The sequence below is a fragment of the Bos indicus x Bos taurus genome, chromosome 27 (assembly GCF_003369695.1).
Source record: "Bos indicus x Bos taurus breed Angus x Brahman F1 hybrid chromosome 27, Bos_hybrid_MaternalHap_v2.0, whole genome shotgun sequence".
Lineage (NCBI taxonomy): Eukaryota > Metazoa > Chordata > Mammalia > Artiodactyla > Bovidae > Bos > Bos indicus x Bos taurus.
The window spans coordinates 35033096-35581588 of NC_040102.1; the positions used below are offsets into that span (position 1 = coordinate 35033096).

General features: G+C 44.4%; 1 protein-coding gene across 1 annotated transcript; it reads right to left on the bottom strand.

Moving 5' to 3' along the window:
* Positions 1-16383: 16383 nt before the first annotated feature.
* Positions 16384-393100, bottom strand: ZMAT4 (zinc finger matrin-type 4). Its single transcript, XM_027530022.1, has 7 exons — positions 392949-393100; positions 316560-316665; positions 257784-257873; positions 183482-183638; positions 155483-155710; positions 74062-74158; positions 16384-18005 (listed from the first exon to the last, which is right to left on the bottom strand). The coding sequence occupies exons 2-7, from the start codon at positions 316659-316661 to the stop codon at positions 17990-17992; spliced, it is 690 nt and encodes a 229-aa protein (XP_027385823.1). The 5' UTR covers positions 316662-316665; positions 392949-393100; the 3' UTR covers positions 16384-17989.
* Between the last annotated feature and the right edge of the window lie 155393 nt (positions 393101-548493).

Below are 548493 nucleotides of genomic sequence, written 5' to 3' on the forward strand. Positions count from 1 at the left end.
GCAAGAAATGTGCCTTATTGATCTTTGCATCCCAAGGTCAAAAGTCAGGCCAGAAGCACAAAGACAAAGTTAGAGAAGGACAGTCATCTGGAATCTTAAAAATATCCTTGGACAGCTGTACTAGTCCTGGACAGACCACCTCTCAACTTCTTGATACATGAAAACTCTACTTTAAAATAGGTATTATTATACCTCCTTGACAGATATGGAAATCTAAGGGTCCAATCTTAGGTAAGAGTACAGCGGTGAAGCTTTTCAAGTGCAAATGACAGATGAGAATTTTAAAAAGTGGAAAGAGCTGGGGTCATTCTTTGAAATCTGCCCCAAACAGAGGAATTGGCAGGAGTAAAGACAAGAGCTGGCCTTCTTTCAGATGCCTGGTAAGGCGTATGCCCTCCTCTCCTCCAGATCCCACACTGGAGAGGGTAGCAGGGATGACCAGGAAGCCTGAGAGGCCCACAGGAGGAGGGCTTAACTGAGGACAGAGGGGTGGAGGGTGCTGCTGTTCTGACCTCGTGCCCTCTGGCTGGTTGCAGGGCTCAGGTAAATGCAAGACTGAGGGTTTTAAGGACGTATGCCGTACCTGTTGGAGGGACCCTGGCCCCAGAGTGGAATGGCCTTGCTCACTCTTCAAACATCTAGGAAATAGCTTAGGGGCTGTTTAGTGCTTGTTACTACTCAGTTATGGATGCTCTTCTGCTTACAAGCTCTCAAATAATAATGTCCATCACAAGCACGGCTATAGTCCAGAGCAAAAAGGCATCCATCCGGGCTGCTATTAAAAGAAGCCGCCTGCTATTCACACACTGTGGCCCAGCCATTGTCTTGGATCGGTTGTTTGGCCGGTTTGGTTACATTTGGACTTTGCACTGAAATGACTTACAGACAACATTAAGCTCCACAAGTCCAGTGCCTCATTCGTGGAGAAGGTACTGAAAACACCAGTAAGATGAGACAGTGGGTTAGACACGGGGAGAGAAGTAAAGATAATGCATGAATAAACTAAAAGTGGATTTTAAAAAATATTTATATACTTAGGCTGCTCCAGGTCTTAATTGAGGCTCATGGGATCTTTGTGTCATGCACGTGGATCCCTAACCAAGTATCGAACCTGGGCTTCCCGCATTGAGGGTGCTGAGTCGTACTCACACAGAGTCTTATTTTCTTTCCTGGACCACCAGGGGAGTCCCTAACAGTGGGCTTTTTAAAATGACGAATACTGCGTGTCCTTGTGTTTGTGAAAATGAGTCGTTGGACTATCACAAGGATTCTGAAAGAGCACATTGTGTATCAGTGATAACCTGGAAACATGCGGAGAAGTGATTGACTGCAAGCACCATTGGCCTCCCTGGGGTCAGCTCAGGAAACTGCCAGGGTCACGGAGAAGCAGGGCAGATGGGGGAGGGGACCTCATAACACCACATGTGGGAGCCCCATCCCTGTGATCCACTGGTTTAAGGCTGATGGAAACCGACTAGTTCTCCTGGGGAATTCATCAGGGAGAAAGTCTCTACTGATGTCCAGTTGTGAAGGGTGGTCTCCCCTTTTTGTTGGGCGTATATCTGAGGCTGCAGGTTAAGCCCTCTCATTATCAGTAGGGATTACAAGCAATTCAGAGCCTCCTAGAGTCTGGGTTTCTCTTTGGGGCTTGTTTTCAGAGTTCTCAAATCAGGGCTTCAGGGGGCCTGACTTGGCAAAGAGTGAGGCTCTGATCTGGAGTTTCTGCTGCGTCCGCCCTAGCTGTCATCACTGCCCAGAATTGCTAAGTTGCTAAGTAGTGTCTGACTCTTTGCGACCCCATGGACTATAGCCTGCCAGGCTCCTCTGTCCATGGAAATCTCCAGACAAGAGTACTGGAGTGGGTTGCCATTCCCTTTTCCAAGGAATCTTCCTGACCCAGGATCGAACCAGCGTCTCTTATGTCTTCTGCATTGGCAGGCAGGTTCTTTAACACTAATGCCACCTGGGAAGCCCAGGTTCTGACCCTAATTCTGCCCCTAGTCAGCTAGGACTTCAGGTGAGTTCTCTACCTTTCTTTGCCTCATTTCACTCAGTTGGGCTGGTACACACTCCAAGTTCTACAGCTATAGGGGAGAAGGGATGTCACAGGACCTGGTTTTAGAGAAGGATGCTACAGCCCCTACATGAACACATGTCTGCTAGTAAGCCTCCCTTCCCTCTGATTCATTTTTTAAATTAATTTTTGTATGAGCATAGAGGCTCCATGGTAAAGAATCTACCTGCCAATTCAGGAGCGTGCATGCTAAGTTGCTTCAGTCGTGTCTGACTCTTTGCGACCCTATGGACTGTAGCCTGCCAAGCTCCTCTGTCCATGGGATTCTCCAGGCAAGGATACTGGAGTGGGTAGCCATTTCCTTTTCCAGGAGATCTTCCCAACTCAGGGATCGGACCCAGGTCTCCTGTGTCTCCTGCATTGGCAGGCAGGTTCTTTACCACTGGTACCACCTGGGAGTTCAGTCCTGGGTCAGGAAGATCCTCTGGAGAAGGAAATAGTGACCCACTCCAGTATTCTTGCCTGGGAAATCCCATGGACAGAGGACCCTGGCAGGCTACAGTCCGAGGGATGGTAAAAGAGTAGGACATGACTTAGCAACTAAACAACAAAATGAGTACAGTTGGTTTACAATGCTGTGTTAGTTTCTGCTGTAGAGCAAAGTGAATCAGCCTCTTTTCTGGATTCCCTTCCCCTTTAGGTCACCACAGAGCATTGAGAAGAGTTCCCTGTACTACATGCATAGTATCAGTAGTGTATATACATCAGTCTCAGTCTCCTAATCCATTCACTACTCTCCTTGGTGCCCATACATCTGCATGTCTAGCTCTGCTTTGTAAATAAGTTAATCTATACCATTTCTCTAGATTCCATGTGCTCAGGTGCTCCATTGTGTCTGACTCATGCCCCATGGACTGTAGCCCACCAGTCTCCTCTGTCTGTGGAATTCTCCAGGCAAGAATACTGGAGTGGGTTGCCATTTCCTTCTCCAGGGGCGCCTCCTGACCCAGCCACCAAACCTGCATCTCCTGTGCCTCCTGCATTGGCAGGCAGGCTCTTCACCACTGAGTCACCGGGAATTCCACATGTATGCATTAATAGACCATATTGTTTTTCTCTTTCTGACTTACTTCACTCCGTATGACACAGTCTCAGTCCATCCACGAAAAGACTCTGACCAAAGTCAGTAGGCACGTGTTAGCCGCGGTTTTGTTAATTGCTTCTCACCATCCTCCCTCTGCATCCCATGTGTGAGGGCTTTCCCGATTCCAAGATGACAATCACTCCACGAGCACAGGGGTGCAAATAACTTGTTTTCTGCCGTTAGCCTCTCATGGAAGTCATTTCAGCTTACTTGTAGAGGGGGATTAATGAGGTCTATCTAATCTTCTTTTTCCAAAGTTACTATAGTTAACAGACTGTCCTCATTGCAAGAGCCCGTGGATGATCTATAGCTTTCTGCAAATTGTAAAGAGCTAACTCATCACTCCACCCCACAGAGTGACTTAACTCCATCTATTTCCCCAGATTTTTTTGGTGGGGGTGGAGTGGAAGGTTTTTACAAGGAAAGGGAGCAGATAGTCCCCCTCAAAGAGGTAAAGCCGTAAAATCCTGACCCCTATTGATGGCTTGAACCAGCCTGGAATACTTCACAAACTATCAGAGTAAAGGAACATGATGAGTTGTGTGTGTGTGTGTTTGCGTGAACAGAACACCTTGGTCTTTCACCAGATGGAAAGCCTTCCGTTTATGTGCTTGAGAGCATCACGCTCCTCTAACACAGCTCTGTTGGTCCCTCAGTACAATAAGCAGTTACATTTCTCTAGGTATATTGATTTAAATACCAATTATGTAATTAGCAAAATGCAGTTCTAATTAGAGCTTTAAGTCCATGACAGTTAAACACAGCTTTCTCCTTAACCTGTGCGAGCGTGTCTGTCCTGTATGTTTAGCTTCTGAAATGTGCTGAAATAAGACCTACAACAGCTCAGGCTGTTACCCACATAGCAGATCTATCTGTCAATGTTGATTTGCCAGTGGACAAAAGACCCTAAGTCAGCACTACAGGCGACCCTTATCCATTTGTCCCCCTCTGCTGTCTTGATTCCCAGAGGCGGTCCCTTGCTAGGGTGATGCTTACCAGTGGCCTGGTGCCCACTGAAGCAAGACCTGCCTTGTCCACGTGCCATGGCTTCTGAGCACCATGGCTAAGCTGACTGCCCCCCAGAAATGGGCTGGTGCAGAAATCTGGCCATTTACTCTGTTCCCAGCAGCTGTGGGCAGAGGGCCTTGACATCCTTGGAGCAGAACTGAGCAGGAACATGTAGAGCAACCTGAAATAAGGTTGGAGTGGCATCCTACCCTCTCTCTGGTCAATGGCATGGATGCTTTGGGAAGCTGGGTCCCTTCCGCGCAGCCCTTCCCTGGGCTCCGCTGGCCGACTCTCCGCGTGCTGCCTGTGGGCACTTCCCCTGGGTTTCTTCGCTTCACGCTTCGTTCTGCCTTTGACTTTGCATCATCTCCACGTCCACGTCCTCTCTCGGCTCTCAGCCCGGCCTGGGGCTCCTGCTCAGTGTGGGCCAGCAGCAGGAGCAGAAGGCCCTGCATGGCCAGCTGAGCGAGCCAGGGCCAACCCCAGACAGCTCATCACTGTTGCCTGGACAATTGATGTGCTTTTCACCTGGGTGGCTGGGAGCCAGCCCCCCTCCTTCCAGCCTCTCCCTGGCAGCTTCTGACTGGCCGCTTGGTCTTTGCCACAAATCTGTGTTCCTACCCTGTCGCCGGACAGGAACGCTTTTCCAAACGACACCCTAGTTTGGATGATTGTCTGAAAACGGCATGATGTTCAGCTGAGCGGGTCTTTCTGTCTGAGCCCTGGCTGGCTGCCTGGTCAGTCTTTTGTGTCTGTGCCCCGGTTCAGCTGCTTCCTTAGCTGGGCCAACACAGAGCACCGGGGTCCCTGGGTGCCAGCCATGGAACGGGCCTGAGATGTGACAAGGGAGGGTTCCCTCACAGGCCAGCAGCGGTCGGCGGCCAGGTAATTCCCTCCCCATCTCCTTTTCTAAAAGGGCTTGTGTGAAGATGGTGTGCGCCCCAGGGGCAGAAAGCCATGAGCAGGGTGAGCCATCCCTCTCGGTTTGTTTTGCAGAGAAGGGGCAGCGGGAGGTGGGAGGGGACTCCCTTTGCTGTTCTAACATCAATACTGCCAGAGAACAGGACGCAGTGTGGGCTGGGATGGACTTCCAGCCCGCATTGGATGAGCAAGAACTCAGAAGGCCTCTCCGGGACTCTCGGGGTTGGTGGCAGACCTGGAATTAACACACCGACGCCTGCGCTGCTATAGCCTTGCGGCTGAGGTGCCTCAGGGAATGACCCAGGGCACTAGGCAGACTGTGGGCCTGTCCCCGTGTAGCTGACCCCGATAAAGCTCTATGTCCATCTTTAGCCTAGTATCAGATGGCTAAAGAAATTTCTGAAAATTCACATTCCCTTGCCTTCTGAAGCCCTGATTTTCTTTAACTTTTCATTTCGTGTTGGAGTATAGCTGATTAACGATGAGATAGTTTCAGTTGCACAGCAAAGCGACCAAGCCATACAGACACTGTGTCCATCGTCCAAATTCGTCTCCCATCCAGGCTGCCACATAACAATGAACTGAGTTCCCTGTGAAAGCTTTGGTTATACGTCAGTTTTGTTTTGTTTTTGTTTTGTTGTTTTTTTTCTCTTTTTGGAGATGGGGTTTTGGCATGTGGGATCGTGGTTCCCCGACCAGGGATTGAGCCCCACCCCCACAACAGCAGAAGTATGGAGTTTTAACCATTGGAAGGGAAATCCCTCTTAAGCCTTGATTTTGCCTGAATTCTATTTTCCCATCCCTGTGCTTTTCCTCCCCTGTCTGGAGACCTAGAACTTAGCTGCAGCCTTTTTGCAGGAGCCAGACCTTCCCTCTCCCTCTCCTCTCTCAGCCCAGGAAGTAGAAACCAATACAGTGCTTTAATCTTCCTGGGGAACATCATTATCATTTGATATGCCAACGTGCAAGTGGGCAGTTTGCCAATCTTGTCATTTTGGAAGCAAATTGGCTTAAGTAATCACCTAAAGCATCCTCTTCCCTGGGACTTTTTCTTCCCCCTATGTAGGAAACAGCACCTGTCATTTCTGACTGTGAGGAACAGAGGAAAAGGCTCTTCTCCTAAGTGATACAAGGGGGTTGTTTGAAGCCTTTGCCGGCCTTCCATTTAAATAAAGCGCTCTCTCTCCTTCTTCTTTTTTTAAAGTAAAAATTCCCTGCACGCTCAGTGTTGTCAAATATTCAATTTAAACTCTCCCTGTTATTTACATCCTCCATCCTAACAACCATGATTACACAAGAAAATGTTGTCCCTGCGGAGAGCATTCGGGCCACGTGGGTCTGGTGTTATTACCCTGGCGATTCTTGTGTCCCGTGGGCTGGGTCCCAAAGCCTGGCCCCCATTGTTCCCTTTGTTCCTTCCAGCACCCAGAGGCGTTCTCTATGGCAGCAGACAGCGATGATTTCCATCTCTCAATAATCAGCCCTGTTTCCAAGGGGATGGAGCCAGGGGAGCCAGAGACTGGAAGCTGCTGGGCGCTGTGCCCCCGGGGGTGGACAGCCCCCCTGCCCTGCTCTCCCTGCCTCCCTGCTACTCCTGATGGACGTGGGAAATGAACATCCTGCCTCTTCTGTTTCTCAGACAGAGGTTTTCTAGGTCGCCTAAAACCAGGTGCCGGATGCCGCCTCCTTCCTTCCCCAAGGCTCTGGCTGCCGGGCTGCTGTTACCTTCTGACTCAGGCCCGGGGGCAGTAACAGGACATTGTGTTTGGACCCTGGCAGGTGGTCATGGGCTGACTCTTGACAATGACTACGGGGGCCGCACACCTGAGTGTTCGATGACAGGGAGGCTGCAGAACAGTCTGCAGACCCTCACCCTGGCTGGGTGCTGCCTTGTCACATTACCTCCTAAGATCCATGGTGATTTGATCTCGGAGTCAACGCTCTTTGCTCCGTTATCGCTGAATTGTTTGACCTACGTAGTTAGGTGAGCAAGCAAGGAGACCTGCTGTTTGTTTTTGCTCCTTGCTCCACCCCCCACCTCCGCTGAAGCAGGGGTCCCAGTAAAGCCTTGCCTGAAAAACAAAGATGAAAATGCTTCCTCCCTGTCAACTGAGACCTGCGATGCCTTGGACAATTGCTGCTGCTGCTAAGTCACTTCAGTCGTGTCCGACTCTGTGCGACCCCATAGACAGCAGCCCACCAGGCTCCCCCATCCCTGGGATTCTCCAGGCAAGAACACTGGAATGGGTTGCCATTTCTTTCTCCAATGCATGAAAGTGAAAAGTGAAAGTGAAGTCACTCAGTCGTGTCCGACTCTTAGCGACCCCATGGACTGCAGCCTACCAGGCTCCTCCATCCATGGGATTTTCCAGGCAAGAGTACTGGAGTGGGTTGCCATCGCCTTTTCCGTGGACAATTGCAGGATCTTGAAAATACTGAAACTGTGAGTGGGAGCCGTGTCGTCAAAGAGGTGAATGGTGATAATACCGAGGCATTCTCCTGTCACTGCCGAGTGCGAGGAATAAAATGCCAGAATCCCCTCTGGACATCTTTTTTATGGCCGGGGGAGGCTTGATTGTGTAATATTGTGGGCATAGTAATTGCAAACTTCATTTGGGATGCTGGTGGCATCCAGTGTTAGCCTCCTGTGATCTGCTCATATAAATTTTTCTGAGTTGCTTTAATTCACATTCCTGAACCCCCAAATAACCTTAATGTGGGAGGTATTACTTCATCACAGTTACCACAGTAAAACGCATCATCACTTTCTTTATTATTCCATCGACTTCCTATTTTACATGGTAGCTGAGACCATCTTGTCCATAACTACCCTCCTGCTTTACTTGAGAAATCTGGGCTTAGAGAGAAGAAATTGGTTTGTCTTATAAAAACCCCAATTTCTCTTCTGACAAAGCCTGGTTAAAACTCCTAAATTTCCTACTTTTCAACTCCCTTCTGGCATCCGGATGCCTCCTAATTCATAGAGCTTCAAACTAAATTCATGATCGTTTCTGTTCAGTATTTAGCCTCAGATCGTTGAACAAGTGAAACCAAATATATTTTTTAAAATGTGTGCAAACCAGAGCCATGCATGGCTCCTTCCCCAACCACCCCCCAACCCCATTGTCAGGATTATCGCTGCCCCATTCATTAATGGTGAGAAGAAAAGCAGGAAGGGAGCTGCAAGCTAAAGATGGTCGGTGCAGAGAACAAACTGAGAGGAGGGCCCCATCTTCAACTGAGGGATCAGTAGTTCACGTCATCAAAATTGAGGGAGCTGGTGAAATCAACACAACCTCGATGTCAGAATCAGGCTCCAGGAATGAGGATCGAGGAGAGTAGTCAGCAGCTGGCCACGTGTCTAGGACTGTCCAGAGAGACAGAAGCCTAATATTGTCAGGATATTTACTTTGAAAAGCTCAAGTCCATCAGGCTCTAGGTAGAAGGCTACTATACACACCCAAACCTCACTGATTGTCAAGCAGTGCTCTCACTGGCTCGAGGACAGGGTCAGATGGGACCCCTAAACCCACTGTGCCCCGAACAAGCCTGGGCAGATGTAAGCCAGCTCCAGCCCCGCAAGAATGCACTCATTTCCCAGTGATGAGGATGCTGGCCATGTTTCTCCAGCATCCATGGTGTGACTCTGAACCAGAGGGAGGATTTCTGGGCAAAAGTATAGGGAATTTTAGCCAGCTAATAATGAAAATTTAGGGTGTCAAAGGGCAGACATATTTAGAGAGCTGGGTCCTTTGATCTCATGTCCACGTGTAGTCAGCTTCCTGGAGTTGGGGGCTAACGTGTCGTGATTGATGCAGTGGGTTAGACTCAACTGCACAAAGTTTACGATTCAGCAATGTCTGCCTGACATTTATTACCACTCAGACTGGCAGTCATAAATCCAGCTTCATTGTTACAGTCAAATGACTCCTCTCATGAGAAAAAGGAACAAAGGGGAATAATCCACAGCTGTGCTATTCATTCTTTGTCATATCAAAAAAAAAAAAAGGAAAAAAAAAGTTTAGAAATGAATAGGTCATGTTGTAGCAGATTCATATTTATGGACATGCACGCATGTATTCTGTAGACAAATGCTATATAAAAACATCTGTTAAACTCAGCTCCACCTATGAAAATGATGTTGAGTAGGCGGCTGTCTCATCTCTCTGTGTTAGAGTCAAACCTATCACAAGCACTTCTTGCTAGCTGCAAGTGTGGGTTCTGGAAACAAGGAAAAGCCCAACAGGCAGGCAGAGTTACTGACTTAGATGCTTGTGGGGACAGATGGCTGGTAAAGATGCTTGAGCCTGGGGTTGGGGGGTGGGGGAAGGCAGTTGGAGACAGATAAAGGTGCCTCTTGGGAATTCACACTGACAGCTTACGGAAAGCTTTAATCTTTGCTCTTCTGGGAAGCTATTTCCTGTTGGAGTTATACTAGCCGCATCCTTCTATATAGGGTTCTAAATCATCATGTATTTTTAAAAACAAGAACGATCAAAATGAGAAAGAGGACCAAGATCCTCTTAATGGCTTCTTCCAACTCTTATACTGAATGGTTCTATTTTACATCAAACAATTATTAGCTAGTTGGATGATAGAAAAGAGGAGAGAAGAAGAAATGCATATAGCTAATTGGTTTAAATGCTATAATTTTTTAATAAAAGTCTCACTGAGTGTGTGAGCTCAGTTGTTCCTTCTCCAGGGGAACTTCTGACCCTGGGATAGGATCTGTGTTTCTTATGTCCCCTGCATTGGCAGGAAGGTTCTTTACCACTAGCGCCACCTAAGGTATCACTCATCTCGCCTTAAATAGTGAGAAACTGAAGCTCAGGAAACTCCCATAACTTGCCCAAGATCATAGAGCAAATAAACGGCAGAACCACATTCTAAATTCAAGTTATTTTTTAACTCCTCCATCATTTCCTTTATAGTATCCCCTTCATTTGGAACTTTTTATTCAGTAAATAATTATTAAATTGATATATGCACAGAACCCATACAACTTTTTTAGTCTTTGCTGTAAACTGGATTGCCAGGGTTTGAGAAAAAAAAAAAGGTAAACAGGCTTTGGGTTTCACCTCCTAGAGGTACCCATCTCTATTCTCAGAGAATAGAGCTTTGGCGAAAGAAGTGTGATTGCAAAGAAAAGCTGGTTTGTTCTCTTCAAATCCTAGCAACAAGCCAGATAACATCAGATATTTCCTAGAAGTAGGAATCGTGCTCTGTTTTTACAACACCTGCAGCGATCAGGCTTTAGAGTAACCAAGACATGTGTTACTGGGTAAGGACTGAGTCTATATCCACCCAGAGAGAAGCTTACCACTCACCTGGGAAGATGGGCAGGTTCTGAACTAGTGAGTGACTGATATTAAAAAAACTAGTTCATTTACATCGCAATGCCATCAAAGAAGTAAATGGCTGGCAGAACCCCCCAGGTGTGGAACACTCAGGTTATTATAAACCTCCATGGGTAGCTTGTAAAGGATTCCAGAATAGTGTTCATCACAATTAAACTCTATAACTAAAGGACACTGAGAGATGGTAGCTTATATAAAGAAGTAGGAGATGAGCTTGTAATTGACTTTAAAATAAGTGGTAAGGAACAAGATAATGAAGACAGAGCCTTTAAAAAAGATACCGAGTCAGAAGTAGAAACTTGTTGGCTTTTAAAAAATGTGTCTCCAAAATGCCAAGTATTCTCCATGCCCTGACTATATTTTCCTGTTGTTAATTACTTTAACAGCAACATGCTCTAGTTAAGCAAGAGGGCTGGAGAAAAGGACACACCACTGAGAAGTTCTGAATATGTGGTCCTCGTAGCCAATCAACAGGAAAGCTGCAAAGGAGATCCAACGAGAGAAAGGAAGAATGAATGTGGGAGAAAAAGGGAAAGAAAACTCAAACCATTTATGAATGTTCCTCCAACTGACTATGGACTCCTGGAGGCCAGAGGATGTCTTTTCTCTCATGGGTGTGATCTTCCAAAGGCTTTGACAGTTCTAAGAGTTGCTGCAGACTGACTTTCTTGTAGTATGACGGTCCTTCTTTCCATTAGTCTCAAGCTCAACCAAAGAGATTATTTGTTAAAAAACTTTTTATTTTATGTTGAAGTATAGTTGATTCACAATACTGCGTTAGTTTCAGATGTACAGAAAAGTGATTTAGTTATACATATACATGTGTCTATTCTTTTTCAAGTTCTTTTTCCTTTTGTTCCATAATATTGAACAGAGTTCCCTGTGCTACACAGTATGTCCTTGTTGGCTCTCCATTTTATATTTTAAAAAAATTAATGTGGAATCTACAAAAATGTTAGAGATGAACCTTTTTGCAAAGCAGAAATAGAGATACAGATGTAGAGAACAAATGGATGACACACCAAGGGGGAGGGAGGGGAGGATGAACTGAAAGACTGGGTTTGGCGTATTGCATAGATACTATATGTATAAAACAGTCAACTAATGAGAACCTACCGTAAGCACAGAGACTTCTACTCAACGCTCTGTGGTGACCTCAATGGGAAGGAAATCCAAAAATGAGGGGGTATATGTGTATGTATAGCTGATCCACTTTGCTGTACAGCAGAAACTAACACAACATTGTGTTAGCAACTATACTCACACAAAATGTTTTTTAAAAGAGAGATGATCTTTTTGACAAGAGAGAAAAACATCCTTACTACCTTGCTTACACATATGCAGCATTGATGATCACGGAATTCATATCGGGGGAGCCAATCTCATCTTTCCATTCTGAGCTTCTTCGGACTATTTACAGCCAGAGCAGTAAACTGATGGGACACAATGTTGACCCAACGCAGCAACTCTCTGGAGTCTGAACAGTAAAACTGCCGGCACTGCTGCTGTTACGGATACCAATTAACACTCGATCCAGCTGTGAAGACAATATCCAGCAACATAAGAACAGACAATGACAGCCTGATTTTAAAGTAGAACACTTGGCCACTGAGTTGGCCACTGCAAGGAAACCTTTCCTGGCCCATCATTTGTGGTTTTATGGTCAGACTTTTAATCTTTTTTAAAGTCAGGTAGAAAAATGCACTGAATTCTCAGAATTGCAAGGATGCAATAGGGGAATCCATTATTATGAATAGCAATTTCACATTTCCCCTTTAATTAAAAAAAGTGACTAAATTTACAGCCAAATGCACTATACTGTACATTTCTTCAACGTTGTGAAACTGAATCAGCCCTTACTGATCCTGGTGGCCACTTGGGGAATGAGAGAACTTGAGCGTGGACTTCAATCTCTGTTGACGTGTCAGTTTGGCACAGAAGGATACTTCGAGTGCTCTTCACAGTGTAACGTGTTCATGATAGTTGGAGGTAGGGGGACAGAGAATATATTTTTTTTTCCTTCACTCATATAATTTGAAGAGTATAGAATGTGGTTTTTAAAGGTCAGAATGAATTGCTAATGAAGTTGAGGCATTTGAAATTAACAAATAAAACTGCTCCTCAGAATGGTGACTAAGGAACAATTAATCATGTGGGGGAAATGGCAGCTGAGTAGACCCAGCAGGAAAATTTCTTTTTAACTAGTTGCCATAGAGCCTTCAAATGGCATTACTGAGAAGCTGTTTGGTTTTAATTCCTTTCCTTTCTCTTAGGCTATATACTTTTTTAAGAAAAAACAACCAATGTGCACCATTTTTCTAGAAAAAGAGAAGCCAAGGCAGACGCTCCCCCACCCAGACTCTTGCAGACATTCAGAAGTATATGGACCGGCCATGACTCTTCCCTCTTTAACTCAGCATGGGGAGGAATCAGGGTTACATTATGTAGGTATAAACTTCACCTTATTCTAATTAATTTTTAAATATAAATCACTGGCTATTTTGGGCTTTTTTTTTCATTATACAAAAATCAATTTTATTTCATTAGCAACAAAACAAAAAAAAATGAAATTTAAGAAGATGTCATATAAATCAAAATTTTAAAAAAGTATGGTCTAGTCACCAAGTCGTGTCTGACTCTTGGTGACCACATGGACTGTAGCCCACCAGGTTCCTCTGTCCATGGGGTTTCCAGGCAGGAGTACTGGAGTGAGTGGTTTGCCATTTCCTTCTCCAAGCTTTTAAACTGTTATAACACAGGGACTTCCCTGGTGGTCCAGTGGTTAAGACTCTGGGCTTCCACTACAGGGGGCACGGGTTCCACCCCCAGTCAAGGAACGAAGATCCCACACGCAGGACAGCAAGGCCAAAACAGAAAAGGAAAAAAAAAAAAGCCTATTATAATGCAAAATGACTTAATATACTCTTTAAAATCAGTGTTGACCTCCCCTCCTTCCTACCTTGGAGAACACCTGCTTTAAAATCTGCTTAAGCAAGCATTTTGTGTTTGCTCCTAGGTGCTTTGCGTTTCTATATGGACTACATTTGCCAGATTTGAGTTAGATATCCTGAGTCCATGGGCTTCCCAGGTGGCGCTAGTGGTAAAGAACCTGCCTGCCAATGCAGGAGACTTAAGAGATTCAGGTTTGATCCCTGGGTGGGAAGATCTCCTGGAGAAGGGAATGGCAACCCACTCCAGCATTCTTGCCTGGAGAATCCCATGGACAGAGGAGCCTGGTGGGCTATAGTCCATGGGGTCACAAAGAGTCAGACCGGACTGAAGCGACTTAGAACACACCCTTAGTCCATATGCTGAGACTCTCAGAATTTCATTTCACATCAAAATATTTATACATGAAATTCCAAGTTAAATTTATCAACATGAAGGTAACAATAAAATAACCAGATAGTTCAGACGTGCATATCTTAAAGTAGAAAGCTCAGGCAGCATTTAACCCGGAGATTTGTATTTGTGAGCACTTGACATGTATTAATTAGCTAATCCACACCATAAACCTATGAAGTAGTTCAGCATGACTTTAGGATGAATACATTAGGTAAGACGCCAGAGAAGAAAAAAAAATTCCATCCCCAAAATAGTATGCTGATAGGAACCTTCTTATTCCGGTCACGAAAGAACAGTCATCAATTCTTTGTATGAGCTGATCAAACAAAGATTATATAGCTTGGATGGAAGACAGAAAGAGTAGTGATTTTATTACCTAACCGTTTTGTTGGTGCCGTTTAGTCGCTAAGTCATGTCTGACTCTTTGCAACCCTGTGGATGTAGCCCATCAGGCTCCTCTGTCCATGGGGTTTCCTAGGCAAGAAGAATACTGGAGTGGGTTGCCATTCCCTTCCCCAGGGGATCTTTCTGACCCAGGGACTGGACCCATATCCCCTGCATTGACAGGTGGATTCTTTACCACTGAGCCACCAGAGAAGCTCCATCTGAGAGTTTAGAAAGGTTTTCTTATTGGAGTTCCAATATTCTGTGTTCATGTGACTTGTCAGAAACTCCCCACTCAAAGGCAAGCCTCAGAAGAGGTGTGTGACACCCTCCCCACCTCCCACTTACCCCAGGACTCAAATTTCCCAGTGGAAATAAGAAAAGCTATCACATGTTCTTCTCCTCCTGGTCTGATGGCCTAATAACCTCACGTCAAAAGAAAGGTAGAAGTCAAGTGAAGTGAAACTCACTCAGTCGTGCCCGACTCTTTGTGACCCCACAGACTATACAGTCCATGGAATTCTCCAGGCCAAAATACTGGAGTGAGTAGCCTTTCCCTTCTCCAGGGGATCTTCCCAACCCAGGGATTGACCCAGGTCTCCCACATTGCAGGCAGATTCTTTACCAGCTGAGCCACCAGGGAAGCCCAAGAATACTGGAGTGAGTAGCCTATCCCTTCTCCAACAGATCTTCCCGAACCCAGGAATCAAACTGGGGTCTCCTGCATTGCAGGTGGATTCTTTACCAACTGAGATATGAAGGAAGCCCTAGAAAGGTATAAAGGCTCCTATAGATCCCATGTATGTTTATATGTCATCTAAGAGGTAAAAGGAAAACAAATTCTATTGGTTATTGTAGTCAAGCAACTACAGATAAGTTTTATTACTACTTTTATCAGCCGGAGGGATCACTGGAGTCCTCTCTACTTAGCAGATTGCTTTATGATCATATTTATGAATGTGCCTGGCTGGGGAGACTATGTATAACAAAAGCTCGTTAACTTGAGTCTCATTCCCATGGCATTTGCGGCCAATGGCCCAGAAGCCAGCCTGAAGTTTCCTTCTGTACCTAAAGAAGAAAAACTCTTTGCAAAGAAAGTGCATTGCATGCCCAGCACTGTAGATTTCCCCTCTCTGAGACACCATAGACTATTTCAGCTACTTAGTGAGCATCCTTTTAAATATAAAAATATTCCTCTAATATAAGCACACAATTAGCCTTGTGTGTTGGGGCTTCCCCAGTGGCTCAGTGGTAGAATCTGCCTGCCAATGCAGGAGATGCGGGTTGATTGCTGGGTCTGGAAGATCCTTTGGAGGAGGGCATGGCAACCCACTCCAGTATTCTTGCCTGGAGAATCCCTATGGACAGAGAAGCCTGGAGGGCTGCAGTCCATGGGGTCACAAAGAGTCAGATGCGACTGAACACTGAGGCTTGTGTGTTAACTCCAAATCATTTTTCCCTCATGGGGGTCAACTCCAAATGGGCAGCAGTTGGTTGGTCTAGTTGATACTGCTACAAGTATTATGGATTGGTGCCAGTACTTTGAATACTGACGATTTGGATACTCTCACTCTTTCAAATAGATAGGGTTCTCCCTTGGTTCCCTGAATGGAGATTTTAAGGGAAATTTTTGGACTCTTCTGTCTCCTGGAATCTCCCCTGTAATCAGATGGTCCTTCCAGAGCAGTAGCTCTGCAGGGGCTCATCCTCTCCACCAGAATTTGTATGGCTATCTGAAATTCTTCCCTTACATCTCAATCCCATCATTCCTCATGAAATTGGAAGGTAAGAAACTACCTAATTAAACAAAAAGAACCATTCCCACCCAATAAGAGACAAAAACAATAAGCCTCTAGCTTCCCTAGCTGAGACGCTCCCATTCAACACTTCCCCAAATAGAAATCACATCCATCGCAGAATATGTCACCTCCATGGTACACAGGAATGATCACTCCTTTTATTTGCATGGATAGAAATAAAGAAATTTGAAAACAAACCACAAGACCTCTGGTAGGGTGTTTACTTGGACTTGACAGATTACCAAAGAGCCATGGTATCTAGATAAGGAATTCTAAAATAATCTGATATCTATAAAGGGTTTGGCACAGCCTCTCTGAAAAGCAAAAGAGATTTACATTCATTGGTGTGTCTATATTGTTATTAACAACAATAATAAAAAAAAACACTATAAACACAAACAGAAACAAAGATTTTTTTTTTCTTTCTTTTTTACTTAGTGCTTATTTTACAGCAGACTTGACAAAGAAAGCTTTATTCTACACATTCAAAGAAAAGTCATCATGGGAAGTTTGTAGCTCTGTGGTGTGCTTTCCAAAACAGAAAAATAGATTCTTCCTATCAAAGCTTCCTTCCTTCCCACGGGACGGACCGTGGCTGGTGAGACTGGCGGGGCTGGCTCTCTCTGAAGTCACAGAAACTGACAAGCCTGCTCTCTCCTGAGTGGACCCTTCTCAATAGAACAGGGCCAAATTGCAACCACCTCCGTAAAGACACTGTGCATCCCTATGTCATTCCATTTATTGCTCACCAAGTTGTAACCACCTTAGGTCTCTGTGGAAAAATCACAGACACCCAGAAAACCCTGACATGGGGAGACCAACCCCCTGTGGTCACAATGTACAAAGGGCAACCCCAGTCAGGGCTCTAAGAAGCATTCAGAATAGAGTGTAAATGCCCAGCTTTGCAGTGAGCCTGCAGGACTACAAATCCAGTTGCCGTGCAGAAGGTTTCAACCTAGAGATTTCAGCTTCAGAGACATTCCCCTTCAGAGAGGAACAGTTTTCCAGTCTGCCATACTGGCCAGTGGCATTCTCTCCAGAGTGGCTGAATCTCAGCTCAGCAAGAGGACTTGAGTGACAAAGACAGGAACGGGTGACCTCAATGTCCAAGGTGGTTATTTGTGCAGAATTCCCTCATTTCTTTCCAGATCCTCCGTGCCCTACACGAACATCCACAATTCAGGCCAACTTCATAGGAAAACATTCTTTTATTTCCCTCTCATTCTGGGGCTGATCGTTCTTTTCATGAATGCCTTTGGGAAAACGTTTCATCGAGGTCAACTGCTATTAAGACATTTTTGCCTAAGAGGATCATCATGCAGGCAAACTAATTCTTTTCCTAAGCTATTATTTTGGCAGCTTGCAAAAGAGGACTTGGCTTAACCTTGAGAAACTATTCTTTGAATGATCAGGAAAAAAAAAAAAAAAGGAGGATTTCTCCTTGATTTACCGTCCTTATTCTTGATCGGATGGCAAAGCTGGCTCGTATATTTGAAGGTGAAATGAGAATTTGTGTCCATTATGTAACTTCTACTAATGGTGGTCAGGCTCTGTGCACGTTGCCACCAATTGTGTTCAACACGATGAAAAAATAAAGTTTATTTCTTGATAGACGTGGTTTGCATTTCCACCAGCAAGGAGTTAACAGAATAATTACATGGTGAAGAAATCTGAGAATAAATTGGAAACTGAGATTTTTTTCCCCACTGTCTTTAAGTTTGAATGATGCTCCTGCTGTTTGCTATAGGATTATGATGTAGAACATGTGCTAAATATATTATCAGGAAAGAATTTTTCCAAAATCCATCCACATATCATAGCTTACCACAAAATTAAAAAAAAATAGAAAGAAAGGAAGCTCATTCATTCCCCAAAACTAAGATTAGTCCTATGTTAATCTGAATCCTCATGAGAAATGTTCATTGTTCGTGAACAGATCTTCCTCTGGTGGTTGGTAAGCATTTCTCCAAGGCAGAAAATCCTGACTTTTTTTCTCATCTCTTGATTGATGTTCTTACTACTTATTCTTCAGGCTGTAAGACAGAAGGAAACACCATTTTATCTGCTTTCATAATTACATATTTCAATCTTCTCCCCACCCACCCTCTCTCTCAAGCTCTTCCCACCCCCGACACCACTTTAGCCATCAAATTAAAGTAAGGATGAATCGATAGAATGAATTGTTTAAGTTTTCAATAAGCTGTGTATATCTTAATTCAATTACCAATGTCACCTCTGTGTATACACAAGAAAAACTCTATTTCTACTTTGGCAAACCAGACACCAAATTCATTCTGAAAGTTCTTGTGAAAAATGAAAATAATAAGTTGAATCTTATGTACAGTGTATTGCAAATACCCATCTGTAAGATTCAGGTTTCACTCATTGCAAAGCCCTCCTTTTGGGAGGAAAGAATAATTTTATAGCATTTAGATTTCAAAGAATTACAAGTGCTTTTCTCAGTTCATTTGGAATTTTCAGTTAAATAGGAAAACATTGCTTCTGGTCTTGCTCTCAAAAAGTATTGATTGAAAGCAAATAGATAACCAACTTTTAAACAGGTTTTTAGTCTTTGTTCTTTGTGGTAAAAAGATGCCTCCATATATTACATTCCTACCACGTGACAAAATTTCCACATTTATTATTATTATTATTATTAGCTGCATTGGTGGGGGCAGCATGTGGAACTTCCGGAGCTAGGAGGGGAACCCCACACCACCTACAGTAGAAGCCCAGCGTCTTAAACCCTGGCCCATCAGGGAGTGAAGTGAACTCGCTCAGTCGTGTCTGACTCTTTGCGACCCCGTGGACTGTAGCCCACCAGCCTGCTCTGTCCATGGAATTCTCCAGGCAAGAATACTGGAGTGGGTTGCCATTTCCTTCTCCAGGGGATCTTCCCAACCCAGGGATTGAATGCAGGTCTCCCACATGGCAGGCAGATGCTTTATCCTCTGAGCCACCAGGGAACACATCAGGGAAGCCCACACTAATTTTACGTTATAATGTAATCCCCTCAACCACCTTTAACGTGAGTGTCATTTCTCCCCATTTTAAAGGTGAGAGCAGTGAGACTAAACTTGGCTAAGTTACCAGAACAGCCATCAGCTGCCAAGGCGGGGAGTCGAATCCTGGGAAAGATCAAAATCAAAGGTTTAAGTTTTGAAAGAGCTTTTGGAAAGAGCTTGTTGACAAGATGTGAAAGGGATTTTTCTTACACTGAGGAAGGTTTCTTCTGTCTGCAATCAGCCTGCCGAGTTGTATCTTTTAACAATCTCCATTTACCCTAAGGCTATATTTTAGGACCGAGGGTGACAATGTGCTGCTAAGTTCTGCTAAGTTGCTTCAGTCGTGATCGACTCTGTGCGACCCCATAGGTGGCAGCCTACCAGGCTCCCCCGTCCCTGGGATTCTCCAGGCAAGAATACGGGAGTGGGTTGCCATTTCCTTCTCCAGTGCATGAAAGTGAAAAGTGAAAGTGAAGTTGCCCAGTCGTGTCCGACTCTTAGATGCTAGACAATGTGCTAGAGTAGGTCAGAATCATTGCACAGATTTTCCTGTTCAACACTGAGATCTAAATATCTTAGCGGAAATCTGATAAATGAAAACACACACACCACAAAGGAAAATTCTTCTACTCACCTAGAAGCACACAGCATATCTTGAAATTTTATTTTCCAAAAAACAGTGTTGTCATAGAGTATTCTTAGGATCTGAATAAGAATTAAATGCTCTTGGGATAATGTAGACCAAAAGAAAATGGAGACTACTTGCATTTGGTGGGGTGGGGGTTTGAAATTTTGCCTTGGAATGACCCTGGTAACCACAGATGCTTTTTAATAGTTGTTATAAAAAGAAAGAACCTGTTTTAGAATCTCACATTCAGTGTCTGCTACCATCCGGTCATGACCTAAGGAAATTCTACAGTTCTTGTCATCTCGCTGAATTAATGTGACATAGAGGTTGGAAGTTCTCACTAAGCAAACAAGTATAATCGCATTTTTTAAAACTGCAAAGATGAACACTTTTCAAATGAAAATGAGTTTGAAGTGCAGTATGTCCACATAATAGTAAGAAGACCAAATATATTCCTAGCTGAGCAGACTTCAATCCTGATTACATCGTTTAGAAGAAACCACAAGAGAGGTTTCGGTTTTTTTTTTTTTTTAAACTTATAGTAAAAGTGTTATACTAAGAACATAATCCCATAATGAGGAAAAATAGTGCACTCTTCTTTTTTATGGGCAGAATAATTATTCAGATCCTTCCTAAACACACAGAAGTAATGACAAATTAAAATGCCTTCCAATTCCATACAGCTTTTATAATTATTCAGCCGTTACTGTTATTATTGCTGGAAAGCCTCCTTCGTAGTTTAGTCAGCATCCCATCTGATACAAAAGAACATGGAAAATTTTACTGCTATTAATAAATATGCAGCCATCCAATCCAAGAAGAAAATTCTTTCTCATCTGAGAGATAAGCTGCATAATTCATGTATTTTCAGAAATTTCCTTAAATAGAAAATTGAAGAAAGGCATAGGAGAAAAAAAAGAATTCAGTACATAGCTTCCATTTGTGGGCAGGGATGGTCTTTGTTTTCAGTCTTCAACGTGATTCTGTTTGAAGAGACAATTTCAGTTGCATTGTATTCATACCAATCAAACAGAACTCACTTTATTTTCGACTTGTATCATGGTAAAAATGATGACAATGTGATCTTTTCTTTCATTATCTAAAAAATACGACCCTGTAATTAAAGGTTACTGGGACTTTTCTTGGGATTTTAGAATGCAATGAGAAAAGCTTAGAACAATTTGTGATGGGTATCTCTGATTTTTAAGAGAAGTTTCCACATCAGTACACAGTGCGGCTTCCACGATCCCCAGTCCTGTTGGAGTTCCTGCCCCCAAAAGGGACGTGTACGAGCATGCTTAGTCACTCGTGCCCAACTCTTTGCAACCCTATGGACTGTAGCCCACCAGGCTCCTCTGTCTGTAGGATTCTCTGGGCCAGAATACTGGAGTAGGTTGCCATTCCTTGCTCCAAGGGATCTTCCTGACCCAGGGATCAAAATCAAGTCTCCTATACTGCAGGTGGTTTCTTTGCTGTCTGAGCCACAAGGGAAGCCCTAAAAAGAGATGGGATGGCCTTAAAAACAGGTCTTGGATTTCAAAGTCCCAGTCAGAGAAGAGTCACATGTGCAGGTCCAGTTGGTAAAAAGCTTTTCTTTCCACTAATCACCCCATTCACCCATCTGACCTGACAGGTCCAGAGAGTAAGGATGCTCTGAATGGGCTGTGAGACAGAAGTGTAATGCTGTCTGATAAAGACTTAATACCTGAAAAGGAGTCTTAAATGCTGAAATTAAACTGTTCTCACCATTGAAAATGACCAGAAATGTACACAGTTTTCTTAGATATTATCAAGGTGAGAGAGAGAAGTAGAGAAAGCGTTCAGACCAAGTGCGTTTAAAGTGGTGAGTAAGGGAAAATGAAATGAATCATTACCCCCAGGCTGAATTTACAGTTTGATAAACCAATCGAAAAGCAAAAGAGAACATCCTCAGTTCTGATTAAGCCCAGTTTCTGACAGCCAGGCAGCAGTTAGCAGTGACATGAACCATGAAGCTCTAAGCCATGTCTTATCTGAAATGATATGCCCAGGACCCATCAGATGAGGAGTTATGTTCCAAAATCTTCCACAGACACGTTTCCGGACAGTCGCTGCCTTTGAACTTATTCAACCCACTGCCTGTGCCTAAAAGGACTTCCAAGGGCTTGCTATCTTTGTCCGAGGTGTTAAGACAGTGACAACAATAAACCAGATTGAATTATGTTTCCATAATTGAACATCAGCAATCTCTAGTCTTTCTTTCCCTACATTTTCTAACTTGAATCCACAGTAGAAATTCAAGAGTTTTTCCTGACCTGATTCTTCCTCTCCCGCACCCCATAACCAATCAACCGTACATCTGACTGGCTTCGTTTCGCTCTCCCAAGGGTTATTTGCCCTGCATCCGCTGCCCCTGCCCTATTTCTGGGCCTTGACACCGTACCATCTTCTATCTGGTAAGTTTTGCAACCACCCTGCTGTCTCCTCGCACTGCAGTCATACTAGGCCTAGGTTCCCATCACCTACCGGAAGAAAATACAATCACAAAAGTCCTCTGTGATGTGACCACCGCCTTCTCCTGCATCTCCATCTTTTTGTTGGTCACCTTCATGATCACGCGAAACCCTGACCACAGAGACCTGCTTGAGGTCTCCAAACCTGCCAGGCTCCCATGTGCTGCCACAGTGTCTTTCTTCCTCCAGGGAGCTCATCCGTGTCACGTGCTCTCATCCTGCTTAGTAGAAGCATATTTTCTCATGATATCCTTTCAGAAAATAACCCTGACAAGCTGTAACAAAATAAATGGATTTGGAAACTTCTGAGCTGCCTCTCAGGAGCAGAGAATAGAACCCCAAGAAAATGTCCAAGCTACAGAAAGTGATTGGTAGACTGCTATACCCAAGGCAAGGGGTACAGTGTGCTTTGCTTCTGTGAGGGGTGAATGGAGGGAATAAGAGGGGTGGGGGAAAAGGGCGAGGAGATAAAGAAGGTAAGGGGGAAGGGGGAAGGAGATGAGGCAGAGAGTAGACCAGGAAGACAGTGTTGTTCTGTGCATGATGCTATCTCCATGATCCTCAAAACTTGTCTAAATACATAAAATATTTGCAATGTGTTATTATTAGTGGAAGTCTATGTAGTCTGATTGATACAGGGGCACTCAAAGTTATAAGGGGAGAAAGATATAGAAAGACCACAAGACACTGGAAGTTAAAAGAAGAGATAGGGCTTTGCATCCTAACAGGTTGCATAAACTTTGTTGGTGTCCTGAGTCAACCCACGTTGACTGAGAGTGGATAAGGTTCAGCTGGGCTATGCAAGGGGAACTTCTCCAAACCTTCTTAGAAAAGCAAATCTCATATATTTTATAATCCATTAAATATAGAAATAACTTACAAAGATTCAGGCTAATTCAGAGAAAATGCAGATAGTCTGAACATTCAAGGAACTGCGACTATTCTGAAGTAAACAGTATTTAAAATGAATGCAGCTCTTCCACTTCCTATTATACTTAGAGTAACAAAATTGAAAAGACCGATCTGTAATTAACTTACCACAACACCTAAGAAAACAAGCCTCCTCTGCTTATACAGAATTTGCATTGTTTATATGCAAATGAGGCTCCTGATGTGTTTGAGAACGATTTATCCCCTTAAGAAGGCAAATATTCTCTTTATAATCTTGTTTACTTTATTCATTTACTTTGCAAAACATTTTTCATCAAGATTACAAGATGTTAGAGGCAGAAGAGACCCCAGGGAAGTCCAAAGTCCTCATAGTACAGATAAGAAGCTCCATGGACCCTGAAGCACCCCCATATACCCTCAGCATTCTTGAGGTCTGCTACCCTTGCACCCCCATTCCTCTGATGCTGGGGGTCCAGCTATAGCTAGGGCAGATGCTAACAGAGCAATGATCCTGCAAAGCTTTAGGTTCAGGGCATCACCAGGACCCATCCGCCTCCCAGTTTGAAGCAAGAGATTCCAGTATCATTTCCAGATACACTGTAGGCTTTGTAAATCTCTGTTTCTAAGCTCCAGCTCCTACTTTAGCTCCCTCAGGAGATCTTTGCTGACTCCCTCTTACCCCAGTCCCATTCTGATTAGCTGCCCATCCTAAGCGTGTTCCTCTATTTTTTTTTTTTTTAATTAAGGTTGCAGATGGAATAAAGTAGTTAACCAGCTGATTTATTTATTTGGCTGCATTGAGTCTTAGTTGCAGCACGCGGGATCTTCGTTGCATCAAAGGGGCTCTTTCGTGGCTCCGCACGGACTCCTTAGTTGTGGTGCCCAGGCTTCAGGAGTTGCAGTGCGTGGGCTTTTGCTCTGCAGCACGTGGGATCTTAGTTCCCCAGTCAGGGATTGAACCCATGGCCTCTGTATTGAAAGGCAGATTCCTAACCACTGGACCACCAGGGAAGTCCCTCCGCTACTGTTTTCCTAACTACATCCTATGGCCAACTTTCATACACTTTCTGCCCACCCGGCAAAGAAGCCCAGGACTCTTTCTATATTTTCAGTGCTTGGGATAAGGCCTGACACAGGCTTTATTAATGCATCAGCTTCTCCAAATAAACCCAGGAAGAAAAACTGGCGAGAGAATCAATCATCTCCTAGGGAATGGAGCCTCACTCTTAGATGCTCACACTGCTCCTTTTCTGACCCACCTTAGCCAAGTTTGCTTCCATGCTGCATTTTTAGATAAGAAACACAATTAAGAATTCAGAGCATATCTCTATTTTTATCTTCTTCTACTCCTCTTTTTACAGATGCAAGGGACTTCTGATTTAAAGTTAGGAAACTTGGTTTTTAAACTCCAACACCAACTGCTACTACTTGGACATTCATGGACCGCATTTTTAATTTTGTTTAGTCTCAGTGCACGCACTGCCAAAAAAATCACTAATAGATAAGAAAAATGAGGTAACATAATGTGTCCAGTAACCACTAAAATTTAGAAATTCAAAGGTCCTTATCCTTGATCTTAGTCAGCTGAAAGAGACACTTTTGATGTAGCTGCTATATAATAAAAAATTTAGCAGATTTTTTGTCCTGGATTCTTGGGTGGAGGTCCTGAGCCCTTAGAATTTCCCAACTGATAGGAGTATCTTTGTTATTCAGGACGGGCTCTGATAGTGTTGGAGAAGGGAACAGCTTGGGTAGCTCCAGTATTCTGGCCTGGAGAATTCCGAGGCCTGGAGAATTCCGTGGGGTCGCAAAGAGCCAGACACAACTGAGTGACTCTCACTTTCTGACAGTGTATGCTAACAAGGTGATGCCTGGTAAGTCCCAGGATAAATTCAGGGTGGGGGCTGGCCATGCCAGATAGACTAGCCAGCAGATTAGAGAGCTGGGGCTTTCAGCCAAATGCTATTACTCTGACCGCAGGGGAAGGGAGGGTGGCTGGAGACCGAGGTCAGTGATGTGGCAAATGATTCAGTCCATCACACTGAAAAAAAGCGAAGCCCCGATAAAAACTCTGGACACTGAAGCTTAGTTAAGCTTCCTTGTTATCCTGTGAATACATCAGTGTGCCAGGATGGTGGGTGGTGCCCCTGATTCCACAATGAGAGGGCACAAGAGCTCTGCGCCTGGGAGCACATAGACCTTACCCGGTGCGTCTTGTCTGGGCCTGATTTCTATGCTTTACAAAGGCCCCCAAACTCTTTGGCTCTAGGAACTGGTCTGATGGAAGACAAGTTTTCCATGGACCATGGGGGAGGGGGGTGGTTTCAGGATACTTCAAGGGCATTACATTTATTGTACACTTTATTTCTAGTATTATTACATCAGCTCCACTTTAGATGATCAGGCATTAGATCTTGGAGGCTGGGGACCCCTGCTTTATAATTAAACTGTAATTATAAATCCAGTGCTATCTTGTGGAGAAGGAAATGGAAGCCCACTTCAGTGTTCTTGCCTGGAGAATCCCAGGGATGGAGGAGTCTGGTGGGCTGCCATCTATGGGGTCGCACAGAGTCGGACACGACTGAAGCGACTTAGCAGCAGCAGCAGCAGCAGTGTTATCTTGAGATCTGCAGTTCCCTCTAGTGAACTGTCTAACCTGAGGGAGTGGTAGGGGCCCTGGAAGTTGTAGACACCTGGTCAGAAGTGCAGGAAGCCTGGGGATCCCCAGTCTTGCAGTTGGGGCCTACAGGGAGGGTGGTCTGATGGAAGATTACATCCTCACCTCCTGAAGGCTTTGCAGACTCCAGGCAACCAGTGCCAGAAGCATGCTGCAGTGCTGCAGCAGCACACCTACCCAGCTCTGCTTCTGGTTTAGTGGGCAGAGCCCAGCCCTGTCTCCATGTGGGCTGGGCCCCAGGCAGGGGCAGGGGGCGGGCTGGGAGCTTCTCTGCGGTGGTGCATAAGGTCGAGGCAGCTCTGTGGTTATGAGAGAGAGAGCTCTGCCATCACATGCTGGACCTCACACTCCAGACCGGACACTCATGACACCCGTGGCCTTTACCTCTGTTTCCTGATCCTTAAGATGGGAATGACATAATATTCATAAGAGCTCGTGAGACTGCTTCAAGATTAAATGAGACGGGAATTCCCTGGTGGCTCAGCGGTTAAGATGCCATGCTTCCAATGCAGGGGACATAGGTTCAATCCCTGGCTGGGGAACTAAGATTCCCATATGCTGTGTGGTGTAGCCTAAAAATGAAAAAACGTACCAATTTTTAAAATCTATTAATAAAAAAGACTAAATCAGTTAACACGTGGAAGTATTATGTACCTCGTGCACATGGAGCAATAAGTAAATGTCCTCTCTTATGATCGCTGAGCTCTCACTGATGGTATTAGTATTACTTACTCTGCTACATGAGCACTGCTTTAAGCTAAGTCAATAACTGTATCTTACATAACAGACAGGAACAGAGACAGGGTGTTGAAGAGAAATATGCTTTCTACAATAGAAGCCAAGGGCAGCTCTGGTTCTGTGTGTTTCTAGAGTAGTGAAAGGTCATGGGAAACCATGGAGTATGGCATAGAGATACTGGGGTAGGGGGAATGCTAATATTTCATGGGTTCTCAACATCCTCTCCTGCAACAACAACAACAGCAAAAAGCTTAATGATCTAGACTACGCTGCCCACCATGGTACCCAGTATAAACATGTGGTATTCAAATGCAAAATAAGTAAAACTGAGCAAAACTTAAGGTTCATTTCCTCAGTGGGTCCAAGACAGTGGGGCTATATGTGCACATACAGCCAATGCACTTTGTTGTACAGCAGACGCTAACACAACATTGCAAAGAAACTCTACCCCAATAAAATAAATTAAAAAACAAAAAGCTCCCAAAAAGCAAAAATAAAAAATTGAGAAGCAAGGCCTCGTGAGGCACATTGCTGAGCGGGTAACCGGGAAGGATGGTGGGCTGGTACGTAGCCAGCTTGCAGGAGGGGAGCTGCCAGGATGAAGAAGGAGAGAAGGATGCTGATGGAGGCAACATGGGGTCACAGAGGACTCTGGAACTCAAGCCTGCCTGCTGGAAGAGCATAACAATGCAATTTTTATAAGAAGTTACTTGGTGATTCTTATATTCTTATCAAAACACCAAACCATGGCATGATGGAACGAGTGACCTCCGAAAAGACATTAAATTAAGATCTGGGCCTGGATTTAGCACTCAATATCTACACTGCAAATATAGCGTCCTTTCCCCAAGCCTCAGCTTTCTCAACGACTCAATCAAGAGATGGACAGACTGGTTCTCTAGGCCCTTTCACCTCCGTCATGCTGGAATCCTGGGCCAAGGTCACTGCAGTGCAGATAGGTGCAGCCCTTAAGTCACCCAGTTCCAAGTTCAGCAGTTTTCTGTCAGCCCCATCTTAATGACCACAAACTCCAAAATGACAAATCCACAGATAGAGAGACTTCTATACTTTTTCCTTTCCTTTTCAATTTATTTTCCCTTCACACTCAGAATTTATTTGCTAATCAGCATCAGTTACAGAGACAGCCAAATCTTTCAGCAGATGCCCAAATTCACTTCTGAAATTGTCAGGACATTTCCAATGGAGCCAAACTCTAGCTTAGAAATGTGCAGACAGGCTGAAGAAGAGGACCAAGAAAGCCAGCACGTGCTCGTGGAGAGCCTCTGGGGAACTCTGGTAGTGCCCCTCCAGGGCACTCAGGTCTGGACCAAAACAAAGCAAAACACACACACAAGCAGAAGGGGGTGGTGCCTGCAGTGTTGGTGATAGGGAAGCTCAATGACGTGGAGACAAATCAGCCAAAATTAGAGGCCATCCTAGTAAAGTTATTCACCCTGATTCCTCACTCTAAATGACTCTAGAAAGATGATCTAAATAGACATTTCTCCAAAGAAGACATCAGTTCAGTTCAGTCACTCAGTCGTGTCCGACTCTTTGCAACCCCATGAATCGCAGCACACCAGGCCTCCCTGTCCATCACCAACTCCCGGAGTTCACTCAGACTCACGTCCATTGAGTCAGTGATGCCATCCAGCCATCTCATCCTCTGTCGTCCCCTTCTCCTCCTGCCCCCAATCCCTCCCAGCACCAGAGACATACAGATGACTAAAAAGCACATGAGGCAAATGCTCAACATCAATAATTATTAGAGAAATGCAAATCAAACTACAACGAAGTGTGACCTCACACTGGTCAGAATGGCTATCATCAAGCAATCTACAAACAATGAATGCTGGAAGGATGCAGGGAGAAGGGAACCCTCCTACACTGCTGATGGGAATGTAAACTGGTACAGCCACTAGGGAGAAAAGTATGGAGGTTTCATAAAAAAACTAAAAATAGACCTGTCACATGATCTAGCAGTCCCTTTTCTGGACACGTGCTGGAGTGGATACATGCACCCTAATGTCCATGGAAACACTATTTACAATAGTCAGGAATTGGAAACAATCGAAATGTCCATCAACAGGTGAGTGGACAGTGAAGATGTGGTACATGTGTACAATGGAATATTATTCAGAGAGAGAACAAAATAATGGCATTTGCGACAACATAGATGGATCTAGAAATTGTCATACTGAGTGAAGTAAGTCTAATAGAGAAAGACAAATATCATATAATATCACTAATATGTAGAATCTAAAAAAAACGAGGCACAATTGAACTTATCCATAAAACAGAAATAGAGTTGCAGATGTAGGGAACAAACTTGTTGTTACCAGGTGGTGAAGGCGAAGGAGGGATAAATGGAAAGATTGGCATTGACATAGACACAGGACTATATGTCAACAAATCTGGAAAACTCAGCAGTGGCCCCAGGACTGGAAAAGGTCAGCTTTCATTCCTATCTCAAAAAAGGGCAATGTTAAAGAATGTTCAACCTACTGCACAGCTGCGCTCATTTCACATGCTAGCAAGGTTCTGCTCAAAATCCTTCAAGCTGGGCTTCAGTAGTACGTGAACTGAGAACTTCCAGATGTACCAGCTGGGTTTAGAAAAGGCAGAGAAGCAAGAGATCAGATTGTCAACACTTGTTGGATCATGGAGAAAGCAAGGGAGTTTCAGAAAAACATCTGCTTCTGCTTCATTGACTACTCAAAAGCCTTTAATGTGTGGATCACAACAAACGGTGGAAAATTCATAAAGAGCTGAGAGTACTAGACCACCTTGCTGCTGCTGCTGCTGCTAAATCACTTCAGTCATGTCCAACTCTGTGCGACCCCATAGATGGCAGCCCATCAGGCTCCCCTGTCCCTGGGATTCTCCTTACCTGTCTCCTAAGAAACTGCCGTACATTGGTCAAGAAGCAATAGTTAGAACTGGACCTGGAATAACTGACTGGTTCAAAATTGGGAAAAGAGGAAGACAAGGCTGTATATTGTCACCCTGCTTTTTTAACTTCTGTGCAGAGTACATCATGCAATATGCTGCTGGATGATCACAAGCTGGAATCAAATTTATTGGGAGAAATATCAACAAACTCAGATATGTAGATACACTACTCTAATGGCAGAAAGTAAAGAAGAACTAAAGAGCCTCTTGATGAGGGTGAAAGAAGAGAGTCAAAAACCTGGCTTGAAACTCAACCTTAAAAAAAGAAAAAACCAAGATCATGGCACCCAGTCTAATTACTTCATGGCAAATAGAAGCAGGAAAAGTATAAGCAGTGACACATGTTATTTTCTGGGACCCCTAAATCACTACAGATGATGACTGCAGCCATGATATTAAAACACACTTGTTTCTTGAAAGGAAAGCTATGAGAAACCTAGGCAGTGTATTAAAAAGCAGAGTCATAACTTTGCAAACAAAGGTGCATATAGTCAAAGCTATGCTTTTACCAGTAGTCACTCACAGATGTGAGAGTTGGCCATAAAGAAGGCTGAGCTCTGAAAAACTGATGCTTCTGAATCGTGGTGCTGGAGAAGACTCTTGAGAACCCTTTGGACTATAAGGAAATCAAACCAGTCAATCATAAAGGAAATCAACCCTGAATATTCCCTGGAAGGACTGATGCTGAAGCTGAAGCTCCAATACTTTGGCCACTTGATGGAAGGGGCTGACTTATTGGAAACGACTCTGATGCTAGGCAAGACTGAAGGCAAAAGAAGCGGGTGGCAGAGGATGAGATGGCTAGATAGCGTCACTGACTCAATGGATATGAATTTGAGCAAATTATCAGGAGATAGTGGAGGACAGGGCCTGGCATGCTGCACTTCATGGGTTTGCAAAGAGCTGGATAGACTTAGAGACTGAACAACAACAATAATATGTAAAATACGTAACTAATAAGGAGCTGCTGTATAGCACGGGGAACAGCACTCAGCATTCTGTAAGGGCCTATATGGGAACAGAACATAAAAAAGAGTGGATGCATGTATTAACTGATTCGCTTTGCTGTACACCGGAAACTAACACAACATTGCAAATCAACTACACTCCAATAATTGTTTTTAATCATGTAACTGATAAAAAATGACTTGACCTCTCAGAGGCCCAGAGGGGGGCCCAAACCCTAAAACTGGGGAAAAGACATCTGCTGCATGGGACATTTGTGAGGAATAAGGAGGTTAATGAAAACCCTTTTAAATGACAAAGTGAGTGGGAAAAGCTATTTAAATGTAAATCATTAGAATTATAGCTTTAGCATAATGTAACTTGACTGCTTCTTAAAGACTATGTTATACATTTTAACTGATACAGTGTTATGGGAATAACATATTAGCCAACTACACCATCATCAGTTGTTTGTTTATATGATGAATCTCTGTCACTAAGGATTTCCAGGTGCCCAAGGACTTGAATCTAGCAGGCTTGAGTTATTGGAAACAAGATGTCTGTTAGACTGGGGATGCTGAGAACCTTGGCCTGAGTAGCCAGGGGCTGCAAAGGGCAAAGAAAGCAAGAGGGAAGAGGAAGGGAAGAGCAGGGGGTGTGGGGGGGATTTCACAATTATGCATGGGAGGGATGATAAAATATAGTTTCTCCCTCATAAGGTGGTCTTGACCAGCACTAATGAACTTGGTGACTGAGCAGAGGAGATTCTTAAGCTATGCTGAAGGTGCCACCTGGCTTCATCTTGCTGCTTATGGGAAACCCCAAGAGTGAGAAACTGAAGGAAGAACTGTTAAATGAAAAGAAACCCAGACCAGATGACTTTGAAAATTCTCAGTGTCTCTGGACAGAAAAAGATGCTAAAATTAAGAAACGATTTCTAAGCACTGTCAGAAAAATGTGGTCAAGACACAGGGCTGAAGGAGACCTGCATAACACTGGGTTAAGACTCCAAAAAGATCAAAGAATGAGCTGTTGCTGGGTCCAGCCCAGCAGTCTTAAAAGAGACTGAAGGTGTGTCTTACAGATTGTCCTAATGATTTTTCAATAGGACCCAAAGCTAGAGAAAGACTTTTCTCAGAGAGATTTGTAGGTGTGACATTATTCTAGTACAATGAACCCCTATAGTTCAGTTCAGTCGCTCAGTCATATCTGACTCTTTGCGACCCCATGGACTGCAGCACACCAGACTTCCCTGTCCATCACCAACTCCCAGAGCTTGCTCAAACTAATGTCCATCGAGTCAGTGATGCCATCCAACCATCTCATCCTCTGTCGTCCCCTTCTCCTCCCACCTTCAATCTTTCCCAGCATCAGGGTCTTTTCCAATGAGTCAGTTCTTCGCATCAGGTGGCCAAAGTATTGGAGCTTTAGCTTCAACATCAGTCCTTCCAATGAATATTCAGGGTTGATTTCCTTTAGGATCGACTGGTTTGATCTCCTTGTAATTCAAAGGACTCTCAAGAGTCTTCTCCAACACCATAGTTCAAAAGCATCAGTTCTTTGGTGTTCAGCTTTATGGTCCAACTCTCACATGCATACATGACTACTGGAAAAACCATAGCTTTGACTATATGGACCTTTGTCAGTAAAGTAATGTCTCTGCTTTTTAATATGCTATCTAGGTTGGTCATAGCTTTTCTTTCAAGGAGCAAGCATCTTTTAATTTCATGTCTGCAGTCACCAACTGCAGTGATTTTGGAGCCTAAGAAAATAAAGTCTGTCACTGTTTCCATTGTTTCCCCATCTATGTGCCAGTAAGTAATGGGATTGGATGCCTTGATCTTCATTTTTTGAATGTTAAGTTTTAAGCTAGCTTTTTCACTCTCCTCTTTCACTTTAATCAAGAGGCTCTTCAGTTCCTGAACCCCTATAAGATTTACAGAAGTTTCGGTATTTTTGAGAAAATGATATTAGCAGAAATACTGTCATTTTGGATTAAAAGAAGTAGACACAGTACAAAATGGGAAGGGGCCATCAGAACCCAGAAATTCTACTCGTAAGAAGCGGGCCAGGAAAACTATTCAGGGGCAAGCATGCATTGTGTGTGTGTGTGTGTGTGTGTGTGTGTGTGTGAGTTTCTCAGTCATGTCCAACTCTTTGAGAGTCCATGGACTGTAGCCCACCAGTCTCCTCTGTCCATGGAATGCTCAAGGCGAGAGTACTGGAGTGGTTCACAATGCCCTTCTCCAAGGGATTTTCCCTAATCAGGGATCGAACTTTGCCACCTGAACTACCCAGGAAGTTAGATTTCATGAAAAAGGAGGATGACTCAGAGAACAGACCATGGAGAGCAGCTTCCAAAGGTCCCCACCTTCTGGTACCAATGCCATGTATGAAGCCCCTACCTTGAGTGTGGGCTCAATCTGGTGACTTGATTCTAGCAAATAGGATGGGCATGCATGTGTGCTCAGTCACGTTGGTTGTGTCCAAGTCTTTGCAACCCTATGGACTATAGCCCATCAGGCTCCTCTGTCCATGGGATTCTCCAGGCAAGAATACTGGAGTAGGCTGCTACGCCCTCCTCCAGGGGATCTTTCTGACCCAGGGATTGAACCTGCATCTCCTGTGTCATCCTGCATTGCAGGCAGCTTCTTTACCACTGAGCCACCAGGGAAGCCCAGTATATAGGACATGTACAGCCTTACTGCAAGACTAGGCTATGAAAAGACTGTGGTTTCCGTTTCCCCTCACAAGCTCTCTCATCCTCTTGCTTTCTTATTCAGATGGTTATGAGCTGCTCATGACCAGAAATGCCTCTGGTGAGTATTTGGTGAGGAATAGAAATCTTTATCTCGACAATTCACAAGCAGTTAGATCCTGCCCACAATCATGTGAAAGCTGATGCATCACTAGTGAAGCCTTGATGGAAGTCTTAGGAGAAAACTAGAAAACCCAGGTAAACCACGCCTGGATTCTTATAAGGCAACAAGGTTAGCAGTGATTCATTAAGGAAAAACAGATAACTAGTGGCCGGTGTTATGAACAGAATTGTGCCCCCACCCGCTCCCCTTACAATTTGTATGTTGAAGTTCTAACCTCCAGTAGCTTAGAATGTGGCCTTATTTGCAAGTAGTCATTGCAGGTGTAATAAGTTAAGGTAACCCTGCAGTAGGAAGGGCCTCAATTCCAGTATGACCAGTATGCTTAGAAACGGGGGAAATTTGGACAAAGATATGGAGATAATGCCATGTGGAAACTGAAATTATGCTCCTATAATCCAAGGAACAAGCCAAAGCTAGGAGAGAGTGCTGGAACATATCTTTTCCTAGCACCCTCATAGGGTCCTTCCGACACCTTGATCTAGGACTTCTGGCCACCCGAACTTGGAGGCAATCAATCGCGGCTGTTGAAGCCGCTCATCTGTGGTACCTTGTTACAGCAGTCATAGCAAACTGTTAGTAATTGGGGGCTTCCCTGGGGGCTCAGATGGTAAAAAATCTGCCTGCAATGCAGGAGACCCCGGTTTGATCCCTGGGTTGGGAAGATCCCCTGGAGAAGGGAATGGAAACCCATGACAGTATTCTGGCCTGGAGAATCCCATGGACAGAGGAGCCTGGTGGGCTACAGTCCATGGGGTCGCTCACAGCTTAGCAACAGAACAGCAAAATTAATACAGTCAGTAAGTGGGAGGAAAAATGTTACAGAATATCAAGTCAGAAGAGAACAACAAAGGGATGATTTGCTCTGGTTCCAGTAATCCTCGGAAACACTGACATGCCCTCACTAAATCTCAGCCAAACAAACAAAAAAGATCTATGTGTCCCCATTCAAACGCCATCCCTCCGGGGCACTTCTGATCACAGCAAGGAGTCACAGGACCCAGGCAGAGTCACCCAGGTGGACATGGTCTTTGCACCAGGACATTCACACTCCCAGAAAAGGTAAGCAGGGTAGAGTAGCTGGAAATCCCCAAGACACAGTAAAAAGAAAGATTCGGGTAAGGAGATCCCATGCATCTCACCCCTTGCACAGATTCATTACTAAAAGAATAAAAATAAATAAGGAGAAAATGTGACTCCCTTTTGTGTAAATTAATTTACAGCACTGGCTGACCCATTTAAAGAGCCACAGGGTGAATCGCTTTAACAAGAGACAACCGTCTTCTAACAGACCTCTTACATAAGCTCGGCCTCTGTGGCGAGGCACACGCCTTCTCAGCCCAGAATGTGAGCCAGCGGGCATCCAGGCGGCCAGATCCATCCGTTGTCAAATCCTACACATATTCGCTTTCAATTAATAGACAAAAAGAAATTGATTATGGCAAATTCAGGGCTGGAAAACAGACTCTCTGATTAAAATTCATGCTGACTGCTCTCATCCAGGGCTGGCAAGTCCTGGTGGGGAAGAAAAGCCTTTTCTGTTGACTTTGTTAATACTTGAGAAGAAAGAGTGAAGAAATGAATCACATTCTAATGGTCTCCAGGGGCGAGCACCAGTTCCTGGGGCAGCATAATCACATGCTTCCAGCCCATGACCTTTAATCCTTGGTGCCTGGCAGGTAAGGAAGCAGGGAGAGGAGCCCAGCGCGGCTCTCCAAGGCTCCCTGTGAGCTGCAAAGGTCGGGAAGCACTCTGCTCGAACAGATATGACAGAAATGTAGGCCAGTGTAGTCCATCAAGCTGCACCTAAATACAGCTCGATGATACTTCCAGCACGTCCTCTGAACAGATTCCAACACATCCCACCACCAAGGGTGGGTCTGAGCAGACCAGTGTTTTTAAAGCATCACACACACACTCACACACAGCAGACTAACAGAGAACAAATATGGAAATGCAATCATGATAAAGGGGTGACCTTTTTCAAGGTGCATCATTTGAAGTATTTTGATTAATTCCTCTTTCCGAATGGCAAAGCAGCTTTTGTGAATAAACAGCAAACTCTAGTTAGATATCTGTGCCTGCAGTCAAAGTGGAACCCTTGGCTGGCTCGCACGTGGCACGGGTTTTCCCAGGGTCTGGGTGCGGCCATCCAGCCTGGGTGTCGGGAAGGTTTCCAGCAGTCTCCCAAGGCACCTGTGTTGAACTCCTGGAAGCACACAGACCACTGCAGGCTGGCTGCTGAGCACCCTTCTCTCCTTTCCTTGCTTCTCTCAATCAGATCCCTGACCACCATGCAGTCTAGATAGCAGGACCCCCCGTGCAGAAACCACTCCCTGAATATAGGAAATTATGGAGCTGGCTATTCAGAGAGAAAGGAAACCACCCAGCACTGAAAAGGTCATTGATCATGGGCCAGCCACTGATCTGGATTTGACTCTCAGCCTTGCCATTTTCCTAAATAGGTGACTTGGGGAAACTGTTCCCGCTTTCTCAGCCCTGTCCTATGAATATCCATTAATTACTATTAATAATTAATATTTAGTAGCTAATGAGTATGAATATGGATGGGAATTTTAATAGTCACCCTTTTAGAGCCAGGCATTGCTGCAATGTGCTTGAGGACACAGCAGGAAATCAAAGTGGCAAAAATCTTTGCCTTTTATTTTGGTAAGGAAAGGCTGGCAGTGGATGAAAATAAGTGAAGTATATGGTATAACGGAGGCAATAGAGACCATGAAGAAGAAGAAAGCAAAGCAGGAATTGGAGTCGGGAATGTTAAGAGTGGCCAGGGGATTGGCCGTTCCAACGTGTGGGCAAACTGCCATGCTTGTTGAGAAGAGCAGCAGGGATGGGCAAGGGCAGCAGGCCTGAGACAGAGCTCTGTGGAGGTGTCTGGGGAGCAAGGAGGAGGTGAGCGGGTCTGGAGCTGAGGGAAGTGGGTGAGAAGCAAGGGAGGGGACAAGAGAGCTGGAGGCAGGACAGTGAGGTGGGTGCAGGGCCTCACGACTTTCATGGTGAGAAAGATGGAAACCCATCCTTGTGCTCTGGACCTAGGAGTGACCTTGTCCTTGAGGATTTAGTGAATTTAAAGAGGACGAAGACAGGAGGAGGAGAGGGACTGTATGAATTTACATTCCCACCAACAGTGCAAGAGGGTTCCTTTTCTCCACACCCTCTCCAGCATTTACTGTTTGTAGATTTTTGGGTGATGGCCATTCTGACCGATGTGAGGTGATACCTCATTTTAGTTTTGATTTGCATTCCTCTAGTAATTAGTGATGGCACCCTACTCCAGTACTCTAGCCTGGAAAATCCCATAGATGGAGGAGCCTGGTGGGCTGCAGTCCATGGGGTCACTAAGAGTCAGACACGACTGAGCGACTTCACTTTCACTTTTCACTTTCATGCATTGGAGAAGGAAATGGCAACCCACTCCAGTGTTCTTGCCTGGAGGATCCCAGGGACGGGGGAGCCTGGTGGGCTGCCATCTATGAGGTCGCACATGGTTGGACATGACTGAGTGACTTAGCAGCAGCAGCAGCAATTAGTGATGACGCACGTCTTTTCATGTGCCTCTTGGCCGTCTGTGTGTCTTCTTTGGGGAAATGATGCAGCCACTGTGGAAAGCACTATGGAGCTATGACCCAGCAATCCCACTCCTGGGCATATAGCCAGAGAAAGTGATAGTTTCAAAAGCTATATGCACCGTAATATTCATTGCAGCACTGTTTACAATAGCCAGGACACGGAAACAAGCTCAAAGTCCACCAACAGGGATGAATAAAGAAGCTGTGGTACATATATATGTGTGTGTGTATATATATATATATATATATAGTGGGAATATTACTCAGACATAAAAAGAAAACTGTGCCATTTGCAGAGACATGGATGGACATAGAAACTGCCATACTGAGTGAAATAAGTCAGAAAAAAAAAGTGCATATTAACACATATATATATAATCTAGAAAAATGGTACAGAGGAACCTATTTGCAAAGCAGAAATAGAGACACAGATATAGAGAACAAATGTATGGACACCAAGGAAGGAAGGAGGGGTGGGACAAATTGGGAGATTGGGATTGACATAAATATACTGCTATGTATAAAATCACTGCAGATGGTGACTGCGGCCATGAAATTAAAAGTTGCTTGTTCCTTGGAATAAAAGCTGGGACAAATCTAGACAGCATATTAAAAAGCAGAGATATTACTTTACTGACAAAGGTCCATATAGTCAAAGCTATGGTTTTTCTAGTAGTCACGTATGAATGTGAGAGTTGAACCATAAAAAAAGCTGAGCGCTGAAGAATTGATGCTTTTGAACTGTGGTGTTGGACAAGACTCTTGAGGGTCCCTTGGACTGCAAGATCAAACCAGTCCATCCTAAAGGAAATCAGTCCTGAATATTCGTTGGAAGGACTGATGCTGAGGATGAAACTCCAATACTTTGGCCACCTGATACAAAGAACTGACTCACTGGAGAAGATCCTGATACTGTGAAAAATTGAAGCAGGAGGAGAAAGGGATGACAAGGGATGAGATGGCTGAATGGCATCACCGACTCGATGGATGTGAGTTTGAGTGAACTCCAGGAGTTGGTAATGGACAGGGAAGTCTTGGTGTGCTGCAGTCCATGGGGTCGCAAAGAGTCAGACACGACTGAGCGACTGAAGCAACTGATGTATAAAATAGATAGCTAATGAGAACTGACTGTATAGCACAGGGAACTCTACTCAATGGTCTGTGGTTACCTAAGGGGGAAGGAAATCCAAAAAGGAGGGAATACATGTTTTTGTATAGCTGATTCACTTTGCTATACAGCAGAAACTAATGCAACACTGTACAGCCAACTATACTCCAGTAATTTTTTTTTAAGGAAGTTGAGAGGAAGGGGGACAGGGAAGATGAAGGAAAAATGATACAAAGTGCAATAGGGAAGAATAAATCTGACTTCATATTGGATCTGTTTATTTCACTTGAATCTTTGTATTCTATCACGTTTGCTACAGGTTAGTCACTAAAGGAATATTGCCTATAACTTAAAGAGTTCATAATGGCCCATCTCTGGGAACCCTGCTTCCCATGACTAAGCATGAACCTCAAATGCCTTTGTTTAGGTCACAGGAAACATCCTGATCAGATCCACTCGTGAATGGCTGCAGGAAAGAAGAAATTAATAGATGCCCTCCCAGAATCTGGTCAAAACCAGGAGATTTTTGCAACATCTTCTGACCTATCAACTTTACCTTTTCATCTCCCTCCTTCTTTGTTCCATAAAAGAAGTTAGCATCCAGATACTAACAAGATGGTTCTGTAGGAGCCAGATGTAGTTCTGTAGATGACTGTTCCATTATCTTTTCAGTCTGCTAGCTTCCCGAATAAAGTCTTTATTCCCTGTCCCAATACCTCATCTCCTGATGTATTGGCCCAGTGTGGTGAGCAGATGGAGCTCGGACTCTGTAACAAAAGTACTCAGGCACCTCCTGAGACAGGTATGTGCTTTAAAAATGCTGTTTTGAAACCATCTTCATATTCCCCAGAGAATCACAACCATCTCTCTTTCTCTTCTCCTTTGCCCCAAGACAGTGTGGTTTATACATACAGTTTTGCTTGGGAATCTTTATGTTGCCGGAATGAATGTCATGAAACCTAAAGAATAGAAATGAAGTTTGGAATGAAAGCACGTTGTTTTTACTAGAGATTCTGGAGATTTGTGTGGGTGGTTTGTGTCTTGCTGGGTCCAGGAGCATAGGTTTCCATCCGTCCATCACTGACTGTCAGAGATGAGGGTGCTCATGACCAGTGTTTGCACGTTCCAACCCCCACCCCCATGCACCTGCCTGGAGTGAGCAAGGATGCAGCCCTCCAAAGGGACAGAGGAAGACAGACAGGGGCAGGCTGGTAAGTTCCTCATCCACGTGGTGAGAAATTCATGGCTGCTGTTCTGCCTACTGACCTCTGCTAAGTAGACAAAAGTCAGAATCGAAGGGAGCTCACTCAACTCCTCTCTTTACAAGATTTGAGGTGGCCGCTGACCCTGCAGGGGTTGTTAAAATGCCTCCCAAGCAAGTAAAGCTCACAAATCCAGTGTGCATCTCATGCACTGAGTTATCATCCCAAGTCTGGGTGAATCAGTGCTGAGGGATCTACTGAATAAAATGCATTATTGTCTAAAGAGCATTCGTTTTTCCCAAGCTGTTGTCTCTAGACGCAGTCCCTCATAGCTGAGGGGATGACCCCACTGTCTAGTGTGCAAGTCAGAAATCTGTAAACAAGAGACGCCTCACACACAACTGGTGACTAAGTGATGTTAATTCTAACCTCCACACACCTTTCTGAGCTTCTCCATTTCCGGTGTTACTGTGATGGCCAGAGCATCCCCTGTTCTACCTCTTTTCCCTATTTCTTATTATCTTCCAATCCATCTACTAATTCATTTCGGAGGAAAGAAAACTTATTCAAACCCTTCTCTACTTAAAAGGCTTCCCAGGTGGCAACAGTAATAAAGAACCCGCCTGCCAATGAAGAAGACATAAGAGATGCAAGATGGATTGGGAAGATCCCCTGGAGGAGGGCATGACAACCCACTCCAGCATTCTTGCCTGGAGAATCCCATGGATAGAGGAGCCTGGCGGGCCACAGTCCGTGAGGTTGCAAAGAGTTAGACATGACTGAAGTGATTTAACATGTCCTACTTAAAACTCTCCAATGTCTCCTCCCTGCCTAAACCCCTTAGATGTACACATTAGACTCTGATTGAGCTACTGAACATCTCTGCTTATTATTGAGTCGGCCAAAACATTCATTTGGGTTTTTTTGTATGATGTTATGAAAAACTCAAATGAATTTTTAAGCCAACCCAGTATTTCTCAACATCTGCCCTTCATCTTTCTTCATTTCCCCATCAAAATGCACATTAGCCAGATGGATCTTGGAGATCACCTAAAAGGTACCAAACTGCTTTAAGCAAACACTTTGCTTAATCGGCCCTGTCAGTCTGGAGATCTGGCCTCATAATCACTACAGGGACCCCGAGAACATGCCCCAGGGACCTACCACCCACGGGGAGGGTGGCCTCAGACCCAGGATCCTGAGTACAGAGCTCTGATGGCTTCTCCCAGACCACAACTGAGGGCTGTTCCTTTCAGACCAAGGCAAAGGGCAGCCAATATGTTGAGGCCAATCCTTGCCCCGAAGGCAGGGAGCCCTGAAGCAGCCTCTCTCTGTCTTCCGATGATTTCCTTGGATGACAGGAATCTGGGTCACTTCTACCACCTTCCCTCACTCTTTCCTTTACCCCAGATCAGCCGGGAGGTCCAACAAGTTCCCCGGTTTCTCCTGGACCACCCCACAGTTCCTCTCACAGCCGTTCCCCCAGGAATATTCCTGCACGTTTAACCCTCTCTCAGCCTCTGGTCCCCTCACAACAACCATGGGGTGAAAGCCTCCTTTTTATCAGACGCATCCTCACCAAGGTGTCTTATGACCGACCCCTGGGTAAAATGATACATCATATATAAAAATAGTATATTGCACATTCTAATCATAGCACTGCTAATCTTGGAGAAGTAAATACTCTCATGTGTCCACGGCACCCCAGCTGTAATGCCATCACACCTCCCACTACACTGCATGGGCTCCTCACAGCCCATGTGGTGGCATCCAACACAATACCTCTGTGTCCAGAGAGCTGAGCACAGGGATTGGCCCACAGCCAGCAAGGGTTCATTGGTGATGAGAGAAGCGCTCAGCACACAACAGATGCTCAATAAATACACATTGAAAGAGTGAATGAGAGATGTTTACTGACTATATGAATGGATGCAAGAATGGATGCACACAAGTGTGGAGGGCAGGGGTCTCCAACAAAGGTCCTGGAGAAACCTAAGGGAGAGAGAGAAAATGTTTTGCTTCATACATCGGTACCTAGGTGTCAATGTGTGTGCATGGCTAGGTCCCCATGTTGTTCACCTGAAACTGTCACGTTATTTGTTAATCGGCTATACATACCCCAGCACAACATAAAAAGTTAAAAGAAAAAAAAAATTCAAGAAAAAAAAAAGAAAGAAAATGTTTTGTTTCCTTGAAAGAATAATGGAGGATAAGCATATTCTGACAGGTAAGGATCTGGAATCAAGCTTGCTAGGGAGAAATATCAATAAACTCAGATATGCAGATGACACCACCCTTATGGCAGAAAGTGAAGAGGAACTCAAAAGCCTCTTGATGAAAGTGAAAGTGGAGAGTGAAAAAGTTGGCTTAAAGCTCAACATTCAGAAAACAAAGATCATGGCATCTTGTCCCATCACTTCATGGGAAATAGATGGGGAAACAGTGGAAACAGTGTTAGACTTTATTTCTGGGGGCTCAAAATCACTGCAGATGGTGACTGCAGCCATGAAATTAAAAGACACTTACTCCTTAGAAGGAAAGTTATGACCAACCTAGATAGCATATTCAAAAGCAGAGGTATTACTTTGCCAACAAAGGTTCGTCTAGTCAAGGCTATGGCTTTTTCCTGTGGTCACGTATGGATGTGAGAGTTGGACTGTGAAGAAGGCTGAGTGCCGAAGAATTGATGCTTTTGAACTGTGGTGTTGGAGAAGACTCTTGAGAGTCCCTTGGACTGCAAGGAGATCCAACCAGTCCATTCTGAAGGAGATCAGCCCTGGGATTTCTTTGGAAGGAATGATGCTAAAGCTGAAACTCCAGTACTTTGGCCACCTCATGTGAAGAGTTGACTCATTGGAAACTCTTGACTCTGATTCTGGGAGGGATTGGGGGCAGGAGGATAAGGGGACGGCAGAGGATGAGATGGCTGGATGGTATCACTGACTCGATGGACGTGAGTCTGAGTGAACTCTGGGAGTTGGTGATGGACATGGAGGCGTGGCGTGCTGTGATTCATGGGATCGCAAAGAGTCGGACACAACTGAGCGACTGAACTGAACTGAACTGAAGGATCATAAGAAAGGTACAGAATTGTACTTCTGACATGTCAATTTAAAATATAACCATAAGTTAAATATTGGACGTATTGTAATTTTGCTTTGTGGACTGTTTGGGTAATTAGGCTGTTATGAGTTGTTGTGTAGTGGAGGATGGATTAAGTATAGCCTGGATGTTTGCAAAAGATGTGCAATTTGTTGTGGGGAACATACAACCTTATTTCTGAATAGGAAAGACGTGGATTTGCAGAAGAGACTCTAAAAGAAAGTCATCACCAGGTTATATGTTACTGCCATAAAACTGCATTGTCAAGAGCAAGGCTTTTTTCAAGAAATGAGATAGACCTGGAGGTTACTCTCCACTGGTCTTTTGTTTAGGAAGATATGCTGTACCTTAGGAAATGTTAGTTAATCCAGGATGTATCTGCATTTGCAATTTCTCATCTTAAGAAAGGAAGGTTATGATATAACCCAGTGTAAAAACTTGGATTCAAAAAGCCCAGTTTGCCTCTTGCTAAATAGGTGACTTCGAACAAGGACCTCCCAGAGACTAATGGCCTCTAAAAGTAGAATAATAATAAAACTTCCCATACAGGGTTTGTGAGGATCGAATGAGATAATAAATGTGAACGCCGAAGGAACGGTGCTCAACACACAACTGCTGCTCGATAAACACTGGCTTAATCGACAGCCAAGGCTGTTGTGACATCGAAGGCTTTTGAAATGTCTGAGATGAATTTACAGCGTGGTGTTTCTCCAAAATCCAAATCTACCTGGAAAGGTTGTACATCATAACCGTCTCTCACTCTCACCAGACTCACTCAACTGCTTTGGGCTGGATTCCCTACCCCCGTCTGAAGAGACCTCTTTTTTCGCCAGGTCTGAGAGATTTCCCCAGGCAGGTTCCCACTCTGATTGTCCTCTTCCCATCCGTCAAGCCACTATTGCTACTGCCATTGTCAGAGACTGCGGTCCGCCTCCGGGCCTCCCGATCTTGCCTTCCATAAACACGTGCAGCTATAAAGCTGGGATTTGAGTGCTTAATTCCCTGTCCTTTTCTATTGGAGCTTTGTCTCCCATCCCTGCCCCTGCTCTTCAAATCCTCGTGTCCTCTCCCTCCTCTACTTACTAAACCTGTCTTACATCCGTGGTGCCCCAGTGGTTAAGATGTCACCTTCCAATGCAGGGGCTTAGGATTTGATCCTGGTCAGTTAGCCAAGACCCCACATGCCTCATGACAAGCAAACCAAAACACGAAACAGAAACAATATTGTAACAAATTCATTAAGGCTTTTAAAAAAATGGCCCACATCAAAAAAAATCTTAAAAAACGAAAACAAAACCCTTTGTCCTGGAAAGTATCTGGTAAGTTACTTCCACTAGAGGTTTTTCAATACACTGAATTCATATTCATTGAACTCTTTTCTGTACTAGGCACTGTGTCCCTTCTTGCCATTTATTTTAAAGGAGACCATGTGTTAGAACATACAAATAAACATAAATCAAACTCTACTGGGAGAACCTGAGCAAGCAGTTGAAGTTGGTTGAGAAGGAAGACGCTGTCCCCATGCTAAACGGATCAGGAGCACTGACTGTCTCATACTCGAGTGATGTCCTAGGGGACTGTTCATGAAATTTGACCCTAAGGAAGTGTGGTGGATTTCAAATACATCCTCATATTTGTTCACATGCCTGCCTTCAAGAGGAGGAGTCTCAACTCAGACTCCCCTTAAAGTGTGGCCAGACTTGAGTCCTTTCTAATAAATAGGAAAAATGGTAGAGTTAACGGTGTCTGACCTTACAGACTTGGTCACACAAGATACTGTGTCTTCCTCTTGGATTTCTCATTCTGGAAGCAGCTGGCTGCATCTCATGGAGAGAGAGCCGTGTAGTGAGAACAGACACCTCCTGCCGATAGCCAGGTCGGTGTGCCGTCTTGAAAGCACATGCCTCAGCCCCAGTCAAGCCTTCAGATGACTATGTCACACATCATTCCCGGTTCCCAGACTGTGAGATAGCCAATATGTGCTGTTGGGAGCACCTTAGTTTGGGGATACTTTGTTACCCAGAAATAGTCGGTTAATATAGAGGAACCTGGACGTTATGATGCTGTACAGTTAGTTAGAAGTCATGGTGCTTCAAGGTGGCTGCTGAGCTTCTTGTACGATCACAAGGAAATGGGCCTAAAATGCTAAAACCAACACCACGGACAACCTCCAAAGGCAGAGCTGACTCTCACCCCAGGAGAGGGATGTCTGGACCTCAAGTGTCTCGGAGGACCAAAATAAAGGCGCCTTACATTCATGCATCATTCTGTGCCCGAAGTCATCTGATCTTCACAATAACCCCATTGGGAATGCAGGGAAATTATAATTATAAATATATTTTGTAGATGATAAAAAGTCAATGCCTAAGTTTCACAGATAATGAGGGATATGGATGGTGTGAGAATTCAGATCCCTGAATATCAATCCAACATCGTTTCTTCTATATTACGCTCTCTGCATGAATTTATTCCCAAGCCAATGACTGTGTTAGTTAATAGTAGAGAGGAAAGAAATAAACACTTTGTGATTGTTCATTCTGTGCCAAGAAGTACAGCAGGTGTTTCACACACACGATTTCATTTAATCACCACATCCTTTGGCATAGTTCTTGTTATCTTAGTACTTCTGTCCTTGGAATTCCTTGTAGTTACAACCTGACATGATATAAGGTCAAGGTCTGTCACCCCGAGTAATTTTTTGTCACATAAAGGCTTTTGTATTAGGGTAAAAGGCAAGAATAGAGCAGGCTTCAACTACAGCTACCAATGTCAAGGTCACCTCCAATTCCTGCTTCTGTTTTTGGTAAACCTATCACCATCTCTAACACAAGCAAAAAATTAACAACACAAAGCGATTTGGGTCCTGGAAATACACCAATGTAAAAACTAAATATAAACTTCTGCCCCACCAAGCCCTCTGAAAGTGTCAAGCAGTCCCACACGTATAGAAACCAAGTAAAAATCTTCATTCTGTCCCATGCTACTTCCTCATCCAGGTGGGGCATCGACGGCCAATCTTTTAATTTGTTCTCCATCAACTGCCTCACAAAGACTTTTTAAGAAATTGGGATATAGTTGCCTTACAACGTCATGTTAGTTTCTGCCGTAGAAGAGGGTGAATCGGCTGTATGTATACACATATCCCGTCCCTCCGGGCGCTCCCTCCCACCCCTCTAGGTCATCACAGAGCATGGCGATCAGTTCTCTCTGGTATTCAGCAGGTTCCCACCAGCTGTCTATTTTACACACTGTAGTATATATACGTCGATCCCAATCTCACAATTCATCCCACCCACCTCTTCCCCCACGATATCCACATATCTGTTCGCCATGTCTGCATCTGTATTCCTTCCCTGCCAATGGATCATCTGTACCATTTTTCTAGATTCCATATATATGTGTTAATGTTTGGTATTTGCTTTTCTCTTTCCGACTTACTTCACTTTGTCTGACAGACTTTAAGTCCCACTACATCTCTACAAATGACCCAATTCCACTCCTCTTTATGGATGAATAATGTTTCATTGTCTATATGTAGCAAATACTTCTTAGTCACAATCCAGGATGCCTTCAGATATCACAGTCTTCAAGATTAACCACCACGACAAAAGCAGCAGCTAACCTGCTGGAGCGCTTGTCCAGGTGGAGCACTGTGGGTAACTCTATGGTAACAATCTTATCTGTTTCTCAGACCCCCGTGAGATCAGCACAGGGATCCAGTTCTGTGGATGAAGAAACCAAAACCCAGAGAGGTTAAGCTACTTGCTCAAGTCAAACCATGAGGGAGTCACGTGCCAGCTAGCAATGGTAATGTCGGAACCCAAGTTCTTCACTACAAAGGGATGCGGTCTCTCCTCCGGTCCCCACCCCTTCATTCTCAGCAGCAGAGGTTTCCTCTTCACTGATAAGACTGATCTGTGGAACAGCCCACCCGCCTCCTCCTCTCCAGTAAATCACACACCCACAATCACTTCCGTTCTCCTTCCAGTTTCAGAGTGTGGGTCTTCCTCCTGCCTTTAGCTCTCTGCCTCTGCTTCTTCTAGGACTTTCCTTCCCTGTGAAAAGTGAGCTCTCTGCCTCTGCTTCTTCTAGGACTTTCCTTCCCTGTGAAAAGTGAGTTTATGCAGTGAAGGGTCTGTACCCTCAACTTCCCTTCCTCCCCTTTCTTCACCTTTTGACACCCCACAAACCGTCTTCGCTCCCGACCTCTCCACAAACTGCTTTTGCTGAGATCATCAAACCAGCCCACTTCTATACTCTCCAGCGAACAGGTAGAGATTATTTCATCAGAATTCTCTCTTGCATTTGACTCTGCTAGACTCCTTCCTTCTTCAAAAGCTGTCCAGTGTTCTGAGGTGCTTACCACACGATCCTCCCCCGATATAACTACTCCTTTTTCATGTCCTTCATTACCCATACTTAAATGCTTCTGTTTCCACAGTTTTTTCCTTGCCTTCCTCTCTTTTCACCTCTCATCCTCTTTCTATCCAATAGGACTCAGGCTCTTCAGTTTAATAACCACCTAATTTGAGGATTCCCAAATCCCTAGATGTGGAAACACTCCTCAGTGATGTTTGCCCCTCCCAACTCTTATATCCATTTTTAGATGGAAAATCTTTCTTAATGCTCCACAGATAACTCAAACTTGATATCAGATCAGATCAGATCAGTCGCTCAGTCGTGACCGACTCTTTTCGACCCCATGAACTGCAGCACGCCAGGCCTCCCTGTCCATCACCAACTCCCGGAGTTCACTGAAGAGTCCATCGAGTCAGTGATGCCATCCAGCCATCTCATCCTCTGTCATCCCTTTCTTCTCCTGCCCCCAATCCCTCCCAGCATCAGAGTCTTTTCCAATGAGTCAACTCTTAGCATGAGGTGGCCAAAGTACTGGAATTTCAGCTTAAGCATCATTCCACCCAAAGAAATCCCAGGGCTGATCTCCTTCAGAATGGACTGGTTGGATCTCCTTGCAGTCCAAGGGACTCTCAAGAGTCTTCTCCAACACCACAGTTCAAAAGCATCAATTCTTCAGTGCTCAGCCTTCTTCACAGTCCAACTCTCACATCCATACATGACCACAGGAAAAACCATAGCCTTGACTAAATGAACCTTTGTTGGCAAAGTAATGTCTCTGCTTTTGAATATGCTATCTAGGTTGGTCATAACTTTCCTTCCAAGGAGTAAGTGTCTTTTAATATCATGGCTGCAGTTACCATCTGCAGTGATTTTAGAGCCCCAAAAAATAAAGTCTGACACTGTTTCCACTGTTTCCCCATCTATTTCCCATGAAGTGATGGGACCAGATGCCATGATCTTCGTTTTCTGAATGTTGAGCTTTAAGCCAACTTTTTCACTCTCCACTTTCACTTTCATCAAGAGGCTTTTGAGTCCCTCTTCACTTTCTGCCATAAGGGTGGTGTCATCTGCATATCTGAGGTTATTGATATTTCTCCTGGTACTCTTGATTCCAGCTTGTGTTTCTTCCAGTCCAGCGATTCTCATGATGTACTCTGCATATAAGTTAAGTAAACAGGGTGACAATATACAGCCTTGACGAACTCCTTTTCCTATTTGGAACCAGTCTGTTGTTCCATGTCCAGTTCTAACTGTTGCTTCCTGACCTGCATATAGGTTTGTCAAGAGGCAGGTCAGGTGGTCTGGTATTCCCATCTCTTGAAGAATTTTCCACAGTTTCTTGTGATCCACACAGTCAAAGGCTTTGGCATAGTCAATAAAGCAGAAGTAGATGCTTTTCTGGAACTCTCTTGCTTTTTCCATGATCCAGCGGATATTGGCAATTTGATCTCTGGTTCCTCTGCCTTTTCTAAAACCAGCTTGAACATCTGGAAGTTCATGGTTCATGTATTGATGAAGCCTGGCTTGGAGAATTTTGAGCATTACTTTGCTAGCATGAGATCAGTGCAATTATGTGGTAGTTTGAGCATTCTTTGGCATTGCCTTTCTTTGGGATTGGAATGAAAACTGACCTTTTCCAGTCCTGTGGCCACTGCTGAGTTTTCCAAATTTGCTGGCATATTGAGTGCAGCACTTTCACAGCATCATCTTTCAGGATTTGGAATAGCTCAACTGGAATTCTATCACCTCCACTAGCTTTGTTCGTAGTGATGCTTTCTAAGGCCCACTTGACTTCACATTCCAGGATGTCTGGCTCTAGGTCAGTGATCACACCATCGTGATTATCTGGGTCATGAAGATCTTTTTTGTGCAGTTCTTCTGTGTATTCTTGCCATCTCTTCTTAATATCTTCTGCTTCTGTTAGGTCCACACCATTTCTGTCCTTTAATGAGCCCATCTTTGCATGAAATGTTCCTTTGGTATCTCTGATTTTCTTGAAGAGATCTCTAGTCTTTCTCATTCTGTTGTTTTCCTCTATTTCTTTGCATTGATTGCTGAGGAAGGCTTTCTTATCTCTTCTTGCTATTCTTTGGAACTCTGCATTCAGATGTTTATATCTTTCTTTTTCTCCTTTGCTTTTCGCTTCTCTTCTTTTCACAGCTATTTGTAAGGCCTCCCCAAACAGCCATTTTGCTTTTTTGCATTTCTTTTCCATGGGGATAATCTTGATCCCTGTCTCCTGTACAATGTCACGAAGCTCATTCCATAGTTCATCAGGCACTCTATCTATCAGATCTAGGCCCTAAATCTATTTCTCACTTCCACTGTATAATCATAAGGGATTTGATTTAGGTCATACCTGGATGGTCTAGTGGTTTTCCCTACTTTCTTCAATTTCAGTCTGAATTTGGCAATAAGGAGTTCATGGTCTGAGCTACAGTCAGCTCCTGGTCTTGTTTTTGCTGACTGTATAGAGCTCTCCATCTTTGGCTGCAAAGAACATAATCAATCTGATTTCGGTGTTGACCATCTGGTGAACATGACTAAAGCTAAATTCACAATTCTCCTCCTTCTTTCAGATCAGCTCTTCCTCCCTTATTCAAGTGATATTACCACCATCTCATCCAGTTCTTGAGTCTGGAGTTATAAAGATCACTTTCAATCTGCCCTTTCTTCAACTCCTAGTATTGATCCTATTAATAATATTGTTGTAGATAATACTGTGTATCTTACTCCATCCAGTCCTGCAACCCAGCCTCCTACTGCAGGAGCTCATCACCCCTTGCCTGGATCACCTTTTCGCTGTTGTTCTTGTTTGCATGAATGCATGCATGCATGCATGCCAAGTCGCTTCATTCATGTCTGACTCTTTGTGACCCCATGGACTGCAGCCCGCTAGGCTCTACTGTCCATGGGATTCTCCAGGCAAGAATACTGGAGTCGGTTGCCATGCCCTCCTCCAGGGGAACTTCCTGACCCAGGGATCAAACCCGTGTCTCTTACATCTCCTGCACTGGCAGCTGGGTTCTTCACTACTAGCGCTACCTGGGAAACCATAGTTGTCGTTGTTTAGTCACTAAATCGTGTCTGACTGTTTGCAACCCCATGAACTATAGCCCACCACGCTCCTCTATCCATGGGACTTCCCAGGCAAGAATACTGGAATGAGTTTCCTTCTCCAGGGGATCTTCATTACCAAGGAATGGAACCCACATCTCTTGCTTGGCAGGCAGATTCTTTACCACAGAGCCAGCAGAGAGCCCTGGATTACTGTAATAATTGATTAACTGTTTTCTCCATTTCTACAGTTTTCCAATCTGTTGCTTTTCCTTTTTTTTTTTTTTTTAATTGCAGTATAGTTGCTTTACAATGTTATGTTAGTTTCTGCTGTACAAGGAAGTGAATCAGCTATATGTATACACATATCCCCTTCCTTCAGTCATGTCCGACCCTTTGCAACCCCATGGCTGCCACACACCAGGCCTCCCTGTCCATCACCATCTCCCAGAGCTTGCTCAGACTCATGTCCATTGAGTCAGTGATGCCATCTAACCATCTCATCCTCTGTCCTCCCCTTCTCCTCCTGCCTTCAATCTTTCCCAGCATCAGGGTCTTTTCCAAAGAGTCAGTTCTTCATCATGTGGCCAAAGTATTGGAGTTTCAACTTCAGACTCAGTCCTTCCAATGAATATTCAGGACTGACTTCCTTTAGGATGGACTGGTTAGATCTCCTTGCAGTCCAAGGGACTTTTAAGAGTCTTCTCCAACACCACAGTTCAAAAGCATCCATTCTTCGGCGCTCAGGTTTCTTTATGGTCCAACTCTCACATCCATACATGACCACTGGAAAAACCATAGCCTTGATTAGACGGACCTTTGTAGGCAAAGTAATGTCTTTGCTTTTTAATATGCTGTCTAGGTTGTTCATAACTTTTCTTCCAAGGAGCAGGTGTCTTTTAATTTAATGGCTGCAGTCACCATCTGCAGTGATTCTGGAGTCCAAGAAAATAAACTTTGTCACTGTTTCCATTGTTTTCCTGTCTATTTGTCATGAAGTAATGGGACCGGATGCCATGATCTTTGTTTTTCAAATGGTGAGTTTTAAGACAGCTTTTTCGTTCTCCTCTTTCACTTTCATCAAGAGGCTCTTCAGTTCCTCTTCGCTTTCTGCCATAAAGGTGGTGTCATCTGCATATCTGAGGTTATTGATCTTTCTCCCAGCAATCTTGTTTCCAGCTTGTGCTTCATCCAGCCTGGCATTTCACATGATGTTCTCTGCATAGAAGTTAAATGAGCAGGGTGACAATATACAAGCTTGAGGTACTCCTTTTCCAATTTTGAACCAGCATGCTGTTCCATGCCCAGTTCCAACTGTTGCTTGTTGACCTGCATACAGGCTTCTCAGGAGGCAAGTCAGGTGGGCTGGTGGCTCTATTTTCAGTTTTTTAAGGAACCTCCATCCGGTTCTCCAGGGTAGTTGTATCAGTTTGCATCCCCACCAGCCATGTAGAAGGACTTCCCTTTTCTCCATACCCTCTCTAGCATTTATTGTTTGTAGATTTTTAGAGGATGGTCATTCCAACCTGCGCAGAATAATACCTCAAAAATGTATCAGTGTGACTCTATGATCTGTGAGACTAACTTTCTATTTCCTGTACCTCTACTCATCAACAACTTAAGTCAACTCAAGTCAAATACCACCTCTTCTAGCTTGGCTCCCCATCTTGTGGGCTCCCTGCTTTCCCCTAATATGGCATTTTCCCATATTATATTAACATTTTCTGTCTCTGATTATCTTTAATATTAGGAGACAGTACGTGCTTCCTATGTGCTGACCCCTTCCAGGCACTGGGGATAAAGCAGTAAAAGTGACCTAGAAAATCCCCGTTCCTCTGGGATCTTTACACTATTTGTGAAAGCATAGATACAGGGATGGATGGCTAGATAAACAGATAGATAGAAAATGCCAGAAAGAAACATGTGCTAGGCAGGGAATCAAAACAGGATGACACAGGATGATATGACAGAGAATATTTTGAAGTTTTTAAGCTGAGACCTGGCTGACAAGAGGAGCTAGTCACATGATGATTAGTTAAAAAAAAAAAAAAAAAAAAAAACATGATAAGGAGAAAATCCAGAATGTGTGGGAAATATTAGTTCAGGCAGAAAAAGTTTTTGCTGTTAGAAAATCAGGATGAACCCCACAAAGGAGGCCTGGAGCAGCGCAGTGGGCAGGGGGAACTGGTCTGAGCTGACAGAGAGGTGGGTAGAGGTCAGATGACATCGGGCTCCATGAAGGATAGAGCATCTCAGTTCTCCTCTGTGTACAATGGAAAGTCTTCAGTGGATTTTCAGTAAAAGAGAATAAGATCTGGGTTACATTTTTATGAAAAAAAGATTTTAAATAAAAATAGAAACCTTGATTAAAAATAAAAAAAGGTAAATAAATAAAAGCTCACTCTGACTGTGTATGAGGAATGGTAAATAGAGAGACAAACGTGCTCCCAGAGAGTAAGTTAGAGGGCAGTTACAGTAAGCCCAGAAAAGACAGAGTCTAGAGGCTGGGACTACAGTGCTAATAGTGATGGAGAGATCCAGACCTATCTGAGATGTGCAGAGGCAGAGTCATAGGATTTGCTGGTAGACTGGATGTGGAACTGGAGGGAAAGAAAAGGATCAAGGTTAATTTCTAGACTTTTGCCTTGAGAAGCTGGATAAACTGTAGTGTTGTTTAGAGATATGCGGCGATTAGGGGAGAAGGAAGAAGGAGGTTGCAGAGGGAAATTAAGGGTTCTTTTTATTTTTCTTTCTTACTTTTTAAAAAGTATTTTGTGGAGTTACCAAAAAATTTAAAGATTTTTCTTTTTTAAAGTGGAAGTAAATTGATTTATAATACCGTATTAATTTCAGGCATACACCACAGTAATTCAATAATTTTATCAATTATAGTCAACTTAAAGTTATTATAAAATATTGGCTGTATTCCCTGTGCTATATCCTTGCAACATATTTACTTTACACGTAATCGTTTGTATCTCCTAAGCTCCTAACTGTAACCCTCATCCTGCCACGCTGGTAGCCACTAGCTTATGCTTTACCGTTTCTATATTGTTATATTCATTTGTTTATTTTGTTTCTTAGATTCAGCATATAAGTGATAACATACATTTTTCCAAAAAAGACAAACATATGGCCAATAGGCACATGAAAAAAATGCACAAAAATAGGAAAATGTAAATCAAAACCTCAATGAAATATCACCTCACACCTGTCAGAATGACCACCATCAAAAAGACAGCAAATAACACGTGTTGGCAAGGATGTGGGGATCGAGGCACGCTGTTGGTGGGAATGCAAACTGGTATAGCCCCTGTGAAAAATGGCATGCAGATTCTCCAAAAACCTGGAAATAGAAACACTACCCAACCCAGCGATTCCATTTCTGGGTCTATAACTGAAGAAAATGAAAACAACAATTCAAAAAGACACATGCACCCTAATGTTCACAGAAGCCCTATTTACAATAGCCGTAAGACAGAGGAAACCTAAGCGTCCATCAGTAGCTGAATGGATAAAGAAGATATATACATCATGGATTATCACTCAGCTATGAACAGAATAAAACTTTGCCATTTGCAATAACACAGACAGGTCAAGAAGGCATTATGATTAGTGAAATAAGTCAGACGAAGGAAGAGAAATACTGTATATTATCAAGATTTCTCTTTTTAACTATGCTAAGTTTGAGGTCTGAATAGACAGTCTGGAGTTCTAAGGGAAAGTGTATATATACATACATATACCATCAAATGTATATATGATAGTGCATGTGTATATATGTGTGTATATGTGTGTGTGTGTGTATATATATATTTATTCATATAGATAAATTGTATGTCATTGAATTAGATCCCTTTTGGAAAATGTGCTAATAGAGAAGAACAGAGCACCCAGGGATGGTACCCATAAGACTCCTTGTGACCAGACTTTTTTGATAAGCCTCCTTGGTAGGAATTTTAGAGATGCTGGGGCTGAGCAGGGACTTGGAAGTCTTTGTCAGTTTCTCCCTTTTTGTTCCCTGAAGGATGTCTGTGCCCTATCTCCTGTCCTCAAGCAGTTTCAGGAGATGGCCCTGCCACTGTGATCCTAGACACCACTCAGTAAATTTCCAGCTCCGCCCATTCACAAACTAGCTAGGCTATTTTCTTCGGAAAGATCTTCCATAACCCTGTCAAATTTTAAATATATACATTGAAAGCAAAATAGACAATTTCGCCAAGGGAAATTGGACATTCTATCATAACTCGTTGTCCTGAACAAATTATATAAATAATAATACTTGCAACCACAGATGGTCTATTTCCCGGGAAAGCTCTGTAATAAATCCCTAAGCCATAGGGATGTACCAGCAGAAAATGTTTTTTCTCTTCCTTTTTTACTCACCAGTGGGAAAACAAATCATTATTTTCTCTCTCCCTCAAATAAATTTCAGCAATTCAAATTAGTTTCAGATGAAACCATGTATTCTCCAGGTGGTGTTTCAATTCTTTAGTATTCTTGGTTCAATTCATTTCTAGGTGGATATTAATTATCTTACATATGTGATTCTAGAGTATTTTTATTAAAGTCATCAGTTCCATTAAAAATGGTCTTTCATTTATAATTTTTCTATGTACCTAAAGCAAAGAGATTCGGAATGCCATTCATTAATAAAACAAGGTCATTTTCTTGAGAAAATTGGAGCCCTCTAAAGTTCCTCTTCAATTTTTTTCAGGGCAGGACTAAATGACTCAGCACTTAATGCTCTGAACTTTCATCTGGCATTTAACTCTCTTTGCTTCTATTGTTATCCAGCTGCTTTTTCAGTGTGCTGTGGTAGTTTTGTAGTGTGCTAACACGGCTAGACTGAATGTTTCCTACATTCTCCTCCACTGTCTGATTCCAGTTTTGTCTTTTCACGCTTGAAGGTCAAGGCTTTTGTGGCTCACGCAGACAAGCATCTGATTCCCCTGCAGAATGCACCCTTCACTGAGGTGAGTGGTGGTGACCAGTGAGCACTAACAAGGGATTCTGTCCACCCTTGTGGGTTCCAGCTGGTGATCAGGAATTCAAGCTCATCCTGGCACTTCTCCACTTTCAATTCCTTTTTCCTCCAACAGCCTGGGCTGCATCCTCCAAGCCCCAGCCTCCAAAGCAAAAGCAACTTAGAAAAGCAAAAAGGCTTAGAGAGTATTTAGCCAGCTGCCACAGCTGCTGGAGGTCAAAAACCTCTGTTGTGGATACCTGGTGGCGGATGGGGGGAGTTGTTCAAGATGCTGCTTTTTCCTCTCTGCTGCTTTCCCAACACCAAATGACACAACTACCTTCCGGGCTTTAACTTGATCCTCTCTGTGAAAGTGAAAATATTAGTCGCTTCAGTCATGTCCAACTCTTTGCGACTCCATGGACTGTAGCCCACCAGGCTCCTCTCTCCATGTGACTTCCCAGGCAAGAATACTGGAGTGTATTACCTCTCCAGGGGATCTCTTCCTGACCCAGAGATCGAACTAAGGTCTCCTGCATTGTAGGCAGATTCTTTACCATCTGAGCCATCAGAGAAGCCCTCTCTAGTTAACTCCTTAACTCCAACATCCCCATTTTAAGCCTTGGCTTGTATCTGCACTCCCCATCTATTTCCAGCTACCTACAGGACATCCCCATCCCTTCAAAAGCAATGCATTTAAAGCTTAACTGACTAAAATCCCTGCCAGCCTCCATCAGCACCTCTTCCATCTTCTAGACTGGACAAAGGCAGGCACCTTTGACTCTTACCTCTGTTATCTTCTCAGCAATGGTTTTCAAATGGTTCCTCAGAGTTCTAGAAAACAGTATGGGCCTGGGAAGAAGTCCAGTGGGTAACACTTTTGACCCTACATGTCCAGTTCCAATAGACAGAGTTCTGTTTTCATGGAATTCCACATGCAGCTATTTTAAGAGTTCTGCTATTTACTGTGGCATCTTCATGAAAAGTCCTATCCTTGGCATGTCCCAGAGCCACATGTCACCCTCTGCCCTCCTCACTGCTATTATCTGTGGGGCTGCAGGCCTGTCTTGCTCAACCTGTGAGAATATTGGTGAGGAACAACCTCACTCCACCCTCACACTCATCACTGGGGTCATCACAGTTTTCAAATGTCAGCCAGGCTCCCATGGGGAAAACCAACCACCACCTCCCACTAGACAAGCCAGGCTCCCATGGGAAAAACCAACCACCACCTCCTAATGGGCAAACTAGATTTTTTGGTCTCTTCCTACTTAACTCTTTCTGGTATGAAGTGACTCTGTTCTGTACTCTTTGAAATGCTTTTCTCCCTTGGCTTCTAAACCATTAGTCTGCTCTGTTCTCCTGCTATTTGAAAAGAAATAAAAAGCCATCATTATGGGAAAAGGGGGTGACGTCACTTCCTTTTGTCACCCTGTGTGTGGGCATGTCCATCGGTGTGTGTGTCCCTGTTTTTCTCCATACACTCTCTTTGAATGATCTCATCTCTTCCTGGTTCATCCACTTCAACAATCTTCTATGAGCTGATGATTCTGAGTCATATCTCAATCACCATCTATGATTTGCACTCCAGTCTCAAAAAACCAAATGTCCACTGGAATCTTGACCTGAACACTTCTAGACCTTTACAATCATCCCATCTACAAATGAATCCATCCTTGTTCACCAGCCCAGATTCATCTCATCCAAGTGTATTTCCCTCATTTATTCATGCTGGTACTATTCTCCCCTTTCTCTCGATTCTTGCATGATGGTATATAAGATCACTCTCAGATATTAGCATTTAAATATTCTTTTATTATGTAATTCTATTGTTTCCTCATATAAACTCTAGGCTTCTTGAAGGCAGGGATCACACCATTGGCTGGTCTTCTAGACTCACAGTACCTTACATTTAGCTACACATAGAGCCAACACACAAAATGGTATAGAATTATTCTCTAGTATTTGGCTCAACTAATGAAATAAGATGCCAGAAAATCATAACTACATCCGCTCTCTAAATCCAAAAGTAACAGATGCAATTCATCTTATTTGAGTACTACTAACAGGAGAAATCATTCTAAAGTGGAAAACATGTAAGAAAAAATATATTCTAAAGTAGATTTTAAAGTTTGACTTAGAGTTATGCCTTAAACATATTCACCTGCATGACTTTGCATGACTTGATAATCCATCTTTCTCCAACTCCAGCCCTCTGACTGGACAAGGGCATATGAAGACAGATGAGAAAGGCATGATTTATTTGGCTATAGGGCTCTGTCCCTAGAGATAGTCAATCCTTGATTCTGAAAGCCAGTCAGAAACTGGGGGACTAAGGGGCAGCTGGGAAACAGAAGTGGGGCTTCCAGCTTTGCTTCCTGTGGCCAGTCTCCTGGTCCAGGGACAACTGCTGACCTTCCACCCTGTGGCCACAGGAGGAGCGGCCTCTCCACTCTCTTATGCCAGGTTCCCCCAGACTCTCAGAAGCCTCACAAATCTGCTATCTACTACCTTTCTCTGACTGAGAATGATGAAACGATAATGAAGCTACTTACTCACTGCTAGCCTGCCAAAATGATAAAAAAAAAGAAAAGAAAAACCGATGATGAGTCATGAGCTCAGTACATCCATAGTTGCTTTAGAATATTTGAAATCTTGGCTTGACGGGCACTAAGCAAGAGGAACCAAAAGAATCACCACGGACAAAGCCACGATGAGAAGGAGGTCTAGAAATCCTATGCAGGAGAAATAGTTAGCTCCTTGAGTCACACTTCTCACTTGCCCTTTTAAATCCAGACTATATAAAAGTAGACGCTATTTCTCCATCCTTGGGTCCCAAAAGGCCAAGCCTGGCCTGCCAGCGCCAGTCCCCCTCTGCCCTCTCTGCCCCACTCAATGACATGCTTTAAATGTCCACACCAATCCCTCCCATCCAAACTCCTCACAGATGAGATTCTCATATCTGTCGTTTACACATCCCATTGTACAACCAGCCCTGGGACTTCTATGGGAAAGCAGACAAAAGTAATTTTTTTCTTCTTCTTCATCAATTAGCTATTAGGCATGTGTGGAGGGAAAGGTATCATGATGAAAGAAGAAAGCCATTGCCTGAAATCAGACCCCAAGGTAGGTCCAGTGGTCCAGCCTGTCACATTGTCTCTGGGGAATAGCAAAATTACTCACAATTAACAGAGAACATTTTGGAATGATATTTGGTGACTTTAGTTATTCGTATGCTGTGTTGGTCTCAACCCTAATTAGACAGTTGAGGAAAGAAAGACTATTAATTGCTTAGCCTCCATTGTGGACACAGGATGAGGTATTTTAATCAAAAGATTCAGGAATATTCCTTCTTCAAGGTTAAAAGAAAAATTACCTTCATGGATAGTTAAAAAAAATGTGCTTTGGAATAATAAAGCAGTTCTTGTTATGAATATCTGACTCAGGCTGACTCTTTTATCTGTGTGCTACTTTATAGAAGCTAATCATATGCTATCAATGCCTAGAACCATATGCTAGAGCTCGTGTTAGAAGCATGAAGAGAAAACAAATAATTAGAATTTATTTTCGACAGAAGTTGGACAGATAAATGCATCTAATCATCATTCCTTGATCACAACTGTCACTTATTCCTAACGTAATTTGCATTCCTGGTTTCTTCTGAGGAATCGCCATGAAATATCCTATCAGGTGTTACAAGATTTAAATCATCATACATAAGACATGAGGGGTCTTCAAAGAAAACCCAGAAAATAGGGCATTTTGAGTGAAGAAAGCAAAGGCTTTTGGAGTAAAGTCTTAGAAGGCAAAGCTTCTGTGACAGTCCAGACAATGAAACGCCAAGCGCTTTCTTGATGCTTCACCCTGTTCATATCTGACACCCCTCCTGCATCCTCAGACCGCCTTTGCTCTTCCCTTCCCAGCTCAGGTTCCCAGCTGCTACAGAAAGTAAAAGCTGCACCTAGAATGCGCATTCCTGGCGACACTTTCTTGGACACGCAGCAGGGGATGCTATGCCTGGTCACCCAGTTGCACTGCAGTTGGCACCTGCTCAGAAAATCTGTCAGCCTCCATCACCGAGACGGGCCACCTTGCCCTCTCTCCTGCAATTTCAGTGGACCCTAAAATGAGAGGTCACTCTTGGGATCCCAAAGCTTTAGTGTTTAGGCATTTAAAAGGTGCATGAATGCTTTAAGGATAAGGAATGTAATTTGTTAGTTTACCATTCTCTGCTAAGTGACTTGGAACCTAGAATGCAGTGGATCACTCTGTCATGACTGATTCAACTATTGACCCGATCAGTGGATGACCTGGAGTTCTTTCACCATGACTTATTGTTTCAATGAAAATGTCCAGCTCATGAGTGGAGCAAATTCCATCAGCAGAATGAACTCTCAAGATTCAATAAAGAACTATCCATTGCATGCTCTAGAAGGTTGACTAATTAGTGGCTTTCGATTAGGTTTCTTGAGAGTTAAATTTAAATGAGAGATGCCTCCTCAATGTGCATACATACATGAAACCTGCTGGTAGATCTTCAATTTGTACTGATGTTTTCTGAAATACTGGTGTGAGGGAGCCTAACTCCTTTCCTGTCACTTTTAGAAGGAGAACACCAAATGTCTTCCTTCTAATCCAGTAAACTTCTTGTCTGTAATGAATCACTCAGATTACATTCTGAACTGGTCTCTCTCTTAGACAGAAAGCATCCTTTTTACCTCCAGGATTCTTACATAATATGAAATAACACAACTGTGACATCTGGTTCCAAGAAATAGAAAACTGTGTAGTTGGTCTAAAAGGGTCCTTTCTATTATAGATACTCAAGAGCAACTCAATAAGTTGCCTGATCATGAAAATCTTAGCTGTCAGGAAATTTATCTTATTTAGCACTGAAAAGATGTTAGAGCACAGAATCTATTGTTTAAGTTTTATCCATTATCAAGGAAGCCAAATCAGAGGTCTGAAACTCCTCTATTTGGGGCTATTATAAGATCATTCTTGTTAGAACAGGAATAAATTTGGCAGTGATGGTTTTGGAATCAAACAGAGTAAAGAGCACATGTTAGACTATTAGGTGTCTTTAGAAGAAAGAGCACTTAAATAAGGAAGCAAAAAGACAGATATATCTCTAGGGAATATAACAGGACCAGAAGCTGTGAGTAGAACTTTGAAGTAATTGTGTCCTGAACTTGAAATGTCACCAACATTTTGAAAGCTAGCTAGATTTTGATTTGTATTTGACTACTCAGCATGACACAGACTGAGGTTTCTCTGTGACCCTAAAACCTATAGAAAAGAAAATACACATTCCTATTTCCTGTTAAGGACTATTCAAAGTGACACATATATACTATAATGATGCTCAAAAATGTATATTCAGACTGAGGCCCAGATTCTGATTACATATTGCTATGCTCAACCCACTATAGAATGGCCTGGAAAATTTTAACTCCAAGAAAGAAAAAAACAAACAAAAACCTTCAAAATGTTTATTGCTGAGTTATAAATTAAATAACAGTAGTTAACACCTGCAGAGGTCACTCCCTAATACAGGAAGATCATTTGTTTTTTGAGAAAACCCTTCCAGATTCTAGAAGACGGGGCCACTTATCAAATGCTGTGAATCACGGTCAGATTTAATAAGTTAATGTTGAGATTAGCTAGTATCTAGCATGAGCTGCAGCAGACAGATGCCTGCATAAAAAAGGATACATATTATTTTTCAATGGCGAAATAAAAAATGCAAACGAAGAAGAAAAATGTGGTCTGTGTTAGCAGAATGGTAAAGAAAAATCTCTCCAAGGAGTCTCAAAAGAATATTAGAAGAATGACTTTAGGAAATGCATCCAAGAATATAGTCTAATTTATTTTATTTACTTTCAAGGTTTATAACTCCTGGTCTTTGGAGAATAGAGTGCTAATTACTGATGACTGGCAAAATGTAACTGGTAATCAGAGCCAGAGAAAGTCAGAAGCCTGAGTAGGAATCAGAGTGTAAAGACCACACACACATACTGGGAGCATTCAAAAAATTTCCTCCATAAAAAAGAATGAAATAATGTCATTTGCAGCAATATGGAGGACCTAGAGACTGTCACAGTGAGAGAAGTAAATCAGACAGAGAAAGATAAATATCATATGATATCACTTATATGTGGAATCTAAAATATGATACAAATGAATCTATCTGTGAAACAGACTCATAGATATGGAGAAAAGACTTATGGTGGCCAAGAGGGGAGAGTGGGGAGGGGAAGGATAGCTTGGGAGTTGGGGATTAGCAGATGTAAACTACCATATATATATATATATATAGAGAGAGAGAGAGAGAGAGAGAGAGAGAATGGATAAACAACACGGTCCTATTGTGTAGCACAGGGAACGCTATTCAATATCCTGTAATAAATCATCATGGAATGCTATTCAGTATCCATGTAATAAGTAAATCATATTATATATATATATGAAACTTAATCACTTTGCTGTACAGCAGAAATTAACACAATGTTGTAAATCAATGATACTTTAATAAAATAAATTCTTAAAAAGTGTTCTTTCTGATGTGGCAAGATTGAATACCAAGGTTGAAACTGTGTGAAATGAGGACTTGGAACAGGTGGAAGGCAATATATCCCAACAAACTCAGAATAAGACTAGCCTTCTAAAGACTGTCCTAGATAATTCTTTATATTCCACTGTCTGATTTAGGTCAATTTGGGTTCTAAACCCTGAATGGCCCTGAACTTTTGTTTGAGTACAAAATCCCAACTTTGAGCAAGCAACTAAACTATGCTATGAAGAATTCTGGAGCAATCTTAACAGAAGGAGTGTATGTGTCACTTAGTCGTTTTTGAGTCTTTGTGACCCCATGGGCTATAGCCTGCCCGGCTCCCCTGTCCATGGGGATTCTCCAGGCAAGAATACTGGAGTGAGTTGCCATTTCCTTCTCCAGGGGATCTTCCGAATCCATGGATCAAACCCAGCTCTTCCACATTGCAGGCAGATTCTTTACCCTCTGAGCCACCAAGAAAGCCAAAAAGAGTACTTAGGACAAAAAAGTCCTGAGGGAGCCATCAATATTCATCTCCCTGTTCCCCAAAGTCCATTTCAAATGTAATTTCATTAATACAGAATGACAACTAACACTTATGAGAAAAAGGTCCATGCCATTCAAGCCAAGTATTTTCATACTTGGTCCAAGAAGTTTCATATTTTTTGTTATTGTTGCTTTTTGTGGTTCTTAAAACTTAGTCCTCACCACAGTTTTGCTAAGAGTTTTTATTTTTTTATTTTTATTATTTTTCTCCTTCTATTTTTTTCTTTAATTTTATTTTTCTTTATTTTTTTAAATCTGTCACTTTTTCAGGTGTGGAAACTAACCTCCAGAGAGGTCTTTGTGTAAGAAACTCAAGGGCACCCAGTCAGAAGCTGTAGAGCCAGGATTGAACCCTGATGGTCTCATTCCTAAGTCCATTCCCTGCCCTCACCCTTGACCACCTTTCCTTCGGGCCTCCAACCAGAGGCAACCACCTCTTCTGAATTCCAGCAACATTTTCTGCCAACATATCCTGTATTGATTTTAGCTGCATTTGCTTGACTATGCATTGCATCCCCTCAACTAGATTACAAGCTTGTTGAGAGGCATAATGATCTTCTATTATCCCTAAGACTGATTTCAATGTCTCAGACACAGTAGGTGCTCAACTGATTTTGGTCATTGGAGTGAACTGAATGGGGTGAGGGGTAGATTTGTCCAATCACTCAAACAACTATCTCCTTTATTTACACTAGGAAAATCCCAGCCAGAGTGGACCTCCTCAGTCCTCTCCTCCAGCTAAAGGGCAATGATGGAGATCCAGACTCAAAGCCATAACCATGCCACATTTCCAGCCCCATCCTGTCTCCTCCAACCACTCCCCTACCAGCATCGACCTACGTGAAGCAAGGTCCTTTATTTATCTTACGTCAGTTTCCTGGCATTTCCTGTTCTATGACAATTTTAATAGATGAGACAAATGTTGGCCAAATTCAATATTTTTTCCAGAGTTAGGTTGGAGTAGAAGTCAAGGCAGCTCAAGATAGTTAACACATGGACATATTCTAGTTTCTGATCACCTCCGGTGAAATGAGTGAGAACAGGTTACAGTAACTTACAAAGGCCCAGAGTGAGTATAAAACCAGAGGCCTGACTGCTCAGGTGAGGGGCCAACGTCCCCTTTCCAGCCTTCCTCATGCCTTTCATCCATCCTGTTGGTCAGAGAAACCGACAGAATGAGTGCTTGGTATTCACAACACGGAATAAAGTGAAAGTAAGCTTTTTCCTCTACTCTCTCCTTGTATAATGAACTTCACCTCTTTTGCTCCAAGTCATAGCCTTTGAAAAGCCCCTTTGTCTTTGTCTAAGGATAGGATAAACAGGCCTGTAGGACACCTTTCCTTTAGCAGAACCTGACTCTGAGGGGGTTGGTCAATTTCTGGGCCACTCAGCAAGAGACAAATAAACTCTAAAGAAAGATGACTTGAGAGCCACTCTTCTGCACCTGGAAAATCCTAAAAAGCTTAAAAAGCTCAACCTTGAAGCATAAAATTAGATAATGTTGGCTTAACAGAGATCTTAACTACCCTGTATTCCAGGAGGGCTTTGAAACTCAGTGAGGGGACATGATTGAGAAGCACTGATCTAGGACTAGCTGTCCACCTCCCACGCTGGGACTATTGAGCTCCATCACTTCCTTCTGGTGGCTCTTTTCTCTCTTGACGCAGATGCACTTTCCAGAACCAAGTCGGGTAACAGGCTTGCACCCTTGGAAGTTGGTACCAAGTGACTTTCTTCTTCTTCTTTTTTTTTTTTTTGATGTGAACTCTTTTTAAAGTCTTTACAAAATTTGTTACAATATTGTTTCTGTTTCATGCTTTGGCTTTTTGGCTGTGAGGCATGTGGGATCCTAGCTCCCTGACCAGGTATCAAACCTGTACCTCTTGCACTGGAAGATGAAGTCTCAACTAGTGGACTATCAGGGGAGTCCCTAGGAGACCTAAGTGATGTTCTGAAGCAGGAAGACGAGAACATGAGAGGTAGGCAAGGGGACTCACTATCAAAGCTGAGACTTGAAACCATCAGCTCAGACCACTCTGGAGACAGCCATGACTCATGCAAATGTCAAGCAGGTCAAAATCAAAGGCCCTCCAGGCTTCCCTGCTGGCTCAGTTGGTAAAGAATCCACCTGCAATGCCAGAGACCCTGGTTCGATTCCTGGGTTGGGAAGATCTACTGGAGAATGGATAAGCTACCCACTCCAGTATTTTTGGGCTTCCTTTGTGGCTCAGCTGGCAAAGAATCTGCCTGAAATGAGGGAGACCTGGGTTTGATGCCTGGATTGGGAAAATCCCCTGGAGAAGGGAAAGGCAGCCCACTCCAGGATTCTGGCCTGGAGAATTCCATGGACTGTATAGTCCACAGAGTCGCAAAGAGTTGAACAACTGAGCAACTTTCACATCACATCCAGAAGGAGAGGGGTGGGAAACGAGTGAGCTAGAGAATACTAGGGGTCATCAGTCATTCTGTAAATAATATGAAAGAGTGCAAGAGCTCTGTATTTAGTTCTTTCCAAGCCCACAGAAAGGCCTAATCTATTCACAGACTGAAATTGTAACGTATCCTTAGATATGGCATATAGAGCAAACGCATGCAAGTGAGATTTAGGAAAAACAGAGATATTAGAATTGCCCGTGTACTAGTGCTATAGAGAGGGACGTATCTAGTTTTTTTCCTGCTTCTCTGGAATTCCTTTATCTATAGGCTACTGTCTCTTCCACTTGAGAAATTGGACTCTGGGGCCTTCCACAAAGGGAGGACTCTTAACAATAGTGGACTTGAGTATTCAATTTAAAACAGGGTTAATTGTGGAAAAGACTGGAGGTTCCTTAAAAAACTAATAATAGAGTTATCATATGATCCAGCAATTCTACTCCTGGGCATATATCCAGACAAGACACAAATTAATTTGAAAATATAATATACATGCACTCCAATATTCACAATAACACTACTCACAATAGCCAAGACATAGAAGCAATCCAAGTGGCCATCAACAGAGGAATGGATAAAGAAGATGTGGTAAACATGTATAGTGGAATACTACTCAGCCATCAAAAGGGAATGAAACTTTGCCATTTGCAACAACATGGATGTCCCTAGAGGGTATTACACTAAGTGAAGCGACTCAGGCAGAGAAAGACAAATATCATATGATATCACTGTGTGTGGAATCTAAAGAATGATACAAATGAACTTATTCACAAAACAGATTCACAGACATGAAAAACAAACTTATGGTTACAAAGGGTAAAGCAGGGGAGGGATACATTAGGAGTTTGGGATTAATAGATACATACTACCGTATATAAAACAGATAAAGCACAAGAATTTACTGTACAGTAATATATTTGATATCTTGTAACAACCTATAATGGAAAAGAATCTGAAGCTGTACATCTGAAAATAACACAACATTGCAAAGCAACTATAGTTTAATAAATATATTTTAAAAAGCACAGCTAAACAGAGAATGGCCTTTAGTCTACAAGCCCTACCTTAGCCCCATCCTTGTGCTTCACCAGGCACCCTGTTCATGGTGCCTAGGTTGTAAATGGGCTTCCCAGATGGCGCTAATGGTAAAGAACCCTCCTGCCAATGGAGGGGACATAAATGCATGTTCAATCCCTGAGTTGGGAAGATCCCCAGAGAAGGAAATGACAACCCATGCCTGGAGAATCCCATGGACAGAGGAGCCTGGCAGGCTACGGTCCATAGGGTTGCAAAGATCCAGACAAGACAAGCGACTGAGCACACAGGATGCAAATCCAGCCCTGGGGCTAGAAAGACGTGGTGACACCCCACAAGCTCCACTCCCTACAGGGGCTCGTCTGCACGGCCAGATTCATAAACTGGAACAAACAAAGCAGTTGCCTTGGATTCTAGACTGTGCCCTTTATTCTGAGCCTTTCCAAGCAGCTTACGAATAATTATCAGCAGAGGAGAACTAACCTCACCCTCTTTGGGTAAGGACAGCTCTGTTGTCAACACTGTCTCATGCCCTGTTGATCTCAGTACGCAGAACTAAAGTCCCAACCCCTCTGGTTATTGAAATTGGTTATTGACAGGACACGACATTGAAAATTCAACAAAAATTTCTATATTCTTAGCCTTCAAAGAAGTCCATGCCTTGACTTGGCTTTTGTTTGTTGGCTTGTTTCTGAAGAGAACATCACCTTGGAATATTGAGCTACTTAACTTATTATAATTGCTATTGCTGAATAGTCAATAAGTTATAGAATTTCCCAGGCAAGAATACTGGAGTGTGTTGCCATTTCTTTTTTCAGAGGATCTTCCCAACCCAGGGATTGAATCCAATCACCTGTGTCTCCTGAGTTGGCAGGAAGATTCTTTACCACTGAGCCACCAGAGAAGCCCAATAGTGAAGCTGAAGCTTCAATACTTTTGCAGAAGGGAAGAGCCGACTCATTGGAAAAGACCATGAAGTTGGGAAAGACTGAAGGCAAAAGGAGAAGGGGGCAGCAGAGAGTGAGATGGTTAGACAGCAGTGGACACGAAACTGAGCAAACTCTGGGAGATACTGGAAAACATAGCAGCCTGGTGTGCGACTGAACAGCAACAAATTTATTAAAATTCCAGTAGATTCTCCATGCTTGGCATCTCTTGCAAAAATATCTTATTTATTATTGATTGTACTCCCACCCAACTACTATCCTGAATGCAAGAACTGAATTCCAAGGTTTTTAAAGCAAATATATTCCAGCTCTGAAAATTAGATTGAACGTCCATTCAATCACTTCACAAATAAATGAACACAATGGGGAAATGAATAATATGAAGGTTTTGTCTGGATGATTCATATTAATTGGGAAAAAAACGGCAGAAAAAGCAGTGGATATCACCATTTTAGGCTTCTTCTCAAAGGAAGCAGCACATTTAGAAATTACAACTAAACTGTGGTCAGTCAGATTTATTCTCTTAGACACATGTATCTCATTTTGAACTGTCTGAAATATCAAAGTAAGTAATGACAACTTTTATATCCTTTAATTCTAGGTAATATAATGTCCTGAGGCTTGAAGCATTCCCTAAACTCAAATTTAAGTACGTTATGGGCGGGGGGACTGTTCATTAGTCTATAGTATGAACTCATGTGTCTTTAAATTTCATTTTAAGCATTTGTACTAATTGACAGGCTAGATCTCCTGGAAATGTTGAAAAAATCTACTAATGGGCAATTGCTTTATATGTCAGGGTAATCATTTGCATTTCTAAACCTTTAATCTCATTAGATACTGAATATTTCTCTTGCTATTTAGCCATGGAGCAACATTTGACTGTCATTTTGCTGTTTATGACATTTGCCTAAAAAAGAAAAAGCCATTTAACTAGTTGAGCCAAGAACAGAAGTCAGGTTATTTGCAACCACTATTACAGTTATAGCAATACTTAAATAATGCTATTATTGTCATATTGCTCTTAAGTATTACTATAACAGTAATAGTAAAGGTTACCAATAAACCTGACTTCTGTTCTTGGCTCTGCCGACCAATTATTCTGGGGGCCTTGGACAAGTCTGAGATTCAATTTTCTAACCTATAAAGTGGAGATGCGTGGCTCTGGCCAATTACAGGACTACTATGTGTATGAGATGTGATCCTTTCAAAGCATTTTAGTCTATAGCTGTGTCCTAGTCTCATACGAGTACCACTTCAGTTATCCAGGGTGGCGTCACCATCAAACCATCCTCTCCATCATCACCCCCACCATCATTGTCATGATCGGGAGCAGCATTGTAAGCAGGTGTCCAGAAAAATAGGACTGAAGGATTACTTACAAGACAAAGCATGTAAGTTTCACACTATATTAATTTCCTAGGGCTGGCCTCAAAAAGTAGTCAAAGCTGAGTGACTTCAAATAACAGAAATGTATTCTCTCTAGAGAATGGAAGTTCTAGAAGTTGGAAGTCTGAAATCAAGCTGTCAGCTGGGCGCACTCCCCCTGACATCTCTGGAGGAGAATCCCCTGGCCTCTCCCAGACCCTACTGGCTCCTGGTGGTCCTTGGCTTGGAAGGAAGCAAACTCCGATCTCTATCTTCACATGGCCACCTTCTTCACGTGTGCAAAGCTCCCTTTCCATCTCCTCATAAAGACACCAGAAAGATTTCACTTTGAGATTCTCAACTTTTACTTCTGTAAAGGTGCTATTTACAAATGAGGTCGTATTGTGCAGTTCTGGGTGGACATAACTGGGGCAGGGGAGGGTCATTGCCAGTTTCAGTAAACAGTTAGGGCTGACTGGGGGCATGTTTCAGGAGGAATTTTAGGTCTGAATTCAGGTTTCATAAAAAAGAATACCAGGATCATGAGTAAAGCGTGGAAAGTGGAACCACATTTGCCTCATTCTTGTCAGCACTAATCGCTTCTCTTTGAGGGAAGTGAGCCTGAAAGAGGGTTTGTTGGTGCCCAGGGTCACTCAGTGGCAAAACTGCCCTAGAAATAAAATTCAGTTCTCTTTCCAATACACAACTGAATCATGTTTGCTCATCTCAACACTTCTTTAGAAATGATTGCTAAAAATATAAAACCTTGAAAATTACTGACACTTTAATACTTATGTTGACTTAGATTAGAACAGTTAAAAAACCATTTGGCTGATCTCCATTTCTGGTTCTGGTTAACTGGTCACACTAACCTTCCACCTGAAGACAAAATAAGAGCTGGATGCAATTTAAAGGAAAAAGCTTTTGAAAGCCTTGAAGAGCCGCTGTAGTTGATGCTGGTATACCTCAAGGAAAATGTTACTAGTAACAAAGACAGACATTTCATGGTGGCAAAAGATGATTTTAGAAAAAGGGCCCATACAATAAGAAGGCATTAAAAATCCTAAACTTGTGAGTAGCTAATAATATAGCTTTCAGTATATAAAACTAAATACAAAAGATTAACAGGACACATAGGCTAATCCATACGTATAGCTGGAAGTTTTTAATTATGTCTGCTTCTCATGGATATAACAAATAGATTTAAAAAAGTCAGTGAGGATATACTAATTTGAACTGGATTAAGAAACTACCTAATTGACAGCAAGGATCATTTACCCGACAGTAAATTCTTTTCAAGTAAACATAATACATGAGCAAAATTGACTGTATGCCTGGGGAACAGAGCACGTGCATGCGTGCTAAGTCGCTTCAGTCGTGTCTGACTCCATGGACTACAGCCTGCTAGGCTCCTCTATCCATGGGATTCTCCAGGCCAAAAAACTGGAGTGGGTTGCCATGCCCTCCTCTAGAGAATCTTCCCGACCCAGGGATTGAACCTGCATCTCTTAAATCTCCTGCATTGGCAGGCAGGTTCTTTACCACTAGCACCACTTGGGAAGCCCCAGGGAACACAGTAAGTCTACACAAATTTCAAGAGACTGAGGTCATTTAGAATATTTCCTCTGACCCTGGTAGAATCCAGATACAAATAAATTACAAAAAATATAAATAGAAAAATCCTATAAATATTTGATTTTAGATATAACACTTCTAATCAAACATGAATAAAAGGAGAATTTCTAAACAAACACAAGTAAAAGGAGCAAAACAGAAAGTATATTGAAATAAGTAACAAAAAGCAAATACTACATATTAAAACTTTTGTAATACAAAAATTTGCTTTTAGAATGCAGCTAAAACAGTCTGTTGAGGTACATTGAAAACCTGCTGCTGCTGCTAAGTTGCTTCAGTCCTGTCCGATTCTGTGTGACCCCATAGACGGCAGCCCACCAGGCTCTGTCATCCCTGGGATTCTCCAGGAAAGAACACTGGAGTGGGTTGCCATTTCCTTCTCCAATGCAGGAAAGTGAAAAGTTAAAGTGAAGTCACTCAGTCGTGTCTGACTCTTAGCGACCCCATGGACTGCAGCCCACCAGGTTCCTCCATCCATGGGATTTTCCAGGCAAGAGTACTGGAGTGGGCTGCCATTGCCTTCTCCGAAATTCTTATACTAGAAAAAGAAAAAGCATTGAAAAATTGCTAACTTACACCTTTTTTTTTCTCTAATTTTTATATTGACGTATACAGTTCATGGGGTTGCAAAAGAGTCAGACACAACTTTAGTGACTAAACAATAACAGCAATAGTTAATTCACAATGTTGTGTTAGTTTCAAGTGTACAGCAAAGTGATTCAGTTTTATATATATGCATATATACATCTTTTTTCTTTTTCAGATTTTTTTCATTATGGATCCTACACTTTTATATTAAGAAGCTAGAGAGGAAATGCAGATTAAACCTTAAAAGGTAGCAAAAAAGGAAATAATGTTTTAAAGGTCATAAAATAACTGCACATAAAGAAAATAAACAAATCCCCAACATCTGATCATCTAAAAGAAACTTAATAAAGAATGACAAACTTCTAACAAAAAGTTGAGCCAAAAAAAGAGGAAGAAACAAATAAACAATGTCCAGAAAGAAAAAATATTCCACAAACATCAAAAATAAAATTAGGTGATAAAGTAAACAACTTTATACCAATATATTTTAAAATGTAAATAAAATGGACACACTCATTGAAAGACAGCTTATTTAAACTTGTATAAGAAAAACAGAAAATATGAACAGTATGGTAGTAAAAAAAAAAAAAAAAAAAAGACTACTTCTCTAATCAAAATACTCCCATAGCATAAATCCATCACCAACTCATTGGAAAAGACCCTGATGCTGAAAAAGATTGAAGACAAAAGGAGAAGCGGGTGACAGAAGAGGAGATGGTTATATAACATCACTAACTCACTGGACATGAGTTTGAGTAAATTCCAGAAGATGGTGAAGGACAGGGAAGTCTGGAGTGCTGCAGTCCATGGGGTCGCAGAGAGTCAGACACAACTTAGCAACTGAACAGCAAAGCATAAATCTCTAGGCCTAGATGACTCCACCAATGAATTCTTAGTTTTTAAGATAAGAAACCAGAAGCAGTCTACCACAAACTCATTCAGGGATTAGAAATAGAAGGAAGAGCTCTCAACTTGTTTAAGGAGGCCCCCACACACTTGAAACCAAACCTAACAAGGATATTACAAGACAGTTATGGAGCAGTCTGGCTCATAAGCCAGGATACTCAGATTCAGTATAACAGCGGGGGTTATACTGTGGGGCAGTGGGGCAGAGCTGCGACACTTGTTTTCTTCACATTTCCCTCATTTCACTCTTCAGAAGCACAGCAACCTCGTACTTTTGTGGTTAAAAAAAAAAGCAAACTCTTGTTTATTGAAAAGAAGCCAGCACAGGAGGTGATGTACCGTTCTGAAGTCAGGTATGTTTATTAAATTACACTAGGGAGGCGATGCCCTTTTTCAAAATTCACCATGGGGCCTTCTACCGGCTGTCCCTGACATCCTGTGTCCCAAGCCGGTCTGCAGTGACTGAATGACATTAATTAATTAGAAGCGTGAGTCAGATGCTTCTGAGTCCAGCCCTGGTTCTGCCATTTGTCGGGTGTTGGCTGACTTACTTAGCTTCTCTGAGCCTTGGTTTTCTCAAATCAAATAACAGGTCAGTAATATGTATGTTGGGGCTTCTGTTGTAGCTTAGCTGGTAAAGAATCCATCTGCAATGCAGGAGACCCCAGTTCGATCCCTTGGTTGGGAAGATCCCCTGGAGAAGGGACAGGCTACCCACTCCAGTATTCTTGGGCTTCCCTGGTGGTTCAGGGGGTAATATGGGAGACCTGGGTTTGATCCTAGGGTTGGGGAGATCCCCTGAAGGAGGGCACAGCAACCCACTCCGGGGTTCTTGCCTGGAGAATCCCATGGACAGAGAGCCTGGCGGGCTACAGTCCATGGGGTCGCAAAGAGTCAGACACGACTGAGTGACTAAGCACAATACATATGTTGAGATAGTTAAGGGGACAAAATAAGCTAATAGATGTGACTATGCCTGGAAGGAAAGTTATGACCAACCTAGATAGCATATTGAAAAGCAGAGACATTACTTTGCCAACAAAGGTCCGTCTAGTCAAGGCTATGGTTTTTCCAGTGGTCATGTATGGATGTGAGAGTTGGACTGTGAAGAAGGCTGAGTGCCAAAGAATTGATGCTTTTGAACCGTGGTGTTGGAGAAGACTCTTGAGAGTCCCTTGGACTGCAAGGAGATCCAACTAGTCCATCCTAAAGGAGATCAGTCCTGGGTGTTCACTGGAAGGACTGATGCTAAAGCTGAAACTCCAATACTTTGGCCACCTCATGGGAAAAGTTGACTCATTGGAAAAGACTCTGATGCTGGGAGGGATTGGGGGCAGGAGGAGAAGGGGACAACAGAGGATGAGATGGCTTGATGGCATCACTGACTCGATGGACGTGAGTTTGAGTGAACTCTGGGAGTTGGTGATGGACAAGGAGGCCTGGCGTGCTGCAATTCATGGGGTTGCAAAGAGTCAGACACGACTGAGCAACTGAACTTAACTGATGCCTGGCTCAAGTTCTATCACAGGAAGTTTTATAGGAACACAGAGAGAAGTAGACATTTTCCTAAAACTGAGATGCTATCTACCTGCATTAGTTATCTACATGATCCTTATCACCTAAAGTCATTATTGTCTACCTTTTTCTACCCACGAAGAGCAATAAATGTGCCCTAAATGATGATTGTTTCATGCTGCTGCTCCTTGTAAGGTGTGTGCGTGTTGTTAGAATGTTGGTTAGGATGCATGCACTGTGATCATTAGAGATGCTGAAGAGATTATGTTTTTGGTTGGGGGTGGCGGGTGGTATAGCAGCTCCTAATAATCAATGCAGGTGCTCAGGAACCAATCATAGAAAATACTGCTTTGGAAGATTTCCCTTGACAGAAGCCCTGTGGGGGTGAATAAGAGTAAAGCAAGTCATGAAAGCAGCTTTGACTCACCCGACAGCACAGCACGGAGGGAAAACTGAGTCAGTAAAGGTCAGTCAGAAACTCTGGGCTTAAACTCCCCCACTGCAGCCAGACCCACTGTGATCTACACATCTTTACAATATCTCTGCAAAGACATTTCCTATCTGCTTGGAAAGTCATTACTTATCTTTTTAAAATCACACATTCACGCCATCAGCAATGTATTGCTCTCGTTTAGTCGCTAAGTCGTGGCTGACTCTACAACCCCTTGGGCTATGGCTGACTCTACAACCCCTTGGACTTTAGCCCACCAGGCTCCTCCGTCCATTGGATTTCCCAGGCAAGAATACTGGAGTGGGTTGCCATTTCCTCCTCCAAGGGCTCTTCCCAATCCAGGGATCAAACCCGTATCTCCTGTGTGGTAAGCCGATTCTTTACCACTGAGTTACCTAGGAAGCCCATCAGGAATGTTCATGAAGCACTAGAAATGTATCAAGTGCTGTGCTGGCCACTGAGTGATAATAGAAAACAAAATCAAACCCCAACTTCATTGTTATGAACTCAGCCTCTATGTCGATGTCCCTGGAAATCTTTCCCTGTCCCTGGTCCTCAGAGCTTAGGGTGCCCATTTTATGGTAACAGTGAACAATCTATGTGTTTATATGACTGTTTCCCCAGCTTGGCAGAGCGTTCCCCAAGAGGAAGGCTTAAGTCCACTCAGCTTTTCTTCCCCAGGTCACACTCAGGGTCTGACACACGTGGGAGCTCCATCATTGTTTGCCAATGAGTCATTCATTATTCATGAGGCCCTGATATAGTCTAATCTGTTTCAATGATTCTGCTTATGAATATGAGAGAAATGAAAACAATTATTTTAAGGAAAATTGCATCTTTTTGAGATATCCTTTGATTTTTCCCTATTTTATTAGATTTTATTAGCAGTTCTAGCAGCTACTTTAAAAATACCTAAAAGCATTGGGTTTGTAAAAAGATGAGCAGTATGTATACAGGGGTAACAATGCCTGATTAGCTTTTTCTGCTATAAAATCATGAGAATCAGAGGGGGATGTGGAATGAGCTTCCATTCAATTGAAAATAGCTATACATGTGAATGACTTAAAATTCCAGAGTTGTTAGTTTTCCAGACTGATCAACCATACTCTTCTAGAAACAGAAAGTGGTAGAAGGCATGCATAGAATTTGACTTCACAACAAGGAGGCCTGGTCCATCCCCAAAGTATTAAGAGAAATTATATTGTTTATTTTAAAACATTTAATAGACTTAAAGATTTCTGGGAAGTTCATACAAATGTGCTTACTGTCCTTGAAAAGAAGGAAAGAAATGGGGAAAAAAAAAAGTCATCACTGTATCCAAAAAAAAGGAAAAAGTCACTCTTCAAGCAGTGTCAGGCAAGCTCTGTAGGCTTGAGTGGCGTAAACATCAAGGGAACCTTGGAGATCAGAGATGTAGTTTTCATCTACTTATTTTGCAATAAGTAAAGCGGTTAGCCTTCATTCATCATACTGAAGGTTACATACAAAAGGGCTGAAGAGCGAAAGCATGAAAGTACCTACTTGGTCTGGTGTTTGGATCCTTTCAGATGGGCATGATACTGTTCTATTGAGTTTAGAGAGACACTGCAGGTGGTACATCTGTAATTGCGCCTCAGACCTGTGGATGACAGACACACAGACCTGGTTAGCTGCATCATTGTCATCAACCACAGGAACAAATCCCGGAATCTCCAAACGTTCAGGGACAGACTATCTTAGAAGCCACCCGATCTAACCCACCGGTAACATTTCAATCCCTCCTCCCAAGAACCCAACCAGCAGGTTCCTTAGCAGAAGCTGACTGTGAATACGTTGGAAGCAGCCTGTCTCATTGCTGAATGACTGAAATGATCAGGACATACTTTTTGGTGTAAAATGTTTCTGGATACTTTGTAACCCAAATAAAGAAGCATTCTAGTTTTTCCTTAAGGCAGACAGATGTGGTAAGCTACTGTTTCTGCAATGAAATTTGAGACTCCAGAGAAAAATTCTGTCTCAATTCCTCTTCCACCTCTATTCCAATCACAGAATCAGAAATTCAACTTTTTATATCATTCATGTCAACTCTTCTCCCAGGATCATCTTATAAAATGCAAATACCCAGGAGAAGGATTAATTAATCTATTTATTTTTAAAGATTTTTTTTTTTACTGTGGATAATTTTAAAGTAAGTCTTCATTGAATTTGTTACAATATCATTTCTATTTTATGTTTTGGTTTTTTGACCCCAAGGTACTTGTGACCTCAGCTCCCTGACCAGGGATCAAAGCCACATCCCCTGCAACGGTAGGTGAAGTTATAACCATTGGTCCTCCAGGGAAGCCTCAACTAACTTAAGTCACATGAAAAATCACTTCCCACCAGAGAGTTGCAATCAAAGTTATTCACTCATCTGTTTACTCATTTAGTTCATCCAGCAATAGAGTGTCAACTTTGGACCAGATATTAGGGATTCCAAGATATATAAGATGCTCTTTGTTTTCATGAACGGTAGTTCAAAAAAAAAAAACCTTGACTGCTATATAATACTGATTCATCTAGAGTCAAATGTGTTAGAAAGAAACTTCAGCCAAACATCCACCACAGCTCGTATTCCTTCTGCTGCTGTGTCCCCATCAGAGTGGAGAGAAAAAGTAGCTTCAGTGTCATGGCTGAGACTTCAGATTTTAAGTCTTGGCTCCAAATAGTCCTGGTTGTGTAATGTAGAGGAAGTCACATAATTTCTTACTGGCTTTAGTTTTTTCATCTATGAGATGAAGACAAAGCCATCCATATCACAAAGTTTTATAAGAATTAAGTGAATATAAATACTCAAGTGCTTAGCAAGCGAAACTTCTGGTTAATTTTACTCCAAGATTCTCTCTTCCCATTGTCAAACCCAGAATATTAAACAGTTATAGCATTTTTCCTGATGAATGCATAATATTTTCTTTCTAAGGGGCAATATCATTCTTATTTTCCTAAAAAGAAAGTAATGCATAGAGTTGGAAGAACTTTGAGTGACTTTACAAAAATTACTTGACTTCTCTGAAGTTCTGTTTTCTTATAAGATTGTGAGGAGGACTGAGTAAGATAAGGTATAAAGCAGTGTCTGCTACACAATAAATAATCAACATAAACTAGTTATTATATAATTGCAAAGAGGTATTATAAGGGAATCTTGGTTTCCCAATGCCCTGGATGAAGTCCTAAGTTGAATTTCTAAGACACAGATGCTAGTTGCACCACCATGACTAAAGTAGAGATAAGAGTCCCAGTTCAGGGCATTCAACAGAAGTGATCAAGAACCAATTTCTAACTCAAACTGGCCACTCATCACCAGGGTGAAAAAAGACACTGAGAAGAAAGAGAGAATTTACCAAAGGGAGCTCTCTCATACTATAAGTTTGACTTACCCTTGTCCATGTCAGATGGGGGATTCCTTCTCTTTCAACTAACACCCCTGGGAAAAGAATTCAGTGGAACTACCCGGAGATCTTGAGAAATTCCTTCCTGAGTTTGATTGTCCTGGACTGGACACCATCCTCAAGATCCAAAGAGCAAGAGACTGTGACTGCTTAGCTGCTCTGATGGGGAAGTAAGAGAGGTGGAAGGATTGTACCTGGCATGTATTCTCAGAGCTTGTTGGAGCAAAAGATGTTAAGTGTCCCACAGACCACGTGTGTGCCATGTATGAACAGTTGGAGCAATGTGACCTCAGCAGAAGAAGGCTATAGAGTTCAGCTGGACATCGAGGGCCTTAAAGTGACCCTGGAAGAGATGCTTAGCTTAAGGTTAAGTATCAAGTAATGCTGAGTTCTTGAAAAAGCCAAGAAATCACCCCATGGGAAAGAGTCAAATGGCGTCTAGGCTAGCTTTGTCTGTGTATCTATCAAGTAAGCCTTTATCTCCCTTACCTTTCTAACCTGATACCCTGCATCCCTCAGCCCTGGAGGAACCTGAGCTGAGAGAAAGGAAGAAAAGCAAAAGCCAAGGGCAGCGAAAAAGAGAGAAGCCTATTGCCTCCTTTTGCATGGCTAACAGGCAGCCCAAGCAGAACTGACCTGAAGGAGGGGAGAAACTCACTTTCAATTAAGTTTGGATTATTTAAAAATTATTCTTCTATCCTGTGTGAACAAAGATGTCACTCGCCATCTCAGTCAACAAAGGAGCCATCAGCCTCTGCAGCTGCTCCTGCTGGCTGTGCTGCCTGAGGGGATTCAGGACGGAGGAAAACGGACACTGGCCCCAGGGGATAAAGGTGAACACCAAAGGAAACGACTTCAGTGGGCCAAGACTCTTGTATCTTCCCAGAGATGGAAAAGCACTGAAATCATTAACTTGAAATGTTTTGTTTTTCTTATTAGCAGTAATCTTCTGATGTTCAAATACATGTTTTGTTATGTTTTTTCTCTCAACAAAAACTCCTATATATCCTGGCTCCTCCCTTATTATTTTTTTGGAACAGTCCCTCAGAGATATCGGAGAGACTGTATCTTGGGCTAAAGTCCTCCATAAATTCCACCGAATAAAGATAATTCTCAACCTCAAAGCTGTGTGTATTTTTTTTTTTTCCAGAAGACACTAGGATATATCAGCTAATGACATAGAGCTTCTATGTAGCTAAGAATGAAAGTCAAGAACTCTTTACTAGTTAAAAGTGAGTGAAAATTCATGAAACTTACTCCACTTTATACCCGAAGGGTAGGAAAAAATTAACCCTCCAGAAATGGCATGAAAGGGCGGTGGATGGCAAAAATAAAGTTAGTTCTGATGATATCCAATGAGCCCTGTTTGTGGAACATTGTGGTGTCATCAGAATTGATCTTGTGTCCGTATGTGGCAAAGGGTAGAACTTCCTGTAGACTTTAAGATTCCTACAGTTCAATGCATGTTTCCGAGAAATCTATTTGACATGGCGTGATAACTTGATCTGGCCAGAGTATGAATTAAGTCGTTGTTTTGTTTTAGCTTCAATTACAGAATAATTGGACATTGACTTACTAATTATTCAATGAGGAATCAATTCAGTTATGAGAAAAGCAATGAAACCACAGTATCTTCTGGAGAAGCAACCTAAGGGACTCAAAACTTTCCAGGCACAGACTGACAGATCAGAGATGAAAGACATAATTCTTGTCTCTCTATTCCCTCAAGCAAAGACTCCTGGACATCCTAGAACATGCTCTGGTGATGGTGTTAAAATACGGATCCCTAGGCACAGCATCTGAAGGTTCTGATCCTATAAAACTTGGATGGGGCCTGAGACTCTACAAGAAGTTTCAGACTTGTAACTCTAACCTCTAATACACTACACACACATTTTAAAAAGTGCCATCCCATAGAGTCATACTTCTTTTGGTAGCTTGAATTTGTCAGAACAACACTGGGTCTTAAAGAAAAAAGTTATTCTATAAAGAAGAGCTGTGGTTCCATGGTTTTTCCATCTCACAGGTGTGCATGATTCAGAAAGTTTATCACAGTCTCCAAACCCAGAGGCAGTAAGTTATCAGAACCTGCATGTGAGTTGTTTGAATGCTTATCCAGGGCTGGTCTATCTCCACTTTTATGCATGGAATCAAAATATAAAAGCTAGCTTCAGGCATTCCTGCCTCCAGAGTTCTCTATCAATCTTATCATAATAAATGGTAACCAGTGTTTATATGGGTCCTCTTCAGACTACAGACTCATCAACGGTCTCCTCACAACGAATGGAGGTGAAGTGTGGCAAGAGGCATAAATATTTATGTTTTCAAATAGGCATTTTTAAGAGCACCAACAAATCTAAAAAATATTCGGATCTGTTGCTTTCCATTACAGCTCTCCAGCTCTGCAGCCAAACAGAAGCGTGGGCAGGAAATATTTGGCACTTTATTGCAATGCAAACTACAGGGAGCATAAACCAGAAAGGCAGTGCATATAAACAAGAACAAAGGCAGAGAAGGGGCAGAGGAGTCCTCCCCCACACATGACACAGTGTCCTTGGTGGGAACTTAGGGCTTTATTAATGTTCAGCTGAAATCCTAATTACTTTGGAATTATACAGCTCCTTTTTCCTCAGAGAAATGGCGAGTCTTATTAAACAAAAATGCTAACTTTCTTATTCATTTTCAGTGCAATGCCATTTTATGTGTATACCCAAACCTCTGCAGATATAAAGGTTAATTTCTGCTGTATTGCCACTGTGTGCTCTGAAATACCATTCTTGCCTGCAAGGACTGACAATCCAGTTGCAGCGGGAAGATGTGTATGCTGTGCTTAGTCACTCAGACGTGTTCAATTCCTTGCGACCCCATGAACAGCAGTCCACTGGGCTCCCCTGTCCACGGGATTCTCCAGGCAAGAACTCTTGAGTGGGTTGCCATTTCCTTCTCCAGAAGATATGCATACAAAACAGCAATAATACAAGGTGAACCACAAAAAGTACTACAGTCAGAATGAAGTGGAATGTTAGGAGAACTAGAGGAGGAGATTGTTTCCGACTTAGAAAATCTGGAAAAGCTTCCTGAAGATGGTTCACTTTTAAATTTATATTCCCTAGCACAGTGTGTGAAGCAGATGGTCCTGGAGAGTTCAGCAGTGTGACTACTCACTGTGGCTTTTCAGTTCTAGCAGAGCTAGACTTTGGGTGCCCCTTAGCTTCAGGTGCATTCATTCTACGTTAGGGAAACATCCTTGTGCCTTTATTATGATGCCAGATATTTCACCAAATGCCAAGAATATAAGAGAATATAGAGTAAATTTTCATACGGAGCTATTCACGTAGAAAGACAAAAAGCAAGGAAACAAATACAAACGTTGTAGAAATATTACAGAGGATGTAAACAGGAAAATGAGAGAGTCACAAAGAAGGCGGGTTTTGGATAGTATGGTTAACAGAGATCTCTGAGTAGCATGAAATGAAACTGGAGAGACAAGAATTAGCCTGTGAAGTGAGGAACCGGTTAAAGAGTTGCCCAGGGAGAGTACAGGGCAAATAGCAAACAGAGAGGACCAGGAGTGAAATGGGCATGAATGGTCTAAGGAACAAAAAGTGGGGAAACAAACAAAACAACTGCCAACTTAGAATTCCATATCCAGCAAAAATACCCTTCAAACTTTAAAGTGGAATAAGGGCATTTTCGATAAATGAAATAACAGAGAATGGTCTGCCAGGAGACTTGCACTAGAGAAATGCTTATAAAGTTCTTCAGTTGGAAGGCAAATGACATCAGACGCAAACTCATATCCACAGAAAAAGTGAAGAACACCATAAATGATTACTATTGGTATTTTTTTATTGCTCCAAGTTTATTTAGAGATAGTATTTAAAGCAAAAACTATAACACTCTGCTTGTATCGTGCTATTTATTCTGTATACAGATGTAAAAATATTGAGTTGTAACATATTATGAAAAACTCAAACTTTTTGACCAACCCAATATGTGACAAGAATGAATAAGAATAAGCAGTATTGTTGGAAGCTCATTATATTTTATATAAAATATAATTAACAATTAAGAAATAATAAATTTACCAATATTAACTTAAATATAGACAGTGGTCATTTATGAATGCACACTAATCCCCTAGAAATAAATACAAAGATATAAAGCTTAGGAGACTCTAGAGAAAATAAAACAGGATGATTAAAAAGTATTTGATTAACCCAGAAGTGAAAGTACCTATATTAAAATCAAACAAAACAGACTTCAAGACAAAAAGGATTTCCAGAGATAAAGATGTTTGGTAATAATAAAGAGAGAAACTCATTAGGAGAACCTAACAGTTCTAAATGCAATTTAACTAATAAAGCATAAAGATACATGAGGTAAGAACTGACTGAAGTACAGGCAGAGACACCATAACCATAAAAGATTTAACACTCCTATCTCAGTAGCTGACAGAACAGTAAGATAAAACAATTAGTAAATTTTAAAAGATCTAAATGAAACTATCAATTATATTGTACCAGAGTTTATAGAATGCTACACTCAACAACTGGAGAATACACAATATTTTCAAGCGTACAGCAAGTAAACTAAGTTAGGGAATATGCTAAGCCATTGACAATTCTTACTAAATTAGAAATAATTACATTTTGTACTGTGATTTCTTTTGACTACCATTGAAATCAATAAGGATAAATAATATTATTTATAAAAAGACCTAAAATACTTCTAAATAACCTATTATCACCATAGGGAAAAATATCTAGAGAAATCAGAAGATATTTTGACAAGTGTAATAAGTTTTTAAAGGAAAATACATAGCTTTGTGTTAGAAAGAATGAAAGGCTTAAACTCAGTGGTCAAAGTTTAAATGCTATGAAACTAGAAAATGATAAGAAAATTAAAACAAAATCAAATATAAGGAAAGAAATAATATACCGATGTCAATTAAATATAACGCAAATTACCAAAAAAACAAAAAACAAACAAAAAATCTGTTCTTTGAAAGGATTAAGCAAGTATTACCATTAGCAAGCTTGATGAATGCTTTTTAAAAAGGCAACATAAAAATTACTAAAATAAAAGAATTATTTTTAGTACAAAAGCTACAGACAATTTTTAAAGGATAATAAGAAAATATTATGAACAATATTATGCCAATAATAAACATAATAATGGACAAAAGCCATGAACGCAACAGAACGAGAGTCCAGAACTGGACCTAGACCCAAAGAATCAATTGATTTGCTCTCACTTTCATTAAGATATAACTGACATGCAGCTCTGTGTAAATTTAAGGTATACACAATAATGACTTGACATATATATATTGCTAAATGACTACCACAATGAGTTTAGTTAACATCCATTACCTCACATAGATTCAGAAAAAGAAAAAAAAAGTCCTAGTTATGAAAATTTTTAGGATCTACTCTTAGCAGCTTTCAAATATATAGCAGAGTTAAACTATAGTCATCATATTGTTCATTACATCCCCAATACTTAATTATCTAAAAGCTGGTATTTTCTATCTTTTGATAACTTTCACTGATTTTCAACAAAGGTATCAAGGCAATTCCATGGGAGAAATGAAACATTTTTGAGAAAAGGGGGCTGGGATAATTGAATAAGTGCAGGAAAAAAAAAAAAACAACACAATCTCTACATCACAGTATCACAGTACACATTAAAATTAAGATTGATTATAGACTCAAATATAAAGGTAAAGCTATAAAGCTTCTATAAAAATACAGGGGATTATTTCTGTGAACTTGGAATAGGCATGGATTTCTTAAGAAATAAAATACAGCAAATATTTTTTAAAAGATGAATTGGATTTTACAAAAAATCAAAAGCTTTTGCTTCAAAAAGACACATCAAGAAAACCAAGTAAGCCACATCCTGGGAAAAATTAATTGCAATTCATATATCTGATTCAGGACTTCTGTCCAGAATATATAATTAACTCCTACAAACCAATAATAAAAAGACAAACAATTCAACTTTTTCAAAGGACAAACTATTTGATCAGATATTCCATAAAAGAAGATATAAAAATGATCAACAAGCAAATGAAAAGGTGCTCAGCATCATTTGTCACCAGGAAATGAAAGTAAAAGAAAAATTCAAAATCATCTCGTAACTATTACAAGTGCTAGCATCAAACAAAGAAATAAACATCAAATAAAACAATACCAAATGTAAATAACCACATGGAACAGCCGAAATCCACATACAGAAGAATGTAAAATGGGAAAGTTTTCAATTTTTTGTAAACTTAGACTTACTCTGTGACTCAGAAATCCTACTAGACATTTACCCAAAAGGAACAAAAACTTAGTATAAAAAGGGACTTGTGCAAAAATGTTTATAGCAGCTTTATACATCATAGACAAAATTCAAAATGTTCAACACAAGAATTGATAAGCAAATGGTAATGTATTTATACAATGAAATAATAGCTGAAAATTAGAAGAATCTACTGATTTATGAACAACATAAATTAGAATAAAAAACATAACATATAGGTAAAGAAGTCAGATAGAAAAGAGAACATACTGTGTGATTTCATCTATATAAATTTCAAGAACAGCACAGCTATTCCATAATGTTAGAATTCAGAGTAGTGTTGCCTTCTGCAGGTAGGGAGTGACTGGAAGGGGACATGAGAATTTTCCAAAGTAACATAATGGTTCTATATCTTAGGATGGTAGCTACAGGGTATATTCATTTACCAGAAGTCATCAGATTATATACCTAAGACCTGTATATTTCACTTTCTTAAAAAATAAAGTTGGATGGTCATGGTTCCACAAAGAAATCTCAGCCAACTTTTTGAGACTTCAGTTTATTCTCATTTACTCTCTACAAATTCTATTGTTTTGCATTCCTAGAAAGTAAACTTTATATTCCTACTTATGCTTTGATAACCTTGAATCACTCACATAAATTTTTGCATATGTTCTGTATATTTAATGCTTACGAAAGCTAGAACCATTTCAAAAGATAATTAATAAAGTAAAAATGAAAAGAAAAGGTCTTTGGTTTGGAATGATTTCCTTCTTCTCTGACTCTTAAATATTCATGAATCAAACTGTCTTGTAAATGGATGCATCATCTTCTGGAATGAAAAATAATAACTAACACTTATGTATGTCATATATTAGCACTGTTGGATTCATTTATTCTTAGCAACACTCTACAAGCAGGCACAGCTGTTATCCTGTTTTAACAGATGAGGAAACCAAAGTGGGGCAACTTAGTGACCTTCACAGAGCCACGTAGAGACACAGCTGGGTTTGAACCTATCCGTTCTGCTCAGGCTGCTCCTCCCACTGTGCATGGGACAGACAACTGGGAACAATAGATTCACAGAACTATGGAAGGTTCTTTAGAGTTCAACTGGTCCAGTATTTCCCACATGGGCCACTAGAGAATTACGTGGGAGCTATTAACAACACAAATCCTAGGCCTTACCCCAGATGACTATAAGTCAGAAAATCTAGAGTGAGACCTGGAAGTCTGCATTTTGTAGAGCTTCAGAAGGTGCTAGTTTTAGAGAAACCATTGGTCTAGTCCAAAACCCCATGGGCGTCACATAAGAGTTTTCCAGGCAGAACTGTTGGTGTCCACTTGCGTTTGGAAGCTCTCCTTTCTCAAATAACCCACTTGTCCGAATTCTGCTTTGTGCACAAGTTTATTCGCATCTTCTCAAAACGATCACATCCACCAAGGTTCTGTTTACCAGGTTGAACGTCCATTGATACTTTGACAGTGTTCTTCATTAAAATATAATTTCAAGTTCCCCTTATCATCTCTATTACCTTATGAATGAAATTTCCTGTTTGTTGATAACATTTTAAAACCATGACCCTGAAACTCAAGTCCAAGACCCTCGTGTGGCTGCATCAGTACAAAACACAGCAGGGCTGTCACAGCTCTTGTGCACCATTAATTCTATCAATATCTTTAAAGCTTTAAGTGTGTGTGTGTGTCTGGCACCCCTGACCCACTGTAATCTATACTCATACTGAACCTGCTAGCAATCAATTCTAAGTCTTTTCCACATGGATTTCTGCTAAGCCAAATCTTCATTTCCTCTACTCCTATACTTGATGACTTGGATGTTTCTGTTTATCCCCGTTAAGTTCTATCTCAGTGAACTCTGCTCATTCCTTTGGGGCATCTAGCAGCAAATGCAACCTGCCTCATGATCCATTCTGATTGGCAGCAGCAATGCTGTGAGGAGACTGTGAGCTCTCACTCCAGATGACCATCAAGGACGGCCACCATCTAGTAGCCAGTCTCTCACTGGCCCCTGGTGTGCTTGGCCTGTCGGTGAGATTCCAGCTCCAGCATGTCGACATATATGGAAAAGTCAGGGCAAGGAACATTCTGGTAAACAAGGCTTCATCTACATCTAGGTGGTAGTTAAAGCTGTGAGTGAGTGAAGTCGCTCAGTCATGTCCGACTCTGTGCGATCCCATAGCCATAGCCTGCCAGTCTCCCCTGTCCATGGAATTTTCCAGGCAAGAGTACTGGAGGGGTTGCCATTTCCTTCTCCAGGTTACAGCTGTAGGGCTGGTCAGATCATCCATGAAGGCAATGTAGGTGAAGAGAGAGAGTGGTGGAGCAGTTAGTACCCCTTTATATTAGAGATACTCACCTTGACACGTGGGGTGGAGCCAGACTCACAAGCATCTCTGGCTCCGCCTTCCAGGTTACTGAGCCCTAGGACAGGTGTGGATTTGGGGACTGGGTATAAAGCCCCAGCCTGTCTTACATGTCACCCACATCATTAAGGCTAGAGCCCACCTGACCTGGAGGGGCTGAATGACCCCAGGTCGCCCTTACGGGCTCCAGCTCTCCCTCACAATTTGCTCTTCCCTGGAGCTCATGGCCATCTTTCCTTTCTGATTGCCGGAGCTACTGACTTCAGGCCCAACACTAGACGCAGAAGAAAAAGCATTACAACACTGCCTCACCAGTTGCCATAATTCTTATAAGTGCCCCTTTTGTGTCAGTCATGGTGGTTGTACCGCTCCGAGCAGACCCCAGCTGATAGAGGTGATATCGAGGAACTAGAGAGAAGAAAGCTTTGCTAAAAGGTCATTGTTCTCATGTTTAATCCTCAAAACCACTTTATGAACATTATTAGCCCATTTTCCAGATGAGAAAAACCCTACTTCAAAGACATTAAATCCATAGAACTAGCAAGTGGATAAAGAGACATGAAACTGCTTACTTCTGAATTCAAAGCTATTGACCTTAATGACGACACTAGGGCTTTTAAAAGAAATATAGGAGTGAAAGAAAGCAGGAGAACCCTGTTTTCAAAAACAAAAACTGTTAATGTGAAACATATTAATATATAAGATTGACAAAGCACAGCTACTCGAGTTGAAATGGGGGCTAGAGGTTTCAAATACCAGCCAGACCATCAAACTCCAAGCATAGCGCTTAGGGTACTCCAATAAGGTACCTTGAGCTTGGTGGAAAAGAGTTTGAAAATCACTGCATTTCATCATGCTACTCATCACAAGGATAACAGGAGGACTGCTGCCGTATCCGAACTTAGACTTGCACTGTGGAATATCTCTTCCTTGTGAACGTCAGTTAAGGAAACTTCCTAGGATCAGGGCTGGCTGCAGACCCAAATAAAGAAGATACATATTACTCCATGCTAGAATCACTATGACGTACAGAATGTTTAAACACTTAACCTTCTGAATTCAGCCCACTGCTTGCAGGCACAGACTGCAGGATATCTAACAGTCAATTAAACAAAGAACACACATTTTCTAAAACAATTCTTTACTTAAATAGTATAAATGTGAAGCCTTGAAAATGGAATCAAGAAGCAGAAAGCTTTAACATCTTCAAAAGCTCTTGGCAAACAAACAAAATCTAAAGCTATGGACTAAATGTATTCCCCATAATTAAAAGACAATTTTTAGCCATGTTGGATGCCTGACCCAAGAAAGGACTGGAAAATTGTCATCCTACTGTGATGATTCAGAAGTAACAGAGTAGTTCATTTTAAGTACTTAAAGAGCTACTTGATCAGAAGATGGTTTAAATGTATTCTATCTGGTAGAGGACTGAGGATACTTTTCTTTTCCTGAGGCCATGTGGCATGTGGGATCTTAGTTCCCCAACCAGGGATTGAGCCATGCTCCCTGCACTGGGAGCACAGAGTCTTAACCACTGGACTGCTGGGAAAGACCCAACACATTTTCATATTTTGAGCAAATCAGCACCCAGACAGCCTTGATTTTTGCCTTGGAGGGGATCACTATTATTATGATTGCTAATAGAAAATGGGCTTCCACAGTGGCTCAGCAGTAAAGAATCCACCCACAATGCAGGAGCCTCAAGAGACGTGACTTCAATCCATGGGTCAAGAAGATCTCCTGGAGAAGGGCATGGCAACCCATTCCAGTATTCTTGCCTGGAGAATCCCATGGACAGAGGAGCCTGGCGGGCTACAGTCCATTGAGTTGCAAGAAGTCGGACATGACTGAAACGACTTTGCACACACACACTCACTAGAAAATGACAAGCAACCCAAAGAATTGAACTGATTTTTGATTTTGTGATTTGATCTAAATGTTAAGAAAAGAGAAATAAGTAAACCTACTCTGAAGTCATCTACTATTTGAACGATACTCAAGATATCTATAATCATATGTTATAAACCAACACATGGGGGAAATACCCTCTTCCTGGCTTGGATATTGATGTGATACAAGTGGGAATTTATAGAACATGAAATGTGCTTTTTCCTTTGGGTCCCACGGGCTATGCCATAGATCTTACCTTATACAGGCAACTAATAACATAGCAGGGCTGTAGGTTTTTCATGTAAAATGTTCTCATAAAATGTGTTTTCTTTTTTCCTACAATACAACTTTTGATGACAGATTGCTTCATCCATAAAATAAACTGTACCCCTAAGGTGAAGTTGTGGATTAATGGCATCAAGGTCACCAAGGAGTTACATTAAACTCAAATGGGTTAAATTAAACTCATGGGGGCTGTTAGAAAGCATGTAAAGGAAAGAAGATGTGTGCCTCTTCCCTTCTCTCTCCGCCTTGTGGAGATGTGTCTTCCAGGCCATCTCTCATTTGTCCCCGAGAACTAGAGAATCACAGGCCATGTGATCTCCCCGAAGAATTGTCCTGATAGAGCTACAGCTATCAAAGAATCATGTCCCTAGCTTGTTAGCTGCATCAGCTGAGGACACAGTGACTGTCAACTCCTTTGTCATGGGCTAGAGGTCCAAATGCAACCCTGGTGACATTTGCTTTAGAGCTGTCCTGGCTAACTGGTCAACCAAAAGGCCCCAGGAAGCAGGAGGAAAACTGCTGGTCATTTTCAAGAGACCTCATCCAAGAAGGATTCAAAGGGGAAATATGAATGAAGAAAAAGTCCTAATTGTCAGTATCTTCCTTGAATCACATTATGAATGAGATCGTTCTCCCTCCCTGTTTCTCTCTTGCTATCAGTTCACACACAAGTCAGCTGTCGGGTGCTTGAATGTTATCTTTGGTGTCCTTCTGGTTCTTGTTAATCCCTCTTGCCTGCCTGTAGACATCTATCTCAGATGACTGGGTCTTTATCTTGCCTTCAGCAGACAGCCTGCCAAACCCCTTGTTAAGTCACGGCTGTCTGATGCTTCCTGCAGTATTGGCTCTTTAATAGGGATGTTTGACATTAAAAAGCTTTCAACATTTGAAGAAAAACAATGTGAAAGGTGAAATTTCAGGCCTGACCAGACAGGCAAGAGACCTTAAGAAGACAGTGGCCTTCCAATCTCAGAAGCCACCTGAATGTGCGCCCTGCCTTCCTCTGGACCAGACTGACACAGACACCCTGACACACGTGGCCCCACTGTGCCTTGAGTAAGTGACTTTTCTCTGCAACATGTCACAAGAGATCTCCCTGTTTAATACCACTGTCACAGGAGCCTCACCCACTTACAGAAGCACATTGACCTTATTCGATTCGCAATGTAATAGAGAATAGCAAAACGCACAATTTACTGATAAAGGTTGATTTTAACATTGCAAAAAAAAAAATCTAGAAAATGACTGAGGCTTCATAATTCTCAAATATAATTCGACCTGTGAATACGGGAAACAGAGAACATGAAAATGAAGTACAGATCATTTTCAAGAGGAGGAATTATTGGGTTGGCAAAAAGTTCATTCAGGTTTTTCTGTAAGATGGTATAGAAAGACCCAATAACTTTTTGGCCAACCCAATATATATTTTTTCCTCTTTCAATTTAAGCTTGTTACTTAATGTTTAGGTGTCTCTATTTCCTGACCTATAAAAGGAAGATAATAATTTTACCTATTCAGAAAGTTTCTATGAAAATTAAAAATGTTAGTGTAGGTGAACAACTTAGAAAAGAACCAAACAGCTTAATAAATGCAAACTATCATTGCTATTTTTAACCACAATGATTCTTTTCTTTGAACAAGAATAAAGACCTAAATCATGAGAGTGAGACTTCTTAGTAATTTAATATTCTATGAAGAGTTCTCTTTCATATAGCATCCTGAGGCATATTTAAATTATTCTGGCAAGCTGCCTTCTCTACAGATGCTATTTATACACATCTTTTTTTTGACAAGGTCAAATGCTTCCTTATATAGTAATCATCCTATATAGTTGCTTGGCATAAAGTTGATTGGAAAATTATCTCTATTATTCATTTTTTAAAATTTTTTTAAAATATGGAAGATATGACATTACATGAACTATTTCCTAGGAAGCTGTTGACAGTAGATCTCAATATATTTTGCCTGGCTTTGTTCTTAAATTGAATGATTGAGGCTATTGAATAGGTAATTAACCAAGTTCATAAATTAGAATAAAAGGAAAATGCAGAAGAGTATATTGGAAGTCACGTAATTGCATCTTTTTTTTCTTAAGGCATGCACTCAGGAGCCATCTGAAGACCCGTTTTTATTCTTCCATTAATAGCCTTTGTTCACAATATTCTTTGTTCTCTTGGGCCCTTATAAACACTGAGCAGGCAACGGCTCTGGTGAGAGCAGCAATTCCATTCCAATGCTCAAACCGACTTCCCAGGAGACTTTGATGTACCTGAATAGAATATATATACAAATAAATAAGTATATAAATGTATCTCCTTATTAGTATATTATATATATTATTTGATTGGCGAAAAAGTTCATTCAAGTTTTTCATATTACAGAAAAACCCAAATGAACTTTTTGGTCGACCCAATATATTACATTATATTATATTATACTATATTGTATTATACTTTCTAGATCTGTATTTGTGAAATCACCTACCACTAAAATTTATTTGTAATCCACAAAATCAATATTAATGATGATTTGTGGTCATTCTTGGAACAGCCCACATGCACATTCTGTGATGAGGTTGAACAGGTCTGTCTCCTAGCTTCAGTTCTCACTGAGATGACCAGAGGTGGAGATGGTGGGAGCCACCAGTGTAGGGCAAGAAGTTCTAGCTTTGGGACCTGTTGATGGGATTTGAATTTCAACTCTAGTCCCTTTTGCTGGGCAGCCTCAGGTATGCTGCTTATCACTTCTAAACCTCATTTTCCCTTTGTTAATAAAAGGAAAATAGGCTTTCCTGATTTAAGTTGTTTATTAATATTATAATCTACTTGAGATGAACCATAGTCAGCTCTCAGTCTTGTTTTTGCTGACTGTATAGAGCTTCTCCATCTTTGGCTGCAAAGGATATAATCAATCTGATTTTGGTACTGACCATCTGGTGATGTCCATGTGTAGAGTCTTCTCTTGTATTGTTGGAAGAGGGTGTTTGCTATGACCAGTGCATTCTCTTGGTAAAACTCTGTTAGCCTTTGCCCTGCTTCATTCAGTACTCCAAGGCCAAATTTGCCTGTTACTCCAGGTATCTCTTGACTTCCTACTTTTGCATTCCAGTCCCCTATAATGAAGAGGACATCTTTTTTGGGTGTTAGTTCTAGAAGGTCTTGTAGGTCTTCATAGAACCATTCAACTTCAGCTTCTTCACTGTTACTGGTCGGGGTATAGACTTGGATTACCGTGATATTGAATGGTTTGCCTTGGAAACGAACAGAGATCACTCTGTCGTTTTTGAGACTGCATCCAAGTACTGCATTTTGGACTCTTGTTGACTATGATGGGCTTGATGGCTACTCCATTTCTTCTAAGGGATTCTTGCCCACAGTAGTAGATATAATGGTCATCTGAGTTAAATTTGCCTCTTCCTGTCCATTTTAGTTCGCTGATTGCTAAAATGTTGATTTTCACTCTTGCCATCTCCTGTTGGACCACTTCCAACTTGCTTTGATTCATGCGCCTAACATTCCAGGTTCCTATGCAATATTGGTCTTTACAGCATCGGACCTTACTTCCATCACCCATCACATCACAACTGGGTGGTGTTTTTGCTTTGGCTCCATCTCTTCATCCTTTCTGGTGTTATTTCTCCACTTTTCTCCAGTAGCATATTGGGCACCTACCAACCTGGGGAGTTCATCTTTCAGTATCATACCTTTTTCCCTTTTCATACTGTTCATGGGGTTCTCAAGGCAAGAATACTCAAGTGGTTTGCCATTCCCTTCTCCAGTGGACCACATTCTGTCAGACCTCTCTACCATGACCCGCCCATCTTGGGTGGTCTTACCTAGCCTGGCTCATAGTTTCATTGAGCTAGACAAGGCTGTGGTCCATGTGATCAGATTGGTTAGTTTTCTGTGACTGTGGTTTTCATTCTGTCTGTCCTCTGATGGATAAGGATAAGAAGCTTACTGAAGCTTCCTAATGGGAAAAACTGACTGAGGGGGAAACTGGGTCTTGTTCTGATGGGCGGGGTGATGTTCAGTAAATCTTTAATCCAATTTTCTGTTGATGGGCGGGGCTGTGTTCCCTCCCTGTTGCTTGCTCCTGCTACTGCTAAGTCACTTCAGTCTTGTCTGACTCTTAGCAACCCCATGGACTGCAGCCCACCAGGCTCCTCTGTCCATGGGATTTTCCAGGAAAGAGTACTGGAGTGGGGTGCCATTGCCTTCTCCCCACTGTTGCTTGACCTGAGGCCAAACTATGGTGGAGGTAATGAAGATAATGGTGACCTCCTTCAAAAGGTCCTGTGCAAGCAGGGCAGCACTCAGTGCCCCCGACCCTGCAGCAGGCCACCACCCACCCACGCCTCCGCCAGAGACTCCTGGACACTCACAGGCATGTCTGGGTCAGTTTCTTGTGGGGTCACTGCTCCTTTCTCCTGGGTCCTGGTGTGCACAAGGTTCTGTTTGTACCCTCCAAGAGTCTGTTTCCCTAGTCCCATTAAGTTCTGGTGGCTCTATGGTGGGGTTAATGGAGACCTCCTCCAAGAGGGCTTATGCCATACCCAGGTCTGCTGCACCCAGAGCCCCTGCAGCAGGCCACTGCTGACCCGTACCTCCACAGGGGACACTCAGATACAGTTCTGGCTCAGTCTCTGTGGGCTGGGCGTGTGTTTCATGCCCTTCCCAGGTATGAGCAGCTCAGGAGACCAGGTGCTTTTGGTGAGTGCACTGTCCCAGGAGGGTCATGTGTCTTAATCACCTCCCGGTCCCAGCCGCTCAGTTTCCTGAGTGTGCAGGGAGAGCACGGTCTCAGGTGTGCCATGTGTCTACTCTGGGGGGCTGACCTCAGGCTGCGACCCTCCTGGAGGACGGCAACCATCCAGGATCCCAGGAAGACGTGGTTAGCAGCTGGAAGCTGGCTCACAGTTTGGTGGAAGATGGCATCTCTGGGGCTGAGACTGCAGCATCCTCTTGCCTTCCAGCTCTGGCTGTTGCAAGCCTGCCTCTCTGCCTCTGTGCAGAGAGGGGCTGGTCTGCAGCCTGCCAGCTCTCCTTTGGTGTTCGCTCAACCTTGCTCAACCCTTTGTTCTGTGAGCAGGCCAGGCTGTGTGTTAAGTTGTTACATTAGAGTCTTTTACAGGAAAGTTCTCTTTCCCGCAGTTGCAGCTGGGTGTGTATTCTGTGTGTGTGTGTGTGTGTGTGTGTGTGTGTGTGTGTGTTTTAATCCAGATTATGTTACCTTCTGAGATTCCAAAACTCCCCGCAGACCCTTCTGTGAGAGAGTTTCCTACTGTGTGGAAACTTCTTCATGACTCCCTCCCCAGGACCGGTCTCCATCCTTTTTTTTTTCCGGTCTCCATCCTTACCTCTTTTGTCTCTCTTTTTGTCTTTTATATTTTGTTCTACCTCCTTTCAAAAACAATGGGCTGCCTTTCTGGGTGCCTGGTGTCCTCTGCCAGTGTTCAGAAGTTGTTTTGTGGAAGTTGCTCAGCATTCAAATGATCTTTTGATGAATTTGTGGGGGAGAAAGTGGTCTCCCTGTCCTATTCCTCCACCATCTTGGCATCTAATTGGATTGCAAGGAGAGCCAACCAGTCAATCCTACAGGAAATCAGTCCTGAGTATTCACTGGAAGGGCTGATGCTGAAGCTGAAACTCCAATACTTTGGCCACCTGATGCAAAGAACTGACTGATTGGAAAAGACCCTGATGCTGGGAAAGATTGAAGGCAGAAGGAGAAGGGGACAACAGAGGATGAGATGGTTGGATGCCATCGTCCACTTGATGGACATGAGCTTGAGCAAGCTCTGGGAGTTGGTGATGGACAGAGAAGTCTGGTGTGCTGCAGTCTATGGGGCAGCAAAGAGTCGGACACGAGTGAGCGACTGAACTGAACTGAAATACTTGACCTATATATATACACACACATGCATATATATACAGATAAAATGATAGATGTTGTGATACTGTGATTTATAAGAAATACATATTTTATCTTCACCCCTGTTTCTGGCACAGAGGTTCTAAAACACTGGGAATTTCCAAAGTGGGGTCAGAGAGGTGTCTTGTTATGTTAATGAGGGGTGGCTGCCAGGAGAACCAACCATGTGATTAAAGGGTTAAAACTTTCAAGCCCATCCTTCCTTCTGATAGCTGGCTGGAGGTTGACTCTATCAACAACAGCCGATGGTGTAATCGATCATGCTGATGCATGACGAAACCTCCATAGATACCCAAAGGACTGGGTTTGGAGAGCTTCTAGGTCGGTGTCCAGGTGGAGATGTGGGGAGAGGGATGCCCTGTAGGACACTAAGGGGCTCCTGCACACAAAAGCCTTTCTGTGTACCCCATTCCTGGATTATAGGAAATAGGCTTCACTCAGCCTTCATGATCTTCTCTAAGTTCCAAAGGGCAAGTTCACATTGTTGCTAATTAAGAAAGCAAAGAGGTGTAGAGACAAGGAAGAAACAGTCAAAAGAAAGGACAGTGGCCAGCCTTAGGGCAGGGTCCTGATTCCCCCTTAAAGGATATAGAGAACAATATCTCTGAGCTGTTTCGCAGATACTCCCACCCTCAAATCAGGTGGGAGAAATCAATGGTGTGCTACACACAAGCACACAGAACCCAGTCATGTTGGAACCAGCAGGTTGACGATGCTGACTCCCACTTACTCTACCAACCAGTCAGAGGAATGTCCATGAGCTGGCCACACTGTCTTTGAACCATTACCATAAAACTCCTCACTACTTTCTCCAAGTGAGGACACACAGTTTTGAGGACATTAGCCCACTGTGGCCCTCTTTGCCTGGCAATGCAACAAAGTGATTCTTTTCTACTTCACCTAAAACTCTGCCTCTTTTTAAATATAGCAGTGTATACATGACCTTCCCACACTGCTATATTTAAAATGGATAAGCAACAAAAACATCTTGTATTGCACATGGAACTCTGCTCAGTGCTACGTGGCAGCCTGGATGGGAGGAGGGGTTGGGGGGAGAATGGATACATGGCTATGTATGGCTGAGTCCCTTCACTGTTCACCTGGAGCTATCACAGCATTGGTAATTAGATTAAGGAACAAGACCCCACATGCCGCAACTGAGACTTTGTGCAGCCAAATAAATAAAATCTGAAAGGAAAAAAAAAAAAAAAAACCTCTGCCTTTGAGATTTAATTTGGTTTTGGGGTACAGAAGCCAGATTTGACTTCAAGAGAGCCTGGAGATGGCATGAAAGGTTGTATCCCCTTCCTGCATTCATCTCTTCCATCTGGCTATTCCTGAGTTATATCTGTTTACAATAACCTGGTAATCTACTGAGCAAAATGTTTCTCTGAGTTGTGTGAGCTGCTCTAGCGAATTAATCAAACCCAAGGAGGGGGTCATTGGAACCTCCAATCAACAGCCAGTTGGTCAGAAGCACAGGTACAGACGACAACCTGGCCTTGCGGCGGCACCTGAATTGGGCTGGGGAGACCAGTAAGCATGGACTGGACCCATGGGGCCTGATGCTGTCTCCGGGTGGATGGGGTCAGAATCTAGTCGAATTTTAGGACACCCATCTGGCATCCCAAGGATTGCTTGCTGGTGTGGGAAACACCCTGCCAGCGTTGGCATAGGTACCAGAACCTATTTAAATATCCATATTCCCCTAGGAGCAATGGTTCTGGGGCTGATGCTAAGTCGCTTCAGTCACATCCTGCTGCTGCTGCTAAGTCGATCCACTCGTATCCTGCTGCTGCTGCTAAGTCACTTCAGTGCTATCCGACTCTGTGCGACCCCATAGACGGCAGCCCACCAGGCTCCGATGTCCCTGGGATTCTCCAGGAAAGAACACTGGAGAGGGTTGCCATTGCCATTTCCTTCTCCAATGCATGAAAGTGAAAGGTGAAAGTGAACTCGCTCAGTCGTGTCCGACTCTTCATGACCCCATGAACTGCAGCCTACCAAGCTCCTCCATCCATGGGATTTTCCAGGCAAGAGTACTGGAGTGTGTTGCCATTGCCTTCTTCTAGGAGCAATGGTTCAGTACTGGCTAATTCAGTTTTGGGGTGGGGGATTTATAGAATAACTACCTTGAATAAAAGTTAACTGCATATACACACAAGGGGAGTGACCAAGACAATGTGAGGACCTGCGGGCCACTGGGGTGGCTTTGGCTCTTAATTGCATGATGGGAGCCACTAGACTGAAGGTCAACAGGATCTGACTGCTATTTTGAGAGTTGTCTACAGGCAACACAAGAACAGAAGCAGGAAGAAGATGTAGAGATCAATTACAATCATTCTGATAAGAAAATGTAGAGACCTGGAGCAGGATAGTGGCCCAGATTTCATAAAATGCCAAAAATGAGCTTAAAATGTGCCGTTCTCCTCCCAAAAGATGAAAAGCAAGAGAGCTTTAGCCATGTGATGTCTCCATCTGACTGCTCCTCCACAGTGCTTTGCATCATGTCCTGGGAGCACAGGCTAAGCCTTCAGAGTCATCCTCTGAGCCCCTTCCAGCCCCATCCAGCTCTCTGGCACATTGTCTGACATTTTTAAATTTTTTAAAATTCTTTTGATTGTGGTAAAATACACATAACATAAACTTTGCCATCGTAACCACTTTTAAGTGGACAGTCCAGTGGCATTAAGTAGAGTAGGTCCCTTGCATGTGAACGAGTTCCATTCTGAGAGTGCCTTTGTAAATCCAATTTGTTCATGAGTCCAACATAGTTAGCCTAGATACCCAACTAACACAATCTGCTATATAGCACTGTACTGTAATAGATTTTTTAATACTTTTCAACCAAATAATACGTAAAAGACAGAACAAAGAAAACAAACTTTTAATCTTACAGTACAGTACCTTGGAAGTATGGTACAACAGCTGGCACGCAGGGGCTGGCACAGAGTGAAGAGGCAAGAAGAGTTAAGTTACTGACCGGAGGAGGGAGAGGAAGTGAGAGATGGTTGAGCTGAAGGATCGTCAGCAAGAGGAGAGGGAGGGCACGCTGGAATTTCACTCATGCCTGACGCTGATGGAACACAAATTCCCATCTTTAAAAGTTCAAAACTCGAAGGTTCGTATGTAGGGCACTTCCTGTTCATTCATACCGTTCTGCTGCCATCACCACCAGCCATCCTCAGAGTGCTTTCCACCTCCCAAAACCAAAACTCTGTCCCCATGAGACAACATTTCTTTCCTCTGTCCCCACCGACAACCACCATCTACTTTGTCTCTATAAATATGACTATTCTAGGTACCTCATATGGGTGGAATCATCCGGGATTTTGTCCCGGTTTGTATCGGTTTGTGTCTTCAAGATTCACCCAAGTGGTAGCATTTGTCTGAACATCCTAGTTTTTAAGGCTGCACAATATTCCATTTGTATGAATATACTACATTTTGTTTCTCTGTTCATCCATGGACATGTTGATTTCACCTTTTGCTTATTGGAAATATTGTTGCTATGAGCCTGGTATACACATACACATCTGTCTGAGTCCTTGCTTTGAATTCTTTTGTAAACAGACTCAGAAACCATCCTTGAAACCTCAGCTGCTACCACCCTAGTCTAAGCCCCCATAACTTTCTTATTTGGATGATACCAGTTGATACCCTCACCCTTCTGTTCCCCTTCCCTCTGTTTAGACCATTCTCCACGCAGCAGTCAGAAGGATGCTGTTCACATTTCAGTCGAATGGCCCCCTTTGCACTCTGATGAAAAGCCATCACAGTGGCATCACACTGTCACCTTGGCTGGACCTCCCCCATTGCCTCTGCCTCACCCCCGGACCCCCTACCCCCACCCCCACTCCCACTGCTCCCAGCCTTCCACACCCCTGCCTCAGGGACCCGCCCTGGTTACTCTGCCTGCTCATCCCCAGGGCTGGGCGTGGCTTGCACTCAACTCTTCAGAGCTTCTTTCAAAGGTCACCTTCTCCATGAGGTCTTCTCTGACTGCCCTGACGAGACTGCCACCTCCTGCTGCACTCTCGTCTGTTTTCCTCTCATCTTTCTCCATATTATCTAGCACCATCCATCATATTATCGATTTTACTCTTTAAAACAATTTTCTGAAATGCTGCATTAAAATCTAACATTCAGAAAGGCATATATCTTTGTCTTTCTGTTCCAAGCACAGAGAAGTGCCTGGCATAGAAGCACTCAGTAAATATTTGAAGAGATAAATGAATGAACAAATGAAATGGACAATCATTCAAAGGTAATTCAGACAAGCTGAACATGAAAAGATGTTTAATCTTTAGAGAAATATCTAGTGGTCCTTTCTTTTGGTTTACCTAGATGGAAAAATTCAATGACCTATTATTGGAATTTCATGGCTATTGAAAACCAAGGTTTCTAGATGGGAGCGGGTTTCAGCAGTAATTATTCTGTCTCTCTGCCTCTCATCAAGATTCTAATATACCTCTCCAAAAGGAAGCATTTGAAGATGCAGAGAGGATATTTTTTAAAACTCCTTGAGGTTTATAACTTTATACCACAGACTGAAAAAATAAGAATACACACAATTCCTTTTTACATATGAGCACGGGCAGCTGCGACCGGCTCACTTAGCGCAGCCGAGAGGAGCTACCCCACGTCCGAGGTCAGGGGCAGAAGCCAGGAGGACCCCACACCTGAGGGGCGGCGGCCAAGAGGAGTTACAGGCAGGAACAGCTGAAAGGGGCTACCCCAGTCCGAGGTCAGGGGCAACAGCCGAGAGGAGCTACCCTGTGTCTGAAGTTAAGGGAGGCGGCCGAGAGGAGCTACCCCACCTCCGAGGCCAGGGGCAGTGGCCGGGAGGAGCAACCCCACGTCCAAGGAGCGGTGGCTGCGTGGGCGCAGGAGGGCCTAGAGGAGCTATTCCACATTCAAGGTCAGGAGGGGCGGTGAGGAGATAACCCTCGTCCAAGGTAAGGAGCAGTGGCTGCACTTTGCTGCAGCAGCCATGAAGAGATGCCCCACGTCCAAGGTAAGAGAAACCCAAGTAAGATGGTAGGTGTTGCAAGAGGGCAAACACACTGAAACCATACTCACAGAAAACTAGTCAATCTAATCACACTAGGATGGGCGGGTCATGGTAGAGAGGTCTGACAGAATGTGGTCCACTGGAGAAGGGAATGGCAAACCACTTCAGTATTCCTGCCTTGAGAACCCCATGAACAGTATGAAAAGGCAAAATGATAGGGTACTTGAAAGGGGAACTTCCCGGGTCGGTAGGTGCCCAATATGCTACTGGAGATCAGTGGAGAAATAACTCCAGAAAGAATGAAGGGATGGAGCCAAAGCAAAAACAATACCCAGCTGTGGATGTGACTGGTGATAGAAGCAAGGTCCGATGCTGTAAAGATCAATATTGCATAGGAACCTGGAATGTCAGGTCCATGAATCAAGGCAAATTGGAAGTGGTCAAACAGGAGATGGCAAGAGTGAATGTTGACATTCTAGGAATCAGTGAACTAAAACGGACTGGAATGGGTGAATTTAACTCAGATGACCATTATATCTACTACTGTGGGCAGGAATCCCTCAGAAGAAATGGAGTAGCCATCATGGTCAACAGAAGAGTCCGAAATGCAATACTTGGATGCAATCTCAAAAACGACAGAATGATCTCTGTTCGTTTCCAAGGCAAACCATTCAATATCACAGTAATCCAAGTCTATGCCCCAACCAGTAACGCTGAAGAAGCCGAAGTTGAATGGCTCTATGAAGACTTACAAGACCTTTTAGAACTAACACCCAAAAAAGATGTCCTTTTCATTATAGGGGACTGTACTGCAAAAGTGGGAAGTCAAGAAACACCTGGAATAACAGGCAAATTTGGCCTTGGAATATGGAATGAAGCAGAGCAAAGACTAACAGAGTTTTGCCAAGAAAATGCACTGGTCATAGCAAACACCCTCTTCCAACAACACCAGAGAAGACTCTACACATGGACATCACCAGATGGTCAACACCAAAATCAGATTGACTATATTCTTTGCAGCCAAAGATGGAGAAGTTATACAGTCAACAAAAACAAGACCAGGAGCTGACTATGACTCAGATCATGAACTCCTTATTGCCAAATTCAGACTTACATTGAAGAAAGTAGGGAAAACCACTAGACCATTCAGGTATGACCTAAATCAAACTCCTTATGATTATACAGTGGAAGTGAGAAATAGATTTAAGGGCCTAGATCTGATAGATAGAGTGCCTGATGAACTATGGACGGAGGTTCGTGACATTGTACAGGAGACAGGGATCAAGACCATCCCCATGGAAAAGAAATGCAAAAAAGCAAAATGGCTGTCTGGGGAGGCCTTACAAATAGCTGTGAAAAGAAGAGAAGTGAAAAGCAAAGGAGAAAAGGAAAGATATAAGCATCTGAATGCAGAGTTCCAAAGAATAGCAAGAACAGATAAGAAAGCCTTCCTCAGCAATCAATGCCAAGAAATAGAGGAAAACAACAGAATGGGAAAGACTAGAGATTTCTTTAAGAAAATTAGAGATACCAAGGGAACAGTTCATGCAAAGATGGGCTCAATAAAGGACAGAAATGGTATGGACGTAACAGAAGCAGAAGATATTAAGAAGAGGTGGCAAGAATACACAGAAGAACTGTACAAAAAAGAGCTTCATGACCCAGATAATCACGATGGTGTGACCACTCACCTAGAGCCAGACATCCTGGAAATGTGAAGTCAAGTGGGCCTTAGAAAGCATCACTATGAACAAAGCTAGTGGAGGTGATGGAATTCCAGTTGAGCTATTTCAAATCCTGAAAGATGATGCTGTGAAAGTGTTGCACTCAATATGCCAGCAAGTTTGGAAAACTCAGCAGTGGCCACAGGACTGGAAAAGGTCAGTTTCCATTCCAATCCCAAAGAAAGGCAATGCCAAAGAATGCTCAAACTACCGCACAATTGCACTCATCTCAGATGCCAGTAAAGTAATGCTCAAACTTCTCCAAGCCAGGCTTCAGCAATACATGAACCATGAACTTCCAGATGTTCAAGCTGGTTTTAGAAAAGGCAGAGGAACCAGAGATCAAATTGCCAACATTTGCTGGATCATCAAAAAAGTAAGAGAGTTCCAGAAAAACATCTATTTCTGCTTTACTGACTATGCCAAAGCCTTTGATGGTGTGGATCACAATAAACTGTGGAAAATTCTGAAAGAGATGGGAATACCAGACTACCTGACCTGCCTCTTGAGAAACCTATATGCAGGTCAGGAAGCAACAGTTAGAACTGGCCATGGAACAACAGACTGGTTCCAAATAGGAAAAGGAGTTTGTCAAGGCTATATATTGTCACCCTGCTTATTTAACTTCTATGCAGAGTATATCATGAGAAACGCTGGGCTGGAAGAAACACAAGCTGGAATCAAGATTGCCAGGAGAAATATCAATAACCTCAGATATGCAGATGACACCACCCTTATGGCAGAAAGTGAAGAGGAACTCAAAAGCCTCTTGATGAAAGTGAAAGAGGAGAGTGAAAAAGTTGGCTTAAAGCTCAACATTCAGAAAGCGAAGATCATGGCATCTGGTCTCATCACTTCATGGGAAATAGATGGGGAAACAGTGGAAACAGTATCAGACTTTATTTTTTGGGGCTCCAAAATCACTGCAGATGGTGACTGCAGCCATGAAATTAAAAGACGCTTACTCCTTGGAAGGAAAGTTATGACCAACCTAGATAGCATATTCAAAAGCAGAGACATTACTTTGCCAACAAAGGTCTGTCTAGTCAAGGCTATGGTTTTTCCAGTGGTCATGTATGGATGTGAGAGTTGGACTGTGAAGAAGGCTGAGTGCCGAAGAATTGATGCTTTTGAACTGTGGTGTTGGAGAAGACTCTTGAGAGTCCCTTGGACTGCAAGGAGATCCAACCAGTCCATTCTGAAGGAGATCAGCCCTGGGATTTCTTTGGAAGGAATGATGCTAAAGCTGAATCTCCAGTACTTTGGCTACCTCATGCTAAGAGTTGACTCATTGGAAAAGACTCTGATGCTGGGAGGGATTGGGGGCAGGAGGAGAAGGGGATGACAGAGGATGAGATGGCTGGATGGCATCACTGACTCGATGGACGTGAGTCTGAGTGAACTCCAGGAGTTGGTGATGGACAGGGAGGCCTGGCATGCTGCGATTCATGAGGTCACAAAGAGTCGGACACGACTGAGCGATAGAACTGAACTGAACTGATGTTATATACATATTTTAAACATGAAAGTAAGGTGTCAAGTATATTATTAAAGGGTATGGTGAACTGATTTTGGAATTCTTTGTGCATATGTATTGTTGTCGTTCAGTCACTTAGTCGTGTCTGACCCTTTGCAACCCCATGGACTGCAACACCTGTCCATCACCAACTCCTGGAGCTTACTCAAACTCATGTCCACAGCATCGGTGATACCATCCAACCATCCCATCCTCTGAAGTCCCCTTCTCCTTCTGCCTTCAATCTTTCCCAGCATCAGGGTCTTTTCCAACGAGTCAGATCTTCGCATCAGGTGGCCAAAGTATTGGAGTTTCAGTTTCAGCATCAGCCCTTCCAATGAACACTCAGGACTGATTTCCTTTAGGTTGGACTGGTTGGATCTCCTTTCAGTCCAAGGAACTCTCAAGAGTCTTCTCCAACACAGTTCAAAAGCATCAGTTCTTCAGTGCTCAGCCATTTTTATGGTCCAACTCTCACATCCATACATGACTATTGGAAAAATCATAGCTTTGTCTATATGGAACTTTGTTGGCAAAATAATGTCTATGTTTTTAATATGCTGTCTAGGTGATTATGTATAGGAAAATAAATGGAATATTAGGCCTACAATCCACTGAGATGAAATCCCATTAGCTATAAAATATTGCTTTGATAGTCCAACCAACAGTTTCCACGATTAACCATCACCAGGCTTGTGAATTGTTACAGGCTTTTCTTCTGATCAACCAATACAAATGACTACTCTGTAGTTAACAGTCACATACTGGTGGGAAAATTTGACCAAACAATTGTTAACTCAATAAGATAAGTAGACATAGACAAGTCAATCAAAAGCTTTAAATTTAAGATTTTCTGAAATCTTCCAAATATCTGACATTGATCTTGACTCCAAAACAAACTGCAGATTCACTCACTGCAATTTATTTCATCCTTTTTCCTCTTTTTTTCCCCCACTGCACTTTAATTTTCTAATACTCTGGCCTCTTCTATTACTTAGTTATAGCCCCAGAGAACAGGAAATATCTGATTCATTTATGAATCTATTCCAGCCTAGGGCCTGGCACATAGTAGGTATTTAGTTGAAGTCTATTAATTACGTTTAATCATTGGACTCTGTCAAATAGACACATACATAAACATACATACAAAACACAGAGACATAAATGCATACACATAAACATGTATAAATACACATGCTTACACATATACAGGCTTTCCTGCTGGCTCAGTGGTAAAGAATCTGCCTGCCAAGCAGGAGACACGGGTTTGATTCCTGGGTCAGGAAGATTCCCTGGAGAAAGAAATGGCAACCCACTCCAGTATTCTTGCCTGGGAAATCCCATGGACAGAGGAGCCTGGCAGCCTACAGTCTATGGGGTCGCAAAAAGTGTCAGACATGACTCAGCAACTAAACAACAACCAATGCACACATACACATATCGAGTTCAGTGTTTCTACACTGATTTCGAAGAAGTTGAAAGAGTTCAGTTTCCAAGGTAAATTTCACCAAAGAAGGGCTTCCCTAACATAGCAGGTCTTCTCCATTAAAAGAGCTAAGCTGCTCTTCCCTTTGGTGAAACAGGGGTACACCTCATCTGACAACATATCCTCTTAGGGAACCATCAGCTTGCTTTGAACCCAAGAGTTGGCATCTGCAAAGCCCCATGTTAGTGAGCAGCTGTGCAGTGCCTGGCCATGGTTTCCTCTCCCGGGATTGTGCTCCAGGCAGGTGGGAGGGTGGGGTGAAGACAGCTGGAAGGAGGCTGACTGAGGCTGGTGCTGGCTTGAGCATGCTCTGTATGAGGAGGAGCGAAGGGAGGCTGGTGCGGTTCCCATCACTGAGCCCAGCTGAGCCCTCCGTTCCCGGCAATGATCTTTTTCTGCCTGGTCTCCCTCCCCTTGCACAGGGCCCAAGTTACCCTTAGGGTTCCTTGGACAGTGATGGCCTCCGCTGTTCATGCAGACCTTGCAAATGTTCTTGGTCTTGAACTATTCAAACGAGCATCATCTTTTTGGGTGTTTTCATCTCCCTGTTTAAACTAAAAGCTGCTTTGAAGCTACGGTGACATCTCAAGATAGTCATGCTTTCACCTCCCTCAAGACCTGCAGAGAGCTCTGCTCACAGGGCTACTTACAGAATAGGTATGTAGTCAAGCAGGCGTTTATGCAGGAGGGGGCAGGGATGTTGGAAGGGAGGAGTCAGGTGATAGATAAGGCTCTTTTTTTGCTTTATTTCCGTACTTCGGGCATCAGTCATTCCTCCTATATGTAAGTCAACAGATAATAATAGTACAGTCTCCCTCACATTCAGATACTCTATTTTTCTGACCTCCTTTCTGGCCTGAGCCACGCGAACTCCTATCTCTAAGTTCTTCCAAGATAAAAATGGACCAATGGAAGCATTTCTACACCGCTCAGTATAGGATGCTGGAGAGTGCTGCCTGAGTCCCAGCCCACAGACACTGTCTCCTCCATCAGAGTGGACCCAGTTGCCTTTAACAACAGAAAAATACACACACACACACGCATAGGTCCCAACTTCCCCTGGGCATTCCCTAATGCCCCTGCCATCCTCAAGCAAGAGGCTATTCTAATCCTGGGGATTGGGCGTCTGAAGGACTCCCAACATCTAGGCTGTGTAACTTCATCTTGCCCCATGTCTGGAGACTGGATTCTCGACTGGGTCATGAGGCCCGAGTCCTCGTCCTGGAGAAGTCCTCTTTCCTCAGTCAGTCCCCCTGCACTTCAGCCCATTCCCCTTCCAGCTTTCCACAGAAAATCCACTTGATCCTTCCCATCAGTTCCAGAACTCCAACAGGGTGGAAGTAACTTTTGTCCCTCTAGCCAGGTGGGTTTGCAAAAGAGTAGTTTTAATCTATAGCTGAGCATGCAAATGTCAAGTACATAGCACAGACAGGCAAGGGTAGGACCTCCAGCCCTCAACTTGAAAATGGCTCTCACTAACAACCCTGATTGCTTGAACATTTGCAGTTGTTGAAGGAAATAATTTAAAGGATTCAAAAGATGGGGGGGGGGGGTGAGACGGAGGCTCAAGAGGAAGGGGATATATGTATACACATGACTGATTCACATGATTGTACAGCAGAAACCAACACAACACTGCAAAGCAGTTAGCCTCCAATTAAAAATAAAAAAATTATTTAAAGGATTCAAATAAATCTGAATGGCTTTATTTATCTGATGTGCCATTAGGGAGCCCCCAAAACCAAGTGACCCAGGGTTGAAATAGAGTCAGTGTCACAGGGCACGGGAAAACTGAGTTTGGGTCCCTGTGGTTTGGATGGAGGCAACCTTTTTCCACTTGAACCAAAACTTGCAGCCCGGATACTAACAACCATTAGCATAGGATTTTCCTAGAAGGGTTTTAGCCTTGTGGTTGATCAGGCTGTCCAAGTGGCTAGGACGGGGAGATAAAGAGCAGAAAAGTAGGGTCCAAAGGTGGGGACTGGGGTCTCTGAGGTCTGTTTTATTCCGCTTATGTGGTCAGTCCTTCTCAAAATATCTGTGATGAAGAACCAGAATTTTTTGTTTTTACTGACTTTGAATTTTCACTATGCTGCAGAACCACACTTCTGTGAAATCCAATAAAAATTAAATTAGTAGGAAAATAAAATGAAAACAAAGTCATGTAAAACACCAGCCCAGAGTTATATTACCAGATTCAGCGCATTTAAAATGACGCTATAAAGTTTGAGGGGGAAGTTGCTAAATGTTTGCTCTCAATTCCCATGCTTATCTCACTGCAGACCGGTAAAACCCAGTTCTCAGGCCAGCACAGGTCCATGAACTAATTTTTGAGCAGGACTGTTTTGATTAAGTGGTGTTTCTTCATTGCCTGTCAATCACAAAGCCCCATCTGCCCATGGGAACATCCCCCTGCTTGACGGCGGGCACCCCTGTGACTGCCTAGCTCTTTCCTGCAGACCACTGCCCAAACGTGGTCCCCATGCTGCTGTCTTCAGCAAGAATTTATTCCCCAAACCCACAGTCAGATGTTAACACAGGCCAATCTGATCACCAGCCCCTGGAATGTGAGCAAACCACAGAGGCACCTCACTGTGACAAAACCGCACATTTATTTTTTTTTTTTTTTTCCTCTAATTTTATTTTATTTTTAAACTTTACATAATTGTATTAGTTTTGCCAAATATCAAAATGAATCCGCCACAGGTATACATGTGTTCCCCATCCCGAACCCTCCTCCCTCCTCCCTCCCCATACCATCCCTCTGGGCCGTCCCAGTGCACCAGCCCCAAGCATCCAGCATCATGCATCGAATCTGGACTGGCAACTCGTTTCCTACATGATATTTTACATGTTTCATTGCCATTCTCCCAAATCTTCCCACCCTCTCCCTCTCCCACAGAGTCCATAAGACTGTTCTATACATCAGTGTCTCTTTTGCTGTCTCGTACACCGGGTTATTGTTACCATCTTTCTAAATTCCATATATATGCGTTAGTATACTGTATTTATGTTTTTCCTTCTGGCTTACATCGCACATTTTAATTCTGGATTCTTCTCACCTTCCCTCATTCTCTCAATTCCTTGATGGATAACTGATTCAACATCTTTTGTTCTGTAATCCTTTCAAACTTTTTTGCTTCTGACAGCTTTGGACCATGGTTTTGCCCAAGTTTCATGTCCTTTCTGTCCCCCCAGCTCCCTTTGAGAAGACATCGTAGGTTCCAGGTGAACCCTACAGAGTTCCAATTCAGGGGATTCAGGTGGCAGGATCTGCAGCGTCGATGACCAAATCTAAGTCCTACTCCCTGTCCTCTGTTCCGTCTCCATCAGCCAAGGTACGGCAGCATCTCCAGCTTTACGGTTATTAGATTTATTAATTAGATGAATTAATGCATCGCAATTTGAACAGATTCCAACCGGTGAATTCTATGCAGTATTTTTTAAGGAAGTTTTTTTAAAAGTAAAGTCAAGCCTTGAAAACAAACAAAACTGCAAAGAGTCCAAAAATAAATCCCCACTCATTATTGAATCCAGAGCCTGGCGATCTTCCGTTGTATACAATAAATCCAGAAAATTGACAGCTTATTTACAGAGGCACACACACAACCGAATGTAAAGAGTGCCCAAAATACTGTTCACCTGTACAAAGACCAGCTGGGTGTCTACTTATCTTTTATCTTGGATCAAACAGGCAAACCTCTGTGAGCGCATCATGCCTTAGGTGGACATAATACTACAAAGCAAAAAATGGACTGTGTGAGGCAGCCATGCAGGGTTGGAATTCATCTCATGAGGAGACACCCAAAGAAAATCACACACAAAAATAGCCTAATCAAGTGGATGATCCACCAAATCATACACATTTTTTTTTTTTCAATGCATCTGTCTGGAAAGCCTGATTGCCAGTTGAACCACTTAAGGGAAAATGACTCGTCTGCTTCATGTGGATAAAAGCAGGAACCATTGCTTTCATAAATGACATGAATACAATTTAATTCTGTTATCTTTTCTGCTTGGGAAAAGTGACTGGATTTCACACAGAAATAGAAATTTGATGTTTGTATATTTGCCATGTTTTCCTGAGAGTGTAAAAAGAAAGAGATGGTGCCTCCTGCATTTCGAATCTTTGGATGTGCCTTGGTTTCAACTGTGGACACTGCATAAACAGCAGAAGGGAGACAGAAGATGGGACAATAACACAAGGAGGTTTTGTGTGAAACCCAAGCTGGTTCTAGACTAGATTTTCTTCTATTTTCAAATTGAGTAATCAGATTTCCTTGGCGGCCAGTCTCAGCTTATGTGTATGCCGGCTGTTATGGAAATCCCTCTTTACCACCATATAAATACACAATTATCATTTTCAAAAAGATCCAAGGTGGCATCTGCCCTTTCTTTTGAGTTCTAAGAACAAGCAGCCTGTACTTAATTGAGAAGTTCCTTTGGCAAATGCAAAAGTTGTGGAATTTTTTGCTATAGAGAGTCACTTAAAAGTAGTTTTAATGGACCATGTAATAGCTTATTCCACTTCGCCCTTTTATTTCAGCATAAAAGCATAAATATTCCACTCAAATGCAGAAAATCTATTCAAAGCAAAAATACTGGCGCAGCCTGTCAGCTACAGCTCTCTTTGGGTTGTGGTCCATTTAAAGGACAACGACGGGTCATCATTCATCCCTTCTGCCTAGAACTTGTACGTACCATCTGTGGGACATATCGCTGAAATTTACACTTCAACTTAATGTCTGCTGCATGTAATCACATTGAGAAAACCATTATTCTGTCCTACAGCAAATCAATGTAGGATTTCCTTCTGAAGAAAATGTAGGCTGTTCATATTCTGAGCATTAGCAAGGGGGACCAGTAAAGAGGAAAAGTTAAAGTCTCCAATGTTCAAACAGTTTCTCAAGAGAGGTTAAAAATAAAATTTTACTATCATCTATTTTAGTTTTACAGACAAGTAGCTTAAGTGCCGCAGTAAACTGGGAAAGTAGGATCTGGAACTCTCCTGTAATCTAGAGAGCTGACTTTTCAGCAAGCGTTTTTACTGTCAGACCTGCATTGTCATGGTTGAACGGCAGAGAGAGTCCAGCGGAGGGCAAATCCCCGGGGCTTCGGGCTTCACTCTCAGCCCCAGGTCTTACTGTCGTGAGACACTGAGGCTCAGTTTTCAGCTTTGCAAGAATAAAGATCATTTCATACAGTCTGGAGGTGGGGGGTTATTGTGAAGGAAGGAGGAGACACATGGAAAATACCCAGCACAGTTCATGGTATTCAATGGAGAGTCTGTCACTGCTCATTCCTAGTCTCTCTTCTCTCTCTCATGAATCTATTATGATAAATAATGATCACAAGTGCTCTGGGGCAAGACTGCAAACCTGAAGACTCACTGTGTGTCTACACAAATACAGAAGATGTGATTTGTTACTGCTTTTGTTTAGTTGGTAAGTCGTGTCCAACCCCTTGGCAATCCCATGGACTTTAGCTTGCCAGGCTCCTCTGTCCCTAGGATTTTCCAGGCAAGAATATTGGAGTAGGTTGCCATTTCCATCTCCAGGGGATCTTCTGGACCCAGGGATCAAACCCATGTCTCCTGCTTGGAGCTCTGATTCCTAGGAAATCTAGGACTAAGAAAATTTCTGAAAAAGCTTTTGCACAACTTTAAAATAAAAGACTTTCTTCAATGAGATAAGAAGTCTTAGCTTATTTTTCTTTTTTGGCATCAGATATTAAAGGAAAAGAAAAATTAATATTTATAGTTTAAGCGTCTGTTGGGGGAAAGCTATATTCATTTTACAAAATTTGACTTTAGGTTTTCTAGCAGCTGGAATGGAGAAGGAAGCAGAATAGGTTTCATAAGTCAATAACAATTGGAAGTAAATTTATCAAGAAAAAAATATCTCAACTCTTACTAGACCCTCCGCTTTGGGAGGAATTTGTCATGATGTCATGATGCTCCTTATGTAAGAGTCATAAGGTAATGTCATGAATTGTATCCTTTATATTTTTTACAATGAAAAAAATATACAGAATACTCCTGATGTGGAATTTTCCTTTACTAGAATTCAGGGGAAAGCAATAGCAAGATTTTAGGACAGTAATTGTAAAATACTGATCTACACAAGAAGTTTCTTCAAAATACACATTTCAAGGCTTCATTGATGACTCAGAATTCCCAGGACTAGAGTCATGCCCAAAATACGTTATTTTGGAGAGGATGCAGGTACTGCCCACCAAAGGTTGAATACTGGCCCTTTCCAGTGGTTCAACCTAAATGCTGTCTAGAAAAATGGTCCAACTTTGGCATCTTCTAAGAATACATTCTAAATGTTATCCTAAATGAGGAGATCACTACACAGAAAGACACCATCATTGAGATTTGAGGAATTACAAAATTAGCATAATGCTAACATAAAATGCCAAATTATGGGTCAAGAAACACGGTGAATGTTCTTTGAGCAGATATCTGTGTCACATCCTCGGTGGTTACAATGCCTTATCTAAGTAAATAGCATGGGACACGCAATATGGGATCCTGAAAAGCAGAGGTGGGGGACCCACCATCAATAAACTTACAGAACAATTCAGAGTTAGGATCACACAGCAAAAGGTTATGTCAATCAGGGCGAGTCAACGTATTGTGAATTATGCCCACAGATGCAAACTGTCTACCAAATATGCCAGCCACTGAGGACCTTCAATACCAGCCTAATGTTTTGTCTTTTCTAAAAGAAAGCCTTTGCCAGATAGCTCTGCTGCAGACACATTGATTGAAATTAAAAATAAAACTAATAAGGAACTTCCTTCGTGGTCCTGTGGTTAAGATTTCGCCTTGCAGTGCAGGGGATGTGGGCTTGATCCCTGGTCGGGGAACAAAGATCCCATATTCTGAGAGGGGACAACCAAGTCCCTGGCACAGTAGTGAACCAGTGCGCCGCAGAGCAACTGTGCCTGCGCACTGCAACTAGCGAGTCTGTGCACCGCGTCGAAAGCTCCTACATGATGACATGATGCAACAAAGATCCTACAAGCCAAAACTGAGACCCAGAACAGCCAAATAAATAAATACAAATGATTTTTTTTTAATTCCAAACAAAAAATGAAAAATAAGGCACGTGGCACAGATCAGACCACTAGAACATTCTCTGAAATTCCACCCCACTCCCTACCTTTATAAAGCACGACTTAAACAGCCTGACTGGTCAGAGTTGAATCCCCATAGTTTTCTATATATTTAACCTCCAAGCCCTAGGTTTCTACTGTCTGGGTGTGTGGCAACAAGCTGACCCAACACTGGGAATATGATTTTTCAAATTCAATATTTAGAGGTATTTTTAATCAGTCCACATATAACAAAAAGAAAGCATCCCTTATCCTGGGGTATCCAGAACAAAGGCAACATGAGGCAGTGTGCTCATTTGTAACAGAGTCCCTCTGGACTCGCTGGTATTTATCTTCTACATCATTGCTATAAGAGACTAAACACTCACAAACAATTCTGTCAGAGGGTCTGGGGGAAAAAAAAAACGCATACACACATAAATAATACTTCCCAACACCAAGTATATTTCATAGTGTGTAACAGATCTCCAGATTTTAAAAATGGGACCATGGTTTAAATATCTTTCGAGGCGGATGCAGTCTGTGTGGACAGAAAAACGGATACTTGTGAGTGCAAGGATTTCAGCCGTCTTTTGAGACTTGTGAGTAAGCTTTCTTTAGCTGTGGCGAGTAGGGGCTACTCTCTGGTTGTGGTTTGCGTGGCTTCTCTTGTTGTGAAACACAGACCCGAGAGCACATGGGCTCCAGTAGCTGTGACACAGGAGTTTAGCTGCCCCCGGCATGTGGAATTCTCCCGGACCAGGGATGGAACACCATATGTCCCCTGCATTGGCAGGTGGATTCTTACCCACTGAACCACCAGGGAAGTCTGTCTTTTAAGACTTTTAAATCCAAGCTACCAACTCATTTAATGTAAAAACTGAAACTGCTTGATCCTTTTGATTCAGGGCATTCCATTCTTCCTGTGACTAGAAAAATCCTATGGCTTTTAGTGGCCAGAGCCACACTAAGGGTGGAAGGAGAAGAGAAGTGAAGCTCTGGCTCTCTCAGGCCGACTGTGCACCACTTCTGGCCACGTGCCCTGACTTGGTATTAAGTGGCAACTTAGCTTGGGTTTCTGCAGAAGTGACTTGATGCAGGGAATCAAGTACAAGAATTTTCTTCTGAGGACAATTCCAGGAAACACTAATGAGGAAGGAGAAAAAGAGGTAAGGAAGATGATTGATGAAGGATTTGTTTTCCAGTAAGTGGACTCTTAGAAGAAGGCTGAACTCCACCAGGTTAAGTGTCGGTCACAGATTAAGGCATGGACCCCACCGTCAATAAGCTCACAGCGTCATTCAGAAGAAGAGGCACACCAGCGCCTGGCCCATCACTGAGGACAGGCTGCTGGAGAAGGGGAGGGCTATTCACTCTCTGATGCCTGGAGCCTGCCATAGAGACAAGAAGGTGGACTCTGGTGAGCAGAGAAAGCCCTCAGACAAAGACATGCTGGTGGCAACAGCCTTAGCTCAAGGTGGCGTGCCCTGAGTGACATGGGCAGAGTGCCATCAGTCGAAGAGGACTTGATCTCCGGTGCCCATTTAAATTCTCTCTAGTCAAGAAGATGGCGGAGCAGGGGTAAAAGAGAAAAGCTTTAAAAATAAGTTTTGAAAAGCCTAAAAAATAATAAAATCACAACCAGTTTGGTCTTCTCGACGTGGGTGGAGCACACTTGGCACCCTCAGGGTTTATTCTGTACTGGGTGGGATGCAGGCTGGGGACAGGAAGAGATGCTCATAGGGCAGACACTGATGAGCGATCCGTGGGTCCAGATGGAGAGCCCAGGAGAGGCAGTGGGGAAGGGAGGCAGAGACAGAACATTCCGCTCAGTCTCTGGGGTAACCGAGGGGAAGACAGTGCAGTCTGCAAGGTGAGGTCCAAGGAGGTGGGCACCAGAGAAACGCAGGGCCAGGGGGACAGAACATCTTGTGCAAAGTCCTGGCCGGACAAGAGTTCTATCTGGCTCATCTCTGAACATCAGTTCTGCACTTCTGACGGATCAAGCAGAGCACAGAAGGTGAATCGGGCAACCCTTCACCCCACCAGTGAAGAAACATGCCCTGGGCAGAGGACAGGGGGGTCACGGTAGACCATGCCCACCACAAACAGACTGACTGCCTGCCCTTTCATTATGGATCCGTGATGTCCTTCTCATACTTGCAGCCCAGCCCATTACCCACGGCCCAAGACACTGCAGTCTAGCTTCTCACACAGGGAAATCACTTACTCACATGGAAAACACACAGTGGAAACACAGCAGGCCATCCACCAAACAGAGTCCCAGCATTTGAAAGCTGTTGGTCACAAAACAGGAATCTAGATTGTTCTCGCTAGCCCTAGAGAGTTCTAAGAGATCCCAGGACATGGAAGTGTCTGGGCTGGTGGGTTGTTTAGGAAGGCAAGAGGCTAGAAATTGCTAGAGGGCACAAGCCGTGCCCCGCCCTGTGATCATTTGACCCTTGCCAGTCTTGGTCCCAAAGGGTCACTGCAGAGGCACACTCCAAGTGACAACTGAAATCTGGGTGTCTAGAGCAACAACAGAGTGGCAGCTGGAGCGAAGGTTGATGTGGGAACAGTCAGAGGCCTCCTTCCTGTCTGTCCTTCTGCAGAGCCTGGCAGGACTCGCGGCCTCAGGGCACAAAACCAGGACAAACCAAAGATTTTCAAGCCCCGGGGCTGGGGAATCTGCCCTCTGACCAACATCATTTTTGTTCCTCTTGTTAAAGACTATTTCTGTAGCTCAGGATCCTTCCTACAAGATCTGGGAATCTCGGGTTCTAGCAAAGCAAGGACCCTGGTCAAAGGAAGACAACAGATTTGCTTCAGATTTTGAGAGGCTCGCGATGTAAAATCGTACGTTATCGTAACACAAATTATCCAGCCAATGATTCCTCACTCCCATAGCCTGTTTACAGATTTTTATTATCAAGCTCTTGATCCAGCCACTGGGGCTTGCCAGGGCTTCTGTTTGAGTCAGCCCGTAACAAACAGCCCTGATAGGTTATAATTCTGCATTTACAGTGCCTAATGCAATCTGGATGTGAACATGCACAAAAATGTAGCAGAAGATCTGTTTCTCTCTCTGGTTTTCTCAGACAAGCTTTTTTGCTGCCCAAGCTCCTTTTAAGCTGCGCTGTACAACTGTTTTTCAGCGAACGCATTTGATTATATATCCCCTGCTGCTTGTTCATTTCCAGTGCATCCTAGACCATTTGGAATACTAGTAAATTATTGACAGAATGATTTATATTCTAATGTTAGCAATGGTGTGTTCCACAAAATTGAGGCCTGAGTAGTTTTATTAGAGAAATGACATTCAACACTATTGGTCTCCATCTTTTTAACCTAATAAGAGCGGGTGATGCTCTGCAAAGGAGAGACGCTCTGATTCTAGTCTCATCTCTATCACAGAGGGGTGAGGGACCTTGGGAAAGTGACTCAGGGCTTGTGCCCATGAGACAGGCCTGCACACACCAGAACCACCTGTGGAAAGCCCGAAGGTGGAAAGATGGAAAGATGCCAGAAGGCTTAGACAAGGCCAGAACTCGCTTCATGAAAGGGTGAATTCAGACACAAGAGCCTGGTGATAGCCAGCCCCGAATCCATGTTCCAGTTGAGAGGAAAATGGGAAAAGGGCTGGAAGAGGATGTATTCCAGTAGCTGAGGCTTTGAAGTGGGTTCAGGTCTGGGTAGCTGGTGATCTGCAAAGACTCAGGGATTCAGAAGTTGGAGCAGAAAATAAGGGTGGGGGCAAGAAGACAGACTCACCCCAGTGGTATCAGGCAGGGCTGGGAATTAAAGGTCCAAGGTTGGAGTTGAACAATCTAGGAACTGTTCAAAGCAGATCAGATCATATTTGGCAAAAGCTTACCCACAGCTCTCAGATTTCAGTTGTGTCAGAGCCAATACACGAGTGGCAAGGTCATGGACTTTAAAGGGTGCTATAAATATTGACTCTTTCATTGAGTTTTAGTAAAAATAGAAACTCTACTTTCATTTACCAAAATAACAGCTTTCAGAAGTTTAGTATAAGAGTCAGTTCAAAGTATTTAACATGTGTAAACTGCCCATCGGTGATACATGAAAACACAAAAGAAAGTTCAATTGATAAATGAGCTGCCAATTCTTTAAAAAACAAAAACAAAAACAAATCACTGTGGCTTATAACTTAAACATACAAAACATAGAAGAAAGAAAAGACTTAATTTCAGAAATCCAGAGTTTACACTTGTATCTGCTCAGAGGAAACAGTGAAGAGGATGAATACATGTGTAAGGCTCACAACCAAAGGGTACTGGGAAGGACCATCGACCCAAAGACATGTCTTCTCCAAGACTCATGAGGAGGCCCCTCTGAGGCAGGGAATGTGACTTCCAGGAAGCTGGCACGGCTGACAGAGGTTTATGGAGAAGAAAACACACTGGCCAAGAATCTGTTCTATTTCCATCAGTGGCACTAAGTGGGCAACTTTGCACAAATCCTTCATTTCTCCTGGTTTTCTGCCTCATTTGCAAAAGAAGGTATTTAAGGCCAGCTTAAATGTTATTATTCTAAGAGGTTACTAAGTGTTAGCACTTCCTTTGACAAACATTTACAGCTTCCCTCTGATGTGTCCGACTCTATGTTTAGGGGTGGGCAGCAAGACAAATGAAACGGCACATGTGGCTTCAGGGAGCCCTCCGTCTGGCTGGGGGACTAAGGAGGACACGCTAGTAGTGAAGTCCAGTCTGGCGGCTCACTGCTGGAAAGCCAATACTTGAGAGGCAAGGTTGGTAGAAAGGAAATCTTGCTTTTTTTTTCCTTTCTGGAGGCTGGCAACCAGGAAGAGGGCAGACTTGTGCCCAAAGGCCAACAATCCATAGCTGGTCAGTGGGTGAGAAAAGAGGAGTTTCAGGGGTGTGTGGGGGGAGGGGCTACATGCAGAACATCACCATCAGCTTTGATGGCCATCTAGAAATCAGTTATCAGTGGTCTGACCAGCATCATCTTGATTGTTTTAAGTACAGTTACTCTTCAGTTCCAGGATCAGTTCACTCCCATTTCTTTGAGGCCAGTTCTTATCATTGTGGCAGCTTATGTCATGGCCATAGTCTGGTCATCATGTAGTTAACTTCTTCCACCCAGTGGGGGTTTCAGTATCTACAAGACAGCTCTCAGGATATGGCTCAGAAGATTATCTGTAGTCCTTGAGGAGGAACTGAACATCCTTGACTTTAATGACTAAATTAGTATTTGGTCTTATTTGAGTGTTTTTCCTTTGTTTCCGTATTTTTCTCATTTCTCTGATTAAATTTATTCTTTGACCAAAGTCCTTCTACAGACAAAAGGTAGGCTGAGGACTTGGGGGTAGGGAGGGATCAGTCAAAAGGCTCCCATAGGGTCCTGCTCAGTTTTATAAGCACGGGACACTACACAGACAGAGGGAGGTCCCCTGATATAACAGAAGAAGCTAGCTGGAGATTAACAGCTGTTATCTGAGTAGCTGGCCCCATGGCAGCACAGCAGGGCAGCATGCAGCCCTAGGACAATGTGACATGGAGACAAGACAGTGGGCTCGGAGGCTGCTCTAGGCAAATACTGTAAGCACTCTGAGTGCTCCTCTGTGAATCTGAAAAACAAGACTAGTATTATTTTCCTTGCAGGGTAGGTGTGAGAATAAAAGTGAGCTAATGCATAAGAAAATGCTAACAAATGCCTAGCATAATTTTAATATGGAAGAACAAACCTGACTCCATTTTAGATCTATTTCATCTACTTTAACCTTTGTGCCCTGTGGCCTTTGCTGAGTCATGCTGGCTCTGTGCTTTTTGTAAAAGAAAGTGGCCTGTAGCCTGAAATATACAGGACAGTCCATTCTCAAGGCTCTGACCTTTCAAAATCTAACAGTCTTCCATTCAAACAGAGATAACAGAGTTGCACAATAGAGAATAACATTTGTGTTGTTGGAGGTTTACAGGAACATCGTGATCTGACCTATGGGGAGAGCTGCAAGAACAAAGGATTCTGACACCAAGAAGTCTGCAACAACCAACCCCATACCCTCCCCTTTTAGGGGATTCTAACTCAAGCAAGATGGTTCTTTGGGACATTAGTCTGCTGTCTTCTCGGTTCGATGGCTTTCTAAATAAAGTCATTACTCCTTGTCCCAACATCTCCTGATTTACTGGCCTTTTGTAGTGAGTAGAACAAGTTTGGACTTAGTAACATTATTTTGGTGATTTTCATTTTTACTAATATGCAAATTACTCAGAAGGGGGGCCAAGAGGACAAAAACACAGACAAGGCAGTTTTGTCTCAGCTTGGCTGGAGAAAGTGATCATCACTAACTTGTAGACCCCAGATCCATCTTTTCCACAATGATCAGTGTATATTGTGGTACAAGGGGACCAGGGACCGTATCTAACATTCCAGCAGCAATCAGAAAACAACGGTGTCCTTGGCTGCGGGCAGTCCGCCTCACAGGCACATGAGATACGTTGAGTTCTAGAGCCACAAGGACCCCAGACAGACCACATCAATCCTAAGATGAAACAAAGGAAATTTCTTCCTCCAAGTTTCAGCCCTGCTGTCATAAACCACAGAAATAACAAAGCCTCTGCCTGTCCCATCCAACTCAGTGCTGACTCAGGTGGGAGAGACTTCTGTGATTGGAGGTCCTTTGTCCCCTCCATCCTGTAAACACTCAAGGTTTAAAAAACATGAGTTTGCCAGGCTCTCGTTATTGGCCCAATATCAATACTTGGGGAAGTTCCTGGGATGCTCACTCCACTCACACTTTCTCTGCTTGTCTGTGCCTTCAGCACCCTATGTGTTCTCTGTGGGTGCATCACAAGGCCCTGGGCATGGATCTGCTACAGATTGAGTCGTGCCCCTCACCCCGACCACCCTAACTCTACCTGCTGCTGCTGCTGCTAAGTCGCTTCAGTCGTGTCCGACTCTGTGCGACCCCAGAGGCGGCAGCCCACCAGGCTCCCCAGTCCCTTGGATTCTCCAGGCAAGAACACTGGAGTGGGTTGCCATTTCCTTCTCCAATGCATGAAAGTGAAAAGTGAAAGTGAAGTCGCTCAGTCGTGTCTGACTCTTCGAGACCCCATGGACTGCAGCCTACCAGGCTCCTCCTCCCATGGGATTTTCCAAGCAAGAGTACTGGAGTTGGGTGCCATTGCCTTCTCCGTTAACTCTACCTAGTGTGACTATATTTGGAGTTGGGTTTTTTATGAGGTAATTAGGATTAAATGAGTTCCTAAAAGTGGGGTCTTAATCTGATAGAATTAGTGGTCTAATAAGAGGAAGAGAGAAAAATCTCTTTCTTTCCAAATGTGTGTACAGAGGGAAGGGGTGCCAACTGAACAATAAGAGCATGACTAAAAGTTAAGAATTATATTCTATCCAGGAAGCTTTCTGAGAACTGAAACACAGGAGACAACCTCTCAGCTTACTCTGAGGGCTGCTCCACGAGGTAAAGGAAGAGTCAGGATATGTACAGTGTTTTGCAAAAAAAAAAAAATCCAGGTACTCAGAATGTCAGAAATTACTGTCAAAGAAAACCAAACATCTAAAGTTAATGATTTTAGCATTTTTCTCTGTATGAGAAAATGCAAATACTTGCTCAAGTGTCCTGTTTCTCTCTATCCTGAATCCCCTCAGTGTGCATAGTCAGGGAGTGGAAGAGGAGGAGGTTCATGGTTTCAATGGCTGATTACTTGAGGGCAGCAGCATCCTTTGATATGATAGGGGGCACTTTTTGTCCACATACAGGTGAGGTGGCAGCAAGAAGATGACCATCCACAGACCAGCAAAAGAGCCCCCACCACAAGGCGACAATGCTGGCACCCTATCTTGGGCTTCTAGCCTCCAGGACTATGAGAAGATGAATGTCTGCTAGTTAAGTCTCCCAGACTGTGGCAGTTTTTGATGGCAGCCCGAGCTCACTGAGATGGTATTCACCTTCATTACCAAGTTACGCGCTCCTTGAAGGTAGAGACCTTGACTTGCTCGCCTTTGTTGCCACAGCCTCAAGTGCCCAGCACATCTTTAATTCCTAAGACATGTTTGTCATAAAGAACCCACCAATCAGAGCAGGAGACATAAGAGATGCAGGTTGGGAAGATTACCCTGGAGAAGGGAATCGCAACCCACTCCAGTATTCTCGCCTGGAGAATTCCATGGACAGAGGAATCTGGAGGGCTACAGTCCATAGGGTTGCTAAGAGTCAGACTGAAGCGACTTAGCATGCACCCACACAAGGCTGGAATACTTATCAGACACTGAATGCAGATGTAGAACAGGCAGCCGGACACATCAGTCTAGAACTCAAAGAAGAGGTCAGAACTAGATCAGTACATCTCTTGGTCATCAGCATACATACAGTACTTGAAGCCGGGAAATTAGATGAATGCAGTGGAGGAAATAAATAGAAGAAAGTAGGTGAGAAGAAGAAAGTGCAGGACTTCCCAAGTGGGGCAGAGGATAAGAATCTGCCTGCCAATGCAGGGGGCACAGGTTTGATCCCTAGTCTGGGAGGATTCCACCTGCGGCAGAGCAGCTAAGCTCGATGGCCACTTCTGAGCCCACGCACCCTAGAGCCTGTGCTACACAACAAGAGAAGCCACCACAATGAGAAGCCCCCACACCACAACAAAGAGTGACCCCACTTGCCACAGTTAGAGCAAGCCCGCAACAAGCAATGAAGACCCAATGCAGCCATAAATAAGTAAATACTTTAATTATATATAAAAAGAATAAGATGCAGACACATACTGTTTGAGATACCTAGAATACTCAGATTTATAGAGTCAGAAAGTACACTGGTAGTTTGCAGAGACTAGGGGCTGGGGGTGTGGGGAGGCGGGATGGAGAGTTAGTGTGTGATGGGAACCGCGTTTCAGTTGAGGAAGGTGAGGAGGTGGATGATGGTGAGAGAGTTGCTCAACAACGGAAATGGAAATGTGCTTAATGCCACTGATGTACAGTTAAATATGGTTAAAGTAGTATGTTTTAAATTATGTGACTTTAACCACAATAAAAGTATTAAAACTAAAATATTAAAATAATCAAAAAATTAGATACCATTTTACACACACACATAAAAGAAGAGGCCCCAGGACACTTCAATTTCTAGAATCACATATGCAAGAAGCAGCCAATGGAGACCCTGAGAAGGCACAAGCAGTGAGGAGGGAATCCAGGTAAGTTTGGTATTTCAGAAACCAAGAGGAAATCAAAATGCTTCCTGTTGCATAAAATGAAGATTCTGACAATTCAGATAGCTGCTTTCTAGGGATAGGAGCAGCAGAAGAGACTTTTAGACCTCAAATGAGCAAACTGAAGGGAAAAAAGTCCCCAAGGGCATGCAACTCGTCTGGGTAAAGGGCTGAGACTAGACTCCAAGACTAAACAAGCCTGCAGGCAGGCCACCCTGCGATCCTGCCCTGTGGCACGCCACCCTCCCCCTGCCCTGACGTGAGCAGTGAACGAGACAGGGTGTTCAGGGCAAAGCTGGTTAAGCTCTCTTCGTGCCTGAGCGCTGTGCAAGCACATGGGCTGGGAGGACAGACCAGATCTTTAAACCACCGGTGTAAAGTTAGGTCTCTGCGACTAAAGGAAGGAGCCCCCAAATCTTTAAAATTAAAAAGAAGCAAAGCCATCAATTACTCATGGGAGAGACTGGGTAGACAGGCACAAGTTAGAATTCAATGGGAGAAGTAAAAGAAAACACAGAGAGGAACTTCCCTATCTAGAACAAAAGCAAAACAAATGTAGACGTTTCCATAACAAAATGGCTCATGTACTAGCTACTGTATAATACCTGTCCTCCTGGAGCACTAGAATCTCTATTTCAGAAATGAACTTTTGGGACTTCCCCGGTGGTCCAGTAGTTAAGACTCCATGCTTCCAACGCAGAGGACACAGGTTTGATCCCTGGTTGGGGAACCAAGATTCCATGCCATAGGTGGGGTTTAACCAAAAAAAAGAAAAGAAAGCATTTATAACTGTTGCCTCTGCAGGAGGGTTTGGAGTTTGGGTAAAGGTGAACAGAACCAGGAGATATGGAATTATCCACTGGATGAATTAAATTTCCAAACCAAAATTCAGCACATCTGACCCTGTGACGCTCTTCCTGATAACTCCACTCTGAATTATGTGTTTCCTCTGCAGTTTTTCCGAATAATTCTGCGTATAAAATCACGTTGTTCTTATCTACCTTTGTACCTAAGTGCCACTGAACCATTCCTGGTCTGGCAGACAGTCAGAAAGTGATTACTGAGCCAACCAATAATCAAACAATGAATGGATCAGAATATCTGACATTTGGTTTGTCCTTGAAAATCTGAGATGAGTACCTCCCTTAAGAATATTGCTGCAGAATATTCTATCAGAAAGCCTGAGATTTTCAAGGGCATTAAGCACACTGAGAATGTATCACTGCATTATGTAACTAGAACATTTGAGGTGTATCTGCAGCAGAGTCAGGCATTAGAATCCAATGCATAGATAAACAAAAGAATATATATACAAACATATATGTACACACACATATATATACACATATATACATGCATATATACTCAAAAGTATATATATACATACATATACTTAGCTTTATATATTTGTATGTCTATATACACATAGAGAAAGAGATAAAAAATATTCTTTCACTGTCTTTATGGACCAGGAGGACATACACATGGCTAAAATTAATATTCAATAACATTATTAACAATATTATAATTCAACTTACTTGAATTGTAATTTTTCTACCATTTAAAATTTTTCTACTATGTATAAGCTGGGAATAGAATTAAAATATCTTACACTTTTGAGATTTCAATACCTTCTAGACTGATTTTCATATTTAAATTATTTCAACTTGCTTCTTCAACTTTAAATCTAATGAGAGCTGCATCTCTTTTCTTATACAGCAATAAGCATTCTCTGTGTTCAACAAATAGGTATGTTAATAAGGCTTTGTAACTGATCCAGCTCTACTTAGGGAGTCCTTGGAGAAGAGATGGGAGGAGGTGAGGATTAGTCTACAGACAGAGAGGCAAGAGGCCAAGGGATTGAATACTGGAAGGTCTCACTTCTGTCTGAGGCAGAAGGGAAGCCACCACTGAAAGTGAAGATGGTGGAGGCCAGGAAGAGCTTTGCAATCAGTTGTCAGCTCTGAACTGTCCACAGGGAAAAGGAAAGATACACAGAGATACACAGGAGGACTAAGCTCCGAGTCAAGAGCTGAGGAAGGACTGTGTTAATTTATCACGGCTGAGGTTTAGGTGATTTTTCCCACTGGTGTCTCAACATCCTGATCAGAGGAAAGGATGTGAAGATGTGTGGGTGACTCCAGGTTACAGCCTGTCTGGGGGGATGTAACACACCAGATGGCCAGAGACCTGAGGGTACTAATAAGAGATGTATTGAAGACAGAGAAGCAGGTAGATGTCTAGGTGATAAAAGAAATGAAGACAGGAAAAAGTTGATAAGATGACAATACATGTATCAAAGGACTAAAGGTCATAACACTGGACATTAAGATTTTGGAAGGCTTATTATGAGCCAACAATTGTGTGAGGTGTTTCACATATGTTATTCCATTACATAATAACTACGAAGCCTGCACTAAGACTATCTCTATTATGAGCTCAAAGAGGTTGGGTAAGTTATCAAGGTCATGCTGCTAATAAATTATAGAACTAACAGGACTCAGCCCTCTTATCTATTATATTAGGAGACCACATGACAAATAGTTTCAGTGAGATTAAGAAATTGTTTTTTGAGTTCAGAAAGCTGTGATCTGGGCAAGAAATTCTGGATGAAAAGGAGAAACTGCTGGAGGACTGAAGTTCTAGAAGTTGGTAGCTGGCTGGCATAAGCCTGGGAGGAGCCTGATTACTACCTTGGAGCAGAGAGCTGGAAATTTGCAAATGTCTTTAATAAACTATAAGGATGTCAACAATGCTTCCGGGTTATTTGTAACTTAGAATGAAAATAAAGAGTAGCTAGAGGGGCTATGCCAACCCAAATCTATGCAAGACACAGTCACTACTGCTGTGAATCTGAGTACATAGCAGTCAACATCCATCACACAGTGGAAATAAAGACCATATTTCTATGGAAGATCACATAAACCTATTATAATGTCTTCTTAAGAAAACCTTACTTTCAGTCTTTCCTTTCTATTTGAATTCTACTTCCTGGACAAAAAAAACAACAACAACTTATTTTCAATTCCTACTTAATGATTCGATCCTCCATGTGAAGTTTCACACAACTCATGCTGGTTCCTCCATCTGAAAGGTCCAACCATCAGTGGCATTCATGCACACTCTCCCTTGTCTGGACCAAATTCCATATATTCTATGCAAAGTTTTTCTTTCTTTTCCAAACAGAAGTATAGCGTGTCCACCGAATCTGCAAGTGGTTGAATCTGAGAAACACAGAACCGGCAGATGCCAAGGGCTGAGTATACTACGCCATTTCATACAAGGAATTTGAGCAGCTGCAAATTTTGACATGAGGAGAGACTCAATCTTCCCTAGAAACTGAGGGACAACAGTCTCCACTACCTGTGCTCCAAAATCCCCAGCTTGCTCATTTATACTTCAAATGCCTGTCCTGTCTTTGACATGGAGTGTGAAAGTCGCTCAGTTGTGTCCAGTTCTTTGCGACCTCATGGACTATACAATCCATGGAACTCTCCAGGCCAGAATACTAGAGTGGACAGCCTTTCCCTTCTCCAGGGGATCTTCCCAACCCAGGGATCGAACCCAGGTTTCCAGCATTGCAGACGGATTCTTTACCAGCTGAGCCACAAGGGAAGCCCTTGTCTTTCATAGTTATATCCATAATCATAAAACAACAGCTCACAATCATTGAGAACATATTCCCCGTCAGGCTTAGCATGGGTCCTTTTAAATAGATTTTCTCTGACTTTCACACATCTCCTATGTAGAGCGCAATTGGTATCAGATCCGTTTTATATATATGAAGAAACTGAGGTTCAGAGAGATTAGGTTACATGTTCAAGGTCACACAACCAAACAGGAGGAAACCCAGTACTGAGACACAGTCATACCTATTATTAATCTTGGACCCAACCCTAAGTTTTCCACACTTACATATTTATATTCTGTATATCTTGAGTGTTTCTTAGCAAGTAAGGACAGGTTAAGATCTGAGTCTAAATCATCTTTGTTTCCTAGAGTGGGCATGACAGTGCTTTGCCCATAGGAGGCTGTGCAAAGATTCTGAATGAAGGGAAAATGAATCAGCTTATAGTATTTAATAAAGAAAATGTTGTTCCTGGGCATACAAATAATTGTAGGAGAGGGTAAATTATCAGAAGAAAAATAATTTCAAAGTGAGGAAAAGTTGTTAATGTAGAAGAAAAATGGCTGCCTTGGAAATGAACCAAGATCGTTCTGTCGTTGTTGAGATTGTACCCAAGTACTGCATTTCTTACTTTTGTTGACTCTGAGGGCTATTCCATTTCTTCTAAGGGATTCCTGCCCACAGTAGCAGACATAATCATCATCTGAATTAAATTCACCTCTTCCTGTCCATTTTAGTTCACTGATTTCTAAAATGTAAGTGTTCAGTCTTGCCGTCTCCTGCCTGGCCACGTCCAGTGCGCCCTGATTCATGGACTTAACATTCTAGGTGCCTATGCAATATTCTCTTTACAGCATCAGACTTTTCTTTCACAGCCAGATACATCCACAAGTGAGCCTCGTTTATGCTTTGGCCCAACCTCTTCATTCCTTCTGAAGATATGTCTCCACTCTTCCCCAGTAGTATATTGGATACCTGAACAGTCATTGGAAGGACTGAAGCTGAAGCTGAAGCTCCAATACTCTGGCCATCTAATATGAAAAGCCAACTCATTGGAAAAGACCCTGATTCTGGGAAAGATTGAGGGCAGGAGGAGAAGGGGACGACAGAGGATGAGATGGTTGGACGGTATCACTGACTCAGTGGACATGACTTTGAGCAAACTCTGGGAGCTACTGAAGAACAGGGACGCCTGGTGTGTTGCAGTTCAAGAGGTTACAAAGAGCTGGACATGACTTAGCGACTGAACTACAACAACAACACAAGAAAAATGGAACTACAGCATATCAGGAACACTACAGCGACCTGAGCCACCCCAGCGCTGCAGGAGCCTCCTAACTCCACTCACTGCTAACACACACACACGTTGTGTCAGTGCCTATGTGCATGTCTCCACAATGTCGTTTTCCGACCCATAAGAGTTTGATTTTCATTTAAAAACTTTTATTTTATTTTTCTTATCTCACTCCTTAATACCTCAGCAATGCACAGCCCATCAATGTCATGTATATTTTTTTTCCCAAAGCTAAGTAATGTCACAAAGGTCATCTATTAATGCAGTGATACATAATTTAAGTCAAAGCTTTTATTTTTCTAAATTAAATGTTATAACCTAGACCAGTGGTGGGACTACACTGCCTGATAGTTAAGGAAGGAGAGGAAATATGTCTTATGGTATAGTGTTTTTTAAAAACATGCCTTGTGTATATGTAGGTGTGCAGGAGTTTATACGTCCACACACGCAAATTAAAAGCACACATGAGGCATGATCACTACACGTAATGCTGAACATTTGGCCTTTAGTCTCAAAATTGTCTTGCACAGACATTATAGAACAGTGCTGGACAACATAGATATATTGTGAGCCACATGCGTAATTTAAATTTTCTAGACGCCACAGTAAAAGAAAATAAAGCAAAACAGATGAAATTAATTCTAATAACATTAGTGTATTTTACTTAATATGTCTGAAATACTATCATTTCAACCTATAAGCAATAGAAAAATATTAATGATAAGTGCTTATTATTTTTAAGTGCCCAATAGCTATCACATCAGATGGTACACATGGAATGTTCCAGTTGGAAAGACTCACAGGGATTACATACTTGAATGCCATTAATTTACATATTAGACACCAAGGACCAGAAGGGCTGAGTGACTTGTTTGATTCTACACATTTCTAATGTAAGATACTTCGTTCCTCTTTATGGCTTGTTCCCTTATTGTTTCTTGTTTGAATGTAGGCAGAAGGAGGTAGGTTGGAATAAAGTAAAACCATTTAAACTTCCTGCAATAGAAATACTTTAATGGTACCAGGAAGTTCAAAACTCTAATTTCACAAATGAAGAAACTCAGAAAGAGGAATGGAGTCATATGTTAAGAGAGTTTCATGCTCCAAGCTTTGAGGTGAGACATCTGAGGCTCTGATTGGAAAGCTGCTTCTTAGAAGGTCCCTGAGCACCACATGGGGTGGGCACCCCAACCCTGAGGCGATAGTTATTAATTCTTCAGTTCAGGTTCAATCCTCCATATTCAAATGGGCAGAGTGTCTCTTACAAGGACATTCGTCATTGGATTTAGGACCCACCCTAATTCAGATGGTATCACCTGGATATAGTGACTATGGTGAAGTCGCTCAGTTGTGTCTGACTCTTTGCGACCCCATGGACTGTAGCCTACAAGGCTCCTCTGTCCATGGGATTTTCCAGGCAATACTCCTGGAGTGGATTGCCATTTCCTTCTCCAGGGGATCTTCCCAACCCAGGGATCGAACCTGGGTCTTCCGCATTGTAGACAGACGCTTTACTGTCTGAGCTACCAGGAAAGTCTTAACTACATCTGCAAGGAGCCTTCTTCCAAATAACGTCACATCCTGAGGTTCTGGGTGGATGTATCTTTTGGGGGCAACTTGAGAGTCCCTTGGACTGCAAGGAGATCCAACCAGTCCATTCTAAAGGAGATCAGCCCTGGGATTTCTTTGGAAGTTCAGTTCAGTTCAGTCGCTCAGTCGTGTCCAACTCTTTGAGACCCCACAAATCGCAGCACACCAGGCCTCCCTGTCCATCACCAACTCCTGGAGTTCACTCAAACTCATGTCCATCAAGTCGGTGATGACATCCAGCCATCTCATCCTCTGTTGTCCCCTTCTCCTCCTGCCCCCAATCCCTCCCAGCATCAGAGTCTTTTCCAATGAGTCAACTCTTCGCATGAGGTGGCCAAAGTACTGGACTTTCAGCTTTAGCATCATTCCTTCCAAAGAAATCCCAGGGCTGATCTCCTTCAGAATGGACTGGTTGGATCTCCTTGAAGTCCAAGGGACTCAAGAGTCTTCTCCAACACTACAGTTCAAAAGCATCAATTCTTTGGCGCTCAGCCTTCTTCACAGTCCAACTCTCACATCCATACATGACCACTGGAAAAACCATAGCTTTGACTAGATGAACCTTTGTTGGCAAAGTAATGTCTCTGTTTTTCAACATGCTATCTAGGTTGGTCATAACTTTCCTTCTAAGGAGTAAGCGTCTTTTAATTTCATGGCTGCAGTCACCATCTGCAGTGATTTTGGAGCCCAAAAAAATAAAGTCTGACACTGTTTCCCCTGTTTCCCCATCTATTTCCCATGAAGTGATGGGATCGGATGCCATGATCTTTGTTTTCTGAATGTTGAGCTTTAAGTCAACTTTTTCACTTTCCTCTTTCACTTTCATCAAGAGGCTTTTTAGTTCCTTTTCACTTTCTGCCATAAGGGTGGTCTCATCTGCATATCTGAGGTTATTGATATTTCTCCCGGCAATCTTGATTCCAGCTTGTGTTTCTTCCAGTCCAGCGTTTCTCATGATGTACTCTGCATATAAGTTAAATAAGCAGGGTGACAATATACAGCCTTGACGAACTCCTTTTCCTATTTGGAACCAGTCTGTTGTTCCATGTCCAGTTCTAACTGTTGCTTCCTGACCTGCACACAAATTTCTCAAGAGGCAGGTCAGGTGGTCTGGTATTCCCATCTCTTTCAGAATTTTCCACACTTTATTGTGATCCACACAGTCAAAGGCTTTGGCATAGTCAATAAAGCAGAAATAGATGTTTTTCTGGAACTCTCTTGCTTTTTCCATGATCCAGCAGATGTTGGCAATTTGATCTCTGGTTCCTCTGCCTTTTCTAAAACCAGCTTGAATATCAGGAAGTTCACAGTTCACATATTGCTGAAGCCTGGCTTGGAGAATTTTGAGCATTACTTTACTAGCGTGTGAGATGAGTGCAATTGTGCGGTAGTTTGAGCATTCTTTGGCATTACCTTTCTTTGGGATTGGAATGAAAACTGACCTTTTCCAGTCCTGTGGCCACTGCTGAGTTTTCCAAATTTGCTGGCATATTGAGTGCAGGAATAATGCTAAAGCTGAAACTCTAGTACTTTGGTCACCTCATGCAAAGAGTTGACTCATTGGAAAAGACTCTGATGCTGGGAGGGATTGGGGGCAGGAGGAGAAGGGGACGACAGAGGATGAGATGGCTGGATGACATCACCGACTTGATGGACATGAGTTTGAGTGAACTCCGGGAGTTGGTGATGGACAGGGAGGCCTGGCGTGCTGCGATTCATGGGGTTGCAAAGAGTCGGACATGACTGAGCGACTGAACTGAACTCAACAGTTGGCTCAGTGGTAAAGAATCCAACTGCCAATGCAAGAGATGCAGGTTAGATCCATGGGTGGGAAAACATCCCCTGGAGAAGGAAATGGCAACCCACTCCAGTATTTTCACCTGGGAAACCCCACAGACAGTGGAGACTGGTGGGCTACAGTCCATGGGGTCCAAAAGAGTCAGACACGACTTAGCGACTAAACAATGACTGAAAATTATCTTTCACAGTGCAGAGACACTCCCCATAGCACAAATCCTAGAGAAAGATGATTTCCACATCCTTAATTTCACCCAGAAATTCAAAAGTAAGCCAAAGCAGTAATGTTATGCATCAAGCTGCCATTCTACATGTAATGAAGAGGATCCAGAAGCCCTAATTCTGTGCACAGGGAGTTAGGCAGAAAATGTACACTACTTTCAGGGAAAGGTTTTCTCTCCTGAGGCATCATTCAGCATGGCGATCTTAAGCTCAATTATTAATAACTTCTCTGCATTCATAATACATCTGATCACTTTAAAAAAAAAACTACTCAAGCATCAATAATCTCCCACAATTCACTTGTGTGTAAAAGCTGCTAAGGAAGGAGTCATTGACACAGAGAAAAGATACGGATGCAGGATTCTATCACCTACATTCCTCATCACCTTGAAATCATTTGCTGCATTTTAATCTGTATAGATTTGTAGAGTTTGCTGGAGATAGATCTAGAGGCCAGTCATATGGTGCTATTTCTTCTCCCCATTTTGATGGTGGATGATCTTTTCAAAGGGAAGGGCAGAGATTTCCCTGGGGCTCATGTGTAAAGTGCTTGACCACTAATACAGCAAATGAGATTCTCCTCAGTCTGACGAACAGACAGTGTGCCTACGAGGTTTGCTCTCCCAAACCAGGGCAAAGCATTTCCATTCGTATGATTTCTGCGAGGTCCACTTAGCCGAGGCACAGACAAAGAGAAGGTGGCTTAGGAAATGATTTGCAATCAATCTTGATCGTAACTTTTCTCCAAAGACCTGGACACAAGTGGTGAGACTGACTGGGGAAATTTGCTCCCTGTAACTTCCTCGCTCAAAAGAACACTCCCTATCACCACACACAGACACACTCACACACATCAGTCAACACTCAGGCATACAGACATTCTCAGACACCCCATCTCCTGGCCAAGCAATCAAAATCCCATTCTCTTGTAGTGAATGTACACTACATATTCATTAAACATGATTCCTGGGAATTTCCTAGTGGTCTAGTGGTTAGGACTCTGCATGGGGGCATGGGTTTGCTCCTTGGCGGAGGAACTAAGATCCCACATGAAAAAGCACAGGCAAAAAAAATAAAAATAATACAATTTTTTTTAATAATAAATAAAAAAAAACTAAATGATTCCCACTGAAAGAGTGGCTACATGTTCCAGAAAGAGCCTCTGACTTTAATTTGAAAGTTTTGTGTATTCTCCTTGTTTTATCACTTAACTGAAAGGACAATGCCAAAAATGTTGAAACTGCCTTACAATTGTGCTCATTTCATATGATAGCAAGGTTATGCTCGAAATTCTTCAAGCTAGTCTTCAACAGTACATGAACTTTCAGAAGTACAAGCTGGGTTTCAAAGAAGTAGAGGAATCAGAGTTCAAATTGTCAATATTTGGTGGATCATGGAGAAAGCAAAGGAGTATCAGAGAAACATCTGCTTCATTGACTATACTAAATCCTTTGACTGTGTGGATCCCAACGAACTGTGGAAAATTCTTCGAGATGGGAATATCAGACCACCTTACCAGTCTTCTGAGAAACCAGGTCAAGAGGCAACAGTTAGAACCAGACAAGGGACAACAGACTGGTTCTAAATTGGGAGAAGTACAATAAGGCTGTATATAAGGCTCAACGGGCATGAATTTGAGCAAACTCCAGGAGATAGGGGAGGATAGAGAAGCCTGGTATGCTGTAGTCCATGGGGTTACAAAATCAGACAAGGCTTAGTAAGTGAACAACAACAGATTCTGGGGCTTCTAAAAATTCCTCTGCATCTTCAGTGATCCCCTCATCAACTCTGGTGTCATGGCCAGGAAAACATTTAATACTCTGGATAAGTAGTTAATAGACATCGCTTTTGTACATGTGTTTGAAAAGCAATGTTTAAAAAGGGAAACTTAAAGAGTGTATATACATATATATATTCATATTCATATGTGTGTGTGTGTGTGTGTGTGTGTGTGTGTGCTTGGTCACTTAGTCATGTCCAACTCTTTGCAACCCCGTGGACTATATAGCCTGCCAGATTCCTCTGACCATGGGATTCTCCAGGCAAGAATACTGGAGTAGGTTGCCATTTCCTCCTCCAGGGGATCTTCCTGACCCAGGGATCAAACCTGCATCTCCTGCATCGCAGACAGATTCTTTACCGCTGAGCTGCTGGGGAAGCCTGTATATATATATAACCAAATCACTTTGCTCTACATCTGAAACCAAAACAATATTACAAATCAACTATACTTCAAGTTTTAAAAAGTTAAGATGTTAAAAATAAAAATTAAAAAGGGACCTTAGGAAGTCAAAGAAACTATAGTCAAGTTTCAGAGTGGGAAAGGCTGAGTTCTGACATACCTTGTAGGGGTCCCCATCACCACCTGCCAAAAAGAACGTCAGTGACCTGGCCCTTTTCTAAAGGTTCCAGACTTCTGAGCAAGCTTCTTAGCCCCTGTCATAAGAGATGCCATGCAGAACTGTGAGAAAGTCCAGCAATCAAAATTAAGGACATTTCCAAAAGATCCTGTGACTATTCCATGGCACTTTTCAATATGTCATTGCCTTTTCATTTAATGGACATGAGAACATTTCCTAGCAGATATTTGAGGGTTACACATTTTGTATTACCTTTTCTTCTTAAGAAACAGGCCTGCACTCACAGAACTGATTGCAATGGGAAAAGAGACTCTGCTAAGCAGTGACGACTGATGTATGGTGCAGCAAAGCTTTCACTCTGGGAAAAACCAGCTTCTCGGACATAAAGGCAAACCGTTGCTTCGAGTCCTGCACATCCCCATTCTTATTTTTAACCCAGTGCTCAATTTATTCTGACAAAGAATCAAAATGATCTCACAGTGTTTTGGGGGTTGTTTTTTGTGTGTTTGTTTGTTTTTTGGTGTTTCGAAGGTCAGCTTTAAATGCCTTCACATTTCTTTGGCTGCCTTCTGTTAATCTTCCAGGAAAATAAACAACAACTTAGAAAATTTAATTTGCTATGCCTGCTAAAGCTTCTGGAGCTGTAAGCTATAAACACGGGGCGATCACAAGTGACATAGCCTAGGGGAGCTTGTAATTACATAGAGGCATTTTGAGTCCAACCAGAAACCACTGATGAAAGATCGATGGGTAGGGGAGAGTTTTTGTCTCAGACAATCAAGTCTCATTCTAACAGATATATCTGGGGCACTGAGGAATCTTATACGAGGGATTAGGGCCCTAGGATCAATTTTAATTTCACTAAGTTCCTCAGATGCATTTGCCAAGTTGTTTCTTTCTTTTTTGTTGTTGTTTGTTTGTTTTCAATGAAAACTGTTTAATCTTTAGAAAAAATAAAATAAAAACACCTCCCTCCAGAGGGAGTCCTGGTCCTTTTTTCTGATCTGAAAGCTGGGCTAGGTATCCTGCAAAAGTAATTGCTTCTTTAGCCTTGGCTCAAGTGTGCAGTTTCTGAAAAAATAACCACCTTCAAAAGTTCCAAAGAGAGGAAGATGGTCTGAATCTCAAATATAAAAAAAATAATGAAATAGATTTTTTAAAAAATAAAAACTCTATGATTCCCAGGAGAGCAATCTTGAAATGTCTCCTCTGTCTCAAAGAGACATTTCTCAGCCAAATTGCAGGTGCTGGAGATGGGGGTCAGAAGAAACACTACAGTCATACGACCAAAATAGAATAACATAAAATTATTTTCAGATTATTCTCAGAATGGTACCCATTTCAGAGAGACAAGAAAAGCCAGTTGTTCTCATGGGAATTGCTGAGCGCCAAATCAGAATTAATGACAAGGAAGCTGACTCAGGCTAGAAGAGGCTGACACCCCAGTAAATGTGTGATTCCTCCCTTTGAGTCAGAATCCGCCAAGGTCTGGATAAAGGAAAGTAAACCGAGATGTCAATGTGGAATTCCTTATGGTTCTGCACCCCCTGTCTCCTCACAGAGAGAGAAATTAATGGGACTCAGAGAATTATTAAAATTAAACTTTAGAAGCAGAAATCCCTTCAAAGTCACAGTAAAATAGTTATTAGCCAGGTCTTGGCTATAATAGAAGTGGTGTATATTGACGATTCAGGTCATGATGAAGTCCTGGACAAACGTCTGCTTTGAAGAAGCCCTGAACCACTCATGTGACTGCGGGATGGAGGTATCCTCGTTTTTCAGACTCAATCGGGACACAAGGTACCCATCGCCAGGGGTCAGGGGGTGAAGCAGGGTACACTAGATCCTGAGGATGCTGGAATTTGGGCACTGTTGGGAAGACGTCCCGGCAGCCACCGACAACAAACCTTCAATCTGTCTTTATACTCAGTGGGGGATGGACTCTCTCGTGGCACAGTTAATAGGAGGGTCAGAAAGCTCCTCTGTTTAGGAGGAAATCAGTTTCCGTCCCTTCTACGGTGTGAATAAGTGCTTATTAGATGGGAGGATACTTCTGTTGTAAGGACCAAGAGATGATGGAGAGTCAGAGGCGTGGGGATCAGGGAGAGAAGCACTGCAGGAGAGGCCCTGTCAGGGCTGTAGTAGCATCCGAAGAAACCAGTGTGAGCATTAAAGTCAAACTTCACCCACTTCTCAATTTGGCATTTCTCAGGCTGCACCTGGGTGTGAAAGGCCCCAGAGAAAGCTTCTGGTGTTTTGGAGAATATGGGACATAAACAAGGTCAGCCACAAGCGTACACACTGTTTGGATTTCTATTAAATGGGGGCAAAAGTGAGTAAATGCATAAGGCTGTATTTGGAGGAAGTAAAAGTCATAACGAATAGAAAGCACATTATAAACTTGAAGTGCAATAGAAAAGCTTTTGAGTTCAGTCTGTTATGTAGCTGTCATCTCTCTGATACAGCAGTGAGAAGTCATGACATAGCAATGAGAAATTACCCTCGGTCACAGCAGCCTCGGTCTACCCCTACAATGACTATGTTGGTGACGGCAGGGCACCCCCCCTGCACCCAAACTCCCAGGCCTATGACTGCTGTTTTCTTTGCCTTAGGGCTTATGGGATCTTAGTTCCTTGGCCAGGGATTGAACCCAGGCCCTCGGCAATGAGAGTGCAGAGTCCTAACCAATGGACTGCCAGGGAAGTCTCTGACTGCTGCTTCTCAGCTGAGCAAAGCCTAGAGGTGGTAAAGGCTCAAGTCACAGACAAGGTCATGGAGAAATACTGGCCAACTACCCTTTAAAGGATTCATGCCTTCAGCTTGACTACTCTTTACCTTCTCATCCATGACTGTTCAGATATATATGTGAAAATTGGAGGTATGAAAATCGTACTTTGGTAAAATTTTCCACTAGGTTTTGAGTGAGCATGGAGATAGTTTGGGAGATGAGAAGGCCCAGCTGGGGCTAATGCACCCAGGCAGGCTCTGGATCTCCAGCTGGACACAAGGACCCCAGGTCCACACAGGGATTCCCACACTCGCAGGGGAATTCCCGGGCTCACACAGGGCTCAAGCTCAGGGAGCAGTTTTAAGTTTTAGAATCTCCACCATTCTCAGTCGTGGGATTTTTGTAACAACCTTCCACAGAGGTGGATCAGAAAGACAAAGCTGTGTTTCTCTGAGGTGCAGCCAAGGTAAGGTTGAAGTGAAGTGTTAGTCACTCTGTCCTGTCTGATTCTCTGTGACCCCAAGGACTGTAACCTGCCAGGCGCCTCTGTCCATGGAATCCTCCAGGCAAGGATGCTGGAGTGGACAGGTATTCCCTTCTCCATGGGATCTTCCTGACCCAGGGACCGAACTTAGGTCTCCTGCATTGCAGGCAAATTCTTTACCATCTGAGCCACCAGGATTTTCCTAAATAACTTTTCTACGGAAATAAAAAGCGAGGGGGAAGAGTGAGACAAGGCAAAAACACAAACACACAGATGAAGTCACACAAAAAATCAGTATCTGAGTTCCTACTTGCCTGGGTCTAACCTTCATAGCTTTGAGGGCAGGTGCTTGTCTCAAACAAAAGATCTTCATTATAAATAAATACATATGTAAAATACAGAGGTAACAATGTACAAATGTATGTAAATCCATGGCTTATATTTGCATATATTTATAAATGTATATAAGTATACGTGTAATATGGTATATATATTTGTACGCCTATATTATTACACAAGAGAAAAATGAAGAGAAACACTCAAGTGAGGGGAGAATTATAAAAAAAAAGAAAAAGAAAAAAATGACAAGCTACCACAAGCCACCCCCTTCCCCTGTCCTCTCTTTCTTTGCCTTATATCTATTTATATTTACATTCATTTTGCTGTGGTGACTTTCAAATCTTGGTACAGGAACAGGGAAAGTAAAAGCTCAGAAACGGCTCCATACTTTACATGTCTCGATAATTTACACAGAAATGAAATACTTAAAACTATTGATAAATTTTAGTCTTTGTTTTTTTTTAAATGATTTTGCAAATTTAAGGATCCTCCCTGACAATAAAAACTGATGCTGCCAAGGGCAGTGAACGCATTTCCTTCTTCTAAGACATCTTTTACTCTTTATTTTATTGACATTAAAGCTTTTAATGATATTCTGGCCTGAAGAATTAGGTATGACATAAAGTGTACCAAATTTAGCAAGTGAACATACAGGAAGTGTGATTAAAATTGAATTTTGGATAAATAATAAATAATTTTTGAGTATCAGTGTGTCCCAAATATTGGATATTCATTGCATACTAAAATTAAATATACTAAAAAGTATTTGTTATCTTTCTGTAATTCAAATTTATCTGATCTTCTTCTATTTTATCTGGCAACCCAAGGGGCCATTAAAAAAGTCATACCCACACCATATAGCCTACTGTTTTTGTGGGTGAGCATCAAATATAAGAAATTAAAAAATAATTATCCTAGGATGTCAAAGACAGTAGGAAAAAATTCACCATTTAGTCATCCTCATTAGCATGGCTGAGAGGCAGAACATACAGTCAACGTGGCTTCCCGAAGATTCACACACTTTAGTGTATTCAGCTTTCCTCATTTCCTCCCTTGGCCAACAAGGTCATGCTTTTAGGACAAATATTTCCAGCTCACTCCATTCCATACAAAGATAAAAGACTTCCTTCTAAACCTGATGCACAAGCATGTCCTTCCTTCAGGAGAAAAATCTGGCTACGTTATGGCAGTTTTAGACTCTCTCTCCTAAAAGCTATCTGTGAAAGGAGGGCTATTAATATTCTCCCCATTTCCTTATCTAAGGAAAGAGGGTTGCAGGTGAGGACTCTCCCCTATCAGATTTAGAGGAAGAGCATCAGTGTTTGGAAGGAGTAAAGATCAATATCCATCATGGTGGGTCTGAGACCTCACATCCGGGCTGTATTTCATGAAAGCAAGATGACCATCCTAGCTCCCCGAGGAAAGGTATTTGAAAGACACTGAAGTCTTCTCTGAGTCAAACACTGTTGTGAGGGAGCAACGTCACACCTTATCTACCTGCTCTCCTGTTACAGGCTTTGTGAGTGTGTCACTGCCAGAGCAGAAGTTTTGGAACCTGTTTGGAAATGCCTTAGAGAGCACTGTCTATCCTGAGCTGCGAGGAGATGAAGGTGGAAATTTCTTGGCAGCCTTAGAATTACTGTCCATTTCTCCGTGGCTGGTTTCCCAGTCTGTTTAACCAAGCACTTGCCACATGTTACATCAGGACGAGGCTCAAGCAGTTCAGATGTTGTACTCTGCCTTCTGTGTTCATTTGGGAATGATAAAAAGGGAGGCCAGGAACTCTGTCTTACGAGCAACAATAGATGGGTTACATTATCTGTTCAGATACCTAAGGAGTCTCTGCCTATAAAAATCAGTATATACTTAACATTTGGAAAGCCATACTCCTTTGGAAGTATGTCTGGGCCCTTTATATCCATGAGACTAGCATTAGGGGGGAATCCCCCAGGGGGCACTTACTGATTCCCTAAACACATACTTCTTCAGGGCATGTCAAGTGCCAGCCATTGGGTTAAGCGTTAACTCTATAGCGATGAAACAGTGTACTAAGCCTCTGCCGTCACAGAGCCTTCAGCCTGCAGGAAGAGATGTGCAAAATGATGACAACCATTGCAATGGGTGTCATGACATGAAACCACAGTGCGGGGCCCTGTGGGGAGATGAGGAAGGACCCCAGCTTGGAAGCATCCTTGTGAAAGCTTCCTAGAAGACGCTTATCTAAGGAGAAGGCTAAAAACTCCTTAGGAATCTACCCAGTGAAGTGTGTGTGTTGGTGTGTCTGTCTGTGTGGTATCTGTGTGTGTGTGTGAGTGTGTGTGTATGTGTGTGTGTGTGTGTGTGGTGGTAAAAACAAAGGAGGAAGTGCAATATTTTAGGAATGTAACTATGCAAAGACTCACAAGAAACTAAAATTATTTCACTATGGATAAAGTGTAAAACGAGGTTGAGAGTTTTTAGAGGCAAAGTTGGAGAGGAAGATAGAAATCCGATCTCCAAATCCTTTCCAACAATATTAAGTTTAAACTTTCTCCAGAGGAAAATACTGAGCTTACAAAGGTTTTTAAGCAGGGTAATGGCATAATAAGATTTGTATTTTATAAAAACTTCTCTGGATGCCAAATGGGAAATAGATTAAAGAAAGAGACTGCTTAAGAGATTCTTCCAGTAGAGGAATGATGAGCTGAAAGGCATAGATGCAATTTAAAAACAAAAAAATACTTGAAGAGAAAGAATTTGACTACATAAGGGCACTCCAGTAATTAATAAGACTCCATACTTCCAATGCACGGAGGATGGGTTAAATCCCTGATCAGGGAAATAAGATCCCACATGCCTTGTGGCATGGGCAAAAGATTAAAATAACAAAAATTAATTTGACCAGATAGAATAAAATGGAAAAAAAACTTTCAAAGTAAACAAGAGATATAATGCCCAAATCATGGTTTCTGATATAATTATCAACAAAGAGGGGGTACAACCATGATGTCTTCAAGAAATGGCTAATTCTAGGACTGAGGAAGGAAATTTACAAGATGATCCTCAAGTATCTTGTGCTAAAAAGTAAGGAAATGCCAACAAAACAAATCAAACAAGGAAAACCCCACAATAATAAGAGTATATCAAAGAGACAGAGGAGCTTAGCTACAAGAATTCCCTGAGGTAAAACCAGAACAATTTAAGCAACAAACTAAATAGAGTAGAACTGGATTATAACCAAAAGTGTAAAGTAAATATATCTGTGAGTTCATACTGATATAAATAAATGATTGAATAAATGAAGAGGAGATAAAAAGGAAATACTTCCCAGGCAGAAGACTTCTAAATAATATCTACATATCCAATTCATTCTCAAGATAGTGGAGGATAACTCTCCACTCCTTAAGTGTGGGCTTCTTTCCAAAGACATGATCATGGGCTAGGTGTCAAGGTTAACATCAACAGTCAGAAGTCACACTGATAGTATGTACACCCGATACTACTTTACCACTGTGGTCTTTGCCTCAGAACCTCATACCCCTGTCAAATCATGAAGATAGTACCAATGAAGGGGCATTCTCCAAAATATCTGACCAACACCCTCAAAACTATCTAGATTATAAAAAACAAACCGATTCTGGGAAACTGTCACAGCTAAGAACCCTACAAGACATGGTTAATTGTTATAACGGGGACTTTCCTGGTGGTTCAGTGGTTAAGAATCCACCTTCCAATGCAGGGGACAAGGGTTCGGTTCCTGGTCGGGGAACTAAAATCTCACAAGCCATGGAGCAACTAAGCCTGAGCACCACAACTACTAACCCCATGCACCTGAGTGAGAGATCCTGCAGGCTGCAACAAAGATCATACTTGCTGCAACCAAGAACTGACACAGCCATAAATAAATAATTAAAATAATAATAACTACATTAGTATTCTAAAAATAACAACTGTAATTGACTTCTGGAATAGAAAAAGGATATTAAGTAAAAATTAAAGAAGAATGATCAATTAGGGACTTCTATTAGTAACAACTTATCAATATTATTTCATTACCTGTGACAAATGTGACACACAAACATAAGACATTAATAACAGGAAAAACTAGGCGTGATATACATGAAAACTCTCTGTACTATCTTCACAGTTTTCCTGTAAGTCTAAAACTATTGTAAATTTTTAAAGTTTATTTAATATATACATAAACAGCGGTGATAGAAATGAAAACCATGAATTACTGAGATAAGAAAGAATCTAATTTTTTTCAGCAAGAGTATTTGAAAAGACACCTAAGGTTTTAGGGAGAGCCAGGACATAATATATATTTTACTTAAGTTTGACAGATTAGAGAGAAGAATGTATAGAGCTAAAGAGAACACTTAGGTAATCTAAGTTCATTGTAGTAAGGACTTTTATTTGGGAAAATATCTATAGAGATAGAGAAAATAATCAGTAGAAGAGAAACTATATTCAGTCAGATTCTGGATTGAAGAAAAACATTCTTTTTAGCCCAATGGAAGGAGTGTGGAGAGCCTTAACATAGAGGTACGAGAGGAAGGGCCCGAATGAGATACGATCAGAACGCTTCCAGCATGGCAGTAAGGTTTCCGGCACTGGGTAGATTTTCACACGAGGGAGACAAAGAGACAAGAGCAAAGGTAAGTGACAACTCATGAGTATCAGTTACCGTAGGAAACAAAATACAGTCAAAAGTCTCTTTGAACCCCCTTAAATCATCCATAAAGTATAGTGTATACAGTTGTATGTACGTGGTAGGTGGGGTAATACGTATACAGTATAGTGAGGTAACAGTAATAGAAGAGGGTAATTGTGCTAAGATAATACACATCCCTTAACAACAGAATCCTAATATTCTCACTGTCAGTTATCCTCACCATGATACATAATAAGCATCTCCTTTGAAATAAGTATACACAAAGAGGACTTTCCATGGTAGGTTTAGTTGGGTCTTGAATTTCACTCATTCAGAAAATCTCTTCCTTTGAATTGAATGGATAATCATGTCATATTGAACTATACTTATTCAAATGGCCAGATCTGAGGCTTCCATTTTCACCATTTATGTTCATCCTATATATTATTTCTCTTCTCCTTTCATGTTTCTTCTGACTTCTTTGAATTACTTTAGAATATTATTTTAATTTATCCATTATCTTTTTAGACAATGGATAAATTGCACTTTTTTGGTGTTTTCTCTAAAGACTTTTGTATAGAAACTTTAACTTTTTATTCTATTTAGAATACTGCATCCCTTCCAAAAAAGTGTAAGAACCTTACATTTCCATTCTTTATGTTATACTTTTCTATTGTATTTAATCTACATATGGTATAGAGACAAAGAAGGATATTTTATGATGATAATGTAGTCAATCTAACAATAAAATAAAACAATTTTTATGCCTAACAATAAAGCCTAAAATGTATATGAGGCAAAATTTGACAAAAATGAATGAGAAATGGGCAATTGGACTACAGTAACTAGAAGCTTCAATATCCAGATTTAAATACGGATAAAATAACTAGGTGAAAGATCAACAACAACAAAACCAAAGACTTGAACAACACTATAAATAAGTGAGTTCCACAAAAGTTCAAGATAGTGATCAATATTTTAAAAGCGTATTTCTAAATACTTGAAATAAATAATCCAAAAAAGAAATAAAGTAAACAGTAGCACTTACAATTGCATGAAAATGAATATAATATTAGGTATAAGCTTTATAAAATGTGTATAAGACTTGTACACTGAATACTACAAAATATTGTGGAAGGAAATTTTTTAAAGACCTCATTAAATTCAACAAATCTTGAATTCATGGATTGGAAGACTTTGTACTATTTAAATGGCAATATTCCCCAAATTGGGCCACAGATTCAATACAAGCCTATCAAAGCTTAGCTCTCTTTTTAGAGAAATTGACAAAATGATCCTAAATTTCATATGAAAATGGAAGGGAACCAGAAAATAGGCAAGATATTCTTAAAAATGAACAAAGTTGAAGTGCTTACACATCTTGATTTCAAAATGGGACAATAATCAAGATTGTGTGATGCTGGAATACAAATAGATCAATGGAATAAAACTGGTTGTCCAGAAACTCTCCCACACATCTGTAGTCAACTAGTTTTCAGCAAGGATGCCAAGACAATCCAATAAGGGAATAATCCTTCCAACAATATTCCTGGGACAAACGGATATGCACATGCAGCAGAAGGATGCTGAAATACTAGTACAAAGCATATATATACAAAAGCATATATTATACAAAAAATTAATTCAAAATGGATAAATGCTAAAACTATAAAACTCTTAGAAAATTTGGGGGGAAGCTTTGTGACAATTGGATGAGGGAAGAGTTCTTTAGATTGGATAGCAAAAAAAGGAAAGAAAAAGGAAATATACACATAAATTTAAAATTCAAAATTAAAAATATTTGTGCTTCAAAGGATACTATTAAGAAAATGGAAAAGATAACTGAGAGATGGGAGAAAAAAACTGCAAAGCATATATCTGATAAGAGTCTAGTATCCAGACTAAATAAAGACTCTCACAATCCAAAAATGAAAAAACAACTCAGAAAATTGGCAAAGATTACACACAAGTATTTCCCCAAGAATATATACAAATATACAATAAAAACATGAAAAAATACTCAGTGTCAGCAGCAATAAGGAAAAAGTAAATCAAAACCACAAGGAAATACCACTTTACACCAACTAAATAGTTAGAATCATGAAGATAGATAATAATAAGTGTTGACAAGAAAGTGGAGAAGTTGGAATACTCATTCATTGTTGGTGGGAACGTAAAATGGTGCAGTCACTTTTGAAAACAGGTCTTCAGTTTCTTAAAAAGTTACATGGAGAGTTACTGCATACCTGGCAATACCACCCCTAGTTACATACCCAAGAGAACTGAAAACATGTTTGTACAGAAACTGTAATGTGAGTGTTCAAAGTAGTATTATTTATGACCGTCAAAATGTGTAAACAGCCCAAATATCTATCAGTTGCTGAGTGGATAATCAAAAAGTGATCCATATGATGGAAGATGACTCAGCAATAAAAAGAATGATGTACTGATACATGCTGCAATATAGATGGATTAAAAAAAAAAACCATTATGCTAAGTAAGAAAGCCAGACGCAAAAGTCACATATCATTGTATGATTCTATTTCTGCAGAATGCTCAGAATAGGCAAGTTCACAGAGACAGAGTGTACATTAGTGGTTGTCAGGGACTGTGGCAAGAAGACAGTGGGAAATAATGCTCATGGTGCAGGGCTTTATGGGATGAAGAAATGTTCTGAAATTGTGTTCATGGCAGCACTTCACAAATGGACTAAAAATCACTGAATTATATGCTTTTAAAAGGTGAATTTCATGGCATGTAAATTCTATCTCATATTTTTAAAAACTTGAATTTAAAAAGATCATATGTATTTTTAAAAAAATTAAAAGAAAGTCTGTTATGCTAATATACATATCTATTATGCCTGGCAATTTTCATTCCATCTTGAAGATCTGATTTTCCATCTGGTATTTCTAAACAGCCTGAAGAACTTCTGTAGCACATCCCGCAGTGAAGATCTGCTGGCAACAAACTCTTTAGTTTTTGTTTATTTGAAAATGTCTTTATTACACCTTTGTCTTTGAAGAATATTTTCACTGGTTGACAGGTTTGTTTATTTGCTGCTGTTTTCCTTCCAGATCTTGGAGGAGTTCTCCTGACTTCCGGATACAATTTTTTGTTTGGTTTGTTTTTTATCTTTTAAAATTTGTTTTAATGAGAAATCAGCTATAATCCATATTGTTGTTGCCCTCTGTCTAATGTCTAACTTTTTATTGGCTGCTTTCAAGGTTTTATCCTTTATCTTTTGTTTTCAGCAGTTTGACTATGATGTACATGATGATTCAGCTATAGTTTTCTTTATATTTATTTAACTTAGAGTTCATGAGCTTATTAAATATGTAATTTCTTCTGTCATATACATTATACTTTTTTACATTGCCCAATGCACTACTACTGGGGCATTTTAATATTTTAAAATATTTTTTTTTTCTCTGTGCTCTTTAGTTTGGGTCATTTCTATTGATATAACTTCAACTTTTCTGACTCTTTGGCCAAATCCAATTGGTGTTATAAAGACATTTGATGAGTTTTTATTTTGGATATTTTGTTTTTCAGATCTAAAATTTCCACTGGGTCTTTTTGTTTGTTTCTATTGATCAGATTTTCTACTGCCTAACTCATTATGAGTATATTTTCCTTTCTGTCCTCAAATGTATCCAATAGCTGGATCATCTCAGTGTCAGTCTCTACTGATTGTTTTTTTTTTTTTTTTTTGAATACCAGTCGCATTTTCCTATTTCTCCATAAGCATGTATATTAACTTAGTAATTTATTTTTTGGACATTATGAAATAGTACCTTGTGTAAACTTTGAATTCTGTTATAGTCCTCCAGAAGAAGTGATTTTTATTTTTGTGAAGCAGACAGTGAGCTTAGCCACTTAAACTTTCCCTGATTGTCTGTGTGTTGCAGTGGAGGTATCAGATGAAACTTCTGCTCAGTCCTTACAGCCTTTGCCAGGCTGTTTGGAGTTGGCTTTGTGAATGTGATGTTTAGGTGGCAGGGACAAGTTTAGGAAGAATATAAAAACAGAATTTGAGGCTTCTACTCTGTGGCTTTTCTTTCTTGAATTTTTATTCCAATCCCTAGTGCCATTGTCCCCAAGAGCTATTTTATTCTAGTTCTTCAAGTCATTAAGACTGTAGCTTTTATCTAAGTTTTAGCCAATCAACTTACTGCTGACTGAGGTCATCCCTGAGGGAAAAAGCCATAAAAACTGGGAGGCGCACTCAATGCTGCTTCTTTCTTCCAAGTATTCACTTCTCTCGAGTTCTTGCCTGTTTTTAATGCTCTTCATTGCTTCCAAGTACATGATTTTTTTTTTATATTTACCAGAGTTTATAGTCATTATCAAGCGGTGGGTTCATCTGATAAGAGTTATTCCACTATTAACAGAACCAGACTCCCATGATTGGGTGCAGCAAGAGTGGATTCCATTCAACGAGCAGCCACATTTGGAGAAAATGAGAGACAGTTAGAAACCATGTGTATGATCAGTAATCGCATATATGTGTATGGGCAAGAGTATGTACGTGTGCTGCAGAAGCCAATTTGACTACAAAGTTCTCCACTGAAGAACTTTTATGTTAGAAAGGTACAGCTGTGCACTTGCAATTGAGGGAAGAGAAGTGAGACAAGGAGATAAGTAAGAGGCTGGAGCTGGCCTTTGCCCTTGATGGTTCAAAGCAAGTCTCGAATAATCAAGATGCCTCCAGAGTTCTACTTGTGTGGGTTTGCTTAGAGCTTCCAGTAGAGATTTAGCTTATCCAGACTCAAGTCAAAGAGTGATTTTAAAAGAGCTAAGACTACACTCCTGAATCAAGTCCATACCTAGTCCCTGGAGTGCAGAAGCCCATGGTTCATCAAAAAGAAAAGGGAGAGGACAAAATAAAGCTCTTCTTCATGGGCCCGAGGTAGGGTCAGTTCATCATTAAAGCTGGGCTTGGACAATCTGATGTACCAGATCCCATTCCAGAGCTGCAGCTGTCCACACTCAAAGCACATGGACTTACAGTGAGTAGAGTGTTCCTCTGTGGTTTAGAGCGACCGGACGGAACCCGGATGGAAGACAATACTAAAGGATGTGTTGTGGATGACCCAGCCCAACGCCTGCACTGTGTAAGAGAGGAAACAGGCCCAGAGAGGTGAAGCGACTTCTCAAGATCTCCCAGCTCCTTAATAACAGAGACAAGACTCAACTCCAGATTTTCTAACTGAGTCCACTACCCCGAACCTTGAGCAGTAGCAGGACTTTGTGAAACCACAACCCTCTCCAAAAAAAGGGTTCATAGTGAGCAATGGATGCCCTTCTTTCACAGGTAACCACATAAGAAATCAAGACCTTTACAAAATTTACACACACAAAAATTTACCAAACAGGAGTGCCTGATAACTCATTTTAAATCATTTAACAGTTTGCCAGCTGGTATCTGTGAAAAGCAAGGCTGCGGCTTCACTGAGCCATTAGCTATTTCAGTAAATGCATCATTATTTGTCATACTTTGCAAAAATAGACTCAAAATTCAAGTTATTGCATATTCTTTTTCATTACCCAGGTCTAAGAACCCACTTAGCTAATGGAGGCATCATATATACCTTCAAAATTAAAAAAAAAATGTTAAATAACATTTCTATCAGCAGCACACCACAAACCTCCATACTTATAAAGATACCTTCACTTTTATTATTGTGTACTTGTGTTAAAAATGATTTATTTGTCCTGTTTGTTACACTAAAGAAATATAAATCATTTGGGGATTTTAAGCACATTTTTAAAGTAATGTTAAAATGCTTCCTTTTCCTATTAAGCTTGGAAATTTCCTGAAGTCAAGGACCATGTCTTGTTCATTATTGCATTCCAGCATCAAGCATGATAACATGTAACATATAATACACTTCACCTATGAAGTATTTGTTGAATGACTAGTGGATGAATAAATAAAGAGATTTCTCTTTTAGGTGACTCTATTCTAGCAAAGCATCAGTAGGACTGGATTTCTCCAATTTCATATAGCAGTTTCCGCCTTGGGCATATAGCCCTTCAAAAATTCCAGACACAGTTTACCAGAATTCCTACTGTTTCTTCCCTTACATTGACCTCCACTAGAAAAACCTTGGAGAAGGCAATGGCAACCCACTCCAGTACTCTTGCCTGGCAAATCCCATGGACGGAGGAGCCTGGTGGGCTGCAGTCCATGGGGTCGCTAAGGGTCGGACACGACTGAGCGACTTCACTTTCACTTTTCCCTTTCATGATTTGGGGAAGGAAATGGCAACCCACTCCAGTGTTCTTGCCTGGAGAATCCCAAGGACAGGGGAGCCTGGTGGGCTGCCATCTATGGGGTCGCACAGAGTCGGACGCGACAGAAGCGACTTAGCAGCAGCAGCAGCAGCAGCAGCAGGAAAACCTCATTTTCTTGGGGGAAAAGTTCTCATGTGATGATAATTTCCAGTAGCAGAATCTATTTGAAAAATAGATCAAAAGAGTAGGATAGACTATTTGTGTGTGTGCGTTTTCCTTCCTGTATCTCAGTGCATTTATATACATAGGATACAGCAGAGATCTTCAGGGTAAAAGCTTTTCACAGTATTTCACTTGCCACCACCCTGCTGTGGCCTTCTTGAAGATGGGAGAATGTCTTCTTTTATATTCCAGGACAATGCCATCTTTATACGCCAGGATTTATCACAAAGCCTGGTATATGCTAAGTGTTCATTAAATATTAGTCAAAATAAGGTAGTGAACAAAAATACCAGTAGGCAGGCTCTCCTTTGAATAAATCTGACATTTTTTTTGGTATGCCTTAATCTCCGTTTTCACCGTCCACTTTGATAGAATCTATCTGTTGCAGAAAATTAGGTCTATCTGTAGCAGCTTTGAAAAAAATCAACACATGATTTTTTTTTTTTTTTTTGCATGGAGTTAAAGCTATCATTTTAGAAACAAAGAAAATAGTTTTCCACTTGTTAAAAGACAGGTTTCTCCTGTCTTTGCATCTTTGCACAAAGCATCCCTTATTTTGTCAAATGACAAAGCCCGACTAACAAAGCCCACAGCTATTGGAAGAGTCAGCATGGCAGATACATGTTCCTAGAACCTTAGGACAACATTGTGCTGAGCTCTTACTAAATACTAGCCTAGTTCTGGAGCTTAAAGTAAACAATAGAGACCTTCAGTCAATACTGAGGAAGAGCCTTAGAGCACCGAGGAAGGAGAGCAGCTTCACATTGACACTGTCAGCTTCCTCGGGGTAGCCAAAACAGGCATCTAAAGAATACTTAAGTGACCTGGATTTTTGGTGGGTGTGTTTTGATGTTGTTTTTGCCCTTTTCTTGGTCGACATCTCAAAACCAAGGACGCTGGTCCACTGTGTCAAATTTAAGGCCGTTTCCAACGTATTGTCCCTACTCTGAAATTAGAAATGCAAGCCGCTGTCTTTGATAAGTTTGCCCACAATGCATAAAGGGAGGCAGAATGATTCCTTTGGAACAACCAAGCTCATCTATTTTGGAAGCTAGTCAGTGATGATGAAGAGTTAACCCAGCTTCTTTAGACAGGGTCCCATCCATTAGAGACATGAAGAACAATAATGGACCAAAATCTGTCACAGCTGAAGAAAGAATGGCCTGATAGGATGTAAACAGACTGCCATGAGTGTTCATCAACTACATTTCTTGCTGGATTTGAGGGTGAACAAAAATTTCACTTATTATTCATATTACTCATTAAATTTCTATTTTTCCTATTAGTGTTCCCAAGGCCTTGCCAGGGTGTCTTTCAGAATTCTAATGCTCTGATCCCTCTTCATTTGACTGGGGTGGGGAAGGTAGAGTCTACTGAACCATGCAAAGAGAAATATGTGTTATCTTTCAGGGGGCCCATTTCTCCCCTCCCCCTGCTGGACCTCAGGCCCCTCAAGCCTTCACAGTGCCCTCTGCATCGATTCTATTTAGTTTCCCGGCCTCCTGAATCCCCCTACTCCAATCCATCACACAGCAATCCTCGGAAAGCACAGATGAAGCCAGTCATCTTCCTACTTAGAAAAAAAAAATGTCATGGCTAGCAAATAAAGTTCAGCTTTGCCTGACATGGAAGCTATTTATAATTTGGTTCCAATTTATTTTCTCAGCTTCATCTCACTCACACATCTAATTCCACTGAACTTGACTGCTAATGGTGCTCACACTTCTGCCACCCCTCTGCACCTTTAGTCACACTGGTCCTCTGCTCTCAAGAAACTGGTCATCAGTTTCCACATGTCCTGATGCTGACTCCAGGTTGGAAGTCATCATTCCTCTATTTTCAATTCTCCAAAACTTCGTACTGGTTTGGCTTTTAAGCTCTGTTTTTTGTTTTCATATTTTGTGTTATATTTACTTTAATAAACATATTATTTAGCTCTTCCCCTTGTTCTCAAGACTTTAAACTCTTTGAGGTGAGAGGATGAGTCACAGACATTTGAATATTCCATGTAATTTTAGGCACAGAGCCTGGTACATAATAGGTACTTAGTAAGCATGAATGAATGAATGATTGAATGAAAATGATTTCTTCCATATCACCCTATTTTTCCACACCAGTAGTATGACAGGAACATGAGCCATTTAAGCAGTTTAATTATCTAACCCAAAATGTGGGCTCTGAAGATCAGAGTGAGTCTAGATGCAACAGCTGAGGTGTCAAAACACATTAAAAATAATAATGCAAAAATAACCAGGTGTAATCTAAGCTGAGCATTTTCTTCTGGCACCTCTTCCCCTACCATTCAATTTAGAATTATGTTCTATAATTATCATATCTGCTTAAAGGTCCTATTTTCTGCTGATTCTCAACTAGATAAAATGCATACAGTTCTCCAAGATTGAAAATATTTCTAAGAGGAAAGAACTAAGGCTTTAGTTTTCACTTCTTAAATGGAATAAAAAGACACCTCACTTAACATAGGAATTTTTTTAATCAAAAATTCAGCACTGGGAAATGTTCAGTCATCCATCTGAGACCCACAATCCTGAGAGCACCAGAGAAAAGTGGGATTGCTTAACAAGTGTAAGGCCACTCAAGTGCGTGGCCACCACTCAGGACCTTCCATCAAGGATACATTGTTCTGGATACTGTAGGTGATGCAAAGAATAATAAGTCCATGAATGGGTTAAAAGTGAGGTAGGAGACAGACGGGCCCCTGGACTGGACAACTGGTGATTGATTGTCAAGTGGAGTAAAGCTGAAATTTTGTTCTCAGCCAGACACTCCAAGGACAAAGCTAGAGGCAGAAGCTGAGCTCTGCTGAGGTAAAGAGATACGGTGCTCACTCCTGAGGTCAAGGAAAAAGTCCCTGTCTGCACATGCACAGAAGGCTTCTTGGGGGTCAAAAAGGGAGGAGGTGCCACCCCATAATAAGTGTGGGCATGCACCCACAGACCTCTGTGGTGGGATCCATCTTAGCAAAAAGTTGCACATGCCTATTGGGGAGGGTCCTAGGCCCCGTCAGGAGTGAAAAGATGAAAGAGGTATTAATAATTGGCCAAAGGTACACAAAGACCCAGAAGGACTGTCCCATCTAAGTGATTTAAATCACCTCTTTACTGAGCTCCTCACTCGGAACGCCTGCTCTCCTCTCCGGGTGTGTATTTCTGCCTAGCTTCCATCTTAAATAAACTGTTTCTCCGTGTGCTCTCCCATTTGTTATGCTGTGGCTCTAATAATAAACTCGTACCTGTTTTTTACAGTGTTTGCCTCGCTGAAATACTTCCACTTTCAAATGGGGAAAAAGAGCCAGGGCCGCTTTGCTTCTAGCCTCTGGCCCCTGGTGATCTTGCAGCTAGGATTCCTGGTTTTCATCCAGGCTACACAGGTTCAAATCCTGGACAGGGAATTAAGATCTCTCCTCGGGACTGCTTACTGCTGTCTCTCCGAGATCATAAGCATCATGGCAGGTAACACCAAATGCCCAGCCCACAGTTCACACTTCAGCAGAAGTTTCTGATGATATCTGGGTACCCAGCCTGGCCAGTTAAGAGTCAGTCGTGGGCAGGATTTGCCTCCACATGGAAGGGACAGCTGTCCACGGCTCTGGAGGACCAGCTGGCCTCCAAACTTTGTTGAATTCACATCCAATTCCTTTCTCATTTTTTGGCTTTACTGATATCCTCCCTGCCACTGCTTCCTTTTGTTCAAGTTGATGCAATTTCTCATTGGATTAAATTAGAAGCTTCCCAGTAAAAAATTCCCTGCCTCCCAATCACCTCCCTTCTAATCCAGCTGCCTTATTGCTGTCTATAGACATCTCTTTCAAAACCACAAATACAAACATGTCATTTTCATGACAAAGGTCTAAGTTACTCCCGATAGCCCTCAGGGTTCCGTATTGGACTGTCACGGTGATCTGACTTTCTCTGGCCACTTCTCCCATTAACCCTAAATGTGGCCTTAAGCTCCTCTCACTTGGTGCTCCTCACCAGCCCTGAGACTATCACTGTTCTGAATTTTTTTTTTTTTCTCACCATAATTTATTTGGGGCTTACCAGGTAGCACTAGCGGTAAAGGACCTGCCTAAAATGCAGGAGATGTAAGAGATCAAAGTTCGATCCCTGGGTTGGGAAGATCTCCTGGAGGAGGATCCCACTCCAGTATTCTTGCCTGGAGGATCCCACGAACAGAGGCGCTTACAGTCCACGAGGTTGCACAGAGTCGGACACGACTGAAGCAACTTAGCACGCAGCAGGCAAGCTGCAACCACCCCACACATCTCCTCCAGGGGGCGCTGCTGTCCCTGGTTCCCATGGTTCCCTGGTTCTCTGTGGGGATTCCATCTTCTGCCTGGAGCGCAGCACTAGGTGGCCTGACCTGCACATCTTTCAGTATCCTTCAAGGCTCACTTGATCCCAGGGTACATTCCCAGGAATGACAGGAGCAGGACCTGTTCTTCGACAGAGGGAAGAGCCTGTGACCCACAGTGGAAGTGAACCAAGCCCTAAAGTATAGAAAGGTGAGACATAGGGTTCTCGCTACTTATCTTATACACAGTATCAATAGTGTACACGTATCAGTCACCATCTCCCTATTCATCCCAACTCCTTCCCCACTTAATGTCCATGTTTGTTCTCTATACTGTCCATTTCTGCTTTGCAAATAAGTTCACCTTTACCATTTTTCTAGATCTATTAATGCACTGATACATGGTTTGTTTTTACCTTTCTGACTTACTTCACTTTGTATGACAATTTCTATATCCATCCACATCTCTGCAAATGGCACAACTCCGTTCCTTTTTTTTTCATCACTGAGTATTGTTCCACCACACACACACACACACACACACATACACACCACATCTTCTTTATCCATTCATATGTTGATATTCATCTAGGTCGGAGAAGGCAATGGCACCCCACTCCAATACTCTTGCCTGGAAAATCCCATGGATGGAGGAGCCTGTTAGGCTGCAATCCATGGGGTCGCTAAGAATTGGACACGACTGAGCAACTTCACTTTCACTTTTCACTTTCATGCATTGGAGGAAGAAATGGCAACCCACTCCAGTGTTCTTGCCTGGAGAATCCCAGGGACGGGGGAGCCTGGTGGGCTGCCGTCTATGGGGTCGCACAGAGTCAGACACGACTGAAGTGACTTACTATAGCATAGCATTCATCTAGGTTGCTTCCATGTCCTAGCTATTGTAAATAATGCTGGAATAAATATTTGGGGTGCGTGTTTTTTTTTAATTACAGTTTTCTCAGGGTATATGCCCAGAAGTGGGATGGCTGCATCTTACATTATCTCTATTTTTAGTTTATTAAGGAGCCTCCATACTGTTCTCCATAGTGGTTGCACAATTTACATTCCCACCAACACTGTAGGGGGGACCCTGAGGAAAGGTGGAACATTTGAACACACAAGGAAGATGAGCTGCAAACACCTGTGTGCACTTAGAATAAATCACAGCTTCTTCCAACAACCTGCTAGGATCTACGCAGTGTGACCTCACCTAAATCCAGTCTCACTTTTTACCCCTCTCCTGTCATTAGCTTCAGGCCCTCTGCCTACCACAGGACCTTTGCATCTGCCAACACCTCTGCTTGAAGGAGCAGGTGCTTTATGTTGGGATCCTTCGCCTCCTTCACAGGTCACAGTTCAACATATCAGCTTCTCTGCGTGGCTGTCACTAACCTTCCCATCTAAAGGAAACTACCGCCCTCCCATTCGTGCTTGTCATCAGCTAAACATATTTTGTTTCCTGCTTCTTCTCAAGATAGGAACCTTATCTTCTCATTCCCTGCAGTATTTCCAGTACTTCATGCCTGGTACCTAGCAGGTATTCAGTGTTAGTGGAATGAAGTGGGAAAGAAATGAAAAAGTAAAAGAAGGCGTCAAAGAGGAAATACAGAAGTGACAGATAACCAGCTGTCTGTTTCTAAAATCTGGACCTCGAGTCACTGATCAGAAGGTCTGGGTCCATCATCTCACAGGGAGACTGGGTGCCCCTAAAACAGCCGGAAACTCCAGTAATTAATAATTTGGCTCCCAAGTCTCTGGAATCCCCAAAGGTATTGGAGTGGCCATGCCCTAAGGGAGAATGGGTGTCAGATGAATAAAGGATTGTTGAAAACTCACATGGAGATGCTTAAGCAACCTGCCCTGTCTCTGTCAGTTCCACCCATGACATCCATCAAGTCCTGGGCAGAGGACCTCAGAGAAACTATTTTCTGTTGATCTGGTTCTCGTGAGAACAGGCAGAAATCTCTGTTAGATTTGTTTAAAACAAAATCCATGACTTGACGTGTTTTTTGTACATATTAATTCCACCTGTGGGTGAGATGTTTTTCACTCCAAAGTCAACAAGTGTGCAGTTTGTCACATGGGTCAGTCATTTGCCTGCATTATGACTATGGTGGTTTAATAGTGTCCACGTGTTCTCTCATAACCCTCTCTTCAGGGACAGAGGTGAATTCCCTACCACCACTTGAACAGTCACTGGCATTGACTTCTAGGGCTTCCCTGGTGGCTCAGTGGTAAAGAAACTTCTTGCCAATGCAGGAGACCCAAGAGACATGAGTTTGACCCCTGAGGTTTGGAAGATTCCCCTGGAGAAGGAAATGGCAGCCCATTCCAGTATTCTTGCCTGGGAAATCCCATGGACAGAGGAGCCTGGAGGGCTATACAGACCATGGGATTACAAGAGTCAGACATGACTTAGCAACTAAACCACCACCATCACCATTGACTTCTAGCCTATAAAAAGCAATGGAAGCAAGACCACGTGACCTTGGAGCATCCTAAAAAGAATGGCCTCCACTTGAGGCTCCATGGGAAGCCAGTAACCACAGCGTGGGCACCTTCAAAATTACTGGGAGAGGCCCACGAAGAGAAAAACCGAGGTCTCCTGCATCACATGAGTGAGTCACCTTATATTTCTTTTTTAATTTGACTCTTGAAACTGACATGTCACTGTCTCCTTGGATACAGTTACATGAGTTTTGACAAACAGACACATACAGCCACATAGCCGTATCAAGATCCAGAAAGTTCCATGACCCCAAATGCCCTCTTGCGGTCCCACTGTAGTCGACTCATTCCCCTCGCCCCCAGGGACCAGCAAGCACTACTCTGCTTTCTGTAATGGAATGAACCACCTTTCAAAGCAGAACCGCAGCCCAGGCTGAAATCTCAGCTACACAGGGATGAGAAATCTCAAGTCAAGATCACCCAGTAAGCCACTCCCAAATCGCCCCCTGGAAACCTTCGGAGATAATAAAGGTCTACAATTTTTTAAGCCACGAAGTTTTGAGGTAACTGTCACACAGCAATAGCTGCACTGTTTGCCTTTGGAAACTCTTCAGTTTTTTAACCTAGAGTGCTTTTCCTTCTTAGAGAAGCCCCCAAGCTCAAGGCCCCTGCCCAGGTACCCTAGGTGACCTGAAAGTGGAGGAAGGTCACTGAATGCTATGACCAAGCTCGTCTTGTTTTGTTGTTCAGATGCTCAGTCATGTCTGACTCTGCGACCCCATGGACTGTAGCCTACCAGGCTCCTCAGTCCATGGAATTTTCCAGAGACGAGTACTGGAGTGGGTTGCCATTTCCTTCTCCAGGGGACCTTCCCAACCCAGGGATTGAACCTGGGTCTCCCGCATTGCAGGCAGACATTTTACTGTCTGAGCCACCTAGACTTTCCTAATTCAGTAATGTCTGCTTGCCAGACATTATTTAAGAAAATGAACAGCCAAGACATAGGCTAAGACAAAATATTCATAATGGGTATATTTGTATTGATAATATATGGACACCTTCCACTTACTACTCAGTAATAAAAAGGCAGGCAACCAATTTTTTTTTAATTGGCAAAAGACATGAATAGACAATTCACAAATGTAGATATACAAATGACCAACATTTAAAAATGTTTGACACTATTAACCTAAAAGGAAACACAAATTAAATTCATAGTGACATGCTCTCCTACACCCAGTAGAATGGCTATTATTTGAAAGACAAATGTGGTGAGGATGTGGAATTCATGTACATTGCTTTAGGGTGTGCAAAATAATGCAGCTACTTGGAAAACATTTTGGCAGTTTCTTATACAGTTAAAAATGCACCCAACTTATGACCCAACAATTGTACTCTGAGATATTTAACAACAGAAGAAAAAACATCTGTCAACAACAAAAATAATGTTCAGGAAAGCTTTATTCAACATACCACCCGCCCCCCACCCAAAAAAAAGGGAGATGATGCATAAGCCAAATGCAGGATTTCTGTCTAGAAGAAATCCACTCAGTGATAAAGAGCAAGAAGCTACTTGCTTTCTATGCAACCAGTGGATCCATTTCAAAGCAATATCAGAAACTCGATCCAGAAACATGCATACTTTCCATGGTCATTTATACAAAGTTTTAGAACAAGCAAAACTAAGCTATGGTGAACCAAAGAAGAAAAGTTGCTGGGAATCTGGAATGGGAGGTTAGGGTTGACTGCGAAGGGGTACATGGCAACGATGTCATGATGGGAAAGGTATGGATGTTAATAGGAGTGTGGGTTACACAGGCATTTGCGTGGTTAAAATTCAATGAACTGTATAACACAGTATCTCTGCATTTCACCATATACAAAATATATGTCATTTTTTTCAGTTAGACAAAAAAAATCATAAGTAATTTCTTGTAAAAATATTCAATCGGGATCCTTTTAGACATGAAAGTGCTGTGTTTAAAATGCAGAATTTTCAATGATTTATTTAAATCCTGCTTTCTCTATTTATTCATTCATCCAGCAATCATTGAGTACCTACTCTGTATCTGTCACTGTTCTAGGTGTTTCTGAACATATCAGTGGGCAAAACAGACATGGAACCCTGCTTTTAAGTTGCTAACAGTCTATAGGGGTAGGGAGAAATCAGGAAAACCAAATTAAATGGGTAAATGTGGTGTCTAAAATCTGAGAAGTGCTAAGAAAGAGAGGAAGCCTGTGACATTGCCATGTCATCCTCTAGATGCTTGACAACGTTTTTTAAAAAATTATAGATATGCCTGTGTTTACTGATTCGCATTTTATCCTTTGTTAATTGATGGATCACGCACTAGAAGATTTCCAGAAATAGCAGACAGTGCGTGCGTGTGTGTGTTTTAAAACTTGCTGGGTTATCATCATTGCTTTATTCCCCAAGCTTTTGCAATATTTAATGCCTGAAAGCATATATATCAAGATGTCACCTGGGGTGAGTAGAAAGGTTGGTTTCAAGGACACTGTGTTCAATGCAAATCCCATTTCGTGTGCTACTGAGTCAGAATCACACTGAGTTATCAAGTCCTGGAGCAGCTCTTTTTGTCTTCTGTATAAAAAGACCAACCACTCAAATGTTACAGAATTCAGACACCCAAATCATTAAGATGTGGTTGTACATAAAAGAGGCAGCCCTGATAATTCAAAACAGACAAGAAGAATGTGCTCTAGGAATCATTCTTCTCCAAATCATAGAATCTGGCACAAAACATAAATAAAGCCCTCTTTTTCTCCTTCGGTGCCTGCCATGAAGGAGTCACTGAGCAGACTTGTTATCTGCCAGGAACAGCGAGTTGTGGAGAGGCCTTCAGCTAAAAAATAACTCCTCCTGTATTTTTTAACAAGGCAGAGACTGAGAACACAAGTAATTCCCCAACAGACAGCAACAGGACCAACCATTCAAAAGCATCTGCTATGTGATTATCCAACACACCAAAATATTAAGCTCCATGCTGGTTCTCTTTAGCTACAAGACCTACACAAAAATAAAGTGGTTTTGCTCTTTGCTCTTATTTCTTGTTTTTAATCATGTATCTTGGAAAACTCAGTCTCTCATTAGGCTCCATAGATGTCCTAATGGACCTCCGATCTTAAATCTATGCCGTATCACAGGATTCCTCCATGACAATGTGTTTATTTGTCAGTTACCTCTTACGCACTCCTCTCTTTTACCAGAATGTGCATGGTTCTGCTCAAAGGGAATGCCTTCTCATCTGTTAAAATGCCACCCACATTTCTAGTTCCAACACAAGTCCCTTTCTTTAGTGAAGTCTTCCCCAACCAACACAGTTAGAAGTGACCCGTTCTTCCTCTCAGCTCACTCAGCATGATCTTCTATTCCACTTATTTGATCTAGACATGTTCTGGGTTCATCCTCTTAGAGGCTCATAGCCCAATCAGAGTGATAAGAATTGTAGGCTCCACAAACCAAACCCAATTTAAACCCAGGTTGCATTCTCAAAAGTGATTTGCAAATTCTGTTATTACAGTTATTAGGATGGATGATCCCCAGGTCAGTCCCTAAAAGAGTATCTAACCCATAAAATATCTGAGATACAGTAGAACACCCTTTGTAGAATTATGTTTCTGAGAAAATGCATTTCTACTTCTACAATGCCAACATCAGCTGATCAAAACTGTGTAGGTGATCCAAAACTGCTTGAGTGGTCGCTGACGATCCAATACTCTACTAGGTCCCACAGATTGGTTTCTGGCTTCCTTAGGAATCCATAGGACTGATCCTCATCCTATGACTTACAAGTCTCCACTTCACAGCTTCTGTAAAATCTCACATGGACTTCTAATGCTCTGTGGTTTCCCAGCAACAGACAATATGTGTCAGGTGGGGGAATGGAAGGAGCCAAGTATTGATTCCACACTGGTCCACAGCACTGTCTTACCTCAACTTCCTAAAATGCATGCAAAGCTCTTGGGCTTACTTCAAGCCATGAAATAGAGTCAACAGTTGGCTTTGTTTCAGCTGACTTCATAAAAGCACACAAATTTAAAACAAAGATAATGGCATTTGGCCTTTGTTGCATCTGCTCCCTTACAATTCATGTACAAAAGCATTTATTTGATAAGGTGCTTAAAGATAAGGCAGAAGGAAAAACTCTGGTTCATGGATGGACAGCTCTGATCTGAAACACAATCAAAATCTGACGACCCTAAACACTTAGAAAGGAGATGGCAAAATGTAATTTTATTTCCATTTCTGTTTTCTTCTATTCTTTTTGGAGAAGCCTAGAATTGTCCTTAGTAAGCAAAGCGATAAGAAGAATCATCCTAATTTGTGAAAACACCACCCTTTCTCAGAAAGCCCAGTTCCATGGCAAAAAATAGAAGTTTCTCTTACCTCTTAGTTCGCCCATATCCAGAGTTGTCCCCAGCTGCTCTAACAAAGCAACTCTTGCCGCATTCTTTTTGTGCTTCTTACCATCGTAATGCTGCTGGGCCATCAGAGGATTGTTGAACCAGGCTGCACAGAGTCCACAGTATCTGTCTGAATCTCTTCTTTGATAGGGAGATGGAACCACTGGAGCAGTGTCCACCCTCGGAGGTTTAAGTGAGCTCAGAGGTGTGGCTGGGGAGAAAAAAAACCGGAGAGAACCACAAGCCAGGTTAGTCCCTTCCTGAGTGCATGCCTCCTTGGTAGCTGAAGATGGAAGAGTCTCACGTTCATTCTAGAGCTCAATAATCCAAGAATTGGGGAAAGGGCATGAAAGAGAACAGAAAAGACCTTGACTGAAGAATCTTGAGGGCCAGGGTATCATTAACAGCCAAGAAGGCCGAAGCCACTTAAAGCCATTTACTTCATGAGTGTGCTTCACGGACTGAAAACACCAACATCACCTGTAGTTTATTGAAGATGCAAATTTCAGGCTCGGCCCTGGACCACTGGATGAGAGCGTACATTTATGAGAGCTTCAGGTGACTCATGCAAATTAAATTTGGAAAGCACTGAATTAGGATTCAGTGGTCCTCATCCTTGACGGAGCGTTAGATCACCTGGGAGGGGTTGAACATTTTGCTTTTGAACCTGGGCTACAATTAAAAGTTCCTAGTTTACTGCGGTCAGAGATTGCAGTCTGTTATGGTTTCATCTGATAGTTCGGGAGACCACTCTTTAGGAGGAAAGAAAGGTTCTGTTTTTGTTTTTAAATAAACTCTTGGAGGTCAAGAAATGATTTATTAACCAAAGCCAAAACTTCAAGTAAACATTGAACAATCAGGACTTGAAATGAATGAATCAGACATCTGTGTGCTATAAATGGATATAACTAATAAATAAGGGATTTGCCAAAGTGATAGAAGCAGATCCATCAGTTGCATAGATTATATCAATTGACAAAGTCATGCTAATTTTATTATCAGTTACTATGTTTATTGTGAGAGGTTATTTTCAACCCAAATCTGCTAAAATAGAAGTTGAAAGTACAATATTTTTTTAGACCAAAAGACAAACACTATAGAGCAGATGTTGCTTATCTAAACTGAAAAGATGGGACTATCACTATTTTGAGATACACAGCCTCAGCTATTAGCACATTCCATTGTGACCTTACAGTTATTTTGGGTTCAGGGAGGGGAAAAAAGAATCTAACTTGTAAGGGTTTACTAACAGAAAACATAATTAACTTTTTTAATGCATTACAACATTGAGTTGCTTGCATCTTTTCAATAACTATGAGTTGGATTACTGTCCTTCTCAGATGATGGACTTCGGAGATGTCAAAGTTTTTTTTTTTTTTTTTCTTTTTAAAAATAGTTATTTATTTGCCTGGACCAGGTCTTAGCTATAGAATGTAGGATCCAGGTCACCAACCAGGGATCAAACCCATGCCCCAGATCTTCCATGCAGAATGTAAAAATAATGCAAATGAACATTTATGCAAAACAGAAACGAATTCACAGTCTCAGAAACAAACTTGCAGCTACTAAAGGGGGACTGGAGGGACAAATGGGATTCATACACGCAAATTACTACACGTGAAACAGATAAGCCTCAAGGATTTACTGTACAGCATGGGGAATTATACCCAATATCTTCTAATCATCCAAAATGGAGTATACTCTGCAAAAATACTGAATCATTATGTTGTACAACTGAAACTGACACAAATTTGTAAGTCAACCATGTCTCAATAAAAGACAAATAATTGATATACAAATAAATACTTGCAAAAGGACATTTTAATTCAGAAAACGTCTGCATGTCACAATACCTAGAGAACCTTTTTGGACCTACCCAGAGATTTCACCATTCGGGAAGTTTTTAGCTACTCTGGATGAAACCGAGTGGTATTATTTCTATAGGGGCTTACGAGAAATAAGACGTCTCTTGAAAGCCTCATTGCCAGACTTAGTAATACATCACCCGGTGATGATAAAACTCTAGCTGGGGCTGTACCGCTCCTGCAGGCACGCAGAATCACTCTGCTCTGACTTAGAAATGCTAATAAAAGCTACAAATATGCAATTGACCTGTAATATGAAAGGACTTCTATCCACTTTTCTGAAGGAAATTGGATCTTTCTTCCAAAGTTTCCAGCATCTTTATCAATTTCTGAGGATTTATGGCCATCTATGGTTTTGGATAGACATGAAAAACGTATCAAATGTTTGCAGTCTGAATGGATGCTGACTCGTGAAGCATAATTTGCTTTTCTGTAAACTGGACCCTAAAAAACATTTCAGAATTGATTTTATCAATTGATACCTTACATACCACATTCTGGCAGGAGCGACACACCATAGAATTTTCATCAAATAAGATAATCTTATCTTGTGCATAAGAAAGTAGTTTAATGTTGCATTTGCGTGGGAGCTTCTTCTCTTTAATAATCCTACCATCCTGGTACAGACCCAGAGTTTAATTTTTCTTACGCCTCTATGTCTAACTGTCTTCATCAATCGAAACTAAGTTTATATTCCCTATGTGCGTGTTAGTCGCTCGGGTTGTCTCCAACTCTGCAAAGTCAGAACTGTTATCACACCAGGCTCCTCTGTCCATGGGATTCTCCAAACAAGAATATTGGAATGAGTTGCCATTTCCTACTCCAGGGGATCTTCCCAACCCAGGGACTGAACCTGGGTCTCTCACATTGCAGGCAGATTCTTTACCATCTGAGCCACCAGGGAAGCCCATATCCCCTACAGGCAAACAAAGGCAGTAGCTGGGAATGAAAACAGCTTTGACTCAAAATTGGAAATCAAAGTGGAATTGGACCCCCACCACTCCTGAACTGCGTGACCTTCAGCCAATCTCTGATGCCTCTGGTCTCCACAAGGGTCTCTCTGCATATTTCAGAGACTACAAATAAGGCATCTTTTTCTGGAAATTTTGCATTCAAAAAGGAAGCCATTTTCCTCCGATTCGTTGATCACAGTATCCAAACCCTCAATGTGGCTTTTGGCAGGGTACCAGTGTATCTGTGACTGAGAGGGTTCCCAAGACATGGGGCTTTCAGAGCTAAAATGGGAAAGTGAAGTGAAGTGAAAGTCACTCAGTTGTGTCCGATCCGTTGTGACCCCATGGACTATACAGTCCATGGAATTCTCCAGGCCAGAATACTGGAGTGGGTAGCCTTTCCCTTCTCCAGGGGATCTTCCCAACCCAGGGATCGAACCCAGGTCTCCCACATTGCAGGAGGATTCTTAACCAGCTGAGCCACAAGGGAAGCCCATAATGGGAAAAGATCTGAGCAAACGGGGATGAGTTGATCACCCTAGCCTCTGGGATCAGACCTGATTTAGCATCCCACTGGAGAAAAGAATTAAAAAAAAGTTCAGAAATAACTGCTTAGGAGACTAGAGCAGGTTTTCTTTCAACCAAGCAGAGAGGATCCATTGATAGTTCTCAAAGGCTTACCCGCTAGATCGCTAAGTGGGTGTCCTTTGCCAGAGAAGGCAGTAACACAATCTCCAGGAAATGGGGTAATGGTGTTCTCACTGACCTGTCTGCCTTCCGGTCCAGAGTCACAGGAAGACCTTCAACCCCCACACCCATCCAAGTGAGGCTTCACTAACATCTCTTAGTTCCGACACTTTGTCTCTCTCTTCCTCTCTTTCTTCTTTTTTCCTCCTTTCCTCCTTTTCTCTCTCCCTCTTTCATTCATTCTCACAAAGAATTTAGGGGCTTTTGAAATAATTCTGTAAATGGATGCATTTAAAAACAGGTGGTTTTCTACCAACTGAAAAAGACACACACACCTCAATGTTCACAGCAGCATTATTTGCAACTGCAAATACACGGAAGCAACCTAAGTGTTCATTGACAGATGGACAGATAAAGAAGATGTGGTACATATATGTACAATGGAATGTTACTTAGCCATTAAGAGGAATGGAATTTTGTCATTTGCAGCAACATGGATGGTCTTCAAGGGCTTTATGCTAAGTGAAATAAGTTAGACAGAGAAAGACAAATACTGCATGATATCGTTTATATGTAGAAGCTAAAAAAATACACTAAACTACTCATAATAACAAAAAAGAAGCAGACTCACAGATACAGAGAATGAACCAGTGGTTACCGGTGGTAAGGAGGAAGGTGTGATACAGGGCAGGGTGTGAGAGGTACAAATTATTTGGTATAAGACAGGCTCAAGGATATATTGTATAATATGGGGGAAATAGCTAATATTCTGAAATAACTAAATGGAAAGCAACCTTTAAAACTTGTATAAAAATTTAAAAAATAATAAAGTCCATAATACATTCCCCCAAAAAGTATGTGCTTTTCTTACTTAAGAGTTTTTGTCCACAATACTGTCTTCCAAGTTTTGTGATATTATGCAGTTTATTCTGTCTGCCGTTGTATTGTTTTTTAAATATTTGAGCTGTCCCCAAATCCAGCTTGACCAATGGGGCAGCTTGGAGCTCGGGAGATACATCAGCCAGTGCAGGACTCCTAATTAATAAGCCAAAAAGGAGATGGCAGCGATCAGCTCTCCTGACTTGAGACCCAGCACCGTATTTCAATGTCAACTAGTTTCCAGTGATGGCAACGGTGCTACAGGCCAAATACTAACAGATAAACTTCAGAGTCAGAACACATTTCCCAGGCTTCAGCATCTGTTCTCAGTAGGGATTATTTGAAAATATGCATGTTCTCTTAAAATAATTTTCCTAATTTCCAGGCCCTATGATAAACTGCCTTTCCTTTCTCTGTCTCTCTCTCTCTCTTTTCCTATCCTAAACCAAATTCATGACAGGAGGAATTCTTCTTCAAGTATCACTGTTTTTTGCACACGCTGTTGACAGTTCAGTGTGACCAGGTCACTTAGGGCCTGGCTGCAAAGCGGCTGTCCTTACACAGCTGTCCCTACACAGCTTAGCCCAACAGTCCAGCCCCTTCTGCAGGTAAAGGCCTCAACTCCATGCAAACTGTGCAAAGTTGGGGCTCAAAATGTAGATTCCCTTTGTGCCTCTCACAGAGGACAGCATCCCCTTGTAGGTAGTAAATGCTCAATAAACATGTGATGAATAAATGAAGAAAAGAACTAGTAAATTTCAGTTAATATCAACTTTCGTGTTTTAAAAAATGCCTTATGATAGCTAAATTTAAAATCTCTGATAATTTCATTAAACTCACTTTATAGGATTAAAAACAAGTTAGATATTCATAAGTGGAATGAATTAAATAAATTGTGGCTCTCTACACTCTGAAATGACCCAGGTTCGATCCCTGGATCAGGAAGATCCCCTGGAGAAGGAAATGGCAATCCACTCCAGTATCCTTGCCTGGAAAATCTCATGGACAGAGGAGCCTGGTGGGCTGCAGTCCATGATGTCACAAAGAGTCGGGCATAACTAAGTGACTAAAACTTACTCACACTCTGAAATACAGCAGTCAAAACTATGTATTAGAAAAAATACTTAAAAAAAAAGAAAAAATACTTAGAGACCTGGAGAAATGTGCAGGATATAATATAAATGAAAAGACAGAAATTACATGGGGGATGTAAACCAAATTACTTATTAAATTATGCACATAGACATATAAAACTATGAAGACTAGCAGGCTATAAATAAAAATCTTAGGCAATGGTTATTTTTAAGTTGTGGATTATGGATGATGTGGTTTATACTCATGGATATATAACCCTTGATGCGGGGAAAATCATTTTTATTTTTCATCTTATATAGAGGCCACATTTCATGCTAACTTGTTTTAGTGCAAAGTCCAGAAAATGGTGCTTAGGGGACTTTTGGTGCCACAATCAGGTCGTAAATTAAATCTCACAAGATGTTTATTGCAATGATTTATTCATTAATTTATTTTTGAATGGGGGGGGATGGGTTGGGTGAAAGCTGACTCAGAATATGATGGAAAAGCTCCAGCTTCTCCCACAAAGGTACTGGGTGACTCCTTTCCCACTACAGCCAGTTCTGAAATGGCTCTCATGATTTAGACAAAATGAAGCATCTCTCTTCCTTCTCATCTGATATGTTAGGAAGTGAATACTGCTCTCTGAGGCTGCAAGACAGAATAGAAAAATCCATGTGCTATTTCTTAGATGCCATGAAGAAAATTAAAGAACACTATCAAATATCCCATATTCCAAAGCACGTGCCATTAAACACTTCCTGAGAATAAACAAGGATGAGGGTGACTTACCAGAACCATCATTCCGATTCAGTTTTGTATCAACAGTCTGAGTATAATCAGCCTATTAGCAAGAACTGCTTCCTCACCCACACTGCATTCATAGATCATCAGTCTCCATTAATATCCTATTCATAGATCATTGATTTTCATTAATATAGGATAATTCCCTCTAGTTCAGTCACTGATTAGGTTCTAAATATCTTAAGTATTCCTGTTTTCTGCAGAATCCTAATCTTTGAAAATAAGCCATTAAATAGAACTTCAGAGGAGATAAAAGCCCTTTTATAACTTTCTCATGTTGCTTGACAAAAGACTACTAGGGCTATGATATGCCACATTCTTCTAGGCATTGAGATAAGGAGGACAGAATGTAAGTTTCATGAGGACAGAATCTTTATCTATTTTGTCCGCTGACATATCCCAGGTGCTCAGAACCAGTGCGTGAAGAATGAGGGGGGAAATGTCTTCTCCACTGACCTATTTATTTAAGAGAAGGAATCACATTTTACTTTAGGACAGGGGTCCCTTACCTCCAGGATCTAATGCCTGATGGTTTGAGTAGACTTGAGGTAATAATAATACAAATAAAGTGCAAATAAATGTAATGTGCTTGAATCATCCTGAAACCAAGCCCTAAGCTGTGTCCGTGGAAAAATTCTCTTCCGTTAAATCACTCCTTGGTGCCCAAAATGGGGCTTCCCAGGTGGCACTAGTGGTAAAAGAACCCACCTGCCAGTGCAGGAGATGTAAGAGACGTGGGTTCGATCCCTGGGTCGGGAAGATCCTCTCGAGGAGGGCATGGCAACCCACTCTAGTACTCTTACCTGGAGAATCCCATGGACAGAGGAGTCTGGCGGGTTATGGTCAAGAGGGTCACAAAGAGTCAGACACGATGGAAGCGACTTAGCGCACACACACTTTAGGACTTTGCTAGGATGACATAGCACCCTCTCTGTTCCAGACTGATCTTAAAACGTTCTGCTGCATTGTGGGTACAGTACACTCAAGGCATTCGGTCCTCAAACACTATTCAGTTAAGAGGCTTTCTTCCCTCTGAGTTCAGTCTCAGAATCTTTAGTTATGGCCCCCATCCTCAAACTCTGTGCAGAGGTGCCCTGGACAAGGCAGTGAACAAACAGGAGAGCCCATAAGATCTTTTACAATCCCAGAAGGCATAGTGAATCCATCAGACCCCATGGGAACCTCTACCTCCAGGTAAAATTCACTGTTTTCAGCGTGAGATGCTACCATCCTTTCCATGCGCTCCACATTCCCAGGAAGCTGGACTTCTGGAGGCTTCCGTGTACCTCCAATCCATCCAACCAACCAATGAGGAACAGGGAATACAGTTGACAGCATCCAGTCTAATTCTAAGATTTGAGAAGTCACACGGTGCCTGACAGGCAAATGCACCCATGAGTCAGTGTGGTTATTTGAGGATAAAGTGCAAAGTTAAGACTTCGTTCAATGTATGCGCATTACTTTTGCACATGGCTGAGAAGTCATTAGGACATAAATACTCATTAAGTTGTTTGGACCCGAAGAGTTATGACATCATCCGGCTGTATTCTTTGCTTATTGCTTGAGCAAGAATTAATGACCAGCTAATTGGACGCTGCTTGAAGTGCCTCTCCTCACAAATCTCAGACAAGAGGCAGAGTCGGCTTCCCCAAGAGGGACTCTTGATACACTGCCACCCCCTACCCACCCCCAGCAGGTGCCATTCTTAGAGTGGTGAGCAAGAGAGCATAACCCAGACCATCGTGGGTACAGTGAGAGAGGGTGGGCGGGTCACTGAGCCTGGGAATAGATACCGACTCCTGCTCTTTTCATTCTGCTGTCGTCCCCAGCGTCACCTAATCCATACTCCATGCTCAAGGGGTGGGCATGATTTACTTATCCAGAAGCATCAGCTATGCAACCAGGGAGCCAGCTTCCTGGGATCGTTTCTTATAGCCTATGAATATTTATAGAGGATTAAAAGATGAGAAAAGTGATCCGTGCCAGAAGCACAGCGGAGATAAAGCGCCAGCTAAGTTTAGAGGAAGACGGAGAAAGAGGGTAGCCTTTTGGCCTGGGCTGGAGGGAGGCTGAGACTTTAGAAGTCATTTTAAAGAAGTTGTTGCTGATACTGTCCCCCGAGGAGAACACATGCATGTACGCTTTCCTCCTTCACCCTTAGCCAGCATCCCCCGTGCCCACAAGGGGATCTCCTGGCTTCCCCATCCAGCCTCAGCTATGAGCTTCCTTAAGTCCACATTCCTAAAAGGAACACTGATCACAACAACTCAGAGTTTGCAAGTTATGAAAATTGCCACTGCTTTGTATTTATTTTTCATTTATTTTTACTTGGAGGATAATTGCTTTGCAATGTTGCATTGGTTGCTGCCGTACGACAATGTGAATCGGTTGTTGTCGTTCAGTTGCTTGGTCATGTCCGACTCAGTGAGAGACCCCAGGCTTCCCTGTGCTTCACTGTCTCCCGGAGTTTTCTCAAACTCAGGTCCATCGAGTCGATGATGCCATCCAACCATCTCACCTCCTGTCAGACCCTTCACCTGCCCTCCATCTTTCCCAGCCTCAGGGTCTTTCCCAATGAGTTGGCTCTTCGCAACAGGTGTAAGTGTACATAGATTCCCTCCCTCCCATCTCAGCCCTCTAGGTCATCACAAAGCACTGGGCTGGACTCGCTGTGCTATACAGCAACTTCCGGCTAGCTGTTTTATACCTGGTAATGTGTATGTTTCAATGCTGCTCTCAATTCCTCCCACCTTCTCCTTCCCCTGATGTATCTACAAGTCTGTTCTCTATGTCTGTGTATTTAAAACTTTGGATATTAGCTTTGCATATATTTTGCATGTATCTATTTGGCTAATCCAAATTGATGCTTTTGAACTGTGGTGTTGGAGAGGACTCTTGAGAGTCCCTTGGTCTGAAAGGACATCCAACCAGTCCATTCTAAAGGAGATCAGCCCTGGGTGTTCTTTGGAAGGAATGATGCTAAAGCTGAAACTCCAATACTTTGGCCACCTCATGTGAAGAGTTGACTCATTGGAAAAGACTCTGATGATGAGAGGGATTGGGGGCAGGAGGAAAAGGGGACGATAGAGGATGAGTTGGCTGGATGGCATCATCAACTCAATGGACGTGAGTTTGAATGAACTCCAGGAGTTGGTGATGGACAGGGAGGCCTGGCATGCTGCGATTCATGGGGTCACAAAGAGTCGGACATGACTGAGTGACTGAACTGAACTGAACTGAACTGAAACAATCTAGAAATAAAAGTACTTTGTATTAACTACCACTTAGAAACTGCTTGGTCTGTGCCCTTGGGAGTCAGTTCTATAAACCTCAAAGTAACCCAAGAACTTCCAGAGGTCAGACTGTGACCCAGACAGGGCTCTTTGGCTCCATCACATGACTTGCCCTCCAATACCTGGATCAAAAGAATCCAGAATATCAAAAGCTAAAGCAAGAAGGTTTTCCAGCCCCAATTAGTTTCAGGACCACAGACTTATAGCACTGCTTCTTGTCTTGGACAAACGTTGGTGGACAGAGAATGAGGTTTTAGGCTGGATGAGACTTTGAAGGGAAATGTTAGAAAATCACCAGGCAATCCAGTTTTCCTGAGCAAACAGAAGCCTACTCAGAGCCTGAATTGATTACATGTAAATGACATCACCCTTACGGCAGAAAGCAAAGAGGAACTAAAGAGCCTCTTGATGAAAGAGGAGAGTGAAAAAGCTGGCTTAAAACTCAACATTCAAAAAATGAAGATCATGGCATCCGGTCCCATCACTTCATGGCAAGTAGATGGGGAAACAAGGATTTTGGGGGGGCTCCAAAATCTCTGAAGATGTGACTGCAGCCATGAAATTAAAAGATGCTTGCTCCTTAGAGGAAAAATTATGACCAACCTAGACAACACATCAAAAAGCAGAGACATTACTTTGCCAACAAAGGTCCATCTAGTCAAAGCTATATGGTTTTTCCAGTAGTCATGTACGGATGTGAGAGTTGGACCATAAAGAAAGCTGAGCACCAAGAATTGATGCTTTTGAACTGTGGTGTTGGAGAAGACTCTTGAGAGTTCCTTGGACTGTGAGAAGATCAAACCAGTCCGTCCTAAAGGAAATCAGTCTTGAATATTCATTTGAAAGGACTGACACTAAAACTAAGCTCCAATACTTTGGCCACCTGATGTGAAGAACTGACTCATTGGAAAAGACCCTGATGCTGGGAAAGATTGAAGGTGGGAGGAGAGGGGGAAGAGAGAGGATGAGATGGTTAGATGGCATCACTGACTCAATGGGCATGAGTTTGAGCAAGCTTTGGGTGTTGGTGATGGACAGAGAAGCCTGGCGTGCTGCAGTCCATGGGGTCATAAAGAGTCAAACATGACTGAGTGACTAAGCTGAACTGAACTGCTCATCCATAGTCATTCCTTTAACCATGGTTTTGACCACAAATTGCACACTTCATATCCAGACAGACACAGCCTAAAGGGAATGCATGAGAGAGAACAGAATGATCTCAACTGAAAACTTTCTACAATTTAAGAGGGTGAAGCCTCTTAAAACTTGCTACTCTGAGTGTGCTCCATGGATCAAAAACATCAACATCGCCTGGTAGTTTATTGGAGATGGAAATCTCAGGTACAATCCTGGGCCACTGGATGAGAACATTCATAATGTATGAGAGCTTCAGGTGACTCGTATGCAAATTAAATTCTGAAAGCATTGAATTAGGATTCAGTGGTTTTCATCCCTGTCTGAGGGTTAGAATCACCTGGTTGAACACTTATGCACTCTAGGTCACACTGTAGGCCAATTAAATCAGAATCCTTTGGCTCAGGGCTGAGCATCAGTAGGTTTCAAAGTTTTACAAACTGCTTCCAGTCTGGGGTCAGGGCTGGGAACCATGGGACTGAAAGGACACCATCTGGCTTGGACCCTGTGTTCACCTTGACCTTACCAAGACCGTGTGACCCCTTGTCTCAACCATTTGACTATAACTAGCACCATCTTTCCCTTGAGATCTATGGCACCATGCTGGCCCATCTTTAATTATTTTTAAGTGGCATCTTGTCCAATGACATGTAGAATTCAGGAACTTGGAGCCAAGACAGAGCGTTCCTGGCTTAGCACAAGGTCTCCCAGGACATCTTTCCAACCCCCTCCTGTCAGAGGGGAGGTGGACCATGCACTGGATGCCCTTTGGGCAGATTTACTGAAGATGTTAGGGCTTCCCAGGTGGCTCAGTGGTAAAGAATCTGTCTGCATTGCAGGAGACACCGGAAACATGGGTTTGATCTCTGGGTTGGGAAGATCCCCTGGAAAAGGAAATGGCCACCCACTCCAGTATTCTTGCCTGGAGAATCCCATGGACAGAGGAGCCTGGCAGGCTACAGTCCATGGGGTCGCAAAGAGTCAGACGCAAACGAGCTGCACAAGCACACACCACAGATGTTATTTTTAAAATAAACGTCCTTTCCCCCTCCTTTTCAAATGAACAGATTTGATTTAATAAATTCTAAAATTATTTTAAGTCTATGGCCATACCACCCTGAATGTACCTGATTTCCGCTGATCTTGGAAGCTAAGCAGGATCAGGCCTGGTAAGTACTTGGGTGGGAGAATACCTGGGAATACTGAGTGCTGTAGGCTTTTTTTAAAAAAAAGATAAATAATAAAAAGTTTATGAACTATTATATTTTGCTGCATTAATTCTACAGAATTCCATGTATCTTTTTAAACAAATTAAAGAGATAATAGGAATGGAAAAAAAATAACATGGCTTTTAAATGAAATCCAACAACAACTCAGGATGGAGTTTTTGATTATACAAAAAATTATGCTAATGGTTCAACCTCATATTATTATTGTGAGGATTCAAAGTACCTGCTTGGGGGAAAAAATACTTCCATGGTGGTCCAGTGGCTAAGACTCCATGCTCCCAATCCAGGAGTCTCAGGTCGGATTCCGGGTCAGGGAACTAGATCCCACATGCTGCAACTAAGTAGGACCCAGTGCAGTCAAATAAATATTTTAAAAGAAAAACATTTATGTCCAAAAAAAAACCCTGCTTAATAAACATCAGTTCCCCAGCATCCCGGCCATAAGGAAAACTAAGACTGGAACTCAGATGTCCTAACCCTGGCTCTGTGGTTTCCCACAGCCCTGCACCGCCTCTAGTTCTGCCAGGCTGGTCCACAGCCTGGCCCAGCAAGGACCAGGCACACGGTGAGCTTGAGGAAGGGCAGAGTCACGTGAGAATAAGCTCCTTTCGAGGTAATGAAATGTTCATATAGCCTGTCGTAAGTTTCCGGTATCACAGTAAGTGGTGTATGTTGTAGAATTATACGTTAAGAGCCACAGAGCTGGCTTAAAGAAGAACAGTGTATGAGGGATTACATACACCGTTGCTGTATGTAGATGGATAAAGGATCTGGAATGGCAAGACCAGAAGAAAGGAGGCTAAAGACTGAATACCTCTTGAGACTCATCAAGGATGATGGCCTTTGGACTGATGGCCAGCTATTTCCCAAATCTGCTCAAGAAGTGAAATGGACTGAGTCTGGAAAGTGGGATTTTGGAAGAAGGCAGCTTAAAGGAGCTCATGTCTGATGCCTGATGTGAAGCATGCTTCCCGCCCTAGGATGAGTACCTGAAGGAGATTTCCAGAATGTGAGCATCATCAATATCCAGTGTTGGGGGATGCCAACAATGGGACAAGCATGCCAAACAGTGGGACTTAGAATGAAACGGAATCTCACTGGAAACAGATAGATGGATAAGATGCTAAATCCAGATTCTGTGACTTTCTAGGTATAACTAGCCTTTGAATGAAACATAAGACTTTTTTTCAAAAATCAAAATTCTTCCTTTTTCTGCATTCCCATTCTATATTCTAATTACTACACATAGTTCACTTGACATTTCCCAGCAAGACACTCTCCGTGAATCAATAGATTTTAGGTTTGTTTATATAGTCGGGTTGGGTACATCTTTCTTTCTTTTCTTTTCTTTTTTTTTCTTTTTTTTTAATTGGAGAATAATTGCTTTACAATGTTGTGCTAGTTTATGATGTACAAAACATGAATCAACCATAAGTATACATATATTCCCTCCCTCTTGAGCCTCCCTCCCACTCCCCATCCCACCCCTATAAGTCATTACAGAGCATCGAGCTGAGCTCCATGAAAAAAGCGAAATTCTTGAATATTAAATCAACAGAGTTATATATATACATCTTTCTTTATGACTTATTTTGACTAAAAATCAGCTGCCTTGGGTGATAAGAAAGATCAAGAAAAACATTGCCAAAGTTAGTTTTTGCTTCCCTGGCCCATTAGCATTCTTCGTCTATTAGTTTTACTGTCTAAAAGTGAAAGTCCAAGTATTAACATTTCATCCATTCTATTGATGGAAAAGCAAAATGAAGATGTAACGATTTGCACTCTGCACTAATCAAGATGTAATTACAGTAAGAATTCACAAGGAGGCCTTTAACCCAGGACTCTTGCTTCCAACTAAGTGACTCCAACAGGTGGGACAAAGTGGCCATCACGCCTTCCAGTGACCCAGGGCTGTTGGCTTCCAAAGACCTTTGTATATTTCAGGTTCGAGAATAGCGCTTGGGACTCTGAGGTCATGTTTTTAGCCAGTATCACTAACAGTGGCTGTACTCCTTCAACATAGCCAACATTCTCTAGAAAAACTAGATGGATTAACAATTAAAACCACAAACTGTGTGCCCAACAGACCACAGAAGAAGGTCCCTTAACAGCAAACCCTAGACAAGAGAAGCCGCTTCTCTGAAGGCTGGTCATACAGTGAGAAAGCATGAAATGTTATCTCTCTGTTTTCAGATGGGGAAACTTGGTGTCTAGATCACATGATGATTTATAGCACAGGATAATCTGTAGAGAAACTGTCTATTTTCCTATAGACCACCTCCTGATAAGGAAAGGTGCTTTTCTACCACATTCCAGCAAGAGAGATAAGCCTGGAAGTATGATTTTTCCCACCCCCATGAGAGAAGGGGCACCGCATTTATCCTGGGCTGTCTGAGAGGTAAAAGGATCTGAATGTCAGAGGGGTGGGTCCCATGTCAGGACAGGAACTGCTACTTAGGGATTAGGAAAAAAGAGGGTTGTACATATGGATAGAGACTGGGATGTCCAAGGTGGCTGGACCTCCCCTGGGAATGTTCCATAATGGGACTACGGTCATTGCTTCAAAAGCCTAGCTTGGCACAGAGGGATTAAAACCACCAAGGAAACGCGTTGACCTGGAGGAAAACACCAGGCCAGAAGAGGAGAGACAAGTGAGACCCACATCTGGGAAAGCCCCAGGTCTTCATCTTGAACCCGTGGAAGCAAGAATCCAGCAGCCTCCTGGTGATCAGAAAGCTATCAGGCTGAGGGATCTCTTTGTGGGTCCCCCACATGTCTCTAGGGCCCTGTGTGGCCCTAAAGAGAGGGTACCCCAAAGAATGACCAAGACTGGCCTTTTCCTCTAGCTTCAAGGCTAGAGGACACACGTCAGATAAATTGATTTCTTAAATATAAAGAAATATAATATTTATTGCACTCAAGTGCTAGCCAGTAATTCATACCCATTGCATCTGTTTATTGCAGAAACCAAGCTGAGTGTTAATCAAGAGTTTTAAGGCTGATGTTTAAACTATATAGATATTTGAGAAGATAAGAGTACAGTTTGGGACATTTACGACCAATTATTTCAGGTAGAATGTTTACTGTACAAGTACCTTCTCAATCTCATCAAGCAGACAGTTTTAGGGTTCTTATCCTTAGTCGATGATTGAAGAGTTGCCGCCCGAACATCTCTCGCTCATAGTTTCCTGAATCATGATGCATTCCATATATGGATGCTAAGACCTGAACATGTCTCCTACTGACCATTTCAGAGAAAGCACAGGAAATTGGTTATTTTATTGTTCTACTATATTCTTTCCTAAAAATGTGTCAAAGAACACTTTCTGGAATAAGGGTATAACCACATCATAAAAGCTGCTGATATCATCAACCATCTTCTACTGCTATTAGATTACCTAGAGGAGAAAAGTGAGTTTGGGATATTTAAAAAGATTTGTGAAAATTAGCTAGGCAGTAGCCTCATTGTCGAAATCTTTAATTCTATCTAATCATCAACCTGTTGTTTTATTGGCCATCAAATATAAAATAAAAAGACAGTAGCCTCAATCGAATCACTGTTCCAGGCCTCATATGATCCACTGTAGAAAAGCATGGCCAAAAGAATTTGGCTCACCTCCCATTGCTAATTCATTCAAATCTAATTTCCCATAGAGAAGCCAACGACCTGACTGGTGCAATTTCTCCTGGTTCGATTTCTCCCTGATCATTCTCCAGACCAGGGAATGATCACCGCAAGAGAAGAGAAGCCTCTTTGCCATCCACCAGTTTTATCACCTTGGACAAATAATTTCATCTCTCTAGGCCTTCATGTCCTCATCAGGAAGATGAGGTGGTTGAAATAATAACTGCTACGTGCCTTCCAGCTCTGTAATTCTGTAAATCTATTACTTGCTCTATTTGTAAACATTAGATAAGCCAAAGGCATCATCAGAACAAATGCATTGATCTGAAGACAATGCCTTAGAACATGGCAGCTTTCCTAATTTAAAAGAAAATGCACTGCTGTGAGGATCTGCCTGTTTGACAAACTATTGTTTTGCAATTATTAAAACAAGTATCCAGACAGGTTCTGCCAGGCAACCCAAATAACCTGATTCAGATGATAGAACTGCTGTGGTAAAGAAACTCTTCTATGCGTATATGAGGCACCAATTGGACCTGAAATGCATATATTATTCAAAACGTGAATTTATAAAAGTTTGAAAGAGATTCAGAATACCCTGATCTTTATTCATTCAACAGACAACTCAAAGAAGCAATTCGGTGTCTGCCATAGAAATGTATGGAAAAGTTCTGAAACTCTGTCTCTCCCAGTTTCAACAGGAAATAAGGAAAAAATAGAGACAAGCAACATGGTTTCAGAAGAGGAATATACGATACGCACACCCACACACGGGATAAGCAGAGCCCCCGCGATTGTTGGCTGTCTGTGTCTTTCCTCACAAGGTGGTTCACTGCTCCTACAAATGAGAAATTCTCTTTTTTTTTTTTTTCTTGAGTTTCATCTTTTTAATTGACTGACATTTTTGTATAAATATCAGTCTTTGCATCTTTATTGCTTTCAATCATCTTAGTGACAGCTTTGGGGTTTGAACTGTGCTCTTCATTAGGTGAGCAAAAGTGTGTAGATCATTTTACGAAGCATTATTTATCATCACGTAGAGATCAAGGGAAAAGCTTTAGAAAATGCAGTCAGAAGTCCTGGGTTCTGACTTCTTGGTGGTCCGGTAGTTAGCGAGCCGCCTTCCAAGGCAGGGGACAGAGGTTCGATCCTGGGTCTAGCAACTAGGATCACACGTGTCTCGGGGCTAGTAAGTTAGAGTGCTACAACTACCAAGCCTGCTCCACAACTAAGACCCGATGAAGCCAAAGAAATGAATAATTAAAAAAAAAAAGAAGAAGAGGAAGTCCTGAGCTTAAATTCCTATTGTGTATTTCATTATGACACCAGGCAATCAGCTTACCCTGTAGAGTTTCAACTTCCATCCACAAAATGCAGATAACACTAAGCTTTATATTTATTTTGAAGATTCAATGAAATGATGAAGGTGATGTTTCTGACATAATATCTTAACAACTATCAGTTATGATCATTGATTTTTCTCATGAGGTTAGATTCAGCCTGCTCAACTATAGTTTACCACACTGCAGGATCTCTAAAACATATTACATTTTTATTTCGTGGTTGAGAGATGAACAGGTTTTTTCGAAAGTTTCATTTTATAAATGAAATGAATATAAAGGAACTTTTATCACATAGACATTTGATTCTTGCTATTCCTGGCAGTTATATTCTATAAACTCTCCAAGTACACTGAATTAGCAAATATTGATCAAGTGTTCCTTGGAGGAATGCAAGGCTGTGGTCACATTCTGATCAACTGGTCAACACAGAATCTTTTTGTACATGTGCTTCTGTTTAAAGACACCTTCTTTCATGTACATTTTTGATTCACTAGCTTTTAACTCAAATCCACCATATTACAATGCATGCCTGAACAAAGCTTATCTAAACATACACATTTTCCCATAAGGCACATCAAAGCCTTCTCGCACTTAGAAGCCCTAGAGAGCATTCCAGCACTCTCCTGGGGAGCCATTTTAAATGGCAACATTTCCAATAAAAAGCACAAAAGTGCAAAATACTTGGCAGGAACTAGATTGTAAAAAAGGCATTTGTTTGCCATGTGAGAGTTGAAATTCAGAAGACAGAGTGTGGCCTTCGGCTGAGAACATACTCACAGGGCAACTCAAATGTTTTATCACTTTGTACACAATTGCACACATGGCCCATCAAACGCCATGAGTGTTGATTTTGCGGTTACAAAGAAATTTTAGTGAGTAGGTGCATTCACAGACAAAATCTTGCAAATACTGAGGGTTGTGTGTTTGTGTATAACTATATATATATATATATTCTTTAAATACTTATGTTGTAGGGACTACAGTAAGTATTTTACATATACCTTCTCCTTTATTACAATAGTTACATAAACTCAATATCTCCATAATCTTACCAACATGCAATTGAGGGCTGAGGACTTTAATTGCAAAAGTTCACACAGATGTAACCAGAATTTAAAGCTGAGTCTGATTCCAGGGCCTATATTTGTCTTATCCTTTATTCTTTGTTTCACCAAATTTGTTTTTTAAATTCAGACAAGTGGCCAGGCATGCCACTTCTTGTCAAATTGGAAAACCACTGCCTTTGATCATCACATTGACGTCAAATTTAAATAAGCAAGGTAACTTAAATTGAAAAGCAAGCTACAGATATTTAAACGGCTCTCGTTATTCTAATGCATTCTTCCAATTTTCAGTATTCTAACAAATATTCATTAAATGCCTACTAAGTGCCAATAAGTGTTGCACGTGCAGTCATCAACACAGAGGTGATGCCAGGAGGCCTCTGGAGCACGTCAGACCATTCTCCATCCATCTCCTAAGGTTAAGATACATACACCACTACAACAACTTCAAACTCTTACCGATCAAAAAATGAAAGAAAGGTTAAAGCTAAATGTGATGCCATTACCTGTCAAGCCAGTGATTTGGGGGCATTATGTTAAAAAAAGCACTCGGTATCCTTTTTGGCTAAGAATGATGGATGTATTCATAAAAGCTTATGTGTGAAACAGTAACATTCAGGGACAATGTATCAAGCAGGATGGATTAGACTCTCCTGAAATAACAAACAGCCTCAAAGGACCACAAAAAAGCCTTATTTTTTTGCTCTTGCAAAATCTAATGTCGGTTGAATGGCCCTCTTCCATCTTGTAACCGCTCTTAAGACATCTACTCCATGAACTTCCCTGGAGCACCAGTGGTTAAGAACCTGCCTGCCAATGTAGGGGAAACAGGTTTGATCTTTGGTGTCCCACATGACCCAGGCCACCAAGCCACAACTACTGAAGCCCACGCACCCTAGAGCCCATCTTCAGCGACAAGAGAAGGGACCACAATGAGAAACCTGTGCACCTCACCTAAAGAGTAGCCCCGCCCACCACAACTAGGGAAAATCTGCACAGAGCAACCAAGAAAAACTGCAGACAAAATTAAGATGAATAAACTTTTTAAAAAAGTACATCTCTTTTCAATCATCTGAAAGTCTGGGGAAGGCAGAAGCAAACAGCGTTTGGATGAGCAAGGTCTCTGCCACAAATAACTATTCCTGATAATTCTGAAGATAATACCTTACCCCTCACCCATCAGAAAAAGACCCAGTTCTCCCCTAACTCAGTCTCTCCCATTAGGAAGCTCCCATAAGCCTCTTATCCTTCTCCATCAGAGGGCAGACAGACTGAAAACCACAATCACATAAAACTAACCAATCTGATCACATGGACCACAGCCTTGTCTAACTCAATGAAATGATGAGCCATGCCACGTAGGGCCACCCAAGACAGACGGGTCATGGTGGAGAGGTCAGACAGAATGTGGTCCACTGGAGAGGGCATGGCAAACCACTTCAGTATTCTTGCCTTGAGAACCCCATGAATAGTATGAAAAGGCAAAATGATAGGATACTGAAAGATGAACTCCCCAGGTCAGTAGGTGCCCAATATGCTACTGGAGATCAGTGGAGAACTACCTCCAGGAAGAATGAAGAGACGGAGCCAAAGCAAAAACAACACCCAGCTGTGGATATGACTGGTGATGGAAGTAAAGCCCGATGCTACAAAGAGCAATGTTGCATAGATAGGAATCTGGAATGTTAGGTCCATGAACTAAGGCAAATTGGAAGTGGTCAAACAGGAGATAGAAAGAGTGAATGTTGACATTTTAGGAATCAGTGAACTAAAATGGGTTGGAATGAGTGAATTTAACTCAGAAGACCATTATATCTACTGCTGTGGGCAAAAATCCCTTAGAAGAAATGGGGTAACCATCACAGTCAACAAAAGAGTCCAAAATGCAGTACTTGGATGCAGTCTCAAAAATGACAGAATAATCTCTGCTCGTTTCCAAGGCAAACCATTCAGTATCACAGTAATACCAGTCTGTATCCCAACCAATAATGCTGAAGAAGCTTAAGTTAAACGGTTCTATTCAGACCTAAAAGAACTTCTAGAACTAACATCTAAAAGAGACGTCCTTTTCATTGTAGGGGACTGGAATGCAAAAGTAGGAAGTCAAGAAATACCTGGAGTAACAGGCAAGTTTGGCTTTGGAATACAGAATAAAGCAGCACAAAGGCTAACAGAGTTTTGCCAAGAGAATGCACTGGTCACAGCAAACATCTTCTTCCAACAACACAAGAGAACACTCTACACATGGACATAACCAGATGGTCAATACTGAAATCAGACTGATTATATTCTTTGCAGCCAAAGATGGAGAAGCTCTATACAGTCAGCAAAAATAAGACTGGGAGCTGACTGTGGCTCAGGTCATGAACTCCTTATTGCCAAATTCAGATCTAAACTGAAGAAAGTAGGGAAAACCACTAGACCATTCAGGTATCACCTAAATCAAATCCCTTACGATTATACAATGGAAGTGAGAAATAGATTCAAGGGATTAGATCTGATAGACAGAGTGCCTGAAGAACTATGGATGGCAGTTCCTGACACTGTACGGGAGGCAGGGATCTAGACTATCCCCAAGAAAAAGAAATGCAAAAAGGGAAAATGGTTGTCTGAAGAGACCTTACAAATAGCTGTGAAAAGAAGAGAAAGGCAAAGGAGAAAAGGAAAGACTGTCCATTTGAATGCAGAGTTCCAAAGAATAGCAAGGAGAGATAAGAAAGGCTTCCTCAGTGATCAGTGCAAAGAAACAGAGGAAAATAAGAGAATGGGAAAGACTAGAGATCTCTTCAAGAAAATTAGAGATACCAAGGGAACATTTCATGCAAAGATGGGCTCAATAAAGGACAGAAATGGTATGGACCTAACAGAAGCAGAAGATATTAAGAGGTGGTAAGAATTCACAGAACTATACAAAAAAGATCTTCATGACCCACATAATCACCATGGTGTGATCACTCACTTAGAGACAGACATCCTGGAATGCAAAGTCAAGTGGGCCTTAGGAAACATCACTACAAACAAAGCAAGTGGAGGTGATGGAATTCCAGTTGAGCTATTTCAAATCCTAAAAGCTGATGCTGTCAAAGTGCTGCACTAAGTATGCCAGCAAATTTGAAAAACTCAGCAGTGGCCACAGGACTGGAAAAGGTCAGTTTTCATTTCAATCCCAAAGAAAGGCAATGCCAAAGAATGCTCAAACTACCACACAATTGCACTCATCTCACACACTAGTAAAGTAATGCTCAAAATTATCCAAGCCAGGCTTCAACAGTACATGAACTGTGAACTTCCAGATGTTCAAGTTAGATTTAGAAAAGGCAGAGGAACCAGAGATCAAACTGCCAACATCCGCTGATCATCGAAAAAACAAGAGAGTTCCAGAAAAACATCTACTTCTGCTTTATTGACTATGCCAAAGCCTTTGATTGTGTGGATCACAACAAACTGTTGAAAATTCTTCAAGAGATGGGAATACCAGACCACCTGACCTGCCTCCTGAGAAATCTGTATCCAGGTCAAGAAGCAACAGTTAGAACTGGACATGGAACAACAGACTGGTTCCCAATCGGGAAAGGAGTATGTCAAGACTGTATATTTTTACCCTGCTTATTTAACTGACATGCAGAGACATCATGAGAAATGCCGGACTGGATGAAGCCCGAGCTGGAATCAAGATAGCTGGGAGAAATATCAATAACCTCAGATATGCAGATAACACCACCCTTATGGCAGAAAGCAAAGAAGAACTAAAGAGCCTCTTGATGAAAGTGAAAGAGGAGACTGAAAAAGTTAGCTGATCATGGCATCCAGTCCCATCACTTCATGGCAAATAGATGTGGAAAAAGTGGAAACAGTGACAGATTTTATTTTGGGGGGGCTCCAAAATCACTGCAGATAATGACTGCAGCCATGAAATTAAAAGATGCTTGCTCCTTGGAAGAAAAGTTATGACCAACCTGCTGCTGCTGCTGCTAAGTGAGACCCCATAGATGGCAGCCCACCAGCCTCCCCCATCCCTGGAATTCTCCAGGCAAGAACACTGGAGTGGGTTGCTGTTTCCTTCTCCAATGCATGAAAGTGAAAAGTGAAAGTGAAGTCGCTCAGTCGTGTCCGACTCTTAGTGACCCCATGGACTGCAGTCCACCAGGCTCCTCTGTCCATGGGATTTTCCAGGCAAGAGTACTGGAGTGGGGTGCCATTGCCTTCTCCAATAACCAGCCTAGAAAGCTTATTAAAAAGAAGAGACATTACTTTGCCAACAAAGGTCCGTCTAGTCAAAGCTATGGTTTTTCCAGTAGTCATGTTTGGATATGAGATCGGACCATAAAGAAAGCTGAGCACCAAAGAATTGATGCTTTTGAACTGTGGTGTTGGAGAAGACTCTTGAGAGTCTGTTGGACTGCAAGGAGATCCAACCAGTCCTTCCTGACTGGCAGGAAATCAGGAATTAGGGAATTCAAATTTCCTAAAGGAAATCAGTCCTGAATATGCATTGGCAGGACTGATGCTGAAGCTGAAACTCCAATACTTTGGCCACCTGATGTGAAGAACTGACTCATTTGAAAAGCCCCTGATGCTGGGAAAGATTGAAGGTGGGAGGAGAAGGGGCAACAGAGGATGAGATGGTTGGATGGCATCACCAACTCTGTGGATATGAGTCTGAGTAAACTCCAGGAGTTGGTGATGGACAGGGAGGCCTGGTGTGCTGCAGTCCATGGGGTCGCAAAGAGTGAGACATGACTGAGCCACTGAACTGATATTGATAGAGTATCATATCAGATCAGATCAGTCACTCAGTCATGTCCGACTCTGCGACCCCATGAATCGCAGCACACCAGGCCTCCCTGTCCATCACCAGCTCCCGGAGTTCACTCAAACTAACATCCATCGAGTCAGTGATGCCATCCAGCCATCTCATCCTCTGTCATCCCCTTCTCCTCCTGCCCCCAATCCCTCCCAGCATCAGAGTCTTTTCCAAAGAGTCAACTCTTCGCATGAGGTAGCCAAAGTACTGGACTTTCAGCTTTAGCATCATTCCTTCCAAAGAACACCCAGGGCTGATCTCCTTCAGAATGGACTGGTTGGATCTCCTTGCAGTCCAAGGGACTCTCAAGAGTCTTCTCCAACACCACAGTTCAAAAGCATCAATTTTTCGGTGCTCAGCCTTCTTCACAGTCCAACTCTCACATCCATACATGACCACAGGAAAAACCATAGCCTTGACTAGACGGACATTTGTTGGCAAAGTAATGTCTCTGCTTTTGAATATGCTATCTAGGTTGGTCATAACTTTCCTTCCAAGGAGTAAGCATCTTTTAATTTCATGGCTGCAGTCACCATCTGCAGTGATTTTGGAGCCCAAAAAAATAAAGTCTGACACTGTTTCCACTGTTTCCCCATCTATTTCCCATGAAGTGATGGGATCGGATGCCATGATCTTTGTTTTCTGAATGTTGAGCTTTAAGTCAACTTTTGCACTCTCCACTTCCACTTTCATCAAGAGGCTTTTGAGTTCCTCTTCACTTTCTGCCATAAGGGTGGTGTCATCTGCATATCTGAGGTTATTGATATTTCTCCCGGCAATCTTGATTCCAGCTTGTGTTTCTTCCAGTCCAGCATTTCTCATGATGTACTCTGCACATAAGTTATATAAACAGGGTGACAATATACAGCCTTGACATACTCCTTTTCCTATTTGGAACCAGTCTGTTGTTCCATGTCCAGTTCTAACTGTTGCTTCCTGACCTGCATACAAATTTCTCAAGAGGTAGATCAGGTGGTCTGGTATTCCCATCTCTTGAAGAATTTTCCACACTTTCTTGTGATCCACACAGTCAAAGGCTTTGGCATAGTCAATAAAGCAGAAATAGATGTTTTTCTGGAACTCTCTTGCTTTTTCTATGATCCAGTGGATGTTTGATCTCTGGTTCCTCTGCCTTTTCTAAAACCAGCTTGAACATCAGGAAGTTCACGGTTCACATATTGCTGACAGTATGGGTGATCTCAAATCTCACTTTGATTAATGGCAGACAGTGGGAAATACCTGTAGTTGAAAGTTTTTGTTTTATGCTTCAAGGGGACATGGTTTGGGTCTGCTTGGAGATGGACCTTTCTGGAGTGAGTTCTCTGAACAGAGCGGGGGGACTGGCCCAGGAGAGGGGAGGAGTGCAGGAGCTGGGGGACCTGGGGAGCACTGAAAATGCCGTCTAGGCTGACCATGTAATCTAGCAACTTAAAACGTCCTCTGGGCTAATGTTACGATGGTAGAACCCCCCTCAGGAAGTGCCCTGCCAAGTGTCCCAGCCTCTGCTTCAGCAGCCCCTCATCTCTGGACACACATTCCACCTCTAAGTGTCTCTGAATACTCAGATTTCCCTGGTGTCCAGGGGTTAAGGCTCTTCACTTCCAACGCAAAGGACCCAGGTTCAATCCCTGGTCAGGGACCCCACAAGCTGCATGTCATGGCCAAAAAATAAAAACAAATATCTCTGAATATGTGATACTTACCAGAGCTCAGATCTAGACCCCTAATTTCTACCTACTCATATCTTTTAAACCCAAGCACACACATGCATGATGCACATTCCACGCACACACAGAAGCATTCTCTCTTTCCCATGACAGCCTTCCCAGTAATCTCTATTCCATGCTCAACAGCATCACTTCCTTTCCTCCCCCTCCAGTGAGAGGATCCCCATGCTCTTCACTGCTGGCCTCTATTCTCTGGGTCACCTCCAGAAGCTTCCCACAATGTGGCAGTGACATGACCAGGGCAGCCTCTACCTAGCCTCCGATCTAGGCAAGACCTCTACACTAAGGTCTGTCAACCCTTGGAGAACATGGTGAGTTTGTAGTCTCCTCATGTTCTCATCTTACAGAAAGAAAAGCATGAACTAGAGCAGAGATTTCAAAACACACTGGGTTTTGTCCTTAGCGGCGCCTCCAAGCATTTCAGACATCCTAGTAAACACACACCCATTTGAAAAAAGCAACTCAAACGCCAACTAATTCTGCAGGATCCTCAGCTGATGTCTGATAAAAGTGCATCCTGAGTAGGAGGAAAGGTGATGGTTCCCAGACACCAACTGCTCACCTTCACCACATAGAATAGCTCTGCGAAGTAATGAATCATGCTTTATTCAGTTATTCCCACTCAGAAGTCACCACCATTCAGAAGCCTGTTACTTATGGAGGGGAATCTCCAGGAACCTACCTGAGGAGGGAGATTGCTTCTGAGTTCAGTTGGCTGGGTTTTTAATGTTCTGTGTTTTCCTTCTGTTTTCATTGTAGAAGTGATGTCCAGCCACCCTGGTGGATTAGACAGAGCAGTTCCTAGATGGGCAGAGGGCAGCCCCAGCCACAGCTTCAGGCAGTGCTGCTGGGTTCAGCTACAGGCAGTAAAGGCTGTCCTGACGCCATTCAAGGATCTGAAGGAGCTTCACTCGGGGGCTCAGGAAGTCCGTGTCCTGAGTGTTCTTTTCTGCTGCCTCTTGGTCCTTATCCTCTATTTGCAGTAACTGAATTTGTGCTAGAGACCAAGCCTCAACCTCTAACCTAGATATGGGAGCCAGGTTCTTGCTATGTTCCTATATGGTTTCCAGCCCAGGGCTCTGGTTGAAAATGATTGTGCCTTGCCATGCTCTTGGATTTCCCCGGTGGCTCAGATGGTAAAGAATCTGCCTGTAATGTGGGAAACCCAGGTTTAATACTTGGGTCAGAGAGATCCCCTAGAGGAGGAAATGGCAACCCACTCCAGTATTCTTGCCTGGAGAATCCCATGGACAGAGGAGCCTGGCAGGCTACCGCCCACGGAGTTGCAAAGAGTTGGACACAACTGAGCAACTAACCTTTCTGCCATGCTCTTAACAGTCTTTCCTTTCCCCAGAACCTCAGGACTGCAGCCAGGGCTCTGCTACCATTTGCCTGACTCTCCTGATGCTGGTACCCTGCTTAGTCTCAGGATGATCTTGGTACTCCGAATCCCCACCACTGGAGTCCACCCTCCTCCCAGGCCCTCCATCCTTGTCCTGTGCCCTGGGAAACAATGCCTGCCCTCTGCTTACACGTATACCTAATGACTCACCTCCCTCTAGGAGGATAATTTGCTTCATTTGCTCCCTGATGGCAGTTGGGTCAACATCAATGTCAGCCCAGGGAACCAATGTAGCTCCCCAGGCTCTTCAATTCTGTCTGGAGTTAACACATTCTAAGATCCTTTCTGCTCAAAGCAGCTTTGGAGGAGAATGGATGAGACGTGAAGCTGCAGAAAGGGGATGTGCAGCTTCGGGACCCGAAGCTAGATGAGAAATGGAGATGCTGGGAAAAGAAAACGACATCTCTTTCCCCAGCCCGAGCTAAGTGCTGTGAGTGCTCCCTACCCCCCAACCCACCCCTAGTCCCCGCTCCCCACCCAGCAACTCGATGTCTGTCACAGTGAGGACTGGGATAGCTCTGTGAACTCCAGAACTAAGTCATTAAGTATACACTGCAGTTTCCATATTTTAGATTGTTTCCCCTTGGAACATATAGACGGCAACTAACAAATTACCCCCAAGTTATATTTACCAGCTTTGAGGGTAACTCAGAGAGACAAAATGGTGCTTGGCTATCTTAAGGATGTGTTGAAATTCACAAAGACCTATTTTTTGCCAGGTGGTGATTCTTCTTTACAGAAATAATAACTCCCACTTGCTAATTGATGTGATAAACGAAGACAGAGCCTCTCCTCTTCCATCACTACCTCCAAAATTAAATTTAACAGCAATACTCTGCTTAGGCAGGGAGAACAAATGGGCTAGTTACTCATTCATGGAGAACAGGTAAAAATTTTCCAGTGGCTGTTTCTTTGAAGTGTCTATTTTAAGAGATTTGAGGGGGAGTAGGTTACAAGGTGAGTATCCAACCTTTCAGAGAGCAAAAATCAGGAGTTTCAACCAAGTGCCTGCTTATCAAATGTCAATACAGACAGTGTACCTCAATCAAGCTGAGCTTTCTTCCAATTCCAAGTGCTTTCCAGCCATCCTATATCTGAATGTCACAGCTACCTTTACAAAAACAATATTCTTCAGTTCAAGTAAGTAGAAAAATACAGTGAAAAGATTCCCTACTAGTCTTTAGGTAAAAGCAGATATTTTTCTTAAGAAAAACACTGGTGAGAATAAAAGCCAAGTATTGTTTTAGATTCTCTTCAATTTCCAAAATACCATTTAAAAAATAATTACACCCACGATTTATGCATGATTCATTAGGCAGGCAGCTCCAATGCACAGCTCCATTGTAATTGCACTGAAAATGTCGACATCATGAAATATACCCTCAACTTCTTGAGATTATCACCTATTCTAGTAACATCTTTGCTACCATGTAAATCTTGCCCTAATAGTCTGTCCTCATTAAACAATGATAGTATTTCAGTTCTATGATTGGATAGACTTCTGAAGAAATTTTTTGTTACTTCTGAATAATTAGAAGGTCAAACACTCTATGACTGATATTTAAACCTTTTATCGTGAAAGTTAATAGGCTTGAATCACAAAATCCCCCAAGAAGATGACTGGAATGTTACCTGGGGTGGGGTGGGTGGGGAGAAGGCACACCATGGTTGTCAGCAAATAAAAGTGTTTCTAAAGACAAAAAATGGTACAGATGAACCAGTCTGCAGGAGGGAATCAATAATATACAGTACACTATCCGTCACCTCTGCTGATTACAGACCAAAGTCAGAAAAGACAGCATTCCTTACATAATAGATAACCTTACATAACATATAATAAATATGATAGGCAACATCTTGCAGGATAGAAACAAAAGATGCAAACTGCTGAATCACATATCTGAAGGGGCCAAGTTGAGAGGACCAGCACCTGGATTTAATAGTCTTACAACTGCAAGTTCCACTGGGCGACCTGCCCATCCCTTTAGCTTTGAAGGGCATCCACTCTGATCTGGCAGCCACCCCTGAAGAGGCAGCCTGAGGCACGGGCCAGGCACTGGAGGTGGGGGTCTCCCCACCACCACCATTCAGACACCTACCTGTGGTCTTTAACGGGGTTTTCTCTCCTAGCAACAGTTTTAACCTTTTGGCGTGGATTTTGCCTTGATAATGTGAGTCAGCCACCACCGCGGAGGTGAAGGACATGTTACAGAGGGTACAGCATTTGTTTTTATCCACCATATCAGCATCATTTCCCTGTGTGTGAGAGAGAGAGAGATCGAAAGAATATTAGAGCACCCCAAGGCTTCCAATGTCTTTGTTCCACTCCGTTCTGTTGCACATGAAACTCACATGAGTCTTTTTCCTGTCTTTTTTCTTTCTTTTTAAAGCATTGCATTGAGTATTATTCCATGTGGGATTTAGAGACGAAAACTTAGTTTACCCACATTATGTCATGTAACTTCATTATAAAATGAGGGTTTTATACTTAGTATTGTTAATATTAACTATCAAAAAATTGGTTAATATTCATTGGGCAAGTTAGTTAATATTGTTGAGAAGATTGAAATAGTCAATCCATATAACAGGAGTTAATCCAATGCCTGGAAATAGTAATCAACACATATTAGGTTCTACTATTAAATCATTTTAATTTTGGCCTGATCATTAATGTTATCAGACTAGAACTGATTGTGTGTGTGTGTGTGTGTGTGTGGTTATTTGCTTAGTTGTGTCCGACTCTTTGCAACCCCATAGACTGTAACCCACCAGGCCCCTCCATCCATGGGATTCTCCAGGAAAGAACACTGAAGCGGGTTGCCATTTCCTTCTCCAAAAGGAACTATAGAAAGAAAGAACGTGAAGTCACTCGGTTGTGTCCGACTCTTTGTGACCCCATGGACTGTAGCCTACCAGGCTCCTCCACCCATGGAATTTTCCAGGCAAGAGTACTGGAGTGGGGTGCCATTTCCTTCTCTGAGAACCGATTATATTCTTAGTTAATTATTGGCTAGTTTTTGATCCATTCTACACAGTGCTTATCTGTACTTTCTCCATGTTCATCAAACTATCTCCTCATTTGACACAATTTTAGTCAATGGCTTTATGCTCTATATCGTTGAAAATTTTGTGGTCATCAATCAAATGAGCTCAAGATTTTTTCCTTATAAATAGTATCTCTGCACAGTCACTTCACTGCTCATCATTTTTCAAAAGGCATCTTAAAGCTGATACAATAGTTGTTCAATTAAGCAAGAGTTTACTAGTCTACTCTCTGTTTCTCGTTTCTTTTTTTTTTTTTTTGGCCATAAGTAAATTCTCAGCCTTGGAAAGAAGTAGCCTCTTCCTTTTTCTTGAAATGTCTGTTTTGTCCTTGCTCTGCAATCTATTATTTCCTACATGATAAACATCACCAAAACTTCCTCAGTGACCAAGTTCAACCTCTATTTAACAGGGACCACGACTGCCAGGCACTAGCAACACCGCACAGAGGGGTGAATATGAGCTACCTGCAGAAAAACAAGGCCCACAACGGTGAGAACACAATGGATCTGGTTCCAGGAGGAAAAGGTTCTCTCGTTGCATCTGTATCATGCATCAAAGTAAGTAAAATACCAGAGTTCACAGGGCCTGAATTATTTAGCAGAAATTATCATTTGGCATTCAGCTCTGCTTTGACACACTTTAGCCTCACCAGGATACATGGCCCCATGTTCAAGATTTTTTTTTTAAAGATTTCTTTAAGGAATCCAATATTTATCATAATGAACTTGAGTCTATCATAAAGCTATGGTGACCATGCTGGCTGAATTTTCCGGGAGAGTTTGCATCATTTTCCTTTTCTTCAAGACAGGTGATTCATTAACTGCTGCACAAAATACTTAAATCCAGCTTGATTTTTATTCCTCTGTAAGACTTCATGAAAATGAATAATGATTTGGGAAAAAATAAATCCTTTGTCAGACCATGTGACCTGGAGATTGTGCCCACAGGTCATCAATTACCTATATTCTGCAAGGGGAAGATTAATTCACGGGCTCCCCTCATGCCTAGTTAGAAATTGAGGGTAAAGAGGACTCTCAGATAAGGAGTTAATCTATTCCTTAATGGAATGGTAGGAGCAAAGCATCTCTTTGTTAAAAGAGCAGCCATGGGTGAGTATCTGGCCTCACAAAAGCCCCTTCTCCTATTCCTGGCAGACCCCAAAGAATGCAATTTAAAATGGCATGGCGACAAGGATGAAGGTGGGGGTGGGACAGAGAAAGGGAATTCTGTATTTTTCTGCACAACAGTAAGATGTCCAGAGTGATGGAGAGCACTGCCTTGCGTATTTTGTGGCAGTTAAAAAACTAACACTTTCCTTCTTAAGCCATCTATTGGCAATAGCACTGATCATTTGCACTCAGTCTTGGGAGGAGTGTGAGTGTGTGTGTGTGTGTGTGTGTGTGTTCCCGGAGGCTGGAGTGCAGTTCAGGGTTGGGGGAAGGGAGAGACTCCATAAAAGTCTCTGAGATTTGGAATCCTACCTATAGCCATTTATTAGCTTGACCTTGCAAGCATGCTCAGTCACATACAACTCTTTGAGACTCCATGGACTGTAGCTTGCCAGGCTCCTCTGTCCATGAGATTTCCCAGGCAAGAATACTGGAGTGGGTTGCCATTTCCTTCTCCAGGGGATCTTCTCAACCCAGAGACTGAATGCGCATCTTCTGCATTGGCAGGCAGATTCTTTACCACTGAGCCACCTGGGAATGGTAGCCTATATTAAATCTTAGAACCTATCCAAGACCATTATCACATTTTAAAAGTGAGATTTAAGGAAATGTATTGCTAGAGGTGAGGGTGGGGAGTCCATGAAAGGAGATGGTTTCTATGGAGAGAGGATGGGCCTCCCAAAAGGGGTCTCTCCCAGTGAGGCACAAACCTCAGGACACCTGGGTATGTACTGAGGCTGGACCCACCAAGTGTATCCCTGCTGAGCGCTTCAAGCTGAGGTGCTTTGAGTTTCCTCATCAGTAAAAATTCAAAGAGGGACTTCCCTAGAGGTCCAGTGGTTAGGACTCCACACTTCCACTGTAGGGGGCATGGGTTCAATTCCCGGTCGGGGAACTAAGATTCTGCATGACATAAGGCATGGCCCAAAATTTTTTTTAATTTACAAAAAATTAAAAATTAAAAAAGAAAAGCTTTTAAAAACAAAAAGAAGTCATAGACACTTGAACTCCTTTGTGTGGTCTGCTGTGGAGCTGACTGAACCAGGAAAGAAAGGGGAGACTTGGTTTCCTGGCATCTGTGTCTCTAAGCAGGCCCAGGACATGCCCCAGGCCCATGACGGGGCAGAGCCAAGAAGACCAGGAAACACAAGTCAGGGAGTTGCTGAAGGGGTCGAGCCCAGTGAGTGAGCAGTGGACAGCTCGGGAGGACTGAGAGCCCTAACTGACACTTTCCCACTCTGTGTCAGGGAATATTGGTCTGATGTTTAAATGGACAAAAGGGAAGGTTGTCAAGGTGAGAGTGGTTGCTTGGATTGCCCATTTTCACCTGCTTATGCATAATATGGGCTCAAGCATCTCATTTTTCTTAAAATGAAGCACAAGATCATAAGCTAAAGCTTAACTCACAATCCACACCTATTTAGAATCTGTGCATCCCTTATGCCACTTCTAGCAAAATCACCAGCTGAACCTGGGCTCAGGAACTAGTCCCTATCTCCCTGGAGCTCTAAGGTGGAGACATCTCTACAGAAAGGGGCTGCCATCATTGTATGAAGTGTATTCAGATCAAGCTTCCAAGGCAAAGAACAGCCCTTAAACTGGATAATGACTAGTGGGTTTATGGTATTCATTCATTCAACACATTTTTCAGGACCCCCTAAATATGTGCGATGCTGTGCTAGAAGAATAAAACTCCACTCTCTGTTATTAAAGAGGTTGAGACCAGGGGAACTGGAGAAAGCAGGCACAAAATGAAAGGAAAACATTATAATCAAAGAAATACAGTCTCCTGTTGGAACCATGCTCTCCCAATTAGGTAAGCTTAAAAGACTAGTCATGTAAATGAGCCTATTTGTGTGGATTTTCATCTTAAAGTCTTCTCTTGCCTGGTACATCCTTCTTCATCATTGCTTATCTAGTCTGGTCTATCCAAAACCTTTATCGTGGCTCAGTTTAACCATCACTTTCTTGAGATGAAGCTTCTTCTGTCTCCCATCCTGAAGAAGTTGACAGGGGCCTTGGGGTCTTCCATGTGTCCTGTATATGCCTCTTTTATAATAGAACACTGAATTCTGACATGTATTTTTTTCATATTTGTTCCCCTCAAGAGGAACAAGGAAATAAAGTTAAGGAAATTTTTTCATTAATACCGGGGCCTCAGCTCCTAGTACAATGCTTGCCACACAGTAGGACATGCAGATATTTATTGAATGAACACAGGAGTTGAAGGTTGGTTTGTGGGATTACTAAATTGCATGCCATAAAAAGACAAAACAGGAAGACAGGTAACACAAGGAGGCCTATGGTCAGCCAGGAAGCTGGCCAGGAAGAGAACCAGAGTTTTCAACAATTTGTAAACTAACTTGAGGTTTCAACTAGGGGAACATTTTCCCAAAAGGTATGGTCATTTCATCATGGTTTTAATATGCATTCTTAGATTTCTGCTCTGCTGTATCAATCTCATGAGATTCTTAGATTTCTGCTCAATCTCATTCACACCATCATAGACAAGAATCAAAGAATAAGACAAGCAGAGAACCAACTGTTATGCAAGAAGATATCATGGAAGGCAGTTATGCCATCATTACAGAAGAGGGACCAAGGAAGTTTAGGTGTCTGATCATACAAGGGCTGTTATGCCTTGAGAAGTCGGGCAGCTTTTTGAGGTCCATAGGACATCTTTTATGGGATATTTTACTAAGGGGGTCAATGTAACTTACACAATGTCACCAACTCTGATTCCTCGAATGACCCCAGTGGAGATGCAACTATCCAGAGAGAATCTCAACATTAACCAAGGTCCTGGAATGTGCCAGAATTTAGTTGTGTATTCCTGACTATCTAAATCCCATATCAAATGCTGCTTGCAACTACAGATCACATCATTGTTACTGGAGTCTCTCACTGTCCCAAAAGCCCTGCTGTTCTATAGCTCAGGGGAGAAATTCCATAAAGGTTGATGAACTGATGTCAGAGATCACATTTAAAGTTTCTGACTTAACGAATTGAGAACGGCCCTAAGCTACTAAGTAAATGAAGGGGAATCCAAGATTGTTTTTATAAAATATGGATTTCAATCAGAAGGCAAATATTCGGTCTGACTTTTTCAATGCAGTGTCCACATGACTGAAAGAAAAAAAAAGCGTGTGGAACATCCTAAGACCACTTATTCAAAGCATTTCACAAAGTTAAGAAGTTTTCTGAAGAATTCCAACCTCATGAAAAACCCTGACTGACTCAGCCAAAAATCTAGTTTTGAAATTCCATTTTATTTTATCATAAGCTTTTTTTTTTTTCCACTCCATTCAAATAACTGTCTTCATTCTTCTTTCAGTTCAGTTCACTCGCTCAGTCGTGTCCGACTCTTTGCGACCCCATGAATCACAGCATGCCAGGCCTCCCTGTCCATCACCAACTCCCGGAGTTCACCCAGACTCACGTCCATCGAGTCAGTGATGCCATCCAGCCATCTCATCCTCTGTCGTCCCCTTCTCCTCCTGCCCCCAATCCCTCCCAGCATCAGAGTCTTTTCCAATGAGTCAACTCTTAGCATGAGGTGGCCAAAGTACTGGACTTTCAGCTTTAGCATCAGTCCTTCCAAAGAAATCCCAGGGCTGATCTCCTTCAGAATGGACTGGTTGGATCTCCTTGCAGTCCAAGGGACTCTCAGGAGTCTTCTCCAACACCACACTTCAAAAGCATCAATTCTTCGGTGCTCAGCCTTCTTCACAGTCCAACTCTCACATCCATACATGACCACAGGAAAAACCATAGCCTTGACTAAATGAACTTTTGTTGGCAAAGTAATGTCTCTGCTTTTGAATATGCTATCTAGGTTGGTCATAACTTTCCTCCCAAGGAGTAAGCGTCTTTTAATTTCATGGCTGCAGTCACCATCTGCAGTGATTTTGGAGCCCCAAAAAATAAAGTCTGACACTGTTTCCACTGTTTCCCCATCTATTTCCCATGAAGTGATGGGACCGGATGCCATAATCTTCGTTTTCTGAATGTTGAGCTTTAAGCCAACTTTTGCACTCTCCACTTTCACTTTCATCAAGAGGCTTTTGAGTTCCTCTTCACTTTCTGCCATAAGGGTGGTGTCATCTGCATGTCTGAGGTTATTGATATTTCTCCCGGCAATCTTGATTCCAGCTTGTGCTTCTTCCAGTCCAGCATTTCTCATGATGTACTCTGCATATAAGTTAAATAAGCAGGGTGACAATATACAGCCTTGACAAACTCCTTTTCCTATTTGGAACCAGTCTGTTGTTCCATGTCCAGTTCTAACTGTTGCTTCCTGACCTGCATACAAATTTCTCAAGAGGCAGATCAGGTGGTCTGGTATTCCCATCTCTTGAAGAATTTTCCACAGTTTATTATGATCCACACAGTCAAAGGCTTTGGCATAGTCAATAAAGCAGAAATAGATGTTTTTCTGGAACTCTCTTGCTTTTTCCATGATCCAGCAGATGTTGGCAATTTGATCTCATCTCACTCAAATTGCACTCATCTCACATGCTAGTAAAGTAATGCTCAAAATTCTCCAAGCCAGGCTTCATTCTTCTTTAGGTAAATGTAAAAAGCCTAAGAGAAAGACTTTCATTTCAGAACGTCAGAGTGAGGAATCCTGTGACATTGTTCCCCAGCAAAACAGCTATAAATGGTGCAAGTTATTTGTTTAAAAAATTATTCAAAGTCTTTGAAAATTATCCTAAAAGTAAATACCACATTAAAATATTTTTTCAGGAAAACATACTAACTCTAAGTAAGAACAGTGAAAGTTCCATGGCACTACAGAGACAACCCTTGCTCTCCCTCTGGACTCCCCAGCTCAGCATGATGGCAGCTCCACTCCACTGTGTGTGGTCAAGAAATTAGGGCTTCCTTTCCCATCAGCTCCCAGTTAGGAGATATCAGGAAGAGCAGGCCACTAACCTGAACTGCATCCCCTTCAGCTCCAAGATGCAGAAACTAAATTCCCAGCAAAGCAACCCAGAGATCAGGTACTCTCTCCCTTCACTCTTATTTGTAGGTCAGAAGCTCCATCCCCCACACAGCTGGTCCAGAATATTGGAACCATGATCTGATGTGCCCCAGTTTGCTTGTCGGACAAAGGTTCTGTGCCTGGGAAACAAGCTAAGAAGACCAGAGGCTGCCACCTCAGCCCAGATAATGAAGCAGAGCAGTCGCTCTGAGAAAAGCAGTGGCTCAGAGATTTTTCCATAAAAACAGAGGGGAAATGAGGTACTATAAGAACAGAGAGCTGCTAAGCTCTCCCCAGAGGAACAGACTGTGTTTGAATAGAGTGTGGGAAGGTTTAAGCATAAGGATGCTCTCAAGAGCAATGGCGGTTTTGGTGGTAAGCAATTAAGAAATAGCCGATGGCTCCATCAGAGCAACAAGCTAGTTTACCAGAGAGAACCAGAGAAAGAGACAGCTAAGGCCAGCCTTCTCATTGTCAGAACAAACTGCAAAGACTTGCCTTAAAAACGAATGATACAAAAGGGACTAAATTTAATCAGATCAGCATTTATATCTTAGAGTACTGGTAGAAACAACAGAGCAATCATCCAGCAACAAGCAGAACCTAAGAGCTAGGTATGATTCCAGTAGAGGGAGACAGCTTAACAGAGGAGATCAGGGAAAGAGACAGTCCACTGGAGTCCTGCAAAACCCACCGTCAGCCCACAATGACTGTGCACTCTCCTAAGGATGTTCCTCTGAGGAATCTGCAACTACATATAGTTGGGGAAAGGGATATAATTAAAATAATCTAGTAAAGACACTGGACAAATAAATAAGCAATCTACAACAAAAACAAGTTCAAGAGAGTGGGAGAATCAGTTTCCAACATTGCTACATTACCTAAAATATCCAGTTTCCAACAACAATAAAAATTACAAAGTAGGCAAAAAAAAAGAAGAAAAATGTAACACATATACAAGGGGAAAAAAGACAACAAAAAGATGGTCCAGATATTAAGTTTATCTGGCAAAGACTTCAAAACAACACCATAGATTTCAATTACTGATGTGTTCAGAGAATTAAAGGGAATCATACTTAAATAATGGAATGTATGATGCCAATATGCTGTAAAATAGAGAATATCACTAAAGAAATAGAAATAATGAAAAATAAAATGGATATTCTGGAGTTAAAAAGTACAGTGACTGAAATTAAAACTTCATTAGAGAGACTCATCAGTAGTTTTGAGCTTGCATAAGAAAGAATCACTGGTTTTGAAGACCGAAAAAAAAAAAATAGAGATTATGCAATTCAGAAAAGAAAGAAAAACAAGAATGAAAAAAAAATGAAGACTATCCTAGAGAAATGTAGAACACCATTAATCACACCAACATATGCACTTAATTATAATACCAGGAGAATAGAAAGAGAATGGAGGAGAAAAACATATTTAAAAAATATTGATTGAAAACTTCCCAAATTTAAAGAAAAATATTCGCATACACTTCCGAGAAGTTTAACAAAACTCAAGTAGGATAAGCAGAAAATGATCTGCATCACAATACATCATAGTACAAAAACACTGAAAGCCAAAAACAGAAATTTTTGAAGCAACAAAGAAACGCAGCTCACCACACACAAGGCAACCACAACAAGATAAACAGATGATTTCTCATCAGAAACAGTGAAGATCAGAAGACAGTGTGATGACATACTCAGAAGGCTGAAAGAAAAAAAAAAATCTACCGACCAAGAATCTTATGTCCAGCAAAACATCCTTTCAAAATTTAAGGTCAAATAAAGGCATCCAGAGATTTTTTTAAAAACTGAATTTGTTACTAGCAGATTCACACTACTGCTAAGTCGCTTCAGTCGTGTCCGACTCTGTGCGACCCCATAGACGGCAGCCCACCAGGCTCCCCCGTCCCTGGGATTCTGCAGGCAAGAACACTGGAGTGGGTTGCCATTTCCTTCTCCAATGCATGAAAGTGAAAAGTGAAAGTGAAGTCGCTCAGTCGTGTCCGACTCCTAGCGACCCCATGGACTGCAGCCTACCAGGCTCCTCCGTCCACGGGATTTTCCAGGCAAGAGTACTGGAGTGGGGTGCCATTGCCTTGGGAATACTAAAGGGAGTTCTACCTGAAAGCAAAAGACATGAGACAATAATTTGAATTTCACAAAAAGAAACAAAGAGCACCAGGAAAGGTAATTATATAATTATAAGAGACAACACAAATGCATGTGTCTCCTTTTTTCTCTTAGAAAATTAAAAACATATATATATAATCACATGTATATATCTATATAGTCGGGTCAATAATACATAGAAATATAGTATAGAGGATAATAATAGCACAAAGGAGGTAGGTGGGACCAAATCTATATCATAAGGTTGTAACTCAAATCCACAGGAGTTAATGTTAAGAACCATAGAGAATAAATAAGGTTATTACAGCAAACACTAAAATACATACTTTCTTTCATTTCTAGCTTCCTTATAAAATTGCATAAAACAGCAATTATAACAGTGTATCATTGGATTTATGACATGCCTAGGCAGAATACATATAATAATAGTAGCACGAAAAATAGGGAGAAGACAGCTAAATAGGAGAAGTATTTCTATATCTGGTTAAAATTAAGTCAGTATAAATCGAGTAAATTCTGATGTTAGGATGTATATGTAAACCCTAAAACAATCACTAAATAAATAATGCAAAATAATACAGTGAAAAATCCCTTAAGGAACTAGAGTGGTGTAATACAAAATACTCTCTTAATGCAAAGGGCCTCCTGTACTGTAGGCAGATTCTTTACTATCTGAACCACCGGGAAAGCCCAGTACAAAATACTCTGCTAATGCAAAAGAAGGTGATATGAGAGAAACAAGAGAAGAAAAGGACATAATTCATACAGAAAATAAAAACTAAAATAGTAGACATAACCCCAACTATTTAGCAACAGTGCGAAAGCACTGCTGCCACCCAGGCCTTCAGCCGAGTCTGACTCTTCATGACCCAGTGGACTGTGGCCACCAAGCTCCTCTGTCCATGGACTTTTCCAGGCGAGAACACTACACAGGGCCACCAGTTTCTGCTCCAGGGCATCTTCCTGACCCAGACATCACACCCACGTCTCCCGCATTGGCAAGAGGATTCTTTATCACTGTGCCACCTGGGGAGCAGCGTGAAAGTTTTGTCTAATCAAAATAGAGAGGATAAGACTGGATAAAGAGAAAATTTGACAGATCAATATGTTGTCCGGAGGACACACACTTTGGATTCAATGATACATATGAATGAAACCAAAAGGATGAAAAGACATATCTGGCAAACAGCATCCTCAAGGAAGCTGCAGTGATGCTTAGAAAAAGATGTGGGTAGTACAGTCTTTGACATCAGTCTGAGAAATATCTTTTTGGATATGTATTCTCAGGTAAGGGAAACAAATATACACAATGGGACTATTATCACACAAAAGACTTCTGCATAGAAAAGGAAACCGTCAACAAAACAACAAGACAACCTACCAAACCGGAGAAGATATTTGCAAATCAAAGAGGTTAATACCCAAAATATATAAAGAACTCATACAACTCACAATAAAAATTTGATTAAATAATGAGCACAGGAGTTGAAGAGACATTTTTTCCCCAAAGAAGACAAATAGACAACAATCATGTGAAAAGTTGCTGAACACTGATGCTGCTGTTAAGTTACTTCAGTCGTGTCCGACTCTGTGTGACCCCATAGATGGCAGCCCACCGGGCTCCCCCGTCCCTGGGATTCTCCAGGCAAGAACACTGGAGTGGGTTGCCATTTCCTTCTCCAAGGCATGAAAGTGAAAAGTGAAAGTGAAGTCGCTCAGTCATGTCCGACTGGACTGCAGCCTACCAGGCTCCTCCACCCATGGGATTTTCCAGGCAAGAGTACTGGAGTGGGGTGCCGTTGCCTTCTCCGCTGAACATTGCTAGTCATCAGGGAAATGCAAATCAAAACCACAAGGAGCTAAAACCCCACACCTGTTGGAATGGCTACTTTCAAAAAGACAGTAAATAACAAGTGTCAGCTAGAACGGAGAGAAAAGGGGACCTTGTGCCCCACTGTTGGGAGTGTAAAGCAGTGGAGTGGAGTGTAAAGCCTGTGAACAAGTGTACCAAGGTTCCTAAAAATTAAAAACAAAGCTACTATATGATCCAGCTATTCCATTTCTGGGCTTCCAAAGAAAACAAAAACAGTAATTTGAAATGATATTTGCAGCCCAATGTTCAATGCAGGATTATTTGCAATAGCCAAGATATGGAAGCAACCAAAGTGTGCATTAACAAATGAATGGACGGTAGTCATAAAAAGGAATGAAATTTTGCCATCTGTGACAACATGGATAGACCTAGAAGGTATGCTACATGGGGAAAAATAAATCCTGTATTATTTCACTCACAGGTGGAATCTAAAAACCAAGACAAATGAACAAACATAACAGAAAAGAAACAAAGTCAAAAGTACAAACAGGTGGTTGCCAGAGAGAAGGCAGGTAGGGGGATGGGTGAATTAGGTGAAGGAAGTTAAGAGGTACACACTCCCAGTTACAAAATACATGGGTCAGAGGATGAAATGTATGGTGAGGAAACTTAACAATAATTGATATTGCATGGTGACAAAGGAGATCAAAAGGTACAAACTTCCAGTGATGAGATAAGTAAGTTCTATGGATATAACGTATCATAACAAGATTTATTAGCACTGGTATATGATATATATGAAAGCTCTTACATGAGAAAATCCTAAGAGTTTTATCATAGCAAAAGTACTTTTGCTGGTTTAATTTTTTATCTGTATGAGACAATGGATGTACACCTAAATTACTGTGGTAATTCAGGATGTATGTAAGTATGTAACTTAAATCATTATGCCGTATACCATGAAGAAAGTGAAAGTGAAGTCGCTCAGTTGTGTCCGACTCTTTGCCACCCCGTGGACTGTAGCCCACCAGGTTCCTCTGTCCATGGGATTCTCCAGGCAAGAATACTGGAGTGGGTTGCCATTTCCTTCTCCAGGGGAATATTCCCGACCCAGGGATCGAACCCAGGTCTCGCGCATTGCAGGCAGACGCTTTAACCTCTGAGCCATTATGCCATATACCTTAAACTAATACAATGCTGTATGTCAGTTACATCATATTAAAATAAGTAGAGTTAAGTAAAGGGCCTGAATAGACATTTCTATGAAGAAATGGTGAATAAAAACATTAAAAAGTGCTTGACATCACTATCAGGAAAATGCAAACAAACCACAATGAGATACCACTTCATAACTACTAGAATCAGTTCAGCTCAGTCACTCAGTCGTGTCCAACTCTGCGACCCCATGGACTGCAGAATGGTTAGTATAAAAAAGACGGGTGATGAATGGCATTAGCAAAGATGTGGAGAACCAGGAACCCCCATCCACTCCCGGTGAGAATGCAAAATGGCACCAGCAACACTGGAAAACCGCCTGACAAGTCTTTAAAAGGTGAAACATGGAGTTACCAAATGGTCCGGCAATTCCAGCGCTAAATGCAATCTACAGGTGTGTACCAGTATCCCAACGTTTTGGAAGTTTGCTTTTGCGAAAGACCTCCATTAGCACCTGCTTCACTAACTGAAAGAAATCCCAAGGGGATTTTGGCTTTTAAGGGGAAAATCTGAAAAATGAAAATAGCATTCAGCTTTTGTTTTGCATTGGCCTGCTTTAAAGCCAGCGTGCACCCCGCAGCAGCCCCTTCGCCAGGAATTACGCAGCATCTCGGCATCAAGCCGCCATAGCTCGGAACTGCCTCTGAGCTTCTGTGCTTTAACTCAATCTATTTTGTATCTCTAATAGTAAGATGTATTCTAAGCTAATCGTTTCTTTGCTTTATGCCATTTCAGCATATGAAAGGTTTCATAGGAACACTCTTCTTTCAGACAGTCAGGAGAGCCTGCATTTGCAAACTTACCTACTTGCAAATATTTATTTGAAAGCCCCAAATTCAAACTTGTGGTGCTTTGGTGGTAATTCATGGGCACGTGCAAAGTGTCAAAAAATTTTTCACCTGCCACACATGTTCTCAGCTGAGCTTAACAAGGCAACACTGCCTTCTTGCCTCTAACGCTGTAAACAAGTGTTCTTTTCATGGCCGGTTCAGTTTCACATTCTTTTTTTGTGTGTGTGCTTTTTGTTGGTTATTTCATTGCTTCAAATGACCCCCAAGGGTAATGTTGAAGGGCTGGATAGTGTTCGCAAGCACAGGAAGGCTGGGAGCGCCTTATAGAGAAAATACATGTGTTAGACCAGCTTCATTCACGCATGCATTATAGTGATGTTCGCTGTATGAGTTTGGTGTTAATCCATCAACAATATTGTACATCCAGAATAAGGAAGAAAAAATTCACTGATCCAGATGTGAGATCACTCGAGAAAGTGGTAAATTAATATCTGTAGTGCATGATGAAGCTGTGGAAAGGCTGGAAAAGTGACTAAGTGTGTGGATTCATAAGATAATCAATGGAAAAAATACAATGGACTGCATTATTGTAAGGCTAAAAGTCAATGAAATGTACCATCTTACCCAGAGTCAGGAAAATATTTAAACATTTCTCAGCTCATTTTATTATAAAAAGAATTACATATAAGCAATTATTTGTAAGAAATGTATATTAAATAATGTACAGTTAAAGAGAAATGCATAAAATGAGGTTACCTATTGATGGATGATTGATCAAAGTCTTGGGACCAGCGGCTTGCAGGAAATTAACCCTGTACTTCCCCTAGAAGCTATAGCCCAGTATTTGCTAACCCAGAGCTGGTGACTTCACAGAAAGTAACTATCAACACATGAAAAGTGGGAATTGAATGTATATTTCATTCAAGAGAAAAATACATGTCCACATGAAAATTTTATGAAAATTTTCATGTGTACATAAAAATTCATAACAGCATACTTCATAAAGCCCAGATGTGGAAGTAACCCATACGCCTATCACCTGAAGAACAGGTAAATAAAATGTGCCATAATCCATATAATGGCCCGTTATCAGCAAGAAAAAGAACAAGGTACCGATAGGTGCTATAACCCAGGTAAACCTCAAAAACATTATGCTAAGTGAAAAAAGCTACAAAAGACTGTATACTGTATGATTCCATTTATATGAAATTTTCAGAGTAGGAAAATCTACAAAAACAGCGAAGTCACATAGTGATTGCTGCAGAGTAGGAAAAGAAGAGAAAGAGTGAGGGAAAACAGACGCACCTCAACAGGTACAGGGTCTCTTTTTGGTGAGGATGATATTCTACAGTTTATTGTGATAACAGTTTCACAGCCCTGTGACTGCTCCAAAGGCCAGTGCATTGTACATTTTATATTTCTAACTGGTATATTCCCAGGTGGTGCTAACGGTAAAGAACCTTCTATCCAATGTGGGAGATTCAAGAGACGCAGCATGGATCCCTGGGCGGAAAGATCCCCTGGAGTAGAAGGAAATGGCAGCCCACTCCAATTTTCTTGCCTGGGAAATCCCGTGAACAGAGGAGCCTGGTGGGCTACAGTCCATGGGGTCACAAAGAGTTGGACACGACTGAAGCGACTTTGCTTGCTCACTTGCATAGTTGCCTTACAACGTGGTGTTAGTCTCTGCAGGACTGCAAAGTTAATCAGCTACAAGTTTGCATATATCCTTCCCTCTTGAGCCTCCCTTCCACCCCCACCCCCACCCCCACCCCTTCCCTCTAGGCCATCACAGAACACTGAGCTCCCTGTGCTATGCAGCAGGCGCCCACTGGCTACACGTGACATGCACACACGGCAGTCTACATGTATCGGTCCCAATCTTCCAGTTCATCCCCACAACCCCGTCTACACGTCCATCCTCTACAACTGCAGTGAGTTGTAGGGGATATGAATCATATCTCAATAAAACTGTTAGAGGGGGGAAAAAAAAGTGATACATTTAAATGTTCTAAACTCTCAAAGAAATACCAACATTTGAAGCATAACTTTTCTTTTCTGGGCTTCTTTTGCTTGGAGGCAAATCAACTGAGAAAGGGAAAAATAAATTAAAAGTATTTTCTTTGCATGGGCTTCATTGTAGTAGTATATATCTCAGGACTAGCTGACGTCCTTGGAATTCTGATCACCAGTGTCCATTTTAGCTAAAGGCATTTCTTGGCTATAATAGAACTCTATCTGTAGCTGCTACTAAGCTACACTTAAAGGCGAAAGCCACCTGACATTCTCTGCTACAGCCAGAAATAACTAGGTCCCAGCATATACCGTGCAGTAAGATGAAATGTCCAATAAATGCAACTATTTCCAGAGTTATATATGTCACTGCTTATTGTCTAGTATCTAACTCTGAGAAGAGGCAGTAAGCGGGAAACACTGTTCCTTCTCCTTCTCTCCTACTTTACTTGGACCAAAAGACCTAGAAAAATTCTTCCTGATTGACTGCAGGGTCCTGAGCAATCCTTCTCCCACTGTTCTCTCTCAGGCATCCTGTCCCACTCCATTTAGGTCGTGCCGTTCTCTGTCGTCCCAGCCTATTCAAATTACACTCAGATGCTGGTTCATTTTATCTAGGACCCTTGTTAACTTCATCCACAGCTTCGTGGCTGACCTCTCCCCGTCCTGAACATCTGTGCCTTAAGTTCTGCTTAGATATATTTCTTTAATTATTTCATTTGCATTTTTTTTAATTAGGATTGTCACTCCAAGAACATCTTGAAGGCAAGAATTTGAGGCATGATACTTCTTCCCCATCTCCAAGTCTGCCATGCGTCTAGTTACATGGAAAAAACTCAGCATGAACCAAACAGCTGCGGAATGAATAAAGCAGCCATCCACGAATCAGTTCTAACTTGTTTGTGTACATCTGTTTTCCACATAAAGTCACCTCTCCCCTGCTCTCTTGCCAACATTACTTGCTCTGTCTCAGGAAAAGGTCAGTCGGCGTAGAGTTCAGACTCAATACTGAAATGGACATAGTGGCAATGGTGTGCTGTCATGGGAGTCTGCCCACACAAGAAGGCTGTCTGCTGGCTAGGAAACTGGAAGGTGACCAGATATCCCAAGAGGAAGGGGCAGTGTCTGCAAGAAAGCTGGCCAGAGCCTCATGTCCCAGCATTGACTAAAGATATACACCCTGAACCTTGAATGGAAACCATCCCTCCATGGCCATAGGATTGGGGAAAGTGGTCCTCTTGACAATAAGGGAAAGAGAGATGGGAGGTGTCTCCCCTGGAGGTATAGACTTCTCTGTGGGCCTTTGGCATTTGGAAGGCACTGGGTGGTTTCCCAGCCACTGAAGAAGTGTTTAAACAGGTGGTAACAGGACTTACAAGACCCCAAAAGGGAGGAATGAACCAGAGCCTCCCGAGAGAGGACAAACGCATAACTCAGATAAGCCCCAGTAACTAACAGAAGTGGCAAACAAAAGCATCGCCACCGCACCGCTGTGCCACCAGCACAAAGGTGGTGGGAGACGCAGGAGGGGCAGAGAAAGGTCTGAGAGCTCTGAAAATCTAGAAACTTCCAAAGGAAAAGCTGTCTGAAGATCAGACAGAGTTGAGGTGGCTTTAAAACCAGAACGCCATGTATGTGCTTGTTTCATTGTCGCTCGAATCTGTTTCAATCATAATTGATGGGTTTACCTGTTTATGGTTGAGATTACCTTTCACTGTTACGGATTATATTTCATCTGTCTCCACATTTTGAGTGTCTCATGCTTTAAAAAGTATGTCAAATGGAGTGACTAGAATAAAGAAATACGGAAATTGTATGTCAAGTCACAAGTACCACCTTTATTAAAGCTTGGTTATCTGAAAAAATAAAGAAAGAAAATCGGAATGCCATCCACGGCAGAGAGGTCCACCTCCGGAGCAGCCCTAGTCACCTCTGCCAGCCACGCTCTCAGGCTCCACGGTCTCCACACAGTCCTCTTCCAAGTCACACACGGTGCCTTGCGTGTTTCCCAGCAATTAGTCTCCATGACTCTAAAACAGGCTTAGGACTTCTTCCTCTTCCCTTTTCCCTCACCACCCCCGCCCCCCAAACGGTCTATTTCTCTCCACCTCTCACTACACGTTTATCTTTTCTCCCATCACTCCCGTCACAGCCCGAGTCCTTCTCCATCGCATGCCTCTCCTTTAGACTCTTTATCATGTTCTACAATTATATAATTTAGGATTTTAAATCAACTTATTTCCTATCTGTCTCCTACCACTAAATTATTCAGGACCGTGTGGCCATATCTAGAGCAGAAGCACTGGCCTGGAGTCTACAGTACAAGCCACAAATACGGCCACATTTAAAATTTTAACAGCCATATTAGAAAATTAAAAGAACCCATGAAATTAATTTTTTAAAGATATTTTATTTAGTCTGATATATTCAAACTATTTTCCTTTCCTCATGTATTCAACATAGAAATTATTAAGGAGGCATTTTATAGTCCTATACTCCTATGTTCTAAGACTTTGGAGTCCGGAGTTTACACTTACAGCACAACTCAGCTCAGGTTACCTGTGTTTCAAGTGTTCAGGGGCTCCATGGGCCAGTGGGTACAGGGTTGGATGGCATAACTTGAGATCAAAGTGAATAATTATTAAATACTAGTTTAACTAAAGAATGAAGGAAGGAAAAAGAAAGGAGTCAGTGAATAGCCAAATGAATAAATTCCCATTTTCACAGGTCAGGAAAGTGAAGCTAGAGTTTACGTAAATTCTCCAACATGTCAGTTGTTGACCATGTGGGGAGGTGCTGATTTTTGAATCCTTGACTCATGGAAGTCAAGGCAGTGCTATTTCCATGACAAGGCACTGGCATCTTAGGTCAAGTCTTCCCATCAGAAACTTTCAAGGGCTCTTTACTACTACCTAAAAATAAATTCCTCGTCGTGACATTTAAAGTCTGCTAGGACCTAATGTTCAACACACTTTTCTACTGCTTTTCATACATAATATGCCCCAACCGAACTGATTTTTTTCAAGGTCAGGAACACCAAGGGACCTGCTAAAAGATGGTCTGAAGTCCCAGCTGCCAGTATCTCTGCCCTTCCTAGGCTGCCTTCCTGCCCTGGTCAGATGCTGCAGGTGAGCTAAAATTCAGGGCTTCCGATCCCATCTCTGTCTCAGGTTGGAGAGCAGTAGGTTCCCCAGGAGAGGAAGGCCCTGTTGATCTTTCTGTCTCTGCCCCAGCACAGTGCCTGGCACCTGGGGGCTGGCATGGATGAGTGAATGCCCACCCACCCCCCATTCTACAACCATAGGGAGGACTTCCCCTACATGTCCTTCTTCACACAGCTCCTCCCACCTGAGATTTCCCCAGTCTCTGCACACGAAAGGGTCACTCAGATGCCATCTCCCTAACCGGGCTTCCCCAAGCCCACCCACCACCAACAGATCTCTTTCTTCCCTCACAACTGCACTTGGGTGTCTGCCCACACACTTCGCACCACGTAGCAAATATCTCACTATTTATACTAGAACGCTCATTCTTTGGTCTAAAAATGTATTATCATGGTGTTTTCCTTGATGTCCTAAGAAAAAACACAAAATACTGAATTAAAGAGGAGCACATATGGATTCAAAAGATGCTAGTTCAAGTCCTGGCTTTAAATGTACTAGATGTCACTTATAATTATTGAGTCTGAAATTTCTCCCCAGTTATCTATGAAATAAAATCTGCCCTGTTTGTCTATTCATGAGATAAAAGTCAGGATAAAGGAATACAATACATGGAGACATAGCTTCCTTCATAGTTCAGTTGGTAAAGAATCTGCCTGCAATGCAGGAGACCCGGGTTCGATTCCTGGGTCTGGAAGATCCCCTGCAGAATGAAATGGCAATCCACTCCAGTATTCTTGCCTGGAGAATCCCATGACCAGGAAGATGATGATAGTCTATGGTCTTTGGGGTCACAAAGAACCAGACTCTACTAAGCAATTGAGCAGAAACACACATACACACATATACTATGTACATACATGTATAATAAATAATTATATTATTATAATTTAATAGATTGTTCATATATACATACATATTCAAATGGACTGGGGAATGGATGCATATTACCTTATTTATCTTTTTCAATGAATGTACTTATCCCTGACATTTTCTCACTTATTTACTGGTATACATGTTTAATGTCTGGCTTCTACCAATGTGAAGTATGCTTCTTGAGGCCAGGAACTCTGTTTTATTCACAGCTTGACCTGTAGTGTCTATAAGAGGAACTGCCATAGTCCACTCAATAAACATCTGCTCATGAATGAAAAACTGTATACTCACAAATAAAATGAGAATTCTGAGAAGATGTTAACCACAGTGGCACCAGTTTTAATATTTATCTAAATCCCCCAATAAAAGCAGAACTCAAAAGTCAAATGAAAAAACTCACGGTCTAACAAAACTAGGTGTCAAAGTATTCCCATGAACTTCAAAATACAATGGGATAAAAATAAACAAGATCTAGAAGCCTTGTAGGTATTAGCCTCCGTGCAGGAAAAGAGTAATGCAATGGAGCATTGTTGGATCTCAGAGCAGGAGGACCCTCAGCAGCCAGCAGGTCCTCGTGAGAAAGCACGGCAAATCCACATGAGAACTGTGGTTGAAATTAGGAAGATCAGCCTCATGCCAACAGCAGGAAGGCACAAGGTCTATGTAAGGTCAGAAGAGGCAGGCACAGTTTAGCCCCTTGGAACTCTCAATACAACCCATTAGAATTATCTCTAGGACAGACTTGATACTGACAAGACAATGCTGAAGGCAGAATCAGAATCTTGGGGTTGATGTATACACACTATATTGAAAACAGATAACCAACAAGGACCTCCTGTATAGGGCAGGGAGCTCTGGTCAATCGGAGAAGGCAATGGCACCCCACTCCAGTACTCTTGCCTGGAAAATCCCATGGACGGACAAGCCTGGTAGGGTGCAGTCCATGGGATCGCTAAGAGTCGGACACGACTGAGCGACTTCACTTTCACTTTTCACTTTCATGCACTGGAGAAGGAAATGGCAACCCACTCCAGTATTCTTGCCTGGAGAATCCCAGGGACAGGGGAGCCTGGTGGGCTGCCGTCTATGGGGTCGCAGAGAGTCGGACTCAACTGAATTGACTCAGCAGCGACTTAGCAGCTCTGCTCAATATTCTATAATAACCTAAATGGGAAAAAACTGAAAATGAATAGATAGATGTATAACTGAATCACTGTTCTGTATACCAGAAGCTAACACCACATTGTAAATTAAGTTTATTCCAGTATAAAATAAATTTTTAAAAATATTTAAGAACATGAACAATGGAGACAAAAGAGAGGTTAAGACAAATGTGGAGAAGTGAAAAAGAGCCAAAAATATTCAGTAAACAAGCCCTTGTATTTTTAAATACTATACACACACACATAGTCATGTCAGTAATGGAAAAAGAAAACAGCTCTGTTAAGTGAGGAAACCTTGAAACACACTTCCTTCTAAAAGTTCAAGAGACAAATACATGATAATAAGCAAGAGAAAAACATAAAAATCATATGCCATAAAAGTTATTTTCAAAAGGAGCAAAATAACATGCTTACATAAAATGAAAACATATCAGAAATAAGTGCTTTCAAAACAGATCAAACAGTAACCTTCTATTTCAAAGCAAATGAAGACACTTTAAGAAAATGATACAAGGCATGAAAGGACAAGATCAAAATGAGAAAATTCAAAAATTAGGTGTAAGAACCACAAAAATAAGTGGAAATAAAAAGAATAAATCACGGCTTCAGAAATGAAGACTAAACTAGAAGAAACAGAAGATGAATAAACACAATGAATAATTCTCTAAAAGAAATAGAAGGTAAAACCAAGGAAAACATTTAAAATTCTAAAGAAGTAGAGATAAAAGGGATTCAATAATAAGTGATGAATTGAAAAAAGACAAGGATGATCCAATATATGAATAATAAGAGACCTTGAAAGCAAAAGGGAAATAAAATAAAGCAAATGCACTGGCATTTCTTAAAATTGAAATTAAAGAAAGCATATATTAAAAGAACGTCCTCTGAATGTCAATTTGGAGCAACCACTCCTAAAATACATTCCAGGAAAATTATTGAACTTTAACAATTAAAAAAAAATTTGAACCTCTAAAAATTGAATTCTTCCTAAAGGAAAACAATATTAAATCATCATCAGACTTTTCAACGGCAGAGTATTTCTTTATAAAAATTAGAGTAACATATTTTATATTCTCAAGAAAATATATATCCAACAAACCCGACACTTCAACAGAAAGAGTTCAAAGTAATAACAGGTAATTTTGTTCTCATGTCTCTCCTGCTGTATCTACTGAAATGACTGTTGCTGCTGCTAAGTCACTTTAGTCGTGTCCGACTCTGTGTGACCCCATAGACGGCAGCCCACTAGGCTCTGCTGTCCCTGGGATTCTCCAGGCAAGAACACTGGAGTGGGTTGCCATTTCCTTCTCCAATGCATGAAAGTGAAAAGTGAAAGTGAAGTCGCTCAGTTGTGCCCGACTCTTAGCGACCCCATGGACTGCAGCCTACCAGGCTCCTCCGTCCATGAGATTTTCCAGGCAAGAGTACTGGAGTGGGGTGCCATTGCCTTCTCCAACTGAGATGACTAGGAAACCTCAATAGAAGATGGGCGGTTGCCTAACATACATGATTACTTGTGAAATTAAGATAAAGATGGCTATAGGAAGAAGGTATAGTATGTAGTGGCTATATGTTCAGATCTATGGATATAGTATAAGTATTTAAATTAGGGTGAATATGTGCTGCAAAAAAGATATATCCATCAACACATGAGTTGTATAGTATTAGTATTGCTGGGCTTTCGAGGTGGCTCAGTGATAAAAAAAAAAAAAAAAATCCATCTGCAAAGCAGATGAAAGATGAAAGAAACACAAGTTCAATCCCTGGGTCAGAAAGATCCCCTGGAGGAGGAAATGACAACCTACTCCAGTATTCTTGCCTGGATAATTCCATGGGCAGAGGAGCCTGGCAGGCCGTTCATAGAGTCACAAAGAGTCAGAGACTCAACTGAGCGACTAGTTCACATGCATTAGTACTGCTATTTGCAAGCTGTTATGTGTATAATACTGGAGGCAGTAAATGAGTAATTATGAGATACTTTAATTTTCTCATTTCCTATGTCTTTGACATTTCCTATGTCAAGATGCTCAGTGTGGAGAAAAGGGAAACAGAAGAACAGAGGAGAGTAACACCTGAAATCATGAAATCAGGAGAGCAAACCCGGAAATCATGACTGAACTAGAAGAATCAGTATTTGCTCCTAAGATCTTGTATAAGGACATATCTCTCTAGTTTCTATCCACTGAAGAGACCTAAAGACAATCACAAACTCAAGAAAACACCCCTAGAGCTCAGAAACCTAACAATCTTAAGATACCATTCCCACCAAAGTAAACTCAGTCTTTTGGGGACAAAAAAACTAATTCCTGGAAATGTACAAGATATTCCAGGAAGTGTACAAGATGAGTCTGGGCTATCCTCCCATACCAGATAACAAGAATGCTATCAACGACAACCACAGGGGCAAACTTGAAGAGGCTCCTACTGGCAAAAGATGAACTTCAAGAGAGATGGTAATTGTAACTGACTGAAACTCACCAAAATACGTTAAATCCACGCATTTCATAACAGTATTTCTTAAAAGTCTATCAGATCACCTTTGCAGGGAAACCAAAAACTTGATAAGTAAAACAACAAAATAAGGCAATATTTCTGCCTTTTCTAGAAGAACTGTAAATGAGAAAAAGTGTGTGTTCTAAATAATTCCAACTAATCGATGAAAAATTATGGAATAAAACAATTTTGCAAACTTCAATGGAATCACTGATCTAGGCACTGAACACCAACAGCTGCTAACATCACAGAGAGACAATCAAATATCATGTATCTTTGGATGAAAGAACCCAACACCATTTATTCTTGCCAAAGGCATTGATCCCAAATCTTATCAAGACTCTGGATCCATCTGCCAATTTGAAGCACATGGAAAGGATATAAGGAAGTGTTAGATGGAACCACAAATACACATTCAGGAAAAACTATACTCTAGAGAATTCTGTAGGTCAAATGCCCCCCAGGCTTTTTTATGCAAGTAAATTATAATGAAAAGAAGAAAACAGAGTAGGAAATGGCAGATTCAAAGAAATAAAAACAAATGCATCAAAATTTTAAAAATTCAGATCAGATGAGATCAGATCAGTCACTCAGTCATGTCCGACTCTTTGCAACCCCATGAATCGCAGCATGCCAGGCCTCCCTGTCCATCACCAGCTCCCGGAGTTCACTCAGACTCACATCCATCGAGTCAGTGATGCCATCCAGCCATCTCATCCTCTGTCGTCCCCTTCTCCTCCTGCCCCCAATCCCTCCCAGCATCAGAGTCTTTTCCAATGAGTCAACTCTTCGCATGAGGTGGCCAAAGTACTGGAGTTTCAGCTTTAGCATCATTCCTTCCAAAGAACACCCAGGGCTGATCTCCTTCACAATGGACTGGTTGGATGTCCTTGCAGTCCAAGGGACTCTCAAGAATCTTCTCCAACACCACAGTTTGAAAGCATCAATTCTTCGGCGCTCAGCCTTCTTCACAGTCCAACTGTCACATCCATACATGACCACAGGAAAAACCATAACCTTGACTAGACGGACCTTTGTTGGCAAAGTAATGTCTCTGCTTTTGAATATGCTATCTAGGTTGGTCATAACTTTCCTTCCAAGGAGTAAGCGTCTTTTAATTTCATGGCTGCAGTCACCATCTTAGGCAAGATTAAACTATGGTTGGGACTTCCCTGTAGCCCAGATGGTAAAGAATCTGCCTATAGAGCAGGAGACTGGGTTCAATCCCTACGACGAGAAGATAGTCTAGAGAAGGGAATGGCAACCCACTCCAGTATTCCTGCCTGGAGAATTCCATGGACAGAGAAGCCTGGTTGGGTACAGACCGTGGGGTCACAAGCAGTGGGATACGACTGAGAGACTAACACTACTAAACTACGATAATTAGGGAGGCACATTGTGTCATAAAATTTTACAAAAACTTGAGAAATGATTCTGGGAAAGTCAGGGTAGCAGGTTATTTTGAGAGACGTGGGTCATGGTTACAGTGTTTGCCTTAAAATTCTTTAAGTGATACATCTATTTCTTTGGTAGAACTTTGTATCTGTATTCTATTTTCTAACAAAAGTTTAAAGAAAGATGGATTCCAGTTTTCAATGTACCTGACTAGCAGCTCTAAGTGCCTCCCTGAGTATAATTCTAAAATACTAATGAAGAATGAAAGAGATGAAATGCACACTAAAAATTAATTTGATGGACCACCTGATACCAGAACTTAAAGTGAATTTCCACTAGCTGTAAGGCATAAGGAGTTCAACTGAGATAAGCTGTAAAACTGGAATAATAATAGACTGCCCTCACTGGATAGTAGGGAGGATTAAATGACTTTATAGGTGGAAAGTACTTAAAATGGGGTCTGACTTCGAGTAAGGCTATATTTAAGAATAAGTTACTGTTTTTTTATAAACTTACCCACAGCCATGTTTTATGAAAGAGAGACCCGTGAAACAAACAAAAAAATATACTGTCTACATTTCACTGTCCTTTCCCTACAGACTTCTACTAGCAACAGTAACAGCAACTGAACAGCTACCCCTTATTATATGGCTTCTTTTTTTTCTTTTTTTGGCCATGCCACAGGGCAGGTGGGATCCTAGGGCCCTGACCAGGGATGAAACCTGCGCCCCGTGTTCTAGAAGCATGGAGTCTTAACCACTGGACGATCAGGGAAGTCTTTCATATGATTTCTTGAACTGATAAAACACTAATTGCCATCTCTCTGCAGACACTCTGTGACACACTCATAATTATCAGCCAGGTAAGGTGGCCCAGCAGTAGAGAATCCATCCACCTGCCAACTCAGGAGACATGAGTTCATTTCCTGGGTTGGGAAGATCCTCTGAAGAAGGAAATGGCAATTCACTCCAGTATTCTTGCCAGGAAAATTCCATGGACAGAGAAGCCTGGTGGGCTACAGTCCACAAGGTTACAAAGAGTCAGACTTGACTTAGTGACTAAACAACAACAATAATGAAATGTAACTAATCCACTATAGGGTGGTGGGTGTATCTTCCCAGCCCATCAGCAAGAAAAAAGATAAGTTTCAGGCACAGAGAGAAGGAAATGGCAACCCACTCCAGTGTTCTTGCCTTGAGAATCCCAGGGATGGGGGAGCCTGGTGAGCTGACATCTATGGGGTCGCACAGAGTCGGACACAACTGAAGTGACTTAGCAGCAGCAGCAGCAGGCATAGAGGCAGGGATGGTTTGTAGGGGCTCAGCACCTTGGCGGGTCATAGCTTTAAACTGAGGCAGCCACTCCTAGTGTTGGGGAACCAGGCAGCAAGGATAAGAAAAGTTGTTACTCAGAAAGCAAGGCTTAACTGTAAAGTGGAAGATACTGCAGAACCTGGGGATAGGCCAGAAGCTGTGCCCACCAACCCACATTTCATAATGGCTCTAAGAAAGGGATTAGGCAATTAGCCAACTGGACATCAAGAGAAGTCATTTCTGCTCAAATTTATCAACAAATTCAATGCAAGTTTAACTACTGGATGTTGGTAAAAAAAAAAAAAAGAATCTAAATTTCTGCATCAAGGGAAAAAAAAAGGTGAGACAATTTTGAAAATTAAAATTTAGGAGTTATTCAGTTTCAAATATGACAAACATAAAACTCTAAGAGTTTTTAAGGTGGGTTTCCTCTACAGAAAGCCTAATGAAACAAAAATGCAGAAACGGCCGAAGAATAAATTCAAATTTGGATGTAATAAGGGGAAATTTCAAGTCATCAGGGAAATCACATTATTAAATAAATGGAATTGGAAGATTGAATAATAATTTGGGGAAAATAATATAGCCATAAAATAACTGCTAAATCGCTTCAGTCGTGTCCGACTCTGTGCGACCCCAGAGACAGCAGCCCACCAGGCTCCCCCGTCCCTGGGATTCTCCAGGCAAGAGCACTGGATTGAGTTGCCATTTCCTTCTCCAATGCATGAAAGGAAAAAGTGAAAGTGAAGTCACTCAGTCGTGTCCAACTCCTAGCGACCCTATGGACTGTAGCCTACCAGGCTCCATGGGATTTTCCAGGCAAGAGTACTGGAGTGGGGTGCCCTTGCCTTCTCCGACAAAAATAACTAGAAGTATATAAAATATTCATATAATCTTAGGATGGGTTAAACTTTTTAGGCATAAAATTAAAAAAAAGAAAAAACAGTTCAACTCAGAAAAGCTATGCATATCCCATTCCCTAAACGCTAAACTGTTTTGTATATCAAGAAATACCATGATGATATTTAAAAACAAATGGCAAAGACTATTAACCATGCACATTTTTTTAAATTTTATTTTTAAACTTTACATAATTGTATTAGTTTTGCCAAATATCAAAATGAATCCGCCACAGGTATACATGTGTTCCCCATCCTGAACCCACCTCCCTCCTCCCTCCCCATACCATCCCTCTGGGTCGTCCCAGCACATTTTTAAGTGCTTATCTATATAAAGAACATTGGCAAAACACTAAAAGAAAGCTGACCAACTCTACCCTCAGATTAAGCAGAAAACAAAATCTTAAATGTATAAAAGAAATATACACATCCAATAAAAAGATTTTAAAAAATCAATCATATGAGCAATCCAAGAAATATCAAAATATTTTTACTTGTAAAGCTGTAATATGTTTTTTTTAATCTAATATTGTAAAAGGTGAAGAGAAATGAACATCCTAAATCACTGCTTTGGGAAAAATACAGCCTTTCTGGAGAGCGATTTGAGAATGTGCATGAAAAATCTTAGATATATTCTTCTTGACCAGAAATTTCTTTTCTGGAAATTTATTCCAAGGAAATCGCCAGAGTTTGTGCGAATGTACACAAAGTTATTTGCTAAGCACTGATTATAATAGCTAAGTGCAAAAATTTATACACTGAAATTAATAGAGGACAATATTTGAACAAACGGCGGTATATTGGTTATTAAATGAATGTTTAATAAACTGTGGCATGTTTGTATATGGGCATGATGGAACACAAAGTTATTAAGTGAAAGCAAAGCTATTAAAGTCATGATAGAAGATATTTATGAACACGGAATATGATTTCTGATGCATTACTAAGCTCATTCATTAGAGATTTTTAAACAGGTATTTATAGAGTGTCATCTCTGCACTGGGAATAACACAGGAAACAGTCCAGGTGACAAGCCCCGTCATGGAGTTAATATCCTAGTTGGTGAAGCGGACAATAATTAAGTAAGCAAAATACATGGTGTGTTACTCATGAGTGCTAGAAGGAGAAAATGATGAGTCAGGAAGTGAAATTTTAACGTGATCCTAGGATGGGCAGCAGCAGCAGGATGGGGGAGAGAAGGACTGGGAGTTTGGGACTAGCAGATGCAAATTAGTATATATAGGACAGATAAAAACAAGGTCCTACGCTACAACACCGAGAACTATATTCAAATCCTGTGATAAACCCTAATGGAAATGTAACACAGCACAGTGAACAGAGACCTTAGCACGCAGCCATTGCCGTGTGACATTAGTAGGTACCCTGTTCCCAGGCAACAGGTCCTGCTCAGCCATTGGCTGGCACCTCAGTGGGCCCCGCCCACAAGCAGCCAGCTGACAATTAACGAACATTAGCAGTCCTGCCCTGCCACTGGTCAGTGGGCCCCGCCCACTAGTAACAAACTGTCAATTAGGGACCTTGGTAAAATGATTCAGCCAATGGTTGGGGATGTGGTGGTCATCAGATGGAGAGTGACCTAAGAGGCAGATTCAGGCTTTCTCCTGGAGGTCTTCCAGCTCACCCGGCTTTGGGCCAGAGGGTGAGCTGGGAAGCCCAGGGAACAGACGTCCTGCAGGGCTCCAGAGTCCTCCCCAAGACCACCCACTAGCTCTGGCCCAGGCCTTGAGGCAGCAGTGAACCTCTCCCCCATCCCTGTCTCTGAGACCTAATAGCAGTGGCCCTCTACCTGGGTTGCAATCTGTGGGACCTGGTCCCCCCAGTTAGGCAGTCTGAGGAGACTGAGGGCCAGTTGAGTTGAGCGCCTGGCTCCCTCAGAAATGATAGCTGGACAGAGTGTGGGAACCCGGCTGGAGCCGCCAGCTGAGCTCTGCTCCTCTCAGGCAGGACTGGGACCTTGGAGAGTGAACGCTGTACCCTGGGACCTTGCCCTCATGTCAGGACAGAGAATAACATTCATTTGGTAGACATTTACAGGAACATCACTGCCTGACCCATAACCTGACCTCAAGAACAAAGGACCTAATGCCAAGAACTTTGCAATAACTAACCACACCCCTTCCTCACCTTTTGCTTAAAAACGGCTTTGCAGAATGCTTTCAGTAACTTTAGGGTTCTTAGGGCACGAACGACCCATCTCCTCGCATGGCCCTATAATAAACCAGTCTCTGTTCCAGATTCCACTGTTTCAATATTGTTTGGCCTCACTGGGCATCAGGCTCATGGACTTGCGATTCAGCAACAGAAACAAATATAAAAAAGAATAGACATATGTTAACTGAAACATGTTGATGCATGGCAGAAACTGACACCACACTGTAAATCAACTGTACTTCAGTAAAATTTAAAAAAAAAATAAGCAAAATTTAAAAAGTGATCCTAGAAGACCTCACTGTGGAAGGAACTTCTGAAAGAAGAGATGACAGGTTATGCTGATGGATACCTGGAGGAAGAATGGTCTCTGTGGAGGGTACAGCAAATAATACAATGCTGAGCATGAGGTGAGCATGGTGCTCACAGGTTAGCAAAGAGACTGCAACAGACTGGCAGGAGAGGTAATATCAGGGAGATGACCAGGCAGGGGACGTGATGTAAACAGTAGGCTATAATAAAGACATTGGCTTTTACGCCGAAAGCAATGCAGTCATCTACAGGGAACAAACAGCATGGTCCATATGCTACCATGTACAAAAAGCAATATTTGCATGTGTAAGCACACATTTTATTTATTCATATACACATAAGACAAGGGAGAAAAACAGACAAGTGAACACAAACCTAGAAAGACACGTCTCTAAATAGTGAAAAAGATTTTCTATATACACAATTACATAAAATTTCTTTCTTTCTTCTTCATAAATTGTCTAAACATTCTATATTGAATATGTTTCTTTTTTGTTTTAAAAGAGATGATCATACTAAGTGAAGTAAGTCAGAGAAAGAAATATTCTCTAATATGTCTTATGATGTACCTAAATCTAAAAAAAAAAAATGATGCAGATGAATTTATTTACAAAACAGAAGCAGATTCACAGAATTCAAAAAGAAATTTACAGTTACCAAAAGGGAAAATTCAGTGGGGAGGGATAAATTAGGAGTTTGGGATTAACATCTGGACACTATATAAAATAGATAGTCAACAAGGACCTACTGTATAGCACAGGGAACTCTACTCAATATTCTGTAATAACCTAAGTGGGAAAAGAATCTGAAAAATAAGTAATGCCATATGGATTCTTTTCCCTGGTAGCTCAGCTGGTAAAGAATCTGCCTGCAATGCAGGAGACTCCGGTTTGATTCCTGGGTCGTGAAGATCCCCTGAAGAAGGGATAGGCTACCCAGTCCAGTGTTCTTGGGCTTCCCTGGTGGCTCAGCTGGTAAAGAATCAGCCTGCAATGTGGGAGACCAGGGTTCGATCCCTGGGTTGGGAAGATCCCCTGGAGGAGAGCATGACAACCCACTCCAGTATTTTGCCTGGAGAATCCCCATGGACAGAGAAGCCTGGTGGGCTACAGCCCATGGGGTTGCAAAGAGTTGGACACGACTGAGCAACTAAGTACACACACACACACACACACACACACACACACACACACAACTGAATCACTTTGCTATACCTGGAATTAGCACAACACAGTAAATCAACTATACTCCAATATAAAATAAAAATTAAATTAAGAAAAAATAATACCCTAAATCTACTTCAGGAGTGGTTCTTCAGAATCTGCTTAAGGGAAAGTTGACTGGATTGGGGGCGCAAATGTCTAGGCTTCTGCAGGAGCTCTTCCTTCCTGCTTTGTGCTCTGTAGAGCTTTCCAAAAGTAGTGTCCCTTCATGATATCAACACCTACCCAGTCTCATTTATATCTCCAGCTGGTTTAGACTGGGCAAGATTTGGGTCATGAATCCTTTCTCTAGACAGAATTCAGAGACCAATGCCCATCTGCTTTCCTCTCTTATTCCCTCAACTGCCAGCAACTCCTATCATTATGACACTGTTCCACTGCTTAGTTAATCTCTCTGGATATAAAACTCTGTCCTCCTATGAAAAGTTCAGAACATTTCCTTTTAATAACAGCAAGACTAGCTGAAACATTCTGTATCTCTTTATAATCCTGTAATCTTATCTCTGATTGTTCAGTAATACCGTCTTTCCCTGGTAGGCTGGAATCATCCTTTTGCTATTAAACCTTCGCACACACTGAAGGCCCAAAGTCCCAATCTAACAGGCCCAGAAGGAGGGTATTCTGAGTCTCATTTACCATTTAATAGGTGTCTGTCTTGGATGGAAGGTGTACAAAAACAAATCACGTACTCACTACCCTTTCTGTGTCCATTCAACTAAGCAAGCCAGACCAAAGGAACACTTTCTAGTGGGAAATATGCAAAAGAGAACATTCAGTAAAAAATGTGTATTCCTTGAAAAAACTGCATGGGGTTATAGCCTCAAAGATGCTTTCAACCTCAAGCAGGGACTGAATCTAGCAAAGTAAGGTAACTGAGAATTTGGATGGTATGTTCCTTTCCATTTTATTTGTAAATAAACTGTTTATTTTGGAATAATCTAAAATATACAGAAAAGTAGCAAGGATAGAACAGAAAGTTCCCATATACTGCTCACTCAGCTTTCCCTGGAGAAGGCAATGGCACCCACTCCAGTACTCTTGCCTGAAAATCCCATGGACGGAGGAGCCTGGAAGGCTGCAGTCCATGGGGTCCGCTAAGAGTTGGACATGACTGAGTGACTTCACTTTCACTTTTCACTTTCCTGCATTGGAGAAGGAAATGGCAACCCACTCCAGTGTTCTTGCCTGGAGAATCCCAGGAACAGGGGAGCCTGGTGGGTTGCTGTCTATGGGGTCGCACAGACTCGGACACGACTAAAGTGACTTAGCAGTAGCAGTAGCAGCTTTCCCTAATGATAACATCTTACATAACCATGATGTATTCGTCAATGCTATGAAATTAACACCTGTACATTACTATCACCTAAACCAAAGACTTTATTCGGATGTCACCCGTCTTTCCACTCAGATTCTTTTTCTGTTCCAGGATCTGATCCAGGATACTACACTGCATTTAGCATTCTGTGTTTCAGCTCTCTTTTACTCCTTCCTGCCAGCTTCAGGATTAGAACTTCATACAGAATAGCTGCTTATAAATAGCTGTTAATTAACTAACACAGCATCCTGTGTTTCATAACTGGCAATGATTCTCTTCTAAACATCAAGCAACTCATCATGCCCTGTCACCAGCCTGCCTTGGGGGTTAGGCTGGCCTGACTCAGACATGGGCACCCTCCTAGGTAGGCCTGCAGTCAGAGCAAGAAGTCTATTTTGGGCCCCCATGAACTGGACAAGCTAACCAAGCCCTGTTGGTTCCTATTCCTGAGGATAAAAGTCAGCCAGTGTGTTGTGGGGGGCAGGTCTTTGTAATAATATTCTCAGGGTGGCAGGGATGACAAATGGTTTAGGAAACTGTAATTATTTTTTTTTAATTGCCAGTTTATTCAAAGGCTACGATATTATCTAGGCAATGGTGGGGGAAAAAACCAGCAATCACCCCCGATTCCTTGGAGAGCAGCCTCTGGACAACAGTTACTGTGTCTTTATCAGCTCACCAGCCCCCCTATACACCCTCCCCACCCCACTCACCTCCACAGCAGTGAGAGAAAGAGAGAGACACACACACCGTAAAACAAAAACCTTTAGCCAAAAGGGAAGGTTGCAGCAATCCTTCTAGATGGTGGTTCTCAGCCCCGCTCTGTACACAAGGTTTCCGCAGGTGCAGGAAAATGGTTTTCTGAGTGAAGGCAATCGTCTCTCACACCCTGTGAGTTCAAGTTCCAATTTCTAACAATGCTCTCCCTCTCTAAATCTCCAACATGCAAACACTTCCTAAGGTCCCACTCTGGCTTCAACTTGAAATCTCAGGACCCTTACAGGAGGAAGAAACACATAATCACACCTGCTTCTTGGAGGCACCTTGCAGATGGGAAATGGGTGAGGCCCAGAAATAAACCCTGAGGCTTTCTACTTAAATGAATTGTACCATGAGGATGCTTTTTCCTTTTAAAATTAATAAGTTGGCACGAGAGTCATTAAGACTTTGTGGAAGAGACAGCAGAGAAAGCAGTGGGAATATGGCCCTGAACAGATGATGATGCGGCCATAGAGAAGGCCTCCCATGTGCTGCCCTCCATGAACCAAAGGGTACAAAAGCCCCATCGGCCACAACCTCTGCCCTCCCTCAAGGCTAATTCTGGATGGGCACTGAGACCTGGACAATTCTGGCTTACCCTCCACAGAGGACCAAGCCCCCTACATCATCCTAGGTCAACGATGGACACACCTTCCCCTAGTTTCAAATTGATGACTCTCTGCATCTGAACATTCTTACCAACTTCTTGCCCATGTTGTTTAGCCTCAGGTATTTGTCTGGAAGCACTGTCAATGAGCCAGAGGCAATCAGTCTTTCAGGTGGTGGCTGTCACTGTTTCTTGTGACAAGCAGCACTGCTGAGTACAAAAGGTCCTGCGATGAGCGTGCCATTCAGAGCAAGTGTCCCCAAACTCTTCTTAATCGATTTGCAAATTTTCCAAAGATAGTCTTACAATTGCCTTGGGTAAATAAATCTCTGGGTCTGAGGTCAGAAACACTTGACTCATCCTGCCTCCCTGCCATCATCATCCAAGTTACAGGAAAAGGATGACAGGAAGTGTGACATCAGTGGCCAGCTAGGTCACAGGCCAGATGCAATTTCAGAATCACTGGCTAGACTCTTTCAGAAGCCCCTGTCTCCTGAAAGCACGATCTGAACCAGGGGATAAAGGGAGGGAGAGGCAGGATCAGAGACAAAATAGCAAATGCCACTACAAAGCTGTTTCAAGCCCGCACGTGACTCTGAGGGTAGAGGCTTCTTGCCCCACAGAGCTCCATCTTAAAGCCAACATGCCTCTGCACTTGAGAACTGTCAGCTAGAAGCATCTTAGTGAGTAGGGAATTTATACGTATAGCCAGGTAAGTACACAGTCCGATCATAAACAATGTAAAGCCACTTCTTTCTCTATGCCTAACAGGATTTTAGCAGCACTCTCTGCTTTTCTACAAAGAGACCTAAACGTGGTCACAAGCAAAATGCCATCAAATATAATAAAGTCATATTCAAATTATTCACCAAAATGTGAATAATTATTCTCTTTTTTTTTTCATGTGATGAAACCCCAAGGGGAAAACCCTGACTTGGAATCAACACACAGCTCTCCCGCTCACGAGCAGGAGAAAATAAAGGAGAGCAGTAGGGGCTGAATGCAGCGGCAGGGAAGCGATGGGGAGGCACAAAGTGGAAGGGACCCGGGAAACCGAAGCGATGACGTTTATTTCCATCGCTACCTATGGCTGCAGGTGCGCGCAGAGCACAAGACAGCAGGCGCATGCGCGCACACGCTACGCAGTGCAGATAGACGCACACAGACACGACCCTGTACACACGCACATACATCATGCACACACATACATGCACATACACACACGCACACTCATACACTCACAAGCTAGTCTTCCTAGTTCCCAACATTCACACTCTCAACACAAAAGTGACCTGACCCACAGACAAGAAGTTTTCCCAAGGAGTCCACACTGCTGGGACAAGGCCATTTCTTCCCCCACCTAACTGAGCCTGCGAGCGTACCTCCACTCAGGGAGAAGCGCGAGATGGAGGCATGTCTTCTTTCAAGGTGGTCACTAAATGATGCTCAGGACTGGAGACTGTGGGTACCAAGAACCCAGAATCCCCTAAGTCAAGACGGAGAGGCAGGGGGTGGGGGTGGGGGCGTGAGGATCTGTATCTGAGGCCAGTCTCTCTTGGAAACCGTATCCTGAAGATTGGTTAAGTGCAACTGAAAGATTCTATCCATTCTCCACCTCAGGCACATCAGGGGCTGGTGACATGGTTTAGTGGACCAAGGGGAGATCAAACCAGCGTTTACAGTATTCTTTCTAGGGAAAAAAAGTTTCCAACTGCAGGTAAAGATTTACAAATGAGTCATTAGAACACCATATGTTTGTGCTAAGGAGGGGAAGGGAGGGGGAGGGACTAGCTTTTTGCCTCTCATCTTGAAGAAGGATGCAGCCAGAGGATGAGGGGCTGTGCTCCATGGGGGCAGTGGAATGTCCTAGAAATGTCACATCTGCAGATGCACTCTGACGATGACTGCCACTGTCCTCCCGCATGCAAAGCTGCCTCCCGAAGTCCTGTGCTGAGTGCCCTTGCCCTTGAACCTAGCTGTGCATTCACCCTCCCCACCCCTTGCTCTGAGAGCCAGGTAGATGCCCTTTTTAGTCTGTAATTCAGGTTCTTCCTGTCCTGTAGGTTGAAGTTTCCCATGTCTTTGAAAGTCACTTCTCATGCTCTCCTTGTGGCCTGTCTGCCCAATGAGTTGTCCTGGAATAAACGTGAATCCCCCTACCTCTTCCCTATTGCTCTGCCCACAACCTGATCGCCACTTTACAATTAGTTGAAAAACCTCTGCTTTTAAGTTGCTGCCAGGCAGAAATTAACACACAAGTGTCTTGGGAAGCACGGGTGAATTCAGGTACACCAATGCAAAGCGACTGAACGACAACAACCAAGGTTGTTGACGTTCAGTCGCTCAGTCGTGTCTGACTCTTTGAGACCCCATGGACTGCAGCATGCCAGGCTTCCCTGTCCTTCACCATCCAGACAGGACACTGGATGGGGAGGGGAAGGAGGGACAAAACCACTCAAGGAGGCAGGTGTGGTGCCCGGTTTCAAGGGAGGTCGGGATGGAAAATTACTTCCTTGGCTTTTAGTAGGGCTTGAAGCTTATTCTCTTGCACAGAGATGACTCTGTCGGTGTTTGATTTTTTTTTTCTAGCTTGTTTTGTAGACCAGTGCATCATGGGACAATGTCTTAAGATGACATCTAGCTTTTCTGTGGGCTGACTCATATACACAGATACTTATTAATCATCTACTATATGCCTGGCATCAGAGATGAATAAGATACAGACTTTGACCTTCAGGAACTCCCAGTGAAAGGAGAGAGAATGACATGTAAACAGACCAGTTGATTTCACTACATTCCGGTATATTCTGTCACAGACAGCGGGAGGCACAGCATAGATAATAACTCTTCTGGAGAGAGCTGGGACCTTCCTAGATGAAGAAATATTTAAACAGGGTTTTGAAGGATGAGTAAGACTTTGCCAAGCAGATATGAATGTAGAGATGAGAAAGGAGATGGCACAATCTGGAAACAGGAAGATATACACAGAGTAGGGTACTCCAGGGAGATGATGAAGTCGGACAAGTAGGCAGGACCCAGGTGCTTCCCTCATAGCTCAGTTGGTAAAGAATTCGCCTGCAATGCAGGAGACCCCGGTTTCGATTCCTGGGCTGGGAAGATTCACTGGAGAAGGGATAGGCTACCCACTCTAGTACTCATGGGCTTCTCTTGTGGCTCAGCTGGTAAAGAATCCACCTGCAATGTGAGAGACCTGGGTTCCATCCCTGGGTTAGGAAGATCCCCTGGAGAACAGAAAGGCTACGCACTCCAGTATTCTGGCCTGGAGAATTCCATGGACTGTGTAGTCCATGGGGTTGCAAAGAGTTGAACACAACCAAGCAACTTTCACTTTCAGGCAGGATCCAGGACAAAAAGAGGCTCAAGCCCCAGCAGAAGGAGGTTAACTGGATACTCAGCTCCCCATGCTCATGTAGAAAACCACTTTACTAATGAAGGACCAGAAGTCAAGACCACATCTCTTGTTGAATCTGCCTGCACTTCCACCAGTGAGGCTAAAACAAGGACTCCCTTCCATCACTGTTATGACTTGCATGTGATACTGTGTGATCATTGACTGGGATCACAAGGCTTGATCACAAGGCTCCAGGGAGCCTTGCCGTGGGGGGAGCATGCAAGGGGAGTCATCTCACGATTCTCAGGCATCAGGCTGAGCTTCTTGAGACACCTGTGAGTGTGTGGATTCCTGCTCAGTCACCTGGCAGCATCTTGAAAGCATAGGCTTTTCAATTAATTGTAAAGTGATTTACAGTCGAGCTGTGGGGAGAGCAATGGCATGCATGCATGCTGAGTCGCTCAGCTGTGTCTGAGTCTTTACAACCCTGTGGACTGTAGCCCACCAGGCTCCTCTGTCCAGGGAATTCTCCAGGCAAGAATATTGAAGCGGGTTGCCATGCCCTACTCCAGGGGATCTTCCCAACCCAGGGATCACAAGTCTCTTAGACTCCTGCATTGGCAGGCAGGTTCTTTACCACTAGCGCCACCTAGGAAACCAGTGGAGAGGGCAATAAGAAAGGGGTAAAAGGATTCAAGTTTCCTAGGACTGTGTTTACTTCTTCCCAGAGAAGACCTCGTTAGAAACTACGCTAATGTAATGCCTTTCCTGGGGTGCCTCTTAAGAGGGCTCTTTTGTCCTGTTTTCTTTGTGTGTGTGTTTGTATTAATCGGAATCCACCAAGATACTGACTGTAAGCACACATGTGGGTGATACGACACAGACTTCTCTTCTACCCGAGATGCAGGGAGCAGCTGCTGGTAAGCATGATGCTGACTCAGGGATGCAGCAGCTTTGCTGATCCTGCATGGTGCTCAGTGGTCCCGCACAGAGCAGGACCCATCAAACAGCCAAGAGGAAGCCCTTCCTCTGGGGCTATGTGCTCAAAACCATCATTTCATTTCCACCTACTGTCAGAGACAGTGTTGTATTGGAAGAAATAAGGAGAATCAGAGATAAGAGAAGAGCTAAGATAATTCATTGTAATATGTAATGAATGTTCTTCTGAAATTGTGCTGGACACAACTGCATAATTTTTACAATATTAATCATCAGATCATGTCAGCAGGATCGTCCAGCTTCCACTCTGCTTTTCCCCTCTTTTTGTCTCATCACTGGTAGGTCAGTCTTGCCTAGATCAGTCTCTTACCTGATTTCTGTCACCCTATGTTGTTTTTTGACAGAGTTCTTGATTATCTCAAATAGTACATGGGCTAAATGTAACAGACAAGCACTTTAAGAATTAAAGGGTTTCCTGATTCCCTAATTAGAACAACATTCCTGCACAGACTATCCAGGCACACCTGCCTTGGTACAAACTCTGAAGGCAGAATAATTCACAAGCCATGTCCAATTAGTGATGAACAAGTTATATATGTTATACACACACACACACGCATGCACGCACACACACACATATAGACAGAGAGAACTTTATACAGTAGAGAATGCCTTCTATTTTAAACATTAAACTAGTTCCATGAGCTCTCACTGTGAACTTGGAACTTGGGTACATCATTCTCTCTCCCTGGACCTTAAGAGGTTAAGACAAAATGAAAACCCTTTCAAGGTCTGGGATACAAAAATCATTATTAATTCACAACCTTAAGTAAAGGAACATTGGTATTTGGATAAATATTTTATTCATATGTTTTTATATTTATAAGCTGCATTTTTACACAAAGCAGATGAGCTAACCTTAAAACAAATCTAAATTCCAAAGGGAAAAATAAGTAGCCATGGGAATTGGTGCTAGTGGAAAAAAATGGAAGGAAAACATTAAAGACCGAGGTTAGGGAAGCGTGGAGAAAAGCAGACCATATGTTCCCAGAGAGCTGCTTGTAAGAACCACCTAAAAGCTGAGTTCTAACCTCTCTACCATTTGAAATAAGAAGGGAAACCCCTCAAGTTACAAACAATATCCATGAGATAAAAATCACAATACTGCTTTAGAGGAAGCATAGCTTTGCTTGATAGTAAGACTTAAGACAAATTTTACTCATGTCTCCTCTTAAGGAAGACACTACAAGTATTATTCTTACTGTCAACATTTTAGAGTTTGATCTAATAATTAAAGCAATGCTGTGCTTCATCACTTGGTCATATCCAACTCTTTGTGACCCCATGGACTGTAGCCCACAAGGCTCCTCTGTCCATGGGAATTCTCCAGGCAAGGATACTGGAGTGGGTTGCCATGCCCTCCTCCAGGGGATCTTCCCAACGCAGGGGTCAAACTCAAGCCTCCCACATTTCAGGTGGATTCTTTACCATCTGAGCCACCAGGAAAGCCAAAAAGTAATGCTAACCACTGGAATAAACCAAACCTAACAGTTCAGTGCCAAAACACAGTAAAAATGTATCACTGGCTGATGTGACCTCCAGTGTTGGTGTTTCTGGCCAGGGGGTGGCCATGATCTTTCCGTATCTCAGGTTCAGCCTTCTCTGGGAACTCAGAGCCTCTACATCCATTTAATATGGGGTTTCTCAGCCGTGGCACTCCTGACACCTCAGGAGAGCTGGTGTTCTGTTGTAAGGGCTGTCCTGTCATTGCAGGATACTGAGGAGCAGCAGAGCCACTACCCACGAGATGCCAGGAGGAGGGCAATCCAAACAGCCTCCCAACACTGCCAGACGTCCCAGGAGGGATGAAATGGCTTCCAGCTGAGGATGGGAAAGGAAGAGCAGGGAAAGTAGGCCTCCTTTTTATTGATGTATAGTTTACGCACACAAGTGGTCAGATCTTCAAGGTTCAGTTCGGTGAGTTTTGACAATCACTACACCCGTGTGATAATCACCATGCGAGACAAACGTTAACCATTCCCCTCACCCAGAAAACTGCCTAGACCTCCTGCCCAGTCTGTCCATCATTCCCTCCCAGGCATTTCTCATCTCTGTCACCGGCGATGAGTTTTGTCTAGTCTGGGACTTCATGTCCATGGAATCGCACCCTATGCATTCTTCTGTGTCTGGCTCTTTGCACAGCGTTTTGAAACTCATCCCTGTGTTGCATGCATCTGTAGCTCTTTTCCTCATGTTGCTGACAGTACTCCATTGTATGAATAGACCGCAGATGTCTTTATTAGCTTTTTCACTTTTAAAAGTTTTTCCTGGAAGTGATGTGTATCACTTCTGCTCATGTTCCATCACTGAGAATGACTGTTGTGACCCATCTAAATATAGGAGGGTGGGAAAATGATGGCCCTAGCTGGGCAGTCACTGTCGGATGATTCTGTACTCTGGAAGGTAAAGCATAAATCTTTTGTGGGACAGTTAATTATTTCTCTCATAACTTGCACCCAAATGAGAGAAATATGTATTGTTTCTTGCCTTTAGGCTAGAAAAGGCGAAAGCTGTGGGGGAAGTACTTATATTGAATGGATAGTAACTTTTGAAATATAGTCTAAAAAAGTATTAGCTATACAGATATTTTCCAATGTTAATCATTGTTAAATAATGAAATAAATTCATACACAGTTGATCATCCACATGGTCTCCCTAATACTAAATAACCCATTGATATCCCAAAGAACTTCCAGCAAATGCATATCAATGTCTTTTTGTACATTTCTTTTTTTAAAGGCCCAATGATTTAACAATAAATTATTTGGCATGATTAACCAGGTATAAAGAGTAATATGTTCGAATATAAAGAGCAATATTATGTTTAGAATCTGCAGACGTGTGCGTCACAGAAGGCTCGACTTGCATTTCATGTGTGTTAACTTGTTTTAACTTAAACTAAAAAGAAAAACAAAAAAGGTAACCCATACAGAGAAATTAAGTTGAATATCTGTCACATGTGCTCACGAATGGAAGCCCGTTAATCATGAATCCATAAATGCTTTCAGAATAAAATCTTTCCTGGACCAAAAGGGCGAGGACCCTCAACACACGTGGAGAAAACGCCACAGTCTTTTCTGCTTGAATAATGCTAAAGGTAAAGCAGCTTAGCATTCTCTGGTTTATTTCACTAATGATTTAATCAATAAAAACACTCAACTAAAATATATGAAAGTGTGATTGAAGATGAATTGAGACATATTTACATACATATTCAAAGGAGAGATGTACATATGTATATATGTGGTTGGCCAAAAAGTTCGTTCAGGTTTTCTATGTTTTAGAAATAGCCAAACAACCTTTGTGCCGAACCCGAAACATTCCTCATTTGAAAAGATGGACACATCTATTAAAATGGCATCATATAAAAAATGTATATAGATGTGCATAAATATGCCATCATATGATGACCCTGCTTGATTTCCCTAAGCTAATACATTAACAACACTTAATTCCTTATAATCTTTAAGACACTTGATTTGTATACATTGTATAGCTCTTTGTATAGGGGTTTCCAACATGAGCTCCTGGAAAGGGTTCAGACCCAAGCATGTACATGGAGGCTGACAGGTGGAGGTCGGGCAGGGGTCTCATCGTAAGGATCTAGGGAAACTCCAGGGAAATAGCCCTTGAAGAAACAGCAAACAGACTCAGCTCATATTCAAAGAGTCCTGATACAAGAACCTGCAACAGGAAGGTCAAAGCCAATAGCAGGTCCTGGTGACATACGGCAAGCAAGAGACATACGGTCAGTGTCAGACCAAACCAGGAGCAGGAAGGAGCGTCCTAGGGCTGCTGCCCTCAGAAGTCTAAGAGAAAGGCGGTACCAGGCATTAGGACAGTCAGGCAGCAGGGAGCAGGGCCCAAGTCACTGAGCTGGATTCACGTCCAGGACTCGTGCCAGGAGTGCTGGCATGGGACTCAGGCAGAAGACAGAGGAGAGTTTAACACCTAGCCAAAGCATCCAGTGGTCCACGACGCCAGCCCATGACCGATGCTGGTGTTAAGAGCAGTAGGATGGATCCTCTTCATCTCTTTCGAAGGTGGGCCCCAGATGCCTCAGCTGGGGAAAGAAGAAGGATGCAGGATATGGGAACCAGGGATGCCTGGAGGCACAGGCTGAGCTTGTTTATTTTTTATTTATTTTTTAACTTAAAAAAAGATATCTTTCCAGAGTTGGAGTATATTGACATTCTTTTAGAAGAGCCCTGAACCCACCTTGGCAGGGAAAATTATTACGGGAGGGTTGATGGGCAGAAAAGACCCCCTTCTTGCACCTTCGTTAGGTTTGCTATGGTCTCTGCAAAAATCAAACCTCTGGTGTATTGACCTTCCTACTTAAAATTGCCTTGAAATGCTATCACGTCCCACATTTTTAAAAAGTCATTGCCAGAAAGAGGGTAACTGCATCTAATTGGCAATGCATGCCTAGTCATCATGTTAATTCACAGGACTTGTGTTAATAATATGATACACTTCAAAGTGAATCCTGTGTATTCCACAGAATTAACTCGAGTTGTTTAGGGGCCTGTTAACAAGTTGCTGAAACACAGAAGCTTTGGTGTTTGCTGGGCAGTCACAGCCTATTACAAGTTGTGTCAAGGCGATGTCAGGGGCAGGCAAAAAAGGATTCTTACTCTCTGGGGAGCCTTAGGCATGACTTTCAGATTGCATTAGAAATGACATGTACATGGATTCTGGATAACTATTATAGGTGGGCTCCATGTGAAGAAATACTGGTTATGAAAGGCAATCTGAGTGCATGTCTATAACGAGCAGGAAGTTATTCATTTCAATACATTAATTTTCTGTTTATTTCAACAACTATTATTCATTCATTCATGGAACAATGTTTTCCAAGCCTCCCCATGAGTAAGAAACTCTCAGTTCAGTTCTGTTCAGCAGCTCAGTCATGTCCAACTCTTTGTGACCCCGTGGACAGTACACCAGGCCTCCCTGTTCATCACCAATTTCCGGAGCTTACTTAAACTCACGTCCATCGCATCGGCAATGCCACCCAACCATCTCATCTTCTGTCGTCCCCCGCTCCTCCTGCCCTCAATCTTTCCCAGAATCAGAGTCTTTTCCAATGAGTCAGTTCTTCACATCAGGTGGCCAAAGTATTGGAGCTTCAGCTTCAGCATCAGTCCTTCCAATGAATATTGGAAACAGATTTCCTTTAGGACTGATTTCCTTTAGGATGGACTGATTGGATCTCCTTGCTGTCCAGGGGACTCTCAAGAGTCTTCTCCAACACCACACTTCAAAAGCAACAATTCTTTGATGCTCAGCTTTCTTTACAGTCCAACTCTCACATCCATACATGACTACTGGAAAAATTATAGCTTTGCCTAGATGGACCTTTGTTGGCAAGGTCCTGAAGACACATGTTAGTAATGAGCTAGTTCCAGGAGGTGACAGATGAAAACAAGATGCTCTGAGCTTTAAAATGACAGAGATGCCATTTCTGGCTGGAAATTTACTGAAAGCTTCTCAAAGAAGATGGCAGCCTAGCTGAGATTCAGGGCTAGCAGGGGTTTAGCAGTTAGTACTTGTTAGTAGAAAAGAGGAATCATCTAGACAGGCATAAAAGTGAGCAGAGAATGAAGACAAGAAACAAGAGGGCATAGTAGGGAGCCAGCAAAGGGACGCTTTTGTCTAATTTGAAGAAGAGAATGGAAGTTGCAAACAGAATCCGACGGGTTACTTAGAGCCACATTGAGAAAAGCCATAAATTCCAGGGTAGGGAGTGTGTGATGGATTTGTTAGGCAATCAGAAGCCACTAAGCTGTCTGCAAAGAGAAAGAACAGGATGAATGCTTATTGAAGGAGAGCAATATTTGCTTCTGAAAGGCTACGCTTCTTCTATAGGGAAAGAAGATTGAAAGCAGTGACATCAGACACAAATATGTCACCATCGTCTGGTGGAGAAGTGATGGAGCACTGACCCATGTGATTGTACACCGTACATTTCAGCGGTGATGCCCCATAAGCTGGTCTGGAGGAGGCTCCAGGGCATGTCACAGTGCTGCCCAAAATCGGGCACGCATTTTTAGTGTGGGCTTCAAACAGGAGGAGGCTCTTCCTCCCAAGAGTCTTTCAGTGGCCCCATCATACTGCCCTTGGGGAAGACAGACAGACAGACAGGCAGACACACGGGTTAGAGGGATGGGACTGTAGCCCTGTGGTACTGCCACCAGGAAAACACAGTCATCAAAGATACATTTTTCTCAGGACCAAACCAAGACCAGGTTATTGATGAGAGTCTGGAGTGAATACTGGACATTCCAGAATAGACCGGACTCTTGGGGACCAGAGCAGTCGAGGCTTTAGAGCAGAAGCTATAGATATGATCCATTCAGAAACATTCTCCTGGCATTGCTGGCAAAGGTTACTCATCAGTTCTTTAATATAGAGGACCTGAAGGCTGTGCTGAAAACCCACTACTTCTACATTTAGTTGCACAAAAGGCTGGGAAGGAAGCCAAATATTGCTCCCACTGGAGTAGAGATGCGGCTCTTCATGCTGCATTCTCTCACCAGTGCTATACGGGAGCGAGACGGCCAGTCCCTCCAGGTAGGGGTATCTATTCATTACCTACGTTGAGAGGATGCCTCTGAAATTTAACATCAGGATCCCTGTGTCCAGCGTGTGCTTAGGGACAGGGCGGGTAAGGTGACAGGTTGTCCCAGCGTTCCATGGTACCAAGGGTTGTATGCACCCAGAGAAGCTACACTTGGCAGTGACTTCAAGAACAGTAACCTGGCTTTAGGTTTGGAGACAGGAAGGAGAGGAGCTGAGTGGGACTGAATGATTGACTTTGGGAGCCAGGGAGCCGATGCTCCCTGTCAAGTAACAGTAGTTACGAAGGGGAAATTATTTGTTGAAGATGATGATTTCAAGGAATTCCCTGCTGGTCCAGCGCTTAAGACTCTTCCTTCCAATGCAGGGGGCATGGGTCTGATCCCTAGTCCAGGAAGATCTCACATGCTGTTTGGCAACTACTGAATCCACAGACTAGGGCCCCTGAGATGCAACTAGAGGAAGCACACAAGCCTCCATGAAGACCCAGTGCAGACACACACACACACACACACACACACACACACACACAAACACACAGATGATTTCAGTTGAGGATGGGTTTACATTGGATGGGAAATTCAAAGCAAAATGCAGGCACTAGAAAGGCAGGCTCAGGGATCAGTGGAAAGGTCAGGGCACAACCCAAATGTTTCTCAAAAGAAAATGCAAACCAATAAAAAGGGACTCAAAACATATTATCTGTTTGCACACAGCTTTCTAGACCTATCTCAAAAGGTTAAAATGAGTTACACCTTTAATTACATTAGTAGTATATTTGACATTAAGTAGACTATCATTTTACACACTTTTAGAGAAGTAAAAAACAATACACTTTTTTCCAATACCAAGTTGACTTTATTTTTTTTACCTTTTTATTTTGTGTTAGGGTAAAGGAACTGCAAAGTTCTAATATATCCCTCATTCTTGAATTAGTCAGTACTCTCACTGAGACAAGACTATCATTGCAATAAAAATTGGCGGATGTAAGTTGCTAATAATTTAATCTTTCATAGAAGGACTGGAGGGTTTAAGACACTCTGAGCTCCAAGTGTGCTTTTGATCATAAATTAAGAGCCAAAATATGCAACACACTATTGCTGTTTATCATTTTTAAGAACACAGAACCAAATCCTAACTCGAAGAATTAATACATGTTGTGTGTTTCTATCTTATGGCTCTTCCCTCTTTTGGCTCTCCGATGTGCAGAATTAATCATTTTAAGTCACTCCAGAAACAGAATTTATAAGGCAGGCTCACGCGGAAAGGCATCTACTCAGCTCCTCTGTACACAGGCCACGTGTGCAATCATTTTCCAACTCTATTCTCAGACAAAACAAAGCATACCTGAACAAACTCCTGAAGCCAAAACACCCACCAGTGCATTACACCACTAGAATATTCCACCTTCAGACAGACAGAGACTTCTGTCTGTCTGTTCATTGCATGCTCAATGCTGACAGCAGTGTCTGGCATCCACTGGGTGTTCAGTAAACATTTGCTGAATCAATCAATCAATAAACACACAGTGAAATTTTTCTTTCTCCACAGACACACATGTGGCGTTTTAGAAGGAACTGTTCTTACCTGTGAAATATCACCCTGCATGTTGTAAGACAATTAGGACCCCGACTCTCCCCTGCTTGATGCCAGGAGACCCCATTGTAACAACCCCCAAACACTCTCACCCATGTTCAAATGACCCCTAAGAGGAGGTATTGGCCCCAGCTTGAAGATCCTGTGTGGTAATTCATTGCAAGCATCTGTCTGAGAACCCCAACCAGCTTCATGAAACTCTGCAAAATAAAATCTGGAATATCCGAGTGTAGACTTGGTGATTTCCACACAAAGGAAAAAAAAAAAAAAATGCTGCTACTAAGAAAGTGTGCAGAGAAAAAATGCTGTGTTAGAAAGGTGCTAAGTTAGAAAAAATCAGCCCTCTCTCCTAAGTAAACACTCAGCCGTCGACTCCCCACACCATCGATAGAGAAACACATCCGAGTTTATAAAGAAAGCCAAAAGGGAAGTAAGATCAACCCTGCATTATGCATCACCCTGTCCAGAATACAACTATTCCATCACGTTATAGATACCTATTCCAGAGGGTAAAATTGAAAATCCCCAAAATATATTTGAATTGTTCAGTACTTAAGATACCTTTGGGCTCAGATGGTAAAAAAATCCATCAGCAATACAGGAGCCAAGGGTTCAGTCCCTGGGTTGGGAAGATTCCCTAGAGAAGGAAATGGCAACCCACTCCAGTCTTCTTGCCTGGAGAATTCCATGGACATAGGAGCCTGGCGGGCTACAGTTCATGAGGGTGCAAAAAGTTGGACACGACTGAGCCACTATCATTAAGATACCTTTAGAGACATTAGAAATTTCATGTTTTTGAAAATAATGCTCTCTTATTTGAATGTTGCAGCAAATGTATGTGAAGTTGCTCAGTTGTGTCCGACTCTTTGTGACCCCATAGACTGTAGCCACCAGGCTCCTCCTTCCATGGGATTTTCCAGGCAAGAATACTGGAGTGGGTTGCCATTTCCTTCTCCAGAGGATCTTACCAACCCCGTGATAGAACCCAGGTCTCACGCACTGCAGGCAAACTCTTTTACCCTCTGAGCCACCAGAGAAGCGTTGTAATTAAAGAAATGTGCAGGGATTTTTTAAAAGTACCCTAAACATTTCATAGGGCTCTATGTCAATTTTTATTGCAAATAACACAGTAACATCAGTATCTATCGCCACTGAAAAATTACAGAGCTTGTTGAGTTTGATTTTTGAGGAACATAAACTATTTTCAACTCTTTCTTGGGAGGATGCCCATTGCTTGATGACAAAAAGGCCCATCTGAGGCAAAGCTGACTCAGCTTTCAACGGACTGAATGTGTGACCCTCTAAATTGCTTACCAAATCTGACGTTCTAGGCAGAAACCCTCTCTTATCAATGCTCAGAACTCCAGGTTTTGTCTATAACAGCACAACAGTCAAGTCATATAAGTGGAGCCATCGTGAGGAATCCTTGATGGTGATAAATCTACCAATGAAGATGCTGAACACCCAACATTCAGCACCATGCTTTGTGCATATTTGGAGTGTCATAAATATCGCTTGAATAAAGGAATAAAAGAGATGACCTTAGCCATCCAGGAAATTTAAATTTTATTCCGTTATCTTCTGTTTATATAGGACAAGATAATGGTCTATACATTTTACGAGGCTTTTTATCAAAACAGTTAAATACTCATTTTCAGGGCTCACAAAGTAATAGCCAATTCTCTGAAAAAGATACTCATTGAGAACGGTCCGTTAGCAGAAAGTGTCACGTATTTTTAGAAAGCATCGCTAAAATACAGGATATGAGTTAGAAACTTGACTAAAATGTTTGAGAGCTGGTTTCAAGAATTTAACCCACTGCGAAGCCTGAGGATACACTTTTTGTACTGCAGCTACTTTCCAACTCTGCTCACAGAGAGTGGGCCTCCACACAGCCACCCATCAGAAGGGGCAGAGCTTAGCCCCCATTGGGTGCAATCGTCCTCCTAAAGCAGAGAGTTCATCTTCTCTCTAGTCGCAAAGTGTCTCTCTCTGCAGACAAAGGCATATGGACGTGTAACTGCAGGCACCACCACAGTATTTGCTGTCCCAAAACAGTGTGTCTGGAAGGGAGCTGGGGAGGCATCTTCTTTTTACAGAGAGAAAAACAGGCACAGAGAGTCTGAGTGACTTGTCTTGGGTCACAGAGCATTTCAGTAACTGAGATGATACTGGAAACAGGTCTTCAAAGCTAAGAATCCTGGATGAATTATGTTGTTGTGGTTCAGTCACTCAGTCGTGTCTGATTCTTTGTGACCCCATGAACTTCAGCACACCAGACTTCTCTGTCCTTCACTGTCTCCCAGAGCTTGCTCAAACTCATGTCCATTGAGTCGGTGATGCCATCCAACTTCATCCTCTGTCGTCCCCTTCTCCTCCTGCCCTCAGTCTTTCAAAGCATTAGGGTCTTTTCCAATGAGTTGGCTCTTCGCATCAGGTGGCCAAAATATTGGAGCTTCAGCATCAGTCCTTCCAGTGAATATTCAGGGTTGATTTCCTTTAGGATGGACTGGTTTGATCTCCTTGCAGTCCAAGGAGAAAAACATCAGAGAGGCAATGATTGAAGCATCGGAAACATGATAAAACTTCAGCCTTCCCACAAGGTCCTCAGGAACATGGGGAAGGAAAAAGGAAAGTCTTTGCTGGCCGTGGCAGAGAATCCATTGTGAAAACACACAGGGTGTGGAAGGAGGAACCCGGGTGACCATTTATCCACAAAGCAACTGCAGGCAGGAAATGGGGGACATTTCCCTTCAAATCTGGATATCACCCAGAAGCCTCTGCTGGCACTGCTGCTATTTTTACATCTTTCAGCAGTAAATTTTATCTGACAATCTCAGAGTGGGATTCTGTGATTCTCCTTCATTCAGTACATACTTCCTGAGCACCGACTGTGAGAAGACTACAGCACAAGCTCTGGGGCACAGGATAAAGGGTCTGACACCTGCGAACCCCCAGTCCAGGCCCAGGAAAACAGGAAACACCAAAAGTCTCCAACATGGCCGGGAGTAGGTTACAAGCGCATAACCTATTTAGAGGAGTAAGAAGGTGTGACTCCCAAGAAGGAGAACAGGTGAGACCCGAGGTCGCAGCATCAACAAGGGAAAGATGATGAAGGACTTTAGAAGGATCCTCCTGCCACTGAGAGACAGAAGTTGATTGAAGCAAACGGGATGTGGAAACCAGAGAGGCAGTGATGGGAGAAACAGAGGTCAGAGAAGCCTCAGAGGGACTTCCTTACAGATGGAAAGTGGGAGATGAAAACAAGAATGACCCCAAGGTGTCTGGCTTGGGGTCTTATTTGCCAACACTGGAAAGATCGGGAATGCGTTTAGTTCTGACAGGACAAAGCACCAGTAGACTTACAGAGGGAGAGACCTGTAAAGCACTTAGATACAGGTCTAGACGTGGGAGGGAATGTGGGGAGCAGGGTGGAGATGGGAGCCATGGCGGTGATGGGAGCCATGGCAGTGAATGGAAGAATGCAGAGAGAATATTTAAAGAGAGAAGTGATGGCAGCCATGGATGGGACCTCGAAGCACTTGAGAAGTTAAGAATTTAATGGAAGCAAGCCATTAATAGAGAACAAAATGATTTTCATGAATGAGATTCTTTTCAGAGAAATAGGGGAAGAAGGAAAATTTATGAATGTGAAAAGTGTTCCTCTGTCCAAGGGATTCTCCAAGCAAGAATACTGGAGTGTGTTGCCATTTCCTTCTCCAGGGGATCTTCCCCGACCCAGGGATCAAACCTGGGTCTCCCGCATTGCAAGGAGATTCTTTACCATCTGAGCCTCCAAGGAGTACTGAGAAAAGCAAAAGAAAGAGGTATGCACTGGGTGGGTTGAAAAGGAAGAGTTAAAGGGTTGGAGACGTGGATGAGTATGGACAAGGCATTACTAAATTTACAACTTGGAGAGCAAGAGGAACAAGAAGTCACGATTAGAAGTTTCTACGTTGCATTTTAATATGTCAAAAAAAGGTTAAGTGCTGGGTAATAACAAAGGAATATGACTAAGGCAGTGAGGAAGACAAAGATCATTTGTTCCCAAGAAACAAACACTTCTTGAGAAATGTTGTTTGGGGAGCTGGAGACACACCTTCAATCAAACTTGAAACCTGACTGCAAAGCGTAGAGGTCAGGATGAAGGATGGCTTGTCTCCGAGGATGTGAGAGTTGTTCCTGGCAATGGCTGGACGGTAGACCCAGCGATCTAAGACCACATAGGCCCAGGCCACAGGCCTCAGCTAAAGGAGAGCTGGAGGGTGATGTGTGTGGACGGAATGAGGCTGGAAGTAGATGGTGGCAGGGAAGTGCCCGCCACGTGGGGAGGTGGGGGACGTGGTCTGAGAGAAGACTGCTCTAACGCTGTTGGTTTGCCCCCTGGTGGTACCATATCCCACAGTAGGCAGTACTGGCAACCAGCCTCAGGGCCCAAGGCCTTTCCAGAACTTACAAAACAGACTTTTAAAAAATTTGGCTCTGAAATATGGAAAGCAAACAGCAAAACTGCTAATGCTAAATGCTTAATTAAACATACACAAAACGCATCATTATGTCAACTTCATTAACTGTTAAATTTAGTGCTCATAAAAATTTCATCACATTTAGAAAACAATTTGTATGTTAAGATCTGCCCACTTCCCAAGAACCCCTTAGTAAGCACAATTGTCGTCAAGAACTCAGTTAGTTGCAAATGAAGTTGCTTTCTCATAATCAAGTGATTTAAAAAATACAATTAGTATAATTCTTTCAATGCTGTTATAAAAATATATTTAATGGGAATATGAGTAGATGATAATACATTTGATGTAACACTTGCCAAGTTTCCAGGGGACATAGGTCAGGGATCCCAGAAAGAAGAACGATGCAGAGAAAGGAAAGGTCAGGGCAAAAGAACTCTAACCTCTCACCAGGAGCAAGTCAGAATCTTCTAATAACCTTGACACGTTCTCTAGTTCAGGGATTCTTAACCTTTGTGTGTCTTGATGCCTACAGGCTTCCTCTCAAAATAATCTTTTTAAGTGCACAGAGCAAAATGCGCAGGATTACAAAGGAACCCAACTGCAGTGAAAGATACAACCAACAAATAATTTCATGTTTTTGTAATAAAAAGACAGAGTAACATCTATGTGTTTTTATAAAATGGCAAGGCTAGTTTCATTTCAGAGTGGTGATGAGTGTCCTTGATACGGGAGGGCATCTTCAACAGCAATGACGTGATTTCAAAATATTGGTGGTTTTTATGGGTGTCAAGAATCATTACTACTACTATGGTTACTCACATTTATAATTGAAAGACATATCAAATTTCAAGATGTCAGTGCACATAAAGATGTAATTTTCTTTCCCATCTAAGTTCACAAATCTCTAGAATTCTACCCACAGATTCCCTTGAAAGCTCATGGATCCCTGGTTAAAAAAATAACACGCTGTAACTTCTGTGCAGATGAACAGAAGGGAGAAAATTTAAAGGAGTGAGAAGCAAGGGCAGAAATTGCCGGCTGACTTACAGGGACCTCAGATTCAAAGGTGCTCCCCCGAATTTTCATTTCCTCTTTCTAAACTACATACATTCTGGCAAAATCTATTTCAGTTGGTCTGGGGTTTTATCTGCTTTAGCAAAACCTCATATGAGAACTATTGGCTTCAAAGTAGAAGACAGTTTCACAAATTGGTAGGGGGGATAGAGTGTGTGTGTGCAAGCTCAGTCACTAAATTGGGTTCCACTCTTCACCACCCCACGGACTGTAGCCCGCCACGCTCCTCTGTCCGTGGGGTTCTCCAGGCAAGAATACTCAAGTGGGTTGCCATTTCCATCTCCAGGGGATCTTCCCAACCCAGGGATCAAACCCATGTCTCTGGATTCTCCTTCACTGCAGGCAGATTCTTTACTATGAGCCACCAGGGAAGCCCATACATATCCATATGTACATAGTTTACACATAAAGGGGATATGTGAATATCATAAACAGCTTACATACAAATATCATGTATGTATACATACAGATGTACAAATGTATACATATATACACACAAACATAGTATTTGTGAAATTATGAATACCTATTTGTGAAATTATGAATACTCCAGTATTCTTGGGCTTCCCTGGTGGGTCAGTTGGTAAAGAATCTGCCTGCAATGCGGGAGAACTGGGTTTGGTCCCTGGGCTGGGAAGATCCTCTGACGGAGGGCATGGCAACCCACTCCAGCCTTCTTGCCTGGAGAATCCCCATGGACAGAGGAGCCTGGCAGGCTGCAATCTATGGGGCTGCAAAGACTCGGAAACAACTGAGTGACTAAACACACAGCACATAAATGTATATAGAAATGCAACTATCAAAATATTTTCTCTACATACATATATCTCCAGATATATCAAATAAAGAAAGCAGAAAGGATCTGTATCATATAGTTACCTACGACATCTCTCAGGGTGAGATTTTAGTTTTCAACTAAAATAGGTAAATAAATAATCTTGTTGTTGTTCAGTTGCTCAGTCATGTCCGACTCTTTGCAACCCCATGGACTGCAGCACGCCAGGCTTCCCTGTCCTTCACCGTGTCCTGGAGCCTGCTCAGACTCATGTCCATTGAGTCAGCGGTGCCACCCAACCATCTTGTTGTCTGTCGTCCCCTTCTCTTCCTGCCTTCCATCTTTCCCAGCATCAGGGTATTTACAATGTAGACAACAAGAATCACTGGATCTGATTTTATAATCAGAAAATGAAGCAGCACAGCTATTCCTGTTTGACAAAGTGTAACCTGGTTTCTGTGTTCGCCAAAGGCCGCCTTCTTTAGAAAGGAACCTTTAAATAATTGAGCCTTTTCTCTACTCAACAAGAATTCCGGGCTTTAAAACACTTGCTTAATTGGGTCATTTCAGTTAACACCTGAAAGCAGTAACTTGTGATGACAGCTGAACAGGAAGCTTCCTTCCTGAGTACTTCCTAATGTCCCCAGGACGTCAGGCAGACGCCCGACAGCTGATCCCAGGTTGCCGTGGTTGAAGGTCCCACTGAGGATTTCCTAAGGGCCAAGTAATCCACCTGAAAAGTAATGATGTTTTGCATTGACAGAGGTCTGGCTCAAGCCCAAGTGTTATTTTCTTGTTCATTTATTCTCTCACCACCCATGTGCTAAGCGCCTAAGACGTAAAGAAATAACATATTCTCTCCCCTTCTGGTCCTTACCACAGAGAAGGAAACCCTTAGTATACAGGAAATGCACACACACACAAACACACACACACACTGTATGTGTATCTATATAATATATATATATGTATGCATGTATGTATGTATGTTTGTATATATATTGTACTAAGTTCCTTCATTCGTGTCCGACTCTTTGTGACTCTATAGACCACAGCCCACCAGGCTTCCCTGTCCATGGGATTCTCCAGGCAAGAATACTGGAGTGGGTTGCCATGCCCTTCTCCAGAGGATCTTCCTGACCCAGTGATCGAACCTGTGTCTCTTTTGTCTCCTGCATTAGCAGGTGAGTTCTTTACCACTAGCACCAAATGTTGGTGTATATATATATACACACACATATATATACATGTAATTAATATATATATTCCACAAAACAGAATTCAGAGGGCCCCAGGTGACAGTAGTCTCTGAGGGGCAGGTGCTGTCCAAGCTGGACCATGAGTGAGAAACGGGGTTCTCCAGTCAAAGAAGGGGAGAGCAGGCACTCATTTCCAGGAAGACGATCAGCTCTGAAAAAAGATGTGTAGTGACCGCTTCCAGAAATGGGGAGAATCTGACCTGACATGATCTTCGGGTTCCCCTGGGTCAATGCCAGGAGCTGAGTCCAGAAGGCTGAAGGGATGGGACAATGAGGGCTTGTAAAGGACCCCTTGGAGACAATCCCCTATGTGGGATCCAGCTCCCTGGCACCCTGGCACCGCACGCTTGGATGTTTCTCTCAGGAAGCAGGAGGGGTTGGTGCACAGCTTATTCAAACATGCCAAGGACTCTGGGTGCACAGCCAGTGGAGAGAGAAGGCAAGCCAGCCAGAGACCAGGAGCTGGGAGGGGGCGTGAGCGTGAGGCGAGTCCAAGGGGCGGGACCCCCTGCAGATGCCCGGCTGTTTGAGTCATCAGGCTTTGGTTCCTTTTATGTTTGCATCAAATGTGAGGCACACCCTGCTCATCAGTGTCCCAAATGAGGTCAAAGAAATGTGAAAAGATGGATCTGGTGGCCCCCCACCCCCATTTCTCCTGTAATTGAAAAAACACATGGGCTCAGACCCTGGATCTGGCACCTCAAGCACGTCTCCTTAACACAGTGACCCAGCTCTGCTCAGCTCTAATCATAAGTGTCCTCTAGACATTAGTCACTGGGTACATTACCTCGGGATAGGAGACCTCTGGCACAGTTCAAGAATGGCCCCTTAGACTTCCTCAGTGGTCCAGCAGTTAAGAATCTGCCTGCCATTGCAGGGGACACAGATTCGATCCCTGGTTTGGGAAGATCCCACATGCCCACTAAGATCCCACTAATCCCGAGCTCCACAACTGTTACCACAAGCAGTGACGCTCCTGTAGCCTAGAACCCATGCTCCACAAGAAGAGACACCATCACAGTGAGAGGCCCATGAGCCACAACTAGAGGGTAATCCCCACGCTGCAACGAGAGAAAGTCCACGCGTAGCAACAGACTCAAAAATAAAATAAAATAATTAAAAAAAAAAAAAGAATTGCATTTTTATGAAGGGGAACTGGAAACCAGGAATGAAGGTGAGTGAAATCCTTTGGCCGGACCTACCCTTGATATTCGGTAGATCCTTTTCTAACTTTAAACAAAAAGTAACGAGTAAGGCAAGCCCTAGTTAGACAGCTTTTAGGAGGGGCTGCGGGTGCTCAGTCAAGAAAGTTTAGGTTTTATCCTACAAGAAAATGCATCAAAGGTAGATAAAGGAGATGGGATAAGATCAGACCTAGACACAAGAAAGGCAATTCTTGTGACACTATTTCTAGGCTGGAGGAAAGTGAAGACAGATGTAGAACAAGGGTGAGGAGGCAGAGGCCACAGGGCGAGTGGGAGCTGATGACGGCTTGATGTCTTTCTGAAACGGCAGGAAGGAACCAAGAGGGGGTGAGCAGGTCAGACAGGGCAGAGTCACAGGATCGGAGCATAGCTGAATTATTTCAACAGTTTGCAGCCTGAGCAAATGGAAGAAGTTTGGTATCATTAAATCACGAAAGGACAAACAGGAGGGGAAGCGGGTTTCTGTGGGGAGAAAAGATAAGTCCGGGAGGTGGGCTGATTCTAGACTGAAAACACCCCGAAGTCCACAACCTGAGGCCAAGGGGCTCTGTTTTCAATATATAAAAGCAAACTGCAGGGCAGTCATGAAAGCAAGTGGCATACGAAAGCATTTTCCCCCACACTCACATAACCACATTTCCCAGAGTAGAGAGATATTTCTTCATGTCTAAAATTCAGTGTTCTGAGCAAAACAGGACTTTAGCTTATCAGTCATTTGCACCTTAGTGTAAAAGAGCTTATAAGGCTTGGAGGAGAGTATCTGAGAGTCAAGTACTGTGGCCTCAAGAAGGAGCAAAAGTGCAAGAAGAGGATTCGATGCATGAGACGCGGCCCTCAGGGCCAGTGCACTGGGACGACCCTGAGGGATGGGATGGGGAGGGAGGCGGGAGGCGGGTTTCAGGGTGGGGTCACACGGACACCCATGGCTGACTCATGTCAGTGTATGGCAAAAACCACTATGACGGTGTAAAGTAATTAGCCTCCAATTAAAATAAATTAATTAATTCTTCAAAAAAGAAGAGGATTACAGGCAGCGCAGCCCTTGCTAAACACAGGGCCCAGAGCTAAAGCTGCCATGCATTTCCTCCTGCCTTCCCAGCCAGAGAATGGGTTTGTCCTGCACTCACAGGGCATCAAAACCCCTGTCCCTCCAGCCCGCGTACCAAAAGGCAAGAAAGACAGGCCATTTGGTATTACTTAGTGCCTCTCATTCAACTTGCCCCCTTGAGGAAACACAAATGGACCATTTGTTTTTATGGAATACTGAAGTAGTAAAATGCAAAAAAAAAAAAAGAAAATGTTCTATAGCTGATTTTATCCTCTACCATGACTTTGATAGTAACCAGAGAGGCTGGCCTGACACAGCACGCTCCGATCTTCCTCCTGCTCGGCCTGCCTCCTCCACAAGTCCTCTGAGTCTCCACCGTCACCCTCGCAGGAGGGTTCCAGGTGCCTGCCCCAGCCTCCACCGTCCCCCTCTCTTCTCTCCACACTCTCTCCCTGGAGCTTGTCTACCCCACAGCCACACACACTCACACCTATTTCTCCACTCAGAGCTCCCCTCTGAGCTCCAGACACAGATCCCGAATCCTGGTTGACGTCACCTCCTGAATGTCTTAATCGTTCCTCCAAATCACCACGTCCACACAGATTTATCCAAACCTAGTCTTCTAGAGTTTTCTCTCAGTAACAACTTCCGCATCTGCACTGTGCTGAGTCGCTTCAGTCGTGTCCAACTCTTTGTGACCCCATGGACGGTAGCCCACCGGGCTCCTCTGTCCATGAGATTCTCCAGGCAGGAATATTGGAGTGGGTTGCTGCTGTGCCCTTCTCCAAGGCATCTTCCCAAACCAGGGATCAAACCTGTGTCTCTCATATCTCCTGCTTTGCAAGACAGGTTCTTTACCACCAGCGCCACCTGAGAAGCCCTTCTGCATCTACAGCTATGTAACAAACCAAACCTAAATGTACTGGCTAGGAACAACAACGGCTTCCCCAGAAATGGAGGTGGGGTGGGGGGTGGGGGACCCTGATTCCTCTTTTCACATTTCTTTAACCTTACTTGGTATACTGACCAAACAGGGTGTCCCTGATATTCTATGGAAACATACAAGGAATGAAACATACAAGCTTCATCAAACATAGCTGCTTACACCTATTTTTCCAGTTTCATTATCAACAGCGTGCCTTCACTTTCACACATGTCCCAGTTGGAATGGGTTGGGATGGTCAAGGACATTGTTAGACTTCCCCTAAAAGCCTCAGGGGTCTGGCTCCTACTTAGTGACCGTTCTAGCCTCTTCCAACTCCACACCCTGTGATGTTCTGCCCTGGTTATGCTCACCTTCTCTCCAGTCCTCCCAAACTTTCATAACCTTGATTCCTGCTCCTGGAATGATGGTTCTTTACCACCTTACCCAGTGAATACCTATGCGCTCTTCAGATGTCACTTAGGAATCACTGCTCAGAGACACCTTTCTTCAGCTCCCAGACAGGTCCCCTAAGGAGTTTTCCAGGAACCATGCCCACTCACCACAGCGCTTATCAAGGTTGCCATTTTCAGCTAAGGGTAGAGGGACCTTGTATGGGTCTGACTTTCCTCACCATTGACTCTATATCTGGAATTGGAACTTAATAATGGATTATGCAGATGAATAATTATTGCATTAGAAAATGAAAGAATATTTGTAGTGATAAACAATTCACCATCCAGTTTATTTATGAAATATAATACTGGTCCTCATAAGATACTGTCTCAGCTGGTAAAGAATCCGCCTGCAATGTAGGAGATGTGGGTTCGATCCCTGGGTTGGGAAGATCCTCTGGAGAAGGGAAAGGCTACCCACTTAAGTATTCTGGCCTGGAGAATTCCATGGACTGCATAGTCATGGGGTGGCAAAGAGTTGGACATCACTGAGCAACTTTCACTTTCAGAGTATGTTTAAATCAATTAATTTGATGAAGATCAGAAAGCAACATGTGATCATTTAACCCAGATAAGGAAACATACCAAAAATGTTTAGTGATTCATTCAAGATCTCTCAACCTTTCCTGAAGTCCAAGTGAAATTCAGACAAGACTACAGGTTTTCGTTTTTATTTCTAAGTGACAAGACTTTCATGAAGAAGCCTTGAGATCTCTTCCAAACTCAGATACTAGCTGATCTTGATTTAACTTTATTTTTGTCTTGATAGTGTTCTGTGTTTTTTTTTTCCCTCTTTCTCTCCCTTTTCTTTCTCCTTTTTGCATCATTAGATATTAAAGCCAAGAACTACTGCCCAAGAGAGTATGTTACAATGCACACACACACACAAAGCTTAAAAATGCCAAGACTATATGGAGAGAGGCAAGGACAGGAGAGACACACTCACAACCCTCATTTCTTAGTGTTGAGGAAATTTCAAGCCTTAATCCCAGCTTGAATTGTTCCATTCTCCATTACAGCAATGAAAATAATGGGTAATGAGAGATCAGACAAACTAATTTGTCAATTCTGGGATGTGACATCATGACCATTCATTTCTGGGGTTGTTAATGCCAACCAGTGACCTTCTGGGATTATGTATAGCTGAAATGTGATGAGGAAATTTAATAAACAAAGGTCAACCATCATTCAGTACAGCAAGGAAACAATACTTTTTTTCTTTTACAATAAAATACCAAACATTTTAAAATCCAACATTGTCTTGGTTATTATAATAACCAAGTGTCTTACAATACTTATTCGGTGCATATAGCCCAAATTCTAATGACTTTAAATTATACAGAGGATAATATTTGCTGAGTTCTTGGGTATCTGAGGCTATAGACATTCCTTGAAAGGTCAGCTGTAAAACCCAGTTAGTAACTTTGAAGAAAAATGCCTTTTTCCATCAGGAATTCACAATAAAAATTATCTCCTTTTCTACACAATTTTCCTTTTAACTCTACTTGGCAAAGGGACAAAGCTAATAGACAAATTATACATGATTACAGGACTATTTGGCTATACAATGTCACAGATCAAGAGAAACGGTCCCCACTGCAAGTAAGCAATGGTCTTGCACCATTCACTCACATAAGCTCCAGAGAGAGTTTTGATGGAGCTTCAAGAATGACACAGTTAAACAGCCACATTTTTAATATCTATTAAAGTCACTGTGCCATGACTGAATAATGCCACCCGTGAGCGGGAAGGAGGAATACGGTACAACCAACCCCACCATGCACGTGGCCAAGGGGCGTGCATGCTGTCACCCCAGCTGTTCCAAACATCTAAGTCTCTCCTGCTTAGACTCAATGACTGGGGCTGGATAGCAGCCAAGTCATGACAAGACAAACGTGTTCCTCCAAGCACAGATCCGATGTGCAAATACCAACACCATATTTTTCACTCTTTGTATTAGTTTAGGTTCCTTAGAACAAGAATGTTATTGAACACTGTAATATTGCCTCTCAGCCTGTCTAGCTCCTTGGCCATCATGTAGGGCTTCTACAGAAAATGTATGTCTCAGCATCCTTTGATTTTCTGGATACAGACCATTCAATTTAGCACTGGCTCATTCTAACCAGTCCGGTGCGCGTTTCTCCCTCCATCAGGTGTAGCATCGGAAAGATACTCACCATTATTAGGGCTGTTAGAAAGGAGAAAAAGGTAACAGGCATGGAGCATCTCTCTCCCACCAGACCCTGGGCTCCCTACTTTATATAAACATTATCACGTACATTCTTCTCAGTGGTCCTGGAACATAAGGGTTGTTGCCACCATTTTTCAGACTGTTGCAGCAAAAACAGAAATGAGTGAACAGCCTTAGGCACATACCAGCCAAAGAGGCAAGACTTAAACCATCTTGCTTATTCTTTAGCTGTTGCTACTAACAAAGACTCACAAGCCTTATAAGCTGGATGTGTCCTTCACAAAGCTAATAACTCTCAGACCCCATATGAAGTGCACTCTGCACCTGGCATTCTTCTGCCCTAACACTGTCTTGTAGGCTTCTGCATTTCAGAAGGAAGGTCACAGACCAATATCTTCAGGGACACCAGACCCAGCTGCTGAGTTGCCTGATGCCAGCTGGGGCTGGTTAGAAATTTTGCAAAAGAAAAATAAAATGGAAGACCTCCATTGGGATATAAAGGCTCTCCCAGTTCCCCAGAGAGGAGGATGCAGTTTTTGAGGTGCTAGCCTGCGGTGTTCTTCCCTTTTCCCCACAAAAGGAATAAAGCCACTCTTCCTATTTCCTCCAAACTCTGTCTCTGTATTTCTATTCAGCACTGGTGGACAGTGAGCCAAGATTTTGGCAACAAGATGAGGAAACTAAGTCTCAGAAAAATGAAGACATTGACCACGGTCGCCCAATCAGCAGGCATTGGAGGCCATATTCAACGCCAGAGACGTTCCCAAGGTCTATGACTTTCCATTTATATGACACCGAACCTGGTGGCACCTCAGAATTTCTATAAGTCCATAAGGTCATAAACCCTTGGTAGGGACCTGGGGGGAAAAAAAACGTGACTGGGATGACCCAGCAAACATGGCCCCAGCCCACGGCAGGCTCTGAGTGGAAGATTTCCTTGAGTCACTCCCGTACGGAATGTTCCACAGGAAACACACACTACTGATGTCGTCAGCATATGAAATGGCTGAGCCAGGAGTAAAAACGTGTGCTTAAAAAGAAAGAAATCCGAGGCATCAAAGGTTGCCACAGGGAGATGGGAGGATGAGAAAGTCTCTAGAATTAGATGACCTGCCCCGGAACCGTCTTCATCTCATTTGTAAAATAGGCACAGTACCTGCTCACGTGAGAGAAGGTTCTGAGAATGACAAAAGCCCACGCAGGCCGAGTTCCCGGGGCCGTCCGTGATACAGAGCAGGGGCATGGGAGGGGTTAGATGGACCCAAGTCTAAAAAGCCATTTTCCTGCAAATTAGTCGGACTCAGTGCATCATCTCTATTTTCAGAATGTATTTTTGCAAGGCTTGCTGGTGTTTATCGGGAGACATTCATCATTGTCTCAGCATGACCCGCACCAGATCCAGGTCACATGAAGTTATAAATGTATCTTATATTCCAATGTCATGACCCCTTGTCCGATTCTGAGGCAAGAAGAAAAATTTACATTTATTTCTAAAAGAACACATCAACCGAAACACAGCCCAAATGGCCGCGAGCCAGAAGGTAGTGAAGGAAACAGATTTCTTTGTTCTGCAAGAATAATATTTGGAGCATGAGGAATGTCCAGAGGTGACAAAGGAGAACCAGAATGGGGACACATGGGGTCACATAATGGGGTGATGGCAGGTGTAATTTATGGCAGGGCTGCAATGAGGTACGACTCATGAAGCCACGTGGGACAAAGCAGGGAAGGGAGGCAAGACACCCTCACTCTGATCCCTGAAGCCGAGGAAGAGATGAAGATAGATGGATTCTGACACTGAAGGAAGGAAATCTGATTAAACATGAGTGATAAAATTTTCTGGATTGAATTGGGATTTAAGAAAAAACAAACTGACATTTTGCGCGATTCTAGCATTGAAGAAGGAAATGGCAACCCATTCCAGTATTTTTTCCTGGAGAATCCCAGGGACAGAGGAGCCTGTTGGGCTGCCATCTATGGGGTCACACAGAGTCGGACACGACTGACACGACTTAGCAGCAGCAGCAGCACCAGCATGTCAACCAAGGAAATCTATCTATCGGGGGAAAAAAATTCAGACAGGGAAGATACGCTGGAGATGCAGACGCCTGAATGGAGAAGACACAGCAGAGAGGGAGAAGAGAGATGTAGACCCCAGAGACCCCCAGCTGCCACGTGCCAGTGAGTCCCCACTGTGCAGGCAGGCTCCTGTGAACCCCTGCTTAAAAAGTCAACATAGAAACTCATATTTCAGAGCTGAGGTCAGTAGGAGAGCAATTATCACAGATCCAATAGCTCTTTGGTAATCTGTGGTCACCAGGATTCTTTGAGTCAAACTACCCTAAGCAAAACTATATTTTGATTCATTTTCAAGGACCCATATGGTGTGCAAAGTCAGAGACACACACAGGAATTAGACCCATACTCTTCCATGTCTCAAGATCACCCAGTAGGCATGGACAACCTCTTTGCTCCAGAGGCAATACCAGACTGTCCTCCTGAGAAGTACATCTTGACTCTCATGTCCCATTACACTTAAGGATGAGAGAAGGTTGGCCTCTCGGGAAGGCCATCTGCCTCTGTTAGCTGCACACCGACTCCTGTTCACACAGCCTTGATTTCTGGTAAAACAGCATCAAGTCTCCAAAGCAGACAGGAGAAGGCAAGCAATGCCCAGCAGCAGAGGTTGCCAGTGAGAGGCCAACAGGGTTTGTCGGGGGACAATGGAGTCAGGATGTGTAGGCTGTGATCAGAAGCAACCGCTGAATGGACCAGCTTGTGCTGTGAGAGGACGCCCTCCAAGGACCTGCCTCTCCTTTTCTTTGGGTTTTTCCTATTTGAACATGACCCCCGTGGGACCAAGAAACGGGTCAAGATGCTTGTGGAAACTGCCCACAGCCCTAAGATTTTCTTGAATACAGCCAACTGCACAAAATATTCCTTAATAAGGCCACTTTGATAGGTATACAACCAAAGGATGATTTCAAGGAAATGTTCTAGAAGACTTTCTATACAAATGACAACTTTCTGTTAAAGCTATTTTTAAACTCATTGTTTTAAAGAAAACACCAGTGGGACAATAGCTTATTATGAAGATACGAACAATCGTTTATGCACCTCCCTCTGTGTGAGGTACTAAGGTGAATAAGTAAAGACCATGCACTTGAGAAACCTAAAACTGTGCTTTCTGGGCATTTTTAAAACATCTCTGCATTTTATCTCACTTATTTTATTTTTTTGGCCACACCACACAACACGAAGGATCTTAGTTCCTTGCCTGACCAGGGATCAAACCCACATCCCCTGCATTGGAAGCATGGAGTCTTAACCATGGTACCACCAAGAAGTCCCCCCATCTCTGCATCTTAAATGAAAGAACAGGATGGACTCCCTGGGGATCACTGGACCTGGGTCCCAAGACCACATCTGAGCTATTCCCGCCTTCTAAATAACCTCAGTCCTCCAGCTGGAAGCACATTATCTAACCACTTCTCCATCTCCTCTGGAAGCCCTCCAATAGCTCTCTGCTGGTATCTTTCATTCAAGGCACCAGGGCTCTGATACTGTGCTCTCCCCAGCCCCTCACTTGGTGCCTGTCTTGAACTCACTCTGCAGGCTTTTCTGGTTTTGTATATCAATGCACCAGGAGGGCACCTCTAGCCGCTGTGACTCTGTGGGCGCCCCCTCCTGGGCTGGTTCCTGAGTCGCCTCACCCTAACCATCAGAGAGAGAGAAAGGCTTGACTGAGAAGGAGTGCTAAGGACAAAGTCTCCCAGGCCCTCTCTCTTGCTGCCCCTACCCCTTGGCAGGGGGCGAATTCACTCTAGGCAACTCGGGCAGGGGGGCAGTAACCGTCCAGTTGTCTAAGATCTAAAGATGGAAGTTATTCAAAAACAATCTTACATCTCACATCCCTTATCCACGTCACCCATTTTTACCTACTTAATTGTCCCTCAGATCTATGTATTTCTCATTTTTCTCCCCTGCTGTTACCCTCATCCAAGGCCACCCTCTTTCAGTTGATAAAAGAAATGCTCACATATTGAAGTCTTGGGAAGTTATTCTGACTTGACATGAGTTAACTTGAATTGTGGGATAACAAAAACTGCCTGTCTGTGGCGATCAAACCTACAGTGTACATCTGCTTTAATTATTGAAGAAAAAGGTGCAGTGACCAGAAGTAAAGAATGTCCATGTTAAAAAGAAAGATGAAACACCTCCCTTCCTGAGACACCAATGCTGGTCTTCCTTCCATGATAAGACTCCCCCTTTCCCAGGCACCAAGGCCATACTCACTGTGTACATGCCAATCTGGATTCTTGAAAACCTAAAGGAATGTATCCCCGACTTGCTTGATGTTCTTTGTTCTGACAAGATATAAAACTGTGCTGAAAATCATGCATCTCCAGAGCAGTTTCTCAGAATCATCTGAGAAGCCATCTTCTGGGCTATAGCCCTCAATTTGGCTCAAATAAAACTCTTTCTATTCCTATTATGGGGTTCCCCAGGTGGTATTAGTGGTAAAGTACATGCCACCCAATGCAGGAGATGTAAGAAACGTGGGTTTGGTCTCTGGGTCGGGAAGATCCCCTGGAGAAGGAAATGGCAACCCACTTCAGTATTCTTGCCTGGAGAATCCCATGGACAGAGGAGCTGGTGGATGTGGTCCACAGGGTTGCAAAGTGCTGGGCACAAGTGAAGTGACTTAGCATGCACGCTTTCCTATTGTAGATTGCTTACTGATGGTTTTCATGGACACAGGAGACAATCGAAAGTTTGATAGATGACAGTCCAAAGAAGAGGAGGCCCTTCTTTCCCCAAATCCATTCTCTACGTCTCACCACACAGCTTCTACCTCTGAGCACCAGCCATGCTGATTTTCTTGTTATAACTTATTCCTTAAATTGCTGTGACTTGTCTGAGTATAGAGGCTTTACATGTGCTCTTTCCATCTACCTAGAATTCTCTGACCTCTACTCATCTTTCAGACACAGCTCAAGCCTCATTTGTTCAGATTTCCCTGATTCCAAAGACCTCATGATTTCCCAAATTCTATATTTTTCCACTATGTTCCTTCATTTATGTATCTGTCCATTCCCCACACTATCCTGTAAACACTGCGAACAGAAACTATGTTTCATTCACTTTTAAGTTATCCACAATTAACCCAGCACCTGACTCTTGGTAGACAGCCAATCAATAGGAAAGATTAAATAAACAAAGTTGTTGTTGTTCAGTTGTTCAGTGGTGTCCTAATCTTTGCAGCCCCATAGACTGCAGCATACTAGGCTTCCCTGTCCTTCACCATCTCCTGGAGCTTGCTCAGACTCATGTCCACTGAATAGGTGATACCATCCAATCATCTCATCCTCTGTCGTCCCCTTCATCTCCCACCTTCAATCTTTCCCAGAATCAGGGTCTTTTCCAATGAGTCAGCTCTTTGCATCAGGTGGCCAAAATACTGGGGCTTCAACTTCAGCATCAGTCCTTCCAATGAATGTTCAGGATTGACTGACTTTAGGATTGATTGGTTTGATCTCTTTGCAGTCCAAGGGACTTTCAAGAGTCTTCTCCAACATCACAGTTCAAAAGAATCAATTCTTCGGTGCACACCCTTCTTTATGTCCACTCTCATATCCATACACACATGGATGAATAAATGAAGAATGCATAGTAATTCAGAGCTCAGATCCGAGATTCAATCTGTATAGTATTCGCATCACTTACACGGTGTACAACTTTGGATAAACTACTTGACCTAAGCTTCAGCCTTCACATTCTTTTAAACTGGAGGCCATAAAGATTCCTACTTGTACTTGTAAAGTTCAAATGAAGTATCTACCATGTATTTATTAGTAAAAGGCCTGACATAAAAAGGGCATCATAACTTGCTGGCTAAGGAGAGAATTTATCCAACGATCACAATAACAAAATTAGAGTTCAGCAGGAGGGCCACGAAGCTTGTGGTAATCAAACATCCGTGACACTGCATCCATCTTCTAAAAAATTAGTTTCATAGCTGTCATTTTGGGGAATTCTTTCCTCTCCTCTGGATCAGATTCTAGACAGGAGTCATAGCTACGATACATATTTTAGTATAAATGAGTTTCAGAACCAGAGTCCCAAGCTATAGATCTAGTCTCAGGCCTAGGACGTTGTATACAGCTCAACCGTCATACTTCACATTGACATCTGTTTTTGCATTTAATCATTTGTGTGTTTGTATAATAAAAGTTTTTACTCCACTTTTGGGTACAGTTTCCTGAGAAAATATTGGTCTTTTCAGGACATATCATTGATTTGCGGTGACAAGAAAAAATACTCTAAATCAGGGCTGTCTCAGAAAACTCAGGAGTTCTGCTTACCGTAAACTGAGTTTGGTGGATAGACAGCAGAAGAAGGAAACCGTTCTCATTGTTTCTACAGTGTTACAGGCTTCACCTGGATTCCTGCAACATAACCTGCTCATACATTCCAGTCTATCTATATTGAAAGAAGCAAAGCAAAACGGCAACGGTGTTCCCGCTCAGTGGTGGGAACGATGTTTTCTATTCTGTGCAACCTTCTACCTGCTGGGCCCTGAAAAAAATGAAACTCCTGAAATAAACAGAAGACACAGGGAACTCAGCTCAGGGCTCTGTGATAACCTAGAGGGATGGGATGAGGGGAGGGGAAGCAGGTGTGTGAGAGTCCAAGAGGGAGGGGATATATGAATACATAAAAGCCTCTTGATGAAAGTGAAAGAGGAGAGTGAAAAAGTTGGCTTAAAGCTCAACATTCAGAAAATGAAGATCATGGCATCTGGTCCCATCACTTCATGGGAAATAGATGGGGAAACAATGGAAACAGTGTCAGACCTTATTTTTGGAGGCTCCAAAATCACTGCAGATGGTGACTGCAGCCATGAAATTAAAAGACGCTTACTCTTTGGAAGAAACGTTATGACCAATATAGATACCATATTCAAAAGCAGAGACATTTCATTGCCTACAAAGGTCCATCTAGTCAAGGCTATGGTTTTTCCAGTGGTCGTGTATGGATGTGAGAGTTGGACTGTGAAGAAGGCTGAACACTGGAGAATTGATGCTTTTGAACTGTGGTGTTGGAGAAGACTCTTGAGAGTCCCTTGGACTGCCAGGAGATCCAACCAGTCCGTTCTGAAGGAGATCAGCCCTGGATATTCTTTGGAAGGACTGATGCTAAAGCTGAAACTCCAAAACTTTGGCCACCTCATGCTAAGAGTTGACTCATTGGTAAAGACTGATGCTGGGAGGGATTGGGGGCAGGAGGAGAAGAGGACGACAGAGGATGAGATGGCTGGATGGCATCACCAACTCGATGGACATGAGTCTGAGTGAACTCCGGGAGATGGTGATGGACAGGGAGGCCTGGCATGCTGCAATTCATGGGGTCACAAAGAGTGGGACACGACTGAGCAACCGAACTGAACTGAACTGAACTGAGAGATGATTCACTTCATTGTACAGCAGAAACTGACACAACATTGTCAAGCAATTATGTTTGCTGTTGCTTAGCTGCTCACTTGTTTCCAAACTCTTTTGCAATCCCATGTACTGTGGTCCACCAGGCTCCTCTGTCCATGGTATGTTCCAGGCAAGAATACTGGAGCGGATTGCCATTTCCTTATCCAGGGGATCTTCCCGACCTAGGGATCAAGCCTGAGTCCCCTGCATTGGCAGGCAGATTCTGTACCACTGAGCCAGCTGGGAATTATACACCAATAAAAAAAAGAAGACAAGGCAGCTTTAGAGCCTGGAATGTTCCAAAGGGATAATTCCTGTGAGTAGGGAGACTACATCCACATCCAGAGAGGTGACAACCCACCTCTTCCTTTGCCAAAAGCATGCACTTCACCCAGGGGTTAGCAGACACCTCCTGTGCAGGGCCAGAGGGTGAGTACTGTAGATTTTGTGGGACAGAGTGCCCCATTGCCACTGCTCAGTCCCTCTGCATGATGTGAAGACAGCTCTCGACAGTTTGGAGAGGACTGAGAATGCCTGGGTTCCAATAAGACTTTACTTTCGAGCATCAATATTTGAACTCCATGTAGTTTTTCATGTCACGATGTACTAATCTTCTTTTAATTTTTTCCCCCAACATTTAAAAACGTAAAACCCATTCTTAGCTTGTAGACCTTACAAAAATAAGCAGTGGCTGCATCTGGCCGGTGGCTATATTCTGACTCCTGGCTTAAGACGAGACACATACACATATACTTAACTTGCACCCACGGATTTCCTAATTGCTCTTCGAGTCTCCCAAATGTAGACACCAGGCCTGTCCCTAACTGGGTGATGGAAGTAGTGTACTGCACGGCAGAGACCAAAGATTGGAACGCACAGACAAGGAAATTTCTAAAATTCCCTGAAAGAACAGTTTACACACACTTTACAGTTTGTCATGCAGCTGCACAAACAGGAAGCTTTTATCTGAAGCCCTCTGAGAAAGGGGCAGAGAAGCAGGCAGTGCAGTGACTATAACCCTTGATTATAAATCTACGGCAATTACAGTTTAGAAAGTCCAAAGCAAAGCTGTAACACTAATCTGTAGCTCAGCCAGGGACAGCATCCCCACTTTTAGCTCTAAATGTGTAGCTGGCAGCCAAGACACGACATCGTTGGTAGACACATCCCTCATCGAGAAATCCCCATGAATTCAGCAGCAGACCACTGGAGACAATGGAAAAGGTTGAGCAAGCAAATGTCAATACTATGCACAGTATGGGCTCGTATCCCTGTCCACCGTCCAATCTCCATTTGTGTCTCCACTGCCGCACTGGTTGAATACCGTCTCCCCGGTTATATCCACCTCAGACATGTGACCTTACTTGGAAATAGCATCTTTTCAGATGTAATAGATTATGATGCCTTCACAGTGGATGATCGGGCTTCCCTGGTGGCTCAGACAGTAAAGAATCCACCTGCCAATGAGGGAGACCGGGGTTCGATCCCTGGGTCGAGAAGATCCCCTGGAGAAAGAAATGGCAACCCACTCCAGTATTCTTGCCTGGAGAATCCGATGGACAGAGGAGCCTGGTGGGTTCCAGTCCATGGGGTCACAGAGTCAGACACAACTGCGCACGCCCGCGCACTGGATGACCGTGGCCTAGATCCAAAGACGGGCATCTTTATTAGAAGACAGAGACGCACACAGGGATGAAAGCCTGGTGCGACACAGTTGCAAACCAAGGACTGCCAAGGGTGGCCAGCCACCTTGCCAGGAGAGAAGCATGTACCTGATTTCCCATCAAGGCCTCCAGAGGGAGGTCCTGCCTACACCTTGATTTCAGATTTGTAGCTGTAAGAACTGTGAGAGTATATATTTCTGTGGTTGGAAGCTAACAGGTTTGTGGTCATTTGTTAACGGAAGCTGGAGGAAACAAACACAGCCACCTATTAGTACTGTGCATCTCAAGTACCTTGGAGTTTTATTTCTCTGAACACATGACTCGTGTCGAGTCCATGTTCAGAAGAGGCCTTTCCCGCCTTCTTCATTTGATCACTCACATCCAGACCCTCTAGAATCAGCCTGGGGACTTCCCTAGTGGTCCAGTGGCTAAGACTCTGTGCTTCCAATGCAGGGGGCCTGGGTTCGATCCCTCATCAGGGAACTAGATCCCACATGCCACAGCTAAGACCCAGCGCAGCCAAGTAAATTTTTTTTTTTTTAAAGAATCAGCTCATTGTCACTTTCTCTGGGAAACACTGTCCTGCCAAAGTCCTGCCAAGAGATATCAGGGTCCCCTCCCTCGTGCCCAGATGCTAGTGATAAAACACACATTCACACTGAGGGTCTGGGGAAGTCCTGCTGGCTTACACATGACTTAACTTGGATTTTATGCTAGCCAGAACGGCCTGCTTGTGATTATCAAATCTACATTGTACAAATGCTTTAATTATTAAAGAAAAGAGCACAGTGACCAGCAGTGAAGAATGCCCATGTTAAAAAAGAAAGATGAAATGACTTCCTTCCTAGTCATCCAGTGCTCATCCTCCTTCTAGGATAAGAGCCCCTTCCTAAGCACCAAGGCCACACTGACTCGCCGTGTGTGTACTGGAACAGTTTTCCTTTTGAAACCTTGAAGGAACGCATCCCTAACTTTAATGGTCTCATTTCTGACAAGACGTAGAACTGTGCCCAAAACCATGCTTCTCCCGGAGCAGTGCCTCAGGTTGTCTGAGAGGCTGTCATCCGGGCTATGGTCTTCAGTTTGGCTCAAATAAAACTCTTTTCTCTTCCTATTATAGATTGCTTATTGATTACTTTCATTGACAGTCATCTAGCCATATGACCAGGGTAGCATCTGCTACACTTTTCAAATCATGAAAAGATGTGATCTGCATATAATGGAACCCCCGCTACGTCCTGATTCCTGTTAAGGAAAGTTCCATGTGCTTCCATCTTTATGCCCCAGCACTTAGGAGATGGTGCAGCCCCTGTCTCCAAGCAGGGCATGGTGAGCCACTTTGCAGGGGCCAGAGGGAATTCTATTTTGCTGTGTTTTATATTTCCCCAGCCTTGTCTCTGCCACTTACTGGCTGTTTGACCAGAGTCAAATGACTTCATTTCAGTTTTCTTCTCTGTGGGGAATAACACTAGCCCCTACCTTACACAGGACTTGTGAAGAGGAAACGTGTTAATGTATAAGCATTTAGGGGGGAAGCATCTGAGAAGTGCCAGTTACTATTAATACTCTCCCCTGGGGAAGCAATGCTGTCTGTCTCTGGACCCAGCAATGGCTTCCAGGCCCCCAAAGAAGCTACAATTTCAAGACATGTAGAAGAAGCCCAGGAATAGAATTTAGGGTAGCAGACAGGGTCTTTTTTTACAAATTTGGACAAGACATGGTACTTCTTTGAGCCTTATTTTCACCTTTGTAATTACGGGGTTGGAAGGGGATTACAATGAATCCTTCCAACCCAAAATCCAGGCTATTTAGGGACCTGTGAACGCAACAGTGGAAGTTCTCAAGCTATGCCAAATATTTCAGAATGTAAGGAAAGCCATATAAATATTTAGGAGTGGGCAAGTCCAATCACACTAACCAAATGTCAAGTCTCCTCTCTCAGAAGGAATTACATGAACTCCAAGTAAAAACAGTTTATTTAATACCGACAGGCAATTTGAATTTGCAGTTAACTTATCTTTACAGAATAAAAATAAAAGTAAAACTAAATCACCTTTTAACTTCAAAGTGCTGTTTCCCAAGCAGACTTTTTTTTTTTTAAAGCATGTGATCCATGAGTGAGAAGATAATAAAAGGGCCCATTGGTGGAAAACCAAGGCTCTCAGTAGACTAGATAATCTTTAAGTCCTTTCTGGCTCGAATGCTCACGGGATTACTGAAAATTTCTCCAAGGCAATCAACTATAGCAATTTATTTCGTATTTAATTTTACTCTGTGGCCTCACGGGGAGTATGTTGTGCTCTAAAATTTCAAGGAAAAAGAAAAAAAAAACAGAGGATCTAAATGAGGATTCTAAAGAGTAAAACAGGGGATTTTAAAAAGCTGGAAAAACCAGAACAAAAGGCAGAAATGAACTTAAGTTTTTAAACAACAAACAACCAAAAAGGTCAAATGACCTGGAATAGAAATGACAATGGCCCTGGGGATAATAACAGGTACTTCTGTTCCTCTGTACGTAAATAAAGTTACCAAGTATTCCCAGGAAAGGGATGGCTGCCATTACCTATCAATTTTAGGAATCGCTGTGGCCCAAGCTTCGTGTGTGGTCAGGGTTTGGAAAATCAGCAACAAGTTTTCTATTTCCAGAAGGACTCACTTTGTTGGATATTGTTCTCAATCAGTGACATCAGGATGCAAACCTCAGCCCCCGGGAGCAGGGCAGGTGGGAGGATGGGCAAGACAAGAGAGGCAAGTGGAGCGAAGTAGGACAACCTCCCCAGATCACAGGTGCTGGGGGGAGAGGATCAGCAACAACAACGCCTGCAGAAAGCACTGAAAACAAAGTGCTCAATGAATGAGTTTGCTCAGTTGGATCTTCTGATGAACCTGTACATGATGGGTTATTATCACGCTCCCCGTCTTACCACCCTGTGGAAAGAAACGCCAACCAGAGGAGAACAAGAAAGGCTGCTGATGCAGAGCGTGCTGTAGCCAGGGAGCCAGCCAGCCGTCACCTGCATCTGCAGGAGACGCAAAGGCAAGCAGAGACGTGGGGAAGCTTCAGAATGGAGAAAGGGTAGGTCTCACCTGTGCCCTGATGTGGGGAAAGGCAAACAGGTCACCTAAAATGGGAAGAAGCCCATGTGATGGGTCAGGGGTGCATATTTGGCTTTTTCTGGTTGGTCCTGAGTTGGAAACGGAGACAGAAGTCCGCGATGATGTCAGCTACTCATCAAGTCCTGCATTCGGGGCTTGTCACAGGGCTGTTTTTCACTTCCTGGATTGTTACTCTAGACAGTGGCCTGACGTCCTGTAGACTGACTTACAGCAGGCAGGCTTCTGGGCTGGTCACTATATATCAGTAGGTTGCTCTTCTGTACTGGCTGCAGGCTGTGGGTCAGTCGTAGTTTTATATATGGTCTGTGCATTGTTGCTCAGACGAGTCTGACTCTGCAACCTGAGGACTGTGCCTGTCAGGCTCCTCTGTCCATGGGATTCTCCAGGCAAGAATACCGGAGTGAGCTGCCATTTCCTTCTCCAGGGAATCTTCCCAACCCAGGGGTGGAACCCGAGTCTCCCACATTGCAGGCAGATTCCGTACCATCTGAGCCACCAGGGAAGCCCTGTGTATGGTCTAGCCATTGCTGATTTGTATATTCAGGGTCTCAGTCCTTAGATGTGAATCTGTATCAAGTGAAATTGGTTCAAATGGTTACAACATCAACTCTCAAGGCCCTGGAAAGGGGCTGGGGGAGCCTTGCACATTGCATCCAATACATTAAGATGCCTAATGGAAACGACAGTTTTCACTGCGAAATGTCCATACAGCCTGCTAAAGCATCAACCATCTCTTCTAAAGAGTAAGATCATTAAGTTGCTTTTCCTATTTACTGATTTGCTCATCGACCGGGATTATCGAGTCAGAGGAAATGACTGAATCAGCAAATCCAATGATAAAGCCAAGTTTTCAAAACCCAGCAAAGAGTTCTCAAAGGGGTCTTCAGGAAAGAACTCTTGTAAATACTTCTTGCTGTAAAATCTGACCTTCATTCCTGCTAGGAACTGACCCCAGGGTGTCTGGCAGAACCAGAGCCTGAGTGGGGTGCAGCATGGGTCTGACCAGACTGGCAAAGACTGTGTCTTCAAGGCCACCAGCAGCAGTCCCAGTGCCCCTTTCTCTTTGCCTATGAAGGGGAACAGGACACCCCACCGTCTAACATGCCACTTTGATATACTGATTTTTTAGTAAAGTGACTTAAGAAACAGCAGGTGCAGGAAGGACACTCTGACCATCTCCTGCCCCCTGAAAGCAGGAGATAAATCTCCCATGTGAAAGGCACCCTCCCTGTACCAGGAGGCAGAGGGACAGCCCTATCACCAGGGATACAGAATCCAGGGCCAAGAGGCCTCTATAAGCAAACCTCAGTACTTCTTCACTAATTTGCTACCCCAAGCCCAGCACCCTCTCTTTGCCCCTTCAATTCCTTATAAATTTGTCACTTCACTGTCTAAGAACATAAAAGCTGCCTGCTTTGGTCACTTTGTTGAGTCTCTTCTCTTTGGGGCTCCCACATGTATGGAATTAAATTTGTGTTTCCTCTGTTCATCTATCTTTAAGTCAGTTTAATTATTAGACCAGCCAAGGAACCTGAGAAGGAAAGGTTTTCCTCCTAAGGATCACTCCTTAGGAGCTCAGCTATGCGTGCACCACTCATGATTAGAACTTGAGTGGACAGACAATAATAATCTATGCTCCAAGAGCTTCTTATTAAGTGTCCATGAATCCCTATTGTTTCTGACTCTTAAGATTAGATGCTAAATGGCCACTGAATGAAGGGATACATCACTGAACAACTGCAAGGGGAAACAACGGAATTCTGTTCTCTCTGTTAATAGACACCTGACGGAGAGCATGACTCCAGCATGCTACAGGATTCTGAGATTACATAAAAGCTGGCTTAAGCCGACTCCCCTGTGGCTTAATAGGTTGTTTTGCTACAGATGCACCCAAGAAAACACCCGTCCACCCTCCTCACTCCCACTGCGTCCATCTGGTACCATCCATCCAATCCCAAAGACCCCAGCTCGCATGCCACCTCTGCAGTCACACGTTCCCTGGTCGCATGGCCCGGGCATGACTCATCCACCCTTTGTCTCCATGAGGCGCTGTGTACAAATGTTAACAAACACCTCCACTGTGGCACCAGAGCTCTTTTATGCAATGCTTACCTCTCTCGCTATATTTAAGTCTCTTTAAGGCAGGTCTGTGGCTTGTGTGTCTGTCTCCTTGGTGGGCAGTAAAGAAAAATCCACAGAGTCCAGGTGAGTCTGCACCTGTTACTTCATTTTGGGATGCTGAGATGTGGCTGGAAACCCCTGGCCCCGGCCAGCCCTGACGTTCTCCACCTTCAGTCACGTGGAAGGGAGGAGCCCCATTGTAACCACAGCCAAAATCCCCCCTGATCCTTACCGGTCAGCTTCCTGACCCCTAATTAGGCAAAACTACCCACCCCGGGCCTCACTCATTAGGGCTGTAACCAGTCACCCCATGAAAACCACACCTTTCTCTCTCTCCCGTTTCTCTCTCTCTCTGTCTCTCCTGTGAAGAACAAATGAGTGCAGGTTTTGCCCAGTCTCTTCAATGATTATGTATTAATTTTTAATAAGAAAAGAAGACTGGCATCGATATGGCAGCAGAAAAAAAAAAAAGCAGGATCACAATCACAGTGAGAGGTTGGGATGTGAATTCTTCACCCGCAGCCTCTTGGCCCTCAGAGGGTGAGGCGTTTCTGCGTTTAATCCGCAGTTGGTATCATGGAGGACCTCTGCCATGGATGGATAAGAACATTCTACTCGGCAGGAAAAGGGCCCCCCGCAGGGAGGAGGGGGTGCTCCTCTCAGCAGTCTTGGCCTCGGCCTGGCTAAGGGAAACCCTTTGCTCTGACTTTAAACCTTCAAAGCGACTGCCTAATTGTTATTTGTCTTCCTAAGTAAACATTCCCTCAGAGAAAGGTAACACTGATCAAAACCCTGAATATTTTTATTTGCAAGATATGTACACAGTTTTCATTATAAGTGAACAAACTGGCGCTCTGTTTTACACACCAAAGGAAACATACATTATGTAGAAAGCAAGGCTCCGATATTTCTGACAGGTTTGCCCTTAGGTCATGCCTTCTCCAGGCGCCCGCCTCCCCTCACCCAGCCTCTGACGGTCTCAGCCCCTCCGTTTGTTCTTTCTTTGCAAGGTCCAAGCACAAAATCATCAAAAAGTCTCCCAGCCCTGTATCCTGCAAGGTCTGGCAGGAAGAAAAAAAAGGAAAAGACTTGCTTATATGTTATATTTTCTGTCATAGTTAATGAGAACGATTTCAACTCACTTAGCTTTCCCGCTAGGCTGGACATAACTGGAATTCCCAGACCTGCAAAGTTTCTCGCCGACAGAACAAACTGTCCAAGGATATCGCGTGGTGTCAGATACTCACGTTTTCTGATCGGAGCCTCTTGGCTGGACACCCACCATCCCTGGGGTGAAGCATGTAATACAGTCGGACTTTGCTGGCATGTTTTCGACTCTGGGAAGGAAAAGCAGAAGCAGATACTATGAAAGAGAAGGCATTGAGAATCCTTGGACACATCGGCAGTGACTGCCAATGCCCAGAAGGAATCTCCTCAGAAAATGTGAAGGTCTATACCAAGGTCACGGTGAGAGGCCTTGCACCAAGGCCCCGGATGGAGAGGCCAGAACCAAGGTCATCTCTGAAACTGACTGAGCCCGGCTGTGAAAGTGGTAGTTGCTCAGTCACGTCCAACTCTTTCTTTCCTTCTCCAGGGGATCTCCCCGACCCAGGGACCGAACTCAGGTCTCCTGCATTGCAGGCAGATTCTTTACCTTCTGAGCCATCAGGGAAGTCCATTTAACTGTTGCCAAAAGCCCCCCTGATCCTTATCTAGGTCAGCTCCCTGACCCCTAATTAGGCAAATACGCCCACCCTGGTACTCACCCTATAATGCTCTAACCCAACACCTAATGCCATCCTTCAACAGGAATTTTCTTTGTCTTCAGGCGATAAACATTGGCTACTAATTCATGCAAAGTGTCGACTCTCCCTAGTCCGTCAGGAGGTCAGCCCGCTGTGCTCACAGCGCCTTCATCCTCAGCCCCCTACTCTTGATAATTACTCCCTTCTGAAATTCTCTGTGTCTGGAAATTCTTTTCCAACCCACGTTTGGACTGCCACGACAGAAAATACTGGAGCACGTTCATGTGGGTCCCTTGGGATGACGTGTCAGATAGGTGAAGTGACTTGCCCAACGTCATCAAGACAATGTAATTTCAGGATTAAAAAGCAGTTAGGGAAGAAAGGTGCAACCACTGGGATCTTTTAGCCTGGAGTGAATCCTGTTCAACTGTCTGCAAAGGTAAGAATAGGTCAGCAGAGGGAATGATACAAGGATCAGCTAGGAAGAAGAGCCCAGTCCCCTACCCTAGTGAAAGTGAAAGTGAAGCCGTTCAGTTGTGTCCAACTCTTAGCGACCCCGTCCTGCCCTAAATAGCTGGGGACCACACTGCCGTGGGAGCTGGACGTGCACACAGCATCTCTAACTGAAGCCTGATTAGAGCCAAGCTACATGCGTGGAGCCAGACGCCACTGAACCAGTCAAGCCCGACCACCTGCAGATCAGCAGGACTCCAAACTTCTATCTGTCCTGACTGCCCCATGCCTAGCGTGGAGAAACTGATTTCTTGTTACTTCCATCTTTCCTGTCTTCCTTTGCTGAACTGATAGCCCATCTGAACTCCCCTCACCTCTAAAGAACACTGAAGTTCTAACTTTCAAGCTGCTACCTGAGGCAGGATGGTGGACTGAAAAACACCCATAAAAGAGTCAGAAATTCAGAATCCCAGTTCGGGCTCGACCACTTTCTTCCTCTGTGATATCGAACAAGTCATGACATGGAATGAGTCATTTACTCTAATCTGATTATAGTCAAAGCTAGTCTCAAGCTTCCCTGGTGGCTCAGCAGTGAAGAACCACCTGCCAATGCAGGAGACACAGGTTCGATTTCTGGATCAGGAAAGATCCCCTGGAGGAGGGAATGGCAATCCAGTCCAGTAGTCTTGCCTGGAGAATCCCATGGACAGAGGAGCCTGCCAGGTCCACAGAGTCACAAAAGAGTCGGTCACGACTTGGTAACTAAACCACCCAAACAAGTCTCACATTCTCCTTGTACAAAATGAGTGCAATAATATTTATTAGGGTTTCCAGGAGAACCAAATGAGACATTATATAGGAGAGTCTGTTTCTCAATGCGGATTGCACCAATCCTGACTTTGAGCTCTATGTGGTCTCTGTAAGGTGAATTCTTGAGTCCATTGCTGCCTGATTCCAAGTCCCCCAGCCCCTACCTTTACTCAGAGATTATTTCCTTCTTTTCCAATGACTTGGTTCCACGTGTCATTCTTTACAATTGGGTTCTAGCCTGATTGATGGGTTGCCTTCCTGGATTAGCCACAAAGGGGAAGTGATTTCAGGGAATACACAGCAAGTTGCATCTTGTTCACAGGACATCGTGTAACTCCTTCCTGTCTGGTTTGCCTCATTTGTCACTTCTTTCATTCCTTCACTGTGCCTCAAGCAAGAAGACCGAGCCTCCAAACACCTGCTGGACACTTCTAAGGTCTTTAAATGCATTTAAAAGTGCTAACCGGTCCATCCTAAAGCAAATCAGTCCTGGGTGTTCATTGGAAGGACTGATGTTGAAGCTGAAACTCCAATACTTTGGCCACCTGATGCAAAGGGGCTGACTCATTTGAAAAGACCCTGATGTTGGGAAAGATTGAAGGCAGGAGGAGAAGGGGACAACAGTGGATGAGATGGTTGGATGGCATCACCAACTCAATGGACATGGGTTTGAGTGATCTCCAGGAGTTGGTGATGGACAGGGAGGCCTGGCGTGCTGCAGTTCATGGGGTCGCAAAGAGTCGGACACGACTGAGTGACTGAACTGAACTGATTTGCAATATGAAAATTATTAGAGACATTTAAAAAAAGTACTAAAGTGTGATTTTCGAAATATATCCGAAGCCCTTTCTAGGTTGAATTTTAAGTTTTAATCAAAGGTTATCTGGAGTCTTGTCTGCTTGGAAGACTGGAAGGATAGAGAAATGGAACCCCATATGAATATGTGTCAGATGATTTCAACATCACTGCTTAGCTTCTGTGAGCTCTTGAGAATGTTGCCATGCAAACAAGCACGTTTCATTTTGCAGGTAAATATGCCGATGTCTAAAATGTGTACAGCTATTCTACAGGGCTGTGGGGGTTTTGGAGGTAAGGGGTAGTGGAAATATTAGGAACACTGCCACAATTCAAAAAAAAAATTTAAAGAAGATGTCAAAATCTCCAGGACATTGAATGTTGCCACAGAATCTGGGCTGCTGTAAAGCACACGCAGGCAGGTAATTGGTGAAAAGACAAAGTGATAACAGTGTGAGCTCGAATGGGGCTGAAGTAGGTTTTCAATTTTGCTTTTGTTACCATAGAAGAACTTCTTATCACAGTCCCTGCAGCATCAGTCTACCCAGGGAACAAAACCATGGCAAAATTGGAAATCTCATAAAGCAGCTTGTTTTGTGGTAGGGTTTTTTTTATTCTTTCCTAAAATATAACATTTCTTTCAGAAAGGCTATTTCCAGCAAAGACAGAGTTCACCGGGTTATTTACTTGCAGTTTGACAAAACAAGTAAAAAAAAAAAGAAAGAAAGAAAAGAAAAAAAGAGCAGCTCTGCTGTGATTAGTGATGAGCAATATTGGGTCAGAACCTTCTTCCTGATAGTGTCCACTGAAGGCTTGTTTTTCTCCTTTGGCTTCCCAGTCTCCAGGCTGGCTGGAAGGACTGCCTTGACCTAGTGTCTAGGTGGAAAGAAACAGAGCCTTGGCAAACACCACCTGACCCTGGACTGATGGCGGATGGGGTCTGGTACTGGCTCATCACTCAGCTGCATCCCTCGTGCCTGGTCCTCTCTTTCCCTCCTGTTGCTTTTCCCAGGCCACTTGGCCTGGAGCCAACACCTCCCTATGCTGACTTCAGGGGGAAAGTCAAAACCCCAAAGACAGTCCACTCCACAGTGAGAGGAGCATGGGACTGCCCTCCCAGCTGGTCTGACTCAGACCCAAAGCCACAAATGATGTTGGTCAACAAAGGGAAGGAGGCTCCCAGTTGAACGTTCCTGGAGCCCTGCTCTCCCCCAGAGCTCTGCCAGCAGCTCCTCTCTTTCTTCCTGCCACGTTCACCTCTTCACCCAGACAGGACACGGAGTCACCTACTGCATCACCCTCCAAGTGACTTCTCTTAATTACCCTCCTCTCAATTTCCCTTAACTCTCTGAAGCTGCATCAAATTTGGCATAGAAATCTCACCCCATTCTATTTACTCCAAAAACGAAACCTTTCCTACAGAAAGTTAAAATTGCATTTGAGCAAAGATGTTCATCACAGCATTATCTAAATAGGAACAAAATAATAAACTGGAAGACAGCTACACTTTCAACAATAGGAGACGGGTTCAAGCAGCCATGGAATGCCCTTATGTTCAGTTGCAAATGGAAAAAAAAATGCTTTCTACATAATGAATATTGGATAGAAAATGCAAAGCTCAAAATTGCTTATATACGATGATGACAATTAAATAAAAATTCGTAAGTATAGCAAGAAGAGATGAGGGGAGAAAAATACAGTTTTTTAGGGTAAGAGTCTAGATGGTTTCTCTTTTTAATTTTTATAACAAATTCATCTTTAACAAAAAATAGTAACTTTAAGCCTTTGTAATTCCTCCTTAAGTCTACTTTATACTAATTATAATTAGTAAAAAGCATCACTGATCTGGAGTGCATTTAACATATATTGATATAACTGATCACTTTTCCATTTACCCTTATCAACATTCAAAATGCACACTGTTTTCACTGTAATTCTTGGTAATTAGATGAGCATACTTAACCGAAGAGCAGGACGTGCTCCTTCAGAATTGAAAACCTGATTTTGGTCCATCGAATTCTTTGGTAAATATGTATACTTTTCACCATGTGGTCATTTTAGCTTTCTGTATGAACGGAGATTATGGGATGGTAAATGCTGTCCAGACAACCAAACCAAGAAGACTTGAAAAAACACTACCCCTCAAACTGCCTTAGGTCATTTCAAAGATCCATTAATACCTAAAACTAACACTGTTTTTAAGAGTTTAAAAAGCCCAACTGCCAGCCAAAAGGAACTTAAAAGAGAAAAAATATACCTTACTAACATGTTAAATGTATATATTACAGAGTTTCAGGAGGGAAAAGGACCATTAATTTCAGCGGGAAAAAACACAAAAAAGAAATTATACTCTCTTTCAGTTGCACTGAGAGTCAATCCCAGGTTCTTTCTTGCATTAATATTTGCATCTTAAGTAAAAGTCATTATTTTCATTCAAACCACATCAACTTTAAGCTTCCCAGATAGGCCAGAAATGACCAAACCTTTCGTTTTAATTAAAGCCCTTCCCCCGTTGCTGGGCATTGTGTGGGGGCAGACCTATCTGGAGACTATTTTCTTTGGCTGAAACAATCTCTTGGCATGCTAAGGAACAGTCTAAAGTGGGAATTGAGGCCAGCCTTCTCTTTGCAGGGATGAAGAGCAAGACCAACCTCTGTTTCAGATGTATTGCTGTGAAAGGAGAGAGTGAAACACAGAAGCAGAACAGCTCTGTGCTTCACCTAAAAAGCCACCTTCCACGATCACACGCGTTCCTTAAAAAATTCTCAACTCACATTTGCTTCCAACAAGGCTACTGATTTCTGCTCTCATAAAATGTGGCGATAACAAAGCAACTTGGTATTTGCATAATGTTCCCAACAGCCTTCAAAGTCCTTTCACATTTATCCTCTCATTTTATCCTCGGATCACAGTTGTGAGGCTGGCAGGAGATGTGTTGTTTCAAATAAGCTTTAAGATCCATTGCTGATTTCCCACTTAAATCTTCACCATCTTATTTCATCATAGATATCTAATTATACCTCCTTCCAGAAACCAGCTAACATAAGCCAAGGACTATAAGGAAAAACGAAAACCTGGAACAGACTGATCATTATAGAAGAGTGATTCTCACAAGCCACCAATTTATTTCTACTCATTCTAGCGTGAAGAGGGGCCGATTAGGGCAGAAATAAAACACAGCAAAGGTTTCACTTCCTGGTTGCCCAAGAATGTCTGTCTAGCTGATATGGGATGGAGGCTCCATCTCTTGGGAAGGAGAGGCTGCCCTGGCAGATCCCCCCTTAACACTCTAAGGTTGAGGGCCCAGGGCAGAGCCCCACAAACACTGGGGGGCAACTTCAGTAGGAAGTCAAGGTTAAATGCAGATGAACCAAGAGGAAACACCAAGTGTCAGAGATTCTCTCTGATGAATGGGGCTCTTTCCTGGATTGGTGTATCTTGATTGGTTGGATATAGAAACCTAGAGTAGAAGACAGACCAACTGGAAACCTAGGAAGAGAAGACTGGCTCTCTAGAGAAAGCCTTTCACAGCACAGAGAAGGAAGATATAAAACTCCTCTACCCAAGTCCCCAGATACCAAGTCTCCTACCCAGGCTGCTGGGCTCCTGAAATGGCCTGTCTTCATCCAGTCCTCAAGCTGAAATTGGATCAGAAGATCCTAAGAGGGTTCAGGTGGACCGTGAAAGGATGCAAGGCTGATACACACACACCGGGGACATGGGGCAGGCCTAACCTTCTGTTCTGATGAGTGGAGCACCGGGGACATGGGGCAGGCCTAACCTTCTGTTCTGATGAGTGGAGCATAGGAAAAAAAGTTATGTGACACAAAAGAAGACACTGACAAAAACTCTCAAGGAAGAAACATCAAGAAATGTTTTCTTTGCAAAAGATTTACCACAATAAGTAGACGTTCTAAGTGGCAAGTGTTTAGACCATTTAATTTAAGAAAAAATTGACTGAAGATTAAAACTCAAAGATGAGATAAGACAATAAAGTAAGGATGTTAAAAATATCACAGCTTGGGACTTCTCTGGTGGTCCAATGGCTAGGATTCTGTGCTCCCAATGCAGGGGGCCCAGGTTCATCTCTGGTCAGAGAACTATATCCCACGTGCCACAGGTAAGACCCAGCATGCCAAAACTAAGACCCAGAGCAGCCAAGTAAATAAATAAAGTTTTTTTTTAAATAAAAAACAATATCACAGCTTAACTTGGAAGGTCCTTCTCAGCAGGGCCAGAGCACAATCAGCACTACAGCGAAGTGTGAAGTTAGGACACGGTCACTTCCTAGAAACTAGAGGATAAGATGAAGAAGTGGGGAAAAGTGGTTCTGGAGATGTGACATATGAGAGACCAGGACAAATACAGTGTGCCTTTAACAGTAGAAAAACCAAACAAATAAATGGAATATTATAGATTACAAAATTCCAAAATACACCCAATAGTCTGAGACCAAAAAGAAAGCTACGAAAATACATAAAATACATCTAACTTTATGATTGGAAAATGTTCTAAACAGCAAAGCAAAAGCAGTACTGATAAAAATGGCTATATATATAGATACATAGATAGATAGATAGGACAGAAATGGGATGGACTTAACAGAAACAGAAGATATTAAGAAGAGGTGGCCAGAACACACAGAAGAACTATACAAAAAAGATCTTCACGACTCAGATAATCATGATGGAATGATCACTCACCTAGAGCCAGACATCTTGGAATGCGAAGTCAAGTGGGCCTTAGGAAGCATCACTACAAACAAAGCTAGAGGAGGTGATGGAATCCCAGTTGAGCTAGTTCAAATCCTAAAAGATGATGCTGTGAAAGTGCTGCACTCAATATGCCAGCAAATTTGGAAAACTCAGCAGTGGCCACAGGACTGCAAAAGGTCAGTTTTCATTCCAATCTCAAAGAAAGGCAATGCCAAAGAATGCTCAAACTACTACACATTTGCACTCATCTCACATGCTAGTAACACAGAAGGCAATGGCACCCCACTCCAGTACTCTTGACTAGAAAAGAGCGACCCCATGGGGTCCCTGAGGGTCGGACATGACTGAGCAACTTCACTTTCACTTCTCACTTTCATGCATTGGAGAAGGAAATGGCAACCCACTCCAGTGTTCTTGCCTGGAGAATCCCAGGGACGGGGGAGCCTGCTGGGCTGCTGTCTGTGGGGTCCCACAGAGTCGGACACGACTAAAGTGACTTAGCAGCACACGCTAGTAAAGTAATGCTCAAAATTCTCCAAGCCAGGCTTCAACAGTATGTGAACTATGTACTTCCAGATGTTCAAACTGGATTTATTAAAAGGCAGAGGAACCAGAGATCAAATTGCCAACATCTGTTGGATCATCGGAAAAGCAACAGAGTTCCAGAAAAACATCAACTTCTGCTTTATTGACTAAGCCAAAGCCTTTGACTGTGTGGACTACAACAAACTGTGGAAAATTCTGAAAGAGATAGGAATGCCAGACCACCTGACCTGCCTCCTGAGAAATCTGTATGCAGGTCAAGAAGCAACAGTTAGAATTGGACAAGGAACAACAGACTGGTTACAAATCAGGAAAGGAGTACATCAAGGCTGTATATTTTCACCCTGCTTATTTAACTTATATGCAGAGTACATCATGAGAAATGCTGGACTAGATGAAGCACAAGCTAGAATCAAGATTGTGGGGAGAAATATCAATAACCTCTGATATGCAGATGACACCACCCTTATAGCAGAAAGTGAGGAAGAACTAAAGAGCTTCTTGATGAAAGTCAAAGAGGAGAGTGAAAAAGTTGGCTTAAAGCTCCACTTTCAGAAAGCTAAGATCATGGCATCCGGTCCCATCACTTCATGGCAAATAGATGGGGAAACAGTGGGAACAGTGTCAGACTTTATTTTTCTGGGCTCCAAAATCACTGCAGATGGTGATTGCAGCCATGAAATTAAAAGGCGCTTGCTCCTTGGAAGAAAAGTTATGACCAACCTAGAAAGCTTTTGAAAAAGCAGAGATATTACTTTGCCAACAAAGGTCCACCTAGTCAAAGCTTTGGTTTTTCCAGTAGTCATGTATGGATCTGAGAGTTGGACTATAAAGAAAGCTGAGCACCAAAGAATTGATGCTTTTGAACTGTGGTGTTGAAGACGCTTGAGAGTCCCTTGGACTGCAAAGAGATCCAACCAGTCCATCCTAAAGGAAATCAGTCCTGAATATTCACTGAAGGGACTGATGCTGAAGCTGAAACTCCAATCCTTTGGCCACCTGATGTGAAGAACTGACTCATTTGAAAAGACCCTGGTGCTGGGGAAGATTGAAGACAGGAGGAGAAGGGGACAACAGAGGATGAGATAGTTGGATGGCATCACCAACTCAATGGACATGAGTTTGAGTAAACTCCAGGAGTTGGTGATGGACAGGGAGGCCTGGTGTGCTGCAGTCCATGGGGTCACAAAGAGTCGGACATGACTAAGCAACTGAAATGAACTGAATATATACATATATATGCTTGTATCTTAAATACATATATGTAAGAAGAAAACCAGACTTCCCAGTTGCCTCAGTGGTTAAAGAATCTGCCTGCCAATGCAGGATACATGGGTTCAATCCCTTGGTCGAGAAGATCCCCTAGAGGAAGGCATGGTAACCCATTCCAGTATTCTTGCCTCAAAAATCCTGTGGACAGAAGAGCCCAGAGGGCTACAGTCCACGGGGTCACAAAAGAGTTGGAGATGACTGAACACACACATATACACACTAGAGGCAACCACAAAGCAGGAAAATACCTGCCATATGTGAAAGTGGTCTGATACCTTTAAGATAAAGAGTGTTCCTACAAATTTAGAAAAAAAAAATAGTAAATAAGCAAAAGATAGAAATAGGGATTTTAAAAATGCAAATAGTTAAAAGATACATAAAGAGAAGCTCATCCAAATTCTACCTTATATTTTTTACATTAAAAACATGTATTGTCACCCATGAAATTGGCAAAAATTTACAAAATATACATATCCATATCAGTGAAGATACAAGGAAACTAAGACTCTTGTACATAGCTAACAGGCAAGTGAACTGACATTATCTTCCTGGATGGAAATTTTGCAATATATATTCAAAAGGCAAAAACTCATTCAATCCAAAATTCTACTTCTATGAGTTCATTTTAAGTTCACAATCAGAGACATCCCTTATTTATAATAATGAAAATGAGAAAGTAATTTAAATGTCCTAAATGAGAGGGATAAATAATATGATACATATATATATATGAAACAGATTACCAAACTGCCATTAGCAAGCATATTAGTAGTATTCAAATACATGAAAAATACTATGCAATAATACTAAGAAAGAAAATCTGCTTCAAACCAAAAAATAAATGATGCCAAACTTCTTAAACAAAAACATACGTGTGAGGACTTCCTTGATGGTCCAGTGGCTAAGACATCCCAATGCAGGGACCCGTGTTCGATCCCTGGTCAGGGAACTAGATCACTCATGCTGCAACGAAGAGACCATTGGCCACAACTAAGATCCATTGCAACCAAGTAAATAAAAAAATATTTAAAATATACACATATGTTTGTGCTGTATACACATGGTTGTGTGCATAGACATGACAAAACTCTAGGAAGAAACACACCAAAAGATTGATATTCTTTACCATGGATCACAGGTGACTTTAATGTACACCTTTTTTGAATTTTCTAAATTCCTTAAGGAATCTAATCATTCCAGTAAACGGAAAGAAAAATCACACTTTTATAGGTTCATTCCAGTTTTGATGATTTCCCATTCTAATCACTTAAGATGAGGAAAATGAGTCTCAGGAAGACTAAGAGAATTGCTCGAGATCGCACAACTTCTAAGTTCTCAGAGGACACGGATTATACGTCTTCTCTTCATTTATATCCCCATCATCTATCACCATGCCTGAAATACCCCTGACACAGTCAGTGCTCAATAACTGTCGATTAAGGGACTGAACGCGTGAATGAAAGAGGTGATCCCAGAACAAGAGCCCAAGACTCCCGATTAATTAAAATGATCCTGTGAAAGTGTGTGTACATAATTGCTATAGACTCCCTTTAATTCTGAAAGTGAAATCAAACCCATCTCCTGTCTCCTCCCATCTCTCTACCCCAGCCAGCAGTGTAGGTCCTAGAGGAGGAGGGAGCCTGCAGACCAGGGGGAGTTCTGGCAACAGCTCCCGAAGGCATTCTGCAGAGTGAGCACATTGGAGGAAAAAGTCTCAGCAGGGGATCTGACAAAAGCTGAGCTTGAACATAAACTCCCAGGAAACCTAGGAACTGCTGCAGCTGGTGTGTGTGCTCGAGCTAGTCGCTCAGTCGTGTCCGACTCTTTGCGACCCCATGGACTGTAGCCTGCCAGGCTCCTCTGTCCATGGAATTCTCCAGGCAGGAATATTGGAGTGGGTTGCCATTCCCTTCTCCAGGGGATCTTCCTGATCCAGGGATCAAACCAGGGTCTCCTGCATTGGCAGGTGGATGCTTTACCATCTGAGCCACCAGGGAAGCCCCACTGCAACTGGCACAAAAGTCCAGTCTGGAGTGATGCCTCTCGTCACAGCCACCATGCCACATGCAACCCAGCTGGTTAAGCAAGAGAAAGTTTGGAACCAGCAGAGCCAACTCGTCCACTGTTTTTAAGAATCCCAATGCACCCGATGCTGGCTTGGCAAATCTCACTTAACCCGTTGGCCTCGGGTGATACGTCACTTTGCTTTTAATTATAGAATCCTGGGCATGTGTGGCACTGTGGACTCAATTGTATGCCCTCGCAAATTCATATGTGGAAGCCTAACCCCATCCCCTCTTGGCATTACTTTTAGATAATCAAACCAGTCAATCCTAAGGGAAATCAGCGCTGAATATTCACTGGAAGGACTGATGATGAAGCTGAAGCGCCAATCCTTTGGCCACCTGATGCAAAGAGCCGATTCACTGGAAAAGACCCTGATGCTGGGAAAGATGGAAAGCAGTTGGAGAAGGGGATGATAGAGGATGAGTTGCTTAGACAGCATCATTGACTCAACGGACATGGATTTGAACAAACTCCAAGGACAGAGGAGCCTGGTATGCTGCAGTTCGCGGGATTGCAAGACATCAGATATGACTTAGCAACCGAGCAACAAATCAAGGTTGAATGGGGTCAAAAGAGTGGGGCCCTAACCCAACAGAACTGGTGGCCTTCTGGGACAGGGGATGCTTCCTCTTTCCGTGAGCACAGAGGAAAGGCCACGTGAGGAAAGAGCAAGCAGGTGGAAGTTCTGCAAGGCAGGAGGAGAGGCTGCACCAGTAACCACGCCAGCACCTTGATCTCAGCCTTCGAGCTCCAGAACCGGCAGAAAAGTAAATGTCTGTTGTGTAAGCCCCCACTCAATGCTATTTTGTCTTGGCAGCCTGGGCTGACTAAGACACATGCCGTCATCCACACCAGGCGCTCTTTCTTCTCGTCCCAGGAATCGGTCCATTTTTCAAAAGCAAAGAGGACAGCCTTCAAGTTTCTAGAATTAGGTCATTTTTATGTTTTTTCTGAAATATTTTTAAAAGAGCATTTAAAATGAGAAGTGCTTATCTTAAACAAGTTTTGGGAAAAATGGATTTCTGTTGAAGAAAAACCATCTAGGGTGGGCTGGGCAGCCTTCACGAGTGTGTAAACATGTTTGCACTAAATCTGTACTTCCGTCTGCCTACACGAGGGCCTACACGGGCGCATTACAATTTTAAATCAAAGTCTTGCAACTCAAAGCATTACATTACCACCAAAGTACAGAGGAACCATCTTTCTGTCGTGTGAGGGCAGAGCTAAATGTGTCTCCATGAAGTCTGCACATTTTTAGCAGAATCACAGGAGAAAGAAGAGAACACCGGAGGATAAATAATGCAATATACCTCATCTAGGCTGCTCTTCTGCTGTTTGGGGAAATAAGGCAAAAATGATTTTCCCCCCTCTCTGGAAGCTCTCATTAAGAAGTTAAAGATAGAGATGAGGGAAAAAATGAAGCCAGTGAGATCAGTGATTAAAGTCAGAGAAGATGGGGTGATTTGAAGCAACAAAGATACAAAATCCTTCTGCAACGTGAAAGCTTTAACCACACAAGCCAGTCCTGTGCTACCGTTTCCCAAGGTCTCTTGGCTTCTTTTAGAAAATTCATGCCAGGGATAAGAAAAACGTTAGCACTTTATAAAAGCATGATTGTGAATGAGGTCTTCAAAGATTAACCCCCACCACTGCCAAGGGCAAATGTTCATCTCCATCTGTTTGGAGTGAGGTTTAGGTGGTGGAAAAATCGAGATTAATCCAAGTCCATGGTCTTGTGAAATAGATGCTGGTCACTCAGACAACCAACCCAATAACCAAGGCAGTGGGAGCACAGTTCACACGTGGCCTCATTACTCGTATGTAACATTTTTACATTCGATTCTCTTTTGGCCCTATTACTTTATACACCTTGGTATGCATCCTATAATTATTCTCAAACTGAACTCCGTTTTTACAACTGAATCCTCAATTTTTGTTATTTTTATAGTCCTGATCCATCCCACTGTGCACCTTTAAAAATTCTGCACAGAACGGTTCCTCTACAAAAGTATGTTAATTACTTAAACAGTCAGGTGAGAAGAAGCTTTTTTGATTTGTTGTCTGTTTTCATATTATAGTCTCACTTGCTTATTTTTACTTAGGTTGCCTTTGCTCCTGGTGTCAAATCAAAAAGTAATTTGATTGGTTGCGAGTCTCCTGGAGAAGGAAACGGAAACCCACTGCAGTGGTCTTGTCTGGAAAATTCCACCAACAGAGGAGCCTGGTGGGCTACAGTCCATGTTGTCACAGAGAGTTGTATGCAACTGAGTGACTAAACAACAACCAAGAAATATAATAATTGTCAAGACCGCTGTCAAGAAGTTTACTGCCCGTGCTTTCTTCTGCGAATTTTATGGTTTCAAATTGTATGTTTAAATCGATCCTTTAATCCATCTTGAGTTAATTTTTGCATATGGTGAAAGAGAGTGGTCCAGTTACATTCCTTTGCACGTGACTGTCCAGTTTTCCAAACCCCATTTATTTAAGATGGTGTCCTTTCCCCAGTGTAAATTCTTTGCTCCTTTTTCATAAATTAATTGATCATACATGCATGGGTTCACTTCTGATCTAAGTGTTCTGTTGATCTGGATGTCTGTGTTTATGGCTATATCATACTGTTTTGATTACCAAAGCATCAAAACATGATTTGAAATCCAGAAGTGATGCCTCTATCTTTACTCCTCTTTCTCAAAATTCCTTGAGTTATCTAGGGGTTTTGTGCCTCCATACAAATTTTGAGATAGTTTGTTCTATCTCAGTGAAAAAAGGCATAGTAATTGTAATAATGATCGTATTGAACCAGTAGAATGCTCTGGTTGCATGGATGTTTTAATAGTATTACTTCTCTCAATTCATAAGCTTCTACTATCTTTCTATTTTTGTGTGTCTTCTTCAGTTTTTTTTTCACTTTCAGTTACAGACCTGTCATCTCCATGGTTAAATTTCTTCCTAGGTATTTTACTCTCTTAGATGTAGTGGTAAATGGGACTGCTTTCTTAATTTCTATTTCTGATAATTCACTGTCAGTGTGTAGAAACCAGCTGGGTTTTGTGTATTGATTTGTATTCTTCAACTTTAATGATTGTCATATTAGTTCCCTTTAATGACTTTGCGTATTAGTTCTAACAGTAATTTTGGCAGAGTCTTTAGAGTTCTCTACGTGTGATATTACATCATCTCCAAATAGGGCCAGTGTTACTTCTTCTCTGATCTGATACCTTTTATTCGTCTGTTTTGCCTGGCTCTGGCTAGGACTTCCTATACTAAGCTGAATAAAAGTGATGACAGTGGGAATCTTTATCTTACCCCTGATGTCACAGGAAAAGCTTTCAGTGTTTCCCCATTGAAAGTATAATGTTGGGATGTGGGCTTATCATGTATGGTTTTTACACACTGAGGTATATTCCTTCTACAACCAGTCTGTTGAAAGTTTTATCAATAAATGGATGTTTGAAGTGAAGTGAAGTCGCGTCCGACTCTTTGTGACCCTGTGGACTGTAGCCTACCAGGCTCCTCTGTCCATGGAATCTTCTAAGCAAGCGTACTGGAGTGGGTTGCCATTTCCTTCTCCAGGGGATCTTCCTTACGCAGGGATCAAACCCTGGGTAGGCAGACACTTTACCATCTGAGCCCCTAAGCCTTTACTAAATGGATGTTTAATTTTGTCAAATGCTTTTTCCACATCTATTGAGATGATCAAATGAGTTTCACATTCATTATGTTAATGTGCTGTATCACACTGATTGATTTGCCAATGTTCAACCATCCTTACATCCCTGGAATAAATCACATTTGATCATAGTATACAGTCCCTTTGATGTATTATTGAACTTGGTTTACTGATATCTTGGTGAGGATTTTTCATCTACGTTCATGAGGATTATGAGGCTGTAAATTTCTTTTCTTGTAGTGTCTTTGTCTGGTTTTGGTATTAGCATAATGATGGCCTCATAGAGCAAGTTTAGAAGTGTTCCCCCCTCTTCTAATTTTTGCAAGGTTGTGAAGGATTGCTATTAATTCTTCTTTAAATATTTGGTGGAATTCAGCAGTGAAGCCATCTAGTCCTGGACTTTCTATGTTGAGAGGTTTGTGATTACTGACTCAACCTCTGTAGTTGGTTCAGATTTTCTTTTTCTTCATGGTTCAGTCTTTAAAGCTTGCACTTTTTAGGAATTTATCCATTTCTTTTAGGCTGTCCAATTTGTTGACATCTATTTGCTTGTAGTAGTCACGATAATCCTTTGTATGTATCAGTTGTAATGTATTCTCTTTCATTTATAATTTTGGTTTTGAGTCCTCTCTTTTTTTCTTGGTAAATCAAGTTTAAAAATGTATCTGCTTTGTTTACTCTTTCAAAATAGCAGGTTTGAGTTTCACTGGTCTTTTTATTTTTTTATTTTTTTTATTAATTTATTTTATTTTTTAAACTTTACAAATTGTATTAGTTTTGCCAAATATCGAAATGAATCCACCACAAGTATACATGTGTTCCCTATCCTGAGCCCTCCTCCCTCCTCTCTCCCCATACCATCCCTCTGGCTCGTCCCAGTGCACCAGCCCCAAGCATCCAGTATCGTGCATCGAACCTGGACTGGCAACTCGTTTCATACATGATATTAAACTGTCATCTTAGTCTCTATTTCTTTTATTTCCATTCTGATCTTTGAGATTCCTCTCCTTTTACTAAAAGTTGCTGCATAGGAAAAACAAAACAAAACCATTGACAAAATAAAAAGTCAACTTATGGAATGGGAGGAAATATTTGCAAATCATACTGCAAATAAAAGCTTAATAAGCCAAAACATGTAAAGAACTCCCTTAACTCTTTCTTTAATCAAAAATAACAATTTGATTGAAAATGGGAAGAGGAATCACATAGACATTTTTCCAGAGAAGATATACAAGTGGTCAGTGGGCACATGAAAAGGTGCTCAACACCACTGGTTATCAGGAAAATGTAAGTGAAAACCACACCGAGAAATCGTTTCACACCATTCAGATTAGCCACTATCAAAAGGATGAGAAATAACAAGTACTGGCAAAGATGTGGGGGAAAGGTAAGCTGGCACAGCCACTGGGAAATCAGAATGGAAATTCCTCAAAAGAATTAAAGTTAGGGCTACCATGCTGCTGCTGCTGCTGCTAAGTCGCATTAGTCATGTCCGACTCTGTGCGACCCCGTGGACGGCAGCCCACCAGGGCTACCACACGATCCAGCAATTTCACTTCTGGGTGTTTATTCCAAGGATATTAAAACAGGATATCCAAAAGGTATTTGTATTCTCATGTTCCTGATAGTCTTATTCACAATATTCTTATATCAGAAGATATGGAACAACCTAAGTGTCCATTTCTGAATGAAAAGAAGATGTGGCACTTACATACACAGAAATATTATTCAGTCATGAAAATGAAGGAAATCCTACCATCTGAGACATAGCGATGGCCTTTGAGTGCTAAGTGAGATGAACCAGACAAAGGGAAATACTGCGTGAAATCACTTATGTGTGGGATCAATCAATCAATACAAAGCTGAACCCATAGAAACAGTAGAAAAGTGGCTGCCAGGGGCTGCAAGATAGGAAAATATGGAGATGTTGGTAAGAGTGCAAGACTCCAACTATAAAATGAAAAAGGCCAGAGGACCTAATATAAAAGAAGTTGATCACACACTGTATTGCATAATTAAAAACTGTGAGGAGAGTAAATTTAATTGATTTCACAAAATTAAATAAATATGATAAATATGTAAGGTGATGGATGTGTTCATTAATTATATGGAGAGACTCCTTTCACAATCTATACATATGTCAAATCACCATGTGTCCACTTTAAATATGTCAATTATACCTTAATGAAACTGAAGTAAATAAATAAATGGTCAGATGACTTATACTATAGAACATAACTCAAATATATTTCACTTTGAATGCAAACAATAGTAAATAAAAATAATAAATTTTAATTGGACTAACAAACAGAATATCTACCTAACAAAGAGATTCTTCACTGACAAAAAAAAAAATTAATTTTTAAAATCAGTTCCCTCTGGTACACTTGAAATGTGACTTTATTTTCCAATTTTCCTAACTTTATTTTCCTATTTTCAAGAAAACTTTAGGTACATATAACTTTTATAATCTGAGAAAAGTAATCAGCAAATTTATTAGGAACATTTCTAGTATAAAACAATGTGCAAAGAATGGAATGTCCATTTCTTCCTATCCAAGTATCCTCCCTACCATGTCTAGCTAGTATTTTTGCACAAGAAATTAGCTGGCTGCCTTGGGGATAGCTAGAAAGCCTCACACCTGCTTGAAATCGAGAGGGTTCAGCCTCCCCACCCCTGATTGCTAGAGGAAACCTGGGTTTGTACCTGTTTCACTTAGTAATGGGAAACATAATTTTTTTTTTTTCACTTGAATCCCTAGAGTCAAGTATCCCGAAGCATATTTTCTTTTCCCAGAGATACTTGCTTTGCATAGCACAGCTCCCCAGACCTGCAGGGCACACACATGCTCAGGGCTGCCAGCTGCAACTCTGCTGTCACTTCCAGCTCACCACCACCTGCACTTCCATTTATCTATTTGCCTATTCAAAGTCCCAGATTTTAATCTGCTTGCAGGTTGTTTTGAACTGATAGCTTGATTAAAGCAAAACAGGGAAGTCTGAAATAATCCATCCTCTCTAGCCAGGTGGTTCAGAGAGACAGACTTGTTCCATGGAAGACTGTTGTATCTATTCAATAAATGCTCCCCCAGGTGCCCCCAGAGCCCGTGTGTCACTCCTTTCCCTTCTTTGGAGGGACCAGAGAGAAATACATCCTACAGGAGCCAGAGGTTTGCACATCCATCTGCCACGGGGTGCAGAGCACCTCCTCTCAGGGACACTGGGGATGGGAGCAGGAACCTCTAGGTCCTAGCTCATCTCCGCCCCCTCTGTATACAGATCAGACCTGGAATAGCTCTTTTCGTTCCAGTCTTTCCCAAAGTTTGGTCTCTGGACCACTGGTTTCAGAATCATAGGGCATTTTCTTAAAGGAAGGTTTCAGACCTCATTGCAATAATTGCTAGAGGGTGGAGGATGGGGAATTAGGTTTTTAGCAGCTCCCCAAGGGCTTAGGGGCTTACCAGGTGGTACTAGTGGTAAAGAACTCGCCAGCCAATGCAGGAGATGTAATGGACAAGAGTTCAATCCCTGGATAGGGAAGATCCCCTGGAGGAGGGCATGGCAACTCACTCCAGTATTCTTGCTTGGAGAATACCATGGACAGAAGAGCCTGGTAGGCTACAGTTCGGTGGGTCACAAGGAGTTGGACATGACTGAAGTGACTTAGCATTACACATTCAAGGGTTCAGAAGGCAAAGATGCACTCTGAAAACCCAGCTTAATTTTCCCTTCTTTCTAATCAGCTCATCTCCTCTTTCCTTCTGTGGCTGCCAAGCCCAGATTGAAAGAAAAAGAAAACAGGTCGGGAGAGCTATCCCCAGCTTCAGCTGGATTGCATCTCAGCGTGAAGCAAAATCTGGAGAGCTGGTCTCGGCCAACCTCCCAGGACCCGCAAAGAGCAGCTTGAGAAGTGCAGAGCTTGAAAGAGACTACATGGGTCAGAAATGCTGCTTTGACAAGCCCAGATCTCAAATCCGGGACTCCACTTTCTCCTTCTCACCATCTTCTCGGCTTCTCACAGCTTCCATTCTCCTCTTCCTAAGGGTCTTCAGAACATTGCCCCTAGGTCCTACCACTATCTTATTCAAACTCAATACTTCCAAAGAGAAGTTGTTACCTTTCTTCCTTGTCTAATTCCCTTTGCAACATCTCTAATTTTGTCTGGAATACCAGTATTTTTGCAGGCAACCAGGCACAAAATCAAGTGAAGCAAAAATATTGGGAAATGCCAACCAAAATTGTTAAATAGGGATGCTAAATATATTTAAGGAGTTGAGAAGACATTACCAATATGAAGCAAAACATGAAATCATAAAAAGTAAAGAAGCAAAAATACTTATTACACAGCATGACTGTATGAGGTTTATTGTTGGATGAAAATCCTTCAGTGTAATATATCACATTCATGAATGTGAATCTGCCATGTCTCTTAAGTGAAAAACAACCAAATACTGGAAATTTTATATGGTTTAACTTTAGTTTACTTTGATAATCAGAAAAAATACATCTTGTTTTTTTTTTCAATGAAAATGCATATTCACGCAAAAACCTGCACACAGATATTTAAATAAGACTTGTTCATAATTTTCAAAATTTGGAAGCAATCAAGATTTCATTCAGTAGGTGGATGGATAAACAAACAACAGTACATACAGACAAGGGAATATTATTCAGCACTAAAAAATAAATGAGCTTTCAAGCCATGAAAAATATAGAGGAAACTTAAATGTGAAAAGGTGACATATCATATGATTCAAACCACATGAGAGTGCAGAAAAGGTAAAGACAGTATGGGCTTCCCCCATGGCCCAGTGGGAAAGAATTCCACCAGCCAATACAGGAGACACAAAAGGCATGGGTTCACTCCCCGGGTTGGGAAGATCCCCAGGAGTAGGAAATGGCAACCCACTCCACTATTCTTGCCTGGAAAATTCCATGGAAACATGAACTTGGCAGGATATAGTCCATGGGGTCTCAAAGTGTCAGACATGACTGAGCAACTGAGCACGTGCACACACTCACACACACACACACACACACACACACACACACACACACATACACAGAGGCAGAATAAAGATCAGCAGTTGCCAGGGGCTACAGAGGGGAAAGGATAAACTGGCAGAGTACATAGGATTTTCAGGAGAGTGAAACTACTCGATATGATATTATAATGATGGATGGATGGATGCCACCATGCATCTGTCCACACTGAATGCACACCAAGAGTGAGTGAACCCTAAGGTAAACTATGGACTTTGGGTGATGACGTTGTGTCCTTTATTAGTCGATCAATAGTAACAAAAGTACCATCTGGTGAGAGGTGTTAAAATGAGGGAAGCTGTGCGTGGGGTGGGGGCAGAGTGTATCTATGGACTCTGAACCTCTTTCTCAATTTTGCTATGAACCTGAAAACTACTCTAAAAATCGTGTGTTAAATTAAAAAATTAACAGAGATTCCAAAACTTCTAAGTAAAACTGACAAACTTAATACATTATTTTTTTTACAAAGCACTTTCTTTATCTTTCAGAAACTGAATATACAAAGCAAGTTTTTTTCCAAAATATTTTCATAGGCAAAAGATTAAAAATTATTTTAATTATACACATGTGGTCACAATTTTGCTTTAACATTGGCTTTTAAAGCGATGTATCATGATCAATAATGGATTATCTAAGAAAAGCAAGCATGGAAGAGCATCAGAAGGATCAATGTTATTTACCACATTAATAGACTAAAAGAAGAGAAAATCATTATCTCGACCAATACCAAAAAAGTCAGATGATAAAATCCAGAACCACTTACACTTTTTTAAAGCTTGGCATAAAGTAGGGAATGATAAGAATAGTCTTAATTCCATGGAGGTTATATGAAGAATCTGCAGCAACCATTACACTTAATGGAGAAATTTTGATTTGTATTTCCTTAAAGACGGATACCAAGAAAAATTTGACCACTGTCACTCTTACTGTTGAACACTGCCCTGGAGTTCCTCATCGGCTCCATAAAGACAGAAAAAGAGATCTGAGCAAAGGAAGGGAAGAACTAAAACTCACTGTTTGCAAAAATAAAAAGCGTACCTGGAAAAAAATTGACAGTCTATGAGAGATCAAATTGCCAACATCCACTGGATCATGGAGAAAGGAAGAGAGTTCCAGAAAAATATCTATTTCTGCTTTATTGACTATGCCAAAGCCTTTGACTGTGTGGATCACAAGAAACTGTGGAAAATTCTGAAAGAGATGGGAATACCAGACCACCTGACTGGCCTCTTGAAAAACCTGTATGCAGGTCAGGAAGCAACAGTTAGAACTGGATATGGAACAACAGACTGGTTCCAAATAGGAAAAGGAGTAGGTCAAGGCTGTATATTGTCACCCTGCTTATTTAACTTATATGCAGAGTACATCATGAGAAATACTGGGCTGGAAGAAGCATAAGCTGGAATCAAGATTGCTGGGAGAAATATCAATAACCTCAGATATGCAGATGACACCACCCTTATGGCAGAAAGTGAAGAGGAACTAAAAAGCCTCTTGACGAAAGTGAAAGAGGAGAGTGAAAAAGTTGGCTTAAAGCTCAACGTTCAGAAAAATAAGATCATGGTGTCTGGTCCCATCACTTCATGGGAAATAGATGGGGAAACAGTGGAAACAGTGTCAGACTTTATTTTTTTGGGCTCCAAAATCACTGCAGATGGTGACTGCAGCCATGAAATTAAAAGACGCTTATTCCTTGGAAGGAAAGTTATGACCAACCTAGATAGCATATTCAAAAGCAGAGACATTACTTTGCCAACAAAGGTCCGTCTAGTCAAGGCTACGGTTTTTCCAGTGGTCATGTATGGATGTGAGAGTTGGACTGTGAAGAATGCTGAGTGCCGGAGAATTGATGCTTTTGAACTGTGGTGTGAGAGTCCCTTGGACTACAAGGAGATCCAACCAGTCCATTCTAAAGGGGATCAGTCCTGAGTGTTCATTGGAAGGACTGATGCTAAAGCTGAAACTCCAAGGCCACCTCATGTGAAGAGTTGACTCACTGGAAAAGACTCTGATGCTGGGAGGGATTGGGGGCAGGAGGAGAAGGGGAGGACAGAGGATGAGATGGCTGGATGGCATCATCAACTCGATGGCCATGAGTTTGAGTGAACTCCGGGAGTTGGTGATGGACAGACAGGGAGGCCTGGCGTGCTGCGATTCATGGGGTCGCAAAGAGTCTGACACGACTGAGCCACTGAACTGAACTGATGACGTATCTTAAGAAGTCCGAAGAGAGAGTCATCAGCTTGATGGACATGGAGATGCACTGCCCAGATCCGCTTCCATGGAGAACGTGTGGTCTCTGCTTCTGGGGGTACTCTCAGCAACCAGCCTTCAGCTATCAACTCTTTCCAGGATCCCCAAGGCCTTTCAGGGATCCCCCCAAGATTTCAAGTCCTCCCCAGAGTATTGGGAGAAAAGAGCATAAATAAATAACAGGAGAGGGACCTTGCACAGCCCAATATTAAGAAGAGTTTATGAACTTGGAACATGATTAAATTATCCAGGTTACACATTTAGTAGGTTGTGTACAAGGTTAGACAACCAGTAGGTTGTATACAGCCAGTTTTTGAACTCTGGTTTTCTCATTCCAGGGACTGAAGTCTAAACTACAAGGTCATGCCACAGGATGATTTCCTCTTACACTCTTATGATCACAAAATGCATATCCTTGCTTCTATACATTTGTTGACTGTCTTCCCAATTCCTGGGATACACAGAAGCCTCCCATCATAGACTCAAATATATTAACAATAACCCTTCTATGTCTATTTCAAGACTGACAATTCTATGGACTCTTCTCCAGCTGCTCCAGACACTAACTTCATCCTACTTGAGCATCTCACAGCTCTCATTGTCTTTACCATATATTTTGGCCTCTTTATTATTTTCATTTAAGCATTTCACAAAATACTCCCCAGGAATCTAGTACCCTCCCCAGCAAGACTTGTGTAGCCCAAAACCACAACCATTATGCAAAAGGCAATGCTGGAGCTCCAATCCTTTGTCCACCTGATGCAAGGAGCCAACTCATTGGAAAAGACCCTGATGCTGGGAAAGATTGAGGGCAGGACGATAAGGGGAAGACAGAGGGTGAGATGGTTGGATGGCATCACCGACTCAATGGATATGAGTTTGAGCAAACTCCAAGAGAGAGTGAAGGACAGGGAAGCCTGGCATGCTGCAGTCCACAGGGTCAGAAAGAGTTGGACACGACTTAGCAACTGAACAACAATGTATGAATTTCTTTTACTCTTACAAGGCAGGGTGTACAGTAGGTGTCCAAAAAACACCTCTTGACTTGAATCGATTACAGGTGTTTTATGAATTAGTCTCGCTGTCTCAAGACTGAAGTCAAAGCGAACAGAACTGTCAAATTCAGTTCTGCTTGTCTTTCTCAAACACATGGTCAGTATTCCATAATTTCTTCCTCACCCTCATCATTCTTGACAATCTAATTTTGATTCAGAATCTCTTCCCAAAAGTTGGCCCACAGATAAATAGGCACATATAAAGTTAGCCCAAGACTACTGAGGAGTGGTTAACCGGTGTAATCACTCATTCAGGCTATATACTTTCTCATCCAAGGACAATAATGACATCTTCATCCTAACATCATCAGGCACCCATGGCTTTGCAGTACCACACACAGCCCTTGCCCTCTACCACCTGCTCTTAACTAAATTTCAAGGAAGCCTACCCCACTTCTTTTCACCTGCTGAGTGATTGGCTATTTCATATAAATGGACTGAAATTTTGAAAACTGATGAATAAGGGTGGGAAAATTATGACTATTATTTTTCAAAAGTAGAGAGGGTTTGGCTGTCTTCAGCTCCCCGACGCCCACTGCAGCGGTTTCTGGCTTACATGACAAAACACAGCAGCCAACGGGGTGGGGGCTGCGGCTGCCCGTTCTTTCCTTCTCTGCTGAATTAGGAATCCAGCAGAAATTAGTGCCTTCAACACAACCATCTGTTCTCTACACGCATTTCTTTCTTCTGGACTTCAACAAGCGGTGATATGTTGATGCTAAGACGCATTTAAATCCAATTCCTGGTGTTTCAGATCTCATTCGTCTCAGCTGAGAGTGAAGTTATGAAAATGGGCCAAGACGAGGGAGGAAATTAACTGATGTTTGTGTCCCACTAATTTTCTAGCTTTCTTTTACTAGACTAAACCAACTGTACAAAAACAATCCCCGTGATACGTCAGCTACGAGAAGAGTTATAAGGACTGTGGCAGCTAAACAGTGTGGGCAATTACACAACATTCGCCATTCACTCATTTATCGTCAAACCCTGGATGTGTAATATGTACACTCGGGGGTCAGAAATTAACCTCCGCAAGTCATGTGGGTTATTTTGGTTGAGTTATTGCTGCAAAAAGAGATGCTACAAAAAGGAAGATGATCTAACACACACACTTTCTAGTTATTCTCTTGTGAAGTCTGAACATCACCTTCCACGAACGTCTGTTGAGTCACTGTGCTTCCCAGTTTACTGGCCAGAATTCACTCAGCTACCCTCCTTCAGCCTGACACGTCTTGATCTTCTTTTGACTCGGTGTGTCTAATAGCACTCCCCTTCCTCAAGAGTCTGGGCCCTAGAATAAACGTACACAAACACGAGTTGTGCTAACAGAAGAAAACTGGAGTTGCATTTCACCGAAGCCTATTCTGGATCCAAAAAGGATGAGTAGGTAGAATGTAATTTTGAAATCTGTTATAAAGACTAAAACAGAACAGAAAGCTAGATTCTGAGTATAAAGATGGATTAACTTTCCAAAATTGGGTTCACGAGAGAAGCTTTTTAAAGGCCAGTGAAGGAAAATACATTAACTTTGAGATGCAGGCTAATTTATAATCCCTTAACAATAAAAGGTAAGGGTAGAACATGATAATTTTTAATGTCCCAATCAATGGTAACGTCATGATTCACGATGTACATGTGTTGAAAATGTCATGGCAAATTTAGAACACTAAATGCTTATGTAAGTAGAGAAGGAAGGTCTCAAAACAATGACTTCAGCTTCTACCTTAAAAACAAAAAAAAACTGTAAAAAAAGAAAAGAGTAAATTAATCCTAATGAAAGCAAAAACAGGAAAAAAATAAATATTAAAGTGAAAATCAAGGAAAGAAACAGAAAAAATGGAGAAAAACCAATGAAATCAGAAGCTGGTTCTATGAAATCAGTAAAATTGATAAGCCTCTAATCAGACTGATAAGCGAAAGAAAAAAAAAACATAAAGGACACAAATCACCAATGAGATGAGAGCATTAACATCAGTACAGATAGTACAGACATTAAAGTGTTAATGAGAATATTATGAACAACTTTCAGTTCAGCTCAGTTCAGTCACTCTGTCATGTCCGACTCTTTGCAACCTCATGAACCGCAGCACGCCAGGCCTCCCTGTCCATCACCAAGTCCCAGAGGTTACTCAAACTCATGTCCGTTGAGTTGGTGATAACATCCAACCATCTCATCCTCTGCCATCCCCTTCTTCTCCCGCCTTCAATCTTTTCCAGCATCAGGGTCTTTTCCAATGAATCAGTTCTTTGCATCAGGTGGCCAAACTATTGGAGTTTCAGCTTCAGCATCAGTGCTCCCAATGAACATTGAGGACTGATTTCCTTTAGACCAATGAACAACTTTAGACCAATTAATTCTTCAACTTAAATGAAAGGAAAACAAAATGTCCTTGAAAAATATAAGTTACTGAAGCTCACTCAAGGTAACTCAAATAGCATATCTATGAAAGAAATTAGATTTGTAGTTTATTAATAAAACCTTCCACAAAGGAAACAATACACTCAAATGATTTCACTGGGAAATCCTACCAAACATTTAAGGAGGAAATAATACCAGCTGTACACAAACTCTTCCAGAAATGGAAGAGGAAGGAACGTTTCCCAACTCATCCTATGAGACCAGCATTATTCTGACACCAAAAGCAAAGATATTACAAGGAAAGAAAACTACAGGTGAGTATTTCTGATGAACAAAGATGTAAGAATCCTAACAAATTTTCAGCAAGTGAAATCCAATAATGTACAAAAAAGATAATACCTCATGATCAAGTGGGATTTACACTAGTAATGTAAGGTAGGTTTAATATTTGAATACCAGTCAGTCAATAGAATTCACTACACCTGCCACCAAAAAGTAATATATAGGAGACGGGAAAAAATAAAACTCATGTGAACATCACAATAGATGAAGAAAACGCATTTGAGAAAAATCCAACATTGATTCCTGATAAAAACTGAAAGCACACTAGGAGTAGAAGGAAGCTTCCCCAAGTTGGTCAAAAACATCTACAAAAAACCTAAAGCCACCACGATGCTGAATAGTCAAAGCATTAATGCTTTTCCCAAGATGAATTAGGCAATGACATCCAATCTCACTGCTTCTATGCAATATTGTACTAGAGATTTCTAGCCAGTACAATATAGCATGAAAAAGAAAATATTTCCAGATGATACAGTGAAAGACTAAATATACCAACGGGCAACAGTCTAACTATGTATAAACATAGAACTCTGACCCGTAGCTGTAGCGACCAGCCCTGGAAGTTAACCTACTGTCTGCAGATACTAAGAGGTACTATCTGGACTACTCAGTCCAGAAAATCAAAGTACCATTAGTAGCAACCAGTCCAAGGAGCCAAATAGTAATACCTGTCGAAATAGCACCCAGCTGTCAGAATATAATTACTAACTGAAGCTTCATGATTTTTCCCTTATTTCCAACTTGAGATCAACTGGAGAAAGTCAAATATACATCCCAAACCAATCACATAGTTAACCCATCTATAGATCCCCCACTGCTAAAAGCTTCCAATAAGGACATGTCTGAATCCTTTTTTTCAGCTTTAAAGTTTTCTCATTCCTCTACCTGTCTTTGGGTTTCTGCCAAACACAAGTGATGGTGACTGACTCCCTTACTATAGCAATTTCTGGAAAAATAGCCTTTGCTTGCTCTCATTTGAGTAGTCTTCACTTATATCTATAAAACAAAGAAACTTGATTTTATTCACCAAAAAAAAACAAGATTTATGTGCCAAAAAGACCATAGAATCTTTCTTAAAAGCTCTTAAAACTAAACACCAAATTAGTAACGTTTCAGGGTGCAAGACTGATATTCAAAAATCAATGGTATATATACTAGCAACAAAATATCAGAAACTGATGTTTTAACTCACTAGTTACAATAAATAAAAGTGGAAATGGTGGTGGTGGTGATATAGTCAATGAGTCATGTCTGACTCTTGTGACCCTATGGACTGTAGCCTGCCAGACTCCTCTGTCCATGGAATTTTCCAGGCATGGATAGCAGAGGGGATTGCCATTTTCTTCTCCAGGGGATCTTCCCAACCCAGGCATCAAACCCTCGTCTCTTGCACTGCAGACTGATTCTTTACCAACTCAGCCACCAGGGAAGCCCAAAATGGAAATACTTAAATAAAACAAATTATGTGCAAGACCTATACACTAAAACCTATAATACATTGTTGAGAGAAATTAAAGAAAAATAAAGTAAATGAAAAGCTGTATTGCATTCATGGATGATAAGACTCAACACTGTGAAGGTGCCTACTCTTCCTACAGCTTATTTATAGATCCAATGCAATTCCAAGATACAAAAAAAAAAAAAAGGATATGAACATTTCTCCCAGTGTCAAATAAGCACATGAAAAGATGCCTTGGCATGATTTGCCATTAGGAAAATTCCAGTGAAAACCACCATGAGATACCACTGCATACCTACTGGAATGCTAAAACAACGGCTGAGCATACCAAGTGTTGACAGGGTTTTGGAGCAACTAGAGCTTCTATACACTGCTGGAGGGAGTGCCAGAGGGTACAATGACTTTGGAACATGGTTTGGGAGTTTCTTAAAAAGTCAAATATGCACTTACTGGATCAGCTTGATAGGGATGCCATAATCAGTGTCACAGACGGGGAGGTTTACACAATATCAATGCATTTTCACACAATTTTGGAGACTGAAGTCTGTGAGCATTGTTGGCCTAGCTAAGAGGGTCACTGCAAGGCTGGGTAACAATGTCTCCATGGCGAAGGGCATTGCTCTGCTGTCTAGCCAAGAAAAGCAGTGAGTTCCTGTCCTCTGAAATTGTGGAGAAGGTTCCAGCTATGACTAGGTTCAAGGGCAGAACAAGTTTAGATGGACCCTGAGCCATAACATGAACAACAGACTGGTTCCAAATTGGGAAAGGAGAATGTCAAGGCTGTATACTGTCACCCCGCTCATTAAACTTCTATGTAGAGTGCATAATGCAAAACGCTGGGCTGGATGAAGCACAAGCTGGAATCAAGATGGCCAGGAGACATATGAAATAACTCAGATATGACACCACCCTTAGGGCAGAAAGCCAAGAGGAACTAAAAGCCTTTTGATGAAAGTGAGATAAGAGTGAAAAAGCTGGCTTAAAACTCAACATTCAAAAAATGAAGATCATGACATCCAGTCCCAACACTTCATGGCAAATAGATGGGGAAACAATGGAAACACGGACAGACTTTATTTTCTCAGGATCCAAAATCACTGCAAATGATGGCTGCAGCCATGAAGTTAAAAGATGCTTACTTCTTGGAAGAAAAGCCATGACCAACCTAGCTGCTGCTGCTGCTGCTAAGTCGCTTCAGTCGTGTCTGACTCTGTGTGACCCCATAGACAGCAGCCCACCAGGCTCCCCCATCCCTGGGATTCTCCAGGCAAGAGTACTGGAGTGGGTTGCCATTTCCTTCTCCGATGCATGAAAGTGAAAAGTGAAAGTGAAGTTGCTCAGTCGTGTCCGACTCCTAGCGACCCCATGGACTGCAGCCTACCAGGCTCCTCTGTCCATGGGATTTGCCAGGCAAGAGTACTACCTACATAGCATATTAAAAAGCAGAGGCATTACTTTGCTGACAAAGATCTGTCTAGTCAAAGCAATGGTTTTTCCAGTAGTCATGTGTGGATGTGAGAGCTGGACTATGAAGAAAGCTGAGCACCAAAGAATTGATGCTTTTGAACTGTGGCATTGGAGAAGATTCTTGAGAGTCCCTTGGACTGCAAGGAGATCCAATCAGTCCATCCTAAAGGAAATCAGTCCTAAGAGTTCACTGGAAGAACTGATGCTGAAGCTGAAGCTCCAATACCTTGGCCACTTCATGAGAAGAACTGACTCATTGGAAAAGACCCTGGTGCTGGGAAAGATTGAAAGCAGGAGGAGAAGGGGACGACAGAGGATGAGATGGTTGGATGGCATCACCGACTCGATGGACATGAGTTTGAGCAAGATCCAGGAGTTGGTGAGGGACAGGGAGGCATGGCGTGCTGTAGTCCATGGGGTCACCAGAAGTTGGACACGAATGAGTGACTGAACTGAACTGATAGGTTCATGGATTATAACAAATGCACCACACCAATCCAGGATGTGAAGAGTATGAGAAATAGAGGTGAATATATAGCAACTCTGTACTTTCTGCTCAATATTTTTGGTAACCTAAAACTTCTCTAAAAAATGAGTCAATTAATTTTAAAAGAAAAAAAAAATGCACCTTGACTTTCATGGTCAAATACACAGACTAAAGGACAGGTGAGCTCAAGGAGAAAAAGCCCACACAGGCTGTGTGCACCCGGGGCGAAAGGCAGCCTTCGTGTCTGCAGAAGGGGCCCTGAAGGAGCTCAGACAAGTCCCAGAGACACGCTCCACCAACTTTCCAATCTGCCTAAGGCTGACCTTCCTTTCCTAATAGCATGACTTCACAGCAGCCTGGAAATCCTTTTGCAAAATTTGCTGCTTCCTTTCAAGCATCACAAATTTTCCATTTGGGGGGTGTTTCTGAAGCTCTGGTGACGTTTAATCTCATCTCCAAGTCATGCAAAGAAGTACAACACTTGCAAACATTTCCAAGTAAAATGAATAAATGGTGACAAGCAGTGTCTCCAGTGTTTTCAAACCTGCAGGTCCGGGAGGACAGGGACCACTCTATTTTTATCTGGGTCATTTTTGTTCACCCTGAGACTTCTCAAGGTTGAGGAGTCCCCTGAGATGTGACCCCTGTCATTACAATCCCTCTGGATGCCTCTTGTCACCTCCTTTATGGGAAATGTGACAGACTGGCCCCTCCTTTTGTGATTCTTGATAGAAGCATGCACTTGTGTATTTTCTGCCCAGATCTGTACATTCCTGAAGGCCTTCCATCCATGGAAAACAAAGCATGTTTATTTCTCCCCATTCTCCTGTATTCTCATTCGGTTGAACTGAATGGCCCATTTCACAGAAAAGAAATCCCTTGGAATTAGTTATCTGTGGGCTGATGCAGGAGAGGTCAAAGGGCTATTTTTATTTTACCTTTAACAGCATTTTTTGAACTGAAATATAAATATCATTAAATAAAACCCAGTGATCCCTTCCTGGAAGTCCCTAACATGACACAGTACTCAGCTAATGAAACTCGGCAGCTTGATCGGGAGGTCAGGAAACATTAAGGAAGAAACTGCCCTCAAGAGCCTGGATGGGAAATAGCTTCTCTACAGGAGCTAAAGAGAGGCATTGGGATCTGCCTGGACTCAGGATGTAGGAATGATTTCAGTCAACACGCTAGAGAGGAGGACCAGTCTGCAGTGTGGATATTTACTCAAACCTGGGGCACCACGAGTGGAAATATACACAGCATGTGCATTTCACCAGCCCATGCACAACCTGCTAGGCCTCATCAGTCTGCCTTCTACATCAGGCTTCTTCTTAAGGGCTTTCATTGCCTCATTATTGAGGGTGATGGCTTCCCGGGTGGCTCAGTGGTGAAGAATTCACCTGCCATTGTGGGAGATGTGGATTCGATCCCTGGGTTGGGAAGATCCCCTGGAGGAGGAAATGGCAACTGTCTGGAAAATTCCATGGACAGAGGAGCCGGGCAGGCTATAGTCTACGGGGTCACAATGAGTCTGACACGACTGAGAGACTGAGCATGCACACATTGAGTGTGTGCTGTTGGCATCAGAATGCCAAACGGTGGCTCAAAACAGAAACTTCGTGTCCCCAGGTCCTTCTGACCCTCCCTTTCCTAAGGACACAGGTGTCCTCATCCCGGTGCTGCACTCACATCCCCCGTTTTCTCTCTTCTTGGGGGTCTGTCTCAGCCAAGTTCCCAGATGGACAGCTGTCATCACAGACCTGTGGGGCGATAGCCTGACAATGGTTATATTAAAGGGAAAACAAGAACTTGTCAATGGGACAGGAGGTTGAGTGATAGCAGCTAGTGGACCCTCATCAACCTGACAGCAGAGGAGGAGCCGGGGCGCTGGAAGACCCGAAAAGGGAAAGTGACTGACGCAGAAGCACTTGGTGTTGGCTTAGAAACCCAGACAAAGCCACCAGGAGTCCTCCAAGCTTTTTTTCCTGCATCTGCTCATTAAGGACTCCTGAGTAATTGTAGCTCACGGTCCTGCCATAGCGGTCACCCTCAGGCCCCCCCAGTTGTATATCTGCTCTGGACCCAGCCTTTGCCTTGCAAGTCCCAACCTGGGCCTTGGAGCCCAGGTTGTGATGGAGGTGTTCCCATCACAGCACCTGACCCGGGGACAGACCTCTTGGGCAGCCACCACCAATGATGTGACTGTTTCTGCACTGCCCTCATGTAAAGAGGCACTTCTGCACAAGAATCCTAAAAACACAGAGAGCCCACTGCGTCAACACATCAGGCCTTTGAAAGGTGCGAGGTCCCCTTCTGACACACCACTATCAGCAGACTGCCAGACTGGTCTTTAGTGTAATTTCTCGCCAACTTCGCTAACTTTGGAATTAACAATTGCAGAGATTCAACGCAGAGCTCGGCTATCCCTAAGCTGAGGGCAGAATTTAGGGTCACACCTGCTTCCTCCCTAGGGGGAGGCTCCCTTTTTGCTTTCACTGGCTGCACTAATACATCGATTGGGAAGCTGTCCCATCAACTGGGAAAATCAGCAATGGAAAGCAGTATTGATTTAAAGGGCTGAGGCTCTTGGGCTCAGGATACAAACCTTCTCCCCAGATTTATTGGATACAATCCACTGCATTAATGTTGCATATAAGAATTGCCCCATACTTCATAAGGAACATTCTCTGTTCTGCACATCACAAACTGATGGCGTTCCTGAGCACCCAGAGAGATGCTGTGTACGCCAAACCACCATCACTAGTATCTTAGGGTTGATACTAGACACTGCTTACACAGGCTCTCATCCGTCCTTATTACAAAATAGACTTGAGAAACAAAAGAAGTACTTAAAAATGTGGCTATGCCTTTTGAGTTTTCTACATTTCCTTAAAAAAAAAATCTGTTATTTATTTGGCTGCACCGGGTCTTACTTGTGGCACGTGGGGTCTGGTTCCTTGACCGAGGGTCAAACCTGGGCCCCCTTCCTTGGGAGCACAGAGTCCAACTCACTGGATCAACAGGAAAGTCCCACACGTTCCTTTCACTTTGAGTCTCAAATAACAACTCCATGTGAGGCCATGTAGAGGTTTATGCTGCAGTCTCTCTCCCCGAAACAACCTCACTCTGGCTGGCAGAGATGGGTGAGTCCATAAAGAAGGGGTGAGTTTCTACACCATACGTGACCTGCCTCGAAAGGAAGGTTGAGGGAGCCAGAGCGCACCTCCCGTGGAGCATGCACCTGCCGACGCTCCGAAACACACAGAGGGAAGGGAGACATCAACACCGCTCTGTTTCGCCCAAACATTACGGCGGCCTCCACCCTCCCCTACCCTTTCCCTTTAGGGGCGTGGTCCCCATATGATATACTCAGATCACTGCTGAAATGAGGATGAGAACGTTAATATTCCATCTCAGGATGCGTCTTTGTGTGCCATTAAGCTCAGGAGAAGGTAAAGAGCAAGTACTTAAATCAGCAATTCGCAGAGCAATTCACAACACTGTCTGCTCACCACCACCCTGGAATTTCACCTGGCCCTTTGTCACTGTCTTGGTGGTATTTAGAAAAGAAAAAAGAAGACAAAGAAAACTTAAAAAACTGCAGACCTTTACTTCTGCCTCCACGGCACTAATGAGAATGGTGCCTCCTTCCCTCCCCACACAGTTGACGCCCAGATGGGAGGTGAAGGTGCCTGGATTTGGACGCCTGAAGCAGCTGTCACAGTATTGCCTTTTGCTTCTTCCTTGAATCCAGTCTGGGTGTCTGAAAGCTAACCTCAGATATGCAGATGACACCACCCTAATGGCAGAAAGTGAAGAGGAACTAAAGAGCCTCTTGATGAAGGTGAAAGAGGAGAGTGAAAAAGCTGGCTTAAAACTCAACATTCAGAAAACTAAGATCACGGAATCTAATCCCATCATTTCATGGCAAATAGATGGGGAAACAATCACTGTAACAGTGACAGACATTATTTTCTTGGGCTCCAAAATCACTGAGGACAGGGACTGCAGCCAAGAAATTAAAAGACACTTGCTCCTTGAAAGAAGAGCTATGACCAACCTAGACAGCGTATTATAAAGCTGAGACATCACTTTGCTGACCAAGTTCTGTCTAGTCAAAGCTATGGTTTTTCCAGTAGTCATGTACATATGTGAGAGTTGGACCATAAAGAAAGCGGAGCACTGAAGAATTGATGCTTTTGACCTGTGGTGTTGGAGAAGACTCTTGAGAGTCCCTTAGACTGCAAGGAGATCCAACCAGTCCATCCTAAAGGAAACCAGTCCTGAATATTCATTGGAAGGACTGATGCTGAAGCTGAAGCTCCAATACTTTGGTCACCTGATATGAAGAGCCCACTCATTGAAAAAGACCCTGATGCTGGGAAAAATAGAAGGCAGGAGGAGAGGGGACAACAGAGGATGAGATGGTTGGATGGCACCATCGACTCAGTGGACATGAGTTTGAACAAACTCAAGGAGATAGTGAAGGACAGGGAAGCCTGGCTTGCTGCAGCCCACGGGGTCACAAAGAGTCGGACATGACTGAGCGACTGAACAACAATAACAACAAAGCTGCATGAAGTTCTAGGCCAAAGACCCCCCCACTCTGCTTGAAAAACAGACCGACCCCAGCCTGAGTCACACCAGCCCCAAGTCTTCCAGCCCCACAGGGTCCCCTCACCTCGGGGGTCGGCTGATCCCCTGATCTCCACTTTAGGGCTCACTGCACGTGCTCTGTGCTCCAGCAAAGCCAGGCTGCACACCTTTCATCTTTACTCTGACTCTGGAGATTTGTGCCCCCAGCCTGGAGCTGCCTTTTCCTCAAGTCCAACTGCTGAAAACTTCAGAGGCCCGTCACTGCCCCTCGGTGAGTCCCACCCAGTGATCTACCACGCCCCACCCACGTGTCACCCAACACAGCCCAGCCCCTGTCCAGGGGTCAGGGTGGGTCTGACCTAACCTCTGGGGCAACTTGACATGTAGAGCAACCACTCATTCAGCCATCCCTGCACTCTAGGAGCCCCAAGCAGTCACCAGTCACCCTCTAATCTTGGGCCCCAGGGCTTCCCAGGTGGCACTAGTGGTAAAGAATCTGCCTGCAGTGCAGAAGATACAAGAAACGTGGGTTCGATCCCTGGGTCAGGAAGATCCCCTGGAGACAGAAATGGCATTTCACCACAGTATTCCTGCCTGGAAAATTCCAGGATAGAGAAGCCTGGTGGGCTACAGTCCACGGGGTTGCAAAGAGTCAGACATAACCGAGCACATACATTCTAATGCTCAGTGCATGGCACATTCTAAAAGCACAGCACCATGCTTGCTAAATGGAAGAAAACACCTGAAATCAACAGCATTGTCAGCTGTCCCTTCTCAGAGGAAGGAGGGAGTGTGCTAGGATCAAAGAAGGTGGCAACTGGGGAATTCCCCACATAGCAGATTCCAGGTCCTGCACCCCGGCAAACTATGTAACTTATTCTAAACAACAGCATCCTAAGAAAGAAGTGAAGTTGCTCAATTGTGTCTGACTCTGTGACCCCATGGACTGTAGCCCACCAGGCTCCTCTGTCCATGGAATCTTCCAGGCAAGAGTACCGGGGTTCCCTCTCCGGGGGATCTTTCCAGCCCAGGGATCGAACCCAGGTCTCCCACATTGCAGGCAGATGCTTTACCATCTGAGTAGCCAGGGAAGCCCAAGAGGACTCACCTCAGAACACAAAGCTAAAATGGTGACATCTGTTACTTGAGAGTCCTTCAAGGAACGACACGAGATGACCCATGTGGAGACCGGTGCAGTGCCAGGTCCTGGGTGAATGGAAGCACTGCCATCAAGAGGAGCTTGGGGAGGGGGGGCACGTCAGGCAGGGAGTGGTCGGCCAGTCCACACTTCTCACCTGCAGCATCCTCAGGGTGGGATGGGCGTGCAGTGACTCCAGGTCAAAGCCCTCCAAGGGGTGAGCCAGGTGGGAAACAGTTTGGGCAGTGCTGGGGACCGGCAGGTCCCTTGGGTGAGCTCCTACGGGAGGGTGTCAGGGGTCCTAGGCTTTCTCCCTCCCCCAGGTTGTGACTGTCACCCTCAGCTTCAGGGCAGGGAGACAGGAGGGCTAAGCTAGCACCTGGAGAGAGGGCATCTGCAGGAGGTATGACCCTGGCTTGTCTCCTCACCTCCTCTGAACCTGCACACATCTTCAGAAAAAAAAAAATTTTAAGTCATTCAGTCGTGTCTGACTCTTTGCAACCCAGTGGACTGTATTATACAGTCCATGGAATTCTCCAAGCCAGAATACTGGAGTGAGTAGCCTTCCCCTTCTCCAAAGGATCTTCCCAAGGCAGGGATCAAACCCAGGTCATCTGCACTGCAGGCAGATTCCTTACCAGCTGAACCACCAGGGAAGCCCTTCAGAAAACTTTAAATCCAAGTATGCACCAGGGCAGCTCTGCTCAGAGACCCGATATGCAGTCTCATGTCCCACACGCCTCTCAGGGAGAATTTTCTGCTTGGTTCTCCTCCTCCTCCACTGGCAACTATTCACCCAGCCCCACAGCAGGATGTGGTCGTGCCAATCTTCAGGGCATGGTGCCAAGGTCCTGGGCACTGGCTATTAATGCATGAGAACCCATAGAGGGCAGGGCATCTTATTTCTCAAACCCTGTTGCAAACTATCTGAAAAGAAAGATGCTGCTGAAAAGCAGAACACTTAGAAACCGATCAACGTCTCTACTCCCTGACCAATTCCACCTGGAAGAGCTGCCTTGAGTTTCCATACATGGCACACATTCAGGCCATTTTAGAGCCATGAGGTCCTCCACCGATGTCCCTCATGGTTCGGATCCCTCCCAACTTCTGTTGGCTCTGACAAGAAAACTTTGTTGACAAAGTAGATAATTCATACTTACTTTCCCAAAGCAGCACTTGGCTGAGATGTATTTCCCCTTCTCTTTACTGCCTTGCTGCTTCTCAGCTCTACTTCCTAGGGTTTGATCCTGGCCCAGCACTGTGTTTTATCAATGAATAAAACAGCAGCTAAAATTAGAGGCACTTCGGTGCACAGACCACCTCCATCCCCACCTCCTTCTGCACTCCGGATTTCTAAACTCTTTCTACCCTTTCAAGAGATTTTTTTTTTTTTTTCCAGACTGAATTCTCCTCAATTGGATCAATTACCTTTATTACCATCTAGTCTAGCTTATCCCTTCCTGTGGCTTCCCGGGTGGCTCAGTGGTAAAGAATCTACCTACCAATGCAGGAGACACCTGAGACGTAGGTTTGATCCTTGGGTTGGGAAGATCCCCTGGAGAAGAAAATGACAATCCACTCCAGTATTCTTGCCTGGGAAATCTCATGCAACTGGTGGGCTGCAGTCCATGGGGTTGCAAAGAGTCAGACACGACTGAACACGCATGCACATCCCTCTCTTTGATCGTTTCTATTGATAGATATTAATAGAAAGAAAACAGATCATCAAAAATTCTGTCTTTCTCTCTCTGTCTCTCTCATACAACAGAGACAGATATTATATCTCTGATATCTAACGGAAAAAGAGGAACAGAGTCAGACAAGAATGGAAACAAACTGTTTTTCTTTTTCTTTTTCTTTGTTCCAAATTCATAGATCAGCTCCTTTCACCACTGGAGCTTTCCCTTGAGATCTCCGAAGGCTCTCTTAAGTGGTTTCCAATTTCAACACATAAAAGAAAGTCAGCTAGTCAAAAACATAAAAGTATAAAAGAAAAATTTTAAAACAGCACCAACCTACTTGGAAAACAGATAAAATCAATGGTTAGATCCATCAGTCTAATGATCATCCAATCGTCTAAACCATCAGTTCACCAAATCTGGAGACCAGGGACACAAAAGCAATTTAAAAGTATTAAGCCCCCAAAGGAGTAATTGAATTATGGGCTGTAAGATGCAATGTGTCTCAAATCAAAGTAAAAGAATAAATTCTCAAGTGTCCACAAGGACAGTATTCTTAAGGATCTGATGATTCCTGTCTGAGAAACAGTAATTTAATAATCTAACGTCTTAATCCATAAAAAATATCTTGTGTAACCACAGAAAAGGAACATGATTCCTCTTTAGACCTGGCAAAACACATGCATTTAAATGATTATTAAAAATTCTGAAGAGTAAAAATGTTTGCAGAATCACAAGATTACATCATTGTACCACATGTGAGAAGCCCGAAATGTCTCACATCCAGACAGTTCAGTCAACAGTGTCAACACTCCCTGGAATCTCGGAGCTGCCAACCTCCACCTCCACAGAAGCAGACACAGGGCATCACAAGGCTTCAATTCTGTTTTGTTTTGTTTTCTTTTTTTTTTTTTTAAGTCAGGGCATTTGAATTGACTTTATTTCCTAAAGACAGGAATAAGCACTTCCTCACAGTCATACACAGGACAAGTGTCCAAGGTCAGAGAAGCAAGGCTTCTTTAAGTGTGACCTTGAGTGACCTTAATTTTCAGAAACATGCTGCCATAATCAGGTCTTTGTTCTAGTAAACAACTGTATTTCTCCCTTTTAATTTTTAAATATATAAAATGTACAAATCTAGTCCAGAGAAAAGACACAGGTAGTTTAATTTCCACATGTCATTAGAGAAGAAGAAGTCCAACTGAATTTCCTTTCTAACCAAGTCACCCTAAATCGCTGATGAATAACACATACCTACACTTGCCTAACACTCCCTCACCTTCTCATTTGTATGGCTGTCATTTCTACTTTATCCAAATGAGTGTCAGAACTTTGTCTTTTTCATCTACGGTTCCCCGTAGAGGAGGAAAATGGAAACGATTATGCTGCATTTACACAGCAGAGATGTTCAAAAAATATGTTGGGAGAATAAATGCAGGCAAACATCAGAGGTGTTCATCACCAGGCTCCTGACTTAGAAGAAGATGTTCAGAAATTGCAGTGAGTCAACCCACCTCTTAGAATCCTATACTACTTGGCTGATCCAAATATAAGAGCACGGACCAGTGTGTCTTAAACAGCATTAAAAGCAAGCTGAAGAGGTTTGCGGTTTCCCAGATGAACATTTCCAGAGGGCAGAATAAGACCTCTTGAATTCTGGAGACAACCCTCGAAAGTCTGGGTGTGCTGAGTGGGGATGAAACCATTTATGCACTTGGAGTTTCACGTCTTCCCAAGACTGAAGGGATAGCCCTGGTCTTTACCACCCGGCGTGAGGTTGCATTTTTATTAAACAGAGAATGTGTTATCTCTACCACATTAATATTTCAGCTGCAAGACTGCTTTCCTGAGCAAACACATTTTGGCTTCTAAGGTGCTAATGTAGTAAACATACACTTTGCATTCCTTCACTCAGAAAACATTTCAAGGAAAATTCTAAATGTCACAGAAGCACAGTGACATCAGATTAACTTCTGTTTCCACCTCAACAGAATCAGCAGATTGATTAATCCATAAACACCACGCCCCCGTGTGTCATCTCAGACACACCATGCCATTCCAAAGACATCCAGGTTCTCAAACTCCCAGGGCCAAGGGCTACCTCGCTTTTTAGTGCCCTCAGCTTATCCAGTTTTGAATTGTTTCTTCCAAACAGGGTCTTGCCCTCTCATTACAAGCAGTCCCTAAACCAAATAACATGATGAATTCTTTGCACGGTGACATAGGTTCAAACAGCTTTTCAACTTGGACAACCTCATTATCATACATCTTTATTATGTGGGTTTAGATGAGGTGCAGAGAAGGCAATGGCACCCCACTCCAGTGTTCTTGCCTGGAAAATCCCAGGGACGGAGGAGCCTGGTGGGCTGCAGTCCATGGGGTCGCTAAGAGTTGGACATGACTGAGCGACTTCACTTTCACTTTTCACTTTCATGCATTGGAGGAGGAAATGGCAACCCACTCCAGTGTTCTTGCCTGGAGAATCCCAGGGACGGGGGAGCCTGGTGGGCTGCCGTCTATGGGGTCGCACGGAGTTGGACACGACTGAAGCAATTTAGCAGCAGCAGCAGCTGCAGCAGATGAGGTGCAGGTCCAACCATGTTTCTGGATCATCATGAAGATTAAAGAGCAGACAGAGCTAAACAGCTAATAGAGCTGGGGTCCAATGTGCCATGAGCCAAAGAAAGAAGCATCTACTACGACTTTCTTTTACTAGAACTTTTTTGTTCTCTAGATCAAAGAAGACTACCATGGGAGCACCTAAAACAATAAAGGTTTCCATAACAAATGTTACAGCACTTTGAAAAGAAGATGTGTAATGAAAATGCAGCTTGAGGATGACATTAGAGGGGGAAAAAAAGACTGCATACATTGGCTTTTTATTACAGGATATTTAAGAGACAGCTTGGCAATAAATGTTAACACCTTTCTAATGGTTGACAATGCAGTTGTATAAAGCCGAAGACTCACCTTGACTTATTGACACAGCTGAGTTTTAAGTGACACTGCTCAACCCAAGAGGGAATGCACCACTCTGAAAAAAAAAAAGTGCTCAGCCTCACTCGATAAATGGGAAGGAGAGGTACGAGCTACAGTTACAAAGCCACGTTAGACATTCTCACCCAGGGGAGCAGACAAAAGAAAAGCATGGAATAGGCAAGAAAATCAGTAAAGAGGGAAAATCAAAGACCAAAACTGTAAGTGAGGAGGCCAGGAAAAAATTACCTTCTCTAGGGCATTTATCCTGCATATCAATTAATTAAAAAAAAGAACAACTGGCATTCATTATGACCCTCTAGGTTCAAATACAGTGAGAGGGGGAGAAGAAATTAAAAGCATAACCCTTGATCCTCATCACAATTCCAATTTAGTTGAAGAGAAGTGATTAAAACTTGACAGAAGAATAGAAGGGAATAAATAATCATCAAGAATTAAATTACCCAGCAGTTGTATATGGACTCAAAGGTTCTGTGTTTATTAACCTGTTACTGACCAGAGACATATTAATGCCACAGGTATTAGTTTCTGCAAAAAATCCCCTGGTCAATAATGTGTTGAGTTACATTTCACTGAAACTGTAATGTAAATTGAATAAGTGGATAGATACCCCTGCTTTAAGATGACTTGATACTGTAAAGGTACCCATTCTGTTGAAATTCACTCTTCAGTGGGATGGAATTCCAGTCAAAATTTCAACTGAGTGTGTGCACTGAGTCAAGCATGAATATGAACAGCACAGCGGGACACTGCATAACTAGCCAAGACAGCTCTGCAATGAAAGAGGAGAGAGGTGACTGGTCCCTCTCAGATATTAAGACATGACACCAAGTCACAGTAATTAAATCCTGTACTGACTGACCGGGATAGACAGAACCATGGGGCAGAATAGAAAGGTCTGGTTTGGAGACAAGCACGTGTGGAAAATGAACAGATGATAAAGGTGACACCAACCACATCACAAAGACCATAAAGAAAGCTGAGCACTGAAGAATTGATGCTTCTGAACTGTGGTGCAGGAGAAGACTCTTGAGAGTCCCCTGGACAGCAAGGAGATTCAACTAGTCCATCCTAAAGGAAATCAGTCCTGAATATTCATTGGAAGGATGGATGCTGAAGCTGAAACTCCAATACTTTGGCCACCTGATGCGAAGAACTGACTCATTGGAAAAGACCCTGATGCTGGGAAAGATTGAAGGCAGGAGGAGAAGGGGACGACAGAGGATGAGATGGTTGGATGGCATCACTGACTTGATGGACCTGAGTTTGAGCAAGTTCCGGGAGTTGGTGATGGACAGGGAAGCCTGGCGTGCTGCAGTCCATGGGGTCCCAAAGAGTGGACACAAATGAGCAACTGAACTGAACTGAACCACACCATGGGGAATGAATGGACTGTAGATGGTGGTAAGAAGAGTGGTTCACTGTATGGAGGAAAACCAAAGTTAATTCGCACCTTATACACTACACAAAGGTAGACTCCAAATAGAGATAAAGGCATGAATGTGAAAACAGAAGTGTCAAATTAATAGGAGCTGGGATACTTAATGCTTTTGTGACCAATCAATAAAGAATTTCTTAAGGAAAACACAGAGGAAAAAGTTTATTAAATGTATCACATAAAAATTAACAAGTTCAAGAAATAAAATTGACAAAGGACATGAAGAGCAGACATAAGAAGAAGATGACTGAATATATGTTATGTGCATGAGCGCTACATTATGCCCAACTCCTTGCAACCCCAGAGACTGTAGACTGCCAGACTTCTCTGTCCAAGGGACTTTCCAGGCAAGAATACTGGAGCGGGTTGCCATTTCCTTCTCCAGGGGATCTTCCTGATCCAAGAATAGAACCTGTGTCCCCAGTGTCTCCTGCATTGGCAGGCAGATGACTGAATGGGATAAGGTATTTCCAATGTCCAAACCCAAGGAGGAATATATGAGGAAATCAAAAAGAAAAATACAGGAATACCGACAGGAAAATTGACAATAGGAAAAGCAATCAGCAACAAGAAAAGGAAAGCAAAAGGGCTAATAGAAAGTTTGTGAATCTGTTTGTGTTTTTGTAATTCATTTCTATCGAAAAATGTCTAAATATGTTTTTAGATTCTGCATATAAGGGATGTCATATGCTATTTCTCTTTCTCTGCCTGACTTCAGTAGAACAGTTTCTCAAAGACTTAGAGAACAAACTTGCATGGGGCGGGGGAGGAGATTGGAGCTAGGAATAGTTAGGAAGCTTGGGATGGGCATGTACACACTGCTACATTTTAAATGGATAACCAACAGGGCCCTACAGAGCACAGGGAACTCTGCTCAATGTTCTGTGATTGGCTGAACAGGAGGGGAGTCTGGGGGAGAATGGATACATGTATGTGTATGGCTGAATCCCTTTGCTGCTCACTCCAATATAAAATAAAAAGCTTTTTTTATAAAGCTGTTATAACAGCTAGAAAAAAAGAATAATTAATTGTGGTAGAGGTCTATTTAATTCCATCTATAAAATTAGTCTTAAAAAATAGAGAATCTTCCAGGAAAAATTAATTTAATAAAATGACTTAAGAAAATCAGCAAAAGCTGAATAGAGCAATAATCATTCATAGCCAAGAAGTGGAAGGTTACCAAATCATTATTTAAAAAAAGAAAAACCTTCAGAATGAATTTTTTCTATTAGTTCTTTCAAATTATCAAGGAAATGCATCTTTTGTGCACAGAAAACTAGTAAAGAACATAGCCGAACATGAAATTGATGCTGAATTGTACTGAGTGCATTTTTCACTATCCACTGATATTATTTTTCTCTGAGCCTATTGATTTGATTTCTGCCATTTAATAAAAATTCTAATACTTTTGTATTTTTAAAAAGAGCTAGAATGTATACAAACGTTGTTCAAACTTTATAATAATTAGAGAAATGCAATTTCATATGACAAGATATCACATAGCAACTAGATTAGAACAAAATGAGAAAGCCAGACAAAGCCAGTTATTGTCAGAAATGTGGCTACGGGAACCATAGCATGCCAACTCTTCCCTGAGTGAGGCTCAGTCAAAGTAAGAGATAACAGGGCTTCTGAGGCACAAGGGCCCTTTAGGCCTGCACGTGCAGCTCAGAAAGATGCCCACGCAGCTCCTTTAGGAAACGTGGTTCAGAATCTTTGTCCACCATCGCTTGTGTGCATGGGGGACTGGAAGCAATCTAGGTATCCATCCCTGAAGGAACGGAAAAGTCAAAATATGAGAGATGCTCACTAAAGAGTGTCGAGCAGCAGGAAGAGGGAAGATATTAGACATACATGTAGCAACACAGATGATACTTAAAAGCATCCTGCTGAATGTAAGAGCAAGAGAAAAATGAAGCTCACTCCTTAATGCCATTAAAAATATTTGCCTGCACCGTGCATTACGTCTTCCTTCCAAAGACCGCAATACAGAAGAGGAGGAAAGAGTAAATTTGCGGTGGAGAAATATACGAACAGTATCCAGAGCCAGGAGCTCAAGGTCACCATCACCAGGGATGCAGCCACTTGATGACCAGACACTGGAAATGATGTGATGAGCACAGCACTTCACCTCTGGGATCGTCCCCACCAAGAACCCAGCAACCACTCTCCTCATGAGAAGCTCAGCAAACAAACAGCCACTGACGGTCCTTCTACTAAACGTCTGGCCCGGAACCCTAAAAATGATCAAGGTCATCAAAAACAATGAAAGTCAGGGACTTCCCTGGTGGTCCAGTGACTAAGATTCCTTGCTCCCAATGCAAGGGGCCCAGGTTCCATTCCTGGTCAGTGAACTGGATCCCGCACATCACAACTAGGACCCAGGACAGCCAAATAAACACATAATTAAAAAAAAAAAGCCAGAGAAACTATGACATCTACAAGAGCCTAAGGACACTCTATGACTAGGTGTAACGTGGAATCCTGGACAGGACCCTAGAGCTGGAAAAGCACATGAGGTAAAAACTAAGGAAATCTGAATAAAGAATGGACTTCACACTTTATAATGCACATTATAAAATAATGATAATGCATCAATCTTAGTCTCTTAGCTGTGACAAAGGTACCATAGTAACTCAAGATGTTAGTAGCAGGGGAGATGGGGTCAGGGTACACAACAGCACTGAATACTATATTTGCAACTTTCCTATAAATCTAAAACTATGTTAGAATAAACATTACACTAAACTACACAGAGCAGCACTATTTACAATAGCCAAGACAAAGAAGCAACCTAAATGTCTATCAAGAGAGGAATGGACCAAGAAGACGTGTACATACACAATGGAATATTGTGTGTGCTCTGCTCAGTCATTCAGCCGTGTCTGACTCTTTGCGACCCCATGGACTGTTGCCCACCAGGCTCCTCTGTCCATGGGACTTTCCAGGCAAGAATACTGGAGTGGGTTGCCATTTCCTACTCCAGGGGACCTTCCTGACCCAGGGACTGAACCCACATCTCTTGCCATCTCCTGTATTGGCAGGCGGGCTCTTTTCCACTGTGCCACCTGGGAAGACCACCCAATGGAATATTACTCAGCCATAAAAGGAAAGAAATAGTGCCATTTGCAGAGATGTGGATGGACCTAGAACCTGTCATATAGAGTGAAGTAAGTCAGAAAGAGAGACACAAATATCATACAATATCACTTAAATGTGGAATCTAGAATGCTGGTACCGATGAACCTACTGACAAAGCAGAAATAGAGACAGACATAGAGAACAAGCGTGCGGACTCCAAGGAGGGGAAGGGGGTGGGGTGGGACGAGCTGGGAGATTGGGATTGACATCTACACACTGTTGATACTATCTCTAAAATCGATAACTAATGAGAACCTACTGTGCAGCACAGGGGACTCTCCCCAGTGCTCTGTGGTGACCTAGATGAGAAGGAAATCCAAAAGAAGAGGAGATGGGTATACATGAATAGCGACTCACTTTGTTGTACAGAAGAAACTAACACAACACTGAAAGCAGCTATACTCCAGTAATAATTAACTAAAAAAATACACAAGTAAATAAAATATACACACCCACAAGACAATCTACATTTCAAAGAACAGATACAAATAAAAACACATGTCAACCCTAATAAAACAGTTACCAGTGTGGATGCAGGGGAAGTGGGCATAAGAAGTGTGGGTGAAAGGAGAGAGGATGCCTAGCCTTCTCAGAGTAAGAGGAGGAACTAAATTCTGGACTCTGGACAGGTGCCCCGGTGAAGCGATGTAGCTAAGATTATCTTAGCAGCCTCTGACCCTGAGAACACCAGAAGCCCTCTTTCTACCTCAGGGCAGCTCTGCCTGTTCTGAAGATGAGCCAAGTGAACTCACTCCACCAGTACGAAGTGGAGAATTTAGCAGGTGGGCCATGAGGGAGCATGAAAGTTTCCACCAAGTTGAAAAAGAAGCTGCTGCTTTAAAGCAAGGAACAGAATCCCATAGAATCCCCCAGGTTAAACCCGGGGGCTGCTTTAGGGCCCAGGGAAACTGGCGAGGAAGATGAGAGATACCATCGAGGGCCAAACCTGGAGGGGTTTCGTTTCCAGAAGGGACACGTACTACCGGTAAGTTGGTAGCTACAAGGAATTAATGAAAACAGGGGTTAAGTCAGATTTATGGAACTGGAAGATGGGCAAACATCCCTAGGGAAGGGCAAAAGTTCGGGACTGCAAGGCCAGCGCAGGACGAGGAGGATTTGTAGTAGAGACAGAAAGGAGTTCTACTCTATTTTCCCTATTGTCTCAGTGAAATCTACCACTTGGCAGCTGCCTGTAGGTTTTTCAAGGTGAGGGCAGGGCTGTTTCTATATCTGAATCAGTGGAGTGTGTGGACAGGAGAGGTTTCCCAGCAGCTGGCATCGTGGAGGCACTGACCTCCCCAGAGGCCAGGGAACCTGAAGGATGGGGCAGTGAGCAAGGGGCTGCAGACAGGAGGGGGCAGTTTGAAGGCGGCAAGGGTCCTGCCTGAGTAGGTGGAGCTATGTCTTTGTAATGATGATCCTTGGGGAAAGGGATGGAATTCAATGTTACAAAAATGCCACTCAAAATTAAAGCATCTTAAGAAAAGCCTAAATAAACTGAGGAAGGCTCAAGTCATGGGTGATGCCCTCAGCACCTTCTCCAAACATCAGAAGAAACGCGGGCAAAACACATAGCTTAGAGCAAGGCTCCAACACACTTCCTTAGGTCATCAACCTTTAAGAATCCCCTGCCTGCTAATAATATCTTCTTTAAAAATTGGCAAGCCCGGGAACTTTCCTGGTGGTCCAGTGGTTAAGAATCTGCCTTGCAGTGCATGGGACATGGGTTTGATCCTTGGTCGGGGAACTAAGATCTCACAGGCTGCAGAGCAGTTGAGCCCACGCAATGCAACTAGAAAGACAGTCCGTGAGCCAAAACAAAAGACCCTGAAAGACATAACTAAGACCCAATGCAGTTAAAATAATAATAATAATAAGGTAAATAAATAAATATTTCTAAAAATCCACAAGCCCAGATGGTTCAGTGACTCGGCAGTCAGAAATTCATATGCTTTTAAGGGAATGCCGAGAATGGAAAACTGGAAGAAAACATGTCACTGTCAACAGCCAGTCAGTAGGAGCCAGGATCCGAAAAGTAACTGACATTCGCTTCACGCACCGAGGGTGCACGGAGAGCATCTTCCTGCTACCAGAGTTTTATCAAGGCTGCCAAGGAGTCATCAGTCAATTCAGTCAGATGTTTTCTTTACAAGTGGTGATATCATATCAGGAGAATCTAAGCCACAATTAAAACGGATGAAACATGAAGTCTCTAGCATGCGTTTGTGGCAAGTAAATGAAAGGAAAAATTAAATTGCAGCAACATGATGGACCTAGAGATTGTCATATGAGAGAAACAGGCCAAAGACAAATATCAGATGATATTGTTTGTATGTGGGAATCTTAAAAAGCTGGTACAAATGAACTTATTTACAAAACAGAAACAGAGTCACAGATGTAGAAAACAAACTTACGGTTACGGAGGGGTGGTGCAGGGAGGGGAAGTGGGGGTGGGGAGAAATTAGGAGCTTGGGATTGACATATGAACACTGCTATGTATAAAACAGATAAGTAATAACGAGCTACTATACAGCACAGGGAACGCTACTCAATACTCTGTAATGGCCTATGTGGGAACAGAATCATAAAAAAAGAATATAAGCATATGCGGGCTTCCCTGGTGACTCAGACGGTAAAGAGTCTGCCTGCCATGTGGGAGACCTAGATTCGATCCCTGGGTCAGGATGATGCCCTGAAGGAGGTCATGGCAACCCACTTCATGGACAGAGGAGCCTGGTGGGCTGCCGTCCATGGGGTGGCAAAGAGTCAGATGTGACTAAATGACTACGCACAACAGAGCACATATGTACCTGCCTTAATATAACTGATAAACTCTGCTGTATACCTGAAACTAATACAAGACTGTAAATCAACTATACTCCAATAAAAATTTTTTAAAAATTAAGTTGCTTGGACCTCCCTGGTGGATCAGACGGTAAAGCGTCTGTCTACAATGCAGGAGACCTGGGTTCCATCCCTGGGTCTGGAAGATCCGCTGGAGAAGGAAATGGCAATCCACTCAAGTACTACTGCCAGGAAAATCCCATGGACAGAGGAGCCTGGTAGGCTATAGTCCATGGGGTCACAAAGAGTCGGACACGACTGAGTGACTTCACTTTCACTTTCACTTTCTTTGATATGCATAGAAAGAAAAGAAAGTAGAAAGTGAAGTCGCTCAGTCGTGTCTGACTCTTTGCGACCCCATGGACTGTAGAAAGAAAATCAGTCACCTCTGATTCTTCTGAGATGGAGAGTTTGGGAGTTGAGAGATGGGAATAAGTGTAAGAATCTTCATATTATATACCCTTCCACATTTTAAAGAAGTTGAGCCCTATAATTTGTCCCCTTCTTCCAAAAAAATAAATAAAATGTTAAAAATTAAGATTAAATATTAATACGTTTATCCCCTGCTATTTTCCTCAAAGACTTTAAGAAGTCATATCAAAACAACATCCACCTCTAATGCAAAAGGATGAAACGAATAATTGAGAGGCACAGATTTAAAATAAATCAGGGAAAAGAGCAGCATAGCATACGGGGTAAAGTGAGTATGCGAAAGGCTCTCACAGAATCCTGTTGCTGGACGTGGCCTTGAATTTGGTGGATAAAGCAAACCATGAAACAAGATGAGAGTTGAGGGGCAGGTGACAAAGCAGCCTCTCAAGCAGAAGAACTAGGGAGAGCAAAGAGAAATTTCTCTCAAACATCCACCTTTAGCAGATGGTGAACCCCAGGCAGATCCCTAACGTCTGCCTGCAGACGGAGAGCCGCCCCTCTGGGATGGCTCCCAGAACCTTGAGTGTGGGGTGAGTGGGCTGCTCACCACCCAGGGGGCCCAGAGCTCAGAGCCTGGGAGACCTGATGGTGGGCCGAAAAGGCAGAGCAGAGGCGGAGAACACCCCACAATCAGACACACCGCTCAGAACACAGGCTCCAAACTCCAACTAAGAACAAGATGATGGAGGACTAGGTGGACACGGAGTACATCTCTCCATGGATATATCAGGAGTACACCTTCAGACACAGAAGTGCATGCGGGACACCAGCTGAGAACAGACATGGGTACCAAACTCCAACTAGACCACCTCTGTGCTTGGCCAATTAAGTCAGAGGAGCTGGAGAAAACGTTCTCGGTTAATAGCGTTTTATTCCTTTGTCTCAAATGACACACGGTAGCTTCAGCTTTCCATGCAGCCTGGAAATGAAGTCGGCATCCAGTTCACAGTGGCCCCTGGGCACTTGATTCCCGGAGTGGTCTCCTATGCCTCTGTTTGCCCAAAGCACTCCCTGGGGGATGCGCAGCCTATCTTCCCTTCCTCTTTCTTCTCCCGCCCACTCTCCACCCCCAGCAAACCCACAGCAGGCCCGAACCACCAAGCCCGCTCTAGCATCACACGCGCGTCATGCACAGAGGCGATGCTGCATGTTCACCAGACAGGCTTCACGTTCCTCCTGGGCACCCAGCTAAACCACCTTGCCCAGCCTCGCATGCAGACAGAAGAAGAGACAGGACTGAACTCTGGCCAGTAGAAGGTGAGTGGGTGTGGCATTGTCACTGGCAGGGCTGGCCCCTAAAATGTTCTGCAGAGTCACCCACATTGTCTTTCGGTTCCCCAGATGCCAGCTGGACTTGGATACTCAGAGCAACTATCTGTCATCTTTGTCAGGAGCCAAGATGGTGGCGCCTCGGTCAACCTTAGTCCTAAATAACTGCATGGTACAGAATGCCCTCTGCTAACCCACAATAGGCTACAACATGGGCAACCATAACATTTATTTCTAAGGTGCTGGGATTTTTGTGACTGCATTTTAGCCTACCTTGCCTAAGATAGAAATGGGGGTTCACCCTTAACAAAACAAAACAAAACAAACAAACAAAAAAATATATATATATATTTAGCACTGGCTTAGCAGGTGGAGAGTTAAGGGGACTTACAGAGTGGATCCAGGTCATTTGTGACAAAATATTGGCAAAGCTACATCCTACAACACCCTGGAGTGCAGACCTGCCTCTGGAGCTTATGATGTAAGAACTGGATGGTTCTGCACTCAGAGGTGGTTAAGATTCTAAAAGAACTAGAAGAGGATGGAAAAAAGAGATTGCCTGGCTAGATGTTACCTTGTTAGAGGAACGGGTAATGTCTACTTGTCTATTATTGATATTTGGGCATGTTTTTTATAAAAGAATCAACTATAAGAGCTATTAATATGATGTGTCACTGATACACTAGCAAATAGAAATCAACTAAATACAGCCATTCCAGAAATTTGAGACCTAGAGAGTTGGAAAAGTCATTTGCTAATTGCTTCTAGTCACTTCAAAGTGAGAGATGTCATTTTTAACCTTTTTTTTTTAAATTGAAGTATAGTTGCTTTACAATATTTTATTAATTTCAGGCGTGCAACACAATGATCTCAGATTTTTATAGCTCATACTCTATTTATGGCTATTATAAAACATAGGCGATGTTCCCTGTGCTGTACAATACATCCTCATAGCTTATTCTCTTCTTTTCACTTGTAGCTTATTTTTTTTAATTTTGTTTATGTATATATTTTGGCTATGCTGAGACTTCACTGCTGTGCACAGGGCTTCTCTAGTTGCAGTGAATGGGGGCGCCTCTCTAGTTGCAGTGCACAGGCTCCTGATTGCAGGGACTTCGCTTGTTGGGGGCACAGGCTCAGTAGTTGTGCCACAGGAGCTTAGTTGCCCTGTGGCAAGTAGAATCTTCCCGGACCCAGGATCGAACCTGTGTCCCCTGGTAGATTCTTAACCACTAGACCACCAGACGGAGAAGGCAGTGGCACCCCACTCCAGTGCTCTTGCCTGGAAAATCCCATGGATGGAGGAGCCTGGTAGGCTGTAGTCCATAGGGTTGCGAAGAGTCGGACACGACTGAGCGACTTCACTTTCACTTTTCACTTTTCTGCATTGGAGAAGGAAATGGCAACCCACTCCAGTGTTCTTGCCTGGAGAATGCCAGGGACGGGGGAGCCTGGTGGGCTGCCATCTATGGGGTCACACAGAGTCGGACACGACTGAAGTGACTTAGCAGCAGCAGCAGCAGACCACCAGAGAAGTCCACTTATTTATTTTATACATAGTAGTTAGTACCTCTTAACCTCCTACCCCTATCATACCCTTCCCTCTTCCCTCTCTGTCATTTTAAAAGGTTGTGTGTGTTGGAGACTCTGTGAGATTTCTCAGTTACACGTTGTGACTCAGGCCTGTGGCAAAAATCAGATTAAGGATGTGGTCTTTCCACCCACTTTCAGATAACCTCAGGGTAGCCACCATTAAACTGAAAAATAGAGGCACAGAGGTGAGGAAGTAATAAAATAAACAGCCTTGAAATTACGCCTAGGAAAAATCGTATAGTTATGACATGCAGAGCTTTCTGAAAGGAAACAAATCAGAAGCCTTCTGTATCACTGAGAGAATTGTATTACTAAAGCCGTTATGATCTTGAATTAGAAAAGCTTTGAATGATCTCCAAGCCTTAAATCAATCTCAGGCAGGAAGTGGGCTGTGAATGCTGGCAGTCCCCAAGGAGGATGTGGGATCCAGGATTCATCTCACGTGTAACAAGGAGGACAATGGATGGACAGGGACGTGCTCTGGGGGCAGAGCCAGGGCTCATTGGGGAAAATGAACAAGAAACTCCCTCCCATAGGCAAAGATGGGAATCTATTTGGGCAACTTCCCCCACTCCCTGCAAAGAGAAACTTCCCAATGCCTGCACGGAAGGATGCCAACTCTGCTGTGAACTAGTGGTTACTCTTTGCCTTCTTTTCTTCCTTTTTCTGATGGAAAATGTTCTGCTGCCTTCACCACTCTCAAGTGAAGAGGAGAAGAGGTGTCGTTTCTCTTCTGGTCATAGGCTGTCGAGCCAACAGGATTCACATCCACAGCTGATAGGGAGACCCACCCCCCCTCCTGGAGATCCTGAAATCTGAGCTGTCAGCAGTGACTAGGTAGCACTTGCGGTTTGTTGCCAGGGAGAGGAGATGCGCGTTCTCCACCTGCCACAGGAAGACTGTGATGGTGACCAGAGGGGTTGACGTGGCAAAGATGACCCTAGGTATTTGCTGCTCCCATCTTACTCCCTTGCATGTTTAAAGAGCATTCCCCAACTTCCTCAGAGCTTAAATGGGACCATGTAACTGAGTTCTAGCCAATGGAGTGTGGCCTGGCTTCTAAAGTCCATTGAGCAATGTCATATGCTCTCAGCAAATGAAAACTCATCAACCACCTGCTCTAAACCAATGAGCATTAAGCACAGCATCTGATACCTGCTCTCAGTCAGTGCCCATGTCTTCTGGAGTTGAGTGTGTTCCTTTGCCTTGTATTGTTTATTTCACTGTAGCTTCTCTATTAAGCATGCATTTTATGTGCCCATGAACAGTTTTGGCCAATAATAACTGATAAAAGGTAGAACGACCAGACCTGCTGGAATAGACAGTGGAAAAACATAAGAATGGCTACAAATTTCACAAACGCTCAAGAGAGTTCCCTGAAATGATCAAGATACCAACTTTGGAGAGTATCAGGCAACCAAAGACATGATGAAAGGTAGTTAAGAGCTGCTTTAGCCCCAGCAGATGCACTGATAATTGTATTATTAATAATAAAAGCATCTGGGATAAATTAAGCATGCCGTGACTCCGAGAGATCTGAAGAGAAAACAGAGGTTCTCAGTGCACAGTACACAGTAGGCACCTCCACAGGAACCAGAGATAAGGACCTCTTGTTATCCTCCCCCAGTTAGTCCTCGCATCTCCCAGAGCACATCACCAGCATTACCAGGAGAGGTGTGAGGATAAAGGGAGCCCAGTTAGCCTGGCACCTGGCAGGTCCAATGGGCTGCAGAAACAACACACTGGTTCCCCCCCCAAATCTCATACATGGGTCGGGAGTTGTTTAGGCTGCACGCTCACTCAGGCAATTATCCCGAAGAAGAAGCAAAGTGGAGATGAAGGGGTGAGGAGTGAAGAGTGAGGAAGTAACAGAGACGTTGTGCTGTGCTAAGTCACTTCAGTCGTGTCCGACTCTTTGGGACCCCATGGGTTGGAGCCCGCCAGACTCCTCCATCCATGTGATTGTCCAGGCGAGAATACTGGAGTGGGTTGCCATGCCCTCTTCTAGGGTAGCTTCCTGATCCAGGGATCAAACCCATGTCTCTTATGCCTCCTGCACTGGCAGGCAGGTTCTTGACCACTGAGCCACCAGGGAAGCCCCAGATAGAGGCACTGATAGCACCAAAAGGTAAAGACACTAATCAGCACTTATTAGGGACCTCGGGTTTACCCTGTTGGCTCTACCACAAGACACTTATGTCCCATTTACTATTTGACCCGGAGAGACTAGGAAAGCGCCCTCTGGCTATTCCCCACTTTGGACAGAAGCTAGGGAAGGCCAGAGTTGTGTTGGAAGGCCATCAAAGCAGGTGAAACCGAGTAATCTGTTCAGTATGCCCCAGTGCCTGCTGCTACTGATGAGAGAAATACTAGATTCTGACTTTCCTGGGTGAGCTAACGGGGTGCACTTGCCAGAACCCACATTACTACGAGATTCAGAGATGGTTGAAGGCTTTCCCATCAGTTTGGAGAACCGTCTTTCCCGTAACTATGGAACTGTCACCTCTACCTTGAAGGTCGCTCCGAGTACCGAGTGACTTCCAGCCTACAGAGTCACCTCTTCCGGTGTAGCCATCAAGGCTTCTGTGAAACCTGCCCCACCGCCTTCCTCCACCAGTCCCAGCCCAGCCTCTTCATCAACCTCAAAGGGCCCGTGAGCAACAACCACGGGCCAAGTGTGGAAATATTAATAAATTAGAAACACAAGGCGTGACTCCAGTGTGCCCTCAGGAAGCTCACCGTCTTGTTTGGAGGTGCCTCTGAAGCATGGAGTTCACAAAGAATGATTAATTACAACACAAGGGATATTAGGGTTCACAGAACAGACATGCACTCTGGGCTGGCACTGTGATGACCGACTTCCTTGGGTCTGCCTAACAAGAGTTTTCTGTTTCCTTCTAGATCCGATCGTACATCTTTTTCCTTTAGTTTTACTCCAAGAAATAATCCTTCTGCCCTTTTGGCTTCGGTTCTCATAGAGTTGGGATCCTCTTCTTCCTGTACCTAGAAAACCACACCTTCCCTCATGGCCTTACTAGGAAATGATTTTTAACTTCTGTAACATTCAGGTATGTTCATCTGAAAGCTTTCTCTTTCCCCTCTCTGTCTGCACCTACTTGTTTTACTGATTCAGACTATTCAACCAGTGAGAAGAGACAGCATCTAATTATATTTTCTACCGAAACATTAACATGTTATTAATGCTTAGCAAATAACAGAAGCAATAGTGTCGTTATGTTTCTTCTTTTTTCACTCCCAGAGTTCACATGCGAAAAGAGATCTTAAAAGTATAGCATCCAAGTGCTTGGTCCATTAGACATATATTAGGTTGTTCTGCCCTCCTATACAAAGGTTCAGGCTTTTAAATGGGGCATGAAGCTATTAGCCATTACACATCTGCTGTGTTTTTTCTCTCCAACTTCAGTGGACTGGCACGCTAAGCTCTTGGCAAAACTTACATAAAAAACTGTTCTTTTCTCAACAATACATCTTGACCACCATAAACAAGCTATCATTCAGAAAGGCTCAATTATTTTTTATGCTCTCAAAAACCTGAGAGCCTCAGAAGAGTCCAGGTTCCCTTTCCTTACCTCTTGATCCCACCCTACTTGAAGGTGCTGCCAGCCTCTCTAGCAAAAATCTTTCAGTCCAGTCAGGCTGGTCTCCTTAGGGCTCCTTGGAGATTCCAAGTCCCCTTATTCTAGTAATCACTAAATTTAAACCATCCATCGTGCATGCATGCTCAGCCGTGTCCTACTCCTTGCAACACCATGGACTGCAGTCCGCCAGGCTCCTCTGTTCATGCAATTTTCCAGGCAAGAATACTGGAGTGGGTTGCCATTTCCTACTCCAATCCACTGAAGTCTTGGTAATTCATGTCATCCCCCACAAATCTCTCTTGACCATAATAGATCTTGGTGATGACTCACCCTTTTGAATTTGGAATTTGCGAAGATCCAAAAATTTAACAGCACCACACAGCATACGTATCACAAACCCAAATGGACACAAGAATGGACACTTTGTTTATATTAAATTAGATCAGCCTCTCCCTAGGAGTAGAATCTACAGGTTCTGTTCTTGGTATCACACACACAGGTACCACACCAAAGTATTCATAGCTTTTCCTTCCAGTGGAGTTTATGAGCTTCTTAGGGGCAGAGACTACTCCTGATATAACCCAGAACCCCTGTGATAGCAAACACTAAGAGTGCTGGGCACGCAGAAATACACAGTACATTGTCACTGACTGGCCCCATAGAGGGCTGGGAGTGCGATCTGGTCAAACGGACAGTAAAATCATACTCAAGCAAAAAATCAGTGATAGAGTATTGAGAGTAAATGTGACCACATGGCCAATGTGAGTTTGAGGACTATAACAAACATGACCCTAGGGGGTCTTCCTAGAACAGACCCCCGGCCACGTCCTCTGCCTGCCTTTTGTCTGTAGAAAAATTTTAGTCAAAGAATAAATTTAATCAGAGAAGTGAGAAAATGCAGAAAGGAAAATAGTCAAGCAAAACAAAATAATAATATGTTAGCCAATAAACAAAGGCAAGGAACTTAGTTCTTCCTCAAGGGCTACAGATAACGCTGTCACCCATGCCCTTTGAGCTGTTTTGCAGACAATGAAACCCCCAGCAGGCGGAAGAAGGCAACTGTCTGCTGCCCACACGGATGCAGATCCTAGACCAATTGGAAGCAGAAGTTGATGATGCTGACTCGCCATGACTTCCTCATCGACCAATCAGAAGAGTGTTCACAAGCTGGCCACGCCCTACTTCTTGAACACTGTGAGACTCCTCAGTACCTGCTCTAGGGCGGACACACCATCTTGAGGGCATTAGCCCGCTGTGGCCCCCAATGTCTGGCAAAACAATCACGCTATTTCTTTCTCAGTTCAGTTCAGTCACTCAGTCGTGTCTGACCCTTTGCAACCCCATGAACCGCAGCACGCCAGGCCTCCCTGTCCATCACCAACTCCCGGAGTTCACTCAGACTCACGTCCATCGAGTCAGTGATGCCATCCAGCCATCTCATCCTCTGTCGTCCCCTTCTCCTCCTGCCCCCAATCCCTCCCAGCATCAGAGTCTTTTCCAATGAGTCAACTCTTTGCATGAGGTGGCCAAAGTACTGGAGTTTCAGCTTTAGCATCATTCCTTCCAAAGAACACCCAGGACTGATCTCCTTTAGAATGGACTGGTTGGATCTCCTTGCAGTCCAAGGGACTCTCAAGAGTCTTCTCCAACACCACATTTCAAAAGCATCAATTCTTCAGCGCTCAGCTTTCTTCACAGTCCAACTCTCACATCCATACATGACCACTGGAAAAACCATAGCCTTGACTAGACAGACCTTTGTTGGCAAAGTAATGTCTCTGCTTTTGAATATGCTATCTAGGTTGGTCATAACTTTCCTTCCAAGGAGTAAGCGTCTTTTAATTTCATGGCCGCAATCACCATCTGCAGTGATTTTGGAGCCCCCAAAAATAAAGTCTGACACTGTTTCCCCATCTATCTGCCACAAAGTGATAGGACCAGATGCCATGATCTTCGTTTTCTGAATGTTGAGCTTTAAGCCAACTTTTTCACTCTCCTCTTTCACTTTCATCAAGAGGCAAACTCCATCTTGGAGATTTAATCCAGCATTGGCGTATACAGGCCAAATTCTGGCCACAAGACTCAACAGAGACCCACTCTATACTCAGTTCCAGCAGAGGGGGTGTGTGGAGGAGGAGGGGATGAATTGCATCACAAAACCTGTTCTCAGACCGCCTTGGGGATCATGTGAGAGGTCATCCTCCTGGAGATGAGGAATGAAGGGTTTCTCCTAACCAAAGCCGGAAGACCAGCTACTACACAAGGTGCGCTTGGTCCTGACTCAGCCAGTTCTGCACCCTCTGCAGCTTTTCAGCTCCTATTTCTCCTGAAGGAAGGGCCCACCGCTGCCTGGAGGCAGGGCACGAACCGTCGCTCAGAGGTCCCATCCCTGGTTAAGTGGAATGCACCTCATGTTGCTCTGATGGTGTGTAACTCTGCTAACTGAAGGTCTACTGTAATTGTTTTCACTTCTCTATCTCACCTGTGCTAAAGGGAAGTGAAGTCAGTCAGTCATGTCCAACTATTTGTGACCCCATGGACTGTAGCTTACTAGGTTCCTCCGTCCATGGAATTCTCCAGGCAAGAGTACTGGAGTTGGTTGCCATTTCCTTCTCCAGGGGATCTTCCCAAACCAGGGATGGAACCCGGGTCTCCATCTGCAAGCAGATGACTTTACTGTCTGAGCCACCGGGGAAGCTTACCTGTGCTACCCGCAACAAATCCTAACACATCTTCTAAACCATTAGATTGGGCCACAGACAGTACAGTGTGGTGAGAGGAAAAGCTGAGTTCAAACAACTAAATCTGTAACTGAGCAGCTAAGATTTTTTTTCCTTTAAAAAGAATTGATGTTTTTGATTTTCTGACATTACCTTTCTAGCTCAGGTAATAACAAAGGAGTGCCTGGACAGGGTCACCAGGTTATTTTTGTAAACAAAAGTTCAGTGAGTGGCTCTGATAGGCCGGCAGACACTGTTCCAGGAATTACGGAAGAGCAGATGAATAAACTCTGTTTCTGGTCATAAGAATCTAGTAGTGAAAGTCCCTCAGTTGTGTCTGACTCTTTCTGACCCCACAACTAGATACAGTCCATGGAATTCTCCAGGCCAGAATACTGGAGTGGGTAGCCTTTCCCTTCTCCAGGGGATCTTCTGAACCCAGGGATCAAACTCAGGTCTCCCGCATCACAGGCAGATTCTTTACCAGCTGAGCCACAAGGGAAGCCCAAGAACACTGGAGTGGGTAGCCTAATCCTTCTCCAGTGGATCTTCCCAACCCAGGAATTGAACTGGGGTCTCCTGCATTGCAGGCAGATTCTTTACCAACTGAGCTATCAGGGAAGCTCCTTACTAGAATCTACTAAAATGATAAAAAGGGAACCCAAAAGGTCTAATAAAGAGAGAACATAATGGGCTATGGAATTTCAGAGCAGGGACAAATATCCTGAGTTTCCTTCAATGAGGAAATGGAATTAATAAAAAACCATATGTGTTTACAAAGCAATATCTAACGAATTTAGAAATTCATTTCAAAATATGGCTACCTTCCACTTTAGAGCACCCTTTTGTATTCACATTTTCTTCTTCTTCCACTTGATTGCCTACTGACAAAAGAATATGCTGACTTTTTTTTTTTTGCAGAGGCTGATTTTTTTAAAGTTTTTCTCTGAAGAGCAAGTTTTCTTTGCCATCGTCCAAACACTGCTGCCACAGAGTAGATAATGAGAAACAATGTAATTTTGCATGTTGGGCACACGTTCTAGCTGCCAAAGCATTTGTGCAAATAACCATTTCAAGGGCTCTCATCTGGTCACCACAAAACCCCAAGGAGCACACAGGGGCCAAGGAACGGGTCCGGGGTGTATGCGTGTGCGTGCGGTTATTATTGTTTCCCCGTGCTCGGAGGAATCTGAGACTCAGAGGAGCATGGTGAGTGACAGTGACAACTGGCATTTGTCAGATGCGACAGACAAAAAGAAAATTGCTGGCTAAGCCCTCCAATCTAAAATTACTTACAAATTATTACCCTTGAAAGCTCGTGTTCTCACTGATGTGTGTTCTCTTGCACAGCTACAGGCCCTGGGCAGCATCTGGGGGGCCAGGGGCCCCTTTTCTCCACGTGTGCCCCTCATTCCCCCCTCAGAAACAGGTCGATCTCTCTCCTCTGATCCTCTCTTCCCAAAAAAAGGATCAAAAAGCAGCCTTTTGAGCTCCCATCCTTAAAAGTCAAAGCCACTGAGTTATGTCCTTCGAGAATATTTGGACTTTAAAACTCGATTATCTCCCGGCGGGCGATGTCTTTCTGCTGATAAACCCTTTGGGAGCAGCAGCCAGAAGGCGGAAGGATCTGGTGCCGGGCCACTGTGTCCCCTCCAGCAATGGAGAAAGGGCCTCTGAGGTTTCCTTCAAGCGCCAGAGAAGGACAGAGAAGCTGGCGCTAATGCATCCCTGGAAGGAACTTCAGAGATGAGCAGTGACAGGTTCAACGAGCAGAGCAAGCCCACTGGACTCCCAGCAGGGCTGAGATCCAAAGGGAAAAGCTGTACCTGGGAACCACCAGGGGCCTGAAAACGCCATCCCCAGCCCTCTCTGCAACCCCTCACGTGCACCCCTCTCCTGACCTGCTCTCAGACTGTGTGCTCAAGCCCCGTGGTGCTTCAGATCTGCCCCAGGTCCCGAGGCAGAACCCTCAAGCCCCACGACCTTGACTCAGGCTGCTCTTTCCTCCATCTGAACACCCTGAGCGGGAAAAGTTGTTCTTACCTCGTAGTGGGCCACACGCTGAGATTCCGATATCAGCTGTGCGCTGCACACCTTGCAGTAACTGTCTGTAAATAAGTCCTGATCAATATCGGAGGACTTCATCAGGCTAAAAGAGAATCAACAGAAAAGAGAGATGAATCCACCGCCATGGTGTTTATGTAGGACACTAAGGGTGTGAAGAAGCCAGGAGCCTGGGACCAGATCCAACAGTGGTCAGCCGGGGAGATCTCCCCCCACCTTCCGGGTGACCATGTCAGTCACCTTTAGAAAGTGCACAGTGGACCATTTTCTCATAAATGGTTGAGAGTAACAGCTTGGCTGGTACTCTGAAAACCTGAAATCCAACTTTAGTTTTCTATGCATGACAAATCAGACTTACGTCTACTGTATTGCTGAGAATTTATGTGAGAAGATATCTTCAAAAATAATTTATATTACCAAAATACTGTAAGTACCCAATATAGCCAAGAGTAAGAACTAGGTTAAATGAATTTTGATACATCAGCTTGCTAGAATACTATATACCTCCCAAATCCAAACTCAGATCAAATGTTTTCATCGAATATTTAGTAAAGTAGGAAAACGTTTATCATTAACAGCAAAAGGCTTACAAACCAGTATGTACAGTATTATACTAATTTCTTTTAAAACATGTAGAGGTGTGCAGAAAAACATTCCAGGAAGTTTTAACAGAATGTTAGTAGCAGCTGTCTTTGGGAGATTATAGATAATGACACGATTTTCTTTCTTCTTAAATTTTCTGCAATGAATATGAATTGCTTTTGTAGTACAATGAAACAGGTTAGCTTTGTCAAGAGCCTTGTACAAACTCAGTCACTCAGTCATGTCTGACTCTTTGTGACCCGATGGACTGTAGCCAGTCAGACTCCTCTGTCCATGGGGATTCTCCAGGCAAGAATGCTGGAGTGGGTTGCCACGTCCTCCTTTAAGGGATCTTCCCAACCCGGGGATCGAACCCAGGTCTCCCACATTATGGGCAGATTCTTTACCATCTGAGCCGCCAGGGAAACCCCAAGGGGCTTTCAAGCAATATCAAATAGAGCTTTGAGTTCAACAGCTATTCTTGGGGGCTTCCCAGGTGGCGCTAGTGGCAAAAAACCTCCTGCCAATGCAGGTTAGAAGTAAAAGACGTGGATTCAATCCCTGGGTCAGTCAGGAAGATCCCCTGGAGGAGGACACAGCAACCACTCCCATATTCTTGCCTGGAGAATCCTGTAGACAGAGGAGCCTGGCAAGCTGCAGTCCTAGGGTCACAGAGTCAGACATGACTGAAGCGACTTAGCATGCATGCATGCACAGGTATACTTAGACAATTAAAAAATAAAATCAGGCTAAACTATTGCTTTCTTCTGCAAGCCTATATCTTATAAAGTGAGGAGCCCTCATGATTCCTACTGACTCGTCTACATGTAGGGCAGAGGAAATTCATAAAAATTATTTCTACCCCTCCACACCACAATTGAACCTGTAAAGGCAAACAAACATCCTCAAATTCCAAACTCTGAATTACAATGCAGCCAGGGACTTCCCTGGAGGTTCAGTGGTTAAGGCTCTGAGCTCCCAATTCAGGGCACACAAGTTCAATCCCTGGTTAGGGAACTAAGATCCCACATACTGCACAGCATGGCAAAAACAATGCAGCCAAGGTTCACAAGTTTGTGCAAGTGATCTGACACAGAAATGTATTACATAGAATATCACCACCCTGGAAATACACGCCTGCACATCATGAGGCTTTTCTCCAACCCAGAGTTTCACTTCCTCTTACCTCCTACCTGCCAGGCGAAGAGTAAGGACTCCGCCAGGTGCCAAGGCCAGAAAAGCCCAGATGGTAGGGGGGGGTGGGCCCCTGGAACTCAGCCTACTCCAACGCCCTCACTGTACACATGAAACTGCCCAAAGCCACATTGCTGATGCTTGGGCACTGGCCCAGCTTCCATGGTTCCAATTCCCACTTTCCAGCTCTATCCCAGGTGGAACACGGCTTGCCAGCTGCATGATACAGATGAGTCACTAAGCCCTGTAGGTCTGTTTTCTTCCTATAAAAATTGAGAAAATACTATTTTCCATGCCTCCTTGGAGAATTGCAGAGAATACCAAAAGAGGAGAAGGTAATATAAACTGTAGAACTCCCTTTGTTTGACAGGGATCACTATCCTATTTTTAATGGCATACCAATGTTGGTAAGATATTGGGCAAGTCTTGATTAATGCAACAAATGAAAGATTGCCGTCCAATTGAAGATATTTTTACAAATCATCTAAATAGTTGGGTCGCTGAGCTTCTCTGGTGGTCCACTGGTTAAAAATCCAGCTGCCAATGCAAGGGACACAGATTCGACCCCTCATCCGGGAAGATTTCACGGGCCTCAGGGCAACCAAGTCCGTGAGCCACAACTACTGAGCTCTCTAGAGCCCATGCTCTGCAATAAAAGATGGCTCCCATTACCACAACTAGAGAAAGCCCATGTGCAGCTACAAAGACCCTGCACAGCCAGAAATAAATACATAAATAAACAAAATTTAAAAAATAAATACATTTTAAACAAATAAATAAATAGCTGTGTCTCAAGAATAAAATATCTTCCTGAAACAAAAGGCTGCCTGCCTCAGCAACTCCAAAATCCCTTTCTACCTTGACTTTGGCTGCCATGGCCCGTGAGGACATTTGTATTAAGCAACTCAAAAGGATTCAGAGTTTCTGCTGCCAAGAGACAAGAGCACCTGTGGTTTCCAATGCCCCGAGTTTCGACAGTAATGCCAAGGAGTAAGGACGGGTGACTCTCACAGCTGAAATGGACCTGTTATTTCTGGAAGGATCATTCTGGGCAGACAGCCCGGTCAACCTGGAGTTTAGCACCTAGAGTGCCTGGAGGCGCTCTACCTCACATGACAACCTGCTCCAGAGTCTGGCAGCGCTAGTCTCTACGCACTCTTTAGGTTGAATCAAAATCTGTGCCCTTGTACATTCCATTCATTGACTCGGTCTCTGGGAACGATACAGAATAATTCTACTCCCCTTTCTCATGAGGTCCCCTCCTTCAAGCACTGGAGATAGCTCTCTTCCATCTATTCCCAACCCCTGTCCTCCTTTATCATCTCGGTCTGTGTGTATCTTTTTATGGGCCATCTTCAAAGGCAGCGCCAAGAACAGAATGAAACATTCCCAATATGTGGGCAGAGGATCACGAATCCAAATGACCCTCCGAAATATCTACTGTCATTTGCAACGGTCTGTATTCACAGCTTGGAATGCAAATGGAGAGGAGGCGCTTTGATGATGTGAAAATGTAGTACAACATTTTGAAATGTCAAATGGGAAAAGAAAACTTGGGAAGGTGTATTTTGAAGCCAAGCTCCTCTAAGCAGTTGTGTTTAAATATTATCATGTTCCCTGCTATTTCTAATAAAGAAGAGCACAAAAATAGATTCATGGGTGACCTGGTTAATAGGAATCTCCAGACTCACTGCATACTCCCTCCTCATTATACAACCGACTGCAGAAATCAAACAGTGTGAAAGGATATTCAAGGTACATGGAGGACCAAGTGGGGCCCGTAGGAGTCTGAGTCTCGGTAAAGCAGCTGTGCAGCAGAAATAGCTTTAAAGGCAGAATATAAAGTGTGTATACTAAAAAAAATAAATCAAAGGAAGAAGAGAATACCCTGGCTTTTTCCACTGTTTTATATAAGAATATTGACTTGAATAAGCCCACATGCAGGAAAAGGACCATAAAGACCCCCCCCCCCCCGAAATTGACAAGGCCTGGAATAATTTAATTTTCAGTAGGAGACCATCAGGGAACAAGTATCAGTCTAGTCTATGCAGGAGGCCTTTTCTCCAAGAGAACTCTCTCTGTGTTAGTTACTTTAGACGACCAGAAGGTCTGATTTATGATTCAAAAAGTGGAATTCCCAAAGGGGAAACCTGCTACTTGCTCCCCTTCTTCAGGTTGTTTAGAAGAGGATCTTAGCTTCCCTAGCCTTCAGAAGTATAGGAGAGCTGGGAAGAAAAGGTAGGAAAACTTGAAGCTTTCCTTAGCCTTGTCCATGGTGCTGAATCATCGCTAGAGCTGCAACAGAGCTGGACCGTTGATCACTTACTGACCAATCCTACTGGCCCAGAGCCAATGCATGGTGACCCCCAATTCTAAGAACATGCTGACTGTACTGGACTCTGAGGCACTGGGACATTGTGATGGAGGAGAAAAAAGTAAGGAAAGGAAGGAGAGAAGGAGTTTGATTTCCAAGACTTGAAACTGTCCTGAACAAAAGCTTTCTCAGTATTCCCCATCCTGGCACATTTCAAAGCAAACATTGAAGGTTTGAAGAACTTCAACTCTTTACCATTCACAGAGGAAAGTGCTACCTGTATTTTAGGAAAATCAAGGCCCAGAATAGAACTGGAGGCAATATTAGAAGAGGAACATGGTCAGATTCTTCTGTGCTAGCCCAGGTCTCTATAAAGCAACAGACCTACTTAAACATGTATCAGTGACAGTGGAAGGTGGAGGTGAGGGTAATAAAAAAAAAGAAAATACAGAGGGGGAGCTTCTATTTATTCAATAATGGTTTGGAGGGGGGAGCTTTCCTGGTGGCCCAGTGGTTAAGAATCTCCCTTCCAATAAAAGAGACTTGGATTTGATCCCTGGTTGGGGAATTAAGATCCCACATGCTTGGGGTAATGAAGCCTGTGCACTGCAACTAGTGAGCCCACGGGCCACAGCAAGGGAAGCCCAGAATCTGCACACCACAACTAGAGAAAGCCCAGGCACTGCAACGAAGACACAGCACAGCCAAAATTTAAAAATAACCAAATAATGGTGATTGAGCATCCGCTATGTATCAGGATGACATCAGGATAAAAGAAGGCACATTTCCTGTCTTCCAAATCTTTCTGAGCTATTTAATGAGAAGACAGATACCCACCAAATACCTAAAACACAAGCAGCAAGTATAATGGGCTGGTTTAAAAAAAAAAAAAAAAAAAGCTACAGGATTTAAAGAGATGGGAAGAATCTTAAAGAACTCTTCCAGTTCTATTAGAGTTGAAAATTTGAGAACTGATAGGATTAGAGTGAAGGGAAATGGGTTCCAGCTCGAGCTAATTCTTTTCCCTGGCACGGGGGGGTGGGGGGGGGGGCGGAAATCTTGCTATCAGTTGGCATAAGACACATCGGAAGGGCACTGGCGGGGCTAATTCAGGATTATGCAGCATAAGGGGAGGAGGCAGTACAACGCAAGAAGAGAAGGGGACACCAAGCTGAAGGTCCAGATGGAAGGAGGAGAGGCAGGTCCCAACGCATTGCTCATGGTGCCGTGGATGGCCTTTTTCAGGATTTCCAATCAAAGGCAGATAAGGAAACCTTCCTTTCTGACTCTTCCTGCTCCTCAAGAGCAGATTTGAGAAACACAGGCTGAAAACCCAAAGAAACCGGAGGCTTGGTAGCCAAGATTGATATTCTTCATTCCATTCCATTTCTAATAATGCTAAAATAGCTTCTGTCTCAAAAATCCCCAAACCTATGCAGGGCTCTTTAGAGGGAAACAAGACATTAGTTCAGATGCAGGTTTGGTCCCTCACCAACTAGGTCTGTGAGCAAGTTATATATCCTCCTTGAGCGCTGTTTTCCTCATTTGTGAAATGGGGTAAACATTCTCCCAGGATTATTGTGATGACTGGAGAAGATGTAGATGGAAAACATCTAACAAAGACTGTGACATATGGCAGACACTCAAAAACAGATATTACCACCACCGTTACAAATGTTATTATTTTTGTATTATCGTTATTCTTATTTTCAGGAAGGAGGCTGTAAATATTGAAGCAGAGAAATAAATAGAACCACCTTCAAGAGTAAGGGGGAAGATGACACCGTCAGTGTGCTAAAAATCATACCCTTTATTGCCATCACAGGCTTTTTGTTGTATATTAATATCATCCACCAAAATGTCTTGTTTTCACTGAATTCCACTGGCAGCTGAAACTGGTGCTGGATGCCTGTGAAGACCTCATACTTCCTGAATGCTTCAAATCTCCTCTTGTTGTCAGTAGGCACTGACAGTCACAGATGGAGCATTTTGCTAAGAAGTGCGTCCCACCCTCTCCCTTGCCCACTTGCACTCTTCCTGCTGTGACCTGCTCCCAGGGGGACATAAAGGAAGAACACACCACCTAAAGGCTGGACACGGACCAACTTTCTGCATGCACGGCCACTCACTGGAGCAGCTCTATGATAGCCAACAGCCATCAGGATCCCCTGGGCAACACCTCTCTGTCCCTGGCAGAGAGACACCTTCAGCTCGGTGATCCCCACCTTTGGGTATCTCATCACAGATTTGGGCATTTTCACTCCAAAGCTCATCTGTAAGGTCTAACAACCTAATCTACTCCTTCACCTACTCTCCTCCCTCACTAGTCCTTTAAAAAATAGGATTTAAGGGGCTTCCATAGTGGTCCAGGGGCTAAGACTTCATGCTCCAAATGCAGGGGGCCCAGGTTCGATCCCTGGTCAGGGAGCTAGATCCCACATGCTTCAGCTAAAGATGAAGATGTCAGTTAAGACTTGGTACAGCCAAATAAATTAATATTTTTTTTAAATAGGATTTAAGACTCATGGTAATTTCAACCAAAGAATTACTCTCACCCTTAGGGGCAGATTTCTGCATTTCTCAGACTGCCAATCCATATGACTTTGTGAACTCATCAGTATCAGTTCAGTTCAGTTGCTCAGTCATGTCCTACTCTTTTCAGCCCTGTGAACCACAGCACGCCAGGCCTCCCTGTCCATCACCAACTCCCAGAGTTCACCCAAACCCATGTCTATTGAGTCAGTGATGCCATCCAAACATCTCATCCTCTCTTGTCCCCTTCTCCTCCTGCCTTCAATCTTTCCCAGAATCAGAGTCTTTTCAAATGAGTCAGCTCTTCGCATCAGGTGGCCAAAGTATTGGAGTTTCAGCTTTAGCATCAGTCCCTCCAATGAATACCCAGGACTGATTTCCTTTACGATAGACTGGTTGGATCTCCTTACACTCCAAGGGACTCTCAAGAGTCTTCTCCAACACCACGGTTCAGAAGCATCAATTCTTCTGTACTCAGCTTTCTTTATGGTCCAACTCTCACATCTATACATGACCACAGGAAAAACCATAGCCTTGACTAGACAGACCTTTGTTGGCAAAGTAATGTCTGTTTTTGAATATGCTGTCTAGGTTGACCATAACTTTCCTTCCAAGGAGTAAGCGTCTTTTAATTTCATGGCTGCAATCACCATGTACAGTGATTTTGGAGCCCCCCAAAAACTAAAGTCAGCCACTGTTTCCCCATCTATTTGCCATGAAGTGATGGGACTGGATGCCATGATCTGTTTTCTGAATGTTGAGCTCTAAGCCATCAGTATCAGGGGCTGCGTCTAAAACAACTCCTCAGTGTTGGACGCTTGTGAAGCTCTAGACCCAGAAGGAATAAAGAGGTGTACTATGATTAGAATATTAGGTGGGGCTCCTGAGCTGGGCTTAGTGCTAAGGGCCTTCCCACCTGACTTCATTCTTCCAAGAGGCAGGTAGAGTCATCCTTCTCACTGACCAGTTGAGAACCTAAGGTGAGGATGGAGTAAACAGGCCTGTAAGCGGCAGTCAGGTACCAAGGCCGGGCTGACTCTGTGTCCACCAGCTCAGCCCCCATCCTGACTGCCTCCCCGTAGCGGAATTTAGCACAGCGAGCCCTTCAGTCTGTTCCCTACTGCCCATCTAAAGAGCCACCATTTTAAAAAATATGAAAATGAAAGGCAGACACCCTGCCCAGAATTCATGTGGACAGATCCTAGGGAGCCTCGACTATCCAGGTGAAATCTGGGAAGCTGGAAGTGACCTCAGGGCCCAGATGCTCTTCTCTGCGTTTATTGGAATCAAACTGGGAGGCAGGGCCTTCTTCCCATTCATTCTGCCTGCCTGACCATCTATAGTCTGACTCACCCTGAAATTTGGTACCTACTCCTGCTCTCCCTGCTTGGCCTGACAGCCTGCAAAACCACCCTCCATCCAGTCTGGCTGGCTCTTCTTAATCCAGCCAAGACCCTCCATGGTACACCACGTGCCCGCCCCTGGCAAAGCACTGGGCTACCGCGGCCACCACTCTGGGCGGCTCTGCCCCCAGTGCCCAGTGTGGGAAGACTGGACTCCTCCTGTCTCTTTCAACTTTGACAAGCTGAATGGGTGACTGAAAATGCCACCAATTAAAACGAAACTGCCTCTGGTTGTGAATCTGAAACAGCCAGGAGGCATGCCACTGCCGTTTAAAATCAGCCACTTTTTTTAAAAAAGATTTTTTATGTGGGTCATTTTTAAAGTCTTTTATTGAATTTGTTACAATATTGCTTCTGCTGTTTGACTCTTTGGTGGCAAGGCATGTGGGACCTTAGCTCCCCGACCAGGGATTGAACCCACACCTCCTGCATTGGAGGACGAAGTCTTAACTGCCAGGGAAGTCCCCCAAATCAGACACATTTTAAAATTAAAATTATTAATATTGAAAAGGCTACTGAAATGGTTCCTGTTTTGTTTCACCAAAATTGGAAGGGATCAAAGTCTGCTCAGAGGAGGAAAGGTATAAGGATCGGGGCTGGGTCATTCTCAGCACAAAACAAATAAGCCTTGGCCTCCTTCTTTGTGAAAAAGGGCCCAAATTGGAGCCCACCTTGGTCTTCTTGTGACTGGGTCTTGATCTTTGCTCCACCCCCTTCAGGCCCTGCCACTGTCCTTCTGGAGCACAGAAAACACCTTCCCCACTCGCCTTCCTGGCCCTCAGAAAACTAAGATTTGGAGACAAACACACCAGTTTATAAACACCTCCTCAGTGACTCCCCAACTCCCTCCAGTGCCTCTAGGGACCAGGAACCCCTACGGACAGGCCGGGTCTGTCTCGTCCCTTCACACCTCCCTCTGCATGGGTTGGGGGATGCAAGACTGGTTGCCATGACAGCAGATCAAGCAGCCTTAGAAGAAGAAAAAAAAAAAAACATGGAAAGTGCTCCAGAAATGGAAGCATATTGGACTTTCATGAAACAATGCCCAAGGCAGAAATGGGGCAGAGAGCACACAACTGAAGCCACCACCTGGGACCAGCTCCCAGGGTCTGGAGAGCCTGCACACTCACCTTCCATTCACCACACACCCCCAGGAGGCTGAGCTGTGGACCTGGAACCTCTGTGAAGTGGCTGCGATCAGGACAAATGTCAGATACAGCCAGGCTGAAGAACCTGAGGGTTCCCTGTTTCTTGGGATGAAGCCGTCTCTGCTGACTGGCTGCTACCCCCCTCCCCTTCCTGGTGATGCTCAGAGGCAAGAGTGTGGTGGTCCAGGTCCCTTCATTAACCATCCACAGGCAGGTGAAAGCTCTGGTTTCCAGCCAAAGTTTGCATCTGCATCTGCCAGAGGGGGAGGAATAAACTGAGGTAGAATCACCACGTGAATGAGGGCGCACAACACCCGAGGATGGAAGAACCGTGGCAATCGAAAGTTTACACAAAAAGGTGGGTCAAAGAGCACCTACCTGAGATCCATTCTACAAAGGCAAAAACTAAACTAAAAATAGATACCCCTTTAGCATCCATGCAGAGAAGACACAACTCTTCTCTGTTGCGGGGGGAAGGCGGTGCGGCAGGGTGGGAGGAACCCCTCACACCACTCTCTTCTGCTTGGCATCGCCAGGAGCTGCAAGGCTGACTCATACCCCTTTTGATGGCACCATTTTCTTCACTTGTAAAATCGGCCTCCGTGATCCTGACTCAGAGGCGTTTGCCTCTGCTGGGCCCACACGCCTTACCCCAGGCCCCGGGCCGTGGAACCGTATCTGTCATTCTTGTGCACGTACTGCCCGGGGCTGGCTGAGGACACCCAGAGCAGTGAGTAGCAAACAAGCCCCCAGCCTGGGCCAGCCTCTGAGGACGCACACACGTGTGCCTGCTCCCTGGCCACTTGTCCCTCTCCGACCCCTTGTGCCCTGTCAGGACGTGTGAGTTTGGAATGTAGACTCCAGCAGGCTCTGCAGAGCCCAAGGCTCCCAAGGACTCCAGCCCCTCAGACTTGCCATGGCATTTACTGGACAGCCTCTGCCCAAGCCAGCATCTCCTACAGCCTCACTCAGATCCCCCTTAATCATCACCTGGGTTTTGCTGAGCATTTGCTATGTGCTGGGGTCGCCCTAGGCACGGGCAGTGCCACAGAGAACAGCTCCTCCAAGGCTCTGATCTCTCAAGAATGTTCGCACACGGGACTCACTGCATGCCATTCTGCAGAAACAAACCCAGAATCCCTATCTCCTCGCACATAAATAAAATACCCATACCAGCTAGTAAGCGGTGGCTGGCTCTCTCACTCATGTCACTTGAGAGGCTTAACCTTCCTGCTGAGGTTTCAATGTTGGTCCTTCATCTCCAGCAAGCGGTAGAGACAGGGGATGTGGGCAGAGGTGGGGCTGACAGGTGGTCCAGAGGGTGGGAGACCTTCTGTCCGGGTTTCCTAGGGGGCCCTGTGCGAGGCCTCTGCAGGGACGGCCTGAGGAGTCCGGCAGGACCAGGCAGGGAGCCCAGCTGCGCCCAGCTGACGGGTCTGAGGGGACTGGCAGGGCACTTGTGTCAGAAGAAACACCATTTGCTGATACAAATGAACCTATTTACAAAGCAAATGGACTTATTTACAAAGAAAATGAACTTATTTACCTTACTTTGCTAACAAAGGTCCATCTAGTCAAAGCTTTGATTTTTCCAATAGTCATGTATGGATATAAGACTTGGACTATAAAGAAAGCTGTTGCTGCAACTGCTAAGTCGCTTCAGTCGTGTCCCACTCTATGTAACCCCATAGACAGCAGCCCATCAGGCTCCCCTGCCCCTGGGATTCTCCAGGCAAGAACACTGGAGTGGGTTGCCATTTCCTTCTCCAATACATGAAATTGAAGAGTGAAAGTGAAGTCACTCAGTCAGGTCCGACTCTTAGTGACCCTATGGACTGCAGCCTACCAGGCTCCTCCACCCATGGGATTTCCCAGGCAAGAGTACTGGAGTGGGGTGCCATTGCCTTCTCCAAAAAAAGCTGAGCACCGAAGAATGGATGCTTTTGAACTGTGGTGTTGGAGAAGACTCTTGAGAGTCCTTTGGACTGCAAGGAGATCCAACCAGTCTATCCTAAAGGAAATCAGTCCTGAATATTTATTGGAAGGACTGATGCTGAAGCTGAAATGACAACACTTTGGCCACCTGATGCAAAGAACTGATTCATTGGAAAAGACCCTGATGCTGGGAAATACTGAAGGTGGAAGAAGGGGACAACAGAGGATGAGATGGTTAGATGGCATCACTGACTCAACAGACATGAGTTTTAGTAAACTCTGGGAGTTGGTGATGGACAGGGAGGTCTGGCGTGCAGCAGTTCATGGGGTCGCAAAGAGTCAGACACAACTGAACTGAACTGAACTGAACACAGACTCACAGACTTAGAGAAAGAACTTTTGGCTCCCGGGGGTGGGGGAAGGATGGGGGAAGGGATAGTTAAAGAGTTTGGGACTGACATGTACACACTGCTATATTTAAAATGGATAACCAGGGCTTCCCAGGCATCCCAGTGGTTAAGAATCTGCCTTGTAATGCAGGGGACGAGGGTTTGCCCTGTCCAGGAAGACTGTAGCCAAGCCCATAAGCTTGTGCTCTAGAGCCGGAGAGCCACAATTACTGAAACCCACGTGCTCTAGAGACTGTGCTCTGCAACAGGAGAGGCCACGGCAAGGAGAGGCCACACTTTGCAACCAGAAAGCAGGCCCTGCTTGCTGCATCTAGAGAAAGCCTGCACGCAGCAAGGCAGACCCAGTGAAGTCAAAAATAAATAAAATATCTGAAATGGATAAGCCACAATGGCACAAGGAACTCTGTTCAATGTTATGTGGCAGGCTAGATGGGAAGGGCGTTTGGGGGAGAATGGAGGCATGTATGCATATGGTTGGATTGCTTTGCTGTGTGCCTAAAACTATCACAACATTGTTAATCAGCTATACTGCAACATAAAATTTTAAAAAAGAAGAAGAAAAGTCATTTTCTTTCATAGAGTATGAATGGGTAAACTCCCACGCACCTGCCAGTCACAGGGGGCCAGGGGCATTTTCTTTCTCTTTCTGCCCCATCAGAAGGGAGACACGGCGGGGTGGGTGGAGTACTTGGATTTTCCCTTGGTTCATCCCTTCAAATCAGAGCAAACACAGAGCCTCTGTCTTGGGAGGAAAGCCAAAGATAGACAGAAAAAAATAAATCACCAAGCCACAAAGAGTAGGAGAGGGGAGGAGAAAGTACAGGGGAGAAGAACACGCCCTTTATGTTTTCTGTTGCCTGTTCCATCAAACTAAAACGCTGCACGCCCAGGTGGAAAAGCCACGCAGGTCTCAAAGCCCAGGCTCCACCCTGCCCCCACCCTTGACTTGAAAGAAGCAAAGCAACGTGGCTTCTTCATTTCCCGGGGTGCCAGCTGCCTGGGTGGAGCAGGCGCACCCTTAAAACAGGTGGATTTTCTTAACAAGCTGCAAGACCAACACGAGCTGGCTTTCAAACAGTCGATCCAAGCCTTCACAAACACAGTTCATAAATAAGTATTCCATTACTGTAACTTGTTTATGTGATTTATCTTCACAAGATCGTCACTGTTCTGCCCCTACTGAACCAGACAGATTGAGGGCAGCTCTGAATGCAACCATCACAGCTGGGGCTTGGAGGCACAGTTGTGCACCTGTAACCTACTGCAGAGGAGGACACAGCCGGACTGAGCTGAGCTGCTGCAGGGGAAACGATCACTCTTATCTTCATCTGCACTCCGACAATGCAGTGTGGCTGTCCATCAGCTAGCCAGCAGACAATCTCAGCCCCGTTTCCCTGCTCCCCTAGCCTGCTAAACTTGCGTTGGCTTCTCAGAGGATTGCTCTTTGGTCTTGATTTCTGTGCTGTTTTTCCTAAAATCAGCAGAATTGTAGAGCCCATGTAGTAGTGTCTGGAGTGGCCAAGATGGAAAGACGCAGGGATAAAAATGTCACGGAGGCAGGGGCTACCCATCCACAAACGGACAAAAGCCTGCCTGTGGGTCTACCCGTTTTGTGGTTCTTCAATCAGAACGTCTCTTCCCATCTGAGAGTTGGCTTGAGATCTTGTGCCGTTTCTTGCCTTGGGATGCAGTCAGAAGTAGCGAAAATGAGGATAGCTTAGGGAATTCAGCTATCAGGGGAAGATAAGTATAAAAAGGTATGTGTGCTATGCTCCTGATGATAAAGGGATTGGTAAAAATGAAAATGTCTCTATCGTGTGTTGGTGAAGGTATGGACACATGGAGTCTTTCATCCATTTTTTGATAGGAGGAACAGTTTAGCATAATCTAATCAAGCTAAGCACTCTAGCAACTGCGCTCCTAGTCGACAGGATAGAACTATTCTCACTCAATGAGAACACGAGGTATGTAAAGGATGATGATGGTAGCATTGTTCAAATACCAAACCTGCAAACACCCTGGCACGCATCTGCCAGAGCGGAAGGAACTAACTGGGGCAGAATCGCAAAGTGAATGATGGCCCACATCATCCCAGAGTATGGACGAACCATGGCAATTGAATGTTTACACAAAAAAGTGGGTCAAAAAGCACTTACCTGAAATCCTTTCTACAAAGTCAAAAGCCAAACTAAAAATAGATATACTTTTAGGATCCGTGTGGAGAAGACACAACTCTGAAAATGTCTGGCAAAACGTGAGGATCAGATTCAGGATGGTGATTAGCATAGAAGGGCAGGAGAAGGGAGTCATGTGACTGGATGCAAGTTGTTGCAAGATCTTCACTTTTCTGTGGAAGGTGTCGTCGGGAGTGGGGAATCACTCTGTCATTAAAGATGGGCAATGATAGTGATGATGGTGGTAGATACAGACAGATAGATGGTGATGCTAGATAAAAAGATAATAAATGGATGCATGGCTAGACAGACAGAGGACTAATAGCTAAAAGACAGAGGGATGGATAGACAGTAGATAGCCTCTATGCACCAATGATGAGAAAGAATGTTTTAGAAACAATTCTCCACACTTTCTGTAACACAGACATAGCTGTACTTTTTCTTTATCCCCAACCACAAAAAACAACTGAATTTGGCATCCTCTCTGGCAGTTAGTGTTCCTTAGTACTAGTTCTGGCCAATACAATCTGGGACAAAAGCAGTGTGTACCCTTGGAGACTGGCTCTAGAAATCCTGCATGTGGTCTTGAACCTGCTCTTGCACCTGAGGGTTGGGTACACCTGCCCTGGTCCCCCTGCCTCACATTAAAGAAGTGAAACCTCTGAAAGCCTGAGTTTCTGAATGACCACGTGGACTGGAACCCCTCTCCCCAACCCCAGTTGCCCACTGGATGTTCCACAGTGGAGAAATAAACTTCTGATGCACTAAGTCACTATGATCCTAGGGTTTACCTAGTACAACCCGAACTAACTCAACTCAAACACAGGTACCACGGGCACGGCTGGAAAACAGTTACCCAGAAGCATGCTTTTTATCAGTTAAACCTCTTATGTGCTGGCATTAGACAGCCCAGACCTCTGGAGTATGCTTACTCAGGCCAGTACCAATTGCTTCCTCATTTGAACAGATGTGGTGCTTTTATGGTGTCTGGAATCAAGCAATTCATGGAGAAGTAGAGCATCATTTGAGGACAAGGTCTAAGTCCTGGTTCATTGACCAGAAGGGCCTTTTCCTGTATGTTAACTAGGAGCCCCTTTCAAATACCAGCAGCACTAGGAAGGCCACCCTTGTTCTGTCCTGCGAGCAGCGAGTTCATCCTCCTCATGCCTGGCACGCCAGCACTGTCTTGTGCAATCTGCTCTGCCATCTTGTTGGCGGGGGGGACACCGAGCAGATGGTCATGACCACTGGGATGCCAGGTAATGAGCAAGTGCCTCACATCAGAGGATCAGGGCCTTGTCACCCCGCCAGAAATGACAGCTTGGCCGTCTGGCATCAGCCCTGATGTTGGGGAGACGCTCCCAGCTCACCACTCCAGCTCCTAATGTAGTGACACTTTCAGATTCTTGCCCCGAATCAATTCTTCTTGCCTTTTCAGCTGAGTTGAGCAGGGCATGGGTGGTTTCCAGGAATGAAACCATATTAACATAGATCCATCACTTGGCTGACGAGTCTGGCTTTGGGGAACAGATCCTGGGCTCAGTGATACTCTCCTAAGGACAAGCCCCCTCCCCATCTATTCTGCTTTCGTCATACCCCTGCCCCAAGCCTGGCAGTGAACTGTCAGCCCCTCCACCCGACTTGTCCACGCATACCAGACTGACCTTAAATCAGTGCCCCCATCCAGCCTCCCTCCGACCTGTCTTCCCCACCTGCTGTAAGAGGGGTGGGGCTACCTAGTGGAAGAGCAGGTCAGTGTTTGAATGCGCTGGCAAGGAGACAAGGAAATGTGAACATTGGGCAGGTAGCAGAAGAGGGCTGGCTGCAAGGTGAGGAAGGGCAGACACCAAGGGGAATGGGACCCAGCAACCCAGAACTGAGTGGACTGGAGACAGTGTAAGACCGCATCCCACAGCGGAGACAGGAAGGAAATCGCAACCCTAGAAAGGACCTGGAGGACCACCTGCCCTATCCTCCATGCTCACAGAGAGGAAGAGACACCCAGGAAAATAATGGGACTTACCCCTACCCACCTCCCATGAGTAAAGGCAAACTAGGGATCCCCAACTCCTATGGTAGCATCCTTTCCCTACACATCCCCTCTCCATCCAGAATGTTCACTGTCTTCCTTTTAGCAATCTTTCTGAGCAGGGAGGAACCAAAGCCACTCTTTTAAATTAGGGGGGAAATCAAACTCTTGTGGGAGCCTGCAATACAGAGATGCCCAACAAAGACCACCTTCCAAGCTGGTCCCTGGGAGGCATATGAGAGGAGCTGCAAAGAGGAGGAGGGACACTGGGTGGGGGACCTCACCCCGCCCCCCCCCCCCCCCCGCCACTGCCAGGCTCTCAGATTGCCCAGGTGAGTGAGTATTCTGTCAAAAATGAAAGCACTGTATCCGGGACCTGTAAGCCATTCCGATGTCAGGTTAGAGCACTAAGGAGGCTTAAGGACCGATTCCACCTACACTGGCCACGCATCCCTGTCTCAAACAGCAATTCTGAGTCCTCACAGCAAGAGTAACAGGCCATCCTCCCAAGTCAATGGGCTGTGACCTGCTTAATGATCAAGCAGTCAGGACACCCAGTGAAATGTATACTTGGATCTTCCTGGGCTGGATGGGGACACACAAGGTCTGGACACCCTTTCAGGGAAGACTTTCCCACCCCACCCCCCTTGCTGGGACTGGGGTTGGCCTTTGGGATCAGCTGTATGCCCTTTGGGATCAGCTTCAGCTGCAGAGTCACTGGTCCAAGGTCACCCTCCTAGCCAGGGTGGCCCATGCCTAGGGGTCGATGGATGCAAAGATAAAGAGAACAGCCACTGGGGCTTAGTATGGAGCAACTCACACTCTCGGTGTCAACCAGACCCCCTCAGGACCAGCAAGGTTACGGCACCAGCTTCCTGCTTCTGCCCCTTCCTTCCACCAGGCCCATCCTGGGTGCTTCTCCTGCTAAACACCCCGAGCGCTAAACCCTGTAGAGTTCGCCTCATGGCAAACTGCTTCTCTTTTGCCTCCAGGGAAGCAAACCTCACACCATAGCCTCACTGTGGACCCCACCTTGAAACAGAGCAGGACCCTACAGTCCATGTCCTCTGCCTGCCTTTTGCCTGTGGAAAGCTTTAGTCAAATAAGATTAATCAGAGAAATGAGAACATACAAAAACAGAGGAAAACAAAGGAGATCAAATAATAATGACGTAGTCATTAAGCACAGACAAAGACTTTTAGCTCCTTCTCAGGGGCTGTAGATAATATTCTGAGCCATATCCTGTGAGCTGTCTAATAGATACTGAAATCCCCACCAAGTGGAAGAAGTTAACTACATGATGACCACACTGGACCCTTCCCGCCCCCAGTTGCCAGCATCTGAACAAAAGCAAACTTTCCCCTTCACCAACCTGGCCTGTTTATTGGCTTTTGAGCAGCGAGCAGCTGGACTCACCACACACTCTTTTGGAAACAACCTAATCAGAAATTCAGTGTGTTGTTATTAGGTTGCTCATTCATGTCCAGCTCTTTGCGACCCCATAGACTGTAGCCCGCCAGGTTCCTCTGTCCATGGAATTCTCCAGGCAAGAACACTGGAGTGGACAGCCATTTACTTCTCCAGGGGATCTTCCCAACCCAGGGAATGAACCCAGGTCTCTCGCATTGCAGGCAGCCGCTTTACCATCTGAGCCACCCAGAGACCTGATCAATTCCCCAAGCCCCGGAACTCTTCCAGGAGCCCATCGAGTCATCCCCAGAGTAATATTCGTGCAACCTGAAGCCAAGCATTGTCTCTAGTAATGCTGAATCCTCAGACAGGCTCAGTACAACTTACTAACATGCAAAAAAGGAGAAAGCTGCTAGTGCTGAATCCCATTTTTCAGCCCTTTGATCTGCGGTCTCCACAGGGGTTACAGTTACTCTCACACCATCTGACTAGAACTGATGCTTCTAAGTTCTATAATGTCAAATAAGTCATATTTCAGTAACACTTCCTACCCACTGCTAAAAATATTGTTTCTTCCCACACAGCTATTTCTAATGAGATATTTCAAGCCACCTGGCACTCAGGGAAGATCCCTGGCTCTTCTTCGACAGCATGCCATGAAATGGAACCAGGTACAATAGAACCCAATGGATGCTGGTGTCAGGGGCAGGAAGAGACCTCACAGCTTCCTCTGTCCTATGGTAAGAGACGCCCCTTGGAGACGGCATTAGATCCACAATCTGAGTGACCTTCGAGTAAAACGTAGGACACCAGAAGAGGCACTGGAGCCTGTTACCAACGGTTTGTCCTCCAGGACCTTAGCTGTTCTTACAGCTTCTGAAGAGAACCAGTTTGAAGCCTGAAGAAGTGTTAACTCCCGCTGAAACGTGACTGCATCCAAGGAGCAAACAAGGTTCCTACCTGTTCATTTGCCTTGCCATTTTAAGTCACTTCAGTCATGTCCAACTTTGTGCAACCCTATGAACTGTAGCCCACCAGGCTCCTTTTACCATGGGATTCTCCAGGCAAGAATACTGGAGTGGGTTGCCATGCCCTCCTCCAGGGGATCTTCCCCACCCAGGGATCGAACCTGCATCTCTTAAGTCTCCTGCATTACCAAGTGGGTTCTCGACCACTGGCGCCCCGTGGGAAGTCCCTTACCTGCTGCTGCACTAGCTGACAAACAAACCCCAGCCATCCCAAAGGCTTGCCGCGGAGGATCACAGATGGAATACCCACCACGCTCATCCTCCCATCCTGTCCAATGCTATGTTCCCTTCTCTTCACCATCCTGTGGTCCAGGGGGTAGGGGCTGCCTCCCTGGACCATGGTCCCTCTTCTTCTCAATAAGCTGGGTAAAGGGCCCTTTTCTAGATCCTCCTGGCACTCTGTGAACACATACAGACAACAGAATATATTCTGCACCCCTGGAAGGCTGTGCACCCCACGGACCGAGAGCTGTTCTAGGCACGTCAGCTAGTGTGACAAAAACAAAATTAAAATGTACCGGCGTGGTCATCCGGGTCTAAAGCCGACGTGCCGTTTCTGCTGCGTCTTCCTCTGAAAATGACTAAGCAGAGCCCAGAGGATGGTCCCAAAGGAGACAACTCCAGCAGCATCCCTGGGCTGCCCTGGGCAGGCCTTCAGAAAGGCAGCATGCCCCTGCACCTCCCTGTGCAGACCGGGTAGTGTCTCAGAGCCCGCCGAGGAGGTTCCACCCTCTCACCGGAAGAGGTGAGATCTGTGACCCGGAAGAGGCCTCTGTGATCCGGAAGTGGTCTGGAGGTCAGTAGAGTCTCCCCTCCCCCACCCCAAGACCCTCCCCGCTTCACACTGGGTCACAGCGGTAACAGGAGGCGATACTAAAGAGAATGAATGTGCCTTTGTGCGATCCCAGGATCCCAGGAGGACCAAGTGAAAGTAAAAGTCGCTCAGTCGTGTCCGACTCTTTGCGACCCCATAGATTATACAGTCCATGGAATTCTCTAGGCCAGAATACTGGAGTGGGTAGCCTTTCCCTTCTCCAGGAGATCTTCCCAACCCAGGGATCGAATCTAGGTCTCCCGCATTGCAGGCGGATTCTTTACCAGTTGAGCCACAAGGGAAGCCCAAGAATACTGGAGTGGGTAGCCGATCCCTTCTCCAGTGGATCTTCAGGACCCAGGAATCGAACTGGTGTCTCCTGCATTGCAGGCGGATTCGTTACCAACTGAGCTATCAGGGAAACCCAAGAGAGTTCACCAACTCTGCCTCTGCCCACATACAGGGCGGCTCTGTTCTCAGACACCCCTCCCACGGCCTGGATTTCCCCTCATCCACCATTCAGACTACACCTGGGGGACATTTAGGAACATGCTACTGGGTACTCATCGTCAGGGTCAACACTGACTGCTATGGGTTGAGTCGTGACCCTTAAAAAAAAAAAAAAGGTACATTTAAGTCCTAACTCCCAGGACTTGGGATGTGATGTTATTTAGAAACAGGGTCTTTGCAGACATAGGGAAGTTAAGATGAGGTCCTATTTAACTGGGGCAGGTCCTCATTCAGTAACTACTGTCCTTATAAGGAGGAAGTTATACAGATGGGGAAATAGGCTGCCACCTGAAAACAGAAGCAGACCTGGGAGTGAAGCATCAACAAGACAAGGATGCCAGAGACCACCAGAGCTGGAGGAAAAGAGGGTGCATACTCCTGAGAGCCTCCAGAGAGCGCCTCACCCACACCTTGATCTCTCGGAAACTAAGGTGGTGAGCAGGCATTTTATGCTGCACATCTAATGATGCTGTACAGCCCTCACCTCGTGACAGCCCAGGAGGTGCTTATTGATGCCCAGAAAGCCCACATGAGAGGCCCAAGGCAAGGTCAGCATAAGGTTCCCAGAAACAGAGCAGAAACTCAAATTCATATCCCAGGGACTCAAATCCCTGTCTCCTTGCCTCCAAGTGCAGCCATCTTTCCAGAGCATTTAAGTCAACTGTTGTTTCAGCATTTCCTTCAAGGGTCCTCTGAACTTTGTTAGAACTTTTCTTCCCAGTTCAGTTCAGTGCAGTTCAGTTGCTCAGTCGTGTCCCACTCTTTGCGATCCCATGAATTGCAGCACGCCAGGCCTCCCTGTCCATCACCAACTCCTGGAGTTCACTCAAACTCACGTCCATCGAGTCAGTGATGCCATCCAGCCATCTCATTCTCTGTCGTCCCCTTCTCCTCTTGCCCCCAATCCCTCCCAGCATCAGAGTCTTTTCCAATGAGTCAACTCTTCGCTTCAGGTGGCCAAAGTATTGGAGTTTCAGCTTTAGCATCAGTCCTTCCAATGAACACCCATGGCTGATCTCTTTTAGAATGGACTGGTTGGATCTCCTTGCAGTCCAAGGGACTCTCAAGAGTCTTCTCCAACATCACATTTCAAAAAGCATCAATTCTTCAGTGCTCAGCTTTCTTCACAGTCCAACTCTCACATCCATACATGACTACTGGAAAAACCATAGCCTTGACTAGATGGACCTTTGCTGGCGAAGTAATGTCTCTGCTTTTTAATATGCTGTCTAGGTTGGTTATAACTTTCCTTCCAAGGAGTAAGCGTCTTTTATTTCATGGCTTCAATGACCATCTGCAGTGATTTTGGAGCCCAAAAAAATAAAATCTGACACTGTTTCCACTGTTTCCCCATTTATTTCCCATGAAGTGATGGAACCAGATGCCATGATCTTAGTTTTATGAATGCTGAGCTTTAAGCCAACTTTTTCACTCTCCTCTTTCACTTTCATCAAGAGGCTTTTTAGTTCCTCTTCACTTTCTGCCATAAGGGTGGTGTCATCTGCATATCTGAGGTTACTGGTATTTCTCCCAGCAATGTTGATTCCAGCTTGTGCTTCTTCCAGCCCAGTGTTTCTCATGATGGACTCTGCATATAAGTTAAATAAGCAGGGTGACAATATACAGCCTTGACGTACTCCTTTTCCTATTTGGAACCAGTAAAAAGACACATGCACCTCAGTGTTCACTGCAGCACTATTTACAGCAGCCAAGACATAAAAGCAACCTAATTATTCATCAACAGAGGAGTGGATAAAGAAGATGTGGTACATACAATGGAATATTATTCAACCATAAAAAGGAACAAAATTAGGTCATTTGTAGAAACGTGGGTCAACCTAGAGACTGTCGCACAGAGTGAATTAAGTCCAGAAAGAAAAAAAACAATCATATCCCTTATATGTGGAATCTAGAAAAATGGTATACATGACCTTGTTTGCAAAGCAGAAACAGAGACACAGATATAGAGAACAAACACATGGATACCAAGCAGGGAAGAAGGGGTGGGATGAATTGGGAGACTGGGGTTGATAACAGAAACACTACTATGTATAGAATAGATAACTAATTAGAACCTAGGTGAACTCTTCTCAAAACTGTGGTGACCTGAACAGGAAGGAAATACAAAAAAGAGCGGATCTGTGTATATGTACAGCTGATTCACTTTGCTGTACAGCAGAAAATAACAACATTGTAAAGCAACTACATTCCAATAAAAGATTTTTTAAAAACAGAACTAAAAAAAAAAATTTTTTTTTAAAAAAAAGTTTGGCCCATGCCAGAAGGAGAGAGACCTTGAGGCTCTGATGGAATTCCAAATCTCACAGTGAGGAAAGGCTGGGCCAGTCGCAGCTGCCGTCTGCTTTTGTCATAGGGTTGATGCACTTGATTTGAGGGTCAGGAGAAAGCAGTAATTTACCAGCTGTCTTCACCTGCCAGTGTCCTAAAGGGAGTCCATAGCAATTAGGCACTTATAATCACTTAATCCACTGTAAATCTCTGCAAGAGAAAGGTAATCATTATGGAACTCCAATCTGGCTGTTCCTTGGCTGGTCTTCAGGTACCCTGAGTCCTACAGAATATTTTTAAAAATACACATTTTTAAAGACTCCTCCAAAACAGCTGCAGCCCTGAAACGAGAGCTCTGTGTAGAGGCCAGGAAACAATTTGGGTTTCCTTCTGACCCTTCCCAAATTGGGAGCCAAGTTGTCTGAAAGCCCTCCACAGCTGGGATGTCAGGGTTGCAAACTGGAATCAGACCCCTCATTCCATCACATTGGCTTGGACCACCTTTGCAGCCACTGCTGACCTCTACGGACCCCAATAAAGGTCAGAAAGTAGAATATACCAGGTGCTGTGGATCAGAGACCCAGCGTGATGTCCCTGGCTCCTGTGTCCAGCCGGGTGGCATTTGTGAGCTGGAAAAGAGAACAGAACTGGGAGGGGGCAGGACCTGAAGGACAGACCAATGCAATTCCCATCTTTCCAGAGAACAGAAAGCTTGCCCATGGCATGGACACCCCTCCACCTACTGGGAGAAAACCTCTCCTCTGATATTTCCAAAGCAACAGCAACAAGCTCTAAATATTTCAGCTTGTATCTCCAGGAACTCAGCGCTCCGCCAGCCTTCAACGCCCTCAGTGTCTAGTCCACAGAAGCGCATCATTTATTCACCAGCTGCAAGGTCCACAGACCCAAGGGTCACCCTCCAAGCCTGTTTTTCTGACTTCCTTCTGATTTGTGCCTACAAACAAGTTACCACCATATCTTGGTGATAGAAGATGATCTTGGTCACCCCAAGAACTACCAACGAAGTAAAAAGTCAACTGACTGGATTTGTTGCTAACGCTGATTTTGGGTTAGTGGGACTTCCCTGGTAGCTTGGATGGTATAGAATCCACCTGCAATGCAGGAAACCTGGGTTTGATCCCTGGGTTGGGAAGATCCCCTGGAGAAGTGAATGACAATCCCACTCCAGTATTCTTGCCTGGAGAATTCCATGGACAAAGGAGCCTGGTGAGCTACAGTCCATGAGGTCACAGAGTCTGACATGACTGAGCCACTAGCATCATCATGGTGGGGCAACCGGGGGCATGAGTGGAAAATAAACCCAGTGGGACCTTGCATTAATTTTCAGACTCTGTCCCTCCTTCTTTCCCCGGGGTTTATGGGCTGTGTAGACACGGCATCCAGAAAACCAGGACTCACACAACCAGCACTGATGCGGTTCAGCAAAAGTCCAGCCAATGACACCGAACATCTTCTTCAGCCCGGGGGCCTCTGAAAAATCCCAGGGATACAACCAATAGATCTGACAAGGGAGAAGGGTTGAAGATGAGGAAACTGGGAAAGGAAACATCAGAGTTAAACGAAATAACGGCTGACCTGGCATAAGCAACAAAACTTTCTAACTTGCCAAAGTGATCCCACAGAGCAGCATCACATTTTCAGCTCACTTAGGGTAGTCGGTGTCTTTATCTCTCGCCTGACAGAGCAGAAGGTGAGGACCAGCGGAATGAAGGGATTTGCCTCGGGTCACATCGTCTGTGGCAGGATCAGGGTCAGAGGCAGGGAACCTGTGGCATTGCCATGAGCAGAAATAATGGGGTTCTCCCAGAGGAGGGTCCACAGGGCAAGCTCAGTGCATCAATGAGACAAAAGCAAAGACATGGAATGCTCCATGCAGCCAGCAAGGGGTCGTTTTCAATTCAGTCCCAGATAACCTAGTGCAGGGGCTGAGTGAGGCTCTGAGCTGAATATCAAGCACTGATAATAAATATCACACCCCCACCCCTTCACAGCCTCACCTTTCGATATCCCCCACTTCCCTGGGACTTGGATCACCTCCTGAAAGAAGTGTGGGGACACCCTGGACCCGTTCCCAGATCAATACAGCCAAGCAGCATCAAAGAGAATGTTTTCAGCATCTTCATTATTACTTTCAAAAGCTTGGCTTCTCCAGAGAAAATAGTCTTGTTTCCAGAGCCACCAGTCTGTGGATTGCCTTCCAAAGAGGACAGAAAGTTGAAAGTTATTAATGGGTATCTCCAGGCAATTACAGACACCCTGACCTGGGGTTTCTGGTTTCTCCCGAGTGCCAGTTGGCGACTCTGCTGCTTCTGGAAGATAAAACAGCCTCTGCTAAAAGTCGGCGAGATGCTCGATCAAGACCTGCGGGTTGTGGCAGCTTCTGCAAGCAAAGTCGCGTCCTGTAATTTGACTGCAGGCAAGACAGTTGCTCATGTTCGGGGCAAGAGAGTCCTGACACGGCAAGAACCCCAAGAGACCGCCGGGAGAACATGGTGAAAAGCCGTGTTCACCGTCCGAGGAATCTCGAAAAACCTGTTAGGGAATGATTCAACCTCCTAGTGCTAAATGCACTCGATAGACTTTTTTTTTTTTTTTCCAGAAAAACAAGGTTGGAGGGGGCCAGTAAAGGTGAAGATATGCTGAATGAAGACAGAGCCCAGCATCAATCAAGACCAACCCCCAAAGGAGGCAAGATGTCAAAAGGAGGGACCAGCCAACTGGCATATGGGTTCCACGCAGGGAACATGCAGATCTCTCCTTGCCTGTGGATCCTGGAATTCCAACGTTTGGACTTTAGCCTCTTTCAGAGCTCAAGATCAGCTCAGCAATAGCCTTCTCGAGGGATCAGAGAGCAGGCCCATCTGCCAGAGGGGCATCAAATAGTCTGCCCGTCAACCAGTTCTAGCTGAGCCCTGGGGTGCTGCTATTCTGTGAGCTTCTTCCAAAAAGGCTCCCCACTCACACGTGTCATTTTTTTTTTCTTACAGCCTTTTGCATATTTCTCTCCTTAATCCATCCCACCATAGCCCCACCACCCCACTCAGCCCGATCTCCAATCTTCCAAACAAGACCAGATCTCCCTCTTTCTCGATGTGCTTCAGGACACAAGGGGAGAATCGGCACCCCGGAGCTCAGGTCTGGGGGCCGAGGAGGTGGGTTCCCCAAAGGGAGAGGGTTCTCAGGGCAGGGTGGCAGCCGCCTCGGAGCTGTCTGCCTCTGGATTCTGTCATTAGAGTCGCTGGGTGTTTGATCGCCTTCCCGACGCAGAGTAATTAAAATTCTGCACTGTTTGTTTTTCATTTCCTTTGATAAATGGTGAAAACTGCTCACGAGCAAGGGCAGCAATGTTTCCCGTCATTCACCCTTGGCTGGCTCCCTGTTTCCAGGAACATCCCGCTTTCCTCCAACTGGGGACCACACAGCAGGAGGTGCAGGAGCAGGGTCCCACAAGGTCCAAGAGCCCTGGCAGGATGGATCCACACAGCTGCAGGGAAGGTGTTGGAGGACAATCTCTCAGGGAGGACTGACCCTGTCCCTTTTTAACCTTTAGAGGGGAGACATGGTCAGGGCAGGTCTTTGTTAAGACTATTCTGTTTGGCTTGCAAAGGCATTCCCCCTTCCCCAAGTCATTATGAAAAAGAAATGGGAAGATCCCATCATCAAGGAAAAAACGCCTTTCTAACTCTCAGCCTCTCCATCCAAGAAATGGGTACAGTTGGATCTGCCCTGCTTGTCACACTAAGATGCCATGGCAATTCAACAGCAGGTTACACAAGAGAATAGCACACAGACAGGAGGCTCTAAGAAAGCAAACTTGTCAGCGAGCTTCCGGCATCATCCCTGCCTCCCTAGGGCGCAAAGGGACAGCCTGGCTGGTTCCCAAAGCAATTTAGTGTCTCTGGCTAAAACAGGGGCTGCTGAAGAAGGACAGGGAAGGGGAGGAGGTGGGGAGACAAGGGCGTTCCAAGGAAATTTCCACACCATCCACTCTGTAAGAAGAGCTCGCCTGTTCCTCTTGCAAACCTCTAGAAGGTGCTGGAGGCCTCTGGCCTCACCTGTCATGACTTGCTTTCCCAAGTTGCTCCACAGCTATGGCAACTGCAAGAAAATGTCCTTGCCCTAATGACATTCATGTCCGTGTACCTGGATTTTGAGGCAAATAAAGGCCCCTGCAGTGATGACCTCTGTCCTGGGAGTTGCCCCTCAAGCCACTTCTCCTGTGACAGCTTAAAGCCACCCCTCAGATGCAGGCTGGATCTGCTGAGGTCAAGTCCAGTTCACCCTGATGATTCTAGCAGCGCTATTTACGTGAGCCAAGACACGGAAGCCACCTAGGAGCCCATCAACAGAGGAGTGGAGAGAGACGGAAGTGGTTCATGTATACAACGCAATACTACTCAGCCACAGAAAGAATGAAATCCTGCCACTTGCATCCGCACGGATCGACTTGGAGGGTATTATGTCTAGTGACATAAGTCAGAACAGACAAGTACTGTCTGATACCACATGTAAGTGGAATTTAAAAAATACAACAGAAAAATAAAACAGAAACAGGCTCACAAATACAGAGGAAAAACTTGTGGTCACCAGTAGGGAGAGGGAAGAGGGGACAAAATAAGGGTTGGGGATTAAGAGATACAAAGTGCAATGTGTAGAATAAATAAGCTACAAGCATATATTGTACAGCAGAGGGAAGACAGCCAGTATTTTATAATAACTACAAGTGGAGTACAATCTTTTAAAACTGTGAGTCACAACACTGTACACCTGAATCATAATATTGTACATCAACCATGCTTCAATTTCAACATTATTAAAAATTCAAAGAATTTTTTTAAGTGCAATGGCTGAATAGAATTTTGGGGAACTTTAATTACTGAGCCTCAGTTTACTCACCAATAATACAAGGATAGTAATAATCACATCATATTACTGCTGTGGGGAGAGAAAAGAACATAAAGTACCTAAAATCTTGATGCATAAAAGGTATTAAATAAACAGTAGCTATTCATCTTTACTACTAAAGATTGCAGCTTTTTTGAGGGGGAAACAGGGTAAGGGATAAATTTGGAGCTGGGGATTAACATATACACAAGACTATATATAAAATATATAAACAACAAGGACCTACTTTGCTGTATAACACAGGGGACTATATTCAATATTTCATAATGATCTATAATGGAGAACAATCTGACCAAGAATATACACATATATATATATGTACAGGGTTTCCCCAGTGGCTCAGCAGTAAAGAATCTCCCTGCAATACAGGAGCCGCAGGAGATGTAGGTTTGTTCCCTGGGTTGGGAAGATCTCCTGGAGGAGGGCAGAGCAACCAACTCCAGTATTGTTGAGAAGCCTAGTGGGTCCATAGAGTCGCAAAGAGTTTGCCAAAACTAAAGCAACTTAGCACACATGTACATATATGTATATATAACTGAATAAATATATATGTATATTTATGTAAATGAATTGCTTTGCTGTCCATCTTGAAAGCAACATAACAATATAAATCAATTATACTTAAAAAGCTATCTGAAAATAAATAAAAATTTTAAGTAGATTACAGCTTTGAGGAGGATTGTATAATCCTTCATCCATTCCCTTCCTCAATTCAAAAGTTCCTTCACCCTAATTCCTGGTCATAAAAACGAAGTCAGCCCCTGCATCATTCCAGCCAGCCCCAAAGAACGTTTTGGAAAGGACTCTGGATTCAGCACCAAGGAGAGCGGAGGGGTCCCCTGCAGGTCACCGCACTCTGCTCCTGGCAGATGGTGAGTCCTGCAGGGGACCAGCTGCTAAAGGGCTGGCGGGTACCACCCCACGCTGGCATCCCAAGTCGTCAGGTCAGGTGGCACAGCTGCCTAGAGAGAACTAAAGAACCCAGCCTGAGGATCTAGAAATGAGGCAGGGAGGAACCTCTCCCTAGGACCTGCACCAGCCATGGCTGACCATGGGCCACTCTGAATACACAACTGCCCTGTCTTCATCACCTTTAACCCAAACAAACACACACCACCAGGAACTGTCTCCTTTTCTGCTTTCATTGGTTCATAACATATTTCCAATAATGACATTCCTCTGCCCACCTCTCTCCCAGTTACAGGAAGGGGGAGTAAGATGAAATGCTCTAAGCTTCCCAGAAGAAAGAGATAAAAGACAGCTCTTGGCATCCCCCCAAATTGCAAAATGCTTCCCCAGCCATGTCACCTGTCTTCTGAAGAGTATACATCTCTAACTCCTGGATTTTCCTGTACCTTGGTCATTCTCAACATATTCCCTGAGAAGGGGTCCCAAGATGATGTTACCCTGATGGGGTTACAGTGACCCTCTTTCCTGCTTCCAAACCACTGGACAAGAAAGACTGTCACACGTGATCGTGTGTGTCTCATTCATGAGGAAACCCTTGAATGCCTAGATCAGTATTCCACACAGCATAGGCACTGCTCAATATCTGCTCAATGACACTGTAGTTCATACGCTCACCTATCATCCAATAGGGCTCTAACTTAACTGGAATCCAGAGAGAACTACTGAACACCATCTGTGAGCTCATGGCCCCCAAGGCTTTCTCGGCTCTGTAAATGGTACAAAGCACTCATCCAGCTACTTGGGAGAGAAGCCCAAGACTCCTCCTTGACTGCTCTTTGTTTGCACCCACATCCAATCTGCAAGCAAGACATGTTGCTTCCAACATCTTCCAACATCTTCCAACATTCGGGATCTCAAAAACAGATCCCAAATCCAACAACTTTTACAGGCAGGACCCCTGGTGCTGCCCAGCCCAGAAGCCATACCTGATCTGGACCCTGCCTCCCTCCCTGGCTGAACCTCTGTCTACACTCCTCACGCACACCCTCCAGCCCCCCTGGCCTTCCCTCCATCCTCTTGAAGGCACAAAGCTCATCCCTGGAAGGTTCATCGACCAGATCTCTGTCTGCTGCCCTCTTGCAAGTCTGACCAAGCCCCCACGTTGGCAGGCACCCACCCCTCTCCTGCTGACATGATTCTCTACCTAGTCAGCCTGCTTTCCCTGCATGAGAGCTCAAACCAGTACATAAAGTGGTGCAATTTGTGTGTTTATGGTCTAACTTCCCCCAGAAGAATTTAAGCTCTTGAGAGAGAGACTTCCTCTGCTTTGTGGATGGCTAGATCCCGGGAGCCCAGAATGCCATGAGGCGCATGGTAGGTCCTTCACAAACAATTGTGGGATGACTAAATTAAACGGCGTGAACTAGCACTGTCTCCATGACCCAAGTTCTTTCTCACTGAATTTAGTTCTGCACACACATGTGTATTTATAGATCACATGGGGAAGGAATAAGCCCTCCAGAGACATTATGTAAACTCTCAACCTCGTAACTCTTATCAAAGGTGAGCGATTTGCAAATACGAACGTTCTTCTCTCACAGAATACATGAGGTCAGCAGTTTTCAGACTTTTTGTTCTCAGAACCCCTTTCCACACTTAAAAACGGTTGAGAATTCAAGAGCTTTTGTTTACATGGGTCATATCTCTCAGGGTTGAATGTGATAGAAATTTAAGCTGAGACTTTTTTTTTTAATTGAAGGATAATTGCTTTACAGAATTTGTTGTTTTCTGTAGGGTTCAAGAGGGAGGGGACATATGTATACTTATGGCTGATTCATGTTGATGCTTGACAGAAAACTGAGACTTTAAAAAAATATTTATTAACTCATTTTAAAATAACAATCATAGGGATTCCCCTGGTGATTCAGTGGTTAAGACTCCATGCTTCCATTGAAGGAGACAAAGGTTCAATCCCCGGTTGTGGGAACTAAGATCCCACATACTGTGCGGCAATGCCAAAAAGTAGAAAAATAAAATAAAAAGGGTTTGCTATAAAAAATAACAATATGAAATCATTACATTTTCACATGCATTTAATATTTATATAACACTATCTATATTCTAAATGTCTCATGATATCCTAGATTAATCCTGGAACAGAAGAAGAATGTTCATGGAAAACCTGGTGAAATCCACATGAAGTTAATATGAAATCCACATGAAGTTAATCAACATGAGGTTAGTTAATAGTGGTGTACCCACACTAATAACTATATTAATATTAATCATTTCTAAGTGTTAAACACTTAGTTTTGATAAACATACTATAGAAATATAAGACCCAACACTGGAGGAAAGTGAATGAAGGGGATACAGAAACTTTTTGTACTATGTTTGAACTTCCCTATAAATATAAAATTAACTTAAAGATTTGTTTTTTAAAAGCTGCATTTAAAATATATTAATGAATTAGTGTGAAGAGTGGCACTATTTTGATTTTCTGCAAATCTCTTTTATGTAGAATCTCTTCTAGCTCAGTAGAAGAAATCTGGTTTCTTTTATCTATATCTGCATTCAATCTGTTGTGATGTGCTGTTTTAGTTGCAATAAATGAAGAAAATCCAGTTCACATAGGTATGTCATTGGAAAAGGAAGGATATAATACCCTTAGCATAGAATTATGGATATTTTTTCTGTGATACTACATCAAAATTTGACAAGGGGTAACTTCTTAAAAGGTTAGATGCATTATGAAACATGAACCCTTATCAGTGAACTTTTTTGTAGATCCAACCAGTCCATTCTGAAGGAGATCAGCCCTGGGATTTCTTTGGAAGGAATGATGCTAAGGCTGAAACTCCAGTACTTTGGCCACCTCATGTGAAGAGTTGACTCATTGGAAAAGACCCTGATGCTGGGAGGGATTGGGGGCAGGAGGAGAAGGGGACGACAGAGGATGAGATGGCTGGATGGCATCACTGACTCGATGGACTTGAGTCTGGGTGAACTCTGGGAGTTGCTGATGGACAGGGAGGCCTGGGGTGCTGTGATTCATGGGGTCACAAAGAGTCGGACACGACTGAGCGACTGAACTGGACTGAACTGAACTGAATGATAGACTCTTGTTAGTCTGTCTTACATTTTCAATGTATCTTCTATCCATCAATGATTTCATAACAACAGGCATTGATCATGTGGAAAACAGTTCACTGAGTTATGTAGATCTCTCAAATTTTGACAAATTTCATTGTGCAGTATCAAAAATAAAGAACATTCATTAATATCAACCACCTCATCAGAAAGTCTTTAAGGTTTGGGAAGCTGTCAAACTCATCATGATAGATACAAATTTTCCAAAATTCTAATTTTCACTTGAGTGCTTAGATTTTATCACCGGTAAAAAAAAAAAAAAATACAGTCAGTTGTATTTCTTAAAATGGCAAACTTGTTTCACTCAATTTTGAGAAAATGTCTCACAAATACTCAAATCTGAATAACCATATTTTCAAAGAGTAGTTTATCAACCAGTCCTTTTTTCAAGCAAAAATAGTATTCCATGTAAAAAGCACTAGGTCAGTGCACAACACAAACAGCTGGACATGTACTCTTCCTCAAGACAACTGTTGCACCATGTAGAAAAGAAACCCTTTGTGTGCCCTTCCCACTTCACCACTTCACCACATAGGATGTTAAAAAAAAAAAAATGTGTACTCAAAGGCTGATAACGAACACAATTATTAGTTTCTAAAACTTCAGCTAGGACATTCTCAAGTACAGCTGCCAGTCTGGGATTTTGGTTTACTGCCACAAGTGTGTGGCTGTTACACTGACGTCTAGCATAGCTGACTTCTAGCACAGTGATTTGGACTGAGTCACCTGCAGTATTACCACTTCTCTTTTATTGATCGAGGTTTCAACACTTTCCACACGTGTTTCTACAAACTTCAACAAGTGGAAAATGCAAAGAACACCTCGAGAAAATGATGAAAATCACGTCAACCTTGCAGACATCCTGCAAGCATCTTAGGCATTCCCAACAGCCTTTGGACCACATTTTGTGATCCACCCTTGTGAACGGTCTGCTGCTAAGATCCCCCTAAATGAAAACATCCAGAGGGTGCCTGCTGCAGGCTGACTGAGCTCTAAATTCCTGTGGAGAGTGAGGCTAGGACAGCGCAAAAGAAGAAAGATAAAGTCCCTTCCCTAGAACTTCAAAACATGGTTACATACACAATGGATTCATAAAAGAACCCCAAATAATTTAAGGAATGACAGTGATAGCAAGACAGAGATGCAAGTGGGAATTCAGAGTGCTAAGGCAATGCTGACTGTGGGCCTTCAGGGGTCAAGAGGATTAGGGAGGGGGAGATTCCAGGTCAATCCTTTGGCAGAGTTGGCTCCGAATTCTGGATTTCTTCCCCCCATTCCCAGCAACCCAGCTCTGGTGGATTCTGAAGATCATGGTCTCAACCCAAAGATTGCAAGTAGTGTGAGAACCGTCCCAGGCAGGAAGGAAAGACAGCAGCGGGGTGCATGAGATGGTTTCCGTAAGTTAAACAGTGCAGGAGAGAAAGACAAAAGACCCAGGCCAGACACCAGTGCGGGCCAAGGTCTATACTTGGGCAAGGGACAGAGAGAAGGGAAGACTTTGGGATGTTCCAAAGGGGCCGATTATTAGGAAAAAATAAAGTCGGTTTAATGGAAGGTCGTCATCCAAGGACAGGTAGGGCAGTTTTGAGTTGAAGTTTATACAGAGGAAGACGCTACACCAGCAGCATCCGAAACGCCCACAGCTAATTTGAACACAGTGGCATTCACGCTTTTCCTCCATCCCCCGCTGTTTGTGTTCATTTCAAATGACACTAGACTTCAGAAATTGGCCACCTGCCCACGTAACTCAGGCTCTTCATAAATGGCTGGTCCACACCAAAGCCATTGGCGCCTGCACTATTTTTCTGAGAAGCGGTGGTATGTTACCCTGCAGAGCCAGGATGTCCAGAATCCCAGTGGACCCCCACAAGAGCCCATCAAGAGGTGGTGATGGCTTTTCTGCTGGCTGCTCTGATGGCCCTGGTGCCAAATGACTCAAAACCCCTCAGGCTCTCTGTTGCTAGGCTCTGGATGATGCAAAGCCAAGGGCCAGAGGCATGTTCAAGGACGATGAAAATTGTTTCTGTCCCAGCAAATCTACAGGCTTGGGTACCACAGCCCTGCATCACACAGTATGATGGAATCAGAACCAGTTCTCAAGGAGGCAGGGCATTTTTCCCAACAGAATTGATCCGTGTCTTTCAGGTCCACCCACCACTTACAGGGTCTGTCCTTCCATCATGTGGTGCTACCGTGATTCCAAGCATTACTTTCTTTAAAATATTTTTAGGATGAAGCTAATTCTCCATTTTATTTTTCTGCTATTTATTTACTTATTTTTTTGGCTGCACCATGCAGCTCGTGGGATCTTAGTTCCCCAACCAGGAACTGAACCCATGCCCCTTGCAGCAGAAGTGCAGATTCCTAGCCACTGGCCTACCCACCACGAGGGAAGTCCCCAAGCATTCATCTTTAAGGAGCCATTCGACCTAGTTATTCCTCCCACGAGACCCCCAGGCTCTGAATAAGGAATGAGCTGCAGTAAGTCTTAGTTCCCATAGGCCATGTGAGCTAGGGAAAGGACACGATGAATTCTATACCATGCCCTTACTATCTCTTCCCCTGTATTTGTCTCAACTCTCTAAATAGACTGTGAGCCTTTAGGAAGGCTATGATGAGTAAAGGAATGTAGAAATATTGAGGATTACTCGGAGGAGAAAGAATTCTTTCTGGACACCTTTCCTCTGGGTGTCCTGGGATGCCAGATGGCGGCAGCAGAATTAAGGAGCTAATACAAGGCAGGAAGGATGGGAAAAGGCAGACAAAGTGCAGAGGGCATTCCAGGTGAGGCAGGATGTTGTGGGCAAAGGCAGGGAGAAAGATGCTTGTACAGTACAGAATGTGTACCACTCTGGCAGGAGTGCAAGGTTAAAGCATGGAAATTAGCGAAGATAATGTAAGAAAAGTAGGCTGAGCCCATCATGTAAAGGAAATTGAACGTCAGACTGTGGGAAACAAGGGCAATTAAGACGACTGCAGCCCAGCAGCGTGTGTGGAGGGGAAGATGCTACACAGAGCAGTAGACAGCAACCCCGAAGATGTCAGGAAGGATGGATGCTGGAGTATCTTGGCTCAAAGGATGTTGTGGTCCCCAGGCAGGCATTGGGGCATGGACAAGAAGCACTTTACAAGGACAGGAAACAGCACAGGCAGAGATGCTGAAGCCTGGAACAGTATTTTGCATCCAAAAGACTACAGGCACAAAGATATGGCTGGAAGGGGATGAAAAGGAGCCGTGGGGGCTGGAAGAGTAGATGTGCACAGGGGCCATGTTGCAGTTGGGCGGGAGCAGTTGATGGTTTCCAACATACACCCCAAAAAGCATCAGGAGCTCATGAAGGAACCTCAGGGGTTGCAACTCTACAAGGACAGATGGGAAGTATGTATAAGCACGTTCCCATCGCCATTCAAAAGGCAATCTCTACTCTGAAGAAAGAGTTCTACACTATGATCATATTTAAGTTTGAAACTTCTGATATTGGTGTTAGTCATTCAAGGCATGCAGGCACGAAGGACTGAAGCGATCAGGAAGCCAGCAAAGCAGCCCGACAACCTGGCCGCCTGAGTGAGGAGGGCCAGTGAAGAGACCACTGCTTAGCTCAGTTGAGAGGTGATCAAGACCGGGCTATGACTAGTAAAGAAAGGAAAAAAGTTTAAAAGATGCATCTGAGAGCATCAAGAGCATCCTTCAAGAAAGAATTCACCAGGACTTGAAGGTTAATTTCACATGAGGAACCACAGTGAGACTTCACTACACATCCACTGAAATGATTACAAAGAAAAGGTTAACAATAACTAATGCTGGGAGGGGACGGATAGCCCTTCAAATTCTCATGCATTGATGGCAGGGGGTGGGAAAGGGGTGTCCACTTTGGAAAACTGTGTAGCAATTATTGTTAACATGAAATACCAACTATTTCACTCCTAGATAATTACCCAAGAGAAATGAAAATATACAGTCCCAAAAAGACCCATATAAGAATATACATAATAACTTTGCTCATAAAAGGAAAAAACTGGAATTTTCCCATATGCCCATCATCTGGAAAATGGACAACCCAGTTTTGGTATCTCCATATCATTGAATACAACTCAATGATAAAAAGGAATGTACTATCCATCTAGGGAACAGTCTCAAAAATCAGGATGTGAGGCAAAACGTTAGACATAAAAGGACTCAATGCATGAGTCCGTTTAAATGAAGCTCAAGAATAGGCAAGACTCTTCTCTATGAGGAAAATCAGAACACTGGGGAGTCCCTGAAAAGGTCAGGAGCGAACACTCAGGGATGAGGGGTTGTATTTTTATTTGGGTGAAAGTTATGCATTTGGAAAAGACCCTGATGCTGGGAAAGACTGAAGGCGGGAGGAGAAGGGGACGACAGAGGATGAGATGGTTGGATGGCATCACCGACTCGATAGATATGAGTTTGAGCAAGCTCCAGGAGTTGGTGAAGGACAGGGAGGCCTGGCGTGCTGCAGTCCAAGGGGTCACCAAGAGTTGGACATGACTGAGCGACTGAACTATGCAATGTAAACATTTATCAATACTCACTGAACTCGACACTTAATATCTAGGCATTTCACTGTGTGCTTTGAAATATACTTCAGTGACTTTTTTCACTCAAGGAGACTGGAAAAAGGAAGTCAAAGGTGACTTGAGTTCACCTGAACAGACAGAAAGAAGCTTTCCACGAAGGAAATAGGGAATCAATCAGGGGTGAGATGGTGCTCTGTTTCACCTCTCCTGAAGCTTCCTGTTTATACTTTGAAATATTTGGATTTTGTCTTTTGCCTCCTCTTAGATCATCAGCTGCCTGAAGTCTCCTTAGTGCAAGATCCGGGGCAGACCAGCCCCTTGGTCACTGGTGCTGCCTCAGCCCTGAGATCAGGTGGTGACTTTTCTTCTCTTCCCTCTGGATCCCCAGGTCGACCGGCTTAGAGAGTCTAGGGAAGCCCTGCTGAATGAATGATGCCGGGTCAAAGTGCTACCTTTGCCAGAGAAGAGGGCTTCATTTCTGTGGGTTTAAGAGATACTCAAGGCCTTCACCCAAGGAAAGGCTAATTAGAAGACTTAGGCTCCACGAAGGGCAGGCTGCAGAGATCTGTGAAAGGGTTTGTCCCAGCCTCAGCTCACATTATCTGCTTCCCCATGAAGAGTTCAGGTCTGTGCTCAAGGTACCAGCGAATGCTCTTAATGGATACAGGTATATGCCTGACTGAGTCCTTTTGCTGTCCACCCAAAACTATCATAACATTGTTAATCAGCTATACCCCAAAACAAAACTAAAAGTTTAAAAAAAACAAACTCCTCAGAAATCCCTTCTCCTTTTGGCTCCTCTGTTCTCACCTATCATGTTCATCCACTGGCCTTGTCCTCCTTGTCAACATCGTCAAACATGTGGAATCAGCCCACACTCCCTGTACAAGGTCCTGGCCCGTCCCCTGCCCCGTGCAGCTAAAGGCGGCCCTGCAAGGCAGGACAGCCGTGTTTATGCTGACCGCGCGGCACGTCAGGTCCCAGCATCCTCCCGTCATCAAGGTGCATTTTGTTGGCACTTAATTAAATTGGGAGGCAGAGGGGACGACCCCTGAGGTCCAGAGGAAGCCTCTGTAATTTTCCTTGACCATCAACACCTCATACATGCTGCTTCCTCCCAGCAGGGCCAGGCTGCTGGTGCCTGCCTGGCCACTCCTGATCTCAGCAACTTGAGAAGTACTGTGTTAAGAGGACAAAATTAGATTTACGCAAAATACCCAGGAAAGTCGTATGCCAACCTTCCAGGTTTCCCTGATCCCCTCCTGCTTCAGAAGCTGCAGGGGAGCTGCCCCAGGTTGCTCTCCCTACCCTCATCAGATGGTGAAAAGGCTTAACCAGAGACACAAACCCACAGAAAGGAAAGTGACAGCCCTGCCTTGCCCTCTGCACACACACGGTACACGCGTGGAAACCCAGATGGCCACCCTCCTAAACCCCCTGCGATGGCAAGCGGGGGGGAGGGGGCGGTCTAGGGACACACACCTGAAGGATTCTAACTGTCAGACAAAGACAAGGATGAGTCCAGCTCTCATCTTCAGTGGGCTATGGACATAAACAAACAACTCGGATTAAGAGCAGAGCCCAAAGGACTTCCCTGGTGGTCCAGGGGTTACGACTCCATGCTTTCACTGCAGTGGGTGTGGGTGCGATCCCTGGTCGAGCAACTAAGATCCCACACTCTGCGTGGTGTGGCCAAAAAAGAAAATAAAAACAGTAGAGCTCAAGGTAAAAGGCAGTGACACAGCTACCAGATATCAAGCAAATGCTGTGTGTTCACAAGAGATGCTTCAATTACAATCTCGGTGGTCAGGAATATAAATTACCCTGCGGTGAAACCAAGCATCTATATATATATATCCGTGCACAACGAGTTAAGTCACGTTAAGTCACAAGGGTTAAGTGGAGAAAGAGGGTAGCCAGGACGCAAGCATCTCATGTTGCAGCAGAGTGATGTCACACAAGCTCTTCCTTCAACATCTCCCAAATCTACTTTTCAGCCTTACCACGCAAACGACTTGATAATACTGAAAAAGATGTCTGAAATCCTACTGAGAAGTAACACAATGGTATGCGGTAAGTAAAAAGCATAGAATTGGGGGTCAGATAAATCAAGGACTAATCCTAGCTCTGGAATCGGTGCCTGTGGCAAGTCACAGACTGTTTCAGCCTCAGTGTGCACATCTGAATACAGGGATAATAATACCTGCTTATACACAAGCAATGTTTGCTAATGACCCCTGCCACAAAAAGCCTCTCGCCTGTAAGTGATGTCATACGATGCTTCTTTCCCTCTCTGACTGACTTCACTCAGTCAGATCCATCCATGTTACTGCAAAAGAAGTGATACAAATGAACTGATTATTTACAAAACAGACTCAGAGACTTACAGAACAAACTTATGGTTACCAGGGGGAAGAGATAGGGAGTTTGGGATGTACATGTACACACTGCTGTATTTAAAATGGATAACCAACAAGCACCTACTGTATAGCACAGGGAACTCTGCTCAATATTATGTAGCAATCTAAATGGGAAAATAATTTGAAAAAGGATACCTGCATATGTATAACTGAATCACTTTGCTCACACCTGAAACTAACATAAGCAACAACAGACTGGTTTCAAATCGGGAAAGGAGTGCGTCAAAGCTGTATATTGTCACCCTGCTTATTTAACTTATATGCAGAGTACATCATGAGAAACGCTGGACTGGATGAAGCACAAGCTGGAATCAAGATTGCCGGGAGAAATATCAATAACCTCAGATATGCAGATGACACCACCCTTATGGCAGAAAGTGAAGAGGAACTCAAAAGCCTCTTGATGAAAGTGAAAGAGGAGAGTAAAAAAGTAGGCTTAAAACTCAACATTCAGAAAACTGAGATCATGGCATCTGGTCCCATCACTTCATGGCAAATAGATGGGGAAACAGTGGAAACAGTGGCTGACTATTTCTGGGGGCTCCAAAATCACTGCAGATGGTGACTGCAGCCATGAAATTAAAAGATGCTTGCTCCTTGGAAGAAAAGTTATGACCAACCTAGAAAGAATATTAAAAAGCAGAGACATTACTTTGCCAACAAAGGTCCGTCTAGTCAAGGCTATGGTTTTTCCAGTAGTCATGTATGGATGTGAGAGTTGGACTATAAAGAAAGCTGAGTGCCAAGGAATGGATGCTTTTGACCTGTGGTGTTGGAGAAGACTCTTGAGAGTCCCTTGGACTGGAAGGAGATTCAACCAGTCCATCCTAAAGGAAATTAGTCATAAATATTCATTAGAAGGACTGATGCTGAAGCTGAAACTCCAATACTTTGGCCCCCTGAAGAGGAGAACTGACTGATTTGAGAAGACCCCATTGCTGGGAAAGATTGAAGATGGGAGGAGAAGGGGACGACAGAGAATGAGATGGTTGGATGGCATCACCAACTCGATGGACATGAGTTTGAGTAAACTCCAGGAGTTGGTGATGGACAGGGAGGCCTGGCACGCTGCAGCCCATGGGGTCACAAACAGTCAGACACGACTGAGCGACTGAACTGAACTGAAACGAACACAACATTGTTAATCAACTCTACTCCAGGATAAAACAAAAAGTTAAAAGACAAAGCCTTTCGCCTGGAGATGTTCCAATCTGGAAGAAACGGATCACTGGCATGAGTTGAGTATCAGCTCGAGATGAGGTTGGGGGATCCATCACGGGAGGGGGAGCCAAACAGAACCCCGATGTCAGCCAGCAGTCACAAGAGTCACTGTGACACACTACACATCCACCCCGCCCTGCAGAATTTACAGGCGTAAGAAATGTATTGAATAGGACAGATATATTTCCACTTTATAACAATGTCCAATATCATCTTAGGTCTTTTCAAGGGGAAATGATAATCCTTTGCATCATGACATTACCACCGTGGGCAGTATCTCCCTCTGCTTGCTCCCAGGACCACCCAGGAAGCTCTGTGAAGAGCCGTGGTTGAGTGGCACAAGGCCCTGGAGATATGAATTGGCCAGCTTGAACATTAAGATAATAGCTCCTGAATTGTTTCAGCCTATGGAAAATTTTGGCAGAAAACTCAGGCTACTGTTTCCCTCCCGTGACTGGTAAGAGCTTCCAACTCCCCCGCAAACCATCAAGAGATATTCATGAGCAACTACTGTGCCTGGAAATAGGGATGCAGAAACCAGGCTCTGACCCCTCCCTCATAAAGCTGACAATCTGAAGATGGAGGGCTGATTTTCCAATATAATAACCAAAAATCTGAGAGGGAAGTGGGAAGTGCTATGTGAGCCCTAGGAAGTCATGAAACCCACAACAAGGAAGCCAGGAGAAGCTTCCTAGAGAAAGTGGTTGGAGAAAGACCCTGAAGAATAGGTCTCAGCCTCCTCACTGCCTCCAGGAAGCCCTCTCTGACCACCACCTTGATCTAAATCAGGCCCTTCTCACACTCTTGTCTTCCCTCTTCCCTTACTTATCAACCGCTGCCATTTACATATTCACTTTATCAGTGGCCTCCTGAACTAGTTCCAGACCGTCCCGGATAAGAAGACTAGGCCATGCAAAGGGCTGAGCATTGGAAACAGAGGCTGCATTTGAGGAACAGGAAACCATTCAGGTGACACAGAGATCATCTGGGGTCCAGAACACAAGCAAGAGACAAACCTGGAAAAGGAAGCAGTAAAGACACCAGACAGTGGTGGGGCAGTTTAGACTCTTTCACAAGGACAACACGAACTTCGGAAGAGCTGAAGTAGGGCCGTCAGGTGATCAGATCTGTGTTGCTCTCACTACCGCATAGGAAGGACCAAGCCAGCAAATGGGAAACGGGTTAGGACGGTGGGTATAAAACCATGTGGAAAGTCCGGGGTCGGGGCGCAGGGGGCGGGGAGGCACACCAGCAGTGGAAGAAAATTTGGAGGAAATGAAGGTACAACAGAATCAGTAGGAAATAGAATCTGTTGAAGGTCTTTGAAAGAAGTCGTCGAAGAAAAGGAATGAGTCAAGAACTAGCCCTGGCATTGGCTCAGACGGGGTGCCATTCAGTGTGACCAGGGCAACCCCAGGAGGTGGGAGGTGAGGCTGGGAGCAGATGGAGGTAGCAATTACGTACAACTGGGTGAGTTTAAGTTCATATGGAGGGACTTCCCTGGTGGTCCAGTGGCTAAGACTCCACACTCGCAATGCAGGGGGCCCAGGTTCGATCCCTCGTCAGGGAACTAGATCCCACATGCTGCAACTAAAGAACCTGTGTGCCGCAACTAAATAAATACATTTTTAAAAATTCCTATGAGTACTTCCCCGGTGGCACAGTGGATAAGAATCCACCTACAGATGCAGGGGACATGGGCTCGATCCCTGGTCCAGGAAGATTTCACATGCGCCACAGCTACTGAGCTCACGCTGTAGGGCCTGTGAGCTACCATCTGAGTGACCCCATGTGCTGCAACTACGGAAGCCCACGTGCCCCGAGGCTGTGCTCTGCAACAAGAGAAGCCACCACAATGAGAAGCCCAGGCACCACAGCAAAGAGTAGTCCCCACTCACCACAGTTAGAGAAATCCCGTGCTCAGCAATGAATGCTCAGCACGACAACAACAAAAATGTCCTACAAAGTTTCTAAGAGAAAATGCCCAGCAGGTAACAAAATGCACCAAAGTGTCTCAGACCAAGAACTAGACTTGAGCTAGAGCCCTGAGACAAATCCATCTAGTGACCATCACTGAAGCAAGAGAACATAGGAAACTCCGAAATTCATCAGAATAATGTAATTTTAAGATACCAATGATGGAAAACCTTGTGAAAATCATTCATTATGTCAGAAATCAAAGTAAAGCTGTCTACCATCAATACCCATGATCTAGTATCCATTTAAAGATTACACACACACACAAACACACTTTTACTTTTATGACAGCATTTACCTATATAAAGTAATTAGCACACATTATTACTTGTTCAACAATTAGATCATAAAGTCCTGGAAAACGGGGATATATTTTTATCCATATTTTATTTGTATCTCTTGTGACTGGCACAATTCCAGCATACAGAAGGCCTGTGCATGGCTTAGGGTTGCATGCCTTGTTTATAACCTTCTGAGTTCCTTTGCCAGCAAATGAATGCATCTGACTTTTGCTTGGATGGAATGAACCTGAGTTGTGTTGTCCCAGGCTCAAGAAGTCTGGCCCACTTCACCCTGGATGGAAAGGCACTTGTCTAACTGCCAGTGTCTAGAAAATCAGCAGAAAATGAGCTCTGTTGAGGTTGATTTCCCCTTTAAGAGTTTCCCCTTCTCCCACTTCTACACTGGCTATAGGCCCACAGATAAAACACAGCACTAAAATCTTACAGATCTGAAAATGTTTGCATTTCAGAAGAAACTAGAGAAAACTTGAGAAAAATAAATCTGTAATGGGGGGGAGGGTCAGGTGGGGTGGCCCTCAGATCCATGCTGGAAACACCTCCAAATTGTTACCATCTAGCTGGGAAAGGTCAACTTTAGTGACCAGGATGATGGCTGAACATCTTTTGCAAGGGCAAAAGAGGTCAAGTTCACACTTACTCCGTGGAGCCGGTTACTGTGACGGAGTCCAAGCTCACTCTGCTTGGCCACATGATAGGCCAATGAATCCAGGTCAATTAATCAGAGAGACAAGGTGTTGAGGCACAGAATACAGACCGAGAAGATGGCGGACTAGCGTCTCAAAATAACCATCATATCATGCCAGCTCCTTTGGCAGAATAGAGATGGGGGTGGGGGGAGGCAGGGAACAAAGTTAAAAAGGCCATGAAGCTTGTAAATATCTCCCAGAATGGCAAGTCTCAAGCAGGGAATGCGTAAAATTTCTTCCTTCCTGCAGCCATCTACAGGTGGACAGGGTCCTGAGCAAAGGCACTTTAACAGTCAGGCAGAGGGACAGGGTTCTCTGAGGCAGGCCATTCATTCTGATTATAGTAACAGAAGCCATGAAAAGCAAGTGGAAGAAACGCTTCCAACACAGAGTCGGAACTGGCTTTTCCCTGCAACAGTACTCATCACGGTTCCTGGCAGCCATGGGCTGGGGATGACGTCATGACCCTAGGTCACACAGGTGACACAAGGGTGCAGGGTCTCAATTCTACATTTTCCATCTCTACGACTGCAGTGGGTTGTGACTTGCCCAAGCGACGGGTATTCTTACACACCGTGATGGTATAAGTTGAATTCGACCAAATATAGAGACAGCCCCCAGCATGTTAGGAGGTAGCTGTAAAAAGTCTACCAAATTACATTTGTCAAAAACTGAACTATATGTCACAACATATCAGAAATTGAAAATGCACTGAGCCTGATTTGGATGATATGATATTCCAATATTTATATATGACGAACTGACTTCCTAAAAATATAAAATCCCGAGCACTTTCATTGAAACACTTACTGGCTCTAATAGAGGAAATTCTTCCTCTATTTAGTATGTCAGCTCTTTAAATAAGAGTGACATTCACACAGCACAGAATTTTACTGAATGGATTCTGAACAGGGTCAGGCAAAAGAAAAACATGTGAAATTAAATCATATTGGGAAGATTTTGACGCAAGATTCCCCTAAAAAATGTCAGGTTCGTGTGTGGATACCTCTCGGCAAAAGGGAAGGCTCAGAGAATCAAGCTCTTTTGAATTCTCAAGTTTGCCATGCCTCATAGCAAGAGTGACAAAGGCCACTTTCTCCCATTTCTGAGCTTCAGCAGTGTTTCACACAGGAAAGTCCAGGACAAAAAGGGACTTGTGAATGCAGAGTCAATTGTGCCAGTACACACCAAGACGGACATCCCTCAGAAAGCGTGTCCTTCAAATAAATCTCCCCCATTATTCCACCTGCACTGCGGTAGAGAGGAGAGCCAGGCGGGTCTGGGACAGAGAGGAAGGGGGCCTAGTGCAAAGGGTGGGACATAGTGTAGAGGGGCGGTCCAGCCAGGACAGGAACTGGGCCCCCAGGGCAACCCTGCCGGGAACCCCAGGCCTCTCTCCTCCAGAGTCCATAGAGGATGCGCAATGACCACTGACCCAACATCATTTCCAGGGTGAACCCCAACTGGGTGACTGAAATACATGGCTCATCTCTCCCCAGCAACAGACCTAGGAGGAATGACATCATCCTTATTGTACTGAGATTCAGACGGAAACTGGAAGTTAGAAAATAAGTCACCTAAAGCGACACACCCTCCATGTATAAAGCGGAGACTCAGTCCCAGACTTCTCATGTAGTCTGAGCCCTAAAAGAAGCTAACTTCCCTTCTCCAACCCACTGGCTGGCTGATCATCAGTCTGACTTTCTCAACAAATGTTTGGATTTTAGAATGCCGGACCAACTAACCCACCAGCTTCTCAAAAGGAAAGAAAGCCAGGAAGCAGGTGAATGACCATAAACAATCCTCAGCTCCAGGGGCCTCCTCCGACAGCCACTCCCAGAGCTAACCTGGTGTTTCCCAGTATCTGTCTAGTGGGTGAGAACAGAGATAGAAAATTCTGGTTCACAGCATCTCCAGACCTCAGCATTCTCAGTGCCTCCATCCCTGGCCTTTCTGGGCCCCCAGAAAGAAGTTCCCCTGCGATTGTCCCTCTGGAATTCGTATCCATCACTGCCATCTGCGACTTCCTCTCTTCCCTTTTCCTGATTTCGTCGCCTGTGGTTAACAGTGGTGGGGACCAGAGGACCCAGAGCCCCGCGGGCTGCAGGGTTCTGCCTACAATGCTGGTGTCCCGGGGCTGGAAAACCTCAAGTGCCCCATTGCAAGCAGATCCATTTCCACTAATAGCTGGTGGATGTGCATTCAGAGCCCACGGGCACCCCAGGCACATTTCCAACAAACGATGTGGCACACACAGGAATTCATCCGAATCCAGCAAAAATCACTTAGCTTAATAACGCTGCCCTGATTTAATTTTAACTTTTCATAAAGCATGAGTGATGAGCGGGGGATGCTTGGTTTTTTTATGGATTACTGATGAGACCGGGCTCACATCTGGCTGTTTCCTCTTTTTTTTTTTTTTTTACAACTTCCAAAAAGAAGGGGGTTGGGAAAGGAAGTGGTGGATGATTGAGGGGAGGGCAGCATCTGCAAAATAGACCAGCAAAATGCCTTGGGGGTGGGGATGCGGAGACGGCTGGCGAGAGCCCACGGAGCCAGAGACACTTGCCTCGGCGGATGGATTCAGGACTGTGGCTGTCCGCGTCCAAAAAGAAAGGCATCACACGCATGCGCACACCCTCTCCTGTGCACACATGCACAGGTACACATTTATACACACACACACACAGGGCACACTAATGAAGAAACAGTACCGGGCCCCACCCCCACCCCCACCCCCACCCAGTCTGCATTTAGGCACAGGAAGCACAATGGCTCCCTACAGAGTGACTCCGGTTTACAGGCAGGAGATTGGACCAGATGTTCTAACAAAGGCATCCTGAACACTTGCTTCTTTTTCCAACTCAAACTGCAAAATACATCCAGCCCTCCGCCATCTCCACAACTCTGGTGTCAGAAGGCATCCTCCGCCCTCACCTGCATTATTACCCTGGGCTCCTTGTCGGTCCCTCTGCGCCCTCTTCTGTCCCCTGTTTTATTCTCAAGGGAGCAATCAGAGTGATCCTGGCAAACAGAAGTCAGATCCTAAGATGCCTTTGCTCAGGCCTCCCCAGTGGCTGCTCATTTCTCTCAGAGTAAAAGCCAAAGTTGTTGCAGTGACTGCAGAGCCCTGTGTGACCTGCAGGATCCCAGCCTCCTTCCTCTTTGCCTCTGTCTGAACCACCAACTGCTTTGGCTTCGCTCCACAGTTCCAGTCGCATGACCTTCTTACTAGGTCTCAAACACGCCAGGCACGCTGACCACAGGGCCTTTGCACTCACTGTTTCTTCTACCTCCAAGTCTCTTACTCCAGTACCGCCCCACAGCTCCTTCTTCAGTTCCTTTGGGTCTCTGTTCAAATGTCACCTAACCATCAGGGGTAGAATTCCAACCCTGTCTCCCAGCATCCCCAATCCATCCTACAGGTGGTTCTTATTTTTCCACCCCACACTTAGCATCTTATAAAATATTATGGAATTTGCCTGTTGGTTTGTCTTGTTTTCCCCAACGTAGCAGACTGTCATTTCCAGGAGAAAAGGGATTGCTGTCCTCAGCTGTACCCCAGAGGCGAGCACTATGTCTGGCACAAATAAATTATTAATATATTTTCATAGTATATATAGCAATTATTTTAATATATGTGTGGAATGAAGAATGAACACATGATTTGTTCTGATTTGCAAGTATATTCAGATACAAAAATGTAATGCCATTATGTTGGCTTTTATAAATCTCCTGTACTCAAAATAAAAAAATCAGACAACATGGAGAGGGCCATGGGCTATTAGGGGGCTGGAGGCTGAAAGGCTTGGAGGCCACAACAGCTTAGGAACGTCTGTGACAAGAGGTGGCCACTTCGGGTCTCCATCTGCAGCTTCTGGTAGCTCTGGGACTCTTGCCTGAAGGGGCAGCTCAGCTCTGCTCCAAAACCACAGGGAAGGGGGAAAACAGCTCATTTCTTGCCCGCACTGCCTGAGGGTGATCCCGTGGTTATCTCAGGACACCACTCCTTTCAGCCCTGTAATCACAGACTGTGCCCTCGGTGTGGGCCAGGACAAGAAGCAGGAAAAGGGTTTGGGTTAGATCATCAACAGAACAGAGTCCAAGGGCATCTGATAGGATCTGTCCTTCTCCCCAGCTTCAAGCAGTGATCACTAAGAACCCCTGTCCCTAAGCAACCGACGAGCTCTAAGGCTTCACACTGACCTTGAGAAGGAGAATGGGTGGAAGGTGCGTCCATCCTTCTCCACAGCCATCAAAAGTAGGCACTGCCCGGCTCCAGGCTCCGCTACCTAATCTATTCTGTTCACCCTGATGAATGACCAAATGCCATTGCTCACAGGCAGCTGCCTATTTAAAAGTCTGCACGTTTATCTATTACACCAAATCAGATTTTACCTATTACACCCTCCCGCCCTCATACCCCCGCGAGATGGCTTTGCTCCACCCATCCAATCCTCTAGATGGATTTCTTCTTCACTCTTACCAGGCTCATGCACGTCCCCTGTCTGTTCTAATATGTTTGCGTCATTCCTTTTCACTGGAAGGCCCTCCCTTTAGCCCCACAAGAACCACTGAAGCTTCTAGAAGGTCTGGCTCAAGCCTCACCTTCACCAAGAAAGTCTGCTCCTCTTATGAAACAGCATCAGCCTGCATAATGTCAATCTCTTACATAATAATGTTACTGAACATAGACAAGCCTCCCAGTAAATATTCACCGGTTGGCTGATGTCTCTTACCTTGGTCCCGGTACCCTGGGGATTCTTTTTTGCCCATGGGGAAAGAGCATAATATGGGACTTGGATTTAAGCCTCCAGCTTGACTTTGGCTAAACTACTTAACTTCTTTTAGTGTCAGCTTCATTCTCTATAAAAGACCAGAAACTTTGACCACCCCCCGCCATAGTTATTAAAAGGACAAAATGAGATGATCCCCAAATTCCACTGGAGCAGAAACTTAGTGTTATTCATCTTCGTGCCCAGACTGTAACTGCCACACTGTTCTCAGTAATAAAAAGTGTGAGTGAATAATGTGCATACAGCTTTTCATATAATCCAGTGTGAGGTAGACAATAAAAAAAAAAAACAGCACAGAGTATTGTTACAGCCTTATTCTTAAGCAAACTGGAGAACAATGCAGGAGCACTCACTGAACAACTCCACACTGCAACAGATGTCAGCAAGAGTCCTCCCCAGCTCCTCTCCTGGGGGAGACAGCCCAGCCCCTTGGCTCTTTCTCACCAGATCTCTTTCCCTAATCTTTCCATCTCCTTCCTTGAGGATCTTTCCAATCTTCGCACAAGGTAAAAAATGAAGAAGGCTGGTTAATTTCAGAAGGGAAGATTATCCTTCCCTAGAAGTTAATTGCTTAATTTCATCCATGTCTTGTGCTGCTAAACGCCTCTGAATTCATCAGGATATGTCAGTCGTCCCCCTCCCAGACAGAGGATGGATTCTTAGACCTATAGATCATTTGTGACACGTTTATCCCTCCGACATCAGGCACATAATAGATGGCTGAAAAAAATTAATGCTGAGTAACTGAATGAATGCACCTATGGACTGAATATGGAGAAGGAAATGGCAACCCACTCCAGTATTCTTGCCTGGAGAATCCCAGGGACAGAGGAGCCTGGTGGGCTGCCGTCTATGGGGTCGCACAGAGTCGGACACAACTGAAGCGACTTAGCAGCAGCAGCAGCATGGACTGAATAAAGCCAATTTTATTACCGCACATCTCAAAAAGCAACAGCAGAAGTGGGTCTAGACTGTGGTCTTGCAAATCAAGAGGAGATTTCTTTCCAGGCTAAGGAAAAGGATTCTGGAGCAAACCGGGCTTAAGAGACACTCTCTCCAAGAAGGAGCTCCTGTCTGCTGTACCATCTCCCCTTTCCCTCCCTTGACCAGCTCCCCTGTGTGTAAAGCAAGCCCATGACCTTCCAAGGATGTTGGTGGAGGCTGAGATGGCTCATCTTGAAACTTCCACACTCCTTGGGAATGCGAATGCATTCACCACTGTCAGGTGAAGCCCGAGCTCACGTCTTACTGCCCCACAGAGACACGTGGCAAGAATTTCTTTTTCACAGAAGTAGCTGCACCATTTGCTGAAGGATGTCTTAGGGCGGGTAAACAGGATGATAAAGAGAAGGGATGTCTCAAGAGATCTGCTCGACCCTCTCCTAAGAGAGTACAAACAGAATTAGAGGTAACTGAGAACAACGGAGAAACACCGTATTTCTCCACCTTTGTATCCAGAAATAGCAAAAGCAAGGGATGGGGAATTCTCAGAACCTCCACCGAGCTGCACAGGTTGGGGAGGGGAGGAAGCAAGGGTTTGTAGAGTAACGACATGAAAAAGAGATGCCCGAACACAAAAGAAGCAGACTCACAGATCTAGAGAACAAAGTGATAGTTATCAGTGGGGAGAGGGAAGGGACAAGGGGCAAGGTACAGGTAAGGGATTAAGAGGTATAAAGCATTATGGATAAAATAACAAGAGGGGCTTCACTGGTGGCTCGCTCAGTAAAGAATCTGCTTGCAATGCTGGAGATGCAGGTTCAATCCCTGGGTCAGGAAGATGCCCTGGCGAAGGAAATGGCAACCCGCTCCAGTATTCTTGCCTGGGAAATCCCATGGGCAGAGGAGCCTGGTGGGCTACAGTCCATGTGGTCACAAGAGTCAGACATGACTTAGCAACTAAACCACCACTACCACCAAGCTACAAAAGACAAGTTCATACTGTATAGCACAGGGAACTATATTCAACATTTCATGACAGACAATTCACACAACACACACACACACACACACACATACACATCATGTTTTAGTACAGAAGAAATTAACACAGCATTGTAAATCAACTATACTTCAATAAAATTGAAAAGATAAAATAAGCAACAAGGATATATTTTTGTACAATGTGGGGAATACAGCCAATATTTTATAATAACTGTAGTGGAATATGACCTTTTGAATTGTGAATCAGTATATTGTACACCTGTATCTTATATAATACTATACATCAACTATAACTCAATAAATAAGTAAACAGATAGATAAAGAGATTCCAGACCAAGACTCGGAGCAATAAACATCACCAAGGGTGTACTCAGTCTCCCAGGGTAAATGAGGCTTACCATCCAGCCGGGGACAAGGCTGAGTGTGGATGATGCCTCTCCTATGGCCCTTCTCAGCTTCTGCCTCAGAAACCTGCCCTTCCCCTAGGGGCCCAGCTCCCTCATGCTCTTTCTGCCTCCATCCAGGAAGTGTCCTCAGAAAAAGATGTGATAAACTGCCCCCCTGATATGTCTAGACTGATAGAAAGACTCATGGGTTAGACTCCTAAATATTTTCAGCTCAGATTAAACCCCAATGCTAAGGACAATTAGCAAACATATTACCAAATGAATTCAAGGTAACTAATGTGTGACAAATAATGCGATCAAGTCCTCTGAGGACTAGACATTGTTTATCTTTTTTTTAAAAATGTATACAATGTTTTGTATCTGTTTGACTATGTATTAATAAAAGGGCAAGATTTCTTTAAAAAAGAAAAACCTAATGTGAAAGACATCCATCTTAATGTTGGGCTTTCAGGGGGAAAAAAGGCATGCCATGTGGTGGAATGCAAAACAGAATGTTTGAAACCAGGGCCAGCTTGGGCCAGTTTTGGCAAATGTGATCATTGCAGCAGTCAGCCCAAGAGGAAGGTGTGTACCTGAAAGTGATGGGCACCTTCCGGGATGTCTGGAACCCTCTGGAACCCCAGGAACTGAGCTGCTGCTTCCCCGGCCTCTGCACTCCCATCACCACCACCGTCCTCATGAGTGGACCAAGCACGTGAGCACACAGAAACACACACACGTGTGCACACACCGTGTGCAGGAGCAAGAAAGACATCCCACAGTGAGGGACTCTGCAGGCGGGCCCCAGATCACCCCGAGAGCCACCCACCCCCCCCCCCCCAGCTCAGGGAGAGGCTCAGGGAGTTCCCTCCACGTGCCCGTGGAGACATCTTTCCTCCAGCCACAGACCTGTGGCAGGATGTGACTGTTGCTAGGTAACACCGATCCCCATCCAGTCTCCCCCTTGCCAAGCCCTCCCGCCCTGGACAAGGAGGCCCCTGTACAACCTGCTAACTGCTCCCGAGTGTCCTCAAAGCCCTCCTCCTGGGAAGGCAAACCCTGGCCCCATCTCATAGGGCAACACCCCTGTGCTTAAAAATGAGAAGACTACGGTCAGAGAACTGGCCTTGCATTTGAGGATAGGGGCCACTGCTGGGTTCGGGGCATGGGGAGAGGAGCGAAGGGGATTTTGCCCATCTTGAGCTTCTGTGGACTGTTTTACAATTGAAGGGGGGGATTTGCCATTTCATGCGGCCCTCAGAGCCCAAGCCACCGGAGCCAACGACAGGGGCCAGCCAGCTGAACTCTCCTTGGACCAGCACAGCAGAAACTGTGGCCTCCAGGATTTTACATAATCAGGGGCCGTCAGTACCAATAAGCCTCAGTCTCTAAAGCACTGAGAGGTTAAAAAAAAACCTCCACAGAAGGTGACAAAGAGATTTGGATGAAGAAGCCTTCGGGATGACAAAGGGGGCAGCCGCAGTGTGCAGGGACGAGCTGCCACTGGCCCACCAGGGAAACCGCCCAGAGTCACCTGACGGGCCAGCCAGGCCCCAGCCAGCCCTCCCTGGACACACGGGCACATGTGCACAGAAAAGATAATGTTAATGTTGCTCCTTATTTGTTTTCTGTCGACCCAAATGCCTACTTATCAGTGCTTAATGGCTCTCAGAAATAAAGCTATTTTAGAACATGATCCAAGATGAAAATAAGTCGCCAGAAGCTGTTGCTACGACCTTTCCCGGTGACCGGGTGATGTTCCCAGCTCCACAGTAGCTCCCGGATGGCCTGAAGCAGGGTGGGGTCCCAAACAGAGTCAAGGAACATGGCCCTTAGCTGTGGGGGAGGGGGGAGGCAGAGACCCCCAAATATTCACCCGTCCTTGAAGAGTCAAGTCCTTCATTTTACAGAGAAGCCCCAGGGGCCCGCTCTAGACGGAAGGCTTTCTCCTCAAGAGGTTGTTTCCTTACCCGCCTGACCTGTGAGGAGAAAGCCAAGCCATCCAGGGACACAGCCAAGGACAGCCCTCTGCCTCTGGAAGACGCAAACACACAGAATTCGGTCAAAGAAAGACCCCGCCACCACCTGCAAGGGAGCCGCAGAAGCCTTCCAGCAGTTCACCTTCACCGCAGTCAGGAAAGCAGGACCTTTAAGAGATCAGGCGTCCTCCCGCCTCTCTCTCCCATTTTAGCTGTTTTAGACAATCTCAGTTCCACTAGACCGCCTGAGCTTTCACCCCGGGGCTGTGAGGATGGGATGGTGGTGGTCAGTGTAAATTGGGGACGCCAGGCACACGGGGCGGGGTGGGGGAGTGGGGGGCATGGGGGCACTCTGTTCTCACCACCAACCTCGGCTCCCACTGCAGACTCAGCAAAGGGGATGCGGCTGGGACCTGAACTGCACTTTCTCACATAGAAGGCCCTTTTCCACAGACGCCCACACCCACACACCTCTGTTCACCAGCTTCCACCCCAGATGCTACAGGAATATGTGGACCCACAGGCAGTGTTTCCAAAGCCCCCTAGATATGAGGGTCCCCAAAACCAGGCTGGCCTCTTCCCTCCCCTCAGTCCCCCAAAGAGCTGTCTCTCTTCCTCAGTCTCTTCATCCATGAGATGAGATGCTCTTCCCAACCCCGGAGGCAGTCACCGCGCATGGTGAAGGGCAGCCGGACCCCTGGCTGTGTGAGAGGCTGGGCAGCTTATTTAAATCCTGGCCTGTTTCTCTCACTTACAGGATGAGCTCCTAACAGTGCCCACCTTCCAGAGAGCGGACGGAAGGATTAAGGGAGGAAAGTGTCTTATAAAAGCCATCATCATCATTGCGCATGAGGGCTTGCTAAGTCACTTCAGTCCTGTCTGACTCTTTGCAACCCTATGGACTGTAACCCTGCAGGCAAGAGGGGGGATTCTCCAGGCAAGAACACCAGAGTGTCTTACCATACTCTCCTCCAGGGGATCTTCTCAACTCAGGGATCATACCCACGTCTCCTACAGCTCCTGCATTGCAGGTGGGTTCTTTACCGCTGAGCCACCAGGAAAGCCCTTCATCATCGCTACACAGTAGTTTTTAAAGTCATCAGTAATCTGGGTGCAGAAAGGTACAGATTCCTCTCCATCAGTCTCCATCACTATGGTCCTAATTCTGGCCACCACCACTTCCTGCCAGGACTATGGTGAAAGCGTTTTGTCTCTCTGACTCCACAATCCCATCTTTCCAATCTTTCATGCCACTCTAGAGTCCAGGACCCGGTCATTAACTTATATCCTTCTTCTACTTGAAAATCTTTACTATCTAACTGTTCCTTATGGCTTAAAGTCGACTCCTTATAAGGGTCTTCACGGCTGATCCATGTCTCTTCAGGGTCACCTCCCATATCATGCTGGTCCTAACTGCCAGAATCGGCCTTCCTGCTTTATCTGGGAGAAGTACCGCACATCCTTATCCATACAACTCACATTCTTACCCATACAACTCAACACCGTCATCTCTAGAAAACCCCTCCAGGTCCAGCTGGGCAACAGACCTCTCTTCCAAGCCCCAACTTGACCTCTGGTTGCTTTCACATCTGTCTCTTCTGGTTGACGGGGCGTTAACAACAGGTGGCGTATAGCAGGCATCCTTTCTTCTGGCCTGGTGGCTGGTACTGAGTAGATGTTCCTTAAGCATCTGTGGCATGAAGAGTCCCCTCTTGAGATGACACAGATACAGTCAGGTTCAACATCAACCCATTCCCATTACTGGGACAACCCCACTGGGTCTACTTTAACTAAGCAGCCCCCATGAGTAAATTTTCAGCCAGATCTCTCTGCCAACCAAGTGGGAAAGCTAATCTAACCAGAACTCTCTGAAGCCTGGGGTCACAGAGAAAGCCCTTCCTGCCTCCCTATCTCCCACTCTAGCTTCCAGAATCCAAAGGAACATTTAATTTGTAGTAGAACTCACACTCCATCGGCATGCCAATTAACACCAATTAATCATCTTCATTAGGTGTGATAATGACTAAGGAAAGAAAAGATTAGCTCCAAGAAAAGGTTCTCTGCTTCTATCAAATGTCCTGGTGGCTCAGGAGATCAACCCACCCAAAATCAAACCCTCAGCAAACAACTCCACTCCACAGGAGACCCGTCACTGAACCTTTGGGTGATGATGAAGAAGCAAAATGCCCAGCTGGACCGGCAGCAGATGGACAGATTTGACCTGAACAGTCACCGGAAGTCAACCAGTGTCTTCCCAACACAGGAATTCTTTGCGACCAGAACAGTTTCTGAAATAGAGTCCATCTATCAGTGATTGATAACTCCTGAGTCCCAAAAGAGACAGCCAAGATGGACAATGCCAAGGCGAGCCTCCTTCCAAGTAGTTTCCAGTCCAACGAGGACCAACTCAAAGCCCCTCACTTAAGCGAGCCAACCCGCCACCGCACTCCTTCAATCCCAGCCTTTCTCATCCCTGGTGATGGACGCTGCAGCCTTGCAATTGTTCAGGCCAAAATCTTCACATGCATCCTTCATTCCTTGCCCTCTCTATCACAACCTTTTCATTGATAATAAAATTCAAAACACATACACAGTCTGACCACGTTTCATCAGTTCCATGCCAGCCCAGGCCACCTGGACCAGCCAGGAGCCTCTGGTTTGGTCTTCTGTGTCCACCTTCTTCCCTCTGTTGTCAACACAGCTTCCAGCTCGATTCTTTGAGAAAATAAATCTTATCAGATCACTCTGTGGCTCAAAATCTTCCTTGTCTCCCTCGGTCCTTAAGATGGCCTACAAACCCCACCCCACCCCCCATCATTTCTCTGATTTTATTTCCTGTTCTCTCCACTTCTCACTCTATTACAACCACACTGGCCTCCTTGTTCCCAGATTGCACTATCACCTCAGAGCCTTTGCACAAGCCTTTGCACAGATGTAACCTTCCACACAGATATCACCCTCCACAGGAGGCCTATCTAAAGACCACCTTCTTAAAAATTACAACCCAATACTCTCCCCTCACATCAGCCTTCCCAACTCCCCTTCTTCCACTCTCTTTTTCCTTTTTTCCATAACCATTAACATCTTCTAATACTTTATGATTTATTTATGTATTAACATTTTATTCACTATCTGCTTTCCCTAACTAGAACACTAATGCAGCAACAGCAGAAGTCTTTGATTTATTCATTGACTTATCTAAGGTGCAGAGAGTACTGCTTAGTACATAGTAACTCCTCAATCAATATTTTACTACTAAATTGTAGGGAATAATTAAGGAAAGTACATATAAGTGACTCCGAGCATCCCTTAGAGCCAGGAACAGGAGAAGATCAGGGCAAGTTCCACAGAGGACATGACATCTCACTGAAGGCTGGGAAGGATTTGAACCTGCAGAGCTGTGGGAGGGCCTAAGGTGGAGGAGAATGGTATGTCTTAAGCCAGTGAAGGGACTGCTGAGATGAGAGGTGGTTCTATCAGGTACAAGGCAAGCAGCGGGCAGGGAACACTGACTTGGGTGCACCGGAGCCGTAACCAAGCCCAGGCTTACTCTGCCTGCTTAGTCTGCACAGCAGACTAATAATCCAGGAGAGGAAGGCAGGCTGACCAAGAAGATGGCAGACTAATGTCTCAAAATAACCATCTTATCGGGGTCTGGATGCCAGGTTCTTTATAGATCAGAAACAGGGGTGGGGAAGTAAAGTCAAAAGGCCATTAATCTTGAAAATAACTCCTAGAATGGCTGGCCTCAGGAAGGGGATGTGTCAATTTCTTCCACAGGTGGACAAGGTCCTGAACAAAGGCATTTCATTTAATATTCAGGCAGAGGAGTAGGGTTCCCTGAGGCAGGTCATTGTGTATGGACAGTATTCTTTTAGGGAACCAAAGCAATGGGAAGCAAGGTTAAACAAAATAGATCCAACATGGAATCGTAATTGACTCTGCTCTGTAACAAAGCCACAGCTGTGAGATCCAGGAGAGGACTCTGAGGATGAGGGTTGTAAGGATTCTGTGATGAGCTAGAGGGAGGGCTTCCCTTCAGCCACTTCTGTTTTATAGAAACACAAACTGAGACTATTTGCCATGCATACCTACTTCACAAACTGGTGGCCACCAACTGATCCTTCCCCCTCTTTAACCTCCTAGACTAACTGTCCCTGGTTTGACCTTCTTGCCCTTGCACTTGCCACCTGCTCTGACCTCCACCAATGATCATCCGCTCCTCTGCACATTCATGGCACCCTCCTGTACCCCACTGCACCTTCCCCGTCCTCTGGTCATCTGACGTGTGTTGTCTCCAAGTCTACATCATAAGGGACATTCAGGTCTCTTCTGTGGCATCGGCACTCTTCTGAATAAGTAGGAGGTATGCACAGCGTGTCTGTGTTTGGCTGTTCTTCTGGACCAAGAAGCAGTCTGACTTGGTGCAGGATCTATATGAGTGTGCCTGACATGTCCACAGCTAAGATCATCATCTCTCAGCACTCTATGGAAGAAAAGAACCTCTGAAGGACTGAGAGATACATTCTGGGCCCACCTGAAGATAAGGAGAGTGAATGGTACAGGCTTATTGCTGGTTTGTTTTTGAAGGAATGAGCACAAGGTACACAGAGAAGACCTCGGGGTGGGAGCAAACTTCAGCATCTTCCTTAACAGTTTTCTGCTTCATATCTGGGATGATACCTGGGCTTCCCAGGTGGCCCAGTGGTAAAGAATCTGCATGCCCATTCTGGAGACTGGGGTTCAATCCCTCAGTCGGGAAGATCCCCTAGAAAAGGAAATGGCAACCCACTCCAGTATTCTTGCCTGGGAATCCCCTGGACAGAGGAACCTGGTGGGCTACAGTCCGTGGGGTTGCAAGAGTCAGACATGACTTAGTGACTAAACGACAAGAACAGACAAGCTGGAATGATACACCTGCTCCAATCTTACAGTCGGGGGCCAGTTCCCCGGTTGCCCCCCCAGAGAAGAACTCCCCCCAAGCTAACAAGCGTGTCTTTCCTGTGCTTTGCCTTCACTCTCGTCCCAGATGAAAAACTACATAAGTCCTCTTTACAGGTGTCATTTGTTGCCCTCTCCAAGCCAGCTGAGCCTACCTCATTTACATACAATTTGCAGAAGGTTCCACTTTTGCACATGAATGGTTCTTGGCTCTGGAAACTTTTCTGTGGGCACTTTTGTGCAATCAGTGGCCCACCGCCTTTCCTTAACTCGAAGCCTGAATGCACTGGACTGGGCTACAGCGGATGTGGCTTCAGACCAGGCTTATCTCAGAGAGCAAGGCTGGAGAAGCTGGTGGTATCTCTGTTCATAACTCAGGAGGAGAGAATTGCTTCCTCTCTAGCCATTTTCCCCCAGGATTTTCCATCTGCACTGCTCGGCATGTCAAGAGCAGAGCAGACGGAAGAACCAAGATAAAGACCTCAGACCCACTTGCCCTCGAAGCATTAAATATACCAGTGCCAAGTTAGAACTGGCCAATACAACTTCCCAGCCTCTAAGGGAGGGACTAGGATGGCTGGGAGAGAAGCTAAAGTCTTATTTCTGTGTCAAACCAGGCTCTGTTCCTGGGCTTCAGATTCTTAACCTTCCCCAGAGGAATCCCAGTCTCCTACTGAACAAGCATTAATGGACCCCTGGCTCCCTCCTGCCCAGAGCCCACGTTAAACCTCTCGTCCAGATGTATCTACACTCCCTGCGTTGGTCTTTTCCAGCCCAGCATCAGCCCCTCCCGTGATGGCTGTGGATGTAAGTTGCAGCGTGCTCGGAGGGGCGGACCCAAACATCACCCTGAACGTGTCTGGGACAAGGGCAGAGGGTGAAAAGAGGCAGCTGAGGAGCTTATGTCTAAAAAGTATTCAAAAGAGCCTAACCTGTTGGGGCTGGCAGCCCACTGGCTAAAAAGAAATGAATAAGCGTGCGTCTGAAGAGAGTTGGAGGTCAGCTTACTGGTGCTGGCCGTCTCCCATGGGCAATGAAAATACCCGTTATTTCCTATGGGATTTCCAAGTTCTGAAGCAGAGTGGGCAAAGAGGGTGATGTGAGCGGTGTGCAGTGTCTTCCCTGGGCAGGGAGGAGTGGCTGAGAAGTGGCAGAGTCAAGACTTCAGCTACGGATGCAGCCAGGCTGGGGCTGAATGCTGGCCCTCTGCTCTACCTGTTCCCTGGACCGCACAAGTTCTGCCCACAGGACCTGGGGCTGATCAGGCCACGGTGGAGAAGGAAGGATGCAGGATGTGTTGACTGGCCTCCTGTGCCCCCACCTGGACCAGGACAGCCCCCTGCCCCCCGCCACCCACCTGCCAAGGCTTTCCCTCCCTGTAGGAGCTAAGGGTCAGGCTGCAATGGGAGAGTTCTGCACCATGAAGAGGCCAAAACATCTGTGGGACAGAGAAGAGGGATGTGTCTTGTCCGTGAAGACAACTTCTAAGCCCCTAGACCCAGTGGGGGTGGGGGTGGTGCGCTGAGCGTTCTCCACTGTTTCACAGAAGAGGAATTGGGTTTGGCGCCAGGAAACAGGATGTGGTTCATGGGGTCAAATTCAAAAGTAATGTTCTGGAGTTCCCTGGTGGTGCACGGTCTAAGAGTCCAAGCTCCCCATGCAGGAGGCCGAGGTTCAGTCCCTGGTCAGGGAACTAGATTCCACATGCCACACACAATTAGGATCTTGTGCAGCCAAATAAATAAAAATAAACACTAAAAAAAAAAAGAAAATAATGTGAATTGTGGAAATTCACTCCTTAGTGAGGGGACATATTCTCAATCTGGTTTTCTGGGATGGCTTAAGGCAAGTTATTGCCCAAGATAAAAAGACTGTTGTCAGGATTCAATGGTGCTAAACCCACCCCTGTAACAAACTCAAATAAGATCCTAACTCCAGGCCCTCAGAACATGACCTTGCTTGGAAAGAAGAGCATGAACAGAGGCAATCACACCGAAATGAGGCCATGAGGGTGGTTTCTAATCTAAGAAAAATAGTGTCCTTATGAAAGGGGATATTTGGACACAATGCCAGACACACCGACAGTGTGAAGAGCCCCAGGGAGGATGGTGGCCTCTACAAGCCAAGGACAGAGGTCCAAACAGATCTATCCCTCACAGCCATGGGAGGAAGCAACCTTGCCACCACCTTGAACTCGAACTTGGACTTCCAGCCCACAGAGCCTGGAAACGGTGCATGTCTCTGGTTCAAGCCACTCAGTCTGTGACCCTCTGTTATCATCGTGCTGGCAAACTAATACAGCTGTGAGAAAGCCTCTGTGCAGCTGAGAGAAGTCCCCAGGAGTTTATAAAAGGTATCTCTTCGCATTTTTTGCCCAGGGAACCTGGTGGTACAATTAGTTTCTTATAAAGCTGCCCTCTTGCTGGACTGTGCGTTCTGATGCCAGGAACTGATTTAATTTAATGCTGTGCTTGTACAGAGTAGATATTTGGGAAGTCCTTTTGTTTTCTGTTATTGTTGAAATGTCTTTAACTCCGTGTCACCTAATTCCTAAAAAAAACAAAAGAAGCAAACACCCATACGTGTCTGAACACAGTTAAGCTTTCTACTTCTGTCTAAATATAACTTCAAATGTGTGTGTGTGTGGAGAAAGAATTTTCTCCCAAGACTTTCAGTGGGTGGCAGGGAAAAAAAAAATCAGCCTCACACCAGCATTATAGCTGATGTTTGGTACTATTTATAGAGCCGGCCATGGTCATGTCAGATCTTTAAAAGAAGCAAAACATCTGGGCTCATTCCAAAGCAGAGAGGAAGAACCTAAGTCACAACATATTACACGTGGAAGGCTGCATCTTTACAAAAGATACAATTTACATTTGCTAAACATAATCCGTGCCTCTGAGGATCTCAGGGAACCGGATTCTGGCACCTAGTGTAATGAAAGAATAACACAATAGCCATTGTGTTTTTCACATTTCAAGAAGTTGTGAAGGGAATGAATGAATGGTTTTCCAAAGGCTGAAAACCCAGCGCCTCCTCAGTGAAGGCCCTCCAAGTGGCCAGTGGCCATCGACTCGATCATGAGAGGCAACACCCCTGAACTGAGTCCAGAGCTATTCCGGAAGGTTCTCAGTACTGCCACAGTTCAAGTCCAAACCATCCTCCGCTCCACACTTGAAGGCAGGCAACACTGCCTCCCTGCTCCCATCTCCCAGAGCTGTCTTAAGGATGAATTAAAGAAAAATATTTAAACTTACATAACACTTGGGACATCTGTACTAAAAGGGAAAAAAATCACTATTTCTACAATATTTCACAGACCGAAAGCAACGATGTCCTACTTTAAGCAAAACCAATATTCAAAAAAAAAATCCAGATTTTTGAAATACAAACCAGAACTAAGTTGGTCGTCCAATGTGCAGAAAAAGAGTAAGCTCCTCAAAGGCTTTATTCACCTGGGGAACGCCCAGCACCTAGCCTGAGACCAGGCAGGTTACATTCAAAAGGCATTTGTTGAATAAAAGCATCGCTTCTGTTAAACAGCCAGCTCCATTGGTATATTTCATAAGTTACAGAATCTACAACTACCCCGTTCGTGTGGCCCATTCCCCAGCATGCACAGACCAGCAGGTGAGACCCTGTAACATGACCAGCTTGAGGACAGCTGTGTCCTGGGAGCCACTGGCGCCCTGGACTCACTGCCTCTGCAAGTGTTTGCCTGCATCCCTCCTGGGGTCTCAGTTCCCATCATCCCCTGTCCCATCACCGATAAAGAGGCAGCTCCGCGTCTTTGCAGACACCTCTTCCTGGCTTCCTGGTGGCAATGGCCAGGCAAGAGGGCAGCCTGTCCCAGGCCGGTCATGGCTTTTTGGCAGTGACTAAAGACACTGGCTGCCACTGTGTCTGTGGCTTCTCAGAAGCTGTTGGGTTTCAGGGAATAGCTCCCCACTGTGCTTCTCACTGTCTTCATCACATACCCACCCCTGCCTCTTTGTTCCAAAATGTTTCTTTCTGTCCCCAAAACATTTGTTTGGTCCATGTTGATGGGCCAGGGGTTAGCAGGGGATCCATGCAGAGCCATCTACAAGCTTCCAGGGAAATCACATCAGATCTGGTCCACAAGGAAATCCTTCTGAAACAGGGCTAGGACCTGGTCCCCTCGGGTTACTGGAGCTCATGTTCTTACTGTAACTTTTATTATTTCTATGATAAAAATTAATAAAGGCTCACTGTAAGACATTTGGAAACTGTAGGAAAAAAACATTAAGAGGAAAACAAATATCATCCATAATCTCACCATGCAGAAAGACTGTCTCAGCATTTTGGTATATTTTATTCATGTCTTCATATATATATACACATACACACACATTTCATTAGCCAGTTTGGAAGATATTTAACATACAGCTTCATCAGGATTATCTCCTGTCATTTTCATTCTTCAAATATTTTTATGTGACTGCCTATGACTGCATTGTATGGATGTGTCTTTATTCACTTAACTAGCTCCCTGCTAGTGGGAGAAGTTGAGTCCAGTGTTTTCAGAAAGATAAATAGCATCGCACTGAACAATTTTGTGCACACCTATTTCTGATTAGCAGAGGATACATGCAGAGCCATCTACAAGCTTCCAGGAAAACCACATCAGATCTGGTCCACAAGGAAAGACTTCTGAAACAGGGCTAGGACCTGGTCCCCTCGGGTTACTGGAGCTCATGTTCTTACTATAACTTTTATTATTTCTATGATAATTATAATAATTATCAAATTAATAAATCCCCAAATTTCTGATTATTTCCTTTGTATAGACTCCTAGAAGTAAATCAAAAGTATGAAAATACCCTCCCCCAAAATCATGCTTTCCAGAAAGATTGTGCCAATTATAGTTCTATCAGCAGGACTTAGACAATCTACTATACCTCCGTGACACCGAGCAATGTCATTTTGAAACTTTAGTAATTTTATAGCTGAAAAAAAGCGCATCTCATTGCCATTTTAATTAGCATTTTTATTGTTGTTATTATAGTAAGTCCCCTACATATGAATGAGGTCTGTTCCAAAAGCCAGTTCATAAGTCCAATTTGTTCGTAAGTCCACAAAGTACCCAACTAACAGAATCGGCTATACACTGCTGCCTTTACACTTGCTTCCAGAAATCCTGGACTTAAAATAAAGATACCGTACCACTGTAGTCTACACAGGAAAGTACACAAAAGCACAACCACTTGTAGGAAACGCACACACATGACAACGTACAGCAGACGCGGGAGCGAACGCACACGCCTGGACGTGCAAACACACACTCACTTCTCTGAGAGCTTGTAACCTAGAGGTTCGTATGTAGGGAACGTACTGTATTGGCAGTCAGGGCTCGACTTGAATGCCTCCCCTTACCCTCACACCGCATCCGTGGAAGACAGGCTCCCTCAACCTCACTCTACAGAGGGGGACGCTGAGGCCCAATTAAGTGACTTCCACAAAGACAGCCTTCTTCAGAGCCAGGGTCAGAGCCCAAAGCCCACCCATCTGACTATTCTATTATGCTGTATTCATGGAGTCAAACTGTTTTTCATGTGTTTGTAGCCCCTGTATTTCTTTTTCTCAGAACTGGAGTAAATTTATTCTGTGTGTGTGTATATAGAAAAACAGCCCTCAGCATTTCGGATGTTTTGACACTCCATGCTTGTGTGAAGATTCACACCCTCAGCTTTTGGAGCCTCAGCCCAACCCAGGCCCCTGTCTCCCCCCAACTCAAGGATGACACAGGGTCTCCTCTCTACATTAACAAGACTGTAAACTGACTTCACCTGAGCCCTCATGAGGTCAGTCAGAATGCCCTGGAACTGAACTGAACCTCGAGTGAGAAATATCCTTTCCCAGTCAAAGAAGGGTCAACTCTGTAGCACCCAAACCCTAGCCCAGCCTGTAAGCACAGCTCTTCCACAAGGGCCGATTCTCCTGGACCATTTTTTCCTTTCTTTGCAGGAGGCAGAGGGAGGAACCACTATGTCTCTCCTCACAGGGATAGGAATATCTCTTGACCAGATAGCTCCTCCTCCATGGCGTTCAAGTTCACAGTCAAGACAGCATCTGCCCACCAGGGCCACTCCTCAGAGGCCCAGGGAAATGTGTGCCAGACTCCCTCCATGGGCAGAAAAGCCTCAAAGGCTGGGAGCCAGGAGGCTCTGCCCTGGGCAGGCAGGGGACACGCTTCCACCCTACCAGGAGCCTGCACTGGCAGCTGGAAGGAAGGCCAGCGGGATGGGGGAGATTTTCTCCTTTGAAGTCACCTGCTCGCCCAGGAATTCATGCTGCAGAAAAGTTCTGCAGGATCATAAACCAGCCTCACACCCGCCTCAGAGCTCACTCTGCAACTCACAGCGATCGTTTGCTTGATTCAGCTCAGGTTAGGGAGATGGATAGGATTTTCCCACCAATCACTTGATTAGGATGAGAAATCCATGCTCCTGCTGTTCTAAGCATTGCAGGGGTTTTTGCTTCCCTCAAATCTCTCTCAATATTACAGTTCTTGCAGCTTTTCAGAGTTTCCTGCCCAGGGTTATTTTTCGAAGGCACTGCACAATTTGCAATGCTACATGGTTCTTCTCTGGTACCCTGTCCAGCAGTATCTGGGAGAAAGAGCTTGAGCTTTGAAATCCCCAAACAGGTATTCCGACCTTTTCGCTAACACTCTAGGATCTCGGCAGTGGAATCACCTGGAATCTGTCACCTGGTGTTTCCTGAACACAGTCCATTACCCTGGCCCCCCTGGCTTCTGCTTAGAGACAGACCTACTCCCACGACCATCATCACTTTGTATAACTCCCCAGACATCCTGGAGCCCTCGATGCATTACAGTGCTGTGTTTGATGTGCTACAGCTCACACTCCACTGAATCCGTACAAGAAAGCTCCAATGTGGGTACCAGGAGGTCACACAGGTACCAGGAGAAACTAAAGTGTGGAACAGCCACAGGGACGATGTGAGTTGGGTCTGCAGAGACGCCTTGGGGTCCCTAAGCCTCCATGTTTCCAGCTCCTCTGCTGCTGCTGCTGCGAAGTCACTTCAGTTGTATCCGACTCTGTGTGACCCCGTAGACAGCAGCCCACCAGGCTCCCCCATCCCTGGGATACTTCAGGCAAGAACACTGGAGTGGGTTGCCATTTCCTTCTCCAATGCATGAAAGTGAAAAGTGAAAGTGAAGTTGCTCAGTCGTGTCCGACTTTTAGCAACCCCGTGGACTGCAGCCCACCAGGCTCCTCCATCCATGGATTTTCCAGGCAAGAGTACTGGAGTGGGGTGCCATCGCCTTCTCCGTCCAGCTCCTCTACTTTATCTCAAATAGACCTCCAGGAATAAGATCTGGAGAAAAGACGGGAGATCTTTCTTCCTGGATGAGCCCTGAACCACACTCCTTCCTGCCTTTATCACCCCCACAAAGGACCACATCCCCTAAGTGAGCACAACATCTTGGACCCTTTGCCACCCAAGAAGAGGCCCCTGTCAGAGAAACAGACAAGATCAAAGCTCAGGGCCAGTCACACATCCTGTCCGCCCTTGGTTTCGTTGGAGGCCACGCCTTTCCCCGCCGTGTTGACAGTGAAGGAGGTCCCCTTTCTAAAGCTCCCTGAGCAAACCCGCCTCCCTCCCACTGCTGTGACCCTCCTCAGCCCCACAGCGCTGTCTGGGTCAAGTTCTCCACCCTGGTCCCCTGTTGGTTTGTGAACCTGGACTGTTCACTTTGCCAAAGTTGCAGATCATCCTGCAATCCCACCTCTTGCCTGGGCTGCTTGCCTATCTCTCTTCCGACTGACACCTAAGGAGAACGAAGATGATGCTCTTTGTCTTCACAGTTATATCAGCATCTCCCTCTTCCCAAACTGCGGGGAAGGCTGAAATCCCTCTCCTAACAGGCTTTCCTGGTGGCTCAGACAGTAAAGAATCTGCTTGCAATGCAGGAGACCCAGGTTCAATCCCTGAGTCAGGAAGATCCCCTGGAGAGGGAAATGGCCACCCACTTCAGTATTTTTGCCTGGAGAATTCCATGGACAGGGAAGCCTGGAAGGCTACAGTCCGTGGGGTCTGCAAAGAGTGGGATGTGACTCATAGACCACCCCCCACCCACCCACACACACACACACACACACAACGGGAAACACCCAGAGCTCGGCCTACCCTGAGCCAACACCATGTCCAGATCAGGTGACCTGGGTTGGTTCCCTCTCTCCCCTAGAACAATGCATCTTAAAGCAAAAACTAGAGAGAGGAATCTTCTTCCATTCATTCCCATCTCCCTCCTGCTTTATCAGAAGATGGAGGAAAAAAACTAGGAAGTCTCAAAAAAAAAAAAAAAAACCCACAAAAGCTTTAGGAGGAGAGGGGAAAATGTGCAGGAAGCACCTTTCAACTCTCTTTCATCTCTGGCCAAGGGGTTCTTGGCACCTCCCACAACTGTCTGATTTTGAGGATTGTCACAACTCCAGGGAAGCCATTCCATTTCTTCAAAATGAAATTGTACCCCAAAAAAAGGTTAGCTACGAGTGGTGATGGATGTTATCTAGACTTACTGTGATGGTCATTTCACAATACCTAGAAATACTAAATTATTACACTATATGCCTGAAACATATAATTTCATTCATCAATTACATCTCAATTTTTAAAGAATACAGTCATACAAGAGCCACCTGGGTAGACAGCTCCAGGCCTGGAGGCATCTGAGACTAGGTCTTGAGGACTCTCAATCCACACCTTCGTCTTGGCCTCATTCATTCAGTCCATAACTCTTGAGAAGGTACCTGATCCCTCTTACGGTGGGAGCGTCGGCAGAAACCTCCTTCTGATTTAGAGACTCAACCTCTCTCGGTCACTGTCTCCTGTCCACTCCCTCTGGGCGCAGGGGGGCGTCTTTCTCTGTAGACCTCAGGCCAAGGTCTCTCCCCTCCTCTGCTACAGCTCCTGATCCAAGCCACAGAGAAAACGAAGCTACCGGAGTGAGCTCCCTGGATGATCCCCCAGGTCCCCGCCACCCCCAGCTCCTCCAAACCCCCACCCGGTGCCTCTGAGGATGACTGCCTGTCCTCTCTCGGCCTCCAGCGAAGGCCACGCCCGGTGCTGCACTCTGCACCCCGACTCCTCCCCCAGGCCATCGCCCAGCAGGGCCTCCTCTCCCATATCACCTCTGCTCTCCCCACTGGACCATCTCCATCAGCACAGACATCCTGGTACCCTTCCCATGTTAGAGGGAAAAGGCTTCCTTTGACCAAACAGCCCTACACTTAACCATTCACGTCTCTGCACCCTTCACACCACATTCCTCCATGAAGTTGTCTACCCGAGCAAGCGAGAAACCCCCAGCCCCACACAGCACCTCTCCTCCAACTCGCTCTGCTCCGTCCCCACAGCATCCCAGTGGCCAGTTTTGGTTCTCCACCCTCCTCTGACATCAGCACTTTGACTCCCTCCCTGTGAGAACACTCCCCTTTGTCTCTGAGGACACATTCCTTCTGGGGTCCCCCTCTTCTCCGCCCCTGGGGGCTGCTCCCTCTCAGTCTCCTAGGCCAGGTTCATCTTCACAGCCCAGATTCAGGGGCAGCAAACGTGGCCCTCGGGCTGCTGCCTGCTGTTGTAAATAAAGTGAACACACACACACACATGCTCATGCATTGTCTGCGGCTGCTTCTGTGTTACAAAGGCAGAGTTGAGCCATTGCAGGAAAGTCCGAAATATTTACTATGTGGTCCTGTAAGAAAAAGTTGACCAATTCCTTCCCCAGACCCCTGAATACCATGGAGTTCCAGGCTCAGACTTCAGAGCTTCTCCATCCACACTCACTCTCCAGGTGATCCCATTTGGTCCCACACTTTCAATTTTATTAAGACACTGACAACTGCCGAGATTCTTCTTCAGCATAGAAAACTCTTCTCTGAACTCCAGACCCATCACCCTGCTGACTGGTGGACTTTTCATTTGGATGGCCCGGCATCCTTCCCAAACAAAATCCTCACTTCTTGTTTCTCCCCTGAGTTTGCTCCTCCCGAAAGCCTTCCCATCTCACACCAAAAACCTGGGAAGTCATTCTACCACCCCTCTTTTCTCTCAAACCCCACGTTCAACACATCAGCAAGTCTTGTTGGTTCCACTTTCAAAATGTATGCAGAAATGGCCCAGTAACCCCTCTGTTGTTCCCACCCAAATCCAAGGCACCCCCACCCTTGCCAGGATCACTGCCTCCATGCAGCCCTCCTGGAGGTGCTTTCAACATTGCCACACACAAGGCGGCCGGAGTGATCCGTTTCCATCTAAACCATGTCAGTCCTCTGCTCAAAACTTCCCAGGGGTTGGAGGACCAGCACCCTGGTCCCAGTGCTACCCCTGACACCTCGCGTCTCCAGCCTCAGGACCCCTGCTGGGTGGACAGTTCCTCCCAAGCCTCCACCTAGACCCTCTCCTCTGCGCTCTGTCTCTGCTTCAGTGTAGCTTAATTACAAAGACACCCCTGGGCCCGGCCTCCCCCACCCCCACCCCCTGGCTCCACTTCCATTCTCCCATTGCACTGACCCACCTTACTACATACTCACTCCCTTGTTTACCATCTGTTGCCCCCACCAGATAGAAGCTTCGAGAGGACAGGGAGCTAGCTGGTCAGTTTTGCCCACTCTGAATTCTCAACTTGGAGACCTGCGCTTGTCAATTCTCAGTATTTGGGGCAATGAACAAGTAGACATATGACATTTCAGATGCTCCCATTTCCTTGGGAGGAAGCAGAAGGTTGGGGAAAGGAGCACGTAGCTTCTGTCATGGAGAGATCAGAAAGGACCACAGCACTGAGTTCTCCGAGCATGAGCCAGTGGCATCCCCCCACTGACCTGTCCCAGGGAACGTTCTGAAGCAAGCCAGTCCCTGAGGACAAGGCGACTGCCCGCCAGCTGCTCCCCCAAATCCCTCTGAAGAACCCCCGGAAGCCAGGAGGCTGCTCTGGAGGCAGATGGTGCCAGATCCCAACAGGGCCTCCTCGGTCTGCCCTGCAGGCATCCAGGTTACCCAGACCCAAGAGGGGTGAGCCGGATGGGGAGTCACGGCAGACAACGCACCAGGCTTGGAATCCAGCCGTGTTACCTGCTGAGCCTTAACCAGGCCAGGTCTCAGTGTCCTCTCTGCAAAAGGAGGGTGGTGCGTAAATGTTTTAACAATTGAAAATACAGTCAGCCTTCTGTATCCGCAGGTTCATCCCTGGATACGGAGGCCGGGGAGGGAAGATTGCAAGGGACTTGGGCATCCATGAAGTTTGGTATCCCGAGGATCCTGAAACCCAACCCCTGTGGATACTGAGGGACAACTGTAAAGGGTGGTCTCAGACTCCTTGAATTTTCTCATCTTCATCACATCACATTTAAAGGTCCACTCTGTAAAGAGAGGTCATGCTTAAAGTTTGGGGTGAGCTGAAAGTCACTCCCTCATCTCCAAGCATCCTTCTTGAGTTCCAACCTATTCCCTCATCTGCTCCCGTTTTGTTTTTTTTTTTTTCCCCTTTGTCTTTTTGTCTCATAACTTTTCCCTCCTCTTCACATATTCTGAAAACCCTGAGGTCCGGCAGTTGGGGAGAGTGGGCAGGATGGGACCATCCTAACCCCTTTCCCTCTCCTCCCAGAAATCCCACAGGACAGTTTCACATCAACGGAAACAAAAGCAAGAGGCGGCAAGACAGTGAATCCCCGTGAGAACCCCCAACCCTCCACCCTTGCCTCCCCACCCTCCTGGAACAGCACCTTGGCCCCAGCTGGTGAAAACAGAAGGGTTTTCTGAGAACCCAGCACAGCCTGGAACCCCGGGTTTCTCAGCAGCCTCGACACCCACACTGGCTCTGGGCTCGAGACCACCGTTCACACGAGGATGTCCCTCCTTCCGTCCAAGTCGTCCTCACACTTCCGTGCTTAGGACTCAGGGCTCCGTCTCCTGAGCCCCCTGTGACGTCTCACACCCCCACTGACACCCACTCTCTTGGCACCTACACCCCAGCCTTGAGTTACGTCTCATGTGAACCCACCATGGACCTGAAGTCATCTCACCTATGCCGCTGTTAACCACTCCAGGGTCTCCAGGACACAGGATGCTCTGCCCACCCGTCGTCTGTGGCCCAGGACACTCAGGCCAGCAAGAAGCCCTGCTGGCTTCCAGGTCAAGGTGGTATATATATTTGCAGGCTCTTTCCATGCTGGCCCTTCTGTCTGCTGCCATACAACCTGGGGAGCATGGCTTTGACTCTCCAGCTATCAATTGCTTCCCCATCCACCTCCAAGGCTTGTGAACACAGAACACCACACACACACACACACACACACACACACACGTTTCTATTAAAATAAATAGAGCGGCAAATCAGCCGCAGGCCCACACCCCTCCTCACCCTGCCGACTCTCCAGCAGCCTAGCCACTTTTCCAATTAAGCCCAAGGAAGCCCCAAGGAGGTGAGCATCACAGCTGGCACCCCCACTGAGCCAAGTCACCCCAGAGCCCCCCGCGTGGCTGGGCACACATCACACAGCCGTCCAGCTGTGAGCTGCACTGGGAGCTGGGCGCCCAGCCTGCCCGGAGCGGAAGCAACAAAGGAAAGCACATCGGCAGGTGAAGACATCTCAGAAAAGCAGCGACAAACCGGACCCCAGGAGGCAGAAGCCGGAGGTGGCCTCTGGAGAGCCTTGGGTACCCAGAGTCCCTGCTCTGAGGATGAGAGCTGTCAGGGCGTGCACTGGGTCTTAATCAATAAGGGAATCAGGCAAAAGGCACAGCTTCCCAGAAGGAGGGAAGGACGGCTCCACCCTTCCTGGTGGAGAGGTGCCAACTGACTCCACGGCACCCAGAGCCCGGCTCAATGGCCCAGCTGGACAGGCTCTGACATCCACATTTCCCATGACCCGGCTCTCCCATGCTCTAGCTTGGTGAGTCTGGCAAGTCTTGGTCTCTCTGAGCCTCAGCATCTCAACCTGCAACATCCACAGAGGTGCATGATGCCTGTTACCAGGCCTCCTGAAAGGCTAGGACTGGTCTGACCCCTGCAGACGGGAGCTGGGGGTGAGGCAGGGAGGAAGCAGCAACACGCCACAGCCCTGGGTCCCAGCGCCCTGCCCGGAGACCCTGCCCCCTTGATGCTCAGCCCCGACGGGCGTGCAGGACCACAGGCGGTTTGGTTTGGGCACACTGATCTGACCTGGGCACACGGATCTGACATCACTATTCCTACTCGTGAGATGCTTTTCAGTGAGAACATGGGAGCTGATCCACTGCTACATGTACAGTCACTGCTTAAACCTTCGTGGTTTGAGGAACTGACTTCGAGTTTTTTTGATTTGCAAAATAGCACATTTCCTGTAGGAAATTTGGGAAATAAAGACAAGTTGAACAAAGTTTAAAAATCAGGTGTTTCCTAAAACCCAAAGAGAACCACTGTTAACCCCTCCATATATTTGCATCCATTCTATTTTTTCATGACTGTACACTTTTTTTTTTTACCAAAATGCATTTATACTCTGTTTGCTTTTAAACCTTTATTTACTTAATATATATGGTTAGCACTTTCCCGTATCCTTGTATATTATTCAATGTCATTTTAATTGCTTCCTCAATGGATACACCATATTAGGTTTAACCAACCCCCCCTCCCCCACGATGTTTTGTTGTAATGAACAACACTGAAAGGAATCTCCTTGATTAGATCTATTCTGCACAGCTCGGATGATTTTCTTAGGAGAAATTCCGGAAGAGGAATTGCTAACTGGTTCAAAGGGCATATTTTTCAGACATGTCTCTTGTGTTTGCAAATTATCTTCCCACCAGCTATGTCTGAAAAGGTCCATTTGCCAACACTCTTAATGGCACTGATATCCGTTTTCATTTTTGCTCATCTGCTAGTTGGGTAATAATATCTCGTTTTTAATTTCATATTTTAATGATGAGGGAGGTCGAATGTTTTTGTATCGTTTTCTGGACATTTCTGCTTCTTTGTGTATGAATGATCTCTTCACATCCTCTGCCCACTCTTGCAACAGAGGACAGGATGATTTGCTAATACTATACAAAGAACAGAATTAGCCCACAGCCTCCTTTGATGACTCTGCCCCTGTGTTGAGCAATCCCCTCCATTAAGGCATTAATGATAACATCTAGCTTACATTCTTTTCCTGTTGTTTAAGCCCATTTGCTCTCATCCTGCCTTCAGTGAGGGGCACCCTGCCTCTCACCTACCTTTGCCTCTTCTCCGGGGATGAATAACTCCTCTTCATTTATGCCTGACCTCGTGGAACTCATGAAGCCAGAAAGTCACCCTGTGAGGCCATCCCTTGTCTTCTTAGACTTCTTCCTCCAGACCCTCATCCTTTCTCCACTAGACAGCAACAAATGGCTTCGGAACTGGCTTCCACATCTTATGCTCACCCCTCCCCAACCTCACCTCCCTCCACTCTCCACTCCCATCTCATTTTCCCTAAAGGCAATTGTGACTGCCTTGTCTTGCCTAAAACCCTTTCGTACCCGAGGGTGGCCCCCTGGCCCCCCACTACCTGGGAGCACCCGTATCCCCTCCTCCAACACCCCCAAAGAATCCTTCGTGTGCTCAGACGGAGTCACACCCAGTGTGACCCCCGGGGCACCAGTGCCCCGCTACTTTCTGCTTCTGGGTCTTGACCTATGGCTGTCCACCTTCCCCACCAGGCACTCACCCCTAGCTAGCCCAGCACCAGCCTCTGTGTTTTCTCCCTTTTTCCCAGTTTTTCCCCTAATTATGTATTTATTTGGTGATGTTCATTTTGCCAATTTATCTTACTGCCCACGTGGCTCAAAGCACCACAGGGCGAAGCTGTCCATGGCCTCTGCCTGTTTCTCCAGAGGCCCAGCCTCTGTGTTGGTCCCCAGGCCTCGAGAGCATCCCTCCACATCCTCTCCCATCCCCGGGCCCCCGGGGTGCCAGCTTCTAGACCCTGACACAGCAGCCTCTGCCAAAGTGCACACCCTGCCCTGGGCCTCCAAGCACCCAGGAGGTGGATCTGCCCAGAAATGAATCAGATCTGGCCAGAAGGAAGGTAGAATTTCAGCCCCTTGTTGTAGAAGCTTCTCTTAGAAATGAGATGCATGAAATTCAAAATTCCGTTTTGCCAGGTGAAGGTAACTGGTGAAATGTCTTGTCCAGAGCCCACGTGTGCTGTGGACCTGTTTTATTTCATTTATCCAATGAGGAGTTAGAGCTAGACATCTCAAGACTCTTGTCTTGGTAACCAGCAGACTAAATCATCCTTTATTTTCCTTCCTCTCTCTCTTCCTGGTCTCCACAGCTCTACCCAATCCCCCTTTTTATCCCCCGGGTCTGGCTCACATCCTGCCAACCCTGGACTTGCAGACGCCCCTTCTCTTCCAATGATGGAGACCACAGCATCAGTCATGTAAACCAGGGAAGCTAGAGTCAGTTCCAAGGCATCCGTGATGGGCAATCCATGACCAATGCTAACTGCAGGGCTCCCTGCCTCTGCCATTTGGATAGAAGACAGCAGCCCAGGAAAAGGAAGCAGCCCCTTCAATTGGGAAGCAAGAAAAAAAAAAATTGAGCTACAGGCTTGGGATGGAGGACCTTGATTCTGGTCCCGGGTCTCCCAGTCAGGTCACCTCTCCAGGCCTTGGGCCACCTCTCCAGACCTTGGGCAACACATCTGGAAACAAAAAGCTGGACTTGAGATGAGGTCCTCAAGCCTGATCGAGTCTTCCCCCCTTGCAGCAGCAGGACAGCAGCGGGGTGTCCTGCCTCCATTCCTGGGACTCTGATTCTCCATCCCTTTGATGCCCCAGAGCACAGGTGAGGTCTCGGTGAAATTTAAAAAAAAAAAACAAACAGGACCCTTATCAGGAACGGGCCAGGAGCCCTACACTAGACGGCCCCAGCCTGTCCCCACGCCCTGAGAGCCCCCCACCTGCTCCCCCAGCTGAATTCCCCGCTCATCCGTTTCCTAAAGATCATCACAGAGGCTCCAAACCTTCCCTTTTTAACAACTCTGGCTGATGGAAAATTCTTCTCATACCTAATCTAAGTCCATCTGCTGCAATTTCTGTCTATTTTCTCTCGTTCAGTCCTTACTGGAGATGGAGAACAGCTGGTCGCCATCCTCCATATAACATCCCCTCCTAAACCCAACTCGGTTATTACATCACCCCTCAGCCTGTTTTCCTTCTGGTACAACATCCACTGTTCCAACCTGCCTTCACGGCGGGACTCCAGCTCAGGACACATAGCCGAGCGCGGCGGCTCGCGGCGGAGCAGCTCGGTAAACCCAAGTCCTCTGAGAACCGCTACATCCCTGGACGGACATTGGACACGGGCGGCAAAACCCTGAGAGAAGGTCGGAGCAGAAAAAGGGTGGCTGAGAACACAGCCCAAGTCCCAGGTTTTATGTGAAAGTCAGAAAAGGCAAATAGATTCAGTGCTCAAGGTCAGATCTGAGGGATCAAGCCTCACCTGCTAGACCCTCAAACCCTGCCGGCACAATGCTCTAGGGGACCGCAGCGCGACCTCAACGTGGGTAAGAGCAGAACGAACGGAGCCTTAACGGGCAAGCAAAGCGCCACAGCTACTCAGACATTCCCGATCCAAACTCACCTCCCTTAACAAAGAAACTCCACTTTGAATCCCATGGAGAACGCAAACATCCCTGAAAGTGTGTGTGCAACACTGTTAACGGTTCACACTTTAGTAGGAATAAGTCAATTCCATCCAGGCTCTTGATAGAGACATTTAGGGGTGAGAAGAGAACAAAACAAAGAATAGAAGATTAACAAACAAACGCCACCGCAGGCAGGTTTTCCAAGGTCAGACTTGAGCGCGTATGAGAGGCTAAGGGGGGCTGGGGCTCAGCATTGCAAAGGCGGGGGCTGCATCAAGCGGGCGTCAGTGTGCATCCAGAAGATGTGTGCCCCTGCCCTCATGCAGGGTTTCTGCACCACCCTCGGTGCCCGGGTGAGGTCCAGACCTGAACACAGAGCTCCCCCTGGGGCCAGACCCCAGGTGCATTCCAGAATTCCTGACTCCCTCCGGCACACGGTCTCAGGTCTCAGACGTGCGATAAGGATGGTGTCTAATATTAAATCTCAATCTCTAAGGTGCCCTTAAGTGACAGCAAGGAAGAACCAGAAGGGAAGGAAGAAAAGACAGGCACACATCAGGATGAAGTAAGATGATTCAGGTATCCACTTGCTGCCCTGTGAAGTCCCTCCCAAGGTGGGAGGTGGGCGGGGGCCACTGAGAGTATGGAAAGGGGAAGCAGGTGAACCACTTACTAATAATCTGGCTACAAAATGTTTCCAAGTGGAGAATGTAGAGGGCAAAGCACAGAGTAGAGTGAATGCATCTCAGAGCCTAGATTTCAAAACAGCCTTCACCGTATCTTGAATAAGCAGAAGCATCATACTCCAGCCTGTCCACCCTCAGAGGCTGCTCCAGACTCTTTCCCACCTCCAGAATCACACCCCCATGCTCCCCAGGATTACTGGGAGTTCACACATCTACCGGAGGAAGAAAAGAAGACATTTCCACTGTGTTTACAAATACACCTAACACAATAAGCCCCCACCCCCTGACATCGCAATATTAAATTTTAAGAGAGAAGACTCGAAGGTTCGTCTCTGATCAAAATTTTCATGTTTTCTATCCTATTTCAGGGGATAGTGTTCTTTAAGAGCACAATTGGCACAAAATGACAAGATCAAAGCAGGTTGGCAAAGAGATTATTTACTGATGTGTTGATGAGGAAATGAAGAACAGGGAAAAGGAGCCGAAAAGTAAGGAAGGGACTTTGTCTGGCTTGTGAAAGCAGACAGAGGCGACCCTTTCACGGCACAGTGGTTAAAGGAGGAGTCATCCTGGCTGGCCAGTTGGGCAGGGCCCTGTGGATGGTGCTTCTCCAGGGTCCGGGACCAAGCTACCACGTCTGATGAAATGACAAGTGACAAATTTAATTTCCTGAACACTAATCAGTCCCTTCAGACACAGACAGGCGCCTGGCTTCACAAGGAACCAGCCAGCCCAACAGCAGCCGGCGATTCTCCGAACTGGATGGCATGGCACGGCAGAGCGGCTGGATCCTGGGTTTCACGGGGCGCCATCCAAGGTGAAGTTGCAGTGGTGGTGTTTTGCGTGCCGTCAATTATTCTTTAGCTCCCATTATGCTCTTTTTAGCCTTAAGTTGTTATTTTAATGATCTTTGTTCCAAATAGGGAACTACAAGAAAGACGAAGGAGGAGGAGAGGAGGGGGAGCGGGAAAGCCAGTGTTCCCAGCGTGTCCCACTTGTACGGTGCGGCTCACCGTGCTCCCTCCCCCATCCTGCCTTCTAGCTCCGCATGAGTCACCACTCCGAGCCGGGTTTCAAAGCCTTACTTTGACTGTCCTCTATCACGACAGAGATCTAGCAGATCAGCATCGGCAGAGGGGACCCGCAATCTCACTCCCTGTCCCCGGTTCTAAACACTCCTGCGACTCCAAGGCCATGTTCCGTTGTTATTACTGCCTTCCTGAAAACCAAAGCCACCCCCTCCCCTTTCAAAATCCCCCACCTGCTAGATGTCGCCTCTGTGGGCTCTCTCTGCCCCAGACAGACCACAGAGGAGAAGGTCTCAGGCCAAGGATGCCTCAACAGCCAATAAAAGTTCAGCATCCTCTCCAGGCTCCCAAACACAAAGGCGTTCTCCTTTGCGGGGTTGCAAGCTTGTTTTGTTTACTGCCAGGCAACATGTGCAGAGGAGAAGGCTGACTGTATCCTGACCAAGAAAAAAAGAGTCAACCAGCTTTTTTTTTTTTTTAAAGCGTTGTGAGTAAAGCTTCAGCAATAACATCTCCCACCCGAAATAGCTATGGAAAGAAGGTGGGCGAGAAGCCCTTGCGGAGGTTAAAGGAGACAAGAATTAAAGAGTGAACGTGATTAGTGGAGCCAGAGAATGGACACATTCACATCTCGGCGGGAAGGCTGTCCTGGGGACCGGGTATCCTCGAGGAGCCCTGCCTGAACATCCCCATGCGGCCAGGACCAGACTCGAACCTCCCAACTAGGGGGTCTAGGTTGGAGGTCAGAGAGACTCAGGGAGATGGAAGATCAGTCCCAAGCCGGCAGCTTCTGAGGGCCTGGCAGGTCGGAGGACACACCTGGCCAATGTTGTGGAATATGCAAATAGGAGCTGCCTGCACCAAAGCAGGAAGGAAGTTTGAGACCAAGCACATCGCTTCTCCCACAGGGACGCTGCTTCCTAGCAGGCCCTCAGACCTAACACCTCCTGGTGGGCAGAATCTGGGGAGCAGGGTTTCTCCCCAGGACTACGAGTGGGACTCAGATCAAGCCGCACCGTTGTGGGCCCACCATTCACAAGCGAACAAGGGTGCCTCGAGGCTGGACCGCCCTCCGGCGGTGGCCAGCTTTTCCCTTGAAGAGCAGTCATCACAGACAGCAGGGATGATGGCTCCAGTCACCCCTCAATCACAGCAGCACCTGCGCACCCAACCAGAGCCAGCTTCTCCCACCAGCCCCCACCCCCCCTCCCCATCCAGAGCCCCCGGCCTGCTTAATGGACAGCCCATCCCTGGTGAGGTGTAACCTTCACAAGGGACTCAATTTCCTTCCAGCCCCTTTATTTCCATAGACACCAAACCTGGACAGTCTTCCAGAGTTTTCGGGAGCTAATCAGTTTAGTGATGTCTTCCCCCACCCCCCACACACACACCCCAGAGAACTGCTTTGTTGATTTCTCCCCAAGTTTTGTGTTGCAGACAGACGCCCATCAGGTCACACAGGACGGTCGCCCACACCCCAGGATGCCACACATCTCCCATGAGTGGATTAAGTGAGCTGAGACAAAGTGGGCAAGGGAGGGGGCGGGGACGGAAGGAGACAGAAGTTTGACGAAGGACTCAAGTCGAAGGTCACAAGAGCTGGGGCACAGCAGGTCCACGTAATGTCAAGGGGACAGACCCTATGATGGAAAACACAGCCACCCCATCGCCAGTCCCAGAACCGGCCTCCCAGCTGCGGGGTCAGCGTGGCGGGGAACCAACACATCCAGGGTCCAACCCTCCTCACCCAGCAAACCCGAATCTACACCCCGACCCCAGGCACAGCACCCCAGCCCAGGACTAGACCTATTTCCACAGACCTGAGCGCCACTGATTGAAAGAGTTGTAAACAAACCCCAGTTGTAGACAGCGCAGAAGTTTCCCAAATCATCAGCTTGTTTTCCTCCCAACAGAAGACGGGGATTTCCCTCCTTGGTCACGTTTCCTCCCCTAAACTTTTCTTCCTGCGCCCCCTCGACAGAGGCTCAACTGCCAGCCCCTGAGGATGGGGGACCAGGCGCAGCGCCCCCCACACACACACACCCGGGGAGACGCAGCGGGAGTACCTTTTCCGCGGAGCAGAGGGGCCCGGTGCCCAGAGGCTCGCTGCCTGCGGAGCCTGGAGGGATGCTATGGGGATGGTGCACGCTGAGGATTGCGCGTTCCTGCCTCGGCGACCAGACCTTTCGGCAGCGCGGACCAACTGTGCTAGCGAGGCACTTAGCAATTATCTGCGGGCGCCGACGCCCCGCCCTCTGCTCCTGCGATTGGCTCCCGGGGCCCGGGCAGGACTGCATTGGTTTCAGACGACCTCACTCATTGCTCTGGCTCCTACTATTATCTAAGCCATCAAAGGAAATAATTCCAGGTTTCATTGACAACCTGTAAGGCTCTCCTCCGGCCCGGTGTGCTTGGGGGGGGGCGGGGGGGTACTGGTGTGCAATCCTGCGAGTCCGGGGGAGGGAGGAAGGGTAGAAAAAGTGGGGGTTCGGGAGAGCCGAGAAGGGGTGGGGGTGAGAGAGAGAGATGGGGGGGCGGGGGGCAGCTATCAAGCAATCAGATTCTTGCACCCTCATTTTAACTTCCAAAACACAGAGCCCATAGCAACAATTTTCTGGCCTTATTTTTCCCCCCCAACTGGTGAATGTTCCTGAGGGCAGAGAGAAATATGACGGTGGGGTTTCTGCCTGTGTAACACAGGCTCTGGGAAGCAGAGCTAGGTAAAAGGCTGAAGGAATCTAGTGATGTATTTCCCGGGGCCACTCTGGAGGGCATGTGAAGGTCATTTTAAATTATTTAGAGGGACAGATTGTGCACCTTCAGCGGATTCGTCCATCCATTCTTTCCCTCGTGGTCCACCTCAGCCCCCACCTGAGAAGACAGCTTCTCTTTACACCTTCTTCAGTCTCAGAAGAGCAGATTTTAAAGTCAGTGAAAGTCTGAAATTCCTCACTGGCCTCGCAGGGAGGTCCAGAGAGACAGGCATTTGCCAAGCTAGTAGTTCTGCTCGGACCCTGGCTTTTGGTTGTTCCCAAGTGGCTTCAGTGAATTGCTTAGACTCACATCATCAGCTCATCCAAGGGTGAGAAAAACCCAAATGCTTTCCCTTGCTCAACAAAGAATTATGAAGCATGAGTCTTGCCCTTTTATGTTCCCTTAATTTTCCCTTTATTTTTCACTATATGGAAAGGACATTATTGGATAGTGGGCATCATTTGATAGCTGAATTTTTTAAGAGTAAGAAAAAGAATTTGAAAAGGGTCTTTTAAAGGAATCTCTCGGGATGTCCAATTTCAGATCAGTTAGAACTAATCCTTCCCTCTTCTCCTGTTGGAATCCACCCATCTTTGAGTCCAGGCTACGGTTCCAGTTCATCCTCCCGTGGCCTCAAACAACTGTAATTGTTATCACCATCTGCATCCTTGGAGGCAAATAGATTGTTCCTCCTGCCTCGTTCAGTGAGGTTCTGCTCCAGGGGACTATGCCCATCACAAGCTTTGTAGGGGCAGAGCCAGAATCATGCATATCTTTATAACTCCACTGACAGCACCTAGCATTCAATAAGTGCGCTGACTAATAAAACTCAGCTCAGAACGTTGAGTGTGCCTCTGAGCCTCCTGGAATCTTTATTTCGCCGTGATCACTCATCCAGCTGGCGGGGTAGGGGAGGGACCCTGGATTCCAGGAGGTAAAAATTCAGGACTAAATGCACTGACAGCTACAGCCATCCCTCCAAGCTCTCGGTGCCCCTGTTCTCTCTGGAAAATAAAGCAGCTCTTCACTCCATGTCTTCTTTCTCCCTCGAGCACTGGAAGGAAATAAGAAGATGAGGGATGCACATTTTATTTGTGAGGCACAGACCTCAAAAAATTAAGTCATTTCCATACTGGCTTTCCAAATATCCACATGCCTAAGAGGGGAGTGACCGTCTACTACGAATCAAAAACTAGGACAAGGAGTGTAGCAAAGTGTCTGTTACCTATTTCCTTCCTTTGTCTGGATGAAATTCTCACAAAGCACCAGGGCAAAATTAAACTTAGCTGTTCATTTGAAATTGACCCTGTCCCAGAAAATCTGGCATGTTCTGTCATGGAGGGAAAACCATAAATAATACTTTTATGATTTAAGCCATAAGGTTTCCACTTCCAAGAGAAAGCAGGCTTCAGCTCTTTGCCTTCGCACTATCCCCCTTTCCCTCCTTTAGAAAATAAGAGAAATAAAGTAAGTTATAAGAACTCTCTCGAGCACTTATCAAAGGTTCAGTCATCCTCAAAGGAAAAGAAATCACTTTGAGTGATTTTCTAAAACGCTGTCTAAAACAGCAAGTCCTTACACGTACTTTTTGCCTTTTGAAGATGAGAGGGGGAGAGAGAAGAAGCTGCAAACAGTTGTTTATGTCAGTGCCTTTAAAACTGCCTGGTCATAAAATATTCTCTTTGAGAGAAGGATGATCCATTTGTGTCCCCTAGATCACAACTGCTTAATTCTGAGAGTTGGAGAACACAGATTAAGTATGCAGATTCCCCCGGTGCTCGCATTTGTATTAAATATCAGCTTCATACCATTTAAAGGCATCGAGGTATGAAATGTACCGCACTCCATTCTGTGGGCAGTGCCCTGGCAAAAGGAGTCCATTTCGATTTAACAATTTCAGTGCATTAGTGGCCTGAAAGGCTTTGGAGGGGGTTCACGATTCATTTTCGGCAATTAAAAGGAAGACCGTGGGTTGGTTTATTAAAACACAAATTAAATAGCAGCTGTTGTTGCTCCTGTCCTTCTTGTGGGTAACCACTCTCTTTGACAAATCGCCCTGACCTGCGGTAGGAGGTTGGAGGAATCCTATGTTTACCCTCCTGCTTATACCATTTTCTCAGTTATCATTTATTTACGCCAAATTCTGTTCCTAAGAGGGAGAAGAGGAGAATAAATCTAGGCAATGCCAAGAGAAAAAGGAAATGTGTGAAAGCGGGAGAAAAGGAATGACAAGAAAAGAAAGGGTGACTTTCAACCCTACGTGTTTGCTAATTGAGTCGAGCCACACAATACTGTCTTGGAACACATATTAGCAAGATTTCTGAAAACCAGCATTGGGTGGATGAAGGCACAGCTTCCTGAGTAGAGAAACTTGGAGGAAGAGACTCACAGCTTTCCGCTTTGGCTGATGGCTGTTGTGAAACTTTATGTAATCGGATTCCCGCCCCCTCCACCCACCACTCCACCTCCCAGATCAAACCTGTGGAGCCAATGACATTTCCACTAAGTACAAGAGGGGACTGTGGTTGCCAGGAAGGTGTCAGTCACTGTGAACCATTCTTAATGATTTCATTAATTACTAATGAATCTTCAGCAAGTTGGTATTAAAATAGACAGGGCTTCCTGAGCTTTGAAGATAGTATTTTATTATTTAAAATACCCTGCTAAATAAAAGCAGGTGATTCGGGGGTGGGGGGGATTTCAAATCATGATGATGTTGTCAATAAACTGAAAGAGAAAAACAGAAACGGACAGACAGGCAGACAGCGATCTGCAAGACTGAATCGCCCACCTGAATTCTGTTTTGCTTCAGCTAATTTCTTTACAAGAAGTATGAAGCTACAAGATGCCATTAAACATTGTCCAGCAATGTACAATCGACATTGTACATTGTACAGTCGACAGAGGAAAGGCAGCATGCCTTCCATGAGGCTGGCAGAGAGATGAGGGTGGCAGGAGGCACCTTCCAGATCAAAGGTCTGCAGTGTGACTGTGGGACCCCCTGCCTGCCAGGACCCATCCTGACATAGTGACTTCTCGAAAGGACACATCCAACATGTTTACAAAACCTGGCACACATCATTCCCCTACGTTAGTATTATTTCTAGGGCCATAGAAAGAATGGTGGCAAATCAGCTGACAGAGGACCATACAGATGTCGATATGAAGGGACCACGTTAAGGCATCGGCCAACTGTCACTCTGCTCTATTAGTCCAGTTGTAAGATCAGCTCTTGCTGTGGGACCAGAAGATACTCAGAGGGGCAGAAAAGATGCTCCAAGCACAGGGCAAAGCCTCAGGCAATGAGATTTCGTTTCCTACTGCCTAAGGAAATTCTCAAACCGGCCCATGATGCATGCCATATGGAAGACAGCACCTGGGGGTTGACACTCATGCAAGGGATCTGCCATGAGCCAAGATGTCTTCAAATATGCATATTTTATTTTGAAAGTTATGCCAATTTTATATTCTACTCCAAAATATGTCCGTGTTTGTTTTAGCGCACAAGTTACGGAATGATTTGCCCCCAAATATTTGTATAACACTGGGTTTCCAGGAAGATGCTACATATTCATGAGCAGCCTGGGGTTTGAGAGACACAAGCCTCAAGTTTCTGGTCTGCCCTGGCTTCTAGAGTCAGGTGAAACCTGGCCCCATCGCCTCTGTGTAGCGTCCTCCACCCTTACCCTCACGGACCACGACGAGCCCGTCACAGCCTCACCGAGCATGCTCACTCCAGGTTCCTGGCCTCCCCTTGCCTGCCCCAGTGTCTCCCTCACACCCTGCCTTCTCCGAGAAAGTCACAGCCATCTTCCTACACCCAGCCGCATCTCTCCACCCACCACTTCCGTCTGCCAGGATGCTTCCATTGGACCTTGCACCTCACAAATTTAAATTAGTTACATTCTTGTTTGTATTTTCATGATTGCTTCCACATGGGCATTTTCACATTTGCTAGTGCATTGCACGCTGTGTGGCAGCCTTAATGCCACATCACCCCCAAATCCTCAGTGATACCCATAGCTGTTAGGACAGTGCTGGACAGGCACTTAGAAATCCCAACAAGGAACAGTTGATGAAGAAGTGGACAGACCAACTTCATTCACAGCTGGAGAAAATACATTTCCGGTAAGTGGTAAAGAATCTGCCTGCCAATACACTGATGACATGAGTTTGATCCCTGGTTGGGAAGATCCCCTGGAAGAGGAAATGGCAGCCCACTCCAGTATTCTTGCCTGAGAAATCCCATGGAGAGAAGAACCTGGTGGGCTACAGTCCATGGGGTCGCAAAGAGTCAGATACAACTTAGCCACTGAGCACACACGCCGGAATATCTAGCCCAAGGCTCATTCTGACCTGTTCAGAATGTTCAGGGGAGACTGAGGCATCCCATCTCAGCCTCTTGGCCATTCCCACACATATCACACTTAACATCTTACATTAATTTTAGCTCTTAGCATCTCATCTTTGGTAAGCAAAGAGCTGAAAGCATCTCACTGAGGCAGGATCTGATTTTCTTCCATCTACTTACTTCTTTAGTCATTCCTAGAGGAAATCAGTCCTGAATATTCATTGGAAGGACTGATGCTGAAGTTCAAACTCCAATACTTAGGCCACCTGATGCATAGATCTGACTCACTGGAAAAGACCCTGATGCTGGGAAAGACTGAAGGTGGGAGGAGAGGGGGATGACAAAGGATGAGATTGGTTGGATGGCATCACCAACCCGATGGACATGAGTTTGAGTAAGCTCCAGGAGTTAACAATGGACAGAGAAGCCTGGCGTGCTGTGGTCCACGGGGTCCCAAAGAGTTGGACATGATTGAGCGACTGAACTGAACTGAACTTACTTCTTCCTTCAGCAAGAAAGGAGCCTTGGTAAGGCCAGCAACATTCCTTTTAGCATAAAAATGCATTTAAGTTACCCAGGAAAAGTGATAAACATTAGCAAGGAAACCCTGGTCTGCGGTGATGACGTATTTAAAGGGAGTACTTTCGATCAAGTACGTTGCCTCCTTTGGAATGAAGGGAAGATCCTGGGGAAGATGGCAGGGGAGGAAAAACTGCAGAGAGTTGGAATTGAAGAGGAAGATAGGGAGGGAACTCCTGGACCCTCATCCCATGTGGTCACTGTTAGGACTGAAAGGTGATTGATGCAAAAAGCAAATTAGTGCTTTGCATGATCCTCTGCATTCTATGTTTGGGATTGGCTGATACTAAGAATATCATGAGGATACACTTGGGCTGCACATCTTTCCAGTCCCTGTTGCATAACCAGTAGTTTCCATTATGATGCAACGGAGGTGCAGAGCTAGTGTAACATTCCCCCAAAACTGTTAGGGAATCATGTTTGGTTATACTCTCCTATGGCAGCATTAAGTATCTAGAAAAGACAGCTCCCAAGGAAAACTTACTCTCCGAGGGTTACTGTATACTAGTCATCTTTCCCTTTTGCCTTAGAAGTCACCTTAATAAGCTATTTATTTCAAAGTTTGAGATAAAAAATGTGTTAGGTAGAAATTAATTATGCACAATAATTGTGGGCTTTGGTTAGCTAAGTGTCTGGTGTGCTTTAGACTGAAATAAAGACTCGTGATTCCCTCATGTTCAGAATTCACGGATGCTTTTTCCTTCCTCATCACCTGGACATCTATTCCGAGCTGCACGCCAGAAGACAGGTGTTCATCTCCTTTGTTGTAAGAATTCCCAGAATACCAGCTTCCCTTGGCCTCTCCCCACCAAAACTCCCACTGGTTTGCTGGTAGAGCTCCGAGATTTTTATCCTCTGTCTCCTCAAGCGCTCTGGACCACCCTTCCCAAAGAAGAGTCAGTGAGGTGCCCTCAGGGTCCTGCTGGGCGATAGCCCCCACCAAAAACATCTCCTTCCTCCTCAATGAAAGATGGCTCTGTTTTATGACTGGTTTATTAATGGAACTATATACTTTTTTGTAACTTCATTTCATGATTATGAGACCATCAATCTGTTTTAAGCAAAGTCCACCTACATATGTGGACAGTGGGGCATGACCAGTTACTGTCCATTCCCACAGAGACCAGGACCAAAGGCACAGGGCGGATGAAGAGACACCTCGAGACCTGGACTGGAGAACAGTCCAGCTCTTCCAGGAACCTCAGAAAACAGGGAGACCCTCTCCTCTGTTGGAATGGTTTATGTGAACGCCTCCCTGAAAGTTCCACAGCCGTGTTCCCTCCGAGCATCCTCTGATCTCTAAATTCCGGTGGTTTACCTCTTCTGATCCTTTCCTCCTTTCCCCTCGTTCCTCTTTCTCTTTCCTTTTCTTATGACTCCTGCTTTCATTTTCAGTGTTCAATATTAGACCTTCTTGTTAAATATTCCTAAAGATATCTTCTTCCTCTTATAGGACAAACGGTCCCGACCATTAAGCCATTTCGAGCAAAGAAGACATGAAAATCTAACCAAATGAAATCAAAATCCATAAAGCCCCACCTCTTAGCCTAGATGGTCTAGAGAAGAAAAGAAGGGCAGACGTCCAGTTTTTAAAACGGTTCAGGCTGCAAGTTGTTTGTGAAGGCAGAGTGACGTAAAGGTGGGTCCATGGAGCATGGTCTTGATTTTTCTCAGGATTTGGGTTGGGGGTTATTCTCCTGTAACCTCAGCAAATGACTCTTTCGTGCTGAAACTCCTTATCACCAGTCCCCTTTCCAAGCCTGCAGCAGGAATATCTGAGGGATTGGAGGCTCGAGTAGGGTGACAGATGAGTAAGAAAAGAGTGATGGAGCTAACATTTCAGGTTAAATCTTCTTAACATCAGTTTTACAAAATGTCTGAGTGATGGAGTTTCAGAATCCAGCTCTCTTTTTAGCTATTAAAGAACGGTTAAGAAGGGTTAAGCTTCCAGAGGAAAGCTCTGAAATCGACACAAGCTCCTTAAGACAGTCTCCACAGCCCAGGACGTTGAGGGGCTGGAAGAGGATAAATATGCCAATGCATCTGCAGCAATATCACTGCCATGATTAGAAGTGGTCTTTTAATCTTTTTTTCCCAACTTTCAAGGGACTGCTGGGCTTCTGTGATGTACAGCTTCTATGAACTGATGTTCTTTTCTGGGTCATTCCCTCTTGGCTCCATTGAGGGTAGAATCCATCTAAGGACATATGGTCCTTCTGCCCTTATAATGGGCAGAGTGCAATGACCTGCTCTGTGGGGATAAGAGGACACATGTAGCAGGTATGTATGGACATTTTAATAAAACTAATAATCAGTTGCACAGAAAGACTCAGCTGGGATTCTCCATCTTGACTAACTAGGAAATTGTTTCCTAAGGTTTTGAAGTACATGTAGAACTTCTCTAAAATGGGGAAAATTCTACAGGACTCCTCACCCTGATACTGAAGGTCTTTGGTTGGGGGAGGGGGGCGGGCATGATCACAAACAGTTTATCAACACAACAACAGAACACTCTAAAAAAACAAGATTAACCAAAAGAATGTTTGCGGTTCAATGAGTAATGATGATGGGCAATAGGGACCAGGACCTGGTACCCTCCTCGGGCTCCATGAATATGGGTTGAAGAATGAGCGGATGAATGAATTGCATCACTGGCTCAAATCTTTGGTTCCTTTAACATGACCTCTCATTTCCGGGAGTAACACATTATATGTTTATAAGGAGAAATGATCTCCTTTCTCAATGTTACATGCAAAGAGTAGGAACACCTCCTAAATATCATATCTTTGTAAGGTCCTATGCACGAAACCAATGCCACACAAAGCTACCTTCAACTTTTCCAATTTATCTCCTCAAACATCCTCACCAGGTTTGGAGGGGTCCCTAACACTGCCTACAATCTCCTCTGGGTGGAGGAGAGTACAGGTAACGAGTAAAAAACTTCCTTGAGTTGTTCTAAAAGGACCCTCTCATTCACTACTCACCTCTTACTTTATTTTCAGCTGATCACTGTCAAAGAATGTGCCTGCATTAGTCGGCTAGGGCAGCCAAAAGAAAATGCCATAGACTGGGTGACTTAAAAATGGCAATTCATTATGCCACAGCTCTGGGGGCTAGAAGTCCTAGATCAGTTTCTGGAAGGACCAAGTTCTGGGACGGATTCTCTTCCTGACTTGCAGATGGTCATCTACTCACTGTGTCCTCATGTGACAAAGAGACAGAGCTCTGGTGTCTCTTCTCATAAGGCCACGACTCCAGTCGGATCAGGGCCTCACCCCTGTGACCTCGTTTCACTGTCATTGCTTCCAGAAAGACCCTATTGCCTAAAGTCATATTGGAAATTGGGATTTCAACATACAAATTTTAGGGAGACACACCTCAGTCTATAGCCATGATCTTTTATCTAATTGGAATAGTTTGGGTGTAATTCTTCCTGAAGAGGGAGAAGTGGAATGTGTGACATCCCAATATTTTATACCTCCCCAATTGTATTTGTGTGTGGCTTCTGGAAATTATCTTCCTTATTTTTTGCTTTTTCCTCTCTTGTTTTTCCCTTGCCATCATCACCATTGAATTCACTAATTTTTAATATTAGAACATTTTCAAAAAACGTAATAAGACAAAACCCCCACTGTTTGTACGTTATGATACATGATGTCCTGCATCATTTTTTGCAATCTGCTCCAGCCTTCCTTTTCATGGCCCCCAGCTGCATCCTAAGCATCCTCCAGAATCTCAGGTCTGCATACCTTCCCCTGAGCGACCTCCTCCTCTGGTGACTGGTGGGATTAGCACTCCCAGGCTCTCCAACCGGCCCCTCTGCTACATGAGCAGACCTCCAGGATGGCAGAGCACCTCATCCACCAGATCTCTGCGCAACAAAGCAGGTGCTCAGTTGATGCTTGTAGAAGGAGGGACACATTTGATCTGACATAATTGCCATTTCAGAGCAGGTTGAAAAGAAGATGTGACTAGGTGACCTGTATCTTGCCATATTGTCTTTAATCCAGCAAGAGCTGGACTAGGCATCAGAGGACTTGGTGTCCATTCTCAGGCATGTGCTTCTCTTTCAGAACAAACAACCTTGTCTGCAGTTTAGCGCCCATGACTTTAAAAGGTATATTGATGCCTATATTAAAACAATGTTAGGAGAATTATTACATGAGCTAATGTATCTGAATTCGTCAGCAGAGTGCTGGGTACAAAGCAGTTCTCAACAAATGTATGTTCAGCCTGAACAGTGTGACAGGAGAACAGTGCATGACTTCTTGCTCATGTATTTACAGAAGCTCACTGGACAGTTTACTACTTTTAAGGTGAATTCTCTTTGATTGAAGTATCCTGCTACGAAGGACGTTATGGTTTCTTCCTTATGAATTATGAAATAGTCAGCTCCTCTTAAAATGGTAACTTGAAAGGACTTTTGCAGACCAAAGATAATAGTAGTTTTCCTTTTCTTAAGAACAACTTAGTAAAAACAAATGGCAATCTTTTAAAATGTGAACAATTCAAAAGACACTATTTAGGGCCAGTGTATTAAAAAAAAAAAAAACAGATATGCTTGGCACTTTAAACACTGATCAAACTTATTTTAATCTGACCTGACTTTATTCTTCCAAATATGAAACTCTATGCATATACTTGTGTGTATCCATATATAGCTGCTGCTGCTGCTAAGTCACTTCAGTCGTGTCCGACTCTGTGCGACCCCATGGACTGCAGCCCGCCAGGCTCCTCCATCCATGGGATTTTCCTAGCAAGAGTACTGGAGTGGGGTGCCATTGCCTTCTCCATATATAGACATCAGCACAAAGGCTAGTGTGAGGGTTTAACATAGAACAACAAGAATTCCCATTAAAGTGAAAAATGAAATAAGTATATCTATTGTAACCATTTTTACTTAGCATCATTCTGCAGACACTAGCTTATACAACCATATGAAAGAAATAAATATGTATTTGGAGGAAAAGGAAGTACAGCTATTATTATGTGTGTAATATATAATTGTATTCTTTAAAATGTAAGAGAAGTTACAAATAACACAAATTTTAATATGGATAAAGATGTCTGGGTTTATAATTAATGTACCAAACTAAACAGTTTTTGTGTAATTAAAAATCAGTTGGAAGACCTTACTTTTACTATGAAAGTATAGTTAAGTGTAAAATTAAAATACTTAGGAAGTTACTGGGTGTGCCAAAAGATTTGTTTCAGTTTTTTGGTAACATCATACAGAAAAACCTGAATGAACTTTTTGGCCAGCCCAATATATAAAAAATGTGTAACTTCTGTGTGATTTAAATTTTTCAATGCATTGAGAGATAGATATGAACCATTTAATGAACAAAAGGCATGCCATGTTCTTGAGCAGAAATACGTAATATAAAGATTTCAATTATCCTTAAATATCTATAAAATAATGCACATAAAACCCACAGGACTTTCGGAAGGAGGGGGCAAGCAAACGATAAAATATAATTTAAAAATCAACAAGCAGAAAGAGTGAGGAATGTTTTTTAAAAGTAGAGTTCCTTCAATGGATCACTAACAAAATAAAAGTGGAAATCAAAAAGTACCCAGAGACAAATTAAAAAAAAAACACACACAATGATCCAAATACATAGGATACAACAAAAGCAGTGCTGAGAGGGAAGTTTCTGACCATAGAATCCTACCCCAGGAAATAAGAAAAACTACTACTAAAATATGCAGTAAGCTATAAGAATTAAGAGAATGGTGTTCTGTTTCTTGACTGTACAGACTAATTAATGGTTCTAAATAGAAGTCCCAAAGTAGATTCAGGTTTAAGTAGTAAAAGTAGCATTTCAAATCAATGTAGCAAGCATGGCTTATTTTATAAACGGTATTCAGATATCTCAGCTACCATCTGAAAAGTAATAAAGCATAATCTTTGGTGCAAATCTGTCATAAAAGAAACTTCAGATGAATCAAAAATTTAAATACAATAATGGAAATGCTGAAAGTAGTTGAAGCACACTGAGATTTTGCATGAGAAATTTGAAAGGGGAAAATCTTACTAAGTATGATAACAAAACCCAAATACAGATATAGAGAAAGATTCATGCATTTGTTCACAACAATAAAAAAAGCTTCTTAAATGCCAGCAGGCGTAGGTAGGGTACAGAGAAGTGCGAGGCACACGATATATAAACCAGATCAGAAGGCAAGTAACAAATGGAAATAAATGTAGCAAGTAGCGGTACAGAGAAATGATGAATTTCCTTAATATATAAAGATATCTTGTAAATCAATAAAAAGGAAGCAACCAGTAGGAAAATGAGCAAAAGAAACAACAGAATATTTATTTCTGTAAGGCCTCATAAACATAAGGATGTTCAGTACAACGGAGCCTGAATACAAATGAAAATTGCAACCAGAGATTTTTCACCTGTCATAATCTCACCCAGCCTAAAAATGGGAAGTGGTTGATAGGGCTGTGTATTGGCTCTGGTTGGGAAAACAGGTACCCCAATCTTGGTAGTGCTACAGAAAGTTGGCAATATCAACAAAATGTAAGACACGTTCCCTTTGTCCCAGTTCTGCTTCTAGGGATCTGTATCCCGGATAGATCCCCACATGTGTGAAATAATATATCTACAGAGATCCTTATCACAGCGTTGTTTGAACTAGCCAAAGAGACAACGTGACCTAAATATGCTAAAGAAATTCTAGGACCTCCAGACAATAAGACATGAGGCAGCCATTTAAAAAGAAAGAGGCAACTGGATGGGACCTGATGTGTTCGCAGCCCCCTTGGGATGTTGTAAAATAATAAAAGCGAGATGAAGGACACCATGAATAGTGAGCTGATGTTTGTGTAAAAAAAGAAACAGAGAAGTGTGTATTTACCTGCGGGCTTGTCCACGTGTGGTCTGGGATGCTCTGAGGGGCATATGGGGAGCCTGGGGACAGTGAGCCCGAGGCAGGGGAGATGCTTCAGCCAGGAATGAGAGGGAGACCGCTTTCTGAATCTCTATCTTTTGGATTCTGTATCATATGCAGATACTGTTTTAAAAAATAAATAAGGTTTAAAGCCCTCGACTTTGTTCTTTTCTTTAACGAGACCTTGCTATTTACAACTAATCAACAAATAAATGTTCAAGGAGGGAGAAAACCGAATTTAAAAGGCAAATAGTATTTAGGGAGCTATGAACAGAGATCAGAAGAGCTAACGTTCTTTACCTGTTGTGCTTCTCATCCACACAACTATATACTCAAAAACTAATATTTAAATGAGTTTTCTGCATAACACCCATATCCTTGTGACACTAGGGGGATTGCCCCTCCTCTCCCAACTTCAGTTCCTGCTTTTTTATAATGACATCATTGGACTGGATGCTCTCCAAAATCCCTCCAGCTCTGGAATTCTATAAAATGTTACCCTGATCTTTCCCTCAGGTCATTTTATTAACTTGCTTCAGTATTAGTCCACAAAGTAGGGGATTACCAGCTGCTAACCATTGCTTGAAACTTCCTCTTCATTTGAATAAAATGGTTCCCTTATCAACCTTTAGCTTAAAACCAAGCTTATAGGAACAGATTCTGTTTATCTCTGTTTACTAACAAAGCTTGTTTTTGTATACATCCCAATTTATACCATTGTCTGTTTTCTAAAAGCCAGTCTTCTTTCTGGCTCAAAGGGTGTCTAAACAAAATTTTTAAAATGGCAAACTTTATATCCAAAAGGGAGGAAGGAAGCAGTTTCCCCTCATGGTTTTTGTGTGTGTGTGTGTGTGTGTGTGTGTGTGTGTTTTGTTTTTTTTTTTGTTTTTTTGAGGCAAGGCAATGCTCAGGAATGGCTTCCCAGGTGGCTCAGTGGTAATGAATCTGCCTGCCAGAGCAGAAGACGCAGGAGATGCAGGTTCACTCCCTGGGTTGGGAAGATTCCCTGGAGGAGAAATGGCAACCCACTCCGGTATTCTTGCCTGGAAAATCTCCAGGACAGCGGAGCCTGGTGGGCTACAGTCCACGGGGTTGCAAAGAGTCAAACACAACTGAGTACGCACACATGCAATACTCAGAAAAGGATTTTCCACTTCCAGCTAACAATCAATTTGCAAAATCATCTTCTGTTCTCTTTTCTGAAAGGCACTGGGGCCGCAGGATTTGCTGGACCAGAGGGGTTTCTGAAAGGTGGGTCTGTTTCCAGGGGCCTATTTAGCCAGTGGGTTCATGTCCCAATGCCTTGGTCTCTCCTTCATTATTCCTGCTTGATCCTGCCTTTTGATCATTTCTGGTAACACCCTGGTATCTTATTCTCTGCTTTAGTGACAAGACTGAGGGAGAGTTACTTAAGTCACTTGACCAAAATACATTTTGAGCATCAAGACAACATAGGTTGTTTCTGTTCTTGCACCAAACAGTTACATGGATAAATCTTGTTCACAGACTTGTTAGTTGCAACATGGTGACATGACATAAATTTCTCAGGCTGTTAGTATCTCTACTTTCCTTTTCACAAAATGAAAATAATAGAATATCTTTACAAAGAGTATTAAAAATGCATAATATATAAAATAGACAATACATGTAGCATAGTATATATATTGTATGTGTATATATATACACACACATATGTATAATTGTTAATGAAAAAATGTTACCTGCCATATCAGTAAACAAAGGATGTTGTAGCCATCAAGCCATCACGTTACAGCTGCCCTGATGGTGAGCCCTGAGTGAACTCAGACTGTAAACAGGATGCGCACCCCCCCACCCCTCCCCAGCCCCCACCCCCCCCAACACCACCCCCACCCCCTCTAGCAGTCACATGCTGCAGCCCATCCCTGACAGGTTAACCTGAGGCAACTCAGGACGGTAAAGCACAGGATACTGGCCCCAGAGAGCTGAGGTGTATATCAAAGGAATGATTTCAATGAACCCATAATCTTGCCTTTGCCATTCATAGAAAGGGGGCTTCCCACGTGACGCTGGTAGTAAAGATCCCACCTGCCACTGTAGGACACATAAGAGACGTGGGTTCGATCCCTGGGTCGGGAAGATCCCCTGGAGGAGGAAATGGCAACCCACTCCAGTATTCTTGCCTGGGAAATCCCACGGACAGAGGAGGCTGGAGGGCTACAATCTGTGGAGTCATGAAGAATCAGACACCACTGAAGAGACTTAGCATGCATATACATAGAAAAGTGATAAGTTCATTCACTTGAGATGTCTGGTTTTCTTTAATTAACAGTACTCTTTTGATGTCCTCACTACCTGGTCTTTGTTGGAAACAGTCCTACATATCCAGCCTCCTCCCTTACCTCTTCTAAGCAGTCCCTCGGAGCTATCTGAAAGGCTGTGCCCTAGACTTAAGTCCTCAGTTCTGTCCGCCAGAGAAAACATAGATCTCAACTTCTAAGCTGTGCATTTCTTTTGGTCAACATGATATGTGTGTTAAATATATGTGCATATATCTTAGTGTAGGGGGTAAAAACACGGGCTTTCAGTTCAGTTCAGTCGCTCAGTCGTGTCAGACTCTTTGCGACCCCATGAATCGCAGCACGCCAGGCCTCCCTGTCCATCACCAACTCTCAGAGTTCACCCAAACTCATGTCCATTGAGTCGGTGATGCCATCCAGCCATCTCATCCTCTGTGATCCCCTTCTCCTCCTGCCCCCAATCCCTCCCAGCATCAGAGTCTTTTCCAATGAGTCAACTCTTCGCATGAGGTGGCCAAAGTACTGGAGTTTCAGCTTTAACATCATTCCTTCCAATGAACACCCAGGACTGATCTCCTTCAGAATGGACTGGTTGGATCTCCTTGCAGTCCAAGGGACTCTCAAGAGTCTTCTCCAACATCACAGTTCAAAAGCATCAATTCTTCAGCACTCAGCTTTCATCACAGTCCAACTTTCACATCCATACCTGACCACTGGAAAAACCATAGCCTTGACTAGATGGACCTTTGTTGGCAAAGTAATGTCTCTGCTTTTTAATATGCTATTTAGGTTGGTCATAACTTTCCTTCCAAGGAGTAAACATCTTTTAATTTCATGGCTGCAGTCAACATCTGCAGTGATTTTGGAGCCCAAAAAAATAAAATCTGACACTGTTTCCACTGTTTCCCCATCTATTTGCCATGAAGTGATGGGACCGGATGCCATGATCTTAGTTTTCTGACTGTTGAGCTTTAAGCCAACTTTTTCACTCTCCTCTTTCACTTTCATCAAGAGGCTTTTTAGCTTCTCTTCACTTTCTGCCATAAGGGTGGTGTCATCTGCGTATCTGAGGTTATTGATATTTCTCCCGGCAATCTTGATTCCAGGTTGGGCTCCTTCCAGCCCAGCGTTTCTCATGATGTACTCTGCATATAAGTTAAATAAGCAGGGTGACAATATACAGCTTTGACGTACTCCTTTTCCTATTTGGAACCAGTCTGTTGTTCCATGTCCAGTTCTAACTGCTGCTTCCTGACCTGCATATAGGTTTCTCAAGAGGCAGGTCAGGTGGTCTGGTATTCCCATCTCTTGAAGAATTTTCCACAGTTTATTGTGATCCACACAGTCAAAGGCTTTTGCATAGTCAATAAAGCAGAAATAGATGTTTTTCTGGAACTCTCTTCCTTTTCCATGATCCAGCGGATGTTGGTAATTTGATCCCTGGTTCCTCTGCCTTTTCTAAAACCAGCTTGAACATTGGGAAGTTCATGGTTCACGTACTGCTGAAGCCTGGCTTGGAGAATTTTGACCATTACTTTACTACCATGTGAGATGAGTGGAATTGTGCGGTAGTCTGAGAATTCTTTGGCATTGCCTTTCTTTGGGATTGGAATGAAAACTGACCTTTTCCAGTCCTGTGGCCACTGCTGAGTTTTCCAGATTTGGTGGCATATTGAGTGCAGCACTTTCACAGCATCATCTTTCAGGATTTGAAATAGCTCAACTGGAATTCCATCACCTCCACTAGCTTTGTTCATAGTGATGCTTTCTAAGGCCCACTTGACTTCACATTCCAGGATGTCTGGCTCTAAGTGAGTGATCACACCATCGTGATTATCTGGGTCATGAAGCTCTTTTTTGTACAGTTCTTCTGTGTATTCTTGCCACCTCTTCTTAATATCTTCTGCTTCTGTTAGGTCCATACCATTTCTGTCCTTTATCAAGCCCATCTTTGCATGAAATGCTCCCTTGGGATCTCTGATTTTCTTGAAGAGATCTCTAGTCTTTCCCATTTTGTTGTTTTCCTCTATTTCTTTGCGTTAATTGCTGAGGAAGGCTCTCTTATCTCTCCTTGCTATTCTTTGAAACTCTGCATTCAGATGCTTATATCTTTCCTTTTCTCCTTTGCTTTTCACTTCTCTTCTCTTCACAGCTATTTGTAAGGCCTCCCCAGACAGCCATTTTGCTTTTTTGCATTTCTTTTTCTTGGGGATGGTCTTGATCCCTGTCTCCTGTACAATGTCACGAACCTCCGTCCATAGTTCATCAGGCACTCTATCTATCAGATCTAGTCCCTTAAATCTATTTCTCACTTCCACTGTATAATCATAAGGGATTTAATTTAGGTCATACCTGAATGGTCTAGTGGTTTTCCTTACTTTCTTCAATTTAAGTCTGAATTTGGCGATAAGGAGCTTTACTTGTTATTTAACTATTATGAGACTCGGTTTCCATTGCATAAAAATAGATATATTAATAGATCCTAAGTTGCAGTGCTGTCAGAAGGGCCAAACATACATAAAGCTTGTGGACACTGTCTGGCAAACAGCAGGAGCTCGACAAATGTTGTCCAACGTCACCGCCTGGGGTCACTATACGGTGGGTATTATGCTTATCATCCATTTCTTTCCGGGGTCATCTGGAAGCCCAGAGGCAGAGGTATGGAGGGAAATGTCAAACCTCAGGACTGTCTATTCAGCGTATCTGCAAAAAAAACAAAGGAGATGGATGTCAGGGTGCCCTGAGGTCCCGCCGCTCCATGGCTGCGGCGCCAGCCGTTTTGAGGGCAAACTGCTCACTCCAGAGTATTGATCCAGCCACAGCAAGGTGCAATCTGCTTTTTAAAACAGTTCTGTTGGAGAAATAGACCCACAGACACAGAAAACCGTCTTGTGGCTAGCAAAGGAGAAAGGGCGTGGGGAGGTATGAATCAGGAGTTTAGGACGAACAGAACACTGTGCTGCTGCTGCTACTGCTAAGTCGCTTCAGTCGTGTCCGACTCTGTTCGACCCCATAGACGGCAGCCCACCAGGCTCCCCCGTCCCTGGGATTCTCCAGGCAAGAACACTGGAGTGGGTTGCCATTTCCTTCTCCAATGCATGAAAGTGAAAAGTGAAAAGGAAGTCGCTCAGTCGTGTCCGACTTTTAGCAACCCCATGGACTGCAGCCTACCAGGCTCCTCCATCCATGGGATTTTCCAGGCAAGAACACTGGAGTGGGTTGGCATTTCCTGCTCCGGGAGATCCTCCCAACCCAGGGATTGAACCCACATCTCTTGTATCTCCTGCACTGGCAAGTGGATTCTTTACCACTAAGCCACCAGGAAAGCCCAAAAGAATGTGTGCATGTATACATATATGGAGGTGGGGTGTGTGTTTAAATTATATAGGACTCCCCTGGCAGTCCAGTAGTTAAGACTCCATGCTTCCACTGCAGGGGCACAGTTCCATTCCTGGTCAGGGAACTAATAATCCTACTATGCCACACGGCACAGCCAAAAAATTTGGGCTTCCCTGGTACTCAGCTGGTAAAGAAGGCACCTGCAGCGCAAGAGATCCTGGTTCAATTCTTGGGTTGGGAAGATTCCCTGGAGGAGGGCATGGCAACACACTCCAGTATTTTGCCTAGGAAATCCCCATGGACAAAGGAGCCTGGAGGGCTACAGTCTACAGGGTCGCAAAGAATCAGAACGACTGAGCGACTAAGCACACAGCACACAGCACATATATTACATACAATATACACACAACACTGTAAATCACCTATACTTCAATGTAAAATTTTTTTAAATAAAAAATAATTTTAAAAAATTTTAGTCTGTGTGTAGCAAAACAGGAAGGTGAAAAGCAGTTAAGGTGGACAGAGGCAGTCTGCCACCATGCCCCAGCGCACAGCTTCAGACCAGGAGCCCTTTACTGCCTGAGAGTTTTAGCACGTGAGGCAGAAGCTTTTCAACTCAATTAGCATTTAATGGTCCTGATGCTCAATCACAGGGATCAGCTGTGAAGTTACTAAAGCAGTTACCAGGGGCTGGAGTCGCCAGTCACGTTTGAAATGTCAGTGCATTTCCACTGACATCACCTCCGCCCATCCCACCGTCCCTCCCAATCAGAGATCCAGGTAATTTGGTAACCTTTCACAATGGCAGGGAGTCATCCTTCAGTCTTGGGATCAGGGACTTTGAAATATCCAAAGGAGTCAATTATGGCTTGACTCTGTCCCTGGGAAAATAAAGCAGCATCAGAGATGTGGGAGGAATTGGGGTCCCAGGCAACACGGGCATGTGAGTTTTGAGGCTCCTTCCCCCAGACGGTGCCTGCATCCCACCAAACCTTCCTAGGGGACCATGGGCTGTAGGGGTAGAAAGAAGAGCCAGCTGAATGTTGCTAGAAGCAAAAAGAGAATACAAACGGAAAAGTGTCTAGCATTAGATGAGGATTGCTGCAAGAATGTAACCATTTGTATCCTAAAGATCTCAGAGTGAGTTGGTAGGTAGGTAGCACCTTGGCTAGTTACTAACCAGCATCCATTGGCCCTTCCTCTTTACTGCATCCAGATTCTCTTCTGTAGCCCCCTTGCTTGTGGGGTGAGGCCATGTGATGAGCCCTCGCCAGTGGACCATGCACAGAGGTGGTTCTGTCCTCCCTGGGCAGAGGAGGTCAAGAGCATGCATGCCTTCTCCAAGCTCCCTTCTTCCTGTCCTCCCAGCGTGGGGCTCTGAGGTCCTAAGGTAGGGGATGCACGAAATGGAAGGGACCCCGAGCCCCTCACCTCTGCAAAAGCTGAGTCCCCCACGCCAACCCTAGTCTGTGAATGGATCAAAAGGTCAGTCTTTAACTTGCGTGATTGAAGAATGTCCCTCCTCTACCTGTTAACAAAGGATGTCGCGGCCATCAAACCATCAGTCACTGGAGCCACCTCCGGCGGTGCACCCGGAGGGGATTCAGGATGGACAAGGGCTGGATGCTGACCCTAGATTGTTACGATGCACATCAACGGAGTGATTTCAGTGAGTCCAGACTCTCGCATCTTCTCTTACACAGAAAAGCACTAAATTCATAGCTTGAGATATCTGTATCTTCTTTAATTAATAGTCAATTTTTGATGTTCCAACTACCTGGTTGTCTGGGGTTTTCCTTTGTTTGCAAAAATCCCATATGTCTGGGCTCCTTCCTTATGTGTTTAGAGCAATCCCTCAGAGCTCTCTGAGCCTGCCTCCCTGGCTTAAGTCCTCAGTAAGTCTGCCGAATGAAACATAATTCTCAACATTTAAGTGTGTCTTTTTTCTCAGTCAACATCTGCTAAGCCATTGAGACTTTAGTTTGTTTGTTAGGACAGCTACCATCGATTATCCTAAGTGAACAAAATTACAGAAGAATCACAGATGAAAATATCGATCATAGATGTATTTATAAACAGCAAAATAACTGAACTAACTCTCCAAAAATAGGGAACTGATTAAATAAAGTATGGTACATGATGCAGCCATTAAGACACATGTCTTTAAAATGATGCTAATGACATGGTGATATGACACAATATGGTGATATGGTGAACTTACTTTTTTACTGGGGAGTCTAGTAGTCAAAAAATAATCATAAAATAGTGTAAGTACTTTGCCTAGAGTCTCTGAAGGGGATTTACAGAGCACAGAATTCTCTAATTCCCCCCTCCCCTCTGTCCACTCTTCTTAACAGCAGCTGCTCCCACTTTCTTCTTCAAATATTCTTGCACAAACTCCACTCCCTCAGCCAACTTAGCTCTAGCCTTTTCTTCCTTCTGTGCCCCAATACTGTACCGTAGCACCACAAAACTAAAGAACAGTCTACTTGGCAGAAAAGGAAGGATGGAAGGAAAAAGGAAAGATGGCTAGCAGTCATGCATCAACAGGGCTCATCCAACATCTGTGGCAGAAAGAACTTCATTTCCTTCCATTTCCAGGATCAGAATCTTGCCCGGTTCAATGCATGAAGCAAGGCACCCAAAGCTGGTGCTCTGGGACAACCCAGAGGGATAGGGTACGCAGGGAGGTGGGAGGGGGGTTCAGGATGGGGGGACTCATGTGTACCTGTGGCCAGTTCATGTTGCTCTAGGGCAAAAATGATCACAATATTGTAAAATAATTATCCTCCAATTAAAATAAATGAATTAATTTTTTTTTAAAAAAGAATCTTGCTCACCTCTGCCCCAGGGTCAAAGGCAATTCTTATCACCACAGAAAAATTAAGGCGCTCTCCATTGCCAGGAAAAGTAAGTGAGGATGCTTTGTGATAAACTGCACTCTGAGGGAGAGAACATGTTTAACCTAGTCAAGGGCTCTTTCATGACATAGAAAGAAAAGAGGCCAAAGTTACATTAAAATGAAGAATCAAAGAGTTCTTTTATCAACAAATCATTCATTATCAGACTGCATGCCTTCTCAAATCAGGATGTCACTCACACATAGATGAATAAGACGTCCCCACAAGATCCCTCATCAGCTGCAGCCCCCAAGTTATTCTAACCACTTTGGCTGGGGACAGTGGTTTCTTTCCTCTCTGTGAGTCAGGTGGGTTGGGGATGTTACACTTTGAAAAGAAGATGCCCTAAACTTTGTCCATTAAAAAAAGGCAGAGTTCTGCAGCCTTCCTGTCTGTTCTGGACACCGACTCAGGGCTCTGGAATGATTCTGTCTTCTGAATCTTCACCAAAGATAGGTGTGAATTACATGACAAAGCTCCAGGCCGTGTCAGACAGAGTAGGTGAGTCATGGTGTCTGATAGAACAAGTTTTTGCCCATTTTTAAACTTCTGCACAGTAGGGGACCCTTTTCTACAATGACCCATCTGAAAGTTCTTTTTTCCCCCACATGTATCAGTTTTAGCCTCAACAGAATATGGGCCCCAGAGATGCTACAGATAGACCTCAGAATGAAAAAAGAAGAGCCCTATAAAGCCTGGATCTCCCAGAGGACAGAAACAGGCATTTTGCAGAGGCCATTAAAGGAAAGCATTAAAAGAGATGACTTTACTTAAAACAGAATTTTGAGCTACAACAGCTCCAGGAACTCAAATCCTCTCCAATTAGTAAATATATAGTTTGCACCATCTCAACACCGAATCATCTGAGATAAGATAAGAGACAAGGTACTAAAGATCAACAGGACCTAGATTTTGAGAGAGGAGGACTCTGAAATAGGCAAGAACTGAGATGATTATACTTGACACAACAAGCTGGGAGCTTGTCCACCCTTGGGAGGAAGGTGAATATTAGGCGCCTTGGTAAAAATGACTTAGAGAATCCTTTTGCTGTCTTGTAAAACATGCAGAGAGATAAACAACCTTAGTAATTATCATGGACCCTGTCTGGACTATGGGTGTGTCATTGGCAATGATATTATAACCATTTGTGGAGTATTACAATGAATTGATCCTTGTCAAGGGCACTTTCAAATATGGTGCTGACTGCCAAGCACACAGCACTGTAGAAGTGATGAGTCGCATACTACAGAACAGTAAACGGAAGCTTGGAGAGGATATATGATACCTTATAATACCAAATACAAAAAACTGTAAAGATGCCCCCTGTAGCCAAATCCACACTTGTTTTAATCCCTTTTCTTGCACTTTATTATTAAATTTTAACAAACTTTAAATACTCCATCTGGTATTCTGTGCCCTGCTTTTACACTACTTCTTCCCATCATTAAATATTCTTTGAGAAAATCATTTTTAATGAATGGACTGTTTTCCATTCTTAAGCTGGGCCATCAATTATTTAACCAATCCCCTATTCGGGATTTTTAGGTAGTTTCTAATATTTTTTCTATTATGCTAATGACTGAGATGAATATTCTTGGCCATAAATCTTGTACATAAATTTTATTTTTGCCTTAGGATAAAATCCTAAAAGCAAAATTGCCGGCTCAAAGTGTATGAACATTTTATGGCTGTTGATGCACAAATTGCCAAATTACTCTCCAGAAAGTTTGCACCAATTTCCATCCCCATCAGCAACAAGAGATGAAAACTGTCTTTTCTTTACATACTCAGCAGCAAATTCTGTGCTTTTGGGGGGAACAAAGGAGAAGATGGTTGAATGGCACCATCAACTCAATGGACATAAGTTTGAGCAAACTCGGGGAGATAGCGAAGGACTGGGAAGCCTGGCGTGCTGCAGTCCATGGGGTGGCAGAGAGCCAGACACGACCGAGAGACTGAGCAACAAACAGCAACAACCCGTCAGATGAGGGGGAAAAAAATAGATTTACAACTCGCATTTCTTTGGTGGATAGTGAAGTTGAACATCCTTCAGTGTCTATTGGGCATAAGACTCTGCTTTATCGTGAATGTCCCATCACCTCTTCTACCCATTAATCTATTGCTGTGTTGGAAGATGCTGGGCTGCAGAACCTTTCTCAGTGCTTGGTGTGGATCTGTTCCTGCTGAGTCAAGTCCTTTTTCAGTGAAGGACCATTGCTTCTTAATACAGTGAGTCCCCTAGGTACGAACCTTCGAGTCAATAACTTTCAAAGATGTGAACCCGAGTTCCATCATCGTCAGGCATGAGTGACATCGCAGCTTGCTCCCCATCTCCTATTGCAGCTGACCCTTCAGCTCCACCATCTTCCACCTCCTCTCCTTCTTCGAGTCAGTAGCTCTTCTTGCTTGATCACTTGATGCCAACCCCTGGATGCCAGCTGCCGTCTGCACTACTGCACTTTCCAAGGCACTGTACTGTAAAGCTCAAAGTGTTTATTTTATGTTTGTTTCTCATCTTTAATTTGTGTGCTGCTGCTGCTGCTAAGTCGCTGCAGTCGTGTCCGACTCTGTGCAACCCCATAGATGGCAGCCCACTAGGCTCCCCCGTCCCTGGGATTCTCCAGGCAAGAACACTGGAGTGGGTTGCCATTTCCTTCTCCAATGCATGAAAGTAGAAAGTGAAAGTGAAGTCGCTCAGTCGTGTCCAACTCTTAGCGACCCCATGGACTGCAGCCTACCAGGCTCCTCCATCTATGGGATTTTCCAGGCAAGAGTACTGGAGTAGGGTGCCATTGCCTTCTCCGTAATTTGTGTGAGAAAGTATTAAAAACCTATTACAGTGAGGGACGATGTAGCCAGTCATGTTAGTTGGGTACCGAGCTGAATTTTGTTGGATTCATGAACAAACTGGACTTATGAATGTGCTCCTGGGATGGAACTCATTCATAGGCAGGGGACTCACTGTACAGAGAAGTGTCATCACCCCTACAGCCTGGCTGTGGGACTGGGACCAAGGTCTCCTTGGTCCAACCACGATGGCTCGGGAGGAATTGAATTCGTGTCCCTAGATTTAAGAACTCACCAGCAGCCAGGACTGGGACTCCAGGACTGAATGAGTCTGCAGTGGACCATTTCTCATGAACTTGACCTTCCTCCTGCCTTCACTGGGTGATGGACGGAATGAGGCCAAGAGGCCGTGGAGACACTGCTGCGGCTCCCTCCTCCCGGGAGTGGGGCTGCAAGGCCAGTCCAGAGCAGATCATCCCTGCAGATGGTGGGGACACCCGCTGGGTGACCCTGGGGCACAGCAGGAGGGAAGAACAGTGACCAGCTTAACACTTCTAGCGAAGCAGCCACACTCCCCAAAATAGATGCGGGAAACATAAAGCACACAACAACCCAGTTGAACTTGACCTCAGCGGTTGCAATGAGTAACCCCACCTCTCTGCAAGTCCCTGCTCGCAGGATCCTCTCTCCATCGATAAGCAGTTCCTTCTGACTTAAATTGCTACCGCTCGTGGTTTCCAGCTTGGTCTCCCCCCACTAGAATGTCAAATTCAGGGCATCCAGTTCCTAGCAGTGAAACCCTTTGTAGTTGCTATGGGTGAATGGATGAGTGAGTGATAAATGAACAAAACAATTTTTTTCCCTGGCACTTTCATGCTGTTTCTAAGTGACAGATTTCCACAGCTGCCTCCCCCAGACAACCGCAGACTCTTTGAAGACACCTCTCTCTCTGCATCTGCCTGGCACATAGTAGGGTAAATACTTATCTAAGGAATGAATGAGCCAGGTCCTCTCTGGACCACAATAACGCCCACATGAGCTCATCTCTTTTGAAGTTCTTCCCTTAGGAGACGTGTAAAATGAAGCAGGATTCTCAACCTGTCCCCCACGGTTGCTCGTGCTAGATGGAGCTTTGCATTGTTTTGTGCAGGCCATGGGCTGCTGTAAGAATGCTTGTGACAACTGCCCCCACAGGACTTTGAGGATAATGAAAAGTCTGTCTTCCCAGCTTGACACTGCTGAAAACCACACTTCCCAGAGGAGACAGATGGGCCAGTCCACACTTGAGTGCACGTTTGTGGACGGGCGCGGGTGTCGGCCAGCTCTTGCAGGACCCAGATCAGCTGAAATTCACAGAATTCGGGCGCCAGCCCCTGACAGCAATTGATGGGGGTGTTGCAACTGGCATTGCCTGAAACCATGCCCTCCTAAGCTGCATCAGAGTGAGATGCTGTCAGAAGAACTAGGCTGTGGTAGCAGTTAATGAGGGCTTCCCAGGTGGCGCTAGTGGTAAAGAACCCACCTGCCGATGAGGAGATAGAAGGGACGGAGGTTCGATCCCAGAGTCAGGAAGATCCCCTGGAGGAGGGCATAGCAACTCACTCTCGTATTCTTGCCTGGAGAATCCCTTGGACAGAGGAGCCTAGCGAGTTACAGTCCATAGGGTCTCACAGAGTCAGACATGACTGAAGCGACTTAGCACAGCAGCGACAGCATGTTAATGAAGAGTTTCCTCATGAGAAAAGTCCCTCAGAGGGCAACGCTGTGAAAGAGGCATTTCCCACAGAGCAGGGCATAAGTCCCAGGCAGGGCATCCTGCACCCTGTCAGCATGGTGGGAGGTGCCCCCCGAGTTGCCCCCACCCCCCCCCACCCCAGACACCAGGAACTCTCCCTTCCTAAATAATTGAATTTTCCATCCAGAAGAGGTTCTGTTCTCTCCTTCCATGAACATTAGAGCTTCTAAATATTTCAGGATCCCTGGGTTGTAGAGGGTCATTCGCCCAGCCCTTTGGATAAACGAAGCCAATGCCAGCGGCTATTGGGATGGCCTTGAAGAAAACCGTCAAGAAAGCAAGTCTCTGCTCCCAACCTTCCCCCCACCACCCCCAGTCAAGCCTTTCCTTTAGCATGCAATGACTCAACTCTTTGGTAAACAGGAAAAGGTACCTTTTATGCACGCACTTCTGCGGTCCCTGCAAAGATGTGGTGGATGCTGGGGGTCCTCAACCATGCCCACCTCTGCTGCCATCCCCAGGAGCCTTGATAAGGGCTTCGGCACAGCACAGCCACCCACAGGGCCACTCGGGCTCCAGCCAGCAATCCCTTGGGCCTTCCTAGGGATGCTCAGATGAATACAAAGCCAGCCCTGCAAACCCCTAGCTTCACCAAGCTGGAACTCTTCAACTTTTCTTGACTCCATCCACATCCCCCTCCACTTACACACTCTTAAACCTTCCAAAAGGGGGGTGGCCCTACTGCTCTTCCACGATGCCAGCCTAAAGGCAACCCCCTTCCAACAGCCTGCCTTGGCAAGGCAGTCATTGCCGCCTCCTCGTGGACTGTCCTTGCCACCTCCACATGGACTGTCCTCTCTGGGGTCCAGTGAAAATGCACTGAAGGGTGGTGTCTTCTGTGGAGCCACTGACCATACCTGCGGCCCCTGCGTCATCCCCCTCCTTGCATCCGCTCTCGGCTTTTGTCCCGTGTGCTTGCCCCGTCCCCTGTGAGTGTTCCTGGATGTGCGCGTTCCCTGATGTGGGCACACTTCTCTGTGTAGAGAGCATGACCACGAAGTCTGAGCCTCCCCCCAGACCTCTGTGCTTGAGAGGCTGGAGGAGGCGGCTCCCCAGTTGGCATCACTGCAGGATCCTGGTAACCCAGGCTGCCTCCACTCAGGGAGGGCATGGGACCCCCATGGAAGGACGCCCAGAAGCTCTCCCAGCCTGTAGGAGTAGGCAGGGGAGAAGCAATTGTTAAGCTCCCTCATGCTGGGTCCACTGACTGAACTGCCATCTCCCCCTCGCGTCTGTCTTCAGTCTCTTGCCTGGGCATCCCATCCCCTGTGAAAATGCAAACTAAACCCCCCAGGGGCATGGCCTGGAGGGAGGGGCCGCCCAGGGTCAAAGTACATCCCTCTCCACCTTCCCTCCTCTAGACTTGCAGGTGGGGCTCAGGTTAAATTCCTGGTGCCTCCCCGCTCAAAGACACAAATGATGAGAAAGGAGGTATGTCTGCTCATATGTAGGGTCCTTACTCCACCTGCCAGGAGGTAATGTGATCCCAGAGGTTTTCCCTAATCTGTCAGCCTCCCTGTCTTAGCCTCAGGGACCCGGGGTACACTGGCATTCCATCACCCTCAGCTGGACTCCTGAGCTCCAGGGTTAGCCAGCAGCTGAGGACGACAACATGTTCCAGGGATTTCTCTCCTCTAAGGGCTCTTAAATGCAGAAAGAGCTCCAAGATTAAGGAATTTTGCTCCAGTGGCAAAGTTACAAGTAGCTCTGCAAACACTTCAGGCTGGAGAACTAACTAATCACTTCCTTAAATCCCACCAAACAGACTCTGCTGACCCGGGCTGGCCAATGTGGGTCTCTTAAGGATGCTTGTGATATTGATCATCTCGTATCTTCCAGGTAGAGCTACAGCCTTAGGAAGGAGGCTGGACCCAGACCATCAGGCAATCATATTTACCCATTGATCTACCCTCTTCCTCCCTATTCCCTCCTTCACTTTGGAAGCTTTAGCAAAACATATTTCAATTCCCACTTTAAAACGAAATCATTAGCCTCTAAATAATTAACCTTGTGTCGATAGGAGGGCATGCAATATGTACATACACCTGTGCTGGTCCGTCTGCCCAGTGAAGGGGAGGAGCAGAGTGAGTGTTCCCCAAGGGGCTTTCTCACAGCTTCTGAGGCTGAAATTTGAGGATTGATGGGATGTGCATGTTTGGAAGTGAAAGAGAGAGACTCCAACTGCAGGAGAGGAGGGAGAAAGACAGAGCAGTTCCTAGCTCTCAAGCTCCTGGAGCCATTGACACTCCTCTCCATCACACCCATGAAACAGCAACACAGCACATATCTCTGTGCCCTTTTCCTAACATTAGATTATCTTTTAAATATTTTAACTTTGTGTGGTGTTGTCCAGGAGGGTCACTGAGTCATATATTCGAGACTGGGAGCCCTGACTCCATAAAGAACAAACCTAATATCTGATGCAGCCAGGAAGTTGCAAAGCCCTCTGGGACCCCAGGTACCCAAGATCAGTCTGCACAGATGACCCAGCTGCCCATTCTCTGGTCATCCACCTGCAGGCTCTGCTGTCAACTGCTTACATAGCCTCCGCTTTGTATCTTGCCAAGCGGCAGCTCGTGGTGCTCGACTAACCGAGCCTGAGGCACTCAGAGCCTCTCCTGCTGGGCACACAGAGCTCTGATCCCAAGAACTGCACCACCAGAACAGGATCCTGTGGCCAAGGAAACAGGTAATCTTGCAGAGTTTGTCCTCTTTCTGAGGAGCCACCATATTTTTTTGTTAGTAAAGCCTCTAAGGCAACCTTTAAGAAAGACACCTGGTTTCTTTCTCCCAAACTCACTAACCTTTTCCCATGATGAAATTTTTATTAATATCCTACAGACTTGTGCTTCACAAAAAGCAGGAAGACTTTTCCAGAATCGCATGGAGGGTGGCTGCAACAGTAGTTCTTTTGCAAATGCAGCAGTGAGCTTTGCATGACTGTTTCAAGGATGTTTAATTAAAGCCAAGGGCATGATTCCTAAAATGCAATTCAATGAAGATAATTACGCAAGGAAATAAACTAATATGGTTCGAGTAATTGGCCTTCCGGTAGTCCAGAGAGATGCATTGGGTCTCAAAGCGCCTACAGGGGTGGATGGGGTGGGGGATCTTGGACGGTCACCCCTAAAGAGTGCTTCCCTCCCAGAACTTTGTTAGTACTAAACAGCCAACAATTCGAGGTTAGACTCTCAGGGGGAAGCAGAAGCACCATTATCTCTCTTTAATAATTGAGAATAGGATCCATATGCTTTGGAGACAAGAAAAGCAAATGGCAAAGATGCCATCTGAGTAGGGAAATTGATGAGCTCATCAGTATCATCACCTGAATGGAAGTCTCCATCTTCCTCAAGGACTGGGACAGGGACAGACTTGCCCGAGGTCACACGGTGAGTGGCTAAGAGGACAAAGTCACATCTGATTTCCTGACTCTCCCCTCGATGATTCTGTTCAGTGGTTACTTACCCAGCCAACTACCTAAAGACCTCAGTTCTTCTTGAACTGAGCTTTGTGAGCTCGTCATTTTAACGCAACCAGAAGTTTCAATAGCTTTGTTTTATTTTTATTAAGTAGCTGGAAGCCCGAGACTAGGGGTGATGGGAACTAGAATGGAAAGGGAAGGAAAAGAGGAAAAAGTAGGGGAAGCGAATCCTCCTGAACTCGTACCATTTTGTTTTAAAGCTTCATCTTTCCAGTCCTCTGACCCAAAGAATAGTGATGGTTTTGATGAAGGCTGCGAGTAACTGAGCCCCTGCTCTGTGCTGTGTCTCATCCTCAGCATGCCATTTTGACTCTCTTAATTTCCTCTCATTTTCCTGACTTTGAGACCTTGGAATGCCCCACCCGCTCCTTTCCTCTGTCCTCACTCACTCCCTTGATGATCTCACGCAGTCCCAAGATTTTTTCTTTTTTAAATATTTGTTTGGCTGCACCAGATCTCAGTTGCCACTTGTGGGATCTTCACTGCAGAAAGCAGGATTTTTAGCTGTGGCATGTGAACTCTTAGTTGCAGTACATGGGACCTAGTTCCCTGACTAGGGACCGACCCTGGGTCCTCTGCACTGGGAGGGTGGAGTGTTAGCTCCTGGACCACCAGGGAAGTCTCCAGTTACAAGATTTTTAACACTGCCTATACGAGTGAACTCCGGGAGTTGGTGATGGACAGAGAGGCCTGGCGTGCTGCGATTCATGGGGTCGAAAAGAGTCTGACACGACTGAGCGACTGAACTGAACTGAACTGATACATGGGTGATCCCAGTCTGGTGTCCCAACTCCAGCCTCTTCCATGGCCCCAGACTCTCAGCACGCCTCTATGTTGATATTATTTGTTAAATCAGTGAGTGCAAGTATCGTGATCTGATTTTATAGGTGAAGAAACTGAGACTCTTAGAAGCTCATAACCTGCCAAAGTGATAAATTCTACCAGTAAGTTCAGCAGACACTAGAGTCCTTGCCTTGATGTCCAGTCCCCCTTGGGGCTGCCACGTCCATCACATTCATAACAATAAAGAGTGCTCTTCTCCCAACCTCTCTTTTCCTGCCTCCGGAAAGCAAACCACTCTCGGGGGGCCAGGATGGGGCCATGCACAAACCAGCAGAGGCCACAAGCAGAGAGAAGTATGGGGTGTGTGAGGCTTCACTGGTGCCACACAGCCGGCGCCTCTGTCTCCTGTAATTGAGTTGCTGAACTATGTACAGCCAGCCCGGATTCCAGGGCACCTGCCCCAGAGGAAAAACTGGCTTCCAAAGGAAGCTGGAGGTGCCCACGGTCAGCTCGCTGAGCCTTCTTTGGGCCTGCTCACCACACACTGCTCAGGCTTCTGGATTAATCACGAGACATGGAAAAGAATAGGAAATCTATCTCTGTAATTGCAACTCAGCTAGGTTCCGTAGGACATTTCCCAGCAGGCCCAGTGAGCCTTGCTTTGCCAGGACTGCAGGCCCATCGTTAAGCCCAAGGTCCCCCACCCCTTCCTGGGAACGGAGTGCATGACTTGCTCCCTGACCAAGACTGCCTGGGGAGCCACAGGACTCTGCTGATGCAGAGCTGCCAGAGCAGATGACCCTGCCTGCCCAGCTGCCTGAAGGATGGAGCTTAGGAGGGGGGACAGGGCAGCAGGTCTCAGGCCAGCCTCCAGCTTCCCACCCCCCAAGGGCCGACTCCCCCCATCGCCCCCCCAGGGAGCCACAGCCCACAAGTTCTGCCAGTTCGGGAGCAGGTCTAGGCAGCAGGTCTCAACAGCACCTGAATCTCAAGCGGTTCCCCTTGTTCTCTGCCTCTCAGACTCTTCCCCAAGGCCTCAGGGAGGAATCTCTTCAGAAGAATATCAATCTATTGATATGGGGCCCGACAGCCTCTCTGAGCAGAATACCAAAGCCTCAAGCCTGCGCTCTGTCTCCGCCCCCGCGCACTCTAACTGCAGCCTCAGGGCTCGCTTCCCAGTTCTGTGGACCCTGGGCGGAGCTCTGAGGCTCCAGGGTCTTGACTCAGCCCCAAGCAGAGAGGTACGGCCCCGGGTGTGCCATGGGGAGGGCGGGAGACAGGCAGACTCGAAGACAGAGGACCAGAGGGAGGCAGAGGCGAATCCAACAGCCCTGCTCTTCCTGCTGCTTCGGAAACCTCACTTCTGCCTGTGACCGTGCCGCATCCCAAGGACATGTGACCTGGGAGTCTCGTTTCTTTCCATTTCAGAGAGTGACCTGGGAGCCCAAAGATAGGTTGACGGGCTGGGTCCTGGCATCCACCGTGGCTTCTGCTGCTGGTGCTGGTGATGATGGTTAGGCTGCTGCTGCTGCTGTTGATGATGGTAATGATGGCTGGGATGATGCTGATGCTGGGATGATGCTGATGCTGCCATCAGCGCTGTTGCTATTGATGATGGTGGTGGTAGTGACCCTGATGCTGTCACAGCATCTCTCCTGGTCCCTCCTCTTCCCTCAATCAGCCGCTTCCCACTTGTTGCCCTAATCATGAGCCTATGAGTCCCACACGAGTCCCTGGGCTATTAGAAGTCATCATGTGTATGGTGGGGAAGGGGAGCAATGAAGGGTCTGTATGGAGGGTAATCACAAAGTTAGAGAAAGCCAAGATCAGGAAAGATAAACGGATGTCTTTCTTGCAGGACTTCTCAGAGCCTTTAATTTTTATGTTTAGATGGGGAGTCCCAAAGAGGGAAATCAAGGAGCAGTGTTCTCTCACTGATTTTATAAGAGAACACATTTTTCAAGGGACTCTGACAAGGGCTTCAGAGACCTATTTTGTGAAATGTCACTGTTGGCGTGAAACATGGCCTGAGGTGCAGGGAAGGACTCGGAAGAGCAGACGATGAGATGGGACAGGAGCCCCCCTTGCAGAGAAGCAAGATGCCCCTGTCACCACTGCTCAGCTGTAGGGGAGCAGTGTTTGGAGCAGAAACACGGGTGGTGTGTACCCAGAGAGGACAGGGCAGAAGGGAAAGAGAAGCAGGTCTGGAGCCCTGGAGGAGAGGGTCAGCTGGCTGTTAAGACATGCCTGAGACCCCCTACTCTGGCTCCCCATCTCAGCCTGTCAAGGAGAGGGGAGGAGGACATCCAAAACTTCCTGACCCTTTGTTCCCAAAGTTTCAGTTTTGATTTTAATTCCGGAAAGTGAGTCAATGGAGCTGAAGCCTTTCCATGCCTCTCAGTTCATTTTAGCCAGTGTGTATTAAGTGCCTAGGATGGGAGTAGGGCTTCTCAGGTGGCTCCAGTGGTAAAGAACCTGCCTGCCAATGCAGGAGACAGTAGAGATACAAGTTCGATCCCCGGGTCAGGAATATCCCCTGGAGGAGGGCATGGCCACCCACTCCAGTATTCTTGCCCATGGGAAATCCCATGGACAGAGGAACCTGGCAGGCTACAGTCCATGGGGTCACAAAAAGTCATACGCAACTGATGGGGGTCGGTCCTCAGGGGCCGTGAGGAATGACAGTGTGAAACCCAGATGCGGCTTTCAAAGAGTTGGCAGCTTTATGGGATTGACAAGACCACACCAGGGGAATGATTGGGGAACAAGAGGAGACTTAATGAAGAGTGAGGGGAGAAGTGCCAGTAGGGGCTGGAGGACTGAGCTCAGGGAGACAGGAGGCGGGGAGCCTGGGGGTGGTTTCCATGTGTAAGTCATGGGCAAGGGGAGGGCACTCCTGCGAGAGGACAGTCAGGGAGGCACCCTTGGCAGCCCCCTGCATCCAAAGCGAGATGGCGAGAACTGGAGATGCCTGTAGACCTGCTGGGTAGGCGCAGACCTTCTGAGGATGCTGGAGGGAGACTGATGGCCAAGGCCGCATCCCGTACTGGGCACCCTTAGGCGTTACACAAAGGAGCGGGGTGGGGACAGCCAGGGCTACTGGTGGCATACAGGAGTGGTCTGAAGACCACCCAGGTGACCATCACCACCTTCCCACCTTCCAGGCAGGGTCATGATGAGCTGAAGTGCATCCCTGCCCCCAAATTCATGTGTTGAGGCTCTAAGCCCTAGAACCTCAGAATGTGACTGTACGTGGAGATAGGCTCTTTAAAGAAGTGATTTTTTAATAAGGTTAAACTAAGATCAGGAGCTGGCAACCCACTCCAGTGTTCTTGCCTGGAGAATCCCAGGGACAGGGGAGCCTGGTGGGGCTGCTGTCTATGGGGTCGCACAGAGTCGGACACGACTGAAGTGACTTAGCAGCAAGGTCAGGAGTGGGGTGGGGGCCTGATCCAGTCTGCCTGGTGTTTACAGGGAGAAAACGGCTGTCCTGAAGCCAAGGAGAGAGGCTTCAGAAATCAGCCCTGTCAACATTCCAGCCCCTAGAACTGGGAGCAGATAGACCTCTGCTGTTAAGAGGCTCAGTCTTTGATACTTTGTTACAGCGCCCCAGCAAACTCATAGATGTACTCACGCCATCTTTTCTGGTGTTCCCTGATAGAAGAGAGGCCATCTTCCCAATTCCTCCATCACTTATTTTCCCTTCTTCTCCATAGTCTCGTCATCAAGATCAAATATAAAGTTGTATCAGAACAAACTCTGAATGGACTTCATATAAATATCTGTTAGCAGTAATGAGGCCCAGGGCTGGGCAGTGGAGATTCGAGGATGCGCAGTGCAGTGATCCCACCCTCCAGGAGCTCCCAGTGGAGTGTGGATGGCAGTTACACACCCCCGAGTGTCTGGGGGTACTAAACAGGCGGGAACAGACGGGAACTAGAGGCTCACTAGGGAAGACTGTCCAAAGAAGGGAGCATTTGAGCTGGGCTTTGACGATTGAATAGGAACCTGTCTGGGAGAGAGCGCAGAGTATTCTCTACGGAAAAGGAGCATGTGCAAAACCCACAGGCACGAAATTCATGATGTGTTCATGGAACAGTGAAGAGTCAGGGTGTCTGCATGGGCCACGTGGGGAGAGGTAAGAACAATCTCGGCGAGGCAGCAGAGAGCACTGGCGTGAAACAAGATCTTAATTCCCTGCCTGGGAATTGAACCTGAATAGCCTGGATAAGAACCAGAAATCCCAGCCACCAGACCAGCAAGGGCTAGAGGCTAGAGGCCATTTTTCCCTGGATCTTTGTCCCCAGTGAAAAAAATGCATTTATCACAGAGGCAGAAAACTGTAAATGCAGGTACAAGGTTTATTGTCAGAGACACAGCACAACAAGTGGGGAAGCACACAGAAAAATGGTCTGTTTAGTTAAGACAGAAACAAGGAGATAAAGGGTGTGGGTGTCCTGCCTAGTAAGGAGGAGTGCAGTGAAGGGCTGATTCAGTCATTTGCATCCATCAGTTTTTCCTGGTCTTTGTCTTCCTTTGGGCCAATTCTCTGGTTTCTTTTTCCACATCCGATCTACCCTGGGACCCTCCCCTGGGTGCACACTCACCCCTCAGCCAACATGGATCTCGAAGTGAAGGCTTCTGGGAAGAGCAAGACTCATTATGACCTGGTGTTATTTCTTGACTTTTGCCCCACGAGGAGCCTTTCTGAGTATGTGCGGTGTCTCCCTTGTCCCAAAAGAGGTGGGAGCAGAGATCCCTTAATCCCGTAGTGAAACAAGGTTTTGCCCAACTTTGTCTTTGCGGTGACTATTACCTTGACTACTGCCATGACTATTGCCTTAAGCATTTACAAGAGAGAAACACTGGCTATTTACTCTGTTGCCGTTCTTCCTTCCATTTGGGAGGGCAAACAGGAGACGGATTGTAAATGGCTTAACTGGAGCCCATTCGTCTTTGGCCTCAGGAAATGCTAACAGCTGTAAGTATGCGGACTGAAGCCCGCTTCTTGGTGCTCCATGAGATGTAAACAGGAGGCCAGTTGTAAATGTCTAAGCTGGAGCCCATCTATCTCTTACAAAGAGGCTGCGAAGTCTGATGGGGCTTGTAGTCAGTCCAAGGCCCCCTGGGAAGGAAGCTGGCCTTTGTCACCGAGTAGTGAAGAGCCTGGAGAAGGAAATGGCAACCCACTCCAGCGTTCTTGCCTGGAGAACCCCAGGGAAGGAGGAGCCTGGTGGGCTGCCGTCTGTGGGGTCACACAGAGTCGGACACGACTGAAGTGACTTAGCAGCAGCAGCAGTGAAGAGTCGGAGAAGTCAATGGCACCCCACTCCAGTACTCTTGCCTGGAAAATCCCATGGACGGAGGAGTCTGTAGGCTGCAGTCCATGGGGTCGTGAAGAGTCGGACACGACTGAAGCGACTTAGCAGCAGCAGCAGCAGTGAAGACCCACAGAGGGTGCTAAGTCTGGAGAGACCCTGGTGGGATGAGCAGATTAGAAGTCTGCTGTTGGACCCTCGGCGAGACTGTGGTGCCCGCATTCATCAGGCAGCGATCACGTGAATGTACAGCTTAGGAGAGGACTGCAGATGGGGTGGAGGAGGTGTGAAGGGTGGGGTGGATGGTGAAATGAGAAGGTGGTAGGGGCTGGGAGCCCACCTAGGCCAAACGCTTAAGCCTTCTAGGCCTCAGTTTCCTCATCTGTAAAAGGTGGGGAAAAAGAGTTCTGACCTCACCTGACCAGTTTAAGGAGGAAAGAAACCAAATAAAGTAACACGGAAGCCCTCCCAGCCTAGCCCGGAGGGTCCAGTCGGCAATGGCAGCTTTTGTTGCTGGTCTTGGAGGGAAAGAGAGGAGACCTGGTCACACAAAGCAGGGTCTCCTCAAAACTAGGAAAGATGTCAGAGCTCGTTGGCAGTATGTTTGCTTGGATGCCCTGCTTCTCCATCTATGGGGTCACAATCCCAGCTGACACCTTGACCACAGCCTGGGAGATGCTGGGCTGAGGACCCGCGGGGACAGCGAGACAAGAGATGTGTGTTGTCTGGAGTCGATACATCCATGATGGTTCGCTGGGCCATGGTGGATGACTGATATGCAGAAGCCATCAGCATGTGTGAGCCACGTCCATCAAGCTGCAGGTGACCTGCCGGGAGGGATGAGGAGAGATGGACCGAGAATCTGCAGCCTCCTTCCTCATCCTGAGGCTCAAATTCAATGTCAAGCCCAGGAAGAGATGGGGTGAGTCTCTCCCCTGCAGGCACTGCAGTGATCAGCTGATCTGCATGTAAATACGATCTCGGGGGTACTGGGCTCCATGGCTGTGTGTTCTGGAGGTTGGGGAAGGCACAGACTCAGAGCTGGTGGTCCTGCCGGGCTCGTTGATGGAGGTGCTCTGGGGCTACCGTTCTTGCTGGGCACAGGCAGGCAATTCGCTTCCCTCTCTCCCTGCTTGAGTTTTCCCATCACCCTTCAGTCCTCAGGCACCTTAATGAGAAGCCCAGGGTTCCTTTTCCTCTTTGCACTGGACGCGATGCGTTTCCCTCTGTTAAATGGCAGGTACTCTGATTCTGCTCTCTAACTGAATACTCAGGCTTCTCCTTCCCTGCTACTCATCGGACTGGAAATTAAAGCCAACAGAGGCAGTTTTTATCAGGCAGACCAAGAAAAGGTATTTGAAATTCAATGCAACTCCACATTTAAATGTCTGGGATCCCCTACATGGCCAGACTCTGCGCTTAATCAATTTGAAATGTGGCACTGAATGCATTACCGTGGACTTCCCTCATCTACTTGAGGCTCTTGCATCTAATGCAGAAGTTTTATGGAAGATAGATGCTTGGAAGGTTAGCCAGGAACATGATTCTGTTTTGGGCTGTGCTTGCTGTGTGTTTTTATGTGGTGGGGTCACCAAGGGTCATGGTCTGTCTGGGTCTCAATTTTACAGATTAATAAATTAGATTTTATTGGCTCATCTAAGGATGAGCATGTACTTGGGAATGAATGTGTAATCATCGAATTCACAAAGGGCTGACAGGTAACCCTCATCGTGGGAGAGGCAAGTCCAGAAGAATCATCGGTTCAGGTCATGACCCTGGTTTAAATTTGGGTGGGCAGGTTCACCCCCAAAATAAAACTTAAAACCTTACCCAGCACACTTCTTCTGAGTCCATCTTACATGCCAGGCACCAAGCCAGACACATGATGGGTGCAGTCATAAACTATGTGGGTTGTGCCCTCGAGAAGCTTCCTTACATATAAATGTGATACTGATGAGAAGGTGATACTATTTAAAAAGATGCAGCAAACCTTCTAGGGGACAGGGGAGGGAGAGATCTTTCCAGTAGCGGGTGGAGCCAGTGGGGAGGGAATCAGAACCCAGGGAGAGATCCAGCGTGTTCCGGCTGCCTCTTGCAGGAAACGTAGTTTGTACCCAAGGGGGTGGAGACGGTCATTCCAAGAACAGTGGGGGAGCAAAGAGGATGGGAACAGAGGGTGGGAAGTGAGTATTCTGGCCAATGGGGTGGAGGGGAGGATGCTAGAAAGATGAGGGGGTACCAGATTATGTCTCACTGTCTCGGAATTCATGAGATGTGTCTATCAAGCAAAGGAGAGCTCGATGAAGTCGCCTTCTCCAGGATACAGAGACTTTTGTTTACATAATCAGTATTGACTGCTTGAAATTGCGTTTTCCACCAGTTAGTGGAGACACCCTGACATGCTTCAGTAGGCTCTGCTTACAGCCAACTAATTCTTCCTCAGTCATTAATGTCTTCCGCCATTGTGACACGTCTTACAGCTCACGAGACTACGGCTTATTGTGCATCAGTTACCCTGTGCATCCATGTCTTCCCAGCAGCCTTCTCAAACCACAAGCCTCTGTTCTTACCAGCCGTGCTGAAGCCAGCTGCTCCTGAGAGCGGCTTCCTTTCTCAGAGGCAGAGCTCCTCCGTCTTTGGCAGAATTCATCAACTCAATGGACATGAGTTTGAGCAAACTCTGGGAGATAGCAGAAGTCAGGGAAGGCTGGCGTGATGCAGTCCATGAGGTCACAAACAGTCCAACATGACTGAGCAACTGAATGAAAAATTTGTTCCCATAACAAGGGGTGACATTACATGACTTTGTTCCCATCCTTGAAGTCTACACTTCTTGCTGATTATGGCGCGACTAGAGATGGATCTGGCATCCCACTCCAGTACTCTTGCCTGGAAAATGCCATGGGAGGAGGAGCCTGGTAGGCTGCAGTCCATGGGGTCGCAAAGAGTCAGACACGACTGAGCGACTTCACTTTCACTTTCCACTTTCATGCATTGGAGAAGGAAATGGCAACCCACTCCAGTGCTCTTGCCTGGAGAATCCCAGGGACAGAGGAGCCTGGTGGGCTACTGTCTATGGGGTCGCACAGAGTCGGACACGACTGAAGCGACTTAGCAGCAGCAGTAGCAGAGATGGATCTTGGGTGGGGAAGATCCCCTGGAGGAGGGCATGGCAACCCACTCCAGTATTCTTGCCTGGACAGAATCCCACAGACAGAGGAGCCTGTTGACCTTGGGCAGATTGAACATGGCAACCTGGCCTCGGAGGCCAGTTTGTTGAGGTCTGTAAGTTTCTGCTGCAGAGAACAAAACCTAAGAGTTGGCAGAGGATGTGTCCAGAGCTCCAAAAAGGTTTGGGTGTTGCACTTGATGATCTGTGTTGGGCTGGGAAGTTGGGTTCCAGAGGAACAGAACCAGCTCTGCTACTTAGCAGGTTTATAACCTTGGGCACGTTATTTAATCCAAGCCTTGGTTTCTGTGTAAAGTGGGGATCAAGATCCCGCTTTCCTCCTAGGGTGGATGTGGAGGCTGACCGAGATGCGGTCTACACAGCAGCCAGCACAGTGCATGCGTGCTAAGTTGCTTCAGTCACTTCTCTGCAACCCTCTGGACAGTAGCCACCAAGTTCCTCTGTCCATGGGATTCTCCAGGCGAGAATACTGGAGTGGGTTACCACCCCCTCCTCCAGGGGATCTTCCAGAACCAGGGATCGAACCCACGTCTCTTACATCTCTTGCATTGGCAGGCGGGTTTTTTACCACTAGTACCACCTGGGAAGCCCAGCCAGCATAGTACCTGGGTTGGGTAGATGGAGCTGGGTAGATGGTAGCTGTCACCACCACAGACTTAAGAGAGCTGGCAGGGCTGTCAGAAACCTTCCTGCCAGTGGGAGGCGCTGCCATCAACACCACTGGTAGGTAGGGAGAGCTGGACCAGTTGCCAGAAGGTCTACCCCTCTGTCTCTGAGATGATCACAGGAGTTCCCGCCTGCCCCTCTGTCCTTCCTACATCTGACTCTGGGGCCACCAGCAGTTGGTGAGCCCAGAGGAACTCTCCGAAGCTCCCCTGATTTTCCAGTGTCCAGTGTATACCTTGGTGACCTACCATGGGGCCAGGGAAAGGCAGTCCTTTGACCACCTGAGGGACAGGAACAGGATGCCCAGCCTCCCTGTGGCTGATGGTACAGGGCATGATGGTAATTCGAGTTTCTAAGCTTCCAGAGACAGCGGCACCCACCACGTGCCTGCCAGTTTGGGTAAGTCTATTGCTACGTCTTGGGGAACTGCCTTAGCTGCCAGGCGTCCTGTTCGCAGGGTGACATGGGTCACCATGAGTAGGTCAACGGTGCCTACTGTTGACACACAGACGTCTGTGGACATTACCCGTCAAGGTGGTTCCCCTCCCCCACTCCCATCCCCTAGCACTGGTGGTTAAACATTTATGAGCACATCCCCTGGCACGACCTTCCTCACTCCCTACCCCTACCTCCAGCTTCCCTGGTAGTTCAGCTGGTAAAGAATCCACCTGCAGTGCAGGAGACGCTTGTTTAATTCCTGGATCAGGAAGATCTGCTGGAGAAGGGATAGGCTACCCACACCAGTATTCTTAGGCTTCCTTGGTGGCTCAGCTGGTAAAGAATCTGCCTGCAATGAGGGAGACCTGGGTTCAATCCCTGGGTTCTGCCCTGGAGAAGGAAGAGGCTACCTACTCCAGTATTCTGGCCTGGAGAATTCCATGGACAGTATAGTCCACGGGGTCACAAAGAGTCGGACACGACTGAGTGCCTTTCACTTTCATTTCACTTTCACCCCTCCCTCAATTGTTTTTAACTATCCCCCTCACACTGCACACCCATCTCAAGTGCTCCTGAAATAAACCACCAGAGACAGGCAATGAGAAGCCGTCTGTGACATGGACAGGGTGCACCCGTGAGCAATGAAGACTCTGGCTCCTCCCTTTATGGGCTGTGCCTCTTCTCGGAAGGAAGTTCCCCAGCAGATATTGGGATGCAAAGACGTATCACCAAGATCTCTGCACTGGCTCCGCCAGGCTCTGTGGATCAAAGAGAAAGACAGAACAATGACTCAGAGCCCAGAACCTTGACCTCTAGGGGAACACCTATGGCCACAGAGACTTGTGGACACCACTCTGTCCCCGTGGAGAAGACTCATGAGCAAGAGCCTGGGGGGCTCATGGAAAAGGAAGACTATGCAGTGTCAGCCAGGATCGGGGGGCCCAGCGGAGACCTCAGCTTTTCTGGGGTCTCACCCGCATCTCCACTTGTGGGAGCCAAAAGGAACCCAAAGAGGGAGCTCTGAGGCTGAGGCAGATGGAGCATCTCTGTCCCTGTGACCTCTGCCAAGTGGACACTTGCAATCCTGTCCCATCAGGAGCATCACTGAGGGGGGCAACATCTCAGAAGACCGGGGAGTCCCAGATCCTGGAGCGACACTGCAGAGCCCCAGTGGGAGCCTCCCTCTCCCCATCCCCTCCTCTCTGCAGAACCTCCGCCTCCACGGCAGCGGGTTTCTCCCTGAACTTTATCCTCAAGTGTGTCTGGTGCATTCTCTCCTGCAATATTTATGACCCACATCAATTTTTCATCCATCCCTTCGCTCAGCTTCTTGGGCACATTTGGAAGCTTCCCTTCTGAGTTCTCCATCTCCTAAGGATGAGACACAAGTAGAGCTGCAGGGACCCACAGCCCCCATCCGCCCCACTGCCCTCCTGCCCGGGAATCCAGCATCTGCCAGGTTAACTGCCAGCTCGTCCACCTCTCTTTCTCAGCCAGTCACAATCTGATTATGCTTCAAACATCCAATCTTATCCCAGCCTCTGTTCCCACCTGCCTCTTCTCGCCAAGATCTGCAAACACAAAGCTTCCCCTTCCTGCCTGGGTCGGGGAGGGGGCCTTCCTGCTTCTGACCTTGTCTTCCTTTAGTGAATCTGGCCTCGTCTCCTCCTCCAAGCCCAGACTGACTCCACATTTTCCACAAAGTCATGTTTCCCTTCATCTAACCCCACACCATCTCCTTGCTCATCCCTGTTTCACTTCAGCCAGGAACTAATGACTCAGTATTTAACTGTTCTTCAACTGTTCTCTTGGGCTGAACTATGAGCTCCCTAAAGACAGAGTCTGCACTCTCATACTTCTGTGATCTGGTCCCCAAAGGGCTTACATATGTAGCACCAGCCACATAGTAGGGGCTTCATAAATAACTAGACATGTAAATAAAAAGGAAAGCATAAAATAACATACTAAAATGATAAATAATACAATGATTATAAATGAACATTTAATACATAACTTGGTGGAAATCATTAGGACTTTTCTCTATAATAATAGGGTCTTGTTCTTATCTGGTCTAATCTCAGGTGTGATGATGCTAGTACTCACAGAGATGCTCTTATCTCTGAGAAATATGGTAGTATGTTGACTGTGTTAATTATAATAACAATTGCTCCGATTTATTGAGCACTTATTCTGTGCTCAGAGCAACAAAGTGTTTTACAGGCACTATCTTGCCCATCTTTCATGTGTGTGTGCGTGTGTGTGTGTGTGTGTTAGTTGCTCAGTCGTGTCCAACTCTTTGAGACCCCCATGGACTAGCATGCCAGGCTCCTCTGTCCACGGAATTCTCCAGGTAAGAGTAAATGCTGTTTTAACCCCATTTAACTTATATGCAGAGTACATCAAGAGAAACACTGGGCTGGAAGAAGTACAAGCCGGAATCAAGATTGCCGGGAGAAGTATCAATAACCTCAGATATGCAGATGACACCACCCTTATGGCAGAAAGTGAAGAGGAACTAAAAAGCCTCTTGATGAAAGTGAAAGAGGAGAGTGAAAAAGTTGCCTTAAAGCTCAACATTCAGAAAACGAAGATCATGGCATCTGGTCCCATCACTGCATGGCAAATAGATGGGGAAAGAGTGGAAACAGTGTTAGACTTTATTTTTTTGGGCTCCAAAATCACTGCAGATGGTGACTGCAGCCATGAAATTAAAAGACGCTTACTCCTTGGAAGGAAAGTTATGACCAACCTAGATAGCATATTCAAAAGCAGAGACATTACTTTGCCAACAAAGGTTCGTCTAGTCAAGGCTTTGGTTTTTCCAGTGGTCATGTATGGATGTGAGAGTTGGACTGTGAAGAAAGCTGAGCACCAAAGAATTGATGCTTTTAAACTGTGGTGTTGGAGAAGACTCTTGAGAGTCCCTTGGACTGCAAGGAGATCCAACTAGTCCATTATAAAGGAGATCAGCCCTGGGTGTTCTTTGGAAGGACTGATGCTGAAGCTGAAACTCCAATACTTTGGCCACCTCATGTGAAGAGTTGACTCATTGGAAAAGACTCTGATGCTGGGAGGGATTGGGGGCAGGAGGAGAAGGGGACGACAGAGGATGAGATGGCTGGATGGCATCACCGATTCAATGAACGTGAGTCTGGGTGAACTCTGGGAGTTGGTGATGGACAAGGAGGCCTGGCGTGCTGTGATTCATGGGGTCACAAAGAGTTGGACATGACTGAGTGACTGAACTGAACCGAACTGAGCCCCCATTTCACAGGTGAGGAATCTGAGCCACAGAGGATGTGACTTGTCGAGAGACACTCGGCTAATATGAAGTGGAACAAACTCTCACTGCCAAAGCCCAGACCAGGATTCACGCTGACCTATCGCCTTGGTCCTGCCACAGCCAGCATTCCTGCCTCTCTGCACGCAGACCCCAGGAGGGCAGCCTGAGGTGTGGACAAGCCAGTCGCCACCAATGGCTGGTGCAATGAGCCCAGCACAAGAGGGGAATCTTCAGGTAAATATGGGGAATGGGCATAAGCACTTATATCTGCTCCCACTTGAAATAGCATAAATTTTATGGTAAAGGAATAACAAAATGATCAGTCTCCAAAGACAGTAAGAGGAAGAGAAGCCACAATTCTGGAAGTCAGAGGGTGGGAGAGGGTGGGGACCACCACAGGACAGACAAAGGACCTGCAGTCCCGGAGTGGAGGTGTTGAGTCCTGGAGAAGGCAGGCAAGAACAGAGACTAAAAATAGAACAGTCCAGAAGCTTTCTAAAGAATAATCAGGCCCCCGAGACCCCTCTTCATACCCTGCACAGGCAGAGCATGGCTCCTTTTCTTAGTTCAGGCAGCTAGCACAAAATACCATAGAAGTGTGACTTCAATGGCAAACATTTATCTCTCAGTTCTGCAGGCTGGGAAGCCCAAGATCAAGGTGTGGCCAGTTTCTGGCCCTGTTGCAGATGTCTGCCTTCTTGCCCCATCCTCACACACCAGAAGGGAGGGAAACTCTCGGGTCTTTTCTCATAAGGGTGCTAATCCCATGATGGGGGTCCACCCACATGACCTCATATAACACTAATCACCCCCCAAAGCCCTCCACCTCCAAATACCATCACCTTGGGAACCAGGCTCCAGCCCATGAGTCTGGTGGGGACACAAATGTTCAGGCCATAGCACTGACCCCCACTCCCCTACCCGCAGTAGGAAAAGGCACTCGAGGCACACTGGCAGGTGTGGCTGAGCTACGAGGCTGAGGAAAGGGACTGAATGATGTGTGTCTACAGAGCAAACCAGCCTTCACCCCTCCCTACTCCCCACCACCCTCTTCTGGTCTCAGACTTCAAGTGCTAGCAGCCAGATATATATCCCAAGGCAGGAGGTCAAACAGTACTCTCTCAAGAAACAGAATTCTCTATTAACAAGCAGATAGTTCAGAGTAAATGGGCTGGTACATTTGAGAGATCCCCCATGAAAAACCCACCAGCACCTCCACCCTCCAATAACACAGCCTGGGAGGCAGCATCCCACCAGGCAGGGAGCTTCGCATCAGCTTCAACCCTCTATTCTGAAATGTGGACAAAGAGCAACATAGCAGTAGATTTAAAAAAAAAAAAAAAAGCATTCAATATGAAGATCAAAATTAAAACAAGATTTTTTAAAAAATCAGGAAATAGAGACAATAGGGAGAACAGAAGAAAAGTTCCAAAAGTCATCAGTATCGTTACAGACATGCAAAGATACTACACTCATGAAATAAGAACAGGATGCTCTAACGCCAAATGGAGCAATTAGAGAATAAGGAAGCTCTTTAAGAAACGAAGTTAAAATTCTGAATCTTAAAATTTTAAAAAATTAGTAGAAGTTTGAGTTAAATTAAGTAAATATCCCAGAGGGTTCTCCTGGTGACTCCATGGTAAAGAATTCATCTCAGTACCAGAAACACGGGTTTAATCCCTGGGCTGGGAAGATCCCCTGGAGAAGGAAAAGACAACCCACTTTAATATTCTTGCCTGAGAAATCCCATGGACAGAGGAGCCTGGTGGGCTACAGTTCATAGGGTTGCAAAAGAGTCAGATACAACTTAGCAAATAAATAACAACAACAAAATATCCCATAAAGTACATTTAAAGAAAAAGAGAACAAACAAATGAGCTATAGACAAGCTGATAGGAAAATCCAATGAGCAGTTCAGGGAGTGTAATATTTAGCTAGTAGGAGGAATTCTGTGAAAAGAGACAGGGAAAACTTGGATGGGAAGATAGTAACAAAGACACAAAGGAAATAATATAGGAAAATTTCAGTCTGGACAGATTAACAGGGCCCATTTAAATACCAGTGCAATGAATGGAAAAAGGCCCAGAGCAGGAAATCCTAATCACGAAGTTTCATAATGAGAGTAAAAATGATGGTTGAAAGAAAGGGAAAGAAAGAGAGATAGAAAGAGGAAAAGAAGAGGGATGAAGCAGAGGAGGAGAGAGAGGAAGAGAGAGAGGAAGGTTGTATGTGATGAACTGGAGACCCGAATGTCATTCAGTTCAGTTCAGCCACTCAGTCGTGCCCAACTCTTTGCAATCCCATAAACTGCAGCACGCCAGGCTTCCCTGTCCATCACCAACTCCCCGAGCTTGCTCAAACTCATGTCCATTGAGTCGGTGATGCCACCAACCATCTCATCCTCTGTTGTCCCTTTCTGCTCCCACCTAACCATCAACAAACTTATATTTTCAAGCATGAGAGTACATAAATGTTCTATCCTACCATGCATTATTTCCTGGGAGCTACCAGGAAGTTTCAGCAATAATGGATACATGCATACTCACACAAACATGCAAACAACACAAAGATACACATATGCATATATGATACACACACAGAGATGTGTGTACATATACATGCGTACTTAAACATACACATACATGCATGCCCACATAAATCATACATCCAGGAAACAAACGGGAAGAGAGAGGCAGGGAAAGAGGAAAGAAGAAGAAACCAAGAAAGAAGAAGACCAGATCCAGGAAACCAGTGAGATGTCAGAGAAACTGCGAAGAAGCCCAAGGACAACAGTCAAGTGCCATGTGTAATGAAGGCAGCAGAAAAAGTAGAAAAGGTAGAACCAATTTTTTAAAAGTGTTAGTCTGCTTCTCTGGTCAATTCCTGAATTTCTAACTCGAGGAAAAACAAAAGGATGTGTAAGAGCAAAAATACACCCACAGTATAGCATGTGGTTTAGCAGTGAACAATATTTGTAGGAACAGGATGAGTTAAGAACCAACCACTAGTTCATCCAGATACGACTCTACTGAGAAGATCGAAGGGGGCGTGCTCGGGTGCGGACAGAGTAGGAGGTGGGTAAGAAAGCTGAATTGCCAACCAAGTTTATTCCTGCCTCTGGGCTCTTGCACAGGCAGTTCCCTCTGCCTAGAACACTGTTTCCCAGGCAAAACACGGCTCACTCCCTTATTTTATTCAAGTCTCTGCTTAAATGTCACTTCTTTTGCCCAAGATATCTAAAATAATGCTTCCCCAACCTACAGCACCTTATCATCTCACTGTGCTTTATTTTCCTTTATAATATTTCCTAACTGACACCTGATGGCTCAGTAGGCAAAGAATCCACCTGCAGTGCAGGAGATCCAGGTTAAATCCCTGGGTCGGGAAGATTCCCCTGGAGAAGGACATGGCAACCCACTCCAGTATTCTTGTCTAAAGAATTCCATGGCCAGAGGAGCCGGCTAGGCAATAGTCCAAAGGGTCACAAAGAATCAGATACGACTGAGTGACTAAGTATACACACAATCATGGATAATATAAACCTTACAGAACAGTGCTAGCCACATGGTAGATGCCAGGTTGGTTAAATATTATTAAAACAATGGATTACCATGACACAGAATCCATAGTCAATGTCCATCTCAGTTTGAACTTCTCCAGAAGCAGACTCTCAGACAAGAATTAGTACAAAAGCTTCTTTAGAGTGGTCACTGGGGGCGTGTGGGGAGGGAGTAAAAAGGAGATAGGATTAAATGGGTACTGGTTTTCAGTTTGAGATGGAGGAACATTCTGGAGATAAGTAGTGGTGTTGGTTACATGTTGGTGGTGGTAACACAGCAACATAAATGTACTGAATGCTGCTGACTTGTACACTTATAATTGGTTAAAGTGATGTTTTATGTTATGTATATGTTATCACAATGAAAATGGTATGCATGCTGCGTGCCGAGACGTTTCAGTCATGTCTGACTCTTTGCAGCCCCAAGAACTGTAGCCCACCAGGCTCCTCTGTCCAAGGGATTCTCCAGGCAAGAATACTGGAGTGGGTTGCATTTCTTCCTCCAGGGGATCTTCCTGACCCAGGAATCAAACCTGCATTTCCTCTGGCTCCTGCATTTCAGGCAGATTCTTTACTGCCGAGCCACTGGGGAAACCCAAAACTGATATATCTATTCTTAAAAAAAAAAAAAGCTTACTCAAGAGAAACAGAAAACACCACAGAAGAGTAAGTAGAACAATGGGACCACCAATGAAGGTGTGTGACCAGGACTTCCCTGGTGGTTAAGATTCCAAGCTTCCACTGCAGGGGGGTGGGTTCAATCCTTGGTCAGGGAAGTTCCACATGTCTCGTGGTGCGGCCAGAAAGAAGAGAAAAACAGGAGTGCAATCAATCAGAGTTTGCTGGAGCAAATTCATCCTGCAGAGAAACCCTGGGGTGGTTAGTGCCTGCCCCAGAGTCAGTCCACCAGCAGCTAGGGAGGGAGGGCGTTTATACACCAAGTCCCATACGTTGGGGGGCTGCTTCCAGGATATTCCTCTGTACCTCCAGCCTGCCCTGTGCACAGAAAGAGTGGTCTCTGAAGCAAGTCCCCAGGCAAAGAGGTGACACATTAGCACCTAGACACAGGCCAGCTGCCCTGAAGGACTAATACCCAAGGAACACAGGTAAGGCACTGATGGGTCTCAGACAGCCTAAAATTGATAAACACTCGGAGTGCTTGGCAATGTGGAATTAAATACCCCAAGCCACAGTCAGAGGAGGGGTTGCATCTGGGAAGCAGGACTGAGAAATGGGAAGGAGATTGCTTTATTTTGTCATAAATTCTTCTGATTTTAAAGTATTATTTCACTTCTAAACTATGTCCATGTATTATTCTGAAAAGGGAAAAAAGATGAATTTTAAATGAGTATGAATATCACCAGGAAGTCATCCCACACTGATTTGGTTCTAATTTTTCATGAGAAAATGTCACAAAAATGATTAACCAGCCCCCTGGAAAAAGAGCTCCGTGAGTGTTAATTGAAGAGAACTGTAGCCAAACACAATCCCGCCCCTGCTCAGTCACTCAGTTGTGTCCAACTCTTTGCAACCCCATGGACTGCAGCCCATCAGGCTCCTCTGTCCATGGGGTTTTCCCGGGCAAGCCCAACATGTTGGAAACTGGTAATGGGTTGTAAGCAATCCTGAACACTTTTTGTTGAGCTCCTATTAGGTGCTGGAATCTGTGCCTCATATTAGCAAGAGGAAGAGGTGCAACCCTGGTTCCGGGGTGAAAAATCTCCCTGCAAAATCCATGTCCACCCAGAACCTCAAAATGTATTCTTATGTGAATGTAAGTTTTTTTGTAGATATAAACTTAGTTGAGAGGAGGTCACACCAGATCAGAGTGGATCCTGAATCCAATGACTGATGTTCGTATAAGAAAACATGTGAAGACACAGACATGGAGAGGAGGAAGCATGAAGATGGAGCCAGAGCGTGGAAGGATGATCTACAAGACGGGGCACCAAGGAGCCGGGAGAGGACCGTGGACCATGTCCCTCCTTGGAGCCTTAGAGAGAGCATGGCCCTGCCCACACCTTGATTTCAGGCTTCCCGCCTCCAGAACTGCAAGAGGATACATTTGTGCTTGAAGTTTGTGGCCATGTGTTACAGCAGTCCCTGGAAGCAAAGACAAGCCTGTTTCCAGAAGTCTGTGGTTTGGGAAGGTTACCTCTACCTAAGGGGCGTGTCCTTCTCCCCTCCTTTTCCTCCTGTCCGTGGTTGGAAGGTGAGCCCGATGGACTGAGCTGAATGAGCCGCCCGGGATGATGAACGGAAGCCGTCCCCGTGAAGGGAGGGGGATCAGCCTGGGAGAAGCCCCCCCAGCCACGCTGGCCTGGGACTGCCAGATCACACGTGGCTTGGAAACGTGCACCTACGCTGTTTATGCCACTGTCATTCGGGGTTTCCTGTTACCTGCTGCTCGACCTAATCCTAACTCATCCTGGGAGACAGATTTGCAAATGAAAAGATGCAGTTCGGCGTGGTAAATAATATGATAGAGACAAGCCACAGGAGGCGCACCGAGGAATGAGTGATTAACCACCCCAGGGAGATCAGGGAAATCACCTCGAAAAAAGCCACAGCCGTTGGAGTCAAGAACACACGACAAAGTCTGCCCGGCAGTCAGGATGTGGAGGGGGGCAGGGAGGTTGGGATTTTCAGACAGAAATCCACGGCGGAGGGAAAGAACAGTTCCATGGATGCACCTGTAGCTCTGCACAAGCGAAGCAGGGGACAGGGCAGGCAGGGACAAGACTGCAGGGAGCACAGAGGCAAGGTGGTGAGCCCCCTAAATGCCGTTCCTGGCGCTCGTCACAAAGAAGAGCCAGCTACCGAGGTGGAACAGTGGAGCAGTGTGATCAAGTTAACCTGGTAGAAAGACCACTTGGCTTTCTACCAGTGGATGTGGGTGGATGACCAGGAGGGAGCAAGGAGGGAGTCAGAGAGACGAGGTCGAAGGTTCTTGCAGGGACTGCTGGGTTTGATGATGACAGGGTGAACATGAACGTGGACACATTGGGGACCAAAAGGAAGCGACAACTTCAAATACAACTAAGGAGGCGGAAATGATTGGCTGTGGGGCTATAAACCTGCTTGGCTGGTCCAGGGCATGAACAGGTAGAGTTTCACCTGGGACCAGGAAGCTCAGAGGGAGGGGCAGGTATGGAGGCAGATGATGGAATATTAACAATCCGCTGGGCTCTGAATCTTCCTTCTGAATCCTGGAGACCACATTGCTCCATTTCTACGGCCACAAAGTCGCCAGGGGGCAGGGAGAGGAGGGGTGAGGGAGAGAGGGATTGACTAGCTTCCCAGCAGGCTGGCCATCAGGGGTGCCATTCCACCGTCCAGAACCAGCCTGACATACCCTTTCAGAAACCCAGCACCAGCCCGTCAGCCTCCATCCTCAGAGCCCGGGGTCTCAGCTCTGTGGTTTCTGCTCCATGCTCCTGAGTTTTCGGCACAGACAGCTGAGCTCTCTCTGTGTGGCCTGGGCCTCCCAGATGGGAGCAGCCTCTCGTGACCTTGTGGAGGGTCCTCCTGGTGGAGTGAGTGGAGCACAGAGGGTGATGGGTGAAGCCTGAGGAGCTGATGGAAAACAAGACCAGGCAAACAGATATTAGCTACAGGGCCAGAGGACAGCGGTTCTATTTCTACCTGAGGGAGACCTGAGTTCCTTTAGAAGCCCTGGGAGGGCACCACCAGAGAGGAGGCAAGGGAGATGGAGAAGGAGGCGGTGAGCTGGGAGACGAGCCTGCAGCAGTCACAGTGTCACTTCCTCTAAGGCCATGCGTCCACCAGCAAAGTCTTCCACGTCTAAGGTGGGTCAGGCACTGTTCTAGGGGTGGCAGGGAATAGAAGAGATCAAAGTCAGAGGGTGGGGCTTCCCTAGTGACTCAGCGGTAAAGAATCACCTGCCAATGCAGGAGACACGGGTTCAATCCCTGGTCTGGGGAGATCCATGGATCATGGAGCAACTAAGCCCAAGCACCACAGCTCCTGAGCCTGTGCTCTGGAGCCCAGGAGCTGCAACTACCGAAGCCCCCATACCCTAGAGCCTGTGCTCCGCAACAAGAGAAGCCACTGCAATGAGAAGCCTGGCACCGTAAGTGGAGAGTAGCCCCCGCTTGCCGCAACAAACAGCAGCAACAAACAGCCAGCACAGCAAAAAAAAAAAAAAAATCAACGACTGGAAGCCAAAAGAGCTTCAGAGTGAGAAGCCTAAAAAGCAAAACCTTCCAGGGTCTCTGGAAGAGGCAGCAGGGTGAATGATTGATTATTTTTTCATCTCTTTGGTCGAACATCATGTGGGATCTTAGTCCCCCAGGCAGGGCTCAAAGTTGTGCTACCTGCAGTGGAAGTGCTGAGTCCTAACCACGGACCACCAGGGAAGCCTCGAGGCAGCAGGTTTAGAAAGCCAACTACTGCTCTGTTTTCCCCTGAATCATTGACCCATTATTGTTTGAGTGAGGTGGGGAGACCCACTCTTCCTTGCGACTGCCGGCTGCACCCCAAGTAAAGATGCTGAGCTCACCCTGGGGTCCCCTGCCTTAGAAAGAGAGGCTCAGCGTGTAACTTGCTCCTCATCTTCTTGATACAACCTCGGACTGCACAGCCCACAGAAATGCTTCTGACCATTCTTTTATTTCTAACCATGAATTCTTTTTTTAAAAAAATTAATTTATATTTGTTTATTTGGCTGTGCCAGGTCTTAGTTGTAGCATGCGGGATCTAGTTCCCTGATCAGGGATCGAACCCCAGTCCCCTGCATTGGGAGCACAGAGCCTTACCCACTAGACCACCAGGGATGACCCCTGACCCTGGTTTTGACTTAGATGTCTGGCAGCGATGTTTCTCACGGGATCCTATCACTGCGATCATAAACAGAGGACTGTGATCACAAAGATGGCTCCATCTTACAGGCAGTGATGATTAAAGGGTGGATCCAGATCTGAGAAGGTGTGAGGCTGTCTCAGGCAGCCCTGCATGGCCAGGCAGGGGAGGCTGGATTGCTGGGACAGCCCCTCACTGGGAGGCTCTCCTTCCCCTCGCCCTTCCAGTCCATTTGCCAAATATGCCATTTCCCACTTATGCCCCTTGGCATGTGAAGACCCGAGTCTCACAAGCCTCCAGCAGCCTCCCTGTAGACACATTCTGACGCTTTAATTCAGCCGCATGGAGTGACTCGCCCACCAGGTGTCATGCTGTCTGGAGAGTGTGCTGATCTTTTTTTTTTCCTCACCATTCTTTGGCCAACTTCTACTCAACCTTTCAGCTAAATACAAGCATCATCTCCCCGAGTACCCACCACTCATTGCCCCTCCTGCTGGACGTTCTGCAGATGGTGCTATTAATACTGGCAACGACCTTGCAGGTCAGCTACTGAGATGGGGCCCGATGAAACTGTATGCCTCACCAACCACTCAGGAAACACCTACCAAATAGAACACATCACTTGAGGACTCATTAAAATATAGATTCCTGGATCCCACACACATCTAGGAATTCACTGACAAATTTGGGCATTGGTTTGCTATTGCCTGTCAGTGCAGGAAGTTAGGAAATTTAACTCGGACCCAGGAGGGAAGTGAGGGATCTCTGCATGATAAAGCCAGCAATATTCACTCAGAAGAAACAGAATCAGAGCTGTGATTTTAGCGATCATAAATATCAGTCCCTTAAATTGTGTGTAAGAAATACCCATTTTTTTATTCTTTTAAATCTGATTTTAAGTTCTCATCCTTCCAGGATGGCAAGAAAGAACCTCCCTCTTTCATGCCCGACCCCATGCCCAGCTCACTTCCTGGAACTCAGCTTCCTGGGATGTCCAGGAACAATGCAAGACCACCAGCTCTGACTTAGCCTCGGTCAGCGCTGGCGTTCACAGCGTCCACAGCTGCAGTGGGCTCTCGGAGATCAGAGATTTGCCTCCTGCACACTCTCACTGGGGCATGGGAATCTTTGCTGAGGCTGCGACGTCACCCAGTCATCTGAGATGACATCCCCTCTCCAGGGAGCTGCCACAGTTGGGGATGGTGGTTTCCCACTGCTTGCCAGGTCAGGGGACCATCTGCCCATCCCCAGCCCCTGGAAATCTCTTCCTCCTCTCTCCCTCCATCAAAAACTCTCCCTTCTCTCTCCATGTCTCCCATCTATGACAACTAAAAAACTTTGCAGTGATCTCAAGCCTTGGAGAAAACAAAAGCTTGGAACAAAAGTCACGTGGGCAGGGTGCTGGATGTGTTAGCAGAAGAGGAGTCTGGAGACCCTTCCTCCTGTGGGCCTCAGTTCTTGGTAAGGATGCCAAGAAGAATCTAAGATCTTGCCCGTTGCAAGAAAGTTTATTAACAATCAGGGAAGAAAGAACAGGCTGCAAAGAGTTGATCACAACTGAGCAACTGAACACACTCAAAGAAAGAACAGAGAGAACACAGTAAGAGAGAGGTGGACCACCCGAAGGGAGGCAAAGGCCCTGGAGGGCTGGGATCCAGAGTTTTCAAGGCAGGATCATTTACATAATCCAGGGGGGTCATTGATTGACAGCCTTGATTGACAGCTACAAGCTATATAATAAGATGCTCTGTTGCACATGTCCTTCCCATAATTCAATCTGTTATAATTAGATGTATGTGTTCATGGAATATTTATGAGCAGTTAATGAGTCTAATGGCCACCAAAGGTTAGTACAGAATAGTGTGAGGTGTGTGCATGTAAACTGCTCGGTGGGATTAGGCAGCTATTGTACAGTTAGCTAAAGGCGTCGCCTCTCCTTATTCTTAGCTAACTTCCTGCCTATCAGATGCAGCGTTCACCCTGCCTTCCTCCTCTGGGGACGTGTCAGTCCCTGAAAGCAGAGACCGTTGTGATGGGTAGCAGCTGACAGGTAGCGAGGGACAATGTGGACTGCCTACAATACCAGCAGACTTAAGAAGGGACTGAAAAAAATAACCTCCTAAAAATGTAGAGTTTCTATTGAGAAGTGTGACAGATCCCAGGATAAAAGAAGAGGGGAAGAAAATGGAAGAAAAATGTTTCTGGAAAGAGAAAAAGATGGAGGAACACATGTTGTACAAAGAATGCCTACAGAGCAAAGTAAGAGAGGGAGCAAGAACAATCAGGAAAGGAAAAACTGGACCGAACACAAATGCTTGATGGAAGAAGAAACACAAATAGCTGATGAAGATAAGCAAAGATGCTGGACAGGGCATCTCAAGTTAAAACCACGGCGAGGTCTGCGGCATGTCCACCATATTGGCCAAAATATTAAAATGTGATCATGACAAATGGTGAGAACATGGAGAAATGAGAATCCTTGGGAGGAGTGGAAACTGTTACAATCACTTTGGGAAACAAATTGACATTGTCTAGGAAATATGAAGCTGGGAGCACCCGTTTAACCCAGAAATTTCACTACCAAGTACTCAACATATAGTCCCCAAACTCCTGAGGGCCCTCAAGACTCTTACAGGGGTCCTGCAAGGTCAAAGGAAAAAATATCATTCTAATATTTGGAAGCGACTGGATTTTTTCACTGTGTGTTTCATTTTCAGGTACTTATAATTTTAAAAAAGTTGCTGTTATTCCTTAAGCGTGTCCTTAAAGCAGAGAAAGGCATTAGCTTTATTACATCTCAACTCTTGACAAACATCTTTTTAATATTTTATGTGATGAAATGAGAAATACACCTGAAACATTTCAGCTGTATATTGAAGTGTGAGGCTGATATTGAGGAAAGTGACATCACTTGAATTGTGAGCTGAATTGACCATGTTTTCCGCGGAACACCGTTTTTATCTGAAACAAAGACTGACAGGCAAACCCCGTTGCTCAGTCTTGAACATTTGAAAGATAGCTTCACAAAAATGAATGAAGTGAATCTTTCAGAGGAAATTAATATTCTTTGTTGCCAGTGGTAAGATTCCACCTTTCAGATTTCACGTTGCAACTGACACTCAAGAAATTCCTGCTTGTCAAATTTTAGTGTAAAATTAGAGAAGAATACCCACAATTACTTGAAAAGGCTATTAAAATATTACCATCATTTTCAACTCTGTATCTGAGCAAGGCCAGATTTTCTTCACATATTTCAACCAAAACAAGTAAAAATAGGTTGCAAGAACCCCCCTGGTGGTCCAGTGGTTGGGAATCTGCCTGCCAATGCAGGAGACACGGGTCCCATCCCTGGTCAGGGAACTAAGATCCCACATGCTGCACAGCAACTGAGCCTGCAAGCCACAACTAGAGAGAAGACCAGTGTTTGGTTACAGCATCAGTGCAGGCATAAACATCCTGGTATGTTTCTCCTCCGTTCACGAGTGAGTACTTCTCTGCAACAGAACTGCTTGGAAAGATCCGAACCAAGGAAAGATCCCACATGCCACAACCAAGACCCAGTGCAGCCAAAAATAAACAAACAAGTATTTTTTTTAATTAAAAAAAACACGATAGTTTGTAGGAACAGACATGAAGATCCAGCCACTAAAGAGGTTTCTCTTAATGTATAACAATGCCTCTCTTCATTAATTTTTTTCAGAAACTAGAGTCATTTTTTATAAAGATAAGTTGCTTATATCAGTACCTAATGGAACAACAGACTGGTTCCAAATAGGAAAAGGAGTACGTCAAGGCTGTATATTGTCACCCTGCTTATTTAACTCATATGCAGAGTATATCATGAGAAACACTAAACTGGAAGAAGTACAAGCTGGAGTCAAGATTGCCGGGAGAAATACCAGTAACCTCAGATATGCAGATGACACCACCCTCAAGGCAGAAAGCAAAGAAGAACTAAAGAGCCTCTTGATGAAAGTGAAAGAGGAGAGTGAAAAAGTTGCCTTAAAGCTCAACATTCAGAAAACAAAGATCATGGCATCTGGTCCCATCACTTCATGGGAAATAAATGGGGAAACAGTGGAAACAGTGTCAGAATTTATTTTTGGGGACTCCAAAATCACTGCAGATGGTGATTGCAGCCATGAAATTAAAAGACGCTTATCCCTGGAAGGAAAGTTATGACCAACCTAGATAGCATATTCAAAAGCAGAGACATTACTTTGCCAACAAAGGTCCGTCTAGTCAAGGCTATGGTTTTTCCAGTAGTCATGTATGGATGTAAGAGTTGGACTGTGAAGAAAGATGAAGACTCTTGAACCGTGGTGTTGGAGAAGACTCTTGGGAGTCCCTTGGACTGCAAGGAGATCCAACCAGTCCATTCTAACGGAGATCAGTCCTGGGTGTTAATTGGAAGGACTGATGTTGAAGCTGAAACTCCAGTACTTTGGCCACCTCATGCGAAGAGTTAACTCATTGGAAAAGACCCTGATGCTGGGAGGGATTGGGGGCAGGAGGAGAAGGGGATGACAGAGGATGAGATGGCTGGATGGCATCACCGACTCAATGGACATGAGTTTGGGTGAACTCTGAGAGTTGGTGATGGACAGGGAGGCCTGGCATGCTGCAATTCATGGGGTCGCAAAGAGTCAGACATGACTGAGTGACTGAACTGAATGTCTTTTAGAAAGACTTTATTTTTAGAGCAGTTTTTAGTTGACAGTAAAACTGAGAGAAAGGTACACAGATCTTTCCCAAATGAGCCCTGCTCCCACAGATGCACAGCCTCCCGGTTATCAACGTCCCCCAGCAGATGGTACACTTGTTACATTTATTGAACCTACACTGATACATCAAAAACACCCAAAGTCCAGAGTTAGCAGTAAGGTTCACTCTCCGTGTTGTTCACTCTGTGAGTTTGGACAAACACATAATGATATGCATCTACCGTTATGGTATCACACAGAGTATTTTCACCATCCTAAGATCACTGTTATTTTAAATGAATTCATAAATATCTTTAAGTTGTCTTGATTTTAATTCCTGAAACATTAATAGCTCTTTAAGGTCCTCAAAACATTTTAGAAGTGAAAAAACTCCTGAAGGCAAGCAGTTTAAAAGTTCTATTGCAGAGAAATACTCACTCGTGACCAGAGGAGAAGCACAGTAGGATGTTTACAGCAGCCCTGCCGTGTTACCCAAACACTGGATTCAACGCACTGGGCCTGAGAATGAATGATAAATAAATAGAGCATGTTCATACAGTGCGACAGGAGTGAGTACTGCAGACACCTTTACGTTCATGAACATTAGTGATCTACAACAACAGAGATTAATCTCAGTAACGTAATGTTGAGGGCCAAAAGGAAGTGAATGGAGAATATGGTTGGTATAATTCCATTGACATATAATCAAAGAAAATTCCAAGCTAAAAACACAGCATTCAAACTGAAACAATCCCTATTTCCTTACACAAACTCCCAAGGCAAGCAATGATACACACAGAGTTCCAGAAAAAGCTCCTGTCCGAGAGCAGGGCTGCAGGAACAGATTGTGGAACAGTGCGCTGGAAGCTTCAAAGAAAATGTTTCATTTCATCAACGAGGAGTAAGTATGTTGCTGCGTGTCCTATTTTTTTTATTCTTCATACTGCACACACTTTATAAGATTCTGTATCTATCCAGTTTTATCAAAGCAATCTAGACCAAAAAAAAACTCATGAAAATTAAGTCAACTTTGGAAATGAAGAATGGAGCGGAAAGACCCGCCCACTAAATGCACTGCTAATCCACAGTAACAGAATCAGGGCAGCACACGTGAGAACAAGCAGGCCACAGGAAGGGAAAAGGGGCTGGGAGACAGTCCTGTGGATACTCAGGAAGTTTACAGCCCCACCAATTACACTGGAACAGGGGACTTCCCTGGTGGTACAGTGGATAGGAATCTGCCTGCCAATGCAGGGGACACGGGTTCGATCTCTGGTCTGGGAAGATTCCACATGCCATGGAGGAGCTAAGCCGTGCACCACAGCTACTGAGCCCCTGCTCTGCAGCAAGAGAAGCTGCTGCTCCCTGCGACTAGAAAAAGCCCTCACGAAGCAACAAAGACCTAGCACAGCCAAAAATAAATAAACAGAAATTAAAGAAGAGAAAAACAGGAACACACTCTTAGTATATATAGTGTTGGGAAAGTTGGCTCAACGGATTAAGAAAAACAGAACTGGATCTTTACCTAACCCAACATTTCAAGATAGACTCCAGATGAACTAAATACCATCTGGAGTCTATGTGAAAGATACAATGATAATATAAACAGACAATAACAGAAGCCAATAGGTTTATGACCCAGGACTAGAAAGGGACTTCTTAAACAAAATCTAAAAAACATAAGGTAAAAAAAAAAAAAATTTAATGGATTTGAAAACCTCAAAATGAAGGATTTTTGTGCAATGAAAGTTAACAAGTTAACCAAACAAGAAGAGGTATTTATAACATTTAAAACTAACGAGGGATTAACACTGAAAATCTTCCAAGAACTCCCACAAATAAAAAAATTTACAAGAAAAAGTCAGGAGGCCCCGAAGAAAGTGATCAATAGCCACAGTCAGCTCACAAAAGGAAAATCCTGGAGGCACATGAGAGACACTTGCTACTAGAGAAATGCAAATTAAACAAGGCTCCATCACTTAACCTCTACCAGCTTAGCAAAAATTAGAAAGCTGGATAAAGCCAGTGGGTTTCGAGGGTGTGGGGATGTGGAGGCCCTTGGCAGTGTTCGTGAGGGTGTAGAGACTGCAGCCCTCCTGGGGACCATTCTCGGAGGGCTTAGACTAAACACTCAAATACTCCGTGGCCCAGCAAGTCTGTTCCTGGGTATAGATCACAGAGAAGCTCTCAAAGTTCCTGAATGCGGCTGTCTTGAGTACTGGTTGTGTCCATTTGGGAGGGGAAAGACAGAATAAATATGGCAGACACCCATGATGGAACACTCTGTGGCAGTTAGAACCAACAGACCAGAAGTACACAGACAAGCAGGAAGAGATGGTGCGAGCACAGTGCTGCATTTGGGAAAAAAAGGAAGGAAACAACTCCATTCTGTTTATGTACATTGAAGTGCTACATGCTATCTGCTACATAATCTACAATAGCACAGACCAAAATGAAAGAATATACAAGTACATCAGAAAGATGTCCTCAGAGAGAGAAGGAGAAGGGTAAAATAAAAAGGAATAAATAATAGAAAGCAGCAACAAGAGAAACCATGTGGGAATAGAGGATAACTTGCTCAGAAATGATGAGAGTTTGGAAATCAACCTGTGACTGCCTGGCTGCCGAACCACCCATTTCTGGGTGTTGAGAAGCCAGAGGACTCCTCCAGGGCCAACACCTCAGTCCCACCTTCTGATGAAGAGCTACTTAAATTTTCACCGGCCAGTGTGCATTTGAATAGGCCAAGACACAATGATATGGGATATTAGTCAATGTTGCCCAGAGAAGCAGAACCAGCAGGGGATGTGTGTGTGTGTGTGTGTGTGTGTGTGTGTCTTTCTCTAGTAGATGGATAGATAGATAGATACAGATATAGATAGACGGATGGCTAGATAGATACAGACAGGGGGCAGTGTAGAGAGGTATTTCATCTCTATGTAGAGGGAAAAAAACATGCAGTTAAGGAATTGGCTCATACTGTTGGGGCTGGCAAGTTTGAAATCCGTATGGCTGGCCAGCAGGCTACAAACTCTCGAGCAGGAGTCAAGGCTGCAGGCTAGAGGCAGAATTTCTTCTTTCTCTGGGAAACCTTGGTTTTGCTTTTAAGACATTCCAACTGATCGCACAAGGCCCCCCTAGATTAACAAGAATAACTGCATGATCTCTTTTACTTAAAGTCAACCAACTGTAGATATGAACTACATCTACAAAATCCCTTTACAACAACACCTGGGCTACCGTGGGGGTGAATAACCAGGCACTGTAGACCAGCCAAACTGACATATGAAACTATGTGTCACAGATGGCATCCAGATCACATAAGAATAGCCTTTGACAACAGATTCATTACAGACAATTGGGCATCCAGGGATATCAACTCACAAATACCATCCTGTTGGGTTGAATAACCAGGCACTGTAGACCAATCAAATCGACACATGAAACTCAGGTTTGAATCCAATAAGCAAGGATAAGTGTCAGTAGAAAGGAAAGATGTTTCATTTAGAAAAGTTCATCTGGAGGGAAGGTGGACTCCCGTCCAGAGGCCAACTCCAAAGATTCTGCTCAGCCTTGACAATTTTTTAAGGGAAAAGGGGAAAACATTTTCAGTTCATCATTAAGGCAGGACGTCAGATTCTTCATCATTTTTCCATCCTGTGCATACTGCCAGCTTCTCTTGTTTTCCTTTGAATTTTCTCTTGCCCATGTGGTCCTCATGCAGATTTGCTAAGGGGAAAGTGAGGATAGAAAGTCAGTCATTGTTGAACTTTAAAAAATTTTTTTAATGTGGACCATTTTTAACGTCTTTATTGAATCTTTTACAATATGCTTCTGTTTTATGTTTTTTTTTTTCTTGGCCACGAGGCAGGTGAGATCTTAGCTCCCCAATCAGGGATTGAACCTGTACCCCCTGCATTGGAAGACAAAGTCTTTAACCACTGGATCACCGGGGAAGTCCCCATTCTTTACTTTCTTAATTCTTCACTCTTACTCCTTTTAATCCAGGAAAGGAATCAACAGGTTAGCTGAGGCATAAACGCAGTAAAGCAAAAATCAGGAGTTCAGTTAAATGCTACCTGAAGGAAAGTGAAAGTATCAGTCACTCAGTCGTGTCCGACCCTTTACGACCCCATGGATTATAGCCCACCAGGCTCCTCTGTCCACGGAATTCTCCAGGCAAGGATGCTGGAGTGAGTTGCTTTTCCCTTCTCCAGGGCATCTTCCTGACCCAGGGATGGAACCCGGGTCTCCTAAAATGTTAACGAGTAATCTCATTTATATGGTTAAGATGTAAGGGAAACAGACCAGCAGGAAAGGGGCAAAGGAGCTGCTTACAATCGAGGCAGAACACGGATGGCACCTCCTCTCCGCTCCCTTCTGCCCTCTCTACTCCTCGGGCCAGCACAGCAGACCTCTGCCCTAGCAAGCCGGCTGTGTATCATCTTCATTTACAAATGAGGAAGCATGCGCAGAGGGTAATTGACCTGACTTGCTCTAGGCCACCAGCTAGAGCTGCTGTATCATCTCGAGTCAGGCGGATGCCTTCTACAACAGAAACCCTGCCTTTGACACAGCACAGCTTCCTAAGCGTCTTCCTCTGGTGCCATCAGCTCTTAGAATAGCCCATGAGAACCTCGGGTGTAGCTCTTGCCTCTTCAAACTGGGTCTATTCAATCACCGGTCTTCTTCCCCAAAATCCAGATACCTGGCCCTCCCTGTGTTCCTGGCCTCGTCTGATTCGGGCACATACTTGGTATAAGAAACAAGGGTGCCCAACGGTCCTGTTTTCCAGAGAAAACAGAGGTACAGAGATGTGGAGCACCTCAGTGCTCACACTTCTGTGATGACCCTGCCTCCCTGGCCAGGGAGTTCCCCAGACCCAAACTGGGCAAGTTACATCATCTCACAGGAATCTGAAACTGGAACTTATTGGCTCGGCAGTGATCAGGAAGGGATCTGAGCAGTGACAGATCCCACTGCTGGGGGCTTTCAAAGTTGTCCCTGCCTCCTCCAGTCTTTAGCTGTCAACGTCAACCCACTCCAGTACTCTTGCCTGGAAAATCCCATGGATGGAGGAATCTCGTAGGCTACAGTCCATGGGATCACAAAGAGTCGGACACGACTGAGCGATTTCACTTTCACTTTCACTTTCCTCTCTCTTGAATCACCATCCTTGAATTGATGAGGGTTAAGGCCTAGAGAATTCCATGGACTGTATCCATGGGGTCGCAAAGAGTCGGACACGACTGAGCAACTTTCACTTTCACTTTCACTTTTCACTTTAGGTGAAACTGCTAAAACACAGAACCAAGGGCTTAAGCCAAGCAGAAATCCATTCCTTGCAAAGGGACAGTCAGGCTCGCTGCCGGTCACCCGACCACGCTCAGCTCCAGGCGCGTCCCAAAGCCACTGCAACAAAGCTGCTCGAGCCTGGGGCGGAGGGAGCGATGGACGGATGAGCTGCGAGGTCCTGCAGCGCAGCCCAGCGGTGGAACGTGGAACTGCCACTCACATTCACGGGCCACACCTGCAGGAGGCGTGGGGCCGGGGATGTTGGTTCCCCGCTGGACGGCCACCTCTTGCTTCGATGCCGAGGGCTACTTACGACGGAGGAGGAAAGAACAGCCTTGCTGGCCACCAGCAATCCCCCGCTGTTAATCTCTGATGACTATGCCCTCCCTCCCCTAGACGAGTCAGAGTCTCTTTCTGTTGCTCCCAATCAGGGGAAACTTGGCAGACCTGGTGAGCGAAGAGTTCATTGATGTGTCCTTCATAACGTCCCCCGGGGGCTGGGGTCCTGGGGTTGATGAGCAGAGACTACACCTATTGGATCTGGGATCAGAAGACAGAGGTCAGAGGTCTCATCCTATCGAGGCTTCGTCCTCCAGGCTTGGGAGGGTCTGAACTATAAGGAGGGGCTTCTCTTGGGGAGGCAGTGACTTGGATGGGAACCGGGGCTTTACCAGACCAGTCCCGCCCTGTGTGAAAGGTGGGCAGAGTCAGGGACCAGGAGCCCCTGCAGAAGACCCCTTGCTCACACACGGACCCCACAGAAGGGACCAAGGGGAGCTCAGGTCTTGGTTTCCAAGTCATCGCCTCGGAAGAGTCCAGGAGGGTTCTAGAGCGTGGCCCAGTCCCCAAGAAACCATGATCCTGACTCTCCTCCAGGGCAGCCCCAAATCCTACAGAAACAGAGCCCCCAGAGGCTTTCAAAGTAGAGGCCTTAGGACTTCCCTGGTCATCTGGTGGCTAAGACCCAGCTCTCCCAAGGCAGGGGATTCAGGTTTGATCCCTGGTCGGGGAACTAGATCCCACAGGCTGCAACCCAGCCCAGTCAAATAAATAAGCCAAAGTAAATATATTTGTTAAAGGGGGAAAAAGAAAAAATACATTAAAAAAAAAAGTAAAGGCCTTCCTGGTCATTGGATGAGCTATTAGGCTGTTTCATTTTCGAAATACAACTCAACCCTCCCAGGTCCAGAAGGACCCAGAACTGGATGGATCAGATTCAAGGCCAAATCCACACACCCAGCAGGGCTGCAGCCGCCACTTCACTCGGGAGCCCCGTTTGTGGGAGAAGCGCTTGGGAGTTGACTCTTGAATATAGCCAACGGGGATACTCATCATTCACATATTATGGGCAGGGGAGTTTCCTTAAGTCACACAGAAGAAAATGAGAAGGAAAAGATCCACGGAACTAAAAGGGGTGACCCTGTGCGTAGGTGAGAGAACACTGCAAGCTGTTTACAGGAATTTTACAGGCGTGCATTTCACTCAGTCATTCCTCTCTGCTATTCCACGGCTATGATTACAGTTCAGTCACTCAGTCGCGTCTGATTCTTGCGAACCTGGACTGTAGCCCTCCAGGCTCCTCTGTCCATGGGATTCTCCAGGCAAGAATACTGGAGTGGGTTGCCCTTTTCTTCACCAGGGCATATTCCTGACCCAGGGATCAAACCCAGGTCTCCTGCATTACAGGCAGTCTCCTGCATTGCAGGTAGATTCTTTACCAATGGAGCCACCAGGGAAGCCATGCTTTTAAATACATTTGAGTCTCAAAGCAACCCGTTGTCTGAGTAATAATACAAAGACTTCTTGTATTATTTGCTTATATTTCTTATGTTGGTTTCTTCTTCTAAGTCTGGTGACCTTATCTTTAGAAAGAACAGTAATCACAGTTAACACCTGTGAGCACTTAGTCCACACCAGGCCTTCCGCCATCATGCACACCATCTTATTAACACGTAAGTCCCAAGGCATGTACACAGTCCGACAGAGGCACTTGTATTATTTTCATCTGATGTAGGATAAAACAGGCTCAAAACTTGTGATACAAAATCTGAACTTCACAGCATCGCAGTATCTTAAGGCTTGGTGGTTTCTAGACCTAACCTAATTCTTTCACCTTCTTGAGCCAGAAACTAAACAGCTGCAGAGTTTCAAGGAGTTTCACCACCTCCTCTGGCTACTCCCAGAAGGACCCGTGTAGCTTCTTAAATTAATTACAGGAACTTTTCTTTTTGATGCAGACACAACTATTTTTTAATTGTAGTATATCAGATTTAAAATGTGTTAGTTGCAGGTATACAGCAAAATGATTTAGTTATACATATGCCTGCATGCTAAGTCACTTCAGTCGTGTCTGACTCTTTGCCACACTATGGACTGTAGCCCACCAGGCTCCTCTGTCCATGGGATTTTCCAGGCAAGAATAGTGAAGTGGGTTGCCACGCCTTCCTCCAGAGGATCTTCCCAACCCAGGGATCAAACCCACATCTCCTGCATTGGCAGGCAGGTTCTTTATCACTAGAGCCCCCTGGGAAGCCCAGTTATACGTCTACATATATCAATTCTTTTTCAGATTCTTTTCCCATATAGGTTATTACAGAGTATGGAGTAGAGTTCATTGTGCTATACAGGAGGTCCTTGTTGATTATCTGTTTGTATTTGTGTGAATGTTAACCCTAACCTCCTAATTCGGCCCTCCCACTCCACCACTCCCCTTTGTCAGCCACAACTTTGTTTCCTGTGTTTGTAAGTCTGCTTCTGCTTTGTAAAGAAGTTCATTCGTACCATTTCTTTAGATCCCTCCTATAAGTGACATTGTATGATTGTTGTCTTTCTCTGTTTGACTTCCTTCACTTCATATAATAATCTCTAGGTCAATCCATGTTGCTGAAAATGGCATTATTTCATTCTTTGTTATGGCTGAGTGATATTCCAGTGTGTGTGTGTGCGTGTGTGTGCATGTGTGTGTCTGTGTGTGTGGTGTGTGTGTGTGTGCATGTGTGTGTCTGTGTGTGTGTGCGTGTGTGTGTCTGTGTGTGTGTCTGTTCGTGTGTGTGTACATGTGTGTGTGCATGTGTGTGTCTGTGTGTGTCTCTGTGTGTGTGTGTGTGTGTGCGTGTGTGTGTCTGTGTGTGTGGTGTGTGTGTGTGCGTGTGTGTGTCTGTGTGTGTGGTGTGTGTGTGTGTGCGTGTGTGTGTCTGTGTGTGTGGTGTGTGTGTGTGTGCGTGTGTGTGTCTGTGTGTGTGGTGTGTGTGTGTGCGCGTGTGTGTGTCTGTGTGGTGTGTGTGTGTGTGTGTGTGTGTGCGTGTGCATGTGTGTATGTCTGTTCGTATGTGTGTGTGCGTGTGTGCATGTGTGTGTCTGTGTGTGTGGTGTGTGTGCGTGTGTGTGCGTGTGTGTGTCTGTGTGTGTGTCTGTTCATGTGTGTGTGCGTGTGTGTGCATGTGTGTGTCTGTGTGTGTGGTGTGTGTGCGTGTGTGTGCGTGTGTGTGTCTGTGTGTGTGTCTGTTCATGTGTGTGTGCGTGTGTGTGCATGTGTGTGTCTGTGTGTGTGGGGTGTGTGTGTGTGTGTGCATGTGTGTGTCTGTGTGTGTGTGTGTGCGTGTGTGCATGTGTGTGTCTGTGTGTGTGGTGTGTGTGTGTGTGCATGTGTGTGTGGTGTGTGTGTGTGCATGTGTGTGTCTGTGTGTGTGTGCGTGTGTGTGTCTGTGTGTGTGTGTGCGTGTGCATGTGTGTGTGTCTGTTTGTGTGTGTGTGTGCGTGTGTGCATGTGTGTGTCTGTGTGTGTGTGTGTGTGTGCGTGTGCGTGTGCGTGTGTGTCGCATCTTCTCTGTCCTCTCCTCCATCAGTGAACACGGGTTGTCTCCATGTCTTGGCTATTGGCAATAGCGCTGCAATAAATTGAGGTGCACATGTCTTTCAAATTACGGATTCCTTTGGATATATACCCAGGAGTGGGATTAACGGATCATACGGCAGCTCCATTTTTAGTTTTTTAAGGAACCTCCATGCTGTTCTCCATAGTGACTACATTCCAACCATTAGCAGACATCACCACTAAAGCACAGAAAATACCCCCCCCAAAATTAGCCTAAAACAGGAGACTCCAGATTGGCCCTGAGCAGGATTCTCCCCATTTTGTACTCTGCAGCTGAGAGGCATCGTGCACCTTTCACATTGCTAAGAATTCCACAGCTCTAACGTCACTCAAATTTAAAGTAAGAGGAAGCATGGAGTAATAGCTTTCCTTGTGGGAGGCTGTCTCCTGGGATAAGTGCTCTTGCTAGGGGGCCCTGCTTGTGCCCCAGTGATGGTACGACTGCCCAATTCCAGATGAATTTGCGAGGTTTCAGGCCGAGTGTCCAGGACTCTCAAAGCTGTGGGTGAACGCAAACAAAAGTGACTGTACCACACATTCACTTTCACTTAAAAGAAACCCAAGCCTCAAAAGCAGACGATCCCTTAGGAGCATCTCTTTGAAAGAAATATCCAGTCTCAACGGGACATTATCCGAAATGGGATCATCGTCAAACACCAAAACCAGGAAAGCACTTTTGTTACTGAACCAAACTTGGGTCTGCTTGCCCCCCGCACTATGCAGTAAAGCCAGTTTACTGACACCAAGTGGTGGTGAAGGGAAGTGCAGTGTTTACTGCAGGGCACCAAGCAAGGAGTCCAGGAGCCAGGGCTTAAAGGGTTCAAGCTCCTCAGTGGCTTTCAGGGAAAGATTTTTAAAGACAAGACAAGGGAGAGGATTGCAGGGTATGGGACCAGCTTGTGGACAAGCTTCTATGGGTTGATGGTGAGGTAATTGGGAGTCAGTATCAACAACTTTCACGTTCCAACCTGTATGGGGTCTACGTGCTGTGGGCAGCATGCGGTTAACTTCTCCCACCTGGTGAGGGTTTCAGTATCTGCAAAACAGCTCTAAGAACGTGGCTCAGAATATTATCTACAGCCCTTGAGGAGGAGCCAAGTGTCTCTGACTTTGTTTAATGGTGAAACTGCTGTTCATTTGTCTTGCTTGACGATTTTCCTTTGTTGTTGCATTTTCTCACTTCTCTGATTAAATTTATTCTTTGGAACTCAGAGAAAGCCTAGAAGGCTAAAGTTTTTCTATAAACAAGAAGCAGGCAGCCCCCACCTACCATAGGGTCCTGCTCAGTTACACTTCTGGTCTTAGATAGGAAATTAGAAACCTCCCAAGGATGGTCGGACCTAGCTAGGACCCTGTGTGTTCATTTGGTCCTGACGGTTGTTGGTTTCATTTGTCAGTTTTCCATTAGACTCTGTCCCACACACTCCCCTCCACGCTGCCCCACACCCCAGACAACCTGGGTTTGTTTTATGTCGATGACAAGAATCCAGGATTGGATCTGCCTTTTCTTGCTTCTGACGGCCTGCTGGGATCCTTGCCCAAAAGCACTGGAAACCCTAATTGCTCTTTGTCAGATGTCTGTATTGCTTTTCCATATGACTTGTTAATAGTGCTCAGAGAATTGCGATGGCAAAAAAAAAAAAAAAATCACCTAATTTTTAAAATGCTGCTAGCAGACACGTGTGGAGAAGGCAATGGCACCCCACTCCAGTACTCTTGCCTGGAAAATCCCATGGATGGAGGAGCCTGGTAGGCTGCAGTCCATGGGGTCGCTAAGAGTCGGACACGACCGAGCGACTTCACTTTCACTTTTCACTTTCATGCATTGGAGAAGGAAATGGCAACCCACTCCAGTGTTCTTGCCTGGAGAATCCCAGGGACGGGGAGCCTGGTGGGCTGCCATCTATGGGGTCGCACAGAGTTGGACACGACTGAAGTGACTTAGCAGCAGCAGCAGACACATGACACTGTCAAGTCTTGCTGATAATGATGCTCCAGCCACGTTCAGTTTCTTCAGTTTGGGTGCAGAAAAGATGCCATTTGAGTGGGGAGCCCAGGACAGCCAGTGGTGTCAAACTCATTCCCCGGTCCCTAAACAGCCACAGGTGAGGACAGCAAATGTGTCACATGGGAATGATGGCAACAGCTGGGGAATTTGCTTGAGAAACTGCTGAATGAGTTCAGTGCCGTGGAGGTGGGGGCGGGAGGAGGCTTGTCTAGGGGTTGCCAGGGTTCATGGCACAGGCTGGAGCTTAGCATTTATGTGTAGCATTTATGTCACATAAGATAAGCTTGCAAGCATGACCATTTCTTGATCAATTCTTGACAATCATCTGAACAATCTGATTTGGATGATAACAAACACACAGGCCCCATTTACAATTCCTTTGTTTCTCTTGGAACCTGCAATGAAAAAATAAAAGACTTAGTCTTGGAGATAGGGTTGACCTTCAACTTGATTTAAGATGGGGTCTGGGTTTTCTTCGCATTTCATCCACTCGTCACCTACGGGAAAACAGGCAAGTTGCTTGTCCATGTTTAAGGGATCTGGGTTTCAGGACAGGGCACAGAGGAGGATGGCAAGGCAGAGGGCAAGGAATTGGAAATACAGCATGTATCCAGGTTCTTGTGAAATAGCTGACTTCACAGACACCAGGGGACCTCGCTGTTTAATAGAAATCTGCAAATGTTTTTAAAGAGAAGAAGTCTCTTTGCATTATTATTAATTATTTTGAAGTTAAAAACAAATAAACGGAGTTTTATCCAATTGGGTTACCAGTGGACACCTTTTGCTTATGTGGCTCTAGTGGTAAAGAGCCCACCTGCCAATGCAGGAGACATAAAAGACACAAGTTTGATTTCTGGGTCGGCAAGATCCCCTGGAGGAGGGCATGGCAACCCACTCCAGTATTCTTGCCTGAAAAATCCTATGGACAGAGGAGCCTGCTGGGCTACAGTCCATGGGGTCGCAAAGAGTCGGATACAACCGAAGCGACTAAGCATGCACACATGTTGATATGAGTGTCCCTAGGGGACACCAGCCTAGGGGCATAGGTCAGAAGTTCTTCATTTAAGTCCCAGCCCCACCCTTGACAATTTCTGCAACCCGTCCTCCTCTTGACCACGTTTTCCCTGCAAAAGACAGCAAGATGAGGCTGTGGTGTATGAGGTCTGTGGTTTTTCATGATGTTTGGTTCAGGGAGCACACTGCAATAGTTGTGACTGGTGGTCCACTCAGACCCACTGTACCCCCTTCTCTGTGTCCACCCATCTCCTCGCCTCTGCAAGCTTCAGGTCTAAGGGCCAGCACCTGGACTACTTCCTGGGTCCGCCCTGGGCCCCCGGAGTCAGCAGGGCCCAGAGAACTAAGGGCCCTGGGGGGTTACATCTCCTGCCCTCTTAGGCAATGGCTCATTTGGGTGTGAAAACCCAGCAATGAGGGCCAAGCAGACAAGCAGAGGAGTGACTGAGTGACTGCCACTCCAGGGTAGTGGGGCCGCCCCGCCCCTCATCTTTGGCCTCTCCTCTTCCCTGTCCACTCACCCAAGCCCTCCCCACTTTCTCCTAGGAAGGGTTCCCTGGTCTGCTTCTGCAGAAACTGACTTAAAATTCACATGTAATAGACACAGCAAAATTCATAGTCATCGCAAAAGAGCTGTCTGCATCTGCAGTCCAACCTTACTGATAATTAAAGAGGTTTGCATCTGAAAGAAATGGGCACGTAGAACGGCACCACATGCCCTGATTCTCCAGGACCGGAGGCTGAGAAGATGGTCTCAGTGAGGGTTCGCGTCCGGTTTAAAACTCTTCCACCTCCAAGTTGTCCTGGAGAAGCGCCCATACGCCCTGAGTGTGTGAGTACAACCAACAGGGATGATGATGGGAGGTGGTGATGAAGCGTAGAGGTGGATGGAAGACAGAAATGCAGAGGAAGGAACCTCAGAGCCTGTGTTCAGGGTGTGAACCAGGATGGAGCCAGGAAGCTGAGCATCCCCTCACTTCTCCAAATGCCCAAATCCAGAGCGAGGGTTGAAAATCAAATGGCCTTTTCTTCCTCTATGGCCACCTTGCCCTTCTCTGCCTTCCCCTCATCCTAGCTCCTTCCTTCCTCCCTAGACAAGCGTGGGCTGCCATGGGTCACACCCCCAGGGAAGCCCTGTGATTCTGAAGAACCCCTCCCTCCCATCACAGGGTCTGCGGTCCAGGCAGGACCAGAAGGATGTCAGTGAGGGTCATGGTCAGAGTGTTTTTGAGGGTCTGACAGTTAGAAGGGAGGGAGTCTGGTGGTCGTGTCTAGGGGTTAAAAATTATCTGGAGAGGATGATCTGGAGGTGAGCCTCGAACAGTGGCCACAGGGAGGAGAGAGAAGGGCATTCTAGAAACTCAAAAGTGCAGGGGCTGCCCAGAGAGTGACGCCCTGCGACCACAGTGTGTGTGGTTCGGGAGATGGGGCAGGAGAAGAGATCAGGAAACTGGGAGGGAGAAGAAGCAGAGGAACCAGCCTGCAGCCACTTCCGTTCACAGCGAGGGTCTTGAACGTCATCCCGTGCACAGTGAGCAGGGACTGTCAGGAAAGGGAAAGTGTCATCGCTCAGTTGTGTCCAGCTCTTTGCAACCCCATAGACTGTAGCCCGCCAGGCTCCTCTGTCCGTGAAATTCTCCAGGCAAGAATAGTGGAGTAGGGGTTGCCATTCTCTTCTCCAGGGGCTCTTCCCAACCAAGGGATCGAACCCAGATCTCCCTCACTGCAGACAGATTCCTTACTGTCTGAGCCACCAGGGGACTCAACTGATTGCCCTTCAAATACTTCCAAGGTCACTCAGATGCCTGAGGTTGAATGCCCTCAACCTCCAAATCCAGGGAAATTGATTCCTCTTCCCAGGACTCCCTGCTCCAACCTCCGTGCCAAAGCCAGAGGCTGCTAATTTCAGCTCCCATTAAGCTCTGCTGCAGGGCCCCGGAGCCCCTTAATGAAGAGGAGCACGAGAGCCTGCTCTGCACACAGGAAGAGCTGAGAACTCGTTTGTATCCGTGACAGGGTGCAAGGAGAGCCAGAATCTCAATCTAGCCAGATCGCGGAGACACCAGCCCTGACTTTATGGAGTCTTAATTAGATCTCCTCGGTCCTCTTGTTATTATTTCGTGTTAGCCTTAAAAAAAAAAAGTACAGGAAGAATCCCCAGTATCTCACGCTACCGGAGTGCACATTTTATGGCGAGAATGCAGATGGTGGGGGTCTGCTTCCCGACCACCTGTAGGGCTGAGAAACCAGGGGAAGGGGCTTCATTCTGCTCGAGGCGGGTGAATCATTTCTTGTCCTGATGAACCCTCACTCGAGGAGCACCACAAGCTACCTGCAAAGGATGCTTTGCCTGCCTCACCTATCTGAACCCAGGTGGTTTCCTGGGTGGGGTGGGGGTGGGTTAGAGCTGGAGGAAGTTGGGACCACAGTCAGCTATGGGGGTGAAGACCCTTCCTTGGCATTTTCTTCTTGGGATGAAAATGTGACGAACTCAGGAAACTCTGGAGAAAGGCATCAAGAAGGGAGCACAGCAGGGAGGAGGGTGCAAGGCCAGGAGAGGTGCCTGAGCTCGGAGACCTGGGTTCACCTCCATGTGATGCTGGCGAGGTATTTATCTCCCCAAGCTTGGGTTGACTTGTCAGTAAAACGGAATAAGATCTGGTGGCCTTGCCTTGGCCCCATCCAATTCCAATAGGCTTCAAGCCCAGGAAGAGAGGGTGACAACCCGGAGGTTGCATTCGAGATGTGGAGCGGCCTGACCCCAGCAGGACAGAAGAACATGCTTGTCCTCTGAGGCCCACCACCGGCTTCAGGTGACATGCAGAAAAGCCAAAAGATATTTCAGTCCAGACTCTCAAAGACATATATAAGGCAGCCTGGACCAGAGCTCCCCCAACCCAACCCTTCCCCCAATTCCCTGAGGGTGGTTTGGGCCAGAGAGATTGTCAATTGGAGTCTCAGCTGAGAGGGCCAGCCTGGCTGAATTCTCTTCCTCCCCGTCCACCCCGGAGATGGACACTCACACGCTCCCCCCTTGAACAGTTCCACTCTGTCCTCTGACTTCTCCATCTCCGCGTGTCATTGCAACAGGTCAGTCAGAACTGGGGTCCAGCCCAGGCAGAGGACATGGCCTGCGGATGGGGCTGGGGGGCCAGGCTTGGGTCGGAAACACAGAAGACACACTCGGCAAATAGACGCCGCACATGGAGAAGAAAGTCAGGAACCCAGAGACCAACATCCAGGCCTCAAGTCAGAGTCACGAGCTCAGAGAAGGGAAAGCAAATTGCAGTGCTCGGGCCAAATCCTGTCCATTGCTGCTGTGTAAGGGACATTTCACAGGAGTGCAGCTGCCCCCGGGCACTTAGGCCTGGTCTACGGCCGCGTTTGCATTGAGACAGCAGAGGTGAGTGGTTGCAACAGGAAGCACGGCCCACAGAGTCGGAACTGCTCACTATGTGGAACTTTACAGGAAAGGCTGCACCGTGCCTGGCGGTCAGTGTGGATCCAGGTTGGAAAAAAAGGTGAAAGTGAAAGTCACTCAGTCGTGTCCTACTCTTTGCGACCCCATGGACTATACAGTCAGTGGAATTTCCCAGGCCAGAGTCTTGGAGTTGGTAGCCTTTCCCTTCTCCAGGGTATCTTCTGAAACCAGGGATTGAACTCAGAGTCTCCCGCATTGCAGGCGGATTCTTTACCAGCTGAGCCACCAGGGAAGCCCAAGAATACTGGAGTGGCAAGAATACTGGAGTGGGTAGCCTATCCCTTCTCCAGAGGATCTGCCTGACCTGGAATCTAACCAGGCTCTCCTGCATTGCATGGCTCCAATGTTTCTGCTCGAAGGGTTGACCCTCTAGGTCTCCCCGCTTGACCTCCAAGCAGAGCCTCCCTTGGGAGCAAGGCTGCTCAGGAAGTCCCACAGAAGCCACAGTCTTGGTTGGTCTCCTCCTGGCCCAGGGAGGGAGAGGACGGCTCTGCTCTCTCCCAGCCTCACCCACATGCTCAGCCCTGATCCTGAGTGCCCCTCAAGCCCCCAGCAGGACAGTCAGCCCCTCAGCATGTCCGATCAACACAGGAACCTAATTGTCCAGGAGGTCACTCTGATCTGCCCACTAGCCGAGTGGAATCAGAGTGCCCACTCAGCCCCTGGGAGGCAGCCTGCTGCCCGCAGCCCGCTGTCCACAGCCCTCAGCATTGGGGCCGCAGAAATCCCTGCTCCCAGTTACATGACTCATAAATCAGTTCAGTTCAGTTCAGTTCAGTCGCTCAGTCGTGTCCAACTCTTTGCGACCCCATGAACCAAAGCACGCCAGGCCTCCCTGTCCACCACCAACTCCCAGAGTCCACTCAAACTCATGTCCATTGAGTCCGTGATGCCATCCAGCCATCTCATCCTCTGTCATCCCCTTCTCCTCCTGCCCTCAATCTTTTCCAGCATCAGGGTCTTTTCAAATGAGTCAGCTCTTCGCATCAGGTGGCCAAAGTGTTGGAGTTTCAGCTTCAGCATCACTCCTACAAATGAACACCCAGGACCGATCTCCTTTAGGATGGACTGGTTCGGTGTGTGCTAAATTGCTTCAGTCGTGTCCAACCCTGTGCAACCCTAGGAACCATAGCCTGCCAGGCTCCTCTGTCCATGGGGATTCTCCAGGCAAGAATACTGGAGTGGGTTGCCATGCCCTCCTCCAGGGGATCTTCCTGACCCAGGGACTGAACTTGCATCTCTTATGTCTCCTGCACTGGCAGGCAGGCTCTTCACCACTAGTGCCTCCTGGGAAGATTCATGAATAATGACTAGGTAATTTCCAAAAGACATAGATGTGGAGAAAGTGTAGAACTGTGAAGAAAGAAATTAAATATATATATACTCAAATATTTCATATATATTTCTATAGATAGATATAAAGTCAGCTGCAAAGATGATGTTCAGGGATAAATTGTGTCACATGTGAGTGAGGGGTGACCTCGGGCTTCAGAGCATCCTCAGAAGGGATTTGTGGGCAGGGACCCTGGTGAGGTGCACATCCATGGACATGACTATTTCTACGGATGGAAGAGGCCATCAGCTCCCCCAGTGGGCTCCCCGATGGGGCAGAGAGATGAAGTATAAGCACCAGCTGAAATAAACCTCTGTATGAGCAGGAATAGGGTTTCCCCAGTGGCTCATCAGTAAAAAAAATCTGCCTATGAGGCAGGAGCTACAGAAGATGAGGGTTTGATCCCTGGGTCAGGAAGATCCCCGGGAGGAGGGCATGGCGACCCACTCCAGTATTCTTGCCTGGAGAATCCTGTGGACAGAGGAGCCCGGAGGGCTACAGTTCATGAGGTCGCACAGAGTCAGACGTGACTGAAGTGACTTAGCATGCACATACAGGCAGGAATGGAGCAGGGGAGGGGGTCAGGGAGAGATGTGCTATTTGTTAGGTGGGAAGAATGAAGTCAGGATGGGGTGATGGTTGTCATGTTGGAACCAGGTATGTTGATCAGGTTTTTTCAGCAGAAGAACCAAATGACAACTCCCGATGCTCCTGGGAAGGTGTGAGAGGTGAGGGGTCTCTGAACTCCAGAGAGTCTCCCAAGAGGTGATGTGGGGAATGTCCCCTTCCTGGGGACCTCTCCCTTCGAACCAGCCCCCTGAATGATTCCTCTAGGATTTATGTGATAAAGAGAGAGAAGTCATTGCCCTGAAGTAGCCGCTATTGCTCTCAAATGTAGGAGAGTCTCCTCCAAGACCCATTTCCCTTCCCTCGCCCCCGGGGAGCCTGGACAGAGTGTTCCCTAGGGGATGAGAAGTCAACCGGTGCACCATTAAAACCAATACGAGATTCCAATATCGGGGCTGATGTGGCTTTTTACTCCAGAACAGGTCATTGTAGGTGAATCCCCATCCTTGTAACGATGGGCTGATGTCACTGCTCAGTAAACAGAGCTTGTTCCATCGGTCACCAGAGTCACATCAGTGGTTGACACACCTTTTCTTGTGGGGCGTGGGCTTCCCAGGAGGGATGTGTGAGCCCAGATTTCCATGCACGAGCTTCTGTGCGGAGACAGACTTGATCCCCAGATCACCCTCCATCAGCCCTGCACCTCCGCACTCACTGGTTCTTATGCCCAGGGTCCTTCCCCGTGCCTCCATCACTCCCTGCCTAGCTCCCCCGCTCAGCTCACTGGGTCTTCAGTCCCAGCTCTGAGAGCATTTTCCAAGCTTCCTGCAGACACAGGCAGGGGTGCCCACTCTGGCCTGCAGTTGCCTCCACCCAAGTCTCCATCCCACTTCCAAAAGTCTCCCTCCCGTCTGGCATCTTCCCACCCAGACTGTGCGTGCCTCCAGGACCAGGCTGCATCCTATCCATCTCCACGTCTCCAAAGGGGATATTACACAGTAAGAGATAAAATATTTAGAAGCCAGCTGGCAAGCCCCAGGCACATCTGGCAGGGGGTCCTGACAGCGGAGACCTCCTGAAGAGCAGGATGACTGAGAGACCCCCGGAGGTGGGCGTCCCCGGTGGGTGCTCCATCCCCAAGCAGGCTGCTGTCCCAGGAACTGCCCTTCCCTGGGAACGGGTGGCCCGCACCCTGATCCCCTCCTACTGCTCCAGACCTCTGCCCCCTTAGTCTTCTCCACCCCTGCTGCTGGCTCCCTCATCCCCAGCTACTATGCCAAGAATTCCAACAGCACTTCCAAGTCACAAAATCACCACCTGGATCAAAGCCCGAGAGCCTTTAGGATTCCCCAGGTGGGGCTTCTGTGTGTCCCACAGAGCCCCAGGCATGGGAAGGAGATCCCCTAAGAGCCAGCCCCACCCCCACACAGTTTGGGGGTCCATTCTGCTTGGTAGGACTCCAGGCCACCCCTCTCAATCAAAGCATACTTACTTTTGAGTGAACCCGTAATCATTATAAATTTGGCTTCCACCAGAAATGTCTTTTTAAAATAATGACTCTGCTGGTAAAGCAAGATTGAAAACCTTGAAGACTGGAAGAGAGGAAGGTTCCCGTGTCCAAGGTCACAAGATGAGAAAAGGACAGACCACGACCTGAAACTGAGCTCTTCCACTCCCCGCCCTTCCTCCCCTCCCCATCACTCGCCTCTGGCGGCCACAAGCCAGTTCCAAACCTATCGACCCTTCAGGGCTCTGGCCTAAGCTCACCCATTTGCTTTTTTAGAAAGTTATTCTTTATGGAAGGATAGTTGATGTGTAATGCTGTGCTAATTTCTACTGTACAGCGAAGTGACTCAGTTATGCATCTGTTTTATTCAGTGATGTATTTCAAGCGCTTCGAACAGTGCCAGACTCATAGTAGATGCCCCACGAATATTTGCCATTGAATGAATTATGGATGGATGCACGCATCGATGGATGGATGCGGGGATGGATGGATGAACGCAAGCTGGTCTCTATATTAAACCTCCGTCTGCACCAGGAGGTGGGCGGTCATGCACTGTCTCCTGGCTCCTTGCTGGGGGGCCCAAAGCCTTTCTTCCACAGCCTCCCGAGTGTGTGATATCGTCTTACATGCAGCACCCCTCACCAGGTGAGAGTCCGAGCTGGGTTGTCCAGGCTACATGTGTGCCTTCAGCCACTGAGCAGGTCAGGGAGTCAGCGCAGAGCCGCGAGTCTGGTGGGTGGCAGGAGCCTGTAAACAGGAAGCTGAGTCCCGAAGATGGTCCAGAGGGCAGGAGGATTCAGGGAGACCTGCGTGTAGGGAGAAAATGAGGTCACGGTGTTGGGGATGGAGTCTGTGATGGCATGGGTCACAGCCAGGGTCTGTTCTGTGAGGGGGTTGCTGGCGTCCACACAAGACAGGTTTTCAGACTTTTCTCCCCAAACCAGAGACCCTGGTGGGCAGTCTCTAGAAGGGTGCCTGGCACTAGAGGGTGGAAGGTAAATAATCATTTATGGGATGATTGGAGGTTTGTTGAAAGGGGTTCTGTGGTATGAGAGAGTCCTCCACCTGGTACTCATTGCACATCCTGGATCTACACTCTGATCAGGTAGCCTGCCACCCGCCTTCCACACCTGTCATCAGAAAGATCCCTTTGTGCAAGGGATGCTCGTACCACGGCAGTTCTACGGGGTTCCCGAGGCAAATCGCCAGGGTTTGAGCCCACCTGTGTGGCCAACACACAGAGCTTCATCAATCTTTAGGGCTCCATGTCTTCATCCATACAGTGGGGTAATAGTACTGCTCACATCATAGTGTTGTCAGGCCTGGTTCATATACTCACTGTATTTATTATTCCTGGAGAGGGGTCCGGAACCCCACTCACTATGTTATGAGTCATTGGTGGGTCCTGCATCCTCTACGTACATTTCTGTGAAGTCACAATACCGTGGGGGCCTACTTGATTCTGGGTCTCAGACTGCATCTCAGTGTTGTTGGTTGTGACTTTCCTGCCCCTCTCTCTTTAACCCCTTGGATCTTTACACCCACCAGGAGCTCACTCTGCCCCACTTCCTGAACACTGGCTCCTTCTTGAAAAGGGCTGGCTAGTGGGCCTGGCTCAGGCCTTGGAAACCATGATGTAATATTGACTCTAGGGCAAGGGGAGCCCTCAAGAGGCTTTGATCTGTGAAGTTACGGGACATAAAAGGCACTGCCCTTTGACTTCCCTGGTGGCCCGGTGGTTAAGAATCCACCTTGCAATGCAAAGGACTCAAGTTTGATCCCTGGTGGGGGACCTAAGATCCCACATGCCGCAGAGTCACTAAGCCCGTGTGCCCCAACCGGTGAATCCGTGTGCCATGGAACTGATGATTCCGTGTGTCACAAGAGAGTCAGCATGCCACAATGAGGATTCTGTAAGACGCAACAGATCTGCTGCAAGCCAAGGCCTGATGTAGCCAAATTAATTAATGATTTCTAAAAAGCATTGCCCTATAGAAGCAAGGATGGATAATGACATGGCCTGGGGCAGGCTGGTGGCAGTGAAGATGCTGAGAAATTGGTAAATTCTAGAGTACTCTTGCCTGGAAAATCCCATGGATGGAGGAGCATGGTAGGCTGCAGTCCATGGGGTCGCTAAGAGTCGGACACGACTGAGCGACTTCACTCTCACTTTTCACTTTCATGCATTGGAGAAGGAAATGGCAAGCCACTCCAGTGTTCTTGCCTGGAGAATCCCAGAGACGGCGGAGCCTGGTGGGCTGCCATCTATGGGGTTCACAGAGTCAGACATAACTGAAGTGACTTAGCAACAGATACCTTTTGAAGGTCAAGTCAGTTGGGTCCCTCATAGATAGGATGGATTAAAGAAATTAAAGAAGAGTCGGCAATGACACAGGTTTTGGTCCTGAGCGACTGTAAGGGTTGAGTTGCCATAAAGAGACAGGAGAGACCCCCGGTGAAACAAGTCTGAAACAGAAGCCAGTAGTTGAGTGTTTACATGGAGGGTGTGTGGTGCCTACTGACTGCCAGATGGACGTGTCAGGAAGGGAGTTGGATGTATCGGTTGGTGTTTGTTCTGGCCATTGGGTCTGATGATGAAAGCTGAGGGTCATCACATACATATGGTGATTAAAGCCACCATACTCCTGAGATCAATGTGGGAGTGAGCGTGTTGGAGAAGAAAAGAGGTCTACAAACTACGCCCCCCCCCCCCCCGCCACACACACACACTACACCCAGGGAGAAACCAGCAAAGGAAACAGAGAAGAGGAAAGAGTGAGAAAAGAGAGTGCTGTTGGAAACCAACCTGAAGGAAAACATGCAGCCATGAGGAGGGAGTGAGGGGCTGACATCTCGCAAATGGGGTGCGAGGACTGGATTTAACAACAAAGAGGTCATGGGGCTTCAGAAGAGCAGCTTCCTCAGAGCTGGGGAGGCAGTACAACCCAACCAACAGAGGTCAAGGAAATGGGAGGCAAGGAGCTTTGCTTCAAAGGGAAGCAAGCATTTGAAGATAAAGCTGGTGGAAGAAGTGGAGCCAAGAGAAATATTGTTTCATCGACACTTTTTTTTTTTTAATGAGAGAAACAAGAGCATGCTCAGATGCAAATTGGAATAATCCAGAAGCGTAGAGGATGAGTGATCAATGAGGGAGAGAGGGAGGGAAGCGTTGAAGTCATGAGCCTGGATGCTGAGATGGAATGGGCCATGGAGATAAGTGAGCAAAGAACTGTGGGCAGCTGGCCCATGGCAACAAGTGTGGATGCAGTGGTGGGAGTCTTTAGAAGCTGCTTCCATTTTATCAATGTAACAGGACAGGAGAGAAGGTTGAAGATTCGTGGAGAGAGGGAGAAGTCTCTTAGATGTGTAAGAGAGTAGGAAAGTGACTCCTCCACTGGGCAAACAGAATGTGAGTATCTGGAGGCCCATTGAGAGTTGGTGGTTGTGAATGTCAGATGGACAGTCTTCGTGGAGTGTACTTTTCTCCAGCCACATTCAGCTGCCTAGATGCGGGCAAGCTCAGGCCAATTCCCCTGGACCCTCTGGACCTGCAGGGGACAGACTCTCAGTCCCTCATGCCAGGAGTTTCAGAGGCCAAAAAAGACAGAGACTGAAAGCTCAGGCCTGCCTCTGCCCTAAAATCCCTGTCACTCCTTCTAGGTTGAGCTTTAAACGTAACAGATCTGAAATCCAAGGAAGTGCTTTTGAGTCCTTGGGCAGATCTTGAAAACGAAGTATCCAGTTAGTGTTACTCTGTAGAAACGGCTGCTAGGGCAAGTCTATGAGAAGCAATATTTGGCCAGACCCAAATAAGTGGGCTGTGAACAGCCAGCCCTTGTCCAGCCAGGAGTCCAGTCCCAGCGCAGCTGTCATGCCTGCAGAGCCTCTGGTCTGCCTGCCCCAGACATGGGCTTCCAGGCAAGTTTTCCCTACCTTTTTGGGTGACTGACCCTGTGTTACTTAGGACTGCGGTCACCGACCTTTTTGGTGCCACAGACCAGCTTCACGGAAGACAATTTTTCCGTGGAGTAGGAGGGATGGTTTCAGGATGATTTAAGCTCACTGCATTTATTGTGCATTTTATTTCTAATCTAATGCTGCCACTGATCTGAAATGAGGCACTGGGCTGTGCTCCGGAAGTTGGGGGACCCCTGATTCAGGGCGTATCTGCCTCTGCTCAGAGAGGGTCTCTGTGACTTCTGAGTCACGCAACACAAAGCCCCAGGAGCACAACCACTCCTGTCTGGCCAGTGAACAGAGCTGTGATCAGGTGATCAGATATCGGGGACCAATCAGAGAAGACACTTCTCTCCCACCCTGGTTCACTGATTAAATGGAAGCAACTTCCGAAGACTTCTGCCACTGCCTCCACGCTTGTTGCCGAGAGCAAGCCACCCACAGTTACCACTCACTTGCTCAGTTCAGTTCAGTTCAGGTCAGTCACTCAGTCGTTTCTGACACTTTGTGACCCCATGGACTGCAGCACACCATGCTTCCCTGTCCATCACCAACTCCCAGAGTTTACTCAAACTCATGTCCATTGAGTTGGTGATGCCATCCAATCATCTCATCCTCTGCCATCCCCTTCTCCTTGCACCTTCAATCTTTCCCAGCATCAGTTTCTTTTCCAATAAGTCAGTTCTTTGCATCAGGTGGCCAAAGTATTAGAGTTTCAGCTTCAACATCAGTCCTTCCAATGAATATTCAGGACTGATTTCCTTCAGGATGGACTGGTTGGATCTCCTTGAAGTCCAAGAGACTCTCAAGAGTCTTCTCCAACACCACGGTTCAAAAGCATCAATTCTTCAGCACTCAGCTTTCTTTATAGTTCAACTCTCATATCCATACATGACTACTGGAAAAATCATAGCTTGACTAGAAAGACTTTTGTTGGCAGAGTAATGTCTCTGCTTTTTAATATGCTGTCTAGGTTGGTCATAGCTTTTCTTCCAAGGAATAAGTGTCTTTTAATTTCATGGCTGCAGTCACTATCTGCAGTGATTTTGGAGCCCCCCAAAATAAAGTCTGTCACTGTTTCCATTGTTTCCCCATCTATTTGCCATGAAGTGATGGGACCAGATGCCATGATCTTCGTTTTCTGAATGTTGAGTTTTATGCCACCGTTTTCACTCTCCTTTCTCACTTTCATCAAGAGGCTCCAGTTCTTCACTTCCTGTCATAAGGGTGGTGTCGTCTGTGTATCTGAGGTTATTGATATTTCTCCTGGCAATCTTGATTCCAGCTTGTGCTTCATCCAGCCCAGCATTTCGCGTGAGGTATTCTGCATAGAAGTTAAATAAGCAATACACAGTTTTGACATACTCCTTTCCCAATTTGAAACCAGTCTGTTGTTCAATGTCCAGTTCTAATGCCCAGTTCTATGTCCAGTTCTAGCTCACTTGTTACTTACAAGTTACTTAGCTGCTTGTTACATGAACGCTCATCACCTTTGCATGAAATTTCAAGCCAGTACCATGAAAAATAAAATACATCCACTTAGACCTCAAAAAAATAAAACATGGTTTAAGTAAAGTGTCTGGCATAGAGGCCGTGCCCAGAAAACTGTTGCTTCAACGATCATCCTGTTGTGTTTTCTGATTTGTTTCTTGATTTTTTTTTTACATGTTCTGTTATCCTTTAGGCTTTAAGTAAAGGTTCAGAAGGAGGGATTCCAGAATCTTTTTAGTTCTTTATTTCTTCCCAAATATGAAACCTCTGTATTTTTTTGGGAAGTCATTTCTACAAACATTCATTCAGTTAGAAAGAAAGCAGCAGTGTCAGGATTTAGAATGAGTTTGTGATGGTGAGTCCAGGAGGGCTGTACTGACAGCGAATCTGTGCAGATTCCAAAACTGGGCATCATTTTACCAGCACAAAGGAAGGGCAGAAAAGCCATTCCCAAGTTTCTGCATGACACCAAACAAGGCAATATTGAGGTGTTCACTATGCCACAGTGGAAGAAGGAATTGCATGGAAAGCTCTCTCTTCTGCATCCATATCTATCCAGTTTCCTTCGTCCCTCCCTTTCCCCTACGCCCCAGAATGCTAACATTATTTTTGCCTCATCCATTATAATGAAGGTCCATTGAAAGGGCTAAAGACTTATTTGCTTTAGTTGGTTTTCCTAAGTAGAAAAAGGCCATAAACATCACCAAGAATGTATCCCAAGCATTCATTCTCTTTGATCTATTAGCAGAAGCAATCAATACAAGTTAGGTTTGTCCGGGAACAAATTCCCCGGCAGCCACGGCTCTGAGCCGGGGAGGCGGGCGACGGCCAGTCAAGGGTGCCTTTTCCAGGCAGAACCTGCCACCGTGTGGCACGCATCGGCTCTGCAGCCGCCTGTTCAAAGACACCTGGGACCACGTCCCTGGCAATGGCTGCTGTGAGCAAAGGGCAGAGGGCAAAATGTAGTCAAGAGCCCCTCCGAACGGAGATTGTGGAGAAACAAACGCCTTCAATCAGCTTAGGCCACCAAGGGGACGCGAGGATAATGGGTGCTTTGGGCTTAGAAAGCAAGACTCTGGCTCTGATTCTCAGAACAAGAGACAGGACACCCTCATCACCCACCCCCGACCCCTCTACCCCCATCCCCCTGCCCACTTGCACTTCTACTTCATCCTCCCCCCCGCCCCCCAAAAAAAGAGCCACAGACCATCAGGGATGGGAACCTGCTACTCACCTGGTTCATTTTTTTAAAGGGGAGGATAAGGATGACTGAGATGTCTGTGGCGCTGTGTCCTTTCTCTCCATGGCTGATAGACACAGAAAGTTCCCAGGAGACGCCTGTTGCGGACACGCAGGTTCACAAAGCATGGAGGGAGGTGCACTTGGATGGGAACCCTCCTCTCAGGTCAGCCAGGGGAGGCACCTTGTTCTGAGCCTGTCTGAGCTGAGGGGCCAGCGTGGTGGGGGGCGGGGACTGGGACCCCTAAGTCCAGATGAGGTCTGGTTCATAAATCCGTGACCTCTGGGGGATGGTGATGGGGCAGGTGGGGTGGAGGGAAGTGGGGGTTTGGGCAGGCCCTCTGCCCGTCCCTCTCTTCCTACCTGGTTGGGTCACCCATGTCTGGGGTAAATGACATTTTCTCTAAAGTACAAGGAATAGGGAGGGGGGCGGGTTCCAAAGACTCAGGGGTAGAGCAGGTGGTGAAGGGAGCCCAGAGCCTGCCCTGGTCTCTCAGAGCACCTCCCACAGCTGTAGAGGTGGACCTAGAGACTGTCAGAGCAAGGGAGGAAAATGAGATACAGAAAGACATATCATACAGTATTGCTTAGAAGTGTAATCTAAAAAACAGGTGCAAATGAACTTAGTTACGAAGCAGGAGTCACAGATGTAGGAAACAGACATGGTCACCAGTAGACACGCAGGAAAGGGATAAATTGGGATACTGGGACTGACGTATACACACTACTAGATGTAAAATAGATAACTAATAAGGAACTCTCCTTGATACTCTGTAATGGCCTATATAGGAAAAGAATCTAAAAAAAAAGAGTGGATATATGTGTATGTGTAACTGATTCACTGTACTGTATGCCTGAAATTAACACAACATTGTAAATCAACTACACTCCAATAAAAAGTTTAAAATAAATATAAATAATTTTCTGCCTGTATTGTTTTACACTTGTGAGGATATGCTTTCAGGGGAAATTTCTAGGAATGGGATGCTGGTCAAAGGTTACATGGACATAATGGTTTGCTTGCCATTTCCCATCCATGGGAACCGAATCATCCCATTCTACACACAAGCATCGTGTGGGAGTGCCCATCCTCCAGAGCTGTGCCAGCAGCCTGTTGTTAAGTCTTCGAATTTTTGCCAAAGCAACAGGTGAGAAATGATATCTCAATGTGGGTTTAATTTGCATTCTTCTTTTTACAGTAAAGCTGAACATCTCTGCAAGATTCCGTCACTTATCTATTTTTCAATGAATCTCCTATTCATCACTTGCCCATTTTTTCTATCAATTTGCTGATCTTTTATCCTCCTCAGTTTCTAAGAACTCTTAGAGTGATTAGTCCAGTGTCTATGAAATACACTGTAAATGTTTTCTCATAATTCATCACTTGTGGCATTTTTTACATTAAATGTTTTTTAAATTTCACATGGTTCAACTTGTCAGGACTTTTTTTTTCCTTTTCAATTTCATTTTATTTTTTAACTTTACAATATTGTATTGGTTTTGCCATTCCATTTGAATTGGATAATCCTTGCAATACAGTGTCATATCACAGTGGTGGAACATGTCACAGAGATGTAGGACATCCTGCCATGATGGAAAAGCCTCTATTGTTTGACCAAAATAACATGGGGCTTTAGGACCAATGTGTGATGATACATCTGGTAAGGTAATGGCGTAAACACACACACACATCATGCTGAAGAAGTGTCTATCCATCATTATTTTATTGTGTATTTGTACAAGGAATGGCTGTTGGATTGTGTTGAAGATCTATATTCATCCACAGATATAAACAACATTTTCCTATATGAATTAATTTGGTGGGTTATATTACTCAATCTCCTAATATTAAACCATTTATATATTCTTAATGTACTGAATATTTATGTATTCCCTGCAGGAGACCTGGGTTCGATCCCTGGATTGGGAAGATCCCTGGAGAAGGGAAAGGCTACCCACTCCCGTATTCTGCCCTGAAGAATTCCACAGACTGTGTAGTCGATGGGGTCGCAGAGTCAGATACAACTGAGCGACTTTCACTTCACATGTATTCTTAAAGTAAATCTCACTTGGTCATAATGTGTTGCTTTCTTAACATAGTACAGTTAGTCCTCTGCATAAGAACAAGTTCCCTTCTGAGCACTCATTTGTAAGTTCAATTTCTTCCTAAGTCCAACAAAGTTAGCTTAGGTGTCCAACTAACACAATTGGCAATATAGGACTGTGCTGTAAGAGGTTTATAACACTTTTCACACAAGTAATACATAAAAAAAAAACTCAAAAAAATAAACGTTTTTAATCTTACGGTGCAGTACTTTGAAAAGTACAGTAGACCAGCACAACAGCTGGCTTACACAGACACGTTCGTATCTTTCAAAGTTTGCAACTTGAAGGTTCTTGTATACGGGACTTACTGTATTAAATTGTCTCTGCTACCATTCGGGATTTTGTCTAGATATTTGTAAGTGAGAATAATCTGGAGTTTCCTCTTTTTAATGATCTTTTTAGCACATTTAGTATTAATATTATATTGCTTCATAAAGATAATTTGAAAGCCATTGTTTTTAAGTCCTGAAAAAATTGGTTTAATATTGGTCTTTCAAGTTTTGATAGAAAGCACCTTTGAAACCATCTGGGCTTGGTGAGTTTTTCTTAATGGTGCACTTCTTTGATGACCTCCTGTATTCCTTTCGGGGAAATTAGTCTGCTTAATAGCTTCTCTATTGAAATCAATTTTGGTAAATTGCATTTTCCCAAGAAGTTACCCACTTCATCTAGGTTTTAAAATGTATTTGCATGTGCCTTTGTGATACTTTAATATAAGAAATATACTTTTGGTCTTTGCAGGGGCGGAAAATTTTTTTTCCTTTTCTAGGTTTTTACAATGACAGAGGTCAGATTAACAGGAGAAAAACAATTTTAATTTTGTCCATACAGGAGTCTCATTACAAATACAATACCCAAAGGCAGTTGAGGCTTATATGTCAAAAAGGAATGGAATAGGGGCAGGAACGTCAGTGGGCAGGATGGTGAATTACAGGAAGATAAGAGCAGGGGTGTGGGAATTAAATGTTTGCTCTGCCATACAGGTAAGTTTTTCAGATTAAAAAAAAATCATCTCTGGGGAACTTCGCTCATGGGCCAGTGACTAAGGCTCCAGGGTCCCGATGCAGGCGGCCCGGTTCCAACCCTGTTGGGGAACTAGATCCCACGTGCTGCAACCAAAGATCCTGCAAGCGGCATCTGAGACCTGGCGAAGCCAAATAAATAAATATATGTTTTAAAAAAAAAAAAAAAAAGTCAACTCTGTAATAGCTCTCTTTCTGGGCCAGGTCCTCTATCTAGATTATTTGAGTCAGTTCAGGAAGAAGTTTCAGTTCTCCTTGAGTCGGTTGGGTCTGGATTGCCTTCAGCTCAAAACAACCCACTTGCCAAAGAGGCATATTTTGGGGTGGGCTATTCTCCCCAGGTGGCTATTCTCATCCCCACTCACATTCATCGCCCAGAGCTCCTTAAACGCTTACAGTTGCCTGAGTGACAGGGGTGATAGAAACATCTTTGGTTCTATTTTCTCTTCGTCCCCAGTTCCTGGTCCAAGAGCTTCTAGGACACCAGGCAACTCCTGAATGATGGAAGAGAAGTTGGCCATAGGTGTACATATGTCCCCTCCCTCTTGAACCTCCCTCCCACCTCCCACCCCCTACCCCATCCCACCCCTCTAGGTTCTCATAGAGCACTAGATTTGAGCTCCCTGCCTGTTTACGACAACTTTTTAAGTAGCAGCTTTACTGAGATGTAGGGCTTCTCTGGTGGCTCATCTGGTAAAGAATCTGCCTGTAATGCAGGAGACCTGGGTTCAGTCCCTGGGTTGGGAAGATGCCCTGGAGAAGGGAAAGGCTACCCACTCCAGTATTCTGGCCTGGAGAATTCCATGGACTGTATAGTTCATGGAGTTGCAAAGAGACAGACACGACTGAGCGACTTTCACACTTACTGAGATATAATTCACATGTCATAAAATTCACACATTGAAATGCAGAATCTAGTGAGTTTTAGCATATTCACAAAGTTATGCAATCATCGTTACTATCCAATTCCAGAACATATGGATCTGCCCATTCTGGACATTTCATAGAAATAAAATTAGATCATTTAGATGTCCTTTTATGTCTTTCTCTCATACAGAATAAAATTTTAAATATTTGCCCATGTTGTAGCATATGACGTGTGTCCTTCTTTTTTATTGTCAAGTAATATTGAGTTATGGGGAAACAGTGAAAACAGTGACAGACTTTATTTTTTTGGGTTCCAAAATCACTGCAGATGGTGATTACAGCCATGAAATTAACAGATGCTTATTCCTTGGAAGAAAAGTTATGATCAACCTAGACAGCATATTAAAAAGCAGAGACATTACTTTGCCAACAAAGGTCCATCTAGTCAAGGCTATGGTTTTTCCAGCGGTCATGTGTGGATGTGAGAGTTGGACTGTGAAAAAGGCTGAGCACAGAAGAATTGATGCTTTTGACTGTGGTGCTGGAGAAGACTCTTGAGAGTCCCTAGAACTGCAGGGAGATCCAACCAATCCATTCAAAGGGAAATCAGTCCTAAATATTCATTGGAAAGACTGATGGTGAAGTTGAAACTCCAATACTTTGGCCACCTGATGTGAAGAACTGACTCATTGGAAAAGACCCTGATGCTGGGAATGATTGAAGGCGGAAGGAGAGGGGATGACAGAGGATGAGATGGTTGGAAGGCATCACTGACTCGATGGACATGAGTTTGAGTGAACTCCGGGAGTTGGTGATGGACAGGGAAGCCTGGTGTGCTGCAGTCCATGGGGTTGCAAAGAGTCAGACACGACTGAGCGACTGAACTGAACTGACTGAGTATTGAGTTATGCTTTTCCTCTGGTTTCTGATTGGTTTAGTTGGGAAAGAAGTCCATATTTATTGTCATTTTTCATTTTCATCTCTTTGAATCTTTCTTTTGTTTTCTGTTTTTCGAAAATGCCTTATATTTTCCTGGGTGAGCAAGTGCAGGTGGGCAGGGGTGAAGGACCTAGGTGACTCACCACTGGGTTTCTTAATTCAAGATTTCACTTTTCTCTCACTATAGTAAGATGCAGATTTGTTTATTTTTAATCAATGAGAAACTTCTTTCTGTGGGGAAGGGTTCGGTGCATCCTTGGATCCCCTGGTGCTCTTTTGTTTCTAAAGGAGCCTTTATTTCTACCTCTTACTTCCTTCTTTCCTTTTCCCATCAAACCTTCAAGGAACACCCGCCTCTTCTAGGTCACCGGTCTGATTTGCGCTGTCCCAAGATGGCGCCCTCACGTCCCTTCCTTTGATTCCCCAGGAGCTAGGTGTTCAACTCCCAGTCTCAGACCTGTGTTCACATTTCCCCACCCGGGTGGGCCCCTCACCTCCTAAGCGTGGTTTTATCGAAGTCCTCTCACCCAGGGACCCAGAGGCACTGCTGCTCAGCACAGTCTCCATTCCTCCCCGTTGTGGCGAGGGCTCCCCTCCTGGTTTCAGATGTCTGTCCCTTACTTACTGAGGGTTGCCGTGTCCCGTCTTTCAGGGGTGTTGCAGACATGGCTTACAGGTGCCGTCATGGCCCCTGCTTCTTGCTCTGTGTAGTTTTTGCCGAGCCCGTGGAGTCCAACTTTGGAGACACCACTATCCTAAGAGCTCTTGGTAGCTCCTCCTCTGATTTTCAAAGACTGCTTTGCCCTTCAAAACTTTTTCTGAAATTCCTTGGCTTCACTAGTTTAAAAAGTGTTTAAACGTGTTGGGACTTTCCTGGTGGCCCAGTGGCTAGGACTCCATGCCCTCATAAACAGAGGCCCAGGTTCCATCCCTGGTCAGGGAACTAGATCCTGCATTCTGCAACAAAGATCAAAGACACCGTGTCTACAACTCATACCAGGTGTAACCAAATAAATATGAATAAGTATTTTTAAAAAACCTAAGTCTTTAAAAAACATAAAAAGTGTTGAGTAGTAAACAAGGAAGATATAAAAGTGATCGGACTCAGCCGTTCCCTAACCTGGAACAGAGATGAGAGACACTTCTATGTCCACAATGTTTGGAGGGTCTAAAGACCCTAAAAGGATCCTATATCATCACATCCTCCTGTTTTCTGCTTCCTCCTTTCTCCTGGTCCTCCAACCTACTGACCTTTATCCCATCTGATAAGCAGGGCCACATATTCTACTCACAGAGGAAGTCAGATAAGCAGATGACCCACATACAGTCTAGGGCCCCAAGACTGAGGTCAGAACCACCCCCTCCTCCAGCCAGCTCCAAGTCTGGAGGATAGTCCCGTGTCTCTCTGAACTCAGCATCCGCATCTATAAAGCCCAATAGCTATCTCACCTCAGGAGACTGATGAAACATGAAGGCGCTTTAAAAACATTTGTATCATTTCTTTTTCAATTGCATATATAAAGGATATCATACACTTTTTCTCCTTCTTTGTCAGACTTACTTCATTCAGTATGACAATCTCCAGGTTCATCCATTTTCTTGAAAATGGCATTATTTCATTCTTTTTAATGGCTGAGTAATATTCCATTGTATAACTGTACCACATCTTATTTATCCACTTGGAAGGTGATGTCTATAACCACTGGACTGCCAGGAAAGTCCTCCTCGGGATCTTGAAAAAGATTTTTTACTGTTTCTTCTCCTTCCCATCTTTATTTACTCTAGGGAAAGAAAACAGAATTTGGAGAAGCCGACAGCCTCTTCTCTGGTTCTTGGCTTGCTAATCGTTTTCTGAGTCTTAAACAAGTGAAGAGTGAGAGTGGCTTTTTATAGAATTCTGAGAAAGGAGCAGCTCTGGAAAGGCTTAGTCTCAGGGCAGCTGCGTGAGGATTATATCCACTTGGTTGGTTATAGCCTGATCTGCCTCCAGCTCTGACCTTCTTCAAGGTCTCTGGGGCCTCTGGAGAAGACCCCATCTTCTCTGTCCTCTGGACTCCCTGATTTGTAGATAGTTATCACTGAGCGTCTTTGATGCCTTTCCTCTGGACAATATCTCAGCACCTGATTTATGTTTCATAGTTTTAACTGGTCCTCCTCTCAGCCATCATCTTAGGAAGCTGACAAATGAGAAGTTACACCATATGTATTATATATTATACATATATATTATATGTATAAGCGTGTACGCATGCTTCAGTCATGTCCAACTCTGAGACCCTATGAACTATAGCCCACCAGGCTCCTCTGTCCATTGGATTCTCCAGGCAAGAATACTGGAGTGGGTTGCCATGCCCTCCTCCAGGGGATCTTCCTAATCCAGGGAAGATTGAACCCGGGTCTCCTGCACTGAGGGCAGATCCTTTACTGCTGAGCCATCTGGGGAAGCCCCTGCATATAAGTATGGCTTGGTATATAGTTTGCTATACTGCTGCTGCTAAGTTGCTTCAGTCGTGTCCGACTCTGTGAGACCCCAGAGAAGGCAGCCCACCAGGCTCCCCTGTCCCTGGGATTCTCCAGGCAAGAACACTGGAGTGGGTTGCCATTTCCTCCAATGCATGAAAGTGAAAAGTGAAAGTGAAGACGCTCAGTCGTGTCCGACTCTTAGCAACCCCATGGACTGTAGCCTACCAGGCTCCCCCGTCCCTGGGATTTTCCAGGCAAGAGTACTGGAGTGGGGTGCCATTGCCTTCTCTGTTGCTATACTAAATACACACATTTAGTAGACATGGTTCGTTATCCAACCAATGTCTATTTCTCCTTCTTCCTTGCTAATAGATCCTATTTTGTGTAAGTATGCACCCTGTGCCTTCCAAGGGAAAGAGATCCAGTTCCTGGGGGTAGATTCCACTTCATTTAACCACATCTGGTCATTCCATCTCCCCGCCAGTGGTTGGCTTAATAATAAGACACCATCCCAGCCCATGATACAGGGTGGGACCATTACCAGGGCACTTCTGAGAAGGGAGTTCTCACTCCCAAGAACGAGACGAAGGAAGACACCTCCCTCTTGTCAGGTCTGGATACAAGGCCTGGAACAACCCCAGCCACCGTTCTCCAGTCTGAGAATGGAGCCAGACCTCTTGTTATGTGGAATAATGAATTGTCTTTTGTTTAAGCTGGTTGTGTCAGGGTTTTCTGTTCCAGCAACTAAAAACATCTACTCCAATAATGAGAGTAACATAAAGAGCTTCTATTTGAAAATTTCCACCCACAATTACGCATACCCAAGAAGTATATTTCCACCTCGTTACAAAACCTTGATGGAGAAAATGTTTATTTGGTAGAAGGGAGTGATTTTTATTTACGAAGATTTCCCCCACAATTCCTTTATACCACAAGGTGTACAAATTTTCTACAGAAATACCTGTGTTCCTGCTACGTTTCAAATGGATAACCAACAAGGACCTATTATATGGTGCAGGGACTTCCCCTCAATATTGTATGACAGCCTGAATGGGAGGGGAGCTGGGGGAGAATGGATGCATATGTATGTATGGCTGAGTCCTTTGTTCACCTGAAACTATCACAGCCTTGTTAATTGGCTACACCCCAACAAAAAATAATAAGTTTTAAAAATACCTGTTACACACTTAGGAATTTTTCAAGAGAAGCCTTGTTTTAAAAGGGTGTACTTCTGGTGTATGGGCTTCCCTGATAGCTCACTTGGTAAAGAATGCGCCTGCAACGCAGGAGACCCTGGTTCGATTCCTGGGTTGGGAAGATCTGCTGGAAAAGGGATAGGCTACCCACTCCAGTATTCTTGGGCATTCCTTGTGGCTCAGCTGGTAAAGAATACACCTGCAATGCAGGAGACCTGGATTCGATCCCTGGGTCGGGAAGATCTCCTGGAGGAGGCCATGGCAACCCATTCCAATATTCTTGCCTGGAGAATTCCATGGACAGAGGAGCCTGGTGAGCTACAGTCTGTAGGGTCACAAAGAGTCGAACATGACTGAGTGACTTAAGCTATGCCTTTGACTTATCTGTGCCCTGGCTTCTTAACAAAGGCCAATGCTTACAGGAGTGAGTAGCCCTTGCCTATTTGTGAAGGAGAAAGCAGATGGAGTCCTCATCACTGTCCATATGTGTTTCTCCTCGAATAGTTACTTTGGTGTGGGACTCCATGCTTCCACTGCAGAGGATACAGGTCTGATCCCTGGTTGGGAAACTAAGATCCTTCAAGCTGCAATGAAGATCAAAGACCCTGCGTGTCACAGCTAAGACCAGGCACAGTCAAATAAAAATAAATATATTTAAAAAAAAAACCTAGCTACTTTGGTGTGCCCCCAGAGTCTGTTATTCTAACCAGTCAACCCAAAGTTGTTAACTCATTGAAGATGAAAACGAAACCTAAAACTTGAGGGTTTAATACCCCCAAATATCACCAGAAATCCTCATTTTTAAAGAAAAGTAAAAATAGCTTAAGTCACTGTCATAAGGAAGAACATAAGAACCTTGGTGAGTCTTAGCCGTGTTTTGAAAGTGGGCAGTCAGAAGTGGGCTACTTCTAGGCCTGTGGTGTCTCAGCTCAAGTGACATCCCTTGGGTTGAATCTTTCAAGGCAGAGAACTGATGGGGGAGATTTTGTGATAAAATACTTTATAGGGGAGATGGATGCAGCAAAGCAAGAATCCCAAAGGCAGTCTTGATATCTACACTCTTACCTGAGAAGTGGGCAGTCTGCTCAGGTGAGCAGACAGTTGTCTCCAAAAGAGAGAAGTGAAGTTGTTTATAGGTTCACAGTGTTATATTTCCCAGGAAAGTTTTCCAGTAACAAACAACTTAGTCAGGCTTTTCTGGTGATCCAGTGGTTAAGAATCCACCTTGCAATACAGGGGGTACCAGTTTAATCCCTGGTCTGGGAAGATCCCATAAGTATCAGGGCAACCAAGCCAGGGCACGACAACTACTGAGCCTGAGCTCTGGAGCCTGGGAACCACAGCTCCTGAGCCTGCGTGCTGCAATTACTGAGGCCCGTGTGCCTGGAGCCTGTGCTCAGCAATAAGAGAAGCCACTGCAATGAGAAGGCCGTGCACGGCAGCAAGAGAATAGCCCCCGCTCTCTGCAACTAGAGAGAAAGCCCACACACAGCAACGAAGATCAGCACAGACATTGCAAAAAAAAAAAAAACTTAGTCCTGTTGACACAGTGGGTCTCAGTGTTGTCATGAAGGATCGTGCGTCTCAGGCAGTAAGAGGGAAAGATTTGAATTCAGAGGCAAAGAGAGAAAAGGCACGTGTCCCGTCACGTGGCCCAGTCTTCTCCACTACGTCCCGTCCAAGAAGGGGCCTTGTTTTGTTTAGTTTTAACGACAGTGACTTCTGAACGAGCTCTAACCATACGCATGCGTTCACGGCAGCTGTTTTGCACCAAACCCTGGCCATGCCTGTGTGACCTCCGGCACGTCACACATTCTCTGAGCCTTCATTTCCATAACTAGAAAAAAATCAATAATACCTTCCAGGGTTGGTATGTGGATTAAACCACCTGACAAATGCAAAATGAACTTAGCATGGTGCCCAGAATTGTTCAATACGTATATTAGTTTCCCTTGTCTTTCTTCAAGGAACTTATAAAAACTTTAGAGGAGCACAGATAACCTAGGTGATAGGTGACTAGCAGAGTGTCAGACTGCACAAGCCAGCAAATGTCCAGTGGTTATAAGTGCTGGAGACAGCAAGCTTTGGAGGCTGGGGCGTGTGGGTGTGTGGGTGCGGGATGCTCAGGACAGGCTCCACGGAGAGGAAGGGGGCCCACGCCAGGCTTGAGAGCTCTTGGTGTTTCTCTGATTCCTACTGGGAAGAGTCCAATATGGCATTTGCTTCAGTCCCAGGACTCCAGAGTTGCATTGACTACTGGTATGTGATCATAGAATACAGCAAGTCCCCTACAGTAAGTCCCCTACGGACAAAAGAGGCCCATGCCGAGTCCAATCTGTCCATAAGTCCAACAAAGATCGCCTAGGCACCCAATGAACACAATCAGCTATATATCTCTGCTTTTCTGCTTGCCTCCTGACATCCTGGTCTTGAAATAAAGATGCTGCCTACTGTACTCTACACAGTAAAGTACACAAAAGCACAACCACTTGTAGAAGATGCACACACGTGGCAGTGTATGCCAGACACGCGAAGTAACTTGTGATTGAACACGCAAATGCACGCTTGCATCTTGGAGCATTCACAACTCGAAGGTTCACACGTAGGGGGCTTACTGCGCTCTCTTCACCCTCAGGAGTTCACTGTAACCCAGACCTCCACATCTGACATACCCTGAGGCACTGTAGGGTAATTCAGCTGTAAGCAGATGGCTGAGAAAATAAGGTGTCTACATTGTAAATTGTAGTAAGATGTTTACATTGAATGTATGCAAATACATCCAATTTAAGAGACATCATCTTTCTTCAATAAATGGAAAACCATTTATGGATCAATGATCATAAATAAAAGATAACTTCAAAGATAAAAATAATGAAAATAAGTGCTCTGTCCTCTCCACAGATCTCCCCAGGAGAATATCATAAGTACCTGGATAAGTACCTCTTTTCCCCTCAACACAAGCTCTATCCTGATTCCTTGGATAGAGGACTCTATCCTTGACCTCAGTGCTTGAAGAACTACTTGCATGAACAAAGACTCACAAAGATGCCCTTCATCTGTTCTTTTGAAGCCATGGAACCCAGAGAAGGTGGCTGGCAGCCAGCCCTCCACCTTTTGTCTCCTAATCTGGTCAGTTTAATTCCCCAGAGCCAAAGATGCTCTCAGGCAGCAGGTATCCTTCAGCTAAAGAAGGGAGACAGAGAGAGGAACCTGAGACCCACAGCCTGAGGTTTCCAGCCTCAGACGTGTCTCCTGCCTAAGATCCATCCCCCGTCTGAGGATACCACTTGGTGTGCCTGCACCAGGAAACAGAGGTTGTTGGCTCTCTATGCCTGGGAGGCACAGTGGTTCCGCTTGCCCTTTATCCTCCTTTGACTGTAAGGACTCCTTGCAAAACTCCACAGACTAAAACTCCAATTCAAAAAAGACACATGCACCCCAATGTTCATAGCAGCATTATCTACAATAACCAAGACAAGGAAATAACCTACATGTCCATCAACGGATGAATGGATCGGAAGATGCGGTCCGTATACACGCTGCAATGCTGCTCAGTCATAGAAAGGAACAAACTTTGGCCACTTTCGGCAACACAGACGGACCTAGAGGTTATCATACTCAGCGAAATCAAAGGCAAATATCACATAATACCACTTAGGTGTGAAATCTAAAAAACGGATGCAAATGAATTTATTCACAAAACAGAAAGAGACTCACAAAGAAAACAAATTTATGATTACCAAAGTGGAAGGGGAAAATGATAGACTAGGAGTTTCAGATTAGAGATACACACCACTGCATATAAAATAAACAAGGATCTACTGAATAGTACAGGGAACTATATTTTATATCTAATAACCTATAGTGGAAACGAAGGTGAAAAAGAATGTATGTGTTTATATGTATGTGGATAACTGAATCTCTTTGCTGTGTACACCCAAAACTAACACAATATTGTAGATCAACTACACTTCAGATGAAACTCCCTAAACTGTTGTCAGTCTGGGCTCCTACTCACAAGCATTCCTACAAGCCTGAGTGAAATCACACCTCAAACTGTGGCTCTGTCAGAGCCGCTGTGACATCTTGGCCAGGGTAGAGTCCACCTAAGTCTAAAACACCTAAGTCTAACAGTCTAAAACTCTAAAAGCAGGCATCGGAGGACTCCCTCATAGTTATAAATTGGACTGGAGGGAAGAGGCCTGCAAGGGACCAGGGAGGCCCAGACCGACCAGACGTGATGGTCCAGCCTCTGACTCAGTTCAGTTCGGATGCCTTTTCACTAAACTTCATAGAGATATCTGTAATTCAAGAGTGACTAGAGATCAGCCTTTTTCAGAAAACTCTCTTGGGAAGGAGGGTGTGGGAGGAGCAGAGGCTAGAGCCCCCCACTGGTAGAGAAGAAAGTGAGACGCCTGGCAGAATAGGAGGATGCTGGGTGCTGTCCCTGGAACCTTCCATTTACACTTCAGAATAACTCAGAAGGATGAGTATTATTAGCCAATTGGAAGAGGCCATGAAGTAACTTGCCTAAGATCACCCAGTTACAAATCATGGTGGGTGAGTGAGTGAAGTTGCTCAGTTGTGTCCGACTCTTTGTGATCCCAAGGACTGTAGTCTACCCGGCTCCTCTGTCCATGGAATTTTCTAGGCAAGAGTACTGGAGTGGGTTGCCATTCCCTTCTCTAGCGGATCTTCCCAATGCAGGGATCAAACCCAGGTCTCCTGCATTGCAAGCAGACGCTTTATCATCTGAGCCACCAAATAATTCACATCATTGTATTTCCTCCCACACCTTCCTTCTCAGAACGTTGGTGATTTGAGCACCACTTCCCTAGTCTCACCATGTACGTGTCCATGTGTGCTATAGCTTACTGGACATTTTTCAAGTGGAGCCCTTTAAAAAAAAAAATTGGACTATAAGTTGCTTTACAATGTTGTGTTAGTTTCTGCTGTACAAAGGCATGAATCAGCTATATATATATACACACGTCCCCTCTCTCTTGGGCCTCCCTCCCAGCCCTCACCCCAGCCCTCCAGGTCATCGCAGAGCACAGAGCTGGGCTCCCTGTGCCAGTCTGCAGCTTCCCTGCAGCTGTCTGTCTGTCTCACGCGTGGTGGTGTGCATGTCAGTGCCACTCTCCTGACTCATCCTGCCCTGCCCTGCCCTGCCCTGCCCTGCCCTGCCCCTCCTACCGGGTCCGCAAGGCCATTCTCAAGCTCTCTGTCTCTTTCTTTTTAAACTCAAACGCGTTCTGTATTTATGTATTCAATTATGTTTACACTGAATATATGCAAATACATTCTACTCAACAGACACCATCTTTCTTCAATAAATGGAAAACCATGTATGGATCAGTGATCACGAGTAGACGAGAACTCCGAAGATAAAAATAATGAAAATCAGTGTCCCGCCCTCCCCATGGATCACCCCAGGAGAACACCATAAGTAACTAGATGAGGAAAGAATGTCAGCACGGGTTTGGGTGGAAGAGAGAGGCTGGGGGAAAATGACCTCCCTGGCCATGTGGGCCTGCTATGGTCAACGGCCTGTTTTCATGTATAAGAATGAGTTTTCCAGCTTTCGTGATAAATGCTTCCCCAAAAAGAAGTGTTTTATAACATGTGAAAATTAAAAGAAAGTCACACGTCCATAAAGGATACAGCCACGCCCATCCATTCACACGCGGTCCACAGTTGTTCTCACTCTGCGTCTGCTACACACACACCACCCAACCTATAAGACAGAAACTAGTTTCCGCCTGTCCTGCAGGCGATCTGCTGACCTTTGACCCCAGGGCTGGCGGGCAGTGCTTTACAAGTGAGTCCAGTCTGTTGTCTTTTGAGCTGCAGGGCTCCTTTCCTAGCTGCTATCCAAACCAGTCACTGTCACTTCAAGGGACCCCTTGGGTCAAACCTCCAAGCTCCGGTTGTCCTGATTCATCCCAAGTCCGGGGACAACCGTGGAGAGGGTCCCCGTGTCATACTTTGAGTGTGGATGACGATGATGGTGGTGGTGATGGTGGTGATGATGAAGGGGAAGAAGGAGGAAATGGGAAAGAATAACATCAAGATACCACAAAGGATTCATGGACATGGCTTGGTCTAGTCATCAACCCAGTCCATCCCACACCACTGCTATGAGAGAGATACTAGTATTGGCCCCATTTCACAGATGAGAAAAACCAAGCCTGGAACGGGACATGTAGTCAGCGGCACAAGGATGCATAAAGGATGGTGGCTCGGTTATCACTCAGTGTTCCAGCTCCTAGCCTGGATCTTACTGCTCTGTCAGAAGGCCACCCCCAGTACCTTCAGAATTTCAGAAAGCCCTAAGATTCTTTGTTGCAATCATGACTGATTTTGTTCAACCCAGCTGAACTGAACTGAACTGCTTACTCACACCAGGGGAGGTCCACAGCAGAGAAAGCTGATTCTCAGAAACACTATTAAAGTTAAAAAAAAAAAAAAAAAAAGGAGAAGAAGAAGAAGAAAATGTTGCAGAAAGTGTGTCATCCACAGAAAGTATTCCCAGAGTGACCCAATTTCCAAACCCCAAATCAAACAGTAATAAATTTCCCACCTGTGGAACCCAGATCCCTGGGCAGATCTCAGAATCCTCACAAGAGACCAAAGAATCCATCTATGCATCATGGCTTTAGAGAAATGAATAACATTCTTTATATATCAGTGGATTTTTAAATGGATTAAATGTTGGGGTTTAGAAAAGAAATTGATTTAAATGGATTGTTGAGCTTGCACTATCTTTTTGTCACTCGCCTTCCATTCCCAATCAATAGTTACTAAATTGGGAAAACTATCATCTACAGTATCCTCACCCCGAAAAGTGACTGGGGACTCTGACTGCAACATTTAGCCTCACACCAGAACCAAATGTTTACAGCTGGTGCTTTCCAAGCAAACTCGGCTGTATGGGCACTGAATTCAGAACCCTTTCATTTCCATGAGTCTTTCAAATCGAATTACCTAGTTCTGTCTGTGTATATCCACGGGAAATGAACATGTACGAAATTTATTCTGAGTCACATCCAGAGGCTTCTTCTAGAAAGAGATTATATTTTTTTGCCAACTGTGAAGAGGGCACTGGCTAACATCAGCTCTGTTTTCTAGTAATGTTTTCTGCCTCGAGCCACAGGGAGCGCTCTGTGCATCAAAGAGCTGGATGCAACCATTAATCAGGGTCTCCGCGGATAGAATTTCCACTCTGGGCAAGAGATGCTGATAACCTCAGAGGACCGTTCTGATTCAAAATCTATTATTCTAAGTTAAAGCCCAGGAACATTTTTCTGAGGCGATCCCAAAGAAAATCTAATAACTCCGGGCACACAATACCTCTTGTTCATCATTCACCTGCTTCTGCAGCCTGAGCCCCTAGCTATCCGTTACGTTCATAAAGAGTAGAAGATTTGGCTTCTGAGCTGCAATTCAATATGTGTGTAAAAGTGATATGAGGCTCGTGCCCATCAAGAGGGCTGTCGTCCAGGGAACAGGGCAGGCTTTATTAGTTCCTCGTCAATTAAACAGGGAAACATTCAGGCTCCAAGAGGAACTCTGTCTCGGGGGCGACAGGGAGAGATGGTTTGTCTAAGAGAGCAGAAATCCCCTGGGGACAATGGAAGCTCTGTTTCACATGGGGAAAGGGTGGGGGTCCTTATCTGCCTTCAGTAGCGATTTTCAGTGAGAGAGAAAATCCTCTTGTGAAGGAAGGAGTAAGGAACAAGAGACCCCAGGGGGCTTTTGCAAACTCCATGCCCTTCCACACCAAGATTCTGGCATGTCCTAGAATATGTCTGAATGCATATACCCATTCTTCCATGGGACTCTACAAAAATGTTATTGGCTGCAGCGCCTTCTAGACCCCAGCACGCTGGTGCAGAGAGTGGAGAACCGCAAGCTGGGACAAGTGTGTGTTCCCTGGGGACTGGAGGGGCTGATGTGTGTTTGGTTATCTTGTGATAGACAGTTAAAGGCAGGGACTGTAACAAAATGATGTTTGGGGACTTCCCTGGTGGCCCAGTGGCTAAGACTCCATGCTCCCAATGCAGGGTGTCTGGATTCAATCCCTGATCAGGGAACTAAGATCCCATATGCCACCACTAAGACCTGGTACAGTCAAATAAATTCATTAAATAAATAAAAAATAATTTAAAAACATAAAAGAAATGATGCTAGAAAATGAGACTGAGGCCTGATCACGGAGAGTCTTGTGTGCCTGGTGAGAGGCTTCAGCAGGTTACAGAGCCGATAAGGTTCTGAGAAGGGGCATGATGGGGAATGATGAATATCACTGTCAGCTACCTCCTGGGGGCATGTGCTTGGATCAGGCACAGGCTTCAAAAACCAAGGGAAGAAGCTTTGACTGGGAACAGTCATTGTGGTATCACTAGGGTATAAGTGGTTGATGAGGACGTAGGAGGCCTGAGACCACCCAAGGAAATAGAATATGGGCGGGGTGCAGAGAAAATTAGGAACCTGTGCATGAGATGAGAAAGCAAGAACCAAACAGCACAAGAGCAACTCGGGAAGAGAAGAGAGCAGGGGGAGCCACCCAAGCACCAACACCTCTTTGGGGACTGAGGTGGGAGGGTGCAGGGATCCAGCAAACCGAAATCCAGGGTGACGGCTTTGGGGATGTTGATTTCATTTTTGATAAATACTAAAGAGGAGAGCAGTGATGAGGAGGTCAGATGGTCAAGAGGACCGTCAGGGCCAGAATGTCGAGTGTGACCTGACTCTGACCGTGGGACCTTCTGAAAGTCACTCTTGGGGTCCACTGTCTCAACTGGAAAGTCAAGGGGTCGACTGATCTGTCCTCCACTGAAACAGGAGATGAAGCTGCCAGTCATCTCCCCAGCCCGCCTGGACCAATCGCCATCCTCCTCAGCTACCAGAAATACAGAAACAGAGCGAAGGTGACCAGCTATGTCCAACACGGAGCATCTCCTTCTCTACCTCCAACCTGCCATGATGCACAGGCCCATGTACACCTGGCTCCCAGTGGTACAATAAGAATGCTCTTTTTCTCCTGGTCAATAGCAGGAACTCTTCTCTGGGACTCCTCTGAAAGTCAGTTTCATGCACACGCGCGTGCTCAGTCATGTCTGACTCTGCGACCTCATGGACTGTAGCCCACCAGGCTCCTCTGTCCATGGGATTCTCCAGGCAAGAATACTGGAGTGGGTTGTCACTCCCTTCTCCAGGGGCTCTTCCCAACCCAGGGATGGAACCCTGGACGTTTTGGCTTCTCTTGCGTTGGCAGGCGGATTCTTGACCACTGAGCCACCTGGGAAGCCCCAGACGTCAGCTTAGAATGTTTCTTAAAAGTCTTAAATGAGTCATGAGAGCATCGCCATGCTCACTTTGGGGAAATGCAGTAACAGGGCACCTGGGGAGCCCTTTACACAGGTCTTGGCAACACGGAGACTTGCTGATATCCTAGGGAATAGGATGGGGTGCATTTGTTTCTTCTCTGCCAGGAGGGTCACCTCTGCTGTACCAAGATACCCCTTTGCACGAGACACCCCTATGCAAAGCCCCACCCCATGTCTCGAGATAGTCCAGCCCAGAGCCCCTGATACATCCCTCTCCAGTTACTTCTGTGCAAACCTCCCCTATGTTTTGAGAGACTGCTGACCATAGAAAAGGAAAAAAAAAAAAAAAAAGCTCTTGGGGGAAAAAACAGACTTTTCTACAGGTAATGATGATCTTTGCTTAAAAAAAAAAAAAAAGAAAAAAAAAAAAGAAAAAAAAAAAACAACCCTGACCACTTGCTCAAGTAACAAGGCTCTTTCTGCATAAAGTTGTAAAGAGCAAAGATCACTCAAAAGTGACAAGGTTGGGGGTTTTTCTCCCATCCCTTCCTCACGTATTCCGACCCCCAGTGGACGGCAGGACCTGTTTTCAAATACTGACCTTGGAGGCTTTAGCACACAAGGCTGCAAGCACTGAACACTGAACTGGGTCCGTTATTCATTCTGTTGATGGGCAAGATAAGATGGATTAGAGCTGAGTAAAGAATCATTTGTAGCCTAAGAAGATTCTGATGGCAGGACTCATTGTCCCGGCCCCTCCGTTGGTCTTAATAGCGTGTTATCACCACCTCCGTTTCTGAGTATTTCTGAGGCTTCCATCTCTTTCCATCTGAAAACATACATGTCTTTGAGTCCAGCCTAATGTCAGGAAGAGACAAATCATGGCAAATAGCAGAGAGGGACCAGGTGGAAGACACTGGCGGAGATAGCCAGCCACCGCCATCCCTAGGGGCTCATCCCCATCACTAGCACCAGCTCTCCTAACTGCAAGCCTGTACCCACTCACGCTGCCCACAGACAGCTGCATGGCTCCGGGGCTGGGGAGGGGGGCCAGGCAGAGACCCTCCTCACACCAGAGCTGCCTGCCTTACAGAGACAACTGAATTCTCTGAGGACGCAAGTTCTAACACCAGGAAGGACTATCAGTTCTCCAGCCCCAGCCACTGAACCCTGTCCATACCCTGATCTCTCTCTCCCACCTTCTAGACCTCACAAATTCACTCACTTCTCTCCACCTGTCTTGCTGACGTACCCGGATGGACCATCTATTTTTCCTGGACACCTAAAAGCCTCCCAATTACTTTCCCTGTGTTCAACCCTTGCCTCCCACAGTGGATTCTCCATCTTGACAAGTGATCTTAAAATACTACTCTTGGGGTTCACCTGGTGGTCGAGTGATAAGACTCTGTGCTCCCAAGGCAGGGGGCCCGCGTTCAATCCCTGGTCGGAGAACTAGATCCCACATGCTGCAACTGAGGCCCAGCCCAGCCAAATAAAAATTTTTAAAAACTCTTATGTAGTCACTTGTCTGTTTAAAACCCTAGAACAGCTTGATTGGCCTTGGACTGAGTCTAAATCTTTCACCTGACCTAGAGGCATTCAGTAGGCACCTCCTGCATACCATCCCCCCGACCTTTCTTGCCCTTATTCTCTGCTCTAGAAATTCTACCTTTCTTTCAACTTCTCAATGTTCATCTTAAGCTTTGTTCCATAGAGAAACTTTGCCTGTGTTTCATTTTATAATCAAGTGCTATATTTTCTTCTGTCTCTAGTATCTCAAACTATGGCAAGCAGGCAATAAACATGTATTGAATGAATGCCTGAGTGAAGGAAGCCCCCCTTAATAGAATCATTGCTGTTTCAAATGAACTTTGGTTTCCAAAGAGAACTGCGTTTATTAAGCCCAGTTTGCCCTGATTGGTCTGGCCTGTTAAGATTTTACAGTTAGTATGGCTGCTGATTATCATTCAAACTAAGACATTTTGGGGAGTGCTAATTAAAATTATATGTTTTTGAATATGCATTTATTGATCGGCATACTGATTTTATTGGTGGACCTATAAGACAGGTCTATTTGAGGATAAAATTATTTATAAAAGTAATTTCAAAAATAAAACACTTCCATTTCAAAATTAAAAACTTCAAAACTGAAAATACCTTAAAAATGGAAATCTGTAAGTTAAGACAACAAAACTTATTTACAGTGATTATCTGAACATTGAGAAATAACATAAGCAAAATAACTGTCTTTAGTAGTTTTCCATGTACTCATGTTAGTTGGTGAAATGTATTTGCATCACATTATGCATCATTGTCTATTTCTGGCCTTTTTTTCCAAAACGATCTTGTTTTTAATTCATCTGTAAAATCACTTACAGTCATCTTCAGAGTTGCAATTTATGTATGATTAATACTATGAAAATGTTGATACATTCTATTAAACCACAATATTTTTATTTAAGAAAAAAAAATCTCTGACAAACTGTACTAAATGAAGGGTAGTCCCAATGCCAATTTTTCTCACACTGAAATGTGTAAATATTTCAACCTAAATATTTTCACTTTTTTTTTTTTGCCTCATTCAGAGCAAATTTCTTTGACAAATACTTCAGTAATACAAAACATCAAATAAATTCCTTGATCCTTTTGAACATTTGACTGTATTTAGGTGCCACAAAGTTGTTGGTCTTGTCTGTTTTGTTCTGTTCTGATAATGAATCCATACTTTTCAATTAGAAGTAGAAATTCTACAAACTGAGCCATTTCAAAGTGAAATCATAGAATATTAGCATTAAGTCTTATTCATCATTCTCATTTACATTGCTTGATTTTGTTCATTTCTCCTTGCTTTTATAGGGATAAATTTCAATGGTTTTCTGTTTGCAAACTTTGTCTTCAAAATTGCCACATAACAATTTGCTAAAAGTTTCAAAGGTTAAAGGTTTTCAGTGTTCCATTTATTGAATATTTTACTTAAACATTTTAAACACCTTTTGAACAAAATGTAACTAAAATTTAAAGGATTCATTTCCAGAAATGTCCAAATTGTAATGAAGCTTAATTCACCAAGGCCCAGATGTTTCTAAAGTCCAATTGGTGGCAAGTAAAAAGAAAGAACATAAAACTGCCAATGTCAAACTGTTTTGGAAGGAATTCAACATCAACTTCATCAAAACAATTTTGTATTTCAGTTATTCAGTGTATATCTGAAAATAGTCATAAATAATGACACCTCTGACCTCAACTTTGGTAGAATATCAAGGACTTTTTGGATACAATTATGAATTTTTAGTGAACCACAACCAATTCTAAGTATATTTTTGCTCCATGATTTTCTTAATTAAGATCACTAGTTTCACCACAAAACTCTGTTCTCCCGGACCTTGTTTATATCATCCCTGTAAAAACGATAATTTTATTTCAGTATTGAACTTTAAAACAACATTTACAATAGCCTTCACAACAGTCAAGATTCTGCCTTTGAGAAAATAAACTGCCAAAAGCTATACTCTGATGTCATGAATTGGATAAAGAACCAATTAATGGGATTCATTGATTTTCCTACTTGGAGTATCTGATGACATTTTATAAAACTGTCATCACTTAACTGAATGAGGAGTTCTTCTAATGGAACCCACACACCAGCAGCTATGACTTCACTTTTTTGTATGTGCCAGGAGAACTTGGGGTTCCAGATGGGTGGTGCTAAAACTCTGGAGTCAGCAATATCGCGTCACATACTCCAGTATTTGTCAAGAGAGTTGATCCCAAGTTAAGTGTTCTTAACACACACACAAAAAAAGAACGTAAGGAAACTTGGAAGGAATAATACATGTCTTTTATCTTGATTGTGGAGATGATGTCACGGGTGTATGCGTGAGTCCAAAATCATCAAATTTTATATATTAAGTATGTGCAGTTTGATGTGTACCAATTATACCTCAATAAAGCTGTTTAAATTTTTTTAACTTTAATGAGTGGAATTAGAAGATATAAATGATGTAAATAAAGACATCGATATAAACAAAAAGTAATACTCTTCAGAGTAATTTTAAAACATGCTTTTGAAAGCTGCATATGGTCTTCTTCAAATAACTCTTGGAGTAACTTCTGAAGTAGATGTTGACTTTTTTTACCAGCTGAGGGTGGACAGCAGAGACCAGCAAACATTTTGTGCACAGTACATGTTGTTGAAGTTGATAGTGATCAACTTTCTTAGAAACATAAATTTAGTAAACCCTTTACTTTCTATTAAATACTTATTTTTTTTAACTACCACTGAGAGCTTTATAAGGGTTACATTAATTGGGAAAGAACTGCTATCTCATTAAAACTCAAGTTTTCTAATATGAGAATTAATATATTCCGTCATCTATTTAGGTTGCCTTTAATTTATCTCACTACTACTTTAGACTTTGATGTGTAGAAATTTGACACATTTTGGGGAGATAAAGTCCTAAGTGCTGGACTTGTGTCATGCTACTTTAAATGGTATTTTTTTCAGATTTAATTTTCTACCTGTTTGTTACTAAGATATAGAAGTGAAATTAATTGTCCTACATTGACTTTGTATTTGCTAACCTTGATAAACATATTTATCTTTATTTTCTGTGAAGATTTTTACTCTGAATTTTCTATTTCATAAACATATCATCTAGGAACAATTTCTTCTTATTTCCAGTCCTTATACATTTTACTTTAAAAAATTTTTCTTTTTTATCATACTGGCTAGTAGCTCCAGTACAGGTTGAACAGAATTGGCGTTGGTGACCCCTACTTAATTTTTCAGCTCATTTTTACAAATGGCAAACCCATGCAAAATATGACTTCTTAAGATTAAATCAGTGACAAAAATCACTGTAGCTGGAATGTAGACAACTCGCCCGCCATGCTGACATGTCCGGCCTTTATTTCTCACACATATTTTACCTACTCCCAGCCCATAATTTCTGGTGTTTTCAAGTGGATCGTGGCCTGGAGGCTTCCTGCGTCTGGGCCAGGGCGCAGGTGTGATGGAAGTGGCCAATGCGTTGAGAGGCCCCACAGGTACAGGAGGGACAAACACATCTCTCAGCAACACTTGAGATGGGAAGATTTACTCTCCTTAGCAGCTCCTGTCTGAGATGTTTCTGTCTACCAGAGTCTCCTAAGAAGGTGTTGATGTCTTTTGACTGGAAAAAGTGGAAGTGTTAGTCACTGAGGCGTGTCCGACTCTTTGCCATCCCATGGACTGCAGCCCACCAGGTTCCTCTGTCCATGGGATTCTCCAGGCAAGAATGCTGGAGTGAGTTGCCATTCCCTTCTGCAGGGGATCCTCCCAACAAAGAGATCGAACCTGAGTCTCCTGAATTGCAGACAGTCTTTACCATCCAAGCCACCAAAGAGAGCTGAATGGATGCTCTGGTCATCTTCCAGATAAAACCACTGCCCACGCATCTCATAACCTACCCAATAAGGTCATAGCACAGCAGGAACCACCAAGAAGAGGTCTACCAAAGCCGCCCAGGCTTACTTCAAGGGAACTGTAATATTTCATTTTAAAATGAAGACTCTGGAACTTCTCTGGCTGTCCAGGGGTCGAGACTCCTTGTGTCTACTGCATGGGACGTGGTTTCAACCCCCGGGTGGGGAACTAATATCCCACATGCTACATGGTACAGCCAGAAAAACAAATGAAAAATAAAAATGAAGAATTGAACAAATGCTCAGCCAAACTGGGTACTAGGCCAGTAGGAACAAACTCCCTCAGCCCTGGGCAAACCAAGACCTGTGTGCCTCTTTATTCTTCCCTGGCACCAGACTTACTCATTTTCTATTATTGAATATGAGTCAAATATGATGCAAAAAAAAATAGAAGGTGTCTGCAACAGTCAGCATTTATTCTCCATCAACAGCTCGAATATTTTCCATTTTGGAGACTTGATTCTGCTGTAAGAGGAGGAGATGGGGAATGAAAGCCAGGAAATAGAGAGGCCATCATGATCCAAACAATGGAAGCACGTTTAGCGCTTTTCAGCATTCTGTGGGCCATTAGAACAAGAACAAAAGTGAAGAGAAGCCAATCTCCCGGGCACTGTTGAAAACTGTCTTTCTGGGGATCTGTCCTTCCCATCTGGCTGGAGACATCAGTGAGACAGGAGAAAGCAGGAGACCAGAAGTGGAGGGGGTAGTGTGGTCTGTGTGCTTTGGGGCAGGAGGGGGGTAGTGTTAAGACACGAATTTGTCATCCCTTAAAAAGCTATGATGTTCCTTCAAAATAATTGATGTTTTCCAGTCCTACCATAAAACATTAAAAAAAAAAAAAAAGAAAACCTTTCCAATGTTAAACTTTTCATCAGATTAATGCTTGGAGCTCAGCAAGCTGCAGAACAGAGACTGCTGCTACTGCTAAATCGCTTCAGTCGTGTCCAACTCTGTGCGACCTCATAGACGGCAGCCCACCAGGCTCCCCCATCCCTGGGATTCTCCAGTCAAGAACACTGGAGTGGGTTGCCATTTCCTTCTCCAATACACGAAAGTGAAAAGTGAAAGTGAAGTCGCTCAGTCGTGTCCGACTCTTTGCGACCCCATGGACTGCAGCCTACCAGGCTCCTCCATCCATGGGATTTTCCAGGCAAGAGTACTGGAGTGGGGTGCCATTGCCTTCTCCAGAACAGAGACTAAGACCCCAGAAAGCTTTGCTCCAACTTTCAAGCTTCCAGTAGAAAGGCTGGAGGTTTAGAGCTGGACTCAGGGGCGAGGAGAGAGGGTGAGAAATAACCTTGGCCTTGGGGGTGATTCAAAGTGATTTGGGGCTTCTGAAATTGTAGAAAAACATCACTGTAGCCAAACCTGCACAAGCATCTTCTTCTCCCAGGCATTTCCCCTGACACAATGCTTTAGTAGAGTCTTAACACGAAAATGACATGTGTTCTATAATCTACTCCCAGTGCCCGGAGCATTCTCAAGGTGAGCCAGCTGTCTCGGCAGAAGGTGCCAGCTCCTTTTCTCCCCTCAAAGTGAGATGCTTCAGTTCAAACCCAGAACTGAGATGCTGTTAGCAGGATGAGCCTGGGTTTCCAACCACCTAGAGTGGAAAGTCATCAGTGCAAACTTCTTTGACCCCAAACCCACCATAAGTCCTTCATCCTCCATGATGTTAACTCTGACTGTTGTTACTAAACAGGGAACAAAGAGGGAAAAATATTGAGTTGCTGAACAATGGCTGTGATTGTTTTCTGGTCATTAAAGCCTTTTTTAAGTTTCTCTCAGGCAGGGCAGCTTCCCCAGTGACTCAGCGGTAATGAACCCCTCTGCAACACAGGAGAAGCAGGAGACATCGATCTGATCCCTGGGTTGGGAGCATCCCCTGGAGAAGGGCATGGCAATCCACTCCAGTATTGTTGCCTTTAGAATCCTCAAGGACAGAGGAACCTGGAGGGCTATGGTCCACACGATCACAAAGAGTTGGACGTGACTAAGCACGCACGCACGCAAGCAGGGCAGTCTCATTTCCACCCTCTTCTCTGACAATTGCATTCAACACAAGGGTATCTGAAAATCAAAACAAGGAATTTGACCTCTAAAGTTTCCTATTACAGAATGTGAAGACTTTCTCAACTGATCTTCCCTTTTCTAAAGAAAAAAAAAATTATTATTATTTTATACTGGAATACAGCTGATTAGCAAAGAAAGCTGAGCGCCAAAGAATTGATGCTTTTGAACTGTGGTGTTGGAGAAGACTCTTGAGAGTCCCTTGGACTGCAAGGAGATCCAACCAGTCCATCCTAAAGGAAATCAGTCCTGAATATTCATTGGAAGGACTGATGCTGAAGGTGAAGTTCCAACACTTTGGCCACCTGATGCGAGGAACTGACTTGTTTAAAAAGACCCTGATGCTGGGAAAGATTGAAGGTGGGAGGAGAAGGGAATGACAGAGGATGAGATGGTTGGATGGCATCACCGACTCAAGGGACATGAATTTGAGTAGACTCTGGGAGTTGGTGATGGACAGGGAAGCCTGGCATGTTGCAGCCCATGGGGTCGCAGAGTTGGGCACGACTGAGCGACTGAACTGAACTGAACTGAATATTGTGATAGTTTCAGGGGGACAGCAAAAGGACTCAGCCAAACATATACATGTATCCGTTTTCCCCCCAAACCCCCCTCTGATCCAGGCTGCCAGGTAACTCTGAGCAGAGTTCCCTGTGTGATACAATAGGTTCTTCTTGGTTATCCATTTTAAACATATCTGTATATACATGTAGTTTGGGATGGACATGTCAATTGATCTCTCCTTGTCCAACAGGAGCAATACTGTCACCCCTGGAATCTACTAGCAGTGATCCATTGATGTGCTGAGACCCTGTACATCAGAGCTGCCTCTGAGCCTGCATTTTCCCCAAGAGGAGGCAGGACTCCCGGCTCTGCAGGGCTGCGATTTCACGTTGGTAGAGGTAAGACAATATTAGGGTTATTGCAGCCAGCAACGTCTGCCGGATGGTCAGTTTCTTGAGGGCAGCGACCAGTGGCTTCACCCCCATGCTCACCACGTTATCCAGTACCATCAGAGCCTGACCCACACTGGAGACTCAGCAAGTGTGCTATCTGTTGTGTTCAGAGCTACTTTCCAAAGGGCTGACCTCACAGCCCTGACTGTACACCGTCTGAATAGATTTGCAATGGCTTTTGCCTCCTGACTTCAGTACACCTCCCCGCTCCTAAGAATGGCAAATTAGATGAAACAGCTCAAGCGCTTTCCAACACAATAGTTTGGACAGGATGCACACAAAATGCAGAACAGATTTCCCAACCAATTCCTCTCATCACCTTCGATGGGCACTGACAGACTGATAAGCAAGCACTTGTGTAAACAGGGGAAGGAAGGAAGAGAGGGAGGGGCCGGCCGAAGGTAAACAAGCAGAGGGTGGGAACAGGAAAGGCATCTTTTTCATGATTCCCCCAATTTTTCTTTGAAACCCGCCTAATTAGTTCCTCATCCCTTCCAAAGATTAACTTCAGTTCCCTGTTGGCTTTTCATGTGTGAATAGACTGAAAGGAGGTGGAAGGAGGGATGGGGATGGGATGGGAAGGAATGGAGTTTTTCTTGTCTTTGTAAACTCAGTACCAGGCTAGAGTTTACATTTTTTTTTTTAAATTAAAAAGCACAATTGTCAGTGAACTTTCACATACATTATCTCAGATTATGATAAATGCAACTGTTGCCCACACTGTTCTAGAACTCTTGGTGAAATTAGCGTTGTGGTCCTGCCAACTTAACCCCAGTAAGAACAGAATTCCTTAGAGACAAGCTGGTGAGCAGCCGCTGGGAGGCAAATATGAGACCATCGGCCGATGCTCTTCCAGCCACACTATGCTGCTTGCATTGCCAACACCTCAAGATCACAGCCCCCAGCCCCTTGGGAGAGAGCAAAGCTGAAATGAGAGATGCAATTGACAGACGTGAGAACTGAACGCTGAGCCATTGCAGCAGGGGAGACTCGGAAGTCTCTGTAATTCACACAGTTCACTGCAAGGAAAGGGATGTGCATTGCTTTTGAAACTCTTCTGGTAAACAATTAAATGAGCGGGAAGGCACAGATCGGTATCCCTGGGGAAGTGGCTTTCCAGACTGGTAGAAACTGGGGGTGAGCTGAGGTTCAGAGACACCTGGACATGGACCCTACTTTATCAGTCCACACCCAGGAGAGTTTGGTGCTGCTGAGGAGTTCGGTGAAGAACCGGGTGTAGTCCCATATTTGCAAACGTTCCTCTAAAGCCGTGGTTCTTTCCTGAATACCGGGAGAGGCTTTAGAAGTTATTCATGTCCGGACTTCCCTCTCAGAGATACCAGTTTCACTAATCTGGGGTACAATCTGGATATCCAGGTTGTCTTCTGTTTCTTGTCCTCTTCTTTTAATCTTATTCATTTTTTAAAGATATTACATGTACAAGGCGTAGATTTTAAAATGTACACAAGGACAATACAATAGTCTTCATCCAAACTCTGTGTCTACAGCCACTCACTTCTCTAAGAGGCAACTTCCAGAGAGTATTTTAAAGCAGACAAGAAATCATACATATTCATACTAAAATGAAAGTGTCGCATACACTGTTCCCCATTTTACTTTGCTCTATCTGTATGCCTTGACCCTCTTTGCTTTTTCAAAAGTTTCCTATATTGATAAGATCTTGCACTTGTGTGGTACATGTGTTGCAATGATATGCCAATATTGACATGTGACTATTAACTTAAAAGTTAATAGTTTCTATTAAAAGTCCATAGTTTATATTAAGGTTCAGTCTTGGTGTTATATGTTTCATAGTTTTTTAACAACTGTGTTAATGACATGTGTCCACCACTCCAATGACACAGAATGGTTTCACTGTCCTAAATATTCCCTGTGCTTCACTTATTCATCCCTCTCTGCCCCCAACTCCTCACACACACAAAAAAATCTTTTTATTATCTTCATATTGCCTTTCCAGAATCATAGTCTATTGCCTTTTCAGATTGTCTTCTTACACTTAGCAATATACACATAAGATTCTTCCACATCTTTTCATGGCTTGATAGCTCATTTCTTTGTCTAGTTGAATAAAATCCCATTTTCTGGATATAAACAGCAATTTGCTTATCCATTCACCTATTGAAGGACATCTTTGTTGCTTCCTAGGTTTGGCAACTCTGAAGGAAACTGCTATAAAAATCTATGTACACACTGCCATATTTAAGACAGATAACCATCAAGGACCTACTGTTTAGCACAGGGTACTCTGCTCAGTGTTACGTGGCAGCCAGGATGAGAGGGGAGATTGGGGGAGAATGGAGACACGTTTATGTGTGGCTGAATCACTCTGCTGTTCACCTGAAATTATCACAACATTGTTAACTGGCTATAATCCAATATAAAATAAAAAGGTTTTACAAATCTGTGTACAGGTTTTCGTGTGAACATAATTTTTCAGTGCATTTGAGCAAGTACCAAGGAGTGTGATTCCTGGGTCATGTGGTAAGAGCATGTGTCACTTTGTAAGAAACCTTTGAACTGTTTTCCAAAGTGATCGCACCATTTTGCATTCCCACCAGCAATGAGCAGGAATTCTTGTTGCTCCACGTCCTTGCCAGCATTTGATGTTGCCAGTGTTCTGGATTTTGGCCATTCCAATAGGCCTGTAATGCCTCTTATTGTTGTCTTCATTTGCAGCTTCCTAATGATGGAAGATGTTGAGCATCTTTCCATGTTCTTCTTTTCTGTAAGCATATAAGTCTTCATTGGTGAGGTATGTGTTTAGGTCTTTTGCCCATTTTTTAATTGGGTTGCTTCTTTCTTATTGTTGAGGTTTTAATGTTCTTTGTATATTTTGGATACTAGCCTATTATCAGATATGTGTTTTACAAATATTTTCTCCCAGTCTGTGGCTTGCTGTTTCATTCTCTGAACAATGTCTTTTGCAGAACTGACGCTTTTCATTTTAATGAAGTCCAATTTATCATTGTTTTCCTTTCATGGATGAGGCTGTTGACATTATATCTAAAAATTATCACTGAACCTAAGGTCACGTAGATTTTCTCCTGTATTACCTTCTAGGACTTTTGCAGTGTTGCACGTTCCATCTGAGACTACGATCCATTTTGCATTAACTTTTGTAAAGGATGTAAGGTCTGTGTCTAGATTCATTACTTTTTGGTTTTGCATGTGTATATCCAGCTGTCCCAGCACCATTTATTGAAATGACTATTCTTCCTCAGTTGAGTTACATTTGTCCTTTCGTCAAATATCTGTATACCCAGAAATCTAGGTATTTGGAGGGGGGTGGTGGTGTTATATCTCACGTCCAGGTGATTCTAATATGCAGCCAGCATGTGGATTGTTAATATAAATTCCTTTGGGAAGGTAATATACACCCTGCATATAAAAGGGCAGCAGTTTAACAAGAATCTATCTGCTTTCTTAATTCTGGAGAGGAACGTGTCACCAGCAACTGTGCATCCTGTTAAAACCCCAGCTCCAAGGAAAAGCCACCCCAAGATGTGTTCCCTCTGCTCCTACATAAACTTGCTTTAAGAGGAAGATTCCTAATTTAAAAAGTTGAGAACTTATACTGCATATGTGTGTGCGCACGTGCGTGTGTGTGTGTGTGTGTGTGTGTGTGTGTGTGTGCAGCCTCCTCCCTGAAGTCCTTAAACACCTGAGATACTGCTCAGGGGTTGAGTATGGCCGGGTGCTCTGCAGGGGATGTGGGAAGCTTAGACTGGGAACCAGAAGGGCAGCAGAGGAGGCCAAAATGAGCATGGGAAGGGAGAGGCTTTAAACGCTCTCAGATTAGACTAAGACCCTGGGGTTGTTTCCAGCTAAGAGGCTCCTCTGTCCATGGGATTCTCCAGGCAAGAATGCTGGAGTGGGTTGCCATTTCCTTCTCCAGGGGATCTTCCCAACCCAGGGATCGAACCCACATCTCTCACACTACAAGCAGATTCTTTCCCCTGGTGCCACCTGGGAAGCCCTTAAAGGCTTCATGGGTTTCTGTCCAACCACCCCCTTGGTAGGAACAGCATGCAGGAAGTAAGGCCCCAGTGGGGAAGATGAAGGCAGGGCTTCCATCCTGGGGGGTCAGGGAAACAGAGCAGGAAGAACAGGGCTGGAAAAGCCAGGCAGCCTCCACGCTGGTGGCAGCATGAGGGTTGGTCGCTGCAGCCTGGTCCAGCCTCTGGGCCACCCGGGCAGGGAGGAGAGGACACTGGGGATAGGAAGCCACGTCCAGAAACTGGGGGGACCCTGGACCAAGGCAGGAGCCAGGTGGGAGCCAGTGAGCAAGGTCGGTCCCTGGAGCCGGGCACACAGACAGCGTTTAGTAAGTGTCTGCAGAAATAATGAACGACTAAGTGAATGACTTTGCAGATGGAATCACTCTAAATCACCTCTTGTGATCACCATCATATGATATTTTTCCTTCATGGGGTTCACAGCTGGGCTAGATGGCGGCCTAGAGGGTAAATATTATTCCCATATACTGTGCACTGACTTGTGTTCCCTCAAAAAGAGAGAACTTTCTGATTTCAGATCCCAGGCTCCGAAGCTGTGAGAGAATAAATTCCTGTTGTCTTAAAACACCTAGTTTTTGGTTCTTTGTTACAGCAGCCCGCAGAAACTAATACACCACATTAAAGTGAAAAAAGAAAAAGCTGAGGCAGAGTGACGGTCTGTAAATCGCCCAGGGTCGCCCAGGCGGGAAGGGGCACACTTGCTCCCTGGACTCCAGTCTCATTTCTCTTCCTCTCTCCTCTGCAAGTGTGCTGTGAGTCTCGAGAAGAAGATGTTTTCCAGTCATGTTTAATCAGGCCCAGGAAGACACACCTCATCATTTCAGCCATGATTCTGCAGCCCAGCATAAACAGACCTTCCTCAGAGGCTGGGGCCTGCACAAAGCTTATTCCCAGCTGATGAGCCATTGCTTCTTGCTCCTATATAAGGAGATTTTCCAGGAGGACACTTGACCCCATTTCATTTGTGAATGAAGTACAGAATCGGGGCATTTACTGCGACAGTCATTCCCAGGAAATATTCTCTTAAAGACAAGGTTGAAATAGGGTTAAACTTAGAGCTTCAAAATCAAGTCAACAATGCCCCCTCCCAATCACGAGCCTCCAGGACCACCCCTGAGGGGGACCGGCACGGAGTTTGGTCCTGAAGAAGGAATTGATATGTACACAGTACTACGTATAAAATACATACCTAGTAAGAACCTGGCTTCCCAGGTGGCACTCGTGATAAAGAACCTGCCTACCGGTGCAGGAGACTTAAGAGACTTTGATCCCTGGATGGGGAAGAACCCCTGGAGGAGGGCGTGGCAACCCACTCCAATATTCTTGTCTGGAGAATCCCACGGACAGAGGAGCCTGGCGGGCTACAGTCCAAGGGGTCGCACAGAATCAGACACGACTGAAGCAACTTCGCATACATGGAATAAGAACCTACTGTACAGCACAGAGAACTTTACTCAGGACTCTGTAATGACCTATATGGAAAAAGAATCTTAAAAAAAAGTGGGCGTGTGTATATGTATAACTGAGTCACTTTGATGTACAGCAGAAAGTAACACAACATTGAAAGTCAGCTATATTACAAAAAAAAATTTTTTAATAAAACAAATAAATAATAAAATACTCTTGGGACTTTCCTGGTGGTCCAGTGGCTAAGACTCCGCACTTCCAATGCAGGGGACCCGAATTTGATCCCTGGTCAGGGAACTAGATCCCACGTGCACAACCAGGCCTTCTTATGCCCACTACTGAGACCCAGCACAGTCAAATAAATAAATACAAAATAAAATACTCTCTGTAAAAAAAAAAAAAGGTAGGACTGTGTCCAGGAGCTCCCCTGAAGTGATGAGCAAGGGGCACATCTAAAGAGGGAGCTCACAGAAAATACAGAAACGAAAGGTAGGGTGAAATGGGGAGAGAGCCAGGGGGAGTGGGTGCTGGACTGGAACAGGTCCCCCAAAGGGACGGGGCAAGAGGGCCCTCAGGTGTCGCTGCCCAGCTGGGGGAGTCTGTACCAACTTTAACAGCCACGCCTGTGCTGGGTAAATGCCCTGGGGGTGGTCGAGCAGCCACTCCCTCACCATCGGAGAGAATCGCTTTCTGGCAAGAGCCGTAAATCCCTCCTCCCCACTGTCCTCAGTTGCCCTGACTTCCCTGCAGAGGGTAAGAGCACAGCACTGGCGGGCATGCAATGGGTGCTCGCTGAATGAATGGCGCTGTGCAATGTGCAAACTGGCTAGAATGTGAAAGCCACAGAAGCACCAAACTGGCAAGTCCATCAGTGGAGTCTTCCCAGGCTATGTTCCTTTCACTTGAAGCTGTGAGTGGACAACCACTAATCCAAAGGGGAAATGAATAAGAGTGAGTACTGTGCAGAGTTTATTGATGAAGTAAAACTAAGATCATCATGTCCCATCACTTAATGGTAAATAGAAGGGGGAAAGTGGAAACAGTGATAGATTTTAGTTTCTTGGGCTCCAAAATCTGAAGATGGTTACATCAGCCATGAAGTTAAAAGATGTTTATTCCTTGGAAGGACAGCTATGACAAATCTGGACAGTGTATTAAAAAGAGATATCGCTTTGCTGACAAAGGTACATGTAGTCAAAGGTATGGTTTTTCCAGTAGTCATGTATGGATGTGAACATTGGACCATCAAGAAGGCTGGGGGCTGAAGAACTGATGCTTAAGAACTGTGTTGCTAGAGAAGACTCTTGAGAGTCCCTTGGACTGCAAGGAGATCCAACCAGTTGATCTTAAAGGAAATCAACCCTGAATGTTCCTTGGAAGGACTGATACTGAAGCTGAAGCTCTAATTTTTTGTCCACTTGATGCAAAGAGCTGACTCATTGGGAAAGACTCTGATGATGGGAAATATTGAAGGCAGAAGGAGAAGGGGGAAGCAGGGAATTAGATGGTTAGATAGCATCACCGACTCAATGAACATGAATTTGAGCAAACTCCGGGAGATAATGAGGGACAGGGAAGCCTGGCATGCTTCAGTCCCTGAGGTCTCAGAAGAGTCAGACATGACTAAGAGTCAAACACAACTGAGTGACTGAACACAGCAAGAGTTTTGAAGCGGAACTGGAAAATTAGAGGTGTTCTACTTGAGCCTCTACTTAGCACAGAAAACTAAATCCCCATCACACACACACACACACACACTGTCCTCAAGCAGCTGCCTGCAGCTCACTTCCTCTAGGTGAGATGGTAAGGATTCTAGATGTCAGAAACTCCAGGTCCCTGGCTATCCTGCATTTGAGAAATAAGATGAGATGTGTTAGAACTGGGGGTGGGGAAAATGAAGAAGGAAAGAGATGTCTTGATACTCCCCTGTTCCTTCTAACCCATTTCTGACCCCAGAAAACTAAAGCAGATTTATGTTCCTAGGCAGCCTTGGCAACAACTACTTCAGTGGTGGGAGACATCTCTCCACCTGTCTAAAAATATTATCTTGTTGTTGCCAGATGTTGCTCGAACCAGAGTCAGAGCAGCCCCAGACCCCAGTTACCCATAAAGGCTCTTAAGAGCAAATACCTGGGAGGCAGAACTTCCTGGTGTGAACAAGTTTCTGTCAAAGTGTAGAAAAAGATCCGATATCTTTCTTTTTGGACAGAGGCAGCCAGATGGCAAAGAATTCAAGCAAGAACAAAACAAAGAGGGAGAAAAGGTCAGGGAGGAAGAGCTGCAGACTCTGGATTTTCTGATTCAGCATTTGGCTGACAACTGATTCCATTTCCAAAGACAATTTGAATGTTTTTGTTCTTTGACTTTTCCTATATTTCTAGCCACTCCCTCTTTGTGTCAAAGCACCCCAGCCTGATGGACTCCCTCTGCCTTCTAAGCCACATGACCCTGTGGGTCTATCTGACAGTGTTCCTTGCCGTGCGTCTTGTACTCTACTTCAGGCATATCAACCTCTTCTCTCAGTAAATCATGAACTCCTTGCAGGCAGGCAGGCTCTGTGTCTAACTTCTCTCTAAGATCTTTCAGGGCCCAGCAGAGTGAGCAGGAGGGATCTGTCCTCGGGGACCCCCAAGATGACCCTCCGGTTCAGTGATTCTCCAGAAGGACTCAGAAAATCGATTACCTTCACAGTTCAGTTTATGAGAGCAAAAGGCCACAGGTTACAATCAGAAAGTAAAAGGCAGAGGAGGCAGAGAGACCACATGTGGCCTTATAGTTGCCCGTGTAGCTGACCTTGTCCCCACGGAGTCACACACAGTTAGAGTTCTCCTGGCAAATGTGGGACAGCACCCCAGGGCATCGCCCGCCTGCAAGCTCACCAGAGCCTTGGTGTCCAGGGCTTTTACTGGGGGTCAGTCGTGTAGACGTAGAGTGTCTGCATAGTCAAGTTTGGCTTCTTAGTCTCCAGCCACTTTAGAGGTCAGACTGATGGTGTGTGGTCCCAGGTCTCTACCATAAATCATATCTAGGCTGAGTGCCAAAGAATTGGTGCCTTTGAACTGTGGTGTTGGAGAAGACTCTTGAGAATCCCTTGGACTGCAAGGAGATCCAATCAGTCCATTCTGAAGGAGATCAGCCCTGGGATTTCTTTGGAAGGACTGATGCTGAAGCTGAAACTTCAGTACTCTGGCCACCTCATGCAAAGAGTTGACTCATTGGAAAAGACTCTGATGCTGGGAGGGATTGGGGGCAAAAGGAGAAGGGGACGACAGAGGATGAAACGGCTGGATGGCATCACTGACTCGATGGACGTGAGTCTCAGTGAACTCCGGGAGTTGGTGATAGACAGGGAGGCCTGGCCTGCTGCGATTCATGGGGTCACAAAGAGTCGGACACAACTGAGCGACTGATCTGATCTGATCTGATCTACACTGGCTCAGGGCCCCAGGTGAACAGAGATATCTGAGATCAGGTACCTGAGATCAGATCTCTGAGATCAGGATTTTCCAAGGGTTTAGAGTTTATCTCCCAGCAGTCATCAAGGGCCGAAACTTCTCTATAATGTGTAACATTCGGATACTCTGGACCTGCTGAGTCAACTTTTTATTGTACAGGATCAGAGGAAGATAAAACTCTTCACCACAGGTTCATGTTCTGACCAACTGCATGGGATTTCTAAGCAGGCCCACCTAGACTTACAAACAAAAACCAATTCTGCCTGAGGATGGGAGTCCACCTAAATGAGAACACATAACTTCTTAACGCTGGACTTTTTAAGAGATGATATTTAAGAAAGGAGCATGTTTGCAACAACAACAACAAAGATTCTCTCTCATCTTTAAGTTGAAACTTAAAACTTCTTTAAGTTAAAACTTAACTTTAAAGTTAAGTTTTTACCTATGAATTTCATGACTCTTGGGTAGCCATTAAAAAAGCAATGTGAGGGCTTATGTTTTGATATGCCAAACATACTTGCTTTCTCAAAATGCAATGGGATGCCACTGTAATAAGGATTGAAAATATAAAATGGAATAATCTAGACCAAAAAGAGAATTCAAAATATCTTCGAAAGCAAGTAGATGGGAGTTAGTTGATGAATAAAGGAAGCCCAAAAAAAGGTGACCTGTATGGAAAGTTCTCAAAATGAGGGCTGTCTACAATGTCATTATTATATTTTCACGATAATACTAAGAACCTATTGGCCTTTTTCACTTTGCAGATATTTGCACTGATGGTCAAAAGGCAATGATGGTTAAAACTGCAGAGGCTTCACCATGAATCTAGGCAGAGGTACCACACTGCCCGAGCAGTCATTGTATTATTCACCCCCACCTGTCACACACTCACAGGAAAAAAGCCAATTTCACCTGAGATGTTACAATTGTTACAGGTTGAAACCATAAAATTACTAATTATATTAATTATTACCTTTAAGTTTTGCTAGATAATAGAAGAGTCCCTTGGACTGCAAGGAGATCAAACCAGTCCATCGTAAAGGACATCAGTCCTGAATATTCACTGGAAGGACTGATGCTGAAACTGAAGCCACCTGATGTGAAGAGTCAACTCATTGGAAAAGACCCTGATGCTGGGAAAGGTTGAGGGCAGGAGGAGAAGAGGGTGACAGAGGATGGGATGGTTGGATGGCATCACCAACACAATGGACATGAGTTTGAGCAAGCTCTGGGAGATGGTGAAGGTTAGGGAAGCCTGGCGTGCTGCAGTCCATGGGGTGGGCAAAGAATCAGACGTGACTGAGCAACTGAACAACAGTGTAATAGAATATCTATACAGAATTATCTAGAAAGGCTACTAAAATACCCCTCCCCTTTCCAGCTACACATCTGTGTAAAGTGTCATTTTCTCTAATACTTCAAGATTGAATGCAGAAGTAGATATAAAAATCCAGATGCCTTTTATTAACCCAGATACTAAAGAAATTTGCAGAAATGTAAATCAACGCCACTGTTCTCACTAAACTGTTTTGATTTGGAAACTGTAGCTATTGTTCATGAAAAAAATGTGCTTTTTTCTATTAATATGCAATGAGTTTATTATGGATACTTTTAAATAAATCAATAAATAATTATTTTCAAAATGTCTCAGTTTTAATTTCTGATTTGGTAAACACTGACAGATAAAACCCAGAGAAGTAAAAGCTCGTTGGCATCCTCAATCATGTTTGAGAATGTAGAGTCCAAGGACCAACACGTCTGAGAATATCTAGCCTAGATCACCCTTCTCTCTGTTCATCACTCCACCTGGAGATCTTGAGGGCTGAGTCACCTCAAAGGGTAAGACTGAGAAATGAAGCTGAAAGCTGAGGATTAATGACGGGTCTATATGGGGACAGTTCTGTCCTACCTCCTCCTTCCCCATGGAGCACAGACAGATCTTTCTAGGGTAACCACTGCTTCACTTTGCCCAGGATGTCCTGGATTTTTACTAAAAGTCCCATCACCTGAGGAGTCCCTCCTGGATGTGAAAAGTCCTGGTTTTCCATCGTGAGTGCAAGAGATCTGGGAGAAAGTGTAAAACCTAGGCAGTGCCCCCCAAAATAGAGACTGAAAGCAGTGCTGTCTCTGATGTCGAGAGGACACGGCGGAGATCGTTTGCCTTCACAGAGCCCGTCATCGTCAGCCATTCAGCTCTCCTGCCCACTGCCGTTGGTGACCACGATTGGTGGCTCCCCTGTAGTTTCACCCCCGTGATTTGCGTGTGCAATTCAAATGCAGTGGATCTTCAACTTCCCAGTGAAGGAACGTCTGTGCTTTGTATTGAGATCGTATTTGTTTACCTTTTCACACTGTGAATATTGTGATCACTTTTTCTAAGAGTTCACGTCATCAACGCGAGAACAATGAACGACTCACACCCACATGACCCAGACATCACTGAAACAGACTAAACAGCTGAGTTATTTTCCTGACGGAAGGACGCACACAACTGGATCGGGAAATAAATAACCAAAACAGAGCATACTGCATGACATGCCAAAAAAAAGTTTGGTCATGGTGGAGAAGAGGATGCGAAAGTTCCCCTGGAGACTGCTCTGTGCTCCCAGTTCAGGGGGCCTGGACCTCAAGTATCTATGATGAGACAGGCAAATACTTCTAAATCCATCCAAAGCCTTTTGTTTCCCCAAAGACTCCAGTGGGCAGTCAAAAATAGCTGAATTCTCTTGAGTACACCATGCTAAATTCCTCATAGTATTGCATTCCTCTTTTGATTACTCTGAAATTGAGTAAAGTAGTAAAATTACATTTGCTGACCAAGAAGATGCAACGGCAGTGACCTGTGGGCAAACAAAAGGGAACATTTTGATCAATTCTGTGTTGGCCCCAACACTGCAGTACTCTGCTCATTCTGTAAGATCTTATCAGGGCTCTCTACTGTGTATCAAACGAAGCATCAAATTGCAGCAACTAAAAAATTCTCCCCCTAGCTCCTAGGCACTTTGATTTCAAAAATGGAACTTCAGATCATCTTAATCAACAGTCCTGTTCACTCTGCTCCTCTAGTAGCATTTTTGGCAGACAACAAAAATGTAAATTTTGGCAAATTCCATTTTGTAAAGTTCTTTTTTTTAAGCATTATTTCTTATTTAACTTTTATTGGCGTATAGCTGCTTCACAGTGCGTGTTCCCACCATAGAGCAAAGTGAATCAGCTACATGTACACATATATCCCCTCTTGCTTGGATTTCCTTCCCATTTAGGGTGGTCCGTGTGTAAAGTTCTTAAGTTCTTACCAAAGAAAATGAACGAGCTCAAGTGTCCTTTGCACCTTGTACAGAATATTGCTTTAAAGAAAGGGAGAGGTATGGGGCTTCCCTGGCGGTTCAGAGGCTAAGACTCTCAATGCACGGGACTTGGGTTCCATCCCTGGTCAGGGTACTGGATCCCACATGCCATAGCAAAGATTTTGCGGGCCACAACTGAGACCCAGAGCTGCCAAATAAATAAATATGATTTTTTTTAAGATGTGATTTTCTTACCTGAGTGATATTGAGACTTTTAAAAAGGTTTTTTAATCACTTTTCATTCTTCAAAACATGCAGAAGCACTTAGATTTTTGATATTTTGTAGCAATAGGAGGTCTCTTCTTGCCCACAAGACTGCTATTTTTGTTACCAGTCACTGAAATTAAGTTAGAAGTTTGGCTTTCCATATAATCATGTTTTCTAAATGTGGGAGGAGAAGAATGTGGAAACACAAGGATGTCTGGAAACACACTGGGGAGGAGAATAGAGGAAAGGATTACCAGAGATTTATTTGCTGTTTGTACCAAACAGCTTGATGATCTGTGAAGAGCCCCCAAGTGTCCTAGAAAAGGATGCCTTCACTGCATTCGAGTTGTCTCATGTGAAATGTAGGTTGCAATGAAACTCATACAATAAAAAGAAATGACTTGGTTTTTTTTTTTTAGAAATAGGACTCAAAAACATGGTTACCCCAAAAGAGCAGCCAAGTTAAAAAGGAGTTTCTCAGTTTGTTTACGCAAATCATAACATTTGAAATCCAGTTTTGATTTCACAAATTCAAATTCTTTCTGTGCTTTTGAAACATTTTCCCCCACAAAGAGAGATTTAATTTATGATGGCATCCAACATGCTTCGCAGTGTTTTAAAATGCTGGACATTTTGGAGATGGCTAGCCTAGATGAAATTATAGATGCAAAGGACCTGATTAGCAAAGGGGTGATCTGCCAGGAAAACCCACAGGTACAAAGTGAATGAACATTTTGGGAAAGCTGTCAACTAAGTCTTACACGTCTACAGCCTGCTAGCACTAGGAAGTAAAAATCCTATCTATCTCATGGCCAAACGCCTTTGTTAAGGAGTGGTTTAGCTTGAGGCCATTAGATTGGCCCCCAAATCAGTATAACATGGACGTGGACTTAACAAGAGCCCTGCAAGGCAGTGAATTTTGACAGTGTTCAGTTTTACTGCTACATAAAAGAAAAGAAGTCTTCTCTTTTTTTAAGCTGTAAGCAATTCAAAGAAGCATTATTGGAAAAGAAAACAGAGTAAAAATATCCAAGTATATCAAGGGACATAAAGCATATGTCATTGTCATTTTTTATTAAATATAGTAATAACTACTTAATTATTCCTATTGTATTTCCCTTTTTTAAAAAAGTAATGTTCTTTTTTTTATTTTTGGCTGCGCTGAGTCTTTGTTGCTGCTTGAACTTGTCTCTAGTTGCAGAAAGCAGGGGCTACTCTATACTTGTGATATGTGGTCTTCTTATCGCGGTGGCTTCTTCTGTCTCTAGAGCACATGAGCTTCGGTAGTTGCAGCCGTGGGCTCAGTAGTCGTGGTCCCGGGCTCCAGAGCACAGGCTCAGTAGTTGTGACACAGGGGCTTAGCAGCTCCGTGGCATGTGTGATCTTCCCAACTCAGGGATCGAACCCAGGTCTCCTGTATCTCCTGCACTGGCAGGCAGATTCTTTACCACAGAGCCACCAGGGAAGCCCTCAGGCATATTTCAGATTCTAGTTTTCCACATGCATATCTGGGGCTAGAGGCCAGGATCAAGAGGCCTGGGAGCTGGGAGTCCTCCACCACAGTTCTGGCTCTGCCGTCTGAGGCCTTTGGTGAGTGCCTGAACTTTCCTGGGACTGTTGACCCCCTCAAAAATGCCCTGCTGCTTGTTAAGTTATGTCTGACTCATTCGTGACCCCATGGACTGTAGACCAACAGGCTTCTCTGTTCATGAGATTTCCCAGGCAAGACTACTAGAGCAGGTTGCATTTCCTTCTCCATGAGTTTCTTTTTTCAAAATCTTCACATTTATGCATCTTTGGAATACACAATATAGCCTAAAAAATGAAAATATACAATAGTTTCCAAAAAGGGTTAAGATAAATTGTATTGAATGAGATAAAAACATAACTAAAATATTAATATACTATCACTTTGTTGTACAGCTAACACAACGTTGTAAGGCAATTATGCTCCAGTCAGCTCACCTGCTCAGTCGTGTCCGACCCTTTGCGACCCCGTGGACTGCAGCACGCCAGGCCTCCCTGTCCATCACCAGCTCCCAGAGCTTACTCAGACTTACTTCCATCAAGTTGATGATGCCATCCAACCATCTCATCCTCTGTCGTCCACTTCTCCTCCTGCCTTCAACATTTCCCAGCATCAGGGTCTTTTCCAAGGAGTCAGTTCTTCACATCCGGTGACCAAAGTATTGGAGCTTCAGCTTCAGCATCAGTCCTTCCAATGAATATTCAGAACTGATTTCCTTTAGGATGGACTGGTTGGATCTCCTTGCAGTTCAAGGGACTCTCAAGAGTCTTCTCCAACACCACAGTTCTAAAGCATCAATTCTTCAGTGCTCAGCTCTCTTAATGGTCCAACTCTCACATCCATACATGACTACTGGAAAAACCATAGCCTTGACTAGATGGACCTTTGTTGGTAAAGTAATGTCTCTGCTTTTGAATATGCTGTCTATTGTCATAGCTTATCTTCCAAGGAGCAAGTGTCTTTTAATTTTATGGCTGCAGTCACCATCTGCAGTGATTTTGGAGATTAAGAAAGAAGAAAGTAAAGCCTCTCATTGTTTCCATTGTTTCCTGTCTATTTGCCATGAAGTGATGGAACCAAATGGCATGATCTCTGTTTGATGAATGTTAAGTTTTAAGACAGCTTTTTCACTCTCCTCTTTCACTTTCATCAAGAGGTTCTTTATAGTATGCCCCAATAATAAAATTTAAAAATATAAAAAACTGTATTTCTTCACACAGTATTTAATCACTACCACTTCTAATTATTTATTATTTATTCTTTTACTGTTACCTACTGTTAACTGCCACTGTTAACTAGTCCTATTGTTATTTTGTTTAAGTAACACCATGTAGGTAACAGAAAGTAAATATTACAGAATAATCTCTAGATGCAAATAAACTTCTGTTTTTCATATTTCTGTATTAAATTATAACACATCTAAGTATAATGATTTATATTATACTATTATGGGGATTTTTGGTTTTGTTTTGGTTTTTGTCTAGTACAACTGCATCCCATGTTGGATTTTAAAAAAGAATTGATGATCTACCTTCATATCCAATACTACACTATCTAAATAGTCTCTAAATAAATCAGAGAATTTGGGGGGATAGTTATGTTTCTAGTGGGAATATTGGTGACCCAGAATAAGGTCCTTTTTCAAGATGGAGATGGAGGAGGCCCCAGTCACAGTGAGCTGACCCCTTTCACTCAACTGACTACCATCTGCCAGTTCACAAGCCCAGCTTTGCCTCACACGACAGGCCTGGGGAGAATCCCTCTTAGACGTAGAGTCCTCGCCTGAACCCAGGTTCCTTCCACAGCACCAGAGGAAGCCTCCCCAGCTACACAGCCCGTTTACATTAAATATGAACAGAAAACCAGAGATCACCAGCTTTACGAAAAAAAATCAAGTATCTTCATTCTGAATCAAATTGAAAAAGAAGAACCTGAAGAAATAGACACAACTCAGGAAACAGAGAAGCACCTTGAAATCATCCTGCCCAGAGGGGCTTCCCTGGTGGCTCAGGGGTAAAGAATCCACCTGCCACGGCAGGAGACAGGGGTTTGGTCCCTGATCTGGGAAGATCTCATCTGCCACAGGGCAACAGAACCCACGCGCCACAACTACTGAGCCTGTGCTGTAGAGCCCGGGAGCCACAGTTCCTGAAGTCCACAGGCCTTAGAGCTGTAATCCACAGCAAGAGAAGACGCCATGAGAAGCCTGCTCGTGCCAACTAGAGAGTCGCCCCTGCTCGCCACCACTAGACAAACGCTGCCCCAGCTGTCAGAGAGTCACTGCTTTCATCTCTATTTTTAAAGGGAGATTTTCTTAAATTTAGATTCACAGAATAAAATTTTTTTAAGATTTTCCAGAAGTTTATTTTACTTTATTGTTTAATTTATTTATTTTAATTGGAGGCTAGTTACTTTACAATATTATAGTGGTTTTTGCCATACCTTGACATGAATCAGCCATGGGTATACATGTTTGATTAGAACTAGTCCTTTGGATCACTGATTCTGAAGTCTGGACCAGTCCCTCTGATATACGGCCATTCTCTCTGCCGTGTGTGTTACCCCTTCGTATTGTTCCCCTTAAGAGTGTTATATTTTGTGTCCCCTGAGCTTGACTTTGCAAGCTAGAGTGTTCTCTCTGACTTTTCCCAGCCAAGAGGCGCTGATTGTTGGAGTCTATGTCTGGAGGCAACCCACTGCCCGTTTGAGGACCTGAGCTTTCTTACTAACTCTCCCGGATCCCCTGGGACTGTCTAAATTCCAGTTCTCTTCTATCGCATTGCCTTTGTGGTTCTGAGAACGGCCACCCAGGGCAGTCCGTTTGGGATCATGGATTGGTAGGTCCATGACCGAGGGCAACTGACAGGGTCAGCCAATTCTTAGTCACACCCACAGAACCTACCAATAAAGTTAATGCAGAGGATCAGACAACCAGATTTTTTTCAGTTGATTCTGGGGCAACTTTTCCTACCATCTACTCAAAAGAAGCTAGCAATTACAATCCCTTCCTCTTCCCCTGTGCTTCCCAGGTGGCGCTAGTATTAAAGAAGCTGCCTGCCAATGCAGGAGACATAAGAGATGCAGGTTTGATCCCTGGGTGGGGAAGACCCCCTGGAGGAGGGCATGGCAGCCCACTCCAGTATTCTTGCCCGGAGAATCCCATGGACAGAGGATCCTGGCAGGCTATAGGCCATAGGGTCACACAGAGTCGGACGCGACTGGAGCGACTTGCAGGCACAAACATGCCTCTTGCTCTACCAAGATGCTGTCTTCTACCACCCAGAACTATCTTCTCTGGGTCTCCTCTCAGTAAGTGCCAGTTATGACCCTCCCTCCTTCTCGAACTCCTGCCAGCTATCTTCTCAGTCACTCCAGCATCAGCTGCCTGTTTCCTTTCTTATTGGCTTGAGTTATTGAGGATAATGTAGAATTTCAATGGCTTCTTTGAAAAAAACTTAATACCTCCCAAACTGGATCCTCCTAACCCCTTTTTCTTCCCATTCTGCCTTTAAAATTCCTGTAGTCACTTGAGCTTTAGGCTCTCTGCTTCATCAAAAGCCCTCAAGGGACTTGTGCGTGCCTGCTTAGTTGCTCAGTTGTATCCGACTGTTCGCAACCCCATGGACTGCAGCCCACCAGGCTCCTCTGTCCGTGGGGTTCTCCAGGCAAGAATACTGGAGTGGATTGCCATGCCCTCCTGCAGGGGATCTTCCTGACACAGGGTTCAAACCAGGGTCTCCTGCATTGCTGGTGGATTCTTTACCAGCTGAGCTACCTGGGAAACCCCAAGAGACTCAGGGACCCCCAAAATCAGCCAACCCAAGCTAAAGAGACTAATTGAAAATAGACTGAATATTTCATCCACCCAGATGAGCCTGGGAGAGAGCTCAACAGCTGTGTGACACCTCCTCAGCCTCTGGCCCAAAATTTAGTTCACAGCCTCCATAAGATTACGTTATCAGGGCAAATGAAAATCCTAAAAATCTCCTCTACAAATACTGGTTAAAAAACTTTAGCCCTCGTATTGAGCAGATGGAAGATAACTTCTCCCATCTGCCAGAAGCACAATTTGAATAAAAATATAAAACGAAGCAAAGATGAGAATGAACTCATATATACACTAGTGAGTTTTGTGTTACTGTGTGTACGTCCAACTCATGGTAAACTTTTAGAATGAAAGCCAAAGACTTCTGTTTGCATCTGTTTGTATGTTTACGTAATTATATATATGTGATATTTTCTTATCTCTAGATGGTATGCAAAATTAAGAATCTTTTAAAGGAGCCGTATTCTAATTGGCTTAGAGAAAAATAAGCACTTATATAAATAAAATATTCCTAAAATTTTCAGAAATATAGAAATTAGTCTAAATGCTTTCTAAATTCACATGATTTGGGTAAATAAGACTAGTCTGATATCATTGACTTAATAAAAAACAGGTATGTCTTCAGAATTGCCAGCATTGTATATAATCCAAGCATACATCTTTATTCCACCTGTGTTTATTAGTCAAATAAGCTAACAGTATATCTACTAGTTGTCCAAGATTATAAAATTTATAGATTTGCATTTAATCAAATTGAGTCATTTTTCTATCAAACTTTATTTGAGAAATAATTATGCTTCATCATATCTGCTATTGCTAAAACATTTATTATGAATATAAGTTTAGATATTTTTACTTCTTATTTTTGCAAAGAAGCTAGAGATATCTGGATCTGTTAATAAGCATGTTCTTTCCCTACATTAAATATGACTGTAAAACTTGTGAGAGAAAGATATATACCCATAAAATATGCTGATTACCATATATGCTGATATATGACAGACAATTCACGATGATCTACTTCCTAGTTTTCTCTGTATAATAAAGGTTACTCATGGATAAAAATCATAATTAATATATGGAAATGAAACTACTAGAAATAAGAAATGGAAGGGAAACAATTTTGTGTGTAAGAACATAAGATACATTTTTGTTAAGGGAAAAAGAAAGTCACTTTATTCTAAAGTAATTAGTTAGAGGTTTGTGAAAGGTTGTTCCCGAATGAGAAAGACAAAGGAATAGGACAAAACCCTGAACAGATACAGAAAGTCATAAAAAATCTGCAGGAAAAAAGAAAGTGGCCAAACTGGCTCAGATCACATGGATTTATCTGTGAGGTTTTAAAAGGAGCTTTAGTATCAGTAGTATGCTTATGGAAAACTAGTTTTCTCCTCTTAAAATGACTAAGTCTCTTGGGTCATTAGTCTGCTCTTCATAAAAGATAGCAAAAATGTTTTTCTTTACCTTGCAAGTAATCTTTCAAGGAAATAGATTCTGTGTCTAATAAGAACAATTTCCCATGTTATCGTTCTCATGTCCTTGATCTTTTAAGAGAAACAAATTTTCTTACCGTTCAAAGAGCTAAGTCATTTTTTAAATCTAAAATGTCACTTCCTTAAGTGAGAAAGAGAGACAAATACCTTAGGATATTACTTATATGTGGACTCTAAAATATGACACAAATGACCCTATCTATGAAACAGAAGGAGACTCACAGAGCGAGCAGACTTGCGGTTGCCAAGGGGGAGGGAGGGAAGGATTGGGAGCTTGGATTAGCAGATGCAAGCTAGCAAATATAGAATAGGTAAGCAACAAAGTCCCACTATATAGCACAGGGAACTAAGTTCAGCACCTATGATAACCCAGAATGGAAAAGTATATATATATATATATATATATATATATATATATATATATAATATGTTATACATTATACATATATATGGGGCTTCCCAGGTGGTGCTACTGCTAAAGAACTTGCCTGCCAATGCAGGGGACATAAGAGACACAGGTTCAATCCCTGGGTTGGGAAGATGCCCTGGAGAAGGGCATGACAACCCGCTCCAGTATCCTTGCCTGGAGAATCCCATGGACAGAGGAGCCTGGCGGGCTGCAGTCCATGGGGTCGCAGAGTCGGACACGGCTGAGGCGACTTAGTGCGCGTGCGCGCACCCAGTGTTATACGTTAGCATCTAAACGACACAACCATCGGCTCCATGGCAGTTCCTTTTATTTTGCTGTGACAGTTCTGAGGCCAACCATAAAAGGCCAAAAAGTGAGCATGGAAACCCCCACCCTCCCCTCCAAAATAATTGGCCTAATCATGAGATTGCCCAGCCCATAAAAACTAACCGTGCCATATTTTGAGGCTCTGTCTCTTAGATGGTCTACCCTCAAGCTGTGGAGTGTGTTTCTGTCTAAATAAATCCACTCCCTACCTACCACTTCGTCCCTGAATTCCTTTGTGACGAAGCAAGAACCTTAAATTCCCCAGCAACATATATATGGGAGACACCCAGATGAAAGTGAGTAACTCTGAGATGGTTTAAAATTCAGGCTTAAATACTATCTCCACAGGGGAATAAAAGGCAGGATGTAGACCTCTTGCTGCTGCTAAGTCACTTCAGTCGTGTCCGACTCTATGCGACCCCACAGACGGCAGCCCAACCAGGCTCCCCCGTGCCTGGGATTCTCCAGGCAAGAACACTGGAGTGGGTATGCAGACCTCCTAGGGGAGTACAAGTGACTATTAGGAAAGATGAACAGGCCCTTGGAAGAACAGAGAGGAGGTACTACACTTTGTAACAAAGTTTGGGTAGGGTGTTGTTTGCTAGTCTTTTCTCCTATGATAAGAATCTCTCCTCCTTGGGTGGATAAAACACCCAGGAGGAGGAATTTAGGACAACTGAGCTCCTTTTGAAGGATCTGTCTGTAGACAGGTGAGGGAATTCTCCCAGCATTTGCTGTTTTTCAAGTTCCTGCAGCTAAATAGCCAACATGCCAAACGTGGCATACTTTGGGATAGCATATTCTGAGCTCCTATGGTTATATTTTGGAGTAACACATGTTACCATCTAGTGGCAACCTCAGGACAGAAAAGATTCAGAAAGATATGTTATCACCAAAAGGAATCAGTATAATCATACAGAAACTGTGAACTGTTTCCAGATAGGGATTCACAAGGTGGGTAAATCATGAGGTATCTGACAGATATCAGTTCCCCCAAATTTCGCAGTATCCCTCAGTCTCCTGTGGATTTGTTGCTGGGTGCCATCAACTTTAAAAAAGAAAAAAAAAAAAAAAAAACAATGGCAGATTTGTGAGTTAAGTTTTATTTGGGGCCAACTGAAGACTATAGCCCAGGAGACAGCATTTCAGATAACTCTGAGAAATTGCTCCAAAGACGTAGAGGGAAGGTCAGTATACACATGATCTTGGTGAAGGGGGGTAAATGCCATCAAGTATATATATATATTGCAGGAGGTTTCTGTTAGTAGCTCAGCTGGTAAAGAATCTGCCTGCAATGCTGGAGACCTGGGTTCGATTCCTGGATTGGAAAGATCCCCTGGAGAAGGAAATGGCAACCCACTCCAGTGTTCTTGCCTGAAGAATCCCATGGACAGAGGAGCCTGGCAGGTTAGAGTCCATGGGGTAGCAAGAGTCAGACACGACTTAGCGTTATCTTTTTGTTTTTTCTTTCTGTTAGTCACAAGGAACAGTCATCACCATGAAGGATTTTATTGCTTTTCTAGATATGAAGAGATACAAGAATAGGGCTCATAAAGTCAGCTCCTGAAAATATCTCTCTGAAGACCTGTTCTGCCAGTTTTCCCGGAGCACAGAGAGCCTCATTCCTGCTCTCACCTTGAGCTCTTTTCAGGGGCTTGTTGCAGATCAACAGCTGTGGCAGCACATGATTTAAGCCTTGCAGAGGTAGACGGCAGGTGCCAGTCTGTAGTTGACAGTGCCTATGTGCCAAGTTGAGAACGCAAGTTGAGAATAGGCTTCTGAAAAGTGAAAGTGAAAGTCGCTCAGTCGTGTCCAACTCTTTGCAACCCTATGGACTATACAGCCCATGGAATTCTGTTACTGGAGTGGGTAACCTTTCCCTTCTCCAGGGAATCTTCCCAACCCAGAGACCGAACCCAGGTCTCCTCCATTATAGGTGGATTCTTTACCAGCTGAGCCACAAGTGAAGCCCTCTGAAAAGTTAGGTAGGTGGTAAATATTAAGTGGAAGCTGATGGGAATTTGGAGACTTCATCTCAACACAAAATAATTGGGAATTTCCCCCATATCTTTACATCTGAACTTGAATGCCATCAGAAGACCATTACTGCAAAAACTGCCAGAACAGTCAAAATACTTCTTGTTCTAGAAAATAAGACCTCAAAGATTGCTTAAAGTAGGAGGCATGATGGGGATAAGGTAGCCCATTTCCTCCATCTTTAAGCAGAGAACTTAATAACTAACATTATTTAGCTCTTCCATATCAGCACATCAGTCACTATCCTAAGTGCTTTACTGCTCTAAGTCAGGTGTCCATACCACAATCCCATGAATCGCTACTACTGTCTTCATTTTATAGATGAGTAAACTGAGGCAGACAGAGGTCCAGAAATTTGCCCAGCAGGTGGAGAAACTGGCATCAGACTCCAGAACACCTGGTCCCGAAGTCCAAGCCCTTCCTCGCGTGGAAAAGAGACCTGAAGAAGATTCTTCACTAGATTGAGTTCAGTAGTTGACAATTTACAATGTGCTTTCAAATCAGTTACCTCCTCCAAGAGTCATAAAACTTCAAGGTGGGTGGGAAGAATACTGTACCCAAATTCCAACTGGGAAAACTGAGGCTGGATACGATCTGGTCCTAGGTCAAGTTACTACTGAGTGATTGTGTGGCAAGCCCAGTTTTCTGGTGACACCACAGTTCAATGATTTTTTTTCCTCATACATTTTCTAAGATAATATGTGGTATCATAGAAGAAAATTAGAAGACTATTACTGTTCACTAATCTTCAGATGGGTTTCCCAGGTGGCACAGTGGTAAAGAACCCGCCTGTCAGAGTAAGAGATGCAGGAGATGCAGGTTCCATCCCTGGGACAGGAAGATCCCCTGGAGGAGGGCATGGCAACCCACTCCAGTATTCTTGCCTGGAAAATTTCATAGAGGAACCTGGCAGGCTACAGTCCATGGGGTCACAAAGAGTCAGACACAACTGAGCAACTGAGCATGCATGCACACATTTGCATGGAGTCCAGATAGAATAATGATAGCTTCAAGCATTGTGTCAAGCTCTCTACCTCAACAAGTCCTCTCCACAACCTTACAGGGTAGACACTTTCCCCATTTCACAGATGGGGAAACTGAGGCTCAGAAGCCCCACTTCAGCAGGTCCTTCAGCTGGTTCTAGAGCTAATTCTAGTTTTTAGAGAAGAGTCTGAAAATTAACATATGCTTGATCATTGTCCAGGTTTTACAAAACCTGATTTGGTGAAAACGACATGCTTCAATTTCAGGAAGTACAGAGAGGGTTTACTGGCAATTCTGTTTCCTGGTGGGGAAAAAATTTTATCTTACAAAATATAATTGTGACTTTAAATCACTATTTCCTGTTTTCAGAAACGGGTGAAAGCAACTGGAGTGATAGCATGCAGAGGTCAAGAGACAGGGTGGTTGTTTAATTTGGCTTCACGTGTAAGTAGAGCAATGGAATTTAAGGAGATAAAAAACCACCGAAAGCTAGAATTGCAGACAGAGAAAACAAAGGGAAATGGACAGAAGTTAAATCCCTATGGTGTGCCACAAGCCTGAGCCTGGTTTCCTCCTCGCATCCCCCAGTCTAGTGAGCATTTTTACTTGTTTATAGGTGAGGAGACTGAGGTTGGGGTGATTAAGAACTATTAACCCAGCCAAGGTGCCACAGGATTGGGGGGGGTGGCAGGAGGTGAGGCTTGAACTCCCAAACCTAAGCTCTTTCTCCTGACACTCATTCACCTATTCTTCCTATGCGGCCCTGAAATACACCTTTCTCTGCCCCAAACGCCAGCGCTTCACTTTGTTTGACCTCACCGTGCGTTGGACACATGAACTTGCCTTGGATAACATAATCTCTCCAAATTAACGTTGCTATTACTGCTACTCTCACTATTATCGTTCTGACACCCATTGATCTACACCGACATCCTGTGCCAGGCTCCAAAGCCAGAGCCTGCGATGACAGACAGGTCATGGGACTCGAGCCTAGCTCGGCATCACTTCGCCTGTCACTCCAACCAAGGGAGCCTGCCAGGCCAGGACTTCTCTTACAGCAGACTTGGCTTCAGTCTGCAAAATTCCATTGTCACCGTCGGAGACACATTCTTAAGTGCCTGAGTATTGAATCTAAATCCAGCCTTTGGGTTGTTAAGAGTAAGTCACTACCGTGTTGAACTTGAAAATCAGTTCTGGTCTAACGTTAAATTTCCAAAAATGTACAACAAAGAGTAACCTAAAAAAAGATTAACTTGGTGACATCTGTTTTTATTTCTGCTTCTTCTGAGGTTAAAAACTAAGTTCAAATAATATGTGAAGGAAGCACAAGAATAAGGAAGAAGTGAGGAAGACGTCACCATTTAATAAGAAGTCTGGGAGTTTTTAGCCTTCCCTTCCCTTCCCTCAAAGTGACATGTCTGTTATATAAATTGGAATTCTGAACACACTTCTGACAGAGACCAGAAGGCTGGACGTGTATGTGTCATCTGATGCAATAATTATCCCATGTAACTCTCTGGGGTTTCCTGGTGGCTCAGTGGTAAAGAATCTGCCTGCCAATGCAAGAAGCTTGGATTTGATCTCTGGGTAGGGAAGATCCCCTGAAGAAGGAAATGGCAACCCACTCCAGTATTCTTGCCTGGAGAATCCCATGGACAGAGGAGCCTGGTGGGCTATAGTCCATGGGTCCCGAAGAGTCGGACAGGACTAAGCAACTAAACAAAAACACCACCACCACAACCCTTTCTCTATGATTCTTTTGTTCTTAGTGCTTCCTCCTTTGCAGAAATTGAGTTTACTAATTTATCTCCCTCACCAGGCTGAAAACTCCTTGCTGTGCTTAGTCGATTTATTAATGTCCAACTCTTTGCAACCCTATGGACTGTAGCCCAACAGGCTCCTCTGTCCATGGGATTCTCCAGGCAAGAATACTGGAGTGGGTTGCCATGCCCTCCTCCAGGGAATCTTCCCAACCGAGGGATCAAACCCAGGTCTTCCGCATTGCAGGCAGGTTCTTTCCTGTCTGAGCCACCAGGGAAGCCCGAAAGCTTCTTAGAAGTAGAGATTATTTTAACTTTGTACCTCCAGAGTATTCTCATTTGTGCTTTAGGACATAATAGCCTCTTGATGACTATTTAAATGGATAAGTTAAGCATACGATGAGTATTTAATGAATATGCACTTATCTCTATAGTCCTATCTTGACACTCTGGGGGATACAGAGAAAGATGAGGAGCCATTTCCATCTTAAAGGAGTTTAGAATTGAATAGGATAGATAAGATAGACAAGACTTAATACAGACAGATAGATCAATAGGTGAAAAGTTACAATAAATTCTTCATGTTCAAGGTTGATGAATGATGAAGGGGAAAATGGTGATTAGGGGAGGGCAGGCACCCTGCCTTGTCCCATCCAGGAAAGCTCTCACACTGACTAGCATTGTGGCAGGTGGATCAAATTACGGGGATCAAATCAATGAACATAGTGTCAGCAGCCAGATTTGAACGAGAACTTCGAGTTTATGAAGTCTCACTCCTCATTTTACAGACAAGACTTGTTCTTTAGCGGGGTTCCTCCCACTGTGAGCACCCCCCATTTTTTCAGCTGCCCCATCACACTTCATCTTCTTGGCAAGAAGATACTTTGCTGACTCTCTTTCCTGACTCCAAGCACAGTGACCTTGCAGCTTCTTGTAAATCTTGGTTTCTTTTATCGTCTTCGTTTTTCTTCTTCCTGCTGCCCTCTCTCTTCCTTTCTTTCCCGTTTCCTTCCTTCTCTCCTTCCTTTTTCTTTTTTTTAAATTTGTTCCTTTCCTCTTTCTTCCTCCCCTTCTTTCTTGTCCTTTTCCTTCTTCCTTTCTTTCCTTTTCCTTTTCTTTCTTGGGTCTCCATTTTGTTAGTTACAAATTATACATACTATTAATTTGCAGTCTTCTAGATTATGAAACACTTCAATGCGACAGTGAAGTACAAGAAAAATAATGGAACAGAACCAAATACCCACTTTCCAGGTTTATCAAAAGTTCACATTTTGCCACATTTGCTTCAGCTCTTCATTCAAACTTGTGTCCTAAAGATGTGCTTGGAAGGATAGACTCCAGTCATGGTGCAGTCCTTATGTCTGAGACGGGAGGAAGTGGAGAAGCAGTGGGATGGGCTCAAAGTTTGGGGATTTAGCTATTAACTTCCTTCGAGAAACTGACAACAGCCGAAACATCCTGGAACCTGGTTTCTGCTCCCCCTGCATGCTCCATCTCCTCTTCCGATGTAACAATCAGATGCTTCTTTTTCTCTGGCAAAGGCTCAGGCACTATGATACACCTTCTCTAAGTCTTGTCTGAACAACCAGCTTGTTCCGAGCTCCTGGAGGGTATACGAGCCACATCATACCCACATTTGTGTTCCACATGGTGCAGAGCCATATGGAACACGTTGGAAGCTTATTTCGTTTTATTAAACCGTGCAGTTCCTATGAATGTGGCATGTGCAGCTCATTTGTTTTATTTTAATAAGGGTTTCTCTCTCGAATTATTAACTTTGCAACATCTTCATTCATCATCTCATGCCTAGTTTGCCCAAGAATGTTGTAAATGGAACAAGTCAAATTTACATACAAACTTGTTTCCAAGGGATTCCCACTACAACCAGGATGAAAAATGGCCACAGGCGGTTTTCAACCCCATCTGCACACACCATGCTTTGGGGACTCATTAAACATGTTTTCTTTGCTTATTTGGAAGATAAACTGTTGCAGTGTCTCCGTGGTGGGGCAGACGTAATCTTCCCTGGCCAGATCCACCGCCAATGCTCAGCCGCCCGATGGAGCTGAATGTCTCAGAGGTCAATAACTCTTCCTATCATTTTTCATTAAAGGGCTTGGAACTGGCAGATCCTCAAGGAATAATTACTTGGAATCTGGCGTACGATCCTAGTTCACCCCCTGGGTTAGCCTTGAGCATTCCAGCCCAAAGCCAGCTCTTGACAGGTTTTTGTGGAAGTCTCACCTCACACCTTGGAACAACTGAAATGTCTTAGGAAAACCACATTTCCAAAGCGAGAGTTCCCGGGCTGGGTGGGAGACACAAAACACCCCCCAAATCACCACGCACCAGGGTGGGCTGACTCTCCAGATGGGGAAGGGGAAATGGGGAAAAGAGGAGCATCCTCGATCTGTTGGCTTCATGAAATGGCTCGTTTCAAACCTTGATTTAAGACAGGTTCAGGGAGAGAGGAACCAAGCTGTTATTATTCTAAATGCCATGCTCTGGTAACAGAATCCAGCTCTTAAGTACAGCCTCAGCCTGACCCACACACCTTGGGATCTCAGCTGTCCTTGACCAGCAGAATCTCATGGTCCAAATCTAGTTCCCATGGCCCGAGCTCAAGTTCCCACAAGCCAGAGGCAGAGTCAGGGTTGGGGGACAGGCATGAGGGAGCCAGGGGATCTCATCCTTTCAGACCGTGAACACGAGCCACTGGGAGCATTGGAAGCATTCTCAGGCAGAGACATGGAGGCATCTGTACATCACTCGGGACAGTTTGGATCCATTGGTTTATCAGTCTCTTGGGCTGCAAATAATTCAGTGTGCTCTGGCTCGGATAAACCGAAAAGGGAAGAGGATGAAAGAGAGCTGGATCAACTCAAGGAGGAAAAGACAGCTGAATCATAGCCCACGCCTGCCGAGGCTAGTTACCACTCAGCCCCAAGGGCCTCATGGAACTTTTATCCAGAGCAGTTTTGTTCAAAGGAAATAAAATTCCAACCACATATATGTAATTTCCAGTATTCTAGGAGCCACACTAAAAAAAAAAAGCAAAAAGAGATAGAAGGAATCCATTTCAATAATATATTTTATTTAACATGATGGGCCCAAAAGATTATCATTTCAACATATAATTCAAAGAATGAGATATTTTAAATTCTTTTTTTTTTTTCACACTATGTCTTTGAAATCCACTGTCTGCTTTGCACTCACAGCCCATCTCAATTTGCATAAACACTCTGTAGCCTCGGTAGTTTTTGTGTGTTGAGTAACACAACTCTGGGGTGGTGCCAGTGGTCTAAATTATTACCAACAATTCTTGATATCTGTGCATCTAAGCTCAAGATTCCAAATTTCTGGGAGACAGAGATGAAAATGGGCATTTAGTCTTCTGGCTGCCCGCTGGATCAATGAGCCATGTCGAGGCAGGACCACCGCATATCGACATCATGGCTGAAGGTCCAGACTTGGAGAAGGTGGGGGTGAGGATGGGGCCATGAGCAGGCAGCCCCAGGAAGGGGTAGCCAGAACAGATTTGGGTGGGCACAGGGGGTTTTCAGGGCTTCCCAGGGGGCACAGTTGGCAAAGAATCTGCTTGCCAAAGCAGGAGACATGAGAGATGTGGGTTCAGTTACTGGGTCGAGAATCCCTGGAGAAGGAAATGGCAACCCACTCCAGTATTCTTGCCCAGAAAATTCCATGGACAGGGGAGCCTGGTGGGCTACAGTCCACGTGGTCACAACAAGTCAGACATGACTGAGCACGCACGCATGCACCTTGCTAGCATGTGAAATGAGGGTAATTGTACGGTAGTTTGAACATTCTTTGGCATTGCCATTCTTTGGGATTGGAATAAAATACTGACCTTTTCCAGTCCTGTGGCCACTGCTGAGTTTTCCAAATTTGCTGACATATTGAGTGCAGCACTTGAACAGCAGCTCTAACAGTAACTGGAAGTTTTCAAAGTCTCTTGGGAAATGTACAATGGAGGAGACTTGGGATTCACTGGCTCTTATCCCTATTTTTGCAGACAAGAACTGACCCCAGAGCACCCTTGGGACTAGTGTAGACATCAGCCTCTTTCCCTGTCATGGTGCTGTGGTTTCAAGGTGAGAGGCAGGCAGCTTAGATGATGCTATTTCTCCACTCACTGAGAAGGTCCTCTGTGAATGCTCCCAACCTCCCAAGGTGGGATTGGCCCTCCCTAAACCCATAGACTTGGGTAGCTTTTATTATGAACCCTGATACTTGAAGACACTGCCTAGACCTCCTCAGCCCTTCTTAGCCAGTATCAAAGGTACTTTCTCTTAGCCTCTCTTCTCTCTCTCTGGGGAGCTCTGATTTATAGCACTTGCCAATTTTGGTGGTGTAAATGCTCCCACTGTGACCAGTTTCAAGCTACTAGCATGGTATCAATCTCCCTGCAAAAATCCTGAAAATTTTCATGTTTTTTTTCTTTCCTCTTACTAAAATATAGTTGATTTGCAAAATTGTGCCAACTTCAGGCATGCAGCAATGATTCTGTTATACATAAATACGTCTGTATATTCTTTTGCAGATTCTTTCCCGTTATAGGTTATTACAAGATGCCGAATGTAGTTCCATGTGCTATACAGTAAATCCTTACTGTTTATTTTATAGACGGTAGTATGTACATGTTCATCCCAAGCTCCTAATTTATCCTTCCCCCACTCCCTTTCCACTTTGGTAACCACAAGCTGGTTTTCAATGTCTGTGAGGCTGTTTCTATTTTGTAAATAAGTTCATTTTTAATCTTTTTTTTAAGATTCCATATGTAAGTGATATATAACAAAGACACACAGATGGCCAACAGGCACATGAAAACATGTTCAACATCATTAATTATTTGAGAAATGTAAATCAAAACTCTAGTGAGGTAACTCACAGAGCTCAGAATGGTCACCATCAAAAAGCCTACAAATAATAAATGCTGGAGAGGGTATGGAGAAAAGGGAAGCCTCCTCCACTGTTGCTGGGAATGTAAATTGGTGCAGCCACTATGGAGAACAGTATGGATGCTACTTTAAAAAAGTAAAAATAGAATTACCATATGATCCGGCAATTCCACTCCTGGACATACATCCGGAGAAAAACTTGGTTAAAAGTATGCATGCACTCCAATGTTCATTGCAGCACTATTTATAACAGCCAAGACATGGAAGCAACCTAAGTGCCCATCAATAGACGAATGGATAAAGAAGATGTAGCGTATATATATATATATATATATATATACACAATAGAAAATTGCTGAAAATTTACCAATCAGATCAGGTGACCTGAGAGCAAGCTGGATCCAGCATCCCACAGCAGCAGAACTAAAGCCCTAACCCCTCTGAGCCCTGTCCACTCTCCCCCTTCCCCATGTCCCCCAAGCTCTCCAGAAATGTGCAGAGCTGGTCAGAACATGGCCTGCTCCCCGGGGCAGTCTCTTCCTCCCAGCTGGATTATTTGACATTTGGGTTCATGTTAAGTAACTCTCAGGACAGTGGTGAAGATCCTTGCAAAGCCCGCTCATAGGAAGTATGCCACAAATACCACTGTTCCTATTTTCCGATTTTAAATTTTCAACAAATAAACTTATGCAGAAAGTCAGAATAGAGCCAGATTTGAACACAGGGCAGTCCCTCTAGAGATTTCAAATTGAATTACCAACACTGCCCAGTTTAAGATGGCATAGACACGGATGACACTTGCACCCTTTGGAGCACACAGAGGGAGGGTCACGGACTGAGAGGTGAAACTGCCATATGGATTATGACAACACAGAAATGAAAGATGAGACTTCTCTGGTGGTCCACTGGTTGGGAAACCACCTGCCAACACGGGGGACACAGGCTCAATCCCTGGTCAGGGAACAAAGATCCCACATGGCACGGAGCAACCCAGCCTACGAGCCACAACTCCTGAAGCCCGTGTACCCTGGAGCCCATGCTCCGCAACAAGAGAAGCCACTGCAATGAGAAGCCTGAGCACCGCAACACAGTAGCCCCCGCTTGTCACAACAAAAGAAAGCCCGCACACAGCAACAAAGAGCCAGTGTCACCAAAAAATAAATAAATAAATAAAAATGTAAAAGAGAGGAAAAATAATATTAGGTCCTGTCATTTGTTTCATAGGGCTGCTATAAGGAAATACTACAAACGGGTGATTTACAATCACAGAGTTTATTCAGCTAGTTCTGGAGGCTTGAAGTCTGAAATCAGGATGCCAGCAGGAACTGTTCTCTCCAGAGTCTCTGGGAGTGGATGCCACTCTCTGCTTCTGTGTTCCCATGGCATGTTCCCCATCTGCGCATCTCTCCCAGCTTCACCTTACAAGGACCCCATCATTTTGGACGAAAGGTCCCGTTACCTTCAGTTGACTGAGTCTGCTGCTTTCACATGTGGTCATATTCATGTGCATGCTGTGTGCTCAGTCACTTCAGTTGTGTCTGACTCTTTGTGACCCTATGGACGGTAGCCCACCAGGCTCCTCTGTCCATGGGGATTCTCCAGCCAGGAACACTGAAGTGGGTTGCCATGCCCTCCTCCAGGGGATCTTCCCAACCCAGGGGTCAAACCCAGGTCTCCAGCATTGCAGATGGATTCTTTACCATCTGAGCTACCAGCAAAGCCCAAGAATACTAGAATGGGTTGGCATGCTGTCCTCCAGGGGATCTTCCTGACCCGGGGAGCAAATCTGCATCTCATATCTCCTGCATCGGCAGGCAGCTTCTTTACCCCTATCGCCACCACAGGCAACTTTTTTTCAACATGTGTTTGCTGCTGCTGCTAAGTTGCTTCAGTAGTGTACGACTCTGTGCGACCCCATAGACAGCAGCCCACCAGGCTCCCCCGTCCCTGGGATTCTCCAGGCAAGAACACTGGAGTGGGTTGCCATTTCCTTCTCCAATGCATGAAAGTGAAAAGTGAAAGTGAAGACACTCAGTCATGTCCAACTCTTCGCGACCCCATGGACTGAAGCCTACCAGGCTCCTCCGTCCATGGGATTTTCCAGGCAAGAGTACTGGAGTGGGTTGCCATTGCCTTCTAGAGTTACACTATTACAATCATTGATCATATATTGAACTATACATTTGATCAACTGCTTCAAGTCTAGTCATCATTTCTGTTGAAGGCTCAGTCATATACTTGGTAATACAAGAAATAATAATCCTGTGAACAAGCAAAATACAAATGGTATAGTTAATAACATTAGTGGAATTAAAAGTAAATATTTTAGCCATGAGCCTCCTGCATAAGTTTTTTTTTTTAAGATTGTCAAGACTAGGGAAGGGTCACTTAAAGCAGATTTTTCATGAGGTTCAAATGTGTTACATTAAAGGATTTATCAGGTACAAAAATACAGCATTCAGTTTGAATTATAGCACAGATATCTCCCCGAGATGCTGTAAGATGTCAAGGGTCTTGCAGTTATGTAGCACTGCCTTTCTCATCATAGAGATCTCAGAATTCAACAGGCTAACAGCCTGGTTACAATCATTTAAAGCTTATGAAAGTTGTCAAGGTCAATTACATCCTCCAACCCCATTAAAGGCACACACACACACACACACACACACACAAGCTGCTAAATGGTCATACTAGTAGAATACAGATCTTTGACCCATTGGGATCATACCAATGGTAGATTGGTTGGGGTTACCTGTAATTTGTTAACATGTATGACCTTAAATTCATGGGAATCCCAGGCTACACCTTCGTATCATCCCTGTAGATGTCAAAGCCATAAATTAGTGCCACAAATCCACTGAGTTCCATACCAATCACTCTCTCTAAGGGTAATAACTGGCATAGTTCATAAAGCACCCAGCCTTGTCTCATAATTACCAGGTTGATCATTTTTAGTATGATTTAACTGTTCCCAACATAAAGGACCCTTTAAACTTAAATGACCATAGCCTGGTATTAACCATGTAGATCCTCCCCATAACTGTAGGAGTTTTCCTTTCAATAGATGAGAAGTTAATTTTTTATTGAGACTTAGCTCATCACTCCAATTGAGTTTAAATGACCCTAAGAGAAACCTTAAATCTATGGCCAGCCTCAGAGCAGGTATTTTTAATTGGCCAGGTGAGAGGATCTCATCTAGAATTATTATGAATAGATATAACAGGACTGAACACTCATCTAAAACAAATTTCCAACATGTGTTTAGGAGGACACAATCCAACCATAACATATCCTTTGTAAGATGTGGCCACTAAACATCAAATCCCTACAGGATATTTTCAGCCCTCCAGCCTCCTTTCTGCAAAAAATAGAAAAGTGTTTTGTCTATTTATTAGTTAAACGAATATATTGTCGAACTCTGTTGACAACACGGAAGGATGTAAGCCTCTTCTCCCGGTCCATCAGCCGAGCTTAATCTGCCAAAACCTAGTCTGCAGGTCTGTTCTCAGCAGGAGGACGCTCAGTGCACAGACTCTCGACTTCCCCGGTCACACAGCCTTAGAGCCGAGTCCCAGCGCTCAGACGTGTGGAGTGTCTTTTGCCCGAAGCCAGCCCTGACCTCTCATTACACAGGCGAGAAGCTGAGGGCTCAGAGAGGAGAGGGGATTTGCCCCACCATAGAGCATGAACCTCGTGTTCTCCTCCCTGGAGCACCAGGGTCTCATGCACAGGAACAGTTGGAGTCAAGTGGAACCAGCCCCCTCCGTGGGGACGGGTGGGCAGTGCAGGAGGCAGGGTGGCTCAGCGTAGAGAGGAACAACGCCACCCTTGGAGCTGACAAGCCACTCCCCAACCCCTCTCCTTGGGGGCTCTGGAGACAGAACCCTGGACATGGATCAATCTAGCCTTGTGTCTGCCACCCAGAATCCCAGGGGTGATTCCAATCAGTGTCTCTGCAAAATGACAGATGTCCCAGACCTTCAAAGTCACACTCCACTGTCTGGAACCACAAATGTGGAAGCTGCAGTTATTAAAAATTACTGAAATGAACCACCCAATTACCACTTATGCAGCCTCCAATCAAGCAGAGCCCAAGGGCCCTTGAATTTAACCGGCTCTTGACGGATCTGAGTGACCATCTCAGGGCAGTATTTTTTGGCAACTGTTCCCCAGCAACCCACACCCCTTCACTGGTGATACTTCTGAAAGTAGAGTGAAATTTGCCAGGGAAGGACAGAGAAGGAGGCTCTTGGTGGGAAGAATTCCCCGGGGGCCAGGAGTGGGGTAGGAGTGGAGGATGATGGCTGGAGGGAATCACCTGTGAAGAGTCTAATGGATGAGTTAGTTCTGAGAAGAAAAGGCCACTCTGTGTGCCCTGGAGATCTTGCTTCTAGTCACCCCTGTCACCTGCCCTGCAGGTGTGTGTCAGTTCACACACCTGAGCCATCGGCTGGCTGATGGGGGGTGGGCTTTAGAGGAAGCTGGTTTCCTGGTGGATGGCGGTGCCCCTTCTTAAAGTCCCAAGGGTGGGCAGGAGGTGGGGGGAATGATGGGGGGCTCACAGGTGACTGGGGGGAGGAAGGGTCACCTGGTGAAGAGGGACGCTGCCAAGGAGATGATATCACTGAGCTTCCCCCACATACATCCGGGAGGCTGGGTGGGGAAGGCACAGGCAGGGCCCACTTCGTCCCCTCTTGGTTGGATGGGTGGGTGCCTCAGTGCCCTTAGGGCAGATTGCAGCAGTCATGGGCAGGAGGGGTGTCTGTGCTGAGTGGGCAGAAATGGGCTGTGAGCCCCGCCTCCTTTGTCCTGTGCCCTCTCTCAGAGGGGCAAGGGCTCCGCGCCATCACTGCAGCTCACAGCCCCCTCCTAAGGTCACCACATCGTGCCACGTGTGTGCTCAGTTGCGAAGTCGTGTCCGACTCTTTGCGACCCCATGGGCTGTAGTCCACCAGGCTCCTCTGTCTGTGGGATTTCCCAGGCAAGAACACTGGAGTAGGTTGCCATTTCCTTCTTTAGAGGATCTTCCCGACCCAGGGATCGAATCCACCTCTCCTGTGAATTCTTTACCCACTGAGGCACCCGGGAAGCCCATCACCCGACAGGCTGTCCTGAGATCTCTTCCGCCTCCAGGTCACCCTGCCATGCCATCCTCCCAGCTGTCATATGAACAGTGAAAGTGAAAGTGAAAGTCACTCAGTCATGTGTGACTCTTTGCAACCCCACGGACTATACAGTCCTTGGAATTTTCCTGGCCAGAATACTGGAGTGGGTAGCCTTTCCCTTCTCCAGGGGAATCTTCCCAACCCAGGGATTGAACCCAGGTCTCCCACATTGTGGGCAGATTCTTTACCAGCTGAGCCACAAGGGAAGCCCAAGAACACTAAAGTGGGTAGCCTATCCCTTCTCCAGGGCATCTTCCTGACCCAGGAATCAAACTGGGGTCTCCTGCATTGCAGGCAGATTCTTTACCAACTGAGCTATCAGGGAAGATCATGGAGGAACAGGGAGGCTTCCAACCCTCCCACTGGCCTCCGTCCATGGAGGCTGGGGAGCTCAACGGATGCATCCTGTCCTGATTTACGGTATTTGAGAGCTGGAGGCCTGTGTCCCTAAAAGATCTTCAGAAACCTTGAGGTCCCCCAGGCCTGCTCCTCTCCTCTGACCGCCCCTCCTCCAACATCCTGCTTGGCCTTTTCCAAGCAGCCTCAGATTGCAAGCCGAGGAAGATATGGGCGGGGGGCATGCACTGGGCTCTCAGCCCTGGAGCCTCGCCAGGCAGTGACCGATCACCCCACTTCCGGCTCTTCACTCTCCTCTCCCAGGACAGACACAGTTGTTCAGGCTTTCAGAGCTCTAGGAGAGAACGTGGTCTTCAGGGTTTTTTCTGTGCAGAGATCCAGATAAGGAAAGAAAACATCCCAAAGCCCGAACAATGAGGGCCTTTGTCGCTGACAAGTCTGGGGACCACGGCTCTCTTGTGGGGCCTGGCTGGGCGGGGTTGGCAGGCATTAGGAACAGGAGCCCGACTTCCCTTTGCAGCAACAATAACCTGGGAAGGAGCCTGGAGATGGGGGAGGGGGGATGATGGGGGTGGCGATGAGGGTGCTGGTCTGTGGATTCTAAGAGCAAGGCTGATTGTCGCTCCTCTCTGGCACTGACTGTGCTGGGACTAAAGGACAGGTTAGGGAATTTCCAGGATTTCACATTTTTAAACATTGCTTTTCTTCCTGTGCTCTTTCTTCAGCTCAACAATTATTACTTTTTAAAAAACTTTCTGTTTTATGTTGGAGTATGGCAGATTACAGGCTTCCCTGGTTACTCAGATGATAAAGAATTTTCTTGCAATGCAAGAGACCCAGGTTGGGAAGATGCCCTGGAGAAGGGGATGGCAACACACTCCCGTATCCTTGCCTGGAGAATTCCATGGACAGAGGAGCCTGTCAGTGGGGTCACGAAGAGCTGGACATGACTGAGCCACGAACAATTTCACGTTCATCCTGTCAGTGGGGTCACGAAGAGCTGGACATGACTGAGCCACGAACAATTTCACGTTCATCCTGTCAGTGGGGTCACGAAGAGCTGGACATGACTGAGCCACGAACAATTTCACGTTCATACCAGATTACAGCGTTGTGATAGTTTCGGGTCGACAGCAAAGGGACTCAGCCATACATGTATCCATTCTCCCCCAAAATCCCTCCCATCCTGGCTGCCACATAATACTGAGCGGAGCTCCATGTGCTATATGAAGGACCTTGTTAATTATCCATTTTAAACACAGCAGTGTGTACATGTCCATCCCAAACTCCCTGACTGTCCCTTCCCCACACCCTTCCCCCCAGTTACCGTAAGTTCATTCTTTAAGTCTCCATCAACTCAACAGTTATTGAGTAACTACTACAGGCAGTAAGGATTGTGGAGAGAAAGGCAAGAGCTGGTTCATGATGGGCTCTGGGGAGATTAACCCTGAATTACCTGAGGACACAGTCAGAGTCTCCCCTGAAACAGGTGCCTCACAGGACCCTGCTGATTCCCCTCAGGACCCTCCCCCAACCCCTCTTTGACTTTAGACCGATAACTAGATTCAACCCCAAATGCCCAGAGACCGGGAGAAGAGCCCATGTTGCAGCTCAAGCGCAACAGTCCCTCTCGCACAGGGAGGCCAGTCTTGCTCCCTTCAAGCCTTCAGCTGATTGGGTGAGGCCCACCCACGTTAAGGAGGGCGATCTGCTCTACTCAAAATCCATCAATCTGAATGTCAACCTCACCCCAAAACACCCTCACAGACGCATCTAGAATAATGGTTGACCAAACATCTGGGCACCATGGCCCAGCTAAGTTGACACATAAAATTAATCCTGAGGGTCCACTCTGTGTGTGAGTTTTGCACCCACATGTCAGTAACGCCTAACACGGCTCCCGAGCTGTGTTAGGCATTACTGACACCCACACATTGTTCTTAAACCATACTTAATCTCCAAATGAAGACATTAACGAGGTTACAGCCACTCCCCACCCCCAACATGATACAACTATCTTTCAGGCAACCGAAAGCATGCTAGCCCCTTCCCCAGAAGAGGATGCAAAGTCCTTGGATGATGTCGTACTTCTCCTTGATACCCTGTAACCTAAATATGATGGTGCAACATTAACAGTACTTAAATACTATGATACAAATTCAGTGCATCTTATGCTACATAATAAGGAGATAAAAGAAGAAGAAAATAAAGTTATCCGTATACATACATGTGCACACACTAATATATTCATTACAAAATAAGGAGAAAATACTCATGACAGTTAGTCTCAAATACTCATTCCTGTGACTGGTCATGTGGCCATAGCTGGTATTTATAACAACCTTCTTGCACTGTTCATTCTGTATTCCTTTTGCCCTCAGCAAGCACCTCAGCTGGTTGTGGTTCTTAACTTGATGGAGTGAACCAAACCTTCATTCCTCAAGTTCCTGGGCCATTACCAGTCCTGTCTGGAGGGGGCTGTTGTAGTTTTCCATCAGCCTTAATTTCAGGGCATGGTAATACTAACAGATGCTCTAATGGATCGCCTCTGTTCCTAGACATTCTCTTCCTCACCTCTGTTGTGAATCATTGTCCAATTTCTCCTTGGTAGTCGACCCATCTAAGTAGTATCCAGTTGAGACCTTGTATTTGGTGCTGGAGGCTGAGTAATTGAAGCTTGAATGATCTCTCCAGTTAGCTTTAATATGCATCCAGGGCTGTGATCCATTAACCCAGTGGGAGAGGCAGCAAGGAAGCTGCAGAGGGAAGCACCTTGTGGTCAAGGCTGGAGCGGGTGGGCAGGAAGAACAGTGTGTGTAGTTACATGTGCTTGGGTGTCTTGGATGAGAGGCTTGGTGGGAAAAGAAAAGACAGCACCACAACATCTATCAAATGGAATGTCCCCATCAAAACTGTACCATGAGTCGTAATGTCACAAGAAATTCAACATAGGAAATAATTTATGAAAGAAGAAAACTAGCCCTGAACTTGAAGACTGAAGGTCGCTTACCAGGACCATGATTCAGAAGATACTCCCACAGTAGCCAAGAGACCTGTAAGTAAGGTCCCTGGGAGCGGCATTTCCTCCAGATACAAGAAGAGACAGGTAAGTATTGAATTTACTCCTGACAGCTGATAGGGCTTCAATTCTGTTAACTAACAAGTATGCAAGATGTTCCATTTCCCCAGTAAGCAAAAAAAAAAAAAAAAGGCAAATTAAAGGAAAATACTAGCTCACACTTCTCAGAGTAGTCGAAGTCAGACAAGGCTCTTGCATGCAAGAACTGGGACAGCCGCCCAGGGGCACCATCTGGCAGTGAGTCTCCCACATCAGAAATGCATATGGCGGCAGGTAGGAAAACTCTCCCTTGAGGGTGTGCTCCTAAGAACACACACACACATATATACAGGCTTGCATATCAAACACATCAGATTAGGTGCATATGGGAGAAGGGATGGGAATAGGGATGAGAAATGAGCGGAGAAAATTAATAAAACAAAGTGAGCAAGGAGCCCTACAAGACCACTGCTGGGAGCATGCCACCAACCGTGGAGTGTAATTAACTGGATGTGCTCCATCTGAAGTCCAATTTCATTAATTACCTAATTAATTAGTTACCTTTACTCAGCCTCTCAGGGCCAGCTCATCCCTTGGCACTGACAAAAGGCAAGTCTGAACCTTCCAGGCAGGAGCCAGTTTCAACCAAGGCCTGCCCTGGATGATGTCATTATGCACTGTGAATGCAAATCATCTCTACAGGTAATAACATTTTTAAAAAAACTTTTTGTCGTTCTGATGAGTGGAGAAGGTACGACTGCATTGTGAAAGAAGAAAGAGGATTTATAAAATTAGATCTTTCTTCAAAAGTCAAATGTATTTTATTTTACAAAGTGAAGATTTAGTGCCCCCCTGTTGATGCCCAAGAAATCCCTAAACTATCACCAGGTGGGGCCCGGTCAATGTGGTAGATAGGATCACGGCCCCCAGATGTCCACGTCCTCATTCTCAGGACCTGTGGCTGTGTTGCCTTAGGCGGTAAAGGGACATTGCAGATGTGAATAAGGTCAAGATCTGAATTATACAAGTCCTGAAAAGGCGAGAACCTTTCCTGGTTGTCATCAGAGAGGGACATGTGACTGCAGAAGGTCAGAGAGTTGTGACAAGATTGACATCTTTAACGAATTTTTGTTGGAGTATAGTTGCTTTTCAGTATTGTGTCAGTTTCTGCTATACAACAAAGTGAATGTGATACAGATACATATATCTCTTCTTTCTTAGATTTCCATCTGATTTAGATCACCACAGAGCATTGAGTAGAAAAATTCCCTGTGCTGGACAATAGGTTTTCCTTAGTTATCTATTTTATATATAGTAGGGTATATATGTCAATCCCAACCTCCAATTCATCCCGCCCCGCTTCCCTCCTCGGTATCCATGTTTGTTTCCTATTTCTGCTTTGCTAATAAGTTCCTCTGTACCATTTTTCTAGCTTCCACATATGAGTGAAATTATGCAATATCTATGTTTCCCTTTCTGACTTACCTCATTCTGCATGGCAGTCTGTAGGTCTATCAACGTCTCTGCAAAGGGCACAATTCCATTCCTTTATGGCTGAGTAATATTCCACTGTGTATAGGTACCACATCTTCCTTATCCATCCCTCTGTCGCTGGACATTTAGGTTGCTTCCATGGCTATTGTAAATAGTGCTGCAATGAACATTGGGGTGCAGGGGTCTTTTTTCAGTTGTGGTTTTCTCCAGGTATACAGTAGTGGGATTTCTGATTCATACAGCAGCTCTATTTCTAGTTTTTTGAGGAACTTCCATACTGTTCTCCATAATGAACCACATAGTGGCTGTACCAACTTACCTTCCCACCAACATTTCCTTTCTCCACATCCTCTCCAGCATTTATTGTTTGTAGATTTTTGATGTTGGATATTGCCAACTTTGTAGACAGAGGAGGAGACCAGAAGCTAAGTACTGTGGGTAGCCTCCAAATATCAGCAAGGCAGGGAAATAGAATATTCTCTCCTGGAATCTTCAGAACCTTCCCCATCCCCTCAAATTTGTATGTTGAAACCAAATCGCCAATGTGATGGTATTTGAAGGCAGAGTCTTGGGGAGGCGATTAGGTCATGAGGATGGAGCCCTCACGAATGGAATGGTTATAAAAGAGACCCAGAGAGCTCCCTCATCTCTTCTGCTATGAGAGGACACTGCAAGAAGACAGCCATCTATGAGCCAGGAAATAGGCCCTCAGTTCAGTTCAATTCAGTTGCTCAGTCGTGTCCAGCTCTTTGCAACCCCATGGACTGCAGCACGTCAGGCTTCCCTGTCCATCACTAACTCCTGGAGCTTACTCAAACTCATGTCCATTGAGTTGGTGATGCCATCCAACCATCTCATCCTCTGTCATCCCCTTCTCCTCATGCCTTCAATCTTTCCCATCATCAGGGTCTTTTCCAATGAATCAGTTCTTCACATCAGGTGGCCAAAGTATTGGAGTTTCAGCTTCAGCATCAGTCCTTCCAATGAATATTCAGAACTGATTTTCTTTAGGATGGACTAGTTGGATCTCCTTGCAGTCCAAGGGACTCTCAAGAGTTTTCTCCAACCCCACAGTTCAGAAGCATCAATTCTTTGGTGCTCAGCTCTTTCTATAGTTCAATTCTCACATCCATACATGACTACTGGAAAAACCATAGTTTTGACTAGATGGACCTTTGTTGGCAAAGTAATGTCTCTGCTTTTTAATATGCTGTCTAGGTTGGTCATAACTTTTCTTCCAAGGAGCAAGTGTCTTTTAATATCATGGCTGCAATCCCCAACTGCAGTGACTTTGGAACCCCCAAAAATAAAATCTTTCACTGTTTCCATTGTATCCCTGTCTATTTGCCATGAAGTGATGGGACCAGATGCCATGATCTTAGTTTTCTGAATGTTGAGTTTTAAGCCAACTTTTTACTCTCCTCTTCCACTTTCATCAAGAGGCTCTTTGATTCTTCTTTGCTTTCTGCCAGCCATAAGGGTGGTGGCATCTGCATATCTGAAGTTATTGATATTTCTCACCAGACATCAGATCTGCTGGCATCTTGATCTTGGACTTCTAGCCTCCAGAACAGTGAAAAATAGATTTCTGTTGTTATAAGCCACCCAGTCTATGGTGTTTTTGGTAGCATCCATAGAGACTAAGATAGATGCTATTTTTAGACTATAGGTCTAAAAATAGATTCAAAATACACAAAGTGATTACAAAAGTCAATCTTCAAGGAGAAAAAGTAAGTCCACCATCATATTGGAATATTTTTCTTGATAAAAAGAATTCTTTTTTATATTTGAATGATCCAGAAGACAAAAAAATACATATATGTATCATCAGGAGTTTAGAAGACTTGTAAAACTCAGTGAACAAGCTAGACCAAATAGACATATAATTCTTCAGCCAACATTAGAGAATCCATATTTTCCCCTCAAGAATGCAGGGTAGATTTCTAATATTTTATTATGGAAGTCAGTCAGCCTTTACCTACCCATATAAATATACTCTTTTTAAAAAATTTATTTTATTGAAGTATAGTTGATTTCCAATGTCATATTAATTTCTACTGTACAGCAAAGTGATTCAGTTATCCATATATATATATATATACATATATATATATTCTTTTTCATTACAGTTTTTCACAGTATATTAAATACAGCTCCTGTGCTACACAGCAGGACCTGATTTATCCTTTCTCTACATAATAGCTTGCATTTGCTAATCCCAAATCTGTCCCTTAACCTTTACTCCCTTGGCAACCATAAGTCCGTTCTCTATGTCTGTGAGTCTGTTCCTGTTTCATAGATATGTTCTTTGGTGTCATATTTTAGATTCCACATATAAGTGATATCACATGGTGTTTGTCTTTTTCTTTCTGACTTACTTCACTTAGTATGACAATTGCTACGTCCATCCACATTGTAGCAAATGGCATTATTTCATTCTTTTTTATCTACCCGCGTGTTACTCTTGCTTTGTCCTGGCAAGGAGGTAATGAGACCCTTGATAAGTAATGGCTTATATTTAAAAGGTCCTGTTGGAATAGAATTCACACTTGAAGTCAATAGGCCTGGTTATACCACTTCGGGGTCATGTGAATTTTTTCGAGTTCTCAAGTCAGTTGCTTCATCTGAGCAAAGAGACACAAACCTCACCCCCGACATCAGAGGGCGATGATGAAGGCTGAGTGAGATTGGGTGTGGGTTATCATCGTCCTTGTCATCTTCTGATCCAGCCTCCCATTTTCTAGAGGAGCACTGCAAGGCTGAGCAGTAGAAGTGACTTGTAAAGATGGCCAACAAAAGAAATTCAGGATGTCAGCACCCTCTGGGCTAACTCTGTACCTGCCAGTGCTACTCTTCCGCAGAGAGAGAAGCATTCCCCAGCAATTCAGGCAAAGCTGTCCTTATTGTTCTTAAGGGACAGCGAATCTGCAGCACCTCAGGGAGAAAGTCTCCTGATCTGGTCTCCTTGCCAAAGGAGACAATATCCTTTTTTCCAAATGAGCATAAATGTCAGGACCAGCGATTGCTTGAAAGAATTGCGTTTATTACTTTTTCATGAAAAGTTTGTTCTTCTGATGTTGCAGTGAAGATTGGCCTTCCTCAAATAATGGAACTTCCATGGGAATTGTTGAGTTAATTAATGAATGTGATTGACTTTGTATGAGCAATTGGCAGTAAAAATTTTAAAAAGTGACTTGCTTATCGAAAATAGCATACATGATATAAACAAAAATAACTTAAAATGTATGAAAAAAAAAAAGTTAAGACAATCAAATAAGTAAATAAACCAGAAAACAAACGGACTCTGTCATTGTAAATTCTCCATAGGAGTTGACAGAAGATTTATCAGTTGGTGTGTTACTCTTGTAATAGAAAACCCTATGCATGATTTTTAACTTTTTTTACCAACTGAAAATCACTTTTCTGTGACTTTATTCGATAAAGTAAAAGAAATGGTCAGACAACATGCAGAAGGAGAATGCTTCAAAATGCTAGTAAGGCTTGCCTAGTGGCTCAGCGGTACAGAATCTGGCTGTGATGCAGGAGACATGGGTTCAAGCCCTGGGTTGGGAGAGTAGCAGCATTGTCTGCGGGGTGGGGAGTCTTTCCACGTCTCTTCCCCTGAGGCTGCAATTCCTCCAAAGAAGCCAGAGCAAGTTGAGGGTTAAAATAAGCAAGCCGGACTTGGAGGATACCAGGGGGACAGCAAAAAGAAGAAACGCCACTTTCCCAGGCAACAGCTCCCGGGGGGATCCCGGCCCCGTGTTTTAACTCCCTCCCTCTGGCATGAAAGATCAGTGTTTCTTCACACTGTTGTTGCTGTTGTTCGGTCGCTCACCCGTGTCCAGCTCTCTGCGACCCCATGGACTGCAGGACGCCAGGCTTCCCTGTCCTTCGCCATCTCCCCGAGCTTGCTCAAACTCACATCCATCACGTCAGTGATGCCGTCCAACCATCTCGCATCACATTTCATAATGAAATTGAGATCCTCAGCAAAACAGTTCATCTCAAAACACTGTCATCCCAGTCTCTTCCCTGATTCCCTCTACACACCCCAGGACAGACCTCAGGGACATTGAAGTAAAGGCAGGTATTTCAAGGAAACGAGGCAGTGGCTGACCTTTATCCAGCACCAGTCTATTGCCTCACTGGTTCGTGAGGACAACTCGATGCGCCAACGTCTCACCATTTGACAGACGAAGCCCAGGCTCCTGTCAGGTGGCTCGGAAGTGGCAGAGCTAGGAGGCCAGCCCACTTGTCAAAGCCTAAGTTGTCTCCAGAGCTTCTTAAACTTTCTCAGGAGTGAAATATCCCTAACAAGAGAGATGCGTTCATGCATGTTCCCAGGTGCTCTGGGCTCCATAGACACACCCGGTGATACTCAGTCTGAATGGAATGCTCCTCCTGACCGTTTACTGGGCACGTTCCCTGTCATGCTTCCAAATCAGCCAGTCATCACGTCCTCCAGGTCTGGCTCAGTTGCCTCACACGGGCTCCAGTATGACACTCAATGCGGGCGCTCCCCTGGGTGGTACCACTTGGTTATTTGTCTGTGTGGCCCCACACGAGGTCACGGACCACATTAGTCTTATGCATCTCCGCACACTACTCAACACAGTAGAACTGCCCGATTAGTGCTTGTTGAGGAAGTGTTGACTCTAGCTAAACTTTCTAGTTCTAGCCTCTAGAACAGCTCTGCATGCACGGCACCAAAACGAGAGAGCAGGGACATCCCACACCACATCCATTCTACCCCGTGGTGTGTGCACTCCAGCCATGCGAGCCCTTCTGGAGTTCCTGAAATAAGCCATGCCCCGTCCCCCACCACAGGCCTTTGCACACACTGTTCCCTGTAAGCGTGTGAACGTGTGCTCAGTCACTCAGTTGTATCCAACTCTTTGGACTGTAGCCCGCCAGGCTCCTCTGCCCATGGAATTTTCCAGGCAAGAATACTGGAGCAGGTTGCCATTTCCTCCTCCCGGAGATCTTCCCGACCCAAAGATCGAGCCCACGTCTCCTGTGTCTCCTGCTTTGCAGGCAGATGCTTTACTACTGAACCACCAGGAAGCCCTAAAGTACCCCACTTCCTCTTTGTCCGGATCTCTGCTCATCTCACGTTCTTTTAGCACTGTATGCGTCTCCCTCACATCATTTAGCGTGTGATCCAAGTCTATTGCCACTTACACAGTGAAGGCAGGCAGGGAACCTTTTTGTTTGTTTGTTTGTTTACCCTGGTGACTCAGGCACTTATCACGGTGGCTGGCATGTGATAAACGCTCATTACATCGTGCGTGAACAGTGAAGAGAGGCTTCAGTGGAGACCTGTGTGGGGCTATTCCTGAGGAGAGAGCAAGATCATCTGTATTTAAAGCCAAGTGGAGTCCAGTATGTCTGAGCCACAGAGAATGAGGGAGTGAGTGTCTCAGGTGAGGGTACAGGGTCTTCCAATGCATGTTAAGGCCTTGGACTTGACCCCTGGGGTCATGGGAAGTCATCAAGGGGTTTGACGCAAGGGGTTATTCCCCTGCTCCTCACAGGAACCCAGTTCATCCATGTCACCACATGCCGCTGTGCTTCTGAAGCTGGTCTCTGGACCAAGGGTCAGCGTTATACACACACGCACACCCAGTGCCTCTGTGTTTAACCAAGTTCATTGTTCTCACCCGCTGAGGTCATTTCTCACCTTTTCTGTATTATCTTGCCTTTCAGCTCAGCTTCAAAAGCAATTTGGCGTAAAAGAAGAAGTCCCAGCCATCAGGAAACATTAGAAAAACAAAGGCAGATATTTTCCTGAAGTCCTCCCTCCAAGCTCCTGTGGTATCATGAAGGCCAGCCTTAGATTTCTTGGAATGTGACCCTTGTCTGTCACAGAATATGAGATAACCAGCCTCACTCCTCCTTATGCTATAGTTTTATGTACATGTCCCTTTATGTCTTTATTCCCTTTCTGCTCCTTTAGTTCCTCCTAATCCCAGTTTTGTTGTTGTCGTTGTTTAGTCCGACTCAGTCATAAGTCTCAGTCATGTCCAACTCACTGTGACCCCATGGACTGTAGCCTGCCAGGCCCCTCTGTCCATGGGATTCTTCAGTCAAGAATACTGGAGTGGTTTGCCATTGCCTTCTCCAAGGGATCTTCCTGACCTAGGGATTGAACCCATGTCTCCTGCATTGGCAAGCAGATTCTTTACCACTGAACCACCAGGGAAGCCCACTATATTCAATATCTTGTAATAAACCATAATAGAAAAGCATATAAAAAAGACTATGTATATGTACATTCATATATATATATATATACATACGTATAACTGAATCACTTTGCTGTATAACTGTAATTGTTTGTTTAAAACAGAAAACCAAAATGATAGATAGATTTGCTTTGTCAAATTGAGACTAAAAGAAAACCAATGATTGCTCGAAAGCAACTCATCAAGCAGGAGGGGGCGGCGTTGAGGACAACTCTGCCTGGTGTTCCGCCAGCAACGGCCGTGGCCGCCCAAGGTCCTCCACCCCATCGTTGGGTCCACTCATTGTCTCCTTCTGTGTCTGCATCCCTCCCACATGGAGACAAAGAGAGCTCCCTGGTGAGACATCCTGCTCCCAGGTGACCAATCCAGACACTCACGACCCATTGGACCCCATAAGGCCCGTTCCAGAACAGGGAGCAGCTGAGTCCGTGTCAACGTCTCAGCAAATCCACCGGCTCCTGGTCGCCCCTGAGCCTCTTTCCAGGTGCTTATACAAACAATTTGTTTTAGCTGCCTTATCGCCAAGTATTTACGAGGTTCACTGCGGGAATCCCTGGCGGCGTTGACCTCCCCGCCTTCTGAGCGCCGTGTCCGCAGCATCGCGCACCCGGAGCCCAGCCTGGCTGCCCGAGCAGCCGGTCCTGTGACGAGCAGAGCCTGTGACCTCCTTTCAGCCCTTGCACAAAGGAGCAGACGTCCAAAAGCAAACGTCTTCATTCGGGAGAAAACAAACTCTTCCTGCCACTATTTTCAACCCAAAGAAAGTGCCAAAATGTTTTCAGATCGGAGGTCAGATGTGGATCACAGAACACGCTGCGCTGGCCAATGGGAGCTTCGAGCCAACCTTCTGGGCAACACATACTACAAATCCCAACTCAGTCCCCTTCAAGGTCACGTGAGGCTCTAGAGAAATGGCCACGAGAGCCGCAAAGAGACCCCTGGGCCCACGTCGGCTACAGGCTGTTTATTCAGAGTCAGTCCACAAGGAACCAGATTGTCTGGACTCTCCTGGTTGGCTCACGGCTCTGCCCTTACCTGGGGGTGGGGACGTGCGGGGGACCTGGGGGCCTGATTCTGTTACCATCTGACTGATGAAATCCAGGTGCTCTGTTTATTTCGGAGTGCAAAAGCACACACCAAGAGCTTGAAACTTACATTACAGACAGGAAACGCACGCCAGCGTCTGAAACTTGAAGCTGGGCCTCTTCTCAAACAGAGGCTGTTTCTTCACTGATAGACGCCCCTCCCTTTGGATGGAAAGAGTCCTTCTGCCCCCTCACCCTGGGCAGTTCAAGCCTGTGCTGGTTGTAAGTCGCATATTTTAAATGTACTTCATCTTCCTTTCTCCTCACATCTAAAAGCAAATGGTCTAAACTTGCTCCCAGCCATGCTGCCTCCAAAGACACAGTCCTCATAAACTGGCCACAAGGCGACCTCCCCCCGG

Bases quoted from the DNA above. Each gene is read 5' to 3' on its own strand.
- ZMAT4 (XM_027530022.1), bottom strand. From the start codon at position 316,661: ATGAAGTCCTCCGATATTGATCAGGACTTATTTACAGACAGTTACTGC. The intron at 257,874-316,559 runs GTAAGAACAACT...TTTCCTTCCCAG, and splicing joins AGCGTGTGGCCCACTACGAG to AGTCGAAAACATGCCAGCAA. The intron at 74,159-155,482 runs GTAAGAGAAACT...TGTCATCCACAG, and splicing joins GGATATGGGCGAACTAAGAG to GTCTGAGGCGCAATTACAGA.